General features: G+C 41.9%; 5 protein-coding genes, 1 long non-coding RNA gene and 1 pseudogene across 13 annotated transcripts; 4 read left to right on the top strand and 3 right to left on the bottom strand.

Moving 5' to 3' along the window:
* Positions 1-36,369: 36,369 nt before the first annotated feature.
* On the bottom strand, positions 36,370-36,725 carry LOC125441367. Its single transcript, XR_007245837.1, has 2 exons — positions 36,527-36,725; positions 36,370-36,418 (listed from the first exon to the last, which is right to left on the bottom strand). It is a non-coding gene; the product is annotated as an uncharacterized LOC125441367 (long non-coding RNA).
* Positions 36,726-77,768: 41,043 nt separating this feature from the next.
* Positions 77,769-79,160, top strand: LOC125440605 (annotated as a pseudogene).
* A 91,481-nt stretch (positions 79,161-170,641) lies between these two features.
* CTNNB1 (catenin beta 1) lies at positions 170,642-203,341 on the top strand. The gene is made up of 15 exons (XM_048511798.1): positions 170,642-170,790; positions 194,055-194,380; positions 194,460-194,713; positions 194,847-195,085; positions 195,172-195,373; positions 196,856-197,000; positions 197,618-197,721; positions 198,557-198,895; positions 199,107-199,265; positions 200,015-200,134; positions 200,533-200,683; positions 200,764-200,885; positions 201,433-201,493; positions 202,098-202,318; positions 202,588-203,341. The coding sequence occupies exons 2-14, from the start codon at positions 194,140-194,142 to the stop codon at positions 202,304-202,306; spliced, it is 2,346 nt and encodes a 781-aa protein (XP_048367755.1). The 5' UTR covers positions 170,642-170,790; positions 194,055-194,139; the 3' UTR covers positions 202,307-202,318; positions 202,588-203,341.
* ULK4 (unc-51 like kinase 4) lies at positions 180,296-401,829 on the bottom strand. 4 transcript variants are annotated; one of them, XM_048511796.1, is made up of 39 exons: positions 401,713-401,829; positions 399,740-399,924; positions 397,170-397,269; positions 396,126-396,265; positions 395,714-395,876; positions 394,365-394,466; positions 393,392-393,472; positions 391,841-391,916; positions 391,599-391,694; positions 390,912-391,036; positions 390,739-390,808; positions 389,403-389,505; positions 388,688-388,792; positions 386,449-386,509; positions 382,853-383,034; positions 382,523-382,569; positions 379,289-379,367; positions 373,465-373,572; positions 373,090-373,155; positions 365,707-365,790; positions 357,568-357,729; positions 355,282-355,464; positions 348,258-348,385; positions 345,967-346,100; positions 343,523-343,644; positions 342,560-342,616; positions 337,838-337,889; positions 337,639-337,733; positions 335,774-335,825; positions 335,543-335,684; positions 326,434-326,526; positions 319,467-319,515; positions 298,015-298,120; positions 281,216-281,382; positions 280,230-280,328; positions 275,773-275,958; positions 207,532-207,620; positions 204,366-204,484; positions 180,296-181,120 (listed from the first exon to the last, which is right to left on the bottom strand). In XM_048511796.1, exons 2-38 carry the CDS (start codon positions 399,875-399,877, stop codon positions 204,385-204,387), a joined length of 3,942 nt encoding a protein of 1,313 aa, XP_048367753.1. In that variant the 5' UTR covers positions 399,878-399,924; positions 401,713-401,829; the 3' UTR covers positions 180,296-181,120; positions 204,366-204,384. The 4 variants fall into 4 exon arrangements, with proteins under 4 accessions (XP_048367753.1, XP_048367751.1, XP_048367752.1 ...); XM_048511794.1 differs by lacking the exon at positions 180,296-181,120 and having other exon boundaries at positions 204,326-204,484; XM_048511795.1 differs by lacking the exons at positions 180,296-181,120; positions 401,713-401,829 and adding an exon at positions 401,384-401,510 and having other exon boundaries at positions 204,326-204,484.
* A 2,632-nt stretch (positions 401,830-404,461) lies between these two features.
* Positions 404,462-456,673, top strand: LOC125440604 (translation initiation factor IF-2-like). Its single transcript, XM_048510469.1, has 3 exons — positions 404,462-404,468; positions 407,882-408,475; positions 456,544-456,673. Exons 1-3 carry the CDS (start codon positions 404,462-404,464, stop codon positions 456,651-456,653), a joined length of 711 nt encoding a protein of 236 aa, XP_048366426.1. The 3' UTR covers positions 456,654-456,673.
* Positions 456,613-547,839, top strand: TRAK1 (trafficking kinesin protein 1). Of its 4 annotated transcripts, XM_048510335.1 has the most exons (16): positions 456,613-456,842; positions 477,214-477,408; positions 507,389-507,465; positions 510,598-510,714; positions 515,199-515,299; positions 517,261-517,369; positions 518,917-518,995; positions 519,237-519,367; positions 519,534-519,608; positions 521,282-521,419; positions 523,191-523,267; positions 524,491-524,724; positions 525,498-525,811; positions 530,015-530,230; positions 538,629-538,731; positions 544,980-547,839. In XM_048510335.1, the coding sequence occupies exons 3-16, from the start codon at positions 507,415-507,417 to the stop codon at positions 545,773-545,775; spliced, it is 2,541 nt and encodes an 846-aa protein (XP_048366292.1). In that variant the 5' UTR covers positions 456,613-456,842; positions 477,214-477,408; positions 507,389-507,414; the 3' UTR covers positions 545,776-547,839. The 4 variants fall into 4 exon arrangements, with proteins under 4 accessions (XP_048366292.1, XP_048366291.1, XP_048366290.1 ...); XM_048510334.1 differs by lacking the exons at positions 456,613-456,842; positions 477,214-477,408 and adding an exon at positions 482,566-482,839; XM_048510333.1 differs by lacking the exons at positions 456,613-456,842; positions 477,214-477,408 and adding an exon at positions 497,767-497,998.
* A 9,135-nt stretch (positions 547,840-556,974) lies between these two features.
* On the bottom strand, positions 556,975-571,450 carry CCK (cholecystokinin). 2 transcript variants are annotated; one of them, XM_048510342.1, is made up of 3 exons: positions 571,301-571,450; positions 565,996-566,253; positions 556,975-557,704 (listed from the first exon to the last, which is right to left on the bottom strand). In XM_048510342.1, the coding sequence occupies exons 2-3, from the start codon at positions 566,249-566,251 to the stop codon at positions 557,574-557,576; spliced, it is 387 nt and encodes a 128-aa protein (XP_048366299.1). In that variant the 5' UTR covers positions 566,252-566,253; positions 571,301-571,450; the 3' UTR covers positions 556,975-557,573. The 2 variants fall into 2 exon arrangements, with proteins under 2 accessions (XP_048366299.1, XP_048366298.1); XM_048510341.1 differs by lacking the exon at positions 571,301-571,450 and adding an exon at positions 568,893-569,053.
* Between the last annotated feature and the right edge of the window lie 5,266 nt (positions 571,451-576,716).

Raw genomic sequence — 576,716 nt, 5'->3', positions numbered from 1 at the left:
AGATCTGCTTTGGCAAGCAGAATGTCCTAAGCAATAGATTTTGAGGGAGTTTATTCGGCTTTAGTTAGCAAAGAACATTTTTTAAATATGTATCCATAATCTTTGAAAACGTCAAATCATAAAACAGTGTTACTGTACTAAGAGCGGATTTCTGAATTTTGAATCTCAGAATGCAATAAAACAAAAGGCCGAGGAATAAACAGGAAACTGCAGGAAAGTAAATAGTGGTAGGACTGTGTGGGGACTGAAACCTGGGAAATAACAAAGTTTTCAACGGGCAGCTGCAGCTTAGCATACCTGGCACCAAATCACATCCAGCCATGAAGTAAGGTGGGATATAAATAAAAAGGTGAACCGAAGCAAGGAGTGAATTCTAAAGTCAAAGGTACTGCCACAGAGAAGACCCTGCTGCTGCTCATGACCCATGTCACATATGCAGCCATAGGCACTAAAGCCAGTCTTGAGCTATATCACTGAATCCTCCCATCACAATTACTTACTCATCTGCAACCACCATTCTGGCTTGTGAGTTTCATTCCACAAGGTTTTTAAAACATCAAAACCCAGAAGCTTTATAACAACAGTCACTAAGACATACGAAGACATCAGAGACAGCGTAAGGAAATAACTTCCTCTCATCCGTCTCCTCCAATCCTGTCTTTTATGGGACTTTCAGGTGATGTTTTCTAAGCAGGTGTGCACTTGGTGCATCCAATTTCTCTTGCCTTTGTTCACAGTAGGAGACACATGCTGGGACTGACCATCATCAGTGCTTCCATATGTTGGCAAGCCGAGCACGGGAGCTTTCATGTTCAAAGGGGCTGGGCGGTTTGAAGGTTGTGAGGCCATTGCAGAATGTTGAGGGATGCCTTTGATCTTCCTATTCCTTAGTTCTAACAGGAGAAGCCCAACTAATTGCTGCTTTTAAAAAATTCCTATTTTAATTTTAACTTACCTTCCATTTTCTACGTTGTCATTGCTAACTATGTAAACAGTAAAAACGTGTTTTTTAAATATATATATATATATATAATAATATATATATATATAGAAGGGAGTCCAGAAGCTGTGGACACCAGATTCTATAGCCCTTGGCATAATACTATGTTTAAGTGCCCCTCAGGCAAGCGATCTCTGTAGACTCAAACTTGTCTGTGATAGATGGTGGATATTATGTGCAATTGTATCTTGAAATTGAGGAATGGGGGTTGCTTTTTTGCTGAATGCAACTTTAACTTATGCTACATGTTAAAAGTGATATTTCTCTGTGGTAGGTCATTCAACTCATTAGATAGGGTAATCATTGGACTCTTAATCATTCCATTAAATGTAGCTCAGTTTGCACAGTAGCAAACAGATGCAGGAGAAAGAGCACTGAGGGCTGTGGATTTGTTTTTGTTTCTGAAGGAGTCTGAACTGAATCACAGCGAGCACATTTTGTTGGAAAGAAAGACCGTTTTTAGCACCCCTGATATGGTTTCAAAAACAAGCAAATTGACAAAGATGCATCCTCCTGGCAAACGTGCTTTCTTTCAGATGCGTTCAAGGCTCTTTTTGGATGGCATTCATTACTCTCTGCTTGTGCGTTTCTGCTGTCCACTTAGCAGCCTGTTCCAGCCTGTTTTCTTGGTTGTGGAAGAGGCCTGTGGAGGCGGGTTGAATAATGCCCTCTCTCTTTCTGCTTTTCACAGCCTGTGCAAAATGGTTTTCTCCAAGAGAGCTTTAACTGGTGGTTTGGGCTTTGCGTGAGTAGGCTTGTGAAGTTTAGATTGTCTGATTTCGACTGGTTGAGTTTTACTTTGGCTGTCTTTTTATTGCTCTCTGTTCTGGGAAGGGTTTTGGGTTCACTTGAGAGCAGAAAGGAGGCAAAGAAATATCTTCAAAAATGGATAAAATCTCTGGGCAGGTGAATGTATTTATTTTGTCTCTGCAATACCTTAATTAGTACACAAACATATACACATCAGCACTAAAGCATCATGCAGTGCACAGTCTATCATTTTGGACACTGCGGTTGCCAAAGTATGTTTTGAATTGTTGAGGGCTCTGTTGAGAGCCAGAGGGGTGTCATGGCTAATGTCAGACTTGGACGTGGCATACCCCGGTTTGAATCCCCAGTCTGCCATAGAAACCTGCTGGCTGACCTTGGGCTGATCTTGCACTCAAAGCATAATCTACCTCACAGGTCTGTTGTGAAGATAAAATGGAGAAGAAAAGAATTATGCAAGCCACTTTGGATCCTCATTGAGGAGAAAGGTGGGATGTAAATGATGCTTGATAAAATAAATAAAAATTAAATGAATAACGTGTTGTTGGGTGATTTTTTTCTTTTATATTTTTACCAAAAGAAAATCACCTTCCTGATCAAGAAAACTGGGAAAATAAAATGAGAAAATATTTTAACATGACCAATCTAGTAAACTGAAGCCCAGAACATGAATTTAAAGAGAAAAGGAAATTGTACTTTAAGTATTATATGATGAAGGATTTACTAATGTATCTACTTAATCACTTATATTCTCAATAATATTTAATATATATTTTTATATATATGTGTGTGTGTGTGTGTTTCTCTCTCTCTGTGTGTGTGTGTGTAGCTTGCAATTACTCTTTATATGTATATTCTACGTGTGTATGTGTGTGTGTGTGTGTGTGTGTGGCTTGCAATTATTTTTCTACATATTTTTCTACATATTTTTCTACATATTTTTCTAAATTTTCTAATTTTATTTTTCTAAATATTTTTCTACATATATATATGTGGCTTGCAATTACTCTTTATATATATTTGATCAGACATTATATATACAAGTCTGACATTATATATATATAAAGAGTAATTGCAAGCCAAACATAGATAACAGTCTAATAATTATACTAAGACAAAGATTTCCTAGGCTGAACCATATGTATTTGTTTATTAATTTAACTAAATATATATAACATGATTGTAGTTAAAATCAGCTAACATAACCTGCCCAACAAGATTAATGATTAACTTTTTAAATCCAGTTTATCCTGTAATGTCAGTGTAGTCTTAGTAATAAGATTATAAATACAGATTCATTTCATTTTTAATTTTGATAGAGATTATATTAGATTCAGATTATATGAGGTTACATGTTCATTTAAATTACTATTTTCAGTTGTGAAAATCATTATGGCCGTTATGTTTATCTATTCTTAATTCTTAACTTTCTTCTTTTTTCTGTATTTTTTTTCAGTTGACAAAAATTAATATAATAAAAAGAAAAAGAAAACACCCTGTTAGTGTATGTAGAGCTTGCGGAGTGCAATAGTGTAAACCTTACAACAACCATGTCGAGTTTGAACAGATGATCTTAAGGACTATCTTGCCCAAGATCACTGTGAAAGTTCAGAGCTGTGTAATAATTTGGATCTGGGTTTCCTGCATCACAACCAGTGGTCCAGACACTGCTCTCCACTCTGGAAATATTTGTTCAACAGGAACAATGCCACTATTTGGTGCTTTGAAATAATGCAGCCTATTTCCTTTGTGCAGAACATACTCAGGCAAATGTACTTGGTTTCGCATATAAAGTGAATGGTGGAATAGCCTTAGGCTGACACAGGTGACCTTATATAATTCCTTCCAGCCTCAGGTGACTTACGACAGATGCCCAGGGACATTTCTTTGGAGACTTTTGTTCTCTTGTGTAATTCTTCTAGATTGCAGTAAACCCATGTCTGGTAGTCTTGATATTTTTTTTCTTGAGTACAAGCTCTTCAACAATTCAAGAGCAGGTAAGCAGGACTTTCCAGACTTTATTGTAAGTAGTTGCCTAGCACAGTCCCATAAGGCTTCCCCCATGTAATTGGCCCTTACCTGTCTTCCTCCATTTACTTAATTTTTACTTGTCTTACTCCATTTACTCCATTTACTTAATTGGAGACTGAGAACCTTGTAGGGTTGCAACCTTGAGGAAGGGCCATGAAACCACCTAAAATTGAAACTGATTTCCAGCCTACAACATTCAGTTCCTCTGGGAAAAAATGGCTGCCTTTCAGGTTTAACTCTATGGCACTCTGTGGCACTATGTCCCACCAAGGTTCTTCCCCTCCCCAAATCCTGGTCCACTCCGAGCCTCCAGGAATTTCCCACATTGCAGTTGGTAAGGTTCATTTTGTGACTTCCAGTTACCTCTGTGGCAGGTGACACATTGGTTTCTGCCTGCCTGAACAAGGCCATTTATGCCTGCAGTGTTTACCTCGCAGCTGTGTGCTTTGCAGTGGGTTTTCCCCATGTTTTTCTGTTTCAACAGGTGAACTGCACAGTGAACACAGCTGATCTGACCCAGCCTTTTGCCCACCCTCCACTTCCTATTTCAATGTAAAAATTAGAAGAATAAAGTTTGTTTAGCCTAGTGATCCCGTTTTTCCATTTTTATTGTTGTTTTGAGGGGGGTGTCTGCGAAGCTATAGTGACACAAATACACGCATATTGCTGCTTCTCTAATCATATCGCCGTAGCTTCACAAACAGATGAGCTGCAAGAAAAGGAAACCTCCATTTGGAATTTCCATGGAGAATCTGCTGCAGCACTCAAAATGGCGGGTGCCATTTTCAAGCTCTCTTCAAACAGAAACTGAAACCAAAAAAATGTTGACTTATCTTCAATGTTGAATACCATTTACTTAATGTTAAAAAACTTATACAGTTAAAACTTTTGAAAATGTGATCAATAAGTATAAAAGCCTTAGTTGGAAGTCCTCTTCTTTATTTTTCTTTTTTTTCTCCTTTTTTACTTTTTTCTTCTTTTTTCCTCACTCCTTTTTTCCTTTTTTCTTTTCTTCTCTTTTTCTTTTTCCCCCTCTATTATTGGGTTTTTTTTCTCTTTGATGGTGATGGTAGGTTCACATATAATACATTTATTTACTTTTTACGAAATGTAAATTAAGATAGAGACAAGCCTGGAATGTATTACACTGTAATGTTTATGTATGACTTATTTAATACAATAAAAAAATAATTAAAAAAAAACAAAAAAAACCCAAAATGGCTGGTGCCACCGTGAAACTGACAAAAGCTCCATGCAACAGGCAGGGGAAAAAAATCCATTTTGGCTGGCAACACTTGTGTTCTCCTGCACTGTGGAAACATAAAATGCCAAAACGGGTCTTTTCATAACGACCTAAAGATGTTATATTTATGCTGTGTGGAATCCACCCTTGTTAGACAAGGGATCTTCATGCAGGAAAACCTGGACTCTTGAAGTAAGGCATTTTATTGAAATTGAGCAGAAACAGCAGTCCAGAGGCATGCTACCTAACAACTTTAAGGTGAATTTCAAAGCAGCCATTTTTCTGAAAAGCTTCTGAACAATCTCTCTCTCTCTCCCTGTACACTGCTAGGTTTGATTCTCTATATCGTCATTCTTTTCTTTGAAGAATTCCGCAACTGCACTACATGAATCATAAACAAAACAGTAGCTCCTGTGCCACAGAATGAAACAAACAGTCTTATATCCATAGATTCTTATAACAAAGACTTTATTTGATTAAAGTGAGAAAATGCTCTCTCTGTTGTCCTACAGTGGGGAGACAGTCCCAAAATCAAAGCAAGGAATTTCTCTAGTCAACCCAATGTGTTCATACTGTAAGCTAGATCAGTTCGCCTAGAATATTTTGTGCTGTGGTCTGGAGTGTAGAAAAACAAGCATATAAAAGGCATGCCCTAACAAGCACGGGCACAGACTCTAAAATTTACTAACTACCACCACTGAAGTCTTCCAAGAAAAAGAAATGTAAAAAGTCTGACTGTCAGTGGTCACTGTACTAACCAAGTGATTTATTTTTCCCCTTGCTGTTACTCTTCCAAAACAGCAATGGGAAAAGCAAATCAGTTGGATAGTATAGTTACCATTAATACCAAAAATTTTACATTGTGTTTTCCCCTTTTCTTTCCTGTAATGTGGGAGGCCAGTTTATGATGGAGGACTCTCCGTGTGATGCTTTTAAGCTCTGTTCCACGTGGAGTATTATGTGCATAAGCAAAAGAACATAACAACAGTTTGACTCCATTCTTAAGCTAGATTTTTTTTTGTAGTGTGCTGCTGCTTGCTGTTGGAGTATGCTGTTGCTATTTTGGAGTGTGCTGTTGCTGTTCTGGCCTGCTTTGGATTTCTACTGCCTGGGAAGACCTTGGCCTTTTTGCCACAAATCTCCTTAAAATGTTACTAAAATATTTTCAGTCCCTCCTTTACTACAATGTATGTCTACTTTCGCCCCTTGGAAATGATTCCTAGCAGCCATTACGTGATTTTGCCTTTTTGTTGTTGTTGTTGCTAGTTCTGTGTTGAATTGATGCTTCAATGCTTCGTAGCCTTCTGCTCCATTCAGTGGTGTATCTGCCCAGGGACAAGGGGTAACCCCTGTCCCCGGGCGCAACTAATCTGATCAAGTGGGGGGCACAAAATTGGCCCCACAAGTGACCAGATGCCTTCAGGAAGATGACCAGGCAGCAGGAAGTCCTGGTGTCTCATCATCTTTGGGCTCCTTCGGCCCCGCCCATATCTTTATCTACATAGGTGGGGCCAATGAAGCCCAAACATGATGTCAACTTCGGGCTTCTTCAGCCCTGCTCATGTCGTGAGAGCAACACCTTGGGCGGGGTCGAGGGAGCCCAAAGATGATGAGCTAGCTTCTGCCCTTCTCAGGCCCTGGGGAGAGCAGGAGCTCATTTCAAGGAACTTGTGGGGAGAAGAGGGTGTGGGACACTGCCCCTCTCCCCCCTCCAGACCCCGTCCTCCCCAGCTTCTGCCCTCCCAGAGTCTGGGGAGAGCAGAAGCCACTGCCAGCCTCCTGAGACAAGCTTTTAAAAGCACAGAGGCTGGTGGTGGGGCTAGGGGTGGGGGCCCACCCCAAAGAGGGAGGGGCTCGGGCATGGCAATGCCCCCAAGCTCCATCCCCAGCCTCTGTGCTTTTAAAAGCATGTCTCAGGAGGCTGGCAGTGGCTTCTGCTCTCCCCAGGCTCTTGGGGAGGCAGAAGCCAGGGAGGGAGGGAGGAGGGATTGGGGTTGTGACCCCTGCCCCCAAGCCCCATCCCCAGACAGCGGGGCACCTGGAGAAGGCTTGTCTCTTGGGACCATTTTCCTTCCATACGCCTCTGGCTCCATTATATACTCCTTGTATACTCAATGCTTCAAAAATTGCCCCCCTTAAATAACCGACAGAGAAATGCTACAAATAAAGAGAGAAGGAGGAACTGAGTGAGCTCAGAAAATGCCACTGAGGAGTAAGTTCAGGGAAGCAGAGAAGCATGGGAGATACAGTAAGTAGATTGCACAGCAACTGAAGACGTTTTCAAAACTTTTCAGCCACAGAATCATTTTAAAAGGGATTCATTTAAAATGTTTTGAGGGTGGAAATAAAATGTTTGGAGGTGAAAGCAATTCAGAGCTCCATGAAGGAAATGTTTTATTTCCTGCCTCAAAATGTTTTAAAAAATTTGTGCTGAAAGAGCCCTTGTTGTCTGTCTATTGGACATCTTCAAGATTTGGTAGACTCTCTCTCTCTCCAGAGGCATATGACCTTTAGGGACATGGGGTTACCCATGTCCTCAGGCACACACCTTTTGGTCACGAGCCACCCACATAACCAAAAGGCGTGCACCCCAGCCACACGCCACCGTGCCCTGCCCTTGCTGGGCGGTGGGGCTTCATAGCGGGTAGCCCCGGCACCCACCTGGGCCACCTTCTGCCACCAAGCCCCACCCCCATCCTTCGTGCAGGCCAACTTTTGCCCTCCACAAGCCCTGCCAGCCTGCATGGAGGCCGGGGGCAGGGGGTCGGTCTGCATGGAGGCCAGGGGCGGGACTCAGCAGTGGGCCGCCCCACCCCTGAGCCATGCCTATGAGCATGGGGGGCATGGGGGTAGGGGGCATGGGGGGTGCCTGGAGAAGGGGTTGTCTCTGGGCACCATTTCCCCCAATACACCTCTATTTCTCTCTTAGAGGGTGTTGGTGGAGTGAGAGATTGTAGTGAGGGGAGAGTCAGCATTTCATTCTTTCTGGTTGTTCTATAGTCAGTCAGCCATTGACTAGCCATTGGTTAATGCATATAGCCATACATCATTACAGTATAATAATAAAACACAAACACATATGTATGGACATATTTTATCAATAGTTTTCTCTGGTTTTATTTTGTGATCTCACTATTGCAGCAGTTTTCCAAAAAAAATCTGGTTCTGCTTCAGTAACTGTTAACTGTAGGTGAGGTAAAGTTTGATGCTCTAGTTTGACATTGGTTCTGTTTGCATTGAAGGCTTTTGGTCAGTGGTTGCTCTAGTGTGTTTAGCTACTGCTTTCTTTGAATTTCTTTCCCTATGGGAAATAATGAAGAGAAATAGAATGGGTGTGGGCACCTTGTTCAGGTGCCATAGCACTGGACTGCATCCAATTTACATGAAACCAGGGAGTCCTTGTTGAGCAGGCATCCCTAGGACCCTGTAATGTTGGTAACATTTGATTGAAAAACAGCCACTCTGCAGTGTCCCTGAACCTCCACCTCCATCAGTTAGGGGACAATTGAATTCAAATAATTCCAGAATCTCTCCTTAAAAAACCCAAACCCACGTCCTGAAATGATATGGTATCTGGATAACCTGGAATGCAAGGTATTCCCAAAATCTGAATCTTAAAAATACTGGGGGGGGGGGGGGAGATGTACCTCCCTAGCTAGATAAAAGGGCCCCATATCTATATAGTTAGTGTCACTGCTTGGCAACCTATACCCTCTTCGTAACTGTATATTACTTAGTGACACTTGCTTGCATATGTTTGATATAAGATACAAATTTAATTGAAATTTGCATATTACAACTGGAAATCAACTCATTCTTCCAGAATATTGTCTTAAAGCAAAATCATTCTGCTGAACTAAGGCACAGCTATGTCTTAAATCACAGCCATGATTCAGCCAAACCACAGACAAATCATATATTATACAATTTTGGAAAACTGGCTAGGTCACAGCCTGGGCATAAAAGACAAGCTGCAAGGATATTTGTATTTGTCTGTGGATGCTCGAGACAGAGTCTTGAGAATTCCATATTCTGTTTTTTTAATTTTTCATTTTTGCAGCACATCTGTGGAAAAATTAATAGGTATCCTTTGTTCTAGTTCATAATTATACCACTCCTTGTAGATAACTGAACTTTCTCAATGTCTCCAGTTTGCTTGTAGTTCATTCAGAATCACTAAAATCACAAATATTGCTCAATGAGATAACCCCTCTTCAAAAAAACAAACAAACCAGAACTGGGGTAACTTGCATTATCTACCTTGGAATGCATTACTAGAAACAAAGCATGCCTTCCAAAGGATTTAACTGCCCTGGAGCTTGAAAAGAGGCCACAGTGGAGAAAATCAGAGCATCCTAAACCCAATGGATTATCTGGATGATCTAGTGAACTGCAGGAGGAGTTGATGGTTAGCAGAAAGAGTTCAGTACAGACAAGGGGTGGGGTAGACACAGAGACCAGAAGGGCTGATAGGAAAGAACCAGATAGGTGGGAACAAATAGGCAGAGGAGCAGCAAAGACTGTTCCCAGAGGAAAAACAGCCGAATGCAGAGAAATCAATTTCTGTTGCTGAGGCAATTGATGGGAGGTAACCCAGAAATATATTTACAGCTCAAGGTTTTCAGGCAGCTATTGATGAGGTAGGGTTAATCAGAAGGTAATTAAAATGAGAAAGACGTTATTCCATGTTAATAAATGGATGCCATGCTAAGAACGGTGGTCATCATCTCCAAAGTGGTCTACTTAGGCAAGAGACATAGGGCGTTTCCCCACTCACCACGATCCCCCTTATTTTTCTGGTGCGCGCCTGGGCATCCTCACGATCACGCGCTCTGCGGGGGGCTGAGGGGGCGCGACAGCAGCAGCGTCAGGGTGCCTGCATTGTCGCCGCCCCTGTAGTGGGGAGTGCCGGGGGACCCCGCGCTACTTGAGGAGAGTAGCGCGGGGCTTAAAGTAAGTGGGGAAAGGCTCATAAAATGAGCTATCCTAAGCAGGACTACTCAGAATCCTACTTGGGTCTGTTCAGTGGAGCTTTTTACTGTCTGGAAAGAGTTCATGTGGTTTGAACTTAAAGAGACTGAGGATGAGTACAGATATTGGAAGATGCTCAAAATGGGTATTACAATAGTTATTAATGGGGGGCAAGGTGGTCTACAAATCTGGGGGGAACTGAAAACTTTTTGGAGAAAATAGGAGCATCTGGGACCTTATGCAACCATACCTGCAGTAGATTCTGGAAGACAGAGGAGAGTGGTTTTATACAGCTTACCCCACCCTGTGAAAAATCCAAGATTTCTCCCCCAAGCCTCTTTAAATGTGTCACACATCAACTAGGAATTAACATTAAGCAGTTGCCTGATCTAATGTGGAATGGTATACAGAGTCTCATGAGATCTCAGAAACATGAAAATACTTCAAGAAGAAATTTCTTAAAAGAAGGAATTTCTTAAATTTCTTAAAAGAAGGAAGGAAAACACCAAAATACCAAGGAGGACAGCATTCTGCAATTAGTTTTTTTCTTATGCTTCTCGAAACGTCCTTAAACACAAGACAGAAGCAACCTAATTTGTAGAGAAAGGGGAGCACTGTCCTCCTTGGTATTTTGGTGTTTTCCTTCCTTCTTTTAAGAAATAATTAAATTGTCACTGGTTGAACACTATAACTATAACTATTTACTTATTTTTTGTAGCTTATAAGCACTATTGTACTTTTGAAAAACCTTGACCTGCCTTTGTAAGTATTTTCATGTTTTGGAATTTAGTTTCACATGTAAATTGTAATTCTTTGTAACAAGTCTTTATTTTGTTTCCTTTCAGAACAGCCTTGAAGTATAACGAGGCCAGTTACTTATCTAGAATCTGGCTAACTGTTATCTTTGTGTTAAGATTATACTGCTGTGCCATTCTAAACTGTATACAAAAAGTTTTTTTCATTACTCCAGTGGGAGAGATGTAATAATTTTTCCAAAACATCTTGTTATTGTGTTGTAAAATTATTTTGGTTACTTATAAGTAAATTGCTACTCCAGTGGGAGACAACATTGTTGAAGTAATTGTTGTAGTCTGGTTGGTACAAGTTTTCTTCTTTTCACTTTGGTTGTGTACCTTCCTCTTTTGCATAGCATGGATGACATCACTTCCAGGCAAAGTCTTGGAAGTGGCAACCAGGGGCAGAATGAGGGGGAACTGCGTCTGGGGCATGCGCGCACCCCCGGAACACCCCCGGAACACCCCCACCACGCCCCCTTCGCAGCCCGGCCACACCCCCGCCGTGGCACTGCCCGGGATGTCACACCCTCCCCCTGCCCTGTTGGCACTATGCCACTGGTGGCAACACAAGCTACCACAACACTCTGAGGATTCAATCAATCTCTATATAGCTTGGTGGGATCATGGTAGAGCATCATGGGGTAGAGGGAGAAATGACATCACTGCTGGGTTTTCACCTGGAAATAATGTGACAATGTTGGTGATGCCATTTTCCAGGACTCCATCCGTATAAAATTTCTGGGGGTTGCCTAGGATGGATTGGTGACCTGAGCATGTCTCTACTCTGTCTTGTGATCAGATATCAACTACGAGTTCCCAATCCCATCTATTGCCATGCATTTGGTTCCCGTCAGAACCAGAACTGTGACACAGAAGAAGAAGGTGTTTTAATCTTCCCTTCATTTTTTTGTCAACCTGAAATGGCCTTGGAGGAAGGCGGCTGTTTGCTTTTCACATGACATCTCGAACGAAACTTTCTTACTGTCCAATTATTTGTTTTTCTGAGTTTTCAGAACTTTTTCTTTCACTCTACGGATTTTAATCCCCAGTGTAAGCTCTGAACTTTAAGAAACATCTTTTATTTTATGGGAGTGTCCTCTGCTCTAGATTTATATCGTACAGAGAACAGGCCATTTATTTTATATCCTCTTACACAGTGCTTCTCCAAACACAGCCTGCAATCTTAATTTTGAATTTTCAGTTTTGATCTTGCAGTCGCTCTATAAATTTCCCAGAAGTCCACCCTGGCATCATTTGAACAGGGTTTTCTTTTTCCTTTTTTAAAAGAGCTTGTACAAGGCTTTGAGTACTCAAATGGCTTGTTTTTAACTTTGTGGCCACTACAAGGGAACTGTTTATTGTCACTGGATGCATAGCAAGGACAGAATAAATTGGATCAGAAAGCCAAAGAATGTTCCTTTGTCCATGCAGCAGAAATGATCACCTTCAAGTGAGTGGAAACAAGCACATTTTAAATAGGACATGGTTGTTTTAGCTTTTGTGCCCCAGATGATTATCTCAACTGGGGGGGTTTTCTCCAGAGGAAAATGTACAATTATTTCGTACACGCTGCCTTGAAATTTCATCCTTCTGTTGGAAAGGAGAAGAAAAATCAAGTCTCAGAGTAGCAGAGGAAAGATGTGGTTAGAAATGTCGTTGTGTACAAATGTAACCCTCACATTTTCTTCCCTGAAATAAACCAAAGAAGGAATACAGCCACTACCAACATATTGTCTAAATGAGTAACATGGCTGGCTCTATGACAGATCAAAGATCTGAATAACTGAAATTTGAGTGGGAAGGCAGTTGCTTCATGAACATATGAATTCAAGAAGCTGTTTCTCCTGAGTCAGACCATTAGTCTGTCAAGGTCTAGTGTACTCTGAATGGCAGTAGTTCTCCCAGGTATCAGGTAATGATTTTCATATCACCTGGTGTTGTGTGCCGCCTCTTTCAAAGGCTAAGTCAGTAGGCCTCAGTGCAAGTAGGAGACCAGGGGGCAAACGGCTTCACTTTGCTTGGCTGCTAAAAATGGCTAGGCCAAGATGTCTGCCAAGACAGCTAGGCTGCCCAGAATGTTTAAACCAGGCCAAGACAATACTGGGCCTGTTGAACCAGAAACAGGAAAGTTTCTAAGTAACTACTGTTGTGTTTCCTTTTTAAGATGAATTGTCTGTTCTGATGTTTTCAGCTTTGATAAAAAGTAAACCATTAAGTTAAGGAAGCGGGGTGTTCAGGTTTCTGGGAATTTTGTAGGTGGGGCACAGGGATAAAAAGTTACCTGGAATTGACATCACCATATCAAGTGGCACTCTAGGAATTCCCCTGATCTTTATGGAAAATTCCTAGAGCTTCAGTTGAAGACCCAGAAGTTATGTCACCATGTCGAATAGCACGCTCTCCTTCCAGATTTTTGTTCCTTAACTGGCATGGATCTACAGCAGGGGATAGCAGCATGGGACAGGAGGGTGCCCACCATAATGGGCAACCTGGTCACCCTGCTGTTGTAGCTGCTCTATTGTGAAATATTTGGTGACCAAGGGAGGATCTACCTGCTGCTAAAACACCCAGAAGTTGTGAGGATAATTTGACACCAAATCTGCTTTTTCCTTTCTTTTCTTTACCATATTGCTGTTGGGTCAGTGCAGAAATGGCTTCATTGGGCTGTATAGAACTATCAGCCTCTTTGGACTGTTATACAGAAAGACTGCCTTAGAATCGGAAAGCTAATAAAATTGCAGGGGCAGAACAAAAGTGCAATTTTGCTGACAGTCTATGTGGCAAAATCCTTTGCTATTGTCCATTCCCTAATAGCAGTTGCTGCGCCAAGTGCTCACACCTTTGATGAACTGGTAGCTTCACTAAAGACAAGTTTTTGCCCAAGGCCACCTGTTACCCCACAGAGGGTTCATTTCTTTTTAAGTCTGAACAGCAAGCTGGTGAAAGTATAATAGTCTATATGGCAGAGGTCTTTTGCCCTGCTGAATATTGTACATTTGGGAATCTTTCGGAGGACTCGTTATAGGATTGGATCATCTGGAGAAATAAGGGAAGAAGAAGAGGAGGAGAAGGAAGAGGAGTAGTTTGGATTTATACCCCACCTTTCTCTTGTGTAAGGATACTCAAGGTGGCTTACATGTTCCTTTCCCTTCCTCTCCCCACACCTTGTGAGGTAGGTGGGGCTGAGAGAGTTCCAAAGAACTGTGACTAGCCCAAGGTCACCCAGCAGGAATGTAGGACCGCGGAAACACATCTGGAGATGCGATGTTACATGTAACATAAAATTATTTATAAATCCTACTGATGGAAAGCAGTATAAATTAAGGAATTTCACAAATTGTAACTCTAAAAGGGTGGTATATGCTATTAGATTCCATGCAATAAGTTGTATGTAGCGAAAATGTCAAGGTGCTTAAAAACATATATTGGTGAACTTAAGAGCAACATCTCTTGGGAAGAACATAAGCACCCCTGGTTTCACATTATATAGAATTACAAACACACATCTAGGAACATTGTCTTTTGGGGTATCCAAAAATGAACAGATAGATTGAAATCCTTGGCCCCTCATGGGCTGAATGAGAGCTTGGACCTCCTTTACATATCTGGTCATGGTGACTAAGCATTTTTCAAGATCTTCAGTCCTTCAAGGGTGAACAGGCAATAAAAGTATGGCATCATACCTGGGTGTAAAACACAGCCAGCTCTACCCTGCTTATTCAATTGTTCAAGGTGGGAGCTGAGAAATTTCTATAGAAGGTATGCCACAATGTCTGTTTTTCTACCATTCTGTTATGGATATTGTAAAAGAATAACTTTTTGATTTCTTTTTTAATATATAAGAATTTTTTTGTTTCATAAGATTTCCTTATATCATTCTTGGAATGTAAATGTAATGTATTGTATAACGTTATTTTATTTGTTAAAGGAATTGTGTAATTGCTAATTTGTTACACATTTTAATTGCATGTATTATAGTATTCCCTGATGAAGCAAATTGTGAAACATGTAGAGTTCTAGAAGAGCAAAACAAACTCTCAGCTTTGCACCTTGTTCTCCTTTGTCTTTCCTTGTAGCATGATGACCAGTCTGCCTATTTTCTCATGCTATTTGGGGTGTGGGGTGGGAGTGTGTGTCCTTCTCTCAGGAACAGAATCCCCGAGGGCATTTTGGACTGCAGCAGGAAGTGAGAAAATCAGTTTCCACTGGTGGGAATCCTTCACTCAGTGATAATTTCTAGGCATTGTAAATATCATATCAGTGGTTAGAACAGGCTCGTATCAGTGTTAAGAACAGGCCTGCCAAACCTTTGACCCATAAAGCTGGATTATGCTCACTAGTTCTGTTTTAAGGCCTACCAGATGCTTGCAGTCCCTGTCTTGTTTTCGTAGTCCCAAGCAAGCAGCAGCACCAGGGGGTTTATTTGAGTGGACCGTTCATACCTTTGGCTTGGGCCTGCGTAGGGCTAGGCAGTTCTTCATCAAAAGATGTTTACCTCCTTTCTGCTTATGCGCAAAGTTTTGCTTCTGATCCATCACAGTCTTTGCAAAATGTAAAAGCTGAGCAGTGGTTGCTTTAGCCTAATTAAAAGTAGCATGCAAGGGAATGCCTCTGGAGAATACACTCCTTACATCGGCTTTCTTTTGAGACTCTTCACAATTATATAAATATTTTTTTCCAAACCAAATGGGAAAACGAATTGCTAACCTTTTCAAATTCGCTTTTGAGCACGACTGATGTAATCGTGTTTCAAACACTCAACAATAAAAGCAATTTTTCCCCCTCTTTTTGTTATGCCTTCCCCTGAAGGGTCGTCCTGTCTGGCATAAGGAAGGTTTATTCATGACTTTTTAAAAGAAGCTGTGCCATCTCAAACCTTTAACTCCATTAAGCCTGCGGAGGGGAGAAGGTTGGGAGAAGCTGCCTTTCTAATATTGATTACTGCAGTCTCAAGCTTTTCAGCCATGCTTATCACTTTAGACTCTAATCCCTACTTTCTCTTCAATTACACGACTTGGAGGATTTCTGCAGACAGGGCATTGATGAAGAGTGAATACCAGTGGATCAATTAACTGCGTCGTCCCCTGATATGATACGGGCTGCTGCTTCGCTTCTTTCACATCCATTAGGCTGTTCACACAAGTGACACAATGGTTTCCCAGAGTTAGATTTGTTATCACATCTGCAACTGACACATCAAGATTTACAATTTACTTGCAAATGCAAAATGAGCCAAAGGAAATGCATTGTTGTTCTGGCTAATCTAAAAGAAGCTCTAAAGACCTGAAGCACCCGATACACTGAAAACAAAAGAATTTGCTTTGTAAAGGTAAATGACCATGTGCCTGAGAATTATAATATGACAAACAGGACCCAGGAGACTCACAGGGCGAGGGGAATCTCATCCCATTATTTTATATTGATTCTCCCTCCATTCAGCAAACATCTTGCTCCTGTTTTCACATACACGTACACACCCCATCTTGCTAATTTCTCCTACCTCTCCACTCCAATTGGCCAAACTGGCAGGGGCTGCTGGGAATTGTAGTCCATCTGCAGAGCCACAGGTTGCAGCCACATCTGCAGAGCCACAGGTTGCAGACCCCTGTGCTAGAGTTACATGGCCATGGCTCTTCTCCCTCTTGGCTGATAGGGGCCCTCCAAGGCAGTGTCCCAATAGTAACTTTCCACCCTGTCGGGGTAGCAAGCAGGGTGCTACTGGCAAAGTAGACCAATTCAAATTCTCTGATCTGGTATCTCCTGTTGAAAGATTTCAGAAGCAGTTGCTGGGAAAGGCATTTTTCTGAGACCTTGGGAAACTCCTAGTCAGAGCAGATGTTGTGAGGTGAGATGGGTCAACGGTCTGACTCAGTGTGGAGCAGCTTTATATGTTAGAATTTCAACACTGCTCCTTCACCCTGGAAGGAGAACATTGAGTTCTCTTCTCAGTGGAAATATGACCCAAGGTGACTTCATATTATTTCCGACTGATAACACCAGAATGAGTTTAGGCAGTCAATTTGCTGCAGTTACAGCAGCTCCTATCTGACTACAAATATAACAATAGTGAATACATGCCCACTTTTAAAATGAAGGCTTGGTTGATATTACAATTATGCCTAAAAGACCTGATTTTCAGATCCAATCCAATGTGTTATGTTCAATGTAAATATAGCTTGATAAAACACAGAAAGAAGACACAGTGCTGGTATTAATGATAAACATTTTGCAAGTCAATATGAAAACGGGAACAGTTCTTCCAGATTCCAGAGAAATGTTAGCTCAGTCCTAAGGTATATACATTAGATGCTTTAAATAGTTTAATTTCCCCCTCCCTCTTCCTGACCCCTACCATCAGAATAGGTTGGGTGGCTCCTACTGTTTCAGCCTGACTCAGCTCAGCTAGGGAATGTTAGGGGAATAATGAGAAATGTAGTCCGATATTAATATCAAGAAATGTAGTCTGATATTAATATCAAGAGACTGTATTTCTCCAGATGTCTTCAGATTGCAAAAAAATGCTGTGGAAGGCAAGAGAAGATTCTCTTAACTATGCAGGCCCATTGTTCCCCTTTAAATTACAGGCCAATAACTTAAGCTGTGGTCACAGCACCCAACCTACACTAGGGCAGCCAGTCTCCCAGATTAGTAGGAGATTTCTTGCCAGAAGCCTTCTTTTCCCCACCACTAGGGGAGAGCAGCTAGGGAGAAATGGAGAGAGCCATCATCACCAGTGATGCAATGAAGTCACTTCCTGCTCTCATATTAAACCATAGAGGGAGTATAGGAATGCCAGCTCCAGGTGGGAAAATACCTGGAGATTCCGGAGGTAAAGCCTGAGGAGAGAGGAGTTTGGGGATGAGAGGGATTTTGATGGGGTACAGTCTCATATAGTCCACCTTTCAAAAGAGTCATTTTCTCCAAGGGAACTGATTTTTTTTTTTTGCCAGGAGACCAGCTGTAATCCCAGATACCACCTGGAGGTTGGTAATCTTATGCTGGTAAGATCTACTTCTGCTGGCAACACTAGCCTACACAGTAGATGGGAAAGCAGGACAAAAAAGAAGGCAGAGGGAGACTTTCTTTCTCCCTTTGTCATCCTTGAACTTTAAACCAGGCAGCCAGGTGTAAGGATCATAACAACAGCTCTAGCCCTGACCTGAGTGGAACGCTCTTCCTCCTGACGGCCGGACCCTCTGGGACAGGAGGAGGTCCATCAGGGCCTGTAAAACGGAACTGTTCCGCCGGGCCTTTGGAGGGACCAGCCGCTGAAGGTGCCCCCCCTTTTCCTTTAGCTCTTAACACCTGGGTCCTTCTATCTAATGGGACTCGCCGTTCCCTCCCTCTTAGGGGAGGATTTAAAATTAGGGTACTTGGACGCCTCTTATTACCCTACTGCTGTTTTTAAAGGTTTTAACCATATTTATTTGTACTGAGATTCATGTTGTACACTGCCCAGAGCCCCTTGGGGATGGGGCGGTATAAAAGTTTAAATAAATAAATAATAAATAAATAAATAAATAAACTATTTACTAATGTTTTGTTATACATTTTTGTTCTGACAACAGTCATGGAAGTGAAACACTTTCATTACTTTCCCTTTGGTCAATAAACAAGTGCACAAAAGGAGATCTGATTTAAATTGCTACCAACACTGCTATGCCTCAAAGAGCTGTAGAACTAGCAAAAACTCCAGAGGTGAATCATTTCCTCTCACAATATCGACAAAATAAGAAAAGATTAACTTCCATTTGTCTTGGAGTTGTAAAAGGCTGAGGAGACTGATCAGGTGACTTCAGCATGTAAACAATGCTATATGAGTCAGATTTCTTGCCATCCAGTCATGTGAAATATGTACTGACCAAGGTAGTGGTTTTGGTCCTTGCAAGGGTGGGGCTGCTCTGCTGCACAAAAGAGCCAACTCACCCACCTTCTACAAGTCAGGAAGTTCAGGGAATCCATCTATAACTTTTAATTTTCTACCCTATTATCTGACCAATAGAGGCATATACTGTCAACAAAAATTGTGACATCTAAAGCCACCCTCCTAAGGTTCACCTGCTTCATTTCAGCTGTTAAAAGCACAGCATCCCAAAACTCACATTATATTTGTGCAAACTCAAGAAAAAAAGGGTTGGAAGAGAAAAAACAGCAGACGAAGCAGAAGGTCAAATTACCTGTTCTGGATGGAGGAGGAGGTTCATCTGTGGAAATTGCAAGCATTCAAGTAGAGTTTTGGAATCCCTAGTTTTGCTAGGACAGTGATGGCGAAACTTTTCGAGATCGAGTGCCCAAACTGCAACCCAAAACCCACTTATTTATTGCAAAGTGCCAACATGGTTAACCTGAATACTGAGGTTTTAGTTTAGAAAAAACGGTTGGCTCCGAGGCCTGCGTTACTCGGGAGTAAGCTTGGTGGTAGTCCGTGGCTTTGCTTTGAAGCAACCATGCAACTCTTCCAACGGGTGAATCACGACCCTAGGAGGATTTACTCAGAAGCAAGCCCTATTGCCAGCAACTGAGCTTACTCCCAGGTAAAGGATCACGCTTTAGTTCTTCACATGAAAATCAGTGGGGTTTAACAGTGCTTAACAGGGTTACCTACACTGCTTTCCCAAAACTAGGTCTTAGGTTTAATGCTAATAATTGAGCCCAGCGGCCCAGGCCAGCCTAGATGTTGGGGAGGGGGGGCACTCTGTTTGCACGTGCCCACAGAGAGGGCTCTGGATGCCACCACTGTGCTAGTACAATAATACAATTTAAGCAAGAGTTCATTAAAAATATAAAGGGGAATGGAGGTGGGTTTTCATTGGCATAATGTTCTGCCACCATGAGGCCATATGCAAGACTGGAAGGCTTAGAAGACTATGTCCCAGTCTATGTGTGCAATGTCTGCTGACATTGTCCAGGTCTATGCTAGTGTTACCAGCAGGAAAATAGGAAAAAATATTTTCCTGAGCCTGCCACTGAACTACACTGGCTATGGATCAGAGCAAAGAGACCAGTGTTGTCCAAAAGCCCCCACAAGTCCTGGAAAGAACATGTATATACAAATGTGCTGATATTTCACATGGTTTCCTTCTTGCCTTTTTCCCTTTTAAGGTTTAATGTAAGCCCCTCAGTGTTGGATTTATTATTTGCCAAATGTTTAGGATTATACTTTAGCTAGGTTCTCCAGTTGCTTTAAGGTTTTGTTACTGTGGTACAGGATTCTCTTGCTTATATGTTTATATGGGCTTGTACTGTATTGGAGGTTCTTTGTTATAAGGTTAAGGGATTCTATAGAGTTACTTTAAGTGATAGACAAGAAAAGAAATGGATTAGAAATATTCTTCTTACTTTATTGTATTAATAGAAGAAGCCTCTTAGGATTTTAGTAGTTTTATTTTAACTCCTTCACTAGGAAGTAGACCAAAAAATGCGAAGTAGGGAAAACTCCTTCTTACAATCTGATAAGTTTGTCAACCTCAACAAAAGACCTTTTTGGACTTACAAGGAGTGCCTTGGCTGTTTGAAGGACATCACCCTACTTCCCATTGGACTATTTGAATGTTCACTTCTAGGATCTCAAGACCCATTGGACTATTGAAGTATCCACTTCTAGGATCTCAAGATTCATTGGCAGCCTTTTCTTCTGGGACTTAATCCCATTAGCAAAAACAAAAGACTGTCTTCCTCCTCTTTGTTTTAAATTGTCTGTATTATGTGGCAGGGGACTGCCCCCTTCCTCCTCTGATTGGGTGAAAAACTGTATTAAAAGGGCTGTGTTTCGTTCTGTACTGGGCAGTCTGGCCTGGAAAGAGCTTGAAATCACAATAAAGAACTTCTGCTCTGAAGGCAGCCTGCCTCTGCATCCACTCACTGCTGCCAAAGCTGAAATCACTCTGAAATCACTATCGCTCATTGCTGACAAAGCTGAAATCACTCTGAAATCACTTTCTAGTTACCCCTGGCTGTGGGTAACACTAGGGTAGAGGTATCTATGAGATGCACAACTGTAAGCCTTACTAACCCTTTTAGTCTGGAGTTTAGAATCGATATTTACAGGGCTATCTTTTTGCAGAAGGTTAATTCAAGTGGTTTGCTACTGCTGCTTTGGAGCGGCGGGGGAGGCTTCAGAATTAATTTACTTTTTCATCATACTTTGTCCTTTGCTTTTTGCTGATTATTTTGTTTTATTAATGATTTTTCATACTTCATGCTTGGCTCCAGCTTCAGATTTCACACTTAACAATCAGAAATGTATTTATTTCTCTATCCTCCGAACCTTAGGAAGACTTAACTGCTCAAAATATTAGAACTAATGTTGTGTGACAAGTGGTAGTGAATTCCTAACCACTATATTGCAGGAATGCTTCCACACTGAATTTGTTCACGATAAGAACATAAGAACATAAGAACAAGCCAGCTGGATCAGACCAAAGTCCATCTAGTCCAGCTCTCTGCTACTTGGAGTGGCCCACCAGGTGCCTTTGGGAGCTCACATGTAGGATGTGAACGCAATGGCCTTCTGCGGCTGTTGCTCCCAATCACCTGGTCTGTTAAGGAATTTGCAATCTCAGATCAAAGAGGATCAAGATTGGTAGCCATAAATCGACTTCTCCTCCATAAATCTGTCCAAGCCCCTTTTAAAGCTATCCAGGTTAGTGGCCATCACCACCTCCTGTGGCAGCATATTCCAAACACCAATCACACGTTGCGTGAAGAAGTGTTTCCTTTTATTAGTCCTAATTCTTCCCCCCAGCATTTTCAATGAATGCCCCCTGGTTCTAGTATTGTGAGAAAGAGAGAAAAGAATTCTCTCTGTCAACATTTTCTACCCCATGCATAATTTTGTAGACTTCAATCATATCCCCCCTCAGCCGCCTCCTCTCCAAACTAAAGAGTCCCAAACGCTGCAGCCTCTCCTCATAGGGAAGGTGCTCCAGTCCCTCAATCATCCTTGTTGCCCTTCTCTGCACTTTTTCTATCTCCTCAATATCCGTTTTGAGATCACGTGACCAGAACTGGACACAGGACTCCAAGTCTTGATGCTTCACTGCTTTATATAAGAGCATGACAATCTTTGCAGTTTTATTATCAATTCCCTTTTCTAATGATCCCACAGCATAGAGTTTGCCTTTTCACAGCCAAGCCATGCATTGAGTTGACATTCCCATGGAACTATCAACTAAGACACCTAAATCCCTTTCCCTGGTCTGGTGACTGATAGCACCCCTGGACCCCTCTGTAAGCGCAGTATGTGAAGTTTGGATTTTTTTGCTCCCTATGTGCATCACTTGTCACACATTTTGCTACCACATTGAACTGCATTTGCCATTTCTGGAGCCCACTCACCTAATTCTATCAAGGTCCGATTGGAGCTCGCCACTTTCAGAATCCTTTGTGGTTCTCACCACCCTACATAATTTGGTATCATCTGCAAACTTGGCCACCACGCTACCCACCCCTACTTCCAGGTCATTTATGAATAGGTTAAAGAGCACTGGTCCCAAAACGGATCCTTGGGGGACACCACTCCCGACATCTCTCCATTGTGAGAACTTCCCATTTATACCCACCCTTTGCTTCCTGTTTCTCAACCAGTTTTTAATCCATAGGAGGACTTCCCCTCTTATTCCTTCATTGCTGAGTTTTCTCAACAGTCTCTGGTGAGGAACTTTGTCAAAAGCCTTTTGGAAATCCAAGTAGACAACGATGAGCACCTCCATGTAAGAAGGCAGCCCATATGTAGATCTTCTCTTAATAACCTAGTTTGTTTCTGAGCCCAATTCAATGTACTGGTGTTAACCTTTTAAGCCAATATGACTTAATACCGACATATCTAAAAAATCACCTACTCCTCCAAGACCCTACAGGCCACTAAGGTCATTTCTGAGGGCCTGCTTTGGGTGCCCCTACCTTCTGAGATAAGACTGGTGACAACCAAGACAGAACCTTTTGGTGTGGCACCAAACTATGGAAATTTCTCCTCAAAGATATGTGAATGTTCCCTTCCGTCACAGTATTCTACCATGTCTTTTGTTTCATCTGGTGTTCCCTGGATTGACCTCTTCCTCTTGCCTTATGCTTTATTTACTGTGTAAAGTGCTTTTAATTTTTGTTGTAATTATTGTTTTGGTTTAAAGGCTTTTTATGAACTGTTTTATGAGCTATTTTCACCCCCACCACATGGGTGGGTAGAAAAGTTGAATTCCACTTTTGTAAGTAAATAGTAAATAAATAAAAAAATATGACTTATGTGGTATGTACATATTGCATGTACATGTAACCCCCATGCCCAGAATGGGTTGGCCCAGAATGGGTTGACCCAGTAAGGGGGTGGAGACTCGGAGCAGCAGAGAGGCTGCAAGAGCTCTTTACCAAGAAGAATAGCCAAGGCTACCAGACTCTGGACGCTTGATTTCTCTATAAGCCCTTAACACCTTGTTAAGGTAATTTCAATATTGTTGGGAACTACTGGGAAGGTAGTTGTTGTTTTGCTGTGTTGTAAATGTTGGAGTTTATTGTTTCAGGGTTTTCTTTTGTGGTTGTAATGGGTGAGAGTTCTCCTGGAGACCTTCATCATGTTGCAACCTGTTCATCAAGCCCTTGGAGTCTTCAGGAGCCAGCCAACTTGCAAAGAAGATTTGGACTTGGCAATATCAGTAGACTGTAAATAGAAGGACTTGAAATGCAACCTGAACAGGACCTTGAATTGTAACGTTAAATGTTGATGTTTAATGTTAATTGTAAAGAGAAGTAAACCATATTGTTGTTTAAAAATTGTTGTTGCAACTCATTCCAAGTACTGCCCCACAGAACTCACAAGCTGAGGTTACATACACACACAGTTTGGCCATGGTCAAATATGGCCTTCCATGTATGAGCACACAGGAAATACACATGTGCAGTCACCATTACACATATGATAATCAACATATGGGCTGCATCCTAATTTCTAAGTGGAACTCTGTTCAGTGCCAGAATTTTATAATGTATGTTGTGGCCCTTCAATCTTCAGCATACAAGGCTGACATTTCTGCATGTATACAGTTTAATATATGAGTATGCGTGATAAATAAAATGTAAACTTGGTACCTTTTAAATGGACTTTAATCATCAGCTTTTGGAGTCTCCAATGGTCTTCTGGATTGAACCCACCTAGAATTGGAAAAGTTACATCCAAGATTCAAACTTTTAGGTATACGCACAGGCATACACATAACTCCCTACTTGCAATAAATTGCATATTCATGAAGTTTTGTCGAGCTCAAAAACTGCCATATTTTAGTGCAACTCTGTTACATAGTGCTTGTTAAGATTTGATATATGGCTCAACCTGTATAGACAATGTTCCATACATCCTCTCTAATGCTTGCATCCTGTCCTGTAATTTTACAGATGTGTTATATCTGGAAGTATTTTAAAAAATAAACTACAAAAGAGACAGAAAACATAAGTAATCAGGCAGAAGAACCGCATAATGAATCACCATCGCAACAAAACGAGTTTCTTCAAGAGTGTGATCAACTGAAATGGTCTCAACAAATCAGATGCTGCGGCACTTCTGCTGCAGTTGCTAAAAATTATGTCTAATGATGTTTACCATTTGCATGATTCTTCCTCTCCACGAAACCTAAAGAACTCCTGAAGAATTAATTAAGTTTCACAACTTTTAAAAACATTATATGGAGGTAGAGTGGGAGTTAGAGCTGGTTGATACTTCTCTTTTAGAGATGACAGGAAGAGATCAGAAGGATGGGCTGGCAGACTTTCATTGTGGAGATCCTCTATACCAGTGGTGGCGAACCTATGGCATGCGTGCCAGAGGTGGCACTCAGAGCCCTCTCTGTGGGCACCCACGCACAGAGTTCATTATGTGGGGGGAGTGGAAAATCCCCCCACACGCACACATCTAGGCTGGCCTTGCTTCTGAGTAAGCCCTCCTAGGATCATGATTCACCCATTCAAAGTGTTGCACGGTTGCTTCACCAAGCTTACTCCTGAGTAACACGTGCCTTGGAGCAAACTGTTTTTTCTAAACTAAAACCTCAGTATTCAGGTTAAATTGCCATGTTGGCACTTCGCGATAAATAAGTGGGCTTTGGGTTGCAATTTGGGCACTCGGTCTCGAAAAGGTTCGCCATCACTGCTCTATACCAAAAGTAAGAGCATATGCAGTACAACGTTGTAAGGGGAAAAGTTCCCCTTTGGCTATGTGCTTGATTATAGTTTGGGGTTCTGAGAACCATTGGAGGGTTTAAGTGGGGCATGACATTTGCAACAAGGAACTTGCTTGTACCTGAATTACTGTACCACATGCTGCCCACTCACTGTTATACATGATAGAAGGTTCTTCGCCCTCTAGCTGTATATTCCATTCATTTCTTTTGTCCTAGGCTGATTTACAAGACAGGAAGGTGATTGTTCTTTTGGTTAAAGACATACTTGAAAAAACAATTGTTTCACTCAGTGTGTTTTCAGTAATTCAAAACACTTCAGGAACTCTTAATGTTTGCAACGGCAGGCTGTGCGGAACATTTTTGACCAGAACTCCCAAATTAGTTTAGTTCTGTGATTTTTTTTGTCTACCTAATTTGTAGCAACACAGCTGCAATGTGAAGAGGGAAAAGGAAACTCTCATCTCACCCCATTTACCAACAGAAGCTCTATCATCAATGGTTTGCTTCCTCTGGGGAAAATATCCAGATATTCGTATATTTTCCCTATCTGCAGCTAGAAGCTGGGATTTCTCTGGCAAAGGGAGAATGCTTCAGACCCCTTCTTTACCCCATGCTGGACTCCTCCTTTAAATCACAGTCAAGATTTTTAAAATAATGTAAAAAGGATCACAGAGTTATACATAACAATGTTCATGAATATGCATATAAATTGATGTGCATTAGAGATTATGCATCTATCCACCACTCAAGGATTTCACTTCTGAAGACCCTGAGCACAGAGCTGACCCCCAGGGCTGACAATTCTAGTAATATGTGCTAACAAACATGTCAAAGCGCCTCTGAAAGACAATGAATAGGAAACAAATAAAGATGAAGAGTTTCATGTACAGGTACTGGAAATAGGGGCTGACCCTGGTAAATAGGAATGGGTGCCTGCATTTGTTCTGGTACCATAGAAATATTAAGTATGCTTTGGGTGAATAATTTGAGCCTTAAAGCATCACTAATTAGATTTTGCTATTCCATGCTCAGCAGACTTTATGCAGTGTTTATTTGTCTGAATAGAAAACTGACGTTGTTCACAAAGCCAGAAGATGAACTTCTGTGTCCCTCTACAACACAGGTGTCAAACTTGCGGCCCTCCAGATGTTATGGACTACAGTTCCCATCATCCCCTGCCAGCTCATGCTGTGCTCTACAAGATACTACAACCCTGAGAAAGACTGCAATCAACATGAGAATTACAAATTCCATAGGGTGATGTGGCTACGTTAGTCTTGACGCCTTAAAGATTAATATGTTTATTATTAAAGTCGCCCTGACTTTGCAGGTTTTCTGGAGAGATGACAAAGATATTTGTTCAATAGGCAATGCTTATAGCACAGATTTTCATAATTTAAAATCCACCTAGTTAGATACATACATCTTAAAGTGGATTCTGCCTCACAAAAGCATTAGCCTTAATAAATAAATTAATCTTTAGGGTGTCACAGGATAAAAATAACAATCTTCCTCACAAACAACGCCAAACAGAGGACAGAAATGTAGATGGCAGTGCACCAGTTCTGATGTTTCCATAGTTTTCACAGGGTAGATGATGAACAAGGAGAGTTTTGGATTTATACCCCACCTTCTTCTCCTGTAAGGAGACTCAAGGTGACTTACAAACTCTTCCTCTCTTCACAACTGATACGTTGTGAGGTAGGTGCATTTGAAAAAGTTATGAACAAACTGACTAGCCCAAGGTCACCCAGCAGGAATGTAGGAGTGTGGAAGCACTCCTAGCTGTGACTAGCCCAAGGTCACCCAGCTGGCATGTGCTGGAGTGCGCAAGCAAATCCAGTTCACCAGATAAGACTCTGCCACTCATGTGGAAAAGTGAGGAATCAAGCCCAGTTCTCCAGATTACAGCCCACCTGCTCTTAACTTCTACACCACATTAGTGTGTTCCTCTCTCTGTCATGCAGATGATGACATATATAAGCAAGGTGCTCTGTATTGATAATTACTCATGATTTCCCTCCCTTATACAAGCTGAGGTGGGGGGTGGAACAGGATAAATCATTCAAACCAAGCATGTCTGTCAGGAGGCATCACTGCAGACTATGCAGTTTACTAGGCTACTAACCTATAATCCCTTTCTGATAAGGCCCATGAACGCTTCAAGAAACAAAAGAGAACCATAGCTGTAGGATAGAATCATACAATACAGTTGCTCCATAACATTTAGGTGTCATATGTGGGAATGCAAGCAAATTTTTGCCATCCCACCATTTCAACTTGAAAATCTGTGTCAGGTTCAATTTCCCCTTGCAAAATCATACCTGTGTTTATTTTTGTGCTCATTGAAAAAAAACACAGAAATTTAGAAGCAGTGGTGTAGCGCCCACAGGACCGGGGGAAGAGGGGGGGTGATGCTCCAGGCATGCCCCAGTGTAGGGGCGTGGTTGGGGTATGGAGGGGGCATTCCAGGGCGGGAAGGGCGGGTGGCGCCACTACAGGAACGCAGGGCACACGTGCGCCCCGGGCACAGTTCCCCTTCGCTCCGCCCCTTTTTAGAAGTACATGTATATACATTCCTAATCTCTTACACAGATATGCACATCTTGAAATGTGAAAAATCAACCATCTAGAAAGCCATCTAGGACACAGGTGTTCCCAAATGGGCATACAATAGGGTTTAAACACAGGTGAACTTTTCTGTGAGACAGCCACACATTACACATTGGAATACAGGCAGCACACATGTTAACACAGATGTTTCCTGCAGCATATGCAATGTGTGGAGCTGTACAAATTGATGCAACTATGAACACCTCCAGGACACCAAAGTATAGGAAATGATTAAGGCTTTCCTGATATCACTAGAAATTTTTTTTGAAGTTGGTACAAAATGAAATAGTACAGGCATGTCATATAATCAGCGGCAATGAGGAAATGTAATATTTATGCAGAAATTCAGCTTGAGACATGTTCCTGAGCTGTCACTCATGCTCTCAAAATTCTAGACACACCATAAGTTCAGTCAAGCATCACAATTCACTGGGAGATAAACAAAGAAGGCACTTATCTGCCTAAATCTGGACAGCTTCCCTGCAGAGAAAATCATGTACTGGATATTACTGCAGACTGCCCCAACAACCGAGCACAAACATTCATCACTCAAAGGTGGAGTAAATGGGATATTTCCTGTTTGAACAGGTCTCATCACACAGTGTTTATTGCTGCTGACATTCTAATGGGGAAACGTCTGATTATACAGCTACAGAGTACTACTGAAAATGCTTCCTGTCACTGAGGGAAGGAAGGCTGTAACAAAATTCATCCCCTCTCAGCCTAATTCTGTGTTTTAACTTACCTTATATATTGTATTTGTATGTGTTGTTAGCTGGAAGCCACTTTAAGCATGACCTGGTTGGGAAAAGGCTGGGTATAAATAAAATAAAAATAACTTTGCAACTCGGATAACTATTTTGTAAACATCTTTATTTTTATCTTATTTTATTCAATTTATACCTCAACACAAAGTGAGGCTTCCAACAGCAGTCACATAAAAACATACAATTTCAAAGCCAGGCACCATGCACTTATAATAATATCACTTCCAATAAGATAAAACTGTACCCATCTGAAACATAATATTCTATTCCATTATCTCTTTGTTATCTCCAACAATTGTAGTCGAATGTGGTGGGGGAGGTAAAAGTGAAGACCCAAAAGAAGAGAGGAAGAAAAGATGGAAGCAGTTACTGTCCTCAACCATAGGTCTGGTGGAGTATCTCCAATTTACTGGCTCTGTGGAACAGAACTAGGTCCCACAGGGTCTTGATCTCATTTAAAGGGGCAGTCGCCACAGTGACTTTTATCATTAATCATTCCCTATAGAAGTGATGGCAAAAATTCAGGAAATGAATTTTCCTAACTTGACTCTGTTGGCATGGTACACCCCCTCCCCAACAAAAGAAAAACAATTATTTGCATATTCCTTTATTTTAAAAAAAATATGTGGTGCCATGTGTTATATAAAGAAACGTCTAATGATTACAAAAATGACTCAAACTCAGACAGGGAGAATAGTTGTTACTGGGTGTTGGTGAACACTGGCATGTTATCCAAAACATTGTGGCATGTTACTTTTGACACACATGGAGTTAAACGGAGCCTCTATTAGCCATGGGACGTTAAATGGAGTCTTCTACTAAAAATTAGACTGTTGAGAGAAGCAAGGGTGTGTCATCTGGTCGAGATCACTCACCCTGGAGGAGGGGGAGGGAAAAAGTGGGAAGAGAGGGCCTGGCATCTGGTCATGACGCACCCACACATAAATTCGCCATCACTGCCTTACTTAGGCCCTTCCGCACATGCAGAATAATGCATTTTCAAACCACTTTCACAACTGTTTGCAAGTGGATGTTGCTATTCTGCACAGCTTCAAAGAGCATTGAAAGCAGTTTGAAAGTGCATTATTCTGCATGTGTGGAAGGAGCCCTAGTCAGGGCCAGGGAACCCTCGACGCGATCTAAACCAGCCAGGATTAAGGTTATATTCTTCCTTCTGGTAGAGAGCCATGGGCAGCTATAGTCACTTCAACCCCTGGAACATAACAAGCTATTTTGTGCAGTTCTCAGGCCTTTGCTCCATCTACCCAAGCTAGGGTTGCCAGCTCTGGGTTGGGAAGTACTGGAGATTTGGTGGATGGCGCCTGGGGAAGGGAGGGACCTCAATGGGTTAATGCCATAGAGTCCACCTTCCAAAGATGCACTTTTCTCCAGGTGAACTGATCTCTGTTGCCTGGAGATCAGTTGTGATAGTGGGAGATCTCCAGTCATCACCAGGTTTAGTAATGCTAACCCTCGCTATTGTCTACTCTGCCATCAGTCTCCAAGATCGTCTGTCATCACTCTGCTGTCTGTGCTCCTTTATATCCCCATCCAAAGGGAGATGGCAAAAGGGCTTGTGGGAGCAGCACACCCTTGTGCCAGCACGCTTGCCTTCCCTGGGGCACTTATCCTGGAGGAGGGGCGCGGGGGAGATGTGCCAGCAGCCAGCCACCCCACAGCTCCACTGCCGCAGAATCTGAATGTCCAGGCTGCGTAGGTGCTGAGCTGGCATCCCGCTCGGATGCCAGTATGGGAGGGTGTGTGGCATTTCTAGGGGTGGGGCCAACTTTAGTCAGCTTCCTCCTGAGATTGAGGGCTGGTAGTGTGACGCATTGGCCCTCAGACATACGCCATCATTTCTGTGGGGCTTTTTGGCAGCAGGGAGGTTTTAGGGCTTTCCTTTCTCCCTGTGCCATCAGAAAGCCCTTTTGGAGATGGCAGAGTGGCACCATATTGGCACTGTGGCCCACCGCCTCTGGGTTTGGATGGGACTGTTAATTGGAAATGCCAGGCATCAAACCCACTGATTTTTCCCACCTAGTCATGCCTGCTGTTTTGGATCACTGGGGTGGGTAAAGCAGCCCTCTCTTGTCTTGACCCCAGCTTAATTCTCACCATTTTATCCTGAGATCTGTGGAATTATGACAGGTTTCACAACAACTTCCAGAAAAAGGAGAAAAACTCTATTCTCAGAATCCACTGTGCAGACTGAGACAGTGCAAGATGGTTGGCGTTGATTAATTTATCTAGAACAAACAGCATTGCTACAGTTCATCTATCTGGAAGTCCATTCCACTGAAATTAATGAGACATCTTTCGAAAGGGTTAAGGTTAGGACAAAGGTGTAAGGTTGAAACAGAGTACTGGTGAAAATATATTGGTGAAAAACACAGTCTCCATAAGGGAACTATCCATCATTTGAATTCATGAACAATTGCCACTAAATGGCAAACAGCAAATCAATAGGAACAGTAGTACATTCATGCCAGTAGACATTATCTTGGCAAATATAATGTGATGGCTTCTAAAAAATCTCCCAGATGTTGGAATCCAAATATCTTCCAGGCATGTGAAGAATTTGCTCAGAGGAATGTATGCATGCAACTCAAGGCTAAGGAACTTTATGAAGTCAGCTTACAAGAAGCATCATTAGAAGACCGTACTGACCAGCCACAAGCCACATTGTCTATACATCTTTTTTTAACTTTAAGGGTGTATTGACTACAATAAGTAGGATGTGCCTGAGATTCAGATATACTTGGCTTCTCTTAATACAAAAGAGGGCTTTGTTTTCTAACTCCTGTCAAATTTTATGTTTTGTAATTAGTTTTTGACTACAGCTCGAGGTCCAGTCGTTCTTGGCGGCTGCAGGAAAGGGGAAGGGGGGGGGGATGCGCCATTTGATCTCTTACAATGACATCTTATTTTCTATACGATGAGAAGAGACTCAGAACAAGTGGCCACTGTGGAATAGCTCATGAGAAACAGCTTCGGTATACAGCCCATGCAATTAAAATCTTTAACCCCGATAGTTACCGTTTGAACTTTAACAAGCAAAGCAAATAGAAAGAAATAGAAAAAAAAATACATAATCGCTTACAGAGCAAGGAAAATGTTTTCGAGCTTTTTAGTTCACTAAGGTTTATTTGCCAATAGCAAATGTGGTATTTTTTAAAAAAATCCCCCACCCTGTCTGCTTTGGTCCATGCTTCCAATTAGATTAGTATCTTTAAAAAAAAATACAAATCAGGCAATATGTTTTGTGTGTAGAGGACATACAGTATTCCATATAGGGACATTTTTATAACAAGAGAAAAGTGATTATTAATGTCTGTCAAATGCCATTTCCATTGTTTTGTTCCCCTTATATATTACACTATCTATCTATCTATCTATCTATCTATCTATCTATCTATCTATCTATCTATCTATCTATCTATCTATCTATCTATCTATCTATCTATCTATCTATCTATCTATCTATCTATCTATCTATCTATCTATCTATCTATCTATCTATCTATCTATCTATCTATCTATCTATCTATTTATTTATGTATGTATGTAACATTGCAATTAGTCCCCTGTATTATTTATGTTCTATTATTGTTTTTAGGGAATTGTTCTCTAAATCTGTACTCCAGGATCACTCACGGTATGGTTGTCTGTTTTAAATTATTTTTATTGCATGGTTTTTAGTTGTGTAGTCTGCCTTGATTCTCAGTGAGCAGGTAACTAAAGAAGCAGGTAATTAAAGAAGCAGGTAACTAAAAATAAATAAGGAAAATCTGAGAAGCATAATGTGGAAGGGGAGGGTCTCCCAGCAGTAACTACAGTAAAGGCAGTGGCTGGGGATTTGATGCCTGGGGTCCTGAATGTAGTGGGATATGCCCAATAGATACTATAGTGGGATATGCCCTGTGGATATGGGACAGAGACATTAATAGCCAACCTTTACCAGGGACCAGAACAGATTAAAAGTAACCCTCTATGGCCATTTATGCATATACCACTTACCCCGTGTCCATTTGCATCACAATGAGGTTTCCCTGCGGCTTTCTGTACTCACCTGATTATCCTGCTGTGAAGTGTCCATAGCCAAGCCACCATTTTGCCCACCTGCTGCTTCCTTACTTGTTTCCTCAGAACCCTCTTTTTGACCCCTTCTCCCTGTGCACTGTGGAATCCGTCTGGATTGATCCAGTGTGAACCTGAGTTAAAGTTCCCAAGATGAAACCTTCAATATATATTTGATTGTAATGACACAGGAAGGGCCTGTGGAAAATGCATGTGTTCTTTAGTAAACCATGCCTGTAGCTTCAGTAAGCTTAGGAACTGTCTCCTTCACCCCAAAGATTGCCAGTCTCCAGACTGTGCTAATACATACACAAGGTAAATATTTAATATGTGTCTCTCTGAGTTTCTCATAAAGGTTCCTCTCAATTTTCATCAATTTTCATCAACAGAGTCTTGTCCCAAGACTTTTTCCTAACCTTGTCCCACCAGGAGTGTATATGCATGGTGGCCAACAACTGCCTGAGTCCCAGAGGGGATGAGTGGGTACATACAGGTGGACGCCAACTATTGCTTTCCATCTGCAAGGTGAGAAGGCATTTAGAGGCGCACCCAGCCCAGGACCCAGAGCAGCTGCCCCCAGATGCCCCTGGCTAAGACCACTCCAGCTCCAATCAAAGCATATATAGCCCACAAAGGCATATTGACCATTGACAAATAACTGCACTTTTCACAAAAAATGTACTCAAAGGATCTGGACAAATCTCATCAGAAAATATCTCATCAGACCCAGCAGTGATAAGGCTGAATTTGTTGATGAGCAGGATTCAGAAGTGACTTTCTCTTCAGATCCTGCAACCTTTGGCCAAGCTGGGCTGAGAGCTGACACTGGCTGATACTAGTCTTTCAGTTTCATTGTGTCCATCTCATTTCACCCCCAGAGCAATCAGTCCTCCCCCTATTCTGTATACCTAGTCACCTCCTCAACAGGTATCACTTCGGAAAACTGAGCTACTTTCCTCAGGCTCTACTGGAGCCACACAACATAATTTTATTTGTCTCATTTGTAATCCAGCCTCTCCTTCAAAAATGTATTACTCTCTCTGGGGCCCTTTCTGCACAGACACTTTAAAACATTTTGAGGCATGAAATAAAATGTTTCCTCTATGAATTTCCACATGGTTTTTATTCCAAATCTTTTTATTGGCAGCCTCAAAATGTTTTAAATGGATGTACTTTTAAAACAGCCCTTTAGTTGAAATGTTTTCAAAACAGCTTCATTTTCCTGTGCAGTCCTTTTAAGACATTTCCCACACCGCCTCCCCTGAACTTTCTCCTCAGCACCATTTTCTCAGCTCACTCCTTGCCTGTTTTCCTGCAGGTTTCTTTATTTTGGGGAGAACTAATCATTGAAGGATGAACTACAGAAGGTGCAGAGAATTGCAGCCAGTGGCATAGTACCAACGGGCTGGGGTGTGTGCAACACACCGAGCACGCGCCCCTGTGGGGCATGGCGGGGGCGCTCCAGGGTGGATAGGGGGCATGGCGGGGGTGCAGGGTACACATGTGCCCAGGGCACAGTTCCCCCTTGCTCCGCCCCTGATTGCAGTGCTCTGCCGTGAAGGATTGTTAGGGGGATGTTATCTGGGTGATTGAAATGCATCCCTAATTCTATGTAATAACTGTAATAACGGAAATAAACCAATGCTGCTCAATAGATATATGTAACCAGCCTGCTATATGTAACCACTGCCATCTGTGCATTCTGTTTTTGATCTTTACTTTATGGCTTCAACGCTTTGTAGGAAACTAGGCTTCCCTTGACACCTCTGTCCCATGAGAAAAGAATTACATCCGTTATCTCAGGGGCAGGAAGCCAGGTGGCCCTCTCACTATCTGCCGCCAACCTTGGGGCACCTCTGTTCCAAAGACTGTTTTTCACGAAACCAGGAGGGGGGCTTTCTGTGGGGAATAAAGGAGACTGTGAAGGCGAGTTTTGTCAGAACTGACTTTGCCAAGTATGGTGCTTCGATATCTCATCAATAAATGTTGATCAGTTCTTCAGAGTCTTTTTATTGCTTAAGGTTCTGAGATCTAACAAGCATAGAAGCAACGTTCTCAAGCAAAAAAGGGAGAAAAGAGGGAGAAAGCGCAAAATGGTGGCTAGGAATCATTTGGAGGGGTGAGTGCGGACATGCGTCATGGTTGGGGGGGATTGAACAAATTTACAAACATTTTTGAGCAGAGGTTCTCAACCTGTGGGTCAGGACCACTTTGGGGGTCGAACAACCCTTTCACAGAGGTCGCCTAAGACTCTCTGCGTCAGTGTTCTCCATCTGAAAATGGATAAATGTTAGGGTTGGGGGTCACCACAACATGAGAAACTGTATTAAAGGGTCGCGGCATTAGGAAGGTTGAGAACCACTGTTTTTGAGGATTTGTGTGGAAAGGGCCAAGGTCTCTGTAACATAGTTTAGTCTGAAAACGCAGTGAGTTGACAAAAGCCACCTGGAGAAATTCACTGCGGAACAGTAATTGGAAGACAGGTCTCCCCAGTTCAAAGGCTGTGCTATTCCAAGGCCCAAGTACACAACCTCACTATGTACAACTTTCAGTGGTTGCCAACAGAGATTGCTGCTTCACCTGTAGTCATTCTGTTTCCTTTAAAAACAAGGCTGAGCTCTAAATGATGTTTTTAAATCCCTGTAGGGGGTATATTTGCTTTTCCTATGTACACACAGTGCCAAGTTGTAACAGTCACTCTTCACAGCATGGCTTACCAGCTGGACTCCTCCTTGTCCAGAAACAGCTAGTGAATGCTTCTCAGTTTTTCCTAAATAAATTTTTTCAAGTTGGTTTTCTCACTAACTGTGACAATGTACATGGTTAGTTAAAAAATTTTTTTTAAGAAGAAAGCAGGAGTACAGGTTTTGGATGGCCTTATCCTAGCAAAGATACTTTATTGGGTTGAACAGACTCCATGGCTGATTATGCACGAGGTCTTTGCTGCATAGCAGAGGACAGTGTTTGCCACAGCAAGATTTCTTGTACGGATGTATTTTTTGGAGCTGCACTTTCACTTCCTATTCTCTTCAGGGCAAGCAAAACCACTTATAGCACAATTTAAATATTGCTTCACAGCCAGAGTGGGAGAGATTTGCCAATGGGCACAGCTTTGCCCCAGACATCTTCCCTCCACCTATGGCCAGCCTTCCCCCAGACATCTTCCCTCCACCTATGGCCAGCCTCCCCCCTCCCTCCCAGCACTTTGCGTGCCTTCTCCCTCATCCCCCTTCATATGCTGTTGGCTCCCTCATGCTGTTGGCTTTTTCCTGCTTCTCTAAGTCACTGGCGAAGCCACCAGGGGGCGAGGGGTGCGCGACGCACCAGGCACACCATTTCTAGTCACATGGGGGGCAGAAAAATCCCCCTCCCCCTCCCCCATGCAGCCCCCCACACCCCCTGTGGTGCCCCCCGCGTGGCGCATTACCACACTTACTTTTAGGAATGGAGCCCCACCCCACTTCTTCTCCGGCCTGCTCCTTTCCTAAAAGTAAGTGGGGTGGGGTGGGGTGCATGGGGGAGGCGCCGGGGGGGGGCAGGGGGTACCACGGGGGGGGTGTGTGTGCAAAAGCCAGAGTGTGCACTGGGTGCACTCTGGTCTAGCTACGGCTCTGCTCTAAGTGCACTGATCAGGAGGTCAATAGATCGATCTCTCATATGTACAGTGGTGGCAGGGGGGAGAAACGCCCCCACCCCATCTCTGCCTAATGTCTGTGTTCAGTCTCTCCTCCACCAGCACAGCCTTAATACAGCCTCAGTTACCAGGTGCCCTGGAGCCTCCTCCCTCACCCACCCACCCATATTGCCGGCTCCTTCCTTCTTTTCTACCAGTGAACATACATTAAGCTCATAGTGTACACTCATCCAGCTATTAGCTCACACTTCTGGCCATGTACAGGCTTAAATACCTGTAAAAGGAAGGAAAACAGAAGCTCAGTGTAGATCTGTTGCTGCTGCCAGACTTTAATTCCTGTAGTTTTAGATACCTGCAGAAAAAAGGGGGACAGAAGCTCAGCCTAGCAGACATGTTCCCCACTTCCCATGTTTTAAAACCCTTCGCAGCTTGGAACCGACATACCTCTCTGGGTACCTACCAGTGCATGAGCTTAATTTCTTTCAACAAACTTCCTCATATTCTCCATCTTCTGTATCTGTACCTCATCAAGGGGGTCCTGTTCCTTTTTCAGTTATGGCTGCTAGTCCTGTGAAATAGTCAGCCAGAAGATATGCATGAGACACCCATCAGCAGCAACTTTCCAGCATCCCGCCAGTGTTTTGTTAACTTCTTTGAACACAAATCTGGAAGAAGAGTTTGAATTTTATTTCTAAAGTGAGGGGTGTATCCTTTGCAAATTTGAAGATTTCTTTAAAAAAATGCTTTTTGCCAAGCTGTATGAGGCAGAAAGGGTTATTTATGTTTCAGCAAACATAAGTCTCAGAAGCTGGGTCTTTAGGTTGTGGAACTGGGAGCTGCAGTTTTTCTTTCTTGCACTGCCAAGTAATGTCTGGAATCATGCAGATTCCAGGGTGCCTCTTGACCATACCAACATACCAGTTTTGAGGGCCGACTCAGGCATGAATTCCTCCTACATGATCTGGAGCTTCTCAGAAAGTTTCAGTGGAGTTTGACTATAGCAATTTGCCTGGCCTCTCAGAAAGACGACTTCCAAGTCAGGCATGATTTGTATTTTTCTAAAACTAAAAATCTAGCAACAGGTGGAAGAAAATTTACATTTATAAATTGCTGCTGTTCTTCTATCCCAGGGGTAGGGAACCTGCGGCTCTCCAGATGTTCAGGAACTACAATTCCCATCAGCCCCTACCAGCATGGCCAATTGGCCATGCTGACTGAGTGCTGAATGGGAAACTGATAGAACAATGGTGGCGAACCTTTGGCACTCAGATGAGTTCCCTCAGCCTGCCAGCATGGTCAATTGGCCATGCTGGCAGGGCTAATAAGGAGTATGTTCCAGCAACTATGGAGTGGGGACTAAATCCCTCCCTATAGAATGACTAAATTCCAGACATTTTCCCAAAAAACCAGGAAGACAAAATCCAGAACATGTATACTTTTCTGTAGTAGAAATAAATATTCGGTCCCCCAGAATCTTAATTTTGAGAGACAAGGCCTCCTTTAAAACATTCAGGAGAATTTTCACCAGGCTTTGCCTTGGACGGCACGATCCTAGCCTTGAATGACGGTGCAGACATCAAGTGTAAGGTACAGTCCCCAAGGAGCCAAAGGAAGCAAGCTGTGGATCTTTAGTGAAAGAGAGGAAACAAGAGTAGATCCATCTACAAAGATTGGGCCACATCTCCTGAAGCAGAAACTCCTGAACTGGAATCATGCAACCAAGTGCCATACCTGCATTAGAATTGTTCAAGACTTGAACATTATTGATTTGTCAGAAAGGAGCATAAATCCTGATGGTAATAAAGCTCTCAGATCATTTCTAATGTTATTATACTTCAAACAGTAAGGCAGAAAATGAGAAATTGAGTCCGTTGTATAGGGACAATACCGACAACAATGCTCGCTTTGTGGGATGTTACAGAAACGACCTTGAAGATAGACGGACGGGAATGAATTGCACCTTGCTCTGGTCATGACCCATCTACACTTATAATTGACAAGCTGTTCTAAATATACAGCAGGGCTAGATTTCTGGGGTATAATCCCGAAGGATAACGGGGAGCAAGAGCTTTGCGCTGTACTCAGGAGAAATTGGTATTCATGGTCATATAGTCTGGTCTTTAGGCGATAATAATACTCTGTGGCGGTGAGCATATGAAGAGACTCCCATGAGAAACCCAAGGAGAGGAATTTTTTTTTTCCAATGTGAAGCCACCACTTCAAAAGCTTCAGCTCCCTCATTCCTAGCAGGGATAAACTTTTTGGATCTGTGCAGAAGCACTGACGCAACCAGAACTTAAATGTTATGGCCCATGCCCTAGTTTCTAATAGTTGTTGTCCTGATTCCAAACAAAGAACACCATAAGGGACACAGCGTGGGGTGCCAAATCTATATCTATAAACGTGAAATACCACTGACTGACTCATCAACAGAACTCAAAAACCACCGAAGCCACACACATGAAATCTGGCACACCTGTTCCTTACATACTCCAGGTGCTCACTAAGAAAGGGTTTCCCAAAATATTCACTTCCACTCGATTTATTACCTATTTACTGTTTTAACTGCTCATCTCTGGCCATCTGCAGGAACATTCTAAGGGTGACAGTTCAATACCACCAGCTTCATGTCCTTCACCAACTGCACTCTACCACCGCCCTCCACATCGCACGTGAACCTATTGAAAACAAACCCATCAGTCCACAGACAGGCTGTGAGGAAATATGCTGCATGTCACCCCAAAGTTCACAAACAGGCTGCAAAAAAGTATGCTGAATGTCACCCCAAAGTTAACAGACAGGGTGTAAAAAAGTACTCCTCCAACCACCCTGACGTTAACAACACTGCTACAGCCAAATACTATCAAAACAGATTACAAACCACACTATCACCTTGGACTACTAAACATTTGTCGGGTTTTGCATATGGACATCAGATTGCTTACTGTGGAGACAAGTTTATTGCTCTCGGCCTCCGATCACCCTGTGCTTGGTGTCATGCTCTGAAGTGGTGGGATGAGTCCCCAGGAATGTGCTGCAGTGGCGGTACAGTCCAACTCCCTGCCCTTCAACCCTACCCTGAACCTCTTCACAGCCTTCTCACTCATCAGCATCCAATGGCGGAACACTTCCTTTCTGCATCCAGAAAATACAACGGCTGCTTCCAAATGACATCTTTTGGAGCCCACCAGGTGAAAGAGAGCAATAACACATTGCATTATAAAAAGACAACTACAGGAAGCTGCTGAAAAATATGCAAAACCCATCAGTTCACAGACAGGCTGTGAGGAAATATGCTGCATGTCACCCCAAAGTGCACAAACAGGCTGTAAAGAACTATGTTGAATGTCACCCTGAAATTCATAGAGAGTCTGTGATGAAGTATGCATAGCGAAGCACAGGTGCTCTGCTAGTATCTTATATAGGAAGTTTGATTGGATACGTTCGTGTGGGTAACCATTAGCCAGAACATCTAAGCAATGGAACTGTACAAACTGTGAATCATCTTTGAAATATCTAAGTTAAACTGAACTAAATAATTTAAAGTGCTGTCCTAAAGAAACCAAAAACTATAAGTCTCTGTGCCAAGCTATCTTGTGAATAGTGTAAATATATTCCTCCTGCCTTATTTTCCTTATCAATTCATCTCAAAGTTAATATTCCTACCTTTACCATCTCCGCTGCCCTTTAAATAAATCTGTGTTACTGTTTAAGTTTACTTCTGCCTCATTATATTCATTTTATTTGAGAGAGGGGAGTGCCTGTGGGGAAAAAAATAAAAGTCAGTGGATATCCTTCACCTTCTGGTGAGTGATAACAGGACTGAGGGAAAATGCTTTCAAGCAAACACTACCTAATTTCTGAAGCATTGTAGGTAGGGTTCAAATGCAGTGAATACAGATCTGGAAGATTTTTTTTCTGCTTTCAAAAGTATTGGGGGTATTTTCTTCAAAGACATGTTCATCTTTTTCCAAGCAAGCTGGGATGATTAGCAGTGCAGTTAAGAATCAGCAACCCAGAATCAATATTTATAATTGGAAGTGGCTTGTTATATGCATTGATCGTTCAGAATTGAACATATAAGACAACACATAATTTTTAAAAAATTGTTTGAGGATACATTTTGTAAAACCTTCTTTTTAAATTTCAGCTTCAGAACAGAAGATAAAACACACTAACCTAAAAGAGATGTAGATAGCCTAGATAGATAGAGAGTGTGGCGAAAACACCAGTACGATTTCCTGACAATGTAAACAAATGTGGTTGATTCAGAATAACTCTAAACCAACCCCCTCTGAAATAACCTAAGGTATCCTGGGGGTGTAAACAATCCCCCAGCTGTATCTTTGCAGCTCTGTTCCTTGTATTTTTCCACATGTCTGTCTTGAGGAAAAATGTATTATCTCAAAAGCGTATCCATTCAAGCAGATGGTTCTCTATTGTGTGTAAAGTAGAGGATTAATTTAAGGTTCCACTACAGAAGCAAGTCTATATGACAGCCCTTCTATTAAAATGAAAAAAATTCTACTCCAATAGCTTTCATATAATAGAAGTGCAGTACGGTTGTAAAAATAGCACTGAAACAGATGTGATAGGCCTTTCTCACACTCACAAACTCCACTGTAAAAATGCGCATTTCTGGGTGGGGGAAGACTTTCTTTTCAGTTGTAAGTGTTCCTTGCAAAACAAAATCTGGAAAAGGGCAATTTGGCTTCTTAAAAAGCACTTTGGCAGCAATTGCAAGATTTATTATTCAGCAACCATAACATGGGAATACTTTAGGGCAGTGATTTTCAACCAATGGTATATATACCACCATGGGATGCAGAACTAGTCTAGGTGGGATGCAGGGTTTTCATAACATTTACTCTTAGTCTCTATATCCACCGAGCAAGTGTGACATACAGCAGGGCCGGAGCGAGGGGGAACTGCACCCGGGGCACATGTGCGCCCTGAGCCCCTGCCACGTCCGCGCACACCCCCGCCATGCCCCGGAATGCCCCCGCCATACCCCCACCCTACCCTGGCATGTGCTTGGTGTGTCACACACACCCCTGCCCCCTTAGCGCTATGCCACTGACATACAGTCCTCTGCTACAGATTATCCATCTTAGACCTTTTGGCATGCTAATATTGACTTTGGAGAGTTGATGTCTCTCCTAATTCTCCAATCCCCCTTCCCTCTATTTTTGATGTGCCACTTCCCCTGATCCTCCCTGCCAGGGATTCAGTTTCTTTGATAGACAGATTTGTGGGGCATAAGATATTAAAGGTGGAGAACTGCAGCTCTAGAGTATGTAAAATTCAAATTATGCATCTTAAATATGCCATAGGGTTCCCAGTACTGCCTCAGTAAACAGGAGGAGATTTGAAGGTGATGCCTGGGAAAGGCAGAATGTGGGGATATTACTTGCAAGGGATGTGCTAGGTGGCTTCCCCCTAGATTCTATGGTCTTTATCATAGAGACTAGACAAAAATTCCTGGTGTGTCACTGTGGTGACTCTTCTACCCGCGGCCACCAAATATGATGTCCACTCTTTTTTTCTTTCTAAGTAAAATGATATAATGAGTGCCAACTAATATTTTTCCCTCAATTCTTTCCCATATGGTAGCTGCCACCAGGAATATAAATCCCAACAACCCCCCCCCCCCGCCCCCAACTCCTATTGGTAGTGTGTATGAGCTTATAAGGCAAAATAGTTGACCTACGTAGTCCTAGGGAGAATAGAGGGGGATTCCAATTCAACATAAGATTTTATTTATAACTGATTGGTAACTTCAAGATGCCAAGTAAAATATTTGCAAAATAAAATGAAATGAAACTGAGACAACAAATACTTTGAGGACTTCACTCAACATAAATTGACACTTTCTGACAGCTCCTCTCTCTCTCATCAGACTCTCTCTTTGTTTTGTCTATTAGTTTATTGAGGCTTTGTCTTTCTCTGTATATACTCCAATTAATTCCCTCAACACAGTGTCTTTTAACTCAGAAGCCCTGACACATTCTGCTATGCTCACACAGAGCTTGAACGCTCTCTGACTAGTGTTTTGACTCTCTCAATCCTTTCACTCTGAAATTCTGTCACTTCTCTGACTCTCTTGGGTAAGTAATTGAGAGGTAGGGTTGACTGTTCTGGACTGAGAAATTCCAGAGATGTGGGGGTGGAACCCGAGGAAGATGGGGTTTGGAGAGGGGAGGTTCTTCAGCAGAGTGTAATGTTGTAAAGTCCAAAGAAATAATTTTCTCCAGGAAACTGGAGACCAGTGGTAATTGCAGGAGATCTTCAGGTCTCACCAGGATGTAAAGGACCTTACCTCCCAGACTCCTGTCACCTCCAGCCCCATTTGAGCCAAACCCCCTGTTGTGTGTAATAGAAGAACACATGATGGGCAGAGCCTATACCTGTTGTCATCTCCTGGACCAGGGGTAGGGAACCTGCGGCTCTCCAGATGTTCAGGAACTACAATTCCCATCAGCCTCTGTCAGCATGGCCAATTGGCCATGCTGGTAGGGGCTGATGGGAATTGTAGTTCCTGAACATCTGGAGAGCCGCAGGTTCCCTACCCCTGTCCTGGACACTCACTGCCACTAGTCTTGTTCAAATGTAGTCCCCGCAATGCCCCCAGGTGCTCAGTGGCTGATGGGTGGTGGCAATGAAGGGGACTCAACAAGCATACCTGATCTGACAAATATATTGAACCGGAGCCTGCTGGGCAAACCTCAGGCTAAAAAACTACCTCTCTGTTTTGCTTCCCTTCAGTTTGCTAAGCATAGTATTTCACAATTCATCTTGACAAGCTCAGCACAGGCCTGCCATTTGATTAACTCCAGAGTCGATGTTTTGCAACCTATATCTTTTATGCTGGGAAATGTGGAATATTACACCTTCAGACACAGGGAGATATATGGCACAGGCCTTTGCATTAGCATTGAGGCGATATACATAGTTGAGGCAATCTACATATGCTGTAGACAAGACTGAATCTCAAAAACAGACTCAAATCCATTCTGTGTCCCTCCCAGACGATTTCTCGTCTGTTTTGGGTAGTGTCAACTAGAAGAATTTCATGCATAGCTTCAGATCAGAGTTTTATTGCACAAACTGATAGATATGCATGCAGGGCTTACATTCCATCAGTATGCTGATTCCCTGATCTTAAAGTTCTTGGAAATCCTTACTACTACTGTGAAAGAGAGACTGGCTTGACATATCCATCTACTTGTTTCTAAGTAGACAATGAGTCATAAACTTTTGCACATTAGGAAGTTGCGCTTAGGAAGCTGGCTAAGCTGTCCAATTACAGGGCTGAACTACATATCCCATCATGCACTATCTTAGAGGAACGGAATCTCCTTACCTATGTCTACTGCTAACACATATATATTGCTATAACTAAAATAACTCTTGCGGCAGCACTCATTTCAATTCTGTACCAGAAAAGCTAAATTCTACAACGTGCATCAATTTGCAGATGAATCCAATATGCATAATTCATTTTATTTTGCATAATTTATGCTACAGGTTTTGCTATCTTGCATGATCTACTTATGGAGATTACTGCGCCAGCCACTGGGAACCTTATTCATGCAGCCCTCTGGGTTCTGTGATCCTGTCTGTTGCAATCCTGCACCATCAGTGCTCAATTACCCATTAGTTTGACTTGCAGAAAGCTGCTGGCACAGTGCTTGAGTCAGACATTGAAGAGTAATACCGAACAGCAACAATGGCTCATGCATCAGGAAGGAAGTTGCTCAAGGTAACATCTCTGCCTTGAACTTTAAGCAGCTATAATTGGAAGAAGAGTTTGGATTTATTAGAGTACCTACTAGTTCTTAACGCTTGATATGTCGTCACAACAGGCAATGTGCTCATGTAATTCCAATATGCACATGTGCTGCCATCAGTGATATTTATATTCAGTGATCTGTTCCTTTCACTTCAACCAAATGAACAGATCCTAGCATACATTCTTTTGTGCAAATGGAATGGAATGGGGAAAAAACAATCTGCACAGAGCTTTGTAGAGTCTTCTTGAAAAACATATGGATCAATATAGAGGACTAAACTGTCCTGGGATGCTGGCCCAGACTCCTACTACCCCACTCCTACTACCCCATTCCTTCTCCAGGCCAGGAGGAGTACACCCCTGGGGATCCAGAGCTCAGTGGCAATGGTTGGGTTGCAGGTGATGTGGGCAGCGCCACCATGGGGTCACCCATTGCAGAAGGCTGGGATACCCTTGAAGGCCAGGGAAGTTGGAGGAGGCTGGCAGGGAAGAGAGGAGACTGGTGCAAATGCCTCTGCAGGTGCAGGGCGTGGTTAATGGGCAATTGGCAGGAAGTTGGGGCTGGTGAGAGGAGAGGATAAGAGGCTGTTGAGCCTGGAAGGCTGGGGAGGAAAAGGGCATGCTGACAGCACGAGACTGGAGGTTCTTTGAGGCAGGGCTAAAGGTCCATTGAAAGGGAGAAGCCCACATCTGAGAGCAAAGGAAAAGCCCAATGGCCACCCCAGGGGGTGATCAAACAGGGTGTCTAGAGAGAATCCATTTTTGTTTGCTGTAAGGCCTGGTAAAATAATCCTTTTTCTTTCTCATGAGCTCAGTGGGTTCAGAAAGCAGGTGTTTGTTAATTGGGAATGAGCATACTGTGTCATGGCACTTGTTAAAGGGTAGGGAGTCATCTTGATTAACTCCAACCAGCTGGAATTGATCAGTTAGAGATTAGCTGGAATTGATCAGTTAGAGACTAGTTGGAAAAGTTTCATTGTAGGAGAGAAGGGCAGTTTTACTGTTCATCCAGAACTTTCTGATCAAGATGTACCCTGATCAAAGGCGTAGCGGGGGGAAATGGTACCCGGGGCAAAATGGCACCCCCACCCCTGCATCCCACTTACCTGAGCTGGCAGCAGTCCCAGGCAGTGTGGCAGGCCGGGGTCAAGGGATGCTCGACTGTGGCCTCCACCAGACCTGACAGAGCAAGGTCAGGCCAAGGGACACTCTGTAGCAACCCTCCTGGGCTGCTCCTTCAGTTGGGAATTATACCCCACCTTTCTCTCCTGTAAGGAATCTCAGGGCAGCTTACAAACTTTTCCCTTCCTGTCCCCACAACAGGCGCCTTGTGTAGCATGTAGGGTTGAGAGTTCTGAGTGAACTGTGACTAGCCCAAGGTCATCCAGCATCCTTCATGTGTAGGAGCTGGGAAACAAATCCAGTTTACCAGATAAGAGTCCACTGCTCATGTGAAGGAGTGGGAAATCAAACCCAGTTCTTCTGATTAGAGTCCACCTGTTCTTAACTACTACATCACAAAAACAGAAGCTGGCGAGGAGACACACATAGGAGGAAATGGTTCCTCTGTGATGCCACCTACTTTGATAAACATATAGTAGCCTGATCTCATCAACTCTCAGAAGCTAAGGTCAACCCTAGTGAGTATTTAGATGGGAGACCACCAAGGAATACCAGAGTTGCCATGCAGGGAAAGGCAATGCCTTGAAAATCCCATAAAGTTGTAAATTGCCTCCAACTTGACGACAGATTACAGACACACACACACACATCAATACCCTAAGTAAGCATATACATGAATTAGTATTATTTATTTATTCAGAATATTTTTATTCCCAATAGGAGCCTAGGGTGGCCTACAAAAATATACTTTAAAACAAAAAACAGTTCGAAAAACAACAAAAAGATAACATGTAAACAAGATATCCTGGGTTGGTGTTCACCAGTCTACATTGTTAAATACAAAGATAAAATGCATTTTCAGAACAACTGGTTGATTCATATACAAACATAAGCACGTAATTGATTAATCAGTTAAAGTTTGCATGATTAAGTATCAATAGTTTTTTTTAAATCACGTCACAATCCTTATAATGCCATGTTCTCAAGACTAAAGTAATAAAACGCTGCAATCCCCAAAGAATGTAAAATGTATGCAACGTACACATCTTGTGAACAGTAAATTTGGATTGCATTACTAAGTCAAACATAGCATTTTGCATCACGTTTTGTTTGTGACTATGATGAAGATCTTCTTTTCTGTTTTCCCATTCATCCATCAGTTGAAAATCTTTCCTGTGATTTGAGATGCACTTTTAACATTATCGATCAAAGATAACTTTTTTTTGTTTGCTAAATGAACATTCCATGCTTGCTTTAGTAATTGGATTTGGTCAGATACAATCTTGATGTAATGAAGGCTTCACAGAGGCCTGAAGATCAGGAAGCTTTTCCTTGTACTCAGGCATATCAGTTTATACATCTTCTACCATTTCTTTCCAGAACACCAGACACACATTTTGTGTTCTAATAAGGTAATGGTGTTGCTAGCTCTTCCCTATAATGTGAACTAAACATTTGGGGGCACTTCAAAACAGGTGTCCATCTGTGGATTCATTCACTTCATCCACACAAAAGCAGCCCTCCTTGTGACCAGGAATAATAATTTTGCAGGGGTGAATGAAGACATACACTGTTGTAAAGGGGGGGGGGGTTGAAAACATTTTTAAAACGTTTTAGGAGATTTGTGTGGAAAGGCCATATAGCAGATCACCAAGTGGGATGGTTAATAGAATTAGAATCTGGTCAGAGGAACAGCTCAGGCAGCGACTCCTGAAGTAAGAATATGGTTGTTTCTGCACAGCCCAAATATCCTGGGTTGACTGTAACCCAGGATAATTGTGTAGTGTGAGGAACAGCACAAAGTGATCCACACTATGGGCCAATATAAACGACCAATGTTGGACCATACATTGCACAATGCATCAACACTTAAGTTCCCTGTACTATATGAAAGGGTGGCAGAAATGACCAAACCACCCTGGATTATGAAAATTTGGTTCCAATGCTTTTTATCAATTTGCATTTTTAAATCTTACCATCCTGCCAAGCATACGTGGTCCTCCACTCCTCCATTTTATCCTCACTATAACTCTGAGATCACAGTGGATTCTGTTGTGCTAAAGGCAAATGAGTCCGGTAAGAAGGATGTGAACAGCCTTAATCATATGATACAGATTTATCTGATAGAACATAATAGAGATGTTTAAGAATCTGTGCCATTCGTAGCTTATAGCAGGCGGCTTCGTCGGAAGCACAGCTAAGAGCTTGCATCTATATTAAGATAAGTTGGCCAAAAACATTTTATGCCACAGCACATTTATCATTTTCCCTATATAACATTTAAGTGTTTCTTAATTACACTAATGTTTTTGCTTTCGCTGACCTTGACTCAAGGGTCATTCCACCCATCAGTTAACACTTCTATTACAAAGCGATTCTTGACAGTTTCTCGTATCTCATTTTGCTGTTTCCCATTTGGGCTTATCTCTCCCGATGGGATGCAAATTTAACTTCAGATGACATTGCCCATTAGGGTTTCATATACTTCAATTAATCTCCTCTTAAAACAATAATTTTCTTTGCCACCTTCTGCCTCCCTCAAATGCATCAATACTAAGTTTCTTTCTCAGCCAAGCTGCATATAATTAGTCTCTTTGTTTTGGAATAAACCCTCTCTTGCTTTTACTTTGAATGCAACAATAATTTTTTTTTTAGATTGTCAGGAAAACAGCTCATGGGCAAAAATATGGGTGAAGGAGAGGGGAATATAATAAGAAAACCAGGTGGACACCAGAAGCAGAAACTAAGGATGTGCATAGAAATGTTATTTTAGTTATTTTTCATTAAAAATATTTATCTTCTTTGTTATAGTTATCACACCTGTTCAGATTTGCTTTTCCATTTATTATTTGATTCATCTGGGCTGTTTCCACACTGAGGTTTTTCTCTGCCTGATCCTGCAAACTAGAACATGTCCTGGTGGTGGTGGGGATTTCCATATGATGTCATTCTGCAACTGTCCTGTTTCCGGGTTTTTCCTGTTCTTGATATGCTGTTTACCAAATGCACATTACCTTGATCTTTTTTGATAATACAGGTTGAGCACATTAGCCCACTGTCTAGAAGGAATGGTGCACCTTTTCCTGCCATGCAAAAGTTCAATCAAATTGCCACCATTTTCCCAGCATTTTCTCCTGCTGCGTTACCAGCAGGCCAGGATGGGAGGTAGTAAAGAAATTAGTCATTGCTATAGCCATGCATCAATCCATTGCCGCTTATGTTTTCAAATGTTAATAGAACTGCTATAGTGCATACATGAAGAAAAGAATATTTAAAAAATGGCAAATCACCACAGCACGGCAACCATGCTCTCAAAAGCCAATGAAGAGTTGCTGCAGGAAATAATAAGGGAAAAAACTATAGACAGGGAGAAAGAGAGAACTACAAGAAACTCCCGTGATGGGGTAGCAGCTTTGATTTCAGTGAGAAACATGTCTCTGCCTCTCCATTTCTTGTTTTCCACCAAGAAGCATGATTCAGCCAAGGAACCCTCCTTGTCAAATTTCAGGCAAACACAAAAAGCATACAGGCCATGAAATTTCTGACATTCAGCAGGCATGGAGAGGCATGAACTGATGTGTTTCCCCCCCTTTCCCCCCCCCCCCTTTCTCGAATGCCTACCTTGTCTCCTGGCTTCTGGCTTGTTGCAGTGTCCTGGCTTCTGGCCTGATTTTCACACACATTTTTGTGCCTTTAGTTTTTGTTTCAGGTTCCCCTCCCACCCAGTTTTTCCCCCCAGTTCTTCTGCCACTTTTACCTTGACCTTTTTTTGGAAGCCTGTTCTGAGTCACTTTTTTCCCTCCTGTGAATGTGTGTGTTGTTATTGTTTTTCTTTATTTCTTTATTTCAATTATTGGACTGTTGTCATCAAACCACTCCCCCCATTTGAAGTTGAGAGGTTTCATTTCTTTAATGGCACTAAAATATTGATATACTGTTAAAACAATAGGTCGAGCAGGTTCTCTGAATTCTCAGTTTTCATTGAGTGAAAATGTAAGTCTCTAGTCTTAGCCAACATGAAGATATCCTTTTTCACTCATATCTCCATAAAATAAGGGCATAGAGGCTTATTTTTCTTTTTTTAATGAGAGCTGGGAATTCAGAGAACCGGTTTAATCTAGTAATAGTTCAGTGCCTTTAAAGAAATGTACCCTTATATTGATATAAACATGCACAAAAATAGAGGTGGGGGGTGCTGTGATGCCACTGATGATGCCACCAGTGATGACAGCACCCTCCCTTGAAAATCCTGATTATTTTAGGCACATGTGGAAGAAAATAAACTGACTCCACAATTAGGAAAATGCACAGAAAGGACATGCTGAAGAACTCTGTCCAAACAGATTCCAGTGCTTGTTGTGGATGGACTGCCAAAAAATTCAGGTGTAAGATAAGCATGAGGAAAAGTCCTTAGATTTGAAAACTGTCATGAACATCCAGTTCAAGTCAATGTGAATGTAGAAAGATTCCTGAACTGGGCCATACAGAAAAATCCAGTAAATCCTTTCTTTCATTGCTTTCGATGGAAATGTAATATACAAACAGCAAAATATTTCAGGTGCCTTTCACTGGAAGAAAATGCTCTGATTTTGTGGGGAGGAAATCCTCTAAAAGGCCCTCCTTGTCCCCAGCAGTGCTCAAACTGCTGTTTATTTTCCTGGTTTAACACACATACACAAACACACACACACACACACACACACACACACACACACACACACACACACACTGGTGTCTGGAAAGTTTACTTTACTCTGAAAACTCTGACTGCATCCTGAGTCACAGCGTGTGAAGAAACTAAGGGAACTTTGCTAACCCCAACCTAAACAAAGATAATGTATATGTGCCTGGAAATAACTGAGCCACAGGGTGAACTCCTGGTTTCTGTCTGATGCTGAGTGAACTGCAGGACACTGTGATAATGTGAGTCACTGGTGTCATTTGACAAGAAAATGATCTCAGAATGATTGGGAAGGTGCCCCTCCTTCCAGCTGAATGTATTCCAAAGGTTCAGTAACCATTCTTTTCCCACTTGGAGCAATACAGGACTCTTCAGAATTTTCTCAGCCCTTCATATTGCAGTAAGCCTTGAAACAGTTCTGCAGTATAAGTGAACATATATTATTGATGGGAGATGCCAAAAGTCAGTGCAAGGTAACCAACTTCCAGGTGGGGGCAGGAATTCTCCTGGCATTGCAATTGATCGCTGGACTACAGGGATCCATTCCCTTGAAGAAAATGCCAGCTTTAGAAGGTGGACTCCATGGGATCATATTCCACTGAGAACCCTTCCCCTTCCCAAACTGCTCTCTCCACATACCACCCCAAGAATTTCCTAAGCTGGAGTTCACACCCCTCAGTTAATGACTTGCCTAAGACCAGTTAGTGAATATATGGCAGAGGCAGAGGTGGGATCCACCAGGTTCTCACCAGTTCCCGAGAGTGGGTTACTAATTATTTGTGTGTGCTGAGAGGGGGTTAGTAATTGGGTCCACTTTTCCATCTCCACGCCCTCGCCTCCCCGAGAGGCATACTGCCTTTGAACGTGAAGGTTCCATATAGCAGCCTTAGACTTAATCAATGTAACTCCCTGAACTGGGTTAATCCCTTCTCAGGTACTGCAGTTCACTGACTTCTTTCAATGACTTTTAGTATCCTTTTATCTCACCAGTCTCTATCAAAGAACCTGTGTGTTTCACCATTGCTGTGTTCAGATTTGTGAGTTGGGGCATTTTCTATAATGTGATGATGATTTAGAAATGACCTGGTGCAAAAAAAAATTGGGGGGGTCATGGTGGGGTGGCTGCCCATGGGGGGGCATCCAACTCAGGTTTTGCCCAGGGCTAAGGTTTGCCTAGGTTCACCTCTGCCCCCTTTGCTGAGGGGGGGGGGCTGGTGAGGGAACCTGTTACTAAAATTTTTGGATCCCGCCACTGGGCAGAGGTCAGATTTAAGGCCATATATGCCCTACAGTCCACCCTTCAAACCATCCATTTTCTCCAGGGGAACTGATCTCTGTAGTCTGGAGATGAGCTGTAATTCCCCAGGATTCCCAGGTCCTGCCTGGAGGCTGGCATCCCTAAATTGAGATTCGAATCAGGGGCTTCCTAACTCACTGCCTTTTTATTTAACTATACTGCACTGTCATTGCTGGCGTGTAGCAACATGTATTTAACCTTGAAACATATGCTGTAGGTGTACCTACCAATTTGTCCTTTAATCTTAGATCAAATGGTTTTGCTATACACAGTTTGCCATTCTTAAAAGTATCTGGGCCCCAAAGAGTAGCAGGATAGGGGGAAATAGTGGTAAAATCTGCAAAGTTACTTCTCCCATATTATAAAATAACTGAAAATTGCAACTTTTGGAGTGTCATGTGACAATGCACACATTCCACCAGCCAGTTCCACACCCATGCAAATGCAAACTTTTAAACCTTGCATGTAACCAAGAAGTAGCAGAAGAAGAAATTCCAATTTCTCTGTCTTAAAAAGCAAATTTGGGACTATTGCCTAATTTATCATATAGACTGTCATTCTAATGTATACAGGAGTAGGAGGGCTAGTTTCAAATCCAGTAGCCCCTTCGAAACCAACAAGATTTTCAGGGGATACGTTTTTGAGACTCAAAGCTCCCTTTTGTCAAGAGTAGCAGGAAACCATTATCTCCAAAAAGGTTAGTTCAGGGAGGTCCTGTTCAATTCATGCCTTGCTTTTAAGATAACAGAGCATGTTTTGTTTCCCATCACCTTATCAGCTATAAAGTTTGTCTATAGTTTGAGGATGACTTCTCATCTATTGAGCATTAGTCTAGTTAAAACATAATCCCACCCCACAAAAGCTAAGAGCTGGATTTCGCATGGTGACCCAGAGATGTTCCTCCAGGCAGGGCAGATTTGCAAGCCATTCTGAGGCTTTTCCAACTCCAAGCAAACTCTTCCTGTTATTTTTTTTTAATGTTTTCCATTCTAAGTCTGCCAGTGTCGGGAGTAAAATGGAATCACATTTCTGTGGGTAGAGGGTGTTTCCCCTCTCTTTTCGCCACTGCAAATAGAACAACAAGGCCTCGTTTCTGCTGAGTTAGCTGTTCCTTTGCTTAGCTAGGTCTCTATGTTTTTGTTGGCGAGAAGAGCAGTGCACATTTCAGAAACTGCACAGAGCAGATTGACTGCTATAAATTTTGTAATGGTTGTGCTAAATGCCTTGTCCTAAAATATACTGCGAGAGTGATTCAATGCCAGCATCATCAGCCATATGTTTAAATACGATCCTGGTGTTTTCCTCTGCTGTCGGGATCAAGGCTGTTCAACAGAGCCTGCTGTCAGGGAGAGAAGGACCAGATATATTAGAAGACCTCTAGCTTCCTTAGACCAACTTAGTGACTATAGGGGCTAAAAGGCGGAGCTAACCAAAGCTGCGTGTGATTGGTGTTTGGAATATGCTGCCACAGGAGGTGGTGATGACCACTAACCTGGATAGCTTTAAAAAGGGTTTGGACAGATTTATGGAGGAGAAGTCGATCTATGGCTACCAATCTTGATCCTCCTTGATCTGAGATTGCAAATGCCTTAGCAGACCAGGTGCTCAGGAGCAGCAGCAGCAGCAGCAGAAGGCCATTGCTTTCACATCCTGCACGTGAACTCCCAAAGGCACCTGGTGGGCCACTGCGAGTAGCAGAGTGCTGGAATAGATGGACTCTGGTCTGATCCAGCAGGCTAGTTCTTATGTTCTTATGCCAAGCTGGTCATCTCTGGCCCTTTCCACACAAGTTCCTTAAAACATTTCAAGAATGTTTTTTTTAAAAAAAGAAATTCCTTTACCATGATATTTTTCTGCACTCATTTTCTCCAAACGTTTCCAGGCTCAACCCTCCCTCCAATCATACATACATACATAAGCCTTTATTGGCATAATCAGAAGCAAATACATAGATAGGTAATAAAAGCAAAAGGCCCCACAAGGACCATAACAGATACGTGCTACTAGGAACTCTCAACTATCTCCATAATGAAATCGGTGACCTCTTCACGAAGACCAGGGTGCGAGTTATTCAGCAATAGAGATAACCTAATCAGATCAGGCGGCCAGATTGGAAGAGAGACTATAAATTGGTATATTTAGATCTCCAACCTATGGCTATTGAAATTACCTTAATAGCCAGAAGGGGAGGAAACACTCTCTCCCCCTTTCAGTTTCTCAATCCTCTGCCTGTGGCTTCTTTCCCTGAATGCACTCTCTTGCTTCAAACCCGCCTCGCTCTGGCATTGATATCTGAAACCTTAAAGTTCTGTGGTAGTGATCCCCACCCCCTAACCCCATATTATGAGGCATGAAGTGTCACCCCATCGCTTCCCAAATTCATTAAAGGGGAGGTCCTGTTTCTTTGATTTATGGGGATGTGAGGAAAACTATTCCTCCTTTTCAATTTCTCTGTCCACATTTTCCAGATATTCTGCATGCAGAGAGCTTGGGAGCCTTGTCTGCCACAGTTCAGCAACATAAACCGAATCCTCTGAAGATGCCAGCCACAGATGCAGGCCAAACGTCAGGAGAAAATGCTACTGGAACCCCACCACACTCCAGTGATTCCGGCCCTGAAAGCCTTCGACAATATATTGAACATAAACCGACTTGCTCACCCTGCCCCCAGTTTAAATAAGACAAGCAGTGGTATTCAGTTGATTTTCCTTCTTCCCAACCCCCTTCGATCCAGCTTTTGCTTGGATTCATCTCTCCCACCACCCACCCTCGCAAAGCAGGAGAGGGAGTCGTGGTGAAAAGGAGAAAACGGTAGCAGAAGCAGTGGGTTTTTCCCATTTAGGGAAGGAATTTTGAGTGCTAAGGGTAACAGCACAGAGGTGTGGAAAACAGCAGTGAGAAAGATAAAACATTGTAAATATGACTGCACAGCGAGGGAAGATGGCTTGGAAATGTTTCAGTGTAAGGGATGGTTGTAAAAAGGTTGTTTAAAAACACAAAAGAAAAACCTGCTTTAAAATATTTTCTGAACCAAAGGTGGGGGAGAATGAGGAACTCCATGGAGGAAATGTTTTGTTTCTAGTCTGAAAACATTTTAAAAGTTGGGTGTTGAAAAGGCCTCTATGCTTCAAATCTTGCCACTTCTGTGCAAGGAAAGCCCTTTACCTCCCTCTTACCTTACTGGCAAATGACAATAATAATGTCCTATTTTTACAGTGTTGTTATAAAGATAATGGTCCAGGCTAACCTGATCATATAAAATCTCAGAAGCCAAAGCAGGGGCCCCTTCCGCACACACAAAATAATGCATTTTCAAACCACTTTCACAACTGTTTGCAAGTGGATTTTGCTATTCCGCACAGCTTCAAAGAGCACTGAAAGCAGTTTGAAAGTGCATTATTCTGCATGTGTGGAATGAGCCTGGGTTTGTCCTGGCAAGCACTTGGATACTTGGAGACTTCCAAAGAATATCAGGGTTGCTATGCAAGACCTCTGTTAGACTCTTGCTTTGAAAACCCAACTGGGTTGCCATAAGTCAGTTAGGACTTGACGGCACATCACACACTCAATGTACATGAAGATAATGTACCAGAGATAAATGTCTGAAAGGTAAATGCATATAGTTGAATTCAACTGGTTTTTAAACTCAGTTTTGCCCAATCCCCTTGCAGCATCTCGTGTGACTTTTCTGCAGGCAGATCCTATGATTCTCAGCATTGCCTTTTGAATAGTCAAAGAGGAACCCAACTTCATTTTTCATCAGCAGAACAACCAGCTGCATCCAGCTCATACATTTTGGTGTATATTTTATTCACACACAATAGTCCTAAATAGCCCAGGTCCTGGATATCTGAAGATTCTCCTGCACCCATTCTTTCTCAATTGCCATGCTCAGAAAACTGCCAAGAGGTCATGAGGTCATGATGATGTCATGGAAATTTAATCAATGGGAATCTTCAGGACAACATGCCCAGATGCCCCCTTTGCTCAGTGGAATTGGCACCTGGTTTCTACATTGAAGACTTTTTGGTAGACATGAAAGAGTTTTATATTCCAGGAAATCTTTTTAACCCAATCCTTCTATGCTTTTAAAAGTTTTCTCCTGCTGCTTGTATACTTTTTAAAAAAATGCTTTTCATACATTATCTTTTTGAAATTATTCTTTACCACCTTCAGTATTTTCTTTAAACCCAAATAATCAATGTAAATATTTGTAATGATTAAATGAATAACTAAGTACAGTGATGTATTCTGCACAGCACAAAAAAAGACAACTGTGGGACATCTTAAAAAGAGGCAACTGCCAGTTTTCACTCCCCACACCCAAAATAAGATGTCCCCTGAGCATCTTAAAAAAGAGGTGGCTTCTGGGTGCTTTCCGGAGAGCAAAAGCATCAGAAGGGGGAAAAGCTGTTTCCCACCCAACCATTTTGCTCTCTGGGCAGTTTCACCCTCAGCTGACACCTAACATTTTGTGTGCAGCTGAAGGGATTCTCCCTGCCACTATTTGCTGAAAGTTGCCCCAGAATGTTTCCTCTGCAAATTCCTGGGTGCGCAAAAACTGCATAGTTGTTCTCAGCGGGTGCTGCTGATTCTGGCAATATGTAATTTTCCTATTTTTGTTTTCATTTTCAAGGGTCTATTTTCATAGCTGTGCAGACATTCATAATAGAATCTTAGCCGCTCGGAAGCTGGGTCTGCCGCCCACTGAAAAGCATTGGGTTGACCTGGCCTTCGCAGACTGACTTAGTTTTTCTGTGCAGTAAGAAAAATCTAAAACTTTTAAAGTCCTTGTCTCCACTCCTTCCCCACTGACACCCAGTCCTTGACTAACTCCTGGTCTAGGAGGTTATTGACTCTCATTTCTTCTTCTCCTCGCACACATCTGACTCTTTTTTCTGCCATTCTCTAGTTCCTGCCTCCTCCTTGTATTCAGGCAGGGTAGCCAACAGGGAGGACTACTGGGTGTCTGGGCTCTCCAACTATGCAGTGAACTTGCCCTCCCTCCACTGACTCTGACAAGCTCAGCCCCTGTGCTGGGCTGTCCTCTGCTGGTCCCCATTCCTGAGGCATCATCCCCACCCCTGCAAAGCTCTACCCCAACAATCCTGGCCTTGCCGCTGGCTATGCCTGGAAAGGCTGCTTGAGGCACCTCAGCCTCTTTCACTGGTGGAACCAGGAAGAACCTGCCCAGGTAACACATCACCAGAGCAATCTCTGAGCATATGGTAACTTTAGGGTCCTATTTTATGATTCCATGACATAATGATGAACATAGGATCATGAGTTTTCTTAATGGATCTTTGCAAAGCAACATAATAAGAGAACAGTCTAGCAATAAGCCCTGTTCACCCCATTATTCCACACTAGATTGAATGTGGCTGCACAGAAATCCTTTGAGGGGTTTAAGATTCTCACTAACATGATATTGTAATGGCCAATCTGTAAGACCCAAGAGGCTTCCTTGAAAGAGGTAAGTGTAATTTTTTCCCCATATCATGCCTGAAAAGGCAAAGAGCCAAAGTTAAAAAAAATGTGAATGGTTTCTGCTTGATGAAGCAAGTCGGTTCTTCAATTCTGCCTCTGAGGAAATAATATTACCTGAAGAGTTTAGATTCATGATAGCTCAAGTACGACTATGAGGCTTGAATTTCTATGAAGGGTGGCTTTCAGGCACCGTAATTAATCAGATACAAACTTGCACTTGTGACATTGGACCAATATGTGAATAAAGATGACCATTTATCAACCATTAACCTAACATGGATTACACATAACACCTAGGTTATCTGTACAATTCCACGATAAGGACACTTTTACCAGAGACCAAATGCCAAACTATAGCAAAAGGTTATTTATACTGTTCAATAATTCAGCGCTTATGATCAGTTGAGAAAATCATCTGACTCTCCAACCTGTATAGATGGATGATACTGGGTGTGAACAAACTGTTGTTTTTCCAGATTTTTCAACAGGCCCTGAGCTCTTGCCCGGTCCTGGATGGCTCTAGCTTGACCTTGTCAGGTCTTGGAAGCTAAGCAGAGTTGGCCCTGGTTAGTACTTGGATGGGGTCCACCAGAGCTGCTATGCAGAAGCAGGCAATAACAAACCACCTCTGAGACATTACAGATCTACTTCACTGTTGTTTAATTGACTGAAAAATAGAAAACACAGTAAAAGCCTGGGCAGGGGAACATACCACCAAGAGCTACCACAGTATAGGAGGCACCTTCTGTGGTACCATGTAAAGTGGGGCAAACGACTGATAGACTATAATGACCACCATGTCTACCCAGTGGTGCTTGCCACATCAGAAGGAAGCTGGTATGATCACCTGAGTTGCCTATCAGGGGGTAACAGCACGCCTCCACAGCAGTGAGGGTGTTAAGTTCTTCCTGCTAAAAGCGGAGAGATTATCTTCACTGGTTCTCACACGGCCATCTGGCACAGATGCACATGAGGGAGATTAAACATGTAAAAGGAAGCAACAGCACTAACAACAACAAACATTTTCGTATTAGTAGTTGTGGGGTGTAAAAAAAATATGTTGACTGTCTAATTTGGATTCATAAAGGAACCTATTAATCAGAGGCTTCAAAGAATCGTCTCAGAACTTTTAATCAGCGGCTGCATTTCACCATGGAAAAGGGAGGAAGTGGGCTCAGATTGTTCTTCAGAAAAATACAGCTAGCTATTTCAAAGCAGGCTGGGCTGAGGAACCCAGCAGGGAGTCTCTTTTCACCCACCTGGAGAAGAGGCTCCACAAATGCTCATTCTGATTAGTGCAGGCCTTGCCAGCTCTTCAAAACCCTTTTCCGCTGGTTGCCAAGGCAACCTTGAACCGTATTGCAGCACACGGATGTTGCACATCAACTGGCATGCCCGTATATGTGTTTCCCTTGGCTGAAATAAGAAAGGAAATAAACACGAGGAATGTCTCGGGCTTAATACAGGGGCATTGTCTTTTATTAGGGCAAAATTCATCTAATCAGATTCTTTTACTACTTCTTGGCTTCTTTTGAGGATGGAACATAAGATTTAGGCTATAATAAAATGCATTGTTTGTGGTTAGAATTTCAGCATCCATATTCAATGTCACACTTAATCACTTTTCAATGACAGATTAGTAATTAAGATTAGTGTAGCATCCAGTCTTGGAAGTTAAGAAGGATCAGCCCCAGTTAATACTTGGGTGAGAGACAGGCAATGGCAAACCACGTCAAAATGTCTCTAGCCTTGAAAACCTTTTGAGGGACTGGCTTACATCAGCTGTGACTTAAACGGCACCTTCCATCACCACAATCATATAGCATAGAGTACTGGCCAAACTCACAGGAAAGAGCTCCCTAGGTGGGCAGACTCCACTGTAATTGGAGGAATTAGCTGGAGACAGAGAGCGAGAGGGGGTAACTGGGATTGATAACCTGTGTATACCAGAGTAATGCTGGGTGAAAACTTTCAAATGAGCAGGCAGTTGTACAATTAAGAAATTACGTTTTATTAACAATTATTCCTGAAAACAAGGAATATATTTTAGGCATTGAGCAGGGACAAACACATAGCATCCAAGATCTGATTAAGGGAAAATGGGTGGAAGTTGGATAGAATTTTAGGTGATATGGGTGATAGTTACCTTGAAGGAACATCCAGTGAAAGCAGTGCTGAGGACAAAAATGATCAGCATTTTCAGGATCTAAGGAAAGAGCTCACATGCAAGTGGGGATCTGCATAGATCCAGAGCCCACACATACTATAATTGGCCAAAAGGGCTCCTGAGGCAATATGAGGTAAGCAGGCAGGAAAGCCAGAGACAAAGATTGATTGCTTCTCTGGGGTTTGAGCAATAAAATAGGAGAGGCATTGATGTGTCATCAGGATGCAAGAGAATGCTTGGGCTGTTCTTCTGAATACTGATAAATTGCTGGGGTGGATGCAGATTGATGGGATGAATGTAGATTAGGGTAAGTGATGGTCATCTCAGGGTGAGGCAGTGGAGGTTAGCTAGCCCCATTGTCCAGCCAAGAAATTTTCAGGCCAAGGGAAAAGCTCAGGTGCTGGCCAATTTCCTGCCCAGGCTTGACACGCTGATTCCCAAAATTCTCTGAGAAGTATCTACTTGTGTGAAGCAGTGTCTTGTTCTTATGCCAGTCTTTGGTCCCCATGCCTTTATGGCATTCCTTGTTGAGAAAAGTGGTCTGGTTACTTGCAGTGGTGGAAAGCGTCATCGAGTTGCAACCAAAATATGGTAGCCCCATGGGATTTTAAAGGCAACAGACATTCAAAGGTGGTTTGCCTTCCTGTGTGTGTGTGTGTGTGTGTGTGTGTGTGTGTGTGCGCGCGCACTATCTTAACATTCCCGCTGGTTCAGAATGCAGGAGATGTTGTTGCATCAAGTGACGGGAAGGAGAGTGGCCCCGTACTTTGCAAAGATAAATCTTGAAATGAGAAACAGTGAGATTCTGTGCTATGTCAGTTGAGCAAGCTGGAAAGAATATGCCTATAACAGTGGTGTAGTGCCATGGGGTGAAGCAGGGCACAATGCTCCGGGCACGCAGCGTGGCAGGGGCGTTCCGAGGTGGGGGTTCCAGGGCATTCTGGGGGTGTTCCAAGGTGGGGCACGGGCAGGCAATGCTGCAGCAGGGGCGCAGAGCACTCGCATGTCCCGGGCACAGTTCCCCCTCACTCTGCCCCTGGCCTATATGGATCTCTGAGAATTTTTATTTATTTTACACGTATGAATAACACATACATAAAAAGATAAAGAAAAATTCAATCTAGTCCCCTTTTTTCTGAGAATTTTTATTTAGCCTATATGGATCTCTGTGGCTATGCTTCTGTGCAACCACATCACAAACAAAGTTCTTTAAAGCTACTGAGGACCTAGAATGGTTCAGCATATGGCAGAGGTTATGGTAACAATTGTTTACCTAACCATTTGTTTCAGCATGCGGGAGTCACAGAAACAGCCTTGCTCATGTTTACTGTACAGCCCCTGGAAAGGCTTCTGTTTAGAATATGCAGGATTCAAACTTTTGGTACACAAATGCAAAATAACTGAAAAGTGGAGCTTGCAGAGGCAGGGCAAAAGCCATTCCAGGCCAACCCTAGTAAGATGGACTCTCCCCTCCTGTGAACATGAGCAAGCTTATTTTCTACAGCAACCATGTGCTACAGTATTTGTAAGAAGAGACACTTGACTCTGGAATGGTTGTTTGAACCTCTCCAGAAATCCCTAAAACAAAAGCACTGATTGGTGGAACCATCACTTTGGTCTTTGAGAGAAACGTCAGGTGAAGGCTTCGGTTTCTATGTTTGCAGGCCTTCCGAGGCAGCTTATGAAATAGGATGCTGCATTCGATGGACCACAGGGGATCTCTTATGCAGATCTTTTGTGCTGACTTAGAATGAGGTTTACAGCAAGAACTCATCATTAAATGGTCAAACTGGAGTTTCTCTCGAACAAATGGAGAGGCAGAATGAGGGACCACCGTCACCACAGCAACACACTCATGCATACATCTGCTTCAGAGGCACCTCCTTTGGCCAATGGGATGGTTCCTATATCTATTCTATCATTTCATTGAGCAAAGCTGGAAGCCTTCCCTCCAGCCTATGGAGACATCAGGTGGCAGAGAAAGAAGCAATCAAGCTGGAGGAAGACTTTTGAGATTGGAGGAAGGTTGGATCCACACAGCCATCTCTGCCTCTTGATACTTTCTAAGCCGCAAGTGTAATGAATTACAAAATGTATCAGGGCAAGTCAAAAGAATCTCAGCTTGGCAAATGAAAATATTGGAGTAGTAGATAAACATTTACCCATGGGAACTCAGCAAATGTCATTATCTGTAAGGACTGTATTATCACATTTCTGGTGGTAATCAGTGACTTATGCAATTATCCCCCAGGCCTGGTCAGTTAAAACTGATGCTGACCTGGGCATAAGAGATATCAATTTTGTAGCCGCTGAAGGAAACATCCCTAGAGGTAAGGAGGGGAAGGTATTTGGAAGATATGGACTAATTTGTAAACGGTATAGAGCATAGTATGAGCTAGTAACTGCTGGACACCTCTGATAACTTAGCTGCATGTGTAAGCATTACATTTTTGAAAATATTGCCACTCTAATGCTATTGAATGCCCCTCAAATGTACCATCCTTGTTCAAGCAACTGTGTCCTATTGGCATGGTCACTCAGGCAAGTAAAAATACACTTTCAGATCTATTTACTTTTGGCAAGCTCATGCTTTTTGTTAAAGTAACTTGGTGGAAAAGAATTCTTCAAAAACAGCTACATTCGTTGTAGCAGTGAAAGACACCAGAAGCAGCAGATATTTGCATGAATATAGCAAAGCGCTGAAAAACATGTTTCTGCACCCAAATTGTTCTTCTACATGACAACCAATGAATGCTACCTGGTGCTGCATAGGGGGAAGAACAGGAGAATATGCACTTGTGGTCTCCTTTGCATGGAGTGTGCATTCCCTTCAGGTTTGATTCTTGGTTACGCACATTTTTCACCTCGCTCTCACATCAGATTCTTGTGGTTTTTGAAACCCTTCATAGGAACAGCAAAGGAGAGCAGTGTGCACTCCACCCTACCTTCCCCTATCCTCACAACAGCAGTTCTGTCCTCTCTTCAAGCCAGCTTTACATGAGGATAAGAAGGGCTTTTTATTCTAATACTAGTGTAGGTCTACAGTGGGACTGCAGCCTGCAAGGGGTTAAATCTGGACTGCTTGTGACTAACTGGCTGGCTATGAAAAGCAGAGTTCTAAAGGCTGTGGAAGGAGGTTTGGAGGGGAGTCCTGATCAGAGTGCCTGAATGAATGGATGTGTGTATAAAGCTCTGTTCTCTGGTAATTTAGGAGTTTGTTTTAGAGTGAGCTTGTGAACGGCTGTGTGCATAAGGGGCTCATTCTGTATTGCTTAAGCTATTCCATTTAAGGGACTGAAGGGTCTAATTAAAAAGGAATTTGCACTGAGTTCCTGGTGTTAACAAAAAAGTGACACTAAATAACCACATGGGTTGCTTGGCTGTTTTCTCTAAGAACCCATACTCAGATACTAATCAGTGAAACTTATGAGAGTGGTGGGGATCCTAATATAGAGATATATAGAAAGACGAAATTGGCTTTCTGAGAGATAGCTGGAATTCCTTTTCTGTTAAGCAATGTGTGGGCAAGACATATCTAGTGGAGAGATTATCTTAAAGTCAGTGTGTGAGGAAACTGTTTTGAAATACTTGCCTGAGGGTAACCATTCAATGAAAAAAAGAATAAACTGAATATTGTGTCACCTATGCTGGTGTGTATATATTTGTATGTAATTATCTGAATGTAATATTTTGAAGGCACGAAGCTAATGACCTGAGCCATCTTATAACTACTGTGAAGAAAGGTGCAGAAACAATTTGTAAATAATAACATCTCACCTTACTAGCTTCTTATTTTATAATTTTGCCTAAAACCATTTTATTGTCCCTTTTAATAAAACTTTTAATGAGACATTTTTCATCTTTAAATGTTCTAAAGTTTCTAGTACCTAAACTGTTATTTTCTGACAGTAGGTAAAGGGTATATTTTGTGTTTCCTCAGCCCAGACCTCTGCCTGGCATGGATTGTGTCCACGTTGAGCAGCTGAAAAACATTTTTAAACTTTTTATTTTAAGTATAGAGGAGGGAAAGCACAAAGTGATGAAAAATAAAGTTAAAAACATTGTTTACACTACTTCTTCAGCATCACAAGAGGACCAGAGGGCTGCTCAGTCAAAGCCTCAACTGACAGAACCTTTTGAGGGAAAATCACCTCAGAGCAATAGTGGGCAGAAGGAAGGTGCTTGGGTATCGAACAGGCAATCAGGTAAAATTGCCGCTCCGCTCGGCAGTCCCCTACACTTTGCAGAATAAACAGAAAAATACCAGAAAATCCCACTGTAAAGCAAACAGTTATGGGGTAAGTACTGTATGCATAAATTGCCTATGTGCACATTACATGAAAGCTTCCTAGAGGCAACTATCCACTATTAGACAAAGAGTGTTTCACTAGACTGACCTTAGCTCTGGTCCAGTGGGGTTCTGCTAAAGTCAAATTGCTTCAGCAAGAAGATTTTTTTTTCAAATGTGGGGGAATAAATCATATATTTATTTACCTACTTGCTTACTTTATTTATAGTTTACCTTTCTCAATGAAACTCAAAACAGATTACAGAATATCGACAAACACTGAGCAATGCAATACATCCAGGATTACCAAGTTAGAAAACAGTGCAAAAAGGTATCAGACACGACATATTATAAACAATGCAGAAAATGGAATTACAAAATGCAAAGCAGTCAGAACAGGACAGCTCATACAATCGCATAGAGCACAATCTGTTTTCTTCATAGAAACATCCTTCGAAACCACTCCAATTATACTATGGCCCTAATTCCCTTTGTAAGAATGTCCTCCTGAACAATTCTATTTTGCACATTCTGTGATGACAGGGATGTCAGGCAGTGCAACCATCAGGAAGTGGGGGGGGGGGTAGGGACACGTAGGAGTACATGGCATTGCATGTACCAGGACATCACTTCCATGAAAAAACCAGAAGTGATATTGCATTGCTCTGGGACTCTTTGGAAATTAGGGTAAATCTATAGAGTTTCCTGTGATTCCTAGAACAATGTGACTTCACTTCTGGCTTCCCCCCAGAAGTAACATTACACCGTACACAATGTCATGAGTTTGTATTACTCCCACCACTGCTCCTAATGGTGGCAAGCAATAAGAATTGATGGCAGGAGGCCTCCTGCCATAGTGGCCTCTGGAAGGTTGGAACCACAACAGAGAATGGACCTGTAAAGGCCATTGGTGACAGAGGTGTAACAAGGGGGGAAAGCACCCCTGCCATGCCCTTGGAACACCCTCACCACAGGCCACAGGGGTGCGTGACTGGTGCACCACGCAGCCCCCCCGGGCCCTTGGAGCTACGCCTCTGATTGTTGATCTTATCCATTTGCAGGGTGGCACCCTCAGAAAACTTGGCTCAGATTTTATGTGATTGCTCAGTAGAACAGGTTGATAAGTGTGTGACTACATTAAGCGTACAGAAACTTAAAACATTCTCAAATAGAAAGCCTCGGCTCTTCAGAAAAAAATATACTATGGACTGGATGTGTTAACTTCCATGGCAGTAACAAGTTTTTCTCTCCTTCAGAGTGTATTAAGATAAAACAAGTGGACATCATAAAATCCACTAATTCACAGCAGAAAATCCACGTGAACATATACATTAGCAGCTTCACAAGGAAAACATGACATTAAAACCAACATTCAGAAACTAAAAGGAGTACCTGAAACATATCTAGCAAATAAATTTAGCAGAGCTAGTGCTGACTGTCCTTTTTACAGGTCCAACTTGGCCTCAATTCTGTTTGTAAATATAATGCCTAAGGGAGTAATCGGCTACGAGACTCCTTCCGAAATGCACTGTCCGGCTAAAGCAAGATGCATGACCCTGAGAATTTTGCTGCCTGTCCATATAAAATATGTGTCTGAAAAATAGTTTTCATTTAGATTCAGGAAGGGAGGGACTGGCTGCAAACATTCCAGGGGAAGAAGGAAGGGCGTAGGGCTAAAAACATCATACAATCCCTTCCAGTCCACCCATGCTACTTAGCTCTCAGCATCTCACTGCAGCTTTTGCCTCTAGTTTAGCAGAGAAGGCAGAAATCTAGATATTTCATTCTGTGTCAGTTAAGAGTGTAGATTTTTTTAATAGCTGTTGGGATGTGTGAGCTTTTTGAGGTGAGAAAGAAAAACAATAGCAAACACCTGTTGTGGGAAAAACCATTTTGGCTGCAGTCCTACATACAGTTATAGCAAAAACTTAAATGTTAGGTGCTGGCACATCACCCAATCCTGCCCTAATGTGAACACTGCTGATCACTATCTTAGGCCCATGGTGGCGAACCTTTGGCACTCCAGATGTTATGGACTACAATTCCCATCAGCCCCTACCAGCATGGCCAATTGGCCGTGCTGGCAGGGGCTGATGGGAATTGTAGTCCATAACATCTGGAGTGCCAAAGGTTCGCCACCACTGCTTTAGGCTCACTCAGCAACTGCACCGGAATCCATTCTTTCTTTCCAGCCCCTTTCCCATGTAACTGAGTAAGCGGCAGTGCTATCCCAAGGAGAGTTTCCTGGGAGCAAGCCCCATTGAGTAGGCTTGAGTAGGATTCTGTGCTCATCTGTTTAGGATTGCTCCCAAGGTTCTCAGTTGACCAGCAGCCCCATCCAAAGCCATCGGCAGTGGAGCATGGGAATGCCCCTGGAAAAGCCCTGACCCACCTTCCCCCCACAGGGTCTCCATTCTAGATGCCAGCAGAGCTCCACCATGGCTGGAACTTCCAGCTTTTGCAGCAGTGGGGCTGAGGGATGGGTGGCCACTGGCACGTCTGCCTCCTCCACCAGGGTAAGTGCCCCTGGAAGGGCAAACATGCCACCACAAGGCTGTGTCACTCTCCCAAGATGGGGCTGCAAAACCTCTCTATTGCTATCTGGAAGGAACAAAGTTCCTCTCATTCATTTTTTTATTGACTTCTTGCACAATCTGTAGATTTTGTTCTTTTCCTCTCAAATAATGATGGATAGAAACTCGAGGTTGGGTTTTTTTAAAGGTAAAATCTGAGACTGGGGGTGCATTCCTCGTGTACGAATAGAAATGCAGAATCCAGAAAATAAAATGGAACAAGGCCACGGAAAAAGGACTGAGGAAGAGCCCTTTAATTAGACTGACGTCAAATCTTTCAGGGGACGTTAATTGGATGAATACATGTGTACAAATCATAAAAGCAATTGTTTTGACTATACAAGCTTGTCTGGGCTTGGGGGCCTGGTTCATTCAGAGGCCAGGAAACAGACGCTGCTAGCCTAACGTTAAGCAGAAACAGATGGGGCCTTTTTGACTGCAATTTAAACATGTGAGGAAGTTTGGGGCATTTTGTTTTGTTGTCCTTTTGTTTTCCTTTGCTGGCTCCAGTCCTATCCCCCAGCGTGCAGTGTAAGATTAAGAACTCAGGAGCAGCTCTTGAGTTAGAGGAAGAGGTCAAGGCCTCTGCTGTACGAGGGCAAAGTGCCTCTACTGGAACATCTTGAACATTAGGGTACAGAGGGAGAGTGAGAGAGAAAGATCCCTCTCTCCACACTCAATTGTCAGATGCCCTTTATATTCCTTCTGGACTACATTCAAGTGTTGCACATAGTAGGAGAGATCTTCAAGACATGCCAACAGACCAAAGAAAGAAAAACTTCATTCGATTCTTACTAGTTGGCTAAAAGTGCTTCACACTCCAACTTGCATGCAACTGATCTTTCTTAAGGGGGGCATTTGCAGAGAAGCCTCAGTAGAAGGGGGCTGTGTTTTTTTGCCGGCTGTGGACAGCTCCACATTGAGCACTGACTCAGACCTCCTGTTTTAGTCAGGCTGTCACCTATTCACCCCCCAAAGGGCCTTGCATCTAGAGCTGCCAACCTCCAGGCGAGGGCCGGAGTTCTTTCAGAATTACGACTCACTTCTGGGCTACGGAGGTCAGTTTCCCTAGAGAAAATGGCAGCTTTGGAGGGTGGAACCTCTGTGGCCCACTCCTCAAACTCATTTCCCAAATCTCCTTATATATAAGTCAGCATTTATTGAGAGATGCCTGGTCGGCACATGAAAAAGAAGTTTGGATTTATACCCCGCTTTTATTAGTCATAAGGAGTCTCAAAGCAGCTTACAAACTCCTTCCTTCCTCTCCCCACAACAGATACCTTGTGAGGTAGGTAGGGCAGAGAGAGTTCTGTGAGAACTGTAACTAGCTCACCAGCAGGCATCATATGCAGGAACAGGGAAACAAATCCAGTTCACCAGATAAGAGTCCACAGCCAATTCCACACAGCAAATGCATAATGGGTTGCAGTCATTACAAAGGAACCCATTTCTCTTTTTCCTGTTCACATGCATGTCGTGCAGGCAGCAATTGGAGCCCACGGAAACAATTCAGGGTTGCTTTCAGACCTTTGCACAGAGATGCTTCTCTTTTAAAAAAAAATTCCGGAAACAAATGCGTAACTACGCAGGCATGCAGGAATACCCCTAGCCATACCAATCATCTCATGATGTGACATGCTGCAGCCCACAACATTTTAAAAAAGAAAAAGATAAAGGGGACTCCCTACAACAGGCTGACAATGGCAGATGGATTCTCCCTGACCATGGACAGCGCAGTGGAAGAGAGGGAAATGAAGCACCTTCCGCCTGGCTGGCTGTGCAGCGGTGGGTCCAACCAGGATTTTTCAACAAGATCGCTGGTTTAGATTTTTTTAAAACCCAGATTGTGTAAAATAAAACGAGGCAGGCTCACTTTGGGGGCGGAACCTGTGCAAAGCCCCCCCCCCCCAACTGGATATATAGCTCCTGCACCCATTCTATTTGGCCTGTGTGGAATCACCCCACCACTCATGTGGAGGAGTGGGGAATCCAACTTGGTTCTCCAGATTAGTCCACCACTTTTAATTACTGCACCATGCTGGCTCCCATGCAGGAGAATGAGATTTTAGAATCCTGCGGTGGCAGATTAAGCAGCACTAGTTCCAATTGCAAGTGGGCGGGGCCATGTTTTTAATGTTCCTTCCATGAAAAACTATTTGCAAGTTGAAACATAGGCCCTGTCTGCACATGGAGAATAATGCACTTTCAATCCACTTTCCCAATTGTTTGCAAATGGATTTTGCTATTCCGCACAGTAAAATCCAGCTGCAAAGTGGATTGAAACTACATTATTCTGCATGTGTGGAAGAGACCTGAATACATCAGGGAGAAAGTTGTCTTCTAGCTGTTTCTTATGCAGTGCTCATTTCCTACTTCACAGGGGATTATTAACACAAGGGAGGAACTTTAAAAAATGTTACCCCTCCCCTGAATTCTGAAATGGTGCAGTCCATCTTTGGGGAGGGGCCAGGGCACAGTAATAGAGCATCTGCTTGGCATTGTAGAATGTCCCAGGTTGAATCCCTGGCAATGTCCAGTTAAAAAGGCCAGGTAGTAGGTGAGGTGAAAGACCTCCATTTGAGATACTGGAGAGATACTTCCAGACTGAGGAGACGAAATGTTAGGCGCAAAAATGACCAGAACACGGTCACGCAGCCTGGAAAACCCACACCTGCCAGGTGATTCCAACCATGGAAAGGGAAGGGGAGGGAGGGGCATGCAAGGGATGGAAGGGAGGGGGAGGGGCCTGGCATCTGGACATGGCCCACCCACCCCACAGAAAGGGAAGGGAGGGGGAGGGATGGCATGCAAGGGAAGGAAGGAAGGAAGGAAGGAAGGCAACCCACGCTCCCTCAGTGAGGGAGGGGAGGGGAGTGAGTGAGTGAGGAGTGGCATGCAAGGGAGGGGAGGGAGGGGAAGGAGTCTGACCTTGACTGACCGATGGTCTGATTTAGTATAAGACTGCTTCATGAGCTCTCGCGTGCTCATCCTACCATTTCAGCTCTCTGACACTTAATTACCACCTCACAGTGCCGCATGGGTAGCTAAGGTCTTATTTAAAAGACACATACCCCTCTTTTAGATCAAGTGATTGGAAAGGCAGGTTCACAACAGACCAAAGCAAAACTTTGTCCCAAGGTGAATCGATGGGCAAATAGAATAGAAGCTTGAAGCTTTTTTTCAAGTAGGGGAGGGATAAGCAGCTACTCATTCTCTGACCAATAATTGGGGCCATGCTGGACATCCCCTGGTTTGGCTGTTCTTCCTAGGCAAGAAGGGGTGGGACCTTCCAGTGGCCTATGGACCTCTGGCATTTCACAAAAACTAGAGGTTCTTCCCTTCCAGTTTCCCAGAGAAATGTGTTTGGTGCTTAGTTGTTGTTGGTGGCTTAAAATGTATATTTGTTGCTACTTAACCATAGCGGGATGAAATGATAGGCTTTGTCATGGCCATTTGTTCAATGCGCAGTCCCTCCATCTGTGGGCAAGAACAGTTTTCTTCTCAGCTTGATCTGGAGGGGAGGAGACCATATCTCTGGCTGATCTTGGTGAGTGCACTTCCACAGGGGATTCCCCACTAAAATGATGCACATTAGGATGCATCCATCTTCTGATCAGCCCTTCTATAGGACCTCCATCCAGCTCTCCATCCAGCTCTTCTTCAGGTCAAAAGGTTTCACTGATGTTCTGTCTTCTGCACTAGGGTTGAGGCACGATCCAAGGACATCACCCTTTGCCGCCAGGTTTTACCGCGGTCTTAGCAATATCAAGGCAGTTTCTGAGTGGCAGCATACTCTCTCCAGGAGCTCCTCTTTCTTATTGCAGGTTGCAAGGTCTGAGACCTGAGCAGGTACTGCAGTGTCAGGTCCTCCAATGAGAGACTTGGGGCAGCTGCCTATTATTAAAGTGGCCCTGGAGTGATGATCCAGTGGCTGCGGAACTGCTGAGATGCTAAATATGGGAAACTTGTTATGCATATATTTTCGAGTCCTATTAAGAGCAGCAATACATTGTTGCTAGGTGTCGAAGCGTTTTGTCATCCTTCACTGGCGATTCCAAAATGCAGGCTAAGCATTTAGCCAGGCCCTCCTGATTAATGCTGTAACAAACACCAGTTAATAACGAAGTCAGCGGGAAAACTTGCTCTAATTCCCTCTTTCCAAACAGGTGACGTCCTTGGTACTAGTTGGATAATGCACATTTGTGTTTTGAAACCATCCTTCTGTAATTCTTAGAATACTAAGATATCTGACTTTTATTCTCCAAGGGGTGTTTATTCTGCAGCCAAACAGACAAGGTTAATCTATATCTATACATAAGAAATCAGCTGTGTCAAGAAATGAATAAGATAATACATCACCCATCAACCAGGCTGTAAAAAAAATGCATATATACCCTCCCCACCCCCCGCCCCTTTAGTAAGGAAGTGTATTTTATGTGCGGCTTCTTTTTCTATGTAGGCAAAATGACCTTGGTTATTAGAAAGGGAGGATATATTGAGCTGGTTAGAATCAACACAGTTCCATTTCATTTAGTCTCCAGTAAAATTGCAAGGAGTGAAAATGGAGATTGAATTTATTTTATTATATATTGCCTCATTTGAACTTTAGCAAGGCATTTGGCGCAAAGCCCTTCCCCACCACCTCTTTTATAATCTCTGCTAGATGGCATGTTAAGGAAATTGCCTTGACTTTATTGATTCTTGGTTATGAGGTACATTGTAACAGTTGGTGTGTTAAAGTGGAAAAAATTGTATGCTGCCACCGGTAGTGATGCGGCTCTTTGACCCTGTGGCTGTATCTACCTGCACAGGAAAGTGATATCTTGAAATTACAAATTAGTATTTCCTAATCCCTATTTTTTACAAAATTATATCAGACTGATCTGAGCTATTTATGAGATACCCTTCCCATTGCTTCCTTTAAAATTAGCGATCCCTCTAGAGCACTTATTTTGCCTCATTCCTCACCATAGCCATTTAGTACATTTTGACCTCACAAATTTTACTAAACAGGGAAATTAGGTCCTGCTTCTTTTACATGATGATCTGACTATGGATGGTTACAAACACTGTTTTGCCACACTTTTGCAACCAGTATCTGGTACAGTTCTCCTTTACAATGAATATATACGGCACAATTATCAGGCAGAATCGAGCTAGTAGAATGTGAGGTCACCTTTCATTAGTTCTAAGGATGCTGTGACCTTCATAGCAAACATGTGTGATAGGCAAACATACATGTTCACCCATGAGTTGAATCTCTGATCTGTTCACCTGTCTGCCATCTGCCTCAAATGGTGCTGAACAGCTTTGCAGCTGCACAGTATCAGTGATGGTGGAGCTTTTCCAGGTGATGGTGAAGTCTTACCTTCCTGCCTTGTAAGGGCTTCTGCATCTGCACAGCCAGTGATGTCATTCTACAAGTAGCTGGGAAAAGTAATTAAATGATGTAAGGGGCTGCCATTTCACCTTCCATAAGGCTGTGCAAAAACATACATGCATGAGTTAACGTTGGTAACCTTGTCCATGGGCTTAAGCAAACACCCAGTGCTAAGACTTTTAAAATCATGCAATGTTTATCAGTTCAGGCTGATTGGTTTGTGCACTGTTTATGCATAGAATCAGTTGCTGAGCAATGTGCAGTGGCAACAGGTCTGTGGCAGGGGTTGGGGCAAAGTAGTTCTCCCAGTCAGCTATCTGGAATGTGTGAAATACTGCTGGTTGCACTGTAACAAACATCTTGCACTCATGAAAGGTAACCTAATGGACTGGCTTAAACTGTTCACAACCAAACTGACTGATGAAAATTATCTCGCAATTTGTGATCGGTAAACAGATCATGAGCCAAACCAGTGAGTGTTCAAGGATCTGGGGTTAGTACAGTGACCACATTGTTTTTATGAGCCCTTCCATTTTTAGGGTTGTCCATTTTTAGGATTGCTACTTTTTTTACTCTGGATCTTTTAGCAGCAATTTGATTCAAAGGCATTGACCAGGTTAAACTTTTTCCTGGAAAAAAGCTTAATTTGCACAATATTGCCATGACAGGCTGTGGTGAAAGCATCTAAATTCTTGCTGAACGGTAGAAAACTTCAAAGCCAATCTGCTTGGAATTATACAGGGCTTGAAATGGTACCTAAGACAGAAGATGTCCTTGTGCCCTCAGACAATTTTTAATCAAAATTGGACTGCAATAGGTAGATTCATGTGTTGAAAATCTAAATTTGCAGGATATAATCTTAGCAAACACTGAGCAAATATCTGCAATATTTCTGTCCAATACAGATGTAATGTTTCTATTACCTAGAGTTTATTATTTCTTTTTAGTAAGATTCCTTAAGATTTTTTTTTCAAAAAAAAACACCTCTAGAAATTCACAGTTAGATTTTTGGTCGGGGAAGTTCTTCCTCCCATCATTTCCTCAAAATTTGGATAACTAAGGGATAAAGAAGCAGCTTTTGAGAACTAGGTCCAGTCTGAGCTCTATTTTCATGCAGCATTAGATCATGTTAATATTAGATATAATCCAGTACAAATCCTCTTAGTGTCCCTGGCACTGTAATAGTTGCTATAATTGCTCAGTGCTAAAAACACTTTTGTAGCTTTTCCTGTCAGTCCCAATTAGGCCAGGCTAAACTTTCTGAAGCTCCAGTGGTTTTATGGAGGACTCTGTTTCATCTAAGGGATATACGACCTCTAGGAAGGAGGGTGAGTTAAGTAGCATGCTGTATGCCTTGATATCACTTCCCTGAGACAGAGCTAATGGGAAGAAAATCCTGCCTTGGAGCAAAAGCATAACAGCCTGTGCTTATGCATAATTGCTCAGGAGAAAGACCTATGGAATCAAGAGGGGTCGCATGTAAGGCAACAAATGTAAGGAATCTGAAAGGTTGCCAACCACCTGGGAGTGCCAGGCAAGTTCCTGGACACGGTTTGTAGCCATTATTGATGTCATGATACCAGAGGCATACGGAGGGGAAATAGTGCCCGGATACAACTTGTCTCTGGGTGCCCTGGCTGTCTTCTTCCTGGTCACCTGGGGGGCAATTTTGCACCCCCCAAGTGAACATAAGAACCAGAGTCCATCTAGTCCAGCACTCTGCTACTCGCAGTGGCCCACGAGGTGCCTTTGGGAGCTCACATGCAGGAGGTGAAAGCAATGGCCTTCTGCTGCTGCTGCTCCTGAGCACCTGGTCTGCTAAGGCTAAGTGACTAGGTTAGTGGCATCCAGGGGCAGAGGATAAATACGCCACTGCATGATGCTCTAGGAACTGCACATCTCTATGGTAACCCCCCCCCCAGAAATGAGGATTGTCAAGATGTCACTTCCTGGTACAAAGTGGAAGTGACATCACAAAATCTTGTATCATCATTACACTCTGTCCTGATGGTTCCTTATGGTTGCCAGCACCTAGCTTAGCTGGAGACCCTAATCTGCAATCATGCTCAAGTTGTTCATTTGAGGTGCAATAACCAAATTAGGAGTACCTTCAATGGCTCATAACCAGTTCTTATAGGTGTCTTTATTCCTTTGTATTCAAAAGAAAAGTTCAAAGTAGCTATCAAATGACAATCACAAACTCTGACTTCTAAAATTAAGGCAAGGGAATGGGCCAGTAGTCCCTCTAACAATGGTAGGAAACTGCGCAGAAGTTCTCTACCATTGAGCATCACAGAGCTGCCTGCAAGAGCTCTGTGAGAGCTCCCCCTGCAGCGGCTGCCTGATCCGCACAGCACCAATATGGCGGCTGCACAGCCGTGTAGCTTACAGGACATATTGGAATGGACCTTGTTATTTGCCCTTCCCAGTCCTGCAGAATGGATGACCAGTGGTGAAGTCCAGTGGTGAATGAACCACATGACAGTTGGCCAGATAGGTTAATAGAAGGAGCCTGTCTCTCTTTCCTGCCAATGGAGTCCAGGAAGGACGGGTATGGATGAGTTGCAGCCGATTGTGTGAAAAGACTGAACTAAACTGAGATGGGATGAAAGTTCTGTATCCGAGGAGCAATCTGTGAATGCACATTCACAAATGCAAGTCATTGCTCATTGCCACAGTCATCAAAAGATGAAAAACGAGCATATGTGAACCAAGACTCAGAGATCATGTAAACAAAGCTCCAGTAGCATAGCAGGGCCAATGTAAATGGCCTTCCCCTCAGGCTGATTGACATCACACACTTCAGGGGGGTGCTGACTATTCTTTGTGTCTCCTCCATGGATAAGCAAGAGTTCATGAATAAGCAGATGGCCAATTGCCTTGGGAGAAGTTCTGTTTAACAGGAGGCCATCAGGTTGTCTCTCTGTTCCTTTGACAGCTATTCATCTTCCCATGCACCTCATCCCTCTTGGTTTTGACAAAGGCCTTGCTACCCTAGCCTGGAATGTTATCAAGGTATGCACTGACACCTCATTTGAAACTGAGATTTGCAGAAAGGTTACAGAAGGTCACAGTAAGAGAAAGCTGAAGGGAGGATTCTAAAACTGGAGCCTGAAAGCGGAAGGTCTTGATCCTGCTCTTTCTCCTGAGCCAGCCTTGCAACAAACCCATTTCAATTAATTGAGCTTAGACATAATTCTCAAGTCTATAATAATAACATTAAAATCCATAATTACTTAATGTCTTATAGATTTGTGGGAAACAGAGAGATGTGAAGAAATGATTTCTGCAAACTATCTATGGGATGCTAATTAGAACCTGCTTCAGGAAATGTTACATACTGAAGATGCTGGAAAGCAAAAGACTTTAGAGCAGTGATGGCGAACCTTTTTGAGGCCGAGTGCCCCAATTGCAACCCCAACCCCACTTATTTATCACAAAGTGCCAACACAGCAATTTAACCTGAATACTGAGGTTTTAGTTTAGAAAAAAACTGGTTGGCTCCCTCTTCCTCTGCCCCACCTGCTCGAGCCTCCAGCAAGTCCCTGCACTGCTCTGTGCCTCTCTAGCATCTCTGCCTCCTCTGCCCCCCCCCCTCGGGCAGCAGCCACCCAGAGCACAGGCACCAGGCCCGCCAGCCAAGTCCTCCCTGCTCACCACAGTGTGTGTGTGTGTGTGTGTGTGTGTGTGTGTGTGTGTGTGTGTGTGATTTTCTGCCTCCCACATGATGAACTCTGTGTGTGCGTGCCCACAGAAAGGGCTCCGAGTGCCACCTCTGGCACCTGTGCCATAGGTTCGCCATCACTGCCTTACCATCTTTATGACAGCCCTTCAAATACTTGAAGTTGACTATCATCCCACTTCTCAGTCATCTCCTCTCCAGCCTAAACATTCCCAGTTTCTTCAGCCTTTGGAGTAGCAGTGGCGTAGTGGTTAAGAGCAGGTGTACTCTAATCTGGAGGAACCGGGTTTGATTCCCCCGCTCTGCCACCTGAGCTGTGGAGGCTTATCTGGGAAATTCAGATTAGACTGTACATTCCAACACACGCCAGCTAGGTGCGCGCACGTCGTGCTCAGTGGCCCAGGCCAGCCTAGATGTGTGGGGTGTGTGTGTGTGTGAAGCTCCGAGTGCCACCTCTGGCACCTGTGCCATAGGTTCGCCATCTCTGCTTTAGAGCACCATGAAAAAGAGCTGTTTATGCCTCCATTTTATTTGGCTACTTGACTTACTTGCTAAGAACTAAATTCTGCTGGATACAATGGGACTTACTTCTGAGTAAAAGTATTTCGGATTCAGTTATTCTTCTGATTCACAAACCAAATTACTCCCTTATTTTTTCCCAGTGAAATTGTTTCATCCAAATATATTTCAAAACAGACATCTCAATTTGCAAGGGAAAATTGCTCAACATATTTTCAATTTCAGCAATGCTCAACTATCGTTTTGCCCATGTTCAAGAACAAAACCAGCCATGGATTTCTCTTGTAACTTTGGGAAAGTGATCATGTAGAGAAAATGTAGTTAACCTCAGGGAAGGAGTGACATGAGATAAAATGCTGAGATAAAGGGGAATGACTTTTGTTTTAGATGCACACTACAATGTCAAATCAGATTATTTATGTGCTACAACTTTTGCAAAGGAGAGGAGGCTATCTCAAAAACTATTTCTCTTTTCAAGGCCAGTAAGCAAAGAGCCAATCCTCATTCTTTGGAGATATTCTTTGGAGATCACATTCAACAACAACTGTGGATATATAGACTGACCTCTGGAATAGGGAGATGACCTGAGTAATTGACACAATCATAGCTAGGAGATCGCTCTCAGGTCTAAGACCCCAGGCCAGAGCTGTTTTTAAAGCCTATTCCATGGGATTGCTTGATGACCTTCTAGCTTGGTGAAAACTCCTCTCAGTAACGAGACTAGTAATTCTCACGCAGATTTATAATCTCCATAAGTCACTGACACAATGAAGGGTGTCTGAATTTCTGGTTGTGGAAAAGCCATAAACACTTCCGACCAACTACCACCACTGAGAAGGGCATATTTTGTGCTTTCAGATTCAGGCCTACCGACCGTGATTCATGCCTCTAACTTCAAGGCTAAGCTTCAAGGTTAAACTGATCTACGAAGGGGGCTGGCCTTGATGACTATTCAGAAGTTTTGCATGACAGAGCACTGTGGCTAGTGGCCAGCTTTCCAATAAAACTCTGGATGCTGAAAAGGTTCTGGCTTCTTAAGTCATGGCTTTTTAAAAGTAAGATGACCAAAGCTTCCAATCATCTTTTTGTGTGGTTCCTTTCAAAAGAATGTTTCCGGCTCACACAATCGGCCTTTCCAGGGGCTATGCCCCATAAGCTTCACTTTGGTGAATGCAGAGACACCCTGCACAGCAGGCCTTTATGGATTAAAGACTGACCTGAAGATGGTCAGACAGTTCATCAAAATATCTAGCACAGGCATGAAGTACTCAATTTTTCTCTTGTCCAATAGAGAGAGAAAAAAGGATGAAATGGATGCTGCCATTTTTGACAGCAGCGGGGATAAATTGTTTAGTGGCACCTAGGAATGAATTGTTTCCTATTAAAAATAACAGGGTTGGATGTTTTGACAACAAAACTACCAAGTGCATTAAAAAAAAGCCTAAGAGTTTCACAGACTTGAAGCAAATTTAATCTCTCTGGTTTTATAGCTTGCCTTAGCATTTTTAATTTAGAAAGAAGATAAACAAATATAGGGTAATATATAAATTAAAAGAGATGAACTGCAGATGGGGGGGAGTGCAGTCAGATAAGCCAACCCCCCCCCCAAAAAAAGCTGGAAAAAGCCAGAAAAAAACAGATCTGAAAAGCTGAAAAAACTTGTGATTTTTTCAGCTTTGTGGCTTTTCCATGGCCCATGTAAGGTCAAAGGAGGGGGAAAAACTCCCCCCCAAAATTAAAGCTCACGCAAGGCTGGTAACTACATTTTAACCTCCCCCCCTCAAAAAAGCCTACATTGGCTGGTTCTTTGCTTGGCTTCTGGGTGGGTTCTGCGGGGCTGGCAAAGGCGCCCTCCCTGTGTTGGATTGGTCTGGAAGGAGCAATCTCCTGTTGCCCTTTTCCAGTCCTGTGGCTGGTTTCTAGGGCAACAAGAGGGAACAGAAGAGGCATCTTGAAGGGACAAATAGAATAGCTTACTGGAGCTTCCCTATTTTGTCAATGGCTGCAATACATTTTGCATTGCACCTTTACTAGGCTGCTGCAGTCTTTATGTGGACTGCAGTAACCTATAGAGAGGGGAGCAGCGTGGATTTGAAGGTTCCATTTTTAGAATAATGCCTGCCTTACCCATATGCAGAGGAACTTCATTAAAACATCCCCAAATGTATTTCTTTTATGGCCTACTGCCATTATAGATTTTCTCTCTCAGGGAGAGAATAACATAATAAACCTCAGATTATAAACACAAATATTCCAAGACTTGTGGAATATTCTGCTCAAAAGGTTTCACTTTCATTTTTACTGTTTGTTCCTTCCCTTCTCACACTTAGCTCCTTGTGCAGATCTATTCCATTCCAAACAATCTTTTATTCATTGAACTCCTTGAAATTTAGCACTTAAAAGGCAAGGGGTTGATTCTGTGTACATAGATTTGCAAAGGAACAATTGGGTTAAGGTCTTTTTTTTTGCAACTCTGTATGCTTATTTTATAGCAGTTTACTGTGAAGAACAGGCATGTTATCTCTGCAGACAAATTCACAGTTTTGAGAACTGCAAAACCAAGCATGTGCGGTAATATTTTCTAGATGGAAAAATTGTTCAAAACAATCTTTCAGAAACTTCTGGAAAAGCATGACATTGTGAATGGATTAAAGGAATTTGTTTACCCAAAAAAATTAAACATGCAAGAATATATTGTTTCATGCTACAACAGGATGCGAGAGAAAGTGCTGGGATATGTGAACCCTCAGAAGAATTGGGATTCTCAAAGATGGAGAATTAACTGTCCGGTCCCAGTTACCCTACAGAGACCACTAAATGATTTCTCGCAGACTCACCCAAAGTCATGGGTGAGTCCTATAAGGGAATGCAAAGAATATCTGAGAAAGAATGCTGTCCTTTCAGAAGACTGTCCCGGAATTCCATTGCATTACGTTACTTGGCAAAAGTTACAGCTCTGTGATATGCCACATACCCCAAAGAGTCTCCTCACCAAGATGGCTTTCCCTTTACTAGTGAGGAAGTTCCCCTCCCAAGAGAAGAGAAACTTGTGGTTCACTTGTTGCACTGAGCCGCAGGAGCCTGCCCCAGCCCCTCTGGTAAACATTAACCCATTTACACCAGAATGATATCAGCAAATGGTTTTCCATCCCAACAGCAAGAGGAAAGCAAGAGGCGAGCTGGAGGATCCCAGCCAAACAGGGAGTCAAGTGGATCAGGGGGGTGCCAGCCAAGAGGTTTCTCTTGCATGACAACATGGGTTCCCACTACAAGAAGGAGTTCCTGGAGCTGGAAGGAATCGGTGTGAGGGAATTTGACTCTGTGTACATCAAGAGGTTGGATGGATGCATCTACACAATCAAGTGCTCAAAGAGACCTCTTGCTAGATCCTCAGATGAGAGCAAATGGCTTTGCGGGAAGTCTATGCCCATGCAGTGCTTGGTCATCACCCCCATGTGGTCGCTACTATTCTATTTGGGCAGAAGATGATCACATGATCAATTAAGACTGAACACTACAATGGTGGAAGCCTTCAGGATGTACTATTGGAAAAGGCAAAACCTGCAGATTACCTCAAAGAACCAGAGCTGAGGAAGATCCTGTTACAGGTTTCCACGGGGCTGAAATATATTCATGCCTCAGGCCTGGATATCACTTGGATATCAAACCCAGCAATATTTTTATTTGTCGTAAGCTGGTTGGACCTGCTGGTGAGGTGATAGTGAACACAATGGATTTGCCTCTTCTAATGTAGTGTATAAAATTGGGGAACGAAGACATATGACATCAGTGACCAATCCTCAGGTAGAAGAGGGGGATAGCCGCTTCTTGGCCAACAAAGTCTTGCAAGAGCAATACTGCCATCTGCCTAAGGGGATATATTTGCCCTTGCATTGACAATTGCCCCAGCAGTGGGCTGTGGTCCACTGCCATGCAATGATACCATGTGGCATCACATCCAGAAATGCAACTTGCCAATTATCCCATAACAGCTTTCCCGTGGCTTTACTGAGCTGCTCAAACTCATGATTCATCCCGATCCTGTCATCAGGCCCTCAGCTACTGTATTAACCAAACTAGTCTTGTGCTACATAATTCAAAATTAATCCTTATTTCATGATTCATAACCTTTGGACTATAAAGTATTTTAAACTGAAAACTATTTGACCTTTTTATAAATGGATTTTTGCCCTCAAAAGACCTTTTATTTTAAAAAATCTGATTTAAATTTTTAAAAACTGATATAAATTCTAAAAATCCCATTTTTTTTAATCAATTATTTTATTCACCCTGGAGGGGAGGGGAGAAGCGAGGGCAGAAAGCTAGAGTGGCAAAAAAGAAATTTAGGTGAGGGGCAACACTGCTCTTTAGCCAATCACAGATGTTTTTGGCCTGGATTTCTTTCAATTTTTTATGTGCATGGCCAAAGAGCATAAAAAGGAGGTCTGGTTCTAGCAGGCTCCATTCCAGACTGGGGTTTGAGACCGTTCAGTGCAATGTTTGGCTTTAGCTGCTGCTCCTCCCTCTGAGTTTCTGGTGCTTTAACTGCTGCGTCCCTTGGATTACTGCCTACCTGCTGCCTGGAGAAGATGTTGAATGGTTTGAAATAATTGGTTTATGTTTAGATACTTTGGTTTATTTTGGGTTGTGTGTTTTTTTTGGTTGTGAAGTGGGCCAATTTCACATTTTTTCTTTGTTTAAGGTTTTTTTCAGGGCCTTGTGCGAGTGGCTCTGTGGAAGGGGAGCAGTTCTATCTGTTTTTCTTGGGTGTTAGTGCAGGGGGCTTCCTTCGCCCCCCCTTTTTTATTGGAATCCCTTCTTCTGGTGTGAGCCATGGGGATTACAGGCAAAAAAATCCTTATGAGAACTAAGGGACTGGTGGTTTTCTTTTTGTTTCTGTGATTCTTGGGGTGGGGGGGTCAGCAGTTTAGTTGGTTGGTTGCAGAAGTTTTTTATATTTTTTTCTGCCCTTATAGGGGAGGTTCTGGGGTTTCAACAGGTATTTCACTGTGTGTTTTCTCATCCCTGTTCCAGATCTTTATCTTTGGGTTCCTTTTTCTGGGTTTCAGGGTTGGGGGCAGGGGAAAATCTTTCAGGTTTTTGTGTTGATGCTTCCTTTCCCTCTTCCCATCATTTTTGGTGCTTGCTTATCTGTTGTGGTGGGCTGGGGCACTTGTTCTCTGGTTTTCCTTCATTCATTTAAAGGGTTTCTGGGGATTCCATTCGTTGTTGTTGAGTTGGTGGAGCTATATTGTTGTGCTCCTCCTTACAGGTTTCATTTGATTCATTTTGATATAGTAGTTAAGAGATTTAAATAGAGGCTAATTTTAATAAGGCCTTGTTAGGAAGGTTAAAAAACCCTCAAATTTGGACTTGGGTGTTGGGCTTTAGTTTCTTCCTAATTAGGCTTGTGGTAGGTATGAAGACGAAGAGCAAGAGGAGGAGTTTGGATTTATACTCTGCTTTTCTCAACTGTAAGGAGTATCAAAGTGACTTACAAACTCCTTCCCTTCCTCTCCCCACAACAGACACCTTGTGAGGTGGTAGGGCTAAGAGAGTTCTGAAGAACTGTGACTATCTTAAGGTCACCCAGCAGACTTCATGTGTAGGAGCAGGGAATCAAACCTGGTTCACCAGATTAGAGTCCACCACTCTTAACCACTACACTATACTGTTCTTGTTTGCTAAATAAATAATTAGCATACGCTTGACCTTTTCAGGGCAAGCTTTAAGCTTCATTATAATTGAAGCTGGCTGGCTTTAGAAAACTAGTTCCATAGTCCAGGCTGTAGCTTTGCATGGGAACGCTTCTCAGTTCCTTTAGCTGGAATTGCAGAGCTTGCAGTAGAGGAGCCAGGACAAATTTTAGTGCAGGTACTTTTTAAAAAGTGTTGGCATCCTATTTCCTGGTTAGTTGCAGGTTAACTGTAGACAGGTTCTAGAATAGGCCATTACTGGATAGTAGTTCTTCTAAGGCTTGTGTGTGTGTGTTCTTCTGAGGACTGTTGGTGCCTCTACCCTAAAAACACACACCCCTTCAGAGCCTTGAAAAAATTCCCCATAGACTTCGATGGGGCCCAAAACTTTTTGATATCTGAAAAAAAGCCAGACGGCCCATTTACTGGTATGGATATTTGGCTTTTTCAGCTTGAATCTGAAAAATACCAGAAAAAAATGATGCACACCCCTAGTTGATGATAGTTTGATGGAAATATGTTATGGTCAGATCTTCCTGAGCTATAGCAAACTGTTTATTTTCTCAAGAGGGAGGAAGGCATGAGAACAGAGAACTGGCTCAGCTTGAGAACTCACAATTTGGCACACCTGCCCAAAAAGAATTTGGATTCATACCCAGATTTCTTCCCTGTAAGGAGACTCAAGGCAGTTTACAAACTCCTTTTCCTGCCTCTCCCCAAAACAGACACCTTGTGAGGTTGGTAGGGCTGAGAGAGTTTTGAACAAGCTATGACTAGCCCAACCCAGCCAGAATGTAGGTGTGGGGGAACAAATACAGTTCACCAGATAAGAGCCTGGCTGGGCCCGGCATTCAGCTCTGCCCTGCTACCTCTGACATCCACATGGACTTTGGAAATGGCTGAGGCACAGAGCTGAATACTGGCTCAGCTGGCTATGGCTTAGAATTGTTCTGGATGAGGTTTTAAAGACCCAATTTAAAAAAAGGCTGAGGAAAAAGCCCCCATATCCATATTGAGGTATCTGCTGCTTCTGCGTCTTTTTTGTTTATTCAAAAATGTCTGGATCTTTTAATTCTGAACCCAAAACACACACACACACACACACACACACACACACACACACACACACACACACACACACACACACACACACACACACACACAGAGTGTACACCAGGGGTGTCCAACTCTGGTGCTTCAAATGTTCATGGACTGCAATTCCCATCAGCCCCTGGTGGCATGGCCAATTGGCCCTTGTTGCATTTATGGTTTTTTAAGGTATTGGCAACTTAACTTACCCCAACATGCTTTAAAAGCAATTGACTTTCTTTGCATTAAGGAAAGCCTTGTCTGCATGAAAACATTCTAAAAGTGCAGAATAGAAATGACTATTATCTCTGTTCAACCCCTTGGATCACCATTGTAATCATAATACAAGGCAAAGATAAACTTATGAAAATATGGATCTCCTTTTCTAATCAAAATTAGGTCAACCTGCTTTTGTTTGCCCAAAGGATACTTTTTAAAGTAACATTGTGGAGGCTACTACCGTGTTTCCCCGAAAATAAGACAGTGTCTTATATTAATTTTTGCTCCCAAAGATGCGCTATGTCTTATTTTCAGGGGATGTCTTATTTTTCTGTGTTCTGTTCATCGGGCATGCTTCCAAACAAAAGCTTTGCTACGTCTTACTTTTCAGGGGATGCCTTATATTTCGCACTTCAGCAAAACCTCTACTACATCTTATTTTCAGAGGATGTCTTATATTCGGGGAAACAGGGTATATACTATTTATGCTTAGCCAATAATTTTCCTTTGATCTTGCGCTTTCGGCAAGTTGTTACTGATCCTGTCATAATTCTGAACAGACATATCCATCTGCAAATTGAGTTGGCTTATTTTTATAATGTTTTCCTCATGCAAAGAAGAGTCACAGTGTGCTAAAGCAAGCATTGCCTGTAAAAAAAAAGACAAGCAAGATCTTCCTTTGGATGTGTTTTTTTTTTTATTTCAACAAGTAATGAACAAGATTGTAAAATGCTATGCATTGAGAAACCATTTTGTCAAATGAGTTGTTCTCTGTGAAAGGAAGCAAAAGTCACAGAGAAGTCTGTTGGTGCTAATTAGCTAGCTCTAGAATATTCAGCTACAACAGCTTAGTACGATTTGAAATTCTGGCAGGAAACCACTCTTGACAGAAAACCGCATTTAAGACCCATTTAACATTTACTGGTATTCTATGCTCTGATCCTCTGCCCTACAATCCACCCCTTCTTGGCAGTGAGAATGAAGAAATTCTGGCCTACAGGTTGACTACTTACAATATTGAGTCATGCGCATATCTATAGGGCTGTTCTTCCCGACGCAGCCTTCTATGTGTCTCCATTCTGCTTTTCAGGGGTTCGTTACCATTGCCCTCTGTGAGCAGGTCAAAACAGTTACTTTCCAGTCACAGTCATTTTCTGTGTCTCCATAGCCTTCTTGAGTACTGATCCTGAAAATTTGAGTACTGAAAATTTCTCTGAGCACAAGGTTCTCAGGATAAAACCAGAGCAGGCAAAATGATGCAAGCTACAGGAAAGTCCCTCTGCTTTTCTTCTCAACAAAGGTATGTTTGACCAATTATTGAAATGTTGGGTAAGGATGATGATGATGATGATGATTCATGATGATGATGATGATTTAGTTTTATATACTGCCCTCTCCCTCTGCTCCTTTGACTCATCCTGCCTAGGAAAGTGAACCCATATGAGGCCACAACATTATCTGGGCTGATTATACACTGGTGCTCTGCCCCACCGTGATGGTACGTTTCCTTTGGGGTACAATTTTGATTGCAGACACACTCACACTTTTGGCATGGCAGTTCCCAGAAGCCTCATGGTTCCTGAGAGCTGGCAAATCATAGTAGTGATGGCACAATAAAACAATAAAAAAATTAAGGACTTTGGGGGAAAGTGGCAATTTAACTAGCAAACGGGAATGACGAGTTACCTTTTTCACACATTTCACGCCATTAAAATTCTGCTAGGGTTACAAGAAAAACAGTTCATGGAAACATTGTAGTGGTGGTTCACTGGTATATAAAAGACATGATTCTTTTTAGTGTGAATACAGATCTGTGCTTGAAATGGGGCCATATCCACATGTCACTGGATATCATGCTATGTCCAACTTGTGCCCACCTTCAACGGAAGTTTCCTGTGTGGACAATACAACAATTCCTAATGAGCCATGATAGCACAATATCCTGTCATGTGTGGATACAACCATCGTTATTTTAACGATTATGCAAAGATTGTTCTCATTATAATTGACAACTTGTTTTAACTTTATGACTGGAAACAGAACAATTAAAAACAATCTAAACAAATAAATAGAATGAGCGGATAAAGAACTGTTAAAATGTTTTTGTAAGGAACATTCCCACTATCCCTTGCCCTGTTATCCCTTCTCTGTTGCCCAGCTCCCATCCCATTTAATCAAGTGAGCAATGCATCAGACTATATAAGAGTCAACTAGCCCATCTTTAGTTAGGACCTCAAAATCTTGTAAAAGTTCCACTGGTAATAGAAAGAATGCTGAAATCCCTGTTGCTTCTGATGAGTGACTAGTGTCACACCATATGGGGTATGAGAAGACACCCTTGACAATGGACAAGACCGAGGTGTTCTATGATAACTGTGTGTTTCTGGATAGTAGTGCCAATGCCAGGAGAATATATCGTAATGAAATAAGTCGGCACAGTCTGTAATGTTGAAAAAGAAAGGAAAAGGAAGAGATCACTGGACTACTCAACTCTGCTTTAGACACTGATCTGAACATGGAAACCTAATTGCTGCTTGCAGAGTTTCTGAGAGTTTCCTGGTACACCACCAAAATCCCCAGAGAAATAGCATCTTCCTCAGAGGGAATGATGCACCCCCTCCCAGTCATGGGTGAAGGCAAGAGTAGATCAGTTGATTACTCCCCATTTCCAAGCACTCTATCCCTAAATCAGTAAATGAAATGGGTCATTCTTTCATTATTGATCTGAAAGGCAGATCAATCTTCCCCCATACTGCAGGTCACTGTGGCATGTGAAGTAATGTGTACTGTTCAAATGAATATAGCAACCAACAGTTACATGAAAGGAGAAATGAAGCATTAGCCTGATCCTACGCATGTGGATTTGGAAGTTAAGTCTCATTGTGTCCCAAATAATCATGCTTAGGATTGCAGCCCTAGTTTTAAGATTTAGGATCTTTCATTCACCATGAACCAAAAAGCCCTTAGAACTGTAATTCATAGTAGTTTGGTATACAGACCTGAAAGGATTTTAAGTTCAAAGTCTCAGTGTCATAACTATTCTTGCTGTATCAACAAATCCTATAAATGGGTTTGGTGGGTTGTGGTAGTTTTAATCCAGTATTGTATTGACCAGTTTCTGTCAGCACTCTGTTGTTGCTTAGCAACCATCATTTTCTCTTTCGATTTCTGTCCCTGCCCATATAGTTGTATAAGAATGAAGAACAAAACAGGTAAGGAAGACTGAGATGCTATTGTATCTTTTAATGCAGGGCCTCCAGAATGTAACTATTGCTTTGATCTGTGGCAGGACTTATTTGGATAGACCAGCATCTAGCTGAATTCTTCACAAAGCCCTAAGGGAGCAGCAGACCATTGTGGGGCTTCGACAGCAAAGACCAACAGTTGTGTACTGTCACAAAATAATGCCTAGGGCTTGCCCCGGGCACCATGCCCAGCCCCCAGCTGAACTCCTCCTGCCCCCCACTGCCACCAAACTCCCCATCACCACTGCCACAGCTCAACTCCCCTGCTGCCACTGCGTCACCCCAACCCCCAACAAACCTTTTCCTATTCTGAGTGGCCCCAGTTGGCAACACACTGGGGGCAGCACCAGCCAGCGCTGCTTGGAAGAGCAAAAGGTTTGGAGGGTTGCAAGGGCGGTGGCAGCAGTTTGGCAGCAGGGGAAAGTTTGGCAGTGGGGGGAATTTAGCTGAGGGATGAGGGAGGGGGAGGGTGTGTGTGTGTGTGGGGGTCAAAATGCACTCCCACATGAGCATGACCCAGGAGAATGGCACCTGGGTCATCTGCCCCCTCTGATTCCCCTACTTCCGCCAGTGAAAACCAAGGCTCAAATGGATGGGATATCATGGGCCCGTTCACTCTCTCTCAACCTAGCTGCCTACTCTTAGGATCCCTGAGAACATAAAGTGTGATAGCTTTGTGTAAACCCTCTTTTTTCTTTCTTTCTTTTTTAGTTTAAACATAACAGATTCAAAATTACTGTTCCATCTGGTTTACAATTCTCTTCCAAACTGTATCTATTTTTGTAAACGTTACCACATGAAAATAGGACACTTTGATTTTATCAACAAACTCTCTTGCTGCTGGAATATTCTTTTTCTTCCATACCTTCGCTAACTTTGCTCCTGCAGCCATGATAGTGAGTACTATAGGAGTACTATTTGGATTCAACATAATTAAATAAAAGTAGTTCTGCAAAAGACTCAACTGTATATTCTCATGCCTCTTGATAACATAATTGTAATAATGTGCCAATAACATCACGCTCTTGAGCAAGTTTGCCATGTATGGTTACCGTCTGCATTTGATTCACTGCAATCACAACGATTGATAGATGCCGTCTTATACATTTTGGCAAGTCTGGCAGCAGAGAGATGCCACTGATGCAACATCTCAATCCAATTGTCATGTACACCTTCTAGAAAGAAGTGCAATCCACACATGTGGTAGATAAATATTACAGTGGAATATGTCATATAAATCTCAATCCTGGATATGAACCAATTCACCCATGGAAGAGTTTCCATAAGATAACTTTTTTTCCTTTCAGTATAGTCATATAGCTGATATAGTTGTTAGTGAAAAGTGCTGTCAAGTTGCAGCTGACGTTTGGCAACACCATTAGGTTTTCAAGGCAAGAGATGAACTGAGGTGATTTTGCCATTTCCTGCTTCTGTATAGCAACCCTGGACGTCCATGGTGGGTCTCCTAACCAGAACTGATAATATTAGTCTAGCCTGGGCCATTCAGGTCAGAGCAATGGGGCAGTTTTAACTGCCACATTGCTCTGACCTGGATGGCCCAGGCTAGACTAATATTATCAGGATACTTTTATAACGATCCTTAATGAAGAAGAAAAAGAGAAGAAAGGTTTGGATTTATACCCTCTGTAAGCAGTCTGAAAACAGCTTACAAACTCCTTCTCCTCCTCTCCCCACAATAGACACCTTGTGAGGTAGGTGGGGCTCAGAGAGTTCTCAGAGAACTGTAGCTAGCCCAAGGTCACCCAGCAGGCTTTGTGTGAAGGAATGGGCAAACAAACCTGATTCTCCAGATTAGAGTCCACCACTCTTAACCAATACACCATGCCATTTTATAAAAAGCACTCCAGCTTATTCATCCTTCTAATTTTTCAGATATTCTCAATATTTTCCAACCCAAAGCTACTCTGATGAAAGAGGCTGCACAGTACCCAGTGTGGGTGTACATTTTTTTCCTCCTTGGGACAAATTACACACTGCAACCACCTCACACTATCTACACTGCAAAAAAACAACAACCATGGCCCCTTCCGCACACGCAAAATAATGCGTTTTCAAACCACTTTCACAACTGTTTGCAAGTGGATTTTGCTATTCCACACAGCTTTAAAGAGCACTGAAAGCAGTTTGAAAGTGCATTATTCTGCATATGCGGAATGAGCCCATGTTATAGTTCCCCAGATCTAGATATCTTATTATGCCAATGGTTAATTATGCAAATAACCACATTTTCTCTACACCTTTTCCCTGTAACTTCAACAAAAAGCTGATCTGAAGAAACATCCTTTTACCTAACCATTTCCCACTTCCAGAATTTCAGTCATGCTTTCTCCTTGGACAACACCAAGTGTATCAGGGAGAGAATGAGAAACATGTCAGTCACTGCTAGGACTTCGTCTTATTGATTAGATAAAATGAAAGGTGGGAAAAGGTTTGTCTCACAAAACTGTTGAGTATTTTGCCTTGTTTTTTGGATATACAAGCATTAGAGACCAACTAGAAGAAGAAGAAGAAGAAGAAGAAGAAGAAGAAGAAGAAGAAGAAGAAGAAGAAGAAGAAGAGGAGGAGGAGGAGGAGGAGGAGGAGGAGGAGGAGGAGGAGGAGGGAGGAGGAGGGAGGAGGAGTTTGGATTTATACCCAACCTTTCTCTCCTGTAAGGAGACTCAAGGTGGCCTACAAACTCCTTTTCTTCTTCTCTCACAACAGACACCTTGTGGGGTGGGTGGGACTGAGAAAGTTCTGAAGAACTGTGACTAGCCCAAGGTCACCCAGCAGGAATGTAGGAGTGTGGAAACACATCTGGTTCACCAGATAAGTCTCTGCCACTCAGGTGGAGGAGTGGGGAATCAAACCTGGTTCTCCAGATTAGAATCCACCTGCTCTTAACCACTAAACCATGCTTGCTCTAGATCTTAAAGAATGAGAGCTGAAAAATTCCTCCTTTGTCTGGGCATGCCACCCTATGCTCTAGTATTAGGGTTCTTTGAGGGCCCTAATACTGGAGCATAGGGTGACATGCCCAGACAGAAGTAGGCATTTTGCAACAAAAAACAGAAGCAGGAAGAGAAGGATGCTTACTCCTTCCACTGCCACATTTTTTATTCCTTGGAACTTCCCTCTTCTCCAAGACTTTTACATTTAATAGTGTTGCAAATCAATGTTTACCTCATAAACTAGGATCCAACGCAAGAGACTGAGAGAACAGCTGGGGGAAGAGTTTCTTGGGGAAAACATCTGGTGGAAGTGGAGTCAAGCATCTTTCTGCCACTTCTCGATAAAGTAGCTCTACTGTATCTGTTGATGTTTGATGTTATTGGAGAGCAACTTGATGACAGGCTTTGAAGAAGGTGCCTCTTCTTGAACATTATTTTGAAGTACCTGCTCTCCTCTCCACAAGCTTTCCTTCAAACTAAGAGCTGGCTGCCATCTCTTCTGCTCTGCGTCCCTCAACTTTGTGTGATGAAAGTGATGGAACACCCACCCTTTACTCAGAACATCCATCGCCTTGGAGCATAGCATGGGTTCAGAACAGCACCACTTCAGAGTCCATGTTTCTCTTCATTCCTAACCAATACCATTCTATCCTTCATATCTCCCTCAAATTAGAACCTGGCATCTTTATCTCACACACATGCTCACTAGAATAAATGCAAGTCAGAATTAAGTTGTTGTGTATGTATGTCAAGTGCCACCAAGTCACTTCTGTCTCATTGCAACCCTATGAATCAGGTTCGGCAAACTGAAGGCTGCGGCTTCCTTACTAATTTTAATACGAGCCTTGCAGGAATTCTTCTTCAGCTATTAGGAGGGACGTTACTCCAGCTATAACTTCCTTTAAGCCCTGAACCAAATCTCTGCAACTACCTTAATGCTGCACTCACACAGAACTTGGCAGCTCTCTATTAGTATTTGGATGTTTGCAGAATGCAGGCTTGGATCAGACATGAATCATTTTATTATTCATCAGGACAAGTCACCTGAGTGAAATTACTTGCAGATGCAAACCCAATGAAACGACCCACTTAATTTCCCCCATCATGTTGAAAGGGAAGACTGTTGGGATATGCAGAGTACAACAAAAGGGACAGATTCTCAGTTGCTTTCTATACATCAGTTTACTAACTATAAGGGGGGGTTACATGGCGAGAAAATAAGAAATCCTTTCTTTCCTGTTACGCATCTACATTACTGTATGTTTGGTTAAATCTTGCTATCTAGCTGCTGTCTGACATGATCTCATCTACCTCATCTACCTCCTCTCTGGTGATGTGTCTGTTCAAACAAAGAGAGTTAACTTCAGATGTAAGCATGTAACTTGGGGTGAAATGGTGAAACGATTGGGGTGAAATGGTTTTTAACTGTTATTTGAATGATGGACACCGCCCTGAGCCCTTCGGGGAAGGGCGGTATAGAAATTTAATAAAATAAATAAAATAAATAAACTAACATGTAAGCAATGGCTATCTGACTGACCAATAGCTAATCAACAGATCAGGTCATAAAACAGTGACTGCAGCAACTTGTTTACATACAAACAGTTAACCCTTTTATGACTGAGTTGCGACAGACCCTTGCAAAATCACAACAAAGACAAGTTTGTAATGTAAATCATTTGTTTGCTGGAGTCATATCATGTAAATATAGAGATCACTGTATTTATAGGTATGGTTCTAGGGAGGAAAAAATGCAACTTGGAACCATCACAATAGATGAAAAGGCAGCATTCAAGAGCAGCACTATAAGCAAAGAAAATTGGAAGAGCATGCTGCTGTCTCATCTCTGCGCAGATTCTCATTCACTTAGCTCAGGGGTAGGGAACCTGCGGCTCTCCAGATGTTCAGGAACTACAATTCCCATCAGCCCCTACCAGCATGGCCAATTGGCCATGCTGACAGAGGCTGATGGGAATTGTAGTTCCTGAACATCTGGAGAGCCGCAGGTTCCCTACCCCTGACTTAGCTCAAAAGAGGGGAGCCGGGATGGTAACAGGCTCTGTGAAGGAAGAATGGAACAGAGGAGTTGAACAAATAACAACACAAATCTTGCCTCCAGAGTTAATGGTATGAAAGACTGATCTCTTTTATCTTCACTCTAGATGCGTGACTCTTGCATATACAGTTACAGCCAACACACACACACAGAAAACATGGTAGACAATAATTATCTTTAGTGTTAGGACACTGGTTCTAGTATAATAGATTGCTCAGCAATATTCTCATATTCTCATAATAGCCTGCCCACCTGCAGCAGCTTGTAGCCTCAGTACAGAAAATAGATACCCATAATGTGACTGTTTTTGTTCCATTATGGGCTAAGAGAAGGTTGTGTATGTGTAAAGTGCTGTCAAGTCGCAGGTGACTTATGGCTACACGGTAGGAGTTTCAAGGCAAGAGACTATACCCTGCTCAGGATAAAGATGACAGAAGATTTGTGAATTCATCCGCTATTTCTAGGATCATCTTTGTTCTAGAATGCTGCACTTGGATCCTAGTGCCTAGTTCTGATCCCAAGGCAGTAGGACCCAAGCGGAGCATTCTAGAACAAAGAAGTCCAGGAAATTGCAGATGAATTCACAGATCTCCTGTCATCTTTATCCTGAACAGGGTAGAAAAGAGGCAGTTTGCCATTGCCTTCCTCTGCATAGTCACCCTGAACTTATCTGGCGGTCTCCCATCCAAGTACTAACGAGAGCTGGTAGGGGAACTAGATTTCTCTCAAAAGAGAGTTGTAGATGAAAGCCATTAATTCCACCCTAACTCCCTTGTACTATGGCCCCAGACCAAGCCAAGTCCTTGCAGTATACTTTTTAGCTTTGCAAACCGGGATGCCAGCCTCCAGGTGAGGCCTGGGGATCCCCCAGAATTACAGCTCATCTTCAGATTACATATATCTTTTTTGTCTTGGAGAAAAATGCTGCTTTTGAGTGGGAACTCCATGGCCTTGTACTCCACTGAGGTCCTTGTCCTCCCCGGCTTCATCCCCAAATCTCCAAGGCTCATTCTGCACATGCAGAATAATGCACTTTCAAACTGCTTTCAGTGCTCTTTGAAGCTGTGCGGAATAGCAAAATCCACTTGCAAACAGTTGTGAAAGTGGTTTGAAAACGCATTATTTTGCGTGTGCGGAAGGGGCCCAAGAGTTTCCCAACCTGGTGCTGGCAATCCTATACCCCCCGCCATCCCCTGGCAGAGACCACAGGGTATTTGGCAACCCTGCCTACAAAATATATATTTAGAGATCTGATCATGGATCATCTTTATTTTGTCTGCCAGGTGTCCTACACTGGCACATCCTGGGAAAAGCTTTACTAGCTCTATTTCTAGGGCCAGGGCCAGTAAAGGAGTTGCCAGCCCTGCTTAAAAGAGACAGCACATCTGATTCATCGCTTGAACAATTCTGTTTTTGCCCAGGGCAGGATAGCTTCAAAGCTCTCCAATTCTCTCACCTGTTCCTCTAAACAGAAACCTGTTTTATGGGGACATACAATACTGCAAATGCATGTGTATGTTTTGTATGTTATAAATGTTTAAAATAATAGATGTCAGCTATTTTTGTCCCTTAATTTGCTCCCCCCCTGTCAGTATCAAGTACTGTGTAATACTTGGTATCCAATAAGAACAATGATTAGCAACAGCCTATGTCAGAAAGCCATTGAGTTCTTCTTTATTGGCCCATTTTAAAATACAAGACCCACCATCATGCCTCACATATTATATAGAAGTTATTTTTAAAAAATGGATCTTGAAAAAGAGACTCATAGCAGCTTCCTTATCCAACCCATTTTAATGCAGTAAACATACAATGTATTTCTTGTAGATAAAGGTTTATGTTTCAGATAAATCACTTTTCCCAAACATCCAGATTGCAATATGTTATCATTAGGAAAACACAATTCTTCACCCTAGTAGGACACTTTAGTAATGTTATACTCCTGTATTGCGTGCATTGTCCTTTAACATGCATACCTTGTGTACACGTCAGTTTCACTGATAATAGCAATCTCACAATGACTGGCATTATCGTATGTAGCCTAAAAACATGGTCTGTGGGGACGGTAATTGCATACTGCTTGTGTCCTATGCTGCTAAATTATTTTGTTTACACCCCACTCCACACACACAAAAAAAATCTGACAATATTGTCACCAATTTTTTAAAAATGTAGTCTACTTCTTTGCAATTTACCCTTGAATGTAATTTAACTCTGGCTGAAGTTTCCCCCTCCTCCATATACACTGTGTGTGTGTGTGTGTTAAGTGCCATCAAGTTGATTTCCAATCCATGGTGACCCTATGAATCAACATCTTCCAAAGCGTCCTAGAATTAGCAGCCTTGCTCAGGTCTTGCAAACTGAGTGCTGTGGTTTCCTTGATTGAGACAATCCATGTTGTGCTGGGTCTTCCTCTTTTCCTGCCACCTTCAACCTTTCCTAGCATTATTGTCTGTCTTAGGGACTGTTTTCTTCTCATTATGTGCCAAAGTATGACAGCCTCAGTTTAATCATTTTAGCTTCTAAGAACAGTCTACACTTGATTTGATCTAGAACCCACTTATTTGGGGGGGGGGGTTAGGGTTAGGGAATGGTTGCATAAAGATAGAAGAGGAATGGGTAAGATTATCCATAAAGATAGAAGAGGAATGGGTAAGATTATCTGGAGCATTTGCTGGTTTCTCCTCTTTGTTGCTGTAATCTACCTCTTTCCTTCTGCCACAAACCCTACACTTTTCCCTTTCACATCAGTTTTTATATTGGCAGCCACTGCCACAGGAGAAGTGGGAATTCTAACTGATTCAGTCTTAGCCTCATCCCTTTATGAGTGAGCAATCTGATTGATCGTTCTCTTCCAGGAGCTGGTGACCCTTTCCAAAGATAGATAGTTGCATTTCAGCCATTCCACGATGCATGCAGGACTTATCAGTTATGTTAAGATACTGTCACAGTCTGCAAGTTCTTGGCTTTCTCACTCCAGTTGAATTGAAAGGCTACATGATTTGTCTCTGGGCCACTTCATCTGTTTTGCTAAAAGGTATCATTTGCCACTAATTGCCTGAGTTTGGTGCAGCAGTTTTCTCTTGTCTCTAAACTGAAGCTTTGCTTCCCTAAACTCAGTGGTGAAAGTGCCATGAAGTCATGGCCGACTCATAGCGTCCTCACAGAGTTTTCAAAGCAAGTGACATTCAGAAGTGGTTTGCCATCGCCTGCCTGGACTTCCCTTGGTGGTCTCTCATCCAAATACTAACCAGGGCTGACCATGTTTCCCTTCTAAGATCAGAGGCAATCAAGCTCGCATGAGCCATTGGTCAAGCCCTCAACCCAATGTGTAAATAAATGGCTGCAAAGACAAAAAGGTTTTTACCTGGTGCCTAAAATTTAACAAGCTAAGTGCCATCTGAACCTCTGTGGAGACCACATTATGCAACCAGTGTACCTCCACAGGAAAGACCTTCAAGTTTCCATCCACTGTATCTCAGGACACTGTATCTCAGGATACTGATCTGGACAGGAATGTTCATATAGGAATAGGCCCTTTTGAGTTCTTGTTTCCCAAGTCATTTAGGCCTTTAAGTCTGGTTTTGTGTAAGTCACTGCCCTCCCCCCCTGTGGGAGTGTGTCAGTTCTGCCATAAAATTCTTCTGTAACAAACTGCAAGAGCAAAGTGTCTTGCTGCTATTAACTTTACAACCAAGGGCTGCCTATTACTTCAGATGTAGGAAGAAAGGCTGGGGAAGGCTGGGGGAATCCATCAAGTTCTTTGTTTGCTTTACAATCTCTTATAAGCCATTCCTCCTGTTATTATTTTTATCTGGAAACTCAGAAACATCACAGAACAGTTCTCAGTCACTTTTATCACTTTGGACACTGCCCCATTTTTACTGAACAAAAGCACGTAGTCATCTACTGGATTCTAAACGTCGCACCTCTTCCAGACTTTGCTTCTCATAAGCCTCTCCTTCTCTGAAACAGTCAAAACACTTCTAGAATGTATCTCTGTAAGATTATCTTTGTCTCTCCGAGAGAAGTGGTTTAGTGTGGATTTTGAGAAAATTCATGGATTTTGAGAATATGGGAACTATGTGATTTTTTTAAAAAAAACACACCTCAATATTAAGTTTAAAAGAAATTCAGGATTCTTCCAAGTTTTGAGGCTTAACTCCAACTGTTTTGTATTTCAGCCTTTACATTTGAGCACCTTTTACACTAACACAACCAAACTCACTGATGAGTCTTCCTCTCAGCCTGCTATCCTACTTGCGGTCATGGAACCAAATTAGGAAGATGACTTTAAACACAAACTCAGCACATTATTAGAGTTGACCTGTACATTTCTGTAATATGGGACATGAGGGTATGATCGTCGCTCTGCACTGCAGCCAGGTCAGGCTACAGAGAAAGGGCTGTTTGCTTCCAGCAGTGTTGAAGTTCAATGCATGGGCGTGGTCACTTCTTCCAGTAGCATAAATACAAAGCTTGTGCCTCTTTCCCTTGGCTCTCTTTTTAATTCCCGGTTTCCCTGCTGAGAAAATGCTATGCTTTCCTGTTCTGCAAGGAAATGTTACTGACCCCTGTTATGTAAGAGCAAATGTAAGCAAGGGTGCCATTTTTAGATCTGCTACAGCAGCCCTCAGAAAGAGGAGAAAAGAGAAGCAGCTGTATCAAGCCATTCTTTTGTGCAAACCAGCCTGTGAGCTACATTTAGGGTCTTTTGACATGAATGTCTTCATGTTCTCTACAACAACCTTGAAAACCCTGTAGGCCAAGCAACCCACTCTGAATGTGTGTAGAGAAGGGGCCAGGGTCTTTTATGAGTTTTCACATTGGATGCTACATTGCTGAGACATGAGCAGTTTTCACAGGAGATTATTCACTAGAATACACTCAAAGGCTTTACCGAAGACTAATTGTGTGACCATGGCACAAGAGGCCTGCAGCAATGATGCTTTCTTATTAAGATGTTAGCAATAAAGTAGATATTGTGTAGTCCGAAAGCTAAGTATAGTTTTCTTAGGTCTGATCCACACATACATATTTGACTTGCCACTGCATGGTCCCTTCACATGTAAAGATGGAGTTGCATCCCTTTAGTGCACTCTTACATGCCTAGGGCTACACATGAATGACGTAAGGACCTTGGACACTGTTATGACACAGAAATGAAGTATACCTTGATTATCACTAAGGGAGGCCCTGATCTCAGTCTTTCCTGGGGAATGAAACCATATACTCCTCTGATTTCAGGCTGAGATTAGATGTGTTTCCACATTTAGTCAGAAGGGAGATGACCATTTGCCTATCTGCCAAGAAGGGGCAAAACAGACGGCCATTTTAGTATCCTAATTGGGTCATAAAGGTTTTGGGGTGTGCCCCTTAATTTGACAGGATACATGTGGGGACCCAAACCCTAAACCCCTGAAAATGTTTTGCAAACATTTTTGAAACCCCCTATTTATACACATTCACCTCCTTAAAAAACACTTCATGGCAGCCATTTTGTAGTAGTTCCATTTCTTTTTAACTTCTTAGATTTATAACTATGAAGCTTCAAAGCCTCAGGCTGCAATGCTCTATGGGTCATGTCTATGTAGCTATGCAGACCTGGCCCCCCATTAAAAAAAAACCTTGATGGAAATACAGTGCAAGACAGCCAGTGAGAGCTCAGAAAATGGCACCTAAATCTGGAAATTGTGGAGAGGCATGAGAAATGCTTAAAAGAGATTGCACAGTTTTCGAAATGTTTTCAAAAAAGTTTTCGAAATGTTTTCAAAAAAGAATAGCTAGGGAATAGCATGTAAATAAAATGGTTTTCAGGCAGGAAATAAAATGTTTTGGACTAAAAACTACGTGGAACTCCATGGAGGAAACATTTTATTTCCTGCCTCAAAACATTTTATTTGGTTTATGCAAAAAGGGCCATGGTGTGGCAGGATCATATCACCCCCCTTATTTTTTTTAAGTGGCCCTAAAATATTGATATAATGCTGTAGTGTTGTAGTTCTAGCTTAAACAGGTTCTCTGAATTCCCAGTTTTCATTTGGTGGCATATCTCCATGAAATTAGAGGGTTTTTTAAAAAAAAAATCAAGACTTCTTTTAAAAAATAAAAGCTGGGAATTCAGAGACTTACATCACTTGTTTTGAACATATCCCTGGGTCTGAGACTGTCTCTAGCAGCAAAGATCTTTGTTAGTTTGTTCCTCACACATACACTATTGCAACAAAACAGATGATTTAAACCCTTCAGGAAATGTTTTATATGTGTATAATTTGCTAGAAATGCATCTTCAACCAGTTTGGGTGAAACAAGATGGAACAAAACCAACCCGCATGCATCTTTACAAGTTTCCATTTCTATGCTATTCCTCTTCAAGTTCATTGAACAGCTGAACTAACTGGGTCATTTGCTTTGGGTGGCTAGGATGTTTTTCCTCCTTTCTTAAAGTAAATTGGCTTTTATGTAAATAATTTCTAGACCCGCTTTACTGAACTAATTATCTGGGTCATTCAAATTTCTACTTCTGGAAGTAATTATGGCCTTTGGGAGTGTACTGGATAATGCAGGCTTCTGATTGGAGCCGAAGTATGAGGCCTCCTTATCTGCATGAACAGTAGGAAGCAAGGTTAGCAAATCTTCTTTATATCCTAAGGGCCTGTGTTTCATGCATAAAATGCCCATTGATTTGAAAGAGAATCTCCCACAAACACATACATGCACTGAGACTGACACTGGGCCCTTATTGCCTCCACGTATTATGTCTTTGTATCTGTCTAAACAGTGCAGAGTAGTGTCACTGTCAGGACAATGATAGCCATTTTTTTGTTAGTCCATTTCAAACTGGCTTGTGCCCCAGAGGAACCGGAAAACATCATGTACCACACTGAAGAAGCCAGGTGGCAGCTGACCCGGTTTCTGGTTGGATCGTGCAGGTGTGATCTGTGTGAGGATGGGAGAGATAGAAGCTGGCCTCCGAATTCCAGTCTTCTTTCAACAAGGTATGTGCTCCCTACACATGTTGCTTGCAATATACTCAAACGGTCAAAAATGTATTTAATTCACAACACTCATGCTAGATTAAACTGATGTAGGACGAACATCAGATTATGGTTCTCAAAGTAGTAGCCTTCTTTGAGAGTCATGACGCATTGTCTATGTGCCAAAGAAAACTATGCCTGGTGATTACTGACTGCTCAAACTAACAAGGGGAACCTATTAATGTCACATCTTCTTAACTTAAAACACCTGGTTGCTACAGTCAGGCACTTAGTGCTGAACTAGATGGATTTTAAGTCTCACCCAGCATGGCAATTGTCATAAATCTGCAATGGGTGAGGCTTGAGATTTCATTATGACTGCATGCTCTGCATGGGGCTGTCCTTGGAGACAGCTTGAAAGTGCAAAATGCTGAAGCTCACTTACTTACAAACTACCCAGCATTCTGTGGATATTATAACACTGGTGAAGAAGTTGCACTGGCTACCAGGCGGCTTCCGGGTTCAACTCAAGTTCCTGGGTCTTGCTCTAAAGCTCTTAATTACCTTAATTGCCTTCCACCCACTTTGCCTCATTAGAGCACTTACTGCCATTTTCACAGCAGCTTGTGCCCACCATTTTCTGCAGCTTGAGAGTCCCCACTGCTGCTGTGTGCTGCAGTTGTTTCCCATGGAAACGAAGAAGGCCTGCAGAGGCCAGGTCCACCCAATGCTTTTTAATGGAAGGTCGACCGGTCCTCTGAGCAGTTGCGGGTCTCTTATCTGTGTCATCGTAGCTGCAAATACAGCTCCCGTTGAACAAAAAAACAAGGAAAAACAACAACACATGCATGGGATCACCAGGGAAAACAAAGTTCATTCATGAACGTTTCACAAGGAAATAGCAATCAGATGAGCTGCAAGCAGAGTAAACCTCTGTAGGAAACAAATGCGGCAAAATGAAAGTAAAATGCTGTTACGGGGGAAAGGGGGTGGCAGGCAAAAAATAAAATAAAAGACGTCCACTGTGCAGACGACAAAGCCAAGAGGGATTCTTTTTGAAACGGTCTAAATACATTTTTTTTTGTGCTGTGAAGTAGGGAAAAAACGACAGGTCTTTTTAAAGCATCTTATTTGTGATGTGCAGAAGGGACCACAGTTCTTCAGAACTCTCTCAACCTCTCCTACCTCACAAGGTATCTGTTGAGGGGAGAGGAAGGGAAAGGAGTGTGTAAGCTCGTTTGAGTCTCCTCACAGAAAAGACGGGGTATAAATCCAAACTCCTCTTCTTCTTAAATTTTGGAACAACAGCGCAAATGACAATGTATGGCAAACTACCTCACAGAACAAAAGAAACTTGTGATACTCTTGTTTGCAAGACTGAAAACATTCCAACCTAAAATGAAACAGACCACAAGGTACCAGGGAAAATCTGGTGAGCCCTAGACCGCAAACTTTTCACATATGAATATTGGCTATAAGATCAGACAGAGAAGCTGAATTTCCTTGCAGAACCAAAATGATGACTAACAAGATTCCAATATATATATAGAAGAGGCAATGAAACAGAACATATAGTATCTAAATCAGCTGTAATAGCTCTTAATCCCTAAAGATACAAAGCTTGTAAGCTCAAGAGTTTTTGTAAAAATCTTATAATTGGAACTGTATAGCCCAAAATGCCAAGTCTGTCAGTTTGTGGTTGTTATCAAGATAATGTTTTACTAGAGTGTCACTAATTTTCTTCAAATTAGTCATGATCTTATGTTGCCGATCTGTTTTTAAAGACTTCCCATTGTTTTCCCCCACAGAGCTTCTGACAGGGGCATTTATTGAATTCTATTTAGGTTAGAGCTGATTGTGGTAAAATCCTTCAATGTATATTGTCGGCAGGGTTAACAAAACATATAAATCTAAAATAAATATATCTTCCACAAAGGGAATATCCCTGTGGGTGCCATGTTCTAAGCAAAACTTACAAACCTGTACTGTGTCTGTGTCTAATGCCCCATGAGAAGAGATTTAGGAAGCTGGATATATTTAGTTTGGCAAAGAGAAGGTTAAGGGGTGACATGATACCCATGTTTAAATATTTGAAGGGATGTCATATTGAAGAGGGAGCAAGCTTGTTTTCTGCTGCTCCAGAGACTAGGACAAGGAATAATGGGTTCAAGGTGCAGGAAAAGAGATTCCATCTAAACATTAGGAATAACTTCCTGACAGTTAGGGCTGTTCGACAGTGGAATACATTTCCTTGGAGTGTAGTGGAGTCTTCTTCTTTGGAGGTTTTTAAACAGAGGCTGGATGGCCAACTGTCAGGGGTGCCTTGATTGTCTGATCCTGCATGGCAGGGGGTTGGAGTTGATGGCCCTTGGGGTCTCTTCCAACTCTGGCTCAGTAGGGGTGAGCCCGCGAACCCCGCAGAACCGTAGAAAGAGCGCCTGGCATGCCGGTGCTGGCTACGGTCTTCCAGGCGCACACGCTCCCCCAACCCCCGCTCCCCCATGAGTCACGGGTCATGAACTGCCTGACTCGTGGTCACCAGGTGTCCCATACAAAGGGACAAAGGGGCTCCTGCCCTCAGGTGAAGATTAGGCCCAGACACGGATGCTTCCTCCCGCACGAAGCAGCCCGATGAGATCATGCATCACATGATGATCTCCCGCTCTCCCGCTCTCCCGTTCTCCCGCCTGCCCGACCCCTTTACACGCCCCCATTGAAACCCTAATAAAAGGTGTGAGGGGCGAGCGCACGGCAGAGTTGCCAGGATCACGGGATCCCGCACTTCCTGCTTGCTGGCTCTCTCCACCAGATGAAATCTCCGCGTCTCGTCTCTTCATTGGGACCTCGTGGGTACGACTACAGGCTCCTTCCGCACACGCAAAATAATGCATTTTCAAACCACTTTCACAACTGTTTACAAGTGGATTTTGCCATTCTGCACAGCTTCAAAGAGCATTGAAAGCAGTTTGAAAGTGCATTATTCTGCATGTGCGGAATGAGCCTCTGTGATTCTATGATTTCAATAGTATTACTGCACATGAGCTGATCGTTCTGATTCAAGTCACATATATTTCTGCTTCAAGTCACATATATTTCCTAATAGTTATCCATATACACAAGTATATCTACTTGTGAGGTAGGTGGGGCTGAGAGAGTTCTGAGAGAACTGCGACTAACCCAAGGTCATCCAGCAGGGAAAGTGGGGAAAAAAACCTGGTCCACCAAATTAAGATCCACTGCTCTTAACCATTACACCATTTACCAAGAAATTCTTTATCACATTAAAATTCTCAGTCCATGTGTAATGCACTTCAATATATAATACTCTAAAAGTGGCAAGCCATGGAAATTTGTTTCAATCATCTTTTTGGAAGATTTTTTTTTGTAGCCCAGCGGTTCTATTTGCCCCATTGGAGGCTGCCCATTCAATTCCGCTACGGGTTACATAACACCTTCAAGGTTATTTTGGGCCTGGAAAACAGCATGGAGGGGAAAGCTGAAGCCCCTCCTCCCTCAATCATGCTGTGGTCCAGATCTGAATTGAGCCCCCTTCAAGGGGGCCTCTTGGGACCCCTCACTGCTAGGGAACTCAATACCTGCAGCTTCTATGTGTCTGAAGAGAAAGAATGATATCAAGGAAACCCCAACTTGACTTGTGGGTAAACATATCATCTAGCTTGGCTCTTAGTAGATAATATGAAAGTCCTTTATATGACTATAGAGACCTGTTGCCAGTCAGAGTAGCCAGTACTGACCCTGATAGACCAATGGTCTAGCTCAGCATAAGGCAGCTTCATGCGTTCAACACCAATCACCCTTGGTGCTTGACAGAATAGAAGAGATCCCAATATTGCTTACAAGCAGCAGAAGACTTTTATCAGTGTTAATCTCTTATAAACTTTCAATCCAAAATAAACAGTGTGACCCATTTGAATTTTAGGAAACACTGTCTCTGGTATTTCCTGAGCACAGACTTTGACAACTGTGTATTTTAAAGAAAGCACTTGGCAAATTTCCCAAACTCTAGCTTGCACTTTGCTTACATTTTACTTCCTGTTGTTTAGGCCCCGTGTTTCTCTCTCTGCTACTGTGTAAAACATTTCACTTACAAAACAAAAGTCTAGTTGAAAATATTTGTTCTAGGATGTTACCTCACTCGGAGGTTAAGCTAATACAGCCATAACTTAGGCTGGCTGTGATGTCTCCTGGCATAGCGCTGTATTAGCGATTTCTACAAGTTACTAGATATTCCTTGAGAGTTAATTAATTTATGAGTAATCTTGGCTAGTGGGCCTACTATTTCATGCACCAACTGTTTTAATATTCTTAAATGAGGATTATCTCTTCCCCTCCCCACCCTATGATTTGAGTTAATAAGAGCTTAAATTTCACATGCTCAGACAGAACTATTTTATCTCTTCTTTTTGTAGCCATTTTGTTTCAAGAACCTTTTCAGTGTGTCCTGGTTTAAAACCAAACTTCAGTATGCCAAACTACGCTTGCTTGCCACTTCTCCTATCAAAAGGTTAACTATTCAGTTCCCTGACTGTCCATGCTGGCTCTCCTGGTAACTCTTGAAGTTCAAATTTGGAAGCATTGTTAAATATAACAGTGCACAGAGTGCCAGATTCTTACACAGCTTTTACCAGTGAGTCAAAGAATGGTCCTTCTCTCCTGTCTGACCTATTGTTGGAGAAGGAGGAGGAGGAGGAGGAGTTTAGACTTATATCCCACCTTTCTCTCCTGAAAGGAGACTCAAGGTGGCTTACAAGCTCCTTTCCCTTCCTCTCCCCACAACAGACACCTTGTGAGGTAGTTGGGGCTGAGAGAGTTCCAAAGAACTGTGACTAGCCCAAGGTCACCTAGCAGGAATGTGGGAATGCAGAAACACATCTCGTTCACCAGATAAGCGTCTGCCACTCAGGTGGAGGAGTGGGAAATCAAACCTGGTTCTAGAGATTAGAATCCAACTGCTCTTAACCACGATCCAATGCTGGCTGTCACTGAGTCCCATTTGCTGTCTAAATAGTTGGATAAAGGGGCCCATTAAACATTACCTTATCAGCCAGGGGAGGCTGCTTTTTCTGAGAGCAGTGGACAAAAGGCTGTGCAAGGTACCATTTGTAAGACCCAAGCCTACTGCCAGTTGCATCGTTTCTGACATGACCCTGGCACCCAGAAAAGAATAATTCTGAGAATGGGCCAAGATTGGGCATGAGGAAAGCCACGGTATCCTTTTCTCCTTTTTACATGTAATGGACTAAAACTTGATGTTGCCAGATATCTACTTCTTATTTGTGATCCACACTTTTTCTATGTGATGATAATTCTAAGTTTCAGCGGAAGCAAATGTCAGTGATGGTATATTGTTAATGAGTACATCTCTGTGAAGCATCCAATTAAATGGAAGAAACTCTCACACAGAGCCTGTGCTCAAGAGAACTGAAACACAAAGAAGGTTTCAGGGGCACAGAACCAAGGAATAGCAGAGTTAGATGTACGTTAGTGTACGTTAGTTTTTGGTCTTTGTCACATTTCTACTGGCCTCCATATATTGTGACTCCTCATCATTCATCCTGCTTCATATTTTGAGGGTTAGCTATACCACCATACACCATTCCTTCAGACCTCCTAAAACCTATTTACCTTCCCCTTCCTGGAATCCGTGGCAACCGAAAGATCATCACAGTGGTTGGATGGGTTCATAAGGAAGCAGGCGGTCTTAAATGTTGGTCCAAACCATATAGAATTTTAAAGGTCAATAGAAGCACCTTGAAATGTGCTGGAAACACATTGGGAGTCAATGTAGATGGGTCAAGGCTGGAGTAATATGGTCCCAATTACTATCTCCTGTCAACTTTCTGGTTGCAGCATTCTGCACCAGTTGAAGTTTCCACTTCTCAAGGATAGTATATACAGATAAAAAGAGATTAACAATAAACTATCATCAGTAACAAACAGTTCCACCACAATTCCACATGTTCTACTAACTTTGTAAAAGAACTTTGCCACTGAATATGAAATAACAGGAACTTTATCCGCAAGCAAAATATTAACTAGTGAGTCCTGAAGGCATCTAGGATAACAGAAATGATCCAAATGCTGAAACAATGGCAATTTTAGACATTTCCTGACACCTCCATAAAACTGTGTGAAATCGTCTCTATCTCATTTGCTTTACAGGGGCATAAACATGCCTCCACAGGTCAATGCTAAAATCTTCCTTTAACGAAAACTTATGGAAATGCATTAAAGTGTGCTCTGCGGGTGGGGATGTGGGGGTGGGGAAGGCCATCAAAATTTTGGTGATTATTTGGTAGATATGGGGGCACAGAAATTCCTGCCTATGATTTCAGAGCTCTACATTGGCTTGGGAGTAAAGTTGTCTCATTCTGTAATTCAGTGTCAAGAACACGTTGGTGAACCATAGCTCTTGCATTTCCAAGCTCCACTAAATATTCAGGGTCTAAGCTGTTCTTATTTCATTTTTGATGATTCTCACAGTCCAGGCAGACTGGGTAATAACTGAAAAGACATCTGGGTATGAGTCCTCTTGGTTGCAGATGGATTCTCAACCAATAATTAATAATAACCATCCAAACCCCACCATTGCCACCATTAGGAGCCCTGCCTCTTGTCTGAAGCCCCTTCTGCATATGCAGAGTATTGGATTTTCAATCCACTTTCAATGCACTTTTCTGCTGGATTTTACTGTGCGGAATAGCAAAATTCACTTTCAAACAATTGTGAAAGTGGATTGAAAGTGCATTATTCTGAAGGTGCAGAAGGGGCCATAGTCAGTGGTGGGATTCAGCAGGTTCGCCCCACTTCAGCAGAATCGGTTGTTAAAATGGTGCTTGTAAACAACCAGTTGTTAAATTATTTGAATCCCACCATAGTACTGCATTAGCCAAACATTTGGGCACACTAAACAAGGCTCTCAGAAAGCTCAACTGAACTCACTCCAGCACAGCTGTGAATTTTGGGACTGTGGTCTCACAACACCAAAGTTGTTAAAAGAACCCAATTGCGGATCATAAATGAGCTGTGTTAATGATTTGGCTATAAACAATCTGATCACAGCTGGGACAAAATTTCCCCCTTTGGTCCAATAAAATCTAAGTATAGCCACAGAGCTCCTTTGGGTGGAGTCAACAACAGATTGGATGTAAGCCATTATGTGGGAAAATTAAACCCAAATATTTAAAACATCTCACCTGGCCAATTTTATGATCATGAATTTTTAATGGGGAGTTCCTAAATCTATTGTTGAAACACATTATCTTAGTTTTGGCATAGCTGATAGTGAAATGCTCCTCCTAGCAGTGCTGACTCAGAATTTCCAGAGCTCCCTTTGATCCAGTTTTGGTGTGTGAGAAGATCACAGCATCATCCGTGTACATGAGTATAGGTAACTTTTTTCTTGCTAGCTTTGGAGCATGAATATCTGAATTCTGAAAGCGTTTGATTAGAGAATCAATATAATTATTGAAAAGAAAGTAGGCACCCCTGTCTCACTCCCTTCTATGTAAGTATTGAATTTGACAGATGACCTTCTTGACCGAATCTTACTTGAAGCCTGGTGTTCTCATGCAGCTTAATGATCAAAAATGTTTGTCAGTGGAGGTACTGGCCAATTTTGTCCATAAGAGCCCCCTAGATATAGTGATTTATCTCCTATGCATTCAGTTATGAATGCTGCATTAAAAGGCTCCTTTCCCTATCCCCTTCACAGATATTCTTCATTTTTTTCTTGCTTGGCTAAGCAGCATCTTGCTACATGCATTATTACCCTTTCACTCTCATTGGCATTACCTAGAGCATGCTTCTATGATTCTATGCCACACAGCACACTTTCTCTTATTTCAATATCACATGCTATAACCCTGGAAGCCCACGGAGCATGAATGACAAGTGGTTTCCTTTATTTAAAAGAAAGGTTATTTTTGTCCTTATTACCTAGTAGGTTGTCCTCAAAACATAGTAGACACAATACGGTAACACAAAGATTCCTCATACCAAGAGGATGACATTAATACATCATATATATGCATATACATGTGTGTGTATCTATCTCTCTACATCAGGGGTCTGCAACCTGTGGCTCTCCAGATGTTCATGGACTACAATTCCCATCAGTCCCTGCCAGCATGGCCAAGTGACAGGGCTGAGTGGAATTGTAGTCCATGACCATCTGGAGAGCCATAGGTTGCAGACCCCTGCTCTCTATATATTTCTATCTCTCTATCATTTCTCTGTCTGTCTAGATAGATAGATAGATAGATAGATAGATAGATAGATAGATAGATAGATAGATAGAGAGAGAGAGAGAGAGAGAGAGAGAGAGAGAGAGGGGGGGGGGAGGAGGAGGAGTTTGGATTTATATCCCCCCTTTCTCTCCTGTAGGAGACTCAAAGGGGCTTACAATCACCTTGCTCTTCCCCTCTCACAACAAACACCCTGTGAGGTAGGTGGGGCTGAGAGAGCTCCGAGAAGCTGTGACTAGCCCAAGGTCACCCAGCTGGCATGTGTGGGAGTGTACAGGCTAATCTGAATTCCTCAGATAAGCCTCCACAGCTCAGGCGGCAGAGCGGAGAATCAAACCCGGTTCCTCCAGATTAGATACACGAGCTCTTAACCTCCTACGCCACTGCTGCGTAGGATAGGTAGATACATAGATCCTGTCCCTTTACCCTCAGGTTTCTCCTATACCATCTCCTCTGTTAATAAACTTAAATTCTGTTTGAATTGAACCTGCCTCAGTTTTATTTTGGTGCCTTGAGAAGGGGTTTGCCAAAAAGTTAGAATAACGGGCCCGTTTTACTTTCCGGGTGAGTTACAGGGCTGAGGGCAGAGCAGTAGTGCTTTATTAAACCATACAGTATTATTTTATTACACCATACGCTACCATCTGAAGCAACTCAGTCCCTAGAAATGTGGGAAATCTGACAAGGCTGGTGAGACTGTGGTTTACCCTGCCTCAGTGAGTTGAGAAGGTGAAGTGATCTGTTACAGTCTATTAAGATGTAATTTGGGCACCTTGGTATTAATTTTATCCAGTAGGACGTTCAATCAGCCATAGAAAGGAACATGGCTTCCTTAGTGATTGCCCCAGTTTGATGGACATTCTTGCATAGGAAGTACAGCTGAGCAAGGCTCCAATGGCAGTAGAAGGGGATGAGAAATCTTAGATTAATCTTAGATTAAAGCTGTTTGAATGACTCATTCCTTTGGTCTCTTATTTTGGAACCCAGAAACATTACAAAGATATATTTTATTATTCAGTTAATATTCCCAAAATTCCCTATGTGTTTGACCAAGAGGCTTCTTCAGGGAACTCTGTAAGAGCTGTGAGGAAGACAATAATTTTCTTAACCTGTCACATGAATGCTTAAAGAACAATTTTTTTTGTCAAAATAGAGAAATAACTGAAAAATCCAATTCTAATTCACGCAGCTCTGCTTATTCCAAATTCCCCTGATGGATTCATGTTCAAATGATTCTGAAAATCTCCTTTTAGTGCATGCAATTGATGGTGGCAGAGTGCTCAAATGAAGCAAGTGATAACTTGATGAGGTTAGTAATTGTGTACAAAAGATTTCCTTTCCTAACATGTATAAACTTCAAAACTTAAAAATGGCTTTTCTTATTTTGTTTATACAGAATATTGTAACTATTCATAAATAATACAACAAACTTAGAACTTTGGGCTTGGAGACAGGTCTGTAGAAGTTACTGTCAGTCATGAAGAAATCCCACATTTTCCATTCTTGTATTTTAAACCCTTCCTGAACATATGGCAGCCCTAGCTAATAAAGAAGGCTAGCTATAACTTTGGTATGTAGGTTATGACTGGGGTACTTGACTGCGGTACACAGGATTGTATTCAGACAAATTCAATACCTTTGGTGGAGTTTTCACCATCAGTGCAACCCTATAGCAAGCTATACTCTCCTAAAACCCATTGAAGTCAATGGCTTAAAAGGGTTTAGCTCTCATTAGGACTACGCTGTAAATAGTAGAGGCATTCTGAGGAAGTAACAAGACACTCTGCTTGTGAGAAAATAAATGCATCTCTTCAAAGGGTAGCATAAAGAGATGTTTTATTTGCAATCGTTTACCCTGTGCCTCAAAGACATGAATTCTCAATCCCTACTGCCGCATAGCATTAAAATGGCAATAAAGCACCTTATGTGAATGACAGTAATTGTTTTAAACCAGAATCTAAACTCTCATCTTAAGAAATAAGAGTGTTGCCTGAGAAACAAGAGAGCCAACAGATGCCTCGTTCTAGACAGAAAGAGAGACATTTGTTTTCTGTATTATAGCAACTTTCCTGAACAAGTCTGTTTCCTTAGCTGCTATGGGATTTCTCATTTGGATTGTTGTTGGCAATCTGGATGAATGAATTATTGTCTGCCCACTGTTGTAATCTCAGTTAGCCAGAAAACTCACTTTCCACTTACAAAGCTGAATAAGGCAGTTAGCTGTGCAGGAATTGTACAAAACCCGGAAATGAAATTTCTCAAAAATCGTAAATTTTACCCATAAGAGTTAGAATGATCTTAAGAGAAATTTAAAAGAATAACTTGTTTAAGGAAGATATATATTTAATCTTAAAGATTAGTATTATTAGGATGCGTGAACACTAAAAATGGAAGTCTAGAGAAGATCTGGTCCATTTGACTCAAAATTCCCATTTTATTCACAAATGTGGAGCTGCTATAATACCACAATGGTCAATTACAGCACTTGAATGAATCCCACCTAGAATTCATGTGTGAACAAGAGGGGTGACTTTCACGTATTCCTCCCTCATGCAGCAACCCAAAATGTCCTCCTAAAATGCTTTTCCTGGGGGTGGGGGTGGAAAAAATCCTGTAGGAGGAGAAAATTGGTTAAAATTACCTTTCTTTGTGCCTGCAGAAATTGTAGGTAGCATCCAAGCCATTATTTGGATATATAAAATCCAAGGTTCCGTCCCTGTTTGGGAGAGTCTGAGTTTCTGGATGTCTCCTCCCACTACTGGGGGCTACGAAGGCACAGGAACCAAAGACTTGCAGAAAGGCAAGACACTTGCTCCTCACAAAATGGCCCCTCAGAGAATTTTGGGATACATCTTGTGTGTTAAGCCCAGGCAGTAAGGCAGTTGGCAACTGAACTTCTTGCTTGACCTGAAGGTGTGCTTGCCTGGACAATGGGGCTAGCTATTCTCTATTGTCTCACCCTAAGGTGATTGACAGTCCAATCCAGGGGGGGGGGGGGAAAGAGAGTTGTGGAGGTGGTGGAACCCTATGCTGGTGGTTTTGCCCTTCCCAGGGGACATATCCTGGTGGAGGGGCAAATCTGATGGCAAGCAGCTGCAGCAATCCTCCACAATGACTCTGCTGGAGTAGCAGGGGAGTTCTGGAAGCACGGCCTGGGGGGAGTCAACCTCAGTCAGCTTCCACCCTGGCTTTGCCTCCCAGTATGCCAGCACCTGGGACATGAAGCCAGCCATTTGGATAGTATAAACCCACTGAGCCCAATGAAGTGTTTTCGGTGATGGGGAGGGAGGTTTTGTATGTCACCTCCATGTGCTGCCAAAAAGTCCCCTGGAGGCAGTTGGGCAATGCCGCAGCAGCACCCTCCACAGCCGCCCCAAGGATCAGGATTGGGCTGTTAATCAGTGCTCCTAGCAGACCATTACTTACCCTAATCTACATCCATCCCAGCAATCATCCGCATTCTGCATCCAGTGATTTATCAGTATTCAGGAGAACAGCCCAAGTATTCTCCTGCATCCTGATGACACATCACTGCCTCTACTATCTTATTGTTCAAACTCCAGAGAGGCAATCAATTCTTTGTCTCTGGCTTTCCTGCCAGCTTACCTCATACTGCCTAAGGACCCAGTTTGGAGTACAAATATTGGTCCTTTGGCCATTACTAGTGTGTGTTATGGATCCAGGCACACACCCCTACTTGTGGGTGAGCTCTTCCTTTTACTCTTGGAAATGCTGGTTGCTTTCTCTTCAGTTCCGGTTTCCTTAGACATCCCTTCAAGTCTGGTAACTATCACCCATCCCTGAAACCCTATCTAACTTCGATCCTTTTTCTCTTAGTCCTTGGATTTTTTGCATAGCTCCAAGGGGACGGGGGCGCAACGCACCGGGTATGCACCTCTGTGGGGGTGTGGCGAGGGCATTCTGGGGGCATGGTGGGGAAGTTCCAGGGTGGGACGGGGGTGTTCCGGGGCGGGACAGAGGCAGAGGATGCACCAGTGTACCGGGCGCTTTCCCCTTTGCTACGCCTCTAATGTTTTGTGTGTGTGTGTACTCACTGCCTGAAATATATTCCTTGGTTTTTGTTTAAACTCAATTGCCTGTGTATTTAAGAGTTCTCACCCAAATAACCCTATTACACACTGGTTATTGCTACCTCCTTTTGCTCTGGATCTCTGCAGCTAATTCCCCCAACTAAAGACTGCCTGCTTAGGATATCAGGAGTTCCTTCATACACAGAGTCACACACTCCTATATGTGTGGAGAAGGATGGCATGCAAAAGCAACAGAAGTCTCTATGATATTGTGTGGATCAGTGAAAGATAGTGTGACAGGTCAATAGGGTCAATCCACATAGTAAAACTCAAAAGTTATGGTTGCTACCATGTTTCTCAACACCACCTTCTGTTGGGTTGCTGGTACATATGATGCTATATTTAGGAATGGAACATCTACTTTTGAATGTAGACTTTTTTATCATTTGTGGACCTGAATCCTGATTTTTAAACGCTTTCATATTTCTTCACAGTCACATCCCTATGTTCTTTTGGACAGACTTTACTCTCTCTGTACCATATTTAGTAAACCAGATGGGTGACCAATTGCTCTAGATCAGTGATGGCGAACCTTTTCGAGACAGAGTGCCCAAATTGAAAACCAAAACCCTTATTTATCGCAAAGTGCCAACACAGCAATTTAACCTGAATACTGAGGTTTCAGTTTAGAAAAAACCGTTGGCTCCAAGGCGTGCGTTACTCGGGAGTAAGCTTGGTGGTAGTTGTTGGCTTTGCTTTGAAACAACCATGCAACTCTTCGAACGGGTGAATCATGACCCTAGGTGGGTTTACTCAGAAGCAAGCCCCATTGCCAGCAACTGAGCTTACTCCCAGGTAAAGGATGGCGCTTTAGTTCTTTGCGTGAAAATCAGTGGGGTTTAACAGTGCTTAACAGCGTTACCTACACTGCTTCCCCAAAACTAGGTCTTAGGTTTAATGCTAATAATAGAGCCCAGCAACCCAGGCCAGCCTAGATGTGTGTGTGTGTGTGTGGGCAATCCCCCCCCCCCATGATGAACTCTGTTTGCGCGTGCCCACAGAGAGGGCTCTGAGTGCCACCTCTGGCACCTCTGGCATCACTGCTCTAGATTTATCAGGGCAATTAAATCTGCTCTAAAATATATAAAACCAATAGCTCCCAGCACTTAATGGGAAATTGCTGACAGTCATGGATCTTTCCTGCATTTCATCTGTCCCCTAGCAGTCATGGCTAATCATAGGAAAGTTTTCTTGGGGTTGTGCAATGTGTCAGCTAAGTACCAAGTGGGTCAATAGGATACAGGGGGTGGGTAGAAAAGGATGAAATTGATTTTCCACCTCTTCTGTCAGTGGAGGTGATGTAGGAAGCAAAAGAGGGCAATTTCCATTTACCCTCACACAGTTATTAACCTATGAAGGTCCCATAACTCAGAAACCAGCTTTCTCAGAGCTGGTTGAGATTGCTAAGTGAAGGGTACAGGAAAGTTGCCCTATCTTTGTGCTGATGGATTGTGGGATCCAACCCACTGGGTTAAAGAGGAATTATTATGTATGATTCATCATATTTACCTGGTGTACCTTGTTATTCTGCCTCTATCTTCTGGTCTAACCAACTCCAGTTAAGTGTAAGCACACACTCAGTCAACCTGGATGAGAAGATTAATGTCAGGGGAGGCAAAGGCTGCAATCCTAAAAAAAATTCCTGGTAGTAATCCACATTGAATACAGTACATTAGATTTGCTTAAGATAGCTCACATAATCAGGTGAAATTCCCCTGGAACAGAACACATAGGTTTACTTAAACAACAAGAATTGCATTTAAAGAAATTGCCAAGGGTCCGTGGCAATACTACTAAGTCAGATACTGGAATCTCACTGTCTCTGTTTGACTGGCAGGAGATGCAGTCTGTAAGTCAGACAGCATAACTCTCCACTACTAACTCCAGATTGAAGACTCATAAGGAAAAGGCTTGGCTGCACTGTTATAAGAAACTTGGCTACCATGCTGCTGTCATGACAGGACCTGCTTGAAGAACTTTCGCTGTTGTGGACATAGAAAAGCACAGATCTGGACTAGCTTTAGTCCTTGCACAGAATGCAGTTGTTCCCTATAAAAGCAGGTATACTCACACGTTCTACAAGGGATTATAATTTAATATGGTAAATTCCTAACTCTTCCCAATACCTACACTAGCAGCATTCTTGTACAAGCTAAAAATAACTTACTTTACTCACATCTTTCAGCTGATAAGCTACAAAGCAATAAATACAGTGATTCCAGCATTAAAATTTACTGCCAAGCTGTATCTAGGCAGTGTTATTATTTTTCAGAGCCAAGAAGAATAGACTCCAGATTGTATCTCTTTTGGGGTTCTATTTAACATTTCAACTATGTGCCATTTAGAGATAAATATGACCCACCATAATCTGATACTTTAAAAGAAAATATGGCCCTTCCTATGACCTAACTTGTGGTATATCATGATAGATTCATTTGTGGAAGCCAGAGGACCCATTACATGCAAAAGAATTTACCCGTGCAGGCAAGGATTTGAAACAGCGTGCAGAGGAAGTAGGGGAGAAGCTGCTAGGTAGAGTAAATTTGAGGCAAGGAAATGGCAAATAACTGTAACCTTTTTGGCTTGGCTCTGTGGTGGAGTTTGTGAGAGGAGGGGCTTCTTCCTGAGAGATGGATCTGTAGAAGGTGACAGAGAACAGTGGCGTAGCGCCAAGGGGACAGGGGGTACGCAAAGCACCAGGTGCACACCAGTGAGGGGCAGGACATTCCAGGGAGAGGGCAGGCGAGGGTGTGGCAGGGGCACAGGACACACACATACCCCAGGTGCAGTTTCCCCTCGCTCCAGCCATGACAGAGAGAAAAGGAGAAAGAGTCCTGAGAAAAAGAGGGAATTTTGAGGAGAAAGTGAGAAGAAAGCTGTTTGAGAAAAATGTGTGTTGTGTTCTGTGCACAATAAGCCTAGTGTACGCAGTGTCAAAGGCAGCTGCCCCAGCAGCGCCAAGGCTAATCTTAAGAACAGTTACCCAGAAGTAAGCCCCTCTGATGAGGTCAGACTTACTTGTCAGTAAATATAAATAGGATTGCACTGTAAGAATCCTAAAATCAGCAGCTCCATATGAAGGCAGCTGGGTCTTCAATTTTTCCTAGCATGATAGTCTTTTCCAGTGATTCTTGTCTTCTCAGAATGGGACCAAAGTACAACAGTCGTAGTTTAGTCATTTTAGCTTCTAGGAAGATTTCAGGCTTGATTTGATCTAGAATCCACTTATTTGCTTTTTGGGCAGTGCACAGTATCCATAAAACACTTCCCCGACGCCACATTTCAAACAAATCACCTTTCTTCTTTTCATCTACCTTTATGGTCCAATTTTCACACCACTACATAAGGAGAATATTCAGAGGTGGAATTCAGGGGGTTCCGAAGATTCTGTAGAACCTGTTGTTAAAATTTAAAACATCACTTTTTGAATACTTAAAATATTTTTATGAAACATTAATATTTTAATACTTAAAATAAAAAAGTGATATTAAAAATATTTTTAAATACTTTTTAACAGTCATTATTTGAATCCCACCACCATCAGAACCTGTTGTTAAAATGTTTGAATCCCACCACTGGAATATTACAGTATGAATTGTCTTGAGCATAGTTGCTAGCAAGACATCTTTACACATCAAAAATTTTTCCAGCTCCTTCTTAGCTGCCCTTCCCAGTCTCAATCTCCTTCTGATTTCATGGCTACAGTCTCCCTTTTGGTTGATGATGGAGCCAAGGAATAGAAAATCATGAAACAATTTCAATTCCTTCACCATCAACCTCAAAGTTGTGTGGTTCCCCAGTGGTCATTACTTTAGTTGTCTGGATCCTCGGCTCTAATTCTGTTTTGGCATTTTTCTACTTTAAGCTTTATCAGTAGTCATTTCAAGTCTTTCATTCAAAACTTTATATAAACACGAAACATGCGAAAAAGACCAAAGTGTAGACATTCTTGCAGAGCTTCCTTAAATGAACATCACATAAGCTACCTTCCAGGCCTCATTTCGGTGGGGAAAGTAAGGAATGTATTTAAAAAGCAGTATGTAGTAGTTAGCTGCGCTAAGATCTGGGAGAGTCTCCACTCTGCCATTGAAGCTCATTAGCTGTTCTTGGAGCCAGTCACTTACTACTAGCCCAAGCTATCTCACAAGGGTGTTGTGAGAAAACAATGGAGGAGGGGACATGATGTTGTAATCCTCTTTGGGTCCCCATTGGAGAGAAAAGTGGGGTAGAAATACCTTAATACCCAAATATGTAAGCCATAAAAAGAGAAAAAGTCCCAGGGTCAGATGGTTTCCTAGCAAACTGCTACAAAGGTTTCAAGCACATATTAGTTCCCCAACTACATGAACCCTAGGGGAGACAACAGACCACAGAAACATACTCATTATGTACAACGTAGTTGATCCAGGCAGCACTCCCAGCTACTGCTCTACATCTTTGATAAACGTGGATTCCAAAATATACTGGCTGAAAGAATACAAAAACATCTAATACATACAGACCAGGTGGAACAGACAGGTCTTATGTCAGATATGATTGGTAATCTATCTGGGAGAGCCAGCGTGGTATAATGGTTAAGAGAGGAGAACTATAATCTGGAGAACTGAGTTAAAGTCCCCGCTCCTTTACATGAAGCCTGCTGGGTGACTTTGGACCAATCACAGCTCTCTCAGTACTGTTAGCCCAGGCAGAGGCAATCATTGGCAAACCACTTCTGAATGTCTCTTGCCTGGAAAATCCAACTGGAAAATCCATCATAAGTCGCCTGGGACTTGACAGCACTAGCCACCACCTGGAAAATCCATCATAAGTCACCTGGGACTTGACAGCAGTAGCCACCACCACAGTCTGTTCGGTGGCACTGGCACAAAATGACACTCTGGACACAGTGAAAGTCTTCAGTAGAGTACAATGGGGCATCCTGTAAGCTTCAAAGGTGTTTTTGACCTCTGCAAATCCTTTATAACGTGGTACAGACCTTGTATCATTCAACCATGTGCAGAATCAGTTAGTTTACAATCAACCCCTGATGTATTCCTGCTATTTTCAGTATTGCCATTGAATCCATCTGCTTGCACTTCAGTAAAGGAAATCATAACATTCCCGTTGGTGGATAGTAGCATAACCTCCTTCTACATATAGATGATGTGATATTTTCCACAAACAACTCTGCATACTTCTTACCCCACCTAATAAAATTACTGGAAAAATGTGGAACATGCAATAAACTGGATGAAATTTGAAGCCATGCCTTTAGGAACCAACATTGATCCCAATATGTAACAAATGGAAATTCAGATAGTAGGGGAAAAAAGAAATGAAATACCTTAGTATAAACACACTGAATGAGGTGTCCCAAATGGTTCAGATAGACATGATTAAAATATATCTAGACAGATGGAAGCCAATATTCTGTCTGTGGGGAACAGTAAACATAATTAAAATGAATGTTCACCCAAGACTGATATATATTGTACGAGGTTTACCATAACATATTGCAACTAAATATTGCACATGACTCAATAATCAGTACCATGATTTTCTACAGGAACAGAAGCACCTTCATTTGCACTTTAAAATATGCAGCTTCAGTTAAATTGGGAAAATTGAATCTCCCAGATCTGCTATCCTGTCATAAAGCCCACATTGTGTCTCAAACGTTAGAACTGCAGTAATCTCTGTCATAACCCTGTCCTGGATATGGATTCTTACATGCATATTTCATGCTTGTATGCATGTAAAGCATGTTCTTCTTTATTGTGCCACCCCAAATTAAAGTCTACCCTTTGTGTTACTTGGGTAACCATGGTGAGAGCTACCTCTGAGTTAGTACAAAGGGCAGAGCTTTCCAATTACTTCAGCCCATGCCATTTGCGAGACTATGAGCATAACTGAGTGATCAAAGATGCATATGAGGAGGGGCTGCTTTGATTTGTTAAACAGAAAAGGATTTTGTTGCTGCAGATTAAGCTAGAGCACAGAGAAAACAGCTATCATGCACACTGACAGAGGCGTATCTAGGTAAACTGTAACACGGTGCAAAATCTGAGTGTTCTCCCACACCCACACATAGGGGTGGCCTCCCTCCCCCACAACAACCAAACAACTTTTTTTGCACTAGGTCATCTCAAAGTCACCATCACATTATAGAACATGCCCCAACTCACAAATCTGAACACAGCAATGGTCCACTGAAAATGTGCAATTTTCTGCCCCCCACATGACTAAATGGCCGCAGCCCAGGGACATGTGATGCTATATGTCCCCCTAGGCGGTACACCCCTGCAGTGGTTACAGATCTAATGAAAGGAACATAAGCCTAACACTAAACTGAATTTAACCATATGGAACATTTACATCTGATACTCCTCTCCTCCAGACATCTGTCCAACAAAATGCCTCCAGAAAGCCTCCTGCTCCATGCAGAGGAATCCAGCTCCCAGCAATTGTACAAAGCATTTGAACTAGTCCAGCCTTTACAAGCCTTCCTACCTTTTATTGGTGGGAAGCCTCTCCTAATCCAGATTTAGGGAAATTTCTCCATATGGGAAGGGGCATCCTAATATCCTCCAATCATCCTAGAGCACACATTCCACATACCTCCACATTCACACCAAGTTACAACAGCTTGCCATGTCCTGACCTAGATAGCCAAGGCTAGCTCAAACTTAGAAGCTAAGCAGGGTTGACCCTGGCTAGTATTTGGATTTGAGACCACTAAGGAATACTAGGGTCACTAAGCAGATGCAGGCAATGGCAAACCATCTCTAAATAGCTCTTGCCTTGAAAACCCTATGAGGTCACCAAAAGTCGGCCAAGACTCAACAACACTTTTTACCACCACATCTGTCTTGCCTTCCCTGGCAGGCAACCAGGCAAACATTTCTCTCTCTGCAGAAAAACATCTTCTGCTCTTCTGACCTCTTTGTGCATATCATGGCTCTCTTCGCTGGGAAAATAAATGGCTGCCAGGATCCTAGGAACACTCCAATGCACTTCAAAACACTTTGCATCTCAACATCACAGTAAAACACATAAAATCCTGGGCCAAACTTAAGGTTGCCAACTCCATACTTGGAAATTCCTGGAGATTTGGTAGCTGAGGAGGATGCAGTTTGGGGAAGGGAAGAAGCTGAGTGAGGGTGTGAAGTCACTCCAGTTTAGGATATCATTCAATCTACCTTCCAAAGCACCATTCCCTTCAGGAAAACCATTGAAGTTCCAGGGACCAGCGTAATTCTAGGAGAGTTCCAGGATTCATCTTGAGGTTGGTAGGCCTAGTGAAACCGGAAACATTCTTTATAAATCTACTAAAACTCAGATGCACCTATATACTCCCAATAGTAATAGTTTATAGTATAAGGAGATAATTGAGATGGCAGAAGCAATTCCACCTTGTCTTCATGCTAAACTGACACAAAGGGAAAAACCAGACTTGTGAGTGACAGCATAATCTTGTTTTTCTTGGACCCTGATCTACTTTACTCAGCCTGAACAATTTTTGAGTTACAAAGAGAATACAATCTCCCTTAGCAGGCCTAATTGCAATATTTGAAATTGCAGCACTTACTGACAGACCAATATGGGACAGCAGCCTGTAGTACCTGAGTAATCCAATACATCTGTGTGAATCCAACACAAAATGGACCACTAGGCTCTTTAATAATACCATCATGACCAGCTAGAGAGACAAACATCCCTTTGAAAATATAATGCATATGATATGGGATTCCACATAATAGCCTCCTTTTGGAGCAAGGTGAAAAGACAAATTAATTTGGAAATTTCATTTACCTTTTCAGTAAATGAGTCCTGGGGGACTATGAGCTAGGGTTGTCAGCTCTGGTTTGGGAAATGCCTGAAGATTTTGGTGGGGACGCCTGAAGAAGGTGGGGTTTGCAAAGGGGCAGGACTTAAACAGGGGATAATGTCATAGAGTCCACCTTCCAAAGCAGCCATTTTCTCCAGGTGAATTGACCCTGTCACTTGGAGATCGGTTGGGAGAGCTCCATTCATCACCTGGAGATTGGCAACCGTACTACAGGCTCCAGTTCAACACCTGCTCCATGGTGGCCATCTCGGGGGCAACATTGCAGGGTCTGACAAGGTGGCCTCAGGCACCATTGATACCTTGTCAGCTGGCACTTCTGCCATATATGTTAGGCTCTCCCTAGACCCGCTGGCTCTCCTCAGTTGGTAGCTGTGGATCCTCAGGTTCCTCCTCTGAGGACTCTGAGTTTCTGAGTTGTTGGAGGACGTCATGACAATGCCCCCCCCCCAAGTCTCTCAACAGCTCCAGGCATGTACCTGGAAACCAAAATGGGCACCAGAAAACTCAGCATGGGTGCCACAATGCCCGTTAGAAATCACTGCTGTACTACTGTGTACCTTCCTATCCAGAAGCAGTATTCTATGAAGTAAGATGACAATTAGATATGGTGTTGCTCTAGAACATTTTTAAAAGGTTACTTTGTGTTTCTATGGACCACTTTGTAATATTTTTAAAGGTACACACATTAGATATTTTAAGCACACACCTTAAAAGTTCATGTCAGTGCGACAAATACACATTTTGTAAACATATATATCACATTGGATATTTTTTGAGAAGCTGGGATTGGCTGTTTAGTGTATGTTCAGTGGCAACTGCAGGTTTGCCTTGATATAATGTGTTAAACGACCCACACTATTATAGTAATACTATGTATAGAAATCCAGGGAAAGCAATGGCAAACTACCCCACAAAAATGGCTTGCCTATGAAATCACTGCTTGCAGTGGTACCCCAGGGTCGAACACAACTGAAGGGGAAACTTTACCATTATGTATAGAAGTAGAACTTGGGGGGGGGGGGCGTTGGGGGAAGAGGAGAGGACCTCTAAAGAAAAATCAGGTATAGTTCAAGTATTAAACAATCTAACATAGATCCTATGTTTGCTGTTAGTTATTTTTTAATATTCCTTTAAGAGCTTAAAGAAAGACTTTATTCTCTTGCAACAGAAAACAGTTGATAATAGAAGTCCCTTTTTTTGGATTTTCTGACTCTGTCCCATGTTTGTGTCAGTCAGTCTAGTGTGCATTGGAAGACAGGGAAGGAAGAGAGGAGGGGAGCGAGGCCATGGATCTGGTTGGGACCCCAAGATGCCCCACTGCTGTCACTCCTGCTGTGCTTAGCATAGAAGTAGCAAGGGAATTTCTGAGCTTTGATCCTTATCCCCATGGGTTTTAAAGGAGCAATTAAGTGGATTTCTGTGTGCCAGGACATGTTCAGAAAGGTGAGGGCAAAACTGCCATCCCTAATATAATCCAGAATGCAATTAATAATCAGTGGATTAGAAAGGGATAGTAAATAAACAAACAAGCAAATTGTCTAACAGACTCTAACTGCATTAGTGGCGCCAACAACCTGGAGAAAAATATCTTGCAGCTACCCCTCTAACAGAGGGTTAATGTGCCGAAATGAGCAGGTGAAGGTTCACCTAATAAAGACAATCCTGCTTAGCAGGACTTTTTCCCTCCAGGTTGTGGGCAGTCATAAACTGCAATTATTTGTTTGTTTAGGAATAATCCATTGGGATGTTCTTCTGACTGAGACCCACTGAAATAAAGTGGAACAGAACAGTATTTACAAGGGGTTCCATGGGAATAACTTGAAACCATTGATTGCCATTGTCTCGGGGGTTTCTTTTTGCTTGGAACTCTGCTGTTGATTCATTCAGTAATCTCTTCCATATGTTTGTGAAGTATTTTAGCAACATATCATTTTTTTTCCTTTTATACCTAATGGCATACTTATGTATGAGCCACTTTGAGCCATTTGGGGGAAAGGAACGTAAAAATATTACAATATACATAAATATTGGTTTGCAGCTCAAGAATAACACCACCCTCACAAAAGGCAGTTAACCCTTTATCGTGCCAGTAGTAGCAGCAAGTTGTGTGGTTTGCGGATCAGTGTGGTTATTTGTGTAAGTTAGAGCATACATATGTACACACATGTCATCACATCACAGCTGATTGATGTTGGCCACAGCAAGGGGCTCTCAAGGCAAGTGGGAAGACAAGGTGGTTTGCCAGAGCCTCCCTGAGGTGGTCTCCAATCCAAATGCAGACGCTGCTTAGCTATATGAGGCCACCTTCCCTTCCAATTTAGGGCTCACCCACCTCTGAAAACGGGTATAAAGTTTTTGAGCTCCCATTTATTAATGGGCAAGTCAGTTTTACTAGACTGAAGTGCCTCATGGTATAGGCCTCTGAGCATGAACACTAATCCTTTGACAAGTAATTACTTAGCAAACTGCTTCACCTTCAATCAGAGAAAGGCTACCAGAGTTTAGCCAATTTTTCCACTGTCTGAGGTAGCAAGTCAGACCCATTGTACCCACCAACTCTGCTAGAGGGGTTCAGGGAGAAGAAAGTGCACTGTAAAAGTGATCCTTTTTCTTTGCCCTTTTTACCTGAGAAAGGAGAAGGCTGTGGTCCATATGTGAAGTGAAAGAATCAAGACTGATACCCTCCCCCCGTCATCTATTGCCTGCCACAGAGAAGAACAGATCCTCTGAGAGGACTCCTGGATACTCAGGAAGAGCCTTAGGAGACAGGAAAGTGTGTTGCCCACTCACTTACCAAGCAAGGGGTGTGAAAAAGAGTACAAGTCCCCACTCTGATGCATGTGGTGGAGATCTATCCCAGCTCCCGGTCAAGCAAAGCCAGCCCCTGTTTTCTTAATCACTGTATAAGAGGAGCCAGCAACAGGCAGATGACTGAGGGATACGGTACTTTGGATTTTCAGCTCAAATCAGACATGACATACTGCTCTGTCTGTATCTTTCCCTCATTGACTGTTTTAACCAAAAGTAGTCTTGGGAGCTGGGGAGGGGAAGGAAGATGACTTGCTTAATACTTTATCCTCCAGCAGTTTTTCTGTTAAAAAATGGCCATACAGTCATTTTCAACCCGAAGAAGAAAAGACAGGATGCCTACATCTTTGTCCACCTGGAAAGAAAAGCAGCTTAATGAACTGCTGTTTCGCCACTCAAGCTCACAAGAGATTGACTGTTGTGAGTTTTCTAGATGGGGGAGGGGGGGACGGACTGGTGGTGGCTTTAGCTCCTGATGTTTCGCCCACATCTGTGGCTGGCATCTTCAGAGGCATGTCACAGTAAGATGTCACATCTTACTTTGATATGCCTCTGAAGATGTCAGCCACGGATGCAGGCAAAATGTTAGGAGCTAAAACCACCAGACCATGGCCTGCCAGCTTGGAAAACTGACAACAGCCAGTTGATTCCAGCTGTGAAAGCCTTCAACAACTCACAAAGGATGTTTTTTAAGTCAGCAGGCAAGAGACTGGTGGTTGCATGCCACAGCTAATTGGAGGGTGCGTGTGTGTGCTAATGTAACAAGTACTTCGCATTTGCCCAAAACAATCACACTGGGACCTAATGTTGGGAAAGGCTCTAGGGCTAAACACCATTTTCAATTAAACCCTGTTTACATCATTAGAGAGTCAGTGTGGTGTAGTGGTTAGGGTTTCAAATTAGGGTCTTGGAGGCCCAGGCTCAAACCATCATTTTGCCATGGAAACTTGTCTGGTAACCTTGAGCCAGTTTTACATTCTCAGCCTAATTTACCTCACAGGCTTGCTGTTGTCAGGATAAAATGGAGGTGGGAGAACAATGCTGGGCCTTTCCCCACTCTCCCCTATCCCCACTATGCCGCACACTGCTCTCAGTGTGCGGCATCCCTGGAGCGCGCCCCGGCATCCCCACGCAGAGCGCGGGGTCATCAAAAGGCGCCCTTTGCAAGAGCGCCAGGGATGCCGCGTGCTGAAGGGGCGTGACAGCGGCAGCCTCGGGGCAGCTGTGCTGTCGCCGCCCCTCTTGTGGGGAGTGCCGGGGGACCCCGCACTACTCTCCTCAAGTAGCGTGGGGCTTAAGGTAAGTGGGGAAAGGCCCGCTGTAAACCTTTTTGGGTCCCCACTGGCGAGAGAAGTGTATTATAAATATCTGTTGAAATAAATATCTCCACCCCTTCTCCTCCCACTTCTCCCACTCTGCCTCTGAAGTATGCGTAGATTTCATCAAACTATACCAATTTCTACAAAGAACAATGTGCAAATGTTATCCTGTGTATATTGCAAAACCTTGTTGTTGAGATATGAGGTACACACATGGACAGCTTTTCCAACAGTGAGTAAAAGTTACACAGATGTACTTCAGGAATGTCAAGATTCTCTCCTGCAATCTCCCAAAATGTTTTAACATGAACAATCCTAGCTGCTCCTCTACACATTTTTGCTTAGTCGCACTCAAATTGAAGAAGTCAGGCCAATAGGAAGTGCTGTTTCCTTTCCGTTTTCTCCTCAGCACTCCTGAATCTTGCTGAGAGCCGGCTGTGTTGCTTCATTAAGTTTAGCACCTCCCAACCCAACCCACACTATCAGCACTCAAAGCTCTTCCTACATAATAGGGCTGGGGAATTAGGGAAAGGAAGAAAGGTGTATTTCTGAAATATGGAGCTCCTTTTTTTCCCCTTCACCTCATAGGAAAGTTTCTGTGGAGTTCCACTTATCAGCCTGAACAGGATAAAAAGGAACACTGAATAGCTTTCTTTGGATTTTCCTTATCATAATGGAAATGCAGAGAGAGAAGTTGACTGACAGGGAGATTGTTTTTTTAATGGCTTGATTTCATGGCTCGTGTGTTGTTTCAGCGTCATTCATCTTCTTCCAAATCTTTAGCAGGGGAGTGGCTACCCGGGTCTATTTTTATCAGTCCTGCCAAATCATACAAAAGGCCTATCTGACAAGATATCTAGTAAAATCTTCACAGAGCTGCAACAATAAGTTTTTCTCCAAGAAGGTACGTAAGATTTTATTTTTTAAAAAAAATCTTGTTACCTTTATCATATATATTCTCAAATGAGCAAAATAATTACTTCCTTATACAGCTCCCCTAGCAGCCTTTGTATATTAGATATACCCTCTGGAGTAGATTATGCATTATATATAAGAGGTGGGAGCCTGTAGAAACCAATGTGAAATCCAGCTTGTCTAATAACACACTGAAAGGATGTGAAACACCCACTCCATTAGGAGGTGCGCCTTCCACAATAAGTACCCTTGATTAACAGCAATAATGCTAATTTCACTGGGCTAATTAAGATAAACTAATCTTATGATGACATTTTGAAAATTGAACACAGGGTATAAATACTGAATGCTATCGTGATTTTGAACTATGGAGAGAATCTGGCCTTTCCTCTTCCAATATTTACTGTATGAAAGAAGTATCAGTTTTGTACATCAGGGGAAGGATTTCCCTTCCTATCAGCTGTTACAACAAAAGTTCCCTGTTATATTCAGGGGCTGTCATGTGAGGAGCAACTATTTGTGACACAGATCTCAAAGGACAAACGTTAAGATGCAAGATACGTGCAATCAAGATGTGCAGAAAAGAACTCCCCTTTATAGGGAGCAAATCCTAGAACTGTGTTTTGGTGATCTGCTATGAAGATGGCAATCCGAACTGCCCTGAAGAAATAGAAAAAGCCTCGAACACAAACATCTTAAAAGCTCCACAGAAAGTAATGCGGTCTGAAAGAAAAAGGAGCAGTCAGAATGCCATTTTGAGAAAAAGTTAATCTTAAGAAAACTGTTCCCAGTTAGCAGCAATCAGTATGACTGGGGTGGACCCAAGCATTCTTCAAGTAGCCTTTCCCCCCCGCCCCCAGCTTCCATTATATTCATTTATTCATTTATTATATTCATTTATTATATTCATTTATTATATTTATACCCCCACCTCATACTAGTGTCTCTAGATGGCATACAAAGGTCAAAAAACAATTAAAATCACAATAAAACATCATGAATAAAATGTAACAATTAAAACAGCAATAAAATTACATTAAAAAAACTCCAATCCCCTAACCCCTCCAGAGCAGCAGCTGTGGAGGGAGGGGGAGGTTAACCAAATGCCCGGGTGAAGAGAAAGTTATTTACCAAATGCCTAAAGCCACAAAGGGCAGGCACAAGGCAAATCTCCCAGAGAGACTATTTCAGAGCCTGGGAGCAATCATGGAAAAAGCCCTCCAGCAACCCCCTTAGTCCTTAGACTAGAGGAAGGTTTTACGTTTGAGCACAAGGAAAGATGGGGTAAAAATATCTTAATAAATACACTTGCTCAATGGAGTGGTAGGATTCACCCCATTTACAGCTCCTTATGCTGCTAATAGCATGAGAACTAATAGCATAAGACTGTAGGGGGCCCACCAGGGCAACAGAGTGAACTTCCCAAGATGCCTGTGTGTGTAACGTGCCATCAAGTCACAGCCAATTGATGGCAACCCCATAGGGTTTTCAAGGCGAGAGACTAACAGGTGGTTTGTCATTGCCTTCCTTTGCATAATGACCCTGTTGTTCCTTGGTGGTTTCCCATCCAAATACTAACCTGGGCTGACCCTGCTTAGCTTCTGGGACCTGACAACATCAGGCTAGCCTGGCCAATCCAGGACAGAGCTGCTAAGATGATTTAATTATGCTCTAATGATTCAGAATGAGTTGGAGGAGCAAAAGCTCCACAGGGAATGGTCAGTGCAAGCTCTTCATTCCAAGCACAGTTTTGACTGCTCATGGAAGCAATAACAAGCAAAGTGTTTTCAAGTCAAGATCACTTAATTTTACGTGTACACGGTATTGATTAAATGGATGCCATGTTGGGCATACTTGCATCAATGGGATTGGGGAGTACAGTGGTAGTGATGTCACTTCCAGTTGCATAACCAGACATTGCATGGGATGCCTAGACCTACCTTCCAGAGTTCCCAGGGGTTGTAGCACTGGCTGCTCAACTATATGGTGACAGTGATTCATAATTAGAAGTAAATCCCCTCCCCCACCCCAGTGTTTTGTTCTTGCCTTGCCCTTGTCCTGCCAGATAATGACATGCCCTTTTCCTTTGCAAACGATTAGATGGGCAAACAGTATTGATGCTCACTTGTCATCATGACAAATAATTAGCAAAAAATAAAAGGCAGCTGTGAGACCAGCTCAGTTTGAAAGAGTCTGCTTTTTCTCATAATCAGGGGTCTTCAAACTCTGGCCCTCCAGATGTTCATAGACTATAATTCCCATGAGCCCTACCACTTGGCCATGCTGGCAGGGGTTGATGGGAATTGTAGTCCATGAACATCTGGAGGACCATAGTTTGAAGACCTCTGCTCATACTCCTCCATTTGTTTTTAGGGTCTTTTTCTGCAGGTCCCTTAAAAGTCTAGGAGAAAGAAATATGTTCGCCCATCTTTCTTCGCCTCCATGCATTGCAGTTGAACCAGTGGATCACGATCACGCAGCAGTTACAGAACTCCTGATTCTGAGACTAATTCTTCACCTGTTCCTCCTGGGCTTCCTACCCTCCTCCCACCTCCACTTCGAATAAAAGAGCTTTGGGCAACATAGTCTCCATGGAAATGTGCTCCTTCATCCCTCTTTTTCTGGCTTAATTAATTTGAGCAGTTCGGTGATATGTACTACTGACCACTATAGGAACACTGAAAACAAAGGGCAACGTTGTCATACAGCCTTTTTAAAAACGTGTGGATATTTTCATGGGAGGACAAAGGCAAAGGCACTCAAATATCAAGTCTTGTTCTGTTCTTTCCTGTTTGTAGAACAGGGTGCCGACATGATGGGTCCTGCCGGGTTGCGTCTGGATGTGTTTTTTTAAACTTGGTACAAAAGGGAAGCCATGGGTCATAAATCAATATTCTTATCTACCTAACACGGGGAAGAATAATAATTCTGAATGTACTTGGTGTTATTTTTGTAATTAAATTGGGAAAGTTATTAGGAAACGCAGCTTCAAGGGAAAAGTCCCCAAATGAGAACACCTGAGCAGATGGGTAGGCGAACTGGAATTGAAAACTAGCAGACAAGCAAAGAGTAAAGCATCTCCTCCCCGCCCCGCCCCGCCCCGCGCCCCCCCCCCCCCAGATTACTGCATTCATAATTGCCCCATCCCAGTTGGGTTTTCCTTGGGACTGGGGAGAGCTATCAAAATAAGTATTCACACATGGTTGCAGGTATTTAGGCTCAAAGGCACTTTGACCAGTAAAAAATCACTCACCAAGTTCCACCCTTTAGCCAGACCCAAATGGAACATTCTAAAACAAAGGCATTTAGCCTGTGATAAATGAAGTTACAATTTTGTGTGTTTTTTCTTTTGGTGAGACATGAGTACAGAAGCAAACAAAAGGGAATGAGAGATGAGGGTGGCCCTTGGCCAGACTTCCTGGCAGCAAGCTGAGCCCCTCTGGTGCTGCCTTTACCTTTTGGGCTCCTCTCAGTCCCTTGGGTAGGGAAACACACCATGGACTCACCAGCAGGTGCAGGTTGCAGTCTGGGGGGAGTAGGGGGGGGGCAAGGTTCTTCCTGTAGGGCAGTGGTTCTCAACCTTCCTAATGCCGTGACCCTTTAATACAGTTCCTCATGTTGTGGTGACCCCCAACCCTAACATTTATCCATTTTACAGATTGGGAACACTGATGCAGAGAGTCTTAGGCGACCCCTGTGAAAGGGTCATTCGACCCCCAAAGGGGTCGCGACTGACAGGTTGAGAACCACTGATGTAGGGGAACACGTGGCCAGCTCAGAGCTCTTTGCCATATCAGTGGCACAGGGGCAGGGCAGGTGGCTCAGCATGAGCTTACAAAGTCAGCTTGTGCAGCTGCTCACCCTCTCTTCTTTGGTGCTGGCCACTTTCCCCATCCACCCGCCCTCAAATTAAACATGCGTAATGTTTGGGCACATATTGGTTGTAATATTTTTACACTATGCTTCTTTGTCACAGCCTAGTATATTGGGCATGGCGATGGATCCTTTTGGGGGCAGTGGTGCCTGCATCCCCATCGGGGGAGGGGGGATAAGGGGCCTTTGGAGTTGTGGCAGGCCACTAAGTGCATGGGAAGGAGGATGGCCTACACCTTCTGGTGGCAAGGGGAGACCAGGTAAAGGGCAACTCCCACATGGACTCCCAGTCACTTGCCATTCCATTGGGTCTCCCCAAGCAAGCAGGCTGAGGGTTTCCAGTTGGCAGGTATGCCACCTCGGTCGAATCCATCCCCACTCTGCACCTCTGCTCCTATGCAATGATTATTAAACAAGTTGTGGCCAGTTATTTTACCAACAGAAAAATTATGGTGTGTGTGCCCTCCCTTGTCTCCCATCTCAAACAGCAACTAACATTTCATGTTGAACTCAATGATCTGGCATGCTCTGAAGCATGGCACAAGGACCAGGGGCTATCTATTCCTGGATTGACATCATTCTTTATGCATCAACTATATTGCAAGAAAGATGGGCAATGAGTTGCTCAAGAACTGCATGGGAGACCACCATACCTTCTTGACATGATCAGCCAGACTGAGGGGTTGGTCCTACTGTCTCTCAAACTGAGTGGTTTCTTCTACTGCCTCTTCCCTTTTCCATTTGAAACTGAGTATCAGCACTGAAGCAATGTGCCTGCTCAGTATCCACACAGTGGGTTGCTTCACGCTACAAGTTAATAGCATACTGTAGAATTCAATGTTCTTGTGTCTGGCATGGTGGCAATCTTCATGTAATTTCCTGTTTCCATTGATGGTCGGCATACATAAAGATTTTGGGTTTAAAACTAGGATGAATCTTTTATGAACATGAATGTATGAAGTTGCCTTATCCTGAGTCAGACCATTAATCTGGGAGGGGCTGTGGCTCTGAAGAAGAGCATTTGCTTGGTTCCAGGTTCAATCCCCAGCATCTCCAGTTAAAAGGATCAAATGGCAGGTGATGTGAAAGACTTCTGCCTGAGAGCCTAGACAGCTGCAGCCAATCTGAGTAGGCAATACTGATCTTGGTGGACCAGTGGCCCAATTCAGTATAAGACAACTTCCTGTGTTCATATAATCCATGAACACCAGTACTGTTCACTCTGGCGAGCAGTGGCTCTCCAGGGTCTCACATAGAGGGTCTTTCACCCTAGCTACTATTTCTGAGTCTTTTACATGGAGATGTGGGGGACTGAACCTAAACGTTCCTAATGGAAAGCAAAAGGTCAACAACTGAGACATGTTTCCACTGATTCCAAATAGTTATGCAGAAGCATACATAAGCACATAAAGCTGCCTTATACTAAGTTATATCATAGGGTTATCAAAATCAATATTGTCTCCTTTGGCGGGTTACTAAAGTCACCATGCAGAGAAAGGCAATGGCAAACCACCTTCGTTAGTCTCTTGCCTTGAAAACTCTGCTGGGCTGCTATTTATGCACTTGTGCTCTGCCCTGCAGTGAGTGTACATTCCCTTCAGGTCAGATTCTTGATTGCCCACAAGTTTTCCCTCCCCTCGAACTTACCACACTGCAGATCTGAGAAGCTCTGTGGTTTTTGAATCATGGGAAAACATGAATCCCCCCTCCACCCTTTGCAGGGAAAGCAAAGAGAGTTAACAGGCATTTTGCTTTCTCAGGGTTTTATTGCTCTTCCTGGCTTTCCCTGACCACACAACAGCAATTCACTTCCATGAGGACAGAACAGGAAAGGGAGGGGAGGCAAAAGGGCAGATCAGCTTGGCTGTGTGCACTTCGCAGTGGGAGAAACCCACTGAAACAATAAGCTGTGGGGGGAAACCGACTGTAGACCACATAGCTGTGAGGTAAACACTCTATGAATAAATGACCATTGACTCCTTTGACTGGTAATGGCTCCCTGCAGTTTCAGGTAGAGGTCTGTCACTTCACCTACTATCTGATTCTTCTTTTAACTAGAGTTGCTGGGGATTGAACTTTGGATTTCCTGTACACAAAGCAGATGCTCTCCCAATGAACCACAGCCCTTCCATAAAGACTTGTACTTTATCCCTCTGTGGATAGAACTTGCTTTCAAAGACATTCTGTTGTACAGGGCCAAGAACAGGCATGGTAGGGCAGCCCCTGAGGCCCCAAACTCTTGTGAGGGTTCACCATTGAGCTGTAGGAACTTCTGCCTTTGAATGGCGACACTGGGTTCTCCTAGAAGGGTTGGGACTGTCTACTCTTGCTTTTTCTCTTGGTATGTAGGATCCAGATGGCTGCTCTTTTCTTCCTCCTCTTCTTCTTTACCTCTTCTGCCACATTGTCAGAAACCAGGCAGCATTAGTTGTGGCATACTCCTCCCCACATCACATGACCCAGGAAGCAATATTGGCCGTTAGCCGTGGTGGGATCCAAACATTTTAATAACAGGTTCCAATGGTGGTGGGATTCAAACAGTGGCGCCGCCGCACAAACGCACCTCCAGTCCCTATTGGGCAGGGAGGTTGCTTTAGTAACCCCTGGCACTCAGAAAAAATTAGTAACCACTTCTAGAGAAGTGGTGAGAACTGGTTGGATCCCAACTCTGGCCGTTAGGAACAGCAGCTGCTGCCAACCAGAGTGGGCAGGTAAGCAAGCAGCAGATGCTGTTCTTAGCAGCAGCAGCTGCTTTAACTGGCTGCTCACGGATGAATGCAAAGCAAGAGGAACAAGGGCCAGCTGTTGTTGCTAGCCCTCTCCACCGTGGTCACAGCTGCACCAGGAAGGGGGACCACCGGGCAGCATCTTGCCAAGGACTCCTTAAACCTGGAATCAGTCCTGTTTCTGGCACGAGAACTGAAGACCAGGCTGTGAGCCAGGGCGGCTCGCAAGATCTGCCAGACCTTCCCTACCATTGGCAGGAGTAGCTTGCATCCTGAGAGGTTTGCCTTCCATAGCCGACACCTGGACGTGAGCGCACTTCTCTGAGTTGTGGCCAGCATTTGCATGAAAGACCATATTTATTCAATAAGAATTTATTCTTGTTTTCAGCCGGCTTTGGCAAAACAAGGATTAGCCGCATCGTCCAAATAGATGCTCCTGCTAAGATGAGTGTTTAGGTTTTGCCAAAAGCACTGGAACGTTTTTGCTGGCTTGGCTAAACGGGGGAAAAAATTAACACTTCTTCCTGAAGCATCTTTCTATACTAGACTCCCTCCCTTTCCTTGTTCTATCCTCATGGAAGTGAATTGCTGTTGTGTAGTCAGGGAAAGCCAGGAAGAGCAATAAAACCCAGAGAAAGCAAAGGTGCTGCTGAACATAAATAATCACTGAGCTATTTGGGCAAGGAAAATGCCCAAACAGATACAATCATTTAAAAAATTCCCTGCTTTCACAAAAGCAACCAACTGTCTGTGTGTGTTTGTGTTATTTTTAATGGGAATCAGCTTCAGTTCTCGCGAAAGCCTTCTCCCATATTCTTGGACCGCTTTTCTAGTTATGACGTGGTGATTGAGAGCACTGTGTGACTTCCCTGTGAACTTCTATGTAGCTCCTCTGTTGGCACACAGGGCTGCCAACAGATGGAAACCATGAACTCATTCTCTCTGCATGCTAACTCCACCGAAGTCGCTGTTCCATGGCTGCATTTAGCTCATTAGAAATGTATTATCTGCTCAACGGGTGCCCAGAATTTTCACAAGTGAATCACCAAAGCCTCAAATGTGCTTGTCTAGAACTAATAAACACTGTAACCCACAGATTACTTGCTAGACCATAAACCTAGAGTTGTTTTTAAGATTGCAACCAAATGACTCCATGGTCTTTCCCTCCCCAGCTCCAGAATTTTAGTCTACATATGTAAGGCTAGAAAGGGTGTCGTGGTGGTTATGCAACAGTCCTTCATAGGCTATATTGCCTTCAAAAATATAACCTAAGCCTCTTGGACTGTCATAGCTGAACAAGATCAGCACTGGCAGCAGCAGACAGGGCTGTCAATACAAGAGCAGGTCAAAATCCCTGCAACAGGAAGTTCTACCTAAATTAGGATCTTCCTGTTTCAAGGACTCTCGTCTTGCCACTGAATAAGTCAGGATTCCAGCTGCAGCTTGAAAACTAACAATATTTATTCCTGCATAAGCTTTCATGACTCCAAGCTCACTCCATCAGAAGTGCTAAATCCTTTTTGGCCCTAAATAGTAATTCGGGACAGGTCTTGATTGTATCCAAAAGACCTAAGTCTGAAAACCAATAGGCATCTCAGAGTGAAGTGGTTAAGAGCAGGTGGACTGTAATCTGGAGAACCAGGTTTGATTCCCCACTCATCCACATGACTCTTATCTGGTGAACAGGATTTGTTTCCTCGCTCCTACAGATGAAGCCTGCTGGGTGACCTTGGGTAGTCACAGTACTTCAAAACCCTCTCAATTCCACCAAGTTTATAAGCTGCCTTGAGACTCCTTCCAGGAGAGAAAGACAGGGCATAAATCCAAACTCTTCTTCTAAACAGCGGTTGTGGTTAATACTTGGGTTTCTTTAGTGCATGGAGTTGCAGCAATAACTGGAGTAGTTTCTTTCCAGAATTTTCTCAGCCTTTCTGTGAATAGTGGGGTGTAGTCGTGCCCGCGGAGTCAGCGTAAGAACGAGACGAGACGCGGAGATATCATCTGGTGGAGAGCGCCAGCAGCGGGAGCGCGGGGGTCCGTGGTCCTGGCGACTCTCCCGCGTGCTAGTTCCTGTCACCTTTTATTAGGGTTCTAATGGGGGCGTGCAGAAGGGCGGACCGGGGGAAACCGGGAGAGCGGGAGAACGGGAGACCGAGAGATCATCATGTGATGCATGATCTCACCTGGCTGCTACGTGCGGGAGGAAACATCAGCGTCTGGGTCTAATCCTCACCTGGGGGCAAGGGCCCATTGTCCCTTTGTCTAGGACACCTGGTGGCTGTGAGCCAGGTAGTTCATGACCTGTGACTCATCATGGGGTGGAGGATGGGAGAACGGTTGCGACCAGAAGATCGTAGTTGGGCTAGCATTCTAGCGCTCTACCTACGGTGCTGCTGGGTCAGCGGCTCATCCCTACAGTGGGGTAGCCAGATTAGTCTGTTGACTTTTTGTCTTTTCAATCATTGCTACATCTTGGAATGGATTAGGATGTGGCTTGATAACAACTGGAGTTTGACATGTCCTTTCTTTGATCCTGGCTGGTTCAGACTTTCTAAGTAACTTGTGTAGATTTATATGTAATTTATTGTATATTTCACCCAAGTACATCGGCCATGGCAGGTAACACTTCTTTTTTCTGTATCTTGTTATTTTAGCTCAAACAAGTGGGATAAAAATCAGGAAAGGAGAGACTGTTCTGGGTTATTGTTGGTTTTTTTAAATGGAATTTCAATGCACCTACAGAAATGAATTTGCATTTATTTATTTGCATTTATTTATTTATTTGCATTTATTTATTTATTTGCATTTATTTATTTGCATTTATTTATCCCATCCCCCCGCCCCCCTTTCTGGGATTCAGAGCAACTCAGCACATTTTTCTTCCCTCCTGCATTTTCTCACAGCAACAACACTATAATGTAGATCATGCTAAGCGGTCATGGTGGACTCAAGTTAACCAAGCAGCCTTCCACGGCAGAAGTGGGGATTCAAACCGCAGCCTTCTAGAATTCTATCCCAGCACTATATTTATTTATTTATTTATTTATTTATTTATTTATTTATTTATTTATTTATTTATTTATTTATTTATTTATTTATTTCATTTTTAAACCACCCTCCCCCGAAGGGCTCAGGGCGGTGTACATCAACATAATAATACAAATATAAAACAATCTATAACAATTTTAAATTAATAGAATTTAAACAATTTAAAATTTAGAATTTACAGTTTACAGATGGCTTTCCACTACACAGTACCAGCTCCTTCAGAGATTTCCACCAAGATTTTTAAAAAATGCAATATCCAGCTAGAAAACCCTCCCTCTCCAAATTCCCCCTCTCATTTCCCACATCTCTCTTCAAAAACCCAGTAAATACCAACTCAGCATGCTTTTTTTTTTTACGCAGCAACAAAACTAACCAATGAATAAAAGTTTATGTTGTTTGAAGTTGGTTTTACCACATTGGCGCCATCTTAATTATCACTTAAATTGCTATCTAAGCACCAATTAACACCTGGCTGATTGGGATGAATTACTGAGTCATCTGAAGTGCCAAGTAACTCACCCACATTAAAAAATGTCACTGGGACTGGGAGGAAACTTAAACATTTTCCTTTTGTTTGCAATTAAGGATTTTTTAAAAAACTCACTTGTCAAATTAGCAACGACATGAATTTATTTATCTGTTTGTGTTTTAGATGCCAGGACACTGGGGAGACGCTGAAGCAAGCTGGGAAGAGGAGGCTTCAAGGAGTGTTTTTAAAAAATTATTATTGGTCAGACGTTATAGTTTTAAAATTACAGAAAGAACAAATGACAATTCAAGCGCAGTAATGAAGGGTCAGCCAGAATACTGAAGCGAGACACTGTATCATAGAAAGGTCTCATTCCAGTGTCAGAGTCTTCAAATTTCTACCAGGACCCCATTAAAAATCCACTCTCTCTTGATGTACTTCAAAGAGAAAGGGAGTTTGGATTTATACCCTGCATCTCTCTCCTGTAAGAAATCTCAGACCAGCTTACAAACGCCTTTCTTTCCTCTCCCCACAACAGACAGCTTATAAGGTAGATGGGGCTCAGAGTCTTCTGTGAGAACTATGACTAGCCCAAGGTCATCCAGCAGGCGCCATGTGTCGGAGTGAGGAAACAAATTCAGTTCACCAGAAAAGAGCCTGCTGCTCATGTGGATGAGTGGGGAATCAAACCCGGTTATACGGATTAGAGTCCACTGCTCTTAACACCAGCAGTTACCTTGTTCATCAACATGGTTTCACAGAATGTTCTTAACTGCTCTTATATCAAGAGTGAGGCTCTAATTCCCCAATTTTAGCTACATTTCCCCTGGCTGCTATATTCAAATTTCTTACTATATCCATATGACTTTCATTTCCCATATCTTTCAACAAACACTACAGCCAAAACAAATGTAATTAAGGGTGATTATACCGTCCTAAAGTCCTGAACTGACGTGGATAGTCGTAAATGTGGAGACAGCAAGGTTGAAGTAGCCAACTGACTGACTTTATCATGACCATCAGATAAGGGAGGACAATGTCAGATTTTGTCATTTTGGATCTTGGGATCCATGTCCAGGGATGACATTGGACTGGGGACACTGCCTTCACAGCCAGCACAGGTTTGGGCCCAGCCTCAGGACAGCTCCAACAAACCTCAGGAGAGCTCAGAACCAGCAGCCACAGAGGGGGAAGGGCTACATTCACCAGAAGAAAGGTCTACCAGTCTTCCTAGCTCTCCCACTCCCTCAGCCGCCACTTCTAATCCCCATAAAAAATTTTTCCTGGGGTAACAGGACTCCCCCTGGAGTGCCTATATGGATCAGAAAGTTACAGTAGGGAGGGGGAAGTGGATAGGAGCAATTTGTGGTGTGGTAATTACTACACTACTCCCTTGTTTTCTCTGGTGATAAAATTCTTAAATGGCTGTGTAACTTACAGTGGGATATATGGGAGGAAGTAAACTATGCTTCTATTGTGAAGGAAAGTGTGGACGAGTATTAAATCCTGAAATACTTTGCTTCCCCACCATACAGCCGATGTACATTCTAGAAAACCTAAATGAATCAGTCTGAAAATAAAAGGATGGTGTCAGCTATATACAGGCAAATAAAAAGCCACTTTACAGTGCTTCCCAGCACTAAACATTTTACTGAAAACAAGACATACCATCTCTGTGAATTAGCTGCAGCACTTGGCATTAACTGTGTTAGTTTAAAGGTTTGCATCGAATCGTTAACCTTTATTAGTACCCAGATCCCCACCGCAGACGGTGTTAGACATACCTCATACCATACTAGCTAATTAAGGCAGGTAATACAGTTTTGTAGGGCAGGTCAAGAAATTATTTTCCTCCACAGACTTTGCCATTATGTTCAGGATTTCTGGTTCTCTTTCAGTTTGGAAATAAATGATCTGGAGGTGACAATTAGTCTCCTCGCAACAAGCAAATTCTCTCATCTGAAGAGAATGTAACACCTAAATCCACTCAGACCAAGAGAGGATTCTTGGTTCTTTTTCAGCTCAGCTCAGCTCTAACATCACCAAAGCAGAATAACTATTAAGATTCTTGAAGACACAAAAGGAGAACCTTACTCAAGACAGCAGTCCCATAAATGAATATGGGAGGTCAATCAGTTCATCTCTGTGTGATATACTTCACCATTGGCAGTTAGGATACAGATCCATTTGGTCACATGACAGCCTGTGGGCCTGTTGAATGTAAAGTTGTAGACAAGAGAATGGGTTGGATCCAACAATTTTTTTGCGGGATAAAAATTGAATGAGGCATATTCTTTGACCTCCCAAAAATGCAACACTGAGGAACAATGGGACCTGTCTATATAAAATCCACGTAAGATGGAGGCTACAGTATGGGAGGGAATTGGGTGAGGCAGAATTGGAAAGCTGGCTGGATTGAACCCAGTAGCTTGGACTCATGCGGGGAAACTTCTGATGACGAGTTGGGTTGAGGTCTTTGCACAGTATTCTGACGAATATTACAAAACTGGTGAAGGAAAAGACTTAGTGAAATTTCACAAGATGGGCAATAGCCATGACTGACTCAGCGTAGATATAGTTATTACAGTGCTAGATTAGGACTGGAGAGATTTGAGGTTTAGATCTACTTCACCTACTCAGCCTAAAGCTCATTAAGTATTGTTAGGCCAGTCACTGCCTCACAACGGAGCTGTTGTGAGGATAAGAAAATGGGAAATTCTGTAGATCCCCAGTAGGCATGTTTCCAATCTGCGTAGAGAGTAGGGTAAAACATAGGAAGCATGTACTCTGCAGCATTATTTAGCAAATATATATATAGAAAATAAAAAATCTAGGAAAACCATCCGAATTTCCATTCAATTGACAATTAGGGTCTAACTACATGTTACCTGCAACAATCTCTCACTGGGACAGTTTGCTAAAAAATGACATGTCTGGGAGGTGGTAGTTTGGGAGTTAGAGAAGCAGTGGTGGGGAAGAAAAGCACATAACCTTTGTCCGTGTCAGACTCTACTCCAATTAGGCCTTCCCAGCTACTTTTTCCTTGTGAGGAATGCATATTAGATGTACAGAGATAATGTTTTGGCAATATCATCAGAATAGTCACATGTCTTAACTCTCTGCCTACCCACCATCTCATACATTGCACTGAGCCTTCAGAAGTAGGAAGGGACTAGATTAAGATAAATAAGAATAGAAAAAAGGCTTCCATTAACCAAAAATTGCTTTAACAGCCCAATATGGGGAGGGGGAATCTCCCTCCAGAGTCAGTGCACCCCTGTGGTGGAGTGAGTGCCCATTCTGCTGGTGCAAGGGGCAAATGCGTCAGCAGAGAGGCAACTTACCAGGTGGCCAGGCGTTGCACAGCTCCACGGTCCCTGACCTGGGAGATGCCTCCAACGCCTATGCCTGCTGGTACAAAACACTGTGCTGGAGTGGTCGAGAATGTTCCAGGGGCGTGGCCAACCGTAGTCAACCTCCAATGTCCAGGTGGAGATACACCACAATTTTCTCTATTGTCTCCTATTGGAGATTCTTTGATGAGATTTTGTTTTTTCACTTTTTTGGGCTTTCCACACTGTGGGACAGCCCTGTGGAGTGGGTGGGGTGAAGCTGGAGTAAGGCCTACCAGCCCACCAGGTCTGTCAGGAGTGGACTGTTAGAATGTCATATCCCCAACGCCACCACCAATGGCATTTGATAAACCGGAGGACTTCCAATATTACCTAATTGAGCTTATTGGCCATGATAGGTTCCTCCTTGATTGGATTAACATTGTCACAAAAAAGATGCCCACTATGTGCTCCATCTTCTCCGTCCCTTACTTTGTACCCTGTTAGACTTCTACATTGTGGCAGAATGTTTTATTTCCCCCTCCACAGGTCATTAAATCTCCATTGATTTCAAGCAATTGGTTCTCCACGCGATCTGTGCATTGTTATAAATTAGTGTTACATGATGGGAGTAAATTTAGCTTCCTGTCAAATGCCCTTAATGGTATCTTGTAAATTGTTGAATTTTAGTTTACCTTTATATGCCTTTCAGGGTGTATTTGTCACTACCCTTGCTGCTCCCGATTAGCCTTCTCATAGCAGTAAAGCACATATCGAAAGCCTTGACTAAAGTGGGTTTTTTTAATCATTTGGAAAGGGCATAACTCTGTTTAGGACTGCCCTATAATTTGCTTTCCATTTGGCACTCTGCAATGGGTAGCAGATAAAAGAGGAATCCATGACAAAAACCAAAAATTCCCATTAGAACTATGAAACATCCAAAGTAAACATTGGACATTTTCCTTCATTCTTAATTGCTCTGCAAATTCATCAAAGGTTGGGAGCTGTCCTCACCCGCTCTGTGTGGATTCATTGTTCTTTTGATTGGGTCCCTCTCTTTGAAGGATTTACAACAGGCCTTTCTAAATGAGAACTCCCTTCTCCTACCTTTCAAACTGTAGCTTTGGGCATAAATGCATCTGCCAAATGGGTGTATGCTTTATGCCTCTAACAAAGTGAGCTCTGACGTACAAAAGCTGACGCTGGAATACATTTGGTTCGTTTTTAAGGTGCTGCCAGTCCTGTTCAATTTTGCTGCAGCAAAGGAACACGGGGGTTCTTGCCCTCCCCTGGAATTCTCAGTGTACTGCTTTGTATCAGGCAGTTCACAATGACAATTAACAGACCTCTTGTCACAGACCTGACCCGGTCCTTGGGGTGGTAGCAATGCTACGCCATTGGCTCTGAACCAGAACTCCCCACCACAAAATAGATTTTTGAAATGTTATGAAAGAAAAAAGGTAAACCATATGTTTCAAAACATAATAGTAAACATGAAATCAAGGTGCAATACAGTCACACCACAAAACAACAAAAGCTAAAGTCTACATACCGAAAGAAATACTTGCAGGCAAAAGGTACTAGATATCTTCAGTACATGTTCAAAGTTCCAACAACATTTCAGGCAGAGTGGAAGCGAAGCGTTGAACAAAGAAAAGGAAAATAAAATACTAATACAGATAGAACCAATTTATGGGTTAGGCTGGCCACATCAAGTGATCATTGATTAACCAATCAGGGTCAGCCCTGAGCAGAACGTTCTAGATGAAATCTACCCCCTCCCTTGTAAACTAAACCAATTAGCCTGCAACTGACCTGGTTGAAATTAATGAAGATGACTGCATACCTTCTAACAAACTCTAGGACCTTGGAGGAATAGCACATTCATTCCCAATTAAACACACTGTTTTCTGAACCCAGCGAGCTCATGAGAAAGGAAAATGGATTTTTTTTAACTAGGCCTTACAGCAAACAAAATGGATCCTCTCTTGACACCTTGCCTCCTCCTAGAATTATTTCTGTGGGTGCCAGCTAACTCTTTGGATTTATGCCACTCTTAACGTGGCATTGGTCAAGGGGTCTCTTCAAATTGCTTGCTTTTCCCTGGAGCCAAGCTGGAACCACAGCCCAAACAATCTGTTTGCAAGCAGTTCTCACAAACACTGGGGTCACACTGACTCTAATTACTTACAGCGGAGACTCTTTCCAACATGAGAGTTTGGGGGGTGTTCATCCGCTTTTTTTTGTGCATTAACCACATCACAGGCTGACAGCCCTTTATCTTCACAGGAATATTGCTTCCCTGAACTATGTCGCTGAATTCCAGTTCTCTTAGGGTGAGCGATAACTCTAATTCAGGATTACCATTAATGCTAAGTACACTATAGTGTAGAGTGTCAGACAAATTGGAGCCCCTGGTGGAATTATCTGACAGCATCTCTGTGTGTAGAAGGCTGCCCTCTTTACTTCTTTGGAACTCCTTTAATCCTTCACAGCTCAGGTCCTGGGTAGCTGATTTCTCATCACACTATAGGAGAATAATGTCCAAGTTTACTTTTACTGAGAAATGCCAAAGGGCGGCATATATTTTTTTCAATGTTCCCCAACAATTTCCATTTCTCGTAATAGAAAAAAGGAGGAGGAAGTCATTATACTTCATCATAAGTGAATAATATGTGCCCTCAAAAGAAAAGACAAATGTATTTGATGGGAATTTTTCCCCTGAAACTGTATTAAAAAGTCCTAAATCTTAACTTAAAAGGCATTTTACTTATTTCAGGCACTTATTTTTTTATCATAAACCTATTGCCCGTTGACTTCATTTGGGTGTTCCCAAGTTCTAGTATTATAAGAGAGGGAGACAGAGTTTTCTCTAACCCCTTTCTCTACCCATGCATAATTTCCTAACCCTCATCATGTTCCTCCTTAGCTGTCTTTTTTTCTAGATTGAAAAGTCCCAGACTCTCTAGCCTTTCTTCATATGTAAGGTCTCTGAACATCTTGGTTTTCCTCTTCTGAACTTTTTTTTTTTTTTTGGCTTTACAATATCCTTTTAAAAGATAATGTGACTGCAGCTGCACTTGGAATTCCAAATGACGCTGCACCATTGATTTACACAAGGGCATTACAATATTGCCCGTTTTGTTTTCAATCCTTTTCCTAATAATCTCTAGGATAGAGTTTGCCTCTTTTCTCTCTGCTGCTACACATTTAGTTGACATTTTCATCGAGCTTTCCACTGCAATCCCCAAAATCTCATTCAATCCCAGTCTCAGCCATCGGCATATGCTGAAAATTAGGATTTGTGTCCTAATTTGCATTGCCTTGAATTAACTAACACTGAACTTCCTTTGACATGTTGTTGCCCACACACCCAGAGAGATGTGTGAGAGATCCTCCTGCAACTCTCCCAAATCCAACTTGATATTTAGGATGGTTTAGTCTAAGAATTGTTTTATGCCAGCCCTGAGAGTCATACAAATTCTGGCGAGGGACAGTGCCGGATTCACCTATAGCAGTGGTGGCGAACCTTTGGCACTCCAGATGTTATGGACTACAATTCTCATCAGCCCCTGCCAGCATGGCCAATTGGCTGTGCTGGCAGGGGCTGATGGGAATTGTAGTCCATAACATCTGGAGTGCCAAAGGTTCGCCACCATGGCCCTATAGGCTTGGCAGGCTGAAGCCTAGGGTCTCAAAACCTAGGGGGTTTCTGACCAAGATGTATAATATTTTTGACACTGTCATAGACCTTTCTTACACGTGCTGTCATAACGCACTGTTGTCCTTAAGCAATTCTTCAGTAATTTTCCTTGCATTCCATTTCAGAATAACACCCTCTAGAGCCAGTAATTCGACAACGAGCATTGATTTCTGTATTGATTTTGTCCTTCCAGGACTTTACTGAAGGGGACCCCATTTTGGGATCCCCAACTTCCTCTAGTCATGAGGATGAGGAATTGGGAGGGACCTCACACATGGAATAGCCAAGGGCCTCTGTTCATTTAAATCCAGCACTGGCGGGGTGGTGGGGGAGAGGGCTTGAGGTACAGAATAGATTTCAGTTCGTAAAATGCAATGATTTCAAAGTGTGCCTCCAACGCTTTACCTGGCATAAATCAGTTATGGACTGTTAATCCAGCAAAGTGTGTTACAAAAATTGGGCAGTACTCTATCCAAAGTTCAGGCACTGTATTACAAACAGCAATAAGCTCTCCCACTGTTCTGGAGACGGGAAGATGCTTTATAGCAAGACTATTAACTGGGCAGACACAGGAGCAAGAAGTTCATTTATGGACTCTAGATCAGTCCTACTGTGCAGTAAGAATCAGTCCTTTTACCTTAAAGGTTACCAGTTGGGGCTGCCTGGTCAGAAATCAAAGACTGGCTGTTTCCATTCTGTCCGGACAGTATCTGTCTTGATCTGGTCAAGACCCATTATTCAAATTTGCATGTGTTTATAGGGTAGACAACACCCAAGAATGGCTTGGAGTTCTCACAGAATTATAGTTTACCCTCAGACAGTAGAGACCAGCTGGCCTGGAGGAAACAGCAGCTTGAGGGGGGGGGGTGGATTCTATAGCATCACACCCTCATAGAGTTCCCTCCCTAAACTCCATCCTTCTTGGGCACCACTTCCAAATCTACTGGAGTTTCCCAAGTCAGAGTTAGTAACCTTCCATGTGAATAGCTACAGTGGTCGAGGCATTTGTGCTGATGTGTCTGCAGAGGCAGGTTACAACTTAAGATAAAAGTCGTAAAATACCAATAACCTAAAAGCAATTGCAATCTATAACAATAAAACCTATTTAAAATCTATAAAACCTATTAAAGCCTAAAATCTATTTTAAACATTATTTAAAAATTCATATTACTAGAAGAAGAGAAATGATCTCTTCAGTCAAGGGCCAGAGAAAATAGAAACATCTTTACCAGTTTTCTAAATGCATATGAAGAGGATGCTTGATGTACTTAGAGGAGGCGATCGTTCCACAGTCTCGTGGTCAACACTGAAAAAGCTCTATCTCAAATCTCCACCTGTTTTTACCACAGAAGGGCTTCATCTGCTGATCTTAGGGCACAGGCAGGTCAATGGGAGAAAGCGTCCCTTTAGATACCTGGGGCCCAAGCCAGTAAGGGCATTACAAGTCAAGGATAACACCTTGAATTGGGCTTGGTAGTGAATTCGCAACAGTTCTTCTAAGACCAGCAAGATGTGCGTCCAGCCAGCAGTACCTGTTAGCAGTCTTGCTGCCATGTTCTGCATTAGCTGCAGCTTCCAAACCATCTTTAAGGGCAGCTCCACATAAAGTGAACTACAGTAGTCCAATCTGGAGGTTACCAGAGCATGGTAGTCTCTGTCCAGAAGAGACCATAGCTGGCAAACCATAGCTGGTACTCCTGGCCACCTCTTCCACCTGAGCTTCAGGTGTCATAGCAGAGTCCAGGGTAATAAATAACAATAAAACCTATTTAAAACCTATAAAACCTATTAAAGCCTATCAAAATGCCTATAACATGCCTCACCACTTCACAGACCCAAGACCCACTGACACACAGCACTAATAATGATTAATAAATAATCTGCATAGTCAATTGACTTAGGATCACAAAATGAGATAGAGGATGTCAAGGCCTATATCAAAGGGCATGGGAGAAAGCCATTTGAAACCTCATTGCTGAAAATAATTTGAACAAGAATTATGTGAGATCATTCTGCTTTGATTTTTGAGATTCTGAACCTAATCAGACTGCAGTGAATAAAAAAAGGAAAGAGATATTCCTCGAAGAACACAGCATTACACATATTGATTACATTTTAACACACCCTGTCCTGGAGATGTGGCATACCTCGTTCTCCTAAAATTTCCAGGTGAGTTCTGAGTTGCAGTAGGAGCATCCTGGGGTGGAGATTTCAAAATGGCATGGTATGATGCCTTAGTGTCACTTCTGGCTAGGAAACTGGAAGTGATGTCACCACAATGTGGCAATGCTCAAGAATTTCTACCAATATAGTAAAAACCATGGAGATTAGACAGCCGTGTAGAGGGTCACCATGCCAACATCAGTTCTAGGTTCCAGCTAGAACTGTTGTTGCACCATCATGTGATGCCATCCCTCTCCCACCCACCCCCACCCCCGCTTCACTGAATGCCAGTGGGGGACTGGAAGGGTCAGAAAGGGTTTGCCTGCTATAAGTGAGCAAGTGGGACAACCTTGTGGTCTTCTCTTCTCCATTCTGTCTTCACAGCAACCCTATGATGTAGGCTAGGCTGACCTAAGGCCATTGGGATCTGAACATAGGTCTCTCCAGTCCCAGTGTGACAACATTCGACCTTCCTGGCTCTCAGCACTCAGACTGATAGAACAAGACTAACCCATTTTCTACCTTTGAACTAAACTGTATTTTCAAAATATGTTAAATGATCATTTTAAAAACTCTTTTACAGATCTATTCCATATGCAATTCCACAATTAAAGCTTAAAAGCAAGAATGATGCATTTAAACAAGACGGCTAACTGGGTAGAGGAAGAAAAACTTAAAATAACAGGGTTTTTTTAAAATAAAAAATTGGTCTGATCTGAAATCAAATCAACAGTTATCTTGTTTTTCATGTTCCCCTTGTAGACTAATCCTGTGTTATGCTGACTGGTTTGAAAGCTTCCATTTAATAGTCATGGACCATTAGCTGGGGAGAAATTTGAAAAGGTCATTTCTTTTTAAAAGGAAAAAGGAAAAACCAGAAACAACCACAGCAGCTCTGTACTCACTTTCCATCTACAGCTGAAGGTTAATAATGCTTTTCAGAAACAAAACAATTGCTTGAAGAATACAAGAGGTGAATTACTGGGTGGGGGAAGAAAGCTTTGGATACAATCCTGGCCATATGCAAACCATATATATTTAGTCCTAGACTGAAAGAGTCACTGGATACAGTCCAGAAAAACCAAACTTTGTACAGGAACTATATTCCTGGATAAAACACTTGGGGCATTTTATGGAAATGGCAGCAAAGAAATCTAAAATAAACAAGTTAATAATAGAAATAAATGACTTGCAGGAGCACATTATGCAAAGCAACATAAGCAGTGTCTACATGCTATCAGAAACCACAAGCCTCATTTTACCAAACATTGTGAGAGGATACAAACAATGCATGTTCATGTGGCAAGCACAAGTAGAGGCCCCAGCAAGCCCTGAACCCACGAGCTTTATTGTGCTGGAAATACTTACAACGTGTGAACACCCAAGGTCGACAGATCCAGGATGTCCCAAATCATCAGCTGGCGAGCACATGGCCAGCACAAAGGAGGGCGAGCCCCTTTAAAGTCTCGGTTCGCCCCTCCTTGCTTCCGGTGACACTAGCCCTTTCCTAGCATGGCTCCCCTTCCCCCTTGCTGGGGCGGCATCAGCTGGTTTAGCTTCTCCCCACCCCAAGCAGCAACCGCATCTCGTGGTAATTCACAGACGTCTTTGTCTCTAGTGTGTTCTTGTACTTTCACAATAGTATGTACATTTGTACATTTTGAGTTTGAATTCTTGGTCATAGACAGTGATTCTGGGTCATAGACAGCATTTATTTTAATATTGTTTATTTAAAAAGAAATAATTCTATCCTGCTTGTCACTAAAACATAGCAAAGGTTTCTAAAAAAATAGCAAACCCTAAACACACAAAAATAATGAAAACAGAAAACAATAAAATACCAATTAAAAGGACAGAACACGAAGTAGCCAGCAACCTCCCAAATCCCTCTCTTCCTTCAGAGATATGCCTGAACTGATTTTCCTTGCCAAAAGAGAGGAGGGAAATTATTTTTATTTGTTATTATTATTATTATTATTATTATTATTATTATTATTATTATTATTATTAAATTTTGTTTTATATTGCAGCTGCCAGTTCTTTAGCTGGCCTTTCATTACAATTCGAACCTCACCCAGAGACCTAGGATGTTGTAATGTATCAACGTGGTATTCATGCAGATCCCAGCAGGGCTCCCTTTTGAATCTGACCAATGCTGATTTTGTTAATTTGAAGATGTTTCCAGTGCCACCCTAGTGTTTTCGGAATGGCGCCCAAGATGCTGATTACCACTGGGACGACCTCAGCTGGTTTATTATCATTATTTAATTCCGTTTAATATCATATCTGCCAGTTCTTTAGCTGGTTGTTGCTGGCCTTTCATTACAACTTGAGCCTCACCCAGAGGTCTAGGATGACGACAATGACGATTTTGATTTATTCCCTGCCCTTTGAGTATCTCAAAGTCTAGATGCCATAGCAGAAAAGACCACGTTTGTGGTTGACTTCTACCTATCCAGGGGTGGATCTAATGGGTGCAAGGGGAGCAAGTGCCCTGGGAAGAAGGCAAAGAGGGGGTGGCAGGAAGTGGGGGAGACTCAGTTGCCCAAATGAGATGGTTCATTGTGCAGTATGCGCAATGCCTGTCCCTCTAATTTGGCTACTGCTAGGAGGTTGGGGAGGTTGAATTGTCCAGCAGAGATGGCTCGTTCTGCAGCGTGTGTGCCCAGGAGAGAGTGAGGCGGATACAGCTACTCCTGGCCTACCTTCCATTAAGAAACAATGGGTAGACCTGGCCTCCACAGGGGCCAAGTCAACCCATTACTTTCAATGGTGGATAGCATCCAGGAGCACAGCACCTTCCAAATGCAACCATAAACCTTAACCCAAAGAGGGTAAGCACCAGTGATAGGATTGAGTGGGCTGCTGACCATCAGCATCTTTATTTGGATCAAGTTTCATTGTATGAATCCAGTCCCTCCATAACAGACCTCGAACATCAGAAGTGTTTCTCCTAGATTAGATGAAAAGAAGAAACAGAGCTAGGTGCCTTCTGGACAACCTCCCCAACTATTTCATTAGCCTGACTGAAGCCTGCAAGGCAGAAGCAATCCTGAATACAGCCTCCTGGCACAGAATTACTCCCCCCAGGTATGAATCCAATATTTAAATGACAATGTAACCCCACCCGTAACAGGCTGTGTTAACAACAACAACAACCTTTATTAGGCATTTAAAATAGGCTCTAGAGAGTTACCAGACATTTATAAAGTACAAATCAAGAGTACATTCAAAATGCAGACAGAAAGACTGTATATACCCTGTTTCCCCGAAAATAAGACATCCCCTGAAAAATAAGACATAGTAGAGGGTTTGCTGAAGTGCTAAATATAAAGCATTCCCCGAAAGTAAGACGTAGCAAAGTTTTTGTTTGGAAGCATGCCCGTTGAACAGAACACCAGAGCATGCAGCTGTGGAGCGGAAAAATAAGACATCCCCTGAAAATAAGACATAGCCCATCTTGGGGAGCAAAAATTAATATAAGACACTTTTTCGGGGAAACACGGTAGCAGTATACATTACTTAGAAAGTTTTGTCACTTGTAAAAGAAATTTTGCTACTTTTTCCAAGAACAGGCTGTGCATACAGCACCTGAATGTTAATGTTTAAAAGTTTTTGATCATTTTTTTAAATATCAGTGTCAGGGTGAGCAATAAGGATACCTCAGAGGTGTAGCAAGGGGGGAAAGTGCCCGGTGCACTGGCGCATCCTCCGCCCCATCCCGGAACATCCCCGGAATGCCCCGTCCCGCCACACCCCCAGAACGCCCTCACCACACCCCAACAAGGGCACCCACAGTGCATCGCACACACCGCATCCCCTTGGAGCTACGCCTCTGGGATACCTTCCTCTCTATAAAATCCAGTGTTTCAAATTAGACTTAAAGGTTACGAAGCAAAGCAAGTTCAGCTGAATTCTGGTGGTTCTAGATATTGAATTTCTTTGTAAATCTAAATCTGACATGTGAATCCAGATTGCATTCTATGTGAAATTTCCCAATATTTAAGCTTTCTGTCCATGATGTAGAGTGGAAATGACCAACGTTTCTTTATCTTTCTCAAGATCATACAGTCATTTGCTTTATGAAGCATTGCTATACACATTGCAAAACTAAGGAAGTTAAAGTAGAATGACTGTTTTCTACAGAAATCCCTTACATGGTAAAATATATATATATTAGTGGTATTAATATGACACATCACATCACTGAGCTTAATATGACACATAACAGTTGTTTGGAAACTTCTTCACATATTGGTAAATATGGGAGGTGGGGAGTATATACACAGGACAATATAAATGTAAATAAGGTGATACATTTTCAGATCTGGATTCAAAGAAAGTAATATCCCTTGTGTGCTTGAGCGCTGCATATTTCAAAGGGGATTTGGCACAGGACTGAGCTGCGGGATGAGAGAGTGTGGATTTCAAATTCCACTACATATATGACAAATGCAGATACTGGGGGCCGATAGATTTGTCACAACAAATATGCAAAGTTTAGTGAATGCCAGCATTTACATATGAGAATCCCAAATGTAATTTCATGAACATCCCAACATTGGAATGATTTGTACATACAGAAGTGAATGCCAACAGTCAGAAAGAGGTGACTGTCAACACTGGCATATCTCTGATTTCTTATTCATTCACAAAAATCAACAGCTACTAGTCATGGTGAATAAAGGAAATGTCCATATTCAGAGACAGTAAACTGCTGAATACCAGTTGTAGAAAACAACATCAAGAGAATGCCTTGTATTCTTCAGTCTTTTTGTTGGTTCTCCAGACCAACTGATTGGTTACCTATTATTGGCCACTGTGGAAGAGGCAGGGTGCTGGACTAGATGGGTCAGTATTCTGATTCAGGAGAGCTCTTCTTATATCCTTAAATTTACCTGAAATTGTCAAGTCACCAAATTTTAGGCACTCACTGTAAATTAATAGATGGTGGACTTTTTGGGACAAAGTGGCAATGTGGTGGAAGGAGAATGGCTTTCTATCAAATTGTTGGTGGGTAATGAGTGGTCGATTAACTTGGCATAGAGATGCTATGAGAAGTTTACTTCTTGTCTATTGAGAGTGCAACACAGTACAGGACAAAAGAAAAGCCTTACTTTTGCTTGAGCTGAGGCAGGAAAACTCAGCTTTGATAAATAGCTTAAGGCCCTAGACCAGTGATGGTGAACCTTTTCGAGACCGAGTGCCCAAACTGCAACCCAAAACCCACTTATTGCAAAGTGCCAACATGGCAATTTAACCTGAACACTGAGGTTTTAGTTTAGAAAAAACGGTTGGCTCCAAGGCACATGTCACTCGGGAGTAAGCTTGGTGGTAGTCGGTGGCTTTGCTTTGAAGCAACTGTGCAATGCTTCAAATGGGTGAATCACAACCCTAGGCGGGTTTACTCAGAAGCAAATCCCATTGCCAGCAACTGAGGTAAAGGATCATGCTTTCGTTCTTCCCATGAAAATCAGTAGGGTTTAACAGCACTTAACAGGGTTACCTACACTGCTTCCACAAAACTAGGTCTTAGGTTTATTACTAATAATCTCCCTGAAATAATTACACTATTATCACATGACGAACTCTGTGCACACGTGCCCACAGAGAGGGCTCTGAGTGCCACCTCTGGCACCCGTGCCATAGGATCGCCACCACTGCCTTAGACTGTGTCACCTTGGTCCAGTTAAAACCATTATTTTCTGAAATATCATTGTCTGGGTATTGCTAATTATTTTTTTAAAAAAATCTCTAAGATGAGTTTCACAATGTAGTTTGCTGCTGAGCACCATTAACTGGATGCTTCATATTTGCTACTGAAGGTTTTTGGAAAAAATGACTCAAGCCACTCAGTGGAAGGATTAGCAGAAAGAGGAAGGCAGAGAGGACTGGTAAGAACAGCAGCCCCGAGAGTCCTGTGTGTTGGTTGTAGTATGTTGCAATTCTCTGGAAAACTGTTTCCAAAAGTGGGCAGGGTGAGGCTGACTAACTCTTTAGTACGAAGCACTATATCAGTGGAATATGATTGCTTGGCATGATACAGACCAGACTTTAGTAAAAAAAAAAAATAGACGGGGTTGCATCACAAAGAAAACTTTCTTCAGTTTACTCACAGAAAATCCCTCCCACGCAGAGCAAACACTACAGCCCTCTGCCTCGAGAGAAGGAAACCAGAATGAGGCTGATGTGGGACAGTTGTGCCAAAGTCGCCTGTGAATCACCACGAGGCGCGGTTGCTGCTCGGGGTTGGGGAAAAGCTAGACCAGATGGCTCTGGAAGGGCAAGGGGAAGGGAGCTAGGGAGCTACACCTTCCCCTTGGGAATGGCAACAGTGGCAAGAGGTGACCGCCCCTGCCGAATCGGGCCGAAGGGGAACATCTCTGGCCAGGAGTGTTTGCCCCGGCAGAGCCCTGCATTAGAACAAAGCTCAGGACGGGGCACCCGCCCTGCTGAGCTGTAGCACGTTACCCGTATGACCAGATCCAGACCCATGCTTAGCCTCACGCTTCTGCTCAATAAAATGGCTATGGCCAGTTTATTACCCCAGCATTGGAGCAGTGTGTATTATTGGTAAAGGGCCTCGCACAAAAGAGATCCACCCTCGGACAGCAACAGCTTTGCCAAACATTTAACTACAAATCTGCCCAGAGCAGACTTCCTTTTCCTCTGACACTTTCTGTAGGGTTGCCAACCAGCCGGTATTTTACTTCTCTGATTAGTGAAAAATGTATTATTTGTAAGCTCTGAGATCTGAAGGCCAAACTGGACAAGGCACTGGAAGATTTAAGACAAGACTAGATCTACCACATCAATTTATTCTGTTTTTTCGTAAATAGCAAAGACCCCACTTGGGATCAAAACTGTAGTGCGGCTTGAAGGGATGTTAAATATTTCCTCCTTGTGCCATTTTCCTGATTTCAGTTGACTTCCCAGATCAGCTAATCTCCTCAGTGGTGCAGCTGAATATCTGTATCTCCCAAGGAGACAAATATCAGCATGGAGGAGGGGTAGCTGGGGGTGCTAGAGGGAAAAAAAAACTGACACTCCCTCCACAGCAATGTAGTCCTAATTTGAAGCAAGGCCTCTAGTTTTAAAGAACAGCATTGGAGATCCAATCACAACCCTTCTAGGATCTTTTTGACCATAAAAATTCAGTAAATTTAATGTTCAGCCAAGCTTTGTCCATCTCCATGATCCACCACATTCAGTAAATTTAATGTTCAGCCAAGAGACAGGAGTGAGACAGGACAACCTGAGACAGGAGTCATTCATTACCCATAATCTCTTGACATACCAGATTCCCTCCTGGCTCCCATGGTCCTACAGGCGCTGCCTGGATCCCTCAGTTTTTACCTATCCCACGGAAAAAGGATTTCCAAAATTCAAGTTGGACCCCTAATGGGATACAGCTGACTAACGCTAGGATGAGAAACAAACCTGGAGTTGCCTTACAAATGGATTCCTAAATATGTTCACCTTTTGTCAAAATGTGTTTTTATTTGTTCTCATTACTACATGTGGCCTATTGCTTGGTTTTTCAACAGAGGATATAATATCAAAGAGAAAATATGTACCTCAGCCTCGTTGTGTGGATGTTTTTTTTCTTTTTTTCCCAGGAAACATTGAACAGATAATAATACTCTTTTGTATTTATAGAGCACTCAGTGAACTTCCTAAATGTTCAAGATGCTTAGAAACAGTCTGAAAGAGCAGCAGTGGGCTTTCTGAAATGACTCAATGCAAAGCCAGCTTTACTTTGCTTTATCAACAACAAAAGGAGACATTCATATAATGGAAGCTGTCATGATAACAAAAACTGAACAAACTCCAAAGAAGATTTTCAGATCAGGTTTATTTTACTTCTTTCAGTGAGGAACTGACCAGGTTTGCTCCAAATTGTAGATTGGTTTTCTGGCACGTGTAAAATACAGCAGAATTGACAATGGATGTGACTATTCTACTACCAATATCACTGGGGCTTTCCCCACTGACAGAGTTGAACTGGTTCTACCTAGGTTCGCCTCAGTGAATCCCCACCGCCACCGAGTTCAACATTGTTTTGTCTCAGCCCCCACCCCCCGAACTACACTTTCCTGCCGGAACAAGATCGGTACCGCTTCGAAGTGGGGAAGCATTGAAACGACACCTCATCGTTCAACCAATCGCGAGCTGCTTTTGTGGCATGCGCAGAACGGGAGAGTCGTGGCGGGCAGAAAACGTATGTAACTGTAAACTGTAAAAAAAAAAGAATGCTCCCATTTCCCGCCATAACACAAGCGCCAATCACGATCGAGGAGCGAAACAGGCACCAAGATGATCCCACCCACTTAGCTCGGTTCCAGGGGGCCAACTCAGTTGCTGTGGGGACAGCCTGGAATCGCCCTCCACTGAAGGGAACCAAGTCGATCTTAGCTCCCTTCTGTAGTGGGGAAAGCCCCAACTGTCGCTACTATCACTTTCTGACATTGTTAAAGGCTACCAACAGTAGTGTAGCTAAGGTATGTCAGGTAAGGCACATGACCTGAGCACCAGTTGAAGGCAAGTGCTATCCCTACAGCATGCCGCAGGGACACTGCCTGTGCACCCTACCTCGCTCCATCCACCATCCGGCCCCTTGGTACTGTTCTGCCAATGGTGCGCCACACCTGCCTCATCCTGAGCTTTGGGGAGAGGCTTCCACTGCCCTGAGCAAGCAACAAGGTGCACAGCTGGCCAGCAGGAGGACTGATCCCTGGCTGGGGTACCCAAGGGGCATGCTGACACCATGGGCAGAGGTTGATATCAGATGTTTAGACAGGTGCGCACAATGTCAGCGCTTGCAATAGATGTTAATTTCAGTATGTAAGGCCCTACGTAGCAACTGCTACTACTACTATACATTTGCTTCTCTTCAAGGAAGGGCTAAACTCCATTGTTTGGCAAATCTCACCTACAGCTCCAGTTCTTCAAACTAAATACAGGAGAATTCAGCAATATGACTCCTCCCACTGACTCACTTTAGTTGATTAGGGTTTAGAGGTGCCCACTACTGTGCAGAATATTCCTGAAGATCTGAGGGTAGTGTCTGGGGAAGGCAGAACTTGAAGAGGGGAGGGAGCTCAGTGGAGATGTAATGAAACCACCATGTGATGCCATTCAATCCACTCTATGAAACCACCATATCCTCCAGGGACACTGAAATGAGGAGATCAGATGTTATTCTAAGGCAGGGGTCCCCAAACTTTTTAAACAGGGGGCCAGTTCACTGTCCCTCAGACTGTTGGAGGGCCGGACTAAAAAAAACTATGAACAAACTCCTATGCACAAATGATTGTAAAATGTTTGATTTCACCTTTCAGCCTTTCTGTCATGGTCTATTTTTAGAACAGTGACCAAAGTATGTCAAGTACAGGGTGGGCTCCAAATATTGTTGGGGAGGCTGTGGAATACCTTCCCCTGTGAAAAAAAAAGCAGAATTTTCCCAATGAAGCATTCCATCTAACCCAGGATCAGGTATCTTCCTGGGTTCTTTCCTCCCTAGCAGCCAGTGAGCGATTTGCCAGCCTGGCTGATGCCAATGGGAGTGAGGCGGAACAGAAAGCCTGAGAGCAACACATGGAGTAGCTGAGAGGGAAGGGCGGACCAGGCGTTGCCACATGTAAGGTTTCCAACTCTGGTCAGAAAATTCGTGGAGATTTGGGGGTGCCATCATGTAACTGCAATCAACAGCCATTGGGGCCGGTTCCTCCTCTCCCTCGAGCCCCCACTGCACATGAATGGAGCCATCGCCGCCATGCCTGGTGGGCCGGATAAATGCCTTCAGGGGGCCACATTTGGCCCCCGGGCCGTAGTTTGGGGACCCCTGTTCTAAGGGAACCTGACAGAACTCTAGACCCTCCCTGGAGGCTGGTTGACTATCAGAGTTGACTGTCACTTTATTAGAGTTTTAATGGGCGGCTGTTTACCAGGTGATGTTATTTACTGTCGTACCACTAAAAGTTTCATTTGTCCATGTCCATTAAAAGGACAAAACATTTTCCCCTTCAAGCCTGCTGTCAACTCTACGGTTGATTCAAAATTAAGGCATCTCACCCTGTGACAATGTCAGTGTCAGAATGTGAAGAGGGATTAGGTTTTATTGGAGGCTAGGGGTGGTCTGGGGCTTTAGCACCCATTGCTTACCTAAACAGCTAGAGAGTCATGTATCCAAATTGTACAGCAATGGGAGAAATTTAAATGCATTCAAATTGTGGGGTTTTTTTGGGGGGGAAGGGGGTCCTATTTGGATAAATGAGGCCCCTTCCGCACACGCAACATAATGCAATTTCAAACCACTTTCACAACTGTTTGCAAGTGGATTTTGCTGTTCCACACAGCTTCAAAGAGCACTGAAAGCAGTTTGAAAGTGCATTATTCTGCATGTGCGGAATGAGCCTGAGAAGGCTTTTTATACAGAGTTTCAGTAACAGCCTTTACCTGGAAAACAGGATCAATAAAGTGAATAAAAGGCCTTCAATTGTAAATCGAAATGGAACTGAAGAGGTACTGCAGCATAAGGGATGGGGAGAGAAGAAGAGTTACAAATCAACTAACTCCTGGTTCAAATCTTGCCTCTGTTACAAACTCATTGGGGACATTTAAGCAAGCATCCTTGGCCCCCAGTTTGTAATATGGCAGTGGCTACTTCCTTACAGCGTTATTATCGAGAGCACACGAACTATGTGAAATGCTTTGAATATTAAGAAGTATAATATTATCATGTATTATTATAAGAAAGTTCAAACAGCAGCCTGAAAGTTATTCAGAGACTTGGGAACAGAGTGTAAAACTAACATGTGCAGGAAAAACACCTCAAAGGAGAGAAATATGAGGTGTATTGCAGCATGAGCTAGTTAACAAAGGCCCCTTCCGCACATGCAAAATAATGCGTTTTCAAACCACTTTCACAACTGTTTGCAAGTGGATTTTGCCATTCCGCACAGCTTCAAAGAGCACTGAAAGCAGTTTGAAAGTGCATTATTCTGCATGTGCGGAATGAGCCTAAGTAACAGAGCCTATAGCTGGAAATAGCTGTCAGTGCTGCACTGGAGTTACACATTCAGATCAAGTATTTCTTAGTCCTAACCTGGATGTCTTAGGGTAGTCTCATCTTATCAGATCTCAGAAGCTAAGCAGAGGTTGCATTGGCTAGCATTTGGATTGGAGACCACCAATGAAGTCCAGGGTTGCTACATAGAGGCAGGCAAAGGGAAACAACTTCTGAATGTCTCTTGCCTTGAAAGCCCCATGGGTTTGCTGTGACTTGATGGCACTTTCCGCCACAGTCTCCCTTTAAAAAAGAGGATGTCCCACTGACTTGCCATTGAACTCTGGGTTTGGAGGTCCAGAATACATTAAGGGCCAGTTTGAGAGGAGTGGTTATGTTTAATCCATCAAAGCAAAAAAGAACAGGAGGTTTGTGGCAACTTTTAAATATCTCATTCAGGAGTTGCTTTTACAGGGTCAGTTGAGTGAGAGGTCTCTGAAGACTTGTAGAAGAAGAAGAAGACTTTATTTACAGTCAATGACCAAATATATTACAAATCTCCAAAATATCTACAACAAAACAAGAATGCTGATCTCTCTCCTGTATTCCAGCACTATCCATCTATATATCATTATACTTTGTAGATGAAGACTTGTAGGGTTTCCATCATTGACGGTTGTATTTTCGAGCATACTAGCTGAGCAGGCGCAACAGAGGCCCAGAAACAAGCACACAAGCTTGAGAATAACACTTCTCTTTTTTAGAAATTCGTCAGGAATGACAAGTTATGGGAATAAGGTGGCAGCTAAAACCAGGGGTGCACCGTGGGATCATAAACACACACAAAATTGGGAAATGTGCTTCCTTAAGAGGAGACGGTGTCCATGCCTACCAACTTGGCTATTACCAAAGAGATGCACAGCATGGAACAAGCAGAGAGAGAGACCCAAATTAAACGTGTTCCTTGGTTTCTAGTTCGATTAAGGAAATTAAATTAGTCTGATCTATCTGCTGGGTGGGGCCAGTTCTTCTCTTAGAAGAAAACATATACAGTAGAAGCATGACATATACAGTAAGAGCCAGCGTGGTGTAGTGGTTAAGAGCAAGTAGATCTCTAATCTGAAGAACTGGGTTTGATTCCCCGCTCCTCCACCTGAGTGGCTGAGACTTATCTGGTGAACCAGATGTGTTTCTGCACTCCTAAATTTCTGCTGGGTGACCTTGAGCTAGTCACAGTTCTCTCAGGACTCTCTCAACCCCACCTGCCTCACAAGGTGTCTGTTGTGGGAAGAGGAACAGAAAGGAGCTTGTAGGCCACCTTGAGTTTCCTTACAGGAGAGAAAGGTGGGATATAAAACCAAACTCTTCCTCTTCTAAGTGAGGCATTTGCCAAGGCAGTGTTTGGAACGTTAACTGTTCACTACTGACACTACACTTATTTGGCAAGTCACTAAGATATGCTCTAGGGACATACATGCATGTGGAATAATTGAACGAACCATTCAATCATCCCTGTCCCACAACAAATATTAAGATGGACTGCAATTGCTCCTTACATGCCATTTTAAATGTTGCCACCACCCACCACCCTTTCAAAATTTTGTTAGGAAAGCTGAACAAATGAAACCACGTACTGCAAATGTAGCTGGCACAATTCATTTGTTTTGATGTTTTGCTTGGGGTCTCCTTAATGCCCAGATCTCTAAACCCCTTTCTATAATATTTCCAGAAGCTATCAGCCCAGAGGCAATGGAAAGCCTAAGGAAGCAGTCTTCCATCTACCCAAGTGCTCTCATCTCTGATTCTATTTCTAAGGTGAGGGGAAACATACTAAAATGATTATGCAGGAACGAGCTCCGAGGGATTATCTTATTTGTCAAAGCAATAACACTGAACTCAATATGTGTAAATCTTTTCTCCTAATGTAACACAGTGGTGCCTTCAGATACCAAAGGGATTTTGATAGGAATTGTTTTCTAGACAGCTTGTATTTTGGGACACTTTGAGGCTGATGTATCCCTCTGTATATGAGATTCCCAAATCTCTCTTGGACAATTAACAGCTACAGAAGAACTCACCTGACACTTTGCACTAGCTCAAGCATGACACAATGGTCATAAGCAAAGCTGAGATACATTCTATGACTATATAGATAATATAGAGAATTTAATGGCTGGAAAAAACCCACTAGATTGCCTACCTCCCAATTTAACTTTTCAAAAATTCTTCTAGTCCTTAAGGCTGCAAAGGAAACTTGAAAAGTGAATGTATGACAATAGCCCTTTCTGCAAGACCAAAATAAAACGTTTTGAGGCAGGAAATAAAACGCTTCCTCCATGGTTCCGCATGGGTTTTCCCCAAAATGTTTTATTTTTCAGCCTAAAACATTTTATTTGCATCCTTTAGGGATTCTTTTGTGGAAATGTTTTCACAGCATTTTCACTTGCTGTGCATATTCTTTAACATTTTCTCCGCAGTCCCTGGATTTTCTTCTCAGAACTTGTGCTGACTGTCTCACCCTATTTATTTCATGAGTTTTGGTTTTTTAAAACATTGGCGGGTTCTTTCTTTGCAGGTTTGATTATACATGTTGTGATGAATTACAGTGCAAACAACTGAAGCATCGACTCCATGGAGAAGATAAAATAAAATGGGGGAAATCACAAAATGGCGGCCAGGAATGGTTTTGAGGAGGTGAATGCAAACAAAGGTGGGGGGGGGGGGGGGGGTTGAAAATGTTTTGCGAACTTTTCAATTACTTGTGTTGAAATGCCCAATACCTTACAATGAATCAGAACATTAGTCTGTGGAGTCCAGTATTGTCTTTTCTGGTTGACAAAGGCTCTTCTGGGTTTCAGGCAGGGGCATTTCCCAAGTCTTGCTACTTAAGTTGCTTCAACTGGAGATATTAAATATTGAACCTGAGACCACATGCATACAAGACAGGTACTGGATCACTGAGTTACAGGCCTTTCCCAATGAAATCTTAGGAATGGAGATGAAAGTGGGAAGAGAAGCTGAACAGGATTTCCAGTGATCAAAGAAGAGTGTGAGTGATCTGGAAGAGTTCTTTGTATCACATTCCCGTACGACACAGGCAAAATAAAGCACCGAAATATATCCATTTGCATTACATTATAGCAGCGCAAAATTTAGCTTTTTTGGCATAATCTTGATGCAGAATTCTGCTGTTTATTTCCTGCCTTATTTCCTGCCTTATTCCACAAAATATTTCCTGCCTTATTCCACATGCATCTTCTCTGTACTTGTCAGTTTAAACTTAGGCTTTACCATTATATTGAAGCTGACTGTGGTTGATAATATTCGAGTTCCAGCTCCATCAGAGCTTGAAAATCCACTTCAAAAAGAATGTTAGGACAGTTAGAACACAGTAAGAGGAATGAGTTTCCTGTGCATTAAGAGATATTTATGGCCACATTATGGTATGTTTTTCCTTCAGTCAGGCTGGACTTCTTCACCCATAAGGTGACCACAAATACTCACCATAGTCATTATCAGAAGGCTGGCTTTGATTTTTCCCCCTGTGATTTGAGGCTACCTTCTTTGGATCTCAGATTTGATAACTATCAATAATAATATTTTTATAATATTATCACCCACTCTTTAAGTAACATCTTTGTGAAATCCTAAATATGGATAGTCTGTTAGGAGTTAAAGAGAGAGCCTCCATATACGGGAACATAATAATTTCAGAAGTGATGAGGTAATTGTATAATTTTAATAATAGCTATAATCCACAATTTGGTTTTGTCAGTTGACTTGGGTTTAAGCAATTTACAGCCTAATCCTAACCACACTGACTTGGAAGAAAGTTCCATGGTCTTCAATGGAATTTATTTCCAAGAAACTATATTTAGGATTATAGACTTAGGTCTGTTGGTTTCTCAAATGTTCCATAGGAAGTTACAAGAAAACAAGCTTTAGAAACCAACCTACATTCTAGTTGAGTTTAAATGCTAGCATTTAAATTCGTTTATGCTTACTGTTGCTAAATATTCTGTTTCAAAAATTTCATAACAACTGAAACTATGGCCTATTCACCCACCCCCTTCAGATGCATTCCATTTACACTGCTAATTCCCAAGAAGGAAAATATTCTTGTAATGTCCATTCACACAATACAAAGTACTTAACTTATTTAAGCATTTTAACTCACACTTGCCTCAACAAGAACTGATGGCATCTAACAACAATTAAAAACAAGTAATAGCTAAGCTAACAACAAATAAAATAGCAATCTGAACACCCCAAAGAGCAGGGACAGTGGAGCAAAAAATGACCTGTGAATCAGCTGTGAACTTCCCCATTTCAGCAACTGAACAGAGAAAAGGAACTACCAACTTTTTGCTGGCCAGTCTTCATTCTGTCGTCTTCTTTTTTTAAGCATCTAACAATCTGATATCCCACTGCAAGCTGCAAAAATCTTAAAAGGAAGCTTGACTGGCATGGTGCTATTAGGATGTCTCCTGTTTACAAAGACAGCCCATCCTCTTGACAGAACTCTTAATTGGCTCCCCTATTCTTCCCGCCTTATTCATGGCCTCTTGTCCTGTATGCCACATCAGGCTTAAATTGGGAGGTCTCGCTGCATAATTTATCTGGCAGCCCTGAACTATATTTTGCATCTCTATGCTGGGATGTTAGTCGAATGTGTATACATTTCTGCATTGTGCACAAAACATATAGGAAAAAAGGACTAAAACGGGGGTTGGGGGTGGGGTGAGAAGAGAAGAGAACTCATCACCAAAAGTGTAGGAAACATTTAGAAATACAGTTTCCATAGAAAATTTCTAGCCACTTCTAAAGAACTCTGTGTAAAGATGATGTTGCTGATAAGTCTGTGTTGGGAGGTGACAAGCAGGGATGCTAAATTGCCCTTTTTAGACATATCAAAAAAGCCTGTCCTATTGGTACTTTTCAAACATGTTTGGTTTGCAAACATTAGAATGTAAAACATCTCACAGTAGGGAGAAACATTTCATGTCTGCTCATGAAAGCACGGCTAAAATAGTCAGTTGGAGTGACTAAAACTGATACACTCTGTAAAATTGATATTATATAATATGTTCCCTCCCAGATTTCCTGATTAGAAATTTATTCTTAAAGAAGCTAAAAACGTCTTCAATTTGGGGATTGGAGGCTCTTTTCTAGTTTTTTACAAGTTTACCTGATGGTATCCTGTCTTCTTGCCAGTTAAAGGTGTGTCTGAGTGCGTCAATGTTAAAAGAATCAGCCCCTAAAATAGGACAGAATAAGAAAGGGACATATTTGTTCTATATAAATCTCCCTGTATGTTATTGGTATTATACAGTGAAAAGTCAATTGTGACAAGGTCGCAAGCATCAGCAGATGAGATCTAACCCATGAAAGTTTATGATCTAATAAATCTGGGTTTTTAAACCACGTTACTCTTTTCTTTGGGGGCAGGGGGACAGATTCCTGACATTTTTTGCTTGCATTTGCACTATATTTTAATATAGTGTTTTTATATTATAATCCCTAGAGACAAAACAAACACTCTCATGAATGCTGTTGGATCTTTGGCTAGCAATACCAGGGTATCCAAAGATCCTTACCTAGTAGTACCAGAAATATTCCTGTCCTACCATTGCTGAGGTAACAGCCTGCACATCTTTCTATGTAACCCACAGGCTTGTTGTAGGATGTGAATGTGTGGTGCAGTTGTTAGTGCTGGCCTAGAATCTGGGAGACCTAGGCTCAAATCACCACCCTGCCATAGAAGCTTGCTTGCACCAGTAAGGTTTAGCCTAACCTACCTCTTAATAGTGTTGTGAGGATAAAATGTAGGAGAGGAGAACAATGTAAGTCACTTCAGGTCTCCATCTGGGAGAAAAGTCGGGTATAAAGGACCTTAGATATGTAAAGGATCTTAGATATGTCTACTTCCATTTGAACTTATCTGATCTCTCTAGTCACCTTTAGAGGCCTTACTTCCAGTGTCTCCACCCATCTGAGGCTAGACATGGGGCAACCTCAGAAACACCATTCTCAGTCCTGGTGCCCAAAGTCTGGTATTCTCTTTCCAAGGAGATTCATCTGTCTCTCTCTATACCCTTGACTGAAGAACGGTTCACTTTTTAACTCTGGGATGGTTGTCCTCTTCCACCGAGAATGCAGCTTTGGGAGGGACAGACATAGAGCAGTGAGGGAGGTAGGGGACACCCACTTAGCCAGCCAGATCAGTCGAATCAACCCTGGCAATCAATGGGGTGACAAATGTCACAACCAGATTGCCCTCACATCTGTCTCTCTCTATCACTGTCTTCCACCAATGGATGAAGACTTGCCTTATTAGGCATTCCCTAACTCACTGACCTTCCTCTGTTTATGTTTCTGTGTTTACATGTTTAATGTAATTGTTTGAAATATTTTAAATATATTTATCTGTATTTTAAATGCTGTTTCATTGTTGTGATCATTTGCTTTAGAGGTTCTAATTGGTTAGAAAGGTGGAATACAAATTAAGTCAGTGGGCTTAGAACGGTGTAATTCTGATCAGGATGGCACCATGAAAGTGTCAGCCATGCAAATCTTGACCATCCTGTTCTTTTCTGACCTCAGCCCTCCCCCCCCCACCCACTATACCCCCATCTGCAAAATGGGGATAATAATATTGGTCTTCCTACTAAAGGATGAATACAGGCTTATTGTAACCCCTATATAAATGCTGCAGGTATAATACATTTTTACCAACACGTTTGGTCTTCTTCAGTCACAGGAATGGAAAGAGAAAAGAAATTATGTCGCACCATCTTAGCTCAGGAAAAAAAATTAAAATTATATTTTAAAATGCTTCCCCTAACCCCAAACACTAGTAACTAAAAAAATTATGCTGAAATGGCCGTGTACTCTGAAGAGGGTAAGGGGGAAAGCAGGTATTATTAAAGTGCTTTAGAAAGAGCCAAATATGCATTCAAGAATACAAGTGTCCATTATTCACCTTATTTTTAAAAAACTTTTTAAAAAATTTATATGAGTTGAGAGGAACAGAAAAAAGTGTGTTATTTGGTTGCAGAGATGTCACTGACACTAGATTATAGGAACCTGTCTGCAAATGTCTGCAACCCATCTGTGTTGAAAGTAATCCCTCTTATTCAATAGGTCTTGCTTCTAAATATACAGGCATAACATTGCAGCCTGAACTTAACTTTGGACAGCACGGTTTTCCTAGCTTCAGTGTGAAGTGCACTGAAGTCCAGCATCACACTGAGATAGAGGTGCTATCATATTGTTTACATGACTCTGCAAACAAACTTTGGCCTCCTGACACTGTCAACTGAGCTAATGGTCTGCACTACTGGCAGCAAAGGGATACATTGAGACATTGTCCTGCTCGAATACCTCTACAATAAAGCAGAATATAAATGTCATGAACTATTTTTAATTCATAAGTGATATATCTTTTTAAATCGTTCATATAAAAGTCTGAAGAATTCTGTACGAAAATCATGAAAAATAATCACACTTATTTTTCTAGCTAACCAGTTACTCTACTCTGAAGAGTAAGATGACAGGGGTCTTAATTGATAGTGGCCTGTTTACGGCAGGAGGGATTCATTCCGAAATCTTCAAAATGTGCATTTCATACAGATGCATGAAAGAAAAAACGGGGTGGATTTGTTTCCATGCGGTAAACAGGAGACTTTTTATTCAAGCCTCCATTATAGCAGAGTTGTACGAATATAACCAGAGTGATGCAGCTATAGGGAGTGGTTTGGCAGTTGTTATCCAGACAAAAGAGTCGCTGACATCAATGAAAGTTTGGTTTGATTAAGGGCTTAAGGATTAGACCAGCAGAATGGTGTGAAGGAGCAGAAGAAATACAAAAAAGGCAATGACATGTAAGAATTAATCCATGGCTGACTGGAAAATGGAACTCCTATCCCGCAGGAAAGTCGGCACCCAAAGCAAGAGACATTGCCGTGACCAGCGAGAAAAGGTGAGAATGGTTTGGAATTTCCTGTAAAAAACAGGAAATTTGCAAAATGTATTTTGCGCCCCAAAAAGGCAAGACAAAGGCTTTCCATTAGGATGAAGTGTTTGGGATGCTCTAGCCATTGCACATACAATGTGTGCTTTACAAAAAATATTAAACACGTTTTTGGTTGTTTGCTTACTGACATTGAGGGCCTGGATTTGAGGCAGGGATGTGAACCTGTGAAATTCTTTTTAATTTTTTTAATAAGATATTTTTTTTGAAAAAAGGAAATCAAGCCGGTACAACACTGTCTAATAAATAGGATTTATTAAACGTTTAAAATAGTATACTGTATAGATTTTGTCTAACTATCAGTATGATGCTTCCTATTAATACAAGGAATTGGGATGAGACCATTATGGTTAATTAAAAGAAAAAAAAACGCCAGTGTCTTAATTTAGGAAAGCATTGCAACAACAGGTAAAGGAAAACAAGGGGTTCTTTTGCACTTTCAATCAAGACAGTATTTCTATTAGAAATTCCAGTCATAAAATTCCTTACTTGGACCTAAACTATAAGCAACAACAGCAGAACCCCGTTTTCAATCATGGACTTGATTCAATACCATCTCAAGTGAGTGGAGGTATCATTTAAAGCAACCCAAGAGGTTTGCAAGCTTTCCCTCTGTAGCTCCTCCTCTCTGCAGGTGATTTTTCTCCTTCTGGGGCTATTTTATAGTATCAGAGTCTGATGGGGGGGGGGATTTGAGGATGTAGGGCTAGATTTGATAGAAGATTATACAGCCTCGACCCATGCTTGTTTTAGATATGACAGGGTTAAGGCCATGTCTGAAGGCATGGGATCCCTCACCATCCTGTTTATTTTGAAGGATCTTAACATTTCAGGTAACAATCTCATTCGTTTTAACGTTGCCAATGTCGGTACCATGTTGGGGACCTCTGCTTTAGACAATTTATCTCCAGTATATTATGCTGTAGCAGCAAATCTGAAAACCAACATCGACTTAAAGCATGAGCCAAAACACTACCATTCTCTGAGCCTTAATTTCCTACGGCCATTTCTAATTCAGATTCACCCACTGATTTTATAAACTGAACTTCCCAAATATTTACAGATCAACTCTAACCAGGTTTGTTCAGAATGTGAGTTCAGTGGGACAGCCGTACTCAACCGGTATGCTTTGGATGGCAATGTTATTTTCTTCTCTTTCTTCCAGCAGAAGATGCAAGGCAGTATATGTGTATTAGCTATTGCTGAGAATCGGCAGAAGACCTTCATGGGCACTTAGCAATGCCCTCCTTTCTACATCAACTCTCCTCCTTTTATCAATAAGGCTTCTACAACAGAGCAAAGGTGTTTTATTTTCAAGGCAGGAAGCATCATCGAGTCTCGAGCTTTAAATACTTTCTCAAGGCCAGACATTTATAATATGCTTGAAAATCCTCTAATTTGTTGTCCTCGTCTAATGATTAAAACATTAGGATGGACAGACAATAGGCAGTGGAGTTATTAATAACCGGACATATAAATCTGCATTTATTTTTGTTTGGTGCGAAGGTGGGGGCTTAATTGCATTCAGACAGGAAATAGCTTGGGTTAGGGAGTTCAGATCTCATACACCTGCAGCAAATTAATTTGTTGTAGCACATTAATTATCTCATAGGTTCTATTTAGGCTGCAGCTGTTGCTATTATGTTAATATTCTCATCATGGTATACAACAGGTTATGGCAATCTCAGAAAATTCTTGGGGAGGTTTCTCTGCCTGGCTTCTTGGATTGGGGGGGTGGGGGTGAGGAGAAGAGAAAATGCGTAATTGAGAAATAAAAACATATATAAACCAGATTCGGGGCCATTTCACCTTCTATTTATTAATTATATTGAAAGCAATTGGCCATTCGAGTTCAGAAAAGGATAACAATGGACAAAGATGGCGCGTGCAGAATTTGTGAGAGAAAAGAAGAAGAAGGGTGGGGGGGGGGGGTTGGGGAGAGAAAGAAATACCAAATACTGCAGTGCTGGGCGGTGAGTGTTCGGGTGGGGGGTGGGGAAAATGCTGCAGTTTTCATGAAATAATAAGGTGGATAAAAAAGGGATACAAAGAGTAGGTTTTTCATTGTCTGTAAAATATAAACACAGATGAATTCTGTCTTTGGTTTGTTCATGCTTTTCACTCTGCACAGCAGGGATGTTCTTAAGAAGTTGCCCTCTGCGAAATTTCACTAAATGGAAACCGTGGACCTTGCATGATGTGATTATAATCACACCAGCCATTCTTTCTACATATTTTTTTTGTTTAAAATCCAGTAAGTTGCCTTTTTTTTAAAAAAAGGAAAATATTTGTGTATGTGTACGTAAAAACATGTCTTTTTTTAGAAGAAATCCCTTCAGCAACATAGGAAGCTGGAAGATATAACTGGCTCTGTATCCCATCGACAAGTCTCCATTGAGTCAAAAACAATATGAAAATTTTGAGCTGACAAGAACATGTCTGCTGCCTGCAGTCACTGCAATAGCTCACCATGTTGCCTACTAACCAAAAGATCAAAAATTATCGATTTCATGGCGCTGCGTGCTCGGGATAGAAAAGCTACTTTAAAATTTGCATTGTTTGAGAAATGAAATAAGAGAAAAGCCCAGTGTTTTAGGACGCTTTGGAGTGTAAAATGGCTTTATGTTTTAATCTTATCAATGATTCACTATAATACTATTATTTTTAGCAGCTGGGGTCTAGAAATGAATTTTTTTTTTAAACTGATGAATTTAGGATTTTGCCGCAGTATACATCTGCAGTCCCAGAATCCTCTGGTAAAATAATCCCTGTTGCGATGGGGAAACGCCTTTAACCTTTTCGTGAATAAAAAATCTGCGACCATTTTGAAATTTGAGAAGGGAGGGGAAAAGGGACGAAATCTAAGAGACGGAATGATATTGACTCTGCATTGAAAGAAAATTGAAAGGAAAACATACTGTAAACGCATTATGTCCTTTGTTGATGGCTGTTTCCATTACTTATCTTCTTCCTTCAATGGCAATCATACCAACATACTTCCAACACAAAACGATAACCATTGTTGTACTTGTTTAAAAAAATCAAAAACTCAGAAATTAGATTTATATAGTATTTAAACTGTATAATTCCACAACTGCTATTAGTATTAGTAGTAGCACCGTAATGTAGTATAGTTGTTGAAACTCTCTTTGTCTTCCAGTGGATTCTTATGTAGCTTGCTTGCACAACTCTATTAAACCGACAAGTTATGTTCAAAGCAGAGTAACCTTTTTACGGATGGAAGTAAAATTAAAAGATCGGTGGGCTACTTCAAAGACCACTTACGTGCTGACTCTATCACCAAAATTATTGTATTTACATAAAATTCTCATCCAGCTGTCAAATATTTTCAAGTTAACAATTCACTATGAAGGCTCCTTCTGGATGAAGAAATCTATTTCAATCTGCTAAGAAACACAACAAGTTGGAACAGAATGTTTTCAAAGCAGTCTATCAACTTAGTTGCATTTTTTCTCTCATCAGTTGTTTCCTATTGTCAAGCAGTAGCACTTAAGGGGTTACCTACTGTCATGAATAATGGCACCTGGTAGATGGAGCTGGCTGAGGAAAAGGGCTTCTTTTGTTTCTTGCCATTTGACTGCGGCTAATTTTTCTGCAAGGCTGGGTAAACAAAGCAGTTCCATATTGTTTTAAACAGAAGACAAAGTATATAATTCAGAATGGACTGGATATATATTTAATGATTACTGTGGTTGTAGGGGATGCTTGATAGGTCACACTTCAAAAAGGAGAGAGGATCTGCCAGCTCCACTGGGAGGCATTCAAGGGCAGCTTTCACCAGCATTGCTGGATTGAGTTCAGTGGAGATACACTGGTGTAAGTGACTCACCTCCTCCTCCTTGTTTTCCAAATGATACAAGTAAAATCAGAAGTGCTAACCAGATTTTCTGTTTACTGGTTTGGGTTGATATACAGACATTCTGAAAGTGATATCTCCCATTCATACTTTCTTGGTTACACTGCGGAATGACTAATATGACTACTATGAGCCTTGGAAGTTGCTATCTCACAACAGAATCATAAAGCATACCTGCGATGGTAGCTTGAAGTGTTTATTAATGTGGAAGAAGTTCACCAAAAGGTTATACTTATAATTTTACAAAAATACACTGGCGATTTTAAATGGCTCTTAATTCAAAATATCTAGAGCCACAGATAAGTGCTATTCACCTAAATGTCCAAAACTAAATGTCCAAAAATATATGCTTCTCTACTCTCTGGACACATATGGAAATATTCACACTCATGTTTAGCCAACTCTCAACATTCATCCGTGTATCTCGGAGTTTTCACATATACACCACATTTGTGTGGAATTGACACCATTCATACATACCACAGCAACTTTTTTTTTACGCTGCTTCTGTTAATAACATTTGTAAAAGCTTAAAATTGGGTAGAATATTTATTCTCCTACTAGTCAGACCTATACCTTGTATTCAAATATATTTCTCAGCTGCATAGAATGTGCTGCACTGGTTATGAATTTAGACTAAATGGAAGGCTGAAATGCTACATCTCTTGCATCTCTTGCTTTTAATGTTGTATTCTTTTGCAGATGCCAAAGTATAGTAACCCTCTACATAAAAGCTTGACTTAAGGGAGTGAAAGGTTGTGTGTTCAAGAGAAACTATCACTGGGCAACTGTATGCCACTGGAAATGAAATTAGTATTAAAAAATCCTGGTATAATTCATTCCAAAATATATTTCTAGAACACACAGGATTAAAAGTCAATCATCTCCATCTTTCAATGCCTTGTATCAAAGGCTGAGGCCCGGTGTTTTGAGATTTCTTTAACTGGCAGTTTTGCCCAATTACATGCATTTCAATTTAATTTTTCAGTATGACCCTTAAATAAGCAGTGCTAGAATTTAATTTTTTTGCAGTGGAAGACAGGGCCAATTATGTTTACCTTAATCATGATTTTCTGCATTTTATTTGTTTGCTGCCTTAAAACTGATTTTAAACAGTAGCATATTCACAGACGAGTAACAAAAACATGCCAACAAACTTTTAAAAGTGTTCACATCTCACCGTGAACAAGATCGCAAAACTAAGCTATTTCTGATTAAGCCTTTTTACTGCAAAGATAATAATTTCATTAGAAGAGAGAAGGCAGGGGGTGGGTGGGGGGAGAGATAAAAGTCTTTGCTGCATCAGAACCAGTCATCACAACAAATCTGTCAAAGTATACTTTTGGAGGAAACTTCTCAAACTATATTTATCAGAAGCAACTCTTGAAAATAATAATTGCCAGACACAACTAGGGGAATCCATTAAGCCTCACAAGACCATTTATTTTGTTATTCAATCTCGATTTCACATTACATTGTGGGTTGAGCCAATTCAATCATAAACAGCAGTCATTAAGAGTTAGTCAATAACTGGACCACTGACAGTGTTACCCTGGAACTCAGCAAACCTGGCCTCTATAAAACATCGTAAAAATATAACAGAGAAATCACAGCTAGCACTCAAAGCTACTGAGCCCAAAATAGCCTATGCAAAATTGCCAAATAAGATACAGAGTGAATGGCTAAAAATACACAAGGGAAAAATTAAAGCCCTCTGGAAATATATTTCAAATTATGTTTAGAAACCTACTGGTATCACCGCCTGATTTCCCTGGTCTTCCTCAATGTGCCTGAATTCCAGGGCCAGAGAATCTCAATACAGACACTGCCCCTCCTGTTCCTGTGACATCCAGACTTCAATAGGCCCAGCTCTTCAACCCTCAGAGGGTGGGATGGCACACAAAGAAGCTCTGAAAGGTACAGAGGACCATGAAATGCTTCGAGACCAGTTGACAGATTCTCCGGTTGTGATCGAATATCCAGCGGAATTGCTTTGAGGCAACTTAATAGCAACCCCCGACTAGTACCAATACTTCCAATTTAACATAATACATATTTGGGCCAGGGCCTAAAACATGAGTGTTGGTGCCCGTGTCGCCATTTTATAAAAATAGGCCTATGCTGATGAAACCTAATCAGTTCACATTCACTTCTGTATCTATCATTGGAGTCACAACAGAAACAACAGGTTCAGCTGGTTTTGGTCCCACAGTCCATTGCAACCAGCTAAGGTTAGATGGAAAGTTTTGGTTCTGAGAATGCTTTTTCTCTGTCTACCTTTACAATCGTTTTGATTTAAACTAGGATGTTAAGATGGATAAAATGTGGGCAGGATCTGTAGTTATAACATTATTTGTTTTAAAGATTGTTGCTAAGAATAGTGGCGTTTCCTAAAAAATGTTATACCCTGTTTCACATAAAGACCTAAGTAAAACTGTAACTTCATCCGCCATTTCCTCCTGTCGACGGGTTCCACGCCCCCAGGCTGCGATGGGTCGGGAACATGGAGCACGTGGAGAGCTGGCAGGAGGAAATGGCAGATGAAGTTACAATTTTACTTCAGTCTTTATGTGGAACACGGTATGCAATCCTTATTTCAGACACTATCAGTTGTGGGGAAGGGCTGTCAATTCCTTTTGATCTGCTAACCTATGTATTTCTGGATTTACAGGCTTAAGTTCTTGATGGGAATTCTAAATCTGTGGAATGTTTACGTGACTTTTCTTGGGTATTCTGCCACTTTAGTGACTCAAGGGCCAAGATGGTATGCAATTATCTATTAATGCACTTTGAACTAACGATTCAATAAAAAGGGGTTATCTAGTCTTCTCAAGCACGTACACTGGCATTACTCTGAAATAAAAACAAAGAGCATGCTTTAGCTATGGATTCTATATTCAAACAAAGTTCTACCCCCACCCCCAGGCAACCTGATAGTATGTTTATTTATGGAGAAGTAAACCCAAGATTTCAATAGGACTTTGTTCCTATTCAATTCAGTGCAGCTACCTTTGAGTAAACTGGCTTGGGATTGGCTGATAAATTATGAAATGTTACAGTTCACATTTTTGCCAAATCCATTGATACAATTAGTTTTTTTAAACGTGCGACATCAAATATTAAAATCTTAATCTGAATACCAGCGCAATGAACAACAAAGAACTATTGAAATCACTAGGAAATGAGGTTGCCAACAGTCTGGAGAAAAGTCTTTTGCCTCTAATAGAATTTATGGAAATGGGCAGCTGGAGCTTTTCATGGAATAGTATTTGCTAGTATTGAAAAAATGCAAACAAATATATATAATATACATTAAGCCTCTGTTAAAGGGACATGGCATTTCCCCCCACAAGGCAGTTGGCAATTCTATCAGAAAACCATTTTAGGATTTAATTTTCTAGTGAAATTCCATAATATGTCTACTAAAGAAATATCAACAAATATCATACATAGATTAAAACACAGATATTTCTCACATATTTTCCCCTACCTAGCTGCCACATAAAGAGACAAACTGTCCTAGCAAACATATACCAGCACAGATGTCACAACAAACTGGATAACCAGTCATCCATAGCTCATTAATTAATAAATAATCCGGGTTTCATTGAAATTAATTACTCTTACTTCTCAAAAGCAAGCATTCAGATTGGGGATTCCGGAGGTTTACAACCCTTCACTTCAGGCTTATTCGTGTAAATACCTTACAGATACCTGTCGGGTTTTGACACGTGAATAGACACTGTGAAAACAGCCTTGAGCGGACTTGAGTAAGTGATCTATGACAGAGAACACAAACTTGTTGAAACATTCAGAACCCACAAAGCTCTTTAACTCGCGAAGTTCCGTGAAGTCTACAAACCGCTGGAACCGGTGTAGTTCCGTAACACTGCTACGCAGGCAGACTGTATGCACAAAGTTTACTCAGGAGCAAGTCCGGACATCAGCAGAGTTTACCACTCCATGAAGTAGAAAGAAAGACCCCTTGGGAGGCGGCCACAGGGAAAGCCACCAAGACGCGCATGGGACTTTCTCACTACCCCCACGGCACGGTTTTGGGTAAAAGGACCGCATGTAGGGAAAAGATGCCGGGCAGCTCCCCCGCCCTTCCCCACGTGGCCTCCGGGAGAGTCGCAGATCCAGCCTCGAACTCCTCCCACCTTTGGGAAGATAAGGAAGAGGCGGAGTTGAAAGGGAGAAACAAAGCTGGCAAAACACGCGGGCCACTCGGTGCGTAATTGGAGGGCAGGGGCTCTAGATTCTGTCCCCCAGCGCATGGCCCGCGCGGTAGTTTGCTCTTGCCCTTAACTTTGGGAGGAGGGCCGGTCGCTTCTCAGGTTGGTGAATCCACTGGGGATCCGCCGCTGGGTAGCGTTAGCAAAGGCGCTCGTGGGACAGGGAGGATCGTGGCGGGGATCTCTAGAAGAAGGGTTTATACGGTCTTGAGAGAAACCAGAGGATCTTATCACTTGGAGAATCTTACCGAGTAGGAACTTGCTTATTTTCTTGGGTAAAAATGAAAAGCAGGGGAAGATGCCGGACAGATTTCACTTCCCCAACAAAGATCACTCATATGACTAATATAAAAAAATCACTGCCCATGTAAAATTCTGATTAGGCCGCCGTAGTGAAATCTTGGTGGTGTAACATCTTTTTCGTGTGTGTGTGTGTTATCAGTTATTTGCATAGAGCAAAGGTAGGATTTCTCTTTGCAGTCATGATTCTGGGACTTTATGTATAAGGAAGTTGGGTGAGATATAATGGTGGGGTTGGGGGGAGACATCCTCTGCAGCATAATTCATTCTCGTAAGCAGACATGCGCCATCATTTGCTTGCCTATGATATACAATATAAATAATAGCTTCCCAAAAGGCGTTAAAATGACGAGGTAACAGTGTTGGCTGGTTTAAGCATCAAAAAACATTGGGAAAGAAGGTGTTTGCTTTGGCAGCTCCTCCGCGGCAATAGTTTTCGCAAGGAATCGCAGACGTTTCCGTCTACGTGAGCGAGGCGGCCCCAGTCACCTTCCCGAGATGCTGCTGTAGTAACTTTTTCAGGGTTTTATTTTTTTAATGACTGCTTGAAAGCAAACGTAGAGCCAGATTCGCAGCGAGCGGCCCGAGGATCCCTGCGCTGCAAATCTATTTCAGACGTTTCTGGTTTCGTGCCTTTCTCTGGGAAAAGTAACTTTTGCAGCGAGGCTGCAACCCAAAGGAGCCTTAGACCGGCCATAGATGGTTATTTAAAGTTGCCACCTTTAATTGAACTGAACGCAAAGCGGGGCGGGGGAGCAGCAGATAAGGTTGCGGGTTTTTTTTAATGAATGCAAGGGGGACTTATTCGATTTTACTGCGGTTCCAATAAGAAGATTAAAAAAGTGAATATGTGGTCAGAACTTGCACCCCGAAGGAAAATCAGTCTGCAAAAAAATGAATATGTGATCAGAACTTTATTGCAGAAAAAAAGTCTGCAGCCAGCTGCTTCCATTCGCCTACCCCCGCCCACCCCCGCAGTAACTTCTCTTCCGGGCGGCAGGACCCTCATTCCCAAGCTCAGCCTCCAGTAGGAAAAATAACCCCTCTCTCCGCCCCCCTCCCCGCCGACCTCATCACACCTCCACTCTCCGCTGGATCCCTGCACCTCTCCTGCCTCGATCTGCCTCCCCCTCCCCTTCTTCGGAGTTCCCACAATCCTTCTTCCCTCGAAACTCCGCCGCCTGTGACCGCGCTCGGCTTCTTCTCGCGCTTCTCCCTCCGCCTCGGCCGGGAGCGCGTGCACGCGCGCGCACTCTGAATTGGAAGGGTACTATTTCTCCACCCTTTTTCCTGCTCTGCGCGCCGCTGGGTGGGTTGCTGGTGGAACGCCGCGCGCACGTCCAGGCGAGGCAGCGGCAGGATACAGCGGAGTTCCCGCACTCGTTATAAGCGGCTCCTTGCGAGCGGCGCCATTTTAAGCCTCGCTCCCTTTCGGATCGGTGGGACCGCGGCGGCGACTCGGGGCGCGGTGAGACCGAGAGAAGGCGACCGCGGCGGCTGGAAGAGGGAGCCGTGGGGCCCCCGCGCTCTCGCCTCCCTGCCAGTGTTAGTGCCGTTTCGGGGTTTCCACTCCCTTTTCCCTTCGCTTTTAAATGTTCTCTCCTCAGGAACTTGGGTTGGGTCCCGACGCGACTTCGCTGTCCTGGGGTGAGGGGTGGGAGAAAGGAGCGCGGCGGGCGGCGGTTTCCCCCCCCCCCCTTCGGTTCGTGGGGGAAGGGGGATCCCCTTGTGAGAAGGCGAGGAGGACGCAGAACTGGGGCCGCGCGGAAATGGGGCGGGGGGAGCGTGGCGGGCCATTTTAGGACACGGGTCGGGGGTGCTCGTGGGAAGTGTGTGTGGGACGGAACTCCCAAGATCGAGCTGGAAAGAGGTCTCGTCTATCCCCCCGCCCCTTTCCCCCGGATGAGGAGTAGTAGTAGTAGTTTTGGAGCATAGGCGTGTCCAAGGTGTAAACTAGATATTGATGTGAGGGGGGGGGGGTCCCGACCCGAGTGACTTGTGGTTTGTGAACCGAGGCGGTGGACTAAGGACAGGTTTGGTCTGTGGAGAAGAAGAAGGATGTGAGAAGGCGGAAGGCTGTTGCCAGGGTCCGAAGCGTGCAGTGCCGGGCACGGGGGAAGGGGTGGAGGAGAGATTTCTGCAGAAGATCGACCCCACCGGCGGGGAATTAGGCGGCGGCGGCTGATGGCTGCAGCCGCCGAGGAGAGTGGAGCCGCCGGGTTCCCACCCGCTGGCGGGCTTTTGCCCGCAAAACTGCGATGGGGGGAAGGGTTTGTTTGGATTCTGTGTAATTAACTCTACAGCCTCGCTGCAGTCAGCAGCACGAGATAGCTGTTGCATTGTGGGCTGCTTTTGAGGTGGGGGGAAGGAGGTCTCGGGTTATTTTGCATGCGTGCTTTTCCAGAGGAGGAGCTCTCCGTTTGTCTAGGTAGGAAAGTGTAAGGTGATTCCAATACCCGCTGCTTTAGATTAACAGTTTTAAGCAGAAAACTGCTAGAGAGCTGGGGACTGCTGTAGACGGTGCTTACGAAATATCTTCGGTAGTACGAGGGTCCTGGGTGGAGTTGATGGTGAGGAGTGCTAAACCTGGGGTTTAGTTGACTTCAGTGAAAATTGTGTTGGTCAGGTTTCTCACTAAAGCTTGTTGGGTGTGTTCTGGTGCTACTTGAAGGGGCCATATCAGTTACTTCAGCCAAAAGCAAATCTCACACCGACATAAAGTGGTTTATATTTCATTTTAATAATATTTCTAGGGTTGGGAAAATATATTGCCAGCGTCCACAATCAATACACCCATTGTACATCTTGTTTTGATGTGAGCTGTTAGACTGCTGTGATTGTCTGCTTTGAAAAAGAGGGTGGCTAGTCTTGAATGTGTTAGCAGATGGTAAGATTTGAGAGGAAGGGATGGTCCAGGAAGCATCTGGGAAAGCCCCCCCCCCCTCCACTGGTCTGCTGCAAACTTGCCAGCTGGTGGGTGACTAAAATTAAGTTTTTAATAATTAATTACATGTCACTACTAGATTCATTGTTGTGCACAAAACTCTTAAACAGGTACTCAGTAGCTTAACATGACTTACAGATGGCTGCATACAAAAACTACCAATTTGAGAAGGTTCTTGTCCTTTAGCCCAAACAGTAGCATCACAGGCTGTTAAGCAAGCAGTGTACTTCTCAACAAGAAAATTTTAAATCTGGCTACTGAGTAAATGCTTACTACAAATGTGTTTCTTTGCCTTTTTAATAAAATCAAATCATAGATCAGCATGTTCATAGTGGCATGAGTATAAGTGACTAGACAATTACTAATTGTAACTTGAATTTCAATGGAGGAATAAAATAAAAAATGGCCTGTGGAAAGGAATGGATGAACTCCACTGAAACATTAAATCCCAGAAAACAAGCTGGTGCTTGAAAAAGGCACATGCTGCTTTAATTATAACTTAGTCTGCTTTCTCACAAAGATTATGTAGCAAAAAACAAGTTGTTCTCATTGAGTGTATATGAGAAACAAAGTGTTTAGCATTGAGTTATTACTACTTGCATTAAGTTCCAATAAACACTAAGTCTCATGAGCTGACTTAAAAATTAATTTCTGGTGCATGTATAACAGAAACCTAAGGCTGCAGTCCTGTTTTTGCTTGGGACATTAAGTACATGGAATCAAACTGCAAAGGATTGTACAGGATTGGTATTCAATGTAACAGTTTTCTAAAAGAGTTTAACTGGAGTAAATTTGCTTACACTTTCAGTTGTATCTAGTCTATATTTCTGAAGATCCATTGTTTTGGGGCAACAAAGATGGCCGCATTGTAACTTGGGTATAATTTTATGGAGCACTTTGGCTACCTGATCTCCAACTTTAAAAGTAATGGACTGTTGCATGGGGGTTTGTGACATGAATTTCACATGAGGCACATTTCCCTATGCAAGTGTATTGACAACTAAATTGAATGTAAAACAATGGAGCACATTTGAAAGCAAATAATTACTTTCAAGTGATCAGGTTCTTAAATATCAGGATTATTAAACTGAACAAATTGGTTGTGCTAGAAACTTACGTCATACACTAGCCTCAGTTTGGTCATTAGATTATGCTTGCCTATACTTCCCAATGCTTACATCTTTACATTTGTGGTCTATAACCATCTAGGCATTTTTGGCGGTCTGGTCTGCCATCCTGAAGTTGTAAAGTTAGATTTGTTTGTTAACTTTGTACTGTGAAAAATGGCTGGGGAAAACAAGATGATTTGTTCACTTCAGCTTCTAAAAATCAGATATTAATGTATAGGAATTTATAAACATTCCTTTATGAGCAGTAGATCAATGTCAGAAGTTTTCACCAAATATGTTCTTCTATGGGAGGACTGTTTAATTTGTGTCTACATGGGAATAATATGCACATGTAGATATCAGAGTCATCCTAAAGAGGGCAGAACATAAACAATTGGAATTATGTGTAACAATTTAAATGTATTTTCCCCACATTAAATAGTTTTAGTGTAAAAATAATTTAGTATAAAAATAAAGTGATCCTAAAATTGTAGGTTATATTGGCACTGCTCTAGTTGCGATACAATCTTTGCCGACTTTTCCAAGGAAAATACCACTTTGTTTTATACCAACAGATGAGTTTTGAACTCAGTTTTGCTCTTCCCCTTGCTGTTTCACAAAGCTATAATTGCATCATTGTGTTTAGAATGAAAAAAGGCTTGTGCCAAAATGCTGTTGTATATTACATTTGAGTTATGTTTGCTTCTGTGACCTTAAACATTAATGTGGCAATTAGGATCTTTCTAGCACAACTTACAGTGCAATCATTGGCTTAGACTGGAATAACTCTTGTTAAGGATTGCACTGACAAAACTTGAAACAAACAATTGGTTACTACGATGGTATCTATAGATACCATACCATTAACCTATATGGTTAAATTACACTTCCAGGTTAACACGTTACTGTTAAATAATAACTTTCAGCATTGTAATCATACTCCTTACAAATGCTGTAATGCCTACAGGCACAGTAATCTGGAATTCGATAATTTTTGTTTGGTATTAATTGAGGCAGAATAATTGCACATTTAAATTCTTCAGGAAAGCTAATGAGCAAATATAAGTTGGTTGCAGTGAAATATTAGTGTTGTGAATGTCAATATTTCAGATTACAAGAAATTGTAAATATTCTTGGTAGCTTGAAACATCCATTTTAATTGGCAATAAAGTGCTACTTCAAAGAATACTGGTTTAAACTGAGGCTTACAATACCAGGAACAAAAAAAGGTTCCCATTAATGTCATCAGGATACCTGTATAATATAGTTATTGTTTAACTGACTTTACTGGATTGGAACGTCAGCCTTGCATCTTAGGGTGTTAATTTAATTTTCTTGATGTAAGGGTGTCATACTGGTACCTCCTGCAGTTGAGGATTTTGTTCATAAACCTTATCAGACTAATAATAACAAATACGGGGGTTGATTTTCAATACAGTGTAACACTAAGTCAGAGGTAAAGCAGGATTGTGACAAGGAAAGTACAGCAACAAACATTAATTTTTTAAGTTGAAAGCAGTAATGTTCCAGAATTGCTCTGATGCCTTTGGCAAGAGCTGCATGTTAACACTGGGAATGGTCAGTAATTAAAGGGTGAAGGCAGCACTGTAATACAAGACAGCTTGAGCAGCACATTTTCCTTTCTGGGTGGAGAGCCTAAAAGAGACAAAAGGGAATAATGGGTTGTTCACATTAGGTTGGCTGGGTTTGGTAACTTCAAGGCTTCACCTGGGTAAGTCTTGATCTTCCTGTTGGAGGATGTAATATTATGCAGTTGCAAGTATTTGTTGTGTAAAATGCTCATTTGTATGCATAATGCAGTTCTGTGGCCACAGTGCATGTAGTACATTTTGGTATGTGACATGGTCCCAATTCAGCCAGTGTTGACATGACTTTAATGTTTGCCACTGACAGTCAAATTCTTTTGTGGGAAGGAGAATAGAACTTCTGGCTGGGTCAGGTAGTCAGCTTGTGCCTGGCCAGTGAATATGAGAACATAAACATGAATTTTAAAAATGTAAATTAAAATATTAATGCATGATATTCAGGATGTGGATTTAACAGTATTGTTTTCCTGAGGAGCATCGTTGTATCTAAAGAGAAAAAAATCTTCAGAGTTCATTCTTCAAGTTGCTGAGTTATGTAAGGGCTGTGTAACGAGTTTTGTAATTAGCTGGGTTGGAAGGTAACTGCAGAGACTGGATTATTCCCCCAGGTTTGTAAAATGAAACACTCCTACTGAGAGTTGAATGCCTTCTGTTTGCAACACAAAAGTTAAAGGAGACTTTATGGTCTTAGTCTGACTAGAATTGGGATGGGTCTTGAAGTAGAGCATCTTGAGAAGCACCAGCTGCTCTCCTGACAATTTGGTATTGAACTCTGGACATGATCAGATGTGTTGCTGTGACGGGCAACTTGATAGAAGTGAACTGGATATTAAACTTCTCATAAATCCATCTAAATCAGTTTTAGTTTTTTTCTTATACAGACAGGTCACGGTCTTGTGAACTCAAGCCAGAAAATTAACATGCATGCAAAACAGCTCTAGCTTCCCCTGCTATCTGACACTGAGGTAGCTGATAGCTCTAGCTCTGCAGGTAGATATGGAACAGAGCAATTGAAATAAAGATATTGAAGGGTTTTAGAAAGATCTCTCTGATGAGAAGAGACGATAATAATTCCTTGCGAGAGATAATAGTACTGGTTTCTAAAATGTTGTAGAGTACAGATGTAGGCAAAGTTGTTTGGAAAACTCTCCATAGCATCACTTGCAATTGTTTCATATTGGGGTGGTTATAACAATATCCTTTCCATCTTTTGAGAGGAGACATGAAAGACAATTTTTGTTTTAATTGATTTTGCTTGCATTGTCAACTCAATTCATAGTCAACTCCGTTCATAACTTGATTTTTGTTTTAACTGCAGTATTTGTGGTTCTGTTCCTTTATACATCATTTAATAAAACATGTGTTTTTACACAATTCTGAAGTATGATTGTTTTAAAAAGATTAATTGGAAACTAGCAGACTGGCCCAAATCTGTTCCTTGTTTTATAACAGCGAGTCTTTAGAAACAAACTTTCCTTGACCTGTGTCTACTTTAATGAGAACAAAGAAAAGGAAACAACGTGACTTTAGCACATGAACTCTGTTTTAGAGAGAGATACTCTGCTCCTCTTACTCTGCTAATCTAGTCATTGCAAGTGGTAGTGAATTGAGGACTGGATAATGAGGACTGGTTACTACTCTAACCTGCATGAAAAGGGAGCAGAAGCTCCACATTTTTATAAGCACTGCTGGTGAAACAAATTCTCTTGAAGGGTATGACTGTTGTCATTACAAGTGCAAGGTATCTGTGACTGTAGCAGTGCCCCATGCAGTCACGATTCAGTGTTATCACCTTGACCAACGTGAGTTCCTTTCAGAGGATAAACTGGCTTTATCCTTAGTTTGTTTTCTACGTTGGTGAGTAATTTATAGGTAATTTTAGCATGAGGTTGTCAAGTGGAACTCTAGATGAGTATTCTGATTGTCTTCCTGCATCTTGTTGAACCAAAATACTTGGCTTGTTGACTGCTTTATGTTTTTTTTTATAATGTTGGAGTGGGAATACTGTAAAAACCCTAACCTGAAAAATCCTGCCTGGAGACCATTTTGGAGGGGATATGGGCTAATAATTGGAAACTTATTAATGGGGAAAGTGCTACTGGTAGACAGAAGGTTTGACACAGGGTTTCAGGTGTCACTTGTTGTGGATAGAGTGGCACTCCCCTTGATGGAACAGGTCCATAGTCTGGGGGTTCTTCCAAACTCATTCCTGTTGATGGAAAAGCATGTGATAGCTACAGCCAGAAGTGATTCACCAGGTGTGGAATTTGGGCAGAAAAGATTTGGCCCCTATGGTGCTTGCCGCAGCTACATATAGATTAGACCACTACAACACACTCTTTGTTGGGCTGCCCTTGAAAAGTGTTTGGAAACTTCAGTTGCTACAGAATGCTGCAGCCAGGATGTTGACTGGAGTGGGTTGTAGGAACCATATCACTGCAGTGTTGTTCCATCTACACTGGCTCACAGTTTATTTCTGGGAACAATTCTAGGTTCTGGTGTTGACTTTCAGAGCACTGTAGGTTTTGGTACCAACTTAAACAAAAGACATTCTATTTCCTTATGAACATGTCTGATTACTGTTGTCATCTTCTGAAGTCTTGCTTTGGGTGTCTTCACTTTCTAAGGTGAAGTAGATGGCAAACTGGGAAAAGGCCTGCCAGTTATGGTATCAAAGCTATGGAGCTCTCCAGGGATATTGGTCCTCTTGTGTTGCCACCTTCCACCAGCAGGTGAATACTTTGTCTGGCATTCCCTCAGTGCTCCCTTCTTCCAAACCAGTGTTTTAATTGCTGTTTTGTGGCTTGTATGTATTTTAACTCTTTTTTTCAATTGTTTTAATTATGTGGGGAATTGGTTTTTAAAGGTTTTAAAATGTGGCTTTATGCTGCAATGACCCTTGTAAGAGTAGAAAAATGGGATTAAATTTTGTAAGTAAATACTGAGAGGCAAATACCTTAGTCCAAGTATGCCAATATTAATCAGAGCAAGACAGCAGCAAAAACTCAGCATGAGGGCCCATTTGTGTAACTGAAAATATACACCTTAAATGTTACTACTGATTGCCATATGGAACAGGAGTGATAACTAAATGGCATGACAGGTTGCATATTAAGCTAGGATGAAACCTGTTCCATGCGTGGTGCAATAGGGCGTGTCCTGTTTCTTATGTTCTTGGACGGGTAAAGGAGGAGTGTTCAGTTTATAAAATAATCTAGCAACTGCCCATAAAACACTGACCTAACTGGTCTGTGTAGCAATTAGTGCAGGAAGGACATTGTAGCTGAGATGAAGCTGAATTTTCTGTGCAATAGCATTGAAGTTGCATTGGGACAGTTGAAGCTTTAATTGAGTAACTGAAATATTTCTGAGTGACTTAGCAAAACATACTTCTCACAAACTGTCTAGAAAGACCCTGATCTTAGTGCCACCTTGTAGAGTTGAGGAGGCCTGATGGAAATCACATTTGGAAATGTATCCTGGTTTTTAATAGAAAACTCAGAAATGTAGTGGAACACTAAGAAGTTGCTTGGAAACGTTTTATTTGGGAGGAATAACTTTTAGGCTTTGCTCACAATCTTTAGTACTGTGACTACAAGAAAACAGTTTTAAGTCCAAAGTACTGCACAGTTCAGGTTTCTCAATATCCATCTTTTCCCATTACTTTAAAAAGTGTAGGAAACTTGTGTATCTAGTACAGGGGTAGGGAACCTGCGGCTCTCCAGATGTTCAGGAACTACAATTCCCATCAGCCTCTGTCAGCATGGCCAATTGGCCATGCTGGTAGGGGCTGATGGGAATTGTAGTTCCTGAACATCTGGAGAGCCGCAGGTTCCCTACCCCTGATCTAGTATATAGCTAAATGTGTTCAGTGAACAGTTCAAGACTAACTCTAAAGCAGGGGTAGGGAACCTGCGGCTCGAGAGTCGCGTGCGGCTCTTCTGCCCTTGCACTGCCGCTCCACGAGCCGAGCCGCCGGCTCCATCCTTGCCTGCCCTGCAGGCAGCAGGGCAGGTACACCAATTGCCCGCAGCCGGCTGGGCCGCGCCGCGGGCTTCCCCTCTTGCCCACCCCGTTGGAGTGGGCGGGTGCTTTCCCGGCGGCCAGCAAGGCCGAGCCGCTGACCCCATCCTTGCCCGCCCTGCAGCCAGCAGGGCAGGTGCATCCATGCGCTTCTCAGAATGAGTGGAGTAAAAGGTAAAAAAACCCCAATATATACAGTGTTATCTTTATTTTAAATGTCAAAAATTATTTGCGGCTCCAAGTGTTTTCTTTTCCCATGGAAAACGGGTCCAAATGGCTCTTTGAGTGTTAAAGGTTCCCTACCCTGCTCTAAAGGAACCACTGTGAGAATTGAAAACATGGGACTGTTCATTTCCTCTCTTCATTCGAAGAACCCAGTGTCTTTTGGGGCATTGTTCTATGCTAATCTGAAAATTGAGATTGTCACTTGCCACTGCACATTTAAACTTCAGCAATTATTGAGATGAATTGGACTTGGATTCCTAAGTCCAAAACTATGAAGTTATTTGGATTGGTAAACTCTTGGCTTCAGCACATGGTCATAAAGAATTCTGACTGTGACTGAGCAGATGTTAAGAGCAAATATCTTTCTTGTTTGGATGGCAAAACACTGTTCTCAGTACTGAAACTGTGCACTGTTTACTGCTTAAAAATTATTGTTTTCTGGTGTTAGATCTTTAGTTTTTTGTATTGCTGTATTGATCATGAAATTATTTAAAGCATAATACTCAACATCATTTTTGGAGTTTGCAGAAAACGGAGTAATGTGAGGCACCTTTCTCAAGAATTTATAGTGTCCATCCTTGTAAGATGCCGCTTTAATTTTCTTAACTCATACATATTCGTATGAAGTATATCTGCCACTTTTAAAGATCTAGAGAAAAATTCAGCTGCAAGGCCTTAGTAGTTCTTTGAAGTAGTTGCTTTTGATTTTAACATAGGGGCAGAGGATTCAATTCAAGGTGCCTATATCTGCACCCCATTAAGCAACTTACAGATACGTTTTTGGATTTCCCAGCAACATATAGGGATATATGTGTAAAGAACATAACTTCCAAAGGAGTAAGGGTGCCTGTCCTTATTTTTAATTTTAGCCTTCACTGCCTGGGTTTAGAGTCAGAGCAGAGTTCAGCAAAAAGTGTACAAATCTGGTAGATTTGTTAGTGTGAATAGTTTACTAACAGGCTATTAAATTGCAATTTGCCTGTAACTGAGGATTGCTGGTGGGCAGGTTTAAGACAAAATTGTACCACAAGGCTACAGCTTAATGCTGACAAAATAAAGTCTTCAACTGGAGTGCAATAACAACAGACTTTTTGCTTATATATTTCATTACAAACTTGAATGGAAATGTACACAAGGTTACAACTATGTAACAAACCAGCCATCTATACAAGAACAAGCTAGCCGGAAATCTAGACACAATGCCGATCTCGTAATGAAATTTCAAGGCTCATTCTGTAAAAATGATAACAACAATGCAAATAAATAGAAAAGTCATCAAGGAAAGCCCCAGCCCAAAGTATAATATTTTTATACATACAAACTAAATGGTACTAAGAAACTCAACTTGTTATAATGAAATGTAATAATCGACAAAAAACAAACCGTATATACAAATACAATCAATTTGTAACCAAAACCCACAATGTAAACAGAAAATTAAAACTGTATGTAAAGGATACCAAAAGGGACTGCGCTCTGCTAACTTGACTTGTGCTTCCTGGAGTCCTTAAAGGAGCCAGAATACAAGGCTTATTACACAATGAGAAGAGAAAGAATAGCCAGGTGCAATCATTCCCTCGTTACAAAAATGGTCAAAAGTCAATTGACTGATTCAAAGTGGGGGGTGGGGGGTGGAGTGTATTCAAATGAAAGATAAAGACCTCAACATTTTTTACCCATCTTAGACAAATTATGATGGACATTATAATGTATTGTATTTTCTAATTCTTTAATATCCTTGCTTACAATGTCTTTAAACAAATATGGTCCATGCAAAGTCCGTGAATTATGTAGAAAGGTAACTTGCAAGGCTTCAAAGTTGGTTTTTCCTATATGAGAACATAACATGTGCCTGTTACGTTGCATTTTGGGGTAGCTCCTTCATGAAACCTGTTGTGCATTTCCACTTCATCCTAGATTCAGAGGGTCTGTAAGGTAGGAAACAGAAAGGCTGCAGTTAGGTGTCTTTGTGACAAAAAGAGTCAAATAGAAAAAAGGTGTCTGATTGGAAATCCATTTTATTTTGTACTTGATATACGCTTAAGCTGGCTTCATGGCGTTAATGCTTTACTGCCTTGCCAAGAATAGCCCCAGACTATACTGATCTTGTCAAATATCAGAAGCCAAACCGGGTTGTCCCTGGCTAGTACTTAAATAGTAGACCTATAAGGAACACCAGGGTTGTGATGCTGAAGTAGGCAGTGGCAAAACCATCTCTTAATGTCTCTTGCTTTGAAAACCCTGTGGGGTTGTCATAAGTCAGCTGTGTCTTAATGGCAAAAATGATTCACTAATAGGTCTCCCATTTAGTGAAAGTGTGTGTGAAATCTGCTACAGACCATGACTTTATGCAGATGCTAGGCATGCAGATTAAAAGATTTAGATTTGAATCTGTTTAGTAACATATATTTCCTAGGAAACTTTAAGAGTAAAAATTGAGTTACTACCATGTACTTTTTGGGAGGAGATCTGGTATGGTCGTGTATTGTGGGTGTAGAACTGGGAAGCCCTGGGTTCAGATCATGAGTAGATCACAGAATTCACTGTGTGACTTTGGCTCAGCCATTTTCTCAATCCATTTGTGTGCATGAGAGAAGGAAGAACCATTCGCTGTCTTGAATTCAATGGAAAGGTGCGATTAATGGAAAGGTGGGAATGTGGCATGGTGGTTAAGAGAAGGTGGACTCTAATCTGGAGAACTCTGATAGATTCCCCACTCTTCCACATGAGCGGCGGAGTCTTACCTGGTGACTCATATTTTTTCCCCGTTCTACATTCCTCCCCCCCCAATATTGATGTATTTGGGGCTGTGTAGGGATGGGTGGAGGAAGGGGAAGTGAGGATGATGTATGAGTCTGAAATTGTGTGCATCGAGGAATGCTGCTGTAAATTTCGTTGTGCGTGCACAATGACAATAAAATGCTTATGCTTATGCTTATGCTTATGCTTATGCTTATGCTTAAAGAACTAAGAGCTGGAGCATTCTTCCTGAGTAACAAGTTCCTCTTCATCTACAGATAAAGGATCTGTCCATACATTCCATGTACTTTTGGCTCTTGAAACATAGCTTCCATGAAAATTATTTTTGTAAATGCACACAGCAGTTGGGAAACAAGTGGTCCTTGATGAAACCACATAGGAAGTATTTGTTTTGAAACAGAACACTGATTGCTTTCATTCTTGTCTAACACAAACTAAAATAGCTACATTTGAAAGAAAGGAAGGATGAAGTGAGATGGTGAAAAGATACTTGCCCACTCCAAGATCAATTTATTTTTAACTATGTTGTCAGAATGTCAGCCTTTAAATATAAACTTTTGTTGTTATGCTCCAAATAAGACAGAGTTGTTCTCCTGTGCATGGTGAAGAGACCAAATCAAGACTTGAAAAGGAAGCGCAGAAGTAGTTTATGCAGGAAAAGCATGAGTAGGGGGAGACTTCAGTTTCCCCATCCAGGCTATATGCTACATAGTAGTTATTTTGCCCATTCCCATTTTTTTGTTGATACAAGGATCTGCTACCTGAAATGGAAGAGGTCTGTCTTTTTTAGAGTGGGAAATCAGCAGGACAGACCTTGTTTTGCAAGAGGGGGCAACCACAAGATTTTTACCACTTTTATTTATGGTAGGTTTTTCTCCTTTGAAATCTGCATGAGTCAGGAATAAAGTTTAACAAGTTTTATTGAAGGGAAGGATAATAAACATACAGCACACAAATGTAAACACAAACACATAGAGAACTCACACAGTCCTAGGATGTAGATAGAGTTGAGGGCAGTGGTGGGATTCAGACTATTTGCACCTATTCGGTAGAACCAGTAGCTAATTTTTTGTCTAGTTTGGAGAACCAGTTGTAATCCCACCACTGAGTTCCCCCACCAGAAGTTCAGAACCGGTTGTTAAATTATTTGAATCCCACTACAGAGTGAGGGGATAAATTTGGAATAGATTGAAGTTTTGTGGGAGAAGGCTATAATTACCTGATCTAGAAGTGGAATGGTCCTGAGGAGCAGAGTTCAATGCCTGCACTGTGTTCCTAAGAGACGGGGGGGAAACCAGCTTGCACACAGGGAAATAGACACACTGGGAACTGACTGCGGGGGGGGGGGAAATCAGCCCCTCCAGCAATCCTAGGAGAGTTAATCTTCCCAGTCAAAAACCAGCTCATTGTTCTCCAAAGAAGTGAATACTTGGCTTAATGTCTCAAGCCTGGGGAGTGTCCAGAAATTATTAGATTTTGGGGTGAATTGATTGAATCATAACTCTGGTGCTTTTCCAATTCAAAGTGAGGTGGTCTTTCTTAGAGGTTAGTCAGAAAAAGAAAGATGGGAATTGGTGCTTTGAAGAACAGGTGAAAAGAGCCCTTGATTGTGTTTGTTAGGGTTGAACATTTCCAAAAATATTCAATAAATATTCAGATTCAGGCTTATTCGGGCATAAAATTATCTGTATGCCAAATAAGATAAATACCATATTCGGATATACCCACCTACCTCACAAGGTGTCTGTAATGCTACTGGCACCAAAATTTCAGTGTATTGTCCGGAGACTCCCCTGATGATACCACCTGAGCATTGTGAAGTTTGGTTCAAGGAATCCAAAGTTATGGACCCCCAAAGGGGGTGCCCCATCCTCCATTGTTTCCAATGGGAGCTAACAGGAGATAGGGGCTACTCCTTTGAGGGTCCATAACTTTGCACCTCCTAAACCAAACTTCACCAAACTCAGGTGGTGCCCTATCTATTAAATGATCTCTCTTCTGAGATAACACTTACGGTTGCCACCTTTTTAGTTGAACTGATAAATGAAAGATGTTAGCACTAACACGTCTGTTCTGAATTAGCTGATTTAAGTATCCAAATATTTAGCCGAAGTGACAAATGAAAGTCGATAATTTAAACTTCTGATCTTAATTAGATCATTTAACTATTTAAATGTTTTGTCATGTATCTGTGGACTTGCACATATAGTATTTTAATATAAATGGGTCACTGATTATTCCATTATTTTGTATCTGACTATGTGACTATATCAGACCTGGGCATTATACGGCCCGCAGGCCACATCTGGCCCGCCGGATGACCCTGACTGGCCCCCCTGCCGTGCTGGGGAGCGAGGCATCTTTGAAAGCCCTGCAGAAGCCGGTTGCCTTGGCTGCCGGCTTCTGCGGGGCTTTCGAAAGCGCCCCGCCCCCCTGCCTTTTGGCCCAGCCCTCCACAATATTTTCTGTTTCGTATGCGGCCCCATGGAAAAAATAATTGCCCACCCCTGGACTACATCATATGTAATATTTATATAATAAGCCTAATAAAGGTCTTACTGTACTGTTTCAAGATTCTGAGTTACAGCAGACTCTCACACAATCTGCAGAATTCAACATACACAAAACATCCTTTTAAAGTAAGTTCTAAGATTGAAGGCTTATGTTTCTGAGAATGACATCAGTCAAGCCATCTTGGGAATTCCATTCTATACAATTAAAACCAAGTACACATTTGACTAATAATCATAACAACTGTCAGGTAAAAAATTATTGTACAAAAAGAAAGAAACAACTTACTGAGCAAAACTCATGTTTTTTACATGTAAAAGTGACCAGGAAATGTGCTTTTGTGGTTGCCAGATAGTTTGAAGTGTTGTGGAATTAAAGCTACCAGGAACACTTCTGCTGTAACGAACAGCTGCTAGGATTCAATCAGCAATATTTTGCATAACAACAGAAAGTGTTTGCCATTGGCCTTGTGGGAGGAATAACAGTCTAATAATTGAAATGAACTACACACTACAGTAGGCAGTTTCCACAATGAGAAAGATTATGCAAAACAGAATGTTTCACACAAACAGAAAATCAGAGCATTTTGTTGTCATGCAAAATGGAAATTCTGTTCATTGGCTTAGTAATAAAATTGAATCATCCAGATGATACCCTACTTTTGCAGTGTGTTAACTTCTGAAATAATTGAACCAAATGGAATACTTCACACAGTCAGATTTTACCAAGTGATTTGGAAATGCGGCTGGTCACTGCACTTCTTGCAAAGGGACCGGGTAGGAGGCTGAACCAACTGCCTACATTTCTAAGCATTTATATCCAATTATAGTCCTTGTTGCATTTCTACTAATTTTGAAATTGACCCTGTTTGTTCTAGAACTACTCTTTGTGAGTTAAATGTCCCATAAAGCATACAGCTGAACATCTACACTGACAATGTATACATTTTTGGATTAAAACATAGTAAAAAGAGGATAAGGAGATTAGAGTAACTGTTTCAAAAGGCACACTGTTACACTTGCTCCTGAGTAAATTTACTCACAAGAATGCATGACAATTTGTCACTTCAAGGAGAGGGAACTGTCCTTTGTAACATCTGTCCAAAATTAATAACAAAGACTTAGCACCTAGAGTATACATTTCAGATATTTAAAGCATTTCATGTTATTTATATAGCACCATTAGCATGCATGTTGTTTTACAGAGTATAAGAAAGGTCCCTGTCTTCCTTCCAGAGGTCTAACCAGCCAGACTCAGCTGTCAGTTTCAAACAGCATGTCCAGGCTAAGACGAATAATGTGTGCTGAAGACAGAATGTATTAAAGATTGGTCAAGGTGTTACAGAAAAGTTAATGGTTACCAAATACAACAAATGCAAAGAAACGCCTTACAACTTCTCTTCAGCTTTCTGGAGACTCCAAACAATAGCAAATGAGATCTGGGCCATGAGCTGAAGAGCCCTAGTTGTTACCCAAAATGGTGGGACGCAACAACCCTCTTTGGTTGGGGAAATTAGCTTTAGAGCACAAGGTCGCTTAGAGTCGCTTGAGGAGCATTGGGTAACTTGATCGCTACACACACACACACACACACACACACACACACGCATATATATACATATATTGCCTATGTATACGGGTTTCAGCTCATTATAAGAAACTAGCAGCGAAAGTAGATTTTTTCAATGGTTTTATTGGGGAAAATAACAAATGGAATAAAACAAAATCTCACTCACAGTCACTCAATTACTGGGGTAAACACACCCACATACAAGGTTTCCCTAGGATGTAATTTAGAGGTGAAAGACAGGTTTTGGATATAGAGAGAAGTAATGGGAAATCAAAATATTATATTTACCAGTCTTATTGTGGATGTCCAGGGAACAGAGATCTAATGGCCAGCACTAGGCTCTGGATGATCAGCCTGGATGGAACAATATTATGGAACACCATAGCGGTGTGATAATATTGAACCCTGACTAGGGTCTGAGACATGCTTTTATAGGGCAAAACATGTCTTGAGCAAAGGAAATCCTTTAAGAAAGGATTTTTCCTGCTGTACCAGGTGAGGTAATGGTCTTGAGTATCCAGACCACTGACCTGATGGCTGACCCATTATCTTAATGGGTTCTGCTGGATGCTGGACAAAACAGGTAATGACCATTAATGGGTGTTGCAACATAGATGGTCACAAGGGCAATGAGTCTCAGGGAAGGTTTACAAACATAAACAAAAGGGAACTGGTCTCACCCAGGTGTGCTGTTGTTCATATGTGCCAAGCATGAGGGGGGGGGGGATCCTTGAGGCATGCTTGTTCACAAGGTGAGACAGTCCCAAGATGGAGTTTCTGAATCAAAACAGACTCCTATGTTTCAGGGCACTGTTCTACTAGGTCTTACAGGGCAGCATTCTGGGTGAAAGACTCTCTCACCCACCGCACTGCTACAGGCCAGGTTGGCTACATGGTGCAGATAGTACAAAACAAACTAGGGCCCTTTCTGCATGGAAAGGGAAACATAAATTATGCCAGTGGAGGCTCGCGTACTGCTCACACAGCAGCGTGCGAGCAGTCCCGCAGATCCACCACACTGGAGAGATGGCTCCACACAGAGCCGCCTCCAGTCCGTCACCTCCACTGACTTGCCGGTCCAGTGTCGCTCTGGAGAGCTGCAGGGACCCGCCCATGCTGCCGTCCCACCTCCAGGGGTTGGGGGCAGTGTGGGAGGGTCTCTGCAGCCCTCCAGAGTGATGCTGGACAGGCAGGTTAGTGGAGGCAATGGGAAAAGCGGCAGCATTCCCTTGTTGCAGTTCGCACTGCGCCAACAGGAAGACGCCACTTTTCAAAAACCTCGCTCAAGGAATGAGGTTTAAAGTGGCAGTTCCATGCCATGCCGTGGTGGCCAGGACGGCTGCTGCAAAGCAGCAGCACCTCCTCTGCGAATGCTTCCTCTGGAACAGGGGACATTTTTGCCATCCCTGGGGCGCTCTGTTCCACCTGTGCGGAAAGGGCCTAGGAGTCAGGCATCTGTCTGCAGGAGATGTTCTGGCCAGGCAATCTGCCTGTTCATATTATCTGAGCTCAACTATACACTACAATACTAGTCCAAGCTAGCTATAGTCTTCACAGTCTATAGCCAGTCTATCACAGAGTGAAAGCAGGTAAACTAAGGGCAAACATGGCATCAGTAAAGGTTGGGTCTTGTCTCACTCCCAGCCATGCAGTAGTCTTCTTTTATTGCATCTATTGCAGGAGCATACAAACTATGATCTAACATAACAAAAAAGGAAGGTGGGAACTAGGAGTGGGTGTTTGGTAAGCCCAAAGTAGAAAAATAACTTATTGGTATTTTTTAGGATTTTTTTCAGCCCCATAAAAGGCAGCAATAAAAGGGAGCCAAAAATATCAGATCCGAAAGATGTCAATTTTTGCCAGTATTATTTTGGACCCATTCACTCACTGCCAAAAAAAAAAAAAAGCCTGTCCCCTTTCTTCTCCTCTCTCTCCCTTATTTGAAGTCTAACTGGGTCCAGTGATGAACTGCACCAGTAGTTCAATGCTGCACCTGGCCAGGCTGAGCCTGGAGCTCAATGTTTAGGTCAGCCTTGCTGGGTCCAGGTTTAAACTGCTGGCTCCGCCTCTGAAGTCTGCAGTTCAAAGCTGGATCTGTTTGGGCAAAGTATTCAACTCTACACCTGCCTCTGAAATGCACATGGGTTTCTGAGGCAGCAGGCAATCAATGGTTCATGTATCTGCACTGTCTTCTACCTCTAATATTTTTCAGATTCTGGTTCAATGGCAATTAAAAAAACCCTGAAAAAGCCAATATGAAGCATCATCTCTGTTTCAGGGTTTTTTTCAAAAAAATTATCAGTCTAATAAGCCCACATCTGAAACATGCCAATATTTTTTTGGCCCACCCCCAGTGGAAACAGGTATCAGGGGGACATGATGCATTCATTGAAGATACTTATGCTTAGGCAGGGAAGAGGGACCAACAGCTTGTTCCAAAAAAGGTGAAGGATTTTAGGGAGAGTTTGAAAGGAAGTTAGAGATCTGAAATCATAAAGATATTCTGGGAGAGAGTTTCAGGCACAAAATACAGGATACAGAGCAAAAAACTGAAGCTACAAGATATATTTGTTGTTTGCTTGTGATTGAACTGCAACAATTGGCAGGCAGACAAAAAATGAAGGCATTTTAAGCCTTCTCACAGCAGTGAGGGAAGGGTTGAGAAGAAGGCAGGAGAGGAAGAGACAGGAAAGGAGCAGACTTTACTATGGAATTAAAGGTGGACAGAGGTGTTGAGGAGTGTAAGGGTAGATGTGAATCGGGATGCTGCCAGAGGTTGTGGCCCCATCTGGCCTCCTTATCTCTCCAACTTTTATGTCTAGCAACCAAGTAGTAAGAGTGGATCAGTAAAAACTCGCATAAAACAAAGATGATGGAGTTCCTGAAGGCTGGACACTTTATTTTTTGCAGTCAGGTCACAGCTAACTCAAGGCAACCCTATGGGGTTTTCCAAGGCAGGAGATCACCGGGGCCTGCCATTTGCTTGTCTCTGCAGCAAGTCCCTGGTATTCCTTGGAAGTCTCCCCATTCAAATATTTAGTCAGGGTCAGGGCAGAGAGTGTGACTGGCCCAGGAGTCACCAGCAAGCTTCCATAGCATGAGTGGGGATTTGAACCTGGGCCTACTCAGGTCCCTAGTTGTACACTGCTCTAACCACTGCATCATGCTATCTCTCCCTACAATTCCCTACCTTACCTACCACACTGGGTATTTTTTCTCCATAGTATTTTTTGAAAGGTTCTATGGGCAGAAACCTGGGCAGAAACCTACTCAGAAGCCTGCACTGATAACTGAGGTACAATGTGAGAAAAAACTGACAAGATGTTTATTTTTAAAAGTGAACAAGAGCAAAGTTAATTCACAAGAATACAGAACTGAGGTAAATGTTAACAATCAACCAGAAGTTCTGGGATGCTGGGTTCAAAAGGTACATGGCCAAGGAAAACCTTCTTTCTGGCAGATTTAGAATGTATGAATGTAGCACTCTGCTGCTGCTTTCCTGGTGGAATCCTCTAACAGCTTTGTGCATTCAGTCCTCAGACAGGGGAACTTAACTGGAGATCAAATATTGCCTCTGATTTTTAAATTCACACTCCTGTAATCTGACCTTTCTTTCCTCTCTCACACATCCCATACATCCTTTTGAATAAAAATTCTCTCAAATCCTAATGGATTAAATCACCTTCTGTCCAAATCTTACATTTTCTGAATACACAGCTCCTATTGGTTGTTTCACTGTACTGCTTTCATTGGCTCCTGTGTTGTTCAACCTGTTACAGTAATTAAATTGTTTTAAGCATTTCTTGTCACAGGATGTTGAGAAGGTAAGAGACATAGGCAGAGATATAGAAGTGATGCTTTCAGCAGAAGCCATAGCTATTCCACAGCACCTCATTCTGGCCAATGTGTGTGATCTTGAGGGTACCTTTAGAGTTTTCCAGCTCTGGGTGGGAAATATCAGACTTTGGATGGTATGAAGAGAGAAGGAACCTCTGCAAAGTATAATGCCATTGAGTTCATTCTCCAAAGCAGCCATTTTCTTCAGGGGAACTGATCTTGGTCATCTGGAGATCAACTGCAATATTGAGAGATCTATAGGCCTCCATATACAAATTCAGCAAACCTCTGACACCCAATTTACTGGGAGGGACTCAACAGAGGAGGGACATCAGCTTCTCCAATACCCTGTTTGTTGGGTTCTTTAAGGGATTGATAAGCTAAGTGAAATAGGTTGCTCGACCTAACCACATATCCAGTTATCTGATTCTAACAGATTGTATTTTACTTAGGTAGCTGTGTAGATGACTTTATTTGCCACTGCACTGTAGGATAACAGCAGCACCTGGAGGTTGCACCCCAGTTTGTTCCTCACCTTGGATGTATTAATTTCTGTGCTTTCTTTATATCAACCTCTCCCTAGAGCTTTGAAAGAGATGCTAAAAAAATGTTTAAAGTCAATAATAAGTTTGATAAAAATCATTTACAAACTTTAAATAAACTACAATCTAAAAGAATGTGAAACAAACAAACATGCAAAACGCTTTCCCACTCAAGGAGGGAATTTCTTACAATTTGTTTGGAACATTGTTTTTCTTGTCTTGAAAAAATTGTATAGGGTAAAACAAACTAAACTCCTTTTATTAACTGATTCCTTGTTTTAAAAAAAAAATTCCAGTAGTTGAAGGGGTAAAAATTAACTCCAGATTCCAAAGCATCCCAGGGTTTTTTGTGTAAAGAAGCAGCCACTAAAAGGAAAAGTCCTACTCCTATCTACATAGATAGGAAGCAAAGTGCTTAAGAAATTCCACAAGGTTCTTTTGCAGATTGGCTATCCCACAGATGCATTGCCTGAAGGGGTTCAAAAACACCTGTCCGCCAGACAGGGTGGGTTTTAAAAAAAGGAATATCATAAAATGCTATATAATGAAGAAAAAACATGTTCCCTTTTGATGTCTACAGGGAGACGCTGTAGTAGCAATTAATCAAAGCATGAATTAAAGACTCCTACAAGTGCTGCATTAGGTGGAAGAAGCTTGTGGTTTGTGGGAAACTGAACCCAGAATAGCAACCCAAGCATTCAGATCCATTTGAAAACAAATTACGAAGAGGTAAGAATCTTGTTGCAGGGAGTGAAAACAAAAGAATATTTTTATTTATTTAGATAATGTATACACCATGCTCCTCGTGTAGAGTCCCTGTTCATTGCATATCTGTCCAGTTTCTTGTTGGTATCATTTTATAACTAAAGGAAGTTTCCCTTGCATGCAATAAAAGAGAGATATAGTCTGTTCTTTCCTTACATTGTAACAATGTGATTGGTGATACTTAATTGTTCCATAACTCAGAGAAGGTTAAATGTTTCATTGAGCTTTTGAAACATGTAACCTTCTAGTTATGGACAAATGTTACATGCTGATTCAGGAACATGTGATAAGGTTTTACGTGGAGTTTCATCAAAAAAATTGAACCTTTTGGGCCTCTCCCTAATGGATTATATCAACTCCATAACTGCCCTCCATACTTTTCAACAACCTGCTTCACTACTAGTAGAAACAGTGTCCTGCATGGAAGTAGTGGGATTAAGAGGGCAAGATTGAAAAATGTAAAGTCATTTCCTTTGTGTTTTAAAATAGAAAGGAGAGTGATACGGCATTTTATGCACAAATAAATAAAATTCTAGCTCTCTTTTCAACTAGGAGCTAGGAGGTATCAGGCAAACTAGGAGGTATCAGGCAAGTAATTTTTTTCCTTCAGCTTCTCATATGCAGAAGACAAGGATAATAATGGTGCCTGTGCAGCTTAATCAAATTTTTATTCCACTACTTCTCCATAGCAGCTTACTTAATTACCCTGGGCAAGGTCACTGCAGCGGTTTTCATGTGTGCAGGTAGTGGGGAAACAAACCTGGTTCACTACATTAGAGTCTTGCTGCTCATGTGGAGGAGGTGGGGGAATCAAACCTAGTTCTCCAAATTAGGAGTCCACTACTCTTTAACCGCTACACCATGTTGACTCTATCTCAGAAAGCAGAACTCAGGGATCATAAGGAAGTATATGTGTCAACGCTTTCTCCACAATACATAGGAATTGTCCTCATGAGAAACCACAGCAACCATGCAGGGGACAGGGTCAGCAAAGGTGTTTTTCCTATGGGTCAAACCCTCAAGTTCAACAACAATGTGTGCAAAGGTGTCCTTCTATGGAAGACTAGGTAGATCCAGTTGAACTGTGGAAATCTGTATCAAAGAAATCATCTATCAAGTGTTAAATTTTAGGGCAAAAGCAAAAAAGCAGAGTCAGCATTATTTTTTGAAGAGGCTAACTTTTTTTTTAAAAAAAAAGCTTAACATAATTATTTCCAGTTTGAATGTGGAAGTGCATTCAGCTGTGTAAACTAACTCTGTCTATTACGATGACTCAAATGTCCTCGTAAAAATGAAAAAAAGGAACATTTTTCTAAAATGTGTAAAATAAAGTTGAGCTTGTGTAATCTGATGTCACATAGCAATAAAAGTATTTAGGATATTATATTTTAAACGATTGTTTTTTATTTTCTTTTACACATATGTTTTAAAATTTTATAATATATATTATATAGTTGCACAATTCTGCAAAGCAACTCCTCCATTACACACACAGATTGTTCTGAAACATCCCAACTATATTTCAGACCTGTCTGTTGATGATGGTTTGCCATTAAATTCAAACAATTATTCCCAAACTAATGTCATAAGCAAACTTCTCGTATGCATAATGGGGAACTAACTAATTAAAATAAGATTACCCATGCACAACATTCCAAAAGAACAATTCATCTCTGTATTACCCCTGGCTTTGGCCTTGCTTCCTATTAAGTAGCCTCTACTGGAAGTGGATAATTCTGATTGGATCACTTAATCATACTGATGCAGAAGCACAGCAGAATTCCTAGTCTGCCGAGGAAGATGTCAGATGTGATTCCATATAGTTAAGGTTCTGGGCTTATCCAAACAAAAGCATAGCCACATCAGTGACTCAAAATAGTTTGTGTGTACTAAGGACAAATAATTGTTATTTTTAAACATTCTCCAATTAAACTTCTCAAAGCATTTCTTATCACACAGAGGCCCTTTCCAAAGACGTGGGCCAAATACAGCACCCTGGGGATGGCAAAAATGCCTAGTGTTGGCTAGTGGGGGTAGAGACCAAACACCTTTTCTTCTAAGCCCTAACATGGTTAAGCCTGGCATCCACCAGGCCCAGTTGGGTTACTTATTGCAATGATCCTCTGGTACCTGTAACCCACCCAATCAATCAAGCAGCTGGCCCCTTTGCTTGGTGACAGGCAACCATAGACTGCTGACCCTTTGACCTTCAGATTGGGGGTGAGGAGAAAAAGTAATGTTGCAAAAATTGCTTTAAAAGAACTATTGGTCCCTCATCACCTTGGCCACACTCCTGTGCAGCTTCTAAATAGAGGGAGGCCACTGATTGTGTCCAAGAACCAAGGGTAGAGCTTTCAAAAGGGAGGCCGAGGACAGACCAGCTCTGGCTCCCAGCTCAGAGGGCAGAGCCAGACCAGAGCAGAACAGAGCAATGTGGCATTGAAATCCAGCCCTTCTCTGTCTGAAGGGAAGTGTTGCCAGACAGATCCATGGTAAGTGGGGGAGACCTGTTTTCTTTGGACAGCAGTGTCTCTACCTATTATGCCAACCTTGGAGGTAGCCTAGCAATGCAGTGCCAAGATGGATGCCATCCCTGAATTGGATCACCACTAAGGTAAAAACCTGCCTGAGCAAGGATCTCCTGCCAACATAGACCTGTGAATAGCAGCCTCAACTCTTCCTAAAGCATTTTTTTTTTAAAAAAAAAAACCAAAGCCTCTAGCTTGAGAAAAACCAGTTCCCACTTCAGCCACGACACATTTGCCTCAGTGATACAAAAGGTATGCTGGCTAACTTAATCAAGAATTCCTGCCAGCTGGGGACCGCGGTGACTTTCAGTGGTGAGACCGAGAGAAGGTGACCGCAGCGGCTGGAAGAGGGAGCCGTGGGGCCCCCGTGCTCTCGCCTCCCTGCCAGTGGTCTGAAGATCAACAGACCACAGTTCTGGGAGCACAGGAAGGAACATGGCAACTCAAGCAGACTTAATGGAATTGGACATGGCAATGGAACCAGACAGAAAGGCAGCTGTCAGCCACTGGCAGCAGCAATCATACCTGGACTCTGGGATCCACTCTGGTGCTACCACAACAGCTCCCTCTCTGAGTGGCAAAGGAAACCCTGAAGATGATGATGTTGATACCACCCAAGTTCTGTATGAGTGGGAACAAGGATTCTCCCAGTCCTTCACCCAAGAGCAGGTTGCTGGTAAGTAAGACCCTATAACTTGCTCACAAGCCCACTTGTTGTATTTCAGTAACTAGTCAAGTGCTTAATCGTTTTTCAGATATTGATGGGCAATATGCTATGACCCGAGCACAGAGAGTACGTGCTGCCATGTTTCCTGAAACTCTGGATGAAGGCATGCAGATTCCATCAACACAGTTTGATGCTGCTCATCCAACAAATGTTCAACGCCTGGCTGAACCTTCTCAGATGTTAAAACATGCTGTGGTCAATTTGATAAACTACCAAGATGATGCAGAACTAGCAACCCGTGCCATCCCAGAACTGACCAAACTGTTGAATGATGAGGACCAGGTACATACATATGTAACCCATCTTCAGTTGAAGTCATGGAGCCTAAAATTGTGGCCAGTCTGGAAATATATGCTGTGTGCCTGTTTGAAATACCTTTGAATGCTGAAAACTCATAACCTGTATACATTTGTAGGTGGTGGTAAACAAGGCTGCAGTTATGGTTCATCAGTTGTCCAAAAAGGAAGCCTCTCGCCATGCTATCATGCGCTCGCCACAAATGGTTTCTGCCATTGTCCGTACTATGCAGAATACAAATGACGTGGAGACAGCACGTTGTACTGCTGGTACACTACATAACCTCTCTCATCATCGTGAAGGCTTGCTGGCAATCTTCAAATCTGGAGGCATTCCTGCTCTGGTTAAAATGCTTGGGTATGTTTGCCATAGTCTCTCTCTATATGTACATAGCATTTATTGAACTTATACTGGCTACTTACTAACCTGGTCTTTCCTTTCAGTTCTCCAGTGGATTCTGTACTCTTCTATGCCATTACTACTCTACACAATCTTCTCTTACATCAAGAAGGTGCCAAAATGGCTGTTCGTCTAGCAGGGGGTCTGCAGAAAATGGTTGCCTTGCTCAACAAGACAAATGTTAAGTTTTTGGCTATTACAACAGACTGCCTTCAGATTCTTGCTTATGGCAATCAAGAAAGTAAGGTAAATACCAAATGCTTTAAGAGTCAAGACTGCACAAAGGCATAAGAACATAACGATAGGCATTGCAGCAGTGCCACTGGTACTAGTGCTGGAAATACATGGTCATTAAACTCTGCTAGGGCAGGCTAAACGTGAATGCACTAATCTGTTCTTTTGAATCTGAAAATGTAAGCATGACACCTTGTATGCAGGTATATATGCCAGCAGACAGTAGTGTTAATACCAGCTGTGCTTGCTTTTTATTTAGAAATCAGTTTGTTTTTTTAAAAAGTTAAATTACATTTTATATATAAAAACACATGCCAGGATAGAACATTATAAAAAAAATCAAACCATGTAACTAACAACATAACGATAAAATGGATCTTAATGTTCAAAACATATACATGCTACAAATTTGAGAGAGAACCTTCCATCTTGCTCATTCCACCTAACATTCTGCTAGTCAATCAAGACCCACTGGTATATATCAAATAAACAATCACTTATAACATAAGAACATAAGAACAAGCCAGCTGGATCAGACCAAAGTCCATCTAGTCCAGCTCTCTGCTACTCGCAGTGGCCCACCAGGTGCCTTTGGGAGCTCACATGTAGGATGTGAACGCAATGGCCTTCTGCGGCTGTTGCTCCCGATCACCTGGACTGTTAAGGCATTTGCAATCTCAGATCAAAGAGGATCAAGATTGGTAGCCATAAATCGACTTCTCCTCCATAAATCTGTCCAAGCCCCTTTTAAAGCTATCCAGGTTAGTGGCCATCACCACCTCCTGTGGCAGAATATTCCAAACACCAATCACACGTTGCGTGAAGAAGTGTTTCCTTTTATTAGTCCTAATTCTTCCCCCCAGCATTTTCAATGAATGCCCCCTGGTTCTTATCCTTGACTTAATAATATTAATCTATTCATTTAGTTCCCCTGAATCTAATTTTAATCTACGTTAGTATTATTTTTCAGTAATGGATTCAGTAATATATAAAAAATACAATTCTGGCTTCTCATCAAACTTATGCGTTCACTGTGTTTATGAAATTTGTTTAGCCATTATAGCATATTCTGACTTTTTCCTCCCAAATTTCTGTGTATGGAGTTTTGGCTTTCCAGCTGGTTGCCACTGCTACTCTGACAGCCCTTAGTAAATACAAACATAGTTCTTTTAGTTTCTTTGGAAAATTCTCAGGAAGAATACCTAATAACACTGTCTTAGCAACAAATGGAAATGTGATCTCTTTTTTGCATGTATGTCCAACTCATACTTTTTGTCTTATAAGTCCATCACATATGAAAAAAAGATCCAACTTCTTGGCATTTCCAACAGTCACTGTTGAAGCTTTTATTCATCTTCATGATATCTTTCAGTGTCACTTGACATCTATAAAACATTTTGTACCAGTTCTCTTTTCACGTTTGGCAGATAGTAAATTTGATGGTTTTGGACCACAATAGTTCCCAAAGAAATCAACACATCTGTCTTCTCACAGCTTATCATTCTAGCAAGTGGTGGACCCCAAGCTCTAGTGAACATAATGAGGACTTACACCTATGAGAAATTGCTGTGGACCACAAGTAGAGTGCTGAAGGTGCTGTCAGTTTGCTCTAGTAACAAACCTGCCATTGTTGAGGCTGGTAAGTTTTTACACCTAATATTGGGGTTGCATTCTATGCTCTTGAACTGTGGTGGACTGTACCTGAAGGGTAGGGTTTCATATGAACTAGCAGAACAGACATACCCGTTGAATCAGGTGTGTTTGGTGTCTGTGCTCATGCTTTTGTGTTTCAAGTCTAGGAGGAATTCTAAAATTGCAAAGGCTGTTTTGCACTTTTTAGGAATCCCGACTATGTAGGTCTGCATGTTTAATCATAAAGCTATTCCTGCCCAAACTGAAGCTCCCTCATACTGAATCAGACTTTTGATCCACCAAAATCAGTATTGTCACCCAGACTGGCAGTGGGTCTCCAAAGTGTCAGGCAGAGGTCTTTCACATAACCTACTACCTCATTCTTTAAATTGAAGGTGCCAGGGACCTTCTGCATGCTATGCAGATGCTCTGCCATTGAGCCGTGATCTTCCCTTATTAGCCAAAGGTATTTCCCTATGAGCCACGTTCAGGTTACGTGTTCTTCAGACATAACTTCTACTTTACACATTGGTAGAACTGAAGTGTGATGAATAGGAGTAGTGGTCTAATGGCTGGATTAAACGTCAGGAAGCACCTAAATTTAAAATGTTCATGATCTTTCAGGTGGGATGCAAGCTTTAGGACTCCACCTTACAGATCCAAGTCAGCGTCTTGTTCAGAATTGTCTCTGGACTCTTAGAAATCTCTCAGATGCTGCAACTAAGCAGGTAAGAAGTGGGCTTGAAATGCACCCAAGCTACAAACCTTGCTCAGGTACAACTGACTTTTCTTCCAGCAAAGCAAGTCCATCCTATCCCACAGAACTCTGCTGTGCTGTTTCTCACAAGCTGTGCCTACCACAGCTGATTGAGCATCAGTGTTCCTCTTACCTTCTGACTTGTGGCAGGCTGTTAGTATGCTAATATTTTAGGCACCAAGAAGCACTCTTGTTACCTTAATTTTGTGTGGGGGGGAATAGAATTGAACTTCATTGTTCCAACACAGCTGAGGGGAAGAGGGAATTCTGATGTCAAGGCAGTCTTCGCTGTATTCATCTGGCTTCTATTGGGTTTACCCTGATTTCTGCCTTGTAGATGATTATAAAGTACTTTCTTACACGTGTCTGCACTCTCACCAGAATGCTTGGTTGTCACCTGGAAGGATTGCTGTACCTTGTCTCATTGGAAGATAGAAGCTCAATTGTGACCAAATACTCCTCTTCTTCCTGTGGAATGCTCTATTTGTAGGTCTGTTCCTAAAGATCCGCACCCGCTGTGAAGCATTCTACAGGAAGAAGGGTATTTGGTCACAGTTGAGCTTCTATCTTTCGGTGAGAAAAGGTATAGCTTTGAAACAGGTAGCCTGTGGAAAATCCTGCATATGCCAAATCTGCATTCATTGTAAACCTTGTGTTCAAACTGTTTAGACAGGTAACAACCTGGGAAGGGGGCATTTTCAGTAGGCTTGTTAAATTGGATGAGCTGTTACAAAAGACTGTTTCATACTTCTCATTGGAAAATGGATCCTTAAGAAGCTAATGCTAAGAATATCTTTTTCATACAGGAAGGTATGGAGGGTCTTCTGGGAACCCTTGTGCAGCTTTTAGGATCAGATGATATCAACGTTGTAACCTGTGCTGCTGGTATCCTTTCTAACCTTACCTGTAACAACTACAAGAATAAAATGATGGTGTGCCAGGTTGGTGGCATTGAGGCTCTTGTGCGCACAGTTCTTCGAGCCGGTGATAGGGAAGACATCACTGAACCAGCCATTTGTGCACTCCGTCACCTCACCAGTCGGCATCAGGAAGCTGAGATGGCTCAGAATGCAGTGCGACTCCATTATGGACTTCCAGTGGTGGTAAAACTCTTGCATCCACCATCTCACTGGCCTCTAATCAAGGTGAGGCTTCTTTTCACAGCCAGCTGGAGAATCCTTTGGTGGGGGATGAGATAGACAGCCGATGGACAATTTTCCACCAGTGAGATAGTTTGAGGGTGGGATAAGATCCAAAATCACTGCAACCCACAGAGTTGCTTTAACTGTTACAGCTGGGTTTTGGAGTGTCCTTTATGTCATATTTATGTCCTAACAACATGTTCTCTAATTTCAGGCTACTGTTGGACTGATCCGCAATCTTGCTCTCTGCCCAGCAAATCATGCTCCTTTACGTGAACAAGGTGCTATTCCAAGACTAGTCCAGTTGTTGGTTAGAGCACATCAGGATACCCAGCGTCGTACTTCAATGGGCGGCACACAGCAGCAGTTTGTGGTATGTGGTGCATATTAAAGGAAAAAATACAAACCACTGTACAGTGGATACAACCAACTGAAAAATGTGTCAGTTGGTTGTAGCCGCTGCATAGTGGTTGTATAGTGATTTGGATTTTTCCCTTAGTTTTGCTGTTCTGATACACTATATTTAAGTTTTGCATGGCAGTGATTGGTCCAATATATTCCTCTGCTAGGCAGGCTCTGCAGTGATACTATATGGTGACACTGCCAAAAAAAGTAGTACCGTGTCAGATACTGTAATTGATGTGAGGCAGGTTCTCTGTCCTCTGGACAGCCAGTGAGAATTTGCAAGCTATTGCACGCTTAAGTTGAAGTACATATACCCACTAGTTAATCTTGCCACTTTGTCCAGTGTGTAGTTTTAATAGTAAACATACTGTAGGTTAGAGGACAATTACAGTATGGTATATGCTGCTGGAAAATAGATTATTTTGGGACCATCCTAGAAGAGTAGATCAGTTTTGTGGAACCTGAATATCAAATTCCAGCTGTAATCCTTTTCACAAAATTAAGTTGGAAAGTTCTTTATGGAAGTAAACTGGTGCTTGAAGACCTGAAGCATAGAAAGCTGTTTTTATATCCTGAAAGATGCAAACTTGGTTGTCTTTGTGGAAAGGAATTCGTAAGATGCAAACTTGGTTGTCTTTGTGGAAAGGAATTCGTAAGATTCTCTTTCTAGCAAAAAGCACTTGCTCTGATCTCTAATACCCAGTTAATCTTGTGCAGGAGGGTGTGCGAATGGAGGAGATAGTTGAAGGCTGCACTGGAGCCCTTCATATCCTGGCTAGAGACGTCCACAATCGTATTGTAATAAGGGGTCTCAATACCATTCCACTGTTTGTTCAGGTAGGTATACATTCATTCAAATAAATACTTCAGTAGGTGCAATTAAACTGAACAGCATACTCTTCTACATAATAGAGGGGCTTGAAAACCTCAGCTTGAAAACTATGCACTGTAGTGGCATATTCCTCTGAGTGGAATGTAAGTGGAATTTTATTCTGTACTGCTTTCATTTGCAAAGAATTGTGGAACTTGTCATGAAGTGTTAACCATGAATTGTGCTTGTAAAATTGCCCTTACCAGCTAATTGGATTACTGTAATAGTTTATGCAGATTTAGGTTGACCAAACGTTTTGCCTGATAATCCATCTTTCCCCCAGTTTTTGTACTTAATGGTATGCATATGAAACTTAGAGTGAATGTTCTGTTTTCTTTCTCTTCCTCCCCTGCCCCATTCCCAGCTGCTGTATTCCCCTATTGAGAATATTCAGAGAGTAGCGGCTGGTGTATTGTGTGAACTGGCTCAAGATAAAGAAGCTGCAGAGGCCATTGAAGCAGAGGGTGCAACAGCTCCGCTTACAGAACTTCTTCATTCTAGGAATGAGGGTGTGGGTAAGTGAAGGGGTGTGGGGCGGTGGTGGCTTGGTGCAGTTCTCAGTTTCCTTGCTAAAATTTTACTTGTCTTTGAATAGCAACTTATGCAGCTGCAGTGCTGTTTAGAATGTCTGAGGATAAGCCACAAGACTATAAGAAACGGCTTTCAGTTGAATTGACCAGCTCTTTATTCAGGACTGAACCAATGACTTGGAATGAGGTGAGTGAGTCTGTTGTTTTTGTAACTTCTCAATTTAATACTATGCCTATTTACAGAATTCAGGTTGGACATCTAATGTGTCAGCAGTTCACTGCTAGTTGGTGTTCCCAGCTAGCAAAAGGTGTTCTGATTTAATTTGAACACAACTGGATAAAACTAAAATTCAGCTAATTTAGTTGCTGCCAAAGCATCTGATGTGGTTATTATGCTGGAGAACAGTGAACTTTCTCAGTATTAAGCTTTTTTAATTAAACAGTTTCAGCAACATTTCTTGGTCTCAGGTAGTGCTGGCACAAACCTTTTTGTGCCAAGGTATCTTGGTCAACTCTTTGTCTTGCTGCATATGAGACTTCTTGCAAGGCAGAAATTCATGCAGATGCTTAATCTTTATTGTCATTTGTGTCACTGCTAAAATTCATTTATTGTATGCGTTTCTAATATAAAGTGGCTATTAGAGCAAACTTGCAGAATTGAGGGGAACACTTCCCATTGGGAGTAAATTGCTTGCCTCTACTACAATATCCCGTTCTTTACCTATTTTCTGCAGACTGCTGATCTTGCCCTTGATATTGGTGCCCAGGGAGAACCTCTTGGATATCGCCCAGATGGTACGTATGAACTGTTTTGTTGCTTCATAGTAAATCAGATTTAATAAAAATTCCTCTAGTGGAGATTTGAATGGCACATCCTTAAGCTTATGCTGTTATCTAATCGGTTACTTGTACTGTTAAATGAAACCGTGACACTGAACATGTCATAAAACAGCCTAAGTGAGACTACCTCTCCAAGGCATTATGACTGGCTTGTTTTCTAACCATTGAATAACGCCTGATGTGGAATTACCTTTGAACACGTGCTGAACATGTCAATGGTATAAAGGCTGGTTTTAAAGGCTATAACTACCTCTGTGTATTAAGTCTATATTGTAATTGGTGAGCAGTATAGAAATCTTGGGGTTTTCAGCCGTATGCAAACTAATGGCTTTGACTCAAGTGGGCTTAAATATTTCTGAGAGCGGCATGCTTTATTAGCAGTCACACAAATGTACTTAATGACGCGCCGGCCATTTTGTTTAAACAAATGCATTTATGAAACGTAAGTTCAAAGTGGCTGGATTATAAAAAATAATCTCTCACGCTGATATCGAAGCTTCTAGTGCAGCTGTTAACAGCTTTCCCCCCCCCCCCCCTCTGCCACCCTTAACTTTCATAGATCCTAGTTACCGTTCTTTCCACTCTGGAGGATACGGTCAGGATGCCTTGGGTATGGACCCAATGATGGAACATGAAATGGGTGGCCACCACCCTGGTGCTGACTACCCAGTTGATGGGCTGCCAGATCTAGGACATGGCCAGGACCTTATGGATGGGTTGCCTCCAAATGACAGTAATCAGTTGGCCTGGTTTGATACTGACCTGTAAATCGTCCGTTAGGTAAGAAGTTTCCCCTGCACCTACCTACCAAACTGAACTGGGCTGGCAGGGAGGGAGGGAATGGCTTGAGTGGGTTGGTCTGTGTTTAGGCATAGGTACAAGTGTCAAGCTTGCAGTACCTGCCTTGAAACTGACTCATCATATGATCTGTGAAAGTGATTAACTTGGGCGTTCTGTGCTGCAGGCTTGATGCAGCTCATTAACATGAGTAACCATATTGGTGTTTTTAACACTGACTGTTCCTTTCTTATTTTTTTTCTCCTACACAGCTGTATTGTCTGAATGATCTTGCATTGTGATTGGCCTGTAGAGTTGCTGAGAGGGCTCGAGGGGTAGGCTAGTATCTCAGAAAGTGCCTGACACACTAACCAAGCTGAGTTTCCTATGGGAACAACTGAAGTAAACTTTTTGTTCTGGTCCTTTTGGTCGAGGAGTAACAAATGGATTTGGGGAGTGACTCATGAAACGAAGAATGCACAAGAATGATTCACAAGATGGAATTTATCAAACCCTAGCCTTGCTTGTTTAAGACTTTTTTTTTAATTTTTAAAATCTCTGTAATGGTACTGACCTTGCTTGCTTTAAAAGTAGTTCCTTTTTTTGCAGTAACTGTAGGGTTTTAAGTCTGTGTTTAAGTTATAGTGAATACGCTACAGCAATTTCTGATTTTTAAGGATCGAGTAATGGTGTAGAACACTAATTCATAATCACTCTAATCGTATTCTGAAAAGTGTAACATTGTGTAGCCTTTTTGTATAAAAAATTAGACAAAATAGAAATGGTCCAATTAGTTTCCTTTTTAATATGCTTAAAATAAGCAGGTGGATCTATTTCATGTTTTTGATCAAAAACTTTATCTGGAGATGTCTGGGTAGGGGCCAGTAAGAACAGTTGTATGGAACCTTGTATTGGACAGCTTACCAGTTGCCTTTTATCCCAATGTTATTGTAGCCTGCTGTGATACAGATGCTTCATGAGAACAGTTATACAAATGGTTCAGAATTAAAGTAAACTTTTAATTCACTTTGTGTCAAGTTATTTCAGTTGGTCTTTTGATGCCTTTAAAGGTCATTATCATTGATTTTCAGTTAGTATGATAAATTGTGCAGCAAAGCATGCACTCTGCAATAGTGGCTTGAGTTGGGAAAATGCCACTGAATCTTAGCATCTTGGTCAAATATGGAGAAGCTTAAATATTGTCTTAACTGCTCTGCTAGAGAAAGTCTTGAAACAATGGTAATTCCTTTCCTCACAGAAATCTTTGGTGCCTGAACCATACTTTGGAACAAGTGGGTTCTAATCTGCATTTTTAGCAGCTTCTCTACCTTGCCACCCAGTGTAGCCAAGGTTTCCCAATCCTGGCATTTCTGGGGAAGTTTCTAATGGCTCCAAGAAAGGCCCATTCTCACCTTTGCACACATAGCCAGTATATGGTACAAAAACCTCCCTACTCTGGAGGCAGAGAGCGCAAGGGAAGAAGCCAGCTGTGGCTTGTATGTGCAGCTCCCTTTTTTCTAACCCTCCAGTTGCAATATCCAACCAGCTTTTCGTCCTTCTCCGTTTCTGTTCATGCTGGCTTACCCTATAGCAGGGGTGGCCAATTGGCCATGCTGGTAGAGGCTGATAGGAATTGTAGTCCATGAACATCTGGCGTGCCATAGGTTGGCCACCCCTGCCCTATTGTGTACGTCATCAGCTTGAGTGTAGTTACATTAAATGTGCCTGGAGAAGCTGTCAACCCTCAGATGGTTGTACCTGACAAAGGGAGCTTTGACCCTTGAAAGCTTATGACTCAAAAATCTTCTTGGTCTCTAAGATGCTACTGGACTAAGGCCTCGGTGTCACACTGTAGCCTTTGGCAATTACAAACACACCCACAAACCCCTTCACAGGTGCTGCCGCAAAGTATTTTGGAGGCTCTGTATAATATGAAATTAGCTCACCCAGCCCCAGTATGTGCTATCTGCCAGTGGCCTGCATATGGAACAAACAAAGCAACAACAAGGCTGTGAGCAATAACATTGTATTAGGAAGTATGATTTTAAACATGCAGATTTCAAGCAAATTTACAGCTGTTCAGTGGCATCAGTTGAACGAGGTTTGGTGTGTTCAGTTTTCTTCAGGATTTCAGAAGCCAAGGAAGCAATTACGATGTCAGCATGGGAGCTAACAAAAGGGAGGGAAAACCAACAGTTACTGAAATATTTTTAGTTAAAAGGCTCCAAGCAGCTGGATTATTTAGAGAACAGGAAGTATGTTATGGCTATAGACTTGAAATGTGAGCTTTCATTTTGAATCGCTTTTGGAAGGAAAGATTCGGTCATAAAAAACCCTTCTCCTTTCTTAATCCATTATTCGTGCCTGCTGACAACCAGTCTGACAAAAGCTCACTCTAGGGGCCTGTTTTCATCTTAAGGTGAACACAGGTGCATTTCTACATAGCCAGACTGTTGGCCTGTCAGAGTCAGTATTATGCACTGTAACTACCAGTGGCTGTCCAGGTTCTCAACACTTAACTTGCATAGTAAATATCCTATTGCTGAGCTTCAGTCCCTTTCCAACACTAGATAAATGACATATACGGCAGGCAAGAGTTCGAAAGGATTTAACATGCATATTTGTTTATTCAAGACAGTCTATATAGCACATAGGCTTTTAGAAAAAAATACGTTAAAGAAGGAATACTGATCACTATGGGTAAAAATATTAAACACAATTATATGTTAGTGTATATATTAGTATCAAATGTTATCCCTGAACAGATGTAGTCTTCTCTGTAAAGCACCTACTGTTAGGTGACACTAGTTTTATAATGTAGTGTCTGCCTACTTTAAGATTAATATCATATGTTTGACATTGGGATGTGTCTTTAACTACAAGGGAGAGGTGTAGCTTGTCTCTGCAGCAAAAGATGCACCCAGTTAGGCTTTGGATGAATGGTACAATGGGAAAAGAGCTGTACATCTGCATTTGTGTTGGTTGTGTGAGAGAAAAACTGACTTCCATATATCGCCGTGTGCGCATATCGTTGGTGTTAGCTAAATGGTTTATATCAGGACAAAGTGCAAAGCCTGATGGTCATAGAGACACCAGAAGTTCCTCCACAGGTACTGTGGCAGGAAGCTGTTACTCCTGTGAGAAGAAATATAGATTCATGGAAGAATGTCTCCAACAATGTTCTGGATGGAAGAGAGAAAGATCACCCTAGCTCAGCTTCTAAGGTCTTGCGCACACACACTCACGCAGCTGGATGTGGATAAAATTAAGAAAAGGAGAATGATTTAAACTGCTTTGGGTCTCCACTGGGTATAAATGAAGTCAATAAATACATGTGGTTAACAGTGTAGCTGCTTTATGCGAGAGACAAGAGCTGTCATTGCCCTTTATATCTTTGCTTTATAATAACTGGCAGCATCTACCGCGTTCTGATAAAGAATGGATACTGGTTGAAAGGAAAATATAAAAAGAGGGAACTCTCAGCCACGTTGGGGGCCATCTAATAGCTGCATCCCAGTTGCAGGACCATACCATAAAGCCAGGTAGATGCTATGCTTGTGTTTTACTGACCATTTCTACCTGTAGTGGAAGAAAAGTCTGTTTCCAAAATACTGCCTTTGGTATTTATTAATATAGTTTGCTAGCAAAATACATTACAATTATGACAGCCATCATTCAGGCCAGTTTGTATTTATACGTGTTTTACAGATGAGCAACTATGGCTCAAAGGCAGCTATTACTCAAGGTCATCAACAAATTCATGGCCAAGCAAAGATTTTTTTTTTTAAAAAAAATGATATCTCAAGCTATGGGACACAGCTTTAAAAGCTAGAAACTATAGAGCGCGTTTTAAATAGGAAACGATTACTTAGATTCCCATTGTACACAGACGAAACTGACTATAGGACAACTCCAAGGCCCTCCAATCTACTAGGCCGTAATGATTGGATCAGAAGTTTTGGTTGACATGGATTCGACCCTGAAGCTATTTCTTTTTGTAAATTGCGAGAGGTTAAAAATAAAGCGGCACTGGCTGAAACAATAAGGGAGAGCATGTTGACATGGAATATAGCAACCAACATCAAGCTCCACTCAGGATACTGGAATCCACGCTCTTTAAGAATTCCAGAATAGGTATAGTGTCCCGTGACAATGCCTTTCACAGACTCAAGTGTAAGAGCCCCTAGCGCAGAAGCACAATGAATGCATTTAAAGCCAGCACCAGGCCTCAGCTTCATTTCCCCATGCACTGAAATTAGTCTTCTGTTGCTACTGAGAACAGACATCATCATGGAAAAGGCAAATTCATGTCAGCACAACCCCACTGCTGTATCCTCGCACACTGTCCAGCCTGCCAGCTAAGGTCTTCTTATATCCTGCTTTCCATGCTCCCACTCTCAGAGTGACGTGGGTAGATACCCACAGGAAGGGTGTTTCTCACCACTGGTCTGTCACCTATGAAATGTTCTTCCCCTTGAGGCTTACCAGGTACATAGGCAATGTGGTGTTGTTTCCTGAGGCTTTTAATGAAGGGGCAGATCTTTTTTATAGCGTGCTGTTAACCGGAAAAATTTTAAATTCATTTTCAATTATTTACATTTGTATGCTCTGGATGGATTTTAAATGTTGTATTTTAAGTTTACAACATTAGTTTTATGGTGTTGTTATGTTTTGTATCATTTGGTAAGCCTCCTTGGGCGGGTTCCCTGGAGAGATGGCATAAACATTTTCTAAATAAATCAATAAAATTAAATAAACCCTATTTGCATAGTTGCAGCCAAAGTGTTTTGGAGAAATCTGTGGATGTGTCCTCATCTTCGAGCTATTACTTTCTAAAAAAGATAGAGACCATCTTTCCTCAACTCTATGTCTGAAAGAGTTTCATGCTCCCTTTGACTTTTTTTTCATGCACAAGAAAAAGGAGCTGATTTTGCTAACATGCGAGAACAATATTCTGGTATCTGGTTAGGAAGAGAGATGTAATAAAAAGAAATTATGTCACACAGCTCTGACCAGCCACATCAGAGAATCAAAACAAGATTAGCCCCCCCAAATCCCTTCTGCTTTGAATAAAAGAGCTTTGAGGACAGTATTGTGAAGGAGGGGGGGGGGCTGGCAACACAAGAAGCCTGTACTGTCTGAGGTGATTATAGAGAGATGAAAGAGGAGGAATGCACACATAGCTTGGAAATTCCAGAAAGCCTAAGGGAACTCACCTGCCAGTTTGGGCCAATTTTTGTAGCGTGTGAACAAGACTATCTCCATCATTCTTCAAGCTTTCAGTATGTTTCTCATTAGAAGTTATCTGGAATCAAAGGAATAATTGCCAGAGGCTTAGGATGACGTTTTTCATCAGGTGTTATGTGGAGGAAATAAATAAACACTCTACAGAAATAAGCCAGTCTGGTGCAAAGACCCCGCCCCGCCCTTCAATTGCCCCAGCACATTTTTAGAATACAGAAAGTCGCCACTTTGCAAATCTGCTGATCTGGTTCTAGGCTAGCTCCTAAAGTTTAATGATTGGAAGAGTTCCCCATGGCAATCACCCCTTCCCCAGGAACTTTTTTTGGGGGGTGGGGGGGAGATGCAACAAACAACCCATTTGAGCAGCTCGGTTTTGGGGTGCCTTTCTGTTCTTGATGGTACGGAAAGGAAGTAGCTAATTATATAACTGGAATATACTATGGAACATGACAGGAATACAGATTTGTATTCCACCTTTCCCGTATTCAAGATCTTCTGCTAGATTAAGTAGCATTTTGAAGGAAGGTTGCATTTGATGCTTTGTTTATTGAACACAATTTGTTTGTGTTCTTTATTTGCTTGACAGTTCACAGAGTCCAATGGCTTCAACAGAATGGGTTTTGTTTTGGTGCAAACGATATAGCGTCACCACCCAACCCCACCACGAAACATATGGCAAAACTTATGGCAGAACATTTCCTCCTGTTGGAAAGGAGGAAAAGTTAGTTCTTTCAGCTTTGGTGTCATTACATGCACTTCACCTATCATGTTTGTTCCTAGGAACATAACAGAATGGGCTTGCTTAAAATCACTGCTGTTGGGAGATGTCTTACAATGCAGCAGAATACTCAGATGTATCACCTGTCAGAAACTAAGCGGCAAAATTATCTTCCTGACTAGGTCATTAAAATGAATGAGTAATTTGTGGAAGGATTTTCCCAGGGGACTGGGACTGGAGAAGTGGTAACTGACCTTGTAAATCTTGTGCATCTCAAATTTATGTTATTAATGTGGTGAAATGTGATATGATTATTTTCACGTTTCTGACAAGCATAATCATATTATTTGAGACAAAGCAACTATATATTCTGACGGTAGTCAGAGAGATGACACCAGTGCTGCTCATTTGTCTTTCTGATGGTCCCGTGATGCTTTCTAACATGGGCCTGATGGATGGCCAAAAAGGAAAGGGGTGAAACCGCAAAGGAACCAAAAGGTAATCTATAGGTAGTGTAATATACCTCACCAGAGCCCTGCATGCACAAAGAACAATCTCTTTAGCAAATTTTTGGAGCTTGGCTCCATGAAAATATCTCTACAGTGTTCACAGCGCTGCACATTAGAACAGTACACTTGCATGAAGAGTCCACAGCATGTACCCTATGTGCACAGGAGCACCTGTGGATGCAATTGGCCTTTAGATCAGGGTCACCATCAGTCAATCAATCTGTCTGCCCGTCCGTCCGTCCGTCCATCTAAACATTACTCCACCAACACTATTGTAAGAGGTTTAGAGACTTTCTCTCTTACTTTTATCAATTTATTGCGATGAGTTATGCATGCCTGTTGAATTCTCTGAATTCTTTTATAATCTGTAGCTGTTCCCTTAATTAAAAAATCGTAATTAAATCTTGCTGTAGAGTCCTTTTTGCTGCGACTTAATAACTATTTCAAAATGACTTCTTCTTTATGAAGCTAATAAAGCACCCTACAGCAGTCCTCTCTGTTTAATACAATTAAACAAAGATAGTCATAAAGAACATAATTCATATGTAAATGTCTTAATTCCTAAAACACAGAATAAACGCACAGGCAATCCAAAGCCTTCACAAAGAAATTTAACATGCAGTGAAATGCACAGCATTACAAAATTCCATGATTAGAATTGTGTTATTGTTCTAACAATCTGTGTGACATTTGATTTATCTGCCAATTTTGGTAAAATTTGATTCTTAGAACAAGCTGATTAAAAATGTCAGGATGTATTCTGGGTTAAAAGGGAAGAGGAGGGTCTTGGCTTCTCTTCTTAAGGGTTATGTCTCCACAACATGAACTCATTCTCCGCCCCCCCCACCCCCAATTAATCACATCTTGAAGTTTTCAATTTACAAGAACCTTCAGAATCAATTAACCTGAGGAATGAATTACTTTCATCCTTTTGAAGGGGATGGTTTTCTCTGGCCCCACAGCAACTTCAATTAAATTGGAAGTTTGCTTGCTGGATAGAGAAACTGTGTGCTAATTGCAAGATAATACAAAAGATTGGCTGCAAAATCGCAGCTTTTTGGGTCCAAACGCAATTGCAACTCATATTTAACTACACATTTCATGAACTGTGTAATTGAACAATACATGTAAAAGTAGATGGATTTAACTACATTTGGTGCCATGATTATTTTCCACAGGCCATTAATGCCAACTTATATGCAAAATGTAGACTATTTCCGTTATTTTCATATATCGCTTGGGACCCTTTTGCTGAATTTGTCCTGAAATACAAAAGTGCTAAAAAGATATGCTTTTTCTCTTGAAGGCACTTCCCAAAATGATACAAGTTATACGTTAATTCAAGTTCATGATCTCTCTGATTATGTCAACTGATTTGTGTCACATGTGATCAAATGTGTCCATGGAGTTCTGATAGACTGCTATTTTTTTCAGTATGAAACCATGTCCCACCTCCAATATGTTAGCACACCATGTCAACCATATTTTAATAGTTTTAAAATGTGACTTTATTATGCATATTTTGAATTGTTAGTAGCCTTGGTGTCCTGTGTAAAGGCAGTAAAGCAGGAAGGCAGGAAAATTCATTCTGCCACCTCACATTAGGGACAAACATATATACTTAACATTAACCAGATGTTTTCCAAATTAACTTACAATGGAATCACCCCTTCTATGCAGAAATCATATTCTTAATATGGAGGAATATGGAACCTCATATATTGAAAAAAAGAAACAATTTCAGGCATTTTAGCAAGTACATTCACCAAAGATATAAGAGCCTTGTACACCTGTAATGGTTCGGACAATCCACAGAATTCATTGGGATTCTTGCTGCTTCTGCAAATGAAGGCATTTAACAAAGGAATGCTCCTCAACAGGTGCTAACACCCACATCACTGAATAACAAAAGTGACTACCCTCACATATGCACACGTGTCACGGCCAGAGATTTCATATGGGGGAGAGAGGGCTTGAGGCCCAATGTCACAGATCAACCTCCCCACTTACTGGAGAAGCCCCATGAGACCAATATCCAAAAGACCCTCTCCACTAGTTCCAATCCTCATGGAGCAACTTGAATCGAGAGACAAACGTGCAGCGAAGTGTCTGACAAAAGCAGAGCAAGTTTAACAAGTTCAGTTGCTCCTGCCAATTTCTGACTTGCACCAACAGGCCTGGGCAGTGATGCTGGGCTTTGTCAACCAGAAGTAAGCATTATAAAAGCAGGAGGGCTCCAGGTGTTCTTTGGCAGGCAACTTTGCAGACAAGTATTCTCAGACAGGTTATGGAGATGTGTAATCTTCAGATCTCAGCAAATACATGTTACAACAGCCAGCTACCTTCAGCAAAGAAAAATAAAAGCCAACATAAAGGAGCTTACATTTCAAACACTAAACACATTTTCTGTCTCAATTATGAAGTGAGTCATCTTTTTTTGGAGTTTGAAGTCATTCTCAGTGTTTAACTTGGCACACATCTTGAAAGTCAGTGCTTTAAAGTCGCTAGACCCGCATAAGCCCACTTCTTCAGATGCAACGGGTGGATCCTCACACTGCAGTCACTGTAATTGGCGGGGCTGGGGGCTGGGGGAATGAAAAGTGAACAGCAGGGTCAAGGGGCCATGCAATGCAGGACTGCAGATTCAGCCTGTGCTCCACCAGCTGCACAGGCTCCCAGTTGAACACCAAATCAGGTTCAAGGTTTTGGTATTAAACTTCAACACTCTAAATGGTCTGGGATCGTCGAACTTGCAGAACTGCCATTCCAAACCTAGCTGCCCAAAGGTGCCATGCTCAACTGGAAATAGCTTGCTGGTGGTCCCTGGCTCTACAAGCATCCAGTTGTCTTCAACCAGGCCCAGAGCATTTTCAGTTCTGGCCCCAGCCTGGTGGAACACCCTGCCTTCTGAGATGCCTTCTGAGATGGATTTTGACTGAGGTGTTCCACCATGTTTATGTTTGAGGCAGTGATTGTTACATCTTTGCCACCCTTCCTACCCCTGGTTTTCTACTACCTTATTATCTATTTCAGCAATTGCTTTGATCCTTTCCTTCTGTTCTCCTTCTTTGATTGGTCATCTGGATGGAAATTGTGTTCTGAGGGACATTTTAATTGTTTAACTGTGGTGATTTTAAATTGTATATGAACTACTGCTCGTATAAAAAGCCTGACTTAGGTCGGGAAAGGGTGGGATAAAAATCTAATAAACAAACTACAAAGGACATTGTAATGTTATAACATTCAGATCTACTCAAGGCAAGTAATGGGTGGAGAGCCCCTGGTTTTTTCTAAAATACCTAATTCTTGGAACCAGTAAAAAATGTGACATTAAAAACTGCAGTACTGTATTCAGAAACCACTGGGATATCATTTTCCCTCTTTTGCCTTCAGCTGCCTCACACCACGGCCATGTCCCTTGGGCCTCAGTTCAGAATCTGTCTGGCAACAGTCTCCACACTCTGTCCCAACCTCCACTTTCTTAAACATACAGAGGGACCCAGCTAGATCTTCCTGCCTCCCTGGGGGGAAAAGCAGCCCCAGTGGAATCCTGGCTATCTTAATTGCCTGTTCTATCCACAAAGTGATTTACATTAAAAAACCTATTCACAGAGACAATGGACTGGGAGGGGGTTGACTGAGGGAATGCAAATTGGGATGTTTCTTTACATAGCTCCTCACTCAAAGCTTTGTGCTGTCTTGCCATTGGAGATAAGCAGCTGTGTTGCCTGTGCTAACTGTTACTCATGGTCTTGATGGCTCCTTCCTCCTGCAATGATAACAGTCATTCCTGGAATGGTCAGCAAAACAATGAGGGGTGAATTAATTGAAAACCACACACTGCCCCCCACAACCACTTCCTACCTAGCCTTTTTTTAAAAAAAAAATAGATTTCACCTGTGTGCTTACTTTGTGAGTGGAAACAGGTGGTAGGTATGTATGCGTTTGTGAGCTGTTGGACTTCAGCACTGAACACTGTAGCTCTTCCTGTTGATGGCTGGCTGGCACCATCCCAGATGTTTTGGCTGAGTGCCTGGGGGCTATAGTGGGATGAGCCATCTGAAATTAAATCCATCAGAGCCAGAGGTCCTATAGCTGATCTTGTGAGGGATGAATCAGGAGAACCATCCGCCAACCTTTGACTGAGTACAGCTAGTACCATCCACCTCAGTCAAGACCCTGAGAATAGCCTTGGGTTGCCCCCCTTTCTTGAGGGATCCAGGTCACCAAAGTTGCTAGGTTGGCTTTTCCTTATTTTTGCTGGGTCTGACAACATGACCCACCTGTCTCATCTTGATCTAGCCACAGTGATCTGAGCAACAGTTACCTCTAGTCTAGACTACTGCAACTTGCTTTGTGAAGAGCTACCCTTGAAGCTGCTCTGCTACAGGTGGCCCAAAACGTAGCACTGTAGATCCTAATGGGAACTCCTGGGAGGACACACATTCTACCTGTGCTCTGCCTTGGCTTAGGATTCAGCTCAAGTTCAAGGTACTGGTGCTTATCTTTAAAACCCTAAATAGTCTTGGATCCTTGTGTTTAGGGGACTACCTCTCCTGTTATAACTCCCAGAGAGCCTTGAGCTTTTCTTCTGACAATCTTATGGTAATCTCTGACCCACAGTCCATCAAGATGTCCTTGACCAGGGTCTTTTCAGTTGTGGCCCCTATCTGGTGGAACTCTCTGTCTATGAAGACCAGACCTTTATCAGGGGGAGGGGAGGGGGAGATATAAATATAATAATAAATAAGAGAAAATGTGGCTGGCAGAGTTTGCAGGGTTTCACATTATGTTTTGATAGCACATGGTGCAACATAAAACATCTCCTGACATTTCAGATTCAGTTAAGCAAAATATATGCAAACTAAATTTTCTTTAAAACTACTGTGAGCGCACATTGACACAAAATATGATATCTGAATGCACAACAGAACACTTCTTGTCTGAAGAACATTAACTAGCACGTGAAAGTAATCTGGGAGACGGGGTTCATAAGTAGGAGGGTAAATATCAAACATGTAAGTACAAAAGCCAGTTAAATTAATACTCAGATAAAAGAGCACAGATTATTTGTATTTTGAGCAAAATAACTAGTATTAACATTAATATCTACCAAATTCTAAACAAGAATTCAGGAACGCAGTGGTGCTTTCTTATACTTAGATGATCATGAACCTAGCAAAAAATGGGGAAAAAATACACCGCTTTACTATGGTCGAGCTCTTCAAATCATTGAACCATCCAGTCCAAGTTATGTGAAAAAACATCAAGTGAATAAGGAGTGATCAGTGTCACTTTTTGTCAGCAAAATAGCTATTGTAAATCATTCAGTAAACAATCTTTGCGGGTTTTGTTCTGTGCAGCAAACAGTATAAGGTGTGAAGATGTGCGTTTGTAAACAGAAGACATAAGCTTGGGAGTCATGGCCAATTAGAGATCCTGGGAATGTGACTATGATACATTTACAGGGCAAACATTAATGTGCCTATGCAGCAAATGTACCATGTAAAATGTAAATTTGCTCTCTATGTGATAAATAAAAGAATAGATTCTGAATAATATAAAGGACATAGAAAATATAAAGGAAATAAGAGTTATTCCAGTCCCAGTAAGGGACAAGAGGAGATTCTGCGTTTTTACTGGGTCTGGTATAGGAAGTTTTGTGGGTGGTATTCAGATTGCTACAGCTCTCCCCAGCATAATGTTTTTTTGCTGCTTCATGTCTGAAGACATAAACAACTGCATATGCAGGTTATCACTGCTGTAACTGCGCAAAGAAAAGGGTGAAAAGATGAAGTGATTTGCAAAAGCAACTCATGATGAAAAGAAACAATATTTGTCAATTGTTTTTATTCATATATATTACTAGCAAGGAAGCTGCAGGAATTTGCAGTCATCTAATTTCCCCCTCCCTCACTGTTTCCTCTTACCCTTCTCAAAAAACAGTCCAGGTGCTCGGGAGCAGCAGCCGCAGAAGGCCATTGCTTTCACATCCTGCATGTGAGCTCCCAATGGCACCTGGTGGGCCACTGCGAGTAGCAGAGAGCTGGACTAGATGGACTCTGGTCTGATCCAGCTGGCTTGTTCTTATGTTCTATGTTCTTAAAAAGTCCCCCCTTTCCTGCTTCCTTCCCTCCTCCTTACCCACTAGCCAACCAACTTTTCCCTACCTCCCTATCTTTAGTTTTCCCTCCTTCCTTCCCCCTGGTAGTTTCTCCTTGGCAAAACTCTGGCTTACTTCTGTGGTGCCAATTCCCAAGCCAGATCAGACTGATTCTGTACAGGCAACATGGGTTCATGTAACCTGTTCAGTTGCCTGCACTGTTGTTTGCACAGTGGGTGCAGGGGCCAGCTGGGATCACTGGGATCCCCGCAGAAGGGGGTGGTATGGTTCGCTCAGAAAACACCATGAAAGCAACCAAGAAACCAAGAATCCCCTCACCTGAGAATCCACTCTGTCGATAATAGGCGGCCGCCTATTAGAGAATCCACTCTAATGGCGGCCGCCTGGGGAATCCACCCTCATGGTGGATGAAATTGAGTGCTTCCTGCTTGCCATAGTTCCCCACTGTTGTACTGCAACGAAACAGCAGAGCAAATAATAGGGCAGAGACGCGAGTGAGTTGTTTTGCACAACTTTGCTAGATAACAAACGAATTCACACTAAGTATAGGAACAGCAAACTCTATCTGTGGAAGTGCTCAGATCGGAGTGTCTGCGCAATCTATCTGTGCTCATGCGTTTGCCTTTCCTGTTTTGCTGTAAGAAGAGGAGGGAGATTTTCAAAAGCTCGTGGGATTCTAGTCCTTGATTTCAAGAGTTCATTCTCGCGTGACTGAATGAAGCAGGAACTCGTAAAATCCTAACACCCACGCACCATTTCCTCTTCCCCTCCTCCTGGCAGCACACATCTGTCAACTCTCCCTCCTCCTTTTTCTTTATTCCCACCAGCCAACCACCAACTTTTTATCCGTCCTCCATCGTCAGCTACATTATTATTTACTTCATTGATACCCCGCCTTTCTTCACAATGGAGACCCAAAGCAGCAACCATCATTTTCCTCGCCTACAATTTTTTTTCCTTCCCAACAACTCTATTGGGGTAGGTGGGGCCGAGAATCTGTATAATTGGCCCAAAGTTGCCCAGTGAGCTTCCACAAAAGAGGGGCGATTTGAACCTAGCCTGAAACTCTCCCCCGACACTGACTTCCCTGGAGCGGCTTCTGTTGAACAGAAGTAAGCAGTCACCCTAAATGAATCATGCAAATTACACGGCAACGAGTCACCTGGGGGCTGCTGCCCGGCAGGCCCCAATGAGTCCTCCTCAAGAGCCAAACGATCCTTGAATGGGTCCTGTCCCACCCCCTGATTTTGCTGAGAGACACCAAGGCTTGAAGTTTCTGGTACCTCCATAATGGCCACCAGGAGAGCATTATCTTCTTAAAGATACAGGTGCTGCATCTATTATTTTGCGTTTAATTTTAGCCCTCCAATGTATTTTTCAGTTCAGGATTTTCTGCAAACCTGGGCCCTTTTCAGGTTTGTAGAAAGATCTGTGTTGTCCATTCATGGCCCACATCTCCAGGTTTAAGCTTCCCACAGATGTGGCCATGTTAACATTTCCATATACTGATGATGGAAATACGAAAAGCGACTAATTACTCATAGTGTCACTGGGCTGCCTTATACCATGCCCAGAGTACTATGTTAGCAGTTAGTGGGAAAGGTTAAGCACCGGCAAAATCTTTCAGTCAGGAAAAAAAAAAGAAATGAGACCAATAAGTCCAAAAAGATGCCAGTACCAATCAACAACAAAGGCAAATCAATTGATAATGTTCACAAAAGAACTATGGCAGATAGTGCCTTATTTGGTTTCAGAAAAAAAGCCAAGTACCTGAAATTTTCCCATGTCCTGTCGGCAAGAACTGGAGGGCACCTTACAAGACCCACTACGGGTATCCCACAGGAGAAAGTGTCACATTCAGCATAAGAAGAATAGGAGGAGGAAGAATAGGCGTTTGGATTTAAACAGAAGCGTACCAGGGCCAAATGGCGCCTGGAGACAAATTGTCTCCAGGACGCCCCCCAGGCTCTGCCCCCCACCACCCTAGCTCCACCCCTGATGCCCCCAGGCTTCCCCCCACTGCCCTCAACCCTGCCCATGTCACCATGGACATGGGCAAGGTCTAGGGTGCCCACCTCCCCCCCCCACCTCCCCCTGCTGGCTGGGTTCCCAGCCGGCAGCCTGCAGTCTCTTCTTAAGAGAGGGGGGAGTCCAGGATGGGGTTGAGGGCGCTTGGAGGCAGCAGGAAGTCTTGCTGCCTCGTCATTTTTTGCGTGCCTCGGATGGGGTCGAGGCACGCAAAAACAACAAGACAGCAGGACTTCCTGGTCAAGTGGGGGGCCGATTTTGCGCCCCTCACGTGACCAGAAGAGTGGTGCCCGGGGACAAGGGGTACCCCTTGTCCCCAGGCAGATATGCCACTGGATTTAAACTCTGTCTTTCTTGCTTGTGAGGAGTCTCAAAGCAGTTACAAACCCCTAACCTTCCTCTCACCACAACAGACACCTTGTGAGGTAAGTGAGCCTGGGAGAGTTCTGCGAAAACTGTGACGAGCCCAAGGTCGTCCAGCAGGCTTCATGCGTAGGGGTGGGGAAACAAATCCAGTTCACCAGATAAGTGTCTGTTGCTTATATAAAGGAGTGGGGGATCAAACCTCCAGATTAGAGTCCACTGCTCTTAACTACACCATGCTTACACCAGTAAGGAAATCAAGCTCCCCCTGACAACACTTACTAACATCTTTTTTTTTACTACAGCATGCATGTGGCAAAAAAGTGTGTGGCCTTCCCATGGACTCCATACATAAGAACACTTAGAAAACCAATAAGAACAGAAGGAACATATTGCATCATAACGAGCATTTATCTGACCAGGCAACAGAAACAGGGATATAGGAAATTCTCCACAGAATCATCGCTAATATTATCTCTTTTGGTTTACACTGAAATTCCTCAGGCGTTGCACACTAGCAGGAGGTCAGCGAATTTCTCCCGAAGCATGAACCAGTGACAGCTCATATAAGGGTTGAACCACCTGATAAATTTCACTTGTCTTCAAAACTCTTATTGCATCTTTCAAAATTAATTGGATATTTTTCTTGAAGAGGCATGACCCCTCCTCATTCACTTTGAATTTCACTTTAGAGAAATTTTTCAGCCGGAATCTAGGAACAAGGCTGTCAAAGGGAGCATGTGGGCCAAAAGAGATTTGCAGCCAAAAATATAAAGCGTATCTACATATTTTAACATCAAGAAGTTAGGCTACACAAGAGAAGGCCTTTATATTATTATTCTTTAAGTAAAGAATTTTTTCATTAAGCAACTGACTAAAATGGGATCTGTAGGTTTTAAAATCTAATTTACTTTCATAATTTAATAGTGTGATAATGGGGAAGAAGAATTTTCTGGCTTAAATACAAAGGTCCTGCTCTCTCTTCACTTGTATTGTGGTGTTCATTGACACATCAAAACCGATATGATTAGTTATATCCTCCAGTCGTAATTCAAGAATATTTCTAATTTTCCAACAAGAAGCAACAGCCACAAAGGAAAGCTTGTAAGATAACTTATTCAAAGGAACTAATTTACCATCCCAATGAAAATAGTGTATGATATTTGAGCCAAAAACTGCCTTGCCTGCAATAGTATTCTCTGGACCACCTGGAAGGTTTTAGGATAGGAGTCACTGTGTTGCAGCTACTTATCTTATCTGCTGGACAGATTTATAGGAAGTAGTGGAGACTACTGCTCCACCCCATGAGAACTGTCCTGTGGGAGGCCACAAGATTCCATGATCTGCTTCATGTAATTGAGTGTTTACACATTTAACACCTGGATCGCTGGGAGAAGCTGAATGGGAATTTAAGCTCGTTGTTAAGAATGTGCTCATGACAATCTATTTATCATTCTTCTCAAATTCCACTGAGGTGGAAAAGTCCTTGAATGAGGGCAAAGAATCAGAAATGGGTTGAGGAGGGATGGCAGCCTGCAGCCCAAGACAGATGTTTGAGGTACTGATGCGACGTGTGGAGGAAAGTGCCATCAAGTCACTGCAGAGAGTTTTCAAGGCCAGAGATCTTCAGTGGTGGTTTGTCATTGCCTGCCTCCACATGGTTTGGTAGAATTGTGAGAGAACTGTGAATATCCCCAAGGCCACACAGCAGGGTTCACATGGAGGAGTGGGGAACTGAACCTAGTTTTTGAGAGTAGAGCCTGCAACTCTTAACCACTAACCATGCTAGGACTTAATGAGAGATGGTCCAGTCAAATTAGAAGCAGATGGCAGTCCTACACAGAATTAGATTTCTCCTGAAAGCTCAAGTCCACAGCTTGGATGTGGTCAACTGTGATCAGGATACATCTGTCCTTTATTGCAGAGCAGGGAAACACTAACATACCGTGTTTCCCCGAATATAAGACAGTGTCTTATATTAATTTTTGCTCCCAAAGATGCGCTATGTCTTATTTTCAGGGGATGTCTTATATTTCTGTATTCTGTTCGTCAGGCATGCTTCCAAACAAAAACGTTGCTACGTCTTACTTTTGGGGGATGCCTTATATTTCGCACTTCAACAAAACCTCTACTACGTCTTATTTTCCGGGGATGTCTTATATTCGGGGAAACAAGGTAGTATGGCAATCTCAAGTTTGAACAACTCCAATGTAATTTCTATAGGGCTCTTTTTAAAAGCACTCAGAAACTGCAAAACGGTATGGCTACTGATCAGTACTAACTAAAGAACTTATTTCTCAGGGTATGAGTACTAGAACTTCTGGGTTACCATTAGCTCTATTCAAAGTGCTGAGCATCTAAATAATCTAAACCTGGCTTTCTAAAGGAATTCATTTTCTCCTCTGTGCCACTCCGGAACCTTGAGATTATTACTTGCCTACCAAAAATCCAAGGAGCAGCCACTACATCTAGAGTTTGCTCCATAATGGACTCTGCTCTGAAGAACCCGTCTACAGGAGAAATGAATGCCCAGCTCATGACATTTTTTTTAAAGGCTAAAGACTGTTTTGTTCATGGAGCATTTTTTAATGGTCTGGGGGTGTAGTGGCGAACCTATGACACCCCAGATGTTCATGGACTACAATTCCCATCAACCCCTGCCAGTATGGCCAATATTAATATTATAATATTAATATTGTATAATATTAATATTATATTTAATATAAATGGCTTTTCAGGGTAAGTGATTGAAAGTGGGATAAACCTCATGGCAATGAAATTTGCTGCCCGTCAAACATGAAGAGAAAATTGGTCCAAGATGTTCTATCAAGGGTACATCATTCCAGAGGATATCAAGAAGAAGGACAAGAATTACAAAGGGAAATAATGGAAATGTAAAGAAATGAATGGGTTTCCCCCCCATTCATTACCTTTATTAGGCATAGGATAAAACAGACTGACAATAACAACAATAGAAAAGATGATTAGGTGATCAACAGGAGTGCGCAGTTATTGATAAAGCTGTTGCCAAAAACTATGCTACATCTGCAGTTCTTTTAGTACAACAGTCGTTCAAAAGCAGACATCGCTTGTCCTGGTCAGAAGTGGTAAGGAATTTTTTTTATCACATGTGGTTGATATGCAGAAAAGTTTTAAAAATTCTGGAAAGGAATTCATACAAAAATTCAGGAAAACTTAAGAATAAAATTTGCTAAGACTGATGTTATTAGGCACAATGATAAAAATATTCCGAAAAATGTCAGAAGAATTCAGCGTTTGATAATGTTAACCAGAGTAGTACTTCCAACAAAACAGAAGTCAGAAGAACGTTCAAGCCAAAAGAACTGGGAAAACAAACTTATGGAATATGCAACAATGGCAAAATCAACAAACTGTGAATAAGTAGCCAATCAAAGAGTCTCAAGATAAATGAAAAGCATATGACTTATATTATCCCACCCCAATAAAGAATTATTGTGAAAAGTGAAGGATATTGCTGAAATTATATATACAAAATTTTCATTTACCTTGCTGATATATTATAGATTGAAAAGGATTTTTAAAGGGAAACACACAAATCACATTATGAAAGCTGGGACAATGTCAATACAACTTTTATTTTGTGAGGAAACTTTTAGAAAGTTGTAACAGAAGTCATTAATTAGTGTTTTTACATACTTACATTATCAGAATTTACATTAATAGCCATCTTTGGTCATTGGTTTTAATATTTATATAATTGTACATGAATAATTTGGTTTTGTCTTTTACAGTGCAATCCTGATGGGAGGGCCGAAACACCTGAGGAGGCGGCGTGACCCAGCACTGGTGTAAATGCCACCTACTTACGCTGGCATAAAGGGCATTTACGCTGGCACAGAGGCAAGCTGGTGCTGGGGAGCCACATAGCATGTCTGGCATAGCACCATACCCAGGCATCAATGCAGCTCCTTTGGTGCAGGAGCCCGTGCCAGCACCGAAGGAAGCACTCCTAGGATGGAGTTGGCTTTAGTTGGCTTCCTGAACCCTTTTGATTCAGGAAAGTCCCCTGAATCAAAGTCCCCTGACTTACATCAGCAAAAAGCTGGCATAGCCCATTGTGCTGCACAGGGGGATTTCCCAGAGTTCGGAGGAGTGTTACTGTTGGCTCGCTGGCCACAGCCCAGCAAGCCTTTTAGGAGTCAGCATGGCTGCCCTGTCCCTGGGCAGGCCACAATTACCACCATCCCCCCCCCTCAAAAAAAATTGCACTGCCCATCTCTAGAACTAACTGTAACTATGATTTGGTTCTGGTTTCTTTTTGTTTTGTTAATTTAAGTGGAATAAAAGCAGAACAAAGTAAAACATCAATGCCTGGTTATTTTGAAACACTAGTAAAGAGAGTTTGAAAACAGCACTTATCTGCTTTACATGGTCTAGTTGGAGTGTCAGCTCTTTTCCAACTAATATTCCTTTTGTATACTAGCTAGTTGTTGACCACTTAAGAAACATGCAGACACAGCTGCCGATCTGGAGAACTGGGTTTGATTTCCCACTCCTTCACCTGAGGGGCAGAATCTGGTGAGCCAGATGTGTTTCCACACTACTACATTCCTGTTGGGTGACTTTGGGCTAGTCACAGTTCTCTCAGAACTCTCTCAGCTCCATCTACCTCACAATGTATCTGTTGTGGGGAGAGGAAGGGAAAGGAGCTTGTAAGCCACCTTGAGTCTCCTTACAGGACAGAAAGGTGGGATATAAATCCAAACTCTTCTTCTTCTTCAGTGCCTATACATTGACATATTTCCAGCCATCATCAGAGTTTAGGATATTTTAATTTTAATTAATTTGTAGAAGAGGTGATTCATCTAATAATGTATGCTAAATAAGAAGAATTTAGATCAGGGGCACCACCTACTGAAGAGGGTGGGGCTAGGAGGAGGAACGACTGTTCCAGGGCCATCTTCTGTGACATAACTACAGTGGGAGTTGTGATGTTTTTTGTAGGCTTTCCAGTACAACTGGGCTGAATGCATCCACACATAGAGTGATGTGGATGATGATGATGATGATGATGATGATGATGATGATGATGATGATGATGATGATGATGATGATGATGATGTATGGAAGAAGAACACATTCAAACTCAGCTGGCATCACCGCTGCAATTAATGTAGATTGTGGATAAAAGAAGTATGCCACACAGTTTGAGTACAAAAATTGGCAAAACTAAACAAGCAGATAAAAATGACATGCAGCAACCCAAATTGTAACATAAGAAAACATAAGAAAACATAAGAACAAGCCAGCTGGATCTGACCAGAGTCAATCTAGTCCAGCTCTCTGCTACTCGCAGTGGCCCACCAGGTGCCTTTGGGAGCTCACGTGCAGGATGTGAAAGCAAGGGCCTTCTGCGGCTGCTGCTCCTGAGCACCTGGTCTGCTAAGGCATTTGCAATCTCAAATCAAAGAGGATCAAGATTGGTAGCCATAAATCGACTTCTCCTCCATAAATCTGTCCAAGCCCCTTTTAAAGCTATCCATAACATATATGCTAAAAAATTACATGTCCACCTGCTGTACAAATAAATATATTTTTCACTACGTACAACAGTGTACAAGTGCTTGTGGAAGTGTCAAAGAATAAACAGGATCAAACTCTGCTCTGCTGCTACCAGGTATATGTGACCTACCAGTTTTTGTCAGACCCATACCACATAATAAATCCTCCTTATATTAAAATAAGAGAGCTAGCGTTAGAAATTGCTCAAGATATCATTCATGAACAAGGAATAGTGAGTTGTGAATAATAGCAGTAATTACTCCGTCTGCAACACCTCTAAAACCTGATCTACACAAACCTGATCTACACATGCAGCAAATTGTGATTTTAATTCTAAGATGATAAATGAGCCATCCCATTTCAGACTGCAGCGGGAAGGTGTGAGTCTTAATGCACCTCCACTTAATAAAATCCCCACAGAAGGAGATAGAAGGGCAGCCACAGAGGAATGAGAAAAGATCCCACTGTGTAAGGAAGTGTTACTGAAGACTGTGATCAAGATAATTTATCCCATAGTATTTCTTATTACTATGTATCCATGTGAAAGTTGGACAATGAAGAAGGCTTTCAGGAAGAAAACTGATTCACTGGAAATATAGTGTTGCAGGAGAGCTTTACAGAATACCACTGATGGACAGGAAGGCAAATAAGTGGTTTCTAGATCAAATCAAGACTGAATTTTCCCTAGCAGCTAACATGACTAAACTGAGGAATCATAGCCCCCTTCCGCACATGCAGAATAATGCACTTTCAATCCACTTTCACAGTTGTTTGCAAGTGAATTTGGCTATTCTGCACAGCTTCAAAGTGCACTGAAAGAGGATTGAAAGTGCATTATTCTGCATGTGCGGAAGGGGCCATACTTTAGCCATATTCTGAGAAGGCACCAGAAAAGACAATCATGGTAGGAAGAGTCAAATCATGAAGGCAGCAGGAAGAGAGGAGGATCCAGCCTGAAATGGATAGACTTAAATAAAGGAAGCTGCAGCTCTCAGTTTGCAAGACCTGGGCAAGGCTGTCCCTTCCACACATGCAGAATAATCCACTTTCAATCCAGTTTCACAATTGTTTGCAAGTAGGTTTTGCTATTCCGCACAGGAAAATCCAGCTGCAAAGTGTGCTGAAAGTGGATCGAAAGTGTATTATTCTGCACGTGCGGAAGGGGCCATGATAGGACGTTTTGGAGGCTGTTAATTCATAGGATCACCATAAGATGGAAGCGATTAGCTGGTACATACCACACACACAAAATCAGCATATCACGAAGGAAAGCTTTATATTCTTTGCAAGTTACACTAGGTTTCCACTTAATAGGGAATTGTTAATGCAGAGAAACTTTTTACAATGTAATCCCTTGCCTGATTTTCAAGTCATACAGCCTCACTGCAGCCAGGTCATTGCCAGACAAACTCTCGTTCTTCCTTTAGTGCAGCAATACAGAAAACTGTCCATGCCTGAACTCCTTTAAAAATGGGGGAGGGGAGGCATGAGGCAAAAATCTTGTTTTCACTTTATGGAAATGTCAGCCTACCATCAGCTTCAGTGAGGCCAGCTTTTGTCACCCTGTAACGAACCAAACATTAAGTGGGAACTGTGTCAATTTAAGATAATATCAGCATTGTTACTGAAACAATAAGGTAGTGCAATGCTGGTTACATTGTCACCTAAAACATTCATCTTCCATCGGCTGTGAACACCCGCTGGCACTATGGACTTACCTGTATTTACCTGTACTTACAGCATTTACCTGCACTTATTTAACACAGATATTCCTGCAATATCTCTTCCATCTGGCTTCACCCACGCTATTAAGAAAAGCACTACAGCATGCGAGATGACAAAATAAATGAATTTTAACTGAACAAGTTATTGATGCTATTTCCACACTTTAGTGCTTTATTTAACACACATTTCCAGGAAGATGTATTCCTCCTTTTCTTCTTTTTTACTTTCAGTGCCCCTTTTTCATAGAGCAGCTACCTTATCTATCCTAGATAACTGAGAGCATCTTTTAGTCAAGTTAGAAAGAATCTGGCACCTCTTGCACAAATGAACAGTTCTGCAACACTATTTTAAGTATCGGCATCAAACAAATTTGGCTAGGAGTTCCATTTTTGAAGGCATTCGGCTCAAACAGAATTTGGATTGGTTTCTGGTATACTAACAGACATGTGAAATCAGAAAACTAAAATCACTAGATTTTTAAAAGAACTCCTTTACCATTAAAACTTAAAGATCACTTTTTTTTGCTGAAGGTCACAGTAGCAGTAAGAAGAAGAAGAGCTGGATTTATATCCCCCCTTTCTCTCCTGCAAGGAGACTCAAAGAGGCTGACAAACTCCTTTCCCTTCCCCCCTCACAACAAACACCTTGTGAGGCTGAGAGAGTTCAGAAGAACTGTGACTAGCCCAAGGTCACCCAGTTGGCATATGTTGGAGTGTACAGGTTAATCTGAAATCCCCAGATAAGCCTCCACAGCTCAAGTGGCAGAGCGGGGAAACAAACCGGTTCCTCCAGATTAGAGTACACCTGCTCTTAACCACTACACCACTGCTGCTCCCTAAGTCTTATCATGTCACAGCAATAGTTAAGGCCAGGTGTTTCAATAGGCTGAAATAATGGCATATACTAGTTTCTCAAAGCATTCCAACTTCTTACCCATATGGGAGCATTAAGGAGTTGTAATAAGATTGATGGCCCAAACCAGGGAAGGCCCCCAAAACAGCTTCTGGGTGCAGCAGAGGCCTGAGTCAGCCCTAGCCGCTGGCATAAGGGGCACACCTACCAGTGGAGAGGGCACAGATGCTGGTGTCCAAGTGCCCCGCAGTGGCAAAACCTGGATGTCACAGAACATCTACGATGGATTTAATTTCAGCAGGCTCTAGTGTAGTGGTTAAGAGCAGGTAAGACTCTAATCTGGAGAATCGGCTTTGATTCCCACTCCTTTGTGTGAAACCTGCTGGATGACCTTGGGCAAACCACAGTTCTCTCAGGACTCTCTCAACCCCACCTACCTCACAAGGTGCTGTTGTGGGGAGAGGAAGGGAAGGAGCTTCTTTGTAAGCTTCTTTAACACTCCTTACAGGAGGTCATAAATCCAAACACTTCTTTCAGCCCGCCCACCATGGCTTCTAGACAGCTTGAAAGAACACCCGGGGCCATGTCCGACCAGTTACCAATCAACAAGTAGAGTTGGGTGTCAACAGCATATTGATGACATCAGTTCAAACCCTTGCATCAACCTAGCAAGAGGGCACATACAGATATTAAATCGTATCAGAGAGAGAATGGGCCCTTGCAGGACTCCATACCCCAATGCACCGGCATGTAGAGGTTTGCTCCCGAATAGCTACTCTCTGCCCCCAATTGCGGGGAAATGAGCACAGCTACTGTAAGGCTGTCCCAGAAATCCTGCCACTGGCTAGGCGGTTGGCCAAGATGTGGGCTCATTCCGCACACGCAGAATAATGCACTTTCAAACTGCTTTCAGTGCTCTTTGAAGCTGTGCGGAATAGCAAAATCCACTTGCAAACAGTTGTGAAAGTGGTTTGAAAACGCATTATTTTGCATGTGCGGAAGGGGCCGTTATGATCAAGTGTTTGTCTTGAGTACACATTCAACACTGATGTGCTGAAAATCTCAGCTCTGTCAGATACTGTGTGTTCAAGCACCTACTTATTTTGTTCACACTTTAGAAGTGTAAACTTCAATCCATAAGTGAACACATAAGAAATCTTTGAAAAGGTTATGAACGAAATGATCAAAAGCGATGTTTCTCATGAACTGGGTCTGTATGTAGTATTACTCACCTTCTCATGTTTTAAAATGCATTGTCCCTGCCTCTACTTATAGGTCTTATAAAAAAGAACAAAGCATGTTGTGAGTGTTACCATAATATAAAACGAATGTTCACTGTAAGTAAGGCTTATACTTGTGCTGATACTGGAAGAAACTTACGAACATTTTTACAGGCTGGTTTTCAGGCTCTTTTCATTAAGGAGCTTGGGATATAGGTTTTATTAGGGTCCAGAACACAGGACTATCTTAAAACAACCAACGTCAAGGAGGAATTTACATATGAATACATGAAGTTGCCTTATGTCAAGTAAGATCGTTGGTCTTTCTAATTCAGTGTTTTGTCTTGTGTTTTCTTACTGGCAACCAGCTCTCTGTGGTCTCAGGTGAGAAAGGTCTTTCCCAGCCCTTGCGTTCTACAACCCATAAGCCAGAGACTGAATCTGCAACCTTTTGCATTCAAACAACATACATGGCTCCTTCCAGTCAATAGGTAAATTCAATAAAAATCTAGGGGGGGGGGGGCTCATAAGAACAAGCCAGCTGGATCAGACCAGAGTCCATCTAGTCCAGCTCTCTGCTACTTGCAGTGGCCCACCAGGTGTCTTTGGGAGCTCACCTGCAGGATGTGAACGCAATGGCCTTCTGCGGCTGTTGCTCCCAAGCACCTGGTCTGTTAAGGCATTTGCAATCTCAGATCAAAGAGGACCAAGATTGGTAGCTCATTTTTCCAGTGCTCAAACTTTGTGCCTTGGAAATGTTTTTTGTGAAATCATTCCACTCACTTCCTTTCCCCCCGTTTTTTTTTGGGGGGGGTCCCCCACCATCCCTTCAGTTGCATTTATTCCACAAACTATTGCTGAAAACATATTAATCCTGATGGTGGTGGGATGTTATGTGATGCAGAAGGACAATCCTTGCCTTTTTAATCTTTTGTGCAGGCATTCTACTTACATTTTGAAGCTGCAATTCAAAAATGTTTCAGCTTCCATTTCTGTCACTGAGCACTGACCCAAAACAACTCCTGAAGCAGGCCCCATTACCTGAAGGAACAGAAACTCACAGTTCCCCCTTACCACACACATACAAAGAACCACATTTACCATCCAAATTTGATCTGCAGTAGTGTACAATCATTACTACCACAGTCCATGGTTATGTGCAGGGATTACTCTTAATACTGTTTTCCAGTTATCCCCACCTTCAAAGTCACTCCCTGTCCTAACATTACATCAGCAGTTCGATATGAAATTGACAAAGCTGATCCAGTCAACCATGCTATTTTGTAATGGGCTTTCAATGTTATTTTGCTAGTACAATATGTCAAAGACTGAATCTGCAAAAAAAAATCCTTTTGAAAATGGAGGAGGGGTAGGATGAAATGGCTGAAGGGGATATTGGGCAGTGACACTAGGCAAGGATAAGGGCCAGGTGTTTGCACAAGATGGAAGCCAGAAACAAACAAACCCTCCTACAGCAGGTGCCATTACTTGAAGGAACTGAAACATGTAGTTCCCCCACCCCCCCGCAAAGAAATCACTCTGGCCAAATTAGAGTTGTAGGAACACACTATTGTTACTGTGGCAGTCTTTTGTTAATTTCCTCCTGCACATATAACTTCCCTTGTCAATTTCATTCACTCTTAACTGCAGACATGGTGCCTTTTTGCTTTGTTGCTACATTGCTAATTCAAGATGAAATGGACAAAGCTGGTACAGTTGAAGTGACTTATATTTGTGTCCTAATGTTACATTGCTAATTTTAAGATAGCAAGCCTTTATTGGCATAAATGTTACATTGCTAATGGAATATGATAAAGAGAAAAATACTTAAAAATCCTTTTGAAAAGGGACAAGTGGAAGGAGAAAATAGCTGATGGGAAGACTGAGCAACTACACAGAGGTGTGAATGAGGTATCTGGTGCGGCACCGCACACCCTTTCAACATGATCACATGCTCAAGGGAAGCGGACTTGAAAATGGATAGAAAATAATTGTGGTGAAAGTGCTGGGGCACACAGAAGAAAAATAGAGGGAAAATGTTTCCAGAACTAAGTAGAGGGGGAAAAAACCATTTGGGATTGAAAGGGGGGGAAAGTAGCATTTGGCAGCAAGCTACGTTGCAAACAACTTGTACGGAAAAGATCTCTGATAGGTACACATACCTGACCATAGTCATTTACTTATCAAAACTCTATAATTGTGAGCAATAATGGGCAAATTTTGTATGCTGATTTTGTATGTTTATTTTATGCCAATAAAGGCTTGTGACTGACTACTTATCAAAACTCTTTTCTCAGAATAATTATTCCCCAAATGCTGATGTTTTTACATTCACCTCTTTATATTGTTCAATTCAATTTGCTGTTCGAAACATTTATTATTTTAAAATATTTGCACATTAGTGGCTCCATGAGCGCTCCTTCAAATACTGAAAGTTATTTGAAATGAATACACTTTTTTGTCAACCGAGCATGATGAACTTTGTTTTAGTAACCCGAACTTATATCTCACTTTCAAGTAGCTAGTCTATGGTTGAAAGACGCTGCTATGTAATTAGGGCTCCATGGGAGCTAAAGTTAATATACTGTCTCCAAAGCTTAACTGATTTTCCTAAAGGAACAGTCTGTTCACTAAATAAACCATCAGAGTCTAGTCCCAGGTCTTGCAACCTAGCCTTGTTTTCCTTGGAAACTGATGCGGAGAGAAAAACCAGAAATGTTTGAACTCAGCCATGCGGTAGTTACCAATCCTACTGAATACTGTCTCAGGATTAGCTGCGTTGTGGCTTAGTCCATGAGCTTGGTCTGAAATACAGTCAATTGAAAAAAAGATTCCCCAGCGGGATCAAATAAACCTGGGGATGAATGGGTGACTTACGAAGCTCACATCCCAATGGCCTTGAACCCACACCCAACTGCAGAGTTATTACCCCTGTTTGCTCGAATATAAGACATCCCCTAAAAATAAGACATAGTAGAGGTTTTGCTGAAGAGTGAAATATAAGGCATCCCCCGAAAGTAAGACATAGCGAAGTTTTTGTTTGGAAGCATGCCTGACGAACAGAACACAGAAAAATAAGACATCCCCTGAAAATAAGACATAGCGCATCTTTGGGAGCAAAAATTAATATAAGACACTGTCTTATATTCGGGGAAACACGGTATGTAGAGGATGAGTAATTTTCTGTTATGTTAGCCTTGGCAGGATATATCAGGTATCAGTGCACCAGGAATGAGCAATGATAGATTCCACTACGCACAAGTATTTTATAGTGCAAAGCACAATCGTTTCAATTACCAGATACAAACAAGTACAGGTCAGGCAAATATTATTAGACTAACACTGGAGTTTCAAGGTTCTGTAAAAAAAAAACAGCAAACAAAAAATCCACTGCGAGTGAAGTACAAAAATAACTCAGCCTTCAAGCCATGACAGGGACACATCCGTGTCTTCAGCAATTTCAGCTTCTCTGCTGAAGGGAAGTGACAGCACTGTAACTGCTATAATAAAAACATAACCCTCCTCCAGGATTCTAGAAAGAATAGCATGACCTCCATTCAGTGTGCATATTTGTGACAGCAGGCACAATTTTTAGCTTTGGGACTGGTTTCTTATTTTATATTCTGTACTAGCTGCCCCCCCCCCCCACACCCCTTATCTTTAGGATAAGTGAGCACAGTGCTCAAATATTTCCACCTTGAAGCGATATAATACTGCATCACTCATGTCTGCATCCATGAAAAGCGATCTGCATAAACATGGAGAAAAATTAGTGGTGCTCCTATGCCTGAAAATATAGTCTGGAAAACGCCCTCATAAAAAATGAATAGTGATTTTTTTTCTTAATTATTTGATTGCTGAGATAGGATTGGGTCCAAAGCTTCTGTTTCACCATCAGTTGCTTCTTGTCTCCAGTACAAGAAGTCTTCTCCTGGAGGGAGAGTCCTTATACCAGTGGAAAGTTCCAAGCAGAGGAGAAAGGCTGCAACGTTGGTGGAAACATTTGGATTCAATCCACAGACAATCCGTCTGTAAAACCTGGTGGCAAAGGTGGTATTTTTAGACATAATGTGATTTGGGGGATCTTCCCTGCATATCCCTTTTACAATGTCTGAGAGATGGCTATAAAACACCACAGTGTACCCATTCATTTCTATGCAGAGGTTACCGGTGGACTGTACTCTTCCTTAGTAATTGTAGTAGCAGTAGTAATAGTAATAATTCGTTTTTATATCCTGCTTTTCTCTATTGTAAGGAGTATCAAAGCAGATTATAATCACTTTTCCTTCTTCCCACCACAATAGGCACCTTGTGAGGTAGGTGGGGCTGAGAGAGTTCTGAGAGAACTGCAACTAGTCCAAGGTCACCCAGGAGGTTTCAAGGGGAGGAGCAAAGGGTCAAAACTAGTTATCCAGATTAGAGTCCATTGCTCTTAACCATGTCATGGATCGTCACACACATTCCATCTTAAATTATCCAATAAGTGCTTAGCTACTCCACAATTTAAATTTTTTACAGGGTCAATTTGGCTTCTAGGAAAGGAAAAATGAAATACAATATTATATATAGGTTTTTATTTATAAGGAATACTGGTGACTGAAAACCACAGAATTGATGCTCTTCTGTACTGTTTGTCATAAATTAGCTATTCATGAACATAAAGAATTCTGAGCTCATTTATAAGATAATAATTTCCCATGGATCTAGTCATAAATTTTATAATTAATTACAGTTTCAAGATAACCTGCATAACAATTTATGGCCAGCATATTTATTTCTTAAAAACAGAAATCAAGACAAAGCATCAACTAAATGGATATGAGAATATATGGTAATATATCTTATGGGTAGCAGGAAAGTTTATGCATAAGCCTTCCTATTTATCCATTAATATTATTAGCAAATGTAAGGAAATGAAGAGAGCAATGGCTACGATCACAGATTTACATCAAAGGGGAGAGGGAAATATCTGTCTACTGCACTTATTTCTGTATGTAAATTGAACTGTGCAAATTATTTTTCTTAGCCAAGTAATCTGTGCCTCTAAACAACAAATCACCAGTTTTATTATGAAGGGAACATCAGGATAAATAGCTTAGTTAAACTGCAATTCTTGTGGGGAAAATTTCATAACAGTTAAGTGTTTTGATTTATAACAAGATACAATAGCATCCAGTTCTATATATTGAAACTTTTTGGAAACATACTGAAATGGCTCCAATCAAAGCAAATAACAACAAGATTCTCTCCTGGTTTAAGAGTCAAGGATTTGTAAGCTAACTATTTCTACTTGGTATCTCGCTGTGAGTAAAATTATTTTAAATTTTCCTTTCTCCTCTCAAGGGAAAATGCCCAATTCGTCACTTTTCCACAATGCGCTATTTCCTACATGAAATGTTCACAATTTAGGGTGAATTATTTATGAATTCAGTTCAAGTTCTCAGCTTCCTCCTCTTGACCGCTGAGAAACTATCGGGACTAAGGTCATCCATAGGTTGTGAAGTTTAACTTGCTTTAGTTCCGTATGCACTTTAAAAGCATTCCCCACAGTATCCCAATACACCAATACTTTCATTCTTTATTGAGTCAAATATTTTGGCCAAAACCATAATTTCCACAGCATCATTATAATGACCAGGCAATTATGATTTTCAGTGCCCATATATGACTACCATGAAAACAGTGTACTTTGCTCATGCTCAGTGAATTTCAGTGACTGCCATCTTGGTTGTACCGTGGTTATTGACAAATATTCCCATGGGGACCAAGAACTCTATTGACTTTTGGTTTGCACAGCATACTGGCTTACCTCAAGGAATGGTTATGCTTCAGGTAAACTCCATGGAAGTTCACAGTGGTTTCTACATTAACTTCAGTATACTTTGCATAATGGAATGAGCCAATATGGAAAGAGTAGATTATATACCCCTCAAATTTAATTCCAAATGGCATGTTACTTCTTACTACTATTACCATGACTGCTTTGAAAAGTGTGATATGCATCCTGAATTTATTTATTTATTTAGAACATCCCTATATGGCAGTGATGGCGAACCTTTTTGAGACCGAGTGCCCAAACTGCAACCCAAAACCCACTTATTTATCACAAAGTGCCAACATGGCAATTTAACCTGAATACCGAGGTTTTAGTATAGAAAAAATGGTTGGCTCCAAGGCGCACATTACTCAGGAGTAAGCTTGGTAGTAGTCAGTGGCTTTGCTTTGAAGCAACTGTGCAACACTTTGAACAGGTGAATCACAACCCTAGGAGGGTTTACTCAGAAGCAAGCCCCATTGCCAGCAACCGAGCTTACTCCTAGGTAAAGGATCATGCTTTAGTTCTTCCCATGAAAATCAGTAGGGTTTAATAGCGCTTAACAGGATTATCTACATTGCTTCTCCTTAGGTTTAATGCTAATAATCTCCCTGAAAAAATTACAGTATTATCACATGACGAACTCTGTGCACGCGTGCCCACAGAGAGGGCTCTGAGTGCCACCTCTGGCACCCGTGCCATAGGTTCGCCACCACTGCTATATGGCCTCATCTGAGTCCTCTTCAAGGTGGCTTACAATTAAAAACCACAACATAAAAACAAGCCATTAAACGTAAGCAGCATAAAATTATCCATAAAACAAAGCAGACCATTAAAAAGCTGGCAAGATAAAACCCCTAATTAAAAGCCTGGGTCAAAATATGTGTTTAAGACTAGTCCCTAAAGAAAGTAAAGCAGGAGTCAGGCAAGCCTTGAGGGAGGGCATTCCAAAGGTGAGCTGCCACAAAATGACCTACCTCTAGTCATTACCTGCCACACCTCTGAATACAGGGCAGGGCTTGAAAGACAGATCTTAACTTTACAGAGGTACTATCATATTTTGCATTCTTCTACCAGGAACACCTGGAGAGTATATGCCATTTCCATTCTACAATAACTTTGGAATCAATACAAATATTTCTAATTTGCGTTAATGAAAGCCGAACACTGTTTAAGGCTGCACTGGCGGCAGAAGCGACTGGCCACTGGCATAATTCATGCCAGTGGAGCCACGGGATCATTCGCGTGGGACCGTGCAGGTGTCCCTGAAGCCGATGCAGACTGCAGAGTTGTTGTTTTGTTTGCTTACCTTTTCTTCCCTCCAAGGCTCCGGAGGGAGGTAGGGAAATGCCCACGCTGCCCTCTGACCCTTGGGGGTCGGAGGGCAGCATGGGCATATCCCTTCTTCCTCTGAAGCCTTGGAGGGAAGAAAAGGCAAGCAAACAATACAAACAGGCAGTGCCTAAAAGCGGTACCCTCACACCAGTGCCTTTGCACGGTGCCGGCAGGAAGTTGCCACTTACCAAATAACTTGCTCATTGAGCGAGTTAGGAAAGGAGCATTTTCCTGCCATTTTTTGGGGGAAGAACATGACACTGCTGCGCTGCGGCAGCAGCAGCTGTATGAGCAGTGCCCCAGGGACAGAGTTTTTACCGTCCCTAGGGTACTGTTTTTGGCCTGTGCAGATACAGCCTTACATTTACGAATTAACCTCATTCACTATATATACCACATGAATAGAAGAACACTGAAGGATAAAGCAAATCAACAAGATGCAATGAGAACACAAAACATCCAGGATGCAACAGCATTACACATAGTTGCTGTGTGAATATTTCACTTTTTTATATTCAGAGAAATATCTATGACTTTTGATAGAGGGACTGATAAACCTTGAGAATTATCCATTTAAACTGTTTTAAGCAGAGCAGCCCTAAGATCAGCGATGGAGTGTCCAAGCAGACTGATCAAGGACCTTTGAATATTCCTGTCTTTTGGCTGGCTAAGCTGCCAAACTGCTCTACTGTCACATAATACTCTACATGGTATTTGTATGCAGATAAGTGAATTGTTTACAGGATACAAATGAATAATGTCTGGATGTGTAGGTAACAGAAATAAGATTTCAATCAGTGGTGACACCTGGAGATTTCCCATACTTTTCAGAGTCGTTTGGCAAGCAAATTTTATTAAGGCTTTGTGGTGTCTAATGAGAAGATATGGAAAATAGTATTGCACAATGGAAAAGTACGCAAAAGAACACTGGAGAAGTTATGGGAATTCTCCACTAGCTAATCTGTTCCTTGCATGTGAATGCCAGACCACATGGACCTGATCCAAGTCCATTTTTTAAAAACCTACATTCCTATTTACATTGTGCTTCAGAACATGATCAAACCCAATGTAAGTGAAATTTGATTTTTCTGAATTTATCTAAGTATCTTCAGATCCTCTACAACAGGAGAAGGTAGATTTTACGTAGCTAAGCAGATGTTAAAGAACCTCCCAGCAGAAGGCGTTAAGTAATGGCGCTACCGGAGACAAATCTGTCTCCCAGGACGCCCCCCAGGCTCTACCCCCACCACCCTAGCTCCACCGCTGATGCCCCCAGGCTCCACCCCCACTGACCTCAACCCTGCCCATGTCACCATGGACATGGGCAAGGTCTAGGGTGCCCACCTCCCCCCCAGACTCCCCCTGCTGGCTGGGTAGCCTGCAGTCTCTTCTGAAGAGAGGGGGAGTCCAGGGTGGGGTTGAGGGCGCTCAGATGGGGTCGAGGCAAGCGAAAATAACAGCAGGACTTCCTGGTCACGTGGGGGCCCGATTTTGTGCCCCCCCATGTGACCAGAAGAGTGGCGCCCGGGGGCAAGGGGTACCCCTTGTCCCTAGGCAGATACGCCACTGCTGCTAAGCCTAAGGAGCTACCAGACACAAAATGGTGGCTTGATGGGTGGAGTAAGTCATAAAATGATAGTGTGTCCAAAATTTACAGCATTATAGAGCAGGTCTCTGGTGGTCAGACGGGGAAACCTTTCCTCTGCTATTTTTCTGAACACAGACCAAGCCCTTAAGACTTCTCTCTCACCCTCACTGCTCTGGCTGCCCCACCCTTGCTTGATGGAACAGTGGAAGTAAAATTGGGATGGAGAGGCATCTCACAGTGTTCTAGAAATTTCCCTGATCTCTGTGATAAAAGCCAGAGAAGTCAGAGAAATCGCTAGAGCATCGTGCAATGTTATTTCCTCAGTCTCCACACCCAAAGGGTCTTGCCCCTAAAAGGATTCCGGATGCAACCCTACTTGCTCTGCAAGGGAAACATATACAGTTGCCTCTATGTATACCTGGGAAGAGGCAAACTGCAACTCTGATGCAGGAGGACAGTCCATAGCGTGCTCCATTCCTGTAAAGAACATGGGTACATGTGGGCACACATCAATGTGGAGGAGAGATGCACTGGAAAGGATAATGGGGCTGCTGTCATTTTCCCAACCACAGCAAAGCTGTTTGCACTTCTTCTTGTTTACAGATAAGAGAGAGGAGAGAAGTTGCTGAATGTTTAAAGGCAAAGGAAAAAAGTCATCATAGCAGCATGGGAGGAGGACTAGAAAGCTACCTTTAATTGCTTGTTGATTGACTGGTCATTCCCAAGTGACCTTCTGCCCTACCAGCTCATATAACCTTGTAGAATGTCTTCTACTTGTAATGTTATGAGGTAATGGTCTACATAGGAGAAAATATTGCTCTTTTGGATACACTACCATTATAGTGCATCTATATTGTGCATCTATATTGTGAATACCTTTGGGTGTCTAGATAAAATAAAAGATGGGTCACTGCATTAAAATCATACTCTAAAACCAAAGTAACTTCTTGAAATCCATGTATAAATCCATACAAGTATCTTTCAAATCTGCTACAATAAACCATTTTCCTTTTATAACAGTGGAAGGATTTCTTTCAGTGATACCATCATGAACTAGCCCTCTGAGGTGTCTAGGTGTCCACCATCGTCCCAGATCTCCACCTGGCTACAGGCTGATCTCCCAGGTCACCTGACCCTTGGAGGGGTGTGTTTCATTCTTGCTCTTTCCTCAGTACACTGCCACCAACGGATCATTTAGGAATTATCCAACAAGTACTCCCCATTTCCCTTTCAACTCTGACATTTTAAGGTTCCACCTAATTCCTGAATCTCTGGCTACCCAGTGACTGGTTACCATGAGGATTTCTTACCATTCTTATAGTCTTCCAGAAAATAAGAGATTTAGCCTCTCCTCTCTAGTACCCATTTTAAATAGCCTGTTTATTTATTAGGTTTCTATATTGCTCCACCTCTTTCGGGCTCATTTTGAATGGTGGAGGTCTATGCAATATGGACAATAACTACCAACATTAAAATGGTAAAGAAGTCCACACATATACTTTTTGTACAACAATGGATTGATCAACAAAGGTGCAAACACACAATTCCACCTGCTCTTACCTGTCCTAGCTGATCTTGTTCTAAGGCAGGTTCTTTAACATACAAGTCAAGAGTTCTAAAAGGACAAAGGTTATTTACATATCTCCAGCTCCATATATCTCAGCTGTTCTTAGGATCAGATTCTAACCAAATATAGGTCTGTCTAGGTTCACTGGGTTTCAAATAAATATTTCAAACAGCACCAATTGCAGATCTTTTACCTCAAATTAACAACATTCGTCCTTCTCTATTTTTTTTACATCTTCCAGTTTTCTGGCCTATTGTGAGTTCTGCCTAACACCCAGATCTCTCTCCACCTCCCATTCCTGTTGTTTTTCTTGCATGCTGCAAGTTTGCACACCAGGAGATTTACCACATAAGCTCCCACAACTCTATTAGCACTCCTACAAGTTCATTTGAAAAATTGAAGAGGTGTTAATTGGACCAGACATGACCAGAAAACAATATTTTTTCTACTTCCAGAAGAAGCATGAGAGTGCTGCAAACCCTGTATTCATGCCTAAAGTGCTAGACAGCATGAAAATTTAACAAAAATAATTTCATTATGCGCATTTTTAGTTCAATAGTAAGTGGCTCACAGCAGCCAAGTAAGCTGTTAATGTTTTGAAACTCAAAGCTATGATGTAAACATTTTACATCTACATTGGATAAGGTAATTTATTTGTGATTTGTCCCAAGTCACAAGGGGATGTGAACTGAACCTGAGATCACCTACATTTTCAGTTGATTCTTGCAAACCATGATGGTATCCAAGCGACATTTGTTTCAATGATACAATCAAATCAGTCTCTGATAAAATATAAAGAGCTAATTTCTACCTAGGACTCCATGAACAAAACAGATGATGCCTGAGCTCTAGTAGAGTGTGCTCTGACATGTACCAGGCACTCAACATTTCCTTTGGCATATTGCTGATGTGACCTATCAAGAGAGTGACTGAGTTGACATCTCTTTCCCTTTCTAAGGGCCTTTGAATACAGATGAAAAAGTTATTATTTTACGTAAATGATGCTGTGTGGTATAAATAAAACAATAGCACTCTATGAATATTGGATAAATCAGCTCTTTCGAATTATGATTCGGGTGGAGAGAAAAACACTGAAAGCATTATATCTGGTGATACATGAAACATACAGACCGCCTTTGGAAGATAGTGCAAACTTGGGTACAGGACCACCTGCTGTCTGAGGCAATCAACAGGGACTTTCTGGACACCAAGGCTGGAAAAGAAATGTGAGTGGGACTGCACAGAGACCACAAAGATGAATAAGAAGTTTCATACATCTCTATCATTGGAACGTTGCACCGATTTATATTCATGAATTTAAGATTAAGTACAACAGCAAACTAATGAAGTATTATCTACAGTTACGAGTAGAAATACAAGTAGTTCATCTATACAATGTGACCCCAGTTGCAATCAACAACCTCTTGTCCTTTTATTGACCACCTGTATTGCTAACCAAATTTAGTACTGAACAGATCCTTGCAGTTAATCCTTGCACAAAATTAATTATTAACTGAAGTGCACTTTGATTCAATGGGTTCATTTACATTTAAGTTTGCTGTCTGTATTCTATATTTTATCCGTGAAATCAGCAAATCTACGCACCGTGCTTCACAATAAAAACTTTTTTAAAAGCCCTATGTTTCAGATGGTCTGCTAAGGCATACCGACTCAAATTTGGTATTTATGTTTGGTTTAGAAAGTTTTAAAGGGAATCAGAATGAAAAGTAATGAATGGTTCAGTATAAAGAACCAGTAAATAAACAATCAACACGAAGACCACCATGTCAGCACCCTTTCCTTGCTCGAGGCATGGTACGTCCACATGCGAGTACCATCTTCCAAACACATAAAAATGAAATAAAAGTCAACAATATTCAGCAGATTTCTTTTGCAGTGAAAAAGAAGAGACAACAGACCTTTCAGAAACAGCCTTTTCAACTTTTGCCCCAGCCAGCAAATGCTTCGAAGAGGCCCCCCCAAAAAAAAACACCAGGGAAGGGGGAACATGAGTGTTTAACATTTGTTATTCTTAATTCCGTTGTGGATCCTTTCCTGTCACTCTTCTCATGAAATGTTTTAGGAATCACAATAGCTAGAAGGCATACATCAAGTTCACAGGCATGCAAGGAATTCTTTGAGAACCGAAAATGTTCAGCACTTTTGCACTTGGTGCCAAATGAACTCAATTCTCTCCTTGTGTAAAGAGGCAGAAAGCCATTGAAATAAATGGCACCATGCCATTTTACATGAACTAATGTTCAATATGTATGGCTAACATGTAAACTATTCAAAAAAGAGCTTATTTTTAAAAAAATCTGTGTGGTTTTTGGGTGGTCAGATGTACCCTTGACTGTTTTAGTAGCGTGGAAGAGCTAAAACAGCTGCTTTAAGAAAACTTCAGTGGCATTTTTTCCTGACATTCATCCAAGACCCCACATTGTGCAGTAACTCCATTTCCTTTAGACCTCCACTTTGATTCAGAGTAATTAAGCTACTTCTAATCTCATAAAATTTATTCTAAATATAGGGTCACAAGAAATACTGCCTTGCAGCCTAACCTTTAACATTTCTACATTTATTGGAGCTCTCATCTATGAAATGATGATATTTTCAAAATAATCTCTGAACTGTCTAATACATTTTGAGGGCAGTAAAACCTAAAATAATCTCTGCAGTAAATTCAGGCCTTCCCAAACAGAATGGGGAAAGCAAACATGATTATGAAAAGGACAGCTTACTAATTCTTCTGATAAACACTGCTTTTTCTTTTCCTTATTTAGGTGGTTTTGTTTAAAAAATACCCAGATATCTTGCCTAAATTGATGTTTGTAATTTATATTAAGGTACTTCATTGACTTTGCTGGTAACACCCCTTTCCTCTAGTCAAGCTGAAGAAAGATATTTCTAGTTGTCAGTATCTTTAACACTTTAGGCTATCTAACAACTAAAGCTAGTTGCAGCCCAGAGCTCTTTTCCCCAATCAAAGTCTAGTCTAGTGGGGAAGCAGTGATCATTGAAGGAAAAAGAACTGAAAATATTTCAGTGATCTGAGTCAGTGCTCACAGTGCGTATACAAGAGGGATAAATATGCGACATTGTGAAAAATGGTAGTTAGGGATGGTAAGAGAGACATTCAGCGTTGGTCAGATAGATAATATGTTTGAGAACACTCTTTGGAAGAAGATGAAATAGATTAGATGAGATGGGTTAGTTATACAACGCTGGCCAGTGGAGTAATAGGGTAAGATTTAACTGTGGTTTTATGTAACTGACTATAGATTTGTTGTAAAGCAATCACAGAATTGTTTTAGGCTCAGTTACCCTTATATCTTTGGTTCTCACTTATTAGCAACTATATTTCCTTCCTTCCTTCCTTCCTTCCTTCCTTCCTTCCTTCCTTCCTTCCTTCCTTCCTTCCTTCCTTCCTTCCTTCCTTCCTTCCTTCCTTCCTTCCTTCCTTCCTTCCTTCCTTCCTTCCTTCCTTCCTTCCTTCCTTCCTTCCTTCCTTCCTTCCTTCCTTCCTTCCCATTGTATTTTATGCTGTGATGGTGCGTTGCCTTGGACCAATGTGAGGTGTTAGGTTGGTTTGAGGAGACGTGACTTGCCATGCAACTAACTGGGTGACCCTATTGCCAGACATTCTCTCTTGGTCTCTCAACGTGACTGTGAGGATAAAATAGAAGAGGGGAGAACCATATCCTCTTTTAGGATTCCATATAATTTTTGGTACGTTTGGTTGCGTGTCTTTTTTCTCTCAATATACAGAACGCATTGAATTGCACCAGCTTTTCCCCTGATGTAAGAGGGAGAAAAGAGGATTGCAATGATCCGTAACTGTCGTTCATCAATTGGTCTTCTGCGTAGACACGCAAGGGACTACGCATGTGCAGGCCAGCTGTGGAGATGAACTGAAAGCTTTCCAGAACCTTCCAAGAACTTAGAGTGCTACCCCTCCCCTTCGTTTTTTGCAGGCATTCCCTTCCCAAACCAGCACATGAAAGAGGCAGGGAGAGTGCTTGTCCCTCAATCCTGCCTTCACTGCCATAGAGAAGACAAGCCCTCAGTGCAGCTCACAGGAAGTGAGGGAAGCATGTGTGACTTAGAATGACCTGGCAGCATCCATTAATCATACAGCAGCAGCCTATAAATAACATACATGGATGCAGTCCACTACAGGCTGCCAAACTGGCTACTGCCGCCTGAAACCACTACCCTCCCAGGAGAGCCAGTGGACAGGAGGAAAAGACACTGCAACAGCAAAACCTGACTGCTTGCTCAGTAGTGCTAAGTGCCCGCTTTGTGCTCTTCCTGCCTACAAAGTGCCACACCCTCACTCTAAGTCCATACATCAGAGAGCTTTTGAGACAGAGTTTCATGCCACATGTATTGTGCTCAGGGTTTTTGCACAGTGGAGGAAGGGGGTGGAAAAATTGGATGTTGGGGGAGGGTTGGGAGGAAGTGATTGGTAGTACCTATAATCAGCATCCTATGTGCCTCCAGGCCTTTTGGGTATGGCCGCATTTGTGAGGGGGACTTGAGTTTTTGGTTGGCATGGGTGTAGTAGTGCACCGCCGACCCAGCAGTGCCGTAGTAGAACGTTGGGACGCCAACGGACCTGCGGCCTTGCCGGTCGCATCGCACCCCCACTCCTCATCCCCCCATGAGTCACGGGTCGTGAACTGTCTGGCTCAATCACCGGGCGCAGGGACAATGGTCTTGCCCCCAGGTGAGGATTAGGCTCAGACGCCACGCCCTTCCCGATCGTAGCCAGATGAGACTGCTGCATCACATGAATGATCTCCGACCTTCCCGCCTCCGAACTCCCCCCAGTCCTCCCTCCCACACGCTCGGAGCAGAGGGTAACAATAAAAGGTGCCAGGAACCGGGCAGATCGGGAGACTCGCTAGGGAACACGGACCTCGGGTCTCCCGCTGCTGGCGACATCTCCACCAGATGTTATCTCCTCCGCTGCCTCGTCTCGCTCTCTTTACGCTTGGACCGCTGGGTGGGTCGACTACAAGCTGGTGCCGAAAACCCGGGAATCCTCAACCTCCACCCTGCTCACCGTCGCGCTTGGGAAGGGCCGCTGATACCGAAGTTCCGCTGGTATCGGCGCATCCAGGGACCAATTGCGTTTCTGCATCGCTTGGGTCCTCTGATCGGGCGATCCAGAGACACGCTGGCCCTAGGACACTCTCTCGTCCGGGACGGAACACCGGTAGAGTATGGGAGCTTGCAAAAGCAGGGCTTATGACAAGGCACGCTTGGACGAACTGGAAAGCGTAAGCGAAATGCGGCAGGGTCCCCGGTGAAAGAGAAGGGAGCTGCGCGAAATTGGTTGAGGAGATTGAAGCTCAGTGTCCATGGTACCCAGAGGGGGGACATTGAATCTTTAAGGACTGGGAAAACATCGGGCGCGACTTTTCTCGCGACAGAGCCTCGCGCGCCGATGTCAGCTGCTACTGACGTGCGGAGACAATGTTTTGTCGCCATCAGCCTGCAGACTCTACCGGCTCCTTGCTGTAGGTCAGCCTCCTTTCGATCTTTCACCTTCAATTTCAACCCCGGAATTTTCTCTATCCACTAAATTGGATCGCTTCGTCCTCCTTCTGCCCCCCCCCCTCGCCTCCTTCACCCATTTCAAACTCTCCCGCTGCTCAGCCAGCCTCCCCTTGTTCCGCCTTCCTCTTTTCTCCTGAAGCCACTCGCTCCCTCCGGCCAGCGCCATCGTAATGGCGCTGGTTTCAGAACTCTCGTGAGAACGTATTAGCCACTTCATCTGCAGAAGAAAGAAACCCTGACGGAAGACGCATGCCGGATAGTTCTTTGCATTGTGCCCCCATCCACTTCATACAGATACCGAGGAGGATGGTATAGTTCGCTGGGTTGTCGAAAATCGCCTCTGAGCTATAATATTCCTTACCGAAGCTCCAGCAATGCGGGACGTAGGAGTCACTAGCCCATACGTGAGAGGCATGCTGGAAGCCATCGCAAGGAACCACCTAATGGTTCCAGATGGACTGGAAAACCACCCTTTCGCGATGCTCCTCCTGAGCTCCCGCGCACTTGTGGTCTGGGAAAGTGAGGTTCCCGGCCTAGCACAATGCTTCAACAGAGCAGCCACCTCTGGCGCTTCTGCTTACACCGGCTTCAGCTTTTACGGCTTCGATGCGTTTTGCCAACCCTCCCAACGTATCAGATTGTACTGCCTGAGGCCACCCTTACGGTCAGCCTCTGAGTGCGCCTATAAGGCATTTTAGGACATCAAAGTCCCCAATGCCGCTGTAGCCAACCCAGAGCTCCTCCATCCGCAAAAGCCCCCAAGAGCCCTATGCTGAATTTGTGAACAGGCTCCCAGGAAGCGCTCAAGAGGCAGGTAGATAGCTTAGGAGGCTCCAAAACGAAGCTCCTCATGCGCCTCGCAAAGTAGAGAACGCTTCCATGGAGTGCCGTGAGAGCAATCACGGCCTAGGCAAAAAATCCTGAACTGGCCGCATGCTTAAGGCTTGCCAGGACATTGGGTCCCTCCTCGGCCCACCAAGCTGGGGCTCTCCTCGGCCGCAGCACTCTTCCACCGGGCGGAGACAGCGTCTCAGGATGACTGCTTTAACTGGGCGGCAGAGACCCGACACTTCCTGGCGGGAGTGTAGGTGCAGCCCGGTGTGGGGGCCTAAGCAACCCCGATGGGAGGGAGGGTCTCTCCCCCAGGAGGAGAAGGCCACCTAAAACCCCGGGTACGCCCACGGGCACAGAAAGGGCTTCCATTGAGAAACCGACTGCCTCGGCCGGGGAAACTCCTCCGGCCCGGGCGCCTCCCCAGCTCCCAGGGACCAAGGAGAGGAGAGTACTAGGAGCAGACCCAAACGCTGCTGCCCCTGCCAAAACCACCCCTCTCGCGGCATCTCGGGCCGCATGCACCCAGCCTCCATCTCCTTTAAGTTCCCCCCACGAGGTTCTTGGTCGCCCCAACCCAGTATGACGCAGCCCATCCCTACCGGGACAATTGGGCTAGTGCTGCTGTAAAGGCCTCTTAAGCCGCTGAACAGGGACTGTCTATCGCCCCCGAGTGATCGGGGACTCCACGCTAACCAAGGACCCATCCACCTCCAGGTTCTGGACAAACATCCCACAGGAGCTGCTCCGCTGGAGCCGGGGCTGCGCTCAGCTGATTCTTCGCCCCCATGCGCTGCCCCGTCTGCCGCACTCCAATAAAGCAAGCTACGAGCTCCCCAGCAGCCAACATGGCGCGAGCTCCACACCACCGCCGTGCAGCGGTGGAGACATTCCTATCGGGAGCCTCCCCGGGTCCATATTCTGAGAGCTCAAGCCATAGAAGGGATGTGGAGTTCAAGGGCTCTGGTGGACACCGGCGCTGATGTTACCGGGCTATCAGAGCAGCCGTAGTGGTCTGACCAGTGGCCGACCGAGGTTTGCCCGCACACTGGGGGGTGGAGACAAACCGCGATGACGGAGCATCCGCCTGGCCACGGTCAATAACAGCTCCAGGGACTCGAGCGGCAGCTCACAAGTCCATTTCCCATCGCTTTGAGGACATCCATGTCAATCTCTTGGGAAGAGACCTCATGAGTCAGGGTTAAAACGACTCTGGTCTGGGATGGGTAAAGCCGCCACGGAATCATTGATTCCAATCGTGCCTTCCGCCAAGTTGCCTCCCACTCGTAAGAAAACTGTTTTCCCTCTCCTCCTCCTCTTCTCCTTCTGTTTTTCGACCAGTAGAGGCGTGGAGGGCCACTGGCTGACTGGCCCCTCCCTGGATTAAAATCTGGGCCCGGCCTCCTGATACCGCAAGCAGGCACTGCCAGTGGACAGGTCTCCTAAACTAGGGAGGATGCTGCCGCGACCAAATTCACCCATAAACCGCTTGGGCACCCCAACAATGTTGCTCTCCTCGCTTTGGACTTATTCAAGTTCTTGGTCGGTGGGTCCGCCTTAAGGAGCGGTCTCGGTTCATGGCGCATGCGATTCCCTCGGAGATAATCTCGACACAAAATTTTAGCACCATCCAGCTTCCTGCATTAGCCACCAAGGTCACTGTAAGTGCAACTCCCTTGCAAAGAAACCCCTTCCTTTCTCCTTTGTGCGCTGCTGTAGGAATTCTGCCTTTCTAATTGCCTGATTGCTTCATTCCCCTGGATGCACTCCATCCCCCCAAAAGGTGCTTCCAAAGCCCCCTTTGTGTTGCTGGATTAAGTATGCATACCCACAATCCCCAGGGACTCGCTTGTTCCTCCTCGAGGCTCGGACCTCGCCTTGACGCACTCCTGATGACGCTCTGAAGCTAATTCCCACCAGGGTCGCTTCTACCTCCTGCTCCTCCCTGTCAAACAACTAAAGAAAGAGGAGTGTAGGCGTCCCCCAGGGAGGGTTGCATTGTGCAACCCTTCACAGGCTGCAAAACAAGCCTTCTCTCCCTTCCCATATTAAATCTAAACACTAACTTCGAGTCCCAATCTCCCGCCATCCGGGCTCTAGAACTGAGCCTGGCGGGACCCTCCTCCCCTCAGCAATCCTGGGAAAAGGGTGTGTGTTTCAGTCCCTCTTCTCCTGGGCAGGTTCCCGTGGACTCCTGGAGCTTCGCCATGACAGGCCAACCCATGGAATGGCAATGTCAGGAGGGAAAACCAACCCCATCCCGAGATGGAACGCATCCCTCTAGAGGGATCCCGCCCCAGCGATCCTGTGCAGGGAACGCCGTCGCCAACGCCCCAAAGATCCAATGACCTGGGGAGACGCCATACAACCACCAGCCAGGCTCCTAGGCAAGCCAAGCTGCGCCAGCAAGACCACCCCGAGACACCCGGGAGAACCTCTGTGTCCATTTCTTTGTATCATCACTCACCAACTCAGCCACCACCATCCTTTTGCCTCGGGCTCTTGCTGCTTCCTGCCGCATGCATGCGATCGGCCACTCCCTGGAAAGCTTCACCAGACCCTCAACATCTGGGAGCAGTTTGCTGCCGCTGCCAACGCTCTTCCCCATCTTTTCTGCCTGGGCTAGTACCTAGGAGTTTCCGGGAGCTCTGCTGGAGCTCCTTGCCTACTCCCCCCCCTGGGCTCGCAAAGGCACCCGAGACTTCCTAGCGGAGTCTGGGCTGAGCCCCTTCAATGAATGCCTTCTATCCATCAGATATTCCTAAGTGAGCGCCGACTGGGGACCCGGGCTGCCCAAACCCCGGGCTGGCGCTCTTTCCCTTGTCACCAAGACGGTCGCTAACCACGAAGTCCAACACCTGGGCGCCCGCATCACCGGGCGCGAAAGCCGAACGGGGAACCCACCCTGGCCCATTCGCCAAGGCTGCCTCGGGCTAGTTGGAACTGCACACACATGGGAGTGACATTCTCCCCGTGTTCGGAAACATCCTGCTCCCCAGGGGCTGGTTCTGGACCTGCGGGGAGAGGACGCTTAACTACATCCCCGGGCCGCACTTTCCCCTGCCGGAACTCCCCTTTGCTGCCTCTGCGTCAGCCTCTACCATTGTCCTACCCCAGGCTCCACCCTCGGGAGCCCGGACGCCGCCGCCGCCGCTCTCTGCCTTTCGAACCCCTCTTGTCGGAGCCGCACGCTGGGTCGCCTCTCTCCGAAGCCGGGAGTTCGCCTCCCTCGCAACTTCCCTAGTGGGAGTCCCCCGGACTCTGCTTCCTACACATGCTATGACCATTGGTCCGGGCTGGGCTCTGTGCCCCCCCTATGGGTCCATCAATCCCCATCTAGCCTCCACCGCCTCTGGGATGCCCTGGCCTCCGAGCAGCAGGAGACCTTCTGCCAAGCCACCCTAGACAATCGTGTCGCTATTGATTATTTGTTGTTGTTACATCACCAAGGTTGTGGAGAATGTACATAATATGTGTTGTTTTTTTAATCTTTCTGATAATTTCCTCAGTTGATCCACATGAAAGTGCGTGAGCTTCGCAAGAAGTTGTATCTAATCTGAAGTATGATGTTTTACCCCCGCTCCCATTGGTGGTCAGCCCTCTGGAGCTGGCTCGTCGGGAGAGATGGTTGAGTGCTATTGTACAGATCTCGCATTGGTTTAATCTGTGTGCCTTATTATCGGATCTTGTTTTCGCCTTCCAATGCGTGTCTAATATTGCCTGTAACGTGTGTAAGTAGAAACCCTCACATTTCCTTACCCCCGCAACCAAGAGTTCTAATGTTTGCACAAGCAGCTTGGTCAACTTGGACCAAACGGGCGTGAGGGAGGACAAGCCGCCCCTTTAAATCACTCTTAGCGCTTTCGCCCCCCGCTTTCTAAAATGTAAAAAAAAGCGAGGAGATGTAGTAGTGCACGCACACTGGCCAGCAGTGCCGTAGGTAGAACGTTGGGGACGCCTTAACGGACTTTGGCGGCCTTGCCCGGGTCGCATCGCACCTCCACTCCTCATCCCCCCACATGAGTCCACGGGATTGCGTGAACTGTCTGGCTCAATTCACCGGGCGCAGGGACAATGGATGCTTGCCCCAGGTGAGGATTATTAGGCTCAGACGCTGTGCACGCTTCCTCTCCTCGCATGTAGCCAGGAGTGAGATCATGCATCACATGATGATCTCCCGACCTCCCGCTCTCCCGGAACTCCCCCCAGTCCTCCCTCCCACACGCCCCCGATAGAGTAACAATAAAAGGTGCCAGGAACCGGCAGACGGGAGACTCGCTAGGAACACGGACCTCCGGTCTCCCGCTGCTGGCGATCTCCACCAGATGTTATCTCCGCGTCTCGTCTCGTTCTTACGCTGACCGCGTGGGTCGACTACAATGGGTGCCTATGAACTTCGTCGTGTTTTCTGCTGGTGTAACTTTCCATCATTTTCAGGGGGCATTCCTAGGCTAAAACGGCTTAGAAATGAACTTCCACCATGCCCCCTGGCTGGCCCACTACCACACCAGTACTGAAGCCTACGCAACTGGCCCACTGACTGGTGGCTACTGGAGAGATATGACAGTGGCCAAGAATGGTGGGGTGCTGCTGCACCAGGGTAATTCCCACTTAGCATAATGACTAGTTGGCACTCCCCCTTCTAATATGGCACTGTTAGTTTACCTAGCTCAGTATCCAGTTGCTAGGATCACACAACAACAGTGTTCAGTTTTGTCTGAGAGGATGTTATGCACCATTTTGTGTTTTTAAAATTAACATGTGGATTCACAATCAAGAGCAAATAAAACAGCGAACGTAAACAAGTATTGTGTGTTGAATCAAGCAACCCAACAGTGCCCAACAGAATAAAAACCAGAAGAATGACTGATGCTACACCTGATTTGTTAAGATTTTGTATTATTTAACCTGGAATAATTTTAATTACCTACTGGCAACTCTCGTACCATTATGATACCATAGCATTGAATTCCCCCATGTAAACTATGTGGCTAATCAACAGATGCAATATTTTAATTAATGTTAATGTGGGACTGTAGTCAATGATGCCATCCTTAGATGAACAGATAAAAGAACCTAACACTTCAATAACCTAAGTGAATTATCCAAGTTTACAGATGCTAAGCACTATTTGGCATTTACGCCAAGTTTGTTAAGCCATATGCAGTCTGCTTTGTGGCTTCTCAAAGCATCATTCCTAGGGAATACTGAGATTATACCTTCTCTTTAAGATTATAAATAAACAGAAAGCTCTGAAGCTAGACTGTCACTGAATCCCCATTGCTGCACAGGCCCATTATGCTGTTTAGGACTACAAAAATCAAAATTTAAACACATTCTATTTAGCCCTTCAGTCCTTTTTTTTTTTTTTTTGCTTTTCTCATATTTTATCAGTAAGTCTTTGGGAATCCTCTGGACAAGTGAAAAAGTCAGATAAGGTGAAGTGAGACTGTCAAGTAAAAGACTCTTGTATAAGTCATATAAATATTATTTTAAGATGAATGCAAAATGTCTCTTTCCTTTGGAGGCAATTACATCATCACCATGTGGTATCCGGAACTGTTTGGAGAGTTAACCATCTGTAGTGTTCAGGTGTGCAGAAAGGCAAGTTTTACATCCTTTTCACACATGTTCTTAAGTGTGGTAGTTCTCAGCACAGCAAAATCTCCCTTAACACTATATGCTACAGAATTTCTTATCTCTGGTCACATTTACCATACAGGGAGATATCAGGTGGCTGCTACAGCAGGAACGGCTGCCTGAAACAGCCATTACAATTTCCTGCTGTTTCTAAAAATGCTTTAAGATGGCTGAATTTGATGTGCACATGACAGTAAGGAAAGCTGTAATATTACATGTGATTAAATTACTTTTTAAATCATGCAACAAATTTGATTCTAATCATATATGAAGTAAAATCCCCACATAAACAGAATAAATGGTTTGTTTACTGGTGCAATTCAGGCAGTGTTCTAACTAAATACAAATTTAACAATAACGTAACAATAAGTACTATTTACCCCATACCTTCTTTTAGGGCCTGTGTATATCAGTCAAATAGTCCTAAAGACTTTTGAAAATAAGGTTAAATATCACAGAAAGAAAACTTTTTAAAAATTATGACGGATTCCCTGGTTGCGAGAAAATGTACAAAGTATAAATTTGCTGACAGTACATTTAGTCTTTTTAACACTTGTAACTTCTTCCTTGGACTAGCAATATCCATCCATCCATCCATCCATCCATCCATCCATCCATCCATCCATCCATCCATCCATCCATCCATCCATCCATCCATCCATCCATCCATCCATCCATCCATCCATCTATCCACCCACCCACCCACCCACCCACCCACCCATCCATCCATCCATCCATCCATCCATCCATCCATCCATCCATCCATCCATCCATCCATCCATCCATCCATCCATCCATCCATCCATCCATCCATCCATCCATCCATCCATCCATCCATCCACGTACGTATGTACCCACCCATCCATCCATCCATCCATCCATCCATCCATCTATATTAATGACTGGATAAACCCCTGGGAAAATTTACTTTTCTCACTCATCCAAAATCAGAGGATGAACTGAATGCACCCTGACCAATACTTCCCCCTGCAAATGCAAAACAGAAATGCTGCACTTTCCCTTGGGTAGCTTACTATTCACCAGGAAAAGAAGTACACTGGATATGGGAGTGACCAAAGATGGAAGGAGTGCACACGAAATCATGAGCAGGAGGAAACAATGAAAGTCAAGCCAGAGATAAAGGAAGGCAGTGGTAGCATGTACAATAAAAGGTTGCTAAGAAAGATGGGTAAAAGGAATGTTGGCGTGGCAAGGATAACATCATGCCCTCCTCCATCTCGGCACCGCAGTCTGTGAAGCCTGGCATCCATCAGACCCAGTGGGGCTACAGATGCACCTGCAAAGGCCCACAAAACAGCCAACTGTTCAAAGGCTGCTGGCCCTTTGAGAGTCAGCCAGTCAGTGACAGCTGGCTATTTGACAACCAGTTGTCAGAGAATCAGTGATCTGGAAGCTCCACTCTGGGGGCAGGAAAACAAAGCAGCATGGGACAGATTTGTCAGAAGATGCTTTTGGTCCCTCATGGTTTGGCCACACCCTCAAAGAACTTCTGAGTAGAGGAAGGTTTCTGGACATGCCCCACTCCTCACTTTAAGAGCCTGAGAAAGGAGGCAAAGGAAGAGCTCTGGCGCCCAACTCAGAAGGCAGTGGAGCTAGGAGAACAGGTAGAATAGGGTGGTATTCAACACCCACTCTAAGGCCAAGAGTCTAAGGCCAAGAGAAGATGCTTATGCCAAACTGGACTTTGGTGAACAACAGTCACACCCAACAAGTTATACATCAAAATAAAAGTGGTCTCCTAAAAATGGTAAGGAGAGGCACTGATGGTTTCTTCAAGTGCCTAAAAATGGAAAGACTGAGCTGAGTTTTTTGTTCCTGAAACCAGTTCTAATAGTTAATGTACTAGATAGGACGAATGAGAGATTTGATGTTTGCCTGCCTCTCTAGAAGAAAAGAGGAGTTGAACATTAGAAAAAGTCAATAAAGTAACACCAATCTCATCATTTCTTCAAATTAACAGTCTGAGATCCAGCAAATGCAGTATCCAACGTATGATTTAGCATGTATGCTCTGCAATTTCTCTTTCAATATTTAACAAGCATTCCTTTGCTGTTGTGGTCAGACTGGTTTAGATGCTTCTAACGATAAAGACATTTGTGAAAATCATATGAAGTAGGAAAACTTGTCAGGCCTAATAAAGAGGCAGCTGAAAAACTGAACACTGCTGACAACCAGAAATCTTTTAAACTTATTTCGGAGGAGTTCACAGAGCATTTTAGTGATATATAACAAGAAAAAAGCCTTCACAAGTAACTAACATTTTCAGAAAGTTTAATCTCAATTATCAACCTATTTCCATCAATATGTCTTACCCGTGTTTCCTTGAAAATAAGACAGAGTCTTATATTAATTTTTGCTCCAAAAGATGCGTTAGGGCTTATTTTTTAATCATGATCCCCCCCCCCCCACCTGATCAGATCAGCTGCGCCAGGAAAGCTGTAACTAGGGCTTACTTTTGAAGTAGGGCTTATATTTCAAGCATCCTCCAAAAATCCCAAAAAATCACGCTAGGGCATATTTTCGAGGTAGGTCTTCTTTTCGGGGAAACAGGGTAACAAAAGATTAATGACATGAAGTCAAATGAAAACAATGAGCTGGAGCATCTTCCTGAGTGGTAAAAAAAACCTTGTGTTTTTTCACTACTTAAAAAAATATGCTGTCACTTACATGTCTTATACATTTCTGAAGAGAAAAGCAAAAGCAGCCAACACAAAGTTCAAAAATGAGAGTTAGGTGAGACTGGCCTACAAATATGAAAATCAGATTTAAATAACTGGCTTTTAATTTTTGAAACCTGTCTTTAGAAGCTCATCAAAAACAAAAACAAATGTGCTTGTATTTCCTTACACAATACTCTTTAAGAAGATAAGAATTATGATTTTATGTATTTTAATATCCTTAAGTACAGGGCAGGCCATCATTGTTTCAAAATGAATATTTTCTATAAAAGAAAATTCATATTTAAAAAACATATTCCCTGTGTTTGAACGATAACATTTTTTTTTTGCCTAGACGTAACAGATGTTTATTTACAAAATCATTTACACTGCCTAAGTGATTCCAACCTGGCTTTCCAGATTAATCTAAGAACTCTATCGGCTTACAAGACGTTTCAATTCAGGCCTGAAAACTTCAAATTGGAACCTGTAGATGGCAAGCTTCCATGGTAGCACTGTATTGTCTACATTGGGTCCCTGGTACTGGTGCAAGAATGTTATATGATCTAGCTAGCTTGCTTCACTCAACACAAGTTGCTGCTGCTGCAATGCCATAACAACTGATCAGTGCAACAAATCACTCAGTATAAATTGACCTACTTTTTAGTATAGCAAGATCAATGAATATCAGGACCTCCCTACCACACTACTAATTATAACAGAAGAGCCCCCACTGAGTATTTATGATTTGGGAAATACAAATACCTTGCATAGTTTGTCAATTTTTCCTCCCATCTATAATGGGATGGAAGGAGCCAGTTATGGGCTGTATGCAGACATCACAATAAAGCATGGTTTATCATCCATATTTTGATTAAACTATTTGGGGTGCAACACTGGAATTCTAAGTCATGTTTGTACACTGCCTGCTAACTCTGGTTTATTGTGATACCTAAACGCAGACAATTGTATCTGCTCAATAGCACCGGCCCTCTTGGCTTCTTGCATCCAGAAATGGAAGCAGAGAATAACAGCTGAACACAGATATTGGATAGTGCTTTCTTAGAAAACTATCAGCCTTCACCTTGGCGCTTCCCACACAAAGTCAGGTTGTGTAGTTTTCTCATTGCTCCTGCAGTTACTGATAGGGTGACAGCAAGAAGACCTTCCACATGGAACGTTCCTTTGCATCCCACCTACCTCATTACCCGGCGGTGGCCATTCTTCCCACACACCACAATGGAGGCTTTTCCATTTTTAAAAATGGCAGTTAACATGTTTTCATGTGTCCTCTTGAATTCCCAACACTGGTCCCTTTCCTTATCGAGATATAAGAGAACAGCTATATTTCCCCAGTGAGAGGGATTAGATTGGAGAGCTGCTTTCAAAAAAAAATGAAAACCAGGAATTCAGACATGACAGACAGATTACTGTAATGTCTAATGCTGTGATGACATGTCAATAGATTTTTAAAAGCCCTCTGATGGTTAGGGGAAGGACTGCTGCAGTGATATGAGCAGAACCAGAAAGATCTGAACTCCCCTATTCATAAAGATGCCCCCCCCAGCTTTGCCGGAGTCTCTCCCAAAACATTGCCGCAAAGCAGGTTTGGGAAAAAATCCAAGAAAAATTGAGAAAACCTGGGATATACTGCCTGATGCTGAATGGAAGTGGGAAAAACCCACTTCCCCATAGCATCCAATCCATGACTAAAGGACCCTTTGCTCCGTGACCCCCTCCTGCTAGCAATGATCATCAAATTCAGAAAAGTTAAGCCTCTGCCGAGAGGAAACGTAAACGACAACTCTCATTTAATCACATGATTACATCCAGTTGCCTAACATACACAACAGAAAGTGCTATTATAGTCAAAAGTAGTTCCCAACCCACCAATTGCTATACTTTCCTCTCCTTTCAGACGTTCCTTTATATTTCAAGGGAGAATGACCTGAGTTTGATCACAAGTTTCTTCCGAAGCTGTTATTTTCTGAAAGGCTATCTGATTAGGGAATGTGGTGAAATACCAAAAGAGAAAGCAGCTAGAGATTTCAGAGCTAGACAGAAAAAGGAAGGCATAAATAAGTATCCTTAGCAACTAGTGAAAAAAAGGTTTCACTTGTTCTAGAGCAGTGGTTCTCAACCTTCCTAAAGCCGCAACCCTTTAATACAGTTCCTCATGTTGTGGTGACCCCCAACCCTAACATTTATCCATTTTACAGATGGAGAACACAGATGCAGAGAGTCTGAGGCAACCCCTGTGAAAGGGTCATTCGACCCCCAAAGGGATCCCGACCCACAGGTTGAGAACCACTGTTCTAGGCCCTATCTTCTCCCTTCCCGTTTATTGGAGCTGGGTAATAGCAAGTGGGGAAGGCAATGGCAAACCACCCTGTAAACACAGCCTGCCTTATAAATGTCATGATGTGGCCTCACTCCATGGGTTGGTAATGATCCAATACTACGTGCACCTTTACCCTAATATCAAGTGGGCTACCTTCGAAGGGAGCCTTTGTCAGCAACCTTACCTGGCAATGTAAGAGATCTTGAAATAGCACCTGGATACTCTGCTTAGAGTTGATGATAGTGAATAGCAGTGGTGTATTTCCCAAGGGACATGGGGTACCCCATGTCCCCGAGCGCCCCCGTGGAGAGCGCAAAAAATTCAGGTTCATTTGTGTGTTTTCTGTATTTTTTAGTATATTTTCAGTTTTCGGCCAGCCTATAGATACGCCTATGGCAAATAGTGTGTTGCAATTTTATGAAGGAAATTTATGAAGGCTTAGATCTTACAATTCCTAGAACGTCACCCCTCATAATCTTGAGAAATAAGCAAAACAGATTCAGTCTCTGCTTGAACAGTACGGTTCCCCTAAGTAAAAATGGGGGAAATGTAGAAGGTTTATTTTAAGGGTTGATTTTGTTTTGTTAGTGGGATTACTATTTCAGGAATTACACAGGGCAGGATCACAGAAGAACCACCCTGCTAGATCTGACCAGTGGTCCATCTAGTCCACCATCCTGTCTCACACAATGGCCAACCAGTTAGGTCCCACAACAGGGCTTAAAGGCTGAGATCTTCCCCTAATGTTGCCTCCTGGTACTGTGGTTCAAAGGTTTACTGCCACCAAAAGTGGAGGTACCTTTGGTTATCATGTCTAGTAGCAACTAACAGTCCTATCCTGCATGAAATTATCTAATGCCCCAGTCTATACTTCTAGCAGCAAATTCCACATTTTAATAATTTGTTGTGTAAATAAGTATTTCCTTTTATCTATTCTGAATCTACTGCACAACAACTTCATTGAATGCCCTCAAGTTCTAATATTTTGAGAAGGGGGAAAAGTGATCTTTGTCAGCTGTCTCATGCATAATTTTATAAACCTCTATCATCTCACCTCTGAGTAATCTCTTTTCTAAACTGAAAAGTCCTAGACTCTTCAGTCTTTTCCCACAACGGAGGTGCTCCAACCTTCTAATCATCTTGGTTGCCCTTTTCTATGGCCGTTTATGCACTTCCCAAATGACGCACGGCTCAGCGGTAAACGCTTCCCCAGGTCGCCGATAGCTGCTGCAACGCAGCAGCGGCGCATCTGAATGCGCCTTCCTTCAAGAGGGCGCCCCTCAGGTCGCTTCAAACAACAACCCTTTAAAGGGTTGTTGTTAGAGGGAAGGCCCTTCTATGCTGCGCTAACCGGGCCAAGGGAAGATGCTGCCTCTCTCATCTACTGGTGGTCTTCAGCGTTTGTAGTGCCGCGAGGCCCTCAAGCCATCATCTCCGTCCTCCCACCTCCAGGGGTCGGAGGGCAGCGCATGGGCACGCCCGCAGGCTTAATTTGTGAAGGGACACCGCAAGTGGGAGGGGAGGAGGAACAGGTACGTCTCCGCGGAGCCGCTTCTGCCTTCGTCGTCTTCCTCGCCTGCTCGCACGCCTCGGCGAAGTTTCGCTTCCTTCCACGCCGGCTAAACTCTCACCGGGCGTAAGGACTGGAGGCCGTGCATAAACGGCCTAAATGTTTTCCAGTTTTGCGGTGTCCTTTTTGAGATGTGGTAACCAGAACTGTACACAGTATTTCAAATGAGGCTGCCCCATAAATCTACACAGGCGCCGTTTTATTTTCAATCTCTCTCATAATAATCTCCAAAAGAGAGTTTGCTTTTTTCACCACTATAGCACACTGGGTTGACATTTTCATTGAGCTACTGAGAAGAGGAATTATTCTTGAGTATTTCTTGAATTAAAAAAAAACCCCAAATGTACATAGGGGCTAAACAAGACCCGACCTTGGCTTATAGTGCTAATGTAATTGGGTGGCCTTTCTCCAGTTTAAAAAGATAAAAATAGAAGTATAATGAACTGTATATAATCTTTGAAAAAGAACCTATTGTTTAAGAAATGAAATCTGCACTGAGGGCAATTGGGAAAAACAAATCACCAGGAATAGATTTGATATCAGTAGAGCTATTCAAAGCCACAGGAACAGTCCATCAGAATCTTAACAATAATATGCCAACAAATATGGACAGTAAAACAATGGCCCACAATATGGGAACACTCAATCTATATTCCAGTTCTTTAAAAAGGAGACGAAGACTGCAGCAACTATCAGAACATCATATCACTTTCTCACATGAGTAAAATGATGCTCAAACTTTTACAATAAAGACTGTTACCATATACCAGTGATGGTGAACCTTTTCGAGACTGAGTGCCCAAATTGCAACCCAAACCCCACTTATTTATCACAAAGTGCCGACCCGGCAATTTAACCTGAATGCTGAGGTTTTGGTTTAGAAAAAACCGATTGGCTCCCTCTTCCTTCGCCCCACCCAGTCGAGAAGGGGCCACCCTGCTCTAGCCTCCAGCAAGTCCCTCTGTGCCTCTCTAGCATCTCTGCCTCCTCCTCCTCCCCCTCAGGCAGCAGTCACCCGAAGCCCAGGCACCAGGCCTGCCAGCCAAGACCTCCTTGCTCACTACTGTGCGCACATGTCGTGCTCAGTGGCCCAGACCAGTCTAGATGTGTTTGTGGGGGGATTTTCCGACCTCCACATGATGAACTCTGTGTGAGTGTGCCCACAGAGAGGGCTCCGAGTGCCACCTCTGGCACCCGTGCCATAGGTTCGCCATCACTGCCATATACTGAACGAGAAATGACAGAATTTCAAGCTGAATTCAGAAAATGCATTAGAGATCATATTGCAAATTTATGTTGGTTATTGGTGCATACAAAAGAATTTCATAAGAAAATCAGCTTACAGCAAAGGTTTTGACTGTGTAAATCATGAAAGTTATGGTTGGTTTTAAAATAAAGGGGTGTGCCACAATATCTGATTTTTTTGAAGTAGAACTTGTACTCTGGACAACCTGTACTCTGTAAAGACAGAATATGGAGTAACAGAATGATTTCCAATTGGCAAGGGCTTTAGACAAGAATATATTTTATCTCACTATCTCTTCAATCTTTATACAGAACACAACATAAGAACAGCTAGATTAGATTTAGATGACTATGCAGTGAAAATTGGTGGAAGGTACATTAACAATTTGGGGTATGCAGATGACACCACAGTACTGGCATAAATAGTGCAGACTTGAAATGACTATTGATGAAGGTTAAAGCGGAAAGCGCCAAAACAGGACTGCAGCTGAAGATTAAAAAGACAAAACTAATGACTAATGACTACTGGGGAATTACACAACTCTAAGTTTGTTGGTGAAGAAACTGAAATTGTTCCAGTTTTCCTATTCTTTGACTCCACCATCAACTAAAAGGGAGACTGTAACCAGTGGGAAGGGCAGCCATGAAGGATTCTAAAGTATATGGATGGACCACTGGTGACCAAGATCAATATAATTCATACTATAGTATTCCCCATTAGACAAAGTATTGGCCAAAGAAAGCTAACAGGAAGAAAGTCGATTAATTTGAAACATGGCACTGGAGGAATTTATAGATACCATGGACCATCAAAAATGACAGGGTTCTAGATCAAATCAAGCCTGGACTCTCCCTAGTAGCTAAAATAACTGAACTGAGGCTATCATACTTTTGTCACTGATGCTATAGTATTTAGATCACATTATGAACAGACAAGACTCACTGGAAAAGACAATAATGCTCTGAAAAGTTGAAGGCATTACAAAGACCCAACAGGAGATCAATAGATTCAAAAAAGAAAGCCGCTGCCCTCGCCTGTGTAAGGTTATTAACAATAGGACGTTCTGGAGGACATTGATTCATAAGGGTTACCATAAGTTAGAAATGACTTAACAGCACTTAACTGACACACATACATATAGTCTAGACACTTAGAACTTTAAACTGCCATACTCCTATATTACTCTTATCCTCTGGTTGTTATAATAGTGATGATTAGTACAGCAAAATTATACTGCAACAGTGCCCAAAACTTTAGCTCATTATCAGGGCAGGCACTGCACAAAACTTTATTACAAACAGCTCTTGCCCACAGGGAGAGGGAAGGCTGGCGTGGGCAGAGGAAAGATCTCCAGGGCAAAGCTGTTCCCACTGGCAAATCTCCCCGCTCTGGTGGTGAAGAAAATTAAAAATCGTGCTAAAAGTGGCCTTGCCACAGAGAAAATGGAAAGTGAAAGTGGGGCTTGAGGAAACAGGTCCATACAAGAAATCTTGCTGCGAGGGACATTCACCCCCATCATGCAGCAAGCATATTCTGCCTAATTGGCCTAAATCTCTAAAAAGGGCAGTATTTACAATGACTTATTATTGTAGAAAACCTTGACTGGTAGAACAAAGGCAGAAAAAAACCAAGTTGCTTACCTATACTTGGCTTTGTTTTTTAGTTGTCCTCTGTACACTCAGTAGGCTTGCACAGAACTTTGATGGGGAAACATCTAGAGCTAGCACATAAACACTACAATCCCCTCCCCTCAGAGATACAGCTTGGACACTACCTCTAGAACACAGGTGTCAAACTCGCAGCCCTCCAGATGTTATGGACTACAGTTCCCATCATCCCCTGCAAGCTTGATGCTGGCAGGGGATGATGGGAACTGTAGTTCATAACATCTGGAGGGCCGCGAGTTTGACACCCATGCTCTTGAAAATGCACAGAGACCATCAAGTTGTCACTCAACTTTAATTTTATAATTAAGATGCTGACTACCAAAAATTATATTGTCCTTCCCCCATGGTTCATAGTCAATGTAGATTTTATTATGAGCTTTTATATACACGCAGAATTAAAGTTCTATGCCTTTGGGAATGGAACTTGGTGAAACCAGTGCAGATCACAGTGTACTTTAAAGATAAGGCTTCTGACTGTTCATGATGTTCCTGTTACTCCAGATTTCCACAGCAAAACCTCATGCAGCTTGCCTGCTTTGTTTTTTGGAAACTGAAAGTATGTGATGATGTCAAAATCCGATGGGACAAAAGAAAAGTCTGAAGAACACGGAAGGATAAAGTGAAACCACTGGATGAAAAAAAATGAAAGGGAAGGAAGACAAAAGAAACAGCGAGAGAAACATAAGAAAATAAGAACATAAGAACTAGCCTGCTGGATCAGACGAGAGTCCATCTAGTCCAGCATTCTGCTACTCGCAGTGGCCCACCAGGTGCCTTTGGGAGCTCACATGCAGGATGTGAAAGCAATGGCCTTCTGCTGCCGCTGCTCCTGAGCACCTGGTCTGCTAAGGCATTTGCAATCTGAGATCAAGGAGGATCAAGATTGGTAGCCATAGATTGACTTCTCCTCCATAAATCTGTCCAAGCCCTTTTTAAAGCTATCCAGGTTAGTGGCCATCACCACCTCCTGTGGCAGCATATTCCAAACACCAATCACACGTTGCGTGAAGAAGTGTTTCCTTTTATTAGTCCTAATTCTTCCCCCCAGCATTTTCAATGAATGCCCCCTGGTTCTAGTATTGTGAGAAAGAGAGAAACATTTCTCTCTGTCAACATTTTCTACCCCATGCACAATTTTATAGACTTCAATCATATCCCCCCTCAGACGTCTCCTCTCCAAACTAAAGAGTCCCAAACGCTGCAGCCTCTCCTCATAAGGAAGGTGCTCCAATCCTTCAATCATCCTCGTTGCCCTTCTCTGCACTTTTTCTATCTCTTCAATATCCTTTTTGAGATGTGGCGACCAGAACTGAACACAGTACTCCAAGTGCGGTCGCACCACGGCTTTATATAAGGGCATGACAATCCTTGCAGTTTTATTATCGACTCCTTTCCTAATTATCCCCAGCATAGAGTTTGCCTTTTTCACAGCTGCCATGCATTGAGTTGACATTCCCATGGAACTATCAACTAAGACGCCCAAATCCCTTTCCTGGTCTGTGACTGATAGCACTGACCCCTGTAGCGTATATGTGAAGTTTGGATTTTTTGCCCCTATGTGCATCACTTTGCCTTTTGCTACATTGAACTGCATTTGCCATTTCTTAGCCCACTTGCCTAATTTATCAAGGTCCGCTTAGATAAGGTCGCAATCCTTTGCAGTTCTCACCACCCTACATAATTTGGTATCATCTGCAAACTTGGCCACCACGCTACCCACCCCTACTTCCAGGTCATTTATGAATAAGTTAAAGAGCACAGGTCCCAATACGGATCCTTGGGGGACACCACTCCTTACATCTCTCCATTGTGAGAACTTCCCATTCATACCCACCCTTTGTTTCCTGTTCCTCAACCAGTTTTTAATCCATAGGAGGACTTCCCCTCTTATTCCTTCATTGCTGAGTTTTCTCAACAGTCTCTGATGAGGAACTTTGTCAAAAGCCTTTTGGAAATCCAAGTAGACAGTGTCCACTGGTTCCCCCTTATCCACATGTCTGTTTACACCCTCAACGAACTCTAGTAAGTTTGTAAGACAGGACTTGCCTCTACAAAAGCCATGCTGACTCTTCCTCAGCAGGTCTTGCTTTTCTACATGTTTAATAATTTTATCTTTAATGATAGATTCTACTAATTTACCAGGAACAGATGTCAAACTGACTGGCCTGTAATTTCCCAGGTCCCCCCTAGACCCTTTCTTAAAGATTGGTGTGACATTGGCCATCTTCCAGTCTTCTGGGATGGAGCCTGATTTCAGGGATAAGTTGCATGTTAATGTGAGAACATCAGCAATTTCATGCTTGAGCTCTTTAAGAACTCTTGGATGAATGCAATCTGGGCCAGGGGATTTGGTAGCATTTAGTTTATCAATGGCTGCCAGAACTTCTTCCTTGTCTACTACTATCTTCGCTAGTTCCTCGGATTCACCTCCTAAGAAGCTTGGTTCAGGTGCAGGAATTTTCCTCACCTCCTCTTGGGTGAAGACAGATGCAAAGAATTCATTCAGCTTCTCTGCAATCTCCCTGTCATCTTTTAGCACACCTTTTGTTCCTGCATCATCTAACAGGCCTACCGCTTCCCTAGCTGGCTTCCTGCTTTTGATGTACTTGAAGAACTGTTTGTTGCTAGTCTTGATGTTCATGACCATGCATTCCTCATAATCCTTTTTTGCCTCCCTTACAGCTAACTTGCTTCTCTTTTGCCACCATTTGTGTTCTCTCTGGTATTCTTCATCAGTTAAGTTGGACTTCCATTTTCTAAAAGACATCTTTTTTTTCCTAATAATTTCCTCAACCTCCCTTGTTAACCATGGTGGCTTGCTTTTGGACTGGGCGATGCCTTTCCTAACCTGCAGAACACATTCCAGCTGAGCTTTTAAGACTGTGTTTTTAAATAACTTCCAAGCACCTTGGACATTTTTGACTCTCTTAATTTTCCCTTTCAGCTTCCTGCACACTATCCCCCTCATCTTTGAAAAATTTCCCTTTCTGAAGGCAAATGTAACTACATTAGTAGTTGTCACTTGTTCGCATGCAGAGATACTGAATCTGACAGCATTGTGGTCGCTGTTCCCTATCGGCTCAACAACACTGACTTCCCGCACCAGGTCCTGGGTCCCACATAGAATTATATCTAGGATCACATCTCCCCTGGTTGGTTCTACAACCATCTGCTCTAAGCCACAGTCATTTAGCATATCCAGGAATGTTCTCTCCTTACTATGACCTGAACATGCATTTTTCCAGTTTATGTGGGGATAGTTAAAATCGCCCATTACCACGACATTTTTGCTTTTGTTGGCCTCTCTAATTTCTTTTTCCATCTCAGAAACAAAAGTTGTGGAGAGGGAATGGAACCTAGGGGCTCTTCCAGCTCTTGGTTCCTGAAGCCCACCAAATTCAGGCTGGCCAACCCCTCTCCCAGTAGCAGTTGCCACAAATCTGAAACAAGCATTACCCTGTAAGACCAAACTAGAGAAAGTGTCAGGAGATCCTTAAAGGGATTTTTTTTTTCAACTGAGCCACTAAGGGAATAGAGCAGATTTTCAGATCAGATTTTTTAAAATTTCCCAAGTGTTCTGGCCTGTTCCAAGTGCTATTTCATTTCCTCTCCCCACGCTTGCCAGGTACTATTTGCTCCTGTGGAAGAAATTGCAGGTACCACATGGGCACCAGTATGCTTTTTCTTATGGACAAATAGACAATTCAAAGTGTTTGTGATCAGAAAAATAGCAGACAGAAACAAAGGATTAAACAGCCCGCAGTATAGCCATTCTGAACTAATTTGGGGTCCTCCACAGTTTCCATTAACATTTTTGAAAAATCCAGGAGATCAAGTCACAAATATTTTATGATCCCATCTCTCAAAGTTACGGTAACTGTAACTTATCACAGGGGTTTGGAGCTTCTAGGCCTGGGTTTGTATGGTGCCTGCTATTCTTCTTGAGCTAGCAGCAAGTGGCACAGGGACTGACATAGATTTCTAGCTTGGAGCCATCTGGCATGCTGATACAGCAGGGTGTAAATCACTCATAAGTTCAAGTGGCAACTAAAATGCTTTAGTAACTGGAGAAGAAACTATACAAGAATGTTCGTTATTAAATATCATGTGCGAATAAGAGATAGTTCTCAGAGGTGCCAAAAGTTCCTCAATTTCAGCAATTTGGGGTGAAAGCTACAAACCAGCAGAAGTCTTTGTCCACACGGGATGAGTGTGGGAAGTACTGAATTAATTTTGTGACCACTGTAAACCAAATATTATTGGCTACTTGTTGTGATATTATTACATTCACTATGGGATCTCTCATTGGCTAGGATCATTTCCAGGAAAATGATGTAATTAAAAAAAAACCCCTGTACTATGATAGCTGCTGACTTGGTAGCAGCCAGCTCTCAAACAGGTGCAAAACTGAGTGAATAAGGGGTGATTTCACAGAACGTTACCCCCCCCTCCCCCGAAGCATTACTTTTGCATTGAAAATGATTTGTGTGGACATTTGGTACAGCACTAATTTCAGCCAGCTGATCATCCTGTAATTTATTAGGATGATTTCTGAGCCATCTACAGAATTAAAGTTACCAAGTACTCAGCTTCTATGTCTCAGCAATAATTTTAGATGACAGTATTTACTCCACAAAGTTTGAGTAAACTAATGTCATTATTTCCAGGGTCAGACCCATCTCAATTATTAATGGCTAAATTGAGCTATCCTGAAGCTATAAATTATGGAAAATATCATTTTTCACACAAGGTGTAAGTGTAAACTCATTACAATTTTTATATGCTATGGCAAATGAGTGGTAAATTCTTTATGAACTTCCTGTTCATATTTCATGGGAAATTATTTTTAAAATTCTAAATTAGAAATAAATATGACAAAAATGCCAGGAGTAAGGCAGAAATGTATATTCCTCCAATCTTATTTAATTTTATATAAACAGTATCACCCTCAAACTTCAAGGGGACGTCATATTTTCCTGTATTAGTATCTAGTAAAAATCCTTCTATTACACTGTGTGCTGATCATAATGTTTCCATGGTGCAATTGCTAGAGTGTTCGACTGAGATCTTTGAGACCCAGGTTTCAATCCCCACTCTATCATGAAAGCTCATGGTGTGACTTTAGGCCAGTCATACATTCTCAGCCAAACTTCCCTCACAGGATTGTTGTGAGGGTTAGGGTTGCTGAGGTTAGGGTTGCTAAGAAACGTTGAAAGTGACAGGAAACGAGGAAGCCACAACCCTCACTTTAAGAACATAAGAACATAAGAAAGAGCCTGCTGGATCAGACGAGAGTCCATCTAGTCCAGCACTCTGCTACTCGCAGTGGCCCACCAGGTGCCTTTGGGAGCTCACATGCAGGATGTGAACGCAATGGCCTTCTGCTGCTGCTGCTGCTCCCGAGCACCTGGTCTGCTAAGGCATTTGCAACCTCAGATCAAGGAACATCAAGATTGGTAGCCATACATCGACTTCTCCTCCATAAATCTGTCCAAGCCCTTTTTAAAGCTATCCAGGTTAGTGGCCATCACCACCTCCTGTGGCAGCATATTCCAAACACCAATCACACGTGGCGTGAAGAAGTGTTTCCTTCTATTAGTCCTAATTCTTCCCCCCAGCATTTTCAATGTATGCCCCCTGGTTCTAGTATTGTGAGAAAGAGAGAAAAATGTCTCTCTGTCAACATTCTCTACCCCATGCATAATTTTATAGACTTCAATCACATCCCCCCTCAGACGTCTCCTCTCCTAACTAAAGAGCCCCAAACGCTGCAGCCTCTCCTCAAGAGCTGAGCAAGAGCAAGAGCTGAGCAAGGCTGTTAACAGAAGGATGTTCTGGAGATTAGTAATTCATACGGTCACCATAAGTTGGAAACAACTTGTCTTGACCGCCCTTAACACACCCAAGTAGAGTAAAATATATTTCGCTGGAGAAGGGTCTGCATAAATAATTGAATGACTTTCCACTGGAGAAAAAGTTGGAGGAAGGTTCCTGAGGCTTAGAGGGAGGCTTTGTGGAAATCACACCTGGTCCTCTGCAGAGATCAGAACTAGGCTGCAGCTTGTAAGGAGCTTGGGCTTAAAGGCGCCGCTGGACTGAAACTTTTTTCTGCTGCTTCAGACCAGCATGGCTACTCACCTGAATCGGTGACATACCCAAAAGCTTTCAAGACCTGTTATATACTAATTATATCAATGATAGTCTAAATTGCATTAACAATTGTTTTATCTAGTGACAGTGTGCTTTAGCGAAGCTGGATTTTGCCTAGATGGGGTTTGAGGAGAAAGAAGAAAGTAAAAGTTTAAATATGGAAGGAAGGGGAACAGAAGTTTGGCTCTGCATTTATACAAAAAATAAAAACAAAGTTTGAATTTTCTCAGGAAAAGAGGCAAAGGCTCTTGGGACTACAGTGCCATGCTCATCTGCCTGGGAAGGAGGGCACTGAGGGCTGGTTTGTATGTTCACCAGAATCAAATGAGAAAGCTTTTTCTGGATTGTATATTTCAGGTGCTAGACACAGAATAAACAATCCCCCATATGCTTAAATCCTTGCCTATATAAAACCATCACACTGAAACAGAAGGATTCATTTTACCCTTCTCCCAAACATTTGATTTTCTTAAATATAGGGTGTGTGTGTGTGTGTGTGTGTGTGTGGCTAATTGTTTTTAAACATGCAAACTGCAACCTCAAAAGTACTACATATTAAAAACCCCTTTATTACATGGTCCTGCTGAAGATATAAATTGGTGCAGAGTTTCTAATTTAAGGGATGAACACAATAAGGAAAAAGTTGAGCTTAATGTAGTAGCTGTAATGAAAACCGGGCTATTGTATCACAAAAAGGAAACCACAGTTTGGACATCTGTATTCTCCGGCTCCTGATGTGAATTTGCTAATTATTAATTAAATCAACTCAGTCATTGACTCAATAGAGGATTCTGACATTGATTTAACGTAGCAAAAAAATCAGCAAGTGCAAACTGTCTGTGTACTTTGGGGGTATAACATGGGTAAATTCACTATATTAATAGTTGGGAAAGTATTGTATAATTTGCAATAATTCCTCCTATACATTCTGACCATTCACTGTTGCTATAATATGAGGGTTTATGGCCTGCATCATTCCTGTGATCTGATTAAAGCAACTAGACTTCATATTTCCGATAATATACAGTAATGTACTATTAAATAAGTTCTGTCTCATCTGGAAATCAAGAAGCAAAACACTACACATGCACACAATTTAGTTACTTAACACCTAGAATTCAAAGCAAGAGATGTTTAGCTTCTGTAAATGATAATGACAGGCACCAAGAGTATTGTTCCAAAAAGTGCACTTAAAAGCATAAAATGGATTTTTGCAGATAGTACCAATGTACAAGTCTGAGATATATTCTCATGTAGCACAAGATCAATAAGATGTGTTTCAGGGTAGAATACAAGCCTTAGTGAACAAATATAGCACAGTAAAAGCAGAAAGCACAACAATATGATACAAATATGAATAAAAAGTTTATACTTAAGTTAACACACATGTTTTAATATACATTGCTATCAGCCAGAAACAATTTTGTGTTAACGAAGGGGAATTTATATGCTATACAAAGCACCTGCAATGTGAAATCTAGCATTCACAGTCCATAGACCAGCGCACCATCATCAGTACACAAATTACATTCCTGATACATTTAGAAGAGGAGGAGGAGGAGGAGGAGGAGGAGGAGGAGGAGGAGGAGGAGGAGGAGGAATTTGGATTTATATCCCCCCCTTTCTCTCCTGTAAGGAGACCAAAGTGGCTTATAATCTCCTTTCCCTTCCCCACTCACAACAGACATATAAAATATTTCATTTTAACCGGTGGAAGATTGCAGTTGGTAAACATATACATGATTAACTACCATATATTTCATAATTCAATATGTTTAGATTTCAATCCTGAAAATGTGAACTGTAAAACAGTCTATATCTTAAACAGTCAATTATTTTTTTTAATATTTGAACAACATCATTGCAAAGATTATTTTTAAACATTGCTCGCTGTGATTTAAAATTTATGTGTACCCATTTGGTGACTTCTTTAAAGCATGGATTCACTGAACACTCACAAGTAATTCACTTGGGGGGGGGGGTGCTATTATATTCCACTATGTTTAAAGACTTTGTGGCCAGATAGTAGTTCACTTTTGAAGGGATTCTTACGGGTATTTACTTGATACTCGTTAAATGCTTGGCGTATTTGACATTGCAGAACCTGGATCTGCCATTTGAAGTAAAATTGAGAGTCAGTACACTCAGGTCCCTTGCTTTGTAGCTACTCCTTTGACAAACACATCTCTCTTTCTAACTGACCCAACAAAACTGACAACAATTCAGAAGTAATGCATCTGAAAACTGTACAAGTTTTCAAAAAATACTCTTCCCTAGCATTCTCTCCACGCTCACACGCTACTGCAAAGAAGAGAATCTAACAGCTAACATCTCAAAGAGTAAAACACCTGTTTTTTTTCCAAAAGTTGGAAGAAACATAGGTGGAAGATTGATGGTCATGAAACTGACCAAGTCAAAGGCTTTAGATACTTAGGTGTTCTGTTCCGATCATGGTCAGTTTAGCTTGCTCATGCAACTGATTTTACCCACAGAATGGTAGCAGCTACCTTAAGATTCTTTTTTTTTAACATAAGAGGAGTCTCATATGCAACATGTCTTGAAAATATTCCAAGGTAAAGTGATTTCACAACTTACGCATGATGCTCAGGAGTATTTGGTATGTCCAGACAGCTTTATTGCATCTCAGACACCAGAGTATTAATTAAACAAAGTTATTTTCCTCCAAACTGACAGAGCACAGAGCCACTCCATTCCTGTGGGAGTGAACTGTATAATTAAAAACTTTGTCCCACTGGCATATTTGTATTCTCTGGAATACCATCGGCTTTAATGGAAGGAAAATATGCCCATATCCCTGATGTTCTTCATCACTGTCCATGCCAGTTGAAAATGACAGAAACCATTGAACATGTGCTTTTATACTGTAATTTCTATCAAATTAATCAAACTTGGTATATTTCTACATTTTTTTCTAACTACCCATGTAGAACAAACCACTTTTATATTTCCTTGCTTCTTGTCAATAGCTCCAATCTTTAAGGTGGCAAGATTCTGTGATATGGCATGCTCAGTAAGGCAGAAAATTGTGGTTTAGTTTTAACAAACCAGTATTTTATGTTACTGGCTGTTGTGGGTTTTCCTGGCTGTGTGGCCATGGTCTGGTTGTTTTTGCTCCTAATGTTTCACCAGTAACTATGGCTGTCGTTTTTAGAGGTATGTCATGGCAAGATGTCTTTCTTTTCGCGGCAGAGTGTGGAGTCGTTGTATGGTGGGGTATATATTTTGTCCCCCTCATAGGGAGTGAGGCACATTTGCATGTGTTTGAATGGAGGTCATCCGGCCAGTTGATTGCAGCTGTGAAAGTCTTCAACAATACATTTCAAGCATTGGATATTACCTGCATTGAGTACTGCTTCACACAATCATTATAGATTATGTATTATTGCTATGTTTGTTCACTGATCATAGATTGTAATAAAGACTGATGTTTTTCTTTTTGAACTTCGTTTTCAATGGTCTGTATTCACGCATGGAACATAAAGATTTCCCACATTCCTGTTTGTTCTTGCAGTCCCTTCTATCTAAAAGCTCATTCCTAGGGTGGTGGGATCTTTGTAGAGGAATAGCCACATGAGTTGAGCGAGGAGGGAAAAGAAGGTGAAATTTATCTCCCGATTCCACAAGCGCAGATCTGCTGAGAGATGGGGGTGATTTCATCCCTTTGTCCTTCCATATTCCAACCCAGAACCATGGAAATATTTCTAGTGCAGGGAGCCAAGAACCTAGGACAGTGATGGCGAACCTATGGCACGGGTGCCAGAGGTGGCACTCAGAGTCCTCTCTGTGGGCACGTGCAAACAGAGTTTGTCATATGGGGGGGGGAATTGGCCCCTCCCCCCACATCTAGGCTGGCCTGGGCCGCTGGGCTCGAATATTAGCATTAAACCTAAGACCTAGTTTTGGGGAAACAGTGTAGGTAACCCTGTAAATTGCTGTTAAAGCTGACTGATTTTCATGCAAAGAACTAAAGTGCAATCCTTTACCTGGGAGTAAGCTCGGTTGCTGGCAATGGGGCTTGCTTCTGAGCAAACCTTCGTAGGGCTGTGATTTACCCGTTAGAAGAGTTGCATGGTTGTTTCAAAGCAAAGCCAACAACTACCACCAAGCTCCTAACCAACCGTTTTTTCTAAACTAAAACTGCAGTATTCAGGTTAAATTGCCATGTTGGCACTTTGCGATTGCAATTTGAATTGCAATTTGGGCACTCGGTCTCAAAAAGGTTCGCCATCACTGACCTAGGAACTATCTTTTTTGGAGGTGGAAAGGCGTTGCTGTAATGGAGAAGTATGCAAGGGAACGTCATGTAGTTTCCAATACATGGATAGTTGGGTACAGGCTGCTGTATTTTTATTTGTGGAAAATACTTTTCCTTTCATCTCAGCCTCTCTCCCATTCCTCAACTCTCAGTAAATCATCTCTTTCGCCAGAGGTCACTTTCAAAAGGCAGACATAGGTTAGTAGCCAGCTGTCCCCCTTACTTCCCATAGCTAGCCAGAAAGAGTTTCCAGCTGCCAGGACTTCCCCCTCACATACTTTTGTCTCCTCCTGTCGGAAATACTAGATTATAAGGCAAAATGGCCAGGGTCTAAGTGTCAGTGTCTAGAGGGAACAGACACAAGTCTGAAATGAGAGCTGTCACGTTCATATTGCTCATATGATCATGTTTTGAACAAAGGAATGTACTATTGGAGAAAACACGGAGTATGTAATATGATTCTGATGTTCTGCCCTGCTACAGGCTCTGCTGAGTCATACCTGGGTCTAATGATACTTTAACTAGCTGCAGACAGACCCTTTGTTTAATAAGAGATAGGGGGTCCCACCCTGCAGCTGGCCTGGGTGTCAATTCAGACACCAGACCAATCAACTTCAGACAATTGTGTGGTGGCAAAAAGGTAACCAATCAGGTATTTGCAACGTTAAATTGCCTGGTTGAAAGACTATATTAAAAAAGTGTCTTTGAAATGTGTTCTTCAGACATTGTTTTTTGGCTGACTACAGCACATTGTCCTGCTATTATTGAATAAAAGCTTATTTGCTTCTTTGAACCAATCTACGTGTCTCTGTGTAACTGGGAGACTGTTGGAATTTTCCAACACTCCCACTTCCCATTGTTTCTGGCAAGAAAGAATAAAGACATGTAAAGCCATTGTTAGCAACACCCCTACAGCCCACCTACTACTTCCTGGCCAGACAGACAGGACACTGGAGGTCACAAATGTTTTGCAGTACAGACATTCAGGGAAGGGTGGTTCAATATATCTTGCATATTTGTGTCAAGAACTTCCTGAGCTTAGGACTTGTCCAAACACCAGTGCCCCAATCCAGTTGTCATGCTATAGCTGTATTTTTGTATAACTGTACTACAATGTGGCTTTTCATGATTATTCTGAAATGTGTACAACTCCAAAAGCTGACACGGAGGTGTGTTGTAGCTATAACTCAATTAGAGATACAAAAGAAACAGATACTTTGTCTTCACATACATGGATAAAAATTTACCGTAGAATTGATATGAGGGAAAAACATCTTTACCTCTTCCTTGTATTCTACTCCTGCAAAACAGTCTTTCAAAAGGGATTAGTTTTATTACTTTTTCATCAGAGACCGGCAACAGAGAAGTGTATCATGTTATTATAGGGCCTGAAAATGTAATAGTTTAATGTTGCTAAGCAACCCTACCACGGTAAAGGCTTCTGTATCTGTGATCTCTCAAGATTCTCAATTTTCATTAAAACATACCTGCAATTATTATACAAAAAGCTTAGATAGAGTTTATATACAAAAGAGCTTTTTGATTCAATAGCAAAGAGACAACAAAATGAAGTTATATTAGTACCTCCAACTACTAACAATTTGTGATACGCTAAACTGTCTTAGTTTGATGGACTTCCATTCTTGAAATCAGAACTAGTAACTCATACCAGGTAAACATTTCATATTGAAAGAAGCTCCATGATTGACTAGGACTAATGAATATGTACCTGAATGAGAATTTAAAATATTCTTTTTAAATGACAGTGAAGGAAAAACTGTGGAAGACTGAATGTTTTGTGTCAGCAATTTAGAACCAGTTTTTAGCGATATCACAATAAAAGTCACTGCAACCCGAATAAGCACAACTATAAATATATCTTAACTGTACCATCTGTCAATAGCTTCCAAAGTGGTTCTGTTTGATTTTTACTGTAATGAACAGTGGCAAAAACAGTGCTGGGAAGAATTGCTAATGAATGGAATAAGCTGTGCAGCATATTTAGACAGGGCCACACTGTACAAGGCTGCAGTCAAGCTTAGTCAACTGTGTTATGCTCCCATGTTACCCTAAGTAGGCAGTCTCCAATTTAGTTGGGGAAATTAGTTGGAGACAGAGAATGAGAGCAGGTGACTGGGATTGATAACCTGTGTACACCAAAATAGTCCTGGGTGAAAACTTCAAATGTGCAGGGGGTGGTATAATTAAAATTGGTTTTATTAAAGAATACAAATAGAACAGTAAAACAAATATATTCTGAGCAATGAACACAGCAATGGGGATTAGCTAGCCCCATTGTCCAGCCAGGCACACCTTAGGGCCATGAAAAAAGTTCAGTAGCCAATCACCTTCCTTCCCAAGATTGACACACAAGATGTATGCCACAACTCTTTGGCAGATTCTGTATGGGCCAAAAAACAGCAGTATGAAAATGGTGTAAACCCTTTTACACTGTTTTAAACCATTTTACACCAGAATCCGCCTCTGAGAGGCATCCATTTTGGGCGGAGCAGTGTCTTGCTCTGATGCCAGCCTTTGGGTCCCATGTCTTTGTGGCATTCCTTAGTGAAAGGATGGGTCCAACTGCTTACACCTACACAGGGAACACAAGGAGCAATGGAAAACACACAGGCAAGTAACAGTTGGGACTTCAAGAACCCTCTGAAAAACACACAATGCAGAGGAGATGGAGATGGTGCACAGCCCTGAACAAGTAAAGAATTATTAGTAGCCAAAGGAAGAGATTAAAAAACACATCAAAAAGGCTAAGAAGCACAGCAACCCCGATGATTTGTATGAAAAAAACATCAGACACAAACAACAAGGAGAGCCTGGCTGGTTACCTTGAAGTTTTGGGTCCGCCTGCGCTTTAACTCAGATACTGACAGTCTTATATATCTTATCCTCCCTCAGCTTCATGAATCTAAGTGGTGGCGGGCAGTGGAAACTAAAATACTTTCCCTGGGATTTTCCTGGGAAGCCTTGCAAATGCTGCCTGCTCCTGAAATCTTCTCTCAATTAAAAAGGCGACTACTAGATCAAGAGTTTCAAGTTCTGCAGGACAAGGCGAGAAGCAATTGCTCCCCCCTCTTTTTTAACATCAAATTTAAAATCAATCATATGGCAGATTATTTGAGTTTACTTCAGGAGCCCAAGCATAGATGGATAATCACTAGGGCTCGATGTAACTCCTTCCCTTGCTCTATGCTACAAGGAAGGTTCCGAAAAATCGACCTGCAAGAGCGGAAATGTCCCCATTGTACCACGGCGATTCAAACCATGGAACATATATTGCTCGACTGCCCCAAATACGAGGGATCTAGGACCAGACTTTTTGCTCTTTGTCCTGTAATCGTTAATGAATACTCTACTGTGGGGAAGATTACGTTCCTATTAAACAATTCTGCCTCTGAGATTTTAACTTTTGTAGCTAGGTTCCTTATGGAAACTTTGAAATGATTACCTGCAATGGTCCTCATGTATGGGATACTTGTTTGGACAATGTTGGCTGTTATATGGATTCTATGCTTAATAAAGGTTTATATATATATATAAACAACAAGGAGTCCCATGGCATCTTAAAGATTAACACATTTACTCAGGAGTGAGTTTTCATGGGCTAGAGTCACTTCACCACGGGCATCCACCAGAACACTGCTTAAAGGTCACACCAGAATAAACTTGTCTTTAGAGAGCAACAGGGCCCTGTTAATTTCCTCCATCATGGTAAAACAGCTCATCTTCTAGAATTTATGTGGCATGGTTACACTGAATGTTATGTGCAACTGAGCAGCAGCAGGGAGATTCATGGCAATTCTGTTAGTTGTGCAAAACTGGAGTGCAAGTGAAGGCACTATGGTTCTGTCTTCCTTGTACCCATCCAGTTACAAATCCCAAGTCCTGAAGATACTCACGAATCAATTTTCATTATAACCCAAACAAGAAATTCAGAGGACTGCTATTCCTGCTACAGTCAAACACTGTCTTCCTTGGTTGATACTGCAGAGCTAATTACCTAAAAATCCAACTAAAGCATCTCCCCCAGAGACTTCAAGTTGGAGAACTGTGAGCAGATTTACAGTTAAGTGTGCGGATCATACAATTTGTCATATATTCTAGTTCAGTCTGCTCTTCATGCAACTAATTTGCCAAATACTGGAGGAGTGTGCAAGGAATGAAAAGTCATGTGTCAGCAAGTTTCCAGTGCCAAAGTGAAGAACTTGAGTGTTACACTGGTTACAAAACCTCTACCATTACTGCTTTTTTCTTTCTTGATAAGAACAGTCAATAATCTGTAGTTCTGAACTGCAAAAGAATTACTAAAAAGACCCTCACAAATGAAACACTTTATATTTCACATTTGAAGGGAAGAAGATGCTCATCTCATACTAAATTTTGGTAGAATAAAAACTCTGTTCATGTTTTTAAAGATAGATTCTAATATATCTTAGTGCACAAAATTCAAAAAGTTTAACCATTAATTCTCCAGTTTCATTAGCTAAATTGTATTTGAGTGAATTTCCTCACAGCTCCCCCCCCCCCCCCCCCCGCTTTAAGAAAAAACAACCTCTGCCTTCCTTGTCCACCACAATGAAAAAGCCAAACTCTGTGTCAGGAATTATTTAAAAAGGGGTTGAAAATAAAAATTGTGGAATTCACTGCCAGAGGATGTAGTGATGGCCACAAGCATAGATGGGCTTAAAAGGGTATTAGACAGCAATATGGAAGATAGGTTTATCACTGACTAGAAGCTAGGGTGACTAAAGGGAATTCATGTTCTCGTCACATTCTCCAGCTATATAAATACATAACAAATTTCTTGAGAACTCAGAAAATACAACATTTGAATTTATGAATCATGGTTAAATGTACATGTCTTGCACAGTCATTAGAACTAGAAAATTTTCATGGTTCACATGTTACTAATTTACTGTGCATCTAAACTATGAAAGCTGAGTTATCAGCTGTAAGTATGTGATGGCAAATGAGAAGGAGAAAAAAGCATGGAGTGCAGGTCCACATTGCTTCAATCTGCACATTTGGAGACCAGAAAGACAGAAACAAATATTGCTGTTTGCAGTCTCACGGTACCATATAGCACTGGGTTGTTCCTGGATCTTCAGGAAGGCAGCATGAGACTTTCTTGTGTAAATGTGATAGGGAGTTACCCGGTTCCCTCACACTGACACACTGAATTATTAGATTGGCCATATTACAGCCATCTAATATTCTTGAATACCGGCTCTTTGAAAAGCATAAATGGGCACTCCAATGAACTTCATTAATTGCTCACCCCACAGACCCAGTGCTGTGCACGTTCTCTAGAGAGAAATAGCTTCAACCATAAAAGAGGACTCTTCCATGCTTCAGAGGAACCAATATATATATATATTTAAAAACCAACTGAATGGTCTTGGCCTGTTACACTTTATGGTTTTTCCCAAGTGAGAAGAGGCTTGTGTGGTCTTCCCATCACTGCTGTGACTGCTGATACAGTGCGGCGGCGGCGGCGGCAGCAGCAGCAGCAGCAGCAACAACAACAACGGTTCTACATGACAGATTTCCCTGCAATTTTGATTGTCCAGGCTGTGTCGCTGCCCCCTTGCACCACCTGAGCTTTTAAAAATTAGTACAAGTGTTACAGGGTACAGGTTATCTGATGTCCCACCTTTCATTTAAAAAGTCCCTAGCCCTTTTTACTACAAAGATACGCCCATCCCTTGATATCCCAACTACAAAAGAGGCTATAGAACATTTTTTTAAAAAAAATAGAGAACTGAGAATTCAGAGAAACTGATATACAAATTTATTGAACTGATATTCAATTGCAGATTTAAAAAATAATAAAGCCCTCAGTGGCAAGGGAGGAAAATGGCCACTAAAGGGACAGGGCAATGGCTGTTGTGTGATTGGAACAGGGAGAATCCAAGCTTTCCCAGCCGCATGGCAGCCACCCAGGCTTTGCTGTGTTTCCAAAACTTTGCAGCAAAGCAGGCTTGGAAGAGATTGGAGAAAAGTTATGGAAATGCTGTAAGGTTCATGAATTTTTAAAAAGCTTCCCAACAGCACTGGGTCAGGTTAGACGACCTGTGTGGAAACAGACATCTCTACACCAGATGCGTGCTTGTGCACATTGCCCAACCTCTGAAGAGACCCTAGAGTATATTTTATTTGCTTGCCCCAGATTCATGGAATTCAGACCTAGCCTTTTTCTGACGGCCCCAACTTTGGCACCCCCGTTTTTTCCAAACTGAAATATCTTCTGAACAATCAGGACACTAAGACACTGGAAATGGTGGCCAACTTCCTGGTTAATTTCTTGAAATAATTTTCTGGGCTTCCCCCCATGTACAAATGATACCTGTATACGCCTGATACCTCTATCAGCCGTATTATTTTGTCTAACCCTATTTGGTGTATATTAGATATGTTCTCTCTCTTTTTCCTCCTGATGCCTAATAAAGGTCTAGTTTGAGTGAGTTTGAAACCTGTGTGGAAACAGCCTACAAAGTAGCTCATTAGAAGCTTTGAGAATCTTTCTTCCACGTTTCAGTCGCCCAGGACATCAGTGAGACCCAGACTGAGATCGTGTCTTTTCATACACTTTGTCTTGTATCCTGCCACTTTGCTCATCTGAATCTGACACTTGTCTCTGGTACAGCAAGACTTCTCCGACAATCCTTTCCTAACAGAAGATGAGACTGAACGAACAAACTAGCCACCATGCAGCTTGGCAACAAGCAGGATTATATTTCTGCGAGCAAAAATCTCATTAAAACATAATACACCACAGTATACAGATCTGATAATTGGCTGCAGAACTGTTTTATGGTAATAGTGAAAGTTAAATAGTTATCCTACCAGTCTTTTGATGACTCTCAATAAAAGCTTTCGATCTTTCACTTCCTTCTTGCACTGCAGTACTTCAGCAAAGCTGTCCATGTTTTCTGGAGACATACTATCCATGTTGTCCCCACCATAGAGCTGAACTAGCAAAGACAAGCACTGTGACGCTTTCTCATATATTTCAGTGTCCTCACTCGGAAGCTAAAAAATAAGAAAATCCCAGTAAAGGAGATAAAAGTTTCAGAGAATTATGGATGACATAAAAAGAAACAGATGTGGCAAAGATTGTATGTCTTTATAAACACCAAATTAAATGAACCCTGATTTGGATTGGGGCAATAAAAAGAGAAAAGAGAAAATTTAACACACACCCCCAACCCTCACTCCATTTTGCTAATTGAAATTGCCCCTCCCCACTATTATTAGTGGTTTGGGTGAGCTTTTGATTACTTTTTTTCTTCAAAATGCTAACAGCGTGGGGAGTGTAGTTCTAATTTGTGAAATTAAGCAGGGTTTGAAGACTTAATTCACTCTTTCTACTGCTGTGTGGGTCTGATTTGAACTGTGGCTGATTCCGCATGGGCCAAAAACAGCAGTGTGAAAACGGTGTGAAAATGGTGTAAAAGGGTTTAAAACAGTGTAAAAAGGTTTATACTGTTTTCACACCGTTTTCACACTGGCGTTTTTGGCCCGTGCAGAATCAGCCTGTGTTTGTGAACACAGTAACACTGATGTTCAAACTTCAAACACTAATTCCTGCTTTACTTGAAATATCATGCAGCCTTTTCTGAAAAGATCAGAATGGCTGTGAATAATCCTGGTTCCCCAAGCCATGCTTTGAACCCAGTTTCAGTTTTGAAATGTGGTTCCAAATTGTGGCTAAAGGGTACCCTCCTTAGCCTTTATCACAGTTCATGGCAGATGTAATGTTTAACCACAGAAAATGAAGGGGGTGGAATTTGTATTCTAGAAAGAAAGCAGGGGTGGATGAGATCCTGTGACTTGTTCCCAATTGCTTAAACATTATTAAGCAGTCAGAGCTGTCACAAGTGCTTCAGCCATAACGTTTAACTGTGTTGGCCTACCTCAAAATTAGTGTAACTCAGAGGCATAGCAAGGGGGAAAAGTGCCCGGTGCACTTGTGCGTCATCCGCCCCTGTCCCGCTCCAGAACGCCCCTGCCCTGGAATGCCCCCGGAATGCCCTCATCACACCCCCACAGGGGTATGTGCCCGGTGCATTGTGCACCCCCCCGTCCCCTTGGAGCTACGCCTCTGGTGTAACTCCTTGTCAGCAAAAGATATGTTAGCCAACTGGTGCTTGAATCCATTTGAACAAACATAACACAACTCATGGTTAAACATTCCAAAACTCTTTTTGAATGGAGGGGGGCATGCTGAGCAGGCAAAGGGAAATACTAGCAAAACTACAGCACAGTCTCTAGACTTCAATAGGAAAGTATGTGCTTTTCAAATTAAGGACTGAACAACAGAAACAGAAAACTAAAGCAAGCCACAGTTCATGCCAGAAGTGCTCACAAGGTAAGGAAATTCAAAATGTAACATATAGATTGAAGGGAAAACATATTTCAGTGTAAAACAGGAATTAGAAAATGAGTAACAATTCTAATGCTTAGCATCCTGTAGGATATTAAAAGGTTTCTGCATTTGACCAACACATTAAATTGGGAGAGTTTTCATCATATTTTACTTGTTAGATAAGGGCAAACAACAATCCCTTATGCTAATATCAGGCTATTTCCACACAGTGAGGATTTTCTGCATAGATTCATTGCTACTGTGAATATACTGTCCAGTGCTGGCGACAAAGCTTCCTCACAAGGGAGTTTTCTACACATTTTCTTCTTTTTTTTCCGACTTTTTCCTTTCACACATACTCTGCAGCAATTTCCCTTCAGCTTTTGAGGGTACAGTTTTGTCACAGGTGTGGCAACTCACTGTTTCTTTTTTTCAAGCATGTGCTATAGAGGTTCTATTAAAATGTGAAATAGGTTGTAGTCTAGGCTGACCAGCCGTCCCGCTTTTGGCGGGACCGTCACGCCTTTAGACAATTTGTCCCGCGGGTTCTACAAATTGTCCAATTTTTGGGAGGCTGCTGCACTGCCTTCTGGGGCGCAAGGCAGTGCGGCAGCCTCCCGTGCGCCTGGCCGCAGGAGCGCATGGCCTTCTGGGGCTTGCCGTTTGCTGCCCTGTCACAGGGCGGCAAACGGCAAGCCCCAGAAGCCTGTGTGCTTCTGCGGCCGCGCATGCGCGTGCGGCCGCTTCCCCGTCCCGGATCACAAAGGTGACCATCTGGTCACCTTATTGTAGTCACAGCCAGTTATAATGCTGTTGTAATTATGGATTTTTTACATGTCCTCATAAAAGCCCACTTTGGCATGGCAGGAAATAATGCCTGCAAAAATGTTGCTTCAGAGATGGTGACATAGGCACAACCTTGCAAGGCAGACAAATGCATGCCATTCCTTCCAGAGCGCATGTGAATTAACTTACACTGTATTTTTTTCAAAAAGATCAGTGTAAAGTCAATGCCAGTCTGAGTAAACAACACTGACCCAGTTGGAGCAGAAGTCTGGTTCAGCTACATGTGTTCTTGTATGTGTTCATTTATTTCAGAATAATCATTTCAGTTCATTCGCTGCTGGGAGTTATACGTAGGTTCATTTGACAAATATTAGGTGCAGGGCAAAAGCAAATTTATCATTAAATCTATTATTAAATCTGATAATCCACCTTTTGTTTCATGGATGACTAAGTACTTTCAAAATCTTGAAAGACATTTATTTCAAGGTTATCAAATTAACAAGATTTCTGAAATGCTGTAATAATTATTTAATATTTCTATGAAAAGGCCAGCAAATATCAGTATCAGGTATGCTTACCAAATTATCTCCCTCTACATTTTTTTTCTTGATTTTATGGTTCCATAGTACCAATTCCTAGACATCGAATGGCACCAACTTGTTCGTCCTTCACAATTGTTTCTGTTTGGATTTCCAAAACACAGCTTTATATGTGCTATTTACTAAGACCATTTTTTGTTCTTTATTTTTTCTCTCTTCCTCTTATATTATGTGTATGAGTGAATGTTCATACTGAAATTTTATGCACATTTCTGTGGGGAGAGACTTTGAGGTGGCAGGAGTTATAGTATGCCTACGTGGGGAATTTACAGAAAACGAAAGCAGGAAGGGGAGAAGTTAGATACAAGTAAAGTGTCAGCTTTGAGAGTGAAATTTATCAGGGTGAAAGCTAAATGTGCTGGACATTCTTTTGTTCAGACAAGTTAAGGCAAAACAATAGAGTACTATACCTAGGGGCACCTTCATTGGATCAAAACGCTTAGGATAATTTACGTAAAGCTGATAATGCTTGACTGGTCATTTCTATTTGCACCTTTCCTTTATGCCATGACCGTGCCTTTTTATAATCAAGGCAAATCATGATAAAATTTCAGTCACGTAAGGTGACCTTCTTGCCTAACTTGCATCTTTAGTCTTGCACCCACACTTCATAATCAGTGTCCAGATAATGGCTTGCCAAAAGAGGTGGGCTCATCATAGGCCAAAAAGGTAGAATCTAATGCCATCAAACTACAAGCTCAGTGGTCACTGCAACACCCTCAACCACTCTGTAATAGTTTTTCATCTCACTGATTACTCTGTCATTCAGTCCTCTGCTTCTTCATCCTTCTAGCTTCCTACTTCCTGGGATCACGTCCTAATTATCAGGCTTCACTTTCATGCCGCACGCATCCATGCTTTTCGGGGCATCAAATCCTCCCTGTTTCTACACTCAAGGTTTTTGCTGTGGTCAAAGTTCACTTTTCATTTCTTTCACAGTAGGATATCCTTGTACTAGATGATTTACCTGAATTATTTAACATGGCATTTTCACCACTGATTTAATCATTCTATTTTCTCAGAATTATTTCAAACAAAAGGATGGATTAATGGTTGTCACAAAGTGGAATTTATCTAAACCCTGGGTTTAGATCATCTCTAAATTTTAGTAACCATAGCAAATGGTAATCAGACTTAATGCCTATCCAAGATTAAACTGAAGAAAAGGAAAATCATTTGTGAAGGAAGCAAGAGATTCCTTAACCCTAGTTAATGCTCAAACTAGTGTTAGACTGTGATTTAACAGGAAAATCTTACGTGGGGATTATGGTGAAGGGAAAGGACAGGGCTCCTTTTTGTGATAGACAAGATAATGGCAATACATGGGACAATTTGAGAATATCTGAGATACTGTGATAGTGTGTTAATAGTATGTGCCGGGCCCTTTATCTTTCTTCTGGGTATATAATTAAATTTTATGAACTGGAAACACTGTATTTTTCTTCTTGGAATTTTTTTTTATCATGTTGTTAATTTGATTTGAGTATTTGGGATGGGTAAGCTAAAAATCCAAAACAGTGAACTTTTCAACAGACTTAAGAAGCTCTTACCAACTGAATAAGTAGGCTAATTAGGACTGTCAGCGGCTTATTAATAATAAGGAGATCTTCAGCAGTTTGAGTGTCCCCTCCTGTGCCCGACTTCTGTGCCTTAATAAGGGAAAAAAATAATAAGAAAAATATTTGGAAGAAAGCATGTAGAAGATCATCACAATCACCACTTCAGGATATATGCTGCTTAAGTGTTTATCTTCAAGATGCTTAAGCGTTCAGTTTGTTTTTGTTATTAAATAACCACGTTCAAAAAGCACATCATCTTATCACTAGTTAGAACAAACAGTCTAGTATTGAATTCTCTAATGAGATGATGTTAAATATCACTTCGATCAGACTTTTTACATAATTAATTCAAAGTCTAAGAGAAATAAAATATAATTGTTAGCCTCATGCCATATATCAATTACCAGAATATACCATAATGGATTGTAGGTGAAAGGCCAGAATGTTCCCTAATGTTAAAAACAAAACAAAACAAAAACCTCCCTGCACATTCAAAATTTAGCACACCAGGAAAATATATACTAGAGTATTTACCTCAGCACACTAGATTTGTACGTATAGTAAATCTTTATATTGAAGTGCATTCATTCAAATATTTGATGCCTTATTCGCAGCCTAATATAATACAATCCAAAAACGAAGTGAATGGTCATGGTTGGCATCAAAAAGAGAGTTGGCTAAATGATGCTGCATGTACATAAATAGAAAAATGCAAAATAGTTCAAAACTTTCTAGATAAAGAGACTATTCAAAATCTAGCATACCCATTGTGGGTATTTATTAATAAAGCTGTTTTAAAAAGCTGATTTTTTAAACTCACATGTACAGATAGCCACTGTCTGTAAAAACTATGTTGCTTGGTCAACCATTCTGTTTAACTTCATAAAGTTGTTAGTGGGGAATACAATATGAACAACAGCAAAAAGACTACAGATCGGTACAATGGTGCTCATTCTACCAGAAAATAGACTTTATACCTGTAATGTCAGACGGATAATATTAGCTGTGTATATCAGCATGTGGTGCAAAATGTCAAGCAATGAGAGGAGCAGTGCATTTGCTGTCTTGATGTTGCTTTTATCATCCACATCCAAGCAGAGAGTGGCAGTTTCTATTAGAAGATTACAGACATGATGGACTAGACCTAAAAAGGTAGGCAGATGGAATACTTTTAGACAAAATAAATGTACTCAGTTCCTGTACAGCAAATTGGTTTACAAGGCAGCCTTACAAGCAAACATATATTATTACAAAGAGATAAAAATATATCATCAGAAAGTCACCATTTCATAACAACTTTTTAATTTTTAGCATCCACATTTTAAATGAAACAACAATTTTTTTTGCCATCAAGTCCCAGCTGACTTACAGTGACCCAGTATGATTTTCACGGTAAGAGATGTTCAGACGTGGTTGGCATTGCCTGCCTCTGCATCAAGACCCTGGTGCTCCTTGCAGGTCTCCCATCCACATTCTAATCATCCACATGCTAATCATTTTTGGGGCTAAAAATGTGTGACTTGCCCAGGGTCACCCAGCAAACTTCCATTGTATGAATTTGAACCTATGTAACACCTTAACCACTACACCACGCTGCCTGCAATTATAAAGTAAATTCTACTAAACACAGGCTTCCGCCCATTTGAGATAGTTGGTTGTGTAATGTGGGGGAAGGTTTATCAACAGTCGGGCTATCAGCTGTGCACACTGTCTAAAGTCTATGTTGTGCTAAGACCAGAGGAAAATGTAATCAATAAAGTTGTCGCCATATTTTTCCCAATTGGTCACTGAACACCAACCAAACACAAAATACATTTTGGCTTTTATTTTCTTCAGAGGTACAACAATTAATCACAGGCTGAAGATGTCCCCTAGGCCAGTATATTTGTGCTAGCCTCTTCTTCCTCCCTTTTAGATTCATTCCCAGTCCAGACTAGGCTTGGTCAATACCTTAAATATTCGGTAAAATTCGGATTCGGGCATAAAAGTAACTGTTTACCTGAATAAGCCTGAATACCAGATTCGGTATGTCCAAATATATTTGGATATCCAAATATATTTGGGTCCGTCTGATTTTTTTTTGTATTTTTCGTGTTCTTGCATTTTGGCCTGCAGGGGGCACATTTTTAAAGCTAGCAGCATCAAGTTTGGTGAAGTTTGGTCCATGGCGGGGGGTGTGTGTCAAAGTTATGGTCCCCCAAAGCAGGTGCCCCATTCCCCATTGTTTCCAATGGGAGCTAACAGGAGGTGGGGCTACCACTTTGAGGGTCATAACTTTGGCCCCCTGAACAAAACTTCACAAATATTGAAACTATACCCAACTCCAGCATAATTCAAAATATTATATTTTAGAAAAACAGGACTACTTTGCACAAAAATACATGTAATATAATTTTTTTCTACCACATTTCCCCCTACAAGTTATCCTGTTCTTCCTTCAAGCAACTGAGCATAACATAAGTTCTCCTCTATTCAGTCCTCTTAAGTAACATTAATCAAAGATGCTATATGAGATAAAAGAACTGTGATTTGATTATACTTTGGATAACCTGATAAACATTTGATAAACTCTTTTGTAACTAAAGATTGTGACATTGAACTGAAATCTTCATAATTGCTAAACCAATAAGCTTTGATTTTTTTCTTTAATAGTAATTAGCCACATGCAAATTTCTTTTGTACTGGAATCTCAAAGCACATTACCAAGGCCCACAACATTAAACAGAGTTAAAAGCAAGTATTGATTTTTACAAATGAAAATACTGAGGGATAAAAGAGTCATCGGATCTTTTCTAGCAAACTCTTTTTTGGTAGTTATCTTGTAGAAGAGCAGCGTGTGTGTCAGTATCTCCCTAATCCCCCTGCAATATAGACACGTTATCTCCAGGACCCCAGAATAATGGTCCCTTCCATACATGCAGAATAAAGCACTTTCAATCCACTTTCAATGGACTTTGCAGCTGAATTTTACTGTGCGGAATAGCAAAATCTACTTTCAAGCAATTGTGAAAGTGGGTGGAAAGTGCTTTATTTTGCATGTGCGGAAGGGGCCTTTGTTGAAACTTTTGCTGCTCCCCAGTTGCTGATTTCCTCTGTCCAGCAAAACAAGGTATAACTAGTTTAGTGAATTTCCCAAAAATGTATGCTGCTGCAAAATGTGACCTGCTAGAGCATAACATAAGAAAATATCTTCCTGTGATGGATGCAGCTGCTGTCAGTATTTTTGGGTGGTTGTAAGCATTCATTTTGGCTTGGCAAGGCCTGCTACATGGTAAAGAAAACCAGGGCTTCCCAGAATACCAAAACAGGAGAGGGGGAAAAGTTACAAATGTGATTTTCCAGTTAACATGGCTAACTGAGGCATACAATTTTTAAACTATTTACCTATTTAACAAGGAATCCAAATTGCGGGCTTGAACAGATTGAGCAAGCCTAAAAATTCAAGCCAACACAATGACCTATTCTAAAAACTGAGACTGTATGAATCTTCAAACTGGGGTGATCACAAAAAACAGTGCTTTGAGAAAAGTGGCAAGTAATGGGAATCCAGTTTAAAGACTGTGATCCAGTTTAAAGGAAAATTAACACACGCTTCTTGGAAAAATGGGCAAACAGTAAAAAATTACGCTCAAAATGAAATAATATATTTTAGGGATAGAACCTATGGATCAGTGGTTCTCAATCTGGGGGTCGGGACCCCTTTGGGAGTCGAACTACCCTTTCACAGGGGTCGCCTAAGACTCTCTACATCAGTGTTCTCCATCTGTAAAATGGATAAATGTTAGGGTTGGGGGTCACCACCACATGAGGAACTGTATTAAAGGGTCACGGCATTAGGAAGGTTGAGAACCACTGCTATGGATCAACAAGAGATATTTCTTTGTGCAATAACAGCAGCAGACAGAAGCCAGGATACTGCACTGTCAGGCACACTAGGACACATTGCAGTTGTAACAGCACTGTGCATTCAGAATGTAAAGGATATATTTGGTAACAAGAGGCAAATTCAAGACTGTATAAGACAACCTTTTTCACTTTGAATGCAAGAAAAATAATTCCTTGGTATTACATAAGCATATACTGATTTCAGAATACATTTTTATACAAATTAAATACAGCCTAATCCAGAGGGGGGGACTGGATCCCATTCTGGAGCTACCACAGCCCTGCGCTGGCAGAGGGGTAACTTCTGTGGTGCCTGACCGGGAAGCCTCTGTCCTGGCCTAGGCCTGCCAGCATAGAATGCTGCAACAGCATGGCTAGAGGCAGGCCAGGGCCAACCTTAGTCTCCACTGCCCAGCCAGGTCTCGTGCACTGGCAGAGCCATAGCAGAGATACGCCAGAATTTTCATGGTATATCTCTATTCTCCCCTATGGCATATTTTTGGCCCTTCAAAAAACTTTTCTGGACTTCCCACACTGCGGGAAAGCCGTTTAGAAGGGAGTGGAGTATAGGCACCACTGGAGTGACACTGTCCCAGCCATCCAGCCCACTCTGGATCAGACAGTAAAATTATCATTTAAGAAAGTGATGTATTTTCAGATTCTCAACACCATCAGCGCAGAAATGCTCAGAAACAACTTAGTAGTGGCTTAAGTAAACAGATTTTGCAAAGCCCTGGAAAACTGCTCATTAATTTGGGTGCTGTGTGGTTTCCAGGCTGTATGGCCGTGTTCTAGCAGCATTCTCTCCTGACGTTTCACCTGCATCTGTGGCTGGCATCTTCAGAGGATCAGCCACAGATGCAGGTGAAACATCAGGAGAGAATGCTGCTAGAACACGGCCATACAGCCCGGAAACCACACAGCACCCAAATGATTCCGGCCGTGAAAGCCTTCGACAATACATTGCTCATTAATTTATTAAAAATTCTACTAATGTGTTGTATAAGGGCTTCTCCATTTCACTTCCTACAGGTAGTTAAATACAAAACATTATTTAAACTCACTGAGAAGAGCCAGGACATTTAAACCCCATTCTTAAACCTTTCTATTATGTAGCTTTTATCATTTCCACACTGGGACAAGTACAAGCCCTTCTGTTGAATGTTCTGGCTTTTGTCTATTTAAATCAAAATCTCAAAGTTATATATATGATCTTATTATCTAATTTCCTCTTCTTTGTAGGCTTTGTTTCTGCTAACATTTAGTTTACTCTGCACAAAATACAAGCTGAACACAGATATATTTAGGTGATGTCACCACTGCCCGCAAAAAGAAACTAAACAAACACAATTACATGTTCCTGCTATTCAAAATCTGTCATCAGTCATTTTTCTTTTCATCAAGCTGAACTTTAGCAAGCCAAAGTAAACAGTCCAATACAAACTGGTGCCTACCAAACAGAAATCTACTTTGTGGACAACTGACCCTTTGCACTGTGTTGTGCTGTGTACATAAGATCACTTTGTCTAAAGGACAGACTACACATTACTTTTTCTGTGAGTTGGGTACAGATTCTTAGGCTAAACTCCCTTTCTCTGCAGTCCCACTGCAGCTGTAGGGAAAGGCTCCTGCCTTGCCTCTGCATGGTTTTTTCCCAAGCTGAAGCGGCCAGGAGGGGGGACTAAGCTGCTCATCTTTGGAGCTACACCACAGGAACTCCCTCCCCCACAGCACTGACTTGAAGCCAATCAGGCTTCCAGGGCTTTAAAAGTGCCTTTCCCCAAATCTCCCAAATGACAGTGGGGAAAATGCAAACAACTAATACAAAAATGTAACGTGTAGATTAGCCCTATACAGATAAAACTATAAATCACTTACTTTTAATGGAGCTGGACTGTAACCCATAGGGTTGACTAATTTGTAAGACTTACGTCTCTTCCCCTTCACCAAATAAAACTAATGGATTCAAATACTGTGCTTTTAAATAATAGTAGTCAACTTTGGACAGAAGGAAGGATTCCTGAAGGTACTAAGGCCCCTTCCGCACATGCAGAATGATGAACTTTCAATCCACTTTCAGTACACTTTGCAGCTGCATTTTACTGTGCAGAACAGCTAAATCCCCTTTCAAAGAACTGTGAAAGTGGACTGAAAGTGCATTATTCTGAATATGCAGAAGGAGCCTACATGGCTGTTGATAATTAACTTTTAAATTTTTCATAGAAGGAAATTAAAGATCAATTAAATAGACCATTAACGGAATTCTAAGATTTTAAACACATGTAGAAGTAAAAGTGAAAGGAAAAGGAGAAGGGAAATAAATCACTAACATATATAGGATATTATTAAATAAAATAAACCAACTGGAAAAATAGAACTAAATACTAAATGTAATTATTAGGACTGAAAACAAATATTCCACCTGTTCCCTTTCAAATCAATCTCAAAAAGTATACAAGAACATGCATTAAATATTTCTCAGAGGGGGTATTTTACTTCAACTAGAATAGCCCATGAAATGAAAATAGATAATAAAGATGGCTCGAGAGGCTGTATTCATATGTGGTGATCGTATTCAGTTACAACAAACATCTGGAGATCAATATTTGCAAAGATTGCTAAAATAACTGGAGAATAAATAAATCCTACTATTGAACTTGTCTTAATTTATTTATCAATGAAAACACCTATTGTAAACAAAAAACACATATTAATTTTTTATTAGTTGCAGCTAGCATGCTTATTATCCAATGCTGGAAAAATACCAAAGGGATTATGCTAGATTGGTGGCTTGAGAAATTAAGCCAGTGATGGTGAACCTATGGCACGGGTGCCAGAGGTGGCACTCAGAGCCCTCTCTGTGGGCATACACAGAGTTCATCATGGGGGGGATGCCCCCCCCCCCACATCTAGGCTGGCCTGGGCCCCTGGGCTCAATTATTAGCATTAAACCTAAGACCTAGTTTTGGGGAAGCAGTGAAGGTAACCCTGTTAAGCACTGTTAAACCCCACTAATTTTCATGCAAAGAACTAAAGCCCAATCCTTTACCTGGGAGTAACCTCGGTTGTTGACTTCAAAGCAAAGCCAACAACTACCACCAAGCTTATTCCCGAGTAACGCACACCTCAGAGCCAACCTATGTTGCTTACTTGAGTTGCCAACTGCTTAGAGGAAAAAAGGCCTTGCCTCATTAACAGAGTTTCTGGCTGATTCCACTGGACCAAAAACAACAGTGTGAAAATGGTGTGAAAATGGTGTAAAAGGGTTTAAAACGGTGTAAAAGGGTTTATACTGTTTTCACACCGTTTTCACACTGCTGTTTTTGGCCCATGCGGAATCAGCCTCTGTTACAAGGACAAGGCATATTTCTACAGGCATTTTGGCTACTCTACTGCTAACCCTTTGGGAAAAACAAATCAGGAACATTATAACATTAATCTGGTCCTCAAACTTGGTAGCTGAATGTCGAAGAAGTCCACTCTGATTATCCTGAAGATTCTTGAATTTGGTCTGGTATAGGTCTAGTTGCGATGGTCAGCTATGAATTACTGAAAATTAAAATAACTTACAGGACTTCACTTGGCTTTCAACTAGATGAGCTACAAGTGATTATTGCAATATAACCACTTATTGGTCTTCATAATTCCTTTTTCCCAGTTCATGTGCCATATTTTTCTTTCTTTAAAATTCTTTGCTGAATTTAGAACCTACTGTGGCAATGATTGTGAGCTGCTATTTGATCTGAATCTTTCAAGTATGTAGATATGAATCAATATCAGATGTTGTTGTGGTATAACCGTCAGATATGTTTCTTAAAAGGTACAATTGTTTGGGACTCATCTGAAAAACACACTTCAATACTTGCCTTTCCAGTATTTGTCTATAAACAGACAGCACCGGATACTTGAACAGAAGGGAACAGTTTACTTCGCTTCTATCAAACTACCCAATGCAGTTTGTAAGAAGTGCTGTTTTGCAGACATCAGCAGAAAACAGGCAATAAAAAAAATAAAATATCCTGCATCATAAAATTAATTTGAAAGCTTTACTGAGTTTTAATTATTTTATGACTTCAGTGATATATATGCTACGATATACAAAATATTAGCAAAAGACCTCAGCGCAGGTCTTCCCAACTAAATTGCTATAGATGAAATGAGATTCAACACTTGCATTTGTAGCTTACCTAAATCAAAATTAGGACCAAAGTTGCTTCTAAATATATTTTCCATGCTTGAATTATAAGGAAGTTGTGACAGCACATATATGTCACCTTCAGACAAGTTACACAATTGCCTTGTGGGTAAAAATCTACCCCAGAACACATTTATTATCCTATTGGTTTAAAATGAAATCCATTAGAAGGTCCAGATTACAAAAATCAGGAAGCTCCATGCCAGGAAGATTCCAAAGCACCACTGTTTTTTCCCCCAAAGTTGCTGGTAGTGTGCAAGTGGGTGGGAGGAGGGTTTAATTTATAAGATAACGCAGAGGCAGAAAAATAAACCAACCCCCCGTTCTTCTATGGATCCAACTACACACTTGTAGAGACAAACAAATTAAACACAGGGATAAAAAATGAAAACTGAAAAACTGCAGAAATAAACCCTTTGCTGGCTATGCTTAGGCTCTTTTTGCACTTTCTAACTGCTCTGTGGCCTAGCCAGAGTTTAATTTGGATTGTTAATAAATCCAGGTAAAAGAGTGTCAGGATAGCCACAACAGTTGTTTGAATGTCAGTGCAGGGTGGGCTTGTTTCATAGATTCTGCCACTCTTTTGGAGCTGGTGTTGCTTTACACTGTTGCCATTACAGCTGTCTCCATTTTGTCTCCTCAATCTCCTCAGTGGCCCCACCTCTCCCATTATCTTAAAATATCTTGTTCATCCCTGACTAAAGCATTGTTTTCCAAAAGAATTAGGTGAGTTTCAGCTGGGGGATGTACACAGAAGACAAAAGGAGGCTAGAACAAAAGCAGAAGAGTGACTATAAACCATCCTAACCAATAAATGGATAAGCTATGGAATGTTACGACTATGAAACCTGGGCTGAGGGGGGGATGGAATGGGGAGGGGGGGAGTTGGCAGGTGAGTACTGATGTGGGGGAGGCTGGAAAGGTGAGCCTTGGGGTGGGGTGGAATGGGGTTGCTTGACTTGGGAGGGGAGCCAGAACGACTTTTGCGGGCCTGCAGAGCAGTGGGCACCAAGGCAGCCTGATGGGGGCAGGGAGGCAGCAGGGCTTCTCTGGGCCTGCAGAACAGCCAGGGCAGCCTGTTGGGGTGGGTGCAAACAAAGAAGGGGAGGGAATACAAACAGGGAAGGGAAGGGAAAGTTGCCTACCAATGGGTGAGCAGTAGGTGAAATTCCATCCCCTCCCATTGCAGGGGGAAATGCTTGCTCCCCCACCCTTTGCTAGGGCCCATTGCACCCCCCTCTCCTGCAATGGCTTTGCTACTAGTGGAGAATGATTATATAATCACAATGGGCTGAAAACTCCCATCTAGTAATACAAATAGTTCATATATTACAGGCTGGATATTATTAGACCTTGAACAGTGCAGTCCTCTGGAGAGTTATTCCACCCTATGTGCAAAATGCTGTCAAATTGCAGACGACGTGTGACAACACAGTAGGGTTTTCAAGGCAAGAGACTAACAGAGATGGTTTGCCATTGCCTTCCTCTGCACAGTGGCCCTGGTATTTCAGTCTAAACTTATTAAAGTGAATGGGCTTGTACTGGAATAACTGTGCACCAGACTGCACTGTTATATTCTAAAAGAATATAAAAATAAATGTGGGGGAGAGGGGGAAAGCAAAGGGATAGAGTTGAGACTATTTTACTCCAAGAAGGCCGTTCTACTTTAATTGGCCCGACCATTAAACCATTTTGATGGCCCACTGCAAACCAGTTGGCATGCATTCAATTCTGTAACATGCAACAACACGTCTCCCTCTATTTGAAAAGCAGATAGAGGTGCTACGTGTGAATACTTCCCTTTGGAGGGAAGAGAAGAATGGGCATGGGGTAACAATACCTCTCTACCAACTATGGAAACTCTCAACTATGCAGAAAACTATTAGGGGGTTGAAATGCTGATTGACCTCCAGAGGTCAGTGCTACTCTTCCACTGCCTCAAAACAAAGCAGGCAGCAACCCACAGACTCAAGCCCTCAGATGGCCCAGACTGTGATAGAGCAGTGGTGGCGAACCTTTGGCACTCCAGATGTTATGGACTACAATTCCCATCAGCACCTGCCAGCATGGCCAATTGGCAGGGGCTGATGGGAATTGTAGTCCATAACATCTGGAGTACCAAAGGTTCGCCACCACGGTGATAGAGGAAGATGATGAAGGGAAAGTGGAAATAACTCTTATTCCATATGCTCTACCACTCTGCTCTATGAAAAAAATGCTGGTTTATGCATAGCGCACAGAAGAAACATATCCATCACGTTGCATTAAACACACACCCAAGAATACTACGTACCCTTCAAATGTAACTTTATTTTAATTTTAAAAAGTACAACATTGTTTTCTGATAGAAGTCTTAACAAGTGAAAATGTGGACACCAACTGGATATTTTATTGATTTTTGGTCTGTATATAATGTATATAGCAGAAGTGTCTCTGCCAGCAATGAAGAAAAATATTTCACAAACATATTGTCAAAAACCAGCATATGTCACAAGCAGAGCATGGCATGCATGAAATATACTACTCTGACAATATACAGGTAGGGAGGAAATCCAATATTTGAAGCACTTTATTATTTATTTATTTGATTTTATTTAAACCCTGCCCTTTCCCGGCAGGAGAAAGGCTTGTAAGATGGAGAAAATTAATACAGGTAATAAATGAGTTATGTTTCCCCTCAACATGGAAATGAGAAGAGCCAACTTTTAATATACAGATAAGAAAGGGAAAGAACCACTGTGGCAGATCAGATTTTGACTAATGTTCTGTATTTGCAAGTGAAAATCCCCCCGATATTCTTTTAGCCAGGGTGTAGAGGCAAAAAAACAGGGCTGCATTTACTTGCAACTGTTGTTCACTGAGTAGCCACCTAGGTATGGCGCATGTGCAGGCCTGCTGCAGATAAAGCCGTTTAAAGCTCAAGATGCCTAGAGGTGCTCCGTCACCTCCTCCATGCCGTTTCCACCTTTTGTCGCATGATATCAAGGGGATGGAGCGTGGGAGCAGAAGGATTTGCATTTCTCATTCTGATTGGTGGCAAATGTCTACGGTGGGTGTTACCCAGGAATGGAAAATCTAGCTGAGCCTAGGATGTGACTGAAGAAGTCCGCTAACTCTTGTTGACCCCTGCTACATGAATGGCCTCAATGGAAGCCTTGTAGTGAGTTCCCCATTCCCAAACCAATGTAAATACCAGGCATAACAATTGGGGGGATGTGGGGCCCTATCTATATGGTATATGGTTGTTACATTGTCTATAGCTATTTGGTACTTTAGCAACAGACATGTTTGTGTAAGATGAGCAGACAGTTGTACATCACTTTGAGTAGCAGCACACTGATGTACAGGAGAATTTTCTTGGGGGGGGGAACATAGCCCGCTGAGACTCTCCCCATTTGTGCACCCCAGATTGAAAGGAAGGTATCTGTGCTTAGCATAATCTGTGTTATGGTGGGGTGAAATGGGAGGTTGACAGTTAGTGTCTACCAGTTCAAAAACTCCATTATTTTGGGATGTTCAGTTGTTCAGATTGGAGGTGGTGGAGCAGAGTTAAGGTTCTGATGAACCACGACTGGAGTGAGTGCATATGTAACCTTGCATGTGGAACCAAGAAGGTGGAGGAGCAATTAATCCTAGTAATTTTTGGAGCAGGAGGCATGTTGAATGCTTGACCTTTGGCATTAGAATATACAGTCTGACTGCCAGGATTTGTTCTGGTGGTGGAAAGGCCCTGGCTAGGGTAGAATCTAGAATGGCACCTATGAAGTGTGCCCTTTGTGCCTGTTTCAGGAGCTTTAAATTCAAACTGGCTATGACAAACCAGGTATGAGTTTATCTTGTCTCCCCTTTCTGCAGGTAAGCTACTACTACTGCTTTGACTGGGGGCTGAAGCAAGATGCTTAGAGGAACACCTGTGCATTAGAAGCACAGGTATTGTGGTGATCTAGCTTTATCTTGACATGGAAATATTCATCTAGTAAATCCAGTGTTACAAATCATACCCCCGAGTGTAACAGAGAGAAGAAGAAGAGTTTGGATATTATATTCCCTGCCCCATTCTCTCCTCTAAGGAGACACAAAGAGGCTTACAAACTCCTTTCCCCTCTCTCCTCATAGTGCAATTGGTTGAGATGGCTAAGCTTCCTTCTTTGATTAGAGAAAAGAACTTATTGATTATTGATGTTTATTGATAACTGAAAACCCCTGATAGATTTTCTGCTTAAAATAGAAAAAAAATGAACTGATGATTTCAGGATTTGAAGACTAAGAGAATAATTAGTAATTACAAGTTTAATTGAACTATAATTTCATAATTGTAACTAGGGAGCTAGTGGTAAATGTTTTATTGTGTTTATACTTGGCATAGAAGAAATCGGGAGCCCTGCCTTTCCCCCATGTGCCATTTTTGTTTGTTTATCTTTTAAAAAATTTAAATGAAAATTATATGTTCAGGGGGAAAATGTCCATTTTTTTTGTATTTTTGTTCATTATTATATTTATTATTATTAGTTTTTCAAATTGCAACAATAGAATCTCTGACCAAAGAAAACAGAAATTAAATCTCAGCAATGCTATACTCTCTGCAGCAGCAGAGAACTCAGAGAAGGCACTCCCCCTCCCTTGGAGAAGGGGCAGGAAATTGAGGCACACCCTGGGGGTTGGGACGTGCCTGAAGAGCATTTAAAGAGTTCTAGAAGCTTCTCCTGTAACAGGCCTGCACATATGCAGTACTCATATGCAACTGAACTGGGACCATCCTGATGAACAAACCATAGAGTAAAATGGAATCCAAATAATAAACGTTCAAGAATGAATGCAAATGCCTTTGCTTAGGAAACTGAACTGTTCCTTCAAAGGGATAGTTTTTCAGGTGTAAATAACTGAAATGTGTTAATTCCAGTGGAGCCAACTGTGGAGAATATTGATATTAGGCCTGTAATTAAGAATATGTAGAACGACACCAATCTTAAATCCACTGATTTCAACAGGTTTAGATTGGAGAAACTCTGTATAGGATTGCAATGTAATGGTTCTAAAATTTTACAGTGCTGAGCACTTTTCTTCTTTAAAGTTCTTATTTGCTTTATCACACATTGATCTTGGATTTAGAATTCCTTTTTGATAGAGATTACTATGACTACTGTCTGCCAGGTGTTAACAAAGGAGTATACTGGATGACCATAGAGCCGCAATTTGAATTTTACTCTTCAGCAGCTTTGAGAGTTATCTAATTGTATCTGACAAGCTACATAGTGATCATTCGATTCTAATGTATCATTTGTAATTACTATAATTCAGTAACAGTGAAGCATTCAAAATGACCTCACGCAGAAAAATAGAATTTCCTCTTGTCTGATATTGGATGTTTTTTTCACCATGGACACTCCTGATAGCTCTTTGCCACATAGAAGCAATACTGGTCATGCCCCTGGGGCCTTCTTATCTCACATAAGCAGCATGGCAAGTCCACGCCCATGACACGGGCAGACACACACATTCACACAGGAATCTTTTTATTGTAAATTTCTGTTCTAACTGCCCTAACATTCTTGCATCCTGGATATCACTTAGACAGCATTCCACACGGTGCTGGAAACCTTGACGGAGGTAATCCTACAGGTCAATAGTCACTTTCTGCCTTATCTGCTATTAATGGTTTTGAAAGTAAGAACCTGGGCATTCATATGGTCAACGAGTCAAATTTTAAAATAAATAATATAGCAGCAGTGGCGTAGGAGGTTAAGAGCTCGTGTATCTAATCTGGAGGAACTGGGTTTGATTCTCCGCTCTGCCACCTGAGCTGTGGAGGCTTATCTGGGGAATTCAGATTAGCCTGTGCACTCCCACACACGCCAGCTGGGTGACCTTGGGCGAGTCACAGCTTCTCGGAGCTCTCTCAGTCCCACCTACCTCACAGGGTGTTTGTTGTGAGGGGGGAAGGGCAAGGAGATTGTAAGCCCCTTTGAGTCTCCTGCAGGAGAGAAAGGGGGGATATAAATCCAAACTTCCCTCCTCCTCCTCCTCCTCCTCCTCCTCCTTCTTCTCCTTCTTCTTTGGAATTTAAATTACTGTAAGCCAGGTCCCTGCTCGCCAGGTCCTCTCTGATCCACCACTCCAGTCCATCCTCTCAAACCCCCGAGGGAATAATGGAACCCAAATAAGACCAAAATCCTGGAGAAACTCAATTCTGAATCACTACCAGGGAACCCAAATACCATTAATTACTGGTATTTTTGTCCTTCCACAAACCCAAATCTGAAAAATACCTTTTGTTTCAGGTGCATATCTCTATCCGTAACTCAACTGACTTTCCACCTACTATGAACTATTTACTAGTTGCTCCTAACAAGAAAACTATGTGAATAACTTACTTAGTTATCTTCTTACATCACTGCACAACGTATGAAACAGAAAAATAATTATGCATGTTTTGAAGGTAACGCTGCATATAAAGGAAAGCAAGGAAAGGAAATGGAAATGGAAAGTAAGAGGAGCTCACCAGGGATCATAGAGACATTCTATAATGCCAGAGTAATGCAGGAGTTGGTTAAAAGGTGACAAGAGAAAATAAAGTTGGCTCTGGGTACTGCACTTCTGGTACAATTACTTATAAGTACAGGAAGGGTCCTGCAAGCATTTAGGTATGTGGTGCTCCCTCTGGGGCTTATCAAGCTCTTGGAACCTTTTGAAAATTGCCCATTATACATTAAAAATATAAAAAGCTGACACATGACCTTTTTTGATTAAAAGCTTTAATGCTGGATTGCTGCTCTCAGAGGAGTCACTTTAAGGATGCAAGATTTAACAGACTTTAACAATACGACAGGCACAAAGACATTTGAAATCTAATTAATCTCTTGACATTTGACTAAAAGTGAAAGCAGTGGACTACAAGATGAACAGAGCTCCTCACCCGTGAAGGTTGACTAGTATTATCTTGCTTTCATAAGGTATAAATGAGCCACTAAGTATCTTCTCCAAAGTTTTATTGCAGACATAATCCTCTTTTTAATAACTATCCATGCACTAAATGCTTACTGTTTTCTCTTAATATGGGATCTAATACTACCTATAAGCATGCATTTTGGAGTATTCTTTGCAGGTTATTGACAGCTGAGGACCAACTACTTTGACTGGAAGTTGCCATTAGGAGATTTAAAATAACAGAATATATAGGGTGCAACTTCACTGTTTGGAATTAAATCATTTGATGATTATGTCCATTGATGATTATGTCCTGGAATGTTGTTTTTATTTTAAATGTTCAAGATACACCAGATACCGCGAACAGCTTGTTCATGCTTTCTTTGGCAGTAATTTTTGAATATGTTGCTCTACAGTATACAGCAGGGGTGTCCAAACTGCGGTTCATGGGCCGCATGCGGCTCTTTGCAACATAATGTGCAGCTGGGGAAGGGGGTTTCTCCCTCTCCCAGCTTACTTCTAAGTCTGTGTGCCTGTTTTCTTTATCTGTCTGTCACGTGTGTACCTGTGCATGGATTTCTTCCAGGGATAAGGCCCAATTTCTTGAAGAGTGCAGTAGGCTTAGAATGAGGGAGGAGACAAGGAAAGGGAGAAGGGACGAGTAGGAAGACAGTAAGCTGGATGGCAAGAAGCAGTTGTGGTGACAGCTCTGTCTTCTTAAAACATCTGCAAGATGTTTTATTAGTTTTGTGCGGAATGGGACATTGTTTATTATGCTGTATTCTTCTTTTTTTTCTCTTTTTCTTTGGATGTAATTGTAATTGTTGTTGTGATATGGTTTCTATTTTCTTCCCCTTTCCTATTCTGTTTATATTTTTTAAAATAATTTTTTATTACAAATTCCAGATGTAGGAAAACATCCTCTGGTATCTGGTAGAGATACTGACAGAGAATCAAATACTCTTGGCACTCTTTAATTCATCATCATAAAAAACACAGCTTTAGAATAAATTGTAGCTGTTATGACTCTTACATCAAGCCGTTGTGTTTTTGGAATGAATATCTTTAGGACTCGGGATGCTTAAATAATGCCCAGATTTCAAGCTGGCATTGTTTTCTTAACTAAGCAAGAACAGTTAAGCTATTAAAAGATTTTAACTGTTTGCTGAATAAATTTGGTTTTGTGTTTCCGCCTCTGAGCAAGTCTTAGTTCTATTTTATTGTCACCTGGAATCTGGAGGATCACACTTTCATCTGCCTATGATCCAGTACTGATTCTACCTCAACTGTAATTCGTTACTGACATTATGCGTGACTTCACAGTATCCATAACTTACGATTTTCCTGCTTTGATAGCACTTCTTCTAATTAGGCCTGCAAATTTTATTCAACAAATTAAGGAAGTTATTTATAGTTACTTGTAGTGAGTTAATGTGTTTAATACTGATTCAAAATGAAAATATTATAGATAGCCTTTCTGTCTAAAAGTAAAAGAAAACTTCTTATTACATTTTTATCTTATACGTTTTTTCAACATTACAAGGAAACCCTTATTTTTTTTTAAAAAAATCCTAAATTGGTTTACAGTATTAATATTATTAACGTGATTTCATACTTCTCATAAGTGTTTCGGTAATCTTTAGGTTTGACAAATTTCAGAGTAGTCAAAGTTAGGGTTGAGGACGAACAATTATGCTTGGTAAAGTTTGGGTTTGGATTTTTAAAACCTGAAAATTTTTAGAAAAGCTGAATAAAGCTAATATCCTTGGAAAGTCAGGGGAGCAAAGTGATGTCTATACATTGTAAGCACTTTCAGGCAGAGGCGTAGCAAGGGGGGAAAGCAGCCGGTTCACCTGTCTTGCCCCAGAACACCCCATCCCGCCCCTGCCATGCCCCTGGAACGCCCTCGCCACACCCCACGGGGAGCATGCCTGGTACGTTGTGCAGCCCCCCGGCCCCTTGAAGCTACCCCTCTGCTTTGTGGGGGGACTGGCTGATTCAATGATGCTCCCACACACAAACTACATCTGAAAGACCCTTAATTCAAGGTGACTTTGGCACTACTGCCTTGCATACTACTCCTATTGAGATTTGTTTTCTCTCAGCCTGCATACTCTAAATGTTAACAACAATGTTTCTAAACACCATCAGAAGTTGAAGAATTAACAGAAAGGAAACTGCAGACAAGAGGAGGTATACAAATAAAATAAATGAACCAAATATATTTGAAATACAGGGGGACAATTTAGGGAAGCACTGAACCTTTTGGTACAATGAACAGTAGGCTTGTGGCCACAAAAACCACCATAGATGACAAATTACAAAAATAATTTTGTTCACTAAATTACAGTGGTAATTTAAGTATATTACAGTAATCTGAGAAAAACAAATATGACCTAATACAGCAATGATTTAATAACACCATGATCTTAACCAATGAAAATTGGAATTGGAATTAGGTAAATAGGATGGCATGTTTCAAAAGATTCATTTTTTGACAAAGTTATTATATTCAGGCTTAGTGATATGACATCATAGATGATTGCATTTGAGGAGTAATGCTGCAAATGCATTTTCCTGACTTACAAATTATTCCTTGATTAGAACATTCAACAACATCACTATGTAAACTAATGTTTGCAGTGGAAACCTACTGTAGCCATCTAGAAATTGTTGCTTCTTCTAAGACATTTTAGATTCAAACTATGAAGTGTCAGAAGAAGCACAATGCCAAGTATTCATAGTTAAGTACCAAGTGCTGGAAATACTTACCTTGTTCATAAAGTAATGCCATGTTTGTACTTTTATGTGAAACCAGATTGTTTAAGACCGCAACAGAACTTTGTATTGTATTTCCAAGCAATGTCCCATGATGCTCCTGTAATAAAATACATTTGCATAAGAACTTTCTTTCCAAGCAATCAGAAAACAAGCATGTTACCTAACCAAAAAAACCCAATTTAAGTTTCTACTTGGGAGAAAGGATGTATACCACTTTTGATATAAATCTAATTTTGCCCACAGTTCAACAACAAAAGCTCATTCCGCACATGCAGAACAATGCACTTTCAAACTGCTTTCAATGCTCTTTGAAGCTGTGCGGAATGGTAAAATTTACTTGCAAACAGTCATGAAAGTGGTTTGAAAACACATTATTTTGCGTGTGCGGAAGGGGCCAAAAAAAAGGATGGTAACTTTTGCTATTGATGCATCACAGCATCAGGTATTGCTGCAGAGCTCTGGGCAGGAATTAGAAATACTCATTCAGTATTAAAGCAATTGTTTAATTTGTAAGTCCTGATATCAAGGTTGGGTCCAGGTATCTGTATACATCTTCATCATTTTGAAAAGCTGGAGGAACTTTTCTCAAATTTTTTCCAGCCACGCTGACCATATCAAAAATGCTGTCCTCATCTACTCAGTTTGCATAATCTGTTCCTCTACATATTTATCTCTATAGCCACGTGTCTAATTTTGTAATTATGTATTTACACACAAAAATAGAAATGTCAATAAAAGACACACTTTTTATATCTGATGAACTCCAGTTCGCACAAACTTCATGAAATAATAATTCTTTAGTAATTCCATAAGAAACCAATTTCAATTTACCCATGAAACTCCACTTAGCAAATAAATAAATAATGAAAAAAGGGCAAAATGGTTTATCTAGTGGTACAGGATGAGAAGTACTGGGATTGTAGGGACTGATTTTACCAACAGTTTTTTAAAGGATTAACTTATTTGTCATATAACATTAAACTTAACACCTATAGCAGCAGTCGCATTTTCAAAAGCTTATTAGACGTTCCACCAATGCAACAACAACAATGTCTAAAATTGGTCAAACAATGTCTAACAATGGTCAAACAATGTCTAAAATTTAATGGGGGGGTGGGCAGGGGGGAAGAAGTTCTAATTTCATTCAACACTGAAAATCACTTAGTCACATTTTAACGTTTGATACATCTCATTTTTATTGACCAAAATAACATATTCCATGCTAACGTACACTAGATCCTAAATCAAATTATACTATTGAAAAGTTCTAGCTTTGTCTTAAATCCATATATGGTTCTGGGTTGATATTAATATATGAAATAAATACTATAAGTGGGGGCCCGTGAAACTCATGTGGGGAATCCCATCATGGGAAGAATCCCATCAGAAAACCTGTTAGTCCAAGCCTCCATAGTGAAAAGGCCAACAAGACAATTGTTTGTAGGATCTGACCAGGCTCTGCTGAGGCAGTAGCAAAATAAAACAAAATTTGAAAAAAAAATTAAAATTGTGATGTGTACGCAATGCCTTAAGCTACAGAACAAAACCAGAAGATGTTTGTCAAGCAGTTGCATCTCCGATACTCCAACTCCAGATAATATTTTTACAGAGTTTTAAAAATCCTTTTTTTTTGTTCCATCAAGTCTCCGCTGATTTATGGGTGACCCTACAGGATTTATGGTGACCTGTAGGGGTTTCATATTTGGAGCTGATTTGCTGTTGCCTGCCTCTGCATCATGCCCCTGGAGTTCTTCGGAGGTTGCCCATCCAAATAATAATCAGGGCTGACTCCACTTAGCTTCTGAGCTCTGACAAGATCATACCGGTTAATAAATATGAGGGCAAAAAGCATGTAGATTATTTCAAAACTATTGTTAACAAACCACGTTCTTTCTTATACACAACTACTAAAGCTAGCAGGAAAAAAAATCACCAAGATGAAAATGACAGATGAGACTGCATCAAATACTTTCAGTTCAGTGTAATAAATCTGTCGTTCTGTCCAATGCATCATATACTTGATGTAGAAATCTGATAATAAAATTCAACTTTTAATGTATTGGTATGATGGGGAAAAATCTTTTCAGCATTAAAGTTCTTTCCCAAGATTAACAGCAGTTAGTGCAACCATATTTCTCATAACAGAAATCAATCATCTATTATACAGCTGTCTAATGAAATAATATTGCACAGATGCAGTTGCTAATATTAAGATTGCATTAACAATCTAATAGTAAGATGGATGTTGCACTGTGGAAGTTCCAGATTGCTCCATCAGAGCCTTCCTATTTGAGGTGAACAGAGAGAAGCCTATTTTATTAAGACACATTCAGGATCTGTCCAGCTAGAACTGGAACGGTGAAGTTTTTGAGAGCAGTACACATTCATCCAGTGGCAACTGGATCCCCACTCAAAATGTGAGGTGGTAATATGGTCAAAGTACTGTCCTATTAATTCCTAATGGAAAAATAGCTTTAAGTCTCATGAAGTCAAGTTTATGATTCTTCTATGCATATGAAATTACTGGGGGCTGTTATATTGTATGTTTAAGGCCTGTGTAGAAAGTATTTAAGTTCTACACAATCTGTCAATGAGAAAAGCTGATCTAATTTATGTGTACGACACCACAGACTGTGGACATTTAATGAACAGTGCTCTTGACAGCTTTAATAAAACATAGCATTTGCCAGCAGAGATAATTAGAACTGAAGCAGCAAAATTCTAGTGTTTGGCAACACAGATGAAACAACTTCATTAAAATGTACAGCTTCAGCAAATGAAAGGCAAGAAAGCACTGGACCCTGAAGAATCAGCCTTCTCAAAACTAATTGCTTCAATGCTTAAACAGGCCAGCTATGAAATACCAAGGGCATAACAAGGAAAGAAAAAGGGGATGGAATTTCAGAAAAGAACTCACAAGAACGACTACATTTTTAAGGCTACAGACTTTTAATTTATATTTTAAGGGATGAAGGATTATGGGAAAAGGTATGCCTGGGCATTTAAACTACTCTGGTAGATAGAGTGGAATAAATGCTAAAATGTTCTACAATTCTTGCAATGCAGTGATTTTTAGTGTATCAGTACTTAATGCTCATCCAACACTAGAAGATTTTAAACCAGTGACACCGAACCATCTAACTCTCTGAGATAATGAAAACGTGAGTCCTCTACTGCTTCAAGAGATTGCAGTGGTTAATTTCAGAAATGCGGAATGTAACCAAATCACCATGTGACATGACATTTCACACAGTAATTTTATTCCACTTAATGAAATTACAGTGGTTAAATTTCAATTACTTGGGGCAACTCTCTCTCTGAACTTCTACATGACCTTTGTTGGCAAAACAAGATAATTAATGTAAAATCAATTCATACAGTCCTCTATAAATACAATGAATTAGAAAGAATGTATAGCAAATTGTAGTCATGTCTTATTTATAAAAAAGTTTTCACATGATTAATAAAATAAACAAGTAATAAAGCAAGCATCAATGTTATTTATCTGTCTGCTGAAATTCTTGACAGAAGCAAAGCGTTATGTTGGATTGGGTGTAACTTTACCAAACACCTAGCAGGGCCAATATCACAGACACTTTATAAACTGATCTTTGTATTATCTATTTTATATCATTAAATAAATCTACATTTAATTAAAATGAGAGCATTAGCAAATCTATTTTACAATGATTCCACATATGATTTGTATCTTGCCTGAGGGGCAGGAGGGGTCAGCATTCATGGATCCCCTTTTATCACCACAAAATCCTATGAGGTAGCTTAGGTTAAGAATTAGTAACTAGCCAAGATCATCCAGTGCGCTTCATGGCAGAGTGGGGACATAAATGCAAGTCCCCATGTCCTAGTCTGTGTTGTGAGTAACACAGGCCTGCTATTGAAAATGACATTTCCACGGTTCTCCTCCTCTCCTCAGACTTCATGTCGAGACATAGTTCTTTGGGGTTTTCTCACCACACTAGCCAAAGAGAAGGTGATGAAATATACAGCGTGACAGTATTATAACATAACATGGAACAAATGCTTCGATACATTATACGGATGAGGAAAAGATGCCAATAAGGGGGTGTCTATTTTGGTGGCAGCCCAGTAGGATACATACTGTGTAGAACTGCAGTTTTTTTAAACTCAAAGAGCATTTAAAGGAGAAATACTGTCAACTTGTTTTCTGAAGGTACTTCTTTCATTGAATTGGCCAATTAAGTCCTACCCATAACTAATACAGTAGTGGACCTAACACTATATTATTACATCATTAGTATCACACATAGTATCATATATTCTAATAGTAAAGTCAGCCAAATCTAAGGATACTTAAATCCAGTGATTAGAATGGTCAATGGTCAAGTCAGTAAACAGAGTAAACCTTGCTGACACTGTTTGGAAGCAGAGGAGAAATCAAGGTATAAGATTTGGTTTTCATCAGTGTAGGACCTATTGTCCCCTATGCTATTTATTCTCTATATTAAACCATTTGTAGCTGTGAAACAGGGTGCCAACCACCCTGGAAAGGTTTTTTTTTCTTTAAGATGCTACCGTTATGGTTGCAGTGGTTTTACGTGTTTTACTGTTATTGTTTTATCGACTGTACGCAGCCTTGAAACCTTCTGGGATGGGCGGCCTAGAAGTCTATAAATAAATAAATAATAAATCAATACTGGACTCATATTTTGTTCTACTACTACTGACTAACATGGACACCCAGTTGAAACGTTACAAGCATCAGTTTTCTAGTTAAACCAAAGACCATCTTCTCCCACCTGCACCCCTTTGTCCTTGGTGCTCCCCACCACTGGAATGTCTTTCCATTTGACACCTAATTCCTTTATTATCTATTATTAAAGTGCCTCTTTACAGCACATTTTTCACTATGACCCCATCGATTTTTCTTCCTTAAAGCATCTGGTCTTTGATTTAGAACGTAAACTTAGAATGTAAATTTAGAATGTAAACTGATAGGCAGGGAAATTTTTATTTTCAATTTCTGTACAGTATCTCATGGCTTGGGGTACTAGAAATTGTTATTAAACTGTCTTACAATGCTAGAATATTTATGTGCCGATTGCATTCCCAATAGCCTATGGATAGGATTTATGTCTTTTATTTTTATTCTTGTAATGTGACTTAACTCTGGGGTTTAAAAAATGCTGGTAGTTACTTTTCCTTCTCAGAAGAATAATTTCAAATTTTGTTTTTCTAAGTTGATGCAATTAATCAATATTACACACATGTAAACTATTTGCGTGTCATAGGTCCCACTCCTCATCTAAAACAGATACACTGAAGCAACAGGTAAGGAACTTATTTAAGGCAGAGGCAACAAAATAAGAATCATGATAAACACAACAAACTGGGCTGACCCATCCAATTGAGACGAAGGATCTGCAAATAGAACATTGATCATAAGATGGTACAATTACCTACACAACTTTAATCTTTTAAAGGTGTGCCCTCAGTCTATGGCAAGTCTTCAGTAAAACAAACAAATAATCAATGAAAGTAATTGGTTTTTGTCTAGGGGTGGGCAGGCAATCTGTGTCTTGATGATTACTTTGGAAGCACTGGAAGACACATCCAGCTCAAGACAAAAAGGGCCCGGCTGAATGACAACCTCTATTGATAATGCAAATGATAGAAGTTTTCTTTTCAGCACCTACTTCACTTTGTTCCGTGGAATGCATGCATATAGATGACTGTACATAGGAATGGTTTCGGCTTACGACCAAGTATCCAAGCAGTAATATCAGTATGGTGTTATTAACCATTTTCCTTTCCCCACATATGTTTCCGTGTCTCTTGGAAAAGTGACTCCACAAGACTCCAATAAAGCAAGTAAATTAGGTGTAAGGAAGGATAATGCACCTTAATGATTGAGATAGCATGGAAATTAAATCTAATCATGTCCCATTAAGCATGCTCTCACTTCCATTTTTACAAAATTATTTTATCATGGTTCCTCTACTATCTATTGAAATAAGCTTTTACAGCAATTTAATTTTCTACTATAAACAAGTCTCATTTTTCACAATGTATCCCCCTGAGATTATTGAGGAGAAGATAATTTAAATTTCTCCAGTCTTGCAGCTGTACTGAGGTAACCATTCGCAGAGCTGAAGATTTTGTTTTCCTATTTGCAGCAGAGATCATTAAGATATAATTAGACTCTTGTTTCTGAGTAAGAGCATTGCCTGCTATAGAGATGCCAGTCACCCAATCAGCGTCCTCTGGACCTGTGTCGAATATGAAGGGCAGCAAGCATAATCCCCACTTCAGTCTCTGGAGAGTTCTACATTAAATGAACTGCACTAGACATCTCTTTCTCCCTCTTTTGTTATTAATGGAATCTTATTCATGCCTCCAGTGTTTTCTCAGACTCCATTATTATCGATCAAAATTGCTAGACTATTTGCTTTCAGCAATATGCTCCTACACTGCCATCCAGATGTGAGTCCTAACTACAAGTACGTGTGGTGAATTTTAATCCTTGCCTGCCTGAATCCTATCACAAAGCATACAAATGCAGAACTCCATGATATGCAGCAAATATATATATATGTCTCCTTAAAAAAATAACCCTTGGCTCTCCACGGGGGGGGGGGGGGGAATCATAACATGGTACCAAGATATACTTTAAAGGGAATTTTTAGCGAAATCTTCATATATTAAAAACACAGGTGCTGGTAGTAGCAAAATCTATTAGCCTGGATATTTTTTAAGACAGAGCTAGTACTGTACAGTAAAAATGAAAGTTATTCAAGCATAGCCTATAATAAAAGAGCAGCATAAACAATGACTGACCTGAACACAGAAGTACAAGAATAAATTGTGGTACGCATGTTCGAAACTCAGTTCTGTTTTTCAAATTTCAGCTCTGCTACTGCACTATGGTTCAAAGAGAACCAGAAAATATGCAAGAGACAATGTAAGATGATAACTCCTTTGAAGATTAAAGATAAAATTAGTTGTGATGCTGGGAGATACAATAATATCTTCTGCAGATTTTTTTTTTGAAGGAGAAAATGTCAATGGCAGAGGGACCCTGACTGAGATCTGGCTCATGGTATGGAGGCTAGGGCATGGCATGGAGGGTCAGTCCTCTTCTATGCTGGTCACAACCCAAATTCTCCAGCCTCCAATAGGCTGCTCTGCTGTATGTCCTTAAACGTTTTGCAAGAGATGAGGTTCACTAATCAAGTCAAATTAGACTCTGAGCAACTGTAATGAAAGTTAGTGTGCTGCCACATCCTTCTATATCTCCTCACGCGACCTTTGTTCCTCAAGCTCCGCAGCCTTTAACAGTCTGCAGATTTCTCTCCACTTTTTTCCTTGTTTCCCTTGTGTCTTGAAATGCATCTTGGATATGTATATAATGCTATTGATCACACTTTCATTGTGCCATTCCACCAACTTGCGAAGGAAAGTTATTTTCTTCATTTTATCCTCACAACAACCCTGTGGGGCAGATCAGGGTAACCACATTCATTTCCTTGAATTCTTTTCTCAAAGCTCATCTCTTCCATAAAGAGTCTCACACAATGTAACTTCTTATCCTGAATAGAGGTGTGACGGATTGCAAGGAAAATGTAATTTTAAAATGCAATTCTGTTTAAGCAAACTGTTTCCTTTCAGAATGGGGTGGGAAGGCTTGGGAACAGTGGAGCCACCTGATTGGCTGTGGCCTCCTGCACTCTGACTGGGCAGTTAACAGTATGATGCAGAAAAGGAGGAGGAACTTAGAAGTCATACACAGACACGGTGTAGGCAGGGTTTATTGAATGACCAGGTGACGGCTCAATAAACCAGAATAAGGACTTCTCCTTGAGAGTGGAGAGTTCTAGTACATCAGTTTGTCTGGTGTTTAGGGATTTGCTTTAAGTTTACCACAATAAGAGTTTTTGTTTTGTTTTAAGGGTTATACCTAACTTGGACGGCAGTGTGTGCGGGTACTGAGCAAATGTACCTAGCCTATGTAAGGACCCTGTAAGCGAATAGCCATAAGCCAGAACATCTAAATAAAGAACCTGTACAACCTGTGAAACATCTTATGAAATATCTCTGAAACTATCAGCTAATCTTTAAGTGCTGTGCATAAGAAAACCAAAACTATGTGCTAAGCTCTCTTGTGTAATTGGTGTATATTTCTCTTGCCTCCTGCCCTTGTTTGCTTCAATCATCCATCTCCAAATTTAAAAATTGTTTCCTTCATCATCTCCTCAGCCTGTTTGATAAATCTGTGTTCTTGATCAAGTTGAAATCTGCCCCAGTATATTTATTTTAGTGTGCCAAGTGTGGGAAATGTCTAAGAGGGAAAAAAGAAAGTAAAAGTCAACAGGCATCCCTTCACCTTCCGGTGTATGTTGACATGGCTGAGGGAAAGTGCTTTCTACCTTATGCTACCATTATAAGTGGTACCTCAGTCTCTGAAGTGAAAAGGTGGAAAAATCTGAGTCAGTGGTTTCCCTGCCTTGGTGTTATAGGAAGTGAAGTGTATGTCCGTTGCAACAGGTAACTGACCTTTACCATTTATTCCCATCTCTATCTTTCCCCATTTCCTTAGTTACTGTACACTCTTTAGGGCACAGACTTGTCTTCTTGTACTCTGTAAAGTGCCACTCATAATTATAGCGCTATATAAATTATAAAAGCAAAACAAACATATAGTTCAGGATAATATTCCAAGAAGGAAGTCCAGCTAAATCCCCATTCCCATTTCTAAGATGCGGTATAAACTACAATGTATCGATGACACCTCTCATTAAAACTGACATCAGATTGGAAGTTGAAATGTACCTGCAGGACATCATGCTAAGTTTCAAGGCTAAACTCAAGCCCTACCTACATTTTTAAAGATAGAATGTAAACTATGACAATGAAACAAGACATCTTTATGACAACTGCCTTGAGACTTCATATTTAGTTCTCAGTCTAAACTCAGACCTAATGCCTTCATCTATTTTCAAGTAATTCAGAAAGAAGCAAGGCCTTGCAAACTTGCTATTTTTATATTAACATCCATTTTAGATGTATAATAGACACCTTTGAGCAGAGATATAGGGAACAGAGCTTCCGAAACAAAGAAATAATTCCAAGAAAATAACAGTAATGCTGAAGTAAGCAAACAGGAAGGAGAAAAACAGAATAAAAATATAGTTTAAAAAATCTCTTTCTAGGTAGCGTTGCAACTGCAGTCCAATACAACTGTCCAGATATTTGCTTGGATGGCAATGATGAATAGCATGAGCTAGCTAAATTGAGTTTTATTTAGTGCTGGATACCGTTCCTGGAAAATACTGGTATTACTGGCAAAGGTAAATATAGAAGAGAAAGCCTAAAAGCTGAAATCATAAATACTTGAAGGAAGATGAATGATGTAGGTATTTTCCCTGAAAAGCTTTCACTTTCTGCAACAAAATTTGTGGACTTTCATTACAGGATAAACAGGAGATAGATGAGAAGCGCTACCATTGGGTCAAAATATATGAATATCACCTCTTATTGCTTCTAGTAAGGAATAAAGTACCACTGCAACAATAAGAGTTAAATTAAGCTTCTAGAAACTACAAATTCTCAAAAAATTTTCAAAGGAAATTCAGGGCTAAAAAGCATAATCAATAATATTGTATTGTCAACATGGTTCCATATGTGGATACTTAAATCCAGAGACTGAAGCCATGATGTGACAAGGCAGATATTTCTAAACCTGATAAAAGCCATGGGTTTAGAGAAAAAACCCAATATAAAAGAAGTACCTGTATCTTTTAAAAATAAATGTCATCTGAGATCTCAGCAACAAATGTGAATGTTGCTGGGCAAACATAACAATACTGTCAGCCTTCAGATCTTGGTTTCTGTTCGTAAAAGGCAGGTGGAAGGGCCTTTCCATGGCTGCTTTGGCCTCCAAATACACCACCACCACCCTCCCTGGAGGGAGGACTCATTGGGGCCGGGGCTAGCCCAGCAGCAACCTCTGAGAAATTTACCTTAGAATTGCATATTTGTATAACTCACCAAGTTGTGGAAGTAGCTACCAGACAATTTGATGCTGCACTAATTGCTTAAGCCCAGCAGCAGCCTTCACGCAACTTGCATAACTTGGCTAAACTGGCAATGCCCTCAACACTACTTACCTGAGTGATATGCTACCCCATGATGTTTGCAACTTGGCCAGACTTTTCCCAAGAAGAGGCTACTATGGTAGGCAGAGGATAGGAGAGAAAGCTGAGAGCCAATGTGGTGTAGTGGTTAGAGTGCCAGACTAGAATCTGTCATGAAACTTACTGGATGACCATGGTGGAGAGGGAGAAAGGGGAGAATATCATTGAAGTAAATATATAATAAATAATAAATAAAGCTGAAGACAGGTGAGAGATAAAAGAAAAAATAGTGGGTGGGAAGGGAAGAAGTAAGCAGAAAAAAGGAGAGTATATGGGGGTAGCCAGGAGGACAGATAAAAGAAATACCGTGTTTCCCCAAAAATAAGACAGGGTCTTATATTAATTTTTGCTTCAAAAGATGCGTTAGGACTTATTTTCAGGGGATGTCTTATTTTTTTCCATGATTTTGTACCCCCCACGTGACCAGATCAGTTGCACTGGGGAATCTGTAACTAGGGCTTATTTTTGGAGTAGGGCTTATATTTCAAGCATCCTCCAAAAATTCCGAAAAATCATGCTAGGGCTTATTTTTGGGGTAGGTCTTATTTTAGGGGAAACAGGGTAGTATGGAAAAGGGGCACAGAGGACCTCTGGGGCACATAACCTCTGCCAGTCCTTGCAGATTCCTCACATAACAATATATCCTTAAAAGGCAGGGGTTCAAAAAGCCCCAAACACAAATCACATGTCTGCACAGACAACTGTCTCCTGAGGGTCTCCTGCAGTGCTGGGGCGGGGAGGGGGGGAAGTGCAGGGAGGCTCACTGAAGACATTTGGACAGCCAGGCAAGATAGAGAGGTGACCTCCACCTTCCCCTCCAATGACAAAACAATATTGAGGCACCAATCCTGTATGCAGGCAACACTGCTACTGCTCATGTGGCAGAACTGGAACAGGAGGGTGGATGTGAAGGAAAGTATGCCTCTGCCAGCTCTTATTGCTTCCACTGGATCTGGGAAGAGTGGTGGGGAGAGTGATGGCTGAGTGAAATTACCCTCACTGTGGGGCTCTTGGTAAGTAGTGTGAGAAGCTGCCCAGAAAGTGGTTGGTCCAGTGTGGGAGGTGTGTATTGGTGAGGGCGTGGTAGGAGCCTTTCAGGGCGGGGACAAACGGGGGCATGGAAGGGGCATGGGGTGCACGTGTGCCCCAGGTGCAATTCTATCTCGCTCCACCTCTGGAGTCACCAGTGAGAGAATTTCACTCCCTGGGAAAGTTCCTGAGATGTCACTCATGAAAGCATCTATTTCCAGAGTGGAAATCCTTAAGGGTTTTTCCCCTATCTTCTTTCACCTTTTCTGAATAGCCATTTGTTAGGGCCTGGAGACATATGCCTAATGATTCCAACAGGCAGAAGCTAATGTAGAACAGTCAGGGCAATTCCTGGAAGATATGAGTGCTCTCAAGCGACTGTTGGTGATTTTTAAGGTGATGGCCAATAAGTGTTAGACACTGGTTCACTCCAGTGGCCCCTTTAAAAGAACTAGCAAACCACTGTTAGAGAAAGTTACGTTTTTGGTACTTTTCTATGAGAATTGCTTTATTGCTGACATCAAGATTGGCAGCATATTCCCAGATCATCAACTCCACAAGGTGTGCTGTCCCAGAATCTCTCAATGTTTCTTCACTCATTCTCCTCAGATGTCATCCCATACCACAGGTTTCACTGTGGAGTGGGCTGGCCACTGTTTTCAAGTAGGCCAGGCATGCCTTCTCAATGATATTTTCTTTTTGTCACAGCCACTTTTTGGATCCTTCCCTTTCATCAAGATAGTAGGCCTCATGACAGCCGGTGTGAAACATCGAAGTTCTTCATGAAGTGCTAGCATTTGGTCTACAACTCTGCCGACTAGCTGCAGGGATTCTATTTAATATGAGCTCACAGTTTTGGGAAACATTGACACTTCCCACAGGGGGAGGAACACTTTGTGCTTCAGGGCTAACTCCATGGGTCCAAAGGTCTATACCAGAGGGATGACCTCTAACTTGTGCAGCTTTGCCAGGTTTAAAATCTCTTTGATCTCAGAGGGACATCTGATTGGTTTTATACTCACAAAACCCACTATATATGATCACAGTTACTTGACACATGTCTGACCTTATGAGAAAGAGATCCTGTTTCTTAATTACCAAAATCTTCTATCTAATATATCTAGTATGGCATATACCATTCGGGTTCTACCAGTCATCAAAAATAAAAGCAATTAACTGAAGCGTAATGAAGAAATCTGTTCAGATTATGGCAGCACCATTAACCTGGAATCAACCATTTAATTACAAATCAGGCAATAAGATTGAAAGGATTATAATTAGTTCATAATTCCCCTAGACTGAAACGTCTATCCACATAACAAAAATCTTTTCATGACACCATACATGTCACATTTTGAAAAATGTAAATCTTCAAAAGATTTGACATGTCTGCTGCAAGATCAATGAATTTTGAAAATTTTGTTCAGTATATAATGTGAGAATATGTGTTTTTAAAATGGAAGATAATTTTTTATTTACTTCATTCGTACCTCACCTTTCTCTACAATAGGGCAAAGCTGACATTGCTTTCCTCTCTCCCATACACTCATACTCACATTAACAAATGTGGGAATAAAGGCCCTTAGGAATTACTTACATTACGGTTGTAACATTCAGCTCTTATCTTGTTAGGATGCTTTGGCACAAAATATGTCAAACTGTAGCAATGGCTTCATTGACAGTAATAGAATAAGAACATAACAGCAGCCATGGATGGCTGATGGATATGAGCAAGGGCTCATTTAGTCCAACAGCCTGTTTAATTATGAAAAGTCCTACAAGCAGTACTGATATTCAAAATATTTCTGCCACTGAACATGGACATTCCATTCATCCATCACAGTTAATAAACCTGGCACGGATAAACTTATCTAAATCTTTTAAAAACCAACAATTAGACCTTGTCTCACTGAAAGATAGAAGCTCAGTTGTGACCAGAAACCCTTCTTCCTCCTGGGGAATGTTCCACTGTGGGCATGGCTCTTCAGGAGTAGATCTACAAGTGGAGCATTCCACAGGAAGAGGAGGGGTATTTGAACACAATTGAGCTTCTATCTTTCAGTGAGACAATGTATAGTTACAATCATCCGATACAACCACAGCAAATTCTGTTTGAGTAAAACAGCACACTCCTTTTTCTTTGTGTTTGATCTACCAGCCATCAACTTCACCTCATATTATATAAGGCAGGGGTAGAGAACCTGCGGCTCTCCAGATGTTCAGGAACTACAATTCCCATCAGCCCCTACCAGCATGGCCAATTGGCCATGCTGACAGAGGCTGATGGGAATTGTAGTTCCTGAACATCTGGAGAGCCGCAGGTTCCCTACCCCTGATATAAGGGAAGGGGAAAGTTCTCCCTATCTACCATTATTACATCATACCTGATTATAAAAACCTCTATCAGGTCCACAGTGTTCTTTTCTGTAAGCTAAATTAGTTAAGTATTTTCTCAAAGGGAAGGAGCTCCATTCTCTTGATCATTTGTGTACCTTGCCCTTCTGAGAAATGCCAAACAGACCTGTACACAATATACCAAATGTGGCTCCACCAAAAATACAAGGGCATTGCATTACCGATCATCATATTTTTAAATCACTTTCCCAATGATTCCTAGCACACAATTTACTGCTCCACAGCTGCTACCACAACCTTAAAGTGACATTCCTGAACATTCACCACCATTCCAGGCCCTATTACCATATATTTAAAGTTAGGATTTTTCACTCTGATTTGCAGAACTTTAGAGTTACATTAAGTCATTTATCATATTGATGACCACTCACACAGTTTGGAGGGAACTTTCGGGAACTATGCTGAATAATTTGGCATCATCTGCAAATGTAGCATAATGAACCCCGGGCACCACTTTGGCAGGTCACATGTGGGGTGTGTTGCCAAGCTGCCCCCTCAAAACTGTCCCCTTGCCCAAACACCACATGGAGTTCAGGAACAGGGACACAGTTCAATGCTGAGCCAGCCACTGCAGGCTCAACCTGTCATGAACTTGATGTGGAATTTGGAGTGGGGTGGAGCTAGAGGGCAGAGCCAACAGTATAAACCTTGAGCTGCTCAGCCTGCTCAGTTCAATCCTGGGCTCAACGTGGCTTGGGTCAAGCTGAGTCCAGCATTGAACAAGCCCACACTGCTCCAAACTCCATGTGAAGTTCAGGGTGGGGTGAGACCAGGCTGGCAGGCTCAGCATTCAACTGCACCCCTGGTCTCAAACTCCACAAGGAGTTTGGGCGAGGGCACGGTTGGGGCCGGGGCAATGTGATCCCCCCCCCATGTACTCTACCCAAGTGGTGCCTGGGGTGAGGCGAGGAGTTGTGTTTGCCCCAACAGCCATTTTAGGCAGTTACGCCCCTGGCCCCAATGGCACATGGTTTATGCACAAAAGTAACAGTTTCAATACGAACCATGGGAAACCCCACTGCTTATTTCTCTCCAGTGTGAGATTTGCCAATTTGACCTTATCACCTTCCTGCTATGTAACCAGTTTTCCAATCCACAAAAGAACCCGTCCTCTTACCAAGTGCTGTCATCAGCCTTATTTGGTACAATCCAATCAGTGAAAAAAACCCTGTCAAAATAATTATCCATTCATATGCTATTTTAGCTTGTGTTACCTCTATAATTTTGTATATCTAAAGGGGTCTGCACCCATATTTTAGGAATGGGCCTACTATTGCTTGGATTACATTTTTTTAAAAAGGGCTTTATGCTCAAATAAGCAAGGGGAGCGCAGGATCACACAGTTCTCCAACACTCCTGTTTATTTTGAGGACATCAGTGTGGCCTTCAATATTTCTTGCTTGAAGATTAAAACACTGTACAAACTGGCACTGACTGATTTAATATCTTGCAAACTCAGCAGGGAGTTTTAACAAGGACAGTAGTGAAAATCAAACCTTTGAATAGGAATTTGTGCCAGAGATGGGAGGTGAAAGTAGAAGGATGCATATTCCCAAGGCTGGCTTCTAATCTGAAAGCCATAGTTGTACAAGCAACCATTGTTACACCACCGTCTGATGAGAGATACCAAAGTATATCAACATGCCTGTAGAATGTCAATATTTATTTTGGGCTAAAACACAGCATCAACTTGGAAAATATTAGGTCTAAAATGTAACTGAAAAGAGGGTGGTTTTAGCTTTTGTTCCCCAAGTTTTGGGACACTGATGCTCTTCAAGTGGATTTCGTCATTTGAGGTTTTAGGCATCATCATCATCATCATCATCATCATCATCATCATCATCATCATCATCATCATCATCATCATCATCATCATCATCATCATCATCATCATCATCATCATAAATCTTGTATACCACCCTCCCCCGGCGGGCTTAGGGCGGTGAACAGCATGAATACAAGTAAACACAAAATAACCTAATCAATTAACCATAAATAGATAAATAAATGTGGACTCTATACATATTAAAATACAAAACTCCATTAAAATACAGCATTCTAAGTTACAAAAAAACTAACAGATTGTGTCTCATAACTAAGCCCCCCCTGAGAGAAGGGCGGTAGGGTTCACCGATGTTATGAAGAGGGGGTGGGGGCGATCAATGGCTGGCCTCCCCAAAAGCCCGGCGGAACAGCTCGGTCTTACAGGTCCTGTGGAACTCATTAAGATCCCGCAGGGCCCGGACAGCTGGAGGGAGAGCGTTCCACCAGGCAGGGGCCAGGACTGTAAAGGCCCTGGCCCGGGTAGAGGCCAGCCGAATCATTGAGGGGCCGGGGACCAACAGTAGATTGGCCTCTGCTGAAGGTCATCCCATATTTTGGAAAAGGAAATATAATTCCAGCAAGATTTGTGTTTCAAAACTAGTAAGGATTAAAACAGAAGAAGGTTCATTTTAACAATTTAGGTCTCATCTTATTTTTCAAAGAACTATCAAAGGAGAACAATATCAGTAGTATTTCTATAATCAGAAACCAGACTCTTACTGAAGAAGAAGAAAAATAGCTTATTTTTTATTGACTTGTTCATGCCAAAACTTTTAAAAATTAGATAGCATCTAAGTATAGTTTCAAATATCGTAAAACATTTTCTGTTCAATTTATCTAACACAAAGATGCTTAAAAACACTTAGGGATTGATTTTCCAAAGCATAAATGGCACTTAGATGCCTAGCAACTTTATATTAAACATTTATACTGTTGTATCTATCTCCAACACAAGGATTAATCCATACAACACCATTATTCTGTCATGTACTGTGATGCTGAAACTAATAAAGCTATTGATAAACTCTTGCCTATTTACTAACACAGTGAATATGAAGACATCACAGCAAACTGTAATGATGTGTGATGGTAATTGGGTTCCTACTTGACAGTTCTACTTTTGTAACTATATTCCTGTGCTTGCAGAATTACCTTTTTAAAGCTATACATAATTCTGTTTTACATAACTCTTGTTTTACTGTTTTACATAATGCACAACTCTTTAAAATCATCATAAAGCTCAGTTACGAAAGCTGATCCTAATGCATTATCATATTTTAGTTATTTCTGATATTTGGGTTATGCGGGATTGTTAAAAAAACAGGCAAAAATCTATAAAATCTGCAGAGGGTTTGAGCAAGTTGGCTCTCAAGAAGCAAGATAAAACTGGTTGAACATCTGATTGTTAAATGCCTGTGAGTCTCCCTCCAAGCACCAGCTGAAGTGCCAAGAGAACACAGAATTTTCACAATTGTGAAAAAAAATGAAGTCAGAAAAAAACTACTGGAGTAGGTGCAGAGGTGGGATCCAGCAGGTTCTCACAGGTTCCCGAGAGTAGGTTACTAATTATTTGTGTGTGCCAAGAGGGGTTACCAATTGGTGATTTTGCCATGTGATTTCTGCCTTAGTTACGCCCCTCCTCTCAGCAGTAGCACGCAGAACTTGAAGCAGTCTAGCAGGAGGTGCACTGGCGTGCGCGGAAGCCTGCGCCTGCGTGCATTCGTTTCCCACCCAAGGACTGGTGCAGCGGCTGTGTCCTTGCCACAGCCCTGCCCAGGAATGCCCCACCCCGGAATGTCCGGCCACGCCCCCAGAATGCCCCGCCCAGCCCCATTGGTGCTACGCCACTGTTTGAATCCCACCACCATGGGAACCTGTTACTAAAATTTTTGGATCCCACCACTGAGTAGGTGCCATTTACAGAAGAAACAGAAACACATTTTGGGGCCAAATTAGAGGTACAGTAATACACAATTGTTACTGAAGCAGTCCCTTGTCAATTGCCTCTTGCAAAAGCTATATCCCTTGTCAATTTCACTTGCTCCTAACTGCAGACACAATGTATCTTTGCCTTAATATTAAATCACTAATTCTAGAAGAAATTGACAAAGCTGGCTCAACAGACTTGGCTTGTGTCTTTACCCTAATCGACACTGCTCGTCAGTATCTCTGCCTAAACTTTCCAGTGCAAGTTCTATATGAAGTTCTATATGCAAGTTCTATATGAAACTGACAAAGCTGATCCAATTGACCCTGCTTGTGAGTGTCTCTGCTTGAACATTTGCTTAATGATATCAGTTACTTCAATTGTGAAAGTTCTGAAAAGGAAATATCTTGCCTGATATTTCGAAAAATTGTGTAAAGAGATTCCCAATGATTTCTATTCAAACATGTTGGAAACACGTCTTCTTTACCAGTGGTTAAAGTTATCTGAATATTTTCTAAATCCTAAGAGTAGCATGATTCTCCATATGGAAACTTTTTGGGGTTTTATGGGGAGGTGTGTGTGTGTGTTCTTAATCTTGTTTTAATATTTTTATGTTCACCACCTTGGAGGCCTTATGTTGGCTGAAAAGGTGGCTTAAAATATTTTCAATAGATAAAAATTGTAAACAAATAAAATCAGTTTATTAAAGTCTTCAGTGGTGGTGCTGACATTGCCACATGCAGCAAGTGAGAAAAGAAAAGCTTCTCTTCACATTTTACTTCATGCAAAAGAAGCAGCCAGACCAAGATGACAGATGTACTGCTTCATATAAGGCAAATGTGAATTACCACGAGGTGGAGTTGCTGATCGGGGTGGGGGATTGGAATGAGCCCAGCTGACACTGCCCAGACAAGGGCAGAACTGGAAAGGGAGCCACTATGGGAAGGGGCAGCGTCACCGGAGGAAAGGAGGAGCGAGCCGAGGCTTTAAAGGGACTTGCCCTCCTTTGTTGCACTAGGCAATGTAGCTCTTACTGAAAAGCAAAGCTTTTGAGATGCTTCTCATCTAATCACAAACTCATTAGGCCGCTTCCTGATGGCCGTTTAGAAGGGTGTAGGTGCAACAGAGCAGAAGCAAGTGTACTCTCAGAATAGATATTCTAGTGGCAATGGTGGACAGTGCAGTCAAGTCGCATCTGACTTTACGCGACTCCTCATGGGGTTTTCAAGGCAAGAGATGACCAGAGGTGGTTTGTCATTGCTTACCTCTGTGTCGCAACCCTGGACTGACTTGGTGGTCTTCCATCCAAATACTAACCAGGCCAACCCTGCTCAGCTTCTGAGATTTGACAAGATCAGGCTAGCCTGGACTATCCAGACAAGAACACAGATATTCTAGATGGTTCATAGAATATGATTCAGTGAAGTACTTCTTACTCACTGTAACCTATCCGTTTCCTATTATGAAGCATTAAAACTACATTTCGACTATATTTATACCTTACATTATATTTGTACATTAAAACTGTACTTGGTTTGTACACTGAAACTATAGTTGGACACAAGTAACTTGACCATACATATACATGCCACAGCTCTGACAGCCGCAACTTGCTCTATGATAAGTTACTGTTGAAAACGACTCAAAAACACCAGAGGTTACAAAATGTTGCAGCTTGACTTCAGGTTGCAACCTGTAAAAATATAGATATTACATCTATTTTGGAAGCGTTGCACTGGGTACCTATCTGTTCCCAAGCACAATTCAAGGTTTTGGTTCTAAACTTTAGATTCTGGGCCTCATATATACAAGACTACCTCTCCTGGTATACTTCTCAGCGACACTTACGGTCTAACAATCAAGGCTGACCATTAATTCCGACCTGTAGGCATGTTTAATCTTTACCTGCCCTGGGGAGGCTGTTTTTTGTGATATTGCAGAAATGTATTCCTGGGGATGTGAGAAAGGCTATTTTGATGGCTGCCAAGTTGAATTGTTTTTTAAAACAGGGCTTTAAAAAGTAATTAGATAAAGATAATAATTCATATTTTTAGTTCTTTTGGTTCTGGTTGGTTTGTTTTTAACATGTTGATATCTTTGTCTTTAGTTGATATAATAGTTCAGGCCCCATGGGAGAGAAATGGGTTAAAAAAATAGACCAAGGTCGACTCCTTACCCCCACATGAGATTTCTTTCCAAACACGAGTCAAGTTATGTGGATATAAACCTCCTGCCCTCCCATTATACGTCTTTAAAGTGAACATTCACAAAATAGCTTTTAATGTCATTTTAATTATATTTAACTGCATCTCATAAATAAATCTGTTTTCTGGGAATATATTGTGCACACAGCACATCAATTTTGCATGGCATTTATTTCTAGAGCATTTTACTATGATGTTTCACAATTAAACATTTGCATTAGCTCATCAAAATATTGGATAAACCCAAAATATCTGAAGTACATAATACCTCAAAGACTGCATAGGAACCCTTTTGGGCAGCCTGTTTCCAACACGAATGACACAAAATTAGACAATCATTTGCAACATGGGCCTTTAAGAACATAAGAACTAGCCTGCTGGATCAGACCAGAGTCCATCTAGTCCAGCACTCTGCTACTCGCAGTGGCCCACCAGGTGTCTTTGGGAGCTCACATGCAGGATGTGAAAGCAATGGCCTTCTGCTGCTGCTGCTCCTGAGCACCTGGTCTGCTAAGGCATTTGCAATCTAAAAACAAGGAGGATCAAGATTGGTAGCCATAGATCAACTTCTCCTCCATAAATCTGCCCAAGCCCTTTTTAAAGCTATCCAGGTTAGTGGCCATCACCACCTCCTGTGGCAGCATATTCCAAACACCAATCACTTGTTGCGTGAAGAAGTGTTTCCTTTTATTAGTCCTAATTCTTTCCCCCAGCATTTTCAATGGATGCCCCCTGGTTCTAGTATTGTGAGAAAGAGAGAAAAATTTCTCTCCGTCAACATTTTCTACCCCATGAATAATTTTATAGACTTCAATCATATCCCCCCTCAGACGTCTCCTTCTCCAAACTAAAGAGTCCCAAAATGTGGAAGCATCTGAGCTGTAGTGTAAAACAATCTTCTAGAGGAGCCTGAAGGTTAAGTTAAGAGCAAAACTTTAACATCCTCTGAGGAACACACTCTTGAAACAAACCTTTTTGTTTTACAAGGAAGCATTTTAAAAAAATATTTTCAGCAGAGACTACACAGGCACAAGCCATCTCTCAGAGTCATTTCTCAATTTAAAAGAAGCAAGCTGAAAACAATTACAAATCTTGAGATGCAACAACCATCTAATCTTAGGTCAGGTAATTCAGCTGAGAGTCATTTAAATAAAACATGGTTTCACATCTTGTCGAAATCCACCCTCAAGACGTGAAGAAAAATGCATATCTGAGAGCAACAGAAGGGCACTCTTATTCACTGCTAACCCAGTCTTTTAAAAATTAGTTACAGGATAGAGCATCTCTATTTTTTAATAAATATGCAATGCTTGATAGGGATATGTTCAGGTTCTTATTAAAACAGAAAGTTGTACAATAACCAAAATTTTGGCACAAGTTTGACACATTCAGTAAAAATGCAACAGGTGCGATTCTAAACATTCAAGCCAACACAGGAAGAATGAGACAGAGGGCGTTTCCCCACTCTCCACGATCCCCCCTATGCCATGCGCAAGGGCATCCCCACAACCCCGCGCTCTGTGCGGGGTCATCAAAAGGCGCCGTTTACAAGAGCGCCAGGGATGCCCCGCGCTGAGGAGGCGCGACAGCGGCAGCGTCGGGGCGGCTGTGGTGCCGCCGCCCCTGTCGTGGGGAGTGCCGGGGGACACTGCGCTACTTGAGGAGAGTAGCACGGGGCTTAAGGTAAGTGGGAAAAGGCCCAGAATTTTCTGTAATACATCCTACAATAGCACATGCATCTGACAATTTTGTACAGCCCTTCTGAGAAAATCAGACACACCTGTTGAAATACCATTATTGGTACAACAGCATAGTCAACACGGCTTTAAATTCACTTTAAAAATCAACTTATGAATAAAAATGTATTCTTACCGTAATGACTTGAAAAACTGTTGGAACAAGATTAATTTCTTGAAGAAGGCTGTCAAAAAAAATTATCAGATTAAACCACTGAACATAAAGCAGCATGACAAAGTCTTTGTTGCTAAAACTACTGACCTAGAACTATTTCAAGTTTTACCCCCCCACACACACACAGAGACAGAGAGAGTGCAAATGCAACACTGCTAATTACTCTTTGGCCTTCTTCTCTGATGTGAGGCAAGTGGGTGGAACACTAAGTTAACTATTTTTTAAAGGCAGCGATTTAAATACAGGAATACGATTAAAGCCATCAAATGGGCAATGTAGGTGATAAAATAATATGAACAGCCCACAGTATACAGACTGAAATTAAAACACATGATGATGCATATTTTTATGTATGCCTCATTAAGTACAGTATACTTTCTATATTAATAAACTTACATATATTAAGGATCACCTCATGAATATCTGATAAATGATTATCGAGCAGATTTCACATAAAAGAATGTACAGTTTTATGATAGCAGAGTTTATATTAGCTATTAAAAACTACTTAGATGTATGAGCTTAAGCAGTTAGTCTTTGCCTTCTCCTCACTTAACAAGGCCCCAATTCCTTTCTTTGGCTAGGATTCTCATTTTTTACTTATTCTTTCTTTTCTATCTCTAACTTTCTAATTCTTCCTGTACTCTTCTTCAACTTAGGACAGCGGAAACTATTTATTTATTTATTTTATTAAATGTATAACCCGCCCTATCCCCGTAGTTCTCAGGGCAGGTTACAACATAAAAATAAACAATCAATAAATCATTAAAAATAACAATACATATATAAATATACAAATATTTAAACAATAAACCCCAGCATCCAATAAATAGATTCAGATGGCTGTAGGTAATACAATCCACAATCACCACCCCACTCGCCCCCTCCCTACCCCCTTACCCACGGAAGCCGAAAAGAAATCTTACATTATTCAAACCAGCTGGCTAGTTGGAAAAGCCTGGTGGAACAAGCCAGGTCCCGCAGAACTGTATTAGTTCCCGCAGGGCTCTCACATCACTCGGAAGCTTGTTTCACCAGGGTGGAGCCAGGGATGAAAAGGCCCTGGCTCTTGTAGATGCCAGCCGGAGGACTCTTGGGCCAGGGAGTGCCAAAAGGTTTCCCTCCAATGACTGGAGGGGCCTTTGAGGGCAGCATGGGGAGATGCAGTCTCGAAGATATGTAGGTCCAATACCGCTCACAGCCTTAAAGGTCAATACCAATATTATACATTTATCTTCTTTATTACAATACTAAATCACCAGTTACACATTTGCCCAAATATTATTATTATTTATCAATCTAAACTCCATCACACCTAGATGCCCACACCATTCCTTTGGAAAGCAGTAATCACATAGCAGACTGCTACAAGGTGGATTCTTTCCTATTACATCTGTTACAGGAAGTGGGAATATGAATGGCAAGCTAGTATCAACCAACTTGAATAAGGGTCAAAGTCAGAGGTGGGATCCAACCAGTTCTCACCACTTCTCTAGAAGTGGTTGCTAATTTTTTCTGAGTGCCAAGAAGGGGTTACTAAAGCAACCTCCCTGCCCAATAGAGACTGGAGGTGTGTGTGTGCGGCGGCACCACTGTTTGAATCCCACCACCATCAGAACCTGTTATTAAAATTTTTGGATCCCACCACTGGTCAAAGTATCTTTGCATCTTCCAAACTCATGGAAGCAATCTCATGGAGACCAGCAAAAATATTCCTATGGGCCACCAATCAGCTACTATCAGAGACCAAAAGGAGGCCCCAAATTGAGCTGCAAATGTGAAAGTAGACTTTGAAACATATTCCAATTTTACTGAAGCCTTGTATTTTTATTTATAAAAAGACTGACTTGTTTCTTATCATTCCATTTAGAAGATTATGGCGCCTTTCGCCATGCTATGAAACTTTCCTCAGACAGAAATTACAGTTAGGCTAAAAGAGGGCTTCAGACTTTGCTAAGCAGGATTTTAACAAACAAGCCACTTTTATTAGCTGTATGTTGCCATAATTTGATTTCTTTTTGTAATGTTAACACCATCTCTATATCCATGAGGCAAACATATTGCAGCGTCACACTACATTATAGATAACATTAATTTTAGATAAGCCCTACCTTTATGTGTCAAGTTTGAGAAATTAACCCCAAAACTTTCCATTTTACTTCCTTAAAATCCCATATTGCAAGTCTCACTAGTTATCAGAAATACTACAAAATTGGTTACTGCAAAACTGATCCCTTTATTCATTAAAACATTTATATTTTGTATTTCCTTGTGGTTCAAGGCAGCTTACAACAATAACAATAATTTAACAAGTTTTACACTTAAAACCACCCCCCCCCCCCGCATCCTCTCTTAAGATGCCTGCCATTTAGGCCCCTCCAAAATCCTGGGAAAAGGCAGGTCTTCCAGCACTCTGAAGAGCTCCAGGAAGGGGGGGGCCCTCCACAGGGAGCCCATTCCACAAAGCCAGAGCTACAATTGAATAAGCTTGGGCTCTGGTCTGGTCGATGGGCCACCCTAAGTAGTAGGTCAGCCAATAGATGGCTGCCTGGCATCCATAGTTGGCACACAGGGGCATTAGGGAGATGATCCTTTAAATATGTGGATCCAGTGGTGTGAAAGGCTCTAAAGGTCATAACCACAACCTCAAATTGAAGTCAGAAACAGACTGGAATCCAACATAGTTGTTTTAAGATGTTCCCAGTGGCTAACCCTTGACAATTATTCCCAGTGGCTAACTCTTGACAATTGTCTTAGAGTAGATTAAAACCCTTTGTTCCTGTTACGACTTAAAGACAATCTTCTTTCTATTATAGCATATTAACTCTGTCAATCTCTACCCACCCACCCCTGGCAACATATTAACTCTGTCAATCTCTACCCACCCACCCCCGGCAACATACCAAGTTTTACATAATAGTTTTTCATTGATCAATACCAGAAAATATGTCTAGCTAGGAGAAAATGGTTGGGGTTTTCCAAGGATTTATGCTCAGTCTTCCAACCACATTAAAATGTGCAAGATGCGCAAGGTTTTCTAAAACAGATTTTTTTTTTCATGAGGGTTCACCACATACATTCACAAATCATTGTTGAGGCTTGGAAAACTTCTTTATACGATGTGCCAGACTGCTTGCCAATAGATGTTGGGGAATTCTAGCAAATCGACTTTTAAACAGTAGATGTTCGCAAATCTAGTAAACTGACATGAAACTTCTTTGGTGGATACCCTTTGTGACTATTGCTGAACAGATATGGCTATAGCTTCCAGAGGTAAGCCCCGACACTGCCCTGAGTGTCAATCATGAAACATAAAAACTGACAGTGTAAGAAGGGTGAAAGAATAAAACTCTTATTTGCACAATAAATAAAATCATTTGATGACATTTTAATGAACTGTGCAATCATTTACTATATTAAAATTGCTCACCTGTCAAGCCACAAAAGCCATTTTCTGATTAATTTTTCATCTATTTACCATGCAATTGTTTAGGTAAACTTTTAATAGGCAAGAAAAGTATTTGTGCACTCATCTGAGAGATGATTATAATCAAATAACTTTTCTCTGGATAGCTGGTGATGTACTATGTTGTAGATATATGATTTCTTGTAAGACTTCTGTGAACGCCTGTGTGTGATAAACTTCAGATGGGAGGCAGGAACTGACACTGAAAGCTCAACTATACTTTAGATTTAGCACAAGATTAATGTTCATGTTATTTAATTTTTTTTTACTCTTATAACTAGCCCATCTCTTCAAAGCCACATGAAAGTATGTACATAGTACATACTTAGTACATACCTAGTGGTACATGGAAAATATTCTACTACTATACCTCCTCAATATGATGTCACCAGGGCCTACTGTATTGGTATCACCCAATCCCATCCATGATATCATCAGTTCCTATCCTATTAGTCTCAGACTTTAGGATGATGGAGATCTGCAAATGCTAGCTACACCCTTATGTGCTTGTTCCAATGGCATCCAAGATCACAAAGACATGCAACGAAACAGTGGACTAGATTGACTCACATCTGATCAAACAAATCAGCTCTTGTGTTCATTATAATTCTTATTATGAATTATTCCATGAGCTAATAAAGAAGGCTGACAGCACAGGATGTGAAGCTATGAATATCCTGAAACTCTACTCACTATGAAAGAAGAAGAAGAGTTTGGATTTACACCCTGCTTTTCTCAATTGTAAGGAGCCTCAAAGTTTACAAACTCCTTTCCTTCCCCTCCCCACACAGACACCTTGTGAGGGGGCTGAAAGAATTCTCAGAGAACTGCGACGACCACAAGGTTACCCATCAGGCTTCATGTACAAGAGTGAGGAATCAAACCCAGTTCTTCAAATTAGAGCCCACCTGCTTTTAACCACTACACAATGCTGTCACTCTTTATTTTATATCAGAATGTAAAAAAGGTTAAGGGCTGAATTTATAACATACACACACCATACACATGTATGCGAGTTATAAATCAGTCCTTGTTTGCATATAATTATATAATATCATTATATTATAATTATATAATATGTATATACATTATATTCTCCATATATATATATATACAAACATACACACATATATATCACAAACATACCTTCCACTATCAGCTTGTTCCTCTCCTAATGCATACAATTATTCACACCTCTAACTTCTCTGTCCTGCCACTATCCATTAATTTCATTCTTCACACTCCAAAAGAGATTGTCTTGATAGGCTGGACAAACCTATTCTAAGTACACTAATAATCACCACCGTGAGTCAATTATTATGTTAGTAGAGTTGAGCAAAGAACAATTGTAGTAATTCTATGTTCCTAGATATAAATAACCAGCATCTAAATTGTTGCTGCTGCCATTATCTTGAAAAGACAAAGACAATCATTAGTACAGATTAATAAACTAATAGCCTCATATGTTTGCACACTATTAATTATGTATCCTAAACCTACTATATCACATGCTTGCACAGCATTGACACTAATTATGCAGAAAATCCACATGCAATTCAAATGTCTATGAGTATTCTATGTGTCAATTCAAACTGACTTATTGAAGACTGAGAAGCCAATTAGGTAGGAAAGTCAGATAGGTCGAGGAAGAATCTCCATCAGAGTTTTTTGCCTTTTTTGGAACAGTAGCAAAGCAATCAGTCTATACATAGAAACTTGTTGATCCAATGTTAACAGAACTTTCATTCTATGTCCCCACTGTGAAGCCAAGTGTTGGGGTGAGATGAGGAATTATTATGGATATATGTTTATATCCAGGGTGGGAGTCCACTGAAGGCAAAGTAATGACAAAGAGAAAAAAATCTTCCTCTCTCACATCCATTTATAATTTCTTGAAAATCTCAAATTTTCTATATATTTTTCCCAACTTTTTTTCTTAATCTGGTGGAGGGGAGTTTAGGGGTATGATTTTTGAGGGGATTTAAATTGTTTTGACTATATGTTGCATATTTTGATTAAATCCAGCAAAAGTTTGCAGACAAATGGTCTGCACTAAGAAGAAGAAGAAGAAGAAGAAGAAGAAGAAGAAGAAGAAGAAGAAGAAGAAGACGAAGAAGACGAAGACGACGACGACGACTCCTGCAAGGAGACTCAAAGGGGCTTACAAACTCCTTTCCCTCCCCCCCTCACAACAAACACCCTGTGAGGTAGGGGGGGGCTGAGAGAGCTCAGAAGAACTGTGACTAGCCCAAGGTCACTCAGCTGACCTGTGTTGGAGTGTACAGGTTAATCTGAATTCCCCAGATAAGCCTGCACAGCTCAGGTGGCAGAGTGGGGGATCAAACCCGGTTCCTCCAGATTAGAATACATGTGCTCTTAACCACTACACCACTGCTGCTCCTTATTTTGACCCTTATTTTAACGAAGTACCAGCAATGGTCTCTTAAACAGTGTAAAATCTGCACTGAAGTGGGCATCGTGTTCAATAGAAGGTACTTCCAACAGAAAACAAAATCCACTGGTGAGTGAATTAGAAGGCACCATTGCCTATATGAACTAAAGCTAGTCAGTGTGGGCACATCAAGATGACACCACTAAATGATTTCACTTGCAATCCTCCTTCATGCTTGGCCACTACATGGGAGGAGGTATAGATTTAACCATGCATGCTAAAGACAGTAACAAATACGGGCAATGAAACTGGTAGTTTGGATATGATAAGGATGATAAAATTAACTGCACTGTGAGGTTCTGGTAATATTTGATGGAGGGAGGAAAGCTGGTTCGTGCATTATTTGGAAGCTGAGTTATTACAAAATGTTTTCCCCGCATATGATAAATAGATTATTTTAACTTCAGTTTCAGGTTGTCTGTTTATTGGAATTGTGACGTCTGTTTATTGGAATGTGTTGTATATATTTTCAAGACATAAGTTATAATGGGGGGGGGGAGAGAAACTGTAGCTTGTTTCAACTCAGGACAAAAACATGTATTTAGTTTTGGGAAACACTTCCTGACTGGCATTTTTATTTAATACAGTAATCTTGAATTAATATTGCATGTAGGTTATCAATTTATTTGGCAGAGTGCTCTAACCACTAGCAGAGCGATACTCTACACCATGATGGCTAACTGAATAATAACCATGAGAAGAATTTGACAGCAGCTGTGACAGTGAGTCTAACTGGATTTCTGGCTTGTTTTTCCCAGACAGCAGCCACCCCACGCTACATGGTAAACTGCTTTCGAAAGGACAGTGGTGGTTCTTCAAAAGCCATTAGCAAGATAATATTAGGGCCTGCTGATGAAAGAGAGGGAATTAAGAATTCCACCAAACCAGCACAAGCTCTTACTCGTCTGCTGCCTTTCTCAAGAACCAAGTGGCTTATCTTTTTTGTGAACCTAAATACAAAGCAGTCTCCGGATTCACCACACAAAAATGAGTGAAGGAACACACGTTACCTTGTAACAGCAGGGCTGTATTCGGTCAGGGCAACCAACAGCTTCAGAGCATAAGCTGGTACTGGGTCAGGAGTCGTCAGAATTTGTTCAAATCTGGGGCAAAATAGAAGAATTATAATTTTCCATCAACATAACAAAAGAATGTTAACGCAAATTTATGTGTAAAGTTTATCTCTCGCTAAAAGATCCACATTGCAATAATATAGCCTTACTATTTCTGAATCTCACAGTTTTTTAAAAAAATAGTAGTCCTTCTAATAATCATAAGAACATAAGAACATAAGAACAAGCCAGCTGGATCAGACCAGAGTCCATCTAGTCCAGCTCTCTGCTACTCGCAGTGGCCCACCAGGTGCCTTTGGGAGTTCACATGTAGGATGTGAAAGCAATGGCCTTCTGCGGCTGTTGCTCCCGAGCACCTGGACTGTTAAGGCATTTGCAATCTCAGATCAAAGAGGATCAAGATTGGTAGCCATAAATCGACCTCTCCTCCATAAATCTGTCCAAGCCCCTTTTAAAGCTATCCAGGTTAGTGGCCATCACCACCTCCTGTGGCAGCATATTCCAAACACCAATCACTTGTTGCGTGAAGAAGTGTTTCCTTTTATTAGTTCTAATTCTTCCCCCCAGCATTTTCAATGAATGCCCCCTGGTTCTAGTATTGTGAGAAAGAGAGAAAAATTTCTCTCTGTCAACATTTTCTACCCATGCATAATTTTATAGACTTCAATCATGTCCCCCCTCAGACGTCTCCTCTCCAAACTAAAGAGTCCCAAACGCTGCAGCCTTTCCTCATAAGGAAGGTGCTCCAGTCCCTCAATCATCCTCGTTGCCCTCTGCACTTTTTCAATCTCTTCAATATCCTTTTTGAGATGTGGTGACCAGAACTGAACACAGTACTCCAAGTGCGGTCGCAGGCAGAGCATGAGACGACCGCAAATCCTGTCTACTGACTGACAGCTCCTCAGCTTTATAGTGCTAGCATGAAAGTAGTCATCCAGCAATCAGTGGGCTAAGTTAGGAAACTGCTGCAGCAATCTTCTTTATTTCAGATATGCTGTTTTACATTCAGGTAGTTTTACACGAGTCACAATCCAGGGATTTATTTTTTTTGCGAAAGAACTCATTTTTCCACAAAATATTGCACATTTTGAAAAGGAACCTGTTTTTGAGTGACCAATTAAAGCAGGTCGAACAGAGGTTGCAGGAGGAAACAGGCAAAAATGTTGGTGCATTCTCTCAAGGATTAGACACTTTGAACTGGAAATAACAAGTTTTAATATTGCACAAATGTGACCTCCTTCTTCATGTTGGGATGTTTCGGAACTGCTGTGAAAGAGAAGTAGCTCAATTTCCTTGTTCTTGCTCTCCCCAATGGCAGGGGTTTCAGATACAGTAGTGTGCTGGGTAATTAGTCACCATGCTTCCATTAGTAATTACTTCCGTTTTACTTAGGAAGCACTGAGAGGAGTAGCAGCAGAAGAGACTTGGCCAGGAAGAGCAGAGTGACCTGCTGGTGTTCATTTTGGAGGGCTTTTCTCAAAGCCACAGCTTTTAAAACAGTGTATTTTAACGGCGCGCACAATTTTAATTTAATTTTTTTGTTTTTTAAATTAATAAGGACATATTTGACAGATAGTACGTGCAGATAGCTCCAGGGGGGCAGTGACTAAAAGCTTAATATTTAAATATCTAAACAAATCAGATATGAAGGCAGAAAGCCAGCAGGGGGATGGGGGCTTTCCAGTGTTTTGCACTGAGTGTCACATGTATGACTATCTGCCACTAGGACAGAAGTTGTGGGTGTGCCCTCGCTGCAATGAGCTCCTGGCACTCAAGGAGGCGTTAATGCGTTCTCTTGAAGCCAAGGTGAGCGAACCTGGAGAAGCTGAAGAAAGAGGCAGAGAGGGTGACAGGCCAGGGCTTTCCAGGGACCTAACAGCGAGGGTCCCACTCCCAAAGGTGACATCTCTTCCAGATGTCATGGAGAATGAGGCCTTGGGGATGGAAGGTGCCAGTCTGAAGGTGGGGAAGATGCTCCCTTAAGATGGGATCCCCTTCCTTAACTGGTGATCCAGCTATCCTCTGCGCGCACGGATACCCCTGAGGAGGTGGGGGGAGCTCCCTTGTAGTGGGTGATTCGATCATTAGAAATGTAGAGAGTTGGAGTTTGTGAGTGATGACCGCATGGTGACTTGCCTGCCTGGTCGCGAGGAAGGTTCACCCGGATGTCGCAGCTTACCGATCTAGATAGGTTTTTTAGACAGTGCTGGGGTGGAGTCAGCAGTTGTGGTCCACATTGGCACCAGTGACGTTGGGAAATGTAGCGAGGGGGTTCTGGAAGCTAAATTTAGGCTGCTAGGAAACAGGTTGAAGTCCAGGACCTCCAAGGTGGCATTCTCAGAAATGCTACCCGTTCCACTTGGCACTTGAGGCCGAGAGCTAGGCAGCCGAGGAAATACAGGGGTCTCAATGGCGTGGATGAGAGAAGAAGTGAGGTGTAAAGGCAGAGGGGTTTCAGATTTGTCCAGGAACTGGGGAACCTTTTGGGACAGGTAGGCCTGTACAAAGCGGGCGGGGCTTCATCTTAACCAAGGAACCAGGCTGCTGGCTCTCAACATTAAAAGGTGGCAGAACGGCTTTTAGGCAGTCACTGGGGAAAGCCGACAGGAGCTGAGGTGACTTGGGTTGAGGAATACGGTATCTATGGGGATGCAGATAGAGAGGAGGTTTTTCTAAATCAACCACATACGAACATAGCAATGTGCATGTGACAAGGATAGTGTCTACAAAGGCGAGGGTAAAAGCATAAATCAGGTTAAGGACAGGGGCAGGGTATACAGGTGTCTCTATGCTAATAGTAGAAGCATTAGGCCTAAAATGGGAGCTAGAGGTACAGAGTTTTTGAGAAGGAGGACTTTGATATGTAGTGGGCATTACAGAGCATGGTGGAATAGAGGAGAACCAGTGGGATGCTGTTATGCCAGGCTACAGGCTCTATAGGAAGGGATAGGACAGGCATTGGGGTGGAGTTGCCCTTTACATCAAAGGCATGGTATCACATAAAATAGGCAATGCAAAGGAGCTGGTTCCCCTACAAGAATCCTGTGGATATCAATACCAGGTGTGAAGGACAGTTTTGTAGGAATATATTGCTCGTCCCTCTGGCCGAAAGTGCACAAGAAGGATTCTGAGATGGAAAAAAAAAAATTAGAGGCCAACAAAAACAAAAATAATGTCGTGGTAATGGGTGGAGTTTTAACTATCCCCATATAAACTGGAAAAAATGCATGTTCAGGTCATAGTAAGGAGAGCATTCCTGGATATGCTAAATGACTGTATTAGAGCAGATGGCTGTGGAACCAACCAGGAGAGGTGATCCTGAATCTAATTCTATATGTGGGACAGGACCTGGTGCAGGAAGTCAGTGTTGTTGAGCCGATGGGGAACAGCGACCACAATGCTGTCAGGTCAGTATCTCAGCATCGCGAACAAGTGGCAACTACTAATGTGTAGTTACATTAAGCCTTCAGAAGGAAATTTCTCCAAAGATGAGGGGATATTAGTCTTGAAGCTGAAGGGAAAATCCAAAAGAGTCAAACTGTCCAAAATGTTGGAGGTTATTTAAAAACACAGTAATAATAAAAGCTCAGCTGGAGATATGTTCCACAGGTTAGAAAAGGCAGCACCCAGTCCAAAGAGGCATGGTTGTAGAGGTTGGGAGGTATGAAAGAAACCAGTTCAGTTTGGCTGATAGAAGAATATGAGAGGAACACAAATGGTGGCAAAAAAGAAACTGATTAGCTGTAGGGAGGCAAAAAAAAGGATTATGAAGGCATGGCTCGCGAACATCAAGACCAGCAACAAGCAATAGTTCTTCAAGTACATCAAAAGCAGGGAAGCCAGCAAAGGAAGCGGTAGGCCCGTTAGATGACAAAAGGAACAAAAGGGTGTGCTAAAAGTGGCAGGAGATTGCAGAAGCTGAATGAATTCTTTGCATCTGTCTTCACCAAGAGGAGGTGAGGAACATTCCTGCACCTGAACCAGAAAGCTTCTTAGGGAAGCCGAGAATCGAGGAACTAAGCGAAGATAGTGGTAGACAGGAAGAAGTCTGGCAGCCATTGATAAACTAAATATTGCAAATCCCTGGCCCAGATTGCATTCTTACCCAAGAGTTCTTAAAGAGCTCAAGCATGAAAGTACTGATCTTCTTACTTTAATAATGCAACTTATCCCACAATCAGGCTCCATCCCAAGAAGACTGGAGAAGATGGCCAATGTCACACCAATCTTTAAGAAAGGATCTACTTAGGGGGGGGACCCGAGGAAATTACAAGGCCAGTCAGTTTGACATCTGTTCCACTGTAGTAAATTAGTAGAATCTATCATTAAAAGATAAAATTATAAAAACATGTAGAAAAGCAAGACCTGCTGAGAAAAGAAGAGTCCAGCATGGCTTTTGCAGAGAGTAAATCCTGTCTTACAAAACTTACTAGAGTTCTTTTGAGGGGTGTAAACAGGCATGTGTGGATGAGGGGGTGAACCGGTGGACATTGTCTACTTGGATTTCCAAAGGCTTTTGACAGAAGTTCCTGCTACCAGAGACTGTTGAGAAAACTCAGCAATGAAGAAGGGAATAAGGGGAAGGAATCACTCCTATGGATTAAAAACTGGTTGAGAAACAGGAAACAAAAAGGAAGTGGGTGTAAATGGGAAGTTCTCACAATGGAGAGAGATGTGACAGTGAGGTGTCCCCAAGGATCCGTTTTGGGACCAGTGCTCTTTAACCTATTCATAAATGACCTATGGAAGTAGGGGGGGTGGGTAGTGGCGTGGTGGCCAAGTTTGCAGATGATACCAAATTATGTATGGGGTGGTGAGAACCACAAAGGGATTCTTACGAAAGAGCTCCAAAGCGGACCTTGATAATGGGAATTAGGTGAGTGGGCTCAGAAATGGCAAAATGCAGTTCAATGTAGCAAAATGTAGAAGTATTGATGCACATAGGGGCAAAAATCCAAACTTCACATACTGCAGCTTCACAGGGGGGTCCAGTGCTATCAGTCACAGACCAGGAAGGGATTTAGAGCATCTTAGTTGATAGTTCCATTAGGAATGTCAATGGCAGCTGTGAAAAAAGGCAAACTCTATGCTGGGGATAATTAGGAAAGGAGTTGACAATAAAACTGCTAGGATTATTGTCATGCCCTTATATATAAAACAGTGGTGCGACCCGCTTGGGTACTAATGTCCCAATTCTGAGTAAGCCGCATCTCAAAAAGGATATTGAGGAGATAGAAAAAAGTGCAGAGAAGGGCCAACAAGGATGATGATTGAGGGGACTGGAGCACACCTTCCTATGAGGGAGAGGCTGCAGCGTTTGGGACTCTCTTTAGTTTGGAAAGTGAGGCTGAGGGGATATGATTGAAGTCTACAAAATTATGCATGGGGTAGAAAATGTTGACAGAAGAGAATTGCTTTCTCTCTTTCTCCTGTCTCACACTAGAACCAGGGGGCATTCATTGAAAATGCTGGGAGGGGGAAGAATTAGGACTAATAAAAGGAAACACTTCTTCACGCAACGTGTGATTGGTGTTTGGAATATGCTGCCACAGGAGGTGGTGATGGCCACTAACCTGGATAGCTTTAAAAGGGGCTTGGACAGATTTATGGAGGGAGAAGTCGTTTATGGCTACCAATCTTGATCCTCTTTGATCTGAGATTGCAAATGCCTTAACAGACCAGGTGCTTTCGGGGCAACAGCCCATGAGAAGGCCATTGGCGTTCACATCCTACATGTGAGCTCCCAAAGGCACCTGGTGGGCCACTGCGAGTAGCAGAGAGCTGGACTAGATGGACTTTGGTCTGATCCAGCTGGCTTGTTCTTATGTTCTTATGTTCTTATGTTCTATACCAGGGGTAGGGAACCTGCGGCTCTCCAGATGTTCAGGAACTACAATTCCCATCCAGCCCCTACCAGCATGGCCAAGTGGCCATGCTGGTAAAACTGATAAGAGTATGGACTCCCTGGAAAGCCACTGATCCTATTCCTGAACAACCCGATCTATTTCCTCAAGAGACTATCTTGACCTGTTTAGTTTTCTTTGTTTTATGTTTGGCAAATCAGTCATTCTCTGTCATTTTATACTTTTCCAGAAGCAAGACAATAGAAGGCAATACTTTCTCTTCACTGCTTTTTAACCTTCAGCACTCCTAGTATCCTATCCATGTCATTCTGCAGCTATAAAAGCATAAGTTTGAACGTAGTGGTTCCCTTAGGTTTTATTACTCATGTCTCTAGGATGTTTTCCAGGACAGCTCCTGAAGTCATTTACAGTAACATTAACGAACAATAAAATATGCAAGAAAATACAATTATTCAGCAGAAAGAGCATCAAAATATCAGGAATTTCTAATGGGCCAAATAAATACCCTTCAGAAGGGCAAAGAGGATTATCAAAAGGGAAGATAAAATGTTTGCAACAGAAAGAAATCTGTGATCACTATCCTGTAACCAAATCTCTGGGTAGGATTTTTAAACTTTGCTTCAACTCAATGTCATTTTGTAGCTTAGTTAAAGGGCATGATTTCCTGGTTATATCTGCTGAAACAAGCCATCCAAAGTTGTTAGGTAAATCTCAAAGCTCAAATGTGGTACTGCTCAAAATGCTGAGCAGACATTTCTTTTTCTCTGATTTTTAAATAAAAAGCCAGGCTATGAGTAACATGATGCAGCAAAGCAAATTATTTGCCCTAACCCACCCCCTGTCCAAAAAAAACCCCCCTGGTCATCCATGTCTTATAACCCATCTGTTTCTAGAACAGGTTTGAACTACTGTATATACTTGTGTATAAGCCGACCCGTGTATAAGCCAGGGGAACCTAATTTTACTGCCCAAACCTGGGAAAACTTATTGACTGGCGTATAAGCCGAGGGTGGGAAGCCGGGAGGCAGAGGGAGCTCCTTATTTGGGCAGTGACATCAGGGGGAGTCACTGCCCAAATAAGGAGCTCCCTCTGCCTGCCAGCTGGCTGGGCTTCCTCAAACACAGCCAGCAGGAAGAGGGAGCTCCTTATTTGGGCAGTGACTCCCCCTGATGTCACTGCCCAAATAAGGAGCTCCCTCTGCCTCCCGGGTTTGAGGAAGCCCAGCCAGCCAGGGTGCCTCAGGGTTCCCCCTTCACCCTCAGAGGAGGGCAGCAACAAGCGGCTTGTGCAGCCACAGGGAGGTTGTCCCGGCCATGTCCCCAGCCTCAGCAGAGACCTGAAGAGCCCGCTGGTAAGCGGTGACTCTTGTATAAGCCAAGGGGGCATTTTTCAGCCTTAAAACAGGCCTGAAAAACTCGGGTACATATGGTGACTATATACGGTAAGCCAAAGCGGTATTCTAGCTGTGCCTTGCTGATGCCAATCTTTGTCTGTGAAAGTTACCTCACAATCCTGGAGTAGATGTATATTTTTACATGGATATCAGAAACAGTTAAGTCCTGCCTGAGGCCAGAGGAAAGGCACCTCAGGACCCTGAGAAGAGGGCGGTGCTGGGCACCAGGGCCCAGGGGCATGACAACATTATTATTCTGTCCACTATTAGGTTGTTTGTCAACCTTTTTGGTTACCTTCTGAGGAGTGTCACTGGTTCTGTAGTCCTTGCAAAAGTGCCCCTTTGCTTAACTTTGTTCTGATGAGCTTCTCTGAGACCCTTTGCTTAACACTGGTCTGCTTGGATTCTTTGGTTTGTCATTAATTCTGTTAGATTCACTACATTGGTTTGTGGTTGTGCTGGGATTCTGTTGGACTTGCTGGTTCTTGGCATGGGAGGCACTGTTGGACTTGTTGGTTCTTGGTATGGGAAGCACTGACCAGCAATTGCTGGTTGCCTCTCCCCCCCATCCCGCATGGAAACAATGGAGGATGTATGGCAGCACCTTGTTCGGGGGCCCATAGAATTGGATCTCTTGACTCAATCTTCTTCAAACTTGGGGTTCTTCTGTGGACAGGAACCAGCAGTTGTGAAGCAATTTGGTGCCTCGGCCTTAAAAAACAGCCCCTCCAGCCCCAGATAGTTTCCCCATAGGATATAATGGAAATGAATAATATTTGATTCCTGAATAAAACCTGGATCCAAATAGCATACCAGTATTGAAATCATGAAAAAAATCAATAAAACCATTATTTTTGAGGTCCAATATACCAGATCATAAAATAGATTTTTGATGCACACCCTAAGCCCATGATTTTGTGTTCGAAACAGCTATTGCTCAGCTCCCTTACTCAGAGGTATGTATACGCAGGACTGCAGAGTTAACCAGAATATAATACTTTTAACACGTAAGATTAGTAATCATCAATTTGTTGGCTTGTGCCATTACATAAAAATACATAGTCATATCACACTGCAAAATCAGTAATATGTGTGACTTTCCTTCATAAAGGTTATCAGCAGAGGAAACATGTCGAAGTATGAAGCGCAATCATCATCTTTCTCACTGCCCATTCTATGCTGCCTAACTAGGCCACACAAATCTTAATATTTATCTTCCCACTGCCCAATTTTTATCCAGTTCTGTTTTTTTTTTAAAAAAATCACTTTTCATTGCTCCACCCCTTCCTGAAAGCTTTTCTCTTTAAGTTCTATTGTTCCTCGGTGATTTACCCCAAAGGCCTAATTTCATGTGATCGTGCCTTCATGTCTTTAAAAAAAAAGGGTTTACTTAACATTCCATCTCAATGAAGAGCGGAATAGTGTTTATGACCAAAACTAGTCTCATTGCAGCTAGAATGACAGAAAGAAATCCAACAGAAATAGCAGCCGAGCAGTTAGGCAAGACTTTTGTTTCTCTTCAGGAGGAACCAGAAGATTATAAAACTGCTGTGCAAATGTTGCTGTTTTGCAGCTGGGCGACCTCCAAAATACATACGGGGAAGGGCTGCATAAAACACTTGTGCTGAGACATCTGGCAGATGAATGTGGAACAGCGCTCTTCATTCAGTATGATTATCTTACTCTCACAATTGATCTCCAACAGCATTTCGTTAAAAAAAAAACGAGCAGTCAAAACAGATTGGTTATAGAATTAGTTTTGATTAGAAAAAATTGTTCCATACTTACTGAGGCAGCAGAGAGTCTCTAATAAGAGACAGAAGTTTGTTGTTTGAGTTAAGGTTCTCTTTCTCTTCAGCCATGACCTCGTGGCTCACAAGCAGTGATGTGGTTTCTGAGAGCAACCGCAAGCTGAAGAGTCTCCATTCCACTAGAAAAATCAACGTGCCAAGAATGTGACCACACTGATGTCTAATTAAAGCAAAATGGGTATTTCAGTTGATGTGGCCATATATTTACCATTTTGACTGGAGACCAAAGAAACTAAGGGTGGAAGGATGTAATCCATAACCTAAAGGAGAGCACAATACACGTCTGGTTTAAATCATTCAGAAATAAAAATAGAATTCACGTATAATACAATCTACATTTATTGCCCAACTACAGTCTAATCTAAGCTGAATAATCAAATACATTTTCATTCATAAATGTGTGTAAGGACAAATTCATTTCAAGTAAATTGTCTCATCTTACATATGGGAATATGTTCTACTGGCTTAACTGAACACTTCTATTGGTTTCTCACCAGCAAGCAGTCTTACTATTTGTCTGTTACACAAGTCTGTTACACAAGCAGTGTGTAACAGACTTCCCTCTGTGATACACCTCTGAAGATGCCAGCCACAGATGCAGACGAAACGTTAGGAACAAGACCAGACCACGGCCACACAGCCCGGAAAACCCATCGCAACCAGTCTTACTATTTATTTAGTATGGACTATTTAGAATATTTAGTGTAGAATATTAGATAATAAAAAGACACAAGTGAAACCTATGCTAGTGCATAAATCAACTAGAAATTAAGTACAGAGGGAATAATGAAGTACAGAGGGAGGGAAGGGTGGCATGCAAGGGAAGAGGAGGGAGGGAGGGGTGGCAGGCAAGGGAGTGGAGGGAGGGTATGCAGCACAGTAGTGGTTTCCACGTGGGGACAGGCTTCTGTGGTTAGCTCATTGCTGGTGTGGCTGCCAATGCAGCTTAGTAGCAATGAGGCTTTTATATGGCAGATTTCCCCATAGTTTCCCTGTCCACATTTCCCTGCAATAGCCATCCTTCCTCCCCTGGGGATTTTTTAGTTCTTTCAAAATCATCAAATGAATATCGTTATATTGATACAACGTTATAACAATAAGTGTAATTGGTTTTCCTAACTCTCAACTTTCATGTATAAACTTAAAGTATAACTTAAAGCTTGCCCGAAGACTTTTTTCTGCAAGTTGTTTTGCTTTGCTCTAGAAACCAACATTTGCTATGCAACAAGGTCAGTATCCAACTCTGTGGACACTTTAGTCCACCAATCTTAGATGAAGATTTCCAGTCAGAAAAAATGGTATCCTATTAAAAAAAATATGTTTAAAGTATGGATCTGGAACCTTGGATACGTCCTGATTTGATTTAACAAGAAAGCACCAAGTCCCTTGGGGTGCTGGAGTATTTACATCCATAGATTTCAACATCCCTTGAGTGAAAGAATTTCTAAACTGTTGATATTATCATGCAAATGAAGTGTTAAATTTATCCTACAATGATGTTAAGCCATATTCTAATTAATTAGAATCATATACCTTTTGTGCAGTACTACAGAATTGCTGATCATGGCACTAATATCTGATAGGATTAGGGATTTAGGGCAATCAAAAGGAAAGAACATTGGGACAGAAAGCTTGTTATCTTTAGATGTACATCCATGTGATTATGAATATTTTAAAATTTTCAAGTAGTAGTTGTTTCACAACTCCGAACAAGTAGTATTTTTCAACAACTAGTAAATGTTCGAGTAGTAGTTGTTTCACAATTCACAACTCACACAGAAAAATCTTTTGTCAACTTACAACCCAAGATGAATGTACGAAAGGTAAATTGGCTCCAAGACAGGATTTTGCCTACATACAAATGAATAATCAGATTCGACAGAGTTCAATTTTAAAAAATCTAAACAAATGGCAACTTAAAAAAAAAACTTGGTGGAAAACACTAAATCAATTTCCTTTCTTCTCCTGTTAGTTCATTTAAAAAAACACATGACCTAATAACTACTGATGATCTGGAAATATTCCATTTATTAGTTAAAGCACATCAATGTTTCATATAGTGCCAGGACTTACTGTTGAGCAGTAAAGCATCAACAAAGCTGGATGTTGTATTACTGCCTCAAGTGTTGATAAAGCTGTCTTAATCAGTTCTTCTGAAGCTGTTTGTCCTGTTTGGGGTGGGGGGAGAGTAAATCACAGCGTCTCCTTTTGGTATTAAAGACAGAATATGTTTTTATATAAAAGAAATGGCAAGTGTCCCAGATAAACTCACCAATTGCTCCACGTAAGTTAGTTTCTCCTGAATCTATTGATCTGACAAAATACTGGGGAAGAAGATGGAGGAAAGCATACAAATACAGAAGATTAGTTCATTTTTACATGGTCCAAAATGTTTAAATTTTCATTATATATAACAGGGAATACTCATCAGTTTATCTAGCAGTAGCAGTAATGACAGCAGAAACCTGACAGATGAGAATTAATTAATTAATTAATAGTGTGTGTAGATTTATCCACTATTGAAGACTGAAATGGAAAAGAGTCCAAGTTTGTATATTTTGTAAAATGTTAACAATTTATTGTTCTGATTTAAATTATTTACATTGCTTATTGTACTATGTATTATTTATAGACTGTATTGATTATTGTATTATGTATTGATTGTATATGTCAGTGGTGGTGAACCTATGGTACAGGTGCCAGAGATGGCACTCAGAGCCCTCTCTGTGGGCACGCTCAAATAGAGTGCCCACCCCACACATCTAGGCTGGCCTGGGCCGCTGGGCTCAATTATTAGCATCAAACCTAAGACCTAGTTTTGGGGAAACAGTGTAGATAACCTTGTTAAGCGCTGTTAAACCCCACTGATTTTCATGCAAAAAATTAAAGTGTGATCCTTTACCTGGGAGTAAGCTCGGTTGCTGGCAACGGGGCTTGCTTCTGAGTAAACCCTCCTAGGATCGTGATTCACCGATTGGAAGAGTTCCATGGTTGCTTCAAAGCAAAGCCACCCACTACCACCAAGCTTACTCCTGAGTAATGCACGCCTCAGAGTCAACCATTTTTTCTAATCTCAGTATTCTAAAACCTCAGTATTCAGGTTAAACTGCCATGTTGGCACTTTGTGATAAATAAATGGGTTTGGGGTTGCAATTTGGGCAGTCAGTCTCAAAAAGGTTCGCTATCACTGGTATATGTTAACTACTATAAACTGCCCTGAGCCCAGCCTTTTGATGAGGTAGGGTAGGATATAAATCCAATTAAAGTAAATCATACTGTATCCTAGAAAACTGTTCAGTCACTTTTAATGTTCCAGAAATCACATTTGACATAAGTTTATAACATCATTTTTGAAGTTCAGTCAAGTTTCACTGTAATTAATACTACTGTGAACTGAATGACTTTTACCATTACTGATATCAAGAAAGATAATTTCCTGATAAAACACAACACTGCTGAACAATGAACTTCATCAATAGTTCAAGAATCTCTTTTCTATTCAGTTCTGAATTTCAGGGGATGGATTCAAAAGACTAAAAGGCTCCTAGAAAATACAGTTGTTATTTCTGAGATATTTTCAAGCAGTGTTTCATAACACACCCTCTATGGATAAATATTGAAGGAAGTGCTGAAAACTACATCCTCCCACGCTTTTAGGATAACCTAAATAAATCATCCTTCTGAAAAGCAGCAAAATGAAATATTAATGTTCTGGGATAAGTCAATACATGAGTATTATTCCCACTGCTCATGTGCCACTTAATTTATTTCCATTTTTGTGATTCAGTTTTATGCATGGAAGGTATTTTATATGGATATAAGAGATATGTCATTGATGCTAACGTGTCAGAGAAGCAATAACCCTCCACAGAATGCAATGTATGTTAAATTGTTCAGGACCTATAATATAAACGTGTGATTTCTTTTTCATAAGGTATCACACGAGAAAAGAATAATCAGGTAGAAAAAGAGATCCTGGCACAATGAAAAAAAATGTATCAAGACATTTATTAATTATGCTTAGATCCTATATTGTTTTCCAATTGAAAAATTCAAGGGAGCTAACAAAAATAAGTATAAAATAAACATCAGCCAATAGAAGGGCTTTCAGTCTTCAGCCTCCTTTAGAGTGACTTACTGCTGATGGGTTCAGGGTGCAGGAGCCAACTGGGCTAAGCAGGCCAATGGAAAGGGCTATGAATTGTCCTATCATCTGCTAGGCAGAAGAATGGCTGACTCGAGATCTAATTTGTTTTTAATTAAATCATGGATTTAACTTATTAATCAGCCGTAAGATAGAATCCGGTAAGCTTAGAAGCCCTTTTCCCAGCCCTTTTTCCCGGTCTGGCTATTTCACAGGGAGATTTGCCTCCATCTCGTAAGAAGTATGCTAGAATTGTAGTGAAGGAGAAGTGTTGAGAACTTTGAGCGGTAGACAGAAAGCAGGTAAAAGAAAGCAGAAATAAAACAGTCCTAAAAATCTGGGATCTACTGCAACAAATGAGAGATATTGTCTCTGGAAAACCATAGGAAGAGCTATTGAAAGCAACTTAGCATCCAGATATATTAGGAATCTGGACATGAAGCTAGCAGAGAATGTTGCTGTGTCACCCAACCACACCAAAAGCTGTGGGGAAACTGCACAAGGATAGAATTCAACAACAGTGGCCATTTCAGAAATGGTTAAGAAGTCAGCGCTAGGAGCTTTCTCACTTTCTTTTTAATGTAAAGTTATAGTATACTAGGCTACAAGGCAGGAGTCATGCACAATGTTCACAGCACCTCTTCCTCCAATAGACTTAATGCTAAATCACCATAATGCATTTGTTCATCAAACAGGACTGAAGATTCCATGCAGGATACTATAAAAACAGGTCAGCATTAAGCAGCTGGTGTCAGACCAGAAACAGATACTACATTAAAAGCCACTTAGAAGACTACAATGACAATTAAAAGAAGATACAGAGATATGGACACCTCTTTAGATGATTTCTAAGAACTTAGCTGAGATTCATCCCAAGATGATAGTTTCAGTGTGTTCTGATCTTAAAATTCAGTGTGGATAATAAGTATCTCAGGACATACTCCAGCCAAAGTTAAGCAGTTCAAATTCCACAAAATTCAGCCGAGAATTCAGCTTTTGTTTATCTCTTCAGTTGAAACAACAGGACTCCAAAGTGCTTTATTTTAGCTAGACTGGTTTATACCCACTGTTCCTTATGGATGTAAGGGGGAAACTAGGACATGAAAGAAGACTTTGCAACATGATGAGAGACCAGACGTGTTCCGAGCTGGGACACACAAACAGAACTTCACTTGACAGTGATCTCCAAAATGCATTAGGATAGGCTTTCGCGCATCATAAGTGTCTATCATTCATCTACTCCCAATTTTAAATTAAACAAATGCACATCCTATTAAACTCCCTTCAAAGTCACAGTCTCAGTGCTGATATAAGCTGAAGTGCCATTTGATGTAGACTGCCATTCCAAACAGTTGCAGCAGAACCAATCTTTCCTAGTCATGTTACATAAAATACATGGCTTGCTAGTTTATTTAATTGCAAAGCTTGTGCTTATTTTTTCATAAATGTCATATTTTTAGTGAAGAATGAGCAGGACATCAGTGGCATACCATCTCTCTCCTAAGCAGCTTTCTATTGGCAATCTTCTGTCAAAAGACATAAACTCTTCGATGAAAGTTGAGCTAATAAAATATTTTGGAGAGAAGCTTTGCAATACCCTTTTTAAAGTTCGAACTGCAATTTATTTTAAGTATAATTCTAAGAGTATCTCCACCAATATTATTGTGTCTACAACGATAAGAATGTTCCAATTAAATCTAAGGCACATATTTTCTTGGAACTGAAAGGCACATGGAGGTAAACACGAGGCCATCCTGCTATTAGCAGACAGCGCTGCAGTCTTCTTGATAAGTAAACACATTTTGTTCCAGTGGGAAAATGGTGCTTTTAGAATATATACCTGTCACTTGATAGCTACTGTTTTGGTAATGGTAGAAACTGACAATACAAAGAAGAAATACTTCATTTTAACTGCAGTGAGCTATGGCACAATTGAAATTCCAATAGTGGTTTTATTGTTAATATCAAAGCTATCACACTGATGCTCAATGTGACAAATGTCTCACCTCTCTAGTTTATAATATTCAGCATTTCATCAACTAAACATAATGTAAATATTCTGGCAAGGAGAAAAAACCCCACAATTCTTTTAGGTTGTATTCTCAATCTTTTAAAAGGCAGTAGAGTCCTATATGAGCTATTTTTGCCATACTATGAAAAGAAGTAATTATACATTTACTCAAAACTTCTTTTTAAAAAGCTAATGTAGGGTGGCATGTTTGGGTTTTTGCCACCAGTTACAAACAAAAATGTGATTTCTAAAAAAACAAGGTTGTTTAAATTATAGGAGACAAAAAGACACAACAAGTGGTATTGCTGAAACCATACATTGAGGACTTGAAGGAACAGAGAGGTGACTCACACTGAGACAGAAGTAAGATAAGTGTATCTTATCTTCTCTAAGTTGTCTGATTAACAACAAATAGAGAGACAGAGAATATTTGAAAGGTGGCTTGAGAGAAAACAGTCACTTGATGATGGAGAGATCTCAGGGGAAGTTGGGCTAATGAATGCTGTCCTTAGTCATCGGTTACTCACTGTAATACAAGACACTACATAGATAAAATCAGGATCTTATGCAGGTACTCAGTCAGTTGCTGCAGCTCCTTAAGACATCATATATTTTGAATTACAGACTTTTAATTTCTCAATTAAATTTGCTGTAAAACAACATTTATTTTTGAATGCATGTAAGGTGAGAAACAACATGCATCAGCAATTCAAAATAAGAGATGTACACAGATAAATCCGAAAACAAAAAAAACTGCTAATATTATGAGCATGGGGCTTTTATGTGTGAAATGCTCTTCTGATAGTTTTGTTCATTTGTGACTTAACACTGTAACTTACCAAGAGATTTCCATAGTTGCAAAGAAATTCATCAGTTACAAGTTGCGGACGAAACACCTAAATATACAGAAAATTAAAAACACAGTAAGTACCATATATACTTGTGTATAAGTCAATAAGTCAATAAGGTGCCTCGACTTATATGCGGGTCGACTTATACACGAGTATATACGGGACATGAAATAGGTGGGAAAAGTGCCACGTAGTTTGGTATAATTTTTAATACAAACACACGTTTGGTCAGAATGGAACACTGCATATAAAAGAGGCACTTTGCTGCAATGCCACCAGCAATTAAATAAGAATTTCAAAGTTGAAAGCTGAAACATATGCACACCCATTAAAGTTACTTTTCTGTACAAAGAAAAGCAAGAGAAGGCAAAATTTTGCACAGCAACCCATGGTTCAAGAGACACGCACTGCTTCTTTTTTGTGCATTTTCCACAGCCCATTTCGGATTGGGGCTGCGTACCTTACTACCTGCGGAGTTGACTGTCAACACAATTCCCAAGCAGGAGGAAGAGGTGACTTGCTGCTTGGTCTGCCTTGAAGCTGCCCTCAGCAGGGCATCCAACTTGGCTTCAGACAGGAAGCAGTCTCCTGAGTTATTTCCCGCCATGCTAACAAAGGGCAGGAAAAGTCTTTCTCTCTCTCCCAAGGACCGTTAAGCCAAAAGCAGGAAGAGAAAGAAAGACACTAAGCAAGTAAGTAAGAAATTAAGAAGTAGAAGAGTTTTAGGAAGAAAAAGGCAGAAAAGTATGCAGAGAATAAAGGGCCGAGGTCTAGCCCTGTTCTCCCTACCTGAGGCAGGAAAAGAACTGAGGAGGGTGATTCCCACCAAGGGAAATTCTTCCTGCTTCCCTTTAGGAAGTAGTGAGGACCATCCACTTGCAAGACGTCTTCCTGCCTCAGTGGAGAACAAGTAGTAACATTTCTCACATTTTGGCTTTTAGCAACTGTTACCTGAGATGTTACAAGATGGAGTACTACAGGCATCATTGGAAGGCAACCTTTCAACTGTTTTGCTTGGACTGTTGATGGATGCTTACGTCCTGATACATTGGCTAAAGCGGCAAGAATGTCATCTGTAAAGGGCAGGTTTCATATCATTAGAAAACCAGCAATTCATCAACCTAAGCGCTTATCAACACTTTCCCAATCCTATTTTGATCTCAACAAAATATTTTTTAGTTTCAAACTTTAGAACAAAGTAATCAACTCATAATACAACAACAAAATTTCCGGGTGTGTATATTATTACTCTGCAGCACCAAAATATTTAAATGAGAGATGTGTCTCTCTGGTCTGAAGAACACGTGAATCCAGGAACGAAAACTTCCCAGGTCAATGAAATTCTTTGATTGTTTATGACTGAGCATAGCACACATGGTTCCTAGTCTCCAGAAATAATGGAACTTAATTCCAGTTTGAAGTGATGACTGAGGACAGAGATATAAAGCAGCAAAGTACGAACAGCATGGCCTAGAGCCATATGTTTGAAACACTCATGAATATACACCTTTAGAACATTTGTACTATCTCCTGCTGCCCCCGGATTTTTTCAGTAAAACATTGCATCAGCCAATTCATTTCGTATCCTAAGTCATTAGAAAAAACCTGATGCACATTAATAGGTATTTTATGTAGTAAAAATTTTAGAGTACATTTTGCCAGAGTTCCTTCTTACATTGATTTGAAGTCATACCCTATAGATATATTAAAATGGCAGGGAATTCAGGCACAATTAAGGATCTAAAGTAGCAGGGCTGTGAAAGACTCCTGAATTACTGCCAGTCAGAATAAATAGTACTTAAGCAGTGGTCTACAAGGCAGCGTCTTGAGTTTATGCATTTAATCAGTACAGTGTGTGCCATGGGTGTATTATTATATATTATTGCTTAAAAGCAACCCTATGCATTTTGTTTCCTGTCAGAACATGGAATATCTACAGGGAACTAATGACTTCTCATGAACTTCCTTCTAGTTTTCGATATTCATCAAAGCCCTACTCTCTAAGGTCAATACTCTTAGAACAGACAGAAGTTTGTGATTGGCAACACCCACTTCCTGCTTTCATACTAGGTCCGTATATTTGGGAAGCAGCTTGCAGGGTTATGGTTATGCTTTCTCCCATCTTGAGAAGATGTGCATTTTCTTTCTTTTTTGTCAGCGAACGCTACAGTTTTAAGCAGGGTGTTATCTAGCAGTAGTACTAAAAACACCCTGTGAGGTGGGTGGGGCTGAGAGAGCTCCAAAGAACTGTGACTAGCCCAAAGTCGCCCAGCTGGCATGTGTTGGAGTGCACGGGCTAATCTGGATTCCCCAGATAAGCCTCCACATCTCAAGTGGCAGAGCAGGGAATCAAACCCGATTCCTCCAGATTAGAGTACACCTGCTCTTAACTACTACGCCACTGCTGCTCCTCACCGAACGAGTCACCGTTCTTTCTTCTTAGCTTTTAGTAAGTCCTCTGCTGGGTTTGCCTTAGATCTTTTCCACATGTACCACTCATTTGTGTCTTGGAAGTTTTCTGTGAAATCATTCCACATACCTCCATTCCTTCCATCGTTTTTCCCCTTGACCCTTCCATTGTATGCATTCCACACGCTACTGCAGAAAATACATTATTCCTAATGATGGTGGGATGTCATCCGTAATGCAGATGAACAACCACCCCTCTCATAGTCATATTACAACCCTTCCTAATCCTTCCTAGCCATATTACGTAAAATAAATTGTTGGCTAATTAATTTAATTGCAAAGTGTGTGCTTATTTGTTCATACAAATGCTCACCTACCATTCTTTGCCTTTCCTATTATACTTTACATGTTCCACTCTTGGAATGCAAGAGTCAAACTAGACATGCAGGTTCATAAAGAGTTGGGTCTGGGTTCCCTACAGCCACATAGAACCTGTGGTGAATGGCTGTTAAAAAATAAAGGATAGTCCATTTGGGCTCAGAGCACTGTCATGGGGAAGGGGGCTGGGAAGGAACGGCTCTTGCCTCCCCCCTCCCAGCTGTTTTTCTATGCCAAAATAGCACTGGAGATTATTTAATTTCCCCATTTCCATTGCTCTACATGGAGTATTCTGTGCATGTGGATGAGCAAAAAACAGGAAAGTAACTACCCCTCCACAATATTTCAGTGCAGGAAAATGATGGGGGGCTTCCTCCTCCTGCAGCAGCAATCTGAGGCCAAACAGATTCTCTTTTATTTTTAACAGCCATTCCTCACAGCCGCTGTGGGGTTGAGGGGGGTCCAACTCTTTAAAAACCTGAATGTCTAATTTAAGCCTCAAGTTTCTTGAAGAAAAACAGTCTTTTTTTTTTCAATTTTCTGCAGTTAAGTGTTATGTAAGGGAGTAAAGAGAAAACCCCTGTTTATAGTCAGGCAACAGAATTTACCTAGAATTTGCGGTAGCTCCTGCACAATGTGATAGATGAGAAGATCCAGGCATTTTGACAGATATTCATTGCTGCTTTGCTGTTCTTTTCCTGGTGTGCCCTTTCGGCTGTCTCTTTCAATATACATCACCAGTCTACACACAAACAAATACAAGGATTACCTCCTATGAACAAAAAAAAAAGATGCTACTCTCTACACCTTTGAGACAAACATTTCCATAAGGGAGATGTTGTTTAGACAGTGCTCCAAGCAGCCCATTTAAGATATCAATTTTTTTTTGTTTTTGATCAGGAAGGTCGAAAACTAAATCACTAGAGAGGAAAAAAACAGAATAAATATATGTAGCCAGATACAACTCAGATGTCTAGAAGCAATACTAGTCATAATATCCTGTTTACATAAAATGAATGAACTGGCAAAGTAGCCCAATTTTTTCAGTATTTAATTTCCCACAATCATTCTTCCCTTCCTTTTTTTCCCTTTAGCTGTACAATTCTCAGTGGTGCCTAATCTAATAAATGCCATTTTCAGAGAAAACAGATCTAGTTCACTAGCTTATTCTTATACTGTATGTGCAGGAAGATGTCAGTATTAGGGGCTCTCCAATTAATACTAGTAAGTATAGATGTAGCAATTTTTAGCAAATTACTGCAAAACTTATAGAGATGTAAAAATGTCAGAGTCATCACAAAAGTCAACTGCAAATTAGTGATTTTGCAATATATACACATGGCAAGGTAGAACTCCCTCATTCATTTCTAGGTTGAAGCTTCAGGTTTGGAAAGACACCAAACATTCAGTAGTAAAAATAACAGGGATTTCAAATTGATGCCTTTAAATATTTACCAGAGGAAGACTTCCTGCAAGTAGTGCACTAATTTATCCCCCCCCCCGCATTTTTTTGGCCTCCCATTTATCCCCCCCCCCCATTTTTTTTGACCAGAGAACATGGCTGGAGGAAAGGGAAGGCAGACACTGGGACAGTGAAGAGTGACAAAGGAGCATGGGTCCATCTTCCCTGCCCACTCTGAAATTGGTTAGAGTAGGGAGCCTCATGGGGGTTATGTTCATCAAGGAGGATGCCATGGCAGTGAAGAGTGAGCCTGACATTGGCCTACTCCATCAAGGTTGCAGCTCTTCCCGTCAAGTGGGGCAAAGTGTTGGAGGCTTTTGTTGCTTCCCTGAATGGAGTTGACCGCTTGGTAGCTGAAAATGGGATGCTGAAATAGGAAAGAGGAAAGAATACTGTTCTTACTTGGTTCTATACTGGTTTTAAATTCTGTAGGCCTACCGTGGCACAGAGGCAAGTTTGAGCCAAGGCCCTGTAGCTGCTTCTAAGAATCCTTCCATGACAGGGAAAATGAATGGCCCAATGGAATTGGGATAAATCACCTGTATCTCACCATACAGATAAGCTGTTCACTCTGAAGCCTGAAGGCTTCACTAGGGGAACAAATTGGTAGTTTTGGAAGCTGGTCCCTCAGAACAATTCTGAGACAAAGTCAAAGTCCGGCTTATTAAACACCAACAGAAAATTATTTTTTTATTTATCAGTTTAGCCTTTTAGCTAAGTCCAGAATTATTTTCTATTATTTCTATTTACCAGCTGTATTATTAAGCTTATAAGACACCTGGATAACAAACATTGTCTACTATTCTTGCCCATTAAGCAAACAACATTCAACATATAGAACAGTGATGGCGAACCTTTTTGAGACCGAGTGCCCAAAACCCACTTATTTATTGCAAAGTGCCAACACAGCAATTTAACCTGAATAACCCCCTCGAGCAGGGGCCAGTCTGCTGTAGCCTCCAGCAAGTCCCACATGCGCCGCTCTGCGCCTCTCTAGCATCTCTGCCCCCCCCCCCGCCCTGGGCAGCAGCCACCTGGAGTACAGGCACTAGGCCCGCCAGCCGAGTCCTCCCTGCTCGCTGAGATGCCCGTGGCCCAGGCCAGCCTAGATGTGTGGGGGGGACGTTTTCCCCCCACATGACGAATTCTGTGTGCGCGTGCCTACAGAGAGGGCTCTGAGTGCCACCTCTGGCACCCGTGCCATAGGTTCGCCACCACTGATATAGAATGATGTGAAAGTGACGTTATCCTGATATAATTGGTTATTTCAACTCTATCACCTACTGGTAGCAAATTTTCCTTATGAGCAAAAGAAAATCACACAGCCTCTCACAGGAAACAAGGTTTAATAAAATTAGCATAGAGTGCAGCATTGCCACAAAACTGTAAAGATTTTTTTTTTACGTATTCCAACTTTCATGCCAACCAATACTATACCTTGCTTGGCAGCTCAGAAGCAGCATCTCCCTATTATTAATGATAATTTGTAACAGAACCAAAAAGGCTTTTGCTCGAATAGAAGCCGAAGGACTTTCCAACAGTCGAACAACCGTAATTACAAAGTCCTGGGAGAAAAATAAATATAAACATCATTTTAATTACATAATATAAAGTAAGCAAAATTTCCAGAAATATTAACATAGTACATTGTTAACAGTATTTTAATGAAATAATGCTTTTTTAAAAAATATATAAAGATAAAGATACTGTTGTTGCATCTGATGTTGGACTGTTACAGGAAAAAACTGAAAGTAAATCCAACAAAATATGTCTCCCTTGAGGAAGAAGCTGCATAAAATTCAGCAAGAAAAAAATGGTGTAAAGTCTATAAATAAAATTATGGAACTCTGTCACAGTCTTTTACATTTTATATGACATCTGGCTCAAGTTTTTGCATATTTACATATTGAAGCTCCCAGTTCTTTGGATCCACCTCAGTTAAATAAGAATTCTGCTGGATGTTAAATAGCTAACAGCATACCTACATAGTAGAAATTTTAGAGTATTACTACACTTTCCTTTTATTTTTCTAAATATTTTTATAGCAAGTTTATAATGTTATTGCTGTTCTTGTTCCCCTTGAGTGTTTTCCAGTGTATTAGTATGGAACTTTGTTTTATTCTTTGGGATTGGTCTGCGACCATATATTTTAAAAAAACCCTGAAATACTGAGTATTATTTAGGTAACTTCTATTTAATTTTACTGTTTTATTCCAAACCAGTACTCTAGCATTCTGAACCAGCTTAATGGCATCCCCCCTTTTGGATGCATATAAGGGGGCTTATGTGTGTCAGTGAAACTGGGAACAATCTACATTCTGTCAAGAGGCTGAACTCCTAGTAGAGACTTGAGAGTTTAGCCTCTTGACAGAATGTAGATTGTTCCCAGTTTCACTGACACCATTCTGTCTTGAGAGAATGGTCACAGCTGAGACAGCAGACTAAGATGTGTCCATCCCTTCAGAGATCTATGGCCACATCGGCAGAAGAGAACAGATAGTTCCAATGGTGGTGGGCATAGAATCCTTAAAGGCTAACTAGGATTTTTTTTTATACAATGGCATTGCCACTAAAGTTAACCTTGATTAGTTCTACTCAGAAGAAGCCAATGATAAACCACTTCTGACCAACCTTTATTTCAAAAAACCTATGATGAGACAACCAAAAATGAAAAAAAAAATAGTGTTGGAAGATGGTACCCCCAGGTCAGAAGACACTCTATCTTCTGGAGTAGAGTGGAGGGCAAGGACAAGTAGCACTATTCTTAATGAAATGACTGAACAAGCCAAATTAACTTCAGTTTGTTAACATGAATGGAGGCAAAAGGAAAGTCCAAAGCTGTCAAAGAAATACAATAGGAATATGGAATGTGAGAAGCATGAGATCAAGGTAAGCTTGAAATTATAAGGTGAGTAATTGAATGTTTAAGCATATGCATGCCTGAGCAAAGGATACTAGCCTGCCCTCCACTTCTTGATTTGTTGTTGAGGTCAGCTTTGTTGTTTCTGGGAGGAAATCTGCAGCCGTACTGTCCCTTCAGGAATTGTCTAAGTTGGGTCCAGGAGTTCCTTCGGTAGCCTGATGATGTCTGGGAAGGGTTTGATGTGGAAGAGAGGACTGTTGGCCTGAAGATCATCTATTGGAGCAACAAAGGCTCTTTGGCAGGATCTTGCTTGTGTCTTTTGTTTCCACAAAGATCTGGTCCAAGGCTTTACCAAATGGTTTCCCTCCCTTGAAATTGTTTCCCTCCCTTGAAAGAATAAGCCAAAATGATGTTTTGGCAGTAGAGTTGCCTACCAGGCTCTTAGCCACAGGAGATGGCGAGTGGCTGCAGTTGAAGATATTGTTCTGGCCAAGAAGATGAGAGAGTCAAGGGTAGGACTGGCAGAGAATGCTACACCTTGAGCAGGTGGCTGGTGCCTTCGCGCAAGCAGCTGTCCCGGGGGGGGGAAGGAGCTGGAGGACTTTCCGACCCCCGACATTTGTGGACCTGCCAACAATGAAGGCAGTGGAAGAGACCCTGATTGTCATTGCTAGAGCTTCATGTGTCTTCTTGGAGGAGTGGTCAGGCCATCAGTCCAGGCTGTCCTTGATATGACAAGGTCAAAGGACTGGAGGGCAGCAACCGGAGCATCCACCAGAGGCACCTGCAAAAATTCATCAGCACAAAGAGGAGATGCATAGAGCTTTTTCACAAGATTGGAAAACTGCCTGTTGGCCATGGGCTTCTTCCATTCTCCCCTCAGTCTGTTCTCAAAGAAGAGAAGGAATGGAAAAACTTTCCTTTTGGAGAAACCATGGAGAGGAAATTCCTTGTCCCCTGTGAACTTAGGTTTTGTGTCTGGGTTAGGAGCTTCCTCAACCTCTTCAGGGGTCTGGATGTAAAGGGCAGTCATGCACTTGAACAAAACATACTGATAATCTTCTGCTGTGCCCTCGTCCTCAGGAACTTGAGTAATCTACCTCCCCTTTCTCTTCGATGAACAGCTCTTCCTCTTCTCTAGTCTCAGATCTGAGATGGTGGAGAACTCCCATTTTGGGCTTGTATGTCCTCTTTTAGAGCTGCTTTGGTGGGCCATGGCTTGCTCACCCCCCCCCCCCCCCCCGCACTGGTAGCCACCATACTTGGGCTTGGGAACCTTTTGGTTTCCCCCCATCATGGGGTTCAGGGTCTCTTCTGGAGGACAAAAGAAAGGCAAGTCTCTGAGTTTTGGAGTCCAGCCTGGGGAAGCCCTAGGTTATTAGGGAGTTGACCTGCTCCCTCAGGGTTTCCCTCACAAAGGAATAAAAGTCTGGAGGAAGGGGCAGGGTGCCCCGGAGGCGGATGAAATACTGACTTGTTGGTCTTCTAGGGAGCAATGACAATGGGAGCTGTGAACCTCTGCACATGTGCTGGCATCCGCTTCTTGCCTGCCAGAGCCTTCAATCCCTCAATGTGGCTAGAGGTTGCGGCAGTCACTTTCTCTGGGGGCTGCATTTTTGCAAGCCTTTTCACTCTTGGTGCTGAAATGGCAGCCATGTAGACTTCTGCCTGTGGGACAGCCACGGATGGCATGCCCAAGGGGTCTTGCAGAGGCCCGGCTTCCAAAAGGCAATCCATATCCTCCTCAAGGAACTCTGAGTCTTAGTTTTGTTGCGCTTTCCTTCCAATGTGGCTGATAAGCTGGTGGAAGGTGTCCCTCAGGAGAGGAGGAGAAAGAGAGAGAGAGAGAGAGAGGTAAAATAAGCAGAGGAAATGAAAAAGACAAGGGGTGATAGCAAAGGCTAAAGTAAAATTAGAGTAGAATTAAAGAGAAATTCAGTAGATACAATGGAATTAGTAAGAAACTAGTGCAGATAACCTAAGGATGTGCTACTCCCCTTGAAGCAAGAATAGAATGGAAGAAAGGGGCATTCGCACTCCAACAAGAAAAGGAAGAAAAGCAAAACTCATTTCATGCCTTCCCAGTGGGATGGTAGAAAACACTCTCAAGATGTCCTCTGGCTCAGGGGAGAATATGAACATTTATTTCTTTTAAATTTAGGAACAATATTTTTTATTTTATATCTTCAATTTATAGGCTGCCCTCCCCCAGAGGGCTCAGGGCGGTGGACAACATAAAATGTACAACATAATATAATCATTTGAAACAACAGTAAAATCTAAACCTGTAACCAATAACTAAAATAGGAACTGTATCAGATAGATGGCGGTGACCCTCCCCCTCAACTGAACCCATCGGAGGCCTAGATGGTAAAATCACACTCCACCCGGCTGGCCAAACGCCTGGAGGAACAGGTCCGTTGTACAGGCCCGGCGGAAACTCTGCAAGTCCCGAAGGACCCTGGTCTCACTAGGGAGCCTGTTCCACCAGACAGGGGCTAGGGCCGTAAAAGCCCTGGACCTGGTAGAGGTCAGCCGGATGTGTTTTGGGCCAGGGGCTGCTAGAAGGTTCTCCCCCGAAGATCACTTTACATTTTAACTTTTATTATTTTTGTGTAAAAGCGAACGTGTTACATAGATTTTTCTGAAATTATTCTTATAAACCATAAGTCAGTTATAGTGGCATGAGTTAATAAAACAACAGCATGTAGGTTTTGTTATATGAAGTTTTCAGCTTTACTACTGAAATCTGAATGTTAAGTAATAGCCCCCATACTGTTATTAATGTATGATGGCAAAATTGAATAACAGACAGTTCTGCAGTCTGTATTCATTCCTGGGCTTCTTGCTTTATACTCTGATATGGTTAAAAAGAGTTGTCCATTTCACTAAAAAGACAACTTCTGCAGGAGATATTTCACTTCTAAATTAGCATTAGATCTTTTTAGGATAGTATAATGAAAGTACACCTTTAGATTCAATCAGTACACTCACTGGTTTCACTTTTAAAAATCCAGGAGTACTATGTCAAAGTAGTTGTCCTCACACATCCCTCACTGTTTTTACTTTGAGGCCACTATTCGTTGATGACCATACTACAGCTCATAGAATGTACTGAATGTGAGCAGCAATTCAGACACAGATCATTTCTCTCTTGGGACTTGGCAAAGAAACCATGCCATGTTCTGTCCCTCATTATCTTATATTCAGCTTATCTGTGAGGGAGGGTTACATCATGGAAGATAAAACTTCCTATGTTGAACATTATCTTCTATTTGTTTTACTTAAACTGGCTGGGATCCAAACCCCAGACATGAGAGACTACCGCTTGAAGATAAACACTATATGCTGTTTAAGCTGCAGTAGTTCCCACTGCTAAAGAGAAAATACATTTTTAAAACTGAATTGTATCTCATCTCTTCAGAAGCAGAATGGTTTCACTGAAACAGCTCTGGCTGGAAATACAACCAGCTCCTATGTGCAAAAACCCATTCTCTGAATCCTGGCTAACAAGTAAACATATCAATGTAATAAAAACCCCAACCATCAACTCTGGTAGTTAATTTCTAGGATCATGCCACATGTATGCAATCAGCATTAGGAGTGTGCTCCAAGAAAAGTTTCATTATGATTTTGGATGTGGGATTTGGGGGTGGGTATTGCGATAGTTAATTTTGAGTCAGAACATTCCAGCCTTGAAATTCAAATCCATGTTAATTTTCAGAGTCCAAAGTTTGAGGATCATTTTTTTCAACAAGGAACCAATTCAAGGGTCTGTGGCAGCTATATTTACAGATAATGGCATCATATTTTCAAAGAATATAGCCCTTCCTCTAATCTAAAGATATTTCGAGTTTCAAGCACATTGAACAAAGACAGTTTTACAAAACCCACACAGTAGGTGCCTCTTCGAGCTGATTCCCTTTGGGAAGGGAGGGAATTGGTGCCAGCCCCAGGAGAACAAAGCACTTCCACCTTTCACCACCAGAATCAACTGGCTGTTGTGGGTTTTTCAGGGTGTGTGACCATGGTGTGATAGTTTTTGCTCCTAACGTTTTTCCTCCAAAGATGCCAGCCTCTATGTTAGAATCAAAAGTTAGGATCAAAAACTACCGGACCATGGCCACAAAGCCCAGAAAACACAGCAGCCAAAACCCTTTCATTTTCATTTTCTTATAGTAAATGACTAACAATAAAAATAATGAACCTTTCTGCTGAAAACTCTGTGCCATTCTTCCTATGGTCTGTTTGCTTCCTTTCACAAATTGAGGAAGGTGGAATGATTTAGAACAGCATTTCCGCTATTATTGCCTTTAGCGTACCTTTTTTGGAGTGAGGATGGAGAGGTTGTACCAAATTGCAGGAGAGCTGGGTTTCAAGTGACTTATACTAAGGGTCCAATTTTATGAGCCCCTGAGCAAGCATTCTACTTGCAAAGGGGAAAAAATGACTCCACACCCACAAAGAAATTGAGAGGAAAGGAGCAAGCTATAACCACAGCTCTGCCAGGCCATGTGTGGCTTGTGCTGTCTCGTAGTCACCTTTCCCAGACTGCTGCCAGGGAAATTTGGTGCATCAAAGAAAAAAATGATGTCTAATACTGCTAATGGAACTTAACCGAACACAAAAACTGCACAGATTTGTGTGCAGATTCAGGAAAATCACTGGAATTACCTAGAACAGCAATTTTTGCATATATTTTTGGCTTGAGAATTCCAGAATGTATACTTCTAATCATCATGTCTTGATTTGCTAAGAATTTTTGAAACAGTTTAATGGTATTGTTGAAGGCTTTCACGGCTGGAATCACTGGGGTGCTGTGCGGTTTCCGGGCTGTATGGCCGTGTTCTAGCAGCATTCCCTCCTGACATTTCGCCTGCATCTGCGGCTGGCATCAGATCCTCTTAAGATGCCAGCCACAGATGCAGGTGAAACGTCAGGAGAGATACAGCCCGGAAACCACACAGCACCCCAGTTTAATGGTACTCGCAAGGTGAGATTCTGGGAAGCACCTGCCAATATGTATTGGCTCCAAACACCATTCGAATCAACAATTTTGACACTGGTACAAAAATGCAAGAGCCAGTCCATTTTTTAAAAAAATAAAAGCTAGTATTCACAGGATGCTAAATCACATCAAATTTTATGGTATAATAGGGAATAAAAATAGGTACAACCTTTTTTCTCTCATGACATACAGATATACAATGTCAATATTGTATTTAAACACACAGGAAGTTCCCATTTCTATGGAAAAGTAGCACATCAATAACACAAAAGGGAAAAAACCCCTCTCCACCTCGACAAATCTCAATTGGCTATTTAGTTACTGTATGCTACTGGAAGCTATATTTGCAAAATAACCCAAATATCACAAATAATTTATATACTGGGATGGGCTGCAGTGACAATATGTGGTGGCAAGAAAGTCACACTGGCAGAAATCTTTCGATCAGTAGCAATTTTTAGGAGGATGCTTGCTGATGGATTAAAGTTAATATTGAACTCTGTTGAGAAATTCCAATGTTTAAACAGTTACCCAAATAATAAACTATAAAGAAAACACTATTTTAGCATAATAAGGATAATATAGCAAACCTTTTCCTGAACCAGTCTCTGCAAATGGATTCCACAGGACAACAAAGAAGAGAACATAGTCATCATATACTGTTGAACTTTACATATTCCAGTTGCCAGGGAATTTATCACAGCTGTTAGTCCCACTTTTTCAATCACACTCTGGAAAGCACTAGGTGAATGACGAGTAATTTTGCATAGTGCCTAGATAAGATAAAATTAAACAGATCAAGTTATCAGATTGATCAGATCAGGTTATCAATTTGTTAAATATTAAAAATGTTAACATTTGTTTATATTCATGAATATGGTCATTCTTCAACTAGAAGGACCCTCATACTGGGAAAAATCTATTTCTTTATCATGATCAGGGATGGCTATTAAGGTCACAAGGCACCGTCCCAGTAACTAGACCAAACTAAATTTACCTGCACAACTCACAGTTAATCACCATGACTCAATACAACCCGAAAGTGAAAATCATATCAATTGCCCCAGAAAAACCCAAGAATACTTGATATCAGAATGTAATATGGATTGCTTTTCTTCCTGAAATTATATTTTTCTGTGTACAAACTCTACCTTACAATAGGCAGTCAAAAACTTTACTAATCAATTCTACAGAATGTACAAGCTGATTCTTGGCAACATTAAAATCCTTGGTGCAGTTCCAAAAACTACCCAATTTGCATTAATTTTGTAGCAGAATCTGTTAAATGAATAGAACGTTGCAGGGATATTGTGATAAATCAGTCATATAACATAGGCCAACGACAGATGCTATGAAGGGTTCCCAGGTTGGGCACGAGGAGAGATCAAGAAGAGGAGAAGAAGAAAAGTTTGAATTTATATCCCTCCTTTTCTCTCCTGTAAGGAGACTCAAAGGGGCTTACAAGGTCTTTTCCCTTCCTCTCTCCACAGCAGACACTTTGTGAGGTAGGTAGGGCTGAGAGAGTCCCAAAGAACTGTGACTAGCCCAACGTCACCCAGCTGGAATGTAGAAATGCAGAGGCAAATCTGATTCACCAGATAAGATTCCACCAATCACTTGGAGGAGTGGGAAATCAAACCCAGTTCTCCAGATTAGAGGCAACCTGTTCTTAACCACTACACCATGCTGGCTCTCAAGAACATCTCCGATATCTGAAAGAAAGCTGATGATATTATATGGGACTCCTACTTTAGCCTAAAGTTTATATTCTTTTGGAGTACACAAATAAAAAAATTAAAAAAAACAGAAAACACTGCCAAATTAGCTAACGGCAGATGTCTACTCATTTGATGTTTCTGATGATTTCCCAATTCAATAACATAAAAGGTATATAAGGATGACCATTTTTTTTGTGAGCTGGCAAACCTTTGTACTCCTCTGCAGGGCAGAATTATCTCACATTTCAGTGACTTTATGCTTGCATTGTTCTAGGTCTATAGCTTCAAATATTGTGTGACAAACAAGGTCACATTTGTTCTATTTATTTAGAAACAAGTCTTCTCAGAAACAAAGTTTGTAAGAATGAACCTGTATTGATTCTAAAATGTAACCTAGCTAGTTTTGATTGGTGACACTAGCAAGATGATGAAAGATTCAGTCTCTGTAGAAAGTATGTCTGTGACACATACCTGAGGCAGGTTACACTCCAAAGCAAATAGGAAACGTAACACTGTTCTAGTTTATCACCCATGACAGATAAGACTGCACAAGGCAGCGATATTAACTATGCAACCTGCAGGCTTCAGAGTAGATACTTCTAGCATAAAAAGACTTCCCTTAATATTAGATATGGGAAGGGGGATTATGTTTTTATATTTTTAACTCCAGCATACTTCTGATATAAACTGTTACTCTAAAGATGTACAATGCCTATTACAAAAACTGACCAAAACTGAGGAATTTTTCAAAAAACTTTTGTACTCGAACAGCCATACCACAGTAGCAAAAAAATAATAATAAATTGATGCACATTCTCCTGATACTTGCACTGAAACACCAAAATTGAATACTACCGGTAATGATGTCCAAATGAAGGTGTCTAGAGAACCTATTAACCCATTATTGCAATGTTCCAGAAAGATATTGATATTTTAGGACCATTTTTTTTAAAAAGGAAAAGAAATAATTCATCTTCAGGGTGGACAGGAGGACACCAAGTGGTTTGATCACAACAGTCCATCATTGAAATGTGGGCTGAAGGTTGGTGGGAGTGGGTAGGACAAGGAAAACATTACACACAAGGAAAAAGTCACCTCAAAATCGGCATCTGAAAACATTCCCTAATGTACGTTATTTACAGAATGCACTTTGCTTACCGAAATAGCAGTTATCCTTAACGAATCAATGGTTGAATGCGTAAAAAGATACCATAATGCTGGTCCAATTTCTCCAGTAATAAACCCCTGACCATGGCAAGAAAGAGTGGAGCAGACATTTTCAACTATTTTTGCAGCCATGTGATTCACAACACGTTCTTCCTAGAAAGGGGGAAGATACATTAGCGCTCCTTGTAAAAATTAAACTATAAAAACTACGGTATTTGAAAATTCAGGGGAAAAACATAAGCAGAAAATCCCCATGCCATAATTTCCCCAACAAATACGAATAATTATGAATTATTTCTCTTTTATTGCAAGGACTGATTTAAATGATTTCTGCAACTGCCAATGTTTTGGGAAATAGCTACCAGGACCACTGCAAGTATAGAATCTTTGTCAATGTAACATATCATGCTGTTCTCCCCTGCATGCTATCAAATGCTTATCCCACTCTTCCTCTAATGGATTCAAGACTGAGCATGTGGGGTTCACTGCCCCTTCATCTGTGTTATCTTCACAACCCAAACAAGCTAGGCTAAGAGATAGTGACTATTCAACATCATCCAGCGACATTCAATAGCTGTTTCCAATATAGGGAAAACAGAACTTAGTTTAGCTCTTGCAATCAAAGGCATTCATTCATGTTTCCCTGTTCTTGGGACCTAGAAAAAGAACAGAATATTCCAGGAATCAACCCGTGTCTCCAAGTGCCCAAGAGGTTCCAGAGGACCTCATCCATTTGCATTTTTGTTGGGAGTTGACAATCTTGTCCCAGGGAAGACTCTCTTTCAGCCTCTTGTTTGACACATCCATTCTGCTTTAGCAAAGCTTTTCAGCCTTCTCCCTTTTGGACATTCTCTGACTCCAAACAGGCTAATATTGAAAGTTATTACCAATAATCACAGGGATTTCTCCTCTGTCGCAAGATGAATTCTAATAAGTTGTATCCAAAAATAGATGACTCAATTCAATTCACTGTGCCACAGAAAAAAGTGCTTATTCCCTTAGAAACAGAAAGCCAAGTAAATGGATTTTGTTCCTCTCAGTTCCATAACAAAATACTGCTTCCACTCATAAGGCCAAACAAAATCTTAAGTATCATTTACTGAAGACAATACGTATAATTCCATCTTCATTAATGGCACTAATATCAATGCCTTCCAAATACCTACCAGTTATTTGTAAAACCATACTAACTACGAATACCAATAGATCTCGAAAGAAAATGGCATAATCAGTATATCCTACACTCACATCCCTATGTTATCTATGACCCTATTTTTGTTACCTTTAGTGACTGTCATACATTATATAATACATTATGTCAATTTCTCAACATTAAATCATAATTAAAATGTTTACATTTCAACTGGATAAACATTTCAAATATTTAACCAAATTTTCATGCCACACTGATTTTATACACATGTAGAACTGCCAACCTCAGTAAAACTACTTTTCATACCAATAATCACATCTAGAATAACCTGGATTGTAGCATGAACACCAAACCCGCATTTGTCTAACGTATATATAATATTGTGAAATAATCATCACAAATGAGTGACAATTAAGTGGCTTTGGAATCACCATACAAGTGTTTTTATGGCAAGGTAGTATGAACAAATATAGATTTCATCTCACATTCATGTTCTTATTTCAATATAGGCAAATAATTCTATAAACAGAAAATGCTCCAAAATTACTATTTAAAGGATTAAATATACAAGCAGCTTATTACATATGCATGATAATCAGAAGCACTTATGAAGATCCCATTATAGGTTAAACCCTGTATACTGAACTAAAACACATACTAAATAAATCCAGGCCAAAGCACAGTTTCAAGATAGCAATTATGACAAGCAGTAACAAGCTGGGTAACATACAGCAGTGATTTTGTCTATCTCCAGCAAATGCGTCCCTTACGGGTTTCTTCAGCTTGCATATGGCATCCAATAATGAGATGAAACATTACCTGTGTCACACAACCATAGCGTTTTGGCTGGAAAAGGGTCATGGATTGTCACAATGTTCCATAAACTCAATGAGGCTGTCAGCCTAATTCAATTTGCTGCCACCTGAAATGGGCTGTCTTTAGCCCCTTTGGGATCTATTATCAAAGAGAGTCTATAAGCAGGAAGATTGTACCATTTTCTGCTTAATTAGCTTTCTGGAAAGGAAGACTAAACTAAACTAATATTTGGTCTCTTACACTAAGAGGCTCCTTTTTGCCATATTATGAGTCCAGGAGCTGTGCTAGTCAAGAGAAATGTGTCCATAAGGAAGGAGTACAAAGCAATAGTCTCCCTTTGTGCATCTCATAAACTTCTCTAATAAACAGGTTGAAAAAATTATTTTGTGGTTTTGAATTTAATTCCAACATTATCCCAATGCAGAAAAGTTTAGAAAGTGCTGACCACCTGCAGCTTGAGTAGATATTCAAATTCATCATGCAAAAGAAAAAGATGCTAATGTTGGCATGTTTTCCTTTCAGCTAATAAAGACCTGGATAGGTTCAATGTACCTCCTACACTGGATAGGAAGAAAACAAATACAGCAGGAAATGCTGCACACATAATTTACTGCTTGCATGGATCATTTGGAAAAGTGGAGAGAGGAGAAGAGTTTGGATTTATACCCCACTTTTTTCAACCATAAGAACTCTCAAAGTGGCTTACAAACTCTTTCCCGTCCTCTCCCCACAATAGACATCTTGTGAGGTGGGGCTGAGAGAGTTCTGAGAACTGTGACTAGCCGAAGGTCACCTTGCAGGCTTCATGTGTAGGACCAGGAAACAAAAACAGTTCCATAGATAAGAGTCTGCCACTCATGCGGAGGAGTGGGGAACCAAATCCGGTTTTCCATATTAGAGTCCACCGCTCTTAACCACTGCACCAAGGTGACAGGCAGTTACCGGCATATCTCCATCTTGCCAGTAAATCACCTCTAACACACACAAGCAGAATTCCAACACATACAAGCAGAATTCCATCTCAGTAATAGAGGTTTGCATGTCCAGGCATCCACTGGGGGCTGTTGCTGAGTGCAGTCCCCAAAACAATTACTGATTACAAAACTGTCATTGATGAATGGGTGGCAGTGAGGAGAAGAAACTACCGCCATTCAACAGTGTCTGGTGAAGGCAGGAGGGCAATAGCGGTGGTTTCTTAGCCCTCCCGGAAAAGACCAAAAGTCAATTAAGATAACCATCCTTCCATACTGACCAGATGGATGATTCCGAAAAAGTCTTGGATTGGTCGTTCCATGAATCTACATAATTCTCCTTTTAAAACCATAGAAACTGTTTTGCCCAAGGTGGAGATGCATCATCTTTGAATTTACAGTGCATCATTGAATTCACAGATTTACAATGCAATCCTAAAGAGATTTAGGCCAGTCTAAGTCTGTTCATTTCAGTGGGCTACAACTGGAGTCACGGTGCTTAGGATCGCACTGATATTTGTCCAAGAACACACACACAAAATAAAACAGTATTTAAGATGTTGGAAAACTAGGGACAGAAACAAAAAGTAGAGCCTCTTGTGAGTTAAATGTCTTGCATTCCTCCCCTTCTTCTCCAAAGTGTAGGAAATTCAGTTTATCCATATGTTCAGACTAATGGCAGGCTGAAGACTGACAGACCTCAGATAGACCCAACAACTAACTGTCTGACAAAAAGGCTCCTTGCCATTCAACATCTGTAGCAGATTCTGGGATGCAGGTTGTCTTTTTTAGTCCAATAGTAAAGTAGGAATCCTGATCAAAGTTCACAGTAAAAAAAAAAAAGTCTAACTAACGATTTTATGCCCAGGACTTTTGGGGCTGGGTGGAAAGCTTGTGGGCTGTACAAGGAGATTGTGTCAGGCAACAGATTAGAAAAGATTCTCTTCTGTAACATGGTTTAAGGCTTACTAAGCCCTTATGATAAATCTCTGGAGTAACCATCCCACCCTGCCTGCTTACATGATACATCCATTTCAGAAGAATGGAATTTTTTGGACCAGCTAATACAGAACAGGATGATCTCAACAGCAGGAACGGCACATGACATTTTGTGGCAAAATATTCTATCAATTTGGTATTATGTGAAGAATTTCTTTCTTTTGCTCATCCCAAATCTTTAAATGAGTTTCAGTTAGTGATTGACTTCTAGTGTTGAGAGAAAAAACCCTTCTATTCTCTCCTCATTCATGCCAATGAATGTTTCAAGTGTATCTCAATGTCTTTGAAACAGACTTTAAAAAAGGAAGATTCATAATCATGCTAAATGTATGACTTCAGGAATACCTCTTATATGTCTTCTGTTAAGCATATAATCTTATATGTTTTGCAAAGAAAAATGCTTGTTCATTGACACTCAGTAGAGCCTATATGTTTTTACAGTCTAACTCTATACATTTAATGTATAGAGAAAATAAACATGTGGATAACTGTGATCTGGTAGACATTATATACTTGGACTTTCGCCAATTCCCATTGGAGCACAGGCTGGGCATGGACTCATCCAGGGCATGGACTAACAGCCCTCCCCTTTAAACTGTCAGGATGGAGAGCTGGCGTTGAGCAACCCTTGCAGGCTATGTCCCCACCCTTCCCGGTTGGGTTGCTGAGGCCTCTCTGGCCAGACCATTTGGGCCCAGAGACCTCATTGTCAGCAGGAGATAACATGTCCCAGGTGCCACTTGGGCTGAGTTGGGTTGCAGCAGCTGCACCCCAGGCAGGGGCTGAGTCTATGGCCCCAGAGGGCCTGGGGCTGCAGGAGTCAACTGCCTGGATCATCACTGCGCCAGGGCCCTCTTCTGGTGCTGCTGTGGCCCCTGCAGATCAGGAAGGATGCTGCTACCAACACTGGCCATGATGATTAAAGGAACCTCCATGTTCAGAAGCAGTTAATCTCTGAATAATGGTGCCAGGGAAGAAGGTCTTGGCCTCTATGGTCTGGTGTGAGACCTTCAGAGGAATTGGTTGGCTATTGTGTGAGACAGGATGCTGGACTAGGTGGACCACTGATCTGATCCAGCAAGGCTCTTCTTATGTTATTTATGCAATCCTAAATGTAGTTATACTCTTCGAAAGCACTTAAACATAGTTTCACTCACATGTACCAGGCTGTAGGTGAACATTCTTCAGGGAAGTCACACACATGCCATTTCAGTTCTGCCCTTAATTCTTACAATTTTTTTAAACAATCTCCATGGCAACCTACAGTTGCCTGGCACGAGAAGCATGCTCCGTACAACCTTTAATTAGTTGGCTTCCTCTGCTGCAGCTGCAGATGCCCACATGGTGGCAATTTCAGTGACGAATGACCACACAGTGGCCTTTATCATAATGAAGTTTAACCTTTTTCTCCGCATTTTAAAATGAACATTTAAATGAATACATTTTTAAAAACAATTCCTACATAATTAGACTTTCTGCCATTCTGCAAAGAAAGGATGCAGTATCACATACACGCTACAGGGGTCAGTGCTATCAGTCACAGACCAGGAAAGGGATTTAGGCGTCTTAGTTGATAGTCCCATGGGAATGTCAACTCAATGCATGGCAGCTGTGAAAAAGGCAAACTCTATGCTGGGGATAATTAGAAAAGGAATTGATAATAAAACTGCAAAGATTGTCATGCCCTTATATAAAGCAGTGGTGCGACCGCACTTGGAGTACTGTGTCCAGTTCTGGTCGCCGCATCTCAAAAAGGATATTGAGGAGATAGAAAAAGTGCAGAGAAGGGCAACAAGGATGATTGAGGGACTGGAGCACCTTCCTTATGAGGAGAGGCTGCAGCGTTTGGGACTCTTTAGTTTGGAGAGGAGGCGGCTGAGGGGGGATATGATTGAAGTCTACAAAATTATGCATGGGGTAGAAAACGTTGACAGGGAGAAATTTTTCTCTCTTTCTCACAATACTAGAACCAGGGGGCATTCATTGAAAATGCTGGGGGGAAGAATTAGGACTAATAAAAGGAAACACTTCTTCACGCAACATGTGATTGGTGTTTGGAATATGCTGCCACAGGAGGTGGTGATGGCCTGGATAGCTTTAAAAGGGGCTTGGACAGATTTACGGAGGAGAAGTCGATCTATGGCTACCAATCTTGATCCTCCTTGATCTGAGATTGCAAATGCCTTAACAGACCAGGTGATCGGGAGCAACAGCCGCAGAAGGCCATTGCGTTCACATCCTACATGTGAGCTCCCAAAGGCACCTGGTGGGCCACTGCGAGTAGCAGACAGCTGGACTAGATGGACTTTGGTCTGATCCAGCTGGCTTGTTCTTATGTTCTTATGTTCTTAAAGTGGGTTGGATTCAAACTAAGTTTTCCATTCACACAGGACACAACAACCAGTGAAACAGAACTTTCCTGCCACTCCAATTCCTCTGCAAGGCATTGATCTCCTCAAAATGCTGCTACAGAGGACAGGGGAACTGCATGAAAGGCAAATTGAGGTCTACATCAGAAGGAGAGAGTTGGTAGAAATTTTTAGTTGAGACCCAACCCTGGGTTTGAAAGGTCAAAAATTTACATTGAGTCCAAGTGGTAAGCTATATCTTTTCCCTGAGGCTAAATGCCAGTTATTGGGTGTCTGTGATGGAAGGACTGCAATTATGAAGAGAACTTTATTATAAAAGGAAACCCAAATGAAGCCAACAGTAAACAAGCTTTTGAAACCATTATTACTGATTAGATCCTTTTTCAATGTTGCTTGAACCAAACCATTTCCTCTGATACAATGTTTTGTCAAAGGTTTTCACAGCCAGAATCAACTTACTGTTGTGGATTTTTGGGCTCGGTGCAGTGGTCTGGCAGTTTTTGCTCTTAACATTTTGGCCGCATCTATAGCTGGCATCTTCAGAGGCATGGCATGGTAAGATGTTGGCCCATGACAAGAAACGCAACTTACCTTGACACATCCCTGAAGATGCCAATTAGAGTTGTGGGTGAACCCTTAGGAGCAACCACGGCCACATAACCCAGAAAACCCACAACAGCCAGTTCCCTGATTTAATGTCTTGAACTTTTCTTCAGCAGTGGTGTAGTGGTTAAGAGCAGGTGTACTCTAATCTGAAGGAACCGGGTTTGATTCCCCGCTCTGCTGCCTGAGCTGTGGAGGCTTATCTGGGGAATTCTGATTAGCCTGTACACTCCAACACATGCCAGCTGGATGACCTTGGGCTAGTCACGGTTCTTCGGAGCTCTCGCAGTCCCACCTACCTCACAGGGTATTTGCTGTGAGGGGGGAAGGGAAAGGAGTTTGTAAGCCCCTTTGAGTCTCCTATAGGAGAGAAAGGGGGGATATAAATCCAACTCTTCTTCTTTCTTACAGACTCCATCATCCAAGGCATGAATGAAAATACTGAACCATAACAAGATCCTCAGTGTGTGTTTGTGGGGGGGTGGGGGGTGTATGTCTATTTTTGCCTTTTGTTTTGAGCACCATTCATTCAAAAAATTCTCTATTTAAAATAATCTTTCATTAATTAAAAATGATGTATAAAAATATGAAAAGAAAAGTGTGCGCTTGATATTTCCCCCCTAACTTATAAGAACTGCTTTCAGCCTTCAGTTTTGCCTCAGGCATCAATAATGTCAAACGGCCCTCAGGTAAATAGTTAATTTGTCCTTCTATGTGGCACCAATCCATTCTTTTCCATTTTATGAAACAGGAAATGCACGTGGTTGGTTTCCGAATAAAGGAAATTATCCTCAAATGAAAGAAATGGAGAGAGCAAAAAAAAAATTAGTTTAACGGAGCCCAACTAAATATAAGATTCTCAGGAGATGGCAACTAGTGATTATAATTAACTAGTGATTACAAGTGCACACTAGGACAGGAATTTAGTTGTGAGAGCATTCCCTTAAGAATTCTATTACTTGAATAAAACATTAAGCAAGCAAATTTTATTTCTAAAATAAAATTCAAATAACAGTTCACAAATGTTGAGAATTTAGAAGGAACCACTTTATTTTTTGCCCTTTGTTCTTTGGTGGGTCATGGTCTTATGATTATTTAAATTCAGGACCAATCGTTGGTTGATAAGGCACTGCACTGCTGCAGGCTACAATCCTCACACAATGCCTAAAGGGTTATTACAATGGAGAGATTCTATTGAGGACAACAAAAGAGCCCTTACCCCTTCCCGAAGGCACCTCATTAGTACAGTGTAAGCAGCTGAAGGAAGGACCTGGCTCTCTCTGGGGTGTTCTTTTTTCCCTTCCTGTAAAGGAAGTAGAAGGAGGACCAGAAATGAAACAGCTATCCCAAATTAGGTTGAGTCTTTACTGCAACATTTATACTTTTGAGGACGGGGAACAATTCATATGATTTCAATGCAAATACCATTACTTAGTTAAAAACATAACTTTTGTGTACATTTTAGTCATATCTTAGCATCTGTCCTCTCAGTTTTTTTTTAAGGGACAGCACATTTTTCGATGGAAAGTTATTGAGGACAGCAAACTGAATAGGGCTGAAAAACCCGTCTCAACTTTTTAAATACAGTGATGGCTGTGCATCTCCCTACAGCTTATTATTTTAGATCTCTCAGGCCATATGCCAAATGCTCAAGACAGATTACTTGCACATCCATTTCTCATTTACGGTGTGACAATAAATCAGATTCGTAAGAGTTTTTTTAAAGATGAATAGGAAAAAGTACAGATAAGAGTGTTATCAAATCTCACCATGACTACTAAAAATTAATACTATACCATAAAACAAGATTTCACTTGACTTCCTTTTAATCTATTCCCCAGGTTACTCACTAGCTTTCAATAAGGACTACACTGTTTTGATTTGTCCTGAAGCGCACAGCAAAATTAATGTGCAATTCAACAACAAATCCAAGTCCGAGACTAAAAGGGAAGGACTGCAATATTCCTTCAAAAATAAAACTACTGAAACTAACTGATTACCATGAGGGCTTTCTTTAACGGTTAGTTTGGAATTTTTTTTCTACGATATTAAATGGACATTTGCCTATTCAGAAAAGTTGTTTGAAGTGTTTTATGTCCATCTTTATAGTCTGAACTGCAAAATCGTCAAACAGCTACCTGAGAGATCATTTCTTCCTCTGGAGCCCCAAGATTCTCTTAAAATAAGGTGACCAGATGGTCACCTTTGTGATCCGACGGGAAGGTCAAGACATTACCTGCACTTGCCGCAGGGAGCTTCAGTTCTGGGAGCTTGCCGCTTTGCGCCCTGTCACAGGGCTGAAAACGGCAAGTCTCCAGAAGGCATCCTGTTTCCGCGTCTCGGCGCTGGAGGCTGCCCACGCACTGCCTATGGCGCCTCTAGAAGGCAGTGCGGCAGCCTCCCAAAAATCGGGACAATTTGCAGAACCAGCGGGACACGGGACAAATTGTTTAAAGGCGTGACGGTCCCGCCAAAAGCAGGACGTCTGGTCAGCCTATCTTAAAATATCTTTTGAATTATTTATTTACATGGAAAATCAACCTAAGCAGGATCACACAAAATACTTTCAGTAGCTAATCCATAATCATAGAGAGTCTTCCCCTTACTCTTTCACATTTGGGTTAACTTTTTAATCTGGGGAGTTACTAGCTTCACAAGTGGCATACAATACCAGAGCCCTTCGGGGGTTGGGCGGTCTATAAGACTGATAAATAAATAAATAAATAAATAAATAAATAAATAAATAAATAAATAAATACAACTGACATAACAAAATGAGTAACCATAGAATTCTATTGATCAGGAATTATTTTGAGTAACTGGACACATTAGTCATGCTTAAAATTAAATAAGATGTATCATGTTAATATCTGATTTACAGCAGAGTCTAGTACTGTTACCTTCAACAATGCAGGAGCCATTGCAATGGGGCTACTCCTGTGCCCCATTAACCAGTAACATTTGAATGGTGCTGACCTTGTGGGTAAAATAAACAATAGTTCCTTCTCACACTAGAACCCCTAACCAACTCTACACGGGATTTACATTTCAACAACAGCAAAAAGTTAAAACATGGAAATGTTTAAAGCTGACAGAATAAGTACTGATATAGCAATCAACAGGTCCTCATCACTAATCTGCACAGAAGTAACTTAAAGTAAAATTATTTCATTTCCATATTGTTGCTTCTGGCTTGATTATTCTGACTTAATGCTCTCAGCAAGCAATCTTAGGAATTGGATAGAAATTGGACATGTGTTCAGAAAAGCAGACACATCCTTTTAGTTTTTTATTTCTACACTTAAGCCAACTATGTCTTACAGAAAATATTTTTTATCAGAAACAAAAAATCAAATAAGCAAATCTACAGATGACACTCTTTTCTATTGCTACATAAATAAATCTGCTGTTCTGAGAAAGCACCTAAAATAATGTTTTAGGGAAAAATGATTGCAATAGATACATTCAATTTAATATTTGGGAAGTATTTTAAGAAATGAATAATAACAATCACCACTACAAGTTTCTTTTTTATCTATTTAATTTCATTATAATTTACTTTACAATAGTGTTTCCCATCAGCATTGGGTTTAGTAAGTGCTCTATAGAGTATTTTATGATTCTGTCATAAATATTAGAATAATCACTACTTCCTAAGCAATCCAAAAGGGAAGGAGGGTTAAAGTGATATGGAGGTAGCATAACCCCACTGTTGGTGTAAATCCTCTTGTGCTGGTACAAGGGCTTTTACATTGGCAGCAGGGTACTAACACCAGCATCAGAGCGTGGCATGGGAAGGCAGTGCAGGGGTACAGTTGTGGTGGGGGCACAGTGCCAGGCTTTCCCGCTGCACCAGCAGGAAAGGGGATGGACCCAGGAAAAGGGTTGACGTTAGTCAACTCCCTGAGATCTTTGGGATCAGGAACACCCATTCTCACTAATGTAAACTTATGCCTGCCAAACAGGGGCCTCCCATTGGTGTGACTTCTGGCAGATGGCCACTGAATGGGTGTTGGCACTGGGTCAAACTCAATGAACAGTGGCATCCTGCATGAAGCACTGGAATGACTTCTTCTACTGGGCTGGGACGAGAGTGCAGAGCCTAATGGCTGCAGGGAAGTCCTACAAGTGAGCCCTCAGGGATGGTCAAGCCACACCTGAGGCCATCATGCAGAGTGTCACTCCCCCCATGGTGATCATGTTGCATCAAGGTCCTCAGCAGTGAGTGGGGGAATCTTAGTGGGTATGCCAGGGGCCAACCTCCTCTGCCCTCTCTGATTAACACACAGGTTCTGATGGTGACACTGGCTCCCTCATGGACCCTTCCTGGCAGGAGGGAATTGCCAGCTCAGAGATATCTGCAAGCCTCACCAGGTGACTAGGACCCAGAACCTGGGATCTCCCCCTCCCCATGCCCTGAATGGTAGTTGTGGCTCCCATTTCCCCAGAATTCAACCTTGCTGCAGATGCTTGTTCTGGCTGTATGATGCACAACAGCTGGAGCCATGGTTGTGCAATCACTCAGCATCATAAGATTGCCTGGTCTACTGCTGGAGGTGATCCATCACTGCATGCAGGCTCCACATTGGCCAATTGTGGCCCTCCTCCTGATGTGGCATCTGGTGAGGAATAAATGGCTCTTGGGGTGTGTCGGAGCCCTAGGACAGCAACACTTGCCCTCACCCCCCCCGCCATGGATGATACATTGGCCCTTTCCCCAGGCACTGGTCTCCCATCCAGCCCAGTTCCCCAACACTGTTGTGGATGTCAGCATCTATTGAGTGGGATCGCCTGAATGTGTACTGTGGATTGCTGGATGGAGGGTCTCTGGCTATCTGGCCCCTTGGGAGTTTCCAAAGGGCAGTCACAGGTAGAGTAGATCTTGGATGGCCTTCTCACTCTCTGCAAGCCCCTAGGGCAGTTGTCCTGCCTCCCCACCAGCAGCTCTTCCTTGAACTATTGAAAGGGGTTGCCTTTACCAGCATGACTGCCCCTGAGCCATCAATGTCATTATTGACACGCTGCCACTGTCCCTGTACCTTCACAGTCCCCCGCTGTTTCAGAAAATCTGCTTCTGAGGGTACCTACTCCCCACCTGATGCCCCCCTTCAGGGACATCCCCTCCCTTTGCCTAATCCCACTCCATCCCTACCCCTGTCCTGGCTTCAGTGTCTTACTCCTCCCCTGCCCTTCCTCCCCCTATTGGCTATCCCACTCTCAGTTTGGCTCCAGCCCCGCCCCCTCCATACTGGTGCCCCAGCACCACCATCCCTTTTCCCATTGCTTGACTTTCTTTACTGTCATTAGGGAATAGGTCAGCTACACTGGTGTGGTACTGTCTCTGTGTCCATTATTATATAATCATTTATTGTCCACAACTGTTGATCATTTATAGTTTATTACTTATTATATCATGGATTAATATATTATATATTTTTTCTTTGTCACAGAATATAATCACAATTAGATATGGTTAATTTTCTTTTCCTTTACCCTTTTCCATTCTGTTCTATTTAGCTCTATTAAAATAAATAATTTAAAAAAGAAATATTAGGAACAAGTTGAAAGCAACATAGAATACTGAATCAAGATCATGTTAATAACCCTACAATTAGACAAATTTAGGGCAGCAGAAGACTCAGAAGGTGTTTGGAATTTATCAGTCGTTTGACACTGTGGAGGAACAGAGGGCTTCTTTCAAGCAAAACAGCCACACTCTCATCTAAAACCAGAAAATTTATGGCACCCTATCCAGTGTTAACCTTCATGTGCGGAAACCCAGACACTGAAAGCTCTAAGGCGTGAATTCCATTATCTTCTCCATTATCTTCTCTAATTTCACTGTTACTGTCTGCAAAGCTTTCTTTGTCCCATCTTTGATTACTCCCTCTTTTCCCCACAAAACTTTTATCCCTTTTTTCCCCCACTCCTCCCCTCTGGCTCATTCTTCAAGCCTCACTCCCACCTTTTCCATCTCCATAGCCTTTCTCAAGTTCAAACCCTTCCCTCCCTCCAAGCATTCTCTTTTCCTTAAAAAGAACATGCAAAGAAGGTGTTCTTTGAAATCTCCATTTTCAGTAATTCCCAGAAGATATTCTGTGCCTTAGGTCCCAATGAATTATAAGTATTCTCTGTCATGTTGTCCCAAATAAAACTTGTTGCCAAGCAGTATCATCTTAACTCTATTTCAAATAATTCAGCAATCCATCAATGAGGTAATACCTGAAATTATTTCCCTGCCCTTGACATTCACCTCCTTGAAATATAGCCATAGGCAGAAATCCAAGATCATTTTCTAGCAACACCCTCTCTAATGCAGAGCCCCACTGCCCCACCCATATTATTTAAGAGAGTTCCTTGTCCCCTAGGAGCATTCTTTCAGAGAATTCAGCGGGCTGCTGATAGAAGGGACAAAATCAAATGAAGTCGTCCTACCTACACTATCAGATGTGACAATAGAAAATTATTTTGGGACTCGACCTATAATTTCTCAAACCTTCAAAGTGGCACAATTTTTTTCACCCTATAAGACTGTGTAATGACACAGGCTACAGGTTTTCTTTTGCCTATAATAATTTTGGAACCAATACCTTGAAACTACACTAGGATCTCCACAGACTCAAACACAAGTTCCTCTCCTCTCTGCTCCAGCAACAGCCCAAAATTCTGTTCTTGGGAACAGGGGACATAGAAAACGTTTCTATGAGAGGAAATCCTTGTGAAACACTAGTCCTTATCTAAGCCACTGTGTTTGGAGAAAATACAGCAGTTTATGAATTAATATTAAGCAGTTTATTTAACAAAGAAATGAGCAATAAAATGTGTAGAAAAGAGGAAACAGAACATTTACAACAAAGGATCAGTTTACAGAAATATGGGCAGCCAAGTTTGGGGGTGGGGGTGTTGAATCCCCTTTTGCCTGCAGCCCAGATTTATGCTGGTGGAAGTGCCCTTCCAGGGGCACTTATAATGACGGAGGGCCGCTTACACCAGTACTCAGCCACCGTGGAGCCCTGGGATGCCCATCTGCAGTGCCCAGCTCTCCACTGGTGTTTCTCCACCCTCCTAAGCTGCATCAGAATGGCAAGGCATGGCGGGGGCATTCCTGGGGGTGGGGCTGACCTTAGTCTGACCCACTGCCGGTTTATGGCCCTGGTGCCAGTGGAGCGGGGCTTGGACATTCGCCATGATTTTTGCAGCGTATCTCTCCTTCCCCAACAAAGGAGTTAATGCCAAGATTTCTTCTTCTTTTTTTTAACTTTTTGGGCTTCTGGTGCTGCGGGAAAGCCCTTTGGAGTGGGCAGGGCAGTGTCGAAGCATTGCCATCCCTGCCCAGAAAGATGGCCTTGCCTAGGTTTCTGAAAATGTCCTATGAAAAATACTGCATTTAAGAATACATTTAAAATTTATCTCCCGTATAACAAGGGATAACATTATATTGCTATAAAGTTACAACCAGGAACCCACAAGGACTCGGAGAAAGTATCTAATTCCCCTTCCCCCACTATTTCCCCTCTATTTCCTCTCCCCGCTCCCATAACTTACCCATTTTCCTGCCTCCTTTTCTCCTTCCTACCCACCAACCATCTGACTTTCTCTCCCTCCCCAAACCAGATTTCTAGAAACAACCTCTGGGTAACTTGATACCACCTGGCTTGTATGACTCAATCAGGACTGTTTGCTTGCTACTGCTCAACAGAAGCTATCTGATGAAAGACAGAGTGCTGTAACACTTAGAGCTTCAGAGCAGGGTCTGAGAGACCCAGGTTTGAATCCCCATCTTGCTGGGAAAGCTCACTGCATGATTTTGAACCAGTCATACACTTTTAGCCTAACCTACCTAACAGTGTTGCTGAGTAGATAAAAGGAAAGGAGAATAATATGGCAGGATATGATTAAAGTAAGTAAATAATAAATATAATTGAAAATAGGAGACAGGAAAAAGGTAGGTTGGGGAATGGTTGTCCAGGAGGGAACGAAGGAAGGATATGGGAGAAGATATGAGGGTGGCCAGGGTGAATGGAAGAAAAAATAGTGTGGGGATGGGATACAAAGGAAAGCAAGGTTTCATCCCACAAGTCTTTGAGGGTTCTCTGTCAAACACGTGGGCTGACCCAGAGGCCAGCACCATACAACTATGGAGTTTACCTAGTAGAGGCTGCCAGAAATGAGCTGGGGGGGGGGGTGGAGAGGAAAGCTGAAGACAGAGGAGCAGATAGATAGGTTGGCAGGTGGGAGATAAGATTGCAAACTCCAGGTTAAGAAATTCCTAGAGATTTGGGGGGGGGGGAGCCTGGGGAATGGGGGGACCTCAGAGGGGAGAAAGAGGGGTATAATCCCAAAGACCCTACCTTCCAAATAGTCATTTCCTCCAGCAGAATGTGTCATTATCCTGGTGACAGATGGAGATTACCCAGAATTACAACTGCTCTCCAGAGGACATAAGTCAATTTCCTGGAGAAAATTATTGCTTTGGAGGGTAGACTCTGACATTGTACCCTGCTGAAGTCGCTTTCCCCCACAAATTTTCCACTCTCATGGCTTCACCTCCAAAACTTCAAGAATTTCCCAACTTGGAGCTGACAACTCAAGGGTAACTGACCTCTGTAACTGGACGATCTGATGTGATTCCAGTAGATCTCCAGAACCCATGTGGAGATTGGCAATCCTATAAGAGAAGGAAGCATAGAGAAGGGAGAGGCTACACCGGGGGGGGGGGTGTTTCAGTAAAGGGAAGGAGGAAATAATGGGGGAGGAGGAAGTTGGCTCTTGAGTGCCACAAGGCCTTGTGGGTTACGGCTTGTTTAATACTATGAAGCAGTGCTTTTTGTCTTTACCCTATATAATGAAAAAAAAATACAAACTGTATTGCAAATAACACAGCCAAAGATTCAGAAATCCTAAGGACATCTTTTTAGGATGCTCACCTCTTTGTTGCACAGAAACAGTTAGAGCCATGTGTATCCATTTGTCTTACCTGGCTAGCCACAAGATACAGCAGCTCCCCAAGGGTAGGTAAAAGGCACTGTTTCAGTTTACTATTTCTGAAGTTTTCTCTTATTAGTTCAGTTAAGAGAGTGACAGCCTGGAGAAAACAACAACGACAACATCATATTAGCAGGAATGAGGTGCACAACTAGACAGAAGGTCAACCAATCAACTCAAGGATACATGAAGGAAAACAAGATAGACTTTCTCCACTAAAACCTGCTAGTTGACATTTATTAGTTAATGAAAACAGTCCTTCTGGATCGCTCCAAATGATCATCTAGTCCAGGGGTCCCCAATATGGTACCCATGGATACCACAGTGCCCACAGACACAGACCCTGGCACCTGCCAAGTCCCAACAGGGCTTCAGATTGACTGGGCAAATTTTTAAAGAGTTGATTTAGCAGTAGCTGCAAATGTGGCACACTTTTAAAAAGAGAAGTATAAACAGATGCATCTGTGAACGATTCTCACATCACCTTCTCAGATCATCATCATGGGGCTTTCTACAGATGCCTGCCCCACGGATTGCCTGCCTATCAACCCCCAGGGCAAGGGCATTTTCAGTGGCTGACCCCTCTCTGTAGCCAGCTCTCAGGGCAGTCAGTGCCCTGTAGGATCTTCTGGCGTTCTGTACGGCATGCAAGTCTGCTGGGTTTCATGTGGCCTTTTGTTTGTGCTAAGAACTGAGCCAGTTGCTTTCATCCTTTGGACTGGCTTGTTGTTTAAAAGCTGAAGTTTTAGCTGATTTTATACGTATGCATTTATTCGTATTGTATTTCCGTTTATTGCATTTCAAAAATAAGCTGCCCTGAGTCCCCCAAGAGGAATAAATTAAATAAATTCTGCATTTGACCCTGATGGTGATTAACAGAAACGACTATTTCAGCTGTCACGCATATTCTACCGCATTTGAGATGCAAGGAGTGCCCCAAATAGGAGTGAATATAATGCCCTGACTTTGTAGTAATAACTATCAGCAGAGAATTGTTCAGTAGTATTAAGAAAACGCCATAAAATGTGGCAGTTTTAATAAGGTGGTGAGATTTTTCCCTGTTAGGCACTATATTCCATAATACGTTCAACAGCTTTGCAATAAAGATAGGCTTTTTCTGTCCAATCAAGTCAAAACTCAAGCAAGTGAGGTGCAGAAAATCATTTTTCCCACTGGCTGGTTTTTAAGTTTAATCTTCTAGCTGACTGAATTGTACAAAAGCAAGTCCCAGCTTTATCCATATTTGCCAAGTAATAACAGGGGAACTGGACAGATACTTAATTGATTTGATACTGAACTCTGTACACAACATACAAATACACAGATGAGTATTTCAAGAGGAAGAGTGCACTTATAATTTTAAAAGTTCTCTTACTTTGTCTAAAAGATTAGGGTTTCCAAAATTTATCAACCACAGTGTATTTGATTTTTGCCTTGCATTAATTTGAATGGGAACAAGAAATGACAAAAGATTGGTTTAAAGTCTCCGAACAATATAAGTTGCTCAATTAACCTGTCTTTCTCATTTCTTCTGTATGCATGGTAACAATACCACAGAAAACTTTTGTCTCTGATCTGTTCTATGCCTGTGCAAAGCTTCAAGACACATGGAAGGAAAGAATCTCCTTGCTATAACTTGGTCATCTGCCTGTCAGAAGACAGACTTTTGACCTAAACCCTGACCACTTTAGAGAAATATATCTGGACTGAATTGCATCATTATTCTAAATATGTACCTATATTCCAAAGGAATGAAGGTTCAAAGGGATTAAGCTGAGAGAATACTGTTCCTTTAGAAATAGAGGAATATTTGTACATGTTCTCTATTAGAGGCAAAACACCAACTGAGATTTCACAGAGATAGTAAGCTTAAAATTATAGAACAACTTACTTGCAGAATAAAATCATAGTCAGTAACAACCCAAAACAGCCATAGGCTACCATTTCCACATATATCCAGATAGTTTGTATAAGCAGAGAATAAAGAACATGATTATAAACTGCATGTCTGCTCCAATGAAGAACCTCTATTTACTACAACTGGAGTACCTTATAATTGCCTTATCTTCTCACTATTTTACAATTACTATATTCTTCCTAATCAAAACAAACTGCAACCAGAAATCATTTAGTTCACATTTCAAATACATTCCAAAGAGAGGCATAAAGAAGCATAAAGCTTAAAAATTTACAAGCAGCCCACAATTAATCAGGATAGATTTCAAGTTCAAGTTTAATATATCTGTGACAGGTGGGGGTCGGGAGTAGGCATTTATTTTTGGCAGGAAAAGCCTCCACTCAGAACAGCCCTGCAATTTACAGCTAGTAATTCCAGAAGTAAATTGTCACAGTACTCCTGAAGTACCCTCCTCCCTACCTTGGTAAAACCCAGGTAATAACATTAGCCATTCTTAATACCAACAGAGATTTAACATAAGATTCCACAGTGAAGGGAAAGGAAACTGGATGTTAAAGGTCAGCAAGTAACATTTATACAGATGTTACTTGCTGAGATATGGACAGTGTCAGGATGGACACTGTCAGACTACACTGGACTTCAAAAGTGGTTACTTTTTTCACAGGTTTCACAAATTCTCTTTTTAAAACCACAGACCTCTGCCAGCCCGATAGCTTTCAAATAACCTTTGGAAGACTACAAATGAGAACCATCAACCAGTGTGTACTGTGCTAGGCCACCAACCTAAACAGTCCATTTCTCCCTGAAGTGCCTGGAGATAGAGCAAGATCTCTAACTAGCCTAAGGAACCTTCAAAACTTCTGTCTCAAAAACATCTTAAACAGTCCTTTTTTCCCTCAGCTGTTCTCCCACCCCAGCAAGTGTTGCAAGGACCATGATTGGCTGTTGCTGGCTGCCTCCCCAGACCAGGGTACTAAGCCAAACTTGGTTTAGTCCATCATAACATCTCATAAATGGGCTGACAAGATGGGAAATCGTTAGTTTGGGGAAAAACCTGGGGCATGTTTGAATTAAAGTAAATCAAAGAAGGTCCAGATTGGGAAGGGGTTGTGGCTCAGTGGAAGAGCTTCTGGTTTGCATAGGGAGACTCTCCATCTCAGCTGGTGGCATCACCAGTGAAAAGTATTATGTAGTATGCAATGCGAAAGGCCTTTACCTGAGACCCGGGAGAGCTGTTACCAGGCAGAGTAGACGGGACTGATCGTGTCAGACAGTTGAACTGTCTGACACAGTTTTAAACAGTTTCATGTGTGTTTGTGGGCATGACTCAGATTAACCCAAATTCAACATCAGATTTCGCAACCCTGCTGCAACCACGTATTTATTACCAGCAATTGGTAATAGCAAACAGATATTTTTACCCAAGCTTTTAATGGGGGGTGGGGGGTGGGGGGTGGGGGCTATCTTATCCACTTTTTAATGGCCTGCTTCCCTTTTATGGATAGTTTTTATGCTGCTTATGTCTGATGGCTTGTGCTTTGATAGTGTGGTTTTTAATTATAAACTGCCTCGAGCTGGACTCTGAAAAGGTGGCACAGGAATATTCTAAACAAACACACAGAGGGAAGTCCCAGCCTTCAGGTTTCTATTTTGCAGTGAGATTCCTCTACTATTAGCTACTTTGAACATATTAATGAAACAGCAGGATACAATTTTTTTTAAAAAAACTATCATTTGTGCGAAGTCCAAAATGTAGCTTTTTACGAACGATGGGGCACAGGTCCAAGGCTCGTGCTCACAGGCACTTTGCGACTGTGCACAGAGAACATTCAGTGTGCAACAGAAAGCCACCCGCTATTTTTTGTATAAGCACCTGTGCAAGTAGACTCTGATTGCATACTGGATGTTCCAGCACAGTGAGGAGACACCATGAGTCCGATCCTCACTACTGCATATTACTCTGTATAAAATCTATGTACCAGGGCAGTGTATGAGCAGGACATTAAATTAAAAACTAAATCTATTTCAAACACAAGACAAATAAAACACTACCTGTGGCCATTTCAGTAATCAAGCACAGCAACGTTATCTGGAAAATGTTCCATCTTCAACAATCAATTATTTATTGCATTTATATCCTGTTTCTGCCATCATGGAACTCAAGGTGTCTTACATAGGATTCCCAAAAAGGAATCCCGCCACCAGGCACTGGTCCCAATCTTCATGCAATGGGGCTGCATCACATGCTTTCTAACTGTATCCTGGCCCTATTACGTCAGATCTGTGAAAGCCTAACAACTATATATAATATTTAAATCTGCCTAGTCTACAAACCACCAGATCCAGAAGAGCTAAACACTCAGTACTGAATGGTTATGTTCAAGTGACCTCTGGTGGAAGCTTGTATAATAGTACATTGACTTTTCCAGAAAATAGTGAATAATCTAGAAATCATGGAATAAGATCCTGAGACAGCCTTTGACTGTTGATAACCACTTTTTTTTCTACTATGGTATATCTGACCCAGCTCTTCAAAGCCAAAAGACAACCCTTGGAAAAGACACAAGCTTTGCCCATCTGCAAAAGAAACACTACTAGACCAGCTTCCTAGATGCAAGAAAGACTGCACATGTACAAAGTTGCAACAGCAGCATGTCGCTCTTTTCAGGAAGGGTTGGGTCGCCAGAGCTATAAGAGGTGCTTTTTCCTAAGGCTGGGCACAAGCAGCTAGATAGTTCCTTTTAACTTCTTAGGAAACTTCCTGGGTGGGTTTTGGATAGTGGGCGATTCGATTATCAGGAATACAAAAGAAGGTTAGACTGATTCATGGAGGAGAAATCTAGTAGTAGTTACTAGCCATAGTGACTAATGGAATGTTCAGAGGCAGTAAACCTTTGAATAGCGCCAAGGAGCACTATTAGGGAAAGGCGTCATCCTATATGCCATGTTGGCCACTGGTTGGCCACTGTATGGGACAGGATGCTGGACCAGATGAACCATCTTATGTTCCTTCCTGATATAAGTTTGACTCATGTTGATCCATCTATGTTGAATCAGCCATCAGCCTTTCAAACATTTGATCCATTCAAGCTTTAGAATGATAGAAATTGTTCTTAAAAAAATCAATTGTATTAAGATTTTTCAGCCCCTCCCTTACAACTTTTTTTGTGCTCAGCCCTGCCTCTCAACACCTTTGTTACCTTCAAATAATGTGACAAGCATTATAAAATCAGTCACATTTAAAAATTAGCTTTAGATTGTTTAACCAAGGTCAAAATCTAGAGCATCCCAAAATAAATTCTCCTGGGTATTGATGCCATTTCTAGTCTTAAATTAATTAATTGTATTGATTTTATTACATTTGTATACCATCCCTCCTCTTTTGGGCTAGCCCCTCTCTTTATTATACCACAAAATCAAGATTTGTTTAAAAAAAACTAAGCCTGAAATTTCAACTCTTTTTGATTTTGTGTCTATGAAGATGTATTATTCCTTTTTTTACTTAAAAAAGGAAGATTTACAAAGCTGCATGTCCTCAAACTATATCCAATATTTAAATATCTGTCAGATTGCTTAATGCAAGACTACTTGCTTCCGTTTTGCCTAGGGAGCCTTGGGGAGCCAAGCAAATTTGTTCTAACAGTATGGTATTTTGATAAAATATCATACTGAGGGTGACTCAGGTTCAAATCCCACTAAATTACATTAATTGATTCAACTCACAAGGTTCTTTTCAGGGTAAAAAAGGGAGAACAGACATAAACTCCTTATAGAATATGAAAATGAAACAGATATTTAGCCATCACTGTAGCCCAATTCAGCTTTCAAACAGATGTCTAAATTAGTATCACAAAGCATTTCACTGCTACATAAACCTCAGATTAGCAAGGAATGTTACCTCTATAACTGGAACATGTTCTGTAAGTTCAGATGTATGCGATGCCAGTAACCCAATCACTCGGACTGCTTTGGCTCGTCTGCAATGAAATGCATTTATTCACTTTATTTTCTGCATTACTTACATTAGGAGTGAGACTTTTTACACTATTTTTCCATCTTGCTTCTCAATGAGAAAGGCAGGTTATAAATAATTAACTTAATGAAAGCCACATATTTGCTAATCCCCACCCCAAAACAACGGGACGCCCAGAAGAACTGTAAGCACGAGAAGGAGGGGAGGGAGGGGTGGCATGCAAAGGAGGGAGGGAGGGAGGGGAGGGAGTAAGGGGTGCCATGCAAGGGAAAGGGAGGGGCCCCAGCATCTGGACATGGCCCAGCGGAGGGAGAGGGAGGAGAGGGAGGGGTAGCATGCAAGGGAAGGGGAGTGAGGGAGGGGAGGAAGCAAGGGGTGGCAAGCAAGGGACCTCCCTCCCTCCCCCCGCTTCCTTGCATGCCACACCTCCCTCCCCTCCTTCTCGTGCTTACAGTTCTTCTGGGCGTCCCGTTGTTTTGGGGTGGGGATTAGCAAATATGTGGCTTTCATTAAGTTAATTCTCATTCTTTCATTAAGTTAATTCTCATTCTTTAATGAGAAACACAAAATGAATATATGCTAACCAGAATGGTACACGATACCTGATGAAAAACTGCTGTCTTACTAGCACACAAATAATATGTGAGGGGCAAATGATACAAGATGGTCAGTTTGGCAGTTCTTTCCCTTAATCTTTGGTCTAAGAAGCTGAATCAGGATTGAAGAGCCAGTGACCAGGTGGGGAGAAGGATGCTTTAACTTTCCTCCTTCCTTATATTCGTATCGTTCAAGTCACTTAATCGATAGCTTTTCCACCATTATGGGAAAGGTGATACAAGGTTTAGAGCTAGACTAGAATCTGTGCACCAATCCCCATACTTCACACAACCAGTAAGCACACTCTCTCAGTCTAATCTTCACAGGGAGGTTGTGATGAAACAGTGGTGAAGGAAGAACCGTTATTGAAATCCTGAGATTCCTGAAGGAGAGAAGGACTTAAAATCTCCTTTCAATTTTTCCATGCAGAGGGGGAAAATGTGGGAAGAGGGGATTTTGAACAGATAGAGAGCTAAAAATTATTCCTTCCCCTTCTTTTCCTGAATTATTTAACCCCAAACTGTCAGATGTAAAATTGTCACATATGTTTCAGTCCTTAATTCCATTTTTAAAGTAAGTTAAACTATTTCCTATGGCACCCAGAAGAGGGCATTATTGCAACAAAATACATGAAGTTTGTTTTCTCTGTTTATGATTACATAATGAATAAAGAATAAACAGAGGGGAAAATAAATCATGAACAGAAATGCCAATGGCCAAGTGAACAAGATCAAATAAGAATGCAAATCTATATTAATAAAGAATTGCAATGTATAATCATACATTTTTTTTCTGCACATTTTAACAGAGGAGAACAATACTAACAGTCTATGAAAGATTGGGACAGGCAGGGCTGATGGACAGGAGAATGTCTTTCATTTTCCATTCCCCCTACCTATTCCAACCCCCCTAGTTGAGAATGCAGTTCCTTAATAGATCACACCAAGAATACAAGGGCTTTGCCTGGCAGGCAAAGTATGAAGGAAATAGTTCTCTTTTGCCATTCGTCTTAAACATCAAGTCATCAGAGATATGCTGCCTCTAAAGATAATGATTCCATGTAGGTGACTGTTACAGCCTTTAATACATTTACCGTCCCTGAATCTGGGTCTAATTTCTTTTTAAGAAACCCAAGAATCAGGCTTCATGATCAGAAGTATTAATGTTACAGGAGTATACCAGCCCACTGCAAACGAAGGAATACCTATCTGAGTACTCCCGCATAAAAGTAAAGAAAAGAAAAAGCCTGCATCTTCAGGGAACTGTTTTATGGGGGACAGAATTCAAACAGGCACTGATCTGTAGCCTGAAATAGCACATCCAAAGAAGATTTATTCCACATTATTCTGAAGAAGTTAGAGTCCGTTATCACATCTTGTGGTAAATTCAAAGAATTCTGCGAAGCATAAAGAAATATTTGTTTTTCCTACCCTGATCCTACTACTGAATTTTATTTTAATTCCAATATTGTATCCTCCGGCTTTACTTCCTCCTCCCTATTATCCCAAGTCTTTTGCTCCTCAGTATGTTCCCTCTAGAATGTTCCAAGACCATCTTGAGCTGGGAAAGAACCACTAAAAAAGATGAGATGGCTTTCTGCACAGTGACCCACGACCAGAGCTCTATTTCTCTCTAGCATGATAAAAACAGAGAGCTCAACTCCATTTATAGAATGTAGTTCTTAACAATATTTCAAGAAGTTGGGTGTTGTAGGAGCCTGAATATGGTTGGTGAATTTAGCAGATGCCGTTAAGCTAGATTCGCGGTTGAAATTAGATCTGATGTTGGGAAAGCAAGTGGAGTACTCCACTTGCTTTCCCAACATCAGATCCTCTGAAGATGCCAGCCGCAGATGCAGGCGAAACGTCAGGAAAGAATGCTGCTAGAACACGGCCATACAGCCCGGAAACCACACAGCACCCAAGTGATTCCGGCCGTGAAAGCCTTCGACAATACAATATTTCAAGAACATAATGAAAATGGTTTTTTCTCTAATGCCTACTAAAGGTTTCTGAAATCCGACTGCAAATAAACTAAGCTTCAACTAGCTTCAACAGAACTTAGCATCATTCCAAATAGTAGAAGTTACTTATAGTAGTGTCTGCTTAGCAGTAAAAACTGGCAAAGCTTGCAAGAACTGATAAAATATTCACAGCCTCCTTCTGAAATTGTAAAGAACTTTTAAAACAATGGCCACAATCCTGTCATTAGCATCCAGGCGGTGAGATGGTAACGATAGGCTACTGCCTCCAATTGGATACCAAGAAGCCTTTCTTGCTAGGAAGCGACAACAATATGAAGGAGATGTGTCCACAGAGAATCTATAGCCGTCAACCAACTTTATCACTGCACACGTTCTCAAACAAGGAGCATTGATTCCACATTGTCAATGGAAACCTGGCAGTGCCCTCTCATCTGCACAGACCACAACTCAGCAGTCAAGACTGAACAGGCACTTGTGCGCTCTTTATCTAATAGTTTGTACAAGTCCATGTACAGCCTCCCTGGATCATGACATTTTCGTATTTAAATGTCAAAGGGTTAGATGGTACTTTTACTTACATATCCCAGTTTGGAGCTATCCGCAACTGCAGTATTAGTGCTGTGAACTTGGAAATTTAAAAAGAAATCAAATTAGTAATTTCAATTAACAAAGGAAAAACTACACACAGCTGGTGTATATAATGTTTCACCCAGAAGCATAATCAGAGTGTTTTCTCTCTAAAGGCAACTGACTTCAATGGACTTACAGAAGGGTGCAACTCTGCTTAGGCCTGCACTGTTGTTTTTTAAAAAACAGAAGTAAACAGCATTACTACAAAGGGGCACCTGGTTTTTGTCACATTAGCCTTATGCCAACTTCACTGACTCTTGACAAGCTGAATTACTTACCAGCTGTGTCCTGATTAACTTAGTTGCCACTTCCTTATGGCCAACAACAGTGCAGAGGTAGCAAAGTACGTTCAGTTTAGCTCGGGTTGCCCCTGTGCTCTTTTCTGGGGAGTCAATCAGCTGACACACTTGCTGCAGGAAGTCGTTCCATTCTGCTTCTTTCAGCAGCAAGAGCTTCTCAACTGCAGAGAAAAAGTCAAGAAGAGGTTCAGGAACGTGCGCTTTGTTCTCTGGTTGTAGATTGTAAACTCAAAGGATGATTTTTTATAAAAAGAGTTTCACCAATATTTACTTATTTCCAAAATGATTAGGTAATGTAATGCTTTAGTTGAATGCTGACTGACTAAAAAAGAGCTTCATGCAAAACATGATGCAAAACAAGCAGCCTAGTCCAATCTTATGAATGTTATATCAAAAGTAACCAGACTAGGTTACTTTTTGTGGCGCGTAGCATCGCAGCCACAATCTACCGAGAGTATAAATTTAGCGCATCTGGAGAGCAGCTCATTAAACTCTGATTGCTCCCTAAACACTATAAATCAGGTAACAGCTTCCATTTTTATGTCATAGGCCAGTTTGTAAGCACTATTTGAGGAAAGAGTGACCAGAAGAGATAATGTCTTATCCTGCTGGGAAAGTGCTAATTACATTTATCAATATCCGTGTGGTCTATGAACAAACAGGTACAAGATATACAATACAATACAGTAACCTTTATTAGGCATAAATTAAAAGTTGTTTACAGCATGACCAGAAACCATTGAACATGGGCGGCAACAAATTGACAAAATAGCAACGGATTATCAGAAGGAAATTTTTTAAAAAATTAAATCTTCTATAAAATATTATTTGTTTAAAAACACAATAGATAAATATAACCATACTGTTATATATGATAAATAAACTTAAAACATTAATTAGTTATATATATAACTTTTTATAGTATTTAGTATATTTTAGTATACATACATATATATATATATACACACACACACACACACACACACATACATACACACACACACACATATGTATGTATGTATGTATGTATGTATTTATATATATAAATACACACATACCATATATGTGTGTGTGTGTGTGTATGTGTATATGTATATGTATACATAAATGCAGATACCTGTAAAAGAAACTTCGCAACTCCTTCAAGAATCTCAGCATCACTACTATTGAGGAAAAAAGCCAATTTATGACCCTACTACGACCCTGGGTTTGTCAGTGAATACACTGTAAAGCAAGGGGCTTCTAGCTTTTGTGTATTTTGGACAATCAAATAAAATATGGCTGACTGATTCCAGTTGATTTAGATAAAAATCACAGCCTGGACAAGAATTGACTTAAAGTGGCTACAGACAATGGCTGATGGGAAGACATTAAACCTTGTCCTAGTTAGGATCCATGTCTGTCTGCTAAAGATTTGGGGAAATCAAATGATTAGTATGAGGTCGGCCAGCCAACTGAAGCAGCACCACAGTACTGAGTAGATTTTAAATATCTAAGACGTGAGAATCCAGAAAAGACAACATCCTGCTGAAATCAATTTCCTAGACTTACTTAACTGCATGTTTCAAGTCACCCTGATGCCAGGTCTAATTTTCCCTGGTGTATTCTGACTCAAAATATAGTTCTATTTGTTCTTGAATACATAATGAAACAAGATCTTCTGTTGTTTCCATGATTATCTTTAGGCAAGAAGCAAAACAGAGATCTCAATTGCCATAAACGTCAAATTTTTGGTTAAAATCTGTTTAACACTTGTAACAATATCTCTAAATAGTACTTAAGGAAATGACTAGAAAAATTATATGTACTAGACAATGATCTTTCATTTTTCTAATCAGTCTCTGATACATGCTTATTTTTAAATGGGCTTTTTTATTGCATACAATGTAGCCGTTTAAATCTTTATTATTACACATTCACCTCACTAAAAATACATTGTACATTCAGTGTTACCCCGCACATTCAAAATGCAGCTATGTGGCATCTGAGAGACAGAGACCTGTATATGCGGCAGTCCAATGTTAGAAAATATGAAGTCTGACCAGAACAAGACTTCAATATCCTAGTAGGGTCACTATAAGTGGCAAGCAATTTGGAAGTGCTTAACATACATACAGTGGGGGCTTCGGTGATGATTTTCAATAGTTCGTGTCAAAACACACAGTTTGCAGATTATCATCAACTAATTACAGCCCTCGCTGAGTACGACCAATTGGACAACTGATACTAATTTCAGTGGAATATGGCATTCCCTTCAACATTTTAGAGTTCAGTAGGAATGTGAAAGATCCGGTGTATATGCAACCTTACTGTATTCATTACTTCCCCTGACCATTTTTGTCCCTTTAAAGTCTTTTTAAGCGTTGTCAGCAACTTGTGCTTTGCTGTAATATGTGTAACACTACAGCACTATTAAAACCACCTTATTTATTACCATCTTTTCTCTCCAACCAAAGAAGCTTACATCATTCTTTTCTCTATTTTACCCTCAAAACAACTGTGAGATAGCTGAGGCCGAGCGTGTATGCAGGGTCCAAAGTCACACATAGCAAGCTTCCATGGTAGAGTGAGGATTCGAACCGGGGGATCCCAGATCCTAGTTAGACACCCTAACCACTACACAACACTAGCTCTTAAATTAGTCAGCACATGTTTCACCTGACAATAAAAAAAGTGATTTTTCTCAAGTACCTGACATGGGACTGGGTTATTAAAACTTCCCTTTCCAAATGTAAAAGAAAATTTGAAAAGAATAAGTTCAGCAACCTTTCTAATTCACTTGCGCTTGCAATTTCAGCATCAGACCTTCCCATAACTCAATCAACTACACTTGGGAGCCATCTTCAAGGTAACTTCTGGAGGTTGTGGGTGAAACACTCCTCGCTGTGCCACGGAGAGAACTTTCATGACATGCCAGCCATAAATGTGGGCAAAATGTTAGGAGCTAAAACTACTAGACCACAGCCACACAGCCAGCTGATTCCAGTCATGAAAGCCTTCGACAATACAATCTAAGAATTAATTCAAAAAAAGTGTATTGTTGTTGGAAAAAAACAAACATGTAGAAAGCCTCCAACATGCCAGGTCCATGTGGTCATCCTATAAGGCAGTGGTGGCGAACCTTTGGCACTCCAGATGTTATGGACTACAAATCCCATCAGCCTCTACAATTGGCCATGCTGGCAGGGGCTGATGGGAATTGCAGTCCATAACATCTGGAGTGCCAAAGGTTCGCCACCACGGCTATAAGGGATGATCGTGCTGCAAGTGGTTTCACTTGCGGTGGAGAGAGTGGAAAGTGAAAGCAGGGCGGCGGCAGATATTCACTTCCACCACACAGCAAAAACCTTGTGCATAATTGGCCAAAGGGAACAGCTTTCCTTATCCAGTTGGGCATATCTTCTACATAATAGCAACTGTGAGAATTCAAAGTAAATCAAATAGACACAAGAATTCAAATAGCTGTTAAATGGATGCTAAGACTTTCTCTGGAATCAAAGAATAATCTGCCATCGTGCAACTTTTATATATTTTAGAACTGTTTCATATGTCATAATTACTTCAGCAGACTTTACCTGAATGTGCTGGTATATGTAAATTTTTCAAGTCGAATCTCACTGGTGCATGCTTTACGATCTGAAAAACACACACGAATAGTCTGACTTGAGGCAATGCTGAGCATCTGTCAGGCATAAAATTTCAAAGTATTCTCACATAGTACTTTTTATCATAATAAGCACACGAGCTTTCCATATTTCAGTGTTAACTTCCAAGAAACTATTACTATCATAAAGTTGGAGAACAAGTTCACAGTTGAAAAGGTAGAACACGATTACAACAGTATCAATGTAACTAACTAAACAGCATTTCCATTTTTCCGAATTTTCAATTAACCAGATTTATTATATTGTTTATTTTAGGAGTTTGGATTGTTTGTTTTTTTGTAACAATTTTATTTGAAAAGCAGCTCCTTGTTATGTTATGAACTGCTTTCAAAAAATTCCCCTCAGTTTCAAAGGGGAGTTGCTATTTGGGGACTTGCTCTTTGAGAGACACAAGTCCAAAACCTCCATGGCTGTGCAGTTACAATCTTTGGATCGTAACCATACTTAATATGTTCAATGCCAGGCTCAATTGCCTTAACCTTTGAAGCCCTACATGCTCTGGAATCAGGGTTCCAGATCACCTGCATATGATCCTCATTGCCTGCTTCACCTTCAAAGGAAAGCAGCCAAGAAAGGCTAGGGCCTTTTCTGTCATGCAGCCATTTCTGTCATGTCTGTGGAGCCCCTTCACCTGCCCTACACCCAACAGAATGTGCACAGAATACAGCACCAACTAAGTGCAGTTCCATGGATGCAAGGCCAGTGGCAAAAGCAGAAGAGCACTTTCATGTCTATTGTTCAAAAGGCAAGTAAAAACAGCTGGGCAAGGGACATTTCCATTAGCCTACTACTTCCCCAGAATCACCACAAGGGGCCCCCAGCAGTCCGCCTTGTGCAAGCAACTAACCATGTACAATGAAGGGGTTTTTTTAGCACAACATTCTTTATGAGGGGAAAAAAATAGATATCTACTTGTGCAAGATCACCCAGAAGGGAACTATCACATAAAAGCTCCTGATTCTTTGCCAATTAGTTAATTTTCCAGCAGCAGGTCAAAATTACTACGTTCTTCCAGGCTTTCCGTTTGTTCATTTACCTAATTTACACTTCACCTTTCGACCCAAAACTGCTTACATTGTTCTCCTTTTCTCTACAACAACCTCATGAGGTAGGCTAGGCTGAATGTCTGTGACTGTCCCAAGGTCGCCCAGGAAACTTCCGTGGCAGAGTAGGGATTTGAACTTGGGGCTTCCAGATGCCAGTCCAACCATTACCGCACACTGGCTCTGTGAAGTTGCGTCCCATGAGATTTCCGCCCACAATTTGCTGCAAAATTCCTTTTAGTTTTATCATTCAGCTTCCCTTTATAACTTTAATTGTAACATTTGTGTGATTACAGCGATTGACTTGAACCAGGGGATCCAGGCTTCAAACCCCTGTCCAACCGCCAAGCTCAGTCCCCAAAGGGTTGTCGTGGGCAGATCACTCTCTCAGTCTAAGCCACCTCACAGGATTGTTGTGAAGATTCTGTGGAATAACTACAAGCATGAAAGAGCAGTACAAAGCCATATGGAAGGGCAAGAAGCGAACAATGGGCAGCAGCCCATAGAATGCTGCATCTTAATACATTAAACTGATTCCACGGTGAATGTACAACATTCAGGGCACACACCAAAAAAAACACAATGAAAGACACAATGCTTAGGCATTTTTTTCTGTAAACACAGTTGATACATAGTGAGAGCAGTGGCGTAGGAGGTTAAGAGCTTGTGTATCTAATCTGGAGGCACAGGGTTTGATTCCCAGCTCTGCCGCCTGAGCTGTGGAGGCTTATCTGGGGAATTCAGATTAGCCTGTACACTCCCACACACGCCAGCTGGGTGACCTTGGGCTAGTCACAGCTTCTCGGAGCTCTCTCAGCCCCACCTACCTCACAGGGTGTTTGTTGTGAAGGGGGAAGGGCAAGGAGATTGTAAGACCCTTTGAGTCTCCTACAGGAGAGAAAGGGGGGATATAAATCCAAACTCTTCTCTTCTTCTTCTTCTATCCATCCTAACAGTATGTGTGTTTCACATAAAACTGCAAACAGGCATGACTACTAGGTGGAAACATTTATAAGAAATAAAGATTTATCTGTCAGTACAACAAATGTCATCAAGTTTCTGAATACATTCAAAAGCACTGTGTGTGGACAGAGTTTTAATTTTACCTTTGGATTGTCAATAATAGGAGTTACACTTAGGTCAGACTCCGTGTAGATAAGTTCCTTCACTTTGGACTCTATTTCCTGGTGACTGCAGTATACGTTTTTAATCTAGAATGTAAGTAAAATATTAGTAATATGTAGCATGAGTATTTTCCTGTTAATATTTTGCATAAACATGACAAAAATGCAGGTCCTGGGTTTATAATGACAGGGTGCTCCCCTCATGCACAAATTACAAATACAGGCCCCTTCTGCACACGCAAAATAATGCGTTTTCAAACCACTTTCACAACTGTTTGCAAGTGGATTTTGCTATTCCGCACAGTTTCGAAGAGAACTGAAAGCAGTTTGAAAGTGCATTATTCTGGATGTGCAGAATGAGCCACAGTTATCGCTTCCACATCGCTGGCAGAGGATGGCAGCTAGGAGTCTGAGGCAAGAAAAGGTCAGAGAACTCTACCATGTGGACACCCCATTACCATTGCATTCACAGTGACAATGAAAATTACCCAGAAAAATCATTCTGTTTGGAAATAGACTGCTGTAGTTAATATCACATTAAACCTTGTGCCACACATCTGTCAGCCTTGTGGTACCCGAAAGGTTGTTACCTTATTTTCTCCTAGTTATGATCACTGTTAGTTGCTTTACTGTTTATTTCCCCACAGCAATTCTGTAAAACGTACTATGTAGTCTCTTTCCTTCAATCTCCACTCACCTTTCCGGAAGAAGGCAGTGTTTGGCACACTGAATTTGGAGTCAGAACAATAGTAGCGCTGTTCATTTCTACTGCAGTGCTAGTTCTTGGAGTTGGACGAGAACTGAAAGAGAATGCACACACAAGCAAATAAAACAGAATACTTAAATTCCAACTATCTATATTAACCCTCTACAACTCACAGAAGATTAATCGAGGACACACCATTTAAGTTCACAATCATTTTCTACCACCCTGCTATTAAACAGGAAATGTTTTGACAAGACCAGGGCTCAGCTGCAGCTCACTAGGATTCAGCTTCAGAACCAGTTTTCAGTTTATTGGTCTCAGCTACAAAAATTGGTCTCAGCTACATAAACTAGAATGAAGTAAATGCCACTCTTTACTTCTGGGTAAATGACAAGTCCTATACATCTGTTTTTAGAAATTGTGAGGAATTTCAAAGGATTGGGCCCAGGCCGTTTTCTTTCTCTGGATACTCACTTCTGGTTTTTCCCATAAACTTTTGCGAAGATACAGATGTGACTTACAAGCATGCTCTGCCCTGGAGTTGTCCTTTGGTTAGGTTCCTGCAGAAATTCCAGAGCCAGGCATAACATCCTCAAGTCGAAACATTTAAATTACTTGATGCAATGTGCTAAGGGGATCAGAGATCAGCCTTGGTAGTGACTCGACTGGGGCACATCTTCCCCCTCAGACTGAGATAAGTGCACATTTGTTATGTGTATTCCCCATAACACATTTTCTTTGGATGCCTAAATAATGTACATTTTTGATTGACATTTGCTATCTCTTCGACGGACTGCAGAGGGTATAAAACTCCTTTCTTTGTTCAGGGCTCCATGTAAAAGTTACAAGTGCTGTGCTTATACTTGGTATGAAGGTGGCACATATTCCTAATTACATTTGAGGTACTATATTTCTTGTATGTTGTATTTGCTATGCCTGTTTATATCTAGCTTACTGTTTACATCAAGTTTACTGTTTGACATAACAGTCTTCAAGGTTACAATATTGCATGCCTCTCTCTCTCTCTCTCCTTGTGAATCTCACTCTACCAGGAATGAACTCAACAGGGAAGAACAGGGGCTACTTCTGAACCTTCAGAATTTCCCTATCAGAAATGAATCATTAGCTGAAATAGTGGTAGGTCTCTAGTCCAACTAGAGCAGTTCAGGAAGCTATCATATCAGATAGTCTCTTTGGTTTCCTGCAGCAACTGATGTTGGAGATCTAAACTATATATAAAATGAGAACGAACTCATGTCTTTAAAGACTGCCCTAATCACATAATAAAACCAGTAAACAGAATTTGCTCTAAGGTACAAGGTAATACCTGAGAAGAAACATAGACTCATTTGATTCACCATCAACTGCATTTTTAGGACGAAGTTCTTCTGCATTATCTGGCAAATAAAACACACCACTGGTATTAACACAAATATTTATGTGAACGTAGTTTTTCAACCATGCATCTTCATTACGATTTTTACAATACATTAATCTTACCCAGCTTGAAAGATTTGTTCAATTGTTTATTTTCTGCTTCTGGGCATGTGATGATGTCTGGATCTTTCTGACTCTCCAATTGATCGTTAGACTTTTCAGAAACAAACAGCTTGGCATTTCGATCACTATTCAAATAACAATGAAATTAGTAAGTCTGAAGTCAACACAACTTTCACTGAAGTTTATGTAGGGCAAGAACTTTAAACACCGGGGTAGGAGACCTGGCCACCTCTATGAAGCCCTCCACTGACCCAGAGCCTAGTCAACATTCTAAGTACTTTGGCAACTTGTGGGTGAGGTGGACCAATGCGTGGGGGTGACTCTGGAAATGTTTATTGAGGAGCCCTATGGTTTTACCAGCATAAGTTTGTGCTGGGAAATGTGGGCATTCCCGGCCCTAAAAACCCAACTAACCAGCCACACCCCTTTCGTACTGGTGCAAGTCCCTGTGCCACCACCACTGTGCTGTGCTCTCGTACCACTCCCCACTGCTGATGTAAATGTCTTTTGTGTCAGCATACCAGTGCTAGGGTCATGCTGTCCTCCCAGCACTGTTGTCCCCCTTCTGGACTGTTCTTTAAGTGCATATTTAAAAAGTTAAAATTAAATTTAAAAAACCTGAAAAGACAACGTAACCATGACGATAGTATTCACATTTTAAATTAATCTCCATTGAATCTACAGTACCTGAAACTTGTTCCTTGGCTAGACTTGGATTCACTGGGAGTCTGGACAAAGCCATCTTTCCAGAAAGGATGCTGTAATAATTCTACCCAAGTCAGCCTTTAAATATAATGAAATAAAGTGATATAACCTTCCAAACACATTCACAATGTAAAGGCCTAAACACCCCCAACCCCAAAATATGGAAAACCTTAAATCAGAAGCTATCATTTACAGATTGCTAAATTTTCAAATCAACAATCTACCTCTTTAGAGGATCCTTTTGAAGCAATGACTCAAGCAAGCTAACGAAGTCCGATGATGGTTGTAGAAGTACAGGTCCTGCAAGGTAAAATTGCACCATTTATTTGGAAATAAAAGTTCCCCCTTCTAAAATAAGTAGGCACATCTACCAGCTCTTAGATTTATCCTGCTGTCAGATTTCTAAAATTGCACAAAGCAACAAGCTTGTCACACAGTTAATGATGCGTAACTAGAGATCAATTTGTTCTAGTCACAAAAATGAATTGTAATGATTTCAAAATAACTACAGCCAGTGCCCAGTAACTGTTAAAGACACCACACTAGTATCTGAGAGACCTGGGCTTAAATCCCCAGTCTGGCATGATGTTTGCCAAGTGAATTTGGGCCAGGAACTCTCTTAGTTGAACCTACAGCATAGGGCTGTTGTGAGGATAAAACAGACATGAAAATTAATTATACCACCCTGAGATGCTTGGAAGGGAGGGACAACAACATAGTAACAAACAGGATCCATAAGAAAATATTATTAAGACCTTCATTAAACGCTGCATCTTAAAGACCACTTTTTAAAATCCCATCAGAGAACACAGTAAATGCTCGTTTCAACGAAATCTAGATCTAGCAGTGTGCATCACCACAAATCCAGGAAATATTTTGTCCCTACATTCTGTCAAATCGACCTTTCACTTCCTGCCTTTCCATTACAACCAAAATCACTTCCATTTGCCATTCTTTATAAACTTGCTAGTCAATAGCAACATTTTCCCTCTGTTTGCTTTCTGCCTTCTTGCAATTCTTGGCAGTCGCTTTGCTGGTATCTTTGGCCACATGTTCTTTTATGTGCAAATGTTGGGCTCACATGTTCAATAATTTATTAGTGCCATAAGATCCTTTAGGGTCCCATGCAGACATTGTGACTGACCTCTACTGTTATTATGTAGCACACTTTTCAGATTTCTTCTTTTGCAGCAAAAATTGATTTGTCCTTTTCTTTAAAATGAAATTTTGTAAAACAAACTCCAAGATATTGTCGAAGGCTTTCACGGCCGGAATCACTTGGGTGCTGTGTGGTTTCCGGGCTGTATGGCCGTGTTCTAGCAGCATTCTCTCCTGACGTTTCGCCTGCATCTGTGGCTGGCATCTTCAGAGGATCAGATCTTCTGAAGATGCCAGCCACAGATGCAGGCGAAGCGTCAGGAGAGAATGCTGCTAGAACACGGCCATACAGCCCGGAAACCACACAGCACCCAAACTCCAAGATTTTCATGCTTGTAATAAACATCCCAGTTGCTTGGTAATCTCTCATAAACATTTAAAGTATTGGCAGAAGGTGACATCTGAACGCAGCCATTATTATAAAACACCCCCCTCCCCCAAAAGGGTATAGTAGCAAGAAGGAAATCTTAAGACATTTTCCATCACTGGAGATTTTCGCCTAGGTACTGCTTTGACAAGCAAAAACACCCACATATATACTTTTATTACACTTGAGAAAAATAACTGAATTATTTTTCACCAAGTTTATTAAATCACTGATCAGCACAAAGCATTACCTTCTTGTCTAAGTGGGAAAGGATCTTCACGTACTGATAATTCTGATAATTCAGTGAGGTTTTCTGAGGATGGACATTTTCCTATAAATGTAATATAAGTTTGGGTCAAATTTCAACAAAACTACATGAAGTTCCAAAATAATGGAAAATTCTAGTTGCAAGTGAAACATGAGAATTTATGACTCATACCACCCATCCAAGGTTGGAGACGGCAGGATGCAGTGCCAATGCAGTGCTGCCCCGGCTTTCCAGAAGCGTGGGGAACAAGAAAAAGCTCCGACCCCCACCAAAAAGGACTTATGGGACTTCCGCCACCAAAAGGGTGGCATAAGTCCGAGGGCCGGGGTACAGTGCTCCTGTCCCTAAACCCCGGGAAGGAACCAGCTAATGTTGCCTCCACCCCTGAGAATGCCTTGCCCTGCCCTGCCCCCACCCTGAGTCCGACTGGAATGCCAGCGAAGTTCCAGCCTGGACTTCTGGGTTTTGCAGCATGAGGTTTTGCAGCAGTTTAGGGACAGGCGACCGTCACTGCATCTGCCACTTTCACTGGGGTAAGTGCCTGGGGAGGGCAAATGCGCCATTGCAAGGCCGCACTGCTCCCTAAAGTTCTGCCCCCCCCCACACCCCACCAATGTATGGGGCTATAAAGATGTGTGCCTGTGATTTCTGAATAAGAAAATACTGACTTGTAGATACCTTGTCAGAATAAGATTTCCTTTACTGAAATACTTCTACTTAACAGAACTTTCTCATTCTCCCCTCCCGCCGTCCCTCCCCCCCACACATACAAATTACCATTTTGGTTCTTGCTTTGTTTACTATGTACATTGTGTGTTGGTACATGCAAGCCACTTTCTCCCAGTGACATAACTATATTTTGGTGATTTGGATTGAAAAAACAAACCCACTTAAAATATAATTTTCATCTTAACTTTCCAAGACATTTTTACTCTGCTGGTAATTATATGCATACCTGAGAACATTTCATACAGCAAGCAGCCTAACGACCACAGATCACTGGCTATAGAGAAGTCGGCTCCCTTTATCACTTCTGGAGCAATGTAAGCTGAGGAACCTGCAAAAAGGAATCTGTAGTTGTTTCCTTTATATCTGTAATAGCCTTCAGAAATCACTAACCACTCTATTACAACCGCTCTATTACAACCACTCTATTACAACCGCTCTATTACAACCACTCTATTACAACCGCTCTATTACAACCGCTCTATTACAACCGCTCTATTACAACCGCTCTATTACAACCGCTCTATTACAACCGCTCTATTACAACCGTTCTATTCCAACACTCTATTACAAACGTTCTATTACAACCGCTCTATTACAACCGCTCTATTACAACCGCTCTATTACAACCGCTCTATTACAACCGCTCTATTACAACCGCTCTATTACAACCGCTCTATTACAACCGCTCTATTACAACCGCTCTATTACAACCGCTCTATTACAAAATTGGATTTTGCAAAAGGTGTTACTCATGTTGATTGGACTGCAACACATACTGGGGGGGGGGCGGATTTTAATTAACCACAGAACAACAAATGGCAAAGAAATGGGATGATGTAGGTGCCCAGACTCAGAAACCTAAAATGTCTCCTCGGCTTTCCACTTTACAATAGCTGTAGAGTGGGATCACCCAGGAAAGGGAAGTGCATTCGCTGGGAGACCACAGAAGACCTGGGATAGTACAGCATCCCCAATCACGTGTCAGAACTTGCAGCTAAGCAAATACACTGCACTGTCTTCTAGGCAGCTTGGTTTGATTTTGTGTTGAGCAATTGCTGTCTATTTACCCAAGAGGTACTTTCAAAGAGGCAGACAGCCACATAAACACTCCCTTTATATTTGTTTTTAAAGCCCAGTTGGGTTGTTTCCCCACTTACCATCTGCTGCGCGCTACTCTCCCCAAGTAGCGTGGGGTCCCGCGGCACTCCCCACTACAGGGGTGGCGACAAAGCAGCCGCCCCGACACTGCCGCTCTCGCGCCCCCTCAGCACGCGTCATTCCTGGTGCTCCTCAAAACGGTGCCTTTTGATGACCCCACACAGAGCGCTGGGTCATGGGGAAGCCCGGGGAAGCCCGCCAGAAATGACGCGCGCTGAGAGTAGCGCGCAGTAAAGGGTGGTCGAGGTTAGTGGGGAAACGACCTTAGACAGCTGCATTAGTGTTCTTCAGATGCAAGGAGACTTCTTTTGGTTGAAAATGAATGTTCCAACAGTAGCAGTTTCATCACTACAAGAATAGAAATTCTGAATATAGCCCTTTGTTTTTAGTTATCAACTTTTTCATGCTGCAATATACCTTTCAGTTTGTTTTTCTGATTTCTTTGTCCTGTGTTTTCTCTACTGTCCCCTGCTCCCTCCTCTGTTCCGATCAAAGCAAAAAATTCTTCTAAGTTTTCACCTTCTGCTTTAGCCAAGCAGAAGTTACTGAATTTTAAAGTGCCAGGTCCTTCCAGGAGAATCTGTAATGTTAAAATGTGGACATAACAATCAATTAGTCACTTCTTTGATACTAAAAAGATTTAATGCTGTTTCAGGAATTCAGGTATCAATGTATTAATTCACACACTCATCTGACAAAGGGGGCTGTGACCCATGAAAACTCATATTGAAATTACTCTTTAAGGTGACATTAGAGTTTTGTTTTATTTTGTTACAGAAAACTAACGCAGTTACCCATTTGAAATCAACAGTTTGGAAGTCACCCTTACCTTTCCAGGTGTAAGATCACAGAAAAGAATTCCAAGTTCATGAATATGATGGAGTCCACTAACCAAATTGATACCAAACTCTCGTACAACATCCTCAGGTAAATGTTCATCTTGAGCAATTACCATTTCTAGTGACCCACCTATAAAGGTAATCACTTAAAATCACTATGGGTAATTTTACCTTTTTATAACAGACTATTATGAGCATTACATTAGACTTTTTCTAATATTTAGAGTTGTGTATGTCAAACTATATAAACATTCTTCATCACACTGATACACACACACCTTTTCATGCAACTGAAAATAGAGAAGAAGAGTTTTGGATTTATATTCCACCTTTCTCTCCTGTAAGGAAACTCAAGGTGGTTTACAAGCTCCTTTTCCTTCCTCTTCCCACAACAGACACCTTGTGAGGTAGGTGGGACTGAGAGAATCCTGAGAGAACTGTGACTAGCCCAAGGTCACCCAGCAGGAATGTAGGAGTGTGGAAACACATCTGATCCACCTGATAAGCCTCTGCCACTCAGGTGGAAGAGTGGAGAATCAAACCCATTTCTCCAGATTAGAATCCACCTGCTCTTAACCACTATACCATGCTGGCTCCGATGCTAATCTCATCAATATTCCAGTTGCCTCAACCTCTTTACTGCAGTACTCTACTCTTTCATAGAATGTATTCTGTGCATAAAATTAAATATTAGTTAGAATCTAAGTTCAGTCAGCATCTCATCAAATAAGATAAATCAGAGGCTAAGATTACTTTGGAGGAACAGGCTTATAAACTTCAAACTAATATGCAAGAATGCAAAATGGGGGAAGGAAGAGGAGTTCGATGCCTCCACTTTGTTACTTTAATTATATAGGTATCTGTAAAATTATGCAATCCTATCCCATACAGGAAACAAGGTCTGACATAAAAGCTTAAACTGGAATACACTTTGTTCTTATTTAACATACCACTAGATTTCTAATTTGCTGCAACAGACTAATTTGACTACCCCCATGGAATTATACCAACATACTGGTTTAACATCCTCTTACCTGTACATAATTCCATCACAAGCCAGAGATGATTGCTCGTTTCATACCATTCATGAAATGTCACTACGTTCTCATGTCTGATTTCATGGGTCAGACGCACCTGTAACAGATCATCTGCACATAATGACATGTGTTGGGCACGCATTGGGGATTCGTACCCTGAATAGCGTACGAATTAATGGACTGGGTTTATAGACTGTGAAGTTTCAAGACAGGAAAGTGTACAATGAAAACTGCCATGAGTCTTCAGTTTGAAAAAAATTAACCAATCCCACAAATATTTATCTGAAATCCATATATAAAAAATGTAAAACATGTATAAATGTCTTTCTAATATTTCTATGTCAACACTGTCTTTCTAAACTCCATGTTTTATCCAGCCCTGGGCCTTTTCCACATGCACAGCTTATCACAGATCTTCCCAGTGGTCAAACCTTGTATCTTAGAAACATTTTCTGGGACATCATTCCACGCATTGCTTTGGGGTTTTTTCCCCAAAGCAATGCATCTATTCTGCACGATACTGCTGAAAATGTATTATTCCTGATGGTGGTAGGACATCATCTATGATGTAGAACAGGGGTCTTCAAACTATGGCCCTCCAGATGTTCAATACTACAATTCCCATGAGCCCTACCACTTGGCCATGCTGGCAGGGGCTGATGGGAATTGTAGTCCATGAACATCTGGAGGGCCATAGTTTGAAGACCCCTGATGTAGAAGAACAGTCCTTCCCCTTTTTTTCTTTTGTGCAGGTGCCCTAAAGTTACTGTGCACTTACATTTTGAAGCAGTGATTCAAATAAGTCTCCGCTTTCATTTCTCCTACTGAGAACTACCAACCTGTATAATGGAAGCCAAAACAGCTCCTAGAGTAGGGGCTATTACCTGAAAGAACAGAAACACATAGCCCACACAGCCCTCCCCCCAGCACAAGGTACATTTTCAGGCCAAATTCAATCTGAAGCAACACATTACTGCAGCAGTCCCCAATTACTTGCGGCAATTGCTCCTAGTCCTAGTGCTCTTTTCAATCACCCCCTGCTTCAAAATTGCTCTGTCCTAATGTTACAGCAGTAGTACAATATAAAATTAACAAAGCTGATCCAATCAACCTTGCTAGTTTGGAGCTCTGCCTCAACATTGCATCGTTAGTTCAATATGACAAAAAGAAAAAAAATTCCTTTTGAAAACAGAGGGGGAGAAATGAGAGGTTGGGCAACTACACCAGGCATGGATAAGGCCACGTGCTTGCATAAGCTGGAAGCCAAAAAAGAGCTACTAGAGGAGGCACCTGATACACAAAGAACCATATTTTTCAGCCAAATTGGCGCTGCAGTAGCACACAAGAAACTGCAGCAGTCTCTTGTCAATTTCCTCCTGCAAAAGCAACTTTCTGTCAATTTCACTCATTCGTAACTGTGAACACAGGGAACCTGAATATTACATTGCTAATTCAAGATAAAATTGACAAAGCGGATAAAAGCAGCCTGGCTTGCCTCTGTGCCCTAATGATACATCACTAAAAGCAATATGACAAAAAAAGAAAAAAATATATAAATACAATTAAAAATGGAGGACAAAAAGAAGGGGGAAGGGAGGAGAAAATGGCTGAAGGGGAATTGGGTAACTACCCAGGGACACGGATAAGGGCCCAGTGTTTGGTGAAGCAGAGAAATATTTACAATTTCAACATGATTGCACATTCAAGGGAAGCTGGCCTCAGAAATGGATTTTAAAAACTGCTCAAGTAAACAATGGAGGAAAAATGAAGGGAAAACATTTCCAGAACTAAATGGAGGGGGGGGGGGGAAGTGTGAAATTAAAAACAAAACGTAGCATTGGGCATCAAGACACACTGTAAACAACTTGTGTGGGAAAAGACCTGGGTAGGTTTGACAGCACAGGTGAAGATATAATTGTGTTTATTCCTAGATGCTATGTTCTATTTTTGCTTCCTGTTCCCATGATGATTATGCCAAGCAGAGACAGAACACAGAGAAACAAAGACAGGCAGACAGACTGACATAGAAAGGGAGAACAAACACTACCCAGGAAAAAAAGCTTTTCAGAGCCAAGTTACATAGGGGCTGAATGACAGCCAAATCAGTTAAATCAGCTTCAAAGAGACTGCGCAATGGCAAAACTAGAGGCCTTGTGAATCATATTTTTATGCCACAATACCGAGCACATCTTTATAATCTCAAAAAGGAACTTTATAGCAATCCATTGCATCTAAAATCATTGTAATGAATTCCCTCGACTACTACATAATTGCCATTCATCTCATATAAGTCTCACATGGTTTCTCCATCTACAAAGAATTACATCCCAGATGAAGTTTGAAAAATTGTGCAGTATTGGTATGAACACTCAAAATATGGAAAGTAATTACACATCAGAGATGAAGAAATAATCTGCCAAAAAACCCAAAGTTTTTTGGCACATTATAAAGCTTCACTGTATACTATGAAAAACACAATTCAATTGACACGTTTGCCTCTCAAAATGCATTGCTGCTGGATAATTTACATTCACATCTCTTTCCCAGGTATCCAATATAATTCTTACCCAGTTTGTTATTTCAGCTCTCTTGCATTTATCAGTGCACAAAATAGCCACAAAATTAATAGTTCCTTTTCTTCTGCCTTTATAAACAACTGTTTTGCTTCCTCTTCCAATCTCTTCATATAAAATAAAGTTTTCCATAATGAAAGTTATACGAGATGCATCAAACGAAAGCCACAGAGCACCACCTTTAAAACATAAAGGAAACAATTTTAATTTAATTAATTAAGAACAGCTACTTTACTTCATAGCACACCGTTTCATGTTTTTACACATTCTGTATGATTGACATTAATTCCAACCACAAGGTGGTAAAGGGGTGGGTTGGTCACTATTGTACATAAGTAGTTATTAAGGTTGTCAAGGAGATCCTGAGAACTCTTACGCAGTTACTGCATACAAAGTGATAAGCACCAACAACTCATAACATATAGTTCTTCTATGCAAAAAAAATGCAACGATAAGCTTATGAATGATTGCAAGACATTAAGTATTTAGCTGCTGTTTTTTGCAACCAAAAAAAGAGAGCAAATTGGAACCTGGAACTTTATAGTCAAAAAGGTCATGTAGAGTCCCAAAGCATAGCTAAGCACAATCCATTTTATCTTTCTGACATTCTCTCTATTACAATCCTTAAGGGTCTAACCATAGAAAAGCTCTACACTTTCATTGGGTCCTAATGATATGCAACTCACTACAAACTGCATGCTTGCAATAAATCCCAGGCATATGGGGCCAAATGGTATTTGGACTACACTACCCAGGAAAGGATGGCTTAAGCCTTTTCCTGTACCATTTTCCTGATCTTAAACAGATCCAAGAGAGGATTTTCTTCTGTTTGCTTATTTACGGAAAACACATGTACCAATGGGATGTGCTTGTGCATTTAAATTTCCCCAGTGGACTAAACAGTGCCCCCATGGCCTTTTCAGGCTAAGGAAATGGTATGTAGGTGGTACTCAAGCCCCTTATCCCTGAACCCCATTCCCAATGCAAATAGGAATTGAGTGAGGGGAGACTGAGTTTCAAACAGAGCACTCACAACACACATCTAGATCTAGTTAGAAAGGTAAGGCAGTGTAGTGGTTCACAGTTGGAAAAGCACCACTGCTGCTAAGCTCTTTGCATATGAGATAACTGGGATGATGTTACACAATCCACTCAACACTCAAGAAGCACTAAGCACTTATTGCTTCACCTACACCTTGAGTGCCTTTATTAGAAATGTCAGTGCCCAGCTCATGCACAAGATCTGACAGCCCAAACCTGGGAAATTTGGAAGCTGAAACGTGGATTCTCAAACTAAGAAGGGAGCCCTTCCCCAGAGCGTGCTTGCCCCTTTCCCCCTTTTCTTTATAGAAAAGCTCATGTCTTTAATAACTAAGGCCCCTTCCGCACATGCAGAATAATGCACTTTCAATCCACTTTCACAATTTTGCAAGTGGATTCTGCTATTCCACACAGTAAAATCCAGCTGCAAAGTGCATTGGAAGTGGATTAAAAGTGCCTAATGCTACATGTGCAGAAGGAACCATAGGCTGAAATTCAAAAAGTTTGGTTCTTCCCATAGAAAGGGGAAACATTATTGCCAGTCAAGATCTGGCCAGGTTTTGTCAGAGTAGTAATAAAAATGAAGGCAACCCTTACCCTATCCTTATTTTTTGAAAAGACGAGAATACTTCTCGTGGGCTGCGGGAAAAAACACTTTGATTCTAGACCTAGAGCATCTCTGTACTAAGACGGATGAGAATTCATGCCGCCCTGGAGCCAAAAAATTCCCCTGAAGGAGAAGACAAGAAAACCCACTTGATAAACAAGCATTTATATATCCCTACACCCCCGGCTCCGAGATTGTTGAGCGCCTTCGGATTCGGGAAAACCAGGAAGGTGCTCAAGTATTTGCATTCATAGGAAGCACCGGTACTAGCCTACGGTTGGTTTCCCATCCCCGCCCGCACCGTTCTGCCAAGGAATACCTGCTCCTTTGCAAAGAGACCCCAACCGGTCCTAGAAAAAAAATATATTGGGCAGCGGGGTGGGGAAGTAAAGGCATCCACCGTTATCAGGAACACTGAACCCCGCCCCTTCCAGCCTGATCCAAATTGGAAGATCCGAGGGGGGGTATTGTGTATTCGGGGACATGGGTGCCGTTGCCGGGATAGCAGTCGAGGGATGCGTTTGGCTTTTGGGAACGGATTGTGTTCACCAGCACTTTCTTGCGACTACAGACTTTCCTAGGACTTTGGGGAAGTCATATTGAGGACAGGTTTAAATCCCCCCCCCCCCCCGTGCGTCATGAGAAGTAGTCCAACCCACCCCGTAGCTAGGATACTGCGCGGGACGCCGGAAACAACATTGAGCGCATCCTTTTGAGGAGCCAAGTGGGCGGAGTGAGCTCCTCTTAGAGCAGAAGCGGCTCTCTCCGATGAGTGATACCCGGATGTTTCTCGGTCTGCGCTTAACGGTGCAATGAAGAACCGCTGACAAAGAGCGAGTTAGTCTGAAAACTTGTCCTTCACTGATTGGTCCCAGAGGCCCGGCTCAAGCTGTGGGGAGGCTTGTCACTCTCAAATGCAGGTATTTACTATGCAACAATACCAAACCTAAATATACAGGAGAGTGAAGATTGAAAGTAGCGCGCACTCCCACTACAGGCAAGCCCCTAACATGCGTGAAGGCAGTATATTTCAAGGTCTATGGTCATTATCTCTTAGAAGACAGTACCAGACATATGAAAAACTAGTAATGCAAGTTCTGGGGGAATTTTGAGGCCAGGGATCTTTGATACTCAGATTAGAATTTTCTCAGATAAACAGTAACATATCTTATCGCAGCCCCTACCAGCATGGCCAATTGGCCATGCTGACAGAGGCTGATGGGAATTGTAGTTCCTGAACATCTGGAGAGCCGCAGGTTCCCTACCCCTGGACTAGACTCAAGGAGATTCAGGTTATGTTTATTCAATTTTTGTTTATTCAATTTATATCCCGCCCTCCCCCGAAGGGCTCAGTGCAGCACAAAACAATAGTATGAGTAACAATATCAATAGCAGTATCAATACTAGTAACATCAATAAGCAACACAATATACAAGACAAAATTCATAAATATGGGCAATAAAGTCAGCAAAATAACAAGTGATAATATCATACACTACAAAGACAGTATCATACATTACAAGTATATCATCACCCCAAAATTATCATTAACATGACATACTAGCATACAATGTAACAATATCAGCAAAATAACAACAATCATGATATATACATAGCTAAATACCAATGGATATCAATAACTAGTACACAATAACATGACAATATCATTAATCAACAAAACATCAATAATCCTAGCCCAATAATACTTCAAAAAAGGAACAGACACAGATGGCAACCACTTCTTCTATAGGAAGACTGCAAAACCTCACAACCCCATATTGGTTTGAATCGCCATGCTGCCACTCAAGGTTGCTGCCAGTCTCACCCTCTCATCCAGATCTACCTCATGAGAGTTATTTTGAGTATAAAATAGAGGACAAAAATGTATGCCACTTCATTTCCTCTTTGGGGACAATGGTGGGCTATAGCATTTGCTATATATCTAATTTGGGCTAAATTTTCTACAAGGGGTGATCACTGTTGCTGAAGTTCAAATGGCAGGAGGCAAAATGTTCATTCAGCATTCTAACTACCATTTAATGTGGCAAGTGCAGCAAGCTGGGGATTGATGAGTGGAGTGAACAGGGGTTAAGCTCTTGAGTCTATGGAGCATTCATGAACATAACCTGGAAAAGATATATCTATGCATGCTACTATGAGCTCTTAGGAGGGTGGTTTGCATTAATAACTCAATTTGCTGTGTTATTATTTGTGTTATATTTCCCAAATGCCTATACCAGGATCCATGAAAGATATAAATAGCTGGCTGCCAGTTTCTTGACACTACTGACACTACTGAACATGTTATTGGCTCTTTGTTTTGGGATTTTTAGGTCCATTCCATGTCCAGTTAAAGAAGGGAACTCCTCTTTCTCTGAGGATGGAGACGGCCCCAACAGCATCAGCCCAAACCAGTAACAATTATGAGGAACGAGTGGACACAGCAAAATATTGCAGAATTCCTCATGTTTTGGGATTTTGGGGAAAAGTTTAAGTCCATTCTGTGTCCAGTTAAAGAAGCAAACTCCTCTTTCTCTGAGGATGGAGACAGCCCCAACAGCATTAGTCCAAACCAGTAACAATGCTGAAGAATCAGTGGACACAGCAGAAGATTGCAGAATTCCTAATGTTTTGGGATTTTGGGGAAAAGTTTAAGTCCATTCTGTGTCCAGTTAAAGAAGCAAACTCCTCTTTCTCTGAGGATGGAGACGGCCCCAACAGCATTAGTTCAAAACAATACTAATGATGAAGAGCCAATAGACACAGCAGAAGATTGCAGAATTCCTCATTCTTTGAGGATGGAGACGGCCCCAACAGCATTAGTCCAAACCAGTAACAATGATGAAGAGAATGCTGCTGGAATGATGAAGAGAATGCTGCTAGAACACGGCCATATAGCCCGGAAACTACACAGCACCCCAATGATGAAGAGCCAATGGACACAGCAGAACATTGCAATGGAAAAATGGAAGAAGTTGAAGAAACAATGGCCGTTTGCATCGGGTATTCATGGGCGCCTGGAGACGGTAAAACATCGTTAGCCTCCAGGTCGCCATTCGCAGACGGGCATGAAAGGTAACGTGGTCGCCGGGCCTCGCTACCGCCTCGGCCGGCATGAAGGCGGCAAGCTTCCCCAGAGCTTCCCAGCTCTTTTGAACGCTGCATGAAGTCAGCTGTCGAAGCTTAACGGCAGCGGCTTCATGCCGCCTCCCACCCAGCACTACCTTCAGGTTCGGCGTCGGAGGTTCGTTTGGCCCCGGCGCGCGCCGCTCGCTTCAGGCCGCAGGGCGGTCCCCAGGCCTCGGCTACCGGAGGCCCGACAGCCGGGTCGGCGCCATTGGCGTCACGTACCGGCTGCCCAGTTGCTTTCTGCTGGGACCGGCCCGGCGCGGATCGTCCTAGCGCTCTTTCAGGTCGGCGCAATGTCAATCTTCGCCGCTTCCTCGGGCCGGACAGGCGGAAACGGCCAATGGAAATTTGCTGTCATGTATTCAATGGCCTGTACTACTAACAAACTTGCTTTGTTCTCAGCTTCTCCACCAGTTAAAACAACATTGAAAGTGATGCTGTTTTGGGGTGGATTATCCCCCACCCTGAAACAGCATCACTTTCAATGTTATTTTAACTGGGGACCCCAGATTCTCCCTTTAAATCCATGCAGAAGGGGGTGGATTTAAAAGGAGAATCTGGGGAAACTTGGGGGGGGGGGTGCCTGCTCTCAGGGGTGCAATTTTTAAGCTAGCAGCACCAAAAATTCCTCCAGGGTATCTTTAGGAGACTCTCCCAATGATACCACCCAGGTCTGGTGAAGTTTGGTTCAGGGGTTATGGACCTTCAAAGGTGTAGCCCACATCTTTTATTAGCTCCCATTGGAAACAATGGGGGATGGGGCACCCCCTTTGGGAGTTCATACCTTTGGACCCCCTGGATCAAGCTTCACAAAACCTGGGTGGTATCAGTAAGAAACCCTCCTGATGATACCACCCAGGTTTGGTGAAGTTTGGTTCAGGGGGTCCAAAGTTATGGACTCTCAAAGGTGTAGCTCCCATCTTCTATTAGCTCCCATTGGAAACAATGTGGATGGGGGCACCCCCTTTGGGAGTCCATAACTATGGACCCCCTGAACCAAACCTCACCAAATCTGGGTAGTATCATCAGGAGAGTCTCCCCAAAAATCCCTGAAATTTTGGTGCTGCTATGCTAAAAATTGCGCCCCCTGTGGGCCAAAAACAAAAAACTCACTTTAAAATATTAAAAAACACAAACGGGGGGCAGAGCTTCAGACATGTAATGAGGGGTTGAACCTGAGAACCCCCCTTACCTTGCTCCACCCCCAAAATCTCCAGGTATTTCCCTGCCTGCTGCTTAAGTTTTCACTATTGGTTGGAGGTGAAGGAAAGCTGTACTTGCTGGATTTTTATTTGAGGTAAAGCCGTTAAAGGTGAGACAGTTTGCCCAGATAATACAAAAATAGTCCTACATTTCCTAAGATAAGGGAGGAAATTTTCCATAGGCATTCTGAATTGTAGAGGTATCTCAATTTTCTCAAATGTTTTGAACTATTTATCTTAACCTCCTCCTAGACCAAAACAGAGAACACAGATAAAAAGAAGTTGTTTCAAGGCCCTAAACAGTTAAGTTTGTACAGGAGAAGCCATCTATCTTTTGGTTTATTTAAACTTTCAATCAGTAAAGTATACTAGGCTCTTCCAGTTATTGTGGTTAAAGCAATACTCTTTTATAATTCCTTTACAATGACCATAAAAAGTTGTTGAAGGAACCAGAAACATGTAGAAAAGAACTGGAAGTAATTTTTAAAAAAAACTTTTCTCCTTCACTTGCTCTTTGTGCTTTCTGGTATACATTAATTTTACTTGGAAAAACATGAAAAGAAGCCTTTGTGATCTGGTATAGTAGAACAGCTAAATCATAATAAAATAGTATTAAACCATCCTAGCAATTGATAGTCTGTACATTTGTTACTTGAACTACCCGTGTTTTTTCTGTGGGTTTAGGTATGGGTTGTTTGATTTCACACAAGTACTTTTCTCATGGAGTACTTTGCTACATATAGCCAAGCATTTTGCATGTTTGCACAACACATTCATTAGAATCTTTTCCCTTGAGTATTCAATGCCTAAGGAAACTTGTAAGCATTTCAATAAATGCTCAGTTCAAGCCTCAATGGTGACTAGAGCGTACCTTATCTTCCTTCTACCCTGATCTTATGCACTTTTAATAGGAAGCAAATCTCATTATGTTCAGTGATGCTTATTTCCAGATAAATATACAAAGAACTGGAAGCTTCATCACAACAGGCTATGTTGAGCCTCTCCAAGAAACTTAATTTTAATTACTACCTCATAGTGTGGGGATACTGCTGAATCCTGGCCAAGATTGGAGGTTGATGTCTCCTCCGTGGTACTTAGCACCATTCATCAACTTTAGCTGATATGCCAGCTACAGCCATTCCTCAAAAAATGTTATCTGACCACCATGATGCATGCACTGATCACTTCTAAGTTAGATTAGTGCAGTGGTTCTCAACCTTCCTAATGACACAACCCTTTAATACAGTTCTTCATGTTGTGGTGACCCCCAACCCTAACATTTATCCATTTTACAGATGAAGAACATTGATGCAGAGAGTATTAGGCGACCCCTGTGAAAGGGTCATTTGACCCCCAGGTTGAGAACCACTGGATTAGTGTAATGTGATGTACATGGGGCTCTTTTTGAAAACTCCAGAAAATTAAGCTGGACCAAAGTGCATCAGCTAGGCTACTGTCAAGAGTCTCCTCATTCCTAGTAGAAAACACATTTCTCGTTTACCACAACTTTATGTTTAATTATATTTTATAATTTTTACTTTATTAAATTTGCTACCCTGCCCTTCCCAGTCAAAGCCCAGGCTCATTATTGTGCACACAACAATGCACAATAAAACACAATCAAAAAACATTTAAACAACACAATAATAAACATTTAAGCAATTGCTCCGAAGCAGTGGCACAGAAGTTTTCCTAACTATCTACAGAGAGTTATATGTTGTAAACATTAAATAGATGTTGCAAGGAGGTGCCATTCTTTTCTAGTTTGCTTTCTTCCGTCTGGGACTTCTCATACTCTCCACTCCCCTGCTTAACTTTTGGAGTTAAACGAGACTGCAGCAGCGCTTTCTTTGGAAGGGGGCACCGAGCTGAAGGTCGCGGCGGTGTTTCAGACAGGACCGAGGGAGGGGGCGTCGGGCGAAGTAGCCCTCGTCGTGCCCCAGAGAGTGGGCTCGGCAGCTGTGTGTGTTGATGTATGGGAGCCCGTTGCCTGGCGACTCGAGGCGCCCGGGCATTCCCTCCGCAACAGCAGCGGCGGCGGGGCTCGAGCGATGAGGTAATAGCCGGAGGGGCGGGGAGGGCCTACAATGGCCGAACCCAGCCGAGGGCCCGCCCAGCCGGTGAAGAAAGCAACTGGTGGCGAAAAGCGCATCTGAGGGGCTAACCTTTTCCCCGGACGGGCCGCAGGCAGGGTGAACAACGGCGGCGGCGGCGGCAGAAGGCCTTTGCCCAGTGGCGACTGTGTTGGCGGGAAGCCCCCGAGCGCTGGGCTGAGCCGTTGGAAACCCCGGCCAGGCGCAGGGCGTGGGCACTTGGCACGTAGCGGCTGCGCCCCCCGCGCCACACAGCGCCATCCCGCGCCGGCTGACCAAAGCAAGCGCCGCCGCCGCCGGACTCTCGCCTCGCTTCTCCCACGTGCGCAGCCGGCGGGCTATCTATGCCGCCCAGCCCGGGCCCTGGCAGGCGGAGAGGTCCCTTGCGTCGCCCCGCCGCTGCCCGAGCCTCGTCCCAGCAGCAGCCAGGCGCCCCTGGGAGCCGCGTTGCAGAAGCCCGTCAGAAGTAGCGACAGGAAGGGGAGGAAGCAGCTCGTACCCGCCGCCGCCGCCGGCCCAGCTGCTCGTGCGCCGCTGCAGGCATCACGCCACGGGAGGAAGGCTGCTGCTGCTGCTGCTGGCCAACTCGCCGCCGCCGTTGCTCGTTTACGGTGTTGCGGTTTTGGCGGGGGCCCCTGCTGGGGAGAGCCGGCGCTTGGTGAGTGGCCATCCCGGCCAAGGGACGGCGGGAGAGCAGGAGTCAGTCACGCGCCTGTTTCTATACTTGGCGGCTGCGGAGCGGGCAGCCGGGCCCGCTGTGCAGTTGGGGAGGAAGTGTGTGCTGCCCCTCTCCCTTTGCATGCGTGTTCTTGGTGAGGACAGATTTGCCAGAGAGGCTCTCCTTGTTGCTGCGCCTCCTGGCCCTCCTGCCTGTGTTCAGGTATAGGGGGAATTGCTGGCATTGCAGATGCTCCGTTCGCTTGTGCTCCCTGAGATCTGGGAAGCGGAAAGAGGCCGCCCTTCCTCAGCTGACGGCTGGGATGTGTGGCTCAACGGTTGCGGTTAGGGCTGTTTTTCCGCGACCTCTTGCTTGTACTCCATGACAGTGGACTGACCTTCAAGGAGACTGGCTGCAACGTAGGTACAACTGGCAGCTGCACAATGTTCTTTGGCCGCTTTCATTCATTCGGTGAGCTCCTGTTTACGCAAGAATTGGTTTGCAGAGAGCGGTCCTGGTGAATTATTGACGGGGAACATGGTGGAGCTGCCATCGACCTCCTTTCCAGCTCTCAGATGGTTCAACTATTAATCCTCAGTTCTTAATGGGCTAGCTGCTAGAAAAGATTCCAAAGCATCGTCTAATGTTTATATTTATAGGGTATGTATAATGGTCACCGGAATACATAGTGGGACACTTGCTGTTTAAAACCTCAGAAGTTGAAATGGTAGGGAGCTGACGTACACATGACCTTCAAAACTCTGACTGGGGGCATTTATTTTTATTTGGAAATTAAATTATGCCCCATGCATTTTTTTTTATTTTAAAGAGAAGGCGTCTGAATTCCACTTTAATGAGGAGTATATTTTTATACTGAATGAACTGTTTTCAAGGAAGTTCTTGCTTGGGTTCCTGAGGCCCCTGGCTTTATAGGTATATTAAACAAAATCCTGTATCCTGTTTATTTACTGGCTATTTCCCACAGGTACAATTAGGATATGTGCTTTTTGTGCTTAACATTTTTTTTATTTTATCAAGATGTTCAGTATGCATGTGGATCCTAGAATAAGAAATATTTGTTTAAAAGCTTTCTGTGCCACCTTTCTGCCCAGATAGGATCCCCAGAGCAGCAAACATTAAAAAAATCATTTACAATAAAGTGTATATAAAATATTTAATCAGTTTAATAAAAACATGTAGACAAATAGACACATATTATACAACCAGGGAGAAGGGCCAATAAGAGTTACTGGAAGTATGCCACACAAAACTAAAACTTTTTATCCACTGGCAGATGGGTTCCAAAAGGTTGCCTGCCCCCCGATCTAAGAGAATCAGTAAAATGTATTATGATTGTAAAACTGCTTTCCCCACCCATCCTGCCTCAGTTTTCCCCTCCTTATCTGCTTGATATATGACATAACTTTATGGTCCTAATAATATACATGGCAAGTATTAATACCTAAGAAACTCAGTACAGTATTCTGAGATTCCAGATAAGTGTGATTATATTTGCAAACAGATGATGAATCTAAAGACATTTGTTACTTCAAAATGCTCTACTTGTCTAGTTCTTCCGGTGCAAATGCAAACTTTATGGTACCAACTGAATTAGCACACTTTGTGGGTAGGTAGGCCATGGCAGGAGTATCCATTTCTCTGGCACATATTGATCTTGGTAAGAAGTGAGGCTCTTTGTTGAGAATAAAGTGAACTAAGGCTGTTGTTATGAATGGAATGTTTAAATAACAGCAGCAAGTAATCTGTGAAGATCTCCATTATTTGAACACAGTGTTCATTCACATTTGGTTGACTTATTTAGTCATTATGCAGCTGTCACAGAAATTGACCAAAGAGAATAGCATACTTGCCAATTTCATTGAACTTTAAAATAGCTGTAATTTCTCCTGTAATTACCTTAATGTATACAGTTTCTGTGCTAGGAGTTGAGGCCTTAATATTTGTTTTCCTTATCAATTCATTCTTCTTGATGATCTGACCAAACTACATGAAGAGTGAGATGAAAAGTTGAAATGGGGTGGATTTTATTCACCACAAATCTCCCATCTCTTTCCTAGACACAGTAAGAGTTTAATTAATAGGAACATGAGCAAGGGTTGAAGCTAATCAAGATTCTAGCTTGACTAGGGCTCGAAACCAGCTTGGACTACTGGCTTATTCTGGTTCATGTGAGTGTTTGGTTTTTGTTGCTTTCATTGTTCACTTTGTTCATACGTAGAAAAACAGTTATGTTGGGGCCTGCTGTTAATTTGCCCTCCTTTTATGTGTTAAACGTCCATGATATAATCATTTTCTACAGTAATGGTGGTGCTGGTGCTACCATTAAAGATATCTTATTCCTGTTAATGGTGTTGATTGGGATCAACGGTCGTAATAATTATAAGGTTTGTGATAAATTTGTCTCTTTGAAGGTATTCTCCTTTCAGCTATAGCAGCTATAACTTCTGTAAGAGATTCATTCTTCAGATCTTTAAATAGTCAGACCTTGACATGACCCTAGTGTTCCATTATTATTATTATTTTCTGGTATATTTGATCATAATTTATCCCTCTATGAAATATCAGTCATACCTGCCGTTGGGAAGCCACATACTTTAACTGGGCTTCATAACTAGTCACTGAGGTAGAAGGGTGTGATTCTGCTTAGAATGACATCAGGGGCATATCGGTGAAAAACAGTGTCTAGAGCAAGCACTGGGAACCCCTCTCTGTCCCCTGTAGCTGGGCCAAGTCCAGTGTTAAATAGTGCACACCACCTCCAAAATCCACACCTGCTGCAGAGACAGAGCCTGCACTTCAACAGTGGACCTGCCCAGGGTGAATCCAGTGCTGAACTACCGGCTTGGCCTGGCCAGATCCAGCTTTATAACTGCTGGGTCCACCTCTGAAGTTCACATGGATGCTGGAGGCAGAACCTGCAGTTTAAAGCTGGACCCATCTGGAGCATACCAGAGACCTTGGCGGGGAGGGGGCTGACTGCCAAGCATGCCCTCTTCAAGTGGTACCCAGGACATGTGCCCTGGTTTACCTACACTAGATATACCTCTGTATGGCACTGTGTATGGCCTTTATGGATCAGCTGTCTAGCATAGTGGTGCTACATGGTACAAGAGTTTGTAGAGCGACATTGCATTCAGACAACACAAACCAACCCAGTGGCGTAATGTCCATTGGGCAATGTAGGCAGCTGCCCAGGGCTCAGGAATTTTGCAGGGCATGCGCCTGCTTTTTTGGGGGTGTTTTTCACATTTTGCCCTTCAGGGGGCGCATTTTTAGATATATCGGCACCAAAATTTCAGGGTATCTTAAGGATATTGTCCTGATGATGCCTCCCAAGTTTGGTGCAGTTTGGTTCAGGGGGTCCAACGTTATGGACCCCCAAACGGGTTGCCCCTATCCCCCATTGTTTCCAATGGGAGCTAAGGAGATGGGGGCTGCACCTTTGAGGGTCCATAACTTTGTCCCCCTGAACCAAACTTCACCAAACTTGGGGGGTGTCATCAGGACAGTCTCCTGATGATACCCCAAAATTCTGGTGTCACTAGCTTAACAATTGCACTCCTGACAGGCACCCCCAGAAATTTGCCCTAGAATCTTCTGCATTGATTTTTTTCCATTGATGTCAATGGGGAATTTCTGGTGCAGCCTGTGGGGTGCACATTTCTGAAGGCACAGTCACAGAACTTTCAGGGTATCTTCAGAAGACTGTTTGGTTCAGGGGGGCTAGAGGTATGGACCCTCAAAGGGGCAGCCTCTATTGTCTATTAGCTCCCATTGGAAACAATGGGGGATGGGGCACCCCTATTGGGAGTCCATTAATTTTGGCCCCCCTGAACTAAACTTCACCAAACTTGGGAGGCATCATCAGGACAATATCCTTATGATACCCTGAAATTTTGGTGCCGATATATCTAACAGTCTCCTGAAGATACCCTGAAATTTTGGGGTCACTAGCTTTACAAATGCTGTTTTTTGTGGAACCCAGCAGGCTTCATGTGCTGGAGCAATGATACCCTGAAATTTTGATGCCAATATCTCTAAAAATATGCCCCCTGCAGGCCAAAATGTGAAAAACACAAAAAAATAAAAACGCATCCGAGAATCTTGGATGTTACTGCAAGTTCAGATCGCGCAGAGTTCGGAGAGGATGGGCTCAGGCCCTTGGCCCTCCAAGCACTTCTGAACCAGCTCAGCTCGGCCTGATCCACTGAGCCAAGCCAAGCTGAACTGCCAAGCCTTGCTGCCTGTACTCCGCCTCTTGTCAGCCCTGCTACGTCCTTGGATGGATCTTTGTGGGGTGACAGGACTAGCAGTCAGGGGTGCATGCACACCTGGCCGACCCACCAGCCACGCCGCTCTCTCCTGGATGCTGCCACCGCCCACCCGCCCCCCGCATCTCATGCCCTTTCGCTGGTAAGGGGGGCGCCTAAGTTCAGCCGGCAGGGAGGGGGGAAGCCACAAGCCACCAGGGGAGGAGGACGGGGGAGCTCTGCCTCCTTCCGCTGCCCATCGGGGGGCATCAAACTCAGGTTTTGCCCAGGGCTCCAGTTTTCCTCGTTACGCCCCTGAACCAACCGCATCATAATGATGGCAAGTTAGAAATTCTCACATCCAAATGCTCCTTTTTCTTTGTCTTGTACACTGTGTGAAGACTGAAGACTTGCTGGTTTCAACTTAACAAAAATGTGTCATGAAATCCAAATCAAATACATTTGGGGTTTCCTGGAAACTTGTATCCCAAATTACAGTTTACCAAGGTTTAGAATGCTAATCTGTGGGTAAGAAACAAGCTCCAACTTGTTGAAGCAATTCAGACTTTTTAAATAAGGAAGTTCTCAGTTACTGTTTGCAAGGGAAGTCTCAAGCTCAAGGATTTTGGCTAATTCTTATCACAAACAGATACTGGCTTGTTTGTAACCTCTGAACTCTGCCTGTTTGTTATAATTCCTACTCATTTCACTGATACTGCATCCCACCATTGTCACCCACCAGTACTAATTTGCTCTCTGCCTCCTTGTGTCACTGGAAGCTTTTCCAAATGTGTTATTCCGGTAGCAGAATATCTTTTCATCATTGTTGCTTTGGACTCCTAGTTGCATTTCCTACCTGGTTCTCCTATACTGTTCTTTTGCATGGCACTGAATGGTTATTTTGTATTATGTGTATGTGTGTTAGTGTTTACTTAGTTCATTGATTTCTAAAATATCTGTCTTTGTAACATACCAGTTTTAAGATGTACCAATTAACCTCTTAAATGAAGCTATTTTTCTTGAGAGCCAGCATGGTGTAATGGTTAAGAGCAGGTGGACTCTAATCTGGAGAATGGGTTTGATTCCCCACATGTACCCTGCTGAATGACTTTGGGCTAGTGCCTTTTCAAGGTTCCCTACCCCTGGACTAGTCACAGTTCTCTCAGAACTCTGTCAGCCCCACCTATCTCACAAAGTGTCTGTTGTGAGGAGAGAAAGGGAAGGAGTTTGCCAGATGCTTTGGGACTCCTTACAGTTGAGAAAAGCGGGGTATAAATTCAGATTCAGATTCTTCTACTCTTCTTAATAATGAAGCAAACTGTTAACATTATTTGACAGTGCAGTTGTATGCATGTTCACTTGGGACCAAGTTCCTCTGTACTCAATACACCTTACTCCTGGGTATGTGTACGTAGCATTTGTTTAAAGTATGGAGGCATAACCTGTGATCTTATATACAACTATGCACCCTGAGCTGGCCTGATCTTATCAGATCTTGGCAGGTAAGCAGGGTTGGCCCTGGTTAGTATTTGGGCAGGAAACAACCGAAGAACTCCAGGATCACTGCACAGATGGGCTGCCAATGGCAAAATACCTCTGTCCTTGAAACCCCTCAAGGTTGCCATAAGTCAGCTGTGACTTGACATCACTTTCCACTACCCTGTGAATATGTAGGACTCAGCAATTAAGATGAACATGTATCTGAATGCAAGATTGAAGTACTAATTTTTGAAGTATGTCAACTTGTTTGTTAAAACTCGAGAGCTTGGGAAGCTTTCTTTCCAAACAAGTTACTTACTGTTCATATTACCGGTATTTATTTGGTGATATGTTTTGTGGAATCATGTTGTGACTGTAATGTTGTAATTTCTCACAAGTCTGAAGTACATTTTGATTATTACTTCATCTTATTGCATGGCCACATTATGCCTGTGCACGCACCCACCCCAAGTTTCCCCCAAGTATTTTTCAGTTTGTAACTTTGATATAGTATTGGGCTTATGACAACAAAATAAGTGTGATGACTATAGAGCTACAGGAATCTGATGAAGGGAATGTTGACTTGATAGCTTATGACCCCCAAATTTGGTTGGTTCCCAAGATGCTACTGAACTTGTATCTATAGCTGTTCTACTGCAGACCAACATGGCTAACCTCGGAATTTAGTTAGGTGTGGTTATAATGGTTCAGTCATATCAGTGCCTTTTCAAGATATTTATGGGAGTCAAATGCTGACATTGAAAAGATTCCTACGAAGATACAATGAATTACATGTAATACTGACTACATGTAATACTGAGAGAGCAGCTAATAATGTTTTAAAGAAGGAACTCTGCCTTCATTCTGAAAAATAGTTATGCTACTTTTTGTTTTGTTTTGTGATTTTTTAATTGTTCTGTTAGTCTTTGGTTACAATGTTTCCAGTGCAGTCTTGTGCAGAGCCATTCCAGTCTAAATCCTTTGAAATCAGTGATGGAACCTCTGCATAGAATTGCACTGTTAAACTATCAATCACTAGCCTCTTTAAGGCTATAATTTTAATATACAAATTTGTAGGTTACAGTGCCATTTGAATGCAAAAATGGAATAGCTGGCAGCAAGCACTTACTGACCACCTACCTGGTATGCTTATTCTTAAGTAGTCCCACATAGGGACTAGTACACTAAAGATTATATAGGACTATAAAGGCAATATAATTCTAAAGATTGAGCAAACAGTTTATAATAGTAGATGAAAACTTGTGTATGAATTCCTACTATCTCACCTTATACTCCATACTTCTAAACAAAGGCACTGCAAATATAGTCTTGGATAAGACTGTGTACACTGAGTTGGGCAGACATAAAAGTGAGTGAAGAAATGCTGGGCAGGACTGGAGAAGAATGAGGAGTGATGTGAAGTTTGAAGAAGTGCTTCCCAAGAATGGGGGAGTTGTTCAAGGTATAAGGAAGAGAGGGGCCTTTTTTCCAAGAGGAAGAGGAGCTATGGGTCAGTTTGTTCTGACATCATCCACTTTGTTCTGAGAAAGTCCTAGGTACATCTCCAGGTAAAAGGATCTCAGATACTGAGGGAAGCCTTTCTGTGCTGAAACAAAGAACTACTGCCAGACAGTGTAGACATTACTGAGCTGAATGGGCCAGTGGACTGGCAACTTCATATTGAGCATCCATCTCCACTCACTTCCTTTGGGCTAGTGCTGTGGCTCAGTAGAAATGCATCTACTGTGTGGACCGAAGTTCCCAAGTTCAATCCCCGACATCTTTAGATCAAAGGACCCATGTGTCCAGAGAGATGCTGAAGAGCCATTGTCACTCATAGCGCAGAGTACTGACCTCAACAGATCAAGATTCTGACTTGGGATAAGGCAGTTTCATGTACTCGCCATGCGCCCAAATTTTGATTGTCTTTGTTGATTTTCAGTATCACATTTAGCCTTTCTCCATTTCTAAGATTCTGTGTTATGAAGCATAGTAAAGAGGGAGGAGAGGCAAAGAATTAGGTGTGAAAAGTAGGTGTGAAAAGGTTTACACAAAATAGAGGAGGTTGAAGTAGTGACAGAAATGCATGTAAAGATTGAAACATAAGAGATTTGCAGGAAGTATTTGATAGTATCTGTAATGTATATACTTACACATCTGTTTTTTATTATTGTTGGGTGAATTCCTTGTAGAAACAAACACAAGCACAAGTTGTTTGAAACTATATATGAACACAAACACAAGTTGTTTGAAACTATATATGAAACTAACAAGAAGTATTGAAACTGACTAGATGCACAATTTTATGGGAGTGGTTTGCTTTAGAGGACTTGCAAAAGACTTGACGGAAAATGTCTGGTGAGTTTACCATTGACGTTATGACTTCAAACAGTGACATCCCAATCCAGAGGTTGTGGCAGCCGGGGACATTGTCTCTTCCATGCCACTGTGTTGTCTCCAGAAGGCTTTGAGGCGGCATTGGGAGGCTGCAGATAAAGGGAAAAGAGGCTGTCTGGAAAACCCTCCATAGGGTGTCATGGAGTTACATCACCCAAAATAGTGGCCTAACTCTGAGGCTATGCCATGGGCATTCCTAGTCTGAAAGGATACTGGAAGATGACTAAATTCAGCTCCAGCACCAGGAATGCCCCTAGCCCGCCCCTAGCTGTGCTGGCGGCCAGGTTTAGGCTGGCACATTTCTTTAGGAGCAACTTGCACGACTGGCTTGAGGAAGGCTTTGCAGCTCACTGTCCAGTTTGAAACTTTATTTGAAGCAATTAAGTTGTGTCAGTTTCTACAAAAATATTCATTGGACATAACCACAAGCCTTTGGAGTCTGCATTCGAGGTTGAATTTTATCTGGAGGATCAACTAGTTCTGTGTTTTTTGTTATTATCACTCCATTATGTGTTGTTATATAGCACAGAGTGTGCATTTGAACTTGTACTCTATTACTTAATCACTAGTGGTACCCAGCCACGTGTTGCTGTGGGTTATTGTGGTGAAATGGGAAAGGAACAGACGCTGACCCGTCTCTCTCCCTCCGCTAGGGTGGGTGGGTTATATCCAGATGCTGGATAACATTCTAAGCTGCACGGACATTCTAAGGGTGACAGTTACACACAGGCAGCTGCATGTCCTTCACCATAGAGCACCAGGAAAAAGGTGTTTTACCTGGGCCAGGTGTGAAATTTCAGGTATGTGAACATCTAAAAACACTCTCTCCTGGCTGACTACAGTGGCTGGGAATTTTCAGAGGAATTGGCCCAGCAGTTACTGAGTTATACCATCACTAACAAATACCCAGTTAGCTTTTTATATATATAGATTTTTGCTACTGAAATCACGGTGGTGCATATTGTTTGAGTTTCTCAACTGTGAATATACAATCATAACACATTTTTTCTGGATGTTGTGGTTGATGTATTACAGGTGAGCCTATATTTAGTGCAAATTCTTTGCGTTGCTACAGTTTTTTAGGAACCGGGCATTTCCAGGGTGGGTGCCACCAAACTGTACAGGGCCCACCTGCCTCCCAGTTTGTTTTCCCCACTGGTGTAAGTGCCACTTACACTGGCTGGATGGGGAAATGCGCTGGCATGGCCCCATGCCAGCTCCCTAACCCAGTTCTCCCCCCCTCTTTGGATTGGATTGCCCACTAGTTAAAGTATGTGGTTAGTTTCAGCCCAAGTTCTGATCAGTTTAAGGTTTTTTGTTGATTCCAAAAAGTTGTTTGCACATCAGTGCTGATGCAGGTACATTAAAAAAAAGGTTTTACTATTTTTAATTTTAATTTTTATCCTTCCCTATGCCCAAAGGTCTCAGGGCAGGTTACAACACAAGATTTGTAAAAGTCATAAAATCCAATAACCTAAAAACAATTACAGTTTATAACAACAAACCTGTTTAAAATTCATATTAATCTTTCTTCTAGTACTGTACACTTACAGTCATAACCTGTTCTTAAAAAAAATTTTTTCCTGAGGATCCTCTTTTGAAATTAACAAAGAACAAAATCTCTCCAGCCAAACAAAAATACCTGGTTGTAATTCTTTTCACAATCTCTTTTCACAGCCTTTGTATGCTGCTTAAATTGAGCATATGGTTCATTGTTAAAGTACTTAGGGTTTCAAGGATAGGCTTTGTATAAGTGGTATTATGGAGTCAGGCATATAGGACAGCAGTAGTATCATGTATATGCTTAGATCCTTAGTAGTTAAGTAGCAAGTAGTAGTAGCAAGTTTGCCAAGAGGAGGAAATCAATTATTTATGTAATAAATGTGCATGCAGTCAATGTGCATGGTATCTGGTGCTCGATAGAGTACTAGAGTGCTCAAGGAGTTTGCAATCTGAAAGCAGGAAGCGACTTCCCAGGGGCAGAGAGGTTGTCCCGCCCCCAGCCTCCTTGTGATTGATAGAAAATGGTGACTCGCGTATAAGCCGAGGGGGCTTTTCTCAGCCTTTAAACAGGGCTGAAAAACTCGGCTTATACAGGAGTATATACTGTATTTAAAATCTGTATATGTATTGTGTATAAATGTAAGCTGTCCTGAGCCCAGCTTGCTGGGGGAGGGCAAGGTATAAATAAAATGTCTGTTCTATTCTATTCTACAGTTGTTTCTATTATTGTTTGTTGCATCCTGTATTGGGGCCGTACTCTGCCTTTTTTCTCCTGTGCCCTAGCATTGCTATCTGAGACTACCCAGGAGCTTTCTGTTGAGGATAATTTTTAGAAACCGGGTCCTTCTTGTTTTACTTTATCCATCAAAAATATTAACATAGAAATAGGCCAGTTTTTCAAATAAACTGTATAGTGATTTGTGTTAAAGAGTCTTGACGCACTGGAAAGTCAGAAATTTTTCCCAGCTTCGGGCTAAACAAGTTAAGTAATCTCTAGTAAATTACAGAGCCTAATCTGCTAAAACAATTAACTGTAAACATGATCTCCTGGCTAATCTTTGGGCTCCCAGTAAACCTCTTAAATGGGTAAGAGTAAATACTGTAATGAGTTAGAAAGTTTTCTTGAGAACCTTCTAAACTAGTCGTGAATCATTCACACTTCTACAGGAAATTTCACATTGTCTTTATCTCTTCCTCCATCCACTTATGACCTTTTCCACACGGTACATTTATGATTTGAAACATTATTTTGACCCTGAAACCCACCCTGCTCTGAAAGTTCAAGGCAAGTAATTGTATTTGTCTCACTAAGCTACATAATACCTCTTTTGAACCAGGTTGCTAATATTAATGTTTTACCGGCAGAGAATTAATATGGTTTTACTGATTTTTTCTTGGTCAGAATGAGGTTTTTACTATAAGAGTCCAATTCAGATTGGCGTGGGGGAAGTGGTGTAAGTCTGCAGCTGGGGAGGAGGTGTTCCTGAGCTGAAATCCTCAGTGGAAGCCAACTAAAGTTGGCTCCATCCCCAGGAACATCTCTGGCCCATGCCCACTGTGCTGGCACGCTCTTTCACATTGGTGTAATTTCAGGGCCCTGGACTTTTCTGGGTTTGGGCACTACAGAGTTGTGTGGAGCCTGCCTGCTTGTGTGTTTGGTCTCTCCGCTGGCATAGGTATCCCTTACACCAGCAGGGTGGGCAGGCATGCTGGCGCGGGCCCCCACTGCTCCCCACCCCATCTGGATTAGGCAGTAAGACTGGAATCTGTTGCATACTTTTATGCTACAAAATAAAACTTTTGAGTGCATGTGCTTGGACCAGGCCTTGACAAATCCCAGTTCACTTAACTTATACAGAAATTGCATGATAGGACTGAGTATTTTCAGCAGTAATTGTATTATAGTTTCTCTTGGGTGATCATCAATAGAAGTCACGTTTGGTTAACATTTTACATATTTAAATATGTTATGTTGTGTAACATAAAAATGTATGTCCATGGAGTTCTTGTTATTGTTTGCTTACATGTTAACTTTACACCATTCAGTAGTGGTAGATGAATTCATTCCTTAATTGGTTACTTTTAATAGTGTACAATATTCAACTAAATAAATAATGAAATTATGAGAGGAGAAGGAAAATTAGAGTAGACATCTCCAGCAGGTAATTCATTAGCTAGTGCAGTGGTGGCGAACCTTTGGCACTCCAGATGTTATGGACTACAATTCCCATCAGCCCCTACAATTGGCCATGCTGACAGGGGCTGATGGGAATTGTAGTCCATAACATGTGGAGTGCCAAAGGTTCGCCACCGCGGAGCTAGTGGGCAATCTCTGGCAACTGCAGAGTAGCTCAGGCATTCCCTTGAAGACTTGGATGACAGATCCCATCTTTAACATCACCATAAAGGACAATATAGGTAGACTGAAGTTCTTTGATGCAGTTTTGATGATCCCCTGGCAATTATAATATGAAGAGAGTTGAAAACTTTATTAAACTCTAGGGGTTTAAAGGTTTATAACTGCAGTTTTACTAACAGAGGTAGCATTGTGACATAAAATTAGAAACAGTTTTCAAGAAGTGCTGTGAAAACTAAAAACCTGAGAGATTTAGTTTTGTTTTGAAGTAGTTGTCTCTGTAAAATTCACTGTTCTTGGTTGCAATTGGCAAGCGTTCGTGTTCCAGTAGGAAGGCAGGGGCTGAAGCACACAAGCAGAAAGAAAGGTTTCCTTGCACTGCAATTTAGCAATTTTTTTATTTCAAGCTTAGAGATTTGAAAAAGAATTTTTCTAAATTCTTCCATGAAGAAAGTTGTCGCTTTTGAGATGCTGGGCAGCCAATTAGGGCCATGCGTTTAGAGCAGTCTGCTGCCAACATAGCTGTAAAAACTATCACAGTCTAAATGTGTATTTAATATTTTGTAATTGGAGCTATTTGTATACTGGGGCTTGCTCATTTTCGGACAGATGCTTGAAATCACAAAGATAAAGCACCTTCAGATGTTAACTTTCATCAACTCACTTTTTTGTGCACACTGTTTACCTTTTCTTCTTCTGTCTGTAGCAGATGTTTCCTTTTACAAAACAAAACCCAGTCTTTCAGTATCCAAATTATGCTTTTAGTTGTTCTGCCTTTTTTCTTATGGTCTGAACTGATATGTTCTGTCATTCGATAGTGTGTAGATACCTAATTGCTTCTTCCCGATAATGCAGAGAAATATGGCTTCCATCATTGATTTGGAGGTATAGAAATATTTCATCATAACAATATAGCCATGGCAGAAGTGTATTTATTATTTATATACCATTTTATAGAAGGCTCTTGTGGGACGTACAAGAATATAAACAATAAATAAAACAGTAAATCACAATGGATACAGCTAAATTTAAAAAAATATTTTGACAGCAATAAAAATAACAAGATATACATGATAAGATTGCTTGCTTGCATTTTATCAGTGCAGGATCAGATAAGAGAGCAAAACCAATCATACTCATATAAAAACTAATCACTAAAAAACCTAAGAAACTAGCAGTGTTTTCACCTTGTATGTGAAATGTAACAAAGATGACATCAGCTGTGAACAGCAGGGGGGAGAGAATCCACAAGTAAGATGCCACCACTGAAAGGATTGTGTCGCTTGTGGTCACCTTCGTCATTTCACTCAATGAGAGCACACTGAGCGTGGCCTTTGATTCAGGTTTTAATGATCAGACAGGTTCATATGGGAGAAAATAGTCTTTAAGATAACCAGGCCTCAGACTCTGTGGGCTTTGAAGGTAAGCAACATGCTTTGAATTGTGCTCAGCCAATGCATCTTCAACAAAGGATGTTCTCATAAGATCTTTATACATGGTAAGAGGCAGGTATCTTGCTATGATGCTGAATATAATAATGTTGGATTTAAAGCCAAAGGCCACTAGACCGTCTTCATTGATGAGTCTTCCTAATTTACTTGATGAGACTGTAGAAATGATTAAAAATAGGTTAGATACCATAGTGGAGCCAACTTCTGTAGCAAGTTGCAGTTACAAATTTAGTTCTGTAAATGATACTGACTTGACAACAGCTTTCATAATATGGCATCAGTATGTGTCTTTACATTTGTACAGTAATTCTGTTGTGTCATTTCTACAGTATACTTGCTACCTCAGATTTGTGCTCTTAGGCCTTATCAAGCCAAGTTTGGACTTGCCATGCTACAAATTGCAAATATTGTGGCAGGTGATCTTTATTTGTAAATAAAGCACAGTTTTGGCTTGAGATAAAGTAATGCTTTGATAATTTTTTTTTGGAAAATATTTGATAATTTCTTTTGGAAAATATTGTTTTATCACAGCTAATTAATGCTACATTTCACCCATACATTTGCCTTTTACTAAGAAATGTCTTCGCACTCTGGCATTTTAGGAACAGTAAAAAGCACAGTTTCTATAAGGTTAGCAGTTGTGACCAAAGAACAATAATGACGCAGTGCTCACATGGAGCGCTGCTCTAGAACTGCCTCGTGTGTTTCAGTTGTTGAAGGCTTGTGGCCAGCTCTGGCTCTGACCCATGAACAACCTGGGCTTTAACCCTGTGTGCACTTTTTTGCAGTTAAGTCCTGCTGAATTTAGAGAGTGCTCCTTCTGAGTATACTTGCACAGCCTGTTGGCCTTGGGGGGTTTAACTAAAGTCAATTTTAAATTATGTTGTGCTTGATTATTATCCTCACCGATGAGTGCTGTTTGTGAGTGGTTTAGTCTTCCTGTATACATTTGAAATAAGTGTGCTGCTGCTATGGTTGGCCTGACTGCTTGGAGCGTTTTTGTCAGTGCGTTGCTGTATATCCAGCTTAGTATGCCTGATTAAATAACAGGTTGCTGTGCAGAGACAGGCAATGGCAAACTGCCTCTGTTCATCTCTTGCCTTGAAGACCTTATGGAGTCACTGTGTGTCAGCTGCAGCTTGATAGCAGTTCCCAGACAGCAGACAGGATACAAATGTACTGGAACACTTAAACTTGAATGCAGTGGAACCATTCTGTCAAGTGTGGCAGCAGCTCCTCCAGTGAAATGACTTGTCCACCTGTGGAGAAAGGGAAAGAGATTTTTGCTGATCCCCCACCCCACTACAGATTCCCAGATTGCTTCCCACACTACTCCTGGGGATCAACTGACTTGCAGACACTTTGGGGTGCAAAGAAGGCTGTGGTGATACCTTCCTCTAACACCTTGCACTGCTTAGGATCCAGGCTTTTATACCAAAGTGTTGTATATGTTAAGTTCTATCAAGTCACTTCCAACTTAAGCGATCCTATGAATTAATAACCTGCAAAACATCCTATTGTTAACAGCCTTGGTTAGGTCATGCAAACTGAGGAATGTGTCTTTAACTGAGCCAACACATCTCATGTTGGGTCTTCCTTTTTTCCTGGAGTCTTCCGCTTTCCCTAGCATTATTGTCTTATAAGCTTGTATTAGTGAATTTTTATCTGTGCCTTAAGAACTATACAGAATAGAGTAAAAAATCAAGTCATTTCTATATTCAATAAAGCATACCCTTTACCCACTGTTTCTCCTAGAAAATCTTAAAATAGCTTGTTAGAATGAGGAAATGGTAACGTATGCATAATATAAATGTAGAAACACTGGTTCATAGCAAAACTATGCGACTTTCTTATACTGGAGTCTTAAACTGGATTCTGATTCAGTTTAATTAGCGTAATGACTAAAGTACATTTAATCTGATATTTGTTAATTGTCTTATGTAATAATGACAGTGGCAGTTAAATAAAGGCTTTAGATTCATATCTTTGCAGTGCAATTAAGTTGTTCGGTGTCTGTATGCATTTAGAAAAACTGTACATGAAGGGGAAATTAACAGGAAGCTGCAGTTATGTGTATCCATGTAAATGTGTTCTTTAACGTGGATACATCATTGTATGTTACCAATTATGCCTATAGTTTTATCTTCTTTGATTTTCTGTCCATGGCTTGCTTTTTTCCCCTTTCCTTCTAACCTCTGTGGGAAATGACAAGACATTTTAATTAATCACAAGATTAGGCGCCTGCTACTGTTTCGTATAGAGAACTCTGGTACAGAGAAGTTGTAGATGTTCTAAGTCACTGTGGAAACATGTACTGCCAACACTAACTTCTTTGTGCTTTGCTGGTGGAGTGTAAACCTGAAGAAAAGCTGTCGTCTTAACTTATTTTATTAACTGGGGTGTTTCAGTCTTCAAATTAATACCAATTAGGTCTCCTAAGTTGTCACAGTACTATTCATCTGAGGAAGGCTGAACTGAAAGCTGGCTCTTTAAAATCTTCCCACACTACCCCCCAGCCTAATTGTTTTCCTCTTTGTAAAGTTAGCAGCAGCATAGTAATTGTGAGATTTGGGTGCTCTGTACAGGTTTACTTCTAAAAGGTTTTCTAGTCTCGATTATTCATTTTGTGTTGAAGTAAAACAGTGTTAGTTCTTTATTGGGAGGAGGGGACGGAAATAAGGTCGTTTTCTTGATTAGTGTTATTAGGAGCTTTGTCAAAAGCTTTTAACTTCTGAGTTGACGGTCTGAAAAGCAGTGATTCCTTAGGCTGTGAGAAAAAAAAATCACATGCCTCGAGGTGTAGATCTATCACTGAGCGTGAAAGATTTGTGTTTTTGAAGGCAGAAAAGTTAGGAGGAGATACAAGTTTTCAATGTATGTGTGTATCCACACCCAATCTCATCTTTACACAACAGATTCCCCCCCCCCCCCAGTTATATATTTTTAGGATAATTAGTTCTTCTGCTCCTTTACTTTGTCATGGTGAGTTTGATGAAAGGGGAAGGATCCCATGATAAGATCACTCTTCAGGAAACACCAGCTGTACTATTAAGAAGTTTTAATGTATGTATTGGATTTTTAAGGGTTTTTTCTTAAATTTCTTGCATGCCATGTAATGGTCTCTCTCTCTCTCTCTCTCTCTCTCTCTCTCTCTCTCTCTCTCTCTCTCTCTCTCTGAATTGCTGGCTGTGAAAAATTGATTCTCTGTACTCTAAACAAAGACAAGTAGGTGTCCTACATTTTTCTGTTAATGGTGATCCCTTTTAGGGGACAGACAGCTTAAGGAAAAAGCAGAACTGGAGGTCTGTAGCCTATGGTGTCTTCGCACATTACAAAGTCCTTATGGATACCATCAAACACGTGATGGAGCATTTGTGCCTCCCTGATGGACTCAGGTCCTATTCTGATAACAACTGCAGCATGTGTGGAGAAGCGGCTAACTCTTTCCTCTTGCTGATTATGAACCCTTCTCTCCATGCACATTGTGGTTACAATCAGACTCATGTGCATCAAGGAAGCACAAAATGTCCATTGCATGTCTGATATAAAGTTTACAGTAACCACAAGAACTCTATAGCATTTGAATTGTTCCCTAGAAATAAACATGGAGGGACAAATGAAACTCAGTGTTGAAGGTGGCTGGTAATCTCTAAGCCTCCTGTTCAGTTTGATCTGTACAGCGACATCTGCCTAGCCTGTTATTGGTCAGTGGTGATGGAGGAGGAGTCACCTCACTCTGGATAAGGCCATGCCCTTCCTGAATGAGCAGGTTCCCAGTTTGGATGTGGTTTTTGATCTACATCTGTAGATGGCTATCCATATTGTAGCCACACTTTGTAGCTTTGATTCATTCACCAGCTGCAGCAATTCCTTGAAAAGCGAGCTCTGGCCCTGATTATCTGTGACTTTGTTATCTCCAGTTAATTATGGTAATACTGTACGTAGGGCTGCTGTTGAAGGCAGTTCAGCTATTTCAATTCATTCCAAATGCAACAGTAGCGTCATTGTCAGATAATAACAAAAGGCGGCACATTTCACGAAAGCAAAAAAGCCTCACTGCCTGCCTGTTTATTTCTGAATTCTTGTTGTTAAATTTGATGTTTAAATCCCTTAATGCTCAGCATCCTGGGTATGGTGAAGACACTCTGCTTCATCATCATCATCATCATCATCATTATTGTTGTTGTTGTTGTTGTTGTTGTTGTTGTTATTGTTATTGTTATTTAGATTTTTATACCGCCCTATCCCCAAGGGGCTCCGGGCATTGCAACCATCACCACAGATTCTACTTTTTCTTACTCCCCTTGCCTTCAGAGGGGAGTGACCCCAAGGCATCGGGCTAAAGAGATTACATTTCTGGAAATGAGGGAGCCATATTTTTAGGGAGGTTTTTTTTTAATGGAGAAAAATTTGGGGGAAAACAGAGATGTGTGCTGTGCTTTCTCATCACAGCTATTTTATTGTTCTAATAATATAACATGTGCCATATAAATTAGCCTATTCAGTTGCATGTTTGGACAAATGGAAGTATTCTATACAATAGCCGTCACTGCATATTGTTTTACACTGGCAGCTAATCCCGCGTGATATTAGATTCTGGAGGACCTGTGTGCTAGAATAGGATTAGGTTTGCTGCATTCACTTGCTTGGAACAGCAGTGTGTTTAGGCATCTGCTCCCACCAGGCATATTGTGCAGCCTTACCTGCTACAGCCGAAAACCAGTCTGAGAATCACTGAACAATCTTTCTTTTTTTGTGTATTGTCGAAGGCTTTCATGACTGGAACCAACTGGCAGTTGTGAGTTTTCTGGGCTGCGTGACCACGGACTGGCCGTTTTTGCTCCCGACAATTTGCCCACATCTATGGCTGGCATCCTCAGAGGCATGACAGGGTGAGATCTCACCACGACATTCCCCTGAAGATGCCATCTCTAGATGCAGGCAAAATGTTAGCAGTGAAAACTACCAGAAAATGCCCAGATAACCCACAACAGCCAGTTTCTTATTTTGATTTCATTGTCAAGACATTTTAATCCATGGAATATATATGAATTTCTGGTTATACAAGGAAGTGTAAGGAAAGATTCAGTGAAATTATCAGGCATTTTTTTTAAAAGGCCATATTTCAATACTCGCATGCCCAAAATGGCCTCAGAAGTAAACACTTGTTCTTTTCAGTCCTAGCACCATGACCTCAGTTGTTAATCAAGTAAATCCAGTTTACACCTGTAGTAAAATTACTTCCATGTATTTCTGAACAGAGAATGATAAATGGATGTATTAAGTCTGAGTAATGTGATCCTAATAGAATCACATTACTGGAATGGTACTTCACGAAGGGCATTTGGTAGGCAAAGTTCATATTATCCATATGATTTTTTTTAACATGAATTGGAATTTGTGGTGTCGGCTGTTCAAGAGTCCCTGTGAAAAACACAATGCCCTTTTCCCAACCAAGATTAAAAATCAGGAGCCAAAGAGGTTTTAAGAGGATTAGTCATTGGGTTAAACTTGTCTACTTAACTAGACATCTTTGAGAAGATTATTCTGCTAGAAAGCTGGGGAAATGTGCTTTCTATAGGTTTCAGATACTCTTTTCCTGAACTTGGTAAAATTGGAACAAAGTGAAAAGGCATTCTTTTTGAGAGTGAAAACATCCCAGCCAGGTTATAAAATGATTTTGTTATGAAACCATAGTCTTGGAAAAAATTGGGAAGATCTTGAAGACATTTCCCTTAATTCTCAGTCACTTTTTACCACTTTTAAAATGGGGTATATTTATTTATTTAGAAAATGTGTGTGGTCTTTCCAGAAAACCTGCTTGAGGCAGCTTTCGGAGTAACATGTAATAAAAACATAAAATGCCACAAAAGTTGTCAACAACTAAAACTCAATATTTGCAACTCACTGTTCAAAACAGCCATATACACAGCTGTGATTTTTTAAATCCTTACCAAAGATAACATGCACAATTCTTTATAATTAACAACCAGCTGTTCTTTAGGCAAGGGATCTAGATGTGTGAGGAAGTGCTATATCAGTGATGGCGAACCTATGGCACGGGTGCCAAAGGTGGCACTTGGAGCCCTCTCTGTGGGCACACACACATAGAGTTCATCATGTGGGGGTGGAAAATCACCCCCCACACACACACACACACACCCATCTAGGCTGGGCTGGGCCACTGAGCACGACATGTGTGCACCGCGGTGAGCAGGGAGGACTCGGCTGGCAGGCCTGGTGCCTGTGCTCCGGGTGGCTGCTGCCCAAGGGGGGGGGGGGCAGAGATTCTAGAGAGGCACAGAGCAGTGCACGTGGGACTTACTGGATCCTACAGCAGGCTAGCCCCTGCTCGAGCGGGTGGGGCGGAGGAAGAGAGACCAACTGTTTTTTTTCTAAACTAAAACCTCAGCATTCAGGTTAAATTGCCAGGTTGGCACTTTGCAATAAATAAGTGGGGTTTGGGTTGCAATTCAGGCACTCGTTCTCAAAAAGGTTCGCCATCACTGTGCTATATAATCCAAAACATTTCTTCTACAGCAGTTCAGGTATATTAAAACAGCTAACTGAAATGTTTGTTGTTGTCATTTTATGAAGTGAGTAGATTGAGGACTTGTGTATTATATGGGTCTCAAATGGAGAGCAACACATTTGTTTGTGCATTGTTATCTACCTCTTCCTTGGAGGGCTTCCTTCTAGTCGAGGCTGGGCAGATCACATTTTGTTACCATTGTACAGTATTGTTTTACTGTTTTTCATAAGAGCGAATGCCAGCTGCATTTATATATGGTAAAACTAAGGTATACATTTGGGAGCACCAAGGGGGAGTATCTGGACATGGCCGTTGTTCATTTGAGTATGGGAGAGGCCTATGTCCCCTTCTCCACTGTATCCCAGTTTGCAACCTATATACATCCCCCATATAACTTGTACCTATCCTGATTTTTTTCAACATGCAAAAACAGGGTGGATATGATTTAAATCAAATCAACTTAAATCACAGTATAAACCACTAGTTCAGTGATTGCGAACCTTTTCGAGACCGAGTGCCCAAACTGCAACCCAAAACCCACTTATTTATTGCAAAGTGCCAACACGGCAATTTAACCTGAATACTGAGTTTTTAGTATAGAAAAACCGGTTGGCTCTGAGGCGCATGTTACTCGGGAGTAAGCTTGGTAGTAGTTAGTGGCTTTGCTTTGAAGCAACTGTACAACACTTTGAATGGGTGAATCATGACCCTAGGAGGGTTTACTCAGAAGCAAGTCCTGTTGCCAGCAACCGACCTTACTCCCAGGTAAAGGATCTCACTTTAGTTCTCATGAAAATCAGTAGGGTTTAACAGCGCTTAACAGGGCTACCTACACTGCTTCCCCAAAACTAGGTCTTAGGTTTAGTGCTAATAATCTCCCTGAAATAATTGCACTATTATCACATGACGAGCTCTATGCACACGTGCCCACTGAGAGGGCTCTGAGTGCCACCTCTGGCACCCATGCCATAGGTTCGCCACCACTGCACTGGTTAGTAAAACTAGATTTAAGTCATTTTTTGCATAAAAACTCATTTTGCATAAAATGAATATTTAGAATTAGATGAAGGTTTCATTTTCAGAAAAATAATTTTTCAGGTTAGTTTTACGAGTTATATACAAATTGCTGTCTTGGTTACATTATTAGAAATACATCAATAGATAATTATGAAATCATTGCGAGATGAACTACCTCCAGCTTTATCCGGACCCCCAAGTCTTATATTTCTTTCTTGCAGTGTTTGCATGCCTGCCCTTACCCATATTTAAATTGGTGATCTTAGCCTTTATATACAAAAATGTTTTTGCTGAAAGCCATCTCATGACTGGAAACTTTATGGGCACCTTCTGTTGGAGTTATCAGAATCATATGTTTTCCAGATGTTCAGGACCACATTCCCATCAGTTTCGCCAGCATGGCCAATTGGCCATGCTGGTAGGGGCTGATGGGAATTGTAGTTCCTGAACATCTGGAGAGCCGCAGGTTCCCTACCCCTGGGCTATATAGTTGCTTTAAATGTGCTTATATAAGCTGTTGACAACTGGAAAATGACTTTCAGTATAGAGGCTGTTCAAAATAAAATGAGGTTATTGTGAGCATTTTCATTCCACTGAACACTGAATTGTTTTAGACTGGAATGCATTTATACAGCGATTCAGTTAGAATAACAGTGGCTTGCAAGGATTTTTTTTTTTTGCTGTGTGTGTGTGCTAGAAGTAACCTCAAAGGTAATCTAGTCCAGCCCCCTCCACAGCACAGCAAATTCACAACTACCTTCCCTCTCTGCCAGAGATACCTACTCTGTGCCTAGAGGATCCTTGCCCAATCTTGTTTGGAGCTTACACTGGGCTTGCAAGAAAAGGTGGGGAGAGCCAAGCACTGACTCTACCCATCCTTTCCTGCCACTTATAATCTGTCTAAATTCACAGGATCAGCTTTGCTGTCAGATGGCCATCTAGCCTCTGCTTAAAAAAATTTAAAGAAGAAGAGCCGGCCACCAATTGAGGAAGCTCATTCTAATATTTAGCAGAAAGCTCCTTTGATTTAAATTCAACCCGTTGGTTCTGGTTTGACTTTAAAAACAACTCTACTCCATCCTGTATATAACAGCCCTTCAAATACTTCCCAGACAGCATTGCCAGTGCTTAATGTTGATATTAGTTTAGCACAAACATGTGAGTATACTCCTGGGGAATGCTGTGTCATTTTAAACCTTAATGACTGTAAGGTGCTTAAATGTGTTTCTCAAACCTCAGCACGCTTCTGCCTTCAGGCCACATTGTGGAAGCTACTGTATTCCAGGCTGTCTCTTCCATTTCACTGGTAATTGTTGCTTTATGAGTCATTCAGTGCAGTAAGCCGTACTCAGCCCTAACAAGACTGCCCTTCATTCCAGAGCGATAGGCCCTTAACTCTTCTTTTCTTTCTGGGTGATGATCTGATTAATAATTAGAATGTTTCTGTAACATCCAAATTAAACTCTGTGTTTTGATTGGCAAGATCACGCTCAAAAAGAGATGACAGTCAAGAGCTGAAATAATACCATTCAGTCAGACACGTTATAATGATATGGTCGTGCCGCTAGCATGAAGTCTTGTGCCAGGTTTACCAGACTGGGCAGAATCAAAGGTAACAGTATCTAGGAAATAATGATATTAAGAAGAATAACATTTTTTTCTAAAATTGAAAAAAATTAAACAATTTTGTGTGTAGTTTTTAAAAATTTATTAAAACTGGATGTTGTGAATGATGCATGAGCTGTTCTTGTCTATTAAGTATACATTTTAAAATGTTAGTTTTTTCAATAGAAATAGTTTTGGCTTGGAGTCAAGTGTGAATTGAAAGTATTACAAAGGGATGATTCCTTCCCCAACAGTGTCTTGCATGTTTTCCTGTTTTCCTGTTTTAACCAGTTCTCCTTTCCCACAATTTTGCTTCTTCCCCATGTGCTTCATAAATACTCCCTCAACAAAGAATTATGTGATAAATACTGACCCTTGTTGCTCTCTCCTGGAGAGGAATAAAACTTGAGCTGCACACTCAGATCATTACATAACATGGATTACTTATTACCCTTTTTAACTACTAGATTGTCCTTGAGTGGTCAGGTTGAATCTCATTCATGGTGACTGAAAGGTAGTTTACCTGTTTAAGTTAATTCTTACAGATGAAGTGAGAGTTCCATGAATGTGGAAGTGGGTTCTGAAAGACCAAATGTATGATCTCCTTGATGTGGTGTTAGATGACAGTGATAACTACTAAAAATGTCAGTTAGAGTAAAGGTAGACCCCTGTGCAAGTACCAGTCATGGGGTGATGTCACATCACGACTTTTACTTGGCAGACTATGTTTATGAGGTGGTTTGCTGTTGCCTTCTCCAGTCATCTAACTATTTTGGGCAGAGTGTGGATCAGCATTTGTCCATCCCCATTATATAGAAAGTCTGGTACATAGACAGTAAATCATTGTCTGCTGATGTGCACCAAAAGTGCATGCAATTATGACTGATCAGAAAATAATTATTTTGTGTTAAACGAATAATACTTTTCTCATGCTGACAAAAGACAAAAAATCTTAGTTTGTAGCACCAGCAGGCAGCATAAAAGAAAAAAAAATAGTGTATCATGCTGCCATATTCATGACTCGTAAACATTTTTTTTAAAAAATCTACAATAGCCCAGACATGTCTTTGATATGAGTCAGCAGCTAGGAAGGACTGATGTCTTTGAAGAACCCACACATGAGTTATGGTTCAGCTCCATAAATATTTGTGATATATTTTCACATCCCTAAGTACTTCAGAAAACTGTATGAAGATTGACACTTTTTGCTCCACAAATAAACGGAAGACCTTGAAAATCTTTTATAGATGAGATTAAAAAAAACTTGTGTGATGGCTCTATGTGATGGTTGCGCAAATCAATGGATCAGTCCACCCTGTGCCCCTTTCAATGTGTCACCAGTATTTGGAGATTATTAAAAAAAATACATTTATTGTTTTCTTATTCCTGTAAAATACCAAGAAGACGGAAGATAGAAAAAATAAAAAAGATACAAAAAACAAAACAATAAACAACAAAACATGGAACCAATATAAAATACTATATTTAAAGATTTTTGGAGATGATTTAAGATGACAGTGACAGTAAAAAAAATCATTGTATGGTTGTTTTATACTTTATATTTTGGCTAAGATATTTTACTTGGTCTAGCTCAATCTACAAAAGCAGTCCAGAGCCCTTACACAGCAGACGGTTGCCATCTGGAGCTGCCAGATTGCATCTGGAGACTGTTGGGCTAAAGTCCTAACGTTCTTATTGTGCAGCTGTGGCTATTGTAGGCTTTGGGGGGCCCACAGGCTCCACTCTCTCCCCTATTATCCATTCAATATCTTCTCAGTTCCATAAGAAAACCAGGAAAATATTACCTACTTATTTTAGAACCTGCTCTGAAATGATCTTGCTGCCATATTTGATTGCGTGTTTCATTGAACTGCTTCCCATTCAAAGTGTCCTGAGCTTGTTAGTGATTGACCAGAATGATTGTAAAGTTTAATTAGAGTAGACTGGCAAAGTCAAAGCAAGGTCACAGGCTTGCTTGGGTTGGTAGTTAAACGAATTATATTCCAATCGTATAGAATGGACTGACTGGCAAGCACTCTGAGCAGAAAAGAAAAAAAAGGATACTCTTAAAAAGTACGCTTATTATTATTCTGGTTTTCATGCTTCACATTCTGATGTTTGTGTACACTCCACTGATTTAAAGACAAAAACCTGAAAAACCATTAAAATCAAAAAGAGGTTGATTTTTGAATATTTTTTTTAATGATGAAAGGTGCTGTCAAGTCTCAGCTGACTCATGGGCCGAATCCCCACTGGGAAATTCAATCTAGATCAAACCAAGTTTGAAAATAAACTGCACCTTTTCATCGAGGTTTCAACCTCCCCACCGCAGCATGTTTACAGTGAAGACATCTAGGCCTATCTTGAATTCAGGAAATGTAACAATACCCACTACCACGTGATCGGCTTGGCGGGTCTCTTCTGATTGGCTGTTGTGCCGTGTTGGGGTGGGATCTTTTTTCTCCCGCCAAAACATGCTCACGTTATGACGTCAGCATATCACCCTTCCCAGGTTTCTGCTTGGTTATCTTCTCTCGTGCTCTCGCGAGAACAGCACCGTGCACACTGATTGGTTGTAAGGCATTTGTGTCAGGCTCCATGGTGGGAAATTTGAACCAGGATTAGACCCCCCCGATCCTCCCCTCCAAACTGGATCGAAGACGTGTTTTTTAAAAAAGTAGTACTTTCAAGCAGGTTCGGCAAAGACGTGGGATAAGGGGGAGAATGAGCGCCAGAACCGGGATGAATCCTTGTTCGTCGATCAGGCAGTGGATAGTTCTTCCTGAATCCTTGATATTTCGCGTGAGTTTCACCCGATTAATTGACTGTGGGGAATTGGTCATGGTGGCCCCATAGGGTTTTCAAGGCAAGAGACATTCAGAGATGGTTTGCCATTTTCTACCTCTGCTTAGTGACCCTGGCACTCCTTGGTGATCTCCCATCCAAATACTAACCTGGGCCAACCCTGTTTAGCTTCTGAGATCTGACAAGTTCAGTTAGCCTGGGTCATCCAGGTCAGAGTAAAATTTTGTTTAGTTACTTTATGAGCATCCATCAACTAAGTCTCCAGATGTGTGTCACATAATTTTCAAATCTGTAGGTATTTTTGTGTGCTGAGGCTTTTTATAAAATACTTGATTGTTCTGCAATTGAAACACGATCTGTTCTGATGCATTTGCAGGCATGTTGTGGAGTAGACTGTGTTTTTGTTTATGTAGGTGTTTCATGTCTGCATAAAGTAGCTCTTTACAAAAGGAATAGTACTCTACCCTCCAATCATCTGTCCTTGGCATAGTTTCGGCACATAACTAAAACACGTAGGTGATGATTGTTAGTTGTTTTGTTTTTGTTTAGCATGAAGCTTTTAAAACCACCTGTCATGGTGACAATTGCTTTGTAGGGTCTGGCATTTTCTTGTTAATATGCAGGAACATTCTAGCAGACAGTGAGCAGAAACAAATGGATTTTCTTGTCCTACTGCCCATTTTGCTTTGCTCTGGATTATTTCAAAAACCACAGTTCTGAAATTAAAATGCATCTTCTAAATTTCATAGCATTCTGGTATTGTACAGATGTGCCAGCAATTGACCAACACAGGATTAATTGGGACTTCAGTCTTATAAGATGGGACAGATTACTTTGTACTGAATGTACATTGAGAAAGCTATACTAATAACAGTTACTGTTTTCCATGTTCCTGAAATAACTTCAAAAATCTTTCTTTTGAAAATAATTTATTTTTACATTCTAGTCAAATGTAAAACCAAACAAGTCCAAGCATGACAATGAATATTGTAATACATTTATCTATGTACTATAACTTTGTACTACATCACTGTTAAATTTCCCACGCACATGATAATTTTATCTCCAGTTGTTTATATTCTTCATTCTTTCAGATGTCAACAAATAGGCCAGTATGACTACACATTAGAAATCCTTTATTTTTGTTTAGGTATTATTTACACTTATATCTCACTTTCCCCCTGGGGTCTTGGCAGCTCACAAAATAAATATAATAATTTAGAGCAGTTAAAAGCAAGAACTACATGCTCAATTCCTTCTAAAACAACATGATGGCATTTAGTAAATACAACAGGTCTGCCCCCCCCCCCTGAGTTTAAATCTCAAAATAAAATAAAGATCATATAGATCTTGGGGATATTATAATTGTCAACAACCTAAGCAGTAATCCTGGTATTGCATGGAGGTCTCCCATGCAAATACTAGCCAGGGCCAACCCTGTTTGTTTCTGAAATCTGACAAGCTTAGGCTAGCCTGGGCTACCCTCTTGAACAATTCTCCTTATTTTTGTAATGTTCTCTCTGTGTGTAGCATCTTAAAGACTAACAAAGTTGATTTCAGCATACTGGTAAGTTTATTCTATAAACTGGAATAAATTGTTTTAGTCTCTGAGATGTCAGTGGACTTCATGTTTAGTTTTGTTGCTGCAGAGTAAGATGGGTGCCCATTAGTAAGCATCTTCAGAGAAAACGATTTTATATTAATGTTCTGGGAATTATCTTGATGTAAATGTCTCCATCTGCCCCAGACTCCATTTTGCTGATCCAATAATCTAGACTCTATAGCCTGTCTGATAGGGGTAGAGGCACCTGTATGCATACATTATTATTATTATTATTATTATTATTATTATTATTATTATTATTATTATTATTATTATTATTATTATTATTATTTACATTTGTATACTGCCCTGCCCCGAAGGGCTCATGAGTGAAAGTCAGTTCTCTTGCTCCTCTCTTTTTATCTGGGCACAGAGAACCTGCCGCCACTACCAACCTTCTGTTTACCCATGTGTTGGGACATGGTTAGGGTTCTGTGTTTGCTTGTGGAATTGTAAATGCTCTTGCCCATTTTTCCTGTTTACTCTCTAACAGACTAGCTAGGAGACTGTAACATATGCATGAGCAAGTGACTAGGCATGTAGGAGTGACACTTTAAACCCAGTCATGAGTTCTTAAAAGAAAGATATCTTTATTTCCTATGACACAGCTTTATATTCTAGAGCAGAAGTACATAGGGAAATGGGTTATCACAGGACTACCAATGTAATGTAAAGGACAAAATAATACATTGAATTTGGTTTGGGGGTAGATTGGTAATAAGTGTAATTGCAGTAATATTGGGGACATATGTTCTCCTGGAGGCGGAGGACATCTTGGTAGAGTTATTTCTCACCCCATTTCTTGGGAGGCAGGAACAGTAACAGTAAACCTTTACTAGGCATAAATACTTCTGCATACAGTATGTTCATACCATAAACAACAATTCAGCTTTAAAAATCCCAAGACACAAAGTTACAATAAACTATATATGCAGACTTTTGGGAGACCTATTTTAATATCCAGATGTTAATTAAAGTCAGTTTAAGTAATTTCACGTTTGTCACAATAATTTAAGCCTCAGAAATTACATCAATGTGGTTAAATATTTGAATAGATCAAAAATCACATTTTAATATCGTCTTTGAGATATTACATCAGCTAAATATATTGCAACCTTCTAAGTTATCTCAGAAGATGCATCATTTAATAAATAATTCACTACATAGGCCGAAGGCAGATTAGCTTTGGCTTTAAGGATTGGGGTTATATAGTGACTACGTAGTGCGGAGTGGAGCTGACATTCAACCCCTGCCAGCATGGCCAATTGGGAATTGTAGTCCATAACATCTGGAGTGCCAAAGGTTCGCCACCACGGTTCTAGAAGGATATGCTGAATTGTATCTATGGCGTTTACAGAGCATGAGCATCGTCTATCTGAGAGCAAAACACCTTGAAATCTCCCAGTCATAACTTTAGAAGGAAAGGTGTTTACTCTGGCAAGCATAAAGGCTACATGATGAAATGGACTGTCAAGGCTAAAGAAGTATTGTGCCATCTTTCCATGTAAGGTGGGTAAGTTTAACGAGTCTGGGGAACATACTGCAGGTTGTACTGGGTGAAGGGATTGGAATTCCATATCAGCCAGTCTTTGACTGTGCAGCCTGAATATGTACTCCTCGTTTAAGGGTTCAAAAAATTCCAGAGGGAGGCAGGAACTAGTTTTTTCATCACTTCCTGTCTGGACTCCAGCGACTCCATCACTTCCTGTCTGGACTTCAAGCGACTCCATTTTGTTTCAGTATTTTTTCCTGCCTCAACGGAAGAGCATGGAACTTTCACGACTCCTTAGCTCTTGTTACTTTTGTGGTGATTCTGTGTTATTTTGGGTCTATATTGTCTAATCTGTCTCACAGCTTCCCAACACTCTTCAGCAGTACCTCCAAGTAAGTTGCTGGTAGTCCGGTAGTCCATTCTATATATTGAATCCATTCTAGATGTAGCTAAGGCTAGATCTGATTGACTCAAGAATGGTCAGTCAGTTGACATACCAGCTGAAGCTGGGCAAGTGCACTCTGAGCCACAGCAACCACCTCGTTATCTGTGTTGCCTTCTGTCTCAAGCTGTGAACTTGGCTTTTCAAGGGTAGTACCCCCTCCCCCCAGATATGAGAGATCTGAATTCCCTGATCTGCATTTCTACTTACTTAGAGGACCTCTGTCTTGTCAAGATTAAGTTTCAGCTTCTTTACCCTCATCCAACCCATTAGCGACTCCAAGTACAGTTCAGAATATCAACAACATCCTTGGACTTTGGAAGAAAAGGAAGGTATCATCCGCTAATTGGTGGTAGCCCATACCTCCTGATGTCCTCTCCCAGTGACTTCATATAGGTATTAAACAGCAGCACCTCACAGGTTGACCACCATCAGTCAGACCAAGAACCCACCAGCAGTATCTTCTAAAACTGACTCCCCAGATAGGATGTAACTACTGTAATATAGTTCCCTTTAGTCCCAGTGCTGAAAAGTAGCTCAGTAGAGTATAATGGTCATTAATATCATAGGGTGCTGAGAGATCCAGGAGAAGTAGGAAAGTCACATTCTTCCTGTCTAATTCTCAGCAGAGGTCACTCAAGGCAACCAAAGGAGTCTTTGTTCCAAATCCTGGCCTGAAGCCAGTCTGAAGTAAATCCAAAAAAATCACTTTCTTTTAAGAACCCTGAGAGCTGAGAAGCAACAACCCCTTCAAGCACCTTGCCTAGGAAGGGAAGACTGGGGACTGGAGGAATTTTTCTCACATAGAAGGGCTCAGGGAAATTTATTTTTCAAAACTGGTTTTAACTATGGCCTCCTTGAGCACAGATGGTATTTACCAGTCCCCCTCTGGCAGCTATTATCAGCGAGGGAGGGCAAGGATCAAGAACACAGGTGGTAGTTCTCATCTGCCTCAGGATCGTATCCACATCCTTGGGATCCACTGGTTGAAAATTATCCATAAAAATCTCATAAGCAGATTCCAAAGGGATATCATCTGGACATGCATCAATACTGGCATCTAAGCCAGATTGGATCTTTGTCTGGAATGTAAGTAGCAAATTGATCACAGTGGGGCATCATGTGGTCAGAATTCAAGTCCTTGGAGCTATAATGTAAAAGTCCCAAGCCCCCATGAAACAGCTCAGCTGGATGATTATGTGCAGATGCAATGGTGGTAGAGAAATATATGCCTTTTCACTGCCCCAGAACAAGCTCTAATATGGGCTCTGTACTGTGTTCAGTCAGTTTTGCTTTAGGTTTTCTGCCAACGATACTCTAGCCATTGTCCCTACTGTTTCATTGCCATTAGCTCCCCAGTGGACCAGAGAGATTGCTTGGATCTGTCCAAGTAGGGAGTCACTCAGGGGTGTTTGTGTCAATAGCCTGAAAACAATCAGAGCTGTTTGACAAAATGACAAAATCATTAGCAACCAATGTGGGAAAATACTTAACTGCTGACAGCAACCTATTACGATCCTGTGGGGCATACCATCTTAATGCATATCTTGTCTTTGGGCTTGGTTATTACTAATAGGGTATCTGGATCTTTTTACCTTTCTTCCCTGGCTGGGTGGTAGTCCCTTCATCCAGTTCTGAGTTTAGGAAGTGTTACCCTTGTGGGGCACTTCTACTCCTTTCCCCAGTCAACTTGGAGAACAAGTTCCCCCTCTGTGTTGCCCAGCTCTGGTTATCCAAATATTTTGCCCCTTCCTTGCTCCTTCCTGACAGTTGGCTATCTGCTTGCAGGAAACACATCTCTATTCTGCTGATACTTTATACAGTTCTTCCCCGGGAAAGGGTGTTGTTTCCAGAGATTTGGAAGCACTGGATGTACTTTCAAGCCTCTTGCATTTTCGTGTCACAACCTTACCCAGTACACAATTAGATATATGATTGTTTTTGATGTTCAAGTTGGTGACTAGCTGAACATGAAGGATCTCTTCTTAGGAAGGATGTCTTCTGCTGGAAAAGCTGAAGTGAGAACCAAACATTAAATCTATTTTAGAACAATCTCTTCTGACTGAATGTAGGTCAGACTTAAATATGTGTGAGCTGTATTATTCAAGTTCATTTTTAAAAAAAAAGCTGAAGAATTGAAGTAATAAGTGGAATACAAAATACAAAAGAATTTGGCTGCAGTCCTCTTACCTGGGAGAAAGTCTCATTCAGCTCAGTGGGGCTTTTATTCCTAGTAGACAAACAGGATTGACCTGCAAAACACCATTAAAATGTCAGCAAAAAACGTTCTATGCTGGTTTTGTAGGATTTATGTTCAGCTTTCATATTATCAGTTTACCTTCACTTTTTAAATTCAGTACCTTTCAGATTCTGATGTGTTTTTAAAATATTTTTTCAGCAACTAGTTTATTATTTTGAAAAAAGTTTTTCTCGCTTCTAAGCAGTATTTTAGGTATAACAAACTCCCCTTAAGATTAGCTGTTTTTGTTTTGTTCTTCATAAACTTCATTTTGAAGAACTCGCTTGATTCAGATCTTATTTCTGGAAGGAAATGAACAGGGAGTCTAATGATAACAGAAGAGTATGGAAGATAGACAGTTGACTGGCCCGTGTAAATATTATGCTTAAGAACCAGATGCTGCAGAATAGCAGGGAGACAGCAAAATAATTGTTACTTTCAAGTGACTGATAAAATGCAGTACTGATCTTGGGGGCAGTGGCCACAGTGAAGAAAAATTCACAACAATTTAATTAAAGTAGTTGCAATACAAATGAACCTACAGTGAAATGCCTGATGGGAGAAAATGCAAGGATACTATAGCTGGTTTGTACTACCGTCAAAGCTCTGCTCACAAGCTGAGTTCAGTCCCAACAGAAGTTGGTTTCAGGTAGCCACCTCAGGGTTGACTCAGCTTTTCATCCTTCCAAGGTTGGTAAAGTGGAAATGACTGGGAAAGACAAAGACAAACTAACCCATAAATTTAGTCTGTCTAATAAACGTTGTGATGTGACATCACCCCATGGGTCAGTAGGGACCTGGTGCTTGCTTAGGGGACTACCTATCAGCAATAGCATTTGCCACTGTGCTTATTTTAGAAGAAAGGGCAGAAGCATATTTCAGCGTAGCTGTAACAGTAATAATATTCTCACACTATAGCAGTCCTAAGCAGAGTTATGACCTGTGTCCACTGAAGTGAATACAACTCAGTTCAGGATTATACCGTTAGTTCCTTCACAACAGGTATATAAAGTACAGTTCAACAGTACTAGGGCATAGGTTTTGCAAACATCTGGGATTGGTGTGTGATGGGCTCAGACTTGGGACGAGGGTATCAAATGAGAATGTTATTGCAACATGCAATAATTCAACGCCAAGGTACTTTTACTTGTGCAGAAGAATGTGGTTGAGATGACGATGTTTGGAATCCGGGAATTCTAGTACCAATCTAACTTGCTCGTAAAACCAGTCCCGAATAATAATAGATATTTGTGGCAAACCAAAGCATGATTTGATAGCTGTAGAAGATTTATCCAAATCTCAAGCAAGAGTTGTCCAGTTTCTTCAATATGAAATTAAACACATAATCATATCCCCTTTGACAATTGAAAAGAACTTAATTTGCCATTCTGAGCATGTCAGTCCTCTTGAATTTCCATACATTACACTAGTAAAAGGTATATGTGGAAAGAACTCTGGAAAATCTTTGAAAGCTGGATGTCTTTGCATGTGTCAGCCGCTGGTTCTGTAATCCCTTAAGGGTGCTCCTTTCCGTTAATCCAGTTTTTTGCTTGTGCTACAGTTTGGGGCTCAGAATGGTTTAAATAAAACGAGTGTCACTACTGACTGTTTTGAGTGGTGACAGTGATTCATGCTGTGATTTAAAAGCATCTTTAAATCTTGCTGCCCTCTCTTTAAAAGAGAAAGCAAGTATTGCATGGGTGGATTCAGCACAGGGTAAATATAACGGGTGTAGGATGCAATGCAAACCATTGCGGGGGGGGGGGGGACACCACAAACAGGTCCGATCTGCAAAACGTGACTGCCCCATTTTATTTCTCCCAAACTGGGTTTTTTGAAAATCACAGAACCAGTAATCCTTTTGCAAAATCCCAGTTAGAGTCACTCCCACATAAATGGCCAGGCAGGAGGCACTTAATTCCTGTCCCCTCCACTGCACCATCCACAGTCAGGGAGAATCCACCTGCCATTGCCCTGCAGTTTCAGGTAGGCCCCTTTTTCTTTCATTTAGTTTGTATGTTGCACATGCACAGCTACGTAGGTGCAGCTGCTCATATTGTGGGACGATCGGCATGGCTGTGGAGGTTCATTTCAGCATGCTTGCATAGCTACACATGTGTTGAGGATGTTTTTTTTAAAAAAAGAAAGCTACCTGGATTGTTTCCATGGGCTCCCATCGCTGCCTGCATGGTACACATGTGAACAGGAAAAAGGAAAACGGGTTCCTTTGTAACGACTACAACCCATTATACATTTGCCGTGCAGAATCGATCATATATTCCCAGTTGGGCTGACACTTCTTAAGGGAAACATGAAATCTTTCTTCAGCACCTTGGCCTTTAGGTGTGGTGTTGAGAGTTTGCCTTTGCAACGTTATCGCCTAAAGAATAAGATACTCTTTTATATTCTGACACTTCATTGTGACTGTTGTTCCTATGTTGATTGATGGGACTATGAAAGCAGGTGTGCTTTATAAAGCCGGTGAAAAATGATAAATTTGTAGAAAAGGGATTTTTCCCAATACAGAAGCTACAGCAAGAATAGAGTGAAGCACTATGAATCAGATGGAGCACAGGCTACCCAAGAGCTTAATTTAGCTGAAGAGTAGAAGTTTAATATAGAAAACCTAAGAGATCACATGGAAATACCAGCTTAGACATGTTTTATTAATATCAATGGAATCCACGATTATTTCTGCCGCTTTTCAGGCCACAATTTGTCCTCTTTTTTTGTCATCAGGTTGTATCTAACTCAGGGTGACCCCCGTGAGATTTTCAAGGCAAGAGACATTCAGGAGTGGTTTGCCATTGCCTGCCTCTGTGTAGTGATCCTGAGAACATAAGAACAAGCCTGCTGGATCAGACCAGAGTCCATCTAGTCCAGCATTCTGCTACTCGCAGTGGCCCACCAGGTGCCTTTGGGAGCTCACATGCAGGATGTGAAGGCAATGGCCTTCTGCTGCTGCTGCTCCTGAGCACCTGGTCTGCTAAGGCATTTGCAATCTCAGATCAAGGAGGATCAAGATGGGTAGCCATAGATCGACTTCTCCTCCATAAATCCTGGTATTCTTCAGTCGTTTCCAATCCATATACTAACCAGGGCTGACTGTACATAGCTTCCAAGATCTTATTTCCTTTATTTTTCCTGAATTATTAGATAACTTCTTCCAATATCCCTAATGTTAAGAGTTGGGGAAACAAAACACTAAGAACCTGATCTAGTAGTGTATACACATATAAAAACAGATCTGAGAAAGTAACTGAATTTTAAATTCACCCTTTTTGCAAAAGGGAAGTTGCTACCCTCATCCAGATAACTGGGTAGGAAATATTCCTGTGCCCATAGTGCGGGTGACAATTTGATGATTTAAATGTGACAGATATCGTGGGTTGCTGTTCATCTGTAAAAGGCAAATTGTATAAACACCCTCAATGCAGATGTCCTTTTTTAATGGACATTCCCCTGCCTTTATATGCTGACAGTACTGGCTATGATTAGTGAAACATAGTGAAGGGTCTTCAAATCATGGTGTTCCATGAAGCCCATCTAGCTAACAGATGCTATAGAGCCGTGGTGGCGAACCTTTGGCACTCCAGATGTTATGGACCACAATTCCCATCAGCCCCTTCCAGCATGGCCAATTGGTTGTTGCCAATTGGTTGCCAATTGGCCATGCTGGAAGGGGCTGATGGGAATTGTAGTCCATAGCATCTGGAGTGCCAAAGGTTCGCCACCACGGCTATAGAGGATCAGTGTCCATTATAATAAGCAAAAAAAGAAATGGCCCAGTTCCCTCAGTCTTAGCAGAAAGGTTATGTATTGTGTCAGCAATGCTGTAATACTGAGCATAGGACAAGAACTTTGAGCTTGTTTCTGCAGTTGTTGTTAACAGAATATCAGAGGAAAGTTCAACATGTATTGTCATGTGACTTGCCCTATATCAAAAGTGTCATGGGAAAATTAAGTTGGAACAAGGTCAGGACACTGTGAGAAGCATGGGAACATCTTCCCTTTGAATTCAGGTTTGATTTTTTTTAGTGGCAGTAACAGTTTTGTGCTGCTTCTAAATGCTTCTAATTAGATCAATTATGGGTTGTTGTTTTTCAAAAACATATTCCATGGATTTAAAATAAGTAGCAGCAGAATTGTGTGTGTGAAGAATGAAGAATTCATGTGACTTCCATAGACAGGTCAGGGGCATACCACCCAGGGGGACATATGGGGTCAAATTTCCTGGGCTGCAGCCATTTAGTCACATGGGGGCGCAGAAAATCACCCCCTACACTCTCTCCTTTTCCCCGGGTCCATACACAAAACATTGTTTGGTTGTGGTGGGGGAGGGTGGTCGCCCATGGGGTGGGGGGTTGGGGGGGACAGAAAGCTCAGATTTTACACCAGGCTACATTTTCCCTAGATACACCTCTGGCAGGGGTAATCTTTCATTCCCCATTCTGCTGAACTTGTCTGGTGTCCAGTGTGTATTAAGGGTTGAAGTCTGTATCTTCCTCCAGCTTCACCGTTATGTGGACCTTTGGCAAAATGATAGCTGATAACTGTCATAATTTAACACAAATCAATTTTAAAAATAATTTATGGAAAGGAAGAGGTAAAATGTAGGATATCACAAATCCTGCAGTTTACAAGGATACTTGTTACACCAGGCTTTTTAACTGAGACCTTTTAACTCAAGCAGCTGGCTTTGGCAAGAGACAAAGCATAGTCAGAGGAGAAGTCCAAGGTCATATACAGATTCCACAGTGGCAAGCAGTAGAGGGCAAATCCAGAAGCCAGGGGTCAGGACCAATCCAGAAGAGTCAGATTTATCAAGAGTCTGAAGCCCAGCATGCAGACAAATGCAGGCATGGCAAGTGTTTTGATGCATTGCTCCCACCCCAGCTTTTCTTGGCTAGTTGCTTAAATAGGAAATTGCCTTGCTGGGATGGATAAGTCAGCAGCAGTTAATTAGCCTATTCCAGCATTACAAGCCAGGTGTCATTCATCAGCCCTTCGCTACCTGCTCCTGGATGCCGGGAACTGATCTGTGCTGAGCCAGCAGTTGTGCATGTCGTCTTCTTCCCTGCAAGCCTCCATCTGTTCTAAAGGTGACCTTAAAGGTGAGACTGCTGGGTGCTGGGTATCAGGCAGGGCTTCAGTTCCTGAGCTAGAGGGCTGAGGCATGGCGCAGCAGCTTTTTGACTGGTTCTCTGTTATAGCCGTTGCCTGTGAGTTCTCTCTCCTCTGTTATCAGCCCAGAGCTAAGACTGACTCTGCCTCGTCTGAGGAGGTCAGCAGGCTGACTCAGGACACGTAGATTGACAGTAAGCAATACAAGCAGGCTAGATCCTGATAACATACGGCAGGCGAGAGTAAAATGATAAGAGAACCATTGAGGAGCATAAAAATTCCTTTCTGCATGTCAGCATCAGAGACATGCTCCAAAAGTGCATCCTTCATTTCCCCTTCCCTACAGTTGGAAATGTTTAGTTCACCAGCAGCCTTCTGGTGACCTGGCAATATTTGTCCTGTGTTCATTGAGTCAAAGATGTCACAGATACATTGTCTAAATATAAATGTTTCCTGGATGTTTCCTCAGGCATGTTTTCATTCTCTGTGTTAGAAAGTCCATGCTGTTTTCAGTCTTCCTTCTGAGTAATCTTACTCGTACATGAGAATAATTCCAGTGTTTTATCTTTCAAGATAGTTTAAATAAGTGTTTGGATTGCTCCACTTGAGGATGTGGGTGGGGTGGTGGTGGTGAGGAAGTAGTTTGCATGTTCCCCATAAAAAAGAAATCCCTTCTCAATTTTAGTTTCTTACATGCTTCAAACAAACAGCTTAGTAAAGCATAGGCTAGGCCAGTGGTGGCGAACCTATGGCACGGGTGCCTGAGGTGGCACTCAGAGCCCTCTCTGTGGGCACACATGCACAGAGTTTGTCATGTGATAATAGTGTAATTATTTCAGGGAGATTATTAGCATTAAACCTAAGACCTAGTTTTGGGGAAGCAGTGTAGGTAACCCTGTTAAGCGCTGCTAAACCCTACTGATTTTCATAGGAAGAATGAAAGTGTGATCCTTTACCTGGGAGTAAGCTCGGTTGCTGGCAATGGGGTTTGCTTCTGAGTAAACCCTCCTAGGGTCGTGATTCACCCATTCGAAGCGTTGCACAGTTGCTTCAAAGCAAAGCCACCAACTACCACCAAGCTTATTCCCGAGTAACACATGCCTTGGAGCCAACCATTTTTTCTATACTAAAACCTCAGTATTCAGGTTAAATTGCCATGTTGGCACTTTGCGATAAATAAGTGGGCTTTGGGTTGCAGTTTGGGCACTCGTTCTCGAAAAGGTTCGCCATCACTGGGCTAGGCTGTGTGCACAAGTATTGATGGAATACTAGCTAATCAGTACCTTTGTCTTTCAACAGGCCACAGAGCATAGGCATAGGGTTAGGCAGCTAGAGGCCAGTAGAAATTTTGAGTCACGGACAGCTCCTAGTCCTGCACTCAGGAGTAGAGGATTGAGCGTGATGTAATGGTTAGAGTGTCGGGTTAGGACTTGGGAGAGCAGCTTTGAATCCCAGCTCTTCCCTGGAAGCTCCCTGGGTAACCATGGGTCAGTCGTTCTTTTTGTCTAATCTACCTCACAGGGTTGTGGTTAGAATAAAAATTAAGGGAAGGGATCATGATGTTGTAAGTGACTTTAGGTTGGTCCTTGTTAGGGAGAAAAGCAGGCTGTGCATATGCAAATAAATAAATTCCATATTGCACACAGAGGTTTAGAATAATTTCATAGTTGTTGCTTAAAAAAAACACACCCCACAAATCACAAAAAATAACAACAGTACAGCAAGCAAAGCACCAGGGGTTGAACCTGACCCATTGCTATGTTGGTTTTCTATTTGCATGGAATTTTTCCATTGTGTAGAAATGCCCAGCGCTGCAATTAATCACCTGCAGTGGAGAAAGTGGTACAGCCCGTTCTGCCCCCTCATTCCCCTGTATATATTGAACTAGGTGCTAGATAATACAGTAAGCCTGCTCTGGAAGTCTTTAGCTTTCCTGCCCAAGGGGGGAAAAACGTTGTTTCTGTTGTTAAAACAAGCAAATACTTCCCTGCTTAGAAATTTGATGTTATTTCTTAGTGTTCTATGTGATACCGCATTCCACTGTACCTCATTTTAATAAGAGATGCTATTTCATCCTGGTTGTTTTTACCCACATGTCGTGTTTTCAGCTTCTCCTACAGGGCTAAGAGCAAGTTTGCAGGGCTGCTTTTTTATGCTTGCAATCTCCATGCCTTACAGCAAAGGAGTTATTTTTAGCATTTTTCAGGGTTGGAGCCTATTTTCCTAGAGTCTCAAGGGACAAAGCCCTAGCAGAGATTGAACGGAGGGCAACTAGTGCTGATGGAACAAAGGGGATGGGTTTCATTTGCAAGTAAAATCAGCATATTCCCAAGCAGGCGTTTAAGTGCTTGGAGAGGAAAGAGTTCTGAGCAAGATTCAATACAATTCAATGGAAGTCCATTCCAGTACTTTTTAGAATGAATTGAGAAGCCTATTGTCTTGCATTTACTGCCTGATTTTGGGAGGAGAGGGGGCATCTTCCAGATCCACCTTTGTACGACAAAAATGTCCAAAAAATCTTGAAAGGACAGTATACTGTTTAGGATTGGCCAGTAACCCCCACCTCCCAGCTTGTCCCTTATCTTGCCTATGATGACTCAGAGCATGTTGAACCCTTTTAAAAACACAGTGGTTGGAAAAGGTAAGGAGTGTGTGCGAGTCGTGGCCTTGCCACAGCCCATGCAGGAGAAACAGAGTTGTGAGGTGAAGCATATCTAGTCAGGTGTCCTGGTCAGAACATATGACCAGAAGGGTAACTTCTTTAGAAACTGGCCATCAAAGTGTGCTGAAAAGGTTACAGAAAAAATGGCATCGTGTTGATTAAAGCTCCAGCTGTCAATTTGCAAACCTTCCAAATTGCAGTCATTTGGAGTGACAAAGCCTGGTAATTCTAAGCTTAATAACTTCCCTTAACATAAATCATGTAGTAGGATACAGCACATATAATTTGCATTCCAACTTAAATGGAGGCTCAATTACCTTCTTCAAAGACGTTTCTTCTTCTTGGAATTTATGCTTGATATATGGGAGGCTGACTGCTGTCCCATACGGCCTTGTATGGGGTACCTCTTTAATATACCGTACTCCTATTTGCCTTAGAAATTGCTTTAGACTGTTTCCATAGTGATCCTATAGTATGCTTGTGCAAGACAAGAGGCAGTTCTGATGATACAACAGTCCCAGACTGTTTAGGGCTTTTAATGTTAACACCAAAACCTTCAATCTGATCCAGTGTTCAACTTGGAGCCAGCACAGCTGGCAAAGCTCAGGGTGGATATGTGATATTAAAGGCGTCTTTGTGAAGCCCCTCGCTGCTACATTTTCAAGGTTGGAGTCTTCTTTCCTAGAGTCATAAGGGACAGTGCAGAAGAACCTTCCCAATATAACCTCCGTAGATGTTTGGCTCTGCTGGGAACAAACCTGGAGTTTCCTAGCCTTAAAAATGTCCGGCTGCCCTCAACCAAGGCCAGAGTCTTTTTAGTTCTGGCCCCGCCTGGTGGAACTTTCTGACAGACGAGTCTCAGCTCTCGTGGGATTTGGTTCAGTTCCACAGGTTCTGTAAGACAGAGATGTTCTGCCAGGCCTATGGTTGAGGTAGCAACAGTTACATCATGGCTGACCTCCCTACCCTACTTCTATTGTTCATATTATTAATGGTATTATTTGATTTGATTGTGGTTTGGTTTCTTGTTTTACTTCATAGTCCTCCCTCCTAGGTTGGTCACCCTGAGAATTAGGATTTTGATGAAATTTGTAGCACTGAATGGGAAAAGTTGATAGATGGGATTTAAAATTAAATTGTACATTTTCACTGTTATTTGTTGTATTGTTAAGCACCACAAGCCCAAATCAGGGTGGGACAGGGTATAAATCTAATCTAATAAATAAAGCAACTTACTAAAACGTTTCCCAGAAGAATACATGTATTAAAAGGTATTGATCTGAACTTAGCTCTGAAAAGGAGTTCTGACGTTATTCAAGAAAACTCGGAAAGTCACATTGTAAGCATTAGCTTTTCCCGCTTTTGATGTGATGAAAAGTAAGTTGCGCTCTTGATGTTGAAGGCCTGTTATGAGTTACCTGCATATTTTCTGGGTGGGGTGGAGTTGCTGTGGGGAAGGAGCCAAAGAGATTATTTGTCATTAGACCTGTGGCTGTTCTTGGTGTTTCTGGTACTTTGCGGTAGCCTCTGGCTGTCTGGTAGTTCAGTTTATTGATGTCTGCTGATCTGTGTAAGCCACAGTCTCATATTTTCACAGACCGTGAATTTTTAAGTGCTGAGGGTTAATCGTCATCATTAGCCAGTTCCTTAAATATCTTTATCCTAATGTAACTGATGCATTCAAACAGGATGGTGAAGGAGGATAGATCATACTGATTGTATAGAAGGTTTTATGCGTCTCTGAGTTGTACGGTATGTGTACAGAGGCCAATTGCTAATGGCACAGTTTAAGAGATGAAAACACTTTGTTGTCGTTTCAGGAGGCTTCTTAACTAGGAGATTAAGGCGCTGTGTTTTTCTGAATCTGATATTTAAAACGGCTAAGTTGCCGGGCCCAGCACCCCATTCATATCCCACATGTCGAAAAGAGGCTAAAGCATTTCCCCCCCAATCGCTGCGTTGGATTACTTGAATGGAAGTGACCCTTTCCCTAGTGTATAAATCCCTGCACAGAGAACGTGAGACCTTGCATGTGGCACACAGTTCAGACTGAAATAGATATATAGGAAAGGCAAGGTTTGACAGCTGGTGCCTTATTCCTAGATAAAGCAAGCCGGGCACTCAGCTGCAAGGCACCACTTCTAAATGTGATCGCTTGACCTTTGCATCAGTTCATTAATATCAGGCTTCCTTTCCTTTAGGTTTTAAAGTGTACACAAAGTATTGATCATCGCAGTTCCGGTGTTTAGTGGCATGACTTCAATAGCGTGCGATCTCTTAATGACTTAAAAGCCCAAAGCACATCTGTGCACAAGGCAGTTTTGGGATTTCAGGTCTGCTTATTATGGAAGAATAGTTTGGAATAAACCGTTGATTAATCCACTTCTGTAATTACAGGATAATATAATGTACTTCTAAGATTTGAGCTATGTGTGGCCTCAGTGTTTTAACTTTAGCTGGAACTTTAGTTGTAACTGAAACCAGATGTTCTTATTCCTTCAGAATGGTATATTCTACTTCCGGTAGAGTAGCATACAAATGTCATTTGCAGGCAATGTTTAATTTCAGTGATTTCAGGCAACCATCTCCAAAGTTTGGGTAGGTATCCACAAGGTTTGGGTCTTGAGGATTTTTGGCAGCTGCCTTTCCCCCTCTTGCAATGACTTCTGACATCAAGCAGACTTCACCTTGAGGATGAAATCCTAGATTTTACCCTCAGGTCCTTTCAAAATGTTGCACCCAACAATTAAGAATCAGACTTAATACAGAGGAGTTAACAGATGGTCAACAAGTACAAGGATCTCACAAGATGTATTCCAGAGACCTCTGTGTTATGTGCATATATCCTAAATATGCCTATGTGAATAAACTGGCCTTGTCCAGAGTGCTATTTTTAGTTCCTAGGGGTTTTTGTTTGCTTGTTTGTTTACTTGTGACTTGGTAGCATTTGATGGTGATACTGCATGTTGGTGTGTGGCAATGAATTAAAGGTTAGAACGGGCACATCTGTCATTTCTGGTGTCCAGCTATTACATATCTAAGGCACTTGTCCTTAGTGTCAAATTTTTGTATACCTTTCTCTTCTTCCCCCTCCCCTACTTCTTAAATAAGCTCCTGTGTATTCTGTAGGAGTGAACAGTGCACTTTTTCTACACTGCTGTTTTATATAGTGTTTATTACACTGGTGTGAATCAGTACTTGCCAAAGGACACTGTGATCACGTGACCTTTGCATTGTTACATTTCAGGAATGAGGTTCTCCTCCAATCCTTCCTTTCTGGATGCTGACTACAGTTCACCTTAAATCCCTAAACGCTGCTTAGGTTCATTCTCAGAGTAAACCTTGGCAACACAGTGGTGGAAGGGGTTTTTTGTTCGTTTGTTTGGTTCCCTGAAGCACATATGAAAAGTGGTGTGACTTGAACACCAGTGAACACACACATGAATGCCTTATACCGAATCAGACTCCTGGTCCCTCAAAGTCGCTATTTTCTACTTAAAGCAGCTCTCCAGCATCTCAGGCTTAGGTCTTTCCCATAACCGACTTTTAAATTGAAGATGCCAGAGTTTTAGCCTGGGACTTTCTGCGTGGCCAGCGAATGCTTCATCACCTGAGTCAAGGCTCTTCCCTGATGTGATTGTATTTCTCATATCGCCAAGGTTGGATGAGTTGAACGATGGCCCAGTTATCCCATTTGCGGCACGTTTTGTTCCATGTTTGTTGCAGCAATAATGCTCTTTGTGTCTGCACTTCACTGAATAAAGCTGTTTATGGAGATGGACAAATCATGAGTCTGGTTGGCAGCCACTGTTCAGTCATTCAGGTTTTTCACGCCCTGAATTCTGAAACAGGCATTCATTCTTACGCAAAGCAAAGGAAGAAGCTGACCGTGACGGCTTTAATATAACATGAGCCCCATACCAGGAAGAGCTATTTATAGTATCTTTTTTTGCATTTGCTGCATAGAGATACAGTGATCAGAACAGTACTGTATTACATCAGAACTGTTGAGAGAATCAGTTTTATATGTGATGTGAAATTCATGTGAAGGCTTTGAAAGAAATATACGACTGTTCTGATATGCCGTAGCCCATTTTGGTCTTTCCTCGCCTCCTCGAAGTCTACACTATTCCCAGCATTTGCCAAGTAGCTGGTACTTTGTTGGCGCTGCCAGCGTTTTGCAAATGAATGACTCAAGGATTGGCAGATGAGCCAGCACTTTCAAGCAATGTTAAACAAGGTCGCAAATACATCCGCCATGCATGAGGATTAGCAGTTGATGCTTCAAATAGCTGTTATTTGAAACTGAGGTATTCGCCCAACAGATAGCTCTTGCCTTTAAGTGCATTGTTTGAAAGCGACAAGGAAAGCCTTTCAAATGCCACCAACACATGTAACTTACCCGTCTTTTGAACTGAAGCTGTCTCCAAGGTTCATTTAGACCATAGGTGTCAAACTTGTGGCCTTCCAGATATTATGGACTACAGTTCCCATCATCCCCTGCCAGCATCATACTGGCAGAGGATGATGGGAACTGTAGTCCATAACATCTGGAGGGCCGTAAGTTTGATACCTGTGATTTAGACTGAACATCTTCAATAGCAGGAGTGTCTTTCCATGCACAGTGAACATGAGACACTCCATCAAAAGGACAAAATAGTACCAGGGAAGAAAACACTGATTGATTCAATATATAAAACAGGGGTCCCCAAACTTTTTAAACAGGGGGCCAGTTCACTGTCCCTCAGACTGTTGGAGGGCCGGACTAAAAAAAACTATGAACAAATTCCTATGCACAAATGATTGTAAAATGTTTGATTTCACCTTTCAGCCTTTCTGTCATGGTCTATTTTTAGAACAGTGACCAAAGTATGTCAAGTACAGGGTGGGCTCCAAATATTGTTGGGGAGGCTGTGGAATACCTTCCCCTGTAAAAAAAAAAAAAGCAGAACTTTCCCAATGAAGCATTCCATCTAACCCAGGATCAGGTATCTTCCTGGGTTCTTTCCTCTAGCAGCCAGCGGCGATTAAGCCAGCCTGGCTGATGCCAATGGGAGTGAGGCGGAACAGAAAGCCTGAGAGCAACACATGGAGTAGCTGAGAGGGAAGGGCGGAGCAGGCGTTGCGACATGTAAGGTTTCCAACTCTGGGTCAGAAAATTCGTGGAGATTTGGGGGTGCCATCATGTAATTGCAATCAACAGCCGTTGGGGCCGGTTCCTCCTCTCCCTTGAGCCCCCACTGCACATGAATGGAGCCATCGCCGCCATGCCTGGCGGGCCGGATAAATGCCTTCAGGGGGCCACATTTGGCCCCCGGGCTGTAGTTTGGGGACCCCTGATATAAAAGCTTCATGGGAAAAAATGGGAAGAAGAAAAGTGTTGACAAATTTATTCTTGCAGCTGCTGTTAATTTCATCATATCTGCTCTGGTTTAAATGCCAATTTGTCTTCTTATTGCCTTTCAACTTCAACATGCCTCTAAGCTCGAAAAGAGTTTGATAAAACAAAAATTATAATGGTAAAATGGCAACAATAGAAATATATTTACTCATTAAAGTATCAGCCACCATCTCCCAGTCCTGTTGCTTCAACTTGAAGGCCATCTGGAACAGAAATACCTTCAGTGTAGTCAGAAGGTTCGGAGGGACAGTGCTACCCCTGATACTGGATGGAAGGAGTCCCAAGTTCCTCCCACAGATCCAGAGCAAATTCACTTCTTATAAGATCAGCTCTTGCAGGAAGGCACCATCTCTTCATTGTAAAGCTGGAGAAGGCTGATAGTGGGCAGAGGTGATTCTTTAGGCATTCCGAGATTGTGTCATTTAAGACTTTGAAGGACAATGTCATCATCTTGAACCAAGCCTGGAAATAATTCAGCAGACAACAAAGCAGTTACAGCAGCACCACCCTTATGTGTTGCCTAGGATGGTATTGGTCAGTACTCTGACTGGTATGGCTTATTGAAGTTTCCAGACTATCTTCAGGAGTAACCCCCCATATAGAATGCATTACTCTAAACAGCACTTTTAATTGTTAACTTTGGAAAACCTTGACAACAATCTTCTAAGAAGAAAGGTCAGTAATGGTAGGGCCATATTGCACAGGCAGGTCTAGGTTGAAGATCTGGCTTGCCTGAGGCCACCCCCTGATAGAGCTAATGACAGATACAAAACTTAAAACTGGTGACTTCCTGGTTCTCAGCATTATTTCTTAGCCATGGTATGGCAACATATCACTCTGTATGCATTATTTACATTGGTAAGTCATTTTTGGAGGCTGGCTAAAAATGAGAAGAAAAATTTGCCAAACCATGTATGTAAAAACATTGTGTATGAAATGAAAGTGCTTTCTGAGCACGATGTTCTAGTAAGGGAAGTTAAATGGAATATTATAAGTAACCATTTTGGTTTCAGGTGTTCCCATCAGGGAGGGGGAATAAGGCTTTCTATTTCTGAACAATCCCTTGGAATACTGCAATTTGGCCTGGCCTGAGAGTTTTCTTAGGAAAGAGCCAACTAATTTCTTTCCCAAAGAAGCACAGCCAAACTTTGCTCTACATCTGGTGTGCCAGAAATGGGCTTGTAATCAGAGCCATTTGTACATCGGGGGTGGGGGTAGGGTGGGGTGGAACCACATAATCAATTGAAAGCTTATATTAGAGAGACAGTGTTTGCCTCATTGATTTCTGCTAGGGAAGAAAGAAAGGTCATGATGGATTTCAGTCCATCATATTAATCTTTTTCACACAGTGTGTTGAAATCCTCTGTTTAATTAGGAGCATTTAAAAATATTGAAAGTACGGTAATTGTTAGCCACATCCAATTGATACTAACCTGTGAAAGTGACAGTTCTGAAAAAAGGCTCCTAGTGCACTTCAGAATCCCTTTACTATAGGGGCTGATGCCAGCAGGGGCTGATGGGAATTGTAGTCCATGAACATCCGCAGCACCAGAGTTGGACACCCCTGCTTTACTGTTGGTCTATTGAAATATAATGTGGATGAACTCTGCAGCCCATGAAACATGTTTTTAGTGGACATTTGTTGCCCACACGAATCCATTCTCCATCCCCACATTGTTTTCACAAGGACAAGGTAGCTCAATCATTGTACATTTCTAATGACTGCTATTTAAAGTGCTGTGGTTTCCTGCGTACAATTTGTGCTTCCTAAATTGTATTTTCCGGCAACTAAACGATATGTTCCGAATAGTTCCCTTTAGTCCTTTACGCTCCCACCTCTTTTACCAGGACAGAATCTGTTAAGTAGCAGTGCGACGTTGTCAGTTTGCACAGCACCATACCATTGCTCCCCGTCTTTCCAGTACCACTGCTACTTTATAAACTCCTTTGTGCTGTATCATATAGTTTTAATTTCCATCTTTTGTACGATGGGCCCAGTTTCCTTAGTGTGAATTGACATCCTTATTCTAATGAACTGAACTTAAAGCCAGTATTAACTTATAATTGGCTACCATCTCTCCATAATATAGGTAGCTCTAAAGGTGCCCCGCACCTGGTCTGTCCCCAGCATGCAAGGGTTCACCCAACTTCTTCATTCCTTTGATAAAGATTTATTTTTGTCTGCTTGCATGTGTACAATTAAGTGTACCCAGCAGCTCTCCTCATTCTGTATGGCACAGCTGAATCCAGTTTTGTTATTTGTTGTTTCCTTGTTTGTGTCCTGGTTTGAAATTTATTAACTAGGAGCATCACCATACATACAAATCTGGCCAGCAAAGGAAACACATAGTCTTATTTCATATCCAGAGGTAATCTGCTGCAAATTCTTGTCACTCTTCTAGGACTTTGATATTTCTTGTTGCTGTGAACATTTTCTCTTGAAGCTGGTGGAGACAAAACACTGTTTAATAATAATTTAGGGGATAGGTCATGGGATCCATGCAAATACCACCACCCATTTAACTTTTCCAGTGTTATGTGTGCTAGCATTATTCATGGTTAATGCATAACTCAGGATATGTAACTTACTTGTTAAACCTTGTTTAACAGGATGGCTGCCTGTAACCCTTGTTACTGAGGCCGGGATCATTTGTCTTTGAAAGAGGAAAGGTTGGGAAAGAGAATATTCATCCTGTAGCTAAGCCCGTAACGTTAGAATGGAGAACTTAGATTCAAATCCCCAGGATGCTTAGGGTAAACTCTTTCAGTCCAACTTATTTCACAGGTTCCTTGTGAGGATAAAACAGGGCATTGATAAAGTATCATTTCCCTCCCGAATCTTACATGGAGGGAGTGTGGGGATAACGTTAACAATGTATTGCCAAAGTCTTTCACGGCCATATTCAACTGGTTGTTGTGAGTTTTCTGGGCTGTGTGGCCGTGGTCTGGTAGATCTTGTTCCTAACGTTTTGCCTGCATCTGTGGCTGGCATCTTCAGGGGTGTATCACAGAGAGAAGTCTGTTATAGTCTGCGCACAGTGTATAACAGACTTCTCTCTGTGATATGCCTCTGAAAATGCCAGCCAAAGATGGCTTCGGTAAGCAAACGATATGGAATAAGATCTCAGAACTAACCACACAGCCCACTAACTACAACTAACTTTAACAGTTTTCATTTTTAAAGATTTTTAACAAGTAGACTACACTTCATTTGCAGCAATTGGTCAAGGACAGAGGTCCTATAGTTGGGCCTGGGAGACTCCCTCTCAGAACACTGTTGTCATTTATCTTTCAGTGTTTGCCGGATTGACCTTGGTTTTGCTTGGAAAGAGTAAACCGTCTTTTTGGCTGTTGTGGCTTTTCTGAGCTATGTGGTTGTGGTCTGGTGGTTTTTGCTTCTAATGTTTCTCCCATATCTATGGCTGGCGTCTTCAGAGGCATGTCATGGTAAGAAGTGTTTCTCTCTGAGAGAAACACTTCTTACCTTAGCATGCCTCTGAAGATGCCATCCATAGATACGAGAGAAAGGTTAGCAGCAAAAACTACCAGTCTATGCCTTCACGGCCAGGAAAACCCACAACAGCCAGTTGATTCCGACCGTGAAAGACTTTGACACTACAAGCAGTCTGTTTATTTTAAAGAGCCTGAATTGAAATCTTATTGCTTTTTTTGTGGTATATCCTTTGCAGATCTCCCAAGAAAGCCAACAGGAACCAGGAGTGAAGCTTGCCTTTTCTACCATTGCCAGACCCCGTCTCCAGCACTGGCCCCCCTGATGGCAGTTGGCACTTCACTGTGAAACCTGCCAAGCTGGACGCCACAGCTTTGAACGACTGCACTTTGGCCACCACTGTGCCCTCTTCCGACCCAGCCAACCATGCAGTCCTAGCCTATGATGCAGCCATTCACGAAGAACACTATGTAAGCGAAGCTGTGGAACATGACGCCTCAGACTACAGGGAGTACAGAGATGCCGGCACCATTACTGGTAGGCAGGAAACCCAATTGTTCCATCTCTTTTCTCAGTTACGGTAACCCCCTGGATGACGTTAAGAAGTGGCTAAACTTTGTTTTATAGAGAGAAAATGACATAAAATTGTATTTTGTTTGTAGTTCTGGTATGGAGAAAATGGTACCTTAGGCCTTTACAGGTATAAGTACCTTTCAGAATGGTCTATATTTCCAATTGCATGTATCATTAACATCTACAGTGTTTTCACGTATGTGAAATGTGTGAATGAACTGCATTGCATTTTTTCAAATTTGTCAAGGTAGTTAGCAAAAATTGCCACTCGCAGTTAAAAAAAAAGTATTTCTCAGAGCCTTGGCTTGAAAGATGGGGTCCTTTTGCCCTGTGGCCAATCTCGTGTACAAGCAAAGGTGAAAGGTGGTACACTGAGCCACTAAATAGTATCATAGAGTTGAAAGGAGCCTTACAGACTGTCAACCCCCTGCTCTATGCAGAATCAGTCCAGAACATCCCTGACAATTGTTTGTCCGGCCACTGCTTATAAAGACTGGCAGTGAGGGAGGGGGAGTTCACCACCTCCCTAGGCAGCCAGTTCCACTATTGAACAACTCGTACTGGTATCTTTCTGCCCATAGTTTAAACCTATTATTATTTAATTTTGTTTAATATCACAGCTGCCAGTTCTTTAGCTGGTTGTCGGCCTTTCATTACAACTCGAGCCTCACCCAGAGGCCTAGAAAGTTCTAATGTAATGCATAGTATTTATGCAGATCCCAGCAGGACTGCCTTCTGAATCTGACAGATGTTGATTTTATCAATTTGAGAATGATTCAAGTGCTGCTCTAGTGTTTTCAGAATGGTGCCTGGGTGCTGATTACCTCTGAGACTACCCACCTGGTTTTCCCAGTGGTAATTGGTTGTTGTTGTTATTATTATTGTTGTTGTTGGTATTTAGATTTATTCCCAGCCCTTTACAACAGGCTCAGGGTGAGTTATTGCAAGTCCTTTCCTCTGCTGCCAACAAAAACAGCTCCCTGCCCTCCTCTGAGTGACTTCCCTTCAAATACATAGAGAGAGCAATGATGTCCCCCCTCAACCTCCTCTTCTCTAGACTGAACATTCCCAAGTTTCTCAGCCTTTCCTCGAAGGCTTTGGTCGCCAGGCGCCTGATCATCTTCGTCACTCTCTTCGGCATCTGCTCCATTCTGTCAACATCTTTTTTTAAACGAAACCTCCAGAACTGCCCACAGTACTCCAGGTGCAGCCTGTCAAATGCAGTGCACCGCAGGACTTTGACGTCTTGCAATTTTGTCTCTGCATTGATAAACCCTAAGGTTGCACTAGCTTTTTCTTTTCACTGCATCACACTACCTGCTCTATTTAACTTACAGTCCATCCATACCCCAAGATTTTGTGCACACACACTGCTGCCTAGTAGGATATCTCCCATCCATTATGCGTATTCCTCATTTTTGCTACCCAAACTCTTCTGTTGTTCATGTAGCAGTATATTCAAGTTCAGGTATTGCCTACACAAGCTGCAAGGGTTGGGCCCCTACCTTCCGATGTACAACCTTCGCATTGTACGTGCATCTTCCCTCTCCCAACTGGTTTTGTGTGCTGTTCAAATGTACTAGAGCTTTTATACTTCTTCCTCCTACAAGAGATAGAATAAGAAAGAGTACAGATGTTTTTCTTCTCAGCTTCAAATTTTGGGAATTTGGGGGTGGGGGTAGACTGATTATTCTTCAGCTATCCAGAGTAATTCCTTGCAAGACAGGAAAGTTCATCTGTAATGCACAAAATCTGTGTTGAAGGTGGATGCTAGGCATTTTTGTGATTTGAAAAAGGAACAATGCAGGGGTCCCGCTACTTTTCTTGTAGTTTGGAAAGGCAGGATCATATTCTCACAAGGTCCTCAGTTGGTTACCATCCTAGTGAGGGCAGAAGAGTACAGGGTTCTGCATTGTTGCTCGTTGATCTATAACATCCTTGTAATGATACTGACACATCTGTTTGGCTTTGAAAGTCCCAGGTAAGCAGACGGCCATGCTCAACTGTTTGCTGCTATGAAAATAAATTACATCCGCTCTGGGCACGTTACAGCAAAAAATACTTTTTTTTCTTTTTTAAGTACTCCCCTGAGGTCAGAAAGAATCTTAATATCCTTTTTCTGTTGGCATGCCGGAGCCGGGCCGGCTCATCACAAATGATTACTTGATAATGTTCTTAGAAGGAAATGCCAAACTTTTGTTTATCTCATCTTCTGACAAGTTGAAGACTAAGGCTCTGTCTTTAGCACACATTCTCTTGCACACTTTGTTCTTCCATGAAGTCCTTTGGCAAATCCTTGAATGGCAGGAATGCAGCTTCCATTCTTTTTAAGATAAAGGATGAGCCAGAAAATGAGGCTATATTATATTGGGCTGGCTGGTGGTACAGTTTAGTGTAAGCATTTGAGGCCTTCAGGGTCCTTACACATTTTTTTTTATAAAGAAGGCATTAATGTGATTTCCATTCTCATTAATTGTGTGTGCCCAGCTTTGATCTTTGCCCTGTTTTCTCTTGTTTTGTTTCTCCCAACTGGCAGTTCCACTCATGGCAGAATAGGCAGGTTGGGAAGGGGTTCCCTCTCTGACTCAGATATCAGTTGCTGGTTCTTGTGAATGTTCATTTGTGCAGTGAGGCATGTATGGAGGAGGAACTTCATCCTATCCCTCTTACAGTTTTCTCAACCTGGAATGGCCTTGGGAATGCTGTTTGACCCGCTGGAGAAACCCACATGTGTCCCTGGGAACACCTGGCATTTTCCCAACTGGCCAAATAACACTTCAAAGACCTTTTCAGGCTGTAAAAATGGGTTAAAGGTATTTCTCCACACTTGCCATGGTCCTGACTCAAACCAGGCACTGGCATGGTAGTTGAAGAGAACCCTCGACTGATATCTGACTCAGAGTCAAGGGAGACCCCAGACACAATTTGTGTGTGAATTGATCCTCAGACTTCCTGTCTTTTTTGTCATCTTCTCATTCTCTTCCTAATTTTTTTCTGTCTTGCCTTTTCACTTGTTCACTTGCAATGTCTTCAAGCGCCTTCATCCATACATACTGTGGATATCCTTGGTCCTATATTCTGGCCACCTCTTGCTTTGTGTTTTAGTCTACTTCAAATTTGAGTATTTTCTAATTTTCCTTACCTTATTTCATACTTTCTTTGGTTTCTTCAGAACCCTTCTAGTAAATACATGTTTCTCTTCCATTCCTATAGTCCTTTCATCAATTCTTAGTCTTTCAATTCTCTAGTAGTTGTCAAGTCAATGTTAAACCTCATTCTGAACCTCTTCCCCATAAAGGCGTACTGCTAGGGATAATCAGCAGATGCCTCTAATCTTCTGTTGATGGATATTCGCCCCTACAGGGCTTCCCCCCCCCCCCCGCAGCCCCACAAAGATTCCCCATAGGTTTCAGTGGAGCTATGCTCTTTAAATTGGAAGGAGTTGCCAAACCGACCACCCGGCACAAATTGGGTGTCAACTGGTTCGGCAACTCTTGAAAATGTAAAAAGCTTTTAGGGGCCCTTTGTCAAAAGCCAAAAAAGCTGGAAAGAGCCAAAAAAAGTCAGCTTTTTCCAATAAGGTTTTTTTTAGCTCATCAAACAACATTTTTTTTGGAAGGGGGGGTGGAATACCTGAAAGCACACCCCTAATCTCCATTTCATTTATCATGGTGCCCCATTCCTACGATCATTTATGAACCAGCATAAAAAAATATGCGCAGTTTGTTCAGCTGAGACTGTCAGTGAAAGGCCATCATATGCCTCCCAAAAAGATTGTGAAGCAGGGTTAAGAAAGGAGACGATGAAGAAAATAGTGTGATCAGGGGGAGAGGCACCGGTTGCTTATTCTTAAAGAGCTGCAGTTGAACATCTCACTTCAAAAGCCACATTCTCTTCCTGGACTCCGGGCCATTCCTCTTCATTTATTTCCGGCCCTGGCTGCAGCAATCCCTGGGGCTGGGCCCGCTTACTCATTGTATTTTTCCTCTCTGCCTGGTGATTCTGACTTCATGTGATTAAAGTTGTATGACTTGCAAATAGTGACAGAAATTGTCTGGGAGGAATAATCACTTCCTTCTTCTAAAACATGTTCTTACAAGGCCTGCTTCTCCTTGACTCAAATCCTGTTTGGAGAAATAGAATTTTGCAAGGGTTGCTTAATTTTCAGAAGCCCGACTAATGCAGCTTGCCACTCAGTTGTTTCTGCTCTCTGAGATGCTGTGGTGTCTTATTCTTTTATTACTTTGCAACAAACCAATCTTATTAAAATTGTTTAAAGTATGAGATCATTGTCGAAGGCTTTCACGGCCGGAATCACTGGGGTGCTGTGTGGTTTCCGGGCTGTATGGCCGTGTTCTAGCAGCATTCTCTCCTGACGTTTCGCCTGCATCTGTGGCTGGCATCTTCAGAGGATGCAGGTGAAACGTCAGGAGAGAATGCTGCTAGAACACGGCCATACAGCCCGGAAACCACACAGCACCCCTATGAGATCATTATTTGTACTTATGCATGTGTATCTCTTTTAAAAACCACATAAGAGGAGGACCCTGAAATAGAGATACTTTGGGAAATAACTATGTTATTTGCAGTAGACACAGTTCAGCAATGAGTATAACTTATCTCCTGGGCAGAAAGAATCGACTAGACTGAAGTTTTTCACAAGATGGAACATCCAGTTAGATTTCAGTCATGTAAATCTGCATGTGAAATTGACTTGCTAAATGAGAATCTACACATTACAGAAATATCTATTCATAATCAGCATGTAGGGAATGTAGAGAGGAAGTAAATGGAAAGAAAACAGAAATGTGGAATAGACTTTTGTAAAGCAAGAGGATGCAGAATTATCCCAAAACAGTTATCCAGAGGTGGATAGGATACTTAATTTGGCACAAATCTGAATTAAGTAATTTAGGTTGGAAACTCTCATATTATGATTTCCATTGTTTGCTGTGCAAACAATGGAAAAATCTACTCTTCTCTCTGGAACACTTGGAAAGTGCCTGTTCTTAATTGGTTGGGCTGATTGTAGAATCACCGCCTTGGTTCATATGGACACTCTGGAGTTCAAGTAACAGATAAGTTGCACCAGTGATTCAGAAACTCTCACTTTCTCTTCCCATTGTGACTAACCCAAGGTCAACCAGCAGGCTTTATGTGAAGGAGTGGGGAATCAAATCCAGTTCTCCAGATTAGACTCTACATGTCCTTAACAATTACACCATGTTGGCTCTCTTCTTCCCCCCTTTTAATGTATATATTGCTTTGTGAGGAAGTTTAGGCTGAGAATGTGCAAGTATCTCAAGTGGGGTCTTGAACTTAGGTCTCCCCTGTCACTGGCACTCATTTGTGCATTAAAATGGCCCAGCATAAGGAAAGCCCCCACTATTGAGAGTAGACTGGCAAAAACCAGGGTACATCTTATGGGAACACTCAGTCTGTTAATAATGTTGGCTCATTAGCATCAAGCAGCTCCTAAAAGAACCCTCTTCCCAGCAACCTGGAATAAAAGAGGCTGTGAGAAGCACTTGGCCAGGGAGACCTGGCCCTTGCTAAGAGCTGTTTGTATAGGTTACGTCACTATTTCCTACACAGAGCTTAATCTCTTTACAGAAAATAGCATGCATAAATAAAACTGCATTCCACCCAGCAGGCAACAACCAAGTGCTTTCATATCCATCAGGCCCTACTAGCATAGCAGGACACATCATTATTGTTTTGGCATTTTGCTGTTAGCTGGATGGTTGTACCCTTAAGTAAGAGGTTGCAAAGTTGTCCCTGTAAGAGTTGCTTTCAACGCATGAATTTTCTTTCAGAAATTGCCCAGGTCCAGCTGAATTTTGTTTTGATACCTCAGAAGAGAAGTAGCCAGCTGTCTGCTGACCAGGGATTAGTGCCAGAGTGTGAAAATTTTCACTACTGTGAAAACAGGGGTTAGCATTGATTGACCTTCTGACTACTAGCTGAATACACCATTGCTTCACTTAATAATTTTGATGTGAGTTATGCCTGCTGAAGGGTAGAAGACCAAATATTGTCCCTGTCTTTGGGATGAAAAAATAAGGTTACTCATTAGTATGACCTTGTATGTGTATGTGTCTGCACGTTTGCTGCTTGTTGGGACTTTATGTATGTGGCATTCTCCCTCCCCCTCCTGCAGTCCGGGCTGACAAGCCGTCCCACCGTCCCTATCCGAGGTGTTCTCCTTGTCAGTGGCCCCGGTCTTTGGGGCTCACACAGTCAGTTGCCGAAACCACAGGGTGCCCACCAAGGGAGTCTTCCCCTCCCCTGCCTGAGGCTCGCTCTAATCGCGGTTGGGGTCTGCAGCCCCTCTGGTGAGGGTACGCCTATCACCCCGTCCAGCCTCCCTTTCCTCCCTTGTCTCCTCTCGCTCCCCTGTTCCTCCTCCGCTCTCTCTCTCTCCTCTCTCTCTCGCTCCTCTGTTCTCTTGCCTCCCTCCTTCTCCGTCCACTCTGCGCTCTCCCTCTGTCCCTCCTTCTCTGTCCACTCTGCGCTCTCCCTCTGTCCCTCCTTCTCCGTCCCCTCTGCGCTCTCCCTCTCTCGCCTGCAGCTCTTTCCCCACGCTCGTCCTCTCCTCTCTCGGCTCCCGCAACCCCTCCCATGACCCGTTGCGGCCAGCCTCGCCCTCCCATCCATGCGCCCCTTATCAAGCCCCCCCCCCCGCACGTCGGGGGCGTTCCCGGCCTCGCTCCCGGGCCAGCCGCCTGCCGCCGGCGGCTTGACAAGCAGCAGCTGCGTCGCTCCCCTGCCGGCAGCCGGTGGCCCGACAAGCCTCAGCTGCGCCGCTCCACGGGCGCTTCCTTCGTCGGGCTGGCCGCTGCTGGGTCCCGCTGCTGGCCCACCGCTGGCCCCGCCTCCCAGCTGGGCAAGTCCGGGGCGAGCCAACGCGGCGACCCCCGGACAGTGTAGAAACTCAGCTCCTTAGTTCTCCCTCTAAGCTTGGAGGACATTTTTCGGGGTAGTTCCCACCATTGACCTGGCAGGCAGGAACTAGAATTTTTCTGCTTCCTGTATCCTGTGGGAGTTACCCAGCAAGCTGCAGTTCTTTTCCTGCCTTATGGGAGAGTAGTTGTGTGTTGCCTGAGTTCTTACAGCGTTGAGTCTAGTCTGTTACTTCCATTCATTTGCTGCTTGAAGACAACAGATGGCTCCAAGAAGAGCTAAATAGGATGCTGAAGGCAGTATCTTTCATGGCAGGTACAACACTGGATATGATGACATTCTCCATCAGTTCTCTTGCTGCCAGTGCCACTACAAGACGACTGCACTAGCTGAGGACCTGGCAGGCTGATTTCAAATTGAAATTCATCATGGCGGTGTACCCCTTCCAGGGGGACAAGCTATTTGGGAAGGTTCTCAATCGGATTTTGGTTGACACCAAGGATAAATCTAAGGTGATGCCAAAATATCCTGGCAGACAGAGGAGACAGAAGAGGAGTTTGGATTTATAGCCCACCTTTCTCTTCTATTCAGGAGACTCAAGGTGGCTTACAAGCCCCTTTCCAGTTCTTTCATGCCCAACACACCCTGCCGAGGTTCAAGTCAGACTTTTGAAAGAACAGCTGGAAATCCTCTTTGTCTTCCTCCTCCAGGAACCAGTACAACAAGAGATTCCCCGGAAAATTGGATTGCCCCGATCAGGATTCCAAAGCGTGACTCATAGGAGGTTCCGATGGGGGAAAGGCTGCATCTGTACTTTGAATTCCTAACTATCCCACTGGAACAATTTGTGAAGTCTTCTCTGACAAGTAATCTAGAAAAAAGAACGAGGGTGCTCAGTGCCATCCATCATTTCATCTCCATAGAAATAATAGAGGAGGTTCCTGTCCAAGATTCAAGATCGGGGTCAAGGGGTCTACTCCTTCTTCACAGTCCCCCAAAGGAATGAGGACTGGCAAGCGATCCTTGATTTGAAGTTCCTAAATTGATTTATCCGTCTAAGGCATTTTCATATGGAGACCCTATGGTCGATTGCCGACTCCCTACAACCACAGCAGTTCCTCACCTCAATTACTCACTCTTTCAAATCACAGAAAATCCCCCAGATTCTGTGTAAAGGACTGTCACTTCCAGTACATAGCAATGCCCTTTGGTCTCTGCACCACCCTTGTGTCTTTTCGAAGCTACTGGTCAACTTGGGAGTGATTCTTCAGGAGCAGGGAATTCACATGCATCCTTACCTTGATGATCTGTTAATCTGGTCTCCATCCTTCCAGCAAGCACCTGGAGAGCTCTACAGTAGCTGCAAGAATGGGGCTTCCTGGTGAATCACTCCAAATGTTGCTTACATTCAACCTAGATGTCATTCAGTGGGGATGTTAGCACTCCAGACCACTGCAGCAACTCCTGTACCCTTACCAATATCAAATAGCCCACTGGGTAGAGAAGTCTCTGATAGTGCTGATGGCAGTGAAACACGACCTCTCTTGGTGGCTCAAGTTGAAACACACCAAACAGGGGAAGGAGTTGTATCTTCCATCTTACAAACAGGTTACCACAAACACAGGCTTGACAGGTTGGGGGTGATTCTGGAAGGGATTCCAAAACAGGTCCCAGGAGGCCAAAATTCACATAAAGCAACTGGAACTCAGAACAGTCCTTCTTGCACTCCAGGCATTTTAGGACCAGATTTCTGGGCATCACATTCTAGTCTGGACGGACAACATGGCCATCAAAACCTACCTCAACAAAGGCAGGTCTAATGCACTACGTTGGGAAACAGTCAGGATTATGGGCTTGGCGGAGAAACCTCTCCTTTCTCTGAAGGCTGAACACATCAAAGGGGAACTGAGCTACAAGGCAGACTGGCTCAGCCAAGAACGCTTGTCCAAGGAAGAATGACTGCTACAAAGAGAATACTGAAGCATCTGAAAGTTTCAGAGGTAGACCTCTTCACGTAACCTTAGAATAGTCAATTACCCAGGTTCTTCTTTGGTTCCTGTGTCACCAAACTGAGGCAGTCGACTCCTTGACTTTGGACTGGCCTGGGGATCTTCTTTGTGCTTTCCCTCCGATTCCTGTGCTACCAATGCTCCTCAGAAAAATAAAAGAGCAGCAGACAAAGGTTATATTGGTGGCCCCCTTCTGACCAAGGAGGCCGTGGTTCTCCACAATCCAGCAAATGGCCAGGGGTCCACCATTCAGATTGCCCCTCATGCCAGACCTGCTTCATCAAGGCCCTCTGTTCCATCCAGGTTACAACTAGCTGTCTGGGAACTAAACACCAACAGTTGACAGAGTTGGGTCTTAGCCCACAGGTGACCGAAACAATTCTAGCAGCCAGAAAGAAGTCTACTACCAGAATATATGAGCATACTTGGAATGTCTTTGTTCTTTGGGGCAGATGCAAGGGAGTCCACCACATGTCTCCTCTGCCCTATCTCTTGCAGTTCCTCTAGGATGTACTAGACCAGGATCTCAAATCTTCCACCTTGAAGAGGCAGGTGGAGGCTATAGTGTCCATCATTCCCAGCCTCGAAGAGCCTCCATTATTGGCCCATCCAAATCTCCTTCAATTAGTCAGAAAGGTCTCAGCTTGGCAGCCCCCTCAGATCCACATGTTCCTGACTTGGAGGTTGAACACGGTGCTCAGTGTCTTGACCAAACCACCATATGAACCAGTTTGGGACATTGAAGTTCTTTCACATGGAGACGGTATTCCTGATAGTCACCTCAACAAGATGGGTATCAGAATTAGGTGCCTCGTTGGTCGATCCAAATCTGCATTCTACATTATGACAAAGTGGTTCTGTGCATGAATCCCTCCTTTTACCCTAAGGTCACCTTCAGATTTCACCCAACAGCAGGAAATCTTTCTACCTACCTTCGGTCTGAACCCGAATCACCCCAAGGAGATTCTATGGCACAGCCTGGACATGCGTAGGACCCTAAAGGCATACATAAGCAGAACCCAACCTTTTAGAAAGATAGAAGCCTCATTTGTGTCCATTTCTCCTCCAAATGGGAGGGGGGGGGCAAGGTTTCAGCTTGTACTATAAGCAAGGGCCTCAGAGACTAGATACATAGTAGCATACTAAGCTAGCAATTCTTTTTCTCCTTGAGGCAATACTGCTCTCTCTGTATGCAGCATGGCAACCAATGCAGCCTTCATCAAAAATGCTTCACTGGAGGAAATCTGTAAAGCGGTTACCTGGGCATCTGTGTCAACCTTCATTCAACACTACAAAATTGACAAGTTTAGCATATCAGATGCAGTCTTTGGCAGACAGGTGCCTCAGCACGTTCTAGAGGAAAATCCTGATGACCCCACCTGTAACAGCTAATTATGCCTCTGGGAGATCCCAGAAAGATGGCCTCCAAACTCAGAGGGAGAACAAACTATTGGTTCTTACTTCGAAAGGTCCTTCTCTGAGCATCGGAGAACATTTTGCCCTCCTTATGTCATCAGAGATAAGACAGGCAACCTTTCTCTAACGTTTACTTAAATGTTATGATGAAACTGTTATATCTGTTTTCCTGTTGCTAAGTTGTTCCTTGTGTATTCCTTGTTGACTAATTCTAATTTGTACAGACAGCTATGGGGAGTACCTGAACTGAGGCTTGCTGGGTAACTCCCTCAGAATACAGGAAGCAGAAAAACTCTAGTTCTTCCCTCACAGTCAGTGGTGAGAATTACTCAGAAATATGTCCGCTGATTCTCAGAGGAGAAGGATCTTTCACAGACAAGAACCAACGGTTGTTCTCATTCATTCTGTCTCAGATGATGTTAGAACTGAGACTATAGCACCACCCAGTGGTGGTACATCCTCAGTGGCATTCACTTCCTGTAACAAATAACTGCCTGTGTAGATCCCACTTGAAATAAATTTCTAAATAGCAGCAGTCGAATTTTTTTTTCCGAATCGAATACCTTTAATGGCATATATATAGTTCAGCATCAACATCAACACCACACAACAGCCTTTACAACTTCGGATGAGTTAAAATAACAGCATTTAAAAATTTAGCCACCGCTTCCAACAACTTGTAGCTTTGGCTATTTAAAAAATATATAACAATAGCAGCAGTCTAAATAGCCTTCTATTAAATTTGTCCAATCCAAATATCACAAAAGTATAGAGCAATTTTTAAAATTCTCCAGAACCCATACGAGATAGTTCTAATGTTTTGCCCATTCCCAGTAATAAGCCTGTCAGGAAATTCTGATAGTTGCCAATCTTGCTGATTCCATACGTGGAGTCCAATTTAATATATATTGCATCTTGACATGCCTAGAAAATATGCTTTTTTATTGTGGAAGATTTGTTTAAATTTAAGGTTTTTTGTGAACTCTTGATACTGGTTTTTAATCATTTTATATTATATGTAGGTTTTCTTTTTTTCTTGAAATGCATTTTATATGTTTAAATAAAACAGTGAAACTATTGTTAACATTCCTTTCCTTTTTATGACTATCCTACTTGCTTTTAAATGTCTCCCACCTTCAGTCCCAGCAGTGTGGGTTGGGGAAGCTCAGTTGCATAATAAAAGCTTTTATTCTTTCTAGTGTTAACGTATGGTTTTCTAGCAGAAAGTTAATCTGTGAAAAGTTTAGTCCCAGCAACAGAGGAATGCTACTTGAGACCACATTTTTATCCATTTTCAGGGTGTGTGGTTTAATTAACTGTATTTCCTTTGGCAAAATAAATAAAAAACACATTGGTGGAAAACAAATCCTACTTTTGAGTGGTGACATTTATCAGTTAAGATCACTTACATACATTCTGAAATGTTCCAGATTTATAATAGTGTATCTTCTATATTTTAATGTGTATCTTCTATATTTTGATACTTAAAGGAACCCTATCTAGGAAAAGTCAAATATTATTTTAAAAATTGTAGTTCTTACTATCACTTCCTAAAGTTTCATTACAAACCACTGTGTATAGTTGCTGCACATTCCATTTACTATTTGTAGATAAACTATAGTTAATTTGCTTCATCCTGCAAAGTGGTAGTATGTGTTGCCTGCAGTTCAGTCAGTTCAGCTAGATTTTATTCTTTTTGGCCAGGTTAATGCAAAGTACTTTGCCCTGAAGGATGAAAGATGAGATATTTTACATAAACAAAAGTAGAGCACCTTAAGTCCTCACATTCTTCCTTCTTTTTTCATTTTTTAAAACACTCACTTATATATGGTTAAGCATTTATAATGAAAAGTACACTTCCTTTACTTATATGTCAGATTGCTGAGTGCTTACTCCCATTACTTACTATTTAAAAAGGACTCTCTCTGGAGGTTAGATGAGACTGTCCAGATGGCCAAAGAAATTATCTTGTTACAGCTTCCCATAATCAAAAAAGTTGTGCTGGGATGGAACCTTGAAGGCCTCTAAAACCTTAGAAGGCCGTGACAAAGTATAACTAGTATAGCCATGACTTGAAATACCTATTTGTGAATCAGTTAGCTGCTATGTGTTGAATCATATAGAGATTTCCCATCAGCCCAGATACAACAAGGCTTTTAGATGCCTTTTTATTATCTAGTAAGCCTTTGTGTGTGTGTGTGTGTGTGTGTGTGTGTGTGTGTGTGTGTGTGTGTGTGTGTGTGTGTGAATTGAACACAACTTCTGAACACCAGATGGCACCAGTATAACCTTCTAATAGGGCATTATTAATACAATAGATGATGCCATGAAAAGGAAGACGTTTATTTGAGGGTCCTCCAGCTGTAGTGTATCTGCTAATACCAGTAGTTCTTTGAATCACTTGTTTTTTGTGGGGACAGGTTTATCTCCTAATTGTAACACAGTGAAGTTGCATGTTTCTAAAACTAAACTGGCTTAAATGCTCTTAGCTTCTATATGGAGTTGGTTGAAAAAAATCTACACACTTTCAGTTGGTGTATATTCACGAACTGTTTGATGAATGACTGTACAAACCTGAAATGTGTATCCAGTTTAATGGTCTTTATGGAGTTACATATTTCATGTGGTTCTTATGGTCTGCCTAGTAAATATCGTGATATCCCTTCATGGGTCAGTCATGATTCTGTGCTTGCACAGGGAACTGCCTTTACCTTTTTATATAAGGTTCTTTGCTGGTTCCAAATTCAATTGAGCCATAAAAATAGACAAAGACAGAAGTATTTTTCAGACAGTGCTTACTTGGATAAAGTCAAAGAAAGAAATGTCAGAAACAGAAGGAGCAGAAGAGTTGAAGCTGCAACAAATAACTGGAGACATGAATAATCACAGGTGAACTGTGCTTGAATGCCTTTGATAGAGACAAAAGTTTCACTTGCAACCAAGAACATAAGAAACAGGCAGCACAGGTTTTTTTGCATGAAGTGAGGTGTTAGGGAATTCCATAACTACACGTAATGTAAACCAGCAAGAGTTTTTACTCTGTGGCCCATTATGCATGGAGGGGTTCCTGTGTCACTCCTTACCGCAGTGCCTTTGCAGTGGAGTCTCCTTCGTTTCCTTGATGACACATGAGGAGGTACCCCACTTCCTACTGCTCAGCTTGCACAGCTTGTCTGCCCCCACTTCCAGATCACTCCCCTTCCCCTTTCTCGCAGGGATCGACGGCTGGCATTTCCCTAAAACCCCAAAATAATGCTGGCAGTCTGCATAGTATTGATATAAAGAATGTCGATATTACATTTAAAGGGCTAAAAGAAAAAGCTGACACCCTTCAATCTTACATTGGATGGGGGAGAACCTAGAAGGAGCAAAACCCTGAAGCAAGGGGGAGACGTTGGGGTTCCCCGGCTCCCGCTAACCGTGGGTGTTCCAGGATCTTCAGTGCCGCAAATGGGACTGTGTCAGTACAGAAATCTCTGCCCTGGAGGAAACTTACCCTCACTGTGGGACAAAGCACCAGTGAATACACTCCCTATATGAAGCAGCAGCTTTGCTTCTGTTCTTGCTTTTCGCTCTGTCAAAAAGTATATGCTGCCTCTTTGGAGACATGCTGTAGGTGGCTTACAAATAACAACCCCACCGCTCAAAAAAACCATTTGGAAAAATTAACATACTATTAAAAATGCAGACCATGAAAACCCACAAAACCCTGCAGCTTGGCTATTATCCATTTTAACATTGAATTTAAGTTTCGAAAGCTTTAAACAGGTCCAGAATACTGAAATCTCTTCCCCAGTTGTCACCACGTGATCAGGATAGCAGCTTTCTCCATTATCTCTGGCTGCTGGCTGCTTTTTTTCTGACTTCACAACCAGCTGCCCAGTGCTGTTCGAGGGGGTGTTATTTGCAATAGAAATATTACTAGGTAGCCAAGACTATCTAGCGATTGCAGATATGCAGGTGCTATACGTGCCTCACATCTAGTACATGATGCTTTTGAACACTGAGAAAGGCATCTGTAAGCTTTACAGGAGCGGAGAATGCGTGCAGTAGCAAATAGCAGCAAAGGTCTTTGCAATGTCAGCAGATTTGGATGTTCTCTATTTTCTTATTAGGAGAATTGGCCATACCCACTAAGCTAAAAATAAATTCTAGAGACCTGGTAAGTATAATGAGGTCATAGTCAGGCAAGCAATTATACATTTATCAAACAGGCATAGTTAGGAGAGGAGCAAAGATACAGCAATGAATCACAACATATTTTTTTAATCCAGAAGTTTTAGGATTTGCTACATGGCCACGCAAAAACCTAACCAGGCAACAGCCCACCTACTTCCTAGAAACACTTGGCAGGCATTAGAAAAAGTATAGGTGGGCACCATGGCACCAATGGGCACTACCTTGGGTATGCCTGCTTCAGAGACTCCAGCAATTCACAAGCTGTTTTGCATAATAATATTAATTTTATGCTTTAGCGCTAAAGGTCCTAACAGAATATTGGCAATATAGTATAATAAATATCTAACAACCCATTAATCCTTCTTTTTAACACTTTCCCTTTGCTTTCCCAGTTTCTTGTGCATGTTTCTTGTGCTCATAGCATGTCACACAGCAATGGCGTCTTGGATTCAGACGAGATGTTTCCATGAGTGCAGTATTTGGAATGATGTACTTGGGCAATATAGAGTGGTTAGACTGGGACCTAGAAAATCCAGGCTTAAATTCCCACTCACCATGAAACTCACTGGTTAACACTGGGCCAGTCATTCTCTCTCAGCCTAACCTAACCTACCTTGCAGGGCTGTTTTTGAGAATAAAACAGATAATGTGCAAGTACCATGAGCTCTTTGGAGGAAAGGAGAAGTGAAAATGTACATAATAAATAAACAGTTGCCAAGTAGAAACAACTGCTCATATACTCCTGTATTGTCCTCGCCACACAGAACATAGGAGTCCCTACATTGAACCTCATATTAATTCATATCTTGCCACTTCTGACCAAGACAAGCTATGTCTGCTTTTGAATGACTTCTGTACTAAAAAAACTGCATGTGTAGCAAAGTTTTTGGCAACAGGTTTATCAACAACTGCGCCCTCCTGTTGATCAGGTAATAACCTTTCTATTTGTTGTTATTGTTAGTCTGATTGTTGTTTTATCCATGTCCAATAAAGGTAATAAAAATAAAATAAACGGTTGCAAGCTCAAAATGATGACTAAAGTCAGTTCAAGAAGAGAAATAGTGACACTAAGGGAAATCCTGCTGTCAAACTATTCCTGATTTTTTGAGTTCATGCATTTCTTCTTAAGAGTTAAAGAATATTTTGTGTGTGTCTGTTCTATCAAACTTCAGTGACACATGATACTGCAGGACACATAACGCATACAATTAAACCAAAGAAGGCTGCTTCCACTTTTAAAGTTCGGGGCCAAACTAGATGAGATGACACAATATTTGTAACTTATCTTTTCTGCTTTTTAAAAAAGGTATTAAAGCAGCTGTGTTCCTCCCCTTCTGAAATGGGCATTTTTCGTATTACGATACCTGTGCATTTTCCCCTGCAGCCGTGTCTGCATAGTAATTATGGACAAAATGTGGTTTTTACAGTGAGCACATGGCTTATGGGGAAAGGGTTCAGTTGCTCTCTTCTTTTTATCTTCCTCACCCTCTAGCATTTTTTAAAGAAACCATGGGAGATGCAAACACAGGCATTCCATTTTCTAATCTAATTTGACCTTCCCCACTATACAAGTAGCCATATCCTTCAAAAAAAATCAGCCTGACAGAGACCTCTGCACTCTGGTCTTTTTCTAGCTCAGATCACTGCATGCCAAGCCCTTTTTCAGTGCTGAGGCAAAGATATGAAGAGTCTTCAGTTTGCCACAATGAAACTCAAAAACCATAAGGTCACGAATATGTTGCTTGATAAGGTCCTCTGAAAACAATGGAGGTCCTTATCAAGCAACATTTTCGTGACCTTACAGCAGGACACAGGGAAAACTACAGGGCAGCTGGTGTCAGAGATTCTTCTAATGTTTGAACTGCTTTCAAAAGCTCAGACTAGCCATGGGAACGTGGGGAGAAGTCAAATAGATGCATTCCTTTTTTTAGCAATCTGATGTTGTTGTTTTTTTAAAAAAGAATGCTTTTGGTTGAAGTTTGAAATAAGTTAACCGTTCCTATAATTGACTAATTAAAATGGATGGGATGGAGAGGAAAAGGCAAATTATTATAGTAGCTAAAACATCCATGTATATGTTTGGCCCTACCTGCTGTGATGGCCAGAGAAAAGGAGGTTGAACACTTTCCCCTAGGAACCGTTATTTTGTACTTTGTACTTGCATGTTATTTTGTACATTGTACTCATTTTTTCATAAAATTGTACCCTTCAGAGCATAATTCAGTCCTCTTAACGATCAAACTAAATGTTATGGCTGCGTGACTCATGTGTTACAATGCACATCATGCTGGTTTTCTGTAAAGCGAAGAGTGGGTCATTTAAAGTTCAGCAAGGGAAGCTGGAGAAGAATGCTGTGAACCTTTTCCTTCTGTGAACAGCTTCTTCACTTATTTATTACTGCTGTCAGGCAAGAGGTTCAGCAACCCTGCAAATGAGTGCATGTGGCTTTGTAGAAAACGAGAGGTGGCCTGTTTCTAATACAGAGGCTCTGCCTTAATTTAATCTGATTTAATATTTCAGTTTAGAACTTTTGTTTTATTAAGAAAAGAAAAGTAACTCATTATTGACAGCAAACCAGCAGGATGGTGCAAGGATTGCTTGGAAGTTGTAGTAGGGAAGGTTTATTTTTTAGCTATAAGTATCCCCCCTTCTTCAAAATGGGGACCCAGCAGAGGCGTAGCAAGAGGGGAAAGCGCCCGGTGCACTGGTGCATCCTCCACCCTGCCCGCACCATGCCCTCGCCACACCCCCACAGGGGCGTGCACCCAGTGCGTCATGCACCCCCTGCCCCCTTGGAGCTAAGCCTCTGGGACCTAGAATGGCTTACAATGTGCTCCCCTCTTTCATTTTATTCTCACAACAATCCTCTGAGATAGATTAGGCTGAGTGTGTGTGACTGGCACTGAGCATCCACAGTAGAGTGGGAATTTGAATCTGGGTCTCTCAGATTCTGTTGTGACACTCTTAATGTTGACTGCTTAGAAGCATTACGGTTTAGTATGATTAAGTAATGGATGTTTAATCTTCTCACAATCAGGATGTTCAGGATATTCAGACTGTGTATGTGTATGCCGTTAAAGGTTTTTGAATTTGATATTCAGACTGTTGTACTGTAGAGAACAACTTCCTGAGGGTTCCCTAGTCATCTCCCCCTGCCATGCAGGCAATTGCCAGTGGAGGGCAGAGGTCTCCTGGGTGGCACAATTTCAGAATTAATAGAGCTTAACAGAAATGAGTTCTGAAATAACAAAAAGAACTTGTAGTACCCTGTTTCCCCGAAAATAAGACATCCCCAGAAAATAAGACGTAGTAGAGGTTTTGCTGAAGTGCTAAATATAAAGCATCCCCCAAAAGTAAGACGTAGCAACGTTTTTGTTTGGAAGCATGCCCGTCGAACAGAACACCAGAGCATGCAGCTGTGGAGCGGAAAAAGAAGACATCCCCTGAAAATAAGACATAGCGCATCTTTATTTTCGGGAAACACGGTAGTAGCAGTAGTAGAAAAAGGAGAGGAAGAAGTAAAAGTAATAAAAGTAGTAGTAGTAGTACTGAAAGTTGTTTGGAACCAAGCTGGTCCCACACAACCTCTGGAGCCCTGTAAATAAGAGCACCCTACATACCTCCTCTGACTATTGCCAAAGGCTGTAGATCCAAAAAGGACATTCCTTCCAACAGGAGGGGTTGCACTATCTGGGTTTGCTAACTCTGCCCTGAATTTCTGGAGATTCGGAGACAGAGTCTGTGCTGGGGGTGATCGCACCTAGAAGCATTGATATGCCACAGAGTTCGCCTTCTGACGCTTTCCTTTTCTCCAAGGGAACTGATCTCTGTAGTCTGAAGATCAATTTGAAATTCCAGGAGAACTCCAAGCCCCACGCGGAGGATGGCAATTCTAGCACTGTCTTGTAGGCAAATGGTACCTCTGGTGCCACTGGCGTAATGCCCATTGGGCAAGGTGGGCAGCTGCCCAGGGCATCACCTTGTGGAGGGCATCAAAATGCTGGGTTCGTTTTTGGGTATTTTAGTGGTTTTCCATTTTTGGGCTGCAGAGGGCACAGTTTTTAGGCTAGCGGCACCAAAATGTCAGCGTATCATCAGAAGACCGTCCTTATGCTACCCCCCAAGTTTGGTGAGGTTTGGTTTAGGGAATCCAAAGTTATGGACTCCCAAAGGGGGTGCCCCTATCCCCCATTGTTTCCAATGGGAGCTAATAGGAGATGGGGGCTACAGTTTTGAGGGTCCATAACTTTGGGCCCCCTGAACCAAACTGCACCAAACTTGGCGGGTATCATTAGGGCAGTCTCCTGATGAGACCCTGAAAGCTTTGAGACAGTGCCTTCAGAAATGTGCCCCCCACAGCCTGCAACCCCCACTGACAGCAATGCAGAAAACTCAATGCAGAACAAAGATTCTTGGGCAAATTTCTAGGATGTTCCTGCAGGGGGTACATTTTTGGATGTATTGGCACCAAAATTTCAGGGTATCATCTGGAGATGATGGCACCCCCCCAAGTTTGGTGCAGTTTGGTTCAGGGGGTCCAAAGTTATGGACCCTCAAAACTGTAGCCCCCATCTCCTATTAGCTACCACTGGAAACAATGGGGGATGGGGCACCCCCTTTGGGAGTCCATAACTTTGGACTCCTTGAACCAAACCTCACCAAACTTGGGGAGTAGCATAAGGACAGTCTCCTGATGATATGCTGAAATGTTGGTGCTGATATGTCTAAAAATGCACCCCCTGCAGGCACCAATGTCCTGGTGCAAAAAAAATTTGGTCGTGGTGGAGTGGCCTCCCATGGGGGGGGGCATCCAACTCAGGTTTTGCCCAGGGCTACAGTTTGCCCAGGGCTGCCTCGTTACGCCCCTGTGCTACAGAAGAGCCTCCCAGAGCTTGTTAGAAGGTTGTCAGGAACTGCTGTAAAGCCAAATTGTATTGAAGTGCTTTTGAGGACACATAGACATTATAGAATAGACATTTGAACTTGAGTTGTTTGGCTGGATTGTTTGCATCCCTTTGTCTTTCAGTGGTATTTTCAGAAAGGGTGGGCCTGTTGAGAGGGATGAGCTGTGTCTTGTCTTTGGCAGTGGTATTGGACAGGTTTTTCTTTGCTTAGGGCAGCATTACCTTCAATTAGTCTAATTGTTGCAAGATGCCTTCAGCGCTGATTTAGGAAGACGATGGGGTAAAGTTGTTTTAAATCTAGTCTAGAATGGTGTTCTGATTTGCACACTTTCTTGGAAGTAAGTCCTTTGTTTTTTAATGGTATTTCTTTCCAGGTGAACAGGCTGCAATCCAAAGCCTTCTGTTTTCTAGCTTTTTGTCCATCCAAATAGTCTAAATATATACACGAAATCAATAATACCAGTCATAGTTTGTTTTGTGAGGGTATAGTTTGTTTGTGGTTATGAAATGAGATCATTGTGTATGCCTTAGGCAAAAACCAAAACTGTGCATTTAGAAAAGGAAATTTATTTTGTATAAAATTCATTTTTACTTGTTAAATACTCTTGCAAACTAGGCCTTGAAAATTTTTCATCGCAGTTCTTTCAGAGAGCCAGAACTACACCCCACAGTTTCTTCATGGGCATGCTTACTGAGTATGGAAGTGCGGATCAAAATGGCATTTTATTTTGTTTTATTTTCCTTTTCTTTCTAAATGTTTGCAATCAGTGTATTGCTGTTTTTATCAGATGGAATGCTGATAGCATCAAAGCACAGGGGCAGGCTGACATGACTTGTATTGAACAGCAAGCGTCCTGTGCCTTTTTTTGTATGTTTGTTGTAACATTAACTGCAAATCCTGTCTTTTCTCTTCATTCTTCTTAGATGTGTGCAATAGTACTGATCTTCCCGAAGTTGAAATCATCAGCCTGCTGGAAGAGCAGTTGCCCCACTACAAGCTAAGAGCAGATACAATCTACGGGTATGACCACGACGACTGGCTTCATACGCCTCTCATTTCTCCTGATGCCAATATTGACTTAACAACAGAGCAAATAGAGGAGACACTGAAATACTTTCGTAAGTCTCAAGATGTGTGTCTGTGTGTTCAAATACCCATAGAATAGATGTTGAGTTCTCTTCCCTAGCCAAGATTCCTCAGTTTAACTTCTGTTCTTGGGGGGGAAAGGATACAGCAGAAGGGCTGGGTCAGTCTGAAGGCTAATAGCAGCAGCATATCTATCATAACCGGACGTTGGTCCTTTTGTGCAGTTTGTGTGTGTATGCATAACAACAAGTTCTGTTTTGTTTTGTTTTAAACTATTCATAATCACACTTCTGCTGTAGGCTGTGGTTGAGATTTTCCACCTATTTCAAAGTACTGAGAGCACAACTTGCATATGTTGGTCTCCACCCACATTCATGGTTTGCTTTTGATTTATGATAAACTACTAAAACCACATTCCTCTACACAAGCTGCTGAATTCCTGTGACTTTGGTGGGATTTCTGTAGCTGACATTAAGGATTGCAACCTAAGTTGCATCATAAAGAATGAATGAAAAGCATCAACAGCTTTGGGAGTCAAACGTCACTTCAAAACTAATTAGAATCTCAATGAAATCCAGTGGAATTTGTGTAAAAGCAGAATAAATGGCTGAACAACATTATACTAACCAGTGATAGTGTCCATACTGGTTAAATATAATGAACTAGTACATCAAATTCTACTTTAGGAGTAAAATTATAATATTCAGCTATTTAATTTTAATTATATAGCTTCTGTAATAATGTGTCATTTAAAAATTATGTACACTTTCTCCAACTAGTTGGGGAAGACTTTAATTACCCCTCCTTTGCAAACTTTATCTTATTTGTTTACACATCTGGAAGTTCTGGTTTGGAATCTCTTATCTGGGATGTACTCTTTATAAATATAACTTCTCCTTTTCTCACTCAATAAGCTTTTTGTAATAAATAAAATGGTGGTGATCAGCTATGAAAAGTGCCATTTGGTGAATCATTCTGTAAAACTGGAAATATCAGTGCGTATAGTTGGTTGTTTCAAATAACTGCTTCATTCAGAAACCTCTGTCTGGACATCACAAAAACGTGGAGTTAGATTAAAAACGTATAAATTATCTGCGTTCAGCCATGCTGCATCTTCCAGGCTAACGAATTTGTTGTGATGTTTACTTTCATGAGCCTGAACTCATTTATTCAAGCCTATGAAGTGTTACTTTCAATCAGCAGGACCAAGTGTACATTTTCATGGATACAAACTGGATATTGGTACGGGGAAGCAGTTATCATAAAAATTGGCCCAGACTTAAGCAATTAAGTAATAGGCATATGACACTGAAAATATTGTTTACCCTTGACAGTGAATTCTGATTCATGTCACTTGCATAACACAGCGGATGTTATGCAAATGGAAACCAAGTAGCAAAGCTAGTTGAACAATGAACACCAACATATACAGAGAGGCATTTTTTTTCATTAGTGAATTTACTCTTCCAGATTCTGTGGACTGATAGTGTCTAGTCTATATATGAAGTCTGATGGGGCAAGTCCACTTTGGAAAGTGAAAAACATTTTTCCTACTAGTTTCTGAGTATGTCGTCTTTTTACATCCATTTGCATCTTTTACATCCACTTTGGAGATTACCATTTAAATTTATAGTAATTTTCAAATCTGAATGTCCAGGAAAGTAAAAAACATTTTCCCCAATAGTTTCTGAATATGTCATCTTTTACATCCATTTATTCTCTTGTGTAGAGACAGTCCAGTCTCGTCAGTATAAATGGCAAATGGGCAAACAATAATGTGTATCATGTTTTAGAGGGCATGCAGGTGAATAAGCCCTTGATGGCTTGGCTCATGGTGTTGGATCTTGTGACAGTGCTGCTTGGGTAGATCGGGAGACCTGGTTGACAGGTAACTTGTGGTGGCTCGGTCTTTGTTCAAATCTCCACTGAATGGTCTATTATTCCTTGTGAATAACTCCTTCCTATTGGTCTGATTTCTGTGAGGTCAGACCCTCCCCACCCCTTCCTAGCCTATGGAAAAGAAGGATCCTCTTCCAGGAGAAGCTATAGGTCATTGATGATGCACTGGAGAGGCTTTATGTAGGACCTGTAGATTACACCAGGGGTATTAACTATTTGCAGTGTGCCTGCTTTATAGAAAATGAATCCTAGAAATCAGTATTGCCTTATTGGTCTGGATAATCCTTTTCACTGTGTGGTGCTGCAGATTTACATCTTTGATGTAAATCCTGTACAAGTTTCTGTTTGAAGATGTACTTGGAGCGTGGCTGCAAGCAAGGTTATGGCATAATATGTTCTTCAAGATAGTGGAAGCAGTTTTTGTCACTTGGTTTGTAGCGTAAAAGGATTTTTATGCTGCTTTGGCTCATTGGACTGAGAAGAGTTAATGCAGAACTAAAATTTGCAAGGAGGGCTGCCACCAAGAGCAGCTACCCTGTGTTGAGTTTTCTTCTTTAAAACATTTAGTACAACTTAACCTATATGATGAAGATATTCATTACATTATACATTTTCTCCATCCCTATCAGATGCAGCCAGTGACAGGGGCAAACATGGGGAACTGGCTTAGCGGAACAACCTCAGAATATGGGTACATTATAGATGGAGGGGAGATAGGGCTGTAGTTCTTGGTAGAAGCCCCATGTTCCTTGGAACATTTAGATCGGTCACTTGGTGGTTCCATCTTCATCTAAATAGTGTTGGGAAGATTTGGATAGAATTATATGTTTTTTTGCAGAGAATTTCTTCAGCTTAAACTATGCCAAATGTATGTTGGGAGGTTGCCTTATTATCAAACTTGGTCCTCCAGATTAGAATTTGCTTCTCATGTGGAGGAGTGGGGAATCAAACCCAGTTCTCCAGATTAGAGTCCACTGCTCTTATCCACTACACCCCACCAGCTGTCTGCCACAACTTACCTGGGGAAGGCAACTCCCAACACGTGTATCCCTATTGTTATTTTACTAGCCTACATATGTGCTGCTGTTTCTCTGCTATTGGGTTATAGATAAGCATGAATATATGGTGGGATTTACCTATCTTTCAAACTGATCTTTTCCAGGTGAGTCCACTCCAGATCCTTTTCGGAAGCTAACATAAGCCCTGTGGGGAAGGGTGGGAAGGGGTTATAAATCGAAATTAATTAATTAATAATTATTAATTAGAAGAATCAGTTTTTGTGTATGGCCATGTCAGGTTCCCAGGGTCTTGGAACCAACTCTCCTTCCATAATAGCTTCATAACTTATTAGTTATCCCACAGGAAATCTACCAAAAATGGTTCCATGTAGCAGTTCTCAATACAGATATGAGTGTACTCACCCCAGTTGCATGGAAAGTCTTCTCATCAACAGCAAATGGTTCTGTCATAGTGAAAGTCAACCTGTTTGAACTGACTTTCACATGCTGTTTACAAACAATGCACCCTAACCACATAGATCAGAGTCATGTGGAAGAGCGTTTTTGGTGGGATCTGTGTGAACTGGCTATCTTTCAGACATCCCTTATCATGAACTGTTTCTGACTTTCAAGCAACCACAACCAGCCTACACAAGCCTACAATTAGAAGGGCAACTCTACCAAATCATAGATGGATGTCGAGCTGTGCTTAAACCCCACACATTCTTATGTTGACCATTAAACCATGGGCCATGGTAATGTATCCTATCTCGCACTGGCAAGTGCCAAGAGGATGAGACCTCAGACTTTTGAATTTGATGTTGATAGTTGTTTTTCCCTTGCCTTCCTGGCAGCATAGCATCACGATTGCAAATGACTTGTTCCTAGCTTTGTTTAGAAATGTGTACATTTTACACCATTGGAGTGTATTGAAATGTGTACATTTTACACCATTGGAGTGTATTGAATTCAACTGGAGGGTTTCTGGAGGATTAACATGCAACATTTATTAAGTTGATATGAGAGTCAGTCCAAAATGGTAAAATCCAATAAACTACAATTATGGTAAACTGTTATCATTGCTCTTTTCTATATGCTTCTTGTTCCACTCTCTTCTGTATTCGTATAATTCTGTCTGTGTTGCCTGCTTCAGGGCTCTTTCTTCCAGTACAGTTATGGGCAAGAGTTCATTTGAATGCTGTTGTCTCAGACCTTTGCACTTGGGTGAAGGCCTCGTCATGCATCTCGTTCTCATTTACAGTCTGCTGATTCAGCAGTTATCTGTTGAGGGTTTCTAAGCCTCTCTCGCCCAAAGCAGTAGTCATTCTACAAACGTCTCTATTCATGTGTTTTTAGGGAAAAGGTTATAAATCAGAAATCAACTGAAGGTGAAGAATTTGATGCCTGGTCCAAGAATACGTGCTTACTTGATTTGCTACCAAAGTTATAAATCATTCCTAAATAGATCTCAATTTTGTCTAAATCACACTTACAGTTTTGTCTAGATCACCCTTAAAAGGCAGGCTCGCAGGTATGAGTTAGTAATTTCAGCTTCAAGCCGTAGGGAAGGTTGCATTGTCTGGAAGCTGAGAAGCTGAGGGAATCTGAGTGTTAAGGATAGTTAACAAATGTACAGCAACAGCCAAGTATCTTTAATTATTCAAAATAGCTGTGGCTCACTTATAATCCTTCCTATGTTCTAATTTTAAGAGGGGGGGGGGCGCCACTGGTTCACAAGCAAGGGGATAAGAGTTCAATCAAAGGTCATGACAGTATAAGCTGTTGCATAATAAATATATGGTATCATTTGATCATAACAAAGATGAGGCAGTAGGTCTTGGTATTTTTAAAAAAACCTTTGTGTAACAGTTTTGCATTTCAGTGTACATTGAAACATGCAAGCGTAAGAAATAAAAAAGGGATGCTGTTGTGCATCCAGTGCTTAGTGTCATTGTTTGTATCGTAACAACAGAAAGCTTTTTCTTCTGTTTGACTCGTTTCCATGAGACACACACTAGTGAGAGTGGCCAGGAATGGCAAACTGCATTTCCTCCATCTCTGCATCTCTTTCGGAGCCAGCCAGTCGCCATGGTAACGTATTAGACTGAAAGAGATGCAAGGAACCAGTGGGAAAGGAATGAGTTAGGGACCGCCAAGCGGTGGTGTGTGTCCCTAACGTCAGAGCCTGAGCCTTTTGATAGGGTGGTTTTGGTAACTCCCATCCTCAGCTCCCGTGCAGACCTTCTTTATTAGGACAGTTGCTGCTGCTGCTGCCTCAGCCGATTCTCTCTTTTTGAAGTGGGGGGGGGGGGGGGTCATATAATTTTTAATCCATTTTTGCTCCCATTTCTAACTAAGGATGTTCGTCGTCTTCTCAGCAGTCGCTGAGTTCCTTTGCGGCGTGGTTTTCTGTAATGGCAGGGAGGCATGGCTGCGTTTTACTTGACCTCTGTAGCATTTTCTGTGCAGTCTCTTCTGCATTGCCAAAGGAGCTAACTGACTATGCAGAAATTCATTGAAGCAGATTACTACGAGCTGGACTGGTACTATGAAGAATGTACGGATGGTAATTATACCCTTTTATTTTATCGTTGTCTGTTACTGGCTGCAGCTGCTAATAGGAGGGCTTCTGTCCTCTACAAAAGGATTGGAGGATTTTGGTTGTTCAGCCAAGGTGGACAGCATGTAGCATTTCTCAGCATTTGTTCGAAGCATGCATGCATCAGGAGGCTGCTGGAGGGCTTGTGGCCAGTGGGAGTGGCATTGGGACATGTATGCTTTTCAACAGAAGGCAATTACCGGCCAATCCTTCCTGTACAAATAGCTGTATCTTTTGCATAAGAATGACTGTTTGGGCTTGCGATGTGAAGCCTACATAGTAACAAGCACATATTGAAAAGTGCAAAACATAAGAGCAGCCACAGCGTGAAATAGGACAGACCACTGAGTTGCATGTATAAAGTCTTTGTTGCAGCAAATGATTAGCGCATCCGCTCCGTTTGAAATTGTCACTAAGGTTTATATTTTGGAAATTGTCACTAAGGTTTATATTTTGTCACTAAGGTTTATATTTTGGGCATCACCTCATCTCGAACTTTCTGTTATCTGCCAGGCCGGCAGTGTCTTTTTTCGTAACTGAGAACGTGATCACTGGTCTTGTGATAAAGGGTGTGAGGAGGAGTGACCGAAACTGCACCACCATTGTTGTGGGAAATTCAAATTGGCTCATGTGGCTGCAGAATTTTCCGGGAATGCTAAAATGGAAACTGGTCAGGAAGGTGTTGCAAGGTCCTCCAGGTTCATTCTCAGAAGCTCGATGAAAGAAACATGGCCATTAAAGGACAGATTATAATTTGCTTTTCACAGGCAAAATAAAAAGTGATTCAAGCGGGGGTGGGGGGAATAAAGTGATTTTAAACTATTGGAAGCTCCTTGATTTTGTGTTTAGTACTGAAGATACATACACAGAATGAGAACACTGTCATAGTTTTAGGGACACAATTTGTGCCTACATTTTCTCTCTGAACTGCTATGGGACTTAATTAATCAGAATTATTGAATGCCCCAGGTTGAACTGGCCCAGTTTAGAAACTTCTTTTAGCAGTCAAATGGACTGTTTTCGGATAGATTTTTATTTATAAAAAAAATAAATAAGATACCTTGAAGATAAAGTGTCTGATGCAGTGTAACACTGGAATCTGTGTTATTTACCATTTAAAGCTTACCCAAACAATCAATTGTATACCATTCTTTTTTTAAAGTCATGCTTTCTGCCCTTTCCAAATTTCTGATTATTTATGACTTTAAAATGTAAGTGAAATGTTGGTGTGTGGTGCAACATGTATGTCAATTGCAAGGTGGAGACTTGCACCACCAAGCTTGCTTGGATAGCAGCAGCTGTGTGGCTGTGGAGAACCCGTCTCTTCAAAAAAGCAAACTTCTACTTTAGCCCTCACAAAAAGAATGAGTGTTGAATCCCTTGATCTGTCTTTGGAAGGGCTGATGGTCACAGATGATTCCTGGGTTCTTCTCTGCAAGCAGTCCAACGCAACACCTGGAAAGTTGATTTGCAGGGGTGTGGCAGCCATGTGGCCTGCTGGGTCAGGGGGCTGTGCTGAGGACAGAGAAAGTGGTCAGGGGTGGCACACCTCTCTCTTGGGACCATCTCTTCTGGTACGCTCCCCAAAGAATGCTTCGTTCATCCCAAAGGAAGTCTGGCTATCCTTAACCAGGGCCAGGGAGTGAAAAACGTAGTTGTTTCACCAGGCATCTGGATTGTTGCACAGGGAACAGAACACCCCCCCCCCCAAAAAAAAAAATCTGTATGGTGGAGATTCTTGTCTTGGATATGAAATTCTGAGAGATCTAGGACCTCATCTGTGCCAGTAAGGTGAGATAGGAAAGCACATGTTTCCCTCCACCTGTTATTGCAGTTTGTTTCCCATAGTGTCTGCTTGGGAAAACATGGTAGTCTGCTTTCTGGAGGGTCCTTTTTTGGCCTATGAGTCTTCTCCTTCAGAATATAAATGAGTTTCTGGCTGCTTGTTGGACATGATTTTTTTAGGGCTGCATGTATTAATGTCTGCTTTCTCTAGAAATGGAATGAAATTCAGGAGGAAGAAATGTCCTTAGTGAATCCTCAGTGGGTTTGGAAGCCTCCACTTGTACTCCATGGCCCAATTACTCATATGGTCTTCCAGATGCCTCCTTACATCTGAATCCAGAAATGTCATAGTCAGGAAAAGTATGCTCCCTTCTGCAACAGGCTATGGCAGTAATTGTGAACCTTTTTGAGACCGAGTGCCCAAATGGCAACCCAAAACCCACTTATTTATCGCAAAGTACCAACCCGGCAATTTAACCTGAATGCTGAGGTTTTCGTTTAGAAAAATCCGGTTGGCTCCCTCTTCCTCTGCCCCACCTGCTCAAGCAGGGGCCAGCCTGCTCTAGCCTCCAGCAAGACCCATGCGCACCACTTTGTGCCTCTCTAGCATCTTTGCCTTCTCTGCGCCCCACCCCCTCGGGCAGCAGCCACCCGGAGCACAGGCACCAGGCCCATCGTCCTCAGTGGCCCAGGCCAGCCTAGATGTGTGTGTGTGTGTGGGGGGGGGGGTGATTTTCCACCCCCCACATGACGAACTCTGTGTGCGCGTGCCCACAGAGAGGGCTCCGAGTGCCACCTCTGGCACCCGTGCCATAGGTTCGCCATCACTGGGCTATGGTGTGTGAGCAGCAGCTGTTTCTACAGACCCCAGGCTCTCAGCAGCCAAGTATGCTACCCACACTGAACTTTGTGTTTCTCTGCAGCTCAGGTAGAAGTAGACCAAAGGCATGTAAGGATTTGTGCACAATGGATGGCAGTTTTAACTCATGTTGCTAGTCTTCAGGTGGGGGCTAGAATTTCCCCAGAATTATAGATGATCTCCAGATCACGTATATCTGGAGTAATGAGCAGATTTGGAGAATGGACTTTATTGAATTACCTCTTCACTAAGCTCCCTTGCCCATCCAACTCTGTTCTCACAGGCACTGCCCTCTAATCTCCATGGATTTCCCATGTCATCATTGGCAACCCTGTTTCAGAGTTCCAGTAGACCCCAAGTCTTACCCATGAGGAGCATTGCTTCCACTCCCTTCTAGTTGGATTTCTTCCTGGGAGTGTGTCATCAGTGTCTTAGTGATTTACACGGATGACAGAGGGCTGCAATTAGTGAGAGAACTTCCTCCTGCCCGAGGCTGGCAAGAGATGTCTCACAAGGAGCCATTCTTTTACTTATACTATTCAACATCTATATCTACCCTCTTGTGGGTCGATCTGGGGGATTTGGACTGGATTGTCATCAATATTCTGATGACACCCAGTTGTATCTGAAAATGGATGCCAGGCTAAGGGTTTTGGCCAGCTGACTGGGAACTGGAATGGAATGGATGAAAGAGAGCCAGCTGGAATTAAATCCAGCAAAGATGAAGGTCCTATGGCTGAGCCAAAGGAGGGCAGGCTGGAGAGCGCCAATTGCCGACTCTTGACAGAGTGCTTGTTGTGGCACTGACTTTCAGGAGCCTGGGCATATTCTTTGATGCCATCCTGTTGATGGAGGCTCAGATGAATCATGTTACTTGCGTGGCATTTTACCACCTTCACCAAGTGATACTTCTTCCTGTCCCCATGCCCTGTAAGAGGTCTGCCTTAACTCTGGTGCAATTCTGCCGCTGCCTGTAGAATTTTGTCACAGTGGAACAGCAGGATTTGTGATTAATCCTTGCTTCCTTCAGACTTGGAAAAACACATAGGCTATAGAAACTCCTGCACTCGTTTGTGTTTCATGGTTTGGCTCTTCACATGTTCCTCCAGGTGCTTCCTTATAGCTGGCTATGTGTGATGCTTTCTTCTGCATTCAGTGGCCATATGACAGCAATGGTTTCTCAGACTGAAGGTTGTGCACTCTGTTGTGCTTCTGAAGGGAGTGAAGCAAATGCACAAAGGTTTTTTGAACTGTGAATGACAGACTTCCCTTCATGCTGTAACATTTTAAACCAGCAGATCTGTGAGGAAAGGTGACTTCGCCTTAGGATATCTGAGAACTTGTGTTTTGGTGCTGGCAGATTTTGTTGCCAGTTAATCTGAGTAGGTGTCCCTAATTCCTTTCCTTGTTGCCCCCCCCCCCCCCGATGTCAAGGTGCTTTTGGTGAGCCTATTATTCTGGGTAGTGACTGAACTGGAACCTTCCCAGTCTTTTTCAGGGATTCACAGTTCAAGCTGGGTAAGAACATAAGAACAAGCCAGCTGGATCAGACCAAAGTCCATCTAGTCCAGCTCTCTGCTACTCGCAGTGGCCCACCAGGTGCCTTGGGGAGCTCACATGTAGGATGTGAACGCAATGGTCTTCTGCGGCTGTTGCTCCCGATCACCTGGTCTGTTGAGGCATTTGCAATCTCAGATCAAGGAGGATCAAGATTGGTAGCCATAAATCGACTTCTCCTCCATAAATCTGTCCAAGCCCCTTTTAAAGCTATCCAGGTTAGTGGCCATCACCACCTCCTGTGGCAGCATATTCCAAACACCAATCACACGTTGCATGAAGAAGTGTTTCCTTTTATTAGTTCCTAATTCTTCCCCCCCAGCATTTTTCAATGTATGCCCCTGGTTCTAGTATTGTGAGAAAGAGAGAAAAATTTCTCTCTGTCAACATTTTCTACCCCATGCATATTATTTTGTAGACTTCAATCATATCCCCCCTTCAGCCGCCTCCTCTCCAAACTAAAAGAGGAGTCCCCAAAGCGCTGTAGCCTCTCCCTCATAGGGAAGGTGCTCCAGTCCCCCTCAATCATCATCCTTGTTGCCCTTCTCTGCACTTTTTCCTATCTCCTCAATATCCTTTTTTTTTTGAGATCGCGGCGACCAGAACTGGACCTGAGGACAAGTACTCCAAGTCGTGGTCGCTACCACTGCTTCTATATAAGGGCATGACAATCTTTGCAGTTTTATTCTCAATTCCTTTTCTAATGATCCCCAGCATAGAGTTTGCCTTTTTTTTCACAGCTGCCATGCATTGAGTTGGAAGCTTATTCTCCCATTGGAGACTATCAAGCTAAGACGCCTAAATCCCTTTCCTGGAGTCTGTGACTGATAGCACTGAGACCCCTGTAAGCGTGTATGTGAAGTTTGGATTTTTTGCCCCTATGTGCATCACTTTACATTTTGCTACATTGAAACTACCATTGCCCATTTCTGAGCCCACTCACCCTGAATTCTATCAAGGTCCTCTTGGAGCTCTTCGCAATCCCTTTGTGGATTTCTCCACCAACCCCTACATAATTTGGTATCATCTGCAGAGCTTGGCCACCACGCTACCCACCCCTACTTCCAGGTGGTCATTTTATGAAATAGGTTAAAGAGCACTGGTCCCAATCTGGATCCTTGGGGACACCCACTCCCTTACATCTCTCCATTGTGAGAACTTCCCATTTATACCCACTCCTCTTTGTTTCCCTGTTTCTCAACCAGTTTTTAATCCATAGGAGGACTTCCCCTCTTATTCCTTCATTGCTGAGTTTTCTCAACAGTCTCTGGTGTGAGGAACTTTGTCAAAAGCCTTTTGGAAATCCAAGTAGACAATGTCCACTGGTTCCCCCTTATCCACATGTCTGTTTACACCCTCAAAGAACTCTAGTAAGTTTGTAAGACAGGATTTGCCTCTGCAAAAGCCATGCTGACTCTTTCTCAGCAGGTCTTGCTTTTCTACATGTTTTATAATTTTATCTTTAATGATAGATTCTACTAATTTACCAGGAACAGATGTCAAACTGACTGGCCTGTAATTTCCCGGGTCCCCCCTAGACCCTGTCTTAAAGATTGGTGTGACATTGGCCATCTTCCAGTCTTCAGGGATGGAGCCTGATTTCAGGGATAAGTTGCATATGAGGGTAGTCCTCAGAAGAGGGTAGTCCTCAGAAGAGTGTGGGTGTTGACCTCCATCTTCACTAGAGCCTCAAGTTCCACAGAAACCAAGGTTTGTTTTTTTTACAGATTTTACCATCAGCGAAGGGTAGGGATTTTAGGAAGAGGTTTGATAAGGCCAGCATCAGCTGGTATCTAATCTCCATAGTTTTCATGAAATGGGTCTCCATCTTTGAATTTCTGAGAATCCCTACTGCTGGGGTTACAAGTGCCTAGGATTGCCAATTCCAGGTTGGAAAATTCCTGAAGATTTGGAAGTAGAGCCTGGAGACTTTGAGGTTTATGGAGGGAAAGGATCTTAGTGGGATATAATTCCATAGTCCAACTTTCCAAGGCAGCCTTTTTTCTGAGGGAGAACTTATCTCTGTAGTCTGCAGATCAGTTGTAATTCTGGGAGATCCCTTGGTTTCATCTGGAAGTTAGCAATTTACCAGTGAAAGGGCCTGTTCGTAGACAAGGCCTGCACAATACATTCAATGCCTATGGAAACCTTGTGGAAAGACCTAGTCTTGGTACATCAGGCACTTCCATGAAAGAGACCTGGACTTCCAACTATAGGTGAGGATCCAGCAGCAGCCCCAATCAATCTGCTCTTTTATTGGCAAGTCTCCCTCAGCAAGACAGTCTCCTCAGTCTTCAAGCAGCTTCATTGACCAACAGATGGTCAGTAAAGGGAAAGCCACAGTTTCTCCTGTACTGGATCCTAGCTTTGAAAACTTTTCCCCCTTGTTATACATGAATAATGTCAACCACTACAGGAAACAGAAGGTTGAAAAGGCTATTTGTAATTAGGAAAAATACAGTGGGCAAAGATCCATTCACTGTGTTAGTGTCTTCCCTAGACTAGATCCTTATGATATTACACCAGCTCTTCTCAGGCATGTTCCCAGTGGAAGAGCTGTGTTGCTGTATTGTCCTTCAGAAAGGAGTACAATACATATTTGAATCAATTTAAGAAAACCTTGAGGAGTTTCACTATTTGGCTGTTCTTCTTACTTGTCATAGAGTATCGAATTAGATTTGGCTGGTGTATTTCCATACTGAAGTGTCCATGTGCTTGCCAGAAGCGTCTCTCTATATATTAAAAAAAAAACATAGCAAAACCTACCTGCGTCATTAATAGAATTAATGTAATGCAGAAGATGAAGTGCGATGAGAAAATGTTTGAACTGTTTCAAACATTTGAACTGAATCTACGGTCTGTATAACCTTAGTTCAAGGACAGATGCTGTTTTTGATGTATACCCAGAAATTTCTATCAAAATTGCTGAAAGATGCAAATGAGGAACAAGTATTTGCCTGCAGGTGAAGAAGATTGCACTGCTCACAAAATCCAGCAGTTACAGCTCATCTTCTAGTCTAATCTCATCAAGTTCTTGGTAAAAGAGTAGAAGATGCCTAAGCACCTGAGGAGGCTGGAAGATAAAAACGCTTTATGCAGCAAGTGTTGAGGCCTGATTCAAGATTACCAGAGACCACTGAAAAGTACAGTGGGACAAAATCAGAAGTCAGAAATCAGAAGTGTTTCAGAAGTCACAGATGTACTCATATTATGTCTTCGATTTGCAAGTAAAATACCTGGATTATGTCTATAAATGAACTAAGCTGTGACAGAAAAACAAATAAACAAAAGCGGACCTGGGAGTTGAAATTCAGGACTCAAAAGATGATCTCAGTTAAAAATAGTTTTTTAAAAAGATAATTAGCAGTTACAAAATAGTGTAAATTTTATATATAGCAACATGTGTGTGTGTATAGAATGGTTGCAGAACACACAAAAGATGTCTTCAGTAACTCAAAGTTACCTATTATCCAGTTACGTTGAATCAAAATCACATAAATGGTGAATCTGTTCTCATGTACCTATATCAAAATTAATTTCTTCATGCTATGGCTCATTGGAGAGGCAAAAGAATAAGCTACAATTGTCCGATACTTTAGGTGACTATCTGGATTAAGCAAACTACTATACCACATGCTGTAAATCTTTTCAAAAATTGTAAAACGCATTGACAACTTCTTTGATTTATGCCTTTATGTTACAAAATCAAGCAATGGATAGAGACAGCATTAGTATTAGTTACTTGTAGGGGAATCGAGTAACTTTTCAGGAGTCCTTTAAAATTTGAAATTGGTCCCTTGGTTCATGAGTTATACCTCAGATTAGAAAAGGCAGGAAAAATTGGCCTCAGACATCTTGACGATGTCATAAAAAGCTTAAACGACCTATCAGAGTGGGTTATCTCATGAAAACATAATACATAGACATCCCTTCAAGAAAAACACAAAGATTTGCCACCTTACCTGATGTTGACATCTGGTTTGGCCCACAAGCTAAGGGTGTCTTTAAGGCAGGAAGCCACGTCACTCCATGCCTTCAAAGTGAACATTGTGTGATGGAAAAGGAGTGCTTGTCAATTTGGGCCATCTTTGTGCTTCACTCAGTACATTTCTTGTTGAGCACCTCCTGTGCCCTCAAACCAACAGTGAGAAGAGGGGTGGTGGTGGAAACAATAAGGGAAAAGAATAAGCTTTGCTGAAGCAAGTACTGAGGGAAGGAGAGCTTCCTCTCCTCATTCACATGTTGATTTTGACTGGAAGTGCTGGTGTGCCACAGCTCCTTGAGGTGTTGAAAAGGCTAGAAAGCTTTGGAAGAAGAAGAAGAGTTTGGATTTATATCTCCCCTTTCTCTCCTATAGGAGACTCAAAGGGGCTTACAATCTCCTTGCCCTTCCCCCCTCACAACAAACACCCTGTGAGGTAGGTGGGTCTGAGAGAGCTCCGAGAAGCTGTGACTAGCCCAAGGTCACCCAGCTGGCATGTGTGGGAGCGCACAGGCTCATCTGAATTCCCCAGATTAGCCTCCACAACTCAAGTGGCAGAGCTGGGAATCAAACCCGGTTCCTCCAGTTCAGAGTGCACCTGCTCTTAGCCACTACGCCACTGCTGCTCCATTTTTTCTCTGCAGCTGGCTTGTGCACATGCAATGCCAGTGTGTGCTTTCACAGAAGACCACAATAAATAGCAATTATAAGTGTAACCCTGGTATCTACATGTACAGTTATCCCTTCCATATCATGACTTTTCCCGTCACGGTTTTGGTTTTGACGTGTCATGGGTCAGCATAGGAAATTAAATGGGAATTTTGGAGTTTTGCAGAAGCCGCAAATAACACGCAAAGGACAGCAGACAACACAGAAAAAGTTTAGAAACTCAGAAATGCATAAAATATATGAATATTTTTGTATAGATCAACATATTTTTTCTTTTAATACCATAAATATGCACAATTTCTTTTTAAAAAGTTAAAATAAAAGAAAAAAATCAGACTTATTCTCTGATACGAAGGGAAGCCAATTTTTTACATGGATTTGCAGATCATGGGGGGCGCCACACCTCTAACCCCTGCAATGTGAAAGGGATAACTGTAGTAATTTGCTGATTTCCCAGTACATGTGGAAGTGAACATCTGAAAAGGGACTAAGGAGAATGGCCAGTAATGCATGCAGCCCTACTTGAGCTCTGTTAAATTAAAAGCTAGACTGACTGAGAACAGATTACGAGGATATCAACAGTAAAATCTGCAACTAATCTTGCTGTGGCCTTCCCTCAGGAAAGGGGGCAGACGGAGGCTACAGTCTGGAGATGTCAAGACTCTCAAAGAACCCAATGGGCAGACGCGTATAAGATGGAAAAACACTAGTGTGATAACTTTATCTTTGTCGTTGAAGTAGAAACCAACCATCATATTGGGAAGCATGGAACCTGTCTCTTAATTTGGAAAGGTTCTGGCTCGGATGTTACATAATATTGTAGCCTTCATCCCCTCTCTACCTATTATATTTTCTTACTGGAGTCCTTTCTCATTTGTTCTTTATCTCACTGCTACACTTTTCTATCCTGCTGGGGAAAATAGTGTATCCCCACCATGCAAGATGCATTCTGTCGTATCATAATGATGACTAAGGTCAGTTGATGCTGATGCAAAAAGCAGCAGATTTCAGCATAATCCTACACTCTCACACTCTCTGTCTCAGGCTGAAGGAAAATAAGCGATAAGCCGCTTGTTTCTCTTCCCTTACCCGTTCTCACATGTGAGGACTCATGACTGCATACTGGGAACTTTGCCATGTCTGCCAACACTCACTGGCAACATTGGGGCAGTATTCATGTACAGTTCTTGATCAATGCTGGCTGGGGAGCTGGATTTTAATATATATATTTTTGCATATTTCTGGGGACACTTCCTCTCTCCAGGGCCTTTCTCCAGCTCTCTTCCCCTCCCCCCCCCCTTTTTGGAGCTCAGTGTATCTGTACACCAGATATTCACTGGGCTAAGAAGGAAAGTAGTAGTTGAGTTTTGATGCTAAATTTTTCATGGGGAGGGAGGGACTTTATGTTATTGGATTGCTGGACGCCACCTCACACTCAAATTTAAATTCAAATTTTTGAATTTTTAAAATTGGACTAAGACTTGGAAATTTTTATCGCTGCTTTTATATGTTATCATTTTATATTGTATTTTATATGTTGTGCACCGCCCAGAGCCCTTCGGGGATGGGGCGGTATAAAAGTTTAATAAAATAAATAAATAAAATAAATTAATATCATACAAGCTGAATGAATGAATGAATTTATTGTTGTAGCCGCAAGCCATAAAACAAGATGGTCAGAGTAGCATACAAGTTGTTATTATGTTAGTTCTGTAGGCTCCCAGTTCGTTTTCAAGCTCAATTAAATGTGCTGGTTTTGATTTTGAAAACCTTGAATGGCTCCGTTCCAAAGTACCTGAAGTATTCACCTGCATGAACCTGCCTGAGTGCTGGAATTTGATTTTGTAACACTGATATATCTTGTCTGACAGAAATAGTTTTATTGTAGTCTCGATTGTGTTGTTCTTAATGTCATTTGATGTGATTTTAGTTTTTAATCTACTTTGAGAGCCAGCGTGGTGTACTGGTTAAGAGCAGGTGGATTCTAATCTGGAGAACCGGGTTTGATTTCCCACTCCTCCACCTGAGTGGCAGAGGCTTATCTGGTGAACCAGATGTGTTTCCGCACTCCTACATTCCAGCTGGGTGACTTTGGGGGCTAGTCACAGTTCTTCAGCACTTTCTCAGCCCCACCTACCTCACAAGGTGTCTGTTATGGGGAGAGGAAGGGAAAGGAGCTTGTAAGCCACCTTGAGTCTCTTTTTCAGGAGAGAAAGGTTGGGTATAAATCCAAACACCTCCTCCTCCTCCTTCTTCTTCCTTCCTTTTGAGCCTATTTTCATGATATTTTTTTATAATATGATGATCTTGCCCTTCCTTCAAAGAGTTCAGGGAAGCATGCATGGTCCCCTGCCTTTACCACTGTGGTATGCTTACTTTGTATTCTGACTGCTCTGTGAAGTAGGTCAGGTTGGATTGAGAAGCGCAAGATCACCCAGCCATAGTCCAGCATTCTGACCAGTGCACTGGATATACTTTAGGGCTGTAGATAAAGGAATTCACAAAACCAAGCCAGCTACAGAAAGACAGAGGTTCTCTACCTTCTTGGGAAGCTCAGCGGAAAGCAGTTGTTTTTTGCATTGATCCTCTGATTCAATCAAATATTCTGATATGGACAAAAATTGCCTAAATGGGGATCAGATGTTGAGAGCAGTTTAAGACAACCATAGGGGAGTGGGGGAGTTTAGCCTGCTTAAGTGACGGTGCCTTTAAGGATAGGGGGTGGGTGTGTTTATATGCATATAAATTTCCTTAGTAATAAACAAGTAATAAACAAATAAATTGGGTTTATTAATACTGGACTTCTGAGTGGGTGTACGGCTATTCACATCCCTAAGCCATGAAACCTACCGGGTAGCTCTCATTGTAACCTACTCTACAGGCCTGTTAAGAAAAAAGAGATTTGGTTAGCCGCCTCGAGTCCTTCAGGAGATTGGCGGGATATAAATGCAAAGTATAAAAATATAAAATATATATAATGAATTACTTTTGCTAGGAGATGCACATGCAACAAATGTCAAGTCAAGCTTTTCGGAATATCTGTCTTAAATAATGGGGCAGTTTGAAATAACTGCAAAAACCCTGTTGCTTTTATTATTTCAGGTCATATATTAATGTAACATGACATGAGGGATAGTCACTAGGAAAAGCTATAAGCAAATTATATTCCCCGCATAGGCAAAAAGTGTGTGTGTCAAAAAGGGAGAAATAAGTATCGCAGTGTTTTATTAAGGAATAAGCATGCGGATGTGGTTGGTTACAGCAAATACTTAAGAGAGCTGAGCTACACAATAAAACCATGCTCTGGAAGGCTTATATTTGTCTTACTTCCTCTTTGGCTTCTACGGAACAGTTACTGTTTTTTAAAGTGCTTAACTTTGAATAAAATACCTATGTAGGAGTCAGGTGCCCATGTCATTGTTGCTTCAGCACGTAAAACCAAACATAATAGCACATTCTTCTTGAACCAGATCAAAACATATCTGCTGTGCAGGTTGTAAATGTTAATCATATTACTGTACTTGCAACTATTGCAAAATCTGTTGGGTTTGCGTAAGTGATGTGCACTGTTTTGAAAATACTTACTCTAATCCAATGCATATTTACTCTGAATACTCAAGGCATATTTCTGCTTTGACCAGCAGGCCTTAGGATTTGTGCCGTAGGGGCCATTCATATGATACAAAGTCCCTCTGGCTGTAACGAAGACTTGTATCTCATGTGTGCCTGTTTTTCTTAGGCACACAAGGGGCTGTATTCTGATTGTGACTGTAGAACAGAAGGGAAAGGGCCTTCAAGCTCCCTTCCACCCTCATGGCCATTTTAACAACTCAGGAGTGTTCCATTTGGAAACTTACATGCAGCTATCATTGGACACGATGGAGCTGAAGTCCTCCAGATGTGCCATGCTTGTGATTAGAATATGGCCCCCGTATATTTGGGAAGCAAAGAACTGTGTGCACGCATATATGAAATACAAAGTGCTTATGGTAGCTGCAAGGACTTTGTACATGGGAATCATCCCTTATTTAAGGAACCAAAGGACCATGTGACCAAGTCCATGTACCCAAGGGTACTTTCAGCTGGCACTTGTTAAATAGTCCAGCCAGAATGTGACATGTTGAACCGCTTTTGAACCTCTGGGTGATTCCAGAACCAGATTGCAATAATTTATCATAGTCTTTATTTAAAAACACAAGCGGGAGGGTCAAAAATTCCTGGGCATGATTAAAGTAGCTTTTTGATACCAGGCTTAGTAATTATTTCTACCTTTACTTATCACTTTGATACTGCAGTTTATTTCATTCACCTTGAGCAACTGTGAATTACCTTGAAGGTACTTTAGGTAAGAGTTAAAGCAGTCCTTAATAGGACATGATTGGGAATGAACACAATTAAGTATAATAACCAAAATTTAGTTTCCAGTAGATTGACTTTCAGCTCAGAGTGATGCTGCAGGTAATTTTTTGATCGCTAGTGAAGTAACTTCTTGTCTTAGTGAAGCTATTTGGCGAAGAATTTTTTTTTTTAGTTGCCTAAGTAATAACACTTGGAAGTATTTCGTATGAACAGTGCCTTGAGATGTATGTGGTTTAAAGAATATGTAATTAATTTGATAATATAACATTAAAAATGAATGATTTTGTTGCTGTTTTTAAAATTCATTGCATGTACCACTTTTTCAACCAATGAAGCCCCCTGTGTCTTTGAATACATGGCAGAGAGGTTTCTGTGGCAAGTCTCTTGTTTCTTCTGCAGTTGGCTTTGCAAGTTCAGCATCTTCACTTTCTGAGCCAAAGCAAATTTTAACACCTTCCAGCTTGTGCATAACTAAATTGCATTTCAAGTCATCTCTTGATGCTGCATCTATTTGCACTTCAAACACCACTTATGGAATTCCTATCTCCTGATATTGCCATAAATGCCAGTATTTCTCAGTGAAGAGGTGTATACCCTCCATAATGAGTAGTGGAGAGATGAAATGTGCAAATGTGAATCAGCCTTCACTTTTCTGTGTAAGACACCCATGTTATCTCACAAGGGGCCAGTGCAAACATCATAAAAAATTTCCCTTAAACGTGTTTGAGATTGGGTGTGAGTTTTGAGTTGTGGGATTGTATGGTACACTTCTCTCCCTGCAACTGTGAACCCATGGTTAAGGTAGGTGCCACTTCTTTGTGTCACTTTGAAGGTGACTTCGTCCATTCCTGTTTCCAAAAGAGAGATGTATCCCTGTCCTGGGAAAAAATGTGAAGGACATCAGCAGCCGGTTTCTGTTTAGGGTCCATGTCTTTGGACCTGACCCTGAAAGTGCCCTTCTGTCATTTATACTGAGAATGTATCACTTGCTGCACACAATGGAGTAGTGAATCTTACTTCCTGCTAAGTGGCCAAGTTTCAGTCCTCTCCATTTCCCAAATAAACTGTGCAATACTCATTTTGAAAAAAATGATACAAAGGGGTGTGTCAATTTACATCTAAAATGTGGTTCAAACAAAGTATTAAAATTTCTTCTTAGGAAGGTTTCTAACAAATTTAGTAATAGTTATAGTTTACTTTTTTAATTCAGTAGTTTCAGTTTGTAGTCATAACACCACACCATATATTTGGTTCCTGTTTTCTGTCTTTAGAAATCTGTAGATCTGACATTAGGCAATAGATCTAAAAGGTAACTTCTCCACCCTGTCTAACTTCAACAAGGTGTAGCACACTCTTTGTGTCACTGCATACTTCCTTGTTCAGTTGCTATGAAACTTGTAGGAAAGTACCATTCATTTGTAGCATGGGGAGGAATTATCACAGGTTTTAAACGGATGTTCTTTTCCCTAAAAGAGGAACATTTTTTTTGGCTATGTAAACATTACAATAAAAAAATGTAACTGGAGTCTAATCTAGTATGATAAGCAGCAAATAGATTACTTCTAGTAATGATTAGACAGATGGTACTTTTCCCTCCCCCATCTTTCCCTGTTTTTTATTCTGTGTTGTAGTGATCACAGCATGCAAATATCCACCCAGTCATTCTAGCTGAAGTATGTTAAATGACAAGGTTGCTATCTGCTCTATGGAAACATTACTTGGATTGCTGTGCAGCTGTAGCCTCTGTGATGTAGCCTTCTCTCTTTTCAGTGCATTGGTCTACAGGACAACTGCCCATGGATTATTTTAGTTATGTCACTGAACGAATCAGTAAATGAAGAAGAAAGTTTTGAATATGATTATAATAATGAATATAGGCAGAGACATAATGAGAACCTTGATATCTTGGAAGAAGGTACTTTACGTTGTCTTATTATTTATAATGTATGGAAAGAGGTGTTTAATTAGTTTCATAGTGTTGCTTTACCAGTTTTTTATTGATCACACAATTTTGATTTTGAATTTAATTGTGGTTGTAAAGGAACATGTTTGCTCAGCAAAACTGAATAACGTTTTATGTTTTCATGGAAGTAGGCAAACTTAATCAGTAAGTTGGGTTTATCAAGTAGTGTGATTTTAAAATATAAATGTTGTCTGATTTGAGAGATGCTGGTAAGCTACCGTTTAGTTGCCAAAATTCAGTTTTTCAGGACACAGTCTACAGAACAATGATATTTTCTCAGCCGTATTTTAAGACCATCACAAATATACTGTAAAAACAGTATTTTTAGACTTCAGTCTCTTGATCCTATGAAAGTAAAATACCACTTGTCATTTAATCAAAGTAGGAGGAAAAGCTTCTGTGTGGGAACAGTGTTCTCTGGCAAAAGTCAGACTCCAGGAAAATATGAGACAATATCTTGGGTATTCTGGGCTACCTTGGCTCCCAAAGCAGGGGAGAGAAAATTTCCAGTTCACTCTGGATGTTGGAAAAGAACAGGAAAGATGAGTTAATTCTGATGTACTCTCTGAATCCTTCTTCCTGGTGTATGGATTTTGAGTTGTTCCTGAGTATCTAGCTAATAGATTTAAATGGGCTGGCAAAGGCATGCTATATCTAATATTCAGCACCATAGCCATGTCTGTTGAGGTTTGTAGGTTTGTATACCTAACATGCTTTACTTTGTAGAAGTGGCTCTTATGTCACACTGTGTTCTATCACTTGTATGAGAGGAAGGCAAAGTGATTAGTGAATTGATGATTGCGAGAGTTCTTTGTACGCATTTTCTTGAGCAGAACAATTTATATGGGTGGTGGAACAAAGGAAAAAAGCAACTCATAGTTCACATAGCCTTGTTTGCTGCTACCTTACTTGCCCGTTCAGAAAGAAGGAGAAAGATGATCCTAGAGTGTCAAGACAAAAGTTTGCTTCGGAACACAATGCCAAAGCAGGTTTCTAAAGCAACCCCATGGCATTGGGAGAAAAATTATGTTTGAGTCTGACTACAAAAGCTTGTATCCAGTAGTAAACTGGAACTTTGTGAAATCACAAATGTTTGGCAAGCTCTGCTATTATCTTAATCACACATAATAAATCCTCTTTCTGGCAGACGTTGTACTCCCACTGATTTAAATGAAATGCATGTTACTTCTGTATTTTTTTAAAAGTTGTATGGCCTTTCCCTTTTTGAAAATGGGTTTCCAAGGCAGTTTACAGTAGTTTAAAAGAAAGGAAAGATGCCGTGCTGTAGATTGTCTTCATGCTTCAATCCTTTTCAGGAGTTGCTTCAATGAATGCAAACGATTTACCGCTCTTCTTCATTCAAGCTGCAAAGCAGATGAAGAAAGCAATAGGTTTTTTTTACAACTGTAATGAAAAAATGGGGTTGAAGGAAGGATGTGGGGAGAGAAGATGGGAACATATAACTGCAGGTCTGTAATCCCTTCCAAAAATGGGGGTGGACCATGTTGAATGAAAGCTTGTTTAACATAGGTACATGGTGAAGAATCAAAATGAGAGTAGGCCCTTATATGCAAGCCAACTGCTTATATAAAACTCAGGCCAGAATGAACACCCCTCTGTCCTGAGTCCACTCTTATCTTGGGAAGGCTGCGTGGTTTGTTTTGTTTAATGCTTAGAAGTGCAGTCTCTTGGCAGCTCCAGCTTTAAGAGGTTTGTACTCTGTGACATGACAAGCTACCATTGTTGAAACCCCTTGTTCTCCTGGAGGTGGAGAGTGTCTCGTGGGTTGTTCCGTTCTCTTACCCGAGAGGCAGGTCTAACTGAATTTCTTACCCCTTCCAACTGTCATAACGTCCCTTCTACCCCCAGTATCGCATTGACCACGTAGTTCATATATACACACACAGACAGTGGAAACGTGGAACTTAAGTAACATTTAATTAATTAATTGTCATTCCAAATGCAAAGTTGGGAATTTCCCAAATACTACAAAACTAGCAACTTAAAAATGTAACACCATCAACATTTTAACTGAACAGTATAACCGCACTCAACAGTATGGTAAGCTTCCATTGCCGGAGACCTCTTTCAGGGAGGGCCGAGACACCCTCCGACCTCTCAGGAGAAAGACCCTTCATGTAAGTATCAATGGTCCGTTCTGTACTGCTATTTGAAAATGGCGGGGCAACAGGGAAGAATTGATTCATCCCATCCTGAGAGTTATTTCTTTATCCAAAGCAAAACCCCTTTGGTTTCCAAAATTTTCTTAACTTCAGGGGAAGTCTTTTGTCTGCTCTGGGATCTTAAGTAACTACCCAAAATTCCTGCCGAAGATTTGGGTGGGGGGTATTATTAGGTCACCCTTTTCACTCCCTTTCTGTTGGCAAACATGGCTGAAGAGCATACAGTTTATTAGAGTTGCGTGTCTTCTCCAGCTTCCACAAGCATTGAACAGTCTTTGAAGTACCCGTATATACTCGGGTATAAGCTGACCCGAATGTAAGCCGAGGCACCTAATTTTACCACAAAAAACTAGGAAAACTTATTGACTTGAGTATAAGCCTAGGGTGGGAAATGCAGCATACTGGTATATTTCAAAAATAAAAATAGATACCAACAAAATTACATTAATTGAGGCATCAGTTGGTTAAATGTTTTTGAATATTTATTTCAAAGAAAAGCAGTAAACTAGCTCTGTAAGTGGAAAAGAGGGTCAACAAAAACAATATGGTCTCAACAATAACTTTAAAAGTGCAAAAACCTTAGCTCAACCAGCAACCAAGCTAAAACACAAGAGTTAAAATCCTTCAAAACTGGGACCCTCACTAGAGTATAAGCCGAGGGGGGCTTTTTCAGCATTAAAAATGTGCTGAAAAAGTCGGCTTATACTCGAGTATATTCAGTAATCCTCTTTCTGTCTTTTCTTTAACCTTGCTTTTTGTGTCTTATAAAACTCACTGATTTAGCACTGTGCTACATCCAGCTCTATGTTTAAACCTTTTTGTTGGTTCCTGGAATCTGGACACAAGTGACCATTGCCTGCTATGACTGTTTGTTTTCTTAAGGTCAGTTTACATGGTCACTTTAACATGGACAGCTCATAATCTTTGTATGCTGAGGATGTCTTTCAAAATAGTAATATAATCCATTATGCAGTGCACCAAAGAAAGTCAACTCCTGAACAAAAATGATCACATCACCAACGCTTGAAGTTCAAAACATATCATGAACATTTTATTTCTGTATTTCCTTATATATTCTGGCAGAGTTTGAAAGAATACGTGGCAATTGGCATACTGGATTTGTATCTTTATATGCACAAAGAACAAAACCTCTGACTGATTTTGTCAATATCATTGTCATAATTCTTATCACTTGATTAAGCCTTGTCTTCGCAAGTTTGGCAAGAAAAATGCCTACCTGGAGACTGGTATGACATTCAGTGCTTGACTCAACCACTGTTAGATTGGCAGAGCAAAGGGTATGTTGGTTGGCACCCTGCATTTTGCTTCGCGAGTCTTTTAATTCTGCTTGCTGGGTTTCTTTCTGAAACAACCTCCTTGTAGCAAATACCTTAAAAATAACAGTTGGCTCAATCTGTTCTGACTGATTATTTTCAAATTCTTTCCCCTTTTTAAATGGACTTAAATTCATAATGTTTCAAGCATAATATGTAATCTTGGCACTCTCAATACAGATTGTTAAAGCATACTGTGAGTGATGCATGGTGGCAACATCCCTTTTCAGATTAGGTAGCTAAATTAAAACACCTACAGTAGCAGGACTGTACAAGCTGTCCCATTACTTAAGCACAAAATGTTTTAAAATATTTTTCAGTGTTTTTTTATATAACTTTACTGGGGACACAATTTGTTGTATGGCCGCTTCCGCACATGCAGAATAATGCACATTCAATCCACTTTCACAATTGTTTGAAAGTGGATTTTGCTATTCCACACAGTAAAATCCAGCTGCAAAGTACATTGAAAGTTAACTGAAAGTGCATTATTCTGCATGTGCGGAAGGGATCTATGAGTAGTTTCCAGGGGTTTTTTTCCTTTGCACATTCAAAGTTAGAAAATGGCAGAGATTTTCTGGAGCCAGGAACAGTTTGTTGTGCCAGTGGTCATTGAGTTCTCTTGTATTCTGTATTCCACGTTAATGAATTCCCTATTCATCATTAGTGTACCTGCATATGTCACCTCTTGCGTTCTTTGGATAATAATGTTGTTCTTAATTGAGAGGGGTGATGTGGTGATTTGTTGCCTCTGAAGCAGTTAATGCTGTCCTCTGTTAATTCTGCACTCCACTCTGTGGTGTTTGTGATTATCATGAGGTGGGCAGTTGTATACCTGCCCACCACCTCCATTAACCTGCAAGGCAGTTGATCCACTGAGCCACAGTTCAGTTCTTTGTGTGACATTTCTGTACTACAGGAAAGACAGACAGAGCTAGTTGCAATATGAAGCTTGTGCAACTCCATGCATTGCGGAGAACTATCACTTTACAGAATGTTAAGGAAAGAAATAATGGTTTTTTTCAGACAATAACAAGAAAATATGTATATATGTGTTACCATTCAAATAGAGCCTATAGTATTTGTGTAAGTTGAAACATCAGTAGTGCACTGGGATGGAAAGTCCCAATGCACAGAGTTTGATGTGCCATGACATACTTCAGATGCCATAAGATTCCTTATGGGTACCCTACAAGTTCCCTTGACGGTTATGGAGCCTTTGTTATTTACTAGCATGGAAGGTGATATGGCTGAACCATCTACTCTTAAACATCTACGTGATAACTGTCCATCTTTGCATGTCTGTCCTCCCTTTCTGGCATTTTAACCTGGCCATGGCAGTTAAGGACTCAATTAATTTCAGGATAATTGTGCTGGTAAATATAAAAAGCTCTTTTAAAGGGCCAAATCCTAAATCTGGCAGATCCCCCTGGGTAATTGGTTCCCTCTAAACTGTGGCCACTAATCTGATTAAGTCATTAGAAGATTATCTATATTAGATCTTAGAGAGGTAAGGAATATATGCTGCAGCTGTTAAGAAGCATCCCACTGTATCTCAGTGGTATTGGCAACCCACTTACTTGATGCATCTGTGGCCACAAGACCACAATAGGGTGGCATCAAGGCACTGTATCCATCATGGAGTCAACAACAAGGACACAGTTCAGTTCACCCAATTTTACAGCAAGTTATCTGCTAGGGAAGACAGCAATTAAAGATGGCATAGCAAGACATTAGTTCTCCCAGCCGGTTACTATCTCAGCTGTGTTGTTAAAACTGCACTCTGTTTATGGCAGCTACACATGTGTCTGTATCTGGGTGGCAGGCCACAACTGAAACTGAAGGATGGAGAAAATGCCTTGTAAAGAACATCCGTGCACAGAAAGGAGCTTAACAAATTGTGGGAAATGTGAAGAAGAAGCCAACTGCATCATGAACTGCAAAAGAGAGATTTAGAGCAAGTACAAGTTATTCCATTGCAGTAAGCATGGAAATACCATCATTGAATTAACATCCCCAGTTTCATTGTGGCTTCATCAGGTCAGTCTGCAAAACTGATTCCCTGTTTATGGATACAGCGTAGACAGATGTGCAGCAGGTCTTTAGATTATAAAGGCTGGAGTGCAGAAGTGGACTGACCATTTATTTGATTAGGGGAAATCCTGGTGGTCCATTGCCCAAAGCCCCATCTACTCCCACTGTGGACAGCTGGTGAGGAGGAGCATGGATGCTGCTAGTATAGGGCAAAGCTAGGAGCCACTGTAACTATGCTCCTCCTCACTTAAGCTGTGAAGAGGAGAATGGACACAGTAGTTCCCAGCTTTTCCCTATGCCATATTCTTCCTTGCCAGCCCTAGCATGCCCAGGCTAGTGAAAAGGAGCAAAGGCTCAACCCAACTTAGCTTTACCCGGTGTCATCTCAGGCATAGTTTGAAGAGCAGAGGGATGGCAGTGCCTTCCTTCGCCCTATTGGCTTGAGCAGGGTGAAGTGGAGAAGTGCCATAGTCTCTCATTTCCTTGTTGCTTTTTCAGTCCTCTGTGATGTGAGGGGGTGTGGTGACTGAAGGGGTTGTGGCCCTTTTCCAGGGCCATTTTGGCCTCCCACCCTGCCCTGATGGAATGAGAGAATAAACTATGCTGACTGAGTTGGGGAGGCAAAGGAAAGATAAGCAGACAGGAGTGCCAGATCTTTCTAAATAGTTTGCCTCCTATCTGCTGATATCTAGATGAATATCAACTGTAAACCTTTTTATATGGGCTCATTTCTTAGGAATGATGTTCAAGAGGTTATAGTGGATCCAATGCCAAATTGTTTGATTTTTTCCTCCCAACTGTGACTAGAACCATGGGAGTTTTCCTTGTTGTCTTCTATTTCATGGTTCCCCGTCCCCACCACAAGCAAGCATGTACCTACAGTTAAGAAACAGAAATGTGCCTAGTGACTTTCTCCACTATTTTGGAACTGCCTTATTTGTTATCTTTGTATCATCTTCTTGCATGAATTTGAGGGCACCAGGTTTGGTTCTCTCCCCCATTTTATCCTCAGAACAGCCCTGTGAGATAGGGCTAAAAGAAACTGACTGACTCAAGATGAGCAAGTGAATTTAATGGGGAAATTGGGATTTGAACCTGAGTCTTCCCAGGCCTAGCTCTTCAATTAATCACTACACCACACTAGTTCTCACCTTCCTATATATGCTTATATAGCAGCTTGATGTGTCTTTCCAGGTGATAAGGAGGAATAGAATGATGTTGGTTTTCTTTTCAGTCCTCTGATGCTGTGGCCTGTTTTTGTTTTTAAGGCACTTATTGGATGATTTCTCTTAAAAGAACACACAAACTTTGGTCATTTCCAATTATCCAGATTTTTAATTAAGGAATATACCAGATATTTGGAAAATTCATTTCCTCTTGATAAGATCGCTCCTTCCCATTTACGTTTTACAGTTGCAAACTATCTTTCTGGGATGCGTCAGATTTGTAAATATATTAACTGCAACTAATTTAAAAACATTTCTGAGTAGAAAATTGCTGAAAGTCAGACAGTTCTCCATACTGAATTTATCTTTTCAAAGTTTCAGTTAATTTTGAGATGAATAAGCAGTATATGCATTGTTGTTCTGACATGGCTTAATTCATTAAAAGCAAATAAAGTCCAAATTCATTTGGAGTAATTGTGCCCCAGGAAAAGGAAAAGCGACTATGTGCATGAGCTGCATCAGTGATATCCTTCCAAACATGTTGTAAAGGTAAAGATAATCCCTTGTGCAAGCACCAGGTCATTACTGGCCCATTGGGTGAGGTCACATCACAGTATTTACTAGGTAGACTAAGTTTTCAAGGTGGCTTGCCGTTGCTTTCCCCAGTCATCTTCACTTTACCCCCAGCAAGCTGGGGGCTCATTTTACCAATCTCTGAAGGATGGAAGGTTGAGTCAGCTACCTGAAACTGACTTCCGTTACGATCAAACTCATGTTGTGAGCTGAACTTTGACTGCAGTTCTGCAGCTTACCACTTTTCGCTGCGGGGCTCATGTTGTAGTAATGTGTCTACCAAGGCATGACAAAACAGCACTTGAAGCATTTTTCTCGCTGGTGATTTAAACTTGGAAGGGTTCTTGTTTTCTCCTTCCAACAGTTGAAATCAGTTCTTAGTTATATGGCATTATGGCCTGTGATATGTTTGACCCAGGAGAGCATTTACGTGATCAATTTCAGTAGCTTATCATTACCACTATCATGCGCCTCCTTTTGAAATCATTCACTGGAAATGATTCAATCAGAAGAGTTCATATTGTACTATAGAAAAAAAAATTAAGCCATTTTGCTGCTTTTCTATGCAAAAGATGCATTTGGCACTTTTCCCTGAGTATTTTGCATTTTAATATAGTTTAATTGTGTTTGAAGCCGCCCTGATCCTGTAATGGGAATAAATAAATAATATTTCCTGAAATATTCAGAATCTTTCATTTTCACACTTAAATGCCACCTGGGACTTACAATAAAGAAAAAGTCAGATCCTCATCTTTGTTCCACTATCTACTATGGAGATATAATAACTAAACGGTCAACCATTTCATAGCAGACAGTGTGATTCAATGCAGACACAGAGACTACTTACTGGATATAATCCAGAAACTACAACATTTACTCTATTTTATGTTTGCGGTAATGTCTCTGCAACAGGACTTTAGGAAGTGAAATGCTTCCAATGAATTAGCGTCGGTTCCAAGTAACAGTAAAATTCCAAATGTGGGGTGGGGTGGGTGTGAGATCATATGGACAGTTGTCACTTGTGGTGATATACATGTGGTTTGCATGGTATTTAAACATGACAGAATTTCACCTCCATTGACCTGCTCTTGCAAAAACATATTTGGGCTGTCAACTGCCAGTCTGTTCTTGAACAAAGAATACAGTCTGCCATGACTTTTCTTTAGACACAGTAAAACTACCACTGAGAACTGCAGCCCAAACTATTAGCCTGCACAGTGGCACACCCATCCACAGAGCAAGGTCACTAGGCTCGGAGAAAATTGATAAGGATTGGTACATACTGCTTTGATTATTTGCATAACAAGTTCTGAAGAAATGGTGTTTGGATGTTCCTGTATTTTTTTAAAAAAGTGTCAATATACCATCAAGGTCATGCAGCAGGCAAGCAGCCAGAGGAAGGATAATGCTGAGTGGCTGTTTTGCATATTAACGAGCTTTTTTTTTCAAGGTGTTCTTTTATGGCAGGCTGCTGTACTCTTTGAGCAATGCACTGTATTGGTGGAAACAAAAAGACAGACAAGATCTTTATTCTGAAAGTGTTCCAGTTTGGTTCCCTCTAAAGTGCATGCTAAGGACAGGACTTTGCCAACTTTCTAGGGATTGTTGAATGAGAATTTTTAACGTAGTACCGTTGCAGGTCTGGGTCTCAAACTACATATCCATGGACTTCAGAAAACATTTAAAGTCCATAGAGAACTGATTTACTGACCAGATCAGAGTAGTGATGCATCTTGGTCTCAAGTATACTGTACTTTTTTTCAAACACCAACGATCACGAAGTAGAAGTGAGTTTTTGTTCTTTATTTAAATTAAATTCCATTGAGCTTTGTAATCATTTGAAGAGTAAATTCTGTGCATACTCTCTTGAGAGTCAGTCCAGTTGGATATGGAGGGGCTTAGTTTTGGGGTAAATGTAGGATTCAGCCTTAGACAATTTTGAGCAATGGTGTAATTTTATGATTTGATGAAAAAATCAATTTTTATATGAAATGCTCTGATTTTCTGCCATTCAGTGGGAAGGAACATGGCTAATTTTCTCTTTCTTTACAGTTCTATGTGCCGAACGAGTGGGCCAGATGACTAAAACATACAATGATATTGATGCTGTTACACGTCTTCTTGAAGAGGCAAGTATTCCACGTTCACACAAGATACATTTAGTTTTAACCCAGTAAGATGGAAAACTTTATCAGAAACCATTCCTTTCCAGCTTTGGTAAATGTATAGTTGTTAATACAAGGTTTTTGTGTTGTTTCTTGTGCTGATAGCGGATACAATTCAGCAAAATCCTGTATAAATCCTGTGTATAAATCCTGTTGAAAACTATTAGATACAGGAAATGGTCCTATTTCTCTGTGGCCAAGCTGTGGACATTTTGCTGCGTTGTGATTATTGTGTTCATGGACAACAAAACCACACATCAGCACCTTAATGTACCTTTACAAATGTTTTTTTTTTCCTTTTCTTTTTTAAAATGCTTTATTAATTAAAAGAAGGATTCTATAATAAGGGGAAAGGAAGGGGAATACAAAAATCAAAAAGGATGAAAGAAAAAGGGAAATACATTACAAAGAAAAAAGGAAAAGGTTGTAAATAATACATCTATAATCTATTTCATATCAGAATTTCATTGCATTATTGTTTACTAAATAAGGAAAAGTGCGACTTCTCCTTCACTCTCCAGTTTATAACAAACCAAAATCAAACTATGTTGTTATATAATCCTAGCTGAATCTTAAGCCGGCTAGACCTTTATAGGTCAGCCCCCTCTTGATTTCTATAGTAAATCATAGTTATCTATCAATTCATCTATGAGGTTATAAACATTTCTCTAATTTGTCGAAGGCTTTCACGGCCTGATTCAACTGGTTCTGGTGGGTTTTCCAGGCTGTGTGGCCGTGGTCTGGTGGATTTTGTTCCTAACGTTTCACCTGCATCTGTGGCTGGCATCTTCAGAGGTGTATCACAGAGAAAAGATGTAATTCTGTGATACACCTCTGAAGATGCCAGCCACAGATGCAGGCGAAACGTTAGAAACAAAATCCACCAGACCACGGCCACACACCCTGGAAAACCCACCAGAACCATTTCTCTAATTACTATTGTATTCTAATCTATCTAGCGCATAGACGACAGTTCAAGCAATTAATAATCAATTGGGAGTAAAACAGCATCTGCATCTTTACACAGGAACAGAATCCATAATCGCCAATTTTTTGTACTTTGCTGCGTTGTGATTATTGTGTTCATGGATAACAAAACCACACATCGGTACCTTAATGTACCTTTACAAATGTTTGCATTTTTGTATAGCTACACCAAAAAGTTTTTATGTCAGATTTTATATCAATTATCTTTTAATCAAGTTTTATATCAAATTCCACAACAGCCATTACAGACTGCAATTTAGGTAATGTTAGTTGCAGCTAAGCCCCTTTTTAAACAATGTGTCTTAGAATGTCCAAAACTAATTTGTTCTATTAATTTCTAAGTGACTTAAATGCAACTAACTGGATTGGGGTTATTCTTTTCTTAAGCCATCCAGCTTTAGGACACATGCCAACTAGGAATTAATGAGAGACTTAAGAATAAACAAGTCTAGGACCGAGATTTAGTTGTAATTGAAAAACTAGCTCAGCCACTTCCATCAAATTTCCATCACTAATGGTAATCTCTTGTAAGTTCATCATTAAGGAATAAGAAAATCAACACTTTTAGCCAATACAGAGATCACTCAAATGTGTGTCTGGAAGCTAGTTCTGAGCACCTTGAACATTCCACAGGGATTGTAAAACCTGGTTGTTCCACCAGGCCTTCTCCACCTAGCCAGCCACCACTAACATCTCCTCTTGGCCTCCGGGGCGGGGAGGGGGGAGGAGTGGGAATGAGACGGTATAGATCGTTTAAGTCGCCATCTATTTTTATGAAAAATTTTCTATAATTTATCTATTTATTTAACAGCATCAGTATGGTGTTGGCATTTTTAATAGTTATAATGTTTAATTGTTGTTTCAAATGTTTCAGTGTGTTTTTAACTTGTAACCCTCCCTGAGCCCTTTAGGAAAAGGCGGGATAAAAGTACGATTAAATAAACAAACAAACAAATAAATGTTTAAACAAAAAATAAATTAAAAAGAGCCAGCTTTTTGCTTAGTAAATATACGACTGAAGCCCACCGCAGATGTACTGAAATCCCTAGCATTTGACTGTAACCACCTGCTGACTCCTTTCCTTGATTGTGGAAAGGGGAAGAGGTACACTGTGGTATGTTGATCGCAGCCTAGTGATCAAATGCATAAACTCTAGTTCTTCTCTCGAATCAATTCATCTCGGTGCTCAGTGGATGAATTTAGGCATGCCACGGTGTAATCCTGAAAAGACACCCTCTGAGCCTATTGACTTCAATGGGTTTAGGTAAGAATAATTCAATTTAGAATTCCAGTGTAGTCTCACTCCTGCATTTGCTGTGCTGAATGATAGTAACTGTCCTACTTCTCAAGATGGCTGCAATAACTGCTGAAATACTGAAGATTATGTGTGAGCACTTAGGAAGAATGATATATAAATTCTAAGCATTTTTTTAAAGCCATAGAACATGAATTGGGGGGAAGAATTAGGACTAATAAAAGGAAACACTTCTTCACACAACGTGTGATTGGTGTTTGGAATATGCTGCCACAGGAGGTGGTGATGGCCACTAACCTGGATAGCTTTAAAAGGGCTTGGACAGATTTATGGAGGAGAAGTCGATCTATGGCTACCAATCTTGATCCTCCTTGTTCTCAGATTGCAAATGCCTTAGCAGACCAGGTGCTCAGGAGCAGCAGCAGCAGAAGGCCATTGCTTTCACATCCTGCATGTGAGCTCCCAAAGGCACCTGGTGGGCCACTGCGAGTAGCAGAGTGCTGGACTAAATGGACTCTGGTCTGATCCAGCAGGCTAGTTCTTATGTTCTTATGAATTTCCTGCTCTCACTCTGTATGCTTTATGAACACTTGCTAACAGTTTTCAAATAAAGAATTTCATTGACTTTCTTACACCAGCAGAATGACTGTGGTTTTAAAAAAAATTCTGTAGTAAATTTATGATATATATCTGCTTTCCTGAATTATGGGTGTCTTCTGTACAAGAAGAAGAAAAGAAAATAAGCATGAATTATTAGTTTCTTTGTTTTGAAAAGCTGTCATTCTTGTTTTTCCTAAAACATGGATTAAAGGAGCAAATAACTGAGGCTGGTTTTTCCCCTTTCTTTTTTACAGAAAGAGCGAGATTTAGAATTAGCAGCTAGGATTGGCCAGTCATTACTGAAGAAGAATAAATCTCTAACTGAGAGAAATGAATTCCTTGAAGAGCAAGTGGAACATATCAGGGAAGAGGTAAAGGCAATCACATATGCTGAATTTTTCCAGTCAAGTTAACCTCTTTTTTCCCCTCTAAGCCAAATTTGTTTGCCCTCAGGTCTTGCCATGTTATCTTTATCTGTGCCACAGGCGTAATGCCCATTGGGCAAGGTGGGCAGCTGCCCAGGGCATCACCTTGTGGGGGGCATCAAAATGCTGGGTTCGTTTTTGGGTATTTTAGTGGTTTTCCATTTTTGGCCTGCAGGGGGCGCAGTTTTTAGGCTAGCGGCACCAGAATTTCAGCGTATCATCAGGGGACTGTCCTTATGCTACCCCCCAAGTTTGGTGAGGTTTGGTTCAGGGAGTCCAAAGTTATGGACTCCCCAAAGGGAAATTCACCCTATCCCCATTGTTTCCAGAACTAGGAGGCCTAATAGGAAATGGGGGGCTACAGTTTTGAGGGTCCATAACTTTGGCCCCCCTGAACCAAACTGCACCAAACTTGGCGGGTATCATTAGGGCAGTCTCCTGATGAGACCCTGAAAGTTTTGAGACTGTGCCTTTAGAAATGTGCCCCCCACAGCCACCGCAACCCCCATTGACAGCAATGCAGAAAACTTTCAATGCAAGAACAAAGATTCTTGGGCAAATTTCTAGGATCGTTTCTGCAGGGGTGCATTTTGGATGTATTGGCACCAAAATTTCAGGGTATCATCTGGAGATGATGGCACCCCCCATGTTTGGTGCAGTTTGGTTCAGGGGGGGCCAAAGTTATGGACCCTCAAAACTGTAGCCCCCATCTCCTATTAGCTCCCATTGGAAACAATGGGGGATGGGGCACCCCCTTTGGGAGTCCATCACTTTGGACTCCTTGAACCAAACCTCACCAAACTTGGGGAGTAGCATAAGGACAGTCTCCTGATGATATGCTGAATTCTTGGTGCTGATATGTCTAAAAATGCACACCCTGCAGGCACCAATGTCCTGGTGAAAAAAAAATTGGTCGTGGTGGAATGGCCGCCCATGGGGGCAGGGGCATCCAACTCAGGTTTTGCCCAGGGCTACAGTTTGCCCAGGGCTGCCTCGTTACGCCCCTGATCTGTGCCATAGTACTGTATCTGTTCCATAGTACCTTATCTGTTTCATAGTACTTTATAGGAATGAAACTCATAGTAACATGGATCCTCAACCTGCTTGGCCTTTCACAGATACCGTATATACTCGTGTATAAGTCGACTTTTTCAGCACATTTTTTGTGCCGAAAAAGCCCTCCTCGAGGAAACGTCAGACAGCAGTCATCTGCTTTTTGGGTCATACCTGTTAGGGTATGAAGCAATAGGTAAGGGCACATTGCTGTCCCCATAAAGACTTTCAGAGGGGTCAGACAAGGATGCCTTTTGGCCCCGTCTGTTTATTTTCTATATAAACAGCCTAGTAAGTTGCCTAAATAAGCCAGAAATGCATCTGTCTAAATTGCTTCACCACTATGTACTGCTCCTATTATATACAGATGATTCTGTTCTCTCCAGAACTCCTGTAGGCCTGTAGAGAGCCAGCGTGGTGTAGTGGTTAGGAGCAGGTGGATTCTAATCTGGAGAACCAGGTTTGATTCCCCACTCCTCCACCTGTGTGTCAGAGGCTTCTCTGGTGAACCAAATGTGTTTCCGCACTCCTACATGCCTGCTGGGTGACCTTGGGCTAGTCACAGTTCTTCGGAACTCTCTCAGCCCCACCTACCTCATAAGGAGTCTGTTGTGGGGAGAGGAAGGGGAAGGAGCTTGTAAGCCACCTGGAGTCTCCTCACAGGAGAGAAAGGTGGAGTATAAATCCAAACTCTTCTTCTTCTTCTGAAAAGAATGCTAAATAGGCTCTGTATTGTAAAAATGAACATCTAGATATCAACTGCAAAAAATAAAAGTGATGGTCTGCGAGAGGCTCCTGAAAACTAAGATCTAGAAATTAAACAGACAAGGATAAAACAAGTACACAATTTCAGATATTTGGGATTATGCTGCAGGCCACCTGCTTTAAAGCAGCATATATAAATCATGCCACTGAGCTCGACCAGCCCCCAATATAATAAAAGTTTTGTGTACTAAGGGGGACACTATTCCCTGCAGCTGTCAAACAATTTCAAGCAAAGACTTTAGTACTGCTTCTATACAGCTCTCTTCTGCGACCACCAACAGTGTTATGTGCGACTCTTTCATTTTAACACGCCTCACATCCTCAACCAAGCAAACAGCCGTGCCTGTGAGGTGCGTTTGGGGTCTGCAATCAAACTAGAGAATCACAGCCCCTGGCTCCCAGCTGCGGAGCCACGCAGGGGGAAAGGGCCATAACATGACCCTGGAGGCGGCCCTTCCATGGGACAGCCAGCCATGTGAACCGCTAAGGGTGAGGATGGGTTTATGTAACCTGCTTCTCACCCAGGTTTACTGGCCCGTGGGGAAAGGGCCTATGTTAGTTACAGTTTGATGGCACTTACATAGGTTTCCAGTACTAGTATTTAATATACGGTGCTTTGCTTTATTTTGTTTTGGAATTTTTGTTTTTTGTTTTTCTACTTCTGACTGATAATATGAACACATTTAGTAAAGCAGTTATTGAAGGAATATTTTCAGGAATCTGACATTTCTCATAATATCTTCTCTAAATACGCTAAGTATATTGGACTAAAACCAGAAGCATTGGCAACACTGATGGGGTAAATGTACGAAAGTGCTAGTAATGTTCTGTTACACCTGAAAGGTAAACATAGCTAGAGATAATAGTTTTATCTCATGTTTCTCTGTTTGCATTCAGAATGTCACCTGGATATGGAGATCAGCATTGTATAACGTTGCCTGAAGTGGTTGTAATTATGTGTGATTCACCACTCAGTTGTGGTTGTTTTCAATCAGTATAAAACCATTTGATTTACTACAGAAAGATCAACCCAATGGTCATCTGTCAAGTTGGAATTCAAAGAGGGGAACCTTTTATAGTTATGGAATTGTTAAGTGGCCCCACCCCAAACATAGAACAATTTCCTTTATCTTCACAAGTAACCCCATGAACTGAACCACATACTCTAAACCAGTATTTTCCATCCTGTGGGTCAGGATCCAAATGTGGGTCGTGAAACCTTTAAAAGTGAGTCACAGGCCAGACCTCCCCAATTTCTCCTTCTGCCCATTCCACTGCTCTCTTTTGCATTTTGGAAAACAAGATCTGAGCCTAAAAACAGTATCTTCTACATCATGTATTTGTTGGTATTTTTTCTTCACTGCATATATATATACATATGCTGATCAAGTAAAATATGTCTTCAGTGAGTTTCTTAGAATCATAGGGGAGATTAGAGGGAGCAATAGAGAAGGAGAAGGTAGTCAAATCTGGGATGTAATCTCCATATGCAACGGCTATGCAGGTGCGTAACAAGAGTGGGGAAAGGGAGGACTCTTTACCTGGGTGCCAGTCACCTAAGGGGATCCTGGCTGCTGTCCCCCACCTCCATCCCCAGGCTGCCACACAAAAAAAACCCCTGTGCTTGCTGTAAAATTAAAATTAATTTATTTCCAGGTAAGACCAGGAGGAGACTGAGACAGGGACAGGCCAGGGAAGGAGTGCCCTCCTTGACCAGTTCCCACCCCCAGTTTCCTCCCAGCTGCAGCACTGCTCACCTGGAATTAAATTAAGCAACCAGATGCTAATTTTAAAGCAGCCAGCTTTTTTTGGTGACAGGTAGAATGTGGTTGACATTTTCCCACTGCCACCAAATTTCTCTCTTTCCCTTTTCATTTCTCCTTTCTCAGCCCTTTTTTTAATCTTCCCCCCCTTTTGTGTCTTCACCACTAAGTCTCACTCACCCCTTTCTCTGACCCCCTTTCTGACTCTGACACCCCTCTCTTCTCTCTTTCCCTCCCCAACTTCTCTCTCTTTCCCTTCCCCTCTTCTCTCTCTTGCCCCCACCCTTTATCTCTGGATGGAGGATACACTACTGAGTAGTAGTAGTGTGAGAACAAAATCTTGGGGTGCGGGTGGACAATAAGTTAAATATGAGCAGTCAGTGTGAAGCAGCAATCCAAAAAGCTAATGTGATCAGTAGGGGCATAACATCCAGATTGCAAGAGGTTGAGGGGCACAGTTTGCAATCTTGCCCTGGGTGACATTTTCTGTAAATATGCTCCCCGCCCCGCTCGTGACTGTGTATATTGGAATGCCATTTGCTTAAGTGGGGGCAGATGAGCCCTTTGTGCAATGTTTGCTGTTTTCTCAAAAATATCTTAGCCACTGTAGAAAGTGGAATGCTTAACCAGATAAATGCCAAGGCAATAGTTTGCCTAGGGTGCAAAAAAAACCAGGGGCCAGCCTTGGATGGGTCACCATACCAAGTAAATTTGAACATATGAGTTACTGTACTGAAAAGGTTGGGAAACACTGCTCTAAACCATACCAAGGTTGACTGTCATTTTCTTTTTGCTTTCAGAGATGCATTTAGAAGATGATTGACAGACTTTCTCCCTTAATTTGTTCAGGTTTCTCAATTGCGTCATGAGCTGTCCATGAAAGATGAGCTGCTTCAGTTTTATACCAGCGCTGCTGAAGAGAGTGAACCAGAGTCCATCTGTTCAACTCCGTATGTATGGGGAAAATAGGTCATACTACCCTGTAAGAGTTCTGTTTGCACCCATCCGCTATATCTGGCGCCGCTGCATGGAATTTGCAGTCAATACAGTCTGTGTCGACCTGAGAGTGGAAATGAACTCTCTACTGTTTATGAAAAAGACTAGCCGTATAAATTCTGCCTTGTATAATATGTACATTATTCATACATATATTTGGGCCATTTTGTAGCATCTTGTAGTTCAAGCATGCAATCCTGTGTTCATTCAAGAGTGAGCTACAGTCAGCTGTGTTTATGCAGTTACTGCCAGAATGGTCTTAAATGCATTGCTGCCTGCTTAAAAGTCAGCACCCTGTTGAATGTTTCTGGCTTCCAGGGGTACATGGAAACTCTGACTGGGATAAGTAAAAGCTCCACCTAAATGCAAACAGGTCCTCCGTATAAGCCCAGAGCTTGAGGGTAGTAGCAGGCTTATTCCACTGACTTACACCACTTAAGACAGTGGGGTCATAGTCAGCATATGTGCGAGTCTGTCAACAGAAGAGTAGAGGCCCAGATTGCTGTGTTCCGCCTGTGCAGAATACAGCTGTACCATTGCTCTGGAATCTTCCTCCTGCCACTTCTTTGCATCTGTATAGAGGCACTTGCCTTTACTCCAGTGGAAGCTTGGTGAAACCAAGAGACTGTTGTAGGGTGAGTTTGGTCTCACCACCTTTGTTTTTCCTGAAGAGAAAAGTAGCAGCCTACCTACCGTGTTTCCATGAATATAAGATGATTTTTTAAAAAACTTTTCACAGATTTCTTTTAAAAAATGTTAAATTCAGGGAAAAAAATTATACAATACTCTGAGACTGCAGGGAGAGGCAAGAGAGCCCAAAGCTCAGTCACACAGTTCAGAAATGCTGCTGGTGCCCTCTTTTTCTCAACATTTTCTGTCTCAGCCAGAATGCACATAGAGAGAGAGAGAAGGGACAGCCTCTCCATTAGCAGGGGAGGGGACTTGGAAGCAGCTTGTGTGACTGAGTTATGGGAGGTATGCTTTGATTTGTGAAGGGTTCACTCTGTTCCTTCATGCTTTCTGATTCTAGATCAACTAGACTAGTAGAGAGTGGGAGTGTGTATTTCACAAAGCCGAATTAGAAAAAAAACCCCATGAAAAATACATTTTCAGGGGGGTTTTTTCTCCTGAAAAAAAGGTGATGCTGTAAGAGAGCCGAAAAGCTATCCCCAAAACATGCCAAAAAATTTTCAGCATTTTTCAGGCCACTTTGGCCTCACAGCTACTTAAAAAATATATATAGGGGGACCTCTTCCCCTCTTCACTTATGTACAGACTGCAGCCATAGTCCACATGGGATCAGAGCTGGCCAGGCCCAGCATTCAGCTCTGGGCTGCTGCCTCCAGTGTCCACATGGAGTTTGGAGACAGCACAGAGCACAAGCCCAGTGTTCAGCTCTGGGCTGCCTACCTCCTCTCGTACCCACTTTGGAGGAGATTCAGAATTTTTCAGGATCAGGTTTAATAGACCCGGGGAAAAAATTGAAAAACCTAAAAAAAAGCGCCAGTGGTTCAGTGAGTTCTCATACAACAGCAAGAAAGACATCTTGTTGGGGTTTGGGGGAGCAATTATGTATTCCTAGTGTTGCAATTTATGGGTACCTTGCCATTTTGCTGCAACGTTTTTTGATAAGACTGCACTTTTTTAAACAATCCCCTATGGACAGCACAGGCCAGTTTTCTGTGCTATTTTGTAGATTGCTTGTCATTAGAAATGAGTGGAATAAAGAAAACCGCAAATCTGGTTTTCGTTTAGCTTTCAGTTTTGAAAACTGTGAAAAACACTGAATTTGGGGACAGCTCTGGTTGGTGGGAAGTTGCTGCGCACTCTTTGTGCTCAGGTAGACAAAAATATGCCTAATAAAGGTTTACTGTACTGTAGACAAAAATAAACATGCTTGCATACCTCTTAATAGGTTGAAGAGAAACGAATCATCTTCATCCGTCCAGAATTATTTTCATTTGGATTCTCTTCAGAGGAAGCTAAAGGACCTTGAAGAAGAGAATGTTGTGCTTCGATCGGAGGTACTTCTCTAATAATGACAGCATTAATAAAGCCCTTTTAAAAATGTGTAATTTAGTACATGGTACTGATAAGATTAGCAGAGCAACTAGCTGTTCATGGCACCAGAAGTTCAAAGTGCAACTGCACCTGGTTATCAAGGAGTATGGCTGTCTTGTATTTTATTTTACACCCCGTATTTGTAGACAGTCATCATTTAGAGGACATCTTCTTAGTTGTATGCATTTTCCTATGTCTGGTGGAGGTTTTGTTTAAATGTTTTGTTTTTGAAATTTTGCTAGTATGAGGAATAACTTTCCCCATCCCATTCTGTTCTTCATTTCCTTCATGGCATTTGGGTGTGAGGGTCTTTAGTGTCCATGTTTGCAGATACCGAGGAATCTTCTTAAATACCTGGGTGTACTTTTCCACAGATTCCTGAGTCACAGGACTTTGAAAGTAGGTCCCTGTGGGACTTCAGCCTGCCACCCCTTGATGTCTGTTGCCTCTGTAGAGAATAGGCCAAGGGATTACAGACTTGATTAGATTGCATAAGCATAAGCATTTTATTGTCATTGTGCATGCACAATGAAATTTACAACAGAAGTCACATAGGTCTAGTTTCGATCTAGTGAGCAGTCCTGATACGACAGTGGGCTAGATCTCCTCTTGCAAAATCTTCTCTAATAGATCATCTTCCTTGGCCTATTTTAGGGATATTAATTTCTAATCCAGATTTGCGGACAGCTTGCTTTTCATTATCCTAGACTTGTGCAACTTTCCTTACTGTTTTCAGTATTTCGAGTGTGTGTATCCTAAAAAATCAGAACCACTGTAGCCATTGCTCCCATCTTCCCTTACTACTCAGAGGCAGCAGGTGTAGGAAGGGAAGGCCAAAGATAAATGAATCTGGTCTCACGACACAACTGTTTGGCAGCATTTCCAGTCACTTCAAATGTTAAAGGGAGGCGAGGTCTGCCTTTATAGAAAATAATGGCGCTTTAAAATTGAAAGCAACTGGACTGGAAATACCGACTGAAAGCTGACCAGGTAGACCTGGCCTCCAAGGCTAGGCCTTTGACCCATGGGTGCAATTATTTCCCATAATAATGGATCAGAGGCCAGATCCACCCATAGGGAATAATGAAGCTATTATATCTTTATAATTACTAGCTTCTCTCTCCTTCCATTTTGGCTTCTGGTGCACCAAACTCAACACACTCCTGAAATTCTAAGGAATAAATTTTCATAACTCCCAGAATTTGGGAGTATTCACTAGGGTGCCAAATACAGACATCCCCCCAAATAACCCCAAACAGCTAATTTCCTGCCCCTAACTTGTATAGGTTGGATTTTCCACTAGTTTCAGTGATGACACCTAGTGGTGGTAACTTGTAATTGTTCCATATAGCCATGGAAGAGAAAATCTTTTTCTGTTATTTCTTCTCTAAGAAGCCTGGCTCCATCTGTAGAGAGAAAGACTTCCCCCTTGAAAATCAAATGGCAGTGCTAGAAACAGTAAGAGATTACTGTGGAGTTGATTCTGAACTTTTTTTGCGATTTTGAACAGGCCTGCCAGCTGCAGACAGAAACCATTACTTATGAAGAGAAAGAACAGCAGCTTGTGAATGACTGCGTGAAAGAGCTCAGTACGTTTCTCTGATTCCTTTATTATGTGGTCATGTCTTTTGGGTGCAAGATGTTTGTGTTGACTTTCTTGACATTTTGTCACCTTGTGTGTGTTGATTTAACAATTTACTAGGCTGCCAAATACTGCTCTGCACAAGTTCACTCTCCTCTGTAGTTGTTGTCTTGGTTCCAGTGAGTTAAATAAGTCACTGGAGTCAAACCATTGTTATTAACTATCATTTTGTTTCTTAATTGTTTAAGGAGACGCAAACATCCAGATTGCCAGCATCTCTGAAGAGCTAGCCAAGAAAACCGACGATGCTGCTCGACAACAGGAAGAAATCACCCACCTTCTCTCTCAGATAGTGGACTTGCAGAAAAAGGCGAAAGCTGTAAGGTTCAAGTAATAGCTGGGAAGTAGAAGCTATAATGCAGTGTATGGGGCAACGCCTCTGCTTTGATAAGCTCTTTTTATTCGGTATAGCTGAATGTTTAAAAAAGGGGAAAATGCAGACTTATGTGTGTATTTAGTGCTGTTGATGTTTTGGCTTTTCTCAGTGTACGGTGGAAAATGAAGAACTTATACAACATCTGGGGGCAGCTAAAGATGCACAAAGGCAGCTTACAGCTGAAGTAAGTACAGAAATTGCACAATTATACACATATGGAGCTGGTAGTTGCTTTTAGCCTGGGTAAACATTAGTGTTTAAAAGACTTATGTGGAGTTTTTTCCAGTCTTGCTCCAGATCATGGTCATATCTCATATATTTGCCAATTAAAACAATTAGTACATAACATGAATGCAAAAAAAAAGTCCTGTCTTGAAGTAGTAGAGAAAAAATAGTTATGGTGGGACTGGATCTAATTTTGCTTGCTCATTTGCTGGCTTGGTTACATCTTTTTTTAACGGGTTTGCTTTTGGGGCCAAATGTTGTCTGCTTTTTCAATCTTTTTCACTGTTGGTTCAGGTTGTTTGGACTCTTCTTGCCACTGGAGAATTTTGGATCCATTTTGCCATTCAGATCCATTTTGTAACTGGATGAATTATTGCTGTTGAGAAATTAGCATTTTTCTTTGTGGGCGAGGTTAACAGCAAAAGTCTGAATTGTCTGAGTGGCTGGTGTGATTAATGCCAGTTATCTGTGGACCAGGAGATGAGTTCATGTTCTGAGCATGCAGTGATCAGTTTTCTGGAGGAGTCTGTTAGGGAGAGGTGAAGAGGTTTGATTATCATCCTGTCAACTGTGGGTCATTAAACAAGGCTGGAGCATTGATGAATCACAGAAAGAAGTCCTGATTAAGGAGGGTCAGCGTTCTCATGGGATCCAGGTTACTTCCTTGTGTCTTATCCCCTTACTCAGGGGTCTGCAACCTGCGGCTCTCCAGATGTTCATGGAGTACAATTCCCATCAGCCCTTGCCAGCATGGCCTGATGGGAATTATAGTCCATGAACATCTGGAGAGCCACAGGTTGCAGAGTCCTGCTTTTACTCATATATGGCCTGATCATAATACTCTGGCTTCTGGATCTTACCTTGCAACGCAGATATCATGAGGCTTGAGAAGGCAGGCCAGGGCTGGGGGGTGGTCTCAGAAGAAGGCTTCCCGACAAGAAGATTGAGGGGAAATATCAGCTATGCACAGGCAAATCTTTTAACTAGTCTGTTTGTGAATTAAAGAGTTCCCAAGAGAAATGAAACTTCCCACCCAAAAAAGAAACAGTTATAACAAATAATAACCTTTTTACAATGTAATAATAATGTAATAATAATTTTATTATTTATTTATTTATTTACTTAGTGTAATAATAATGTAACAAACAGTTCAGTCCTGTGCAGAATTCTCTCGTTTTCTGTTTTGCTCATAAAGATGAATTCTAATTCTTTTTGCTGTCTAAGCTACTTGAATATGTCTGGGCAAAAGTTCTTGAAACCTCAGAAGTTAATGCATGTCTAAACAGGACACTCAGTGGTGAAGGGCTAACCCTTCCTGTGGGCCCTGCGTCACTTTTTATCCTTCTCCACAGTTAGGAGAAGCAGAATAATTAATGTATGATGCAGCAGAGTTGTGCCATTTGTGTTCCTTTATGCAGCTGACTGAACAACCATGGGAACCTTCATCATCTGTTACAACCATCTAGAAAATAGATTCAGGCTGAGCTTCATTGGATATGTGGGTTGTAATATTTGTAAACGCATACCGTTCATTTGGACTGGAGAAGTGTTTTTCTCTCCCATGAATGTTTTTGACTCATGCCGGTAGTTAGCCATGAGACACAGGAATCACTTCTGCTCTCTGCCTTACAGTTACGAGAGCTGGAAGACAAGTATGCCGAGTGCATGGAAATGCTTCACGAGGCGCAGGAAGAGCTGAAGAACCTTCGGAACAAGACGATGCCAAATGCCATCTCACGCCGTTACCACTCTTTAGGCCTTTTCCCCATGGTGAGAAGCATAACAAGAAATAGAAAACTGATCCTCTGCTAAGTCCAATGCTGCTTTGGCTAGCTGAAGGAAATACATTATTTCTGTAAAATGTATTGTTGAAGGCTTTCACAGACAGAATCAACGGGCTGCTGTGGGTTGCCTGGCCTGTGTGGCTGTGGTACAGTAGTCTTTGCTCCTAATGTTTCACCCACATCTATGGCTGGCATCTTTGGAGAAATGTCATAATAAGATGTGTTTCCCTCTGTGGTGAAATGTTAGGAGCAAAAACTATCATACCATGGCCACACAGGCCAGACAACCCACGACAGCCAGTATTTCTGTAAACACTGATAGAAGAAGAAGAGTTGGGTTAATAGCCCCCCTTTCTCTCCTTTAGGAGACTCAAAGGGACTTACAAACTCCTTTCCCTTCCCCCCTCACAACAACTAGGTAGGTGGGACTGAGAGAGCTCCGTAGAGCTGTGACTAGCCCAAGGTCACCCAGCTGGCGTGTGTTGGAGTGTACAGGCTAATCTGAATTCCCCAGATAAGCCTCCACAGCTCAAGCGGCAGAGTGGGGAATTAAACCCGGTTCCTCCAGATTAGAGTACACCTGGTCTTAACCACTACGCCACTGGGTCACCAATTTAAATCAGTTAAATAGAGGTGAAGCCCAAGTTCCTGCATGCTAATAAACCCATTTTAAATCTCATTGAGACAGGGCTAGCTGTTGTAAAATATTACTTTGAGAGGGAAATTTTTCCAAGCACTCTAAAAGATGGCAATGATTCAATCTTTCTGAGGAAAAAAATCCACTTTCTCAACAAAGATATCATGGCCATGAATTACGATTGAGACTAGATGGATATTACAAGAACTGCATTTAATGTGATTTCAGCAATTTTGCTTGTCTGGACAGACTGAAATTAGTTATGGATGTCCCTGAGCCAGCAATGTTATTCAGGGATCTCTCCTTTTGTGAAGGAATTTAATTGCACATTTAATAAAATAGCCTTTTTCTTTCAAAAGGCAGCACATTGTGTCAGATAAAATATTTTAGTATTTAAAGTGACAAAAACCCATGTTTCATTTTTAACAGCAACTGTGCAAACCCTAATCTTAGGCGCTGTAGAATGTACACTTGAAAGAGATTTATGTTCCATATTGTTTGTGCATGATATATTTAATCCTAAAACAATATATTTTGGAATTGACTTCTGATTTTTTAAATGAAAAATTATTAAACTACAACAATACCAAAGAGGCAGAAAGGAAACAAAAACACTTGCATGGTAGGGAACCCTCAAGGACTTGTGGAGTGGGGCAGCTTAAGCATAAGCATAAGCATTTATTATCATTGTGCACGCACAACGAAAATTTACAGCAGCTTACTTTCATATACTCCATCATGGCATAGATTTTGTGGGACACAAGCAGAAAAATTAAGTGTTTTCATTTGATAATTTAATTTGGAAAGGTATCCTTCGCAAACTGTAAATGTACATAAATATATATAAAGATGTTCCACCTTAAAAACAGAATTGGCTAGCTGTGGAGCTTTCCATATCATGGAGTGAGGGTTGCCTTTCATGAACCGCTTTAGCGGAAACTTGTCCGCTAAACAGAAATGGCAGTGCTTTCTTTTGCTATGGGGCAGGGTGAAGGATTGCTTTGTAAGAACTCAAAGCACATAGAGGTTCTTTTTTAGATGAGCTGCATCTGGCTACCATCATGACCTGTGGAAATAAACGCACATGTTAACGAGATTCTGTTTAAAACTGTCTTGACAGGATTCTTTGGCTGCAGAAATTGAAGGATCAATGCGAAAAGAGCTGCATCTGGATGATCCCGACTCTCCCGACTTAACGTAGGACCAATGCATTGCAAAACGTTGACACAATAGATATTTTAACCAGAAAAAAACAACAACAACATATAGCTTGCTATGTGGTGCCAACTGCCATGTGGGATAGTTTGTGTGAAGTTCTCCCAAGTCACAGCTGACTTATGGCGACCCCAGCAAGGGGCTTTCAGGGCAAATGATTAAGCAGAAGTGGTTTGCCATTGCCTTCCTCTGCACAGTCTTCCTTAGAAGTCTCCCTTCCAAGTACCAACCCTGCTTAGCTTCTGAGATCTGATGAGATTGGACTGTACCATTCTGTCTTCCCTCCCTCTAGAGCAGTTTACAGTGGCTTTAAGCAGCCCTAAGTCACAAACATATGGAAATCTTTTTTTATTGTGACAGTGCAAGCTCCAGTAGGCCATGCCTTCTACCACTGCTTCTACCACTTCTTAATTATTCCTCTTTTTCAGTGAAGACATTGGGGTTTCATGCTCCACTTGCCACAGGAATAAGATAATGTACTGGGGTCCTTGTGTTTTATTTCAGTGCTGGAGTCTTCTTGACTATACAAGAAAGAATTCAGAATTTTATACTCTGTCTCAGAAGAAGATGTTAGTATAGTAAGCTGAGGTGCAGTGGCCAACATAATTGTATGCTTCCACAGTAGAATATAGTCCTGAACAAATATGAGAATTATCATTCATTGTTATGTGCTGCCGTTGTAAAAATAATTATTTGTGCATTATTGAGCATGATACCTTGATGTCATTAAACTGAATGCCAAAATGTATTTTTATTTTCAAACTTCCAAATGGATGGCAGGGCGCAGGGATAGGTAAGCATTAGGACCCAAGTAGAGCATTCTACAACAAAGGAGGTCTGGCATGTTGAATTCTGTGGCGGAGGAACATACAACATCTTTTTCTGAAATGGACTATAGTGATCTCATTTCCAATACAGGATCTTCGGGTTCAGTTTTTGTCCAAGCAGTGAGAAGAGCCACAGCTTGGAATAAATTCTCTGGCATCAAATAGTGAGTTACAAACTCAACAAGTAGCTGATCCTGAAGAATGTGGAAAATTATTATTTTACAATCTTTCTCTCTTTCTGCAGAACAATCAATAATATAGAAAGTTTTCCATTGCTGATCATAGGATTGAGTAATCATAGGCCATGATAAATGCCATTGCTGTATATATATAATCACCTGGCTTGCTTTTGTTGATAATTCACTTTTTCTTTTCCAGCCATCACAAGAAAGTCTTTGACACAGTGCGAAACGTCAACCAGGTGGTGAAGCAGAGATCCCTTACCCCATCTCCAATGAACATCCCAGGATCTAACCAGTCTTCAGCAATGAACTCTGTCATTTCTAGCTGCCTCAGCACACCACGATCCAGTTTCTATGGAGGAGACATCTCCAATATTGTAATAGACAACAAGACTAATAGCATCATCCTAGAAACTGAATCTGACTCTGGGTCAGTACTGTGTATACTGGCTGACCTGAATTATTTACATGTATCCCTGAAATAAGAATAATGTCTTTAGAATTCTTTGTAAAGATGAACCAGAGTGCGACATATAGGTTTGTTAGATACTTGCACGCCAGTAGTGTATTTCACTAATTTAAACTCCAAAATAGTACTCAGGCAAATTGTTATGGTACTGGCAATGGCTGTCAGTAGGATCTAATAAGTTTTTGTGCTGTTGGAAAAAGAAAGCAGCAATCTGTTTGGCCACCAAAAGAGGTTAAACAAGAATATTCGGACCTGCGTGATTAGAAACCATAAGGAATGGGAGCTATATTGTGGAGGGGAATTGAGTGAAAAAGCTGCTTGCCTTATGTATCTGAAACCAGGTTGAAGGTTCGATATTTTTCCCCCCTTGGAAGATCACATTATGTTGATCTCAGTGGCAGAAAAAGAAGGCAGCTTTTCCTGCCACCTATTGATATGGATCAGGTTATTACATATGTATTGATAACCCAGTTGTATGTTCTGCAGACCTCTACACCAAGGTATATGTTGATGACTCCTAGATGGTATGAATTCATCATTTTAAAAGTGTGTTTAGCACTGCAAGTCAAGCAGTTGTTCCGCTGTATAGTTACAGAATTAGGATTTCAAATACCAGTCTTTTGGCTGTTCTCCTTAAGACTCTTATTGATGCACATATGCAGAATATCAGTTAAAGTGAAACCGTATAAAATGCGTGTGTGTTTGCCCACTCTCTCTCTCTCTCTCTCTCCTAGAAATGAAGAAAAGAAGAAGCCTGGAACTCCAGGAACTCCTGGCTCTAGCGACCTGGAAATAGCTCTCCGAAGGCTGTCTCTTCGGAGAGAAAACTATCTGTCAGAGAGGAAGTTCTTTGAAGAAGAGCAGGAAAGGAAGCTAAGAGAATTGGCAGAGAAGGGTCAACTCCACAGTGGCGCTGTTACTCCGACAGAGAGTATCATGTCGTTGGGAACTCACTCCAGGTTTTCTGAATTCACTGGATATTCAGGAATGTCCATCAGCAGTCGTTCATACCTCCCAGAGAAGCTTCAGATTGTGAAGCCCCTAGAAGGTGATAATAAAGCACCTCGGCCTTTATCTGTTCTCCTTAGTGATGGTCTGTGGTCTCTTCTCCACCAACAGGAAGCCGGAAATCTCTGTAACACATATTCATTTTACTTTCGAGATAGCCATCCCCGTTGCTTGTTTGAACTCTTTTAAAAGGAAGAGTTTGAAGGGCTTCTCGGGCAATCAACTTCCATAGTCAAATTGTGTGTGCTGTGTCTAAGGCCCCTTCCGCACATGCAGAATAATGCGCTTTCAATCCACTTCCAGTGCACTTTGAAGCGGTGCAGAATAGCAAAACCCACTTGCAAACAATTGTGAAAATGGATTGAAAGTGCATTATTCAGCACGTGCAGAAGGGGCCTAAATCATATTTCAATCAAAAATCATAGTTCAGTAGAATATTCATATAACTGTCAATTTCATTTGTTTTCCTCTGTCCAGTCACATATTCACTCATTTCTGTGCATGGATGGGTGGGTGGGTGGGGCTGGAGGGACCTTAGACTGAAGCAAATGCTTTAAATACTTTTTTTTTTACTGTAGTGTTATTGCTCAGTGCCTGAGGCAACATTCCCAGATGCCTTGTACCTAACTTATTCTGTGGATTTCCAAATGATTGCTACAAAACAGCACAACACATTTGACAATCATAAGACCTGTGTGTCAGTACTGTTAAGGAATTTGTATGGTTCATATGCACTACAATCCAATGCTCAGTTAAATTTCATAGGAGAAATAAATGGCACTTATGGAAGTACTTGAATGGCTGTTGCATTAGAGTCTTGGGGCTTGTGACTTGCATGGATCTTTCCACTGCTTGTTTTAATTTTTAAGTCCTTAGACTAGTTCAAGATAGCAATACCTATACGTTTTGACCAGTATTTGGGGGGGGGGGGGGGCATAATCATACTTTTTTAATGGGAGGAAATGCTTTATTTTGTATGAAGGTGGCACTCATATGCAACCAGCTTAAAATAATCAACAAGTAAGATCATCTTCCCTTTTGGGTTATTATAGTACTCCTCTGAAATTCTTAAATTGCAAAAGTCATTAGCCTTGTAATAGGTTTCTGTTATCCACTCATCTCTCTGCTTTCTTCTTCAATAAACTTTCAATCAAAGATTATGATCTTTCTCTCTGTCTCTTGATTTTTTTTAAGTTGTTTCATTTTTTTCTTAATCCATTGAACCTTTTCTGCCATTTTTTATAGTCCATTTTTGAAGTTTTAAAAAGTGTTTACCATGTGGTTTTGTTGCTGTTTCGGCGAGGAAGTGAATTTTTAGTCCTTGTCCTCTTAGAAAAATAGTTCTGAAATGTGGAAGCCACAGAGGAAAGATATTTTAGAATAACTTTTTTATTTTTTGATATTAACTGTGTTTCTGTTGTATTTTACATTTGAGTGTCATGTCTATTAGTGTGCATTGTGTCTATGTAAACAGATGTGTACAATAGAATATTCAAGAAAATCCAATGTTTTGTTAAACTGCTTCCTGTGAAGACCATTGTTGGATGCAAAATTTGTTATGAAAGAACTGGTAATGGGTTCTTTAGTTGCATGTAGGTAAAAATGAAAGAAGGCTCCATTACAGATTAGCCAGCAATGTGGATACTTTTTGTCCACTGATACCCAGGAACAAAATTGGGAGCAGGAGGAATAGACGGGTTGAAGTCTGTATTCAGGAGGAGAATGTAAGAAATTGCCATCTGTCTTAAGAAATCTTAAACGTCCTTAAGGCTTCAGAACTGCATGGTTGGAACTCAGGTCCTTGTCATTAAAGAGTCACCTATCAGTTTAAGAATTATTTGTATGCAAATATTAAATTCGATAGTTTGGAGTATTTTCGATTTTTAGATTCCCAGGTACTGGGAATCAAAAATGTTTTGTGCTTATGTGATTCCTGTTCAAGCAGATGGAGTCTGTCAATTTCTACAGGTGCAGGAAAGGATTAATTTCTTCCCATCAACCCACCTGTGGAAGATCTCCAGTTCCCCATACCTATTCCTAGGAGACCCCATTCATTAGGAGCTGCATTTTGGACGGGTGATGGGCGGGGTGCCTGGGGCAATTCTGGATGGTCCGAGGCCGGCCAGAAAGACAGTTTCTCTGCTGCCCTGCCCTTGAAGAGGGCTTTCCAGTAGCAAGGGGAGGCAGAAAAAGAAAAAAAACCTGCTTCCAGAAAGCCCTTTCTAGGGTTAAATGGACTCACACCACTCAAAAGATTTTCCCAGGGCCAAAGCCCAGTCTCTACATCCGGGAATGCCCCCAGAACACCCCCAGCTGGATCAGCTGCTATGTTAGGGTCGTGCAGCTGTGAAAGTGGTGGTCAGAAGAAGGTCCGTGGTGCCAACATGCCTCCCTGTTTGCCCTCTTGGCCAGCTTAAGCACCACGCCTGCCAGGAGGGCAGACACATCAGTATGAGCCTGCACCAACTGCAGTGGCCATTCAGCACCCCCTCCCCCATTGGGTTGAGCTGTTAGACTTTAGTGGGAAGGGAGATTGTCCTCTTGTGTTCAAGCAAATCTATGTAGACTCCAACCCAAAGTGCATTTCACCCTTTCAAAATTAAGCCAGATTTGTGAAAGAGAAAGTTAGAAGCCCTGTGTTTTTATAGATTCTCCAAATATAAATTTTTCTCTGGCCATGACCTTAATCACTTAAATCCATCTGTATCCTGCCTATAATGTTTGTGTGTGTATAACGGCGGAGAAGACTCATGAGAGCACTCTGGCATCCCAATTTTGCTCCAGCAAACAGATTCCATAACTGTCGCATATAGTTCTCTTATTTTAGTAGCAATGCCGAAGAAACCAGGATTGCTATCAGAGCATTAGGAACATATCGTAATATGTTGCTTTTGTGTTTACCAGAATTTGGGTTGAAATTCACAAATCTTTTTTATTGAGATGGTCACCTGACAACTGAAGTTATGCTATCCATGTTGCAATCCATGTTACTCTGAGACAAGCTAACTCTCTTTGAGTGGTGGAAGTACAAAACCATCTACTTAACTTCCAGGACAGATTGAGAATCAGTTTACAGATGTCAGGGAAGCACACAAAATGTTGTTGACTGTAGTTAATTTATCTGTATTACAGTTAATGTGCATTGAGTTTTTTATCACATCAGTAAAAAGAAATATTTTGAATCTTTTGCAATTGTGACATGCCTTTCAAATTATATATAGAGAATGTAGGATGCTAAATTTCAGTGGAGACTATCCAGTTGTCTGAGCACACTAGAACTGTATGTTTTTTTCTTATATGTAGGGGATGGAATCCCCCCCCCCCCCAAATTAGGCTACCTTGTGTAGTTTACAGGACAGTTGCTTCCTTAGTACGTGGTGATGGTTGTGGCTTCTTGAAGTCACTCTGCCATATTTAAAAAAATTATATCACTAAATTGAAAACAGTCTTCATAATTTTCATTTTATAAATGATGGACAGAGGTAAATTTCAACTTAAATTCATGGCTTGACCACCCCGCGCCCCCAAAAAATTCCTTCTGGTAAAATCCAACATGCTTCAACTTTTTAAAAATTCATTACTTCTTTGTGTCATGTATTTTTATAATTCACTTGTTCCTCCCAAAAAAAACATTCCATTCAAGGGTATACCCACAGGTACAGTGCCACATATTTTATGGATTAGCAAGTTATTTTCATATAAGAGTTTACTTGGCCAATCAGTTCAGCTGGTTAGTTGAATAAACAAAAGCTCTAACCTTGACATATAAATATATAATTGGTTGTGTGTTGTTCTGTGTTGTGCTTGTGCTATTTTTGCTTTAGCCTCCGGTAATAAATTCTAGTTTCATGTACACCCTTCCTGATTTCTTCCGGTCATCTTAGTTCTCAAAAACAAACCCATAAATGTTTTGTGTTTGCATTTGCAAATATGGGTAATCATTTTTAAAAATCATATTTTACCCTTTTAAAGATGTGAGCAGCTGCAGTAATTGTCATGGAATAATGTATAGAACATTGTCATCTTGCTGTTGGTCTTATCCACTAGCAATTTTTAAACTTGCCCAGTTGTGTGGCATCTCAGTATCCACCCTCAAAGATTCTTACAGAACGATGTTGGAAATGGAGGGTAACGTGTTAGTAGCAGCTCCAGTAAGGCCAATGGAGGACTTGATCTCACCTAATCTTGGAGAGAGGTCCCCCTTCCAACCATCCTGACTGTCTTTATTTTGTTACTTCCCAAGGTTCTGCCACTTTGCACCATTGGCAGCAGCTGGCTCAGCCTCATCTGGGGGGAATCCTAGACCCTCGGCCTGGGGTTGTCACTAAGGGCTTCCGGACTCTGGACCTCGACGTAGATGAAGTATACTGCCTTAATGATTTTGAAGAAGACGAGACAGGTGACATTACATTCAAGGGCCTAACTACCTCAACGCCAGTTCAGCACACTGAGACCTCAGGTGAGAGGTCCCAAGCACAAGTGACTGTTTCAGACAGCGAGAATTGCCTAGTCGTCTTCCTTCAGGCTTTCTCTCCAGGAGGAGATGTCTGCAGGAACCATGCGACTGGAAAAGCGTATGATGCAGAGGGTCTGTTTCGGAGGTGACCTCGTTAAGTCCAGCACAACTGCAGTGTTTACAGGATGTGGATTACTGGGCCATTCTCACATCTCTCCAGAGCAGCGTCCACAATGTCGCTTTGTGTGTAGTTGCTGCACAGTAGCGCAGACAAGAATTAACACAGTATTGTTTCACAAGGACTTCTAACAAATCATTGCTGTTGCTCTTCTTATTTGTTTTAGAAGTGCATGGTTACCTCATGTTTTGTAGTTTGATACGAGAAGGCTGCTAAAAGCATGTGATGAAGTTAGGTGCTGAGAACAAGGAAAAGTTAGTAGTTTGTGTACATGCTATCCATCTAAGAGTACCTATGAATAATGGAAGCTATGAGTTTCAGCACCATCACTTTTATCAGGTTTGCCATCACCTTCCTCTGCAAAGTGTTTTTTGGTGGCCTCCCATCCAAGTCCTGCCCCTGCTTCGCTTCCGAGATCTGATGAGTTCAGGCTATCCCAAGCCATTCCATATCCCAGGCAGAAGCCACCTTGATCATGATTTGTGTTGGGAAAAGCTGGGATAGAAGTTGAATGAATAAATAAGCTAGAGCATCAATAATAAGAGACATTGATAACCTGTGTGTACAGAAGAATCTATTCATATGAGAATGAAAAAGAATCTTGAGGCACCTTCAGAGCCATCAGATTTACTGCAGAATTTGTGTGGCACTGCTTCATCGTTAGATGTTGTTGCCTGTGAAAGTTGATGTTGTAAGCAGTAAATCTGTTGATCTTCTGTCTTCAACATAGCCCCACATTGGGACTGCACATGTGCAAGCCAGTTGCAGAGTAGACAATTTTAACTACTAAGGACCAGTTGAAGTGCCCCGCCCCATCAAAGCAAGTGCAACTTGTAGTGCACTTCAAAAGTTTTGTTTGTTTTGGGTTTACTGTAACAAACTAGGATGTTTTCCATATGAGGATGGCCTTGTATGGGTTTTCCCATTGCGGCTGTAGACACAATGTGTCTACAGGGTTTGTTTTGTTTTTAGTGAGCAATTGAATATCCTCACAACATTATAACAGGCAGTCTTTCAGGTTCTCTGCATTTACAGATGGACAGAGCAATCCACAGGGGGAGGGAATTGACTACTTGAGGTGGCAAAGGGTTGGGCCAACACGGGTGCCCACTGGCGTGGCAGGGTCGTTCCCAGGGGAGGAGCCAACATTGGTCAGCTTCTAAAGAGCTTTCAGCCCAGGAATGCCTTCTCTGTTGGCTGCTGACTTAACACCACAAAAAAGTGTGGCATATGTCATTTTGCGCAACAGGGTTTTGGAGTGGCCAATGGTTTCACTGTTTTCCCTTCTTTCCATGCCACCTAAATCCCCTTTTGGAGGGGGTGCTGTTTCCAGCCACTGAACTACCCCACTTCCCCCTCCCTGTGGATTGCACTTAGAATGTTGTCCATGGACCTGTAGTCCCTTTCACTGTGGAGATAAACTAAATTGGACTGGATGTTGGAGATGAAGGGGAGCAACAATTGGTATGTTGAATACATAGTTGTAATCCTTGCGGAATATTGTGAGAAATTCTGACAAGGTCTTGATTTATTTTCAAGTCTAACACAGTTATTGTGGCATAAAATTTCATAGCTAGAAGCTTGTACAACATTCCTTTTAAAAAAATCTGGGAATTCGGAGAACCTGATAGATCATTATGATACTACAATGGTATTTAGTAGCCAGTTTTCAGGTCCTCTGGTCTTGGGAAGGAAATGGTTACCATGGAAGACTTGGACCTATAAAACTGCAGCAATGTCAATAGGATTGGGAAGATTTGCATTTTCCCTTTCACATGGGTTTGCTGCAATCCATAGTTTGGAGAAAATTGCAGGAAATAGAGGTAAACTCTGGGAGATGCCAAGAAGTAGCATAATGCTCCAAGGAAGCGGGACGGGGAGGGGGGGGGGTGTTGCTTTCCAATAACATCCCGACTGTGCGAACAAGCAGCATTTCAGTGACCTAATATTATGTGTTAATCCAAAGTGGATTTTGGATATGTTTCTTAAAACAACCCATTTTAATTCAGTGTAGATCAGGGGTAGGGAACCTGCGGCTCTCCAGATGTTCAGGAACTACAATTCCCATCAGCCTCTGTCACCATGGCCAATTGGCCATGCTGGTAGGGGCTGATGGGAATTGTAGTTCCTGAACATCTGGAGAGCCGCAGGTTCCCTACCCCTGGTGTAGATGAATTGTCTTTTTGAGAGATCATGAGTGTAAAAGCCGGAATAAGGGAGTGATAAACCAGCATTCTTAAGAGATAGAGGGGGGATAAGATTCAATATTTAAATGTTCTGCACTGCTGAAATGCTAGTGTATTATGGTAAGCAGAGTCTTTACTAAGTGATAAACTTGTTCTATAAATAGGTTCTTCTGTGACCCAAATTGTTGTTTTTTTAAACCACACTAATTTTCTGCATTTTGTTGCCATTTGGAATTTGGGATTAGGTCAAATGGGTCTGTAGGGCCCTCTTTAAGCCCTTGAAGATGGAACATTCACGTCTTTGGTCCCTCTTGAGCAATTAATTGTTTTCAATCACATTCTCAACTTAAAAAGTGTAAGCAAATACTTTCCAAGCAAAAACATTCTGTTTAAAATAAAATAGTATAGATTGTTAAGGAAGCAGTGAAAATTTTAAATACTTTTTGTGGGAGGGAGTGCAGCAACCTCACTTCTGGCCATGTGAAGGTACTAATCCAAAGGTGGTAGAATTCAGATCGAACCATTTAATTCAATTACTGCCTTTAAACCAATGTGTATTTAGCATTAGCAAACATAGGGACTGTTTTGATTGTTATGCAACGTAAAATATGTTCTTGAACTGAGGCAGTTGTTTCGAAATAAGAATAGCGGTCATATTGAGGCCTTGAGCTACAAACTTTGTAAACGACTCAAGGACTGAAGAAGATGTTGATGCTTGCAGAACTCTGAAATGTTTACACACAGTATATATAAGTTGTTCATGGAGATACTGCTTTGTAACTTCATGTGAACACGCATGTCAGAATTTGCAATTTGGAGGTGTCCACAATCCTTTCCCGCAGCCCTGCAAAAGCTACTCCAAAATCCTGTGGCAGAAAGAGAGGCTGCAAAAATGGGAGCCAGGCCTGTTTTACAGAGGGTGATATCCCAGTGTTGTGGCACTGGATTTAATCATACTGGATTTAATCATAATCATACTGAGATGAAACGGTGCCTGGGGGCAAGGCCTTGTTTTTTCAGCCCCCCCCCCTCCAATAGAGGTGTGGGGGCGTGGAAAAATAAGACCTCGCCCGCAGCTGACTCCCAGCCCAGCGCCGGCTGCTGCCGGGGCCCCCTACCTCTCCTAGCGGCCCAATACCAGGGGGCGGCAGCAGCCGGCGCCGGGCTAGGAGCCTGTCATGGGCCCACTGGGCACTCCTGGCCTGGAGTCGGCTGCTGCTGTTCTGCGCCCTTCCAGCATGCAATAGAGGTGGGGGACTCCCAGCAGCTTAATCATGTTGGTGTGCGATTTTGCGCCCCCCCCCCCCCCCCCCGTCATCAAATGGGTGGTGCCAGGGACATGGGATATCCCTGGCTATGGAATGTATGAGAACCCATTCCTGTCTTTGGGAGTCCACACAAATTACCTTGGCTCAGTAGCCAAGCTTTGTCTGTGGTTTGTTTGTCCAGCTTAATAAGATGTTACTATTTTTATTAACTTGGCATAGGAGTGAAATCCTTGGACATTCTTTCATACATTTTTGGAAATCTGATAATTTACAGGAAGTTTACTCTTTCCCTTTGTGTTCAAAGGGCAGAGAATGCTACAATCATGTGAAAAGCTACGCTGTTGACTTCTGGAAGATGCTGTTACGCAAGTTTCCCCAGTGATATCTTCACCTCTTAGCTCTCAAAGCTGATTTATCTTTGATTCTGAAACTCCTCTTATTGGGCTCAGTTAGCACTTTTAGCAGCCTTTTCCTATCTTGCATATTCATTAACATCCATGAGTATGTTTGGTTGGGGGTTTTTTCCCACTTTTGCTTAGGGCAGCTAGATCTCTTCTGATATAACGGATGGGAAAACAAGATTGGAATGGTTGAGGAACAGGAATCGCTCCTGTGCTAAAGTCTAAGGATGAATCATGTGCAATCTAGAACAACAGAATATTGTGGCAGTAACCAATTTATCGTGGCATAAGAATTTTTAGGTTGAGGCTTATGCACAGTAAGTCTTCTAGGTGCCACAAGGTATCTCTTGTTTTTGCTATCCAGTACATATACCTGGAATTAATCTAAAATTATCCTTGCTTTGGTCTCTTTTATTACATAGCACTGATTTGTGTCAAGTCCTCATAATTTTTCTCCCAAATAACTTTTTTCTCTCATGGATCCAGATTTTCTCTAGCATTTACTTTTTTGCTTACTCCACGACAATGAAGAGAATCATGATTGCTAGGCCTTGCCTCTTTTATTCATGCTCATTCTGTGCTAATCCCTAAGGCAGGGGTCCTCAACCTTTTTGAGCCTGGGGAGACATTTGGAGTCTTGACAGGGCACGGTAGGCCCAGCAACAGATGGCTGCCAGCCACAAAATGATTGCCTCTGCTTAACTTCAGTAACACAGTATAGATCTTCATGCTGTGCTGGCAACTGCTGCCAAAACAATGTTGTTGTTGTTTTTAAAAATCTGCACAACCAATCAGAAGCCTGGTTGGGCAAAAGCCCTGCCTGGCCTCACCCATTTCCTAAAGCAGGTGACATAAGGGTTGTCATCAGGAGTTGGCATGGCACTCATGGGCACCATGCCGGGGATCCCCCTGTGAGGCGTCAGAACTATCAACAGTCTCAGTACTTGAGCTGATGAAGATAATGTTTGTAAACTTGTATCAACAGACATCTTAGAATACACAACCATTTGTGGCGAGCTCTTGCAAAGACAGGGAACATGAGCTCAAATTTGAGTGACTGTCATTTTATCTGGGCACATTCACCTGTCAGCTTCTCATTCCTTCATGCGCACACTTGCACTGAGGGTCTGCATGGCTGCACATGAGACTTTTTAAAGTTACGGTTTCTTTTTTTCTCCCCTCAAATCGTGGAAGAAATGTAAACACAGCAAGGGAAGACCTTTGTGCATTTCTCGACCTCTCTGAGAGTTCAGGGTGGTTTGTGGGTAACTAGCTTGTCAAACCTTTGCGTATCTCCTGTCTTACTAAAATGTGACTTGCACTTTGGGGACATGTTGAATGTTGGTTGGAAGGAAAGAAAAAAACATAGCAGGGAATCTCACCAGCATGGATGTTTGTGCACGTTTTAACACCATTAACACACGAGCTTTGTTTACTAAGCGAGAGAGCCTATGCAATCATGATCTCTTTGCTGTGGTCTTTAACTTGGGATTGTACTTCTATGAACTGGTTGGGTGCATGACCCTCCTTGAATTGTTTTGAAATTATCCATAAAGTATGTCAGGGGGGAAAATCAATATGATTGCATCAATGTGTGACAAAGGTGGTGGGGAAAGTGACAATGGTTAAAATATTTTTTTCATGCATTCACTTCTTTATTATACTCATAGGGTCTTAAGGTAGAAAAGATACATATTCTTATAATTGTCTGCTAATCTTTACATGTAACAGCCCGTTTAATTGAACCCACTTTCCCTTCTTAAATTCCTTTAGTTTCCTTGGCCCATGTTCTGTCGTCAGCCTTTTAATAAATTTACTCTACTTTTAAGTCCTCCCATCTTCGGCCCAGTTCCACAAATAACAGCCATGGAAGTGAGGGAATCCATCAAGAAAATGAAGAGTGGAAAGGCAACTGGTCCTGATGACATCCCAGTCAAGATCTGGAAGATGCTTAGGGAAAATGGCAGCACATTTCTAGCATCACTTTTCAACCGCATTGCTGCAGAGAACAAACTTCCGGAAGCTTGGACCACGAACATAACTATACCCGTTCGGAAAAAGAAAGGAGACGTCTGTGAATGTTCCATCTATCGACCAATCGGGCTACTTTGCCATGCCATGAAAATCTTTGAAAGGGTACTGGATCAGAGCCTCAGAAACCATGTAAGAATCATATTAGACACTGCTTTATGCAGATGATGTGGTTCTTGCTAATCAATCACGTGCGGCTCTTCAGCAACAAACACATGAGTGGAACAATAGATTAGCTGATTATGGATTACAGCTAAATTTACAAAAAACAGAATACCTCAAATGTGGCCCTCAAACAGATGGAACAATCCAAATTAACCGCTGGGACTTGAAGAAGACCACTCAATTTAAATATCTCAGATCCCTGGTCACAGCAGATAGGAATACCCTACCAGATGCTTGCTCTAGAGTTAATACAGCATGGATGAAGTGGCAGCAAACCACAGGAGTTCTGTGTGACAAAAGAACATCTGAACATCTGAGGGGAAAAATGTACACCACAGTTATCCCCCCTGTGGCCCCATACGGAACAGAATGTTGGCGAACGACTCGGAAACATGAACAAACTCTTCATGTGATGGCAATGAAGATCCTCTGGTGGATGCTTGGCCTGATTCTTTTCGATTGTGTTACAAATGAAGGCATACAATAAAGACTTGGAATTACACTAATAACAAAGAAAATGAGAGAAGCACAGCTCTGGTGGTTTGGGCACATTATGCGACTGGAGAAGACTTCTGTTGCAAAAATGGCCATAAACTTTGATTCTGGAGGCCACCACCTACGTGGAAGACCAAAGAAACGGTGAATGGACAGCATTGCTGAAGACATGCGTGCTGTCAGCCTTATCCCTGAAAATGTCCAAAACTGGCAAGAAAATGTCTGTGCTAACCCCCTCAAGGGAAATATAGCCCAAGAACAAGAAGGCTGTACTTTTAAGTAATGTGCATCTCTACATCTACAGGTGTATATATGCACACTATCACACACACCTTCCCAGACTAAGCAATGGGAATACACCCTTTTGGAAAATCATTTTGACTTTCACTCCGCAGTGATTTTGCTATGAGGGGCTTATGAACTAAGATGAGAGGATATAGTGTAGCTTGCAATGCCTACAGGATCCACAAGCCTTATTGGATAGCAACAGTATTTTTAATATCTTATGGTATTTCCTTCACATCTCTGCGGTTTTCATAGGCTTGGAATAATGCAAATAAGTTTGTCACACATAGTAAGTGAAAATACACCTTTTCGCTCCAACATAGGGTGGAACATGAAGAGCATGTTTTGAGTAGAAGTAATATGAGGAGAAGGTGTAATGGAATTTTAAGTGACGTGACATACTTTGTGGCCAGGTTCAAGATGTATTCGACAGATGCACTTCATAGCAATTTGAAGTAAAGAACTAGATACAATTCGGATCTAATTTGAAGAGTCCTATGAGTAAGTACATGTTGCAGTATCACATGACACTGTTCTGCAACCCCCTTCCTGCTTGGTGTAACAGAAAATATTTATGAATGAATGCTCATAATTGCTATCTGGTGCAACTGCAAATGTTCTGTCCTTGATAGTGGGAGGAGGGTAGACGCCAAGGAAATGTTGCAGATGGACAGCAGTGGATCCACAGTTATTACCTTTGTCTTTGTTTGGATTCAAAAGTGGTATATTTTATCATGATTTCGTAAACCTGCTTTAGTGCTTACCTTTTAAGCTTCTTGCATGTATAGTTGGATCCATTTCTGAAACAAAATGTGATGGGAATATTCTTGCCTGGATCAGTGTAAGGGAAGCTGAAACGAATGTTTGTAATGTTGCAGCGGCCTGCAGGTGCCCTGAAGTCGTCGAAGACATCTTTTAGACTTTTCTACCCGTCTTACCACTTGCAAAAGAAAGAAAGAAATAGTGATTTAGCAGGAAGCCATCCTAGCTGGGGTCCTTCCCACATAATAATCCGTTATCAGAGTGGCATGGAAAATGTTCATAGGGGAAGCAGCAGCCACAATGTTCCTAAAATGTAAGAGCTGCCCTTCAAGAGCAAGTGGTTTCTAGGCATGCTGCTAGCAGGATTGGACAGCCTCTTCCTTAAGACATCCATGTCAATGTAAAACATTAACAAGCAAATCAGTACCTCTAGTGTTTACAACCATTGCCCAAAATGCAAATAGCATACAAAGCAAATCAGAAATCTGCTTCATTTCGCCTCCCTTGCACAGATCCTGTGTGAAATATTGCATCACTTTTGTACATCTGTTTGAGCACAAAGAACTTATTTTTTCTTTTCGTTTTTTATTATAAATGCAAAGAATGTGCTTTTTTTGTTTTCAAATGTAGTACACCATCCTGGGAAGTGCATGTCACAAACCAACTCCACTTTCACCTTTACCACCTGCCGCATTCTGCATCCTTCCGATGAGCTCACACGAGTCACTCCAAGGTAAGGGGTCCCAGTGAGCAGGAAAGCCTAAGTCTAGCCAAGTAAGGGAGAGCAGTTCACAGTCACCTTCTGTATGCTCTGAGCTTCACCTGGCCCAGCTCATCTCGACCCTTCTTGTAGTAGCTACATATCCAAAACCATCAAAGAAATCCAGAATGTTTCTGTGTCACTAATCACTATTAGGTACGAACCTAAATGATTAACTGCTACAGTTGTCAACTTCCAGATGGTGGCTGGAAATTTCTCGCTATTACAACTGATCTTCAGGCAACGGAGATCAGTTCACCTGGAGAAAATGGCGGCATTGGAAGTTGGTCTCTGGGGCATTTTGTCCACTGCAGTCCCTCCCCTCTCCAAACCTTGCCATCTTGAGACTACATCCCCAAAATCTCCCAAGCATTTCTCCACCCGTAGCTGGCAACCCTAGTAACTACTATTATATGGAAGTAGCTTCCGTATAATTTCACCTCCCGTTGAAATGTAATATAACCTATGTTCATGGAGTGAGAAGAAAGTGCTCAAGATGGGATAGAATGTCATCCCTCTTCTTTTCAGACAGACCTGAAGCCTCACACCACCCCCCCACCACCACCACCATTTCTGTTGTCATGTATGAAAATGGAGCAGGGCGACCCCAGCACTGTGAACAGTTACTAAGAAAAGACTTCTCCTGCTTGTATGGGCAAGGAAAATGGGCTTTTCTGCACAAGGTTTTGGCTTCAGCTTGCCTTTTCAACTGCATCATTTCCCCCCTCCCTTATGCACAGTGCTGGTTGCCAGTCATGGTCTCATCCAGTGGTTTCCCATGTTTTTTGAGACAACTTTTGTGGTGGTCTGAAGAACACTGGAAAATCTTGGTGGGGGAAAAAGAGAGCAAACAAATACCTCTTTGTAAGGGAGGAGAAAGCTGCTGCAGTAAGGAAAGCAAGATGGGCCCAAAATCTGCTAGAGAAAGCCCCATGACTTAATGATTACTGAAGCATAAAAACTGGAAAAAGATAATGTGATTCAATATATCGTCGAAGACTTTTCACTTTCAGTTTCAGAATAAACTGGCTGTTGTGGGGGTTTTGGGGCTGTGTGGCCATGGTCTGATTTCTCTTCAGAGAGAAACACACCTTACCATGAAGAAGAGTTTGGATTTATACCCAAAGAGTTTGGCTTACTGGCTCCTTTCCCTTCCTCACCCCACAACAGACACTTTGTGAGGTTGGTGGGGCTGAGAGAGTTCCGAAGAACTGTGACTAGCCCAAGGTCACCCAGCAGGAATGGAGCAGTGTGGAAACACATCCGGTTCACCAGATAAGCCTCTGCCACTCAGGTGGAGGAGTGGGGAATCAAACCCAGTTCTTCAGATTAGAATCCACCCGGTTTTGACCACTACACCACACTGGCTCTCTGAAGATGCCAGCCATAGATGTGAGTGAAATGTTAGGAACAAAACCAACCAGACTATGGTTACCCAGCCCAGAAAACCCACGACAGCCAGACATAATTTGATTCCTTAGGCCAAACAGACATGCGCTGCAATCGTGGGTAGAGTAGATTATGGCCACAATTCTTTTTCCAATGTCACTGTTGCAGGCTTGCTGAGAACTTCTTTTCATATGATGTCAATTTCTGTAAAAGGCAGTTGTCACTAAGCGGAACAGTTCATGTACTCCAATTAAAGTACTTCAATTAATGTACTTGCTGTGAGGTTTGCTGCACCTGTGCTCAGTATTGACCGAGAAGAGCAGCTAATAATGTTATCGTTGCATAAGGACTGGAGATGAAGACCTCCCTAAACTATGAATGATGCTTCTTCACAGGTCATGTGAGGAAGACGATGAAACTGCTTTATGTCACCTTATGCTGAGAAGAGATGTAGGGCACACAGTATGACCAGGCGTGACAGGGGGTGAGCAGCAGTCATACAGAAGGAATGCTAGTATTTGTGGCACCAGCTAACTTGAAGACTTTTTAAATCAGCCCTTATCCCTTTCCATTCTAACATGACATTCTAACCTGAGGTGACCTTCTAACCAAGATTCTAAATTAGTATATAGTGAAGTGCTGACTTCCTATGGTCTAACACTGACTGGTGGGCACAATATTGCTTTGGGTTTTCATTTCTGTTTTTTCTTCTCAGGATGGGCTTTGGCTATTCCCTCTTCCATCCAACAAGGCTATGCTTTTTAGCAAAGGATTATACCACCAGCTAAAAAAAGCCCTTGGCATTCTTGCCGATAAAACATGCTGAATTCATGCAACTCAGATAGTCAACTTTATCTGATTTTATCTTTAGAGTAGTTGCTGCAAAGTTAGTTTATAGCTGGAATTCTGTTTAAATATAATTTGAAATGAGCCTGTTTCTGTTTGTGCAGTTTATGAGTAAGTACAGGAAGTGGAAGAGGTTGAAAATGTCTAAGGATCATGCACACTCTTATGGCATGCTCTGAAATTAAAAGTAATACTCCCACCACTGCCACTGCCGCCCCTGCAAAAAAAAACCCCCAACAAACCTTTCTCTCCTCCAAGCGGTGCTGGGCTGCAATTCACTGGGGTGGGCTTAAGATCAGGGGGGTGCACCCCTTCCCTGGCCTTAACCACGCTCCCAGTGTGATGCCAGCTGGTGCCCCTCGGAGGAGTAAAAGGTTTGGGGGTGTGTGGGGGCAACTGTGCAGCACCAGTGGTGGGGAGTTCACCTGAGGGCTGGGGGAGGGGGGCAAAATTCCCCCCACATTACCCAGGCGAATGCACCTGGGTCATCTGCCCCCCTCTGATCCCGCTAGTTCCTCTAGTTCGTTCCTCCAGTGCCTGTAGACCCCTATTCTCTGGATCTAAGCATAGCTTACATCCACACATCATTGGATATTTTGCTTCTGTTACACAGTAACAACTGGATTTGTCTTTTTTACACAGGAAAACACAGTTGTGAATTATGGTTATAATTTGATATGTGGGTACAGTGATTTAGTCAAATGGAGAGAAAAAAAAATTGTTCTGTTGCTTCCAGGAGTTTGCAATACGTGCGAATAATGTCCCTTAATACTGTCAGTGAAACAGACAGTGGTGGTATTGTTAAGTACTCGAATCAGGATGTTTTCTGAGCTACTCATAAAACTGGTTCAACAAGCCAACTTTTATGTCCATCTTGAATCAATGTTATGAATGATTGGGGAAGCATTCCACTTCTGTATGTTAAGCCTCCGTCTGTTCTGACCTTTCCTCTTGCTCTTACTAAGACAATTTGTCCTGGTGACACTTGAAGCACTTTAGCCTCTAAACAAAATTATATAAAGTATTATATCCATGGAAGCTATCTAGTGTCACATAAAATACGAGAAAAGTCTGCTTGACCTAAGGAATGAATATCCACAGAATACTTTCCTCCTGCTGGAAATAGTGGTTAGTACATGTATACTGCACAGAACTAGCAGCAATATCCCATAAAAGATTCAAGAACCCGACAGACAGTGTTCATTCCATATGCATAGCTGTTTCCCCTTTTTTTAGCCAAGTGTATTCTTGTAAACCCAGGTAGAAATTTTGTTCATTTATTTCAACTATTCCTTTCGGCCTTCTCCATCAAAGGGAAATGAAGTGGATTATCGGTAATTAAAAACAATATAAGTAATCATCACACATTAAAATCACTTTAAAGACACATTAAGCAGTGAGCCAGGACAACAATTATCTACTTAGCTGGCACTGGAAATGTCATATTTGGCACCAGCCAAGTGTTTCTGAGGAGGGTTGTTCTACATTTGAGGTGCCACCACAGTGGAAGCCCTGTCCTGCGTGTTCACCCATTTAATTTGAGATAATGGGGCACAAAGGTTAGGCCTTCAGATAATGATTACAGGAACCCAGCAGCTTCACATGACTAAAAATATTGGTTCAAACACTACTGCATATGGGCCTGTCTTACCAGTAGACTAGCAAGTCCTGTGAATGCAGAAGTCAAAAATGGCATCAGTCTCTGCTGAGCCTGGAACATTTCCCCATGTGTTCATGGCCCTACTTTTACTGCGCAATGTTAACTCTCACCAATGTGTCTGGTATCTGAAGAATATGTAATTTTTTTTTAAATGCAGTGACTCAAATCTGGAACTCTCCAAAGTTAACAAGAACATTGTTCACTAAACATGGCATTCATAATACTTCAGAATATATAGCAGTACATATAACAATCATGATATTAGAGAACTTTAGAAATTGTGATTTGCCAGCCAAGAATCATAGGCCCCTTCCGCACACGCAAAATAATGCGTTTTCAAACCACTTTCACAACTGTTTGCAAGTGGATTTTGCCATTCTGCACAGCTTCAAAGAGCATTGAAAGCAGTTTGAAAGTGCATTATTCTGCATGTGCGGAATGAGCCATAGATTGCTCTTGTTACATTGTCAACCGAATTTATTAATTGTTGAGACTCCATTAAATATGAATTTGCCAAAGAGCAACCAATAGGTTGGGAAAAGAGATGCAAGTGCCCTCTGTTATAGTAATCAGTAGAATCAGCCAAGCATTTGGACAGACCTGCATGTGTGTGTGTGTGTTTTGTTTGCTTGATTTTGAGTGCACACTGCCTGTTCCGCACCGTTAATGAAATTGAGTTCTGATCACAGTTTTCTGACATGTTATCTGACATTTAATTGTATGAGATTGGAGTTTTGTGTAACTTGTGTAATAGTAGCTTTCAGCCACGAGTCAGTTTTTAGTATAGAGCTGATATTGTGGAATGTCCTGATTTCTCCAACTGATTGGAAATTGGTAAAACAATTTTTTGAGCATGTGCCTGTGTAAAAGTTCACAAATTCCACTAATATTTTTACTAACTTAGCCCTCTCTTGAGTGGTATGTGTCAGAAGCTGAAAGCATTCATTTCTGACTTTATATATATATAATATTGAACTAGCTGATTGCGCGACACAGGATTTCTAAATCTCTTGAATTGTTGGTAAGATGATATATATATAATGTGACTCTTATATATAATGTGTTTTGTTGTTATTCTAATGCCTTCAGATAGAAATAAGTTGGAGCAGTGAAAGAAACTGACATGACAAAAATTGCAAACCTCTTAACAAATATTTCTATTTTATTGTATGTAGAAAGCAGGTTGCCTCATGCAAACAGGGAACAAAGATTACTTTCGGACCTAAGTACCCGGGGCAGCAGTGGCGTAGTGGTTAAGAGCAGGTGTACTCTAATCTGAAGGAACCGGGTTTGAATCCCTGCTCTGCCACCTGAGCTGTGGAGGCTTATCTGGGGAATTCAGATTAGCCTGTACACTCCCAACATGCGCCAGCTGGGTAACCTTGGGCTAGTCACAGTTCTTCTGAGCTCTCTCAGCCCCACCCACCTCACAGGGTGTTTGTTGTGAGGGGGGAAAGGAAAGGAGTTTGTAAGCCCCTTTGAGTCTCCTATAGGAGAGAAAGAGGGGATATAAATCCAACTCTTCTTCTTCTTCTTCTTCTTCTTCTTCACTAACAGTGCAGTCCTAAAGAGTTACTCCTGTCTAAGCCTATTCATTTCAATGGGCTTAGACTGGAGTTACTCTGAAGAGAATTACACTATGAGCCCATCATTTTTGCCTTCCTCTAATCTCTAATGTTACCACTTATATGAGCCAAAATGTACATTTCATTTTTAAAGTAGCCATGTTCCTCTGTGTGTCCATTATGGATAGCTTTCAGAGATGCACAGAAGAGGTGCAAAGGCACTTCTGGAGTTATGTAGCTATAGCCAGGTTATAGAGATATTGTACTTAGGAGCCTCATATGGAAACTGTGGGCAGTTGCTGATACCGTTCTCTTTCCATTTCCACTGGGTAACCAGGAGTTTGGAACATGTACTGCCTTTATTGCAGCCAGAGATAAAACCTGGAAAACATGCCTGTCAGTTGACTTATAAATGCCTATTGTCGAATTATCAATTTGTTTTGGCAAATGCAAATCTTGTACCTGTTCATTGGCCAAAACAAGTTTATGAGAACATGATCCAGTGTAACAGCACACCAAATTCAAAGTGTGCCTGAGAGTGGCTTTTGGGGAATCATTAATCCAGCCATCCTAGACAGACAGCACCAGCAAAACCCTCCCTGAGCCCATAAGGGGAATGGTGGCCTTTAAATGTAATAAACAAATAATAAAGCTCACTTTTGTGTGACCCTTTGTGGGTGGGTAGGTAAGCAGGCAAACATCCTTGACTGTTAGGATTTCAGTTGGAGAACACTCACTTGACTTTCTGCTTTTTGTTACAGCCTTAACACAGCACCTACTCCAGCTTGTAGCAGCATTGGCAATTTAAAAGGCACCCCAGTGGCTACTCCATGCACTCCACGGCGTCTGAGTTTGGTTGAATCCTCCACCAACCTTCGGGAGTCCACCACTACTATGAGCACATCTTTGGGGCTGGTTTGGCTTCTCAAGGAGCGTGGGATATCAGCGGCCGTGTACAATCCACAGAGCTGGGACAGAGCTGGCAGAAGCACCCTCCTGAGCACATACTCTCCGAAAATGGCTGCCATTCCTTCCACTCCTCCCAATTCACCCATGCAGACGCCTTCCTCTTCGCCGCCATCTTTTGAATTCAAGTGCACGAGCCCCCCTTATGACAACTTCCTGGCTTCGAAACCGGCCAGTTCCATGCTGAAGGAAGTGAGGGACAAAAAGAATATCAGGAATATCGAGAGTCAGACTGACGTGTCTGTCTCCAACCTTAACCTAGTAGACAAAGTTAAGAAGTTTGGGATTGCCAAAGTAGTTAGCTCGGGGCAAGCACAAGCTCCTACGGTAACTGATGATCGAGGACCTCTTCTCTGTGGAGCACAAAGACCAGCCAAGGCCTTTGTTCCTGGAGGCCTAGTGCCAGAAGGCTTGCCTTTGAGTCCTGCTGTGACGAATACTATTGGGGGCATTCAGTTGAACAGTGGCATAAGAAGGAATCGTAGCTTCCCAACCATGGTGGGTTCCAGCATGCAGATGAAAGGGCCATCAACCCTAACTCCAGGCATCCTAATGGGAGCTAAGCTTCCCAAACAGACTAGCTTACGATGAAAGGCTAAATGTATGGCTGGTGGTATTCTAAAGAGGTACCAAGAATCCTCCTTTGGACTGTTTTTTTTTTTTAAAAAAAAGGTCTTTCTTCCATTTGCTGTTGAGTTTGACAAATCAACTTTGTGCCTAATGGGGGAAAATGTGTAAACATTGTACAGAATGTAAATACTTACCAGATGTATTATAAATGAATCATGACACTGTTTTGACAACTTAACTTGCTAATCTTTTGAAAGGGTGTTTTGTTTTTTCTTTGCACTGAAAAAAGCAATCGGATAGAAAAACTAGCGGATTCTCTAGTTCCCCGAGCTTGACATCAGAACCAGCCCTATCAGGAAAGAATCACCAATCTTGCTTTCATATTTGTCAAATGTCAGCACGCACTGAGTAACTTTCATTTAGCTCAAGAATGGCTGATGTTCATGGTGTGTTCGACAAAGCAAGTAACTTACTATTCCGATATTTTGTTTTGCCTTTGTGGAGGAGAGAGAATAGGCAGACTCACTGCTCTTATGCCTAGCCAAAAAAAGGTGTTTTTCCCCCCTTATACAATAAACTTGAAATAATATGTTCAGAATGACCGCTAAGCCTGCTAGGAGTCTAGGGGGAAAAAAGCTGCTGATGTTTTTAGCACGTTCATGTTCTGTGTTCAGTACTGCACTGGATTGTAGAAGGAAAAAATGCTTTAATTACAGACATGGAGAACGTACCCTTTGCCACAAAAGAGAAAGTCCTTCGAATGTTTTCTTGCTTTCACGAGGTCAAAATGACAGCCTCAGTCTTGAGAGCCCAAAGTTACTGAAAAAAAGTTGATTGTGACTTCGGTCAAAATGAAATGTAAATGAATGTACTACAGTATTGGCGATGTGTCCTTAGAGAATAATTAGGAAAAATATTTAGTGAAAGTGGTGCAGGTGAAGGAAAAGGGAACATGAGTTGCCTTTCACTTTCTGTCCAGATTTTGAGGTATAAAAACGATCCAGCGGATAGTTAAAAAAAAAAGGATTAGACTATTTGTACTTAAATACTGTTAATTTTTTTTTCTTTTCTGTATATGTTTCCATATCAGCTACATATTATTAGTGAGTGGCTTTACTTCACCTGCCTAATACCACTGAAAGTCCTTGTCCTTAGTTTTCCTTCCCCAACTACTGCGAGTAAAAACTTGAAATAACATCAGACATCGAGAACAGATAAGATGGTCCCCCATCGGCCTCCGACCTCTCTTTAGACAAACTCATGCTGACAAACGAGAGCCACGTAAGAGTCCTGATGGGCAGCTCCCATCCTTTTAGTGGGGCCTGCCCAAGAGAACTTCTGGGTGGTTTGTGTCCTGTGTCAGAATGATTTTTCAGCTTCCATTTTGAAATGGTTGCCGTTCTTGGGTTTGCGTGGATCGCTGTTCTTCTGTGATAATTTAAAATCAAACCCAGTTTATTTATTGATGCCAGTACTGCACTACCTGTAACTACTGTGCATTGCCATTTGTGCCCGACTGTTACTGAATCATTAGCACTAATAATTACTTGTATCATGGACTGTATTTTGCTTTTAATGGATGACAAATGAGATGTGTGTTTTTACATGAAGCAAAACAGCCTCAACATTGCAAGGAAGGTGGAGAATTTGGGGAGCGGGGGGAGGGGGGGGCGAGAGCCAGCACATGCACTCGACTGCCGCATGTGCTTTTCCATTTCTATTTATTCAATGGACTTACAGTTTTTAGCACATTGCCATGGGCTCTACTTGCTCTTTGTATGCGTGCACATTACAAGTATGTAACTCGTTATCTTTTTATCTGAATGTATCTTAAGACAACCAATAGATTTAACTATTTGAATAGATGATGAATGTGTGAGGACCTTTTCGTCTAACTGGAGACCATGATACCATTTGAGGAACAACGACAAAAAAAAAAGACAGTATGATTCCATTGGAATGTACTATTTAAACAGAAGATTAGCGTATACCAGAGAAGTAAGTAGTGAAAACAAAAATGACATTTACATTTTTCTCTTCATCATTGGACATCAATAATACCAATAAAGGTTCTGTTGTGGATGATTCACATTTCCTGCCTTTCTTTCCAAGCATGCAAGTCATCGAAGGCCTGTTTCCTCAGCTGTCAGCAGGAACGTAAGGGATTCCAGATAGTCTTTCATTTGGGAAGCAGAACGGAATGCTTTGCTCAGACTCCTCCAACCAGGGAGTTTCCCACTTTTTTTTATACTGCCGTGATTTTCAGAGCACAGTTGCAAGTTCTGTTTTTGAACTATGACCTAGCAATGAAATCGAGAGTCAGCGTGGTGAAGTTGTTAAGAGCAGGTGGATTCTAATCTGGAGAATCCGGTTTGATTCCCCACTCTTCCACCTGAGTGGCAGAGGCTTATCTGGTGAACCAGATGTGTTTCCTCACTCCTACGTTCTTGCTGGGTGACCTTGGGCCAGTCACAGTTCTCTCAGAACTCTCTCAGCCCCACCCACCTCACAAGGTGTCTGTTGTGGGAAGAGGAAAGGAAAGGAGCTTGTAAGCCACCTTGAGTCTCCTTACAGGAGAGAAAAGTGGGATATACATCCAAACTCTTCTTCTAAAAGCCTGCTGAGAGATTCTTTAAGTATTTTATACTCCTATCCTGTTCTTACATGGCCTTTTGAATAGTACCCATCCAAGGGACTGATTAGCTCCACACATGCTTGGGTTTAGTGATGTTTCCAGGCCATTTTGGGGATGTGATGTCTTTTGCCTTCATGCTGTTGGAATTGATCAAGCATGCATTGGCTTCATTTAAACATCACGATGGACTAGAGCAGGGGTCTGTAACCTGCGGCTCTCCAGATGTTCATGAACTACAATTCCCGTCAGCCCCTGCCACCATGGCCAATGGGAATTGTAGTCCATGAACATCTGGAGAGCCGCAGGTTGCAGACCCCAGGACTAGAGCATACAAACCACATTCTGTTAATCTTCCATTTATCACAATGTTCAAATGCAGGATGCTTGACAAAGTAAGGTTTGTTCGTAAATGCATAACTTGGGCATCTAAATCACTGTGCAAGTCTCATTTGTTTCATTATATCCGCATTCATAAATCCCAGTTTATTCAATAGTGTTTATTCTGAGCCTCCTGTATACCAAGTCACCTCTACAGAGCAGCACAAATATCTAACCACACCAACATCATTCTGCTATTTTTGCCAGCACTGATGTAGAACATCTTCTGATGAGCTTACAAACTGTGGGTTTGTAAGCCTTGGGAATGGCATCATCTAGTTGTCTTGACTACCACTGGTCACCTCAGTATTATTTAATATTTTCAGCAGGGTTCTTGAGGAATCAGAACCTTAATGAATATCTGGTAACAAAGGAAATGGTTAGAGGATTTCTGCTTTCCACAACGTTTTGCACTTGATGGTACTTTTTCTCAGGACGTCCCTTCCCTTCCTCACCTTTCTATCCTCAGCTAGTAGAGATGACTCGTATATCATGACCAGGCATGGCACCCACAGCAAGCACTGAAATTGAACCCCCAAAAAACATTGTGCATGCCCCTCTCATGAGATCAGCCTCTGCAGGGATGGGCAATATCAATTTACAGATGGGGCTGTGTTTCTCTGGCATATCTAACCTGTTTGATATGTGTAAGTGCCTGTGCGTCTGATGAGGGAGCTCCAGTTCTTCTGCCGGCCAGGCCCGGTGCCCAGGGGGAGGGGGAGGGAAGCGCAGGGGAGGAACCTGACCAACCCCACCCACCTCCAGGCTTCTCCTGGGACAGAGTGTGTCTTACCGGCCACCCTCTGCAGCATATACACTGCTGCCACACCGCCTCTGCTAGACAGGCCTGGCACTCCATGGGGAGGTGGGGGAAGCTCAGGGGGAGGAACCTGGCCAAATCTGCCTTCCACTGGGCTTCTCCTGGGACAGTGTGTTCCTGGCCTGGCAGGGTATCATGTGATGGTGGCAGCCCTCCTCCTACCTCACAATGGAATGGCCAGGCTCTGGTGCCCACAGTCATGTGGGTCCTGGGCACATTCTCCACCCTCATTCACTCCTGATCATGACTGTCTTAACTCTCTTTCTTTAAAAGGCAGATACCAAAGATCACATATTTCATTCAGCTAGTAAGAATTACAGGAGAAACATTTCATAAATCCCTCACGTAGCTCTCCTCCAAATCTTCTTCAGCAGGCAATACGCACAGGATTTAGCAGGCTATCTGCTCTCCCCCTCGCACCTCTAGCTGTATGTGTGAACAAGATCTAGGGGTACGAGTGGACTGTAATCTAAATATGAGTAGCCAGAGTTATTCCACATGAAGGAGGGATCTAAAAGAGAGGACAAGAGACCTCCCAAAAGGAAAGTCTAAAGGTAGAAATGCTGAAATGAAGATGGAGGACACAGCTATGCAGGGAAAGGCAGTCTTGTCAAAGAATATTGGGAGCCCAATTGTGGGTGTTTCAGCCCACCAAGGGAAGTTCAGTGTCTCATTTTCAACAACCAAAGATTTATTTTAAACTGATACTTAACTAGATTGACTCTCATACACTGAAGAGTTGATATGTATTCTGTGAATTGACATGGGCAGTCTAATCCAGAGGTTTTTTGGCAGTGGGGGGAGACACAATGCAAAGTAAAACCTCCCCACCTCCAAAAAGCCTTCCATTGGGTTGGATGGACTTATGCCACCCAAAAGTGTTGTGTACATCCAAGCCCTTGCCACTGCGTATCTGGAGGCAAAGCTGGGGTGGAAGCCAACCAGAGGTGGGATCCAGCAGGTTCCCGAGAGTAGGTTACTAATTATTTGTGTGTGCCAAGAGGGGGTTACTAATTTTTGCCTTAGTTACGCCCCTCCTCTCAGCAGTAGCATGCAGAACTTGAAGCAGTCTAGAAGGTGCACCGGCATGCATGGCAGCCTGCACCTGCGTGCATTCGTTTCCTGCCCAAGGACCAGCGCAGCAGCTGAGTCCTTGCCACAGCCCCGCCCAGGAATGCTCCACCCCCAGAATGCCCGGCCACGCCCCTGTCGTGCCCCGCCCCGCCCCATTGGCACTACGCCACATTTTGAATCCCATCACCATGGGAACCTGTTACTAAAATTTTTGGATCCCACCACTGAAGCCAACTAACATCAGCTCCACTCCTGGCAATACCTCCAGAATGCCCCTGCTATGTTGGCAGGGCTGGTGGTGGTGTGTGTGGGTGCAGACATTCGGCTGGCCTCAAGCAGATTTGCCCCTCCACCATGGTAGTGTCCTGAGGAGAACAAATCCACCAGTGTAGGCCCACACCGTCTCCTGACAGCTGTTTGACCCTCCCCCTTTGGATGGGGCTGTAAATCTGTATAAACCTCATGAGCAAAAGAGTGTCCTATCAAAAAATGCAGGGAAGTTTGCTCATAAAGATCTCCTGCAGGGTTTTTTTTTAAATGCTAATCGTGCAAATTTTAACATTAGTAAAGGGTCTGTGGAGAATAGTTTGTTTAGCCCCTTCATCCAGTGGCCTTACCAAAAATCCATGGACATCCCTTATATTCACAGGAACTAGCATTACATGTCTACCATTATAATTTCAAGAAAACTTTGTGTAAGCTTTCTCCTCAGTGCAGACTGTCCCACCTTTCTGGGATGTGTACCTGATGGAATGAAGCTAGAACCTTAACACTGGTCACATCTGTGTTTTATATTCTGTATGCATGGTTTTTTTTTAATATTCTGTATACATGGTTATTTTTACTTCGTCCATTGTGCTATCTGCAGTTTGCCACAAGAGGGCTCTCAGAGACCTGTGTAAAATTAGATTTACACTAGTGGCACTTCACAATTTTCTCTCAAAGCAGATGTTGATGCTCTTTGCAATAAACCCTTAAAATTTGTAACCCTCAAGCCTGATGGGCAAGTATTATGTCCCTCCTCTATCCCATGATTCTTTGCAGGTCCCCACCTTGTAATATATAATACCCAATTAAATCAAATTTGCCCCACATCAGCTTAATATTTGATGTCAGGCAACAAGATTTCACATGATTCTCGAAAGTATATCAGCCTGGACTTTGAAGAGTCTACAAGTATATATGTGGTACACTGTATGATATTCAGATTAGCTGTGATGTTTGATATCATCCCTTTTCTTGGCTTGATTGACATGTCTACAGAGTTGTTGATGTTGAGCTGAAGACCATCTCTGTGGCTTTAAGCACCATGACCTTCTGAACCTTACAAGGCAGGCAGGGTGCCTTGTGGCATGCCAAGGTCACCATTGCCAAAACGCCCCTGGGGCCAAGTAATTTCCGCTTGCTTTCTCTTTCTGAGGTTGGCAGGTCGCTTGGGGTTGTGAAAGTCACAACTTGCAAATCAGATCACTGTCGGTCCTGGCAGTGAAGTCCAGCCAGTAGGAGCAGAAAGGACTTCTGCTGGAATTATTAATTGCTCTTGGGAAGAAGGAAATTTCCACCGTGTGCTGAACACAGCAGTATTGCACCACTTCTGAAAAAGCCTTTCTTAAATAAGGACAATCTGGCCAGTTTTAGAACTGTTTAAAAACTTCTTTTATCAGGCAAGCAGCATGTTTCTTTCCCTGAGCAACTTCAGTCTGGCTTCAGACTGGTTATGAGATGCAGACGTGGAAGCAATGACAAAACCCGATGCCAAAACAACGACCCAAATCAGACCAGTGGGGAAGCTTCATGTTGGCCAGGGACGGTGCAGTGAAAGCAGCACTGTGCTGCCTCCAAATGGGCTTTAGGTGGCAGAGAACAGAGAGAAATTTAAAAACCCTCCCGCTGCCCGAATAGAGCCATTCGCCAAACAGACTTACACAACACTTTTCGGTGGTGTAAATCTGCAGCCAAGGAGGGGGACATTCCTAGGCCGAAAACCTGGTGGAAGCAACTAAATCAACTCCACCACTGCGAATGCCCCTAGCCAGCTCTCAGTCACACTGGTGTCCTCCGTTATGCCAGCATGGTTCTGGAGGAGGCAGGCTTTTCTGGTCGGGCACTGTGGAGCTGTATAGTGCCCACCTGGCACCCTGTTTGCCCTTTCCACAGGTATAGGTGCCACTTACACTGGCGAGATAGGCGAATGTATTGGTGCGGGTGCACACCACTTCCAGGACATGCTTCACTGCCCCTGGATTGGGCCGCCCATCTTGTTAGGCTCAAGCTGAGAATGTTAAGAGGAAACGCCAGTATTCTGGATGGGATTTGTGTGTTGTGACTGTGGTTGCCCTACCTAACTGTGTAAAATAATCTGAAGGTGTTCCTGCCCTTAAGCCTGCTGTTGTAGTTTCTGCTAAGATTATATTTTAATTTATAGAAAGTGCAGAGAACTTTCTCTCTAGATAGACTTTATTGCTTTAACTTCCAGGTTGGCCCAGGTCTGAATGAAGAGCTATGCCAGCAAATAATGTTTTAATGATTTCTGCAAAAAGAATAGAAGAAGACGATACGTATTTTCATTAACTGAAACAATCCTTATGACTACTCCATACTGAATAATTGGGGCAACTTTTTAAGTTAAAAACTTGAATACTACCTGGTTTTAAAAATTACACTCTGGACAATTATGTTGGCCTCTGAGGTGTACCTGATTAGAATTTTGGTCTGTTCTAGACAAGTTGCTTTAAGAACATAAGAACAAGCCTGCTGGGTCAGACCAGAGCCCATCTAGTCCAGTACTCTGCTACTCACAGTGGCCCACCAGGTGCCTTTGGGAGCTCACGTGCAGGATGTGAAAGCAATGGCCTGCTGCTGCTGCTGCTCCTGAGCACCTGTTCTGCTAAGGCATTTGCAATCTCAGTTCAAAGAGGATCAAGATTGGTAGCCAGAGATCGACTTCTCCTCCATAAATCTGTCCAAGCCCTTTGAATGCCACTTTACTTCTGGGTTCCATTTAAGGTGTTGGTTCTAACCTTTAGACAGCCTGGCATACACATACCTGAAGGACCATCTCTCCCTATATGAGTCAAGGTTCTTTTGATGTTTACAAAATGAGTGTGTATAAAAATCAAGCTCACCCTGTTGACAATTTCTGTTTGCTACGGAGTCAAGCACCTCCTATGATTTGTTTGCAATTTAAAATCAACAGTATTGTGAGGTTTTTTTTGCATCTGCACAAGTCAGTGGCAACATTTAGCATTGTGGCTGGCTGCATAGCTGCTGTTTATGCCTGCTGACAATTACCTGACTTGCTTGAATTACTTGTGCCCCAGGATCATTAAGGGCATCATTTAAAATTAATTATATTACTGCACGTTTGCAACCTTTGCACCTACTTACTCAGGATTTACTGGATTATTTTGTTTCTGTTTTGTGGTATATGCTGCCCAAATATGTTTTTTTTTTCAATACAAAGATGATAAATAGATGAAACACAGGAAAACCAATATGTGAGTGCACGTGTGCAAACTATTTGTGAGCCTCAGCGAGAAAGGAGGCTATAAAACCAGTAAGTAAATAATCTAATCTATATGAAATGATCCTTGATTGCCTGGAATTTGTAACCTGCAAGAGGGAACCTGCAACAAAATGTCAGGGTCAGTCCAAGTGTCCTCTCCCAGCTCTAATAACACCTGTAAAGTTGGGAATAATCTGCTTACATTGTTTTCATTTTTCAGCTGAGGCCGCATGGGAGCTGTTCTCCTGCGTCTTTCCTGCAGCAGGAAAACCATAAGTGGATGTTCTGTCTTCCATGCTCAGCCCCAAGAACGCCTACAAAGCTTGGAGTCTGATCCTAGATTGGCAGGCTTCTAGATGTTGTGGGAGGGGGGAACTTCTCCTTTGTCCCTTTCCTTCATTTTTCTCTTTCAGCGTTAAAGGAAGCAAAGAGACTTACTTACTTTCTGTGTAACACCCCCAGACCACAGAGAGAACTTGCTCCTGTGTTCTCCCCTTATGTTGTCTAGGTTGCACGGCAATATGGAAGAGAATCACACAGTGTCTTCTTTCTCCCAATGTTTAGGGAGGAGCCATGGAGCTGGGGAAGGAGTCATGGAGCTGGGGGAGGTAACAGGTTTTTCAGAAACCTCTCCCTCCCTTGTGCCTAGTCCTGTGGACTGTATCAGTTGTTTGCATAAGGCTTTGCCAATTTCGCATTAAATATTACTGGGAGTGACAGCTTTTGTTGTTGTCGCTCCTGTCTTTCCACTGCGCTGTTATTAACTGTCCCACTGAACTTAGCTTTACCTCCCAGCTGGCTCCTTTTACTAAAACCAACTCAACTCCTAGGCTGTTTCTCTCTGCATCGGGTGGTGGAATATACAGCTGCCCCCAGGGATGCTAAAAACAGTGTCCCTGGGGAGGGGTTCACACGGCTGCCGCCGCTGCATCACAGCAGCAGCAGCCTCACAACCCCCCAAGCAGCACAAAGCTGCTGTTTCCGAACCTCGCTCCCTGAGCGAGGTTTTTCGGAAACAGAGGCTTCCAACCGCTGCTGTGTGAACGGCAGTGGCTGGAAGGCGCAATTTCCCCCCCTTTCCCGAATGCCTTACCATCCCTCCAACCTTCCGGCGCGTCACCCAGGCCAGGGGACGCACCCACCCCTGCCCTGCGACTCCAGAGCTGTCGCGCAGGGGAGGGGGGCATGTCCCCTGGCCTGGTCAACCCACCGGAAAGTCGGAGGGATCGTATATGCTTCGAGGATGGCGAGCTCATTCTGCACAGGCTGCCCGCCTTCCTCGCCGCTTCACCAGGACCGCTTCGTACGCAACAGTCCCGGGGTGCATTACGCCATATTACCGATGCACTCCCTTCAAGCTGTAATGCAGAAACGGCCCTGGAAAGGAATAGTAATAACCAATTTCACCAGAACTCGTTGTCCCCAGCCAACAGGAACCACATTTCCAATCTGTTCTTTTCTCCTGAAACATAATTTAACTGTCTACTTCATTCTATCCTATCCAGAACATAATACCTAATCTGTACATCATAACTGATACTCTTTCTGTGGCTCAGCTGCCACTTGTGGTTCTTCTGACTATCATTCCACATGAAGCATCCACCCGATATTCCAGGAATGGGGGACAGGCCATTGCCCAGTACGCCTTGCAGCTGACAGGTGGTTTGTATCTTGAAGCAATAGCTGCCAGAGGGTAAGCTGCTAGTATCCCTGAACTGTGGGTCAGGGATGGATGAAGCAGGCCCACCCTTTCCAACAACCTCCTATCTGTCTTGAGGAGAACAAACTGGCAACAAACAAGAGGGCAAAACTTCTACCATCACCACAGAAGTCATCCAAGAAAAGAGGAAGTTGGTCACAGTGGGGTGGGGTGGGTGGCAATTTTACTCCCTTTCTCTCCAGCCAGCTTGCTCTCCACTGGGTGCTTTGGCACTCTTACTTTCTCTCCTGAGCTGCTTTTCCTCATGCTGAGGGGACAGCAGGAAGGCTGAATGGGAAGCCCTTCCTCTCACTTCAGTGGCTAAGTTTCAGCAGGGCAGAGCCTACATGGACAGAGGTACTCTGGTCATTTAAAAGGTTATCATTATATGTTTAATATTAATAGCGGTATTATTTTATTTGAATGTGTTTGGGGTAGCACATATGGCATGCAATAGTCATTTGGCTGTTTATGGTAAGTATGAATATGGTTCTTTGTAATTTGCAGAGCGAGTTCTCCTCTCCAGCCTGCAATGTTGACCAAAATACACTTTATTTCACAATCCTCTTTCCGTCTGTCCTTTTCTGAGTATGTTGTTGGAATGCTGGTCTCTCAAACTGAAGTAATTTGTAAATATATGGTCTCTCAAAATATTGTTGGTCTCTCAAACTGAAGTAATTTGGAAATATAAATACATTATGGAATAATGTAATTTATTATTATTAAATTAGTTCTGAAAAGACACTGTGGGGAAACATGCATATGATATGATATCTTTTTGGGATTTGAGCTTGTTTCACATCTGAATTGATTCCTGTGTGTTGTAATATTGGTATTTAAATAACCATATTGGCTGCAGTGCATCAGATCCTGGAACTTAGCAGGGTAGATCCTGGTTAGTACTTGGATGGGAGACCATCAAGGAAGCCCAGTTACTATGCAGAGGCTGGCAATGGCAAAGCACCTCTGCACAGCCCCTGCTTTAAAAACCTCATGGGTGCCATAAGTTGGCTACTTGACTGCCCTTTTCATCACCATAAGCTCCAGCCACAGCAAATAAATAAATAAATAAATAATCTTGCCATTTGGAACAAACGTGTCACTCACCATGAAGCAAGAAATGTTCTGTTTTATTCCAGGACTGATTATTTTAGCAGAATTTTCACATACAATTAACAAAAGAAAACAACTAAAATGAAAGGCGACTTTAGCGGCAGGTGTAGCATTCATAATTATTCACTGGAAACTTGATTGCCTTCCATTTTAAATGAATCCCCATGACCACAGATATGCTCTCCATAAGACAGTTGTCCTAACTGTAGCAATATCTGGACAAATGGCCTTCAAACGCTCTTAACCATTAAAAAAAATATACACACTCCTTGGAAGTTGCTCAGATTAACAAATAGTTGTTCAAATAACAAACGTAAAGGATGCCCCAGCAATATTGTTTGTGACGAGACAACAGGGGATGAGTGAAACGATTCTAATATGTCAACAGTGAGTTGTAAGAAACGTTAAGTGGCAATTTTCTTTGAAAATTCTGCATATGTTTATATAATATATTGCATTTTATAGTTTTACAGACAAATTTACATCAATAAGTTATGTTTTTAAAACACTGATTTGAAAAGGATGACAATTTTTTTTCATTCTGTACAGGTATGAGACTTAATTTTCACTTCTCCTAAGGATCACCTGATCCTCTCTAAGAAGAGTACTCGTATTCTTCAGCACTGCGGCGTCCAAAATCCATCCAGCCCATGTAGTCTCTGTCTTTTATCCTGTGTGTTGGGTCAAAACCCTGTAATCCAATTGCAGAGATCTTTCCAGGAGAACCTAAAACATTAGAAGTGACACAAGTTCAACGGCAAAATAATTATAAACACAAGGTTTCAGTGGCACATGACAGGAAAACAATCTAATCATGGCTTGAACTTTTGGGAAGTCTTTTTCATCAGATGCAATATTGATGTGCATATATGCTTGACAGAAGGGCAGGGATGTTTTGCAAAATGACAGAGGAATAGATGCAGAAAGTGAAAATGTCAGGGAAGAATCCGCCAATGTTAACAAAATGCAGTTATCATTTGTCATGGCCAGAGATCTCTACAGATCCAGGTGCCCACCAACACTCACAACTAACATGCTCTCTGCTTAATGCCACATATGACATGCTAATAAAGTAGTGAAAATCTGTATTCAAGACTGAAGAAGCTGGGTTATGGTGGTGTTCACACTGGGCATAAAAAATTACTGCATTACAACTGAGATAGTAGAAAACACCATGCCAGCATTGTAGAGACTAGTCTCAGGCCCCTTCCGAACACACAAAATAATGTGTTTTCAAACCACTTTCACAACTGTTTGCAAGTGGATTTTGCCATTCCGCACAGCTTCAAAGAGCACTGAAAGCAGTTTCAAAGTGCATTATTCTGCATGTGCGGAATGAGCCTTAATTTTATTTTTTGCAAATCAAGAAAAGTCCTCCATAGCCACTCTTTTTGCAACATAACCTATCTCAAGAGGTTTGGGGGAAGATTTAAAAAAAATTGAAAGTGTAGCATGTGTTATCCTTGGTGGAAAAGTGGAAGTGAGAAATACAAGAAAAGTACAAGAATTTATTCCTCCAGCATGGCGTGACAGTCTTAACACCAGTTTGTACCCAGAGAGCTCAACTTACACATGTAAGAAGTTATTCCATCTTATTTCACAATTATTTCGAACATTCAACTCTGAGGACTACCCTTGTAGTTTGCAAGCCTGGAAACCTTCTCAATGATCTATTCTTCTAGAATGGATCACTCTATTTGGTCTCCTGAAGCATTGTGAATTGGGCCAGTGTCTTTCTTTATGCAAAAGAAAACCCTTGATAGGGATTGTAATTTAATGGCCCTTTCTGCGCATCCAAAATAAAATGTTTTGAGGCAGAAACTCTGAAAAGTTCCACATAGGTTTTAGCCCAAAACATTTTATTTCCAGTCTTAAAATGTTTTATTTGAATGATATTCTCAAGCCATTCTTTTTCTGAAAATGTTTTCAAAATGTTTGCACTTGCTTTAGTTGTTGTGCAGAGGTCTTTAAAATGTTTCCTACTGCTCTTTGCAGTCACTGGATTTCCTCGTTGGCACCATTTCTAACTCACCCCAGTGGTCTCACACTGTATTTACGTCAGTTTTTTTTATTGGGGGGGAGGATCATGTCTTCGTAGCTTCGAAGACACAATCTCTGGAGAATACTAGCACAAGGCTTTGGAGCCTCGTAGCATCAGATCTACAGATCTGAGAGAGAGAGACGCCCACAAAATGGCAGCCAGGAATCGTTTCGAGAGATTGAGTGTGGACAAACAGGGGGTTGTGCTAACGTTTTGCAGATGATTTTAAATCATTTTCAGGGGCCTGTGCGGAAAGGTCCAGTGATAGGTAGGATATAGATATTCAGTGTAAAAAATGCTGAAGCTAAAATGCAAATTCTAAAATGAGCATTCCAAACCACAAGCTAAACCTAGGCCGTTTCCGCACGGCAGCGGAAACGGCTGGGTCGGCGCTTTTTGCGCCAACCCGAAGACGCTGGGACCGGCCCGCACGTGACGGCCCTGAAGAGGCTGGCAGCCGGGCGCCGCTGAGCTGGCGCTCACTAACTTCAAGAAATTAAGCCTGGCATCGCCGCTGGCCTGGGGACACGCTCTCTGGTCCCGCGCTGCCTGCTCGAGCGGGCGCAGGGGTAAGGTGGTCCCCAGGTTCCTCGGCGACGCCGAGGCCCATAGGGACAAGGTGAGTGCCGGGTGGGGTCGATAGCCGCTGCCGTCAGCCGGCATGCCACCGCGCGCTTTCCTCAAAAGAGCCAGGAAGCGCCAAAACGCCATTCCAGGTCAAGGTGGGCGGGCAGCATGACAAGGCTGCTTCGGGTGCTGCTCTCAGTATCGGCTGCCTGGAGACGGTGTTTTTACCGTCTCCAGGCCGTCATTTTCTGCCCGTGCGGAAACGGCCCTACATTCAAAAAAGTTCACAGTATTTGTTCACAATACCCCACCTTTCTCCCTGTTGGGGGCCCAGAGCACCTTATGTTGTTCTTCTCTCCTCCATCTACATCCTCAAAACAACCCTGTGGTGAAGATTAAAGTGAGGAGGGCATGTTACTGGCCTGAGGCCAACTGGCAAGGTTCCATGGCAGATGGGATTTGAACCGGAGTGTGTCAGATCCTAGTCTCACACTTGAAGTGTTCACTGCACTGGTTCTCAAATGCACAAAATGCAAAAAAAGGAGGGGGGAGTTAATGAGTAGCTCTTTAATCACTAAAGTTAAAGTAATCTAGAATGCATTGGCATTATGAATTCAATAAGGAGAGTTAACCTTATCATTGCTGTTTCATGCAAACAGTCCATAGGCTGCAAACTGAAGCATGGGTGTAAGACAGAAAGTCCTATCTACTGCATTTGCTTCTGGGTAAACAAATGCAGTATTTAGCACCAGACTTGGACCATGACACAGAGGCTTCTGAATTCTGGCTTTCATACAGCCATTTTCTGGCTCTACTTTCCCTATGGAACAGTATCAGTGCAGAATTATGAGTACTCTTGACCAGTGGCGGGATTCAAATAATTTAACAACCAGTTCCGGTGGTGGGATTCAAATAATTTAACAACTGGTTGTTTACAAGCCCCATTTTAACAACCGGTTCTGCCGAAGTGGTGCAAACCTGCTGAATCCCACCACTGGTCATGACCCAATATCTATGCATCTATTCAAATCAAGGCATAGGCCCCAGACACAGCATCTTCCATTTTTACAATAACATCTAATGCTTTTGGAAGCCTAGAAAGAAAGTCGGCAATGCTCTATAGGTGCTCCAAAGCTCAACCTCATTCTCAGCTTCATTGTGCACCTGATATAAACCACACTTCCTTCTCTGTCCGCAATCTCTGTCTCTCTGTCCTTCCCTCACTGTCCACCTACCACAAAACTATCTATGAAATCTTCTGTGGTACAAACAATATTCTGTTTGCCATGATGGATAAACTACCAAGATTCTTGTTTCTTTTGTAACTAGGATCATGGTCCTGAGTGGTTTTTTAAAAACTGACTGTGAAAAGCCTTGTTTGTTGATAGTAGAAAATTGCTGGTTTGGTTTGCACTTTTCTTTATTCCTTGCTGAGCATAATGTTTCATCTAACCTTGCTCATGCCTGAGCAACAATATTTATATAAACCCCCCTTTCTTTCGAGAGTGGCTGTAACATCCTCAATATGTGGGGTTTTCCTCACAATTCATTGAAAGCGTTTTTAAAACTGGAAATAAAATGTTTCCTCAATAAGATTCCACATTGTTAGTACCCCCAAACATTCTATTTCCAGCCTCCAAATGTTTTAAATGAATCCCCTTTTAAAGTGGTCCTCTAGCTGAAACATTTTGAAAACTTCTTCTGTTGCTCTGCTATTGACTACATTTCTCACTTGGTTCCCCCTCATCTGTTTATTTGAAACATTTTACTGTTTGTTCTTTTATTTTTGAGGGGCCAATCTTTGAAGCATTGAGTATTCAGGGGGTAGAGTATGCAGCATGAGGCTGTGAAATTTTGATTCAACTCAGAACTAAAAAAAAAGGGGGAAATCACAAAATGGCATCCAGGAATCATTTCAAGGGAGTGAGTGCAAACAAAAGGAATGATTGAAAACATTTTACAAATGTTTTATTAATGTTTTAGGAGATTTGTGTGGAAAGGGCCATAATCCTTCATAAACTAGGGATGCCAGCCTCCAAGTGGAACTTGGGGATCCCCAGAATTACAGGTCATCTCCAGACTTTAGAGATCAGTTCCCCTAGATAAAAATGGATGCTTTGGTGGGTGGACTTTATGGCATTGCCCCACACTCAGGTCTCTATCTTCCCTGGGTTGTATTTCCAGATCTCTAGGAGTTTCTCAACCTGGTTCTAGCAACCCTACTGTCCATCTGCTGCTAGTGGCTAGGAGGGACCTGGCAGCCTTATCATCATATAGTATATTCAGCAAAGGGTCCCATGGTATCTTAAAGCTGACAGATTTATTGTAGAATAAGCTTTCATGGACCAGGCCCCATACGACGTATATTACAATAACCTTGTTTGTCTTCACAATGCCACAAGCCTCTTGTTTTTGGCTGCAACCGAATGGCAGGGCTGTCCCACTGGAATGGGTCAATAAAGGAACTTGTCTTCAAATGCAATTGCTATTCAAAGGGCGCTTCCAAATAACTCCTCATGGAAGAAATGAAGATTATGCAGCAACGTGGCTCAGTGGATTATGTCTGAGGCATTGATGCTGAAACTTACTTGAAAGCAATATAACTGCAAATGCCAGAAGGTATACGTGCACAGCTAAACCTTACTGATACTATATTAATGCATCTAGTCCTGAACGGCCGGAATGCAAAGGGGAAATGACGCAAATGGTTTTCAGGACACTAAGTAATATAAAACTACCCAAATTTTTCCTCCATTTAGAAGATGGCTTTGTGCAGTTACAGGAACTGTGAAGTGTGGGCTTTGCTGTGCCTGAGAGTGGGCCTCCATTGAAGTTTTGTGAGTAAATGTATATAAGTGAGGCCATTAGGGAATTTTTTACCCGAAAGGCACAAAGTGCAAGCCTAAGAAATGGTTGTTCAAATGACAATTGCCCTTCTTAAACCAGTTAGAACTTCTCCCATTTGTCCTTCACTCACTTCATTTCTTAACACTTTTCTCATTTTCTGCTGTGAATTTAGCAACGTGGGAGTAATTGGACAAGCCTTGGACACTCCGTGTGATTTAGGCTGCAATTATGAAGACAACTGTTTGGAAGGAACTTCTACAGAAATGATGGGAGTTTCCTTACAGATCAAGGTGGGATTTCAGCTGCTCCTTTCCTTTTCCTGACCTGACTTGCTCATATTAAGATGCTCTGCACATGACAAAATATATTGCCTCAGCCCATTGGTTCCTATCTTTGTCAGGATTTTCTGTCCTGATAAATAGAGGTTATTCAAGGGCTCAAGACTGAGCTACACCAGCAAATGTATTGGTGGTCTGACAGCCATTCTTGTTTAAGATGCTGTTCTGCACGATAGCAGAGGACTGGGTACCTGATCTAAGTCATCCCTCAAGCAGTTTTCTCGTTGCAGGTTATTAAATTGTTGGGGAGGGGGATCTGGAACAGAAAATTTGGAGCATACTATCCTTAACTATCCTCCCCCCAGCTCCTGACTTATTAATGGCATCCTCCCAAGTGACTTTACAAAAGGCTAGTTAAGTTACAATTAAATATATTGCAAAGTGTGGCTTCAAGAGCTGTTCCCAGACCAGAGGCATAGCTAGGGAAAATGGAGCCTGGAGCAAAATCTGAGTCCCCCTTCCATGGGCGGCCACTGTGATGCTGGAATCCACCCCCAAACAGCATCACTTTCAATGGTGTTTAAGCGAGGGAGCCCAGATTCTCCTTTTAAATCCACCTTAAAGAGAGAATCTGGGGTCCCCAGTTTAAAAACAACATTGAAAGTGATGCTGTTTTGGGGTTGATTCTCCCTCACCCTGAAACAGCATCACTTTCAATGTTTAAACTGGAGACCTCATATTCTCCCTTTAAATCCATGCCAAAGGGGGTGGATTTAAAAGGAGAATCTGGGGAAATTTGGGGGGGGGGGTGCCTGCTGTCAGGGGTGCAATTGTTAAGCTAGCAGCACCAAACTTTCAGGGTATCTTTAGGAGACTCTCCTGATGATACCACCCAGGTTTGGTGAAGTTTGGTTTAGGGGGTCAAAAGCTATGGACCCTCAAATGTGTAGCCCCCATCTCCTATTAGTTCCCATTGGAAACAATGGGGGATGGGGCACCCCCTTTGAGAGTCCATAACTTTGGACTCCCTGAACCAAACCTCAGATAACTTGGGTGGTATCATCAGGAGAGTCTCCCAAAAAAACCTCTAAAATTTTGGTGCTGCTAGCCTAAAAACTGCACCCCCTGCAGGCCAAAACTGAAAAAACACTAAAAAAATACCAACAAACAAACAAACCTGCAATTTTTGCACGCCCCACAAGGGGGCGCCCGGAGTAACGCGCGCGCCCCTGTCCCCTGGTAGCTTTGCCTCTGTCCCAGACCCCCTACAAAAATCCCTTTAACATGAGAAAGCTTTGAGCAGTGAATTTTTGCCCTGCATGAAGTTCTGATTTGCATTAGAATGGAAGATACCTAACAGAAAAGTCAATATGGTTAAACTAAACTCATTTGAACTTGGCTTTTTTTCTAGGGTGAATGTTCAGCTACTTTTTAATCTGCTTTACACATCTGGATGCTTTACCCGTCATGCATCACTCTGCAGGCAGCAGGGTTTCATCCAAAGTGCACCAATCTCAAACAGTTCTCTAATACATGAAACGTCTGGTGCATTTGTGTAACTATTGCCTGGCTTAATTCTACTGCAAGGAATGAACCAATGAAAGATATCTTGGAAAGGTGGCAATCAACTGCTGCTCTCCAAGTGACAGAAAAGTGTAGCTGATTCTCAGCAGTGTCTTGTCTGCTCTGCAGTTAATCTTGCTCTAGGAAATGCAAAAATAGCCAGATGTGGATTTAGCTGACCTCAGATTTTGTATCAAGGCAGGCAGAATATTAGATTTGGAATGTCACATGCCTTGGGTTTTACAAATTGGTACTCTCTACTCAACATGTGACACATGCCTATACCCTTGGTCCATCTAGCTCAGCATTATCTCCTGTAACTGGAACCAGATCTCCAGCGAAGAGAGCTTTCTTCCCCCCACACCTTTGAACCTTTAGGTGCTGGGAATTGAACCCAAGATTCCATGCACATAGTATGAAAATTATAGAGGGTCTCCAGAGTTATTACAAACCTTCTGCTATTAGAACTCTGTAGTGTTGCACCATGAATCTTACTAAAGTCATCATGAAATCAAGGGAGTATTCCATTCTATGGGAACACATGAGTTCTATATAAAATATATTACTATAAGATATAGATCATTATGGAGATAGGGAGATATGCATGGTTCATATGAACAGAAAAACTAACTGGGAGATTCAAGAACCTAGTAGTGCATGTAACCTGAATAAATGCTAATTTTTTGTATATTACTAAAAATAATTTTTGTGGAAATAGCATGTCTACAAACAAAACGTATGCCATTCTCAGTTCTTGTCATCTAAAAATCTCATTGGCATCCACAGAGATACTCTGTGGAAAACTAGCCCTAAATCAGAATCTGGGCGCTGCCCTCTGGATGAACTCCCCTTGCTGCCAGGGGGCATGCCATCTGCAGCCCCCGTCCCAGGCATGCGGTCCACATGCTCAGTACCACCCACCAGGCCTCTTATGGAGGTCCCCACCAAAAGGGGAGGCCCAGGACGCAGGCTGTTCCTCCTCCACTTAATGGATCAGTCCCCATGTGCAACTCACCAGGCTGTGACGGATGAATGCAAATAACAACAAAGCCCAACGAAACAACAGGGCAACACTACAGGGTCAAAAAACCAAGGGAGGGTGGGTCGGACAAGCTGTTGCAGCTTGAGCAGAAGAGAGGCATGGGAAGGCCCAGTCTGCCCTTATAAGGCGGCAGCCCCGCCCCCTCCACCCATGTCATGTGCTCATGCTGGCAGCAGGATGGCCCCGCCTGCTGCGCTGGACACCGATGCTGAGCCTTCCCCTCTCCCTGCCCTCTTCCAAGCACCAATGGCAGCCATGGCAATTCTCAGCCAGGCTTTACAAGCCATACTTGACAATGATGGTGTTTGCATCTGGCACTTGGCATTTGGAAGTGCCATTTAATTATTATGGATGAAAAGAAAGATGCACTTGGGAGGATAGACCAGGTAAAAGTTTTGAGCAAAACTGACCAAAAACAAAACAAAAAACATAAAAAGGTAGTAGGGATGGATGGGACTTTTATACCTCCCCATGTTTGGAAGACTTAAGCCCCCCTGGCATGTACTGAGGTAAAGACCCCATTTAGCTAAAGGGAGCCCTCTCCCCTGAACTCTACTGACTGACCACTATGCAAAGATTATACGGGATCACCTTCAGTTACCATCTATTCACATGTTGAGGGAAATTCCTTTGACACCAAAGAAAAGGGCATGTAAGACAAAAACGCTTCCAAGGGTACCTCTTCTGACTTGCTGGAGGTATTTGGCCAACAGAGCTTCAAGGATGGCTTTGTGGTCCATGTTGCCATCCACTTGCAGGGCTGATTTCAATGGACTACCGGAGGCTGGGGTGCGAGCATGCCGGTGGTTCTCTGCCAGGGTCTGCTCAAAGTCGCTGATCATGGGGTTGGCATTGTGGGACCCTGAAGGTTGCTGCCCTGAGGAGCTGGTGGCCAAGACAGCCAGCAGGAGGCAAATGCAGATCCCAGGGTACATAGCTGCAGAGGGAAAGGAGGTGAGGATGTCAGAGCCAGAACTGATTGCCATGCGCCGCTCCCTCTTCTCTTGAAAAACACATCCACTTCAAAACAGAGAAAATGGCGGGATTTTCTAAATTAAGGCTTGGTGTTATGCAACAAGCTCCCAAAGGCACCTGGTGGGCCACTGCGAGTAGCAGAGTACTGGACTAGATGGACTCTGGTCTGATCCAGCAGGCTAGTTCTTATGTTCTTAACAATGATATATACGGTTGTCCCTTCCACATCACTGAGGTTAGGGGTAGGGCGCCTCCCACAATCTGGAAATCCACATAAATTTTTTTGGCCCTCCCTTCATACCACAGAATAAGTCTGAATTCTTTCTTTTTCTTTTATTTTAGCTTTAAAAATGTGCATATTTATAGTATTAAAAGATAAAATAGGTTGATTTTCTAGAATGCTATACATATATTTTATGCATTTCTGAGCTTCTAAACGTTTTCTGTGTCATCTACTGGCCTCCGTGTGTCAGCTGCAGCTTCCTCAAAACACCCCATTCAATTTCTTATGCCGACCTATGATATATCAAAACTGCAGCGGGGAAAGTTGCGACGTGGAAGGGATAACAGTAGTCAACTGTGTATCAAGGCAGAAGAAACAGCAACACTGATCAGGCCATAACTAAAGATAACTGATCTATTGCGAGTGTGGTTGGAGCGATCTGTGCCTTTTCTGTGTCAGGCTGTGACCATTCATTGCTTCCTTTGTGTGTGTGTTTAAATTTTCACGCACAGCAATGTTGAGGGATACCCCAGCCATGAAAGAACCACTCCCTACTCTTTTAGTGGTATGACAGGTTTCATTTTAGTACAGAAGTGGTAATTTATCACTAGATGATATTTTACACTTTACAATCTCTGTGCTACCGCCAACAAGTGTGTGGGTCAGAATGTTGTGTAACCAAGCTTGCATCATTATACTGTCAGTGTTAATGCTTCTGAAATAAATATAACTGTCCATTGTTCAGATTCATGTTTGTTATCGTAGATTAGAATCACCAATTTGACTGAAAGAAGGAACTGGAAACAATGCTTTTTTTAACCCAATTGATTACTGGATAGGTAGAATCACAGAGTTGCACCCTGTTATGTAAATTGTGTGTGTGTTGAGGGAGAGAGAAAAATGCACATAACCTATTTGCCATGTATTAGAAGAATAAGAAGAGTTTGGATTTTTACCCCACCATTGTCTCCTGTAAGGAGACTCAAGGTGACTTACAAAGTCCTTGCCCTTGCCCTCCACACAATAGACACCTTATATATAAGGTAGGTGGGGCTGAGAGAGTTCTGAACAACTGTGACTAGCCCAAGGTCACCCGGCAAGAATGTAGGAGTGGGGAAACAAATCTGGTTCACCAGATAAGAGTCCTCCACTCATGTGGAAATGTGGGGAATCAAACCTGGTTCTCCAAATTAGAGACCACCTCGTCTTAACCACTACACCATGCTGGCTCTCAAATACCTATACTACTTACACACTGTATTTTACCTATAAATCTGAGAAATGAGATTCAGCTAAAACTATGTTCTTTTAAACATCTTTGATTTAAATGAGAACAAACTTATGCAGGACTTAAACTCTTAGGATCCAGTACTTGGGATTGCTCTGTTAATCATGTTATTTCCATTTGCATCAAAATAAGCAGAATTTAGCTGGGTTGTGTCGAATAGCCATCGGAATGCTTAAACCTGCAAACTCTCTAAATGTTAAAAAGTATTACAGCCTATCATATGTTCCAAACTCTAAAGTAACAGAGAGCTACATTTTATCTTATATCTAGTATATAAGTTATTAGAAGTAGAATTTGGCTGAGTTGTGTCAGATAGCCCACGGCATGTTTAAATCTGCAAACTTTCTTAAATGTTAAAAAGTATTACAGCTTATCATATGTTCAGAACTCTAAAGTAACAGAGGGTTACCTTTTATCTTACATCCTGTATTTCTATACTCTGTTAGCAACCAGGAGTCAAAAAGGGGTTATTTAAAGAATCCTGCTGTTAATATTGTAACATATAAATTATTCACTTAAATGGAGTTATTAACAAGCAAACAGACTGATGCTTAAATCATTTTTCTCATGGCCATTCACCTACTGGAAACCATTAAATAGGAGCTTCATTAAAAAATAAGAGGCCAAATTCCTCACAGCTCTACACAGTTTCTTCAGCTTTCCCTTACAATGCGGCAGGGATTTAAAAACAAATACAGCCAGAATCCTAATTTATAAGGCAACAGCAAAACCCAACTGATTTCTTTTTTTGGTCAAGGAAGTTTTCCCAGAATACAGTTAATAGACACATCACATGCTAGCAAATGGTTAAGAAAGGCAGTTTAAATTGGAGATGCTCAGTTAATGCTCAGATACAGTTAATAGACATATCACATGCTAGCAAATGGTTAAGAAAAGCAGTTTAAATTGGAGATTCTCACGCAACTGCCTCCGACAATACTGAATATCAGAACTGATTTTCCCCCCTTACAACCTCAGACAGAATCCCAGTCTACGACTATATAAAGTAAGTCAGGAAGGCATCTGACCACCAACAATTTCACTGTCCCCGCCACAAAGAGCAGAATCTCTCCCTGCAATAGCATCCTACCTTTTCAAGGAGATGTGGGCTCTTGTTTTAGATGGGTGAACACAGGCAACTTCTTGATTATGCTTGCACCCTCAAACGCTGCCCCTTAAATAGTCTAGCCCATCTCTTCCAAGTGTCATTTGTTTGCACTGGTCTGACGTAGTTATGTACCACATACATACACGCTTCACTGCGAGCATGGGGCAGATGATTTACAGTGGAGGGGGGGATCAAAAGGAAGCGGAGGACGGACTCTCCAAGGAAAGCAGTTAACCCTTACCTCACTGGGTCTTTGCCTCTCTAACACCCACTTCCGTCCATCCGCTTTCTATGAATGGTTTTGCTATGCGAGGAAACGTACAAGAACATCCTAATTCAAGGGAATCGGATGCCTGGTCTGCAAGCCTCAACATCTGCTCTGTCAAATATGTATATATTTCTCTTTAAAACATACTGCTGGGTAGATAAGAAATTGGATTGTTCCGTAGGGCAACCACTGCACGGGAATAAGCTCTGTTCAACAAAACTGGGTATATTTCTGAGTTGGTGTATATCAAGCTGCACACAATGTGCAAAAATGTGTCTGATTGTAACCCTAACTACATTTCCTCCCACCTTAGTAAACAAAAATGTGTCTGATTGTAACCCTAAATACATTTTGTAGGGAATAACTCCCATAACTCTGCATGTAAACCTGCTTAGAATTGCACTGGTATTTTTTTTTAAATGCTGACAGGATTCCTGTAAATCTTCTCTCATTCACTCTCTCTTGCACAGACACGTTCCCTGGCCTTCAACTGTAAGTTGGCTGATATGGACATGAACTGTTTGGTGGGATAATTTTGGGTATTTGGCTGCTGTTCCTCAAGTGTTACAGAGTCCCCCATCTGGTAAAACCCATCTTGTTTAGTCCTGCAGACCCAAGAACTACATAGAAGTAAATTCTTCTAAAAATAAGACCCATTCAAAACTCATGGGCAGGACAAGGTGTTGGCATACGAGTTGCTCTCTCTTGTTCAGTTTAGGTGTGATGGTTGATCTTTGAGAGGCTAAACTGGCCTGAACGATTTCCTTGGGTAACCCATCAAGCTAAACCCAGCCCATCCATTGGCAGGTGCCCAACACTGACAGCTTTTTCCCCCTCACCATAATGGACTGAGACCAGTTTAGTGGGGAGTTTTTCCTGCCGGGCTTATAAACTATTATTTTCACGTTGCATGTCATGCGTGTGACAACTGGGAGTGGAGGGAAGATGCAGTGAGTGGCTTGTAATTATTATTATTACAGCCTAATTGGGAAGTAGACTTCTGGATGAAAAATTATGATACTTCTGGTTAGTAAGTACCTGCTGAGATGAGGCAGGGTAATTTCCCTCACTTCCTCCTATGTGTTCTTGATCCCACAAATCACTGGCAAATAAAATACAGGGGCTGGGGGATTTTTAATGGAACAGAGATAGTTTTCTGCCCTGTTTTGTCAGCTTTTTTAAAAAGTGTGTCTAGACTCTAGAGCTGGGGTCTGGAACCTGCGGCTCTCCAGATGTTCATGGACTACAAATCCCATCACCCCTGCCAGCCTGGCCAACTGGCTGATGGGAATTATAGTCCATGAACATCTGGAGAGCCGCAGGTTGTGTAAATCCCAGCCCTCCCCCCCACACAAGGGGAGAGCCCCAAGTACCCTGTAAAGAACAGATACTAAGGTGGGAGGAAATGCTAACAAGAAGAATCAGGCAGGATTCCTCCCTCTTGGTCTGTCTTGTTTGTCACGTCTAGAGGAAGTGTGGCCCTTTGAGGTCTTCAAGTCTTGCCTCTTTCCGGAAAGGGCAGTGAGGCAAAAACGTTTTAAAAAGCAGGATTTCTCCAAGGAGCTAAACTAGCTAGGACATAACAAAAGAAGCTGGCGTCATGACTTCCCAAGCTGGAGGGATGGTAACTGACCTGGCGACAGAAGTCCTGTCGCATTAATAGTGATTTAACGGGGTGTTATTGACCTTCACGCCAGAAAAAGCGTCAACTGCCATGTCCAAAGTTAAAGGCAACCCCGGAGACCCTACTTGGCGCTTTCCTGTTTGCATTAAGGCTGCAAGTGGGAGTAAAGTCCTCCTCACCTTACAGTAACTATGGCTGGGCTTCTTACACCTGGGAGGAGGCGTGGGCGGGCGGGAGGGAGGGGGAGGCGTGGGGGGGGGATCCGCCCAGGGACTTAAGAGAAGCGTGACAAGAGCTCAGCCGTCTCAACCCTGCGACGCGAGGAGCGGATCCACTTAAGCGCCGAGCAAACAGTCCCGCGGTCCCATTGATCGGAGCTCCGCTTTGCCGCCGGGCTGTCTGAGAGCACAGCAGCCAAGGGTCGGCCCCTGCGGGTCAGCCCCGACCAGCCGCGCCCGGGAACCGGAGGGGCCCCCAAAGCCCCTCCTCTGCGCTTACCTGCTCTCCCGTCTGGAGTTGGGACCCGCCCTGGCGGACAGGCGAGCGGCCCCAGCCGACCCCGGGCAAACTTTGGGCGAAGCCACCCGGCGTCCGCGCTGCCTCCCTCCCTGCCTCCCGGGCGGCCAACGAGCCGGAGAAGAAGCCAAGCGCGCCGTCCCCCCTTGGAAGGCAGCGGCTGGTCTCCGGAGACGCACGGAGCGCAGCCCGCACGTCGGAGGGCGCCAAGCAGAGGCCGCGGGACAGAGACCGAGGGGAGGGCTGGGAGGGACCCCCAAGTGAGGAGGGGGGCCCAGCGGGGGAGGGGGCGGCAAAGACCCGCGAGGAATAAGAGCTGGATTGGGGGGGGGGGTGCGAGAAAAGTGCCCTATAGAACAGCGCTGTATGGCGCTCTCAAGCCCGCCGCGCTGCTGAGTCCTGGACTGACACTGTCAGTCTCGCTGTGCCTGTCAAGAAGTCCAACCATCGGCAATGGGCTGTCACGATAAGCCCGGGAAGAAACCAGAGACGGATACCAGTAATGGGTGTGGGCACACTGGCGTCTGCCATAAGATTCAGAAGGGCCACCGTGGAGCAAAACTCCCCCCCCTCCCCACTTCTTTGAGGTTGCCCATGACCAGTGGTGGGATTCAAATAATTTAACAACCCGTTCTGGTGGTGGGGTTTAAATAATTTAACAACTGTTTGTTTACAAGCACCATTTAAACAACCGGTTCTGCCTAAGCGGTGCAAACCTGCTGAGTCCCACCACTGCCCGTGACCCTCCTGTGCTTTCTCTCCTTGCGCTATATTCTTATTGGGACTGAAGGATACTTTCTTGGCTGGTTTATATTGCAGCTGTGGGTTCAGGCTGCCCCATCAATACATTAGAAAGCAAGCAGATGGAGAGGAAAGGGAACCCAGGCCCAGTTATATAATCTGGAAAAAAAAAAAGCAAAGGAACTTCTTCCTTCACTGCAGCATGCTGAGAATTTTCTAAACGCAGGGAAAACCTGTTAAGCCCAACATATTAAGAAGTGATAATGATCAGAATACTAACAGGTTGTGAATACAATGCTGACAGTCAGCTGACAAAAATGTGTGGGTTGTAGGTCAGGTTCATCCATCCTGCAGGATGCTGAGTGTCCAGTTTGGCCACAGTCTCACTGCAACCACAGTCATAGTCAAAGGAAGACTGGCAGGAGCATTAGAGTCAGACATCAGGCCCCAGTTTCTGGGAGAGCTTTGATCCCTCCTACAACATACAGGAAAGCAGGTCCAGTCCAAGGGTTTGGGGCACCCTAGGAAAACAATGACTTTGGTGTGTCCCCTCATTTCATTAGAGAGAGAAGTGGGATGTGCAGAAGGAACACTTAAGTTACCAGGCGTTCAAAATGAATCATGTAAACAGAAAAATCGATCAACTCTTCCAAAACCCTCCATGTTCGACTATGGCAATTACAGAAGTCCACAGATAGACTCTGGAAGCCAGTTAATGCTGGACTTCCCATCAAGCCTGTAGTGGAAGCTCCTATTGCCTTTTTGATACCCCCTCAAAATCTGGCTGCTTGAGCCAGACTGTAATACATCAATGTGCCTAGTGGTTTGGACAGCTTGGTAGAAAACAACCTATAGCATCCATAATATTTCAGGGTCTACAGAGAAGTGGCATTTACAAATCTGAGCAGTGGACCCTGCATTAGTGGGACAATGCTAGGGGGGAGATTTCAGTGTCTATAAAAGTGGATGAGCTCCTCCTTGCTTGGCTTACTGGTTTGAGTTCCTATCAATATGCAACATAAACCTGCTATATAATACTGTTTCAATGGCCGTGGTGCTTATCAATGTTTACTGTATCTCTAGTATTCATTTAGATAAAGTGAAATAAATGTACGCAAATGTACGCATAGTGTGGCCCTAAGCAACGTTACATCTTTCTACATCATCCGATGTCAGTGGAATTTGAAGAGTTTTTAATCACCCTAGGATCGCACTGTTAAGTGGGTAGTTAATGCTTCTGAAGTAGTGAGCTCTGACTCACAAAAGCTCATGCTGGAATAAATGATGTGAGTTTTTAAGATGCCGCCCACCACACTTCTGTTTTACTTCATGACCGCCAATGTAATGTAACATGTAGCGAACTGGCCTCCAGGTAGAGGAGATCTGGGGTCAAATCTGTTTTAACAGTCTCACTAGATGATGCTGGGCAACTCACCATTTTCCAGATTGCATTTTCCAGAATAAAATAATATTCAAGAGTCCTCTCACACTGGTCTTATTTTCAAACTATCTGTCCTGTGTGGAAGATCCACATTCAGTACCATGGACAGAGCAAGGAGAACTCTGATTTGCCCACCAGTCTCTATCTGTAAAGGCTTTCCTATTTGGAAATGTGAGATTATGTTTGTTTGTTTTCCTCAGTAAGGTTATTGTTTTACCAACTTTGATGATATATCTGGACTGCTGCAGGGCTGCATGAGAACCGTGTCTCATAGAGTTCAAAGAATATTCCCAAAATTAGCATCTGGAAGTCTTCTACACTAGAATGGTTAAGGAGCAAGAAAAGTAGATTTGACTAAATGGTATTTTTAGTAGAAAATGCATAATTGTGAATTCTTAAATTAGCAAATGTACACATTTAGTGGTAAAGAACCCTTTAAAAATAAAAAGCTTGCATAGGAAAAAGAATAGATGTTTTTGCATATAACAAAAATAGCCAGAAAATAGTTGTATGACATGCCATTTTGTATGAAAAATATACATTAGTATGAATGAGTTCCATAGTAAATAGCAGACCAGGTTTTCAGTATGTCATGAAGTCAAATGAACCCAAGTCTGTTTCAAACAAGAAAATATTTTCATGTCTTATGTATATGTGTGTGTGTGTGTGTGAGCACACACACACACACTTAATTTATTTATGCTCCATTTCTCTTCAATGGGGATCCATGGCAGCTTATCCATTCTCTTCTCTGTTTTATTCTTACAACAAACTTGTGAGGTAGGTTAGGCTGAGAGTGTATGGCCAGCCCAAGGTCACCCAGCAGGTTTTCATGAAACAAGTGGGGATTCAAACCTGGGTCTTCTAGATGCACTCTTAACTACTACACCACACAGGGTCTCTGTTAGTTATGCCATTTCTAGGTATATTTGCGATCATGTTTTTCACCACCAATCCCACCCCCATCACACTGCCTTGATGGATGCTGTAATGACTAAAATTACAAGGGACCAGATCAATATAAGTAAAATTAATGTAGAAATAGTTATAAAGAAACTTTTTTCCTGGGTTCACATGGAAACATTTAGAGAGCAAGCTTATGCCAGTGTACTCAGATGCCTACTCAGTTCTATTTAATAGAACTTATTCTCAGGCAAGTATTTTTAGGAAAGCTGGGCAAAATGGCTATTGTAGCAGTAGATATCATGGTTTGTGCTGCCAGAATTGGGGATAATTCTAATGTTTATTGTTTCCATTAATGAGCATTTTGGAGTATTCAGAATGCAGGCAAATATATGACTTGAGGTATTGCTATAGACCCCAGATCACCAGGATCCTGAATATTTTGACCCTTGCTCAGAGACAACTGGACACATCATTAGATAAATCACTTTCTGCAGCAGCAATTTTGTCAGTGGCTTTCATGTTCAAGGCAAAGCATCAAGAAGGCTGAATGAACCTGTACAGTGCAAAAAGACAGTCACTCATCAGGTACCAAGATAAGTACAGAAAAATAACCTTCAACCCAATGCATTTCGAGCTGCTGATGCACTTCTCATTGGGAACAATTTTGAAAACAGAAATGACGGCATAAAGATAATAAAACAACATAATAGCTCGAGATACTGTGCACTTATCTAATGTGTCCTGATGAGAAACTTTTGCATCCATGCAGTAGGTGAAATTCTCCCCCTCCCCAGGCTTTGGATAGATGGGCTGTGTGAGAGAACACGTGTGTGAAATGGCACTGATTGCACTATGCTGCCGCTCTATTTAAATCTGTGAATCTGTGAACCCCACCTTCTTCAAGACGAACTGAATCGCCTAAACTGGGCTCTATAGGCTAATGGTTACTCTACAACAGACATCAGAAGAGCTGCAAGGCCAAGAACAAGCCACAGGAATAAAGAGAAACAGCCACCTAGTGGGAAAGTGTTCTTACCATACATCATGGGAATCACTGACCATAGAGGGAAACTAATGAAGAAACATAACCTACAAACAATCTACAGACCCAATAAGAAAATTCAACAAATGCTATGTTCAGCAAAGGATAAGAGGGACCCTCTAACTTCTACAGGAGTCTACCATGTAGCTGTGGACAAGTCTACACAGGGACCACCAAATGTAGTGCCCAGACATGAATCAAAGAACATGAAAGGCACTGCAGACTAATCCAGCCAGAAAAATCAGCCATAGCAGAACATGTGATAAACCAAGCTGGGCACAGAGTATCATTTGACAACCACTCTGACAACCACTATGTCAGATTACACAGAGAAGCCATTGAAATCCAGAAGCACATGGACAATCTCAACAGAAAGGAAGAAACCATGAAAATAATTTGGCTACCAGTACTGAAAAACTGAAAATTTGGCTACCAGTACTGAAAAATACTAGAATCAAGACAGTGACTAATAAACTCCACCCAGAAAAAGGATGTCTCCAGGCAGTAAGCAATCAAAGGGATCAAAAGGCCAGGCTACTACAATGAAGATGCCCTCACTAATTGATTATGCTATTGTGCAGTTACTCATATGCTAAATGGGTGGATCCCACCCAACACATGCAAATCAAGCTTGCTAATTGCACCCTTTACACTTGTTAACAGGCAAATGGTTCTTTCTTCAGTGGCTTAGATGTTCAGAGAGATTCCTTTATTTAAGATGGTGTAGTTAGATCAGCCATTCTCAACCAGGGTACCGTGGTACCCTGGGGTGCCGTGAGCATGTCCCAGGGGTACCGCGGCAACACTACCGCCCCTCCCCCCTAATTTTTGTGGTGTCTCCCACCGGCGCCAGCAAGGACATGGAGCTGGCCCATGGGGCAGGACCTGCCACAAGGTCAGCAGCTGCCACCCCCCCCAGTGCTTCTCTTCACCCTGGGAGGGGAAGGTGGGGTGTGTGGCAAGCAGGGGCAATGGGAGGGGAAGGTGGAGGGTGGCGGCAGGGGTACCGTGAGATATGAAGAGTGTTGGGAAAGGTTGGGAAACACTGAGTTAGATGTTACTAATAGATTCATGAGAACTTTGGGTTCTAACAGGCTGGTACCCTTTCACAAAGTACACATACAGCCTTGACACTGTTAGCGACCCACTTTACACAAATTGTCCTCCTGAGATAATTTTAGCAGAACACTAATACTCCAGACTGGAATATACACCTGTATGTATAATTCCCATACTAACGGGCTTAGGAATTCTTCATCCAGAAGATA

Source organism: Sphaerodactylus townsendi, linkage group LG11 (genome assembly GCF_021028975.2).
Source record: "Sphaerodactylus townsendi isolate TG3544 linkage group LG11, MPM_Stown_v2.3, whole genome shotgun sequence".
NCBI classification, from domain to species: Eukaryota; Metazoa; Chordata; class Lepidosauria; order Squamata; family Sphaerodactylidae; genus Sphaerodactylus; species Sphaerodactylus townsendi.
The sequence above is the reverse complement of the archived record's forward strand: the minus strand, read 5'-3'. Positions and strand labels throughout refer to the sequence as shown.

Bases quoted from the DNA above. Each gene is read 5' to 3' on its own strand.
- CTNNB1 (XM_048511798.1), top strand. From the start codon at position 194,140: ATGGCAACTCAAGCAGACTTAATGGAATTGGACATGGCAATGGAACCA. The intron at 194,714-194,846 runs GTACATACATAT...ATACATTTGTAG, and splicing joins TGTTGAATGATGAGGACCAG to GTGGTGGTAAACAAGGCTGC. The intron at 195,086-195,171 runs GTATGTTTGCCA...CTTTCCTTTCAG, and splicing joins GCTCTGGTTAAAATGCTTGG to TTCTCCAGTGGATTCTGTAC.
- ULK4 (XM_048511796.1), bottom strand. From the start codon at position 399,877: ATGGAAAACTTTATTTTATATGAAGAGATTGGAAGAGGAAGCAAAACA. The intron at 348,386-355,281 runs GTTTGCTATATT...TTTTTCTCCCAG, and splicing joins AGAGACTGGTTCAGGAAAAG to GACTTTGTAATTACGGTTGT. The intron at 337,734-337,837 runs GTGAGTTTATCT...CACCCCAAACAG, and splicing joins TAACTTACGTGGAGCAATTG to GACAAACAGCTTCAGAAGAA.
- LOC125440604 (XM_048510469.1), top strand. The intron at 408,476-456,543 runs GTGAGTGGCCAT...TATCCTTTGCAG, and splicing joins CTGGGGAGAGCCGGCGCTTG to ATCTCCCAAGAAAGCCAACA.
- TRAK1 (XM_048510333.1), top strand. From the start codon at position 497,896: ATGTCACTGAACGAATCAGTAAATGAAGAAGAAAGTTTTGAATATGAT. The intron at 519,609-521,281 runs GTAAGTACAGAA...TCTGCCTTACAG, and splicing joins AAAGGCAGCTTACAGCTGAA to TTACGAGAGCTGGAAGACAA. The intron at 530,231-538,628 runs GTGAGAGGTCCC...TTTCAAATGTAG, and splicing joins TCAGCACACTGAGACCTCAG to TACACCATCCTGGGAAGTGC.
- CCK (XM_048510342.1), bottom strand. From the start codon at position 566,251: ATGTACCCTGGGATCTGCATTTGCCTCCTGCTGGCTGTCTTGGCCACC. The intron at 557,705-565,995 runs GTACCCTTGGAA...CTAATGTTTTAG, and splicing joins CCTCCAGCAAGTCAGAAGAG to GTTCTCCTGGAAAGATCTCT.